This window comes from Dendrobates tinctorius, unplaced genomic scaffold, assembly GCF_039654945.1.
Source record: "Dendrobates tinctorius isolate UK_male_01 unplaced genomic scaffold, ASM3965494v1 ptg000016l, whole genome shotgun sequence".
NCBI lineage: Eukaryota > Metazoa > Chordata > Amphibia > Anura > Dendrobatidae > Dendrobates > Dendrobates tinctorius.
Genome location: NW_027361684.1, coordinates 15,345,953 through 15,922,668, shown reverse-complemented (window position 1 = coordinate 15,922,668; position 576,716 = coordinate 15,345,953). Strand labels below are relative to the sequence as shown.

At 44.7% G+C, this 576,716-nt stretch overlaps 3 protein-coding genes and 1 long non-coding RNA gene across 16 annotated transcripts; 1 reads left to right on the top strand and 3 right to left on the bottom strand.

The window, feature by feature from the left end:
- Positions 1-98,141: 98,141 nt before the first annotated feature.
- On the bottom strand, positions 98,142-312,386 carry FAM222B (family with sequence similarity 222 member B). Of its 5 annotated transcripts, XM_073565500.1 has the most exons (6): positions 312,268-312,386; positions 264,303-264,432; positions 264,122-264,220; positions 229,528-229,598; positions 138,750-138,881; positions 98,142-112,468 (listed from the first exon to the last, which is right to left on the bottom strand). In XM_073565500.1, the coding sequence occupies exons 5-6, from the start codon at positions 138,769-138,771 to the stop codon at positions 110,568-110,570; spliced, it is 1,923 nt and encodes a 640-aa protein (XP_073421601.1). In that variant the 5' UTR covers positions 138,772-138,881; positions 229,528-229,598; positions 264,122-264,220; positions 264,303-264,432; positions 312,268-312,386; the 3' UTR covers positions 98,142-110,567. The 5 variants fall into 5 exon arrangements, with proteins under 5 accessions (XP_073421601.1, XP_073421602.1, XP_073421603.1 ...); XM_073565501.1 differs by lacking the exon at positions 264,122-264,220; XM_073565502.1 differs by lacking the exons at positions 229,528-229,598; positions 264,122-264,220; positions 264,303-264,432; positions 312,268-312,386 and adding an exon at positions 139,259-139,278.
- Positions 306,709-370,521, top strand: ERAL1 (Era like 12S mitochondrial rRNA chaperone 1). 3 transcript variants are annotated; one of them, XM_073565504.1, is made up of 11 exons: positions 306,711-306,825; positions 319,776-319,940; positions 325,794-325,921; positions 327,307-327,384; positions 331,112-331,158; positions 350,769-350,830; positions 352,460-352,572; positions 360,287-360,601; positions 362,680-362,829; positions 368,160-368,240; positions 368,348-370,521. In XM_073565504.1, exons 1-11 carry the CDS (start codon positions 306,753-306,755, stop codon positions 368,471-368,473), a joined length of 1,338 nt encoding a protein of 445 aa, XP_073421605.1. In that variant the 5' UTR covers positions 306,711-306,752; the 3' UTR covers positions 368,474-370,521. The 3 variants fall into 3 exon arrangements, 2 of the variants coding, with proteins under 2 accessions (XP_073421605.1, XP_073421607.1); XM_073565506.1 differs by lacking the exon at positions 306,711-306,825 and adding an exon at positions 316,460-316,682; XR_012228890.1 differs by lacking the exons at positions 368,160-368,240; positions 368,348-370,521 and adding an exon at positions 362,393-362,573 and having other exon boundaries at positions 306,709-306,825; positions 362,680-362,822.
- Positions 370,522-376,955: 6,434 nt separating this feature from the next.
- LOC141080351 (uncharacterized) lies at positions 376,956-378,804 on the bottom strand. The gene is made up of 2 exons (XR_012228889.1): positions 378,720-378,804; positions 376,956-377,377 (listed from the first exon to the last, which is right to left on the bottom strand). It is a non-coding gene; the product is annotated as an uncharacterized lncRNA (long non-coding RNA).
- A 52,355-nt stretch (positions 378,805-431,159) lies between these two features.
- On the bottom strand, positions 431,160-545,652 carry LOC141080350 (flotillin-2-like). 7 transcript variants are annotated; one of them, XM_073565492.1, is made up of 14 exons: positions 545,467-545,652; positions 531,056-531,304; positions 505,202-505,283; positions 481,435-481,510; positions 480,386-480,455; positions 454,880-455,003; positions 448,325-448,443; positions 447,946-448,059; positions 447,729-447,848; positions 441,240-441,454; positions 439,128-439,311; positions 438,635-438,784; positions 437,923-437,975; positions 431,160-437,604 (listed from the first exon to the last, which is right to left on the bottom strand). In XM_073565492.1, exons 4-14 carry the CDS (start codon positions 481,458-481,460, stop codon positions 437,595-437,597), a joined length of 1,185 nt encoding a protein of 394 aa, XP_073421593.1. In that variant the 5' UTR covers positions 481,461-481,510; positions 505,202-505,283; positions 531,056-531,304; positions 545,467-545,652; the 3' UTR covers positions 431,160-437,594. The 7 variants fall into 7 exon arrangements, with proteins under 7 accessions (XP_073421593.1, XP_073421594.1, XP_073421595.1 ...); XM_073565493.1 differs by having other exon boundaries at positions 531,056-531,296; XM_073565494.1 differs by lacking the exons at positions 480,386-480,455; positions 481,435-481,510 and adding an exon at positions 482,591-482,681.
- Positions 545,653-576,716: the final 31,064 nt, after the last annotated feature.

The window sequence follows — 576,716 nt, the reverse complement described above, 5'->3', positions numbered from 1 at the left end:
TTATTTCTATGACGCTATCACACTTGGGTCAGGAGAGCCACATTAGGTCCAAGCATTACGGTCCGACTTATACGTCCATGTGACAGCACACTTTGGCTAGAAGTCTATGTGACTGAGGACTTGTGAATTCTTACCCTGTGCTGTGAGGATTCTCCAGTGGAGGCGCCAGAAGCGGGTAGTCACAAAACCGCAAGTATGAGATTTGCATACTTCTGGCCAAATTCCGACTAGACCATGTCTGTCCTTGCTCAATACACCGGCATTGAGCGAGGCTGCTCCCATCTAAACAGCATGTGACCACATGTATGCAAATCCCATACTTGCGTTCACGTGCCCGCCGCTCCTGGCAGTGCTTGCACCACTGGAGAATCCTCACAGTGCACTGTGCACACAGTATGGGGATTCATAAGTCTGCAGACACATAATGACTGCAGACTTGAATCCCAAAGTCGAGAAACTCCTTTAATGGAAATATGTTTATTGGTTGGAAATCTATATTATTTACCCGATCTTATATATTAATAACCTATTTGTAAATTTGGAAATGGTTTCTACGAATCTGTGTTTATTAGAAACCTACATGTATATGCAGCAAGAGCGGACACAAACAGAAGAGGCCCCTGTGCAAGAACAGTATATGGGCTTCTTTTCTGTCCCATAGCTCGTCATAAAGCACAATTCCACCAGCTATGGAGGTGGTTGTGGCCCCCATATTTCTTGGGTCCCTATGAGGCCGCACAGGTTGCACCAATGGCATGTCCGCCCCTGATATACAGCCAAAACAATTATGTAAATTATCACATGGTGGAAATGAGCATATTACCATGCCACAATAGTGTGACACCAGAATGCAATGATTGATGCTTCTTTATAAGTGTTATTGACCTAGATTTTAAGGCCTATTGGCTAGACACATATATAGTTAAGCCCCCGTTACACACTGCGATATCGCTAGCAATATCGCTGTAAAGTCACCGATTTTGTGACGTTGCAGCGATATTGCTAGCGATATCGCTGCATGTGATGCCTCTGACCGGCTCCCCCGCTGGTTATCGCTGATCGCGCGAGAAGCTGCTGGATCATTTCTCGTCGGTCACTTCCTGCGGCGCTTCCTGTGGCGCCGACGAGCGACGCGTGGACGCAGGCGGGAGGACGCAGGATCGCCTCGTCTGACAGGTAAGTAGCGATCCCCGTCCCCAGCGATGTCGCTGGTGAGATCTGCCTGTGTGGCAGCTCACTAGCGACCACCTAGCGATGCAGCAGCGATCCTGACCGCATCATATCGCTGGTCGGGATCGCTGGTGCATCGCTAGGTGTAACGGTACCCTTAGAGAGTAAAAAAACACTCTTCCTGCATACATCACTTTAACTGATGGACAAGGAATAGAAATGACCTCTCTCTTCATGTTGCTGTCAGCCCTGGGCCTTACACAAAGGGAAATACCATTCATTCACTGCTCCAAAGCTCAGAATGAAATCTATAACACAGAAACTGCACAGCTGCCTGCACGTCCTTGTGTTTCATTATTGATGTCCCCTGACCTTACACCTTTTCCTTGGATCCACTCAGCTGCAGCCAATTTAAACAGATCGAGCTGATCTAATCACCAAAGCCATGTCTACTCCATGGTGATGGGCGATAAGGAACATGCAATGCTATGAGCAACATTTTGGCCTGGTCACATTCTGGACAAGACACATTTTAAGGTGATGACCTCCTATGTGGGCTGATACAGTGAGTGGTGCATCATGATAATTGTAATGCACTGTAGCTAACTTGTGAGCTGGATTAGCTAATAGGACCAATATATTGATTGCTTTGGTTCATTATATAATAGAATACATACCCCCAACATTTAGGGTAGAATTTAAAGGTACTGTAAGAATGGAAAAATTCCTTGCAATATGTTCCTCATCCACAATGTTCTCATAATACATTTATAACAGAAATGTATACATAATTCTCTATACAGGTTCCAAGAAATCAGCCATTTCTTTTTTCCTCCTTATTTAAAGGGAATCGATCAGCAGAATTTTTGATAGGTAATCTGAGAGCAGCACAATGTAGGGGCAGAGATCCGGATTCTAGCAACATATCACTTACTGGGCTGCTTGCTGTAGTTTTGATTTCCTGATTTCTCTGCTGTAGATGTAGCAGTGGCCAGAATGATGAGCTGTGTATAACCCTGTCCACACACCTGATTGGTAGCTTCCTGTGTTCACTGCGAATTTTCAGCAAGCTGTGAATCAGCGATGGGGGCGGGGTTACACAGATTAGCCTGACTGGCCTGCACTTGACAACTAGTCAAGCAGTGATAATCTCCTGATGATAAAACACCAGTTGTATTGAAACTACAACACACAGCCTAGTAAGTGATGCATCCCTGGAATCAGGATCTCTTGCTCTATTGTATGCTGCTCTCAGATTAAATAGTAAAAACATGCAGACAGATTCCCTTTAAACCTGTGTTGACTGCAGAAGGAGCCTCTCACCACTGCTCAGTCTGCAATGGGAGACAAAATAAAATTTTAAGCCATATGCTTAGCCAAAAAATGGTGGTTTCTGCAACATTTCTACAGATTGTTTTATGTGAAACTGCTCCAATGTAATCCTGACAATGACAGGATTAGATGAATATGGACTGTGGCAATTTACGCATGGCAGCATTTTGCTCAATATATTGCATCGGTATTTGTAAAGCAAATGTAGGAGTGGGTTTAAAACATTCTTTCTGTTGCTTCCATTCCTGGTTTTGGCTTTTAAATACTGATACAAATTCTTATTTCTAATACTAATCTGCCTGAATTACATTTCCCATCTTATTTAAAGAAAATGTCCATAAAACTAAACCAGGAAAAGAGAAGGTCGTCTCCGGGATCACGAGCTGTACAGTATGTCAGTTCCCTGGTTCAAAACAATTCGAAAGTACGTAGTGGGTAATCTGCGCTGCTGATATCGTATCGAATAAAAGAGTCCAATTCAAGAGAGGATACCGGAGTGATTTATTCTCTATGCGTTTCAAAGTATCATTACTTCTGCTTCAGGAGAACCGGGGTCACTGTGATGTCCTGAAGAAGAAGTAATAATACTTCGAAACGCTTAGGGAATAAATCACACTGATACCCTCTCTTAAATTGGACTCTTATGTGGGAAACAATGCCAATGGGTCAATGATATGTTATATGTTATGCTAACTCACAATGAAACAATTGTGACATTATGGCTCACCAACTCTGAGAAGAGTTTTCAAAATCAATTTACTATTTTTATTAACACATCATGGGCACATGTGATAGAAAAAAACAACTTTTATGAAGCTTATAGTGGCTTTGCTCATGATATTTATTAGATTGCTGAAGATCCCACCAATCATTAGCACATATGTCCGACTTCCATTATTCCTTTCATCCATTCTGACCAGTGCGGAGCAATGGTTTAGTAGGAATACTCCCACTCCTTACAATCTCTAAAAGTGTTGTTATTTAAGGGGTTGTCCGGTCTAAAACTACAAGTCTGCAGTCACTCAATGTGACTGCAGACTTGTGAATCCTCACACCGCGTGCACTGCTCACTGTGAGGATTCTCCGATGTCATTACCAGAAACGGCGCTTGTGTGTCCACAAGTATGTGATATGAACAGCCTTGGCCACACTGCCACTGTTTCCATCCATCTAGTAAGATTGTGACCGGGAGTATTCATATTCTAAAATTTAAAGTGCTGCCGAATATGTTGGCGCTATAGAAATAAAATTATTATTATTATTATTATTATATTGCATACTTGCAGTCACACCACTGTAGTTCCCTGTGCTGACACCACAGAATCCTCAGAGTAAGCAATGCGAGAATTCACAAGTCTGCAGTCACATAGAGTGACTGCAGACTTGTAATTTTAGACCAGAGAACCCATTAATGAGGACCCCAGTGATCCACCATTTATTACCCATGTTTTGGACAGGCAGTAGGAGATTTCTGATGGCATTTTCTACATGTCATCCCCTGAGGAAGAAGTGGTCTACACTTTGAAACGCGTTGGGAATAAATGGTTAAACTTCTCATGTAGTGATTTTATCCTGGTCCAGCAGCGCACAGTAAGCCTGAGTCAGAATATTTTATCCAAAAGGAGTTTTATTTGGCGGTCACGTTGTGGACCTTCGGGCGTGCAGCAGGCTGACATTGATTTACATGCTTATATCTTTCCTGGAAAAGGTGAGTAGATTCCATCAGAACTTATTCCATTTTCCACCCAGATAAGACCCTATTGCGCTTTCTTTTTTCCTTAGTTTTATATTGATGGCAGACTGGAATATTGAAAGACCACAAAACAAAAAGGGTTTGGCATCCAGAAGAGTGATTCATGGAGGTAACAGAATACCAGCCTCCACTGATTATATCTTATGAGTTGTGTCAGTGAATGAAGTGCCTGAAGATATTTGGTGGGGAACCTCTCTTTTAAAACCCTGTACCCCCATGAGTAAGCAATTCAAAATGAACAATTTAATGAACACTCTTTGGACACTGTAGTCAATGTTAATGAATAGTGACGCTTCACTTTTATTTTATGCATTGTCTTCTGCTTCTTGTGGACTTTAGGAATAACTAACATAGTTTTTGTTAATCTCTTTCAGTGCAGTAAGTGCTAGTTACTACTAATCCTTTAAAACCTCTTTTTAGCCCATTGAATAACTTTCCTTTATCTGACTTATTCCATCCCAAGGCCTAACTGGTCCTCTAATTACACTCAAATTAGCTACGGTATATACTAGAAAGAGCCATATTAGGAAGCCATTCTGAATTTACAGATAATCACCCGCAAAGGGATCCCCATGTTACCACTTTTCTTTTGAAAGAATGGTTTGTGCATGTACTAAATATGTTGGTAAATTTTTAATAAGTTTACATCGAATGTGTGGTCAGAAAAATTACCTATTTTTTCAATCAGGTTTTTGTGTATTTTTAAACATTTTTAATTAAAAAACATATTTTTCATATCTCAATCTTTCATAAAAAGTTGCTACTTACCTGCCTGTTGTGTCCAGTGCCGTTCTTCCCCGGCACAAAGCAGTCACAGACCGCTCCTGCCTGGGATTCAGAAGCCTCTGCTGATGTCACATCTACACAGCGGAGGCTTCTTTTCCGGTCCGCTCTGTAGACGGGGCGTGATTTCCAATGTCATACTGACTGACAGCAGGATACCCACTGCCTAACTGACTGAGCCAGCTGTCAGTCAGAATGACGACGGAACTCCCGCCCTATCGAGCCAGCAGAGGCAGCTGAATCCCTGGCAAGAGCAGGAGGTTTTTTTTGTTTTTTTGTAAAATCCCGGATACTCCCTTTAAGTGGAGACATGTACAGACAGTAAAGTCATTGTCGAGTAACCCATAGTTTAACAGTTACAGGAGGAGTTAGGGCCCTGTTCTCAAATTTACAGTCTATAAGGAAATAACGGGAAAACAATAGGTAAGAAATGCTTCTCATATATGGGCCATCCTTCACTATAGTAAACAGAGGTTTTAAAATAAAGCTGCATGATCCGGTCGTCAGACAGTATCTGTCAAAGTACAGTTACCAAGTGCTATAGGGTGCATGGAGGATGTGGAGAAAGACGAGTAGAATGGAACAGATTCTGAAGGAAAGGTAGGAAGGGGTAAAAAGGAAGAGTTTGATTAGTTATGTGATTAGCTTGTCTAGGGTTAGGTCTTAACAGGATTGTATGAGGTAGTACCTTCCAGAAAACTGGTGCAGGACGAGAGAAGTCTTGGAGACGGAGATGTGAAGTTCGGATTATGTATGATGTTAGTATTAGGGTACCGTACCGTTACATTTAACGACGCATCAGCGCTCCTGACAACGATGTAGGGTGGTGCAGAAATGTGGAGCGCTTTGATGGTGAGAGATACACTACCATTCAAAAGTTTGGGGTCACCCAGACAATTTTGTGTTTTCCATGAAAACTCATACTTTTATTAATCAAATGAGTTGCCAAATGAATTTAAAATCTAGTCCAGACATTGACAAGGATCGAAAAAAAGATTTTTATTTGAAATAATAATTTTTTATCCTTCAAACTTTGCTTTCGTCAAAGAATGCTCCCTTTGCAGCAATTCCAGCATTACAGACCTTTGGCATTCTAGCAGTTAATTTGCTGAGGTAATCAGGAGACATTTCACCCCATGCTTCCAGAACCCCCTCCCACAAGTTGATTTGGCTTGATGGACACTTTTTGCGTACCATATGGTCAAGCTGCTCCCACAACAGCTCAATGGAGATGAGATCTGGTGACTGCGCTGGCCACCCCATTACAGATAGAATACCAGCTGCCTGCTTCTTCCCGAAATAGTTCTTGCATAATTTGGAGGTGTGCTTTGGGTCATTGTCCTGTTGTAGGATGAAATTGGCTCCAATCAAGCGTTGTCCACAGGGCATGGCATTGCAAAATGGAGTGATAGCCTTCCTTATTCAAAATCCCTTTTACCTTGTAAAAATCTCCCACTTTACCAGCACTAAAGCAACCCCAGACCATCACATTACCTCCACCATGCTTGACAGATGGCGTCAGGCACTCTTCCAGCATCTTTTCAGTTGTTCTGCGTCTCACAAATGTTCTTCTGTGTGATCCAAACACCTCAAAGTTGGATTCGGCTGTCCATAACAATTTTTACAAATCTTCCTCTGTCCAATGTCTGTGTTCTTTTGCCCATATTAATCTTTTCCTTTTATTAGCCAGTCTCAGATATGGCTCTTTCTTTGGCACTCTGCCCTGAAGGCCAGCATCCCAGAGTCACCTCTTCACTGTAGACATTGACATTGGCATTTTGCATGTACTATTTATTGAAGCTGCTAGTTGAGGACCTGGGAGTCGTCGATTTCTCAAACTACAGACTTAAATGTACTTGTCCTGTTGCTCAGTTGTGCAGCGGGGCCTCCCATTTCTCTTTCTATTCTGGTTAGAGCCTGTTTGTGCTCTTCTCTGAAGGGAGTAGTACACACCATTGTAGGAAATCTTCAGTTCCTTTGCAATTTCTCACATAGAATAGCCTTCATTTCTAAGAACAAGAATAGACTGTCGAGTTTCACATGAAGGTTCTTTTTTTCTGGTCATTTTGAGAGTTTAATGGAACCAACAAACGCAATGCTTCAGATTCTCAACTAGCTCAAAGGAAAGTCAGGTTTATAGCTTCTCTAATCAGACAAACTGTTTTCAGCTATGCTAACATACTTGCACAAGGGTTTTCAAGGGTATTCTAACCAACCATTAGCCTTTTTACACAGTTACCAAACTCAAAGTACCATAAGAACACTGGAGTGATGGTTGTTGGAAATGGGCCTCTATACACCTATAAAGATATTGCATTACAAACCAGACGTTTGCAGCTAGAATAGTCATTTACCACATTAACAATGTACTGTATAGAGTGTATTTCTGAATCATTTAATGTTAACTTCATTGGAAAACACTGTGCTTTTCTTTCAAAAATAAGGAAATTTCTAAGTGACCCTAAACTTTTGAACGGTAGTGTAAGTTTATATTGTACTCTGTAGTGCATGGGCAACCAGTGCAATGACTGGCTCAAGATAGAGATATCGGTGTAATGACTGGATATAAATATGATCCTGGTGACTGCATTCAGGATGCACTGAGGTGGAGAAAGTTTGGATAGAGGAAGACAGATCAGAAGAGAGTTGCAGTAGTCAGTAGTCCAGATGAGAATGAATATGAGCAACAGTAAGAGTTTTTGCAAAGGTGAGAAAATGTTGGATTCTGGAGATGGTTTTTAAGATGCAGGTAACATGTGAATGACTGGATATAGGGAATAAAGGAAAGTTCTGTGTCAAATACAACCCCAAGACAGCGAGCGTGATGCTTTGGAGTTATGGTTGAACCACTCAAAGGAAATGAGTGGTACCCAAATTATACCATGCTACAGTCTGATCAAGGTGCTGTAGAGCATTTCTAGACATCAAATGGAACAAGAAACTTGGCCAAACATCTCAATTAAAAAAAAAAATGTTTTGAACATGGTGGGCTATACAGGTACAGACAACAGCTGTTGCTGACATGTGGGTAACTACTCTCCAGGAGGCAAGATTTCCAATGCAGTTGCTGGTTTACTGCATTACTAAATGAATTTGGGGTCTGCCTAGCAAAGCACGGCACACAATGGCAATAATTTATTAATGAGTATTTATTATAAGAAATGTTGTAATTACCAAGATGTCCGTTAAACAAAGCTGAATGTGGTGAATCTGCAAAATATCTTCAGAAGAATTCTTACCGAACAGTTATTTCTATTGTCTTTCACAAAATGATTGGCCTTTATTATGTGCTTAGTGAGTTGTGTGGCCACAGAAAAAGGATGATAGATTGTTAGCTATAAGAAATGATTTCATGATACTCTATTTCTTGTCTACTGGGGCAAGACACATATTTGTATACCTATAAATCAAGCGTAGTGGCAATAATGGACAGGATGCCGTAATGCAATTCCCGGCCTAAACCAAGAGACATTGTCTCAAGCATGTAATATTAAGAAAAATGACAAACTAAATATATAAAGTCCTTCTATGGCATCGATATTTATTCCATACATAGTATAATATATTGATTGCAATGGGACAGGATTGCATATAATTATTTATTATTTATTTTTTGTTAGAGTGGATCATTATGTACATTTTGAATTCAATCCCTCTCATGTCAGTAGTCTTCTACCAAGACAACCTTATCCAAGCGAAACATCTTTTAGAAAACAAACATTTTGATGAAATGATGAAACGATCATTACAGCTTTTTTTTCCTTCAAAAATCATTCCAACTTTCTTTGCGTCTTATTAGTGAAAAGTGGCATCACCTCTATTTCTAGGCTACATTTAATATTTACGTATTCATAACCTTCCTCATTCTTCAAAGAAAGACACAGTAAATGCTGACAAGGAAAAGGGGGGATGCAGCTGAAGAAAATCCCCTTAAGTGTTGCCGCTAGACCGGAGGGGGAGTGCACTGTCACGTTTTGACGCTCTGTAGACTTACATCATATAAGCGACTTGCAGTATATGAGCAACGGTGAACAGAGGTAATCACCAAATATACTCTCTGGTAATATCTCTATAAGTATGAAGCAGGGAGTAAAACACAACCTTTAATTAAACCGAGTTTAAAATTAATACTAAACGACTGAACACAGCGCAGGAGGAAGAGCAAAAGTAAGTATGTAGAACCTGTAATCTCCTCCCGTGTAAGGACTCCCACCCCAACATGGGCAGTAACCAAGTGAAGCCCTGTTATTGGTAACCCCCAACACTTTCCCCTACACGTTTCAGCCCTGTTACAAAGGCCCAGGTACGGACTGGGGCTGAAATTCAGCCCTGGCATTTGAAGTCACACAGGCCCATGTTGTCCACGTCTCCAAGCACCAGATGGGATATATTACTAATATTACCCTGGATGGAGGAAGGGAAGATTTACTACAAGACCAAGATTTTGAATGATACACGCAGCCTGCTGGGGTAAGTGACGGAGTCAACGATTTGGTGCTCCGTCACAACTCTTAAGAGTATGGGTGTCTTGAGAACACCGATTCTGTTAGCAACGTAGCAGACAAAGTGGCCCACGACCAGACAGGCCCTTCTGGCATTTGCCAGAATTGCCAGATGACCAGTCTGGCCCTGCAAAGGTCTCATCAGGGGAATATACTATAGCTGGGGTAGGTATAAGTTTGGACAGAAGAATACAAAGGTCTGTACAGTGGCACTAAGCCATATTAAGGGCGTATGTGATCTAGCCTCAGATGTGCCTGATAGCCTCTCGAATGTGTGTCACATAACCTACTGTGCGATCCAGTGAGTTGGAATTTCAGTCACGTGAGAAGAGGAGCAGAGTATTGCCAGAAACTGGTAAAGATGGTGATTTGGCGATCGGTATTTTATTACATGAGCATTTAGAAAAGTTTAGGAGATAAACAAATCTTATGAGTGCAATCTTAATGCATTAAAAGATGTATATAAAAGTCCCATTGGCTGGCCAATCGATAGGGGTGGTTAGAAAACCACTGTCAGTGTGGTTTTCGTACCCAATGGTGGTGCACTACTTACCGTAAATTTACCCTGTCAGTACCCATTATTGTAAAGCTTTGGTGCACCTGTATTAGATTGACTTTTCCTGTTCTGAACCACATTTGTTTACTCTTGCACAATCTTCTGGATTTGACCAATGGTGGAGCAAGGACCATCAGATTCCTGCTCCACCATTCCGTCTATTGACTCTTCAGAGTGAAGAGGACTGGAACTCTAACAGGTGGCGCTATAGAGTTAAAGCCCTCTTCCCCTCTGAAGAGGCAATTTGCATATTAAATTTCCAAGATGAGCATTTCATGGCTAATAATCCTCCTTAGTTTGGCATGCCAGAGCTTGTATGTCACTCTCCGCAAGGAGAAACGTTAACCCTTAGAGCAAGGACCTTCAGGTTATGTAATATTCTCAGATCATGATTGGAAGTAGCAATCCTAAAAGTCTGGTTTTGGCTTTTATCCTGTCATGTAACAAGGCTTGTTAAAGGGTCGACATTGACTTTTAAGACTGCTACTTCCAATAGGTGGCGCTAGAGTTCTAGTCCTCTTCCTCTCTGAAGAGACAATTTGCATAATTAGCATATTTCCCAGAGGAGCATTGTGGCTTTAAGGCTCCTCATCTTGGCATGCTTAGCATGTCATTCTCGGCAAGGAGAAGCGATACTTCTTGGATATCGGTCAGACGCCTCTCACACAGCCAAACCAGATCTCACACTTTGCACTGACGAAGGGCAGTACCCCGAAACACAGTGTCTGCAAATTGAGATTCTGGTTTTGGCTTTTATCCTAAGTCATATAACAAGGCTTGTGAAAGGGTCTACATTGACTTTTAGGATTGCTACTTACAATAGGTGGCGCTAGAGTTCTAGTCCTCTTCCTCTCTGAAGAGACAATTTGCATATGTCTCCTTGGAATTGTAAAGTAAAGTGCTGCAGAATCTGTTGGTGCTATAGATATAAAAAATTATTATTATCATTATATTTATAATGGAAATGTCAATGCAGTCCTGGTTTATAGGGCCTGTCAGATGCTACTGGTTTATAATTGGGCTTACCAGGCAAAAACAATTCAACATGCAGAGCTAATTTTTCCATCAAGTGCGATGACATGTACAAAAAAGTGCAAGCAAAAGGGAAGAGCTCATCTTTATGGTGACTTTCTTAGGCATAAGTAATTCCCAAAGGACTGCCTTGCATTGATGCCTGAAATTTACAGATAAATAACAATACATTCGCAGAATTGTCAAACTCAAGACTAGCAGACCGATTCCAGCCCACCATGTCATTTTATGTGGCTAGGGTGGTCAAGACGCAGAAGGACCATCTCTTCACTTTTCCCATAAGGAGAACTGGTAGCAGCAGTGTCGAAGTGTGCGCCGGAGCTCAAAACGTAAGATGGCCCCCTCCCCTGTGCTGGCACCACCCCCTCTACTAGGTACTGGCTGCATTCTCTGTCGACACAGTGTTTTCAGAGGGGGCATAGCACTGGGACCTGATGCCATCTTTGTGAGTGAGTGAACGCAGTCAGACAGCACAAAGAGTGAAGCCGAGAACGTAGTCAGCCAGCACAAAAAGTGAATGTAGCAAATGCAGTCAGCCATCACAAACAGTGAATGCAGTAAGTCAGCACTTTTGTGTGTTTCTGAGCAGATGCGTCCAGTACTTAGCAAAGGGAACCAGTCCATCTTGGACTCAGAGGTCTGGCACAGCTCTCTAAGCCTAATACCACACAGGAACAGCTCTCTTAGCCTATAACCCAAGGACAGCTCTCTTAGCCCTACTACTCAGGAACAGCTCTCTTAGCCCTACAACCCAGTGACAGCTTTCTTAGCCCTACTACCCAGGGACAATGCTCTTAGCCTATTACCCAGTGACAGCTCTCTTAGCCCTACTACTCAGGAACAGCTCTCTTAGCCCTACAACCCAGTGACAGCTTTCTTAGCCCTACTACCCAGGGACAATGCTCTTAGCCTATTACCCAGTGACAGCTCTCTTAGCCCTACTACCCAGGGACAACTCTCATAGCCTTAATACCCAGGGACAGTGCTCTTAGCTTATAACCCAAGGACACCACTCTTAGCCCTACTACTCAAAGACAGCTCTCTTAGCCCTAATACCCATGGACAGCTCTTTTAGCCTATTACCCACAGACAGTTCTCTTAGCCCTACTACCCAGGGACAGCTCTCATAGCCCTACTGTAAAAAAAATGCGTATTCTTATATAAATTCAGGACTTGTTACCAGATAAAAATGTAGTGGTTTATTTTGTTTCTTCCATCAAAGAAAAGATTATTACAGAAAAACATAAATATAGGTGCATGATTATAAAGAGATTGTCCATTTGTTCATAGCAAAACTTATATCCTTCTTTCTCTGGGATCCCACATGGCCAATGGCCTCTGTATCAGGCTTCTCACGTAGTGATCAAGTTACATATCAGCAGTCCATTCAATGTCGTGTCCGAGCAAAGATGACTCCTTAAGTCTGTCTCTCATGGTGGTGAAGGAAGAAGAGAGCGAACGAGCGACCCCTAGAGTAAGCCCCCACCTTATATATCCATCTGTTAGAGCACGTGGTCTATATATATGGAGTTGACCTTTACCATGAGCTAAACTTCCAAGAATAACCTATGTAGTGTCAGCTAAAGCAATGTACAGAACTGAGTGTAATAAGAAATTACCAACCGATTAATATTTAACACCTACTACCCAGAGACAGTGCTATTAGCCTTTTAACCAGGGATAGCTCTCTTAGCCCTACTACCCAAGGACAGCTCTCTTATAGCTCATCGCCAGTCCATGCATTTCAGTCCGTGCTTGTATTTTGCTGCACGGAAGTCTGCATCAGCAAGCACAAAATGTGATCACAGTCAGCCAGCACTTTTGTGTGGTTCCATCTTTGAATCAGAACAGACACGGCCAGTACTTAGCAAAGCATCTTGTACTATGAGGACTGGCACAGGTGTCTTAGCCCTACTACCCAGGGACAGCACGTTTAGCCCTACTACCAAATCCAAGCTTGTACCGTGTTTCATGTCTGTGTAAGGGGGTAAGATATGATGTCTCTTATGACTCACTTCCCTCTGATTGTCTTCCAGTCCTTAATATTTACAAACGTGTTTTTATGATTATTGCCTGCGGTACTGCTACATGTATAATTATGTATTATCGCGCATTACTTATGGTACTGCCACTTGAATGTGTTACCATTGTATGGATAAGTGTATATATTGCCTCATGTTATTGTATGATAATATTGCATGTATATTATTTGTCATTTGTGTATGTACAGTTAGGGAAAGTTAGTGCATCCTTTACTGGAACACTAAAGAAGGGCACTCTTTGTACATAGTTTCCCCATAGGCTGGATAGTTGTAATTATGTTGCGGGCCACTAGGTGGGGGCATACTAGCGGGGCCTGATAGTAGGATCTTAGAGGGTTAATTGTAGGAAGGGCTGACGAGAGTAAGGTTAGTGAGGAAGGGTGGTTTAGTCAGAAAGGGCCAGGGTGCCCAAAAGTCCACATGGGCTCTAGGCCCGGACAGCTTGGCAGTCACGTATCGTTAATTCGTTATTGCCCGCGGCCACTGCAGGTCTTAGCAGTGGGCCAGAACAGGAAAAGGAAGATGCGGCGTCTTAACGTCTGGGCCAATGCTTTTAGGGCAGAAGTTGGCTAAGGAGATGGAAGGAGTTGGCATTTCGATGAGATCGGTACAGACGGGCCGGATGCTTCACCGGGGGTCACCAAACATATGGATTGATGAATTCTTGTCTGGGGCAAAACAGGCTGGAGATGTCCTTGTAGTGAGGTCAGACCTGGAAGGAACTGGGAAGCAGTCTAGTACGGTCTGGTCCGGGCGTGTACTGCACAGAAGTGACAGCAAGCAAAGGAAAGATCAGGAAGCAAGCAAATGTTATGATGTACCAATTGTAGATGCAACGTGCAAAATTCTAAGTAAAGCAAGTGTTAAAGTTGTCTCAGACTGTGTCTTCATCGATGGGGGTCGCCTAGAAGAGGGACCGTTATGGCCTGGGAAGTGCCCGGGTGAAGATGTATCTGGAGATGCAGGTATGCCGAGGAGCATAGTATTGTTTTATGTAGGGGATGGCCTGGGCGCAGCTGCCACCAGAGTACAGATCATGAATACGGTCCTGGCCCTCCCTTATATCTGCATGAGCCATTACAATTACAAGTGGCCCTTTGAAAGAAACCATAATGATTCTTGCGATATGGGGAAAATAAATACAAAATATCTGTATGTAATCTCCAGTAGGGGGATCTCAGTGCATTATGATTAATACAATTCCTATTAATTAAATGTATAGTTAGCTGTCACCTAAGAGGAAAACTGTTTATGATTGAAGTTTATGGCAGTGTAGCGCAGATCTCACAGCGACATAGCAGTGGTCGTTACTTACCTGTCAGATGCGGCGATCCTGACGTCCTCCCGCCCGCATCCACGCGTCGCTTGTCGGCGCCAGCAGGAAGCCCAGCAGGAAGCGCCCGACGAGAAATGGAGCTGCACGATCTCGCGTGATCAGCGACAGACAGCGGGGGAGCCGGACGGAGGTAAGTATCAGACATAGCGATATCGCTACCGATATCACTGCTGCGTCACAAAATCGGTGACGCTTTAGCGATATTGCTAGCAATATCGCTATGTGTAAAGCCCCCTTTAGACTTATTTTTTCTTTGGATTAAATGCACTATTTTACCTTTCATGTTTTCTCAATTATCGCTATTTATTTCAGCTTTAATTACTCCTTTTGTGAAGTCTGCCACGCAATGTGACTCCTCAGGGGGAAATTAACACAGGGTGGTGATAATGCAACAACTCCAGGGACCTCTCATTAATAATAACTGCACATATAAGCAGGGAAACTGCATTTTTCTGGATGAGTGAGGTATTTTCCCTAGAAACAGAAGCAAATTGAAAACAGCACATCCTGTAAAAGTGGATTGAATTAAGAACAGCAATGATCTTTAAATGTTAACAAATGCTCCAGCTGATAACAAGAATAACAAGATTGCTGAGTTGCTGTACATGCCTATAATGGTCTAGCTCTAAAGACCTTGGGGCACTAATATTAGAGTTTTAAGGGATTTACGGAAGAAAGAAGTTATCACCTAACCAGTATTAAAAATAAACTTACTATGTAGATATGGAAACAGAAGCAAGCTTACTACATATAAATGGGGAAAGAAGCCTGTTTACTAGATAGATACTGGAACAGAACCAAGCTTAGCACAAATATGTGGGGACAAACTCGAAGTTACTACATAGATATGGGAACAAAACCAAGGTTACTATATAGATACGGGACCAGAACCAAGCTTACTACATATATACGGCAGAACGATGCTTACTGCATAGATTTTCTACCACAACCAAACTTACTACATACATAATGTATCAAAACCAAGCTCACTTCATAGATACAGAAGCAAAACCAAGTTTACTACATAGGTAAAGGAACAGAAACAAGCTTACAACATAGATACAGGAATAGAACCAAGCTTCTTACATAGATACAGGAGCAAAACCAAGCTTACTACATAGATAAAGGAACAGAAACAAGCTTACTACATAGATAAAGGAATAGAACCAAGCTTCTTACATAGATACAGAAGCAGAAAAGAGCTTTCTACATAGATATGGGAACAGAGATAAGCTTCCTACATGAATACGGCAACAGAACCAAGCTTGCTAAAGAGATAAATGTACAAAACCAAGCTTACTACATAGATACAGGAACAGAACTAAGTTTGCTAAATAGATATGAGAGCAGAAACAAGCGTACAATGTAGATACAAGAACAGAAAAGAGCTTACTACATACGCTGTAGATACGGTAGCAGCCACAAAACTTAACCCTTTCAAGACATATGACGCATATATACTTCATATGTCGTGTCTCCCCCTTTGATGCTGGCTCTGGTTCTGAGCCTGCATCTTTTCCGGTACATGATTCCATCAGCTGTCATGCGCCCATAACAGTTGTGGGTTGAATTGCGATCCACCTGCGACTGTTAACTTGTTAAATGTTCCTGTCTATCTTTATCATTGACAGCTTCATTTCACATGATCGCCTTGGAAGTGTATTTCATACTCCGCCCATCAACGCCGCTGTCACATGGGGCGCCGATGGGTTGGCATGACAACCAAGGGTCTGCAGGAGACCCACGTGGTTGTCATTTCTAATCTACTATGAGCGCCGCCCCGTGACCGATGTTCATAGCAGATGAAGCCCTGCTATGTGTAGCACAAGCAAACAGAAGATCGCAGCTTCACCATTGAAGTAAAAAGTGTAAGAAAAATGTTTTTAAAAATATTTAAAAAATTTAAAAAATATAAAAGTTCAAATCACTCCCATTCAAAATAAAACAATAAACAAAAATAAAAATACACATATTTGGTATCTCAGAAACACCTGTTCTATCAAAAGATAAAAAGAATTAATCCGATCAGTAAACGGCATAACGAAACAGGAATTCAAAAAGCCAGAATTACGTTTTTTGGTTGCCGCAACATTGCAATAAAATGCAATATCAGGCGATCAAAAGATCATATCTACCCCAAGATGGTATCAAGAAAAATATCAGCTTGGCAAAAAATAAGCCCTCAACCAGGCCCAGATCCAGAAAAATGAAGACACAACAGATCTCGGAAAATGGCTCCATTTTTTTCTTTTTTAACAAACTTTGGATTTTTTTTCACCACTTAAATGAAAAACAACCTATACATGTTTGGTATCTGCAAACTCTTAATGACCTGGAAAATCATAATAGGTCAGCCTTAACATTTAGTGAACATGGTAAAAAAATTCAAAAAACAATTGTGGAATCATACTTTTTTTGCAATTACACCACACTTAGGCCGGGTTCACACTTGCGTATTGCTAGTCTGCAAATGGCTGTGTACGTCCTCCCTTAAGCTCCGCCTTCTTCTGAATGCATCCTGCGTTGTCCTGCCTACCTATCTTTAACATTGGGTACGCAGGAACATGTGTTGTATGCGGATGCGTCCGCATGCGGCGTTTTGACGTGCCCGCCGCCCGCACAGGAACGCAACATGCTCTCTACTAGGAGAAATGTTACCCCTTGGATCCCAGTCTTTAGCCTCTCACTTAGCCAAATCTCACACTTTGCACTGATGAAGGGCTAATACCCTGAAACATCGTGTCTTCAGATTGAGATTCTGGTTTGGCTTTTATCCTAAATCATGTGGCAAGGTCCGTTAAAGGGACGATATTGACTTTTAAGATTGCTACTTTCAATGGGTGGCACTAGAGTCCTAGTCCTCTTTCTCTCTGAAGAGACAATTTGCATATTCAGCAGTGGGGGGTGGAGGTTTTTAGCACTGGAATGGCGCTTTAAATGTAAGCTCCCTGCCCCCATTCTTACACTCACCTTCCCGCGGCTTCACTTTTTACCGACACCGCTCCGATCCAGCGGCGCCATCTTGTGTCATTAACTTCGAGGAGGAAGAATTTGATCCAGCTTCTGATTCAAAGTTCAAAGAGATGTGGTTTAAGATCATAAGTCTTTATTTCTAGAAGAGTTAAAAAAAATACAAAATATAGGAAACAAAATCTTCTGTGATGGAGGAGTAGTTTAGGGCAGGGTTCCCCAACTCCAGTCCTCAAGGCCCACCAACAGATCATGTTTTCAGGATTTCCTTTGTATTGTACAGGTGAAGCAATTATCACCTGAGCAATACTAAGGAAATCCTGAAAACATGATCTGTTGGTGGGCCTTGAGGACTGGAGTTGGGGAACCCTGGTTTAGGGGACACACAAAAAAATGAGGCTACCAGAAGCGTATTGAACACAAGTGCGATCTTAGACTTTGTTTAAACAATGCTGCAAAAAGGAAGGAACCTTATGAAATGCATATAATTAATCTGAAACAAATGCAGGTGAGTAACCTCTGACTTGCCGGAGGTCAGTACTTACGTCACGAGTTCTCAATGTAAGTCTATGAGAGCCAGAACGAGGCCAGAATGAGGCTGTCATAGAGATGTATTGAAAAGTGACCTCGGGCGCACACTGGAGATGCCAGCCGGTCACTTTTCACCAGAGACCGAGGAGCGACACAGGAAAGGGTAAAGGCGGCAGTAGGTGAGTATAAAGGAGGCAGGGGAATTATATTTAAAGCATTACTGCAGCGGTGCAATAAAAAAACCCCCACTGGAGTGGTGCTTTAACCCCTTAATGTCCAATGACGGACACAGTCCGTCATTAGACATATCCCCTGCTTTGATGAGGGCTCCGGCGCTGAGCCCGCATCAAAGCCGGGACATGTCAGCTGTTATGAACACCTGACATGTGCCCGCAATAGGCACGAGTGGAATCGCCGTCCGCCCGTGCCTATTAACTAGTTAAATCCCGCTGTCAAAGCTGACAGCGGGCATTTAAATAGCATTTCCGGCCACCGGGCCGGAAATGACCTCATCTCCGCCCCCCGTCATGTGATCGGGGGTTGACGTCATGTTGCCTGGACAACCAGAGGTCTCTATGAGACCTCTATGGTTGTTCCAGGCATATGGCTTTCAGCGCCACCCGGTGGTCGGCACTGAAAGCACTGGAGTAAATTTGCTACATATGGGCGATCTGCTCATCGCCCATATGTAGCAGAGCCGATCGGGTTGCGCATGCTTCTAGCCTCCTATGGAGGCTATTGAAGCATGCCAAAAGTAAAAAAAAAAATGTTTAAAAATAAAAAAAATTAAAAAAAACTAAAAGTTCAAATCACCCCCCCTTTCGCCCCAATCAAAATAAAACAGTAAAAAAAAATATCGCACATACACATATTAGGTATCGCCGCATTCAGAATCGACCGATCTATCAATAAAAAAAAAGCATTAACCTGATCGCTAAAAGGCGTAGCGAGAAAAAATTCTAAACGCCAGAATTACGTTTTTTTGGTCGCCAAGACATTGCATTAAAATGCAATAACGGGCGATCAAAAGAACCTATCTGCACAAAAGTGGTATCATTAAAAATGTCAGCCTGGCACGGAAAAAATAAGCTGTCACCCGACCCCAGATCATGAAAAATGGAGACGCTACGGGTCTCGGAAAATTGCGCAATTTTTTTTTTTAGCAAACTTTGGAATTTTTTTTCACCACTTAGATAAAAGAGGACATAGACATGTTTGGTGTCTATGAACTCGTAATGACCTGGAGAATCATAATGGCAGGTCAGATTTAGCATCTAGTGAACGTAGCAAAAAAGTGTGGGATTGCACTTTTTTTGCAATTTCACCGCGCTTGGAATTTTTTTCCCATTTTCGAGTACACGACATGGTAAAACCAATGGTGTCATTTAAAAGTACAACTCGTCCCACAAAAAATAAGCCCTAACATGGCCATATAGACGGAAAAATAAAAAAGTTATGGTTCTGTAAAGAAGGGGAGCGAAAAACGAATGCGAAAAATCGAAACAAGCTCCGGTCATTAAGGAGTTAAGTATTACTGTATCCCTTTTTTAGTGTTTGTATTTTCTTACATTTTGGGAAATGGAAGATGTATCGAAATGTTTTTTTAATAAAAATTCCTTGATTTAAAAAAAAAGAGACTGATGCCTTTAGGACTAAGTTTGGTTTATTCTTCCATGTTAAAAATGATCTCTCGTGAGTTTTGAAAGCACTGGGTATAAAAGTGACAGTAACCAAAATGCATTCTGTCCCACTGTATCTCCAGGTGTGTTCTCATAAGTTGAATTGTTTAGATTTATTCGGTCCTCTATTTTCTTCTTTCTTTACAGAAACCACTAGAGAGTAGGCCGCCGTACATATGACCAGTTAGCTAAGATGCCACTAGTTCTAGTGCTGGAGAAGTACAAACTACACAGGGCCATGACTAGATCCTATACTGGTTGTTATACCAATATGTCCACAGTACAAAGGTACTAATGTGACACACGAGGTTTCCCTACTCTGCAGATAACCAAATGAATGATACAGGAGGTGGGAAAAGTCTATGTAAGTTACCTGCTATCAACGTGAATCACTTGTTACTCAACATCTCCTACGTCACAAGTTCTGCACCCTCCACCCACGTGTAGAGCTGATCACCTGCAGCCCCCACTCCTTGTTCTGCTGCCCTTTACCTACAACTTTCTAGGAAGCATTCATTGTATACTACTAGCACTCCCTCCATACTCTAGTAAGAGAACCATTGACAAGAGATAAAAGCTGTCAGCGGAAACTATGCAGCATTGACGGCAGGGCCGGCCCGAGAGATTACGGCGCCCTAGGCGAAACTATTTTGTTGCGCCCCTACTATTCTTGGCAGTAGATAAAAACTTGGGATATAAATTTAGGAGCAAAATAAACCACAACAACAATGATTAATTAACTCTCTCCTAACTCTTTAATCTTCTGAGAAGTTGTATAGGACAAATATATACAAAGTAATCAATAACACAAAACAAAAACGACCATAGGTAATTAAAATTTTTGTTTCCTTGCCTTTTTTTTTTAAAAGGATGACACTAAGTCACCGAGATTAATTTGTTTAGCAACTTCAGATTCTATCGAAATTGTTGCCAACCCAACCAACCTTTCGTGTCATATTTGCCCTTAAATATGTACACTTTTCTTTCCATCCCTAAAACTGTTTGCCTTTTGAAAAGATTTTTTTCTAATTTTTTCTATTTTTTCTCTGGCGCCCCCTTTGGGTCGGCGCCCTAGGCAGCCGCCTAGTTCGCCTATACGTTCGGGCCGGCCCTGATTGACGATGAATGCTTTTCTAATACTTTAAACTACCAAGTAGCAGAAAACTGGAGAACATTAGTTTTTAAAATGAAATAAACATTTAATTTATTTTTTCTAGTAAATGTGTTGTTACAATGTAATAGAAAAAGAAGCAAGAGATTGAAAAATGTTGAAGAATTGATTTCACCATATATTTTTAATGGCATATTAATATAACCAGTGGGAATCTGACTGCTAGGACCACCACACATTGCTATGGTGGCTTGTTATTCTCCTTCAGTGAATGGGAGATATGGAAGCACTTATGCATAGCCAGTTCTTCACCAAGATCAAAGAAACTAATCTCAGAATTAATGCAGGGTTCAATAGCTTTGATACCTAAAGGGGTATTCTCTAGTTTGAAAGTTATCTACTATTCAAAAGATAGGGGGTATCTTTTAGAATGCTGGAGGTCTGACTGCCATGGCCCGCCCACCCCCCCATCTTCCCACCGATCCCGAGAAACGGGGCTCCGAAGAGTTCCGGCTGAATATAGCGGTAGTCCATTATATGCACTGCCTCTCCATTCATTCTAATAAGAGCACCAAAGATCAGAACTCTTCACTGCCCTGGTTCTTGGGATCGCTGGTGGCCACGGCTATCCTCTAAATAGAGGATAACTTTTAAACGTGAGAACAAATGGAGTATTGTAGGAAAAAATATTTTAATGGTCAGTCGGAGACTCGCTGCAGCATAAGATTTAAAAGCGTTGTATCTTTATTGCAATGAATGTGTTGGATATACGATTTCATAACACTTACTACTATAGAAATATTTCAGGTTCTCACCTCCCGCACTTGTTAGTGCCATTTTCCTCAGAGGCTGTGTTAAAAATGTCAGCTGCATTTTAATGCAAGTATATTAGACAATAGTTTAGATTATGACACTAAATAGATAAGGATTTGGGATGAAAACTAGTCAGGCCTGTGGACCACCCCCTTAATATTTCTCACCTCTCGGATAACTTAGATTAATTTAAATTTCTATCAAGTACACATGACCTTCAATGTATATGAGTTTTTCATTAAGTAACTGCTATCAGTAAAACAATAAAACCTTATGGCTATGTTCACATTGTGTTTTATCCTCATATCAGTGGCTCCATCGGTGCATAAGTCTAACGCCCTGGAAAATGGGATTTGGGCGTATGTGCCGATGGGGCCATTCACTGTAATGCTGCAGGAGGAGTCACTGGATGCTATTAAACGTCATTTTTGTCCATAGCCAGTGCCAGATTACCAATTGGGCTTGTGCCAACTTTGCTTATGGATCTTGCGTCTTTTGGGAGCCCCCGTTCCAAGGAAGAAAAGTAATATTGATTTGATATTGAAAGAAATTTACAATCACCATGCCGTCCCGTCCCGCAGTGATATGTCTCTGCTGTTGTCGGGTAGATTCGAGAATTCACAAGTAGTAGCGGAGGGGCATCTGTGCCATCAGGCGTGGCATCTGTGTGGTTGGCCAGAACGGGGAGTTGGAGTGGAGCAGAGGTCAGTGGCCGCGAATTCTCGCTGGCTCCAAATCATAATAGAACATTGCTGAGTAGAAGCTTTGGGAACACAGACGAGTATATATAGGCCGACCCTCTGCCACTGACTTCTAGTTGACCACGTCTTGAAGACTGCCTCAAATAGGCGGATACGGCCAAAAATGTTGTCTGGAATAGCACACTGTGACTCCGTCTGCACAATTAGGCTAAGTGCACACGTTGCGGGAGTTACCGCGGGAATTCCGGAATTCCATTCCGCGGGAAAACCGCATTTTAAATTCCCACGATTTTCCCGTGGACAAACTAGCGATTTGCAAGTGTAATTAGCTTACAGAATGCTAGCGTTTTCCAAGCGATCTGTAGCGTCACTTGGAAAACTGATTGACAGGTTGGTCACACTCGTCAAACATAGTGTTTGATGAGTGTGACCAACTTTTTACTATTGAGGCTGCCTATGCAGCATTAGTAGTAAAAAGATCTAATGTTAAAAATAATTTACAAAAAAAAAATCTTGTTTTTCTCACCTTCCGACTTCCCGTGCAGCGTCCCCAATCATCGCGATGCTGCCGGCAGGTCCCGTTCCCAGTGATGCATTGCGCCAATGACCTTTGATGACGTCGCGGTCTCGCGAGACCGCGACGTTATGCTACAGATCGCTTGGAAAACGCTAGCATTCTGCAAGCTAATTATGCTTGGAAATCGCTAGTTTTTCCGCTGGAAAATCGCGGGAATTTAAAATGTGGTTTTGCTGCGGAATGGAATTCCGTAATTCCCGCGGTAACTTCCATGGGAATTCCGCAACGTGTGCACTTAGCCTTACAGTCAATGGCCCCATCAGTGCATAAGCTTGAATCACATTTCCCAATGTTTCAGACATAAGATCCGGCGAAGGCAATGACCTGAGGATAAAACATAATGTGAACTCGGCCTTAGAGTCCCCGGGATCTGGACCAGATGTTTGACTTGTTGACGTTTGCTACCTTCATAGAACGTACGAGTACATTATACAATGCAGAAAACACGTTTTTCATTTAGATGCACGACAGCTGCAAAATTTGGCACGTCCATGCTTTTTTTTTCTTCCCTAATTTATATTTGCTGAGAGCAGCAATTTAATGGAATGTTGTGATCGCTCACAGGTAGAACAGACTGATTTCTACATGTTGGAGGATTCCTGCATAATGTAACAGCTCATGTTGTAACCACAGCGCAGATTTGCAGGAAAGCAGAATGTGTAAGCATTATTTATTTCCAAATAAACTCAGCATCATTATTGTTGCTGCTGCCAGTCACAGGAAGGGCTCACGTCTTCATTAACAACAGCGCCATCTATTGGGAGAAGCAGTGATTAGAAACAGACTTCGAGCTTCTTGTGGGTTCTCCTAATTCTGCCTCCAATTAACTTGTAATCACATTTTCTTGGCAGTATGCTTCACTTTGCGTTCGCCTGAAAATGTTGCATAAACAATAAAGAAATTACATTTCATCTGTTTTCAATGTGTTCATTCAAATGAGATTTTAATTTTGGAAAATAAAGTACAGAAGTAAAGCGTAGATGTGAACTGCCGTAATTTTAGCATCGCCATATAAATAGGGAGACATATATGAGGACCCCGAAATATTCACAGTGGGTGTGCTGAGCATGTGCAGATCATGGGTGGCTTATGCCTAAGGCCACGTTTGCATTGTAAAAAAAATGGTCTAATCTTTGCCACAGTTTGTATTTTTTACGTTGCAATGAGAGATCTGCTGCAAACCAAACCTGGAACAAATGTGCTACTACAGGGCATTGCTCTTTTTTTTAACACCCATTTATATCCCATGGACTGTACTTTATCGTAAATTTCTGATGTGTGATGCCACATCGAAAACCTGCAGCTTGTGTGCACAAGAGGAGAAAATGGTTGAAAAAGTGCTTCTTCTCATCTTCCTCCTCCTCTTGACTATCAGGACATGGGCGCACGGTGAGTTTTTTACCTCAGTATTTGTAAGTCAAAACCAGGAGCGGGTGATAAACACAGAAGTGGTGACGGGTCTCTATTATACTTATCCTCTGATTGTTCCTCTCCTGGTTTTGTCTTACAAATACTGAGGTAAAATACTGACCAAATACTGAACGTGTGCATGGTGTCTAAGACTTTGAGGTATCGTTCATACGGTTTGGTCACTTTCTTACCTCAGTATGTGTAAACCAAAACCAGGAGAGGAACAATCAGAGGAAAAGTATAATAGAAACCCGTCACCACTTCTGTATTATCACGCACTCCTGGTGTTGGCTTACAAATACTGAGGTAAAAAACTCACCAAGTACTGAATGTGTGAACGTGACTTGATAGTCTGGAGGAGGAGGATGATGACAAGAAGCACGTTTTCGACCATTTTCTCCTCCTGTGCACACAAGCTGCAGGTTTTCAATGTGGCATCACACAACAGAAATTTACGATAAAGTACAGTCCATGGGATGTAAAAAAAAGAAAGATGCCCTGTAGTAGCACATTCATTCCAAATCTGCAGCAGATATCTCATTGCAATGTAAGAAATGCAAACTGTGGCAAAGAGTAGGCCAGTTTAGCAATGGAAATGATCCTCTATGCACATTATTTTTCAGTGAAGTTGTACAATTGCACAATAGTTGCAAACCTTGATGAAGTCACGGTTTCTTGGGCAAAAGATATTGGGGCAGATTTACTGACTAAAATGCAGAATAATGTCTAAAAGTGAGGCAGAACTCTTGTGTACATGTCAAGGCTTTCTGCGCCTTAGGCCGGAGTCACACTACAGCGAGATACGGCAGAGTCTCGCAGGTTAAAACCAAGCTCTGGCGCCGGCACTCTGGAGCGGAGCGTGCAGCTCCATGTATTGCTGTGCGGCTGCACGCTCCGCTCCGGAGTGCCGGCGCCAGAGCTTGGTTTTAACCTGCGAGACTCGGCCGTATCTCGCTGCGTTTGATCCCGGCCTTACTCTTTCACACAACCATATTTTTGGTCCGAGTGCTGTCCATAAAAATTCATTCATTGGGGCAGTTCAGTGCAGATGAATTTTTTTCAATGACCGAATCTGCATGTGAAAAAAGTTGCAGCCTGCACTAGTTTCCTCCCTTTACCATGTCGTGTACTAGACAATGGGAAAAAAATTGCAAGTGCAGTGAAATTGCAAAAAAAAGTGCAATCCCACACTTGTTTTTTGTTTGGCTTTTTTGCTAGGTTCACTAAAACTGGCCTGCCATTATGATTCTCCAGGTCATCACGAGTTCTTATAGAAACTTGGCACACACAGTATATATGATTTCTAGTGAAAAAGTGATTTTTAATATACAGTACATACAGTATAGACGTTTTGGTCACATTGACCTTCATAACAGTACTATGTATTGTACTGCTGTCATTTGCATAATGCTCAAAAGAGGGAGAGCCAAAAGGTAAGTGGTCCCACCCGGGAGAAGGGACAAAAGGCAAAGCTTTGCAGAGTCGGTCCAGTCAGTATGCAGCATGTAGGGCAATGACACGGCATCCACCGCGGGTCAGAGGACCCTACATGCTGCATACTGACTAGACCGACTCTGCAAAGCTTTGCCTTTCGTCCCTACTCCCGGGTGGAACCACTTACCTTTTGGCTCTCCCTCTTTTGAGCATTATGCAAATGACAGCAGTACAATACATAGTACTGTGATGAAGGTCAATGTGACCGAAACGTCTATACTGTATGTACTGTGTATTAAAAATCACTTTTTCACTTGAAATCATATATACTGTGTGTGCCAAGTTTCTATATTCATATGATTACGGACTAGGATCCTACTTGTTGCACCACCACTTTATAGCTGTGCTAAACGGTTTTGTGTTATCACAAGTTCTTAGACACCAAACATGTCTAGGTTCTTTTTTTATCTAAGTGGTGAAAAAAAATTCCAAACTTTGCTAAAAAAAAAAAAAGCGCCATTTTCCAATACCTGTAGCGTCTCTATTTTTCGTGATTTTGGGTCGAGTGAGGACTTACTTTTTGCACACTGAGCTGACATTTTTAACGATACCATTTTGGTGCAGATACAATCTTTTGATAGCCCGTTATTGCATTTTAATGCAATGTCGCGACGACCAAAAAAACATTTAATTCTGGCGTTTTTAATTTTTTTCTCGCAACGCCATTTAGTGATCAGGTAAAAAAAAATTTAATTGATAGATCGGGCGATTCTGAACACAGCAATACTAAATATGTGTATATTTGATTTTATTTGTATTGTTTTATTTTGAATGGGGCGGAAGGGGGTGATTTGAACTTTTATATTTTTTTATATTTTTAAACACATATTTTTTTACTTTTGGCATGCTTCAATAGTCTCCATAGGAGGCTAGAAGCTGGCACAACTCGATCGGCTCAGCTGCATAATGGCGATGAGCAGATCGCCTCTATGTACCTGAATTACTGACTTGCTAAGAGCGCCCACCACTGGGTGCCGCTCACAGCAATCCGGCACTGACAACCATAGAGGTCTCCAGGAGACCTTGGGTTGTCATGCCAACACACTGGTGACCCGCGATCACCGGTGTGCGTATTTCCGGCCCGATGGCCAGAAGTGCCATTTAAATGCCACTGTCAGCGTTTGACAGCGGCATTTAACTAGTTAATAGCCATGGGTGGATCGCGATTCCACCCGCGGCTATTGCGGGCACATGTCAGCAGTTCAAAACAGCTGGCATGTCCCAGAAAAGATGTGGGCTCACCGCCAGAGCCAACATCGATGTAATAATACGTCAGATGTCGGTAAGGGGTTAAACTGGTCTAAAAGTGAGTCAGCTAATAGGAGGGATAAAGTAGACTATGCACAGTGTAAAAATGCATGTCTGCAGTCACTCTAGACTTGTGAATCCTCATGATCTACACTGTGAGGATTCACTGGTATTGGCAAGTATGCGATCACATGCCAACTAGACTGTATCTGGCCTCACTCAATGTAAGTGTACTGTATTGAGCGAGGCTGGATACAGTCTAGTTGAAATGTGGCCAGAAGCATGCAAATCACATACTTGCGGTTCCATGACCACCATTCCTGGCATCGGTGTATAATCCCAGGGCATAGCACGCACGGTGTTAGGATTCACAAGTCTGCAGTCAAACTGAGTGACTGCAGACTTGTAGATTTAGACCAGACAACCCTGTTAATCATCCAGCTTGAGCCACTGGAATGTATTTGGAGGATTTTAAGCTTATCTAGACTAAGGGCCTGATTAGTTAAAACTGGCAAATGTACACACTAGTTTTAATGAAGGCTAATGAAGGGGTGCTTTGGAGAAGGATGGGCCGAATTCATTAACAGGGACACGCCACTTAATGACTTTGGCGCATCTTATCAGTAGTGTGCACATGCTTGCTCCTCGCCAGAAATGGACTGGAGTAACATTTCTGGTGCAAGAAATCTTACCACTATTGGTGAATTTGACAGAGGTTCATTCAATTAAACTCCGTTTGTTGGTTATTTTCTGAAAGTATCCCTTTGTTTGATGGGCACAGGAACATTTTAGGAGGCATCAGGCGGTTGCTCTAAATGCTTTGCAGAAATGCAGTGTGCACAGAGCCTGACTAATACACAGGATTAGTAAATCTGCACCAGCTACACGTACATCCTCAGATGCACAGCCAGTTGATATATGTGCTAGCATTTGCGGGCCCCCCTCCTGCACGGGCCCAGTCGCGGTTGCACCCTTCGTGCGATTGTGATTGTTAGGCCCCTGTTTATATGAGAAGGGAAAGGAAAATACTCAAAGAAACTGAACAAACCTTTCTATCAAGCAACAAGAATTAAACCCATACAAGCTGTCAAGTCACGCAGTGCTCTAATGTGACCAAAAGGTGGATATTTCTATCATCCTTAAATTGGCCATGCCAAACCTTCTAAAACAGATGTGTGAATGTAGTTTAAAGGGAAACCCCATCTATCTACAGGTATAGTGGTAATCTGCGATTAAATCCAAGGTAGCCAGTTTACTAGAAGTGGCAGTTACAGGGAGAAAATGAAGTTTTATTCTACCTGCAGCCTCTCACTTTCAGTCTCGGGGGCGGTGCAGCGAGTGGTTACAATCACCAGTACTATACTGTAGGTGCACTTTCAGGCACTTTGATTGACAGCCTTCTCTGCAGCATGTGTGCAGAGTGTGTGTGCAGAGCAGGCTGTCAATCAAAGTGCTGGTGAGTGACTACAGTGCGCTCTCACTATAGTGACTGGTCAGTGGAATTGCCCCCTGCCTCGCCCCAATGACTGCACCCCTGAAGGGCTGCAGAGGGAATAAAACAGCATTTAAATGCCATTTACCTGGAGATTATCCCTATATCTTTAAGGCTGGCTCACTTTACACCACTATTTGTTCTTAAAAAACCTGTTAATAAATGCTTTCCAAATCTGCCCAGCAATTCCACTCATTCAGGACACTTTCTGAAGGCATCTAGTGAGGCACAAAAATGCCAATAAACATAAAATAAGATGTGTGGCATGTGCACCAGAGTTTTGTTTTTCAGTCTTTAAATATAAACAGTATACTTGTTCTATTCACTCTTGGCAAGTGAAGATGGTTAAACCTGTAAGGAACTGCACAAAAAATGTAATAGATAATTTTTATTAAGTAAATTTACTGATAATTTTATTAGAGCTTTTTTGCCAACAGAAAAAAAGAAAAGTAAACGAAAAGTAAATCATTATCAAAATTGACCAGAGGATGGCAGCACAAACACGCGTGAACCTCAGTGCAGCGCAGAGCCTCTGTGTTACTTCCATTCATGCTGACAGTAAACCACTTTTCCATTCACAATGTAAACACTTTGCTGAAGTGGTGCTGTTGTGTAATTAGTCTCCTGCAATGTAGAAAGGAAGCCAGTGTAACAAATGTCTTACCGACTGACTGGCAGCTATAGCATCTGACAGCGCTACTATATGCTGCTTATATAAACTTGTTTTCTCCCTGAAATTACTAATCAGAAAAATCTATTCTTGGATCTCTGTCTTGCGCTATTTCTATGATATTCTTACAAGTATTGTATGGATAAATTGACAACTGGGTGTTATCCCCTGGTGTAAGAGGTGTGTCCTTACACTATCAGCTCTGATTGGATGATGTTTTACCGCGTAGGGTCACACCCCCAAAGGTAACTCCCAGTTGTCAATTTTTAGGGTGCATTTTCGTTAGTCAAAACCACACGAATGTACCACCAATTCACAGTGGGGTTGCTGGACAAACATTTCCATATATAAAACAAAGTTTTTAAAGGGAATTTGTCACCCATTTTTTGTGTTATGATGTAAAGATATCATTCAATTTAGTGTCACATAAGCATTATAGCAGTACTTTTGATACCCCCTGACTCCCCACCTTTGATGCATAAATACGGTTTTAGCTCTCCTGCGGTGTATGTAAATCTCCGCGGTCCAGTGCGATGGGCGGGGCATATTCTCCTTCTCTCCTTCCTTTCTCAGCTTGCTGTACGTATTGTGATCTGTGAATATCACAGATCCCGTAGAGTTGCCGCATGTGCGCATTGAAATGTCCTCCCACGCATGCGTAGTATGCTTTGCCAAACTGTGGGCATAAAATCATTATTGCGCATGCGCCGGCATACGCAATTACCTTCTATGGCCCGGAAGTATTGCGATACTTCCGGGCCACAGTACCCTCCACATGCATGGTATGATGACCCTAATGTACCTCACCAGCAAAGTATGGTGACCCCAACACAGTATGATACACCATCTGTGATCCCCACATATCCCTCTATGCAATATAATGGGCCCCACATAGCCCTCCACACAGTATAATGGCCCTGCATAGTGCTCCATACAGTATAATGGCCCACATAGTGCTCCATACAGTATAATGGCCCCGCATAGTGCTCCATACAGTATAATGGCCCCGCATAGTGCTCCATACAGTGTAATGGCCCCGCATAGTGCTCCATACAGTATAATGGCCCACATAGTGCTCCATACAGTATAATGGCCCACATAGTGCTCCATACAGTATAATGGCCCACATAGTACTCCATATAGCATAATGTCCCCACATAGCCAGCCATACAGAAATATTGTAAATCAACAGCCGCGGAGACACCATCACATGTTTCTCAACGCAAGCAATGACTAGCCAGGTCTTTCCCCGGGAAGGAACAACCACGGGAAGGGCAGTCTCCAATGAAGGAAACCACCTATGCCAAAACATGGTATCCATCCACAGACAGCTGTTTCGGGGTATTGCCCCTCATCAGTGTGGAGTAGGAAACTGGCTAGTAGGAGCAATGCCTAGTGAAAGGCTATGAACATAAGGATGAGTGACCTCATGGAGATCAACATCCAACACTGCGGAGACACCATCACATGTTTCTCAACGCAGTGATCTAGAGCAATGCCCCCATCCCTTATGGGAAATATGCAAAAGCATGTAAATCAACAGCCGCGGAGACACCATCACATGTTTCTCAACGCAAGCAATGACTAGCCAGGTCTTTCCCCGGGAAGGAACAACCACGGGAAGGGCAGTCTCCAATGAAGGAAACCACCTATGCCAAAACATGGTATCCATCCACAGATAGCTGTTTCGGGGTATTGCCCCTCATCAGTGTGGAGTAGGAAACTGGCTAGTAGGAGCAATGCCTAGTGAAAGGCTATGAACATAAGGATGAGTGACCTCATGGAGATCAACATCCAACACTGCGGAGACACCATCACATGTTTCTCAACGCAGTGATCTAGAGCAATGCCCCCATCCCTTATGGGAAATATGCAAAAGCATGTAAATCAACAGCCGCGGAGACACCATCACATGTTTCTCAACGCAAGCAATGACTAGCCAGGTCTTTCCCCGGGAAGGAACAACCACGGGAAGGGCAGTCTCCAATGAAGGAAACCACCTATGCCAAAACATGGTATCCATCCACAGACAGCTGTTTCGGGGTATTGCCCCTCATCAGTGTGGAGTAGGAAACTGGCTAGTAGGAGCAATGCCTAGTGAAAGGCTATGAACATAAGGATGAGTGACCTCATGGAGATCAACATCCAACACTGCGGAGACACCATCACATGTTTCTCAACGCAGTGATCTAGAGCAATGCCCCCATCCCTTATGGGAAATATGCAAAAGCATGTAAATCAACAGCCGCGGAGACACCATCACATGTTTCTCAACGCAAGCAATGACTAGCCAGGTCTTTCCCCGGGAAGGAACAACCACGGGAAGGGCAGTCTCCAATGAAGGAAACCACCTATGCCAAAACATGGTATCCATCCACAGACAGCTGTTTCGGGGTATTGCCCCTCATCAGTGTGGAGTAGGAAACTGGCTAGTAGGAGCAATGCCTAGTGAAAGGCTATGAACATAAGGATGAGTGACCTCATGGAGATCAACATCCAACACTGCGGAGACACCATCACATGTTTCTCAACGCAGTGATCTAGAGCAATGCCCCCATCCCTTATGGGAAATATGCAAAAGCATGTAAATCAACAGCCGCGGAGACACCATCACATGTTTCTCAACGCAAGCAATGACTAGCCAGGTCTTTCCCCGGGAAGGAACAACCACGGGAAGGGCAGTCTCCAATGAAGGAAACCACCTATGCCAAAACATGGTATCCATCCACAGACAGCTGTTTCGGGGTATTGCCCCTCATCAGTGTGGAGTAGGAAACTGGCTAGTAGGAGCAATGCCTAGTGAAAGGCTATGAACATAAGGATGAGTGACCTCATGGAGATCAACATCCAACACTGCGGAGACACCATCACATGTTTCTCAACGCAGTGATCTAGAGCAATGCCCCCATCCCTTATGGGAAATATGCAAAAGCATGTAAATCAACAGCCGCGGAGACACCATCACATGTTTCTCAACGCAAGCAATGACTAGCCAGGTCTTTCCCCGGGAAGGAACAACCACGGGAAGGGCAGTCTCCAATGAAGGAAACCACCTATGCCAAAACATGGTATCCATCCACAGACAGCTGTTTCGGGGTATTGCCCCTCATCAGTGTGGAGTAGGAAACTGGCTAGTAGGAGCAATGCCTAGTGAAAGGCTATGAACATAAGGATGAGTGACCTCATGGAGATCAACATCCAACACTGCGGAGACACCATCACATGTTTCTCAACGCAGTGATCTAGAGCAATGCCCCCATCCCTTATGGGAAATATGCAAAAGCATGTAAATCAACAGCCGCGGAGACACCATCACATGTTTCTCAACGCAAGCAATGACTAGCCAGGTCTTTCCCCGGGAAGGAACAACCACGGGAAGGGCAGTCTCCAATGAAGGAAACCACCTATGCCAAAACATGGTATCCATCCACAGACAGCTGTTTCGGGGTATTGCCCCTCATCAGTGTGGAGTAGGAAACTGGCTAGTAGGAGCAATGCCTAGTGAAAGGCTATGAACATAAGGATGAGTGACCTCATGGAGATCAACATCCAACACTGCGGAGACACCATCACATGTTTCTCAACGCAGTGATCTAGAGCAATGCCCCCATCCCTTATGGGAAATATGCAAAAGCATGTAAATCAACAGCCGCGGAGACACCATCACATGTTTCTCAACGCAAGCAATGACTAGCCAGGTCTTTCCCCGGGAAGGAACAACCACGGGAAGGGCAGTCTCCAATGAAGGAAACCACCTATGCCAAAACATGGTATCCATCCACAGACAGCTGTTTCGGGGTATTGCCCCTCATCAGTGTGGAGTAGGAAACTGGCTAGTAGGAGCAATGCCTAGTGAAAGGCTATGAACATAAGGATGAGTGACCTCATGGAGATCAACATCCAACACTGCGGAGACACCATCACATGTTTCTCAACGCAGTGATCTAGAGCAATGCCCCCATCCCTTATGGGAAATATGCAAAAGCATGTAAATCAACAGCCGCGGAGACACCATCACATGTTTCTCAACGCAAGCAATGACTAGCCAGGTCTTTCCCCGGGAAGGAACAACCACGGGAAGGGCAGTCTCCAATGAAGGAAACCACCTATGCCAAAACATGGTATCCATCCACAGACAGCTGTTTCGGGGTATTGCCCCTCATCAGTGTGGAGTAGGAAACTGGCTAGTAGGAGCAATGCCTAGTGAAAGGCTATGAACATAAGGATGAGTGACCTCATGGAGATCAACATCCAACACTGCGGAGACACCATCACATGTTTCTCAACGCAGTGATCTAGAGCAATGCCCCCATCCCTTATGGGAAATATGCAAAAGCATGTAAATCAACAGCCGCGGAGACACCATCACATGTTTCTCAACGCAAGCAATGACTAGCCAGGTCTTTCCCCGGGAAGGAACAACCACGGGAAGGGCAGTCTCCAATGAAGGAAACCACCTATGCCAAAACATGGTATCCATCCACAGACAGCTGTTTCGGGGTATTGCCCCTCATCAGTGTGGAGTAGGAAACTGGCTAGTAGGAGCAATGCCTAGTGAAAGGCTATGAACATAAGGATGAGTGACCTCATGGAGATCAACATCCAACACTGCGGAGACACCATCACATGTTTCTCAACGCAGTGATTTAGAGCAATGCCCCCATCCCTTATGGGAAATATGCAAAAGCATGTAAATCAACAGCCGCGGAGACACCATCACATGTTTCTCAACGCAAGCAATGACTAGCCAGGTCTTTCCCCGGGAAGGAACAACCACGGGAAGGGCAGTCTCCAATGAAGGAAACCACCTATGCCAAAACATGGTATCCATCCACAGACAGCTGTTTCGGGGTATTGCCCCTCATCAGTGTGGAGTAGGAAACTGGCTAGTAGGAGCAATGCCTAGTGAAAGGCTATGAACATAAGGATGAGTGACCTCATGGAGATCAACATCCAACACTGCGGAGACACCATCACATGTTTCTCAACGCAGTGATCTAGAGCAATGCCCCCATCCCTTATGGGAAATATGCAAAAGTATGTAAATCAACAGCCGCGGAGACACCATCACATGTTTCTCAACGCAAGCAATGACTAGCCAGGTCTTTCCCCGGGAAGGAACAACCACGGGAAGGGCAGTCTCCAATGAAGGAAACCACCTATGCCAAAACATGGTATCCATCCACAGACAGCTGTTTCGGGGTATTGCCCCTCATCAGTGTGGAGTAGGAAACTGGCTAGTAGGAGCAATGCCTAGTGAAAGGCTATGAACATAAGGATGAGTGACCTCATGGAGATCAACATCCAACACTGCGGAGACACCATCACATGTTTCTCAACGCAGTGATCTAGAGCAATGCCCCCATCCCTTATGGGAAATATGCAAAAGCATGTAAATCAACAGCCGCGGAGACACCATCACATGTTTCTCAACGCAAGCAATGACTAGCCAGGTCTTTCCCCGGGAAGGAACAACCACGGGAAGGGCAGTCTCCAATGAAGGAAACCACCTATGCCAAAACATGGTATCCATCCACAGACAGCTGTTTCGGGGTATTGCCCCTCATCAGTGTGGAGTAGGAAACTGGCTAGTAGGAGCAATGCCTAGTGAAAGGCTATGAACATAAGGATGAGTGACCTCATGGAGATCAACATCCAACACTGCGGAGACACCATCACATGTTTCTCAACGCAGTGATCTAGAGCAATGCCCCCATCCCTTATGGGAAATATGCAAAAGCATGTAAATCAACAGCCGCGGAGACACCATCACATGTTTCTCAACGCAAGCAATGACTAGCCAGGTCTTTCCCCGGGAAGGAACAACCACGGGAAGGGCAGTCTCCAATGAAGGAAACCACCTATGCCAAAACATGGTATCCATCCACAGACAGCTGTTTCGGGGTATTGCCCCTCATCAGTGTGGAGTAGGAAACTGGCTAGTAGGAGCAATGCCTAGTGAAAGGCTATGAACATAAGGATGAGTGACCTCATGGAGATCAACATCCAACACTGCGGAGACACCAAACATGTGATGGTGTCTCCGCAGTGTTGGATGTTGATCTCCATGAGGTCACTCATCCTTATGTTCATAGCCTTTCACTAGGCATTGCTCCTACTAGCCAGTTTCCTACTCCACACTGATGAGGGGCAATACCCCGAAACAGCTGTCTGTGGATGGATACCATGTTTTGGCATAGGTGGTTTCCTTCATTGGAGACTGCCCTTCCCGTGGTTGTTCCTTCCCGGGGAAAGACCTGGCTAGTCATTGCTTGCGTTGAGAAACATGTGATGGTGTCTCCGCGGCTGTTGATTTACATGCTTTTGCATATTTCCCATAAGGGATGGGGGCATTGCTCTAGATCACTGCGTTGAGTAACATGTGATGGTGTCTCCGCAGTGTTGGATGTTGATCTCCATGAGGTCACTCATCCTTATGTTCATAGCCTTTCACTAGGCATTGCTCCTACTAGCCAGTTTCCTACTCCACACTGATGAGGGGCAATACCCCGAAACAGCTGTCTGTGGATGGATACCATGTTTTGGCATAGGTGGTTTCCTTCATTGGAGACTGCCCTTCCCGTGGTTGTTCCTTCCCGGGGAAAGACCTGGCTAGTCATTGCTTGCGTTGAGAAACATGTGATGGTGTCTCCGCGGCTGTTGATTTACATGCTTTTGCATATTTCCCATAAGGGATGGGGGCATTGCTCTAGATCACTGCGTTGAGAAACATGTGATGGTGTCTCCGCAGTGTTGGATGTTGATCTCCATGAGGTCACTCATCCTTATGTTCATAGCCTTTCACTAGGCATTGCTCCTACTAGCCAGTTTCCTACTCCACACTGATGAGGGGCAATACCCCGAAACAGCTGTCTGTGGATGGATACCATGTTTTGGCATAGGTGGTTTCCTTCATTGGAGACTGCCCTTCCCGTGGTTGTTCCTTCCCGGGGAAAGACCTGGCTAGTCATTGCTTGCGTTGAGAAACATGTGATGGTGTCTCCGCGGCTGTTGATTTACATGCTTTTGCATATTTCCCATAAGGGATGGGGGCATTGCTCTAGATCACTGCGTTGAGAAACATGTGATGGTGTCTCCGCAGTGTTGGATGTTGATCTCCATGAGGTCACTCATCCTTATGTTCATAGCCTTTCACTAGGCATTGCTCCTACTAGCCAGTTTCCTACTCCACACTGATGAGGGGCAATACCCCGAAACAGCTGTCTGTGGATGGATACCATGTTTTGGCATAGGTGGTTTCCTTCATTGGAGACTGCCCTTCCCGTGGTTGTTCCTTCCCGGGGAAAGACCTGGCTAGTCATTGCTTGCGTTGAGAAACATGTGATGGTGTCTCCGCGGCTGTTGATTTACATGCTTTTGCATATTTCCCATAAGGGATGGGGGCATTGCTCTAGATCACTGCGTTGAGAAACATGTGATGGTGTCTCCGCAGTGTTGGATGTTGATCTCCATGAGGTCACTCATCCTTATGTTCATAGCCTTTCACTAGGCATTGCTCCTACTAGCCAGTTTCCTACTCCACACTGATGAGGGGCAATACCCCGAAACAGCTGTCTGTGGATGGATACCATGTTTTGGCATAGGTGGTTTCCTTCATTGGAGACTGCCCTTCCCGTGGTTGTTCCTTCCCGGGGAAAGACCTGGCTAGTCATTGCTTGCGTTGAGAAACATGTGATGGTGTCTCCGCGGCTGTTGATTTACATGCTTTTGCATATTTCCCATAAGGGATGGGGGCATTGCTCTAGATCACTGCGTTGAGAAACATGTGATGGTGTCTCCGCAGTGTTGGATGTTGATCTCCATGAGGTCACTCATCCTTATGTTCATAGCCTTTCACTAGGCATTGCTCCTACTAGCCAGTTTCCTACTCCACACTGACGAGGGGCAATACCCCGAAACAGCTGTCTGTGGATGGATACCATGTTTTGGCATAGGTGGTTTCCTTCATTGGAGACTGCCCTTCCCGTGGTTGTTCCTTCCCGGGGAAAGACCTGGCTAGTCATTGCTTGCGTTGAGAAACATGTGATGGTGTCTCCGCGGCTGTTGATTTACATGCTTTTGCATATTTCCCATAAGGGATGGGGGCATTGCTCTAGATCACTGCGTTGAGAAACATGTGATGGTGTCTCCGCAGTGTTGGATGTTGATCTCCATGAGGTCACTCATCCTTATGTTCATAGCCTTTCACTAGGCATTGCTCCTACTAGCCAGTTTCCTACTCCACACTGATGAGGGGCAATACCCCGAAACAGCTGTCTGTGGATGGATACCATGTTTTGGCATAGGTGGTTTCCTTCATTGGAGACTGCCCTTCCCGTGGTTGTTCCTTCCCGGGGAAAGACCTGGCTAGTCATTGCTTGCGTTGAGAAACATGTGATGGTGTCTCCGCGGCTGTTGATTTACATGCTTTTGCATATTTCCCATAAGGGATGGGGGCATTGCTCTAGATCACTGCGTTGAGAAACATGTGATGGTGTCTCCGCAGTGTTGGATGTTGATCTCCATGAGGTCACTCATCCTTATGTTCATAGCCTTTCACTAGGCATTGCTCCTACTAGCCAGTTTCCTACTCCACACTGATGAGGGGCAATACCCCGAAACAGCTGTCTGTGGATGGATACCATGTTTTGGCATAGGTGGTTTCCTTCATTGGAGACTGCCCTTCCCGTGGTTGTTCCTTCCCGGGGAAAGACCTGGCTAGTCATTGCTTGCGTTGAGAAACATGTGATGGTGTCTCCGCGGCTGTTGATTTACATGCTTTTGCATATTTCCCATAAGGGATGGGGGCATTGCTCTAGATCACTGCGTTGAGAAACATGTGATGGTGTCTCCGCAGTGTTGGATGTTGATCTCCATGAGGTCACTCATCCTTATGTTCATAGCCTTTCACTAGGCATTGCTCCTACTAGCCAGTTTCCTACTCCACACTGATGAGGGGCAATACCCCGAAACAGCTGTCTGTGGATGGATACCATGTTTTGGCATAGGTGGTTTCCTTCATTGGAGACTGCCCTTCCCGTGGTTGTTCCTTCCCGGGGAAAGACCTGGCTAGTCATTGCTTGCGTTGAGAAACATGTGATGGTGTCTCCGCGGCTGTTGATTTACATGCTTTTGCATATTTCCCATAAGGGATGGGGGCATTGCTCTAGATCACTGCGTTGAGAAACATGTGATGGTGTCTCCGCAGTGTTGGATGTTGATCTCCATGAGGTCACTCATCCTTATGTTCATAGCCTTTCACTAGGCATTGCTCCTACTAGCCAGTTTCCTACTCCACACTGATGAGGGGCAATACCCCGAAACAGCTGTCTGTGGATGGATACCATGTTTTGGCATAGGTGGTTTCCTTCATTGGAGACTGCCCTTCCCGTGGTTGTTCCTTCCCGGGGAAAGACCTGGCTAGTCATTGCTTGCGTTGAGAAACATGTGATGGTGTCTCCGCGGCTGTTGATTTACATGCTTTTGCATATTTCCCATAAGGGATGGGGGCATTGCTCTAGATCACTGCGTTGAGAAACATGTGATGGTGTCTCCGCAGTGTTGGATGTTGATCTCCATGAGGTCACTCATCCTTATGTTCATAGCCTTTCACTAGGCATTGCTCCTACTAGCCAGTTTCCTACTCCACACTGATGAGGGGCAATACCCCGAAACAGCTGTCTGTGGATGGATACCATGTTTTGGCATAGGTGGTTTCCTTCATTGGAGACTGCCCTTCCCGTGGTTGTTCCTTCCCGGGGAAAGACCTGGCTAGTCATTGCTTGCGTTGAGAAACATGTGATGGTGTCTCCGCGGCTGTTGATTTACATGCTTTTGCATATTTCCCATAAGGGATGGGGGCATTGCTCTAGATCACTGCGTTGAGAAACATGTGATGGTGTCTCCGCAGTGTTGGATGTTGATCTCCATGAGGTCACTCATCCTTATGTTCATAGCCTTTCACTAGGCATTGCTCCTACTAGCCAGTTTCCTACTCCACACTGATGAGGGGCAATACCCCGAAACAGCTGTCTGTGGATGGATACCATGTTTTGGCATAGGTGGTTTCCTTCATTGGAGACTGCCCTTCCCGTGGTTGTTCCTTCCCGGGGAAAGACCTGGCTAGTCATTGCTTGCGTTGAGAAACATGTGATGGTGTCTCCGCGGCTGTTGATTTACATGCTTTTGCATATTTCCCATAAGGGATGGGGGCATTGCTCTAGATCACTGCGTTGAGAAACATGTGATGGTGTCTCCGCAGTGTTGGATGTTGATCTCCATGAGGTCACTCATCCTTATGTTCATAGCCTTTCACTAGGCATTGCTCCTACTAGCCAGTTTCCTACTCCACACTGATGAGGGGCAATACCCCGAAACAGCTGTCTGTGGATGGATACCATGTTTTGGCATAGGTGGTTTCCTTCATTGGAGACTGCCCTTCCCGTGGTTGTTCCTTCCCGGGGAAAGACCTGGCTAGTCATTGCTTGCGTTGAGAAACATGTGATGGTGTCTCCGCGGCTGTTGATTTACATGCTTTTGCATATTTCCCATAAGGGATGGGGGCATTGCTCTAGATCACTGCGTTGAGAAACATGTGATGGTGTCTCCGCAGTGTTGGATGTTGATCTCCATGAGGTCACTCATCCTTATGTTCATAGCCTTTCACTAGGCATTGCTCCTACTAGCCAGTTTCCTACTCCACACTGATGAGGGGCAATACCCCGAAACAGCTGTCTGTGGATGGATACCATGTTTTGGCATAGGTGGTTTCCTTCATTGGAGACTGCCCTTCCCGTGGTTGTTCCTTCCCGGGGAAAGACCTGGCTAGTCATTGCTTGCGTTGAGAAACATGTGATGGTGTCTCCGCGGCTGTTGATTTACATGCTTTTGCATATTTCCCATAAGGGATGGGGGCATTGCTCTAGATCACTGCGTTGAGAAACATGTGATGGTGTCTCCGCAGTGTTGGATGTTGATCTCCATGAGGTCACTCATCCTTATGTTCATAGCCTTTCACTAGGCATTGCTCCTACTAGCCAGTTTCCTACTCCACACTGATGAGGGGCAATACCCCGAAACAGCTGTCTGTGGATGGATACCATGTTTTGGCATAGGTGGTTTCCTTCATTGGAGACTGCCCTTCCCGTGGTTGTTCCTTCCCGGGGAAAGACCTGGCTAGTCATTGCTTGCGTTGAGAAACATGTGATGGTGTCTCCGCGGCTGTTGATTTACATGCTTTTGCATATTTCCCATAAGGGATGGGGGCATTGCTCTAGATCACTGCGTTGAGAAACATGTGATGGTGTCTCCGCAGTGTTGGATGTTGATCTCCATGAGGTCACTCATCCTTATGTTCATAGCCTTTCACTAGGCATTGCTCCTACTAGCCAGTTTCCTACTCCACACTGATGAGGGGCAATACCCCGAAACAGCTGTCTGTGGATGGATACCATGTTTTGGCATAGGTGGTTTCCTTCATTGGAGACTGCCCTTCCCGTGGTTGTTCCTTCCCGGGGAAAGACCTGGCTAGTCATTGCTTGCGTTGAGAAACATGTGATGGTGTCTCCGCGGCTGTTGATTTACATGCTTTTGCATATTTCCCATAAGGGATGGGGGCATTGCTCTAGATCACTGCGTTGAGAAACATGTGATGGTGTCTCCGCAGTGTTGGATGTTGATCTCCATGAGGTCACTCATCCTTATGTTCATAGCCTTTCACTAGGCATTGCTCCTACTAGCCAGTTTCCTACTCCACACTGATGAGGGGCAATACCCCGAAACAGCTGTCTGTGGATGGATACCATGTTTTGGCATAGGTGGTTTCCTTCATTGGAGACTGCCCTTCCCGTGGTTGTTCCTTCCCGGGGAAAGACCTGGCTAGTCATTGCTTGCGTTGAGAAACATGTGATGGTGTCTCCGCGGCTGTTGATTTACATGCTTTTGCATATTTCCCATAAGGGATGGGGGCATTGCTCTAGATCACTGCGTTGAGAAACATGTGATGGTGTCTCCGCAGTGTTGGATGTTGATCTCCATGAGGTCACTCATCCTTATGTTCATAGCCTTTCACTAGGCATTGCTCCTACTAGCCAGTTTCCTACTCCACACTGATGAGGGGCAATACCCCGAAACAGCTGTCTGTGGATGGATACCATGTTTTGGCATAGGTGGTTTCCTTCATTGGAGACTGCCCTTCCCGTGGTTGTTCCTTCCCGGGGAAAGACCTGGCTAGTCATTGCTTGCGTTGAGAAACATGTGATGGTGTCTCCGCGGCTGTTGATTTACATGCTTTTGCATATTTCCCATAAGGGATGGGGGCATTGCTCTAGATCACTGCGTTGAGAAACATGTGATGGTGTCTCCGCAGTGTTGGATGTTGATCTCCATGAGGTCACTCATCCTTATGTTCATAGCCTTTCACTAGGCATTGCTCCTACTAGCCAGTTTCCTACTCCACACTGATGAGGGGCAATACCCCGAAACAGCTGTCTGTGGATGGATACCATGTTTTGGCATAGGTGGTTTCCTTCATTGGAGACTGCCCTTCCCGTGGTTGTTCCTTCCCGGGGAAAGACCTGGCTAGTCATTGCTTGCGTTGAGAAACATGTGATGGTGTCTCCGCGGCTGTTGATTTACATGCTTTTGCATATTTCCCATAAGGGATGGGGGCATTGCTCTAGATCACTGCGTTGAGAAACATGTGATGGTGTCTCCGCAGTGTTGGATGTTGATCTCCATGAGGTCACTCATCCTTATGTTCATAGCCTTTCACTAGGCATTGCTCCTACTAGCCAGTTTCCTACTCCACACTGATGAGGGGCAATACCCCGAAACAGCTGTCTGTGGATGGATACCATGTTTTGGCATAGGTGGTTTCCTTCATTGGAGACTGCCCTTCCCGTGGTTGTTCCTTCCCGGGGAAAGACCTGGCTAGTCATTGCTTGCGTTGAGAAACATGTGATGGTGTCTCCGCGGCTGTTGATTTACATGCTTTTGCATATTTCCCATAAGGGATGGGGGCATTGCTCTAGATCACTGCGTTGAGAAACATGTGATGGTGTCTCCGCAGTGTTGGATGTTGATCTCCATGAGGTCACTCATCCTTATGTTCATAGCCTTTCACTAGGCATTGCTCCTACTAGCCAGTTTCCTACTCCACACTGATGAGGGGCAATACCCCGAAACAGCTGTCTGTGGATGGATACCATGTTTTGGCATAGGTGGTTTCCTTCATTGGAGACTGCCCTTCCCGTGGTTGTTCCTTCCCGGGGAAAGACCTGGCTAGTCATTGCTTGCGTTGAGAAACATGTGATGGTGTCTCCGCGGCTGTTGATTTACATGCTTTTGCATATTTCCCATAAGGGATGGGGGCATTGCTCTAGATCACTGCGTTGAGAAACATGTGATGGTGTCTCCGCAGTGTTGGATGTTGATCTCCATGAGGTCACTCATCCTTATGTTCATAGCCTTTCACTAGGCATTGCTCCTACTAGCCAGTTTCCTACTCCACACTGATGAGGGGCAATACCCCGAAACAGCTGTCTGTGGATGGATACCATGTTTTGGCATAGGTGGTTTCCTTCATTGGAGACTGCCCTTCCCGTGGTTGTTCCTTCCCGGGGAAAGACCTGGCTAGTCATTGCTTGCGTTGAGAAACATGTGATGGTGTCTCCGCGGCTGTTGATTTACATGCTTTTGCATATTTCCCATAAGGGATGGGGGCATTGCTCTAGATCACTGCGTTGAGAAACATGTGATGGTGTCTCCGCAGTGTTGGATGTTGATCTCCATGAGGTCACTCATCCTTATGTTCATAGCCTTTCACTAGGCATTGCTCCTACTAGCCAGTTTCCTACTCCACACTGATGAGGGGCAATACCCCGAAACAGCTGTCTGTGGATGGATACCATGTTTTGGCATAGGTGGTTTCCTTCATTGGAGACTGCCCTTCCCGTGGTTGTTCCTTCCCGGGGAAAGACCTGGCTAGTCATTGCTTGCGTTGAGAAACATGTGATGGTGTCTCCGCGGCTGTTGATTTACATGCTTTTGCATATTTCCCATAAGGGATGGGGGCATTGCTCTAGATCACTGCGTTGAGAAACATGTGATGGTGTCTCCGCAGTGTTGGATGTTGATCTCCATGAGGTCACTCATCCTTATGTTCATAGCCTTTCACTAGGCATTGCTCCTACTAGCCAGTTTCCTACTCCACACTGATGAGGGGCAATACCCCGAAACAGCTGTCTGTGGATGGATACCATGTTTTGGCATAGGTGGTTTCCTTCATTGGAGACTGCCCTTCCCGTGGTTGTTCCTTCCCGGGGAAAGACCTGGCTAGTCATTGCTTGCGTTGAGAAACATGTGATGGTGTCTCCGCGGCTGTTGATTTACATGCTTTTGCATATTTCCCATAAGGGATGGGGGCATTGCTCTAGATCACTGCGTTGAGAAACATGTGATGGTGTCTCCGCAGTGTTGGATGTTGATCTCCATGAGGTCACTCATCCTTATGTTCATAGCCTTTCACTAGGCATTGCTCCTACTAGCCAGTTTCCTACTCCACACTGATGAGGGGCAATACCCCGAAACAGCTGTCTGTGGATGGATACCATGTTTTGGCATAGGTGGTTTCCTTCATTGGAGACTGCCCTTCCCGTGGTTGTTCCTTCCCGGGGAAAGACCTGGCTAGTCATTGCTTGCGTTGAGAAACATGTGATGGTGTCTCCGCGGCTGTTGATTTACATGCTTTTGCATATTTCCCATAAGGGATGGGGGCATTGCTCTAGATCACTGCGTTGAGAAACATGTGATGGTGTCTCCGCAGTGTTGGATGTTGATCTCCATGAGGTCACTCATCCTTATGTTCATAGCCTTTCACTAGGCATTGCTCCTACTAGCCAGTTTCCTACTCCACACTGATGAGGGGCAATACCCCGAAACAGCTGTCTGTGGATGGATACCATGTTTTGGCATAGGTGGTTTCCTTCATTGGAGACTGCCCTTCCCGTGGTTGTTCCTTCCCGGGGAAAGACCTGGCTAGTCATTGCTTGCGTTGAGAAACATGTGATGGTGTCTCCGCGGCTGTTGATTTACATGCTTTTGCATATTTCCCATAAGGGATGGGGGCATTGCTCTAGATCACTGCGTTGAGAAACATGTGATGGTGTCTCCGCAGTGTTGGATGTTGATCTCCATGAGGTCACTCATCCTTATGTTCATAGCCTTTCACTAGGCATTGCTCCTACTAGCCAGTTTCCTACTCCACACTGATGAGGGGCAATACCCCGAAACAGCTGTCTGTGGATGGATACCATGTTTTGGCATAGGTGGTTTCCTTCATTGGAGACTGCCCTTCCCGTGGTTGTTCCTTCCCGGGGAAAGACCTGGCTAGTCATTGCTTGCGTTGAGAAACATGTGATGGTGTCTCCGCGGCTGTTGATTTACATGCTTTTGCATATTTCCCATAAGGGATGGGGGCATTGCTCTAGATCACTGCGTTGAGAAACATGTGATGGTGTCTCCGCAGTGTTGGATGTTGATCTCCATGAGGTCACTCATCCTTATGTTCATAGCCTTTCACTAGGCATTGCTCCTACTAGCCAGTTTCCTACTCCACACTGATGAGGGGCAATACCCCGAAACAGCTGTCTGTGGATGGATACCATGTTTTGGCATAGGTGGTTTCCTTCATTGGAGACTGCCCTTCCCGTGGTTGTTCCTTCCCGGGGAAAGACCTGGCTAGTCATTGCTTGCGTTGAGAAACATGTGATGGTGTCTCCGCGGCTGTTGATTTACATGCTTTTGCATATTTCCCATAAGGGATGGGGGCATTGCTCTAGATCACTGCGTTGAGAAACATGTGATGGTGTCTCCGCAGTGTTGGATGTTGATCTCCATGAGGTCACTCATCCTTATGTTCATAGCCTTTCACTAGGCATTGCTCCTACTAGCCAGTTTCCTACTCCACACTGATGAGGGGCAATACCCCGAAACAGCTGTCTGTGGATGGATACCATGTTTTGGCATAGGTGGTTTCCTTCATTGGAGACTGCCCTTCCCGTGGTTGTTCCTTCCCGGGGAAAGACCTGGCTAGTCATTGCTTGCGTTGAGAAACATGTGATGGTGTCTCCGCGGCTGTTGATTTACATGCTTTTGCATATTTCCCATAAGGGATGGGGGCATTGCTCTAGATCACTGCGTTGAGAAACATGTGATGGTGTCTCCGCAGTGTTGGATGTTGATCTCCATGAGGTCACTCATCCTTATGTTCATAGCCTTTCACTAGGCATTGCTCCTACTAGCCAGTTTCCTACTCCACACTGATGAGGGGCAATACCCCGAAACAGCTGTCTGTGGATGGATACCATGTTTTGGCATAGGTGGTTTCCTTCATTGGAGACTGCCCTTCCCGTGGTTGTTCCTTCCCGGGGAAAGACCTGGCTAGTCATTGCTTGCGTTGAGAAACATGTGATGGTGTCTCCGCGGCTGTTGATTTACATGCTTTTGCATATTTCCCATAAGGGATGGGGGCATTGCTCTAGATCACTGCGTTGAGAAACATGTGATGGTGTCTCCGCAGTGTTGGATGTTGATCTCCATGAGGTCACTCATCCTTATGTTCATAGCCTTTCACTAGGCATTGCTCCTACTAGCCAGTTTCCTACTCCACACTGATGAGGGGCAATACCCCGAAACAGCTGTCTGTGGATGGATACCATGTTTTGGCATAGGTGGTTTCCTTCATTGGAGACTGCCCTTCCCGTGGTTGTTCCTTCCCGGGGAAAGACCTGGCTAGTCATTGCTTGCGTTGAGAAACATGTGATGGTGTCTCCGCGGCTGTTGATTTACATGCTTTTGCATATTTCCCATAAGGGATGGGGGCATTGCTCTAGATCACTGCGTTGAGAAACATGTGATGGTGTCTCCGCAGTGTTGGATGTTGATCTCCATGAGGTCACTCATCCTTATGTTCATAGCCTTTCACTAGGCATTGCTCCTACTAGCCAGTTTCCTACTCCACACTGATGAGGGGCAATACCCCGAAACAGCTGTCTGTGGATGGATACCATGTTTTGGCATAGGTGGTTTCCTTCATTGGAGACTGCCCTTCCCGTGGTTGTTCCTTCCCGGGGAAAGACCTGGCTAGTCATTGCTTGCGTTGAGAAACATGTGATGGTGTCTCCGCGGCTGTTGATTTACATGCTTTTGCATATTTCCCATAAGGGATGGGGGCATTGCTCTAGATCACTGCGTTGAGAAACATGTGATGGTGTCTCCGCAGTGTTGGATGTTGATCTCCATGAGGTCACTCATCCTTATGTTCATAGCCTTTCACTAGGCATTGCTCCTACTAGCCAGTTTCCTACTCCACACTGATGAGGGGCAATACCCCGAAACAGCTGTCTGTGGATGGATACCATGTTTTGGCATAGGTGGTTTCCTTCATTGGAGACTGCCCTTCCCGTGGTTGTTCCTTCCCGGGGAAAGACCTGGCTAGTCATTGCTTGCGTTGAGAAACATGTGATGGTGTCTCCGCGGCTGTTGATTTACATGCTTTTGCATATTTCCCATAAGGGATGGGGGCATTGCTCTAGATCACTGCGTTGAGAAACATGTGATGGTGTCTCCGCAGTGTTGGATGTTGATCTCCATGAGGTCACTCATCCTTATGTTCATAGCCTTTCACTAGGCATTGCTCCTACTAGCCAGTTTCCTACTCCACACTGATGAGGGGCAATACCCCGAAACAGCTGTCTGTGGATGGATACCATGTTTTGGCATAGGTGGTTTCCTTCATTGGAGACTGCCCTTCCCGTGGTTGTTCCTTCCCGGGGAAAGACCTGGCTAGTCATTGCTTGCGTTGAGAAACATGTGATGGTGTCTCCGCGGCTGTTGATTTACATGCTTTTGCATATTTCCCATAAGGGATGGGGGCATTGCTCTAGATCACTGCGTTGAGAAACATGTGATGGTGTCTCCGCAGTGTTGGATGTTGATCTCCATGAGGTCACTCATCCTTATGTTCATAGCCTTTCACTAGGCATTGCTCCTACTAGCCAGTTTCCTACTCCACACTGATGAGGGGCAATACCCCGAAACAGCTGTCTGTGGATGGATACCATGTTTTGGCATAGGTGGTTTCCTTCATTGGAGACTGCCCTTCCCGTGGTTGTTCCTTCCCGGGGAAAGACCTGGCTAGTCATTGCTTGCGTTGAGAAACATGTGATGGTGTCTCCGCGGCTGTTGATTTACATGCTTTTGCATATTTCCCATAAGGGATGGGGGCATTGCTCTAGATCACTGCGTTGAGAAACATGTGATGGTGTCTCCGCAGTGTTGGATGTTGATCTCCATGAGGTCACTCATCCTTATGTTCATAGCCTTTCACTAGGCATTGCTCCTACTAGCCAGTTTCCTACTCCACACTGATGAGGGGCAATACCCCGAAACAGCTGTCTGTGGATGGATACCATGTTTTGGCATAGGTGGTTTCCTTCATTGGAGACTGCCCTTCCCGTGGTTGTTCCTTCCCGGGGAAAGACCTGGCTAGTCATTGCTTGCGTTGAGAAACATGTGATGGTGTCTCCGCGGCTGTTGATTTACATGCTTTTGCATATTTCCCATAAGGGATGGGGGCATTGCTCTAGATCACTGCGTTGAGAAACATGTGATGGTGTCTCCGCAGTGTTGGATGTTGATCTCCATGAGGTCACTCATCCTTATGTTCATAGCCTTTCACTAGGCATTGCTCCTACTAGCCAGTTTCCTACTCCACACTGATGAGGGGCAATACCCCGAAACAGCTGTCTGTGGATGGATACCATGTTTTGGCATAGGTGGTTTCCTTCATTGGAGACTGCCCTTCCCGTGGTTGTTCCTTCCCGGGGAAAGACCTGGCTAGTCATTGCTTGCGTTGAGAAACATGTGATGGTGTCTCCGCGGCTGTTGATTTACATGCTTTTGCATATTTCCCATAAGGGATGGGGGCATTGCTCTAGATCACTGCGTTGAGAAACATGTGATGGTGTCTCCGCAGTGTTGGATGTTGATCTCCATGAGGTCACTCATCCTTATGTTCATATACAGAAATATTGGACCCCACATAGTGCTCCATATACAACAATGGGCCCCACCTAGTCCTCCATATAGTATAATGGACCCCTCAGTTCTCCATACATGACAAAGGGCCCCACACACTACTTCATACAGTATAATGGGCCCACATAGTCCTCCATACAGTATAATGGGCCTTGCATTAAAAAATAAATAAATACTTACCTCTTCCTGGTCTCTGCTGCTCGGGTTTCAGCAGAAAACACCCTGAAGCTCTTCATTGCTCGGCAAAGAGGGTGCAAATAGTGAAGTCATCGCACCCGCTGTGCTAAGATGTCAGATGAAGAGAGAGAATGATGGCGAAGGGAGCATCAGCTGACAGCTCCCTCTTCCATCATTGCTTTCAACTGTGTGGGCATCCAGGATGCCAATAAAGCTGAAAGTGCTATGCCCGGGGGGTGTGCTGGCATCGTGGGCCAAATATAATCTCCCTGCGGCCCGGATTTGGTCACGGGAAAGAGTTTCACATATGTGGTCTAGAAGAATGAATCTTGTTTTGAATCACAGACAGTGACTCCTCCACAAGTTCCTGTTTTCTTCTGACCACAGTTTCCCTAACACAAACAGAAAAAATGGTTTATTTAAAATACAGCCAAGATTGTTTCATAATTGACATCCTGTTGCCTTTCTGAAACTAAAAAAGAATTACCAGAGAACATGGTAGGCCGAATTAACACTAGCGAGAAAAACGGACGAGTGCCATGTGATAAAAAATCGCATTGCTCTCGGCCCAATGTTCATCTATGGGGCAGCTCCCATCATCCGATTTTCTCTCGCCCGTTTTAAACGGGCTGAGAAAATCGCAGCATGCTGCGATTCTCGGCTAAGAGTCGCCAATGCAAGTCTATGGGTGCGAGAAAAAAACAGATTACACACGGACCACAAGTGTGACTTGCGAGAAATACGCACCGGTGTCCTTTAACAAAAGCCGGCAATTAATTTTGAGGTACAGTAAAATCACACTGACATGTTTAATAAAGAATAGAAAGAATAGATATAGACACATAGAATACATATATACAGTGGGGCAAAAAAGTATTTAGTCAGTCAGCAATAGTGCAAGTTCCACCACTTAAAAAGATGAGAGGCGTCTGTAATTTACATCATAGGTAGACCTCAACTATGGGAGACAAACCGAGAAAAAAAAATCCAGAAAATCACATTGTCTGTTTTTTTTCATTTTATTTGCATATTATGGTGGAAAATAAGTATTTGGTCAGAAACAAAATTTCATCTCAATACTTTGTGATATCTCCTTTGTTGGCAATGACAGAGGTCAAACGTTTTCTGTAAGTCTTCACAAGGTTGCCACACACTGTTGTTGGTATGTTGGCCCATTCCTCCATGCAGATCTCCTCTAGAGCAGTGATGTTTTTGGCTTTTCGCTTGGCAACACGGACTTTCAACTCCCTCCAAAGGTTTTCTATAGGGTTGAGATCTGGAGACTGGCTAGGCCACTCCAGGACCTTGAAATGCTTCTTACGAAGCCACTCCTTCGTTACCCTGGCGGTGTGCTTTGGATCATTGTCATGTTGAAAGACCCAGCCACGTTTCATCTTCAATGCCCTTGCTGATGGAAGGAGGTTTGCACTCAAAATCTCACGATACATGGCCCCATTCATTCTTTCATGTACCCGGATCAGTCGTCCTGGCCCCTTTGCAGAGAAACAGCCCCAAAGCATGATGTTTCCACCACCATGCTTTACAGTAGGTATGGTGTTTGATGGATGCAACTCAGTACTCTTTTTCCTCCAAACACGACAAGTTGTGTTTCTACCAAACAGTTCCAGTTTGGTTTCATCAGACCATAGGACATTCTCCCAAAACTCTTCTGGATCATCCAAATGCTCTCTAGCAAACTTCAGACGGGCCCGGACATGTACAGGCTTAAGCAGTGGGACACGTCTGGCACTGCAGGATCTGAGTCCATGGTAGCGTAGTGTGTTACTTATGGTAGGCCTTGTTACATTGGTCCCAGCTCTCTGCAGTTCATTCACTAGGTCCCCCCGCGTGGTTCTGGGATTTTTGCTCACCGTTCTTGTGATCATTCTGACCCCACGGGGTGGGATTTTGCGTGGAGCACCAGATCGAGGGAGATTATCAGTGGTCTTGTATGTCTTCCATTTTCTAATTATTGCTCCCACAGTTGATTTCTTCACTCCAAGCTGGTTGGCTATTGCAGATTCAGTCTTCCCAGCCTGGTGCAGGGCTACAATTTTGTTTCTGGTGTCCTTTGACAGCTCTTTGGTCTTCACCATAGTGGAGTTTGGAGTCAGACTGTTTGAGGGTGTGCACAGGTGTCTTTTTATACTGATAACAAGTTTAAACAGGTGCCATTACTACAGGTAATGAGTGGAGGAAAGAGGAGACTCTTAAAGAAGAAGTTACAGGTCTGTGAGAGCCAGAAATCTTGATTGCTTGTTTCTGACCAAATACTTATTTTCCACCATAATATGCAAATAAAATGAAAAAAAAACAGACAATGTGATTTTCTGGATTTTTTTTTCTCAGTTTGTCTCCCATAGTTGAGGTCTACCTATGATGTAAATTACAGACGCCTCTCATCTTTTTAAGTGGTGGAACTTGCACTATTGCTGACTGACTAAATACTTTTTTGCCCCACTGTATACAGTGCTTTGCAAAAGTATTCGGCCCCCTGGAACTTTTCAACCTTTTCCCACATATCATGCTTCAAACATAAAGATACCAAATGTAAATTTTTGGTGAAGAATCAACAACAAGTGGGACACAATTGTGAAGGTGAACGAAATTTATTGGTTATTTTAAATTTTTGTGGAAATTCAAAAACTGAAAAGTGGGGCATGCAATATTATTCGACCCCTTTACTTTCAGTGCAGCAAACTCACTCCAGAAGTTCATTGTGGATCTCTGAATGATCCAATGTTGTCCTAAATGACTAATGATGATAAATATAATCCACCTGTGTGTAATCAAGTCCCCGTATAAATGCGACTGCTCTGTGATAGTCTCAGGGTTCTGTTTGAAGCGCAGAGAGCATCATGAAGACCAAGGAACACAACAGGCAGGTCCGTGATACTGTTGTGGAGAAGTTTAAAGTTGGATGTGGATACAAAATGATTTCCAAAACTTTAAACATCCCAAGGAGCACTGTGCAAGCGATCATATTGAAATAGAGGGAGTATCATACCACTGCAAATCTACCAAGACCCAGCCGTCCCTCTAAACTTTCATCTCAAACAAGGAGAAGACTGATCAGAGATGCAGCCAAGAGGCCCATGATCACAATGGATGAACTGCAGAGATCTACAGCTGAGGTGGGACAGTCTGTCCATAGGACAATAATCAGTCCTACACTGCACAAATCTGGCCTTTAAGGAAGAGTGGCAAGAAGTAAGCCATTTCTCAAAGATATCCATAAAAAGTGTTGTTTAAAGTTTGCAACAAGCCACCTGGGAGACACACCAAACATATGGAAGAAGGTGCTCTGGTCAGATGAAACCAAAATCAAACTTTTTGGCAACAATGCCAAACAATATGTTTGGCGTAAAGGCAACAACACAGCTCATCACCCTGAACACACCATCCCCACTGTCAAACATGGTGGTGGCAGCATCATGGTTTGGGTCTGCTTTTCTTCAGCAGGGACAGGGAAGATGGTTAAAATTGATGGGAAGATGGATGGAGCCAAATACAGGACCATTCTTGAAGAAAACCTATTGGAGTCTTCAAAAGACCAGAGACTGGGACGGAGATTTGTCTTCCAACAAGACAAAGATCCCAAACATAAAACAAAATCTACAATGGAATGGTTCACAAATAAATGTATCCAGGTGTTAGAATGGCCAAGTCAAAGTCCAGACCTGAATCCAATCGAGAATCTGTGGAAAGAGCTGAAAACTGCTGTTCACAAATGATCTCCATCAAACCTCACTGAGCTCGAGCTGTTTGCCAAGGAAGAATGGTCAAGAATTTCAGTCTCTCGATGTACAAATCTGATAAGAGACATATCCCAAGCGACTTGCAGCTGTAATCGCAGCAAAAGGTGGCACAACAATGTATTACGTTAAAGGGGCCGAATAATTTTGCACGCCCCACTTTTCAGTTTTTGTATTTCCACAAAAATTTAAAATAACCAATAAAGTTCATGTTCAACTTCACAATTGTGTCCCACTTGTTGATTCTTAACTATGTTTGAAGCGTGATATGTGGTTCTGCAGGTGGGGACCACAAACCACATCTCAGTACCAATGCTTTCTGGCTGATGTTTTGGTCACTTTTGAATGTTGTTTGTGCTTTCACACTCATGGTAACATGAGACGCTACAACCCACACAAGTGGCTTGTCATGATCCATGCTGGATCATGACAGATAAAAGCACATGTAACCTTTTTTTTTTCCTTAAGCTGTGTGCTTAAGTTTGGTTTTGCCCCCGGTGGCCATTAGGATTATTACACAGTGGTGTGTTTTGTTCTAGTTTGCCCCCGGTGGTGGTGAATGTCATTGCACTCTGGTTTCTTTAGTGGATGTGATATAAAGCAGGTGTGATTGCTGGCTCTTATAAAAGAGTGTCAGGTGTTGCAATCAGTGTTGGTGATGCTAGTGTTCATTTCAACCATCCTTGGTGGAGGAAGGATCTAGAGAGAGGTCCTGGCAGCTCAGTCAGAGCCCTGTTGTGGAAGGAGTCAGAGGGGATTTCCTTGCAGCTCTGACAGAGCTTGGTGGCAGTTATTCAGGAGGAAAGCTGCATTCTGGTGGTGGACTTTGTTGCTGGGAGCAAGCGCAACAGAGCAAAGCTAAGTGGTGTTTCCCTGTCTGTAATTTTCCTGGTGTGTATTAGTACAGTGGTGGGGCCAGTGCCTGCATCACCCAGCTCCCTAGCAAGGGATAGGTGTAGGGTGTGCTAGGGTGACAGGTATCCTGATCGGCGCCCGGTGTGGAACTGGCCTAGGGAACATTAGGAGTGTGAGGGACACTGACTCAGGGGAGTGCAGGTGGTCTCCACGTCCCCGCTCCCTATCGCAGGGCCCACCGTTGTAACCGTTTTCCCCTTCCCCGTGTCTTGCTGTTTTAGTTACCGGCCTGCGGGCCGTGTCACAGGACAGTTTCACATGCCGTGTCTTGTTGTTTCAGTTACCGGCCTGCTGGTTGCGTCACACAGGACGGGTCCTCGTGACATGGCTCAGGTAGTCCAGCTCATCCAGGATGGCACATCAATGCGAGCTGTGGCAAGAAGGTTTGCTGTGTCTGTCAGCATAGTCTGTCAGCTGGTCTGAGTGTTTGATGCCCACAGATGGGGGTTGTGCTCACAGCCCAACACTGTGCGGCCCTCCAAAGAAATGCCACCCCACACCGTTACTGACCCACTGCCAAACCGGTCTTACTGAAGGATCTTGCAGGCAGCAGATTGCTCTCCACAGCGTCTCCAGACTCTGTCACATGTGCTCAGTGTGAACCTGCTTTCATCTGTGAAGAGCACAGGGCGCCAGTGGCGAATTTGCCAATCCTGGTGTTCTGTGGCAAATGCCAAGTGTCCTGCACGGTATTGGGCTGTGAGCACAATCCCCATATGTGGACGTCACATGTGACAGACGAGATAGAGTCTGGAGATCCCGTGGAGAGCGATCTGCTGCCTGCAACAACCTTCAGCATGACCGGACTGGCAGTGGGTCAGTAATGTTGTGAGGTGGAATTTCTTTGGCAGACCGCATGGTGTTGGGCTGTGAACACAACCCCCATCTGTGGACGTCGGGCACTCAGACTATTCTCATGGAGTCGGTTTCTAACCGTTTGTGCAGACACATGCACATTTGTGGCCTGCTGGAGGTCATTTTGCAGGGCTCTGGCAGTGCTCCTCCTGTTCCTCCTTGCGCAAAGGTGGAGGTAGCGGTCTTGCTGCTGGGTTGTTGCCCTCCTACGGCCCCCTCCACGTCTCATGGTGTACTGACCTGTCTCCTGGTAGCGCCTCCAGCATCTGGACACTACGCTGACAGACACAGCAAACCTTCTTGCCACTGCTCGCATTGATGTGCCATCCTGGATGAGCTGCACTACCTGAGCCAATTGTGTGTTTTGCAGAGTCCGTCTTATGCTACCACGAGTGTGAGAGCACAACCAACATTCAAAAGTGACCAAAACATCAGCCAGAAAGCATTGGTACTGAGATGTGGTCTGTGGTCCCCACCTGCAGAACGACTCCTTTATTGTGGGTGTCTTGATAATTGCCAATAATTTCCACCTGTTGCCCATTCCATTTGCACCACAGCATGTGAAATTGATTGTCAATCAGTGTTGCTTCCTAAGTGGACAGTTTGATTTCACTGAAGTTTGATTGACTTGGAGTGATATTCTGTTGTTTAAGTGTTCCCTTTTTTTTTTGAGCAGTGCATATATATAAATATATATATATATATATATATATATATATATATATATATATATATATATATACAGTATATATATTTATAGTTCATAGAGTTCTACATAGCATAATAGCCGCTAAATCAATTGCTGGCTTCTGTAAAATCATTACAAAACCCGACATGAAATGATACATGGTTTACATACAGTAAACATTTCATTTCATTTAGATTTATATATGTCTTTGACTAATAATTAGATTAGTGTACGTGTGTAAAATTTTGAACATGTAGGTGTTAAATTAACGGGTAAATTCGTTGAAAAAAATTGCGTGGTCTCCCACTGTAATTTCTCCGCCAGAGAGCGAAAGCCAGTGAGGGAGGGATCGTTGTTTTTGCCCCCTCCCCGGCTAAAAAAATCTGCCCCCAGCCACCCCAGAAAAGGCGCATCTATAAGATTCCCATTGCCTTTAGTGGTGACATAATAAAGGGTTAATGTCACCTTGAAGTTGAAAGGTGACATTAAGTCGGGTTAATAATTGAGAGGTGTCAATAAGTATCCATTAGTAATCCTATAGTATTAAAAATTAATTAAAAATTCTTTTAATGAAATAATCACACTAAGTTTTTGACAACATTTATTATTCTGCTAATCCAAAAGAATCCTTTGTTCTCCTGATAAACAAAATAAAAAAACAGCAATATACATACCTCTCCGCCGTTCAGTCAGGTCCCCGGCTGCAATCCATCACAAGGGGTTAACTAGTTTACAATGGGGACCATTGCTAATGCGGCCAGCCCACTGTAAACCACTGCCGAATGAACGAATGCATCTCTGTGCACCCTCCCCGGCTGACCGGAGATGAACTAATAAGCGTGGGAAAGTTTCTGTACTTTTTCCCATGCTCCTGAGTTCACCTCAGGACAGCCGGGGACTCCGCGCAGCCTCACTGACTACCGCTGATGTCACTGAGGCTGTGCGGAGTCCCCGGCTGACCGGAGGTGAACTGACAGCGTGGGAAAAAGTTCAGAAACTTTCCCACGCTTATTAGTTCATCTCCGGTCAGCCGGGGAGGCTGCGCAGAGATTAATTCATTCATTTGGCAGTGGTTTACAGTGGGGCCGGTAGCATTAACACTAGTCCCCATTGTAAACTAGTTAACCCCTTGTGATGGATTGCAGCGGGGGACCTGACTGAACGGTGGAGAGGTATGTATATTAATGGCTTTTTATTTATTTATTTTTTTCAGGAGAACAAGGGATTCTGTTGGAATAGCAGAATAATAAATTTGGTCAAAAATTTTGTGCAATTATTTCATTAAAAGAATTTTTAATTATTGTGTGTGTGTGTGTGTGTGTGTGTGTCTTTTTTAACCCTTTACTACTATAGGATTAATAATGGATAGGTGTCTTATTGACACCTCTTCATTATTAACTCGGCTTAATGTCACCTTTCAATAGCAAGGTGACATTAACCCATTATTACTAACCCATGAGCCACCACTAAAGGCAATGGGAATAGAGAGGCTAAGTGCAAGAAAAGGCGCATCTTATAGATGATCCTTTTCTGGGGTGGCTGGGGGCAGATTTTTTTTCGCTGGGGTGGGGGGCAAAAACAATGGTCCCTCTCTAGGCTATTAATATCTGCCCTCATTCACTGGCTTTCCCTCTCTGGCAGAGAAATTACTGTGGGAGCCCATGCAATTTTTTTTCAACGAATTTACCCGTTAATTTAACACCTACATGTCCCAAATTTTACACTAATAATAATCTAATTATTAGTCAAATGCATATAAAAATCTAAATGAAATAGTTTACTGTATGTAAACCATGTGTCATTTCATGTTGGGCTTTGTATTGATTTTACAGAAGCCGGCAATTGATTTAGTGGCTATTATCCTATGTAGAACTCCATGAAATATAAATATATATATATACGTGTGTCTCAATGACATATATATAAAATATGTATGTATTCTATGTGTATATAACTATTCTTTCGTTTGTGTTTTAACCTGTCATTGGGCTCCATTGTATGTCGATTTTGCAAGCCGGTGAGAAAATCTCGTCATACGGACGCCATACGGATGTCACACGGATGCTTAGATGCGAGAAAATAGCATTCTCGCATGACAATCGGATGACATACGGATCATTGTTCATGAAACATTTGTGCGATTCTGGTCTGTGAAAAACAGACCGATTTTTTATACATTGTGTGTGACTCCAGCTGTAGTCTAAGACACTGATTATACCCAGCAAGCTCAAAACAGGAATCAGGAATAAAGCCAGATGTCCAGAATGATAACCTGATCACTAGGAATTGGGAACTGTCTATAGAATATTAAGCATAGGTTGTCTGATATTTGGAACATGGCCAATATAGTAACTCCAACAGCCAGATAATCCAATTTCTATTTCCTTTTTTTCTTTGCTATTTTATCCCACCTCCATTAGAAAAAAATGTAAAATGGGTGGTCACTGTGAAACAGAATATTCCAGCAAATAATGCAATGCCCATGATGCCCTTATTTTCCAAAAAAGCCCTACATTTCACACTGCTAAACAAGTTGTTTGTAGCTGTCCTGATATTTTCAAAGGATCCATTTAATAAAAAGTGATTGTGCATAGAAGACAAAGCATTTAAATGTGTTAGCTTCCCCCCCAAACTATTTATATTCATATGTAGCTCTTTTGAAGACAAGTCCAGCAATATCGGTACATTTCCGATCCGGTCCTCCATTACTGAGAAATCACCATTTGAATTAATATGTAATTGGGAATGGTAGATCTGAAGCCTCTGTCACTCCAGCTCTATTTCCCACCCATTGCCACCTCCTCCTGCTTGACTGATGGCTTCTATGTCTGAAGTTACACAGAATAGAGGCTGTCAGTCAAGCAGAAGAAGGTGGAGCTAGGTGGCGACATAGAGCTGGAGTGACAAAGGCTTCAGATCTACCATGGCCATTTGCATTTTAACCCCTTTCCTACATTAGACGTACTATTCCGTCTATGTGACCTGGGACCTAAGTCCCAAGGACAGAATAGTACGTCTAGCGCAATCAGCTGCGCTCACGGTGGAGCGCAGCTGATCGCGGCCCGGGTGTCAGCTGATTATCACAGCTGACACCCGGCACTATGTGTCAGGGGCGGTCACGGACTGCCCCCAACACGTTAACCCCTGGCACACTGCGATCAAACACGATCGCAGTGTACCGGGGGTTTAGGGAAGAATCGGCAGGGAGGGGCCTCGTTCCCTGCAGGTCCCCGGATCCAATATGGCGACGGGGACCTTCGGGGTTCTGCAGGGAGCCGGCTTCCTCATGCCTGCAAAGCGCCAGCATGAGGAAGCCTGCAGCACGGCCTGTGACAGATCGCCATGTGCTCAAATAGTGGTTTACCCCCACATATGGGGTATCAGCATATTCAGGACAAATTGCACAATAACTTTTTGGGTCCTGCTACTCTTGGGAAAATAAAAATTGGGGGTGAAAAGATCATTTTTTGTGGAAAAAATATGATTTTTTAATTGTATGGCTGTACGTTATAAACTTCTGTGAAGTCCTTGGGGGTGCAAAGTGCTCAACACATATCTAGATAAGTTCCATGGGGGGTCTAGTTTCCAAAATGGTGTCACATGTGGGGGGTTTCCACTGTTTAGGCACATCAGGGGCTCTCCAAACTTGACATGGCATCCGATCTGAATTCCAGACAATTTTGCAGTGAAAAATTCAAACGGCGCTCCTTCCCTTCCGAGCTCTGCCATGCGCCCAAACAGTGGTTCCCCCCCACATATCAGGTATCGGCGTACTCAGGACAAATTGCACAATAAGTTTTCTGTTCAATTTCTCCTGTTACCCTTGGTAAAATAAAAAAATTGAACCTGAAGTATTTTTTTTGTGAAAAAAGTTAAATGTTCATTTTTTTCATGTTTTTTAAACATTCAAAAAAATTCCTGTGAAGCACTTGAAGGGTTAATAAACTTCTTGAATCTGGTTTTGAGCACCTTGAGGGGTGCAGTTTTTAGAATGCTGTCACTTTTGGGCATTTTCTATCATATAGACCCCTCAAAGTGACTTCAAATGTGATGTGGTCCCTAAAAATAAAATGGTGTTGTAAAAATGAGAAATCGCTGGTCAACTTTTAACTCTTATAACTTCCTAACAAAAAAAAATGTGGGAAATGTTTCTTATTAAGTTTTTTGTGTGCCAAATCTCTGTGATTTAAGAGCACAAAAATTCAAAGTTGGAAAATTGCGAAATTTTCTAAATTTTTGCCAAATTTCTGTTTTTTTCACAAATAAACGCAAGCTATATCAATTAAATTTTACCACTAACATGAAGTACAATATGTTACGAGAAAACAATGTCAGAATGACCGGGATCCATGGAAGCGTTCCAGAGTTATTACCTCATAAAGGGACAGTGGTCAGAATGGTAAAAATTGGCCCAGTCATGAACGTGCAAACCACGCTTGGGAGTAAAGGGGTTAATTCAAACGCTGATTTCTCAGTAATGGAGGAACGGGCTGGCCATGTAAAGATAATGCTGGACTTGTCTTGGAAAGAGTTGCATCCAAAGTGACTTGTAGCTGTAATTGCTGCAAAAGGAGGTTCTACAAAGTACTGACTTTAGGGAGATGAATAGTAATGCACACTGAAGTTTTCAGTAATTTTGTCCTATTTGTTGTTTGTTTCACAATAAAAAGAAAATCAAATACTTTCTCAAGTCACTATAATTAGTTTGGGGTCAAATCCTACTGAGATTCCCTTTAAGTCAGTACTCAATACAGAAAATTCACAAAAGGATGTTAATCAATCCCAGAAAAAAAAAAAAAATACTCTCATAATCTCTTTCCCTATGACAAAATTTTGTTCCATTAACACTCAGAAATGGACTGCCCTGTGCAAAAGTTATAGTCAGGTGTAAAAAAAAGCTGTAAAGTAAGAGTGGTTTCTAATATAGAAGTGTTAATAGTTTATTTTTATGTCAATTAACAAAATGCAAAGAGAATGAACAAAAGGGAAATGTACGGTAAATCAAATCAATATTTGCTGTGACCGCTGTTTGCCTTCAAAAAAGCATAAACTCTTCGAACTATACTCGCCCAGTTTTTTTAAGCTACTCAGGAAGGACTTTGTTCCAAACATCTTGGAGAACTAACCACAGATGTTCTGTGGATGTTGATTGTGCAAATCATTCTATCTCTTCATGTGTTTGCAAGCAGACTAGATGATGTTGAGATCAGGGCTCTATGCAGGGTTGTACTAGCCCACCAGAGAACCGGAGGATTCTCCGGTGGGCCCAGTCACTGACACTTGCTGGCAAATGGGCCAGCAGCTGCCTAGGGCCCCCACTGCTCCATGGGGCCCCCAGCCAGTGGCATGTCGCTAATAGCAGCACAACCAGCTGCTATGGGGCCTCTGAGTCAAGGGGGGCCCTCCCGGTGCCAGAGAGCAGCAGATAAAGACAGAAGCCTGTCCCTGCTACTAAAGATAAATTAATATTCATGCTTTCCCATGCTCCCATGGGAGTGGAGAGGAGTGAATACCATTTAACTTTAATAGCGGACAGTGTTAACCGCAGGCTAACACTACCCGCATGCACATGCGGCTGCATTGGGGTCCCGGAGGTGGGCCCCTGCAGGGTGGCTCACCCTGAGGCAATCGGCGGGTAGGGAGCTATCCCTGCAGCTTGGCAGCGGAGCTGCAGGGATTCAATGGAGTCCAGCTTCTTGCCTGGCGCTTCCTGTCTGACACAGCATGGCTGGATGACGTCATCATTCAGCACGCTGCTTCAGACAGAAAGATGCCAGCGAGGAAGATTCTGTTGGTATGTGCTGTGGAGAGGTGAGTGGTGCTGTGTGTCTGCCTGCGTGCGTGTATGTGGTGCGGTGCTTTGTTTGTGTGAGAGAGAGTGGTGCGGTGCTGTTTGTGTGTATTGGAGATGTGTGTATTGGAGGTGAGAAGTGATGGGGGTGGTGGGGAAGGAGGCATTGATGGAGGTGATGGGGGAGAAGTCAATGATGGTTGTGGTGGAAAGGACAATGATGGTGGTGGTGAGGAGAGGCAATGATGGAGGTGTTGAAATGGGCAATGATGGGGTGGTGGGGGAGAAAGTAATGATGGTTGTGGTGGAAAGGACAATGGTGGTGGGGGATGAGACAATGATTGAGGTGGTGGAATGGTCAATTATGGGGGTTGTGGGTGAGAAAGCAATGATGGAGGTGGTGGAAACGGCAATGATAGGGGTGGTGGGGGAGAAGGCAATGATGGAGGTGGTGATGAGAACAATGATGGGGTGGAGAACAATGATGGAGATGGAGAGGGGCAGCATTATACCCTATGGGGGCTGCATTATACTTTGAGGGGGCTACATTAAATTCTGTGGGGGACTGCATTATTCTATCAGGGGACATTATAATCTGGGGGTGCTACCTCATACTATATGAGGGGGGGCAGCATTATGCCCTATGGGGGGCTGCATTATACTCTGAGGTGGCTACATTATATTCTGTGGTGGGGCTGCATTATAGTATATGAAGGGGGCTGAAGTATACTCTATAAGGATGCTACATTATATTCTATGGGGGGGGACTGCATTATACCTTATGAGGGGGTTGCATTATATTTTGTGGGATGCTGCATTATATTCTATGAGAGGGGGCTCCATTATATTGTATGAGGGGGGACTACATTATATTCTATGAGGGGGGCTACATTATATTCTATGAGGAGGCTACCCCAACCCCTGCTACATAATTAAGTGTACTACCTTATATTGTACCCTGATATTAGCAGGTTTTACCACAGAATTGGTGGTCATGAATTTATTTCTATGTAGCTACATAGTGGGCCCAAAGAATGATTTTCTCTAGTGGGCCCAAGGTGCTCCAGTCCGACGCTGGCTCTATGGGGCCATATCATTACTTCCAGGGCTTCTTGGTCTCCTTAACGATAAAGATAGTTCTTGATGACATTGGCTGTATGTTTGGGGTCGTTGTTCTGCTGCAGAATAAATTTGGAACCCATAAGACTTACATGATGGATAAGTATTTGATTCAGCAATTAACAATCAACAGGAGGCTTTTGCAAGACCCTACCCTTACAGAGAGGTATTTCAGCTGCAAAAATTTATCCCCTATCGAATTCATAGGTGATACAAGTATTATCAGTCAGGTGCTTTGCCTGTTTGTTAAGCTGCAGTCACATTATGTTTGCACTGCACAGCAGAGGTACATGTTAGAAGGATTTCCCAACTTATACCTCGACGAATGTTTGTATGGAGCACACTTCCATGCAGACTCCTCACAATGGTTGGATGGGCACCTGGGTATTATTTTCTAATAATTAACTGATGTGCCAGCAATCAAGCTCGCAGTCCAACATTCAGCACTGAGCCAGTAGAGAAATATGTTTTTTCCTGACAAAAAAAAATATAACAGCATGTATGTGACATTGAGAAATGACATTGAGATAGTCGACACCTATAAGTACCTTGGTGTGATCCTCAATAATAAGCTTGACTGGGCCCATCACTTGCAGTGTACAGGAAGAGCCAAAGCAGGCTTTATCTGCTCAGAAGGCTGAGAGCCTTCGGAGTTAGAGGGGCACTCCTTGCATCCTTCTTCAACTCTGTTGTGGCATCAGTCATCTTCTTTGGTGTGGCGTGCTGGGTTAGTGGCATATCAACCAGGGACAGGAATAGGCTGGACAAACTGATTAGAAGGGCCAGCTCTGTCCTGGGATGCCCCCTTGACCCAGTTCAGGAAGTAGGCGACAGGAGGATACTGGCCAAGGTGAGCTACATGGTGCAGAATGATTCCCATCCCATGCATGAGACCGTGACAAAGATGTGCAGTACTGTCAGTGACCGGCTACTTCATCCTAAATGTGAGAGGGAGCGCTATCGAAAGTCCTTCCTTCCTGCTGCAGTTAGGCTGTATAACCAGCACTGTCCGAAACGGAGAACGACCCAAACAGTGAACTGATAGATCCAAAGTTGTGACAGTCCGGTTACATGTTTTTTGTTTTTTTTTTCCCCGTATATGTACCTACCTACTGTCAATGTAATGCCTTTATGCATCTGTATCTGTACTTGTTCCTGCCTTGCTACTGTAATGCTCTGAATTTCCCCATGGTGGGACGATTAAAGGATTATCTTATCTTATCTTATGTAAGAAAAACTCATAAAAAAGGGAACTTGTTCCTTTACTGTCCCACATTGTATTTCGCAGCAATGAAAAGCAACAGACTAAACACCATCTTTTATAAAAGCCCCATACCTCAACCAGTAATATAAACTGTTAGGATGAGATTGACCCAGTTTCTCTGCCGGATATTTACTGTCACGGTTTTACCTCCACAGAGAGGAGCCAGAAGACCACAGCGTCTGATTTCTACTACTCCTGCACTGATTAGAAGCAATTCATGTTCATTTTAATTGGTGTAAGTTTCTTTTAGCAGTGCAGGGGTTAATCTGCTCTGTTGAGAGCTCAGTGGAGCGTTAAGGAGCACAGCTGTTCACTGCTAGCCACTCCCATCTCTCTTATAAAAACTGGGCCCTGGCTATCACTCATTGTTCTAGAGATAGCTTATGCTGGCATGGCTGGAGGTCGTTGGTGGTTGTTTTTGGAGAAGGCATTTGGTGGATTTATCTGTGACTGTTGCTAGGTTTTGAGTGTGTAACAATTCCCTTTCTTCTCCTACATTGGTTTATTCCCATCCTCCACTCCCCAGTGCATTCCTCTCTTGTTTATGTGTGTATATTTGTATGACTGGTATTTTCGTTTATCCCTGTTCGTATTACCTTGTAAGTCTGGTTAGTGTATTGCGGCACACTACTACTCCCCTCTTCTTTGACTGAGTGTGGATTCAGGAGCTAAGACAGTACGTGGCCCTTGCATCTTCATCATCAGAAGTAATCCAAGATAGGTCACCCCTAACGTAAGGGACAGGGAAGGAGCCCCTGGTCCCGGGACACCCGACAACAGAGTCATGACATCTACAATGAGAATTTCACAAATCTAAAAATCCATTTAGGTGGGTGCATAAATGTCAAAGGGGCATTCATGAAAAGCAAAGATCATGCGCTGTTGTGACTTCATTCTCTGGTTCACCAGTTGTGAGTTCTCCTTCCAGACTCCCTCTGGTGGTAACAGGAGGTAGTGAGGCTGATTTGATCTGTGGAGATCTGCCACCTGAGAATGAGGATGACGACTGGACCTCAGGAGTCTCAGATTGGATTTAAGACAGCCGACGACCTATTCAGTTGCTGGTGATTCCTTCTGGCTTGTCAGCTCTTGGTTTTCAGCTCTGTTCCAGTCATCTAAAGCTAAGTTTTTCTGCTAATGTTCACACTTGATTTTGTTGGTCTATTCAGTTTTTTGGTGTGGTCAGCCAGCCCCGGCTGGGGGCTGTGCTGAATTTCCACTCGTATTTATCAGTATTTTGCCAATTTGCTTTTGTCCCTTAAAAAGTTTGGTCTCTTTTTGCTCTGTCTCAGAATATTTCAGAGTGCTGATATAGTGGGAGAAGTCTAGTGACTTCAGGGTTAATTTTGCTATCAGAAGTGTTGGACATTATTTTTGTAGGGTTTTTTGCAGGTTGCAGACAGTGTCTTTCCTTTCCTCTCTAGTTAGCTTGGGCCCCATCATTTGCTCAGCCTATTTTCCTGCCTGTGTTTGTGCCTTCATCTTGTTTCACCGTCAATACATGTGTGGGGGCTATCTATTCCTTTGGGGTCTGCTCTGGGGCAGTTAGTTTTCCCCTTTTCATGCTTCAGGTTTATTTAGTCCTCCGGCTGTGATGAAGCGTCTAGGAACATCGTAGGTACGCTCCATGGCTGCTGCTAGTTGTGTGGTAGGATCAGGGGTCTGCAATCTGCATAGTTACCAACCTCTCTGGTTTTCTGTGACTTAGCTTGTTTTGCTTTTTTCTCCTCGGTGACCCATTCATAACAGAATCACCAGCCATACCGCAGATTCTAGGGTACTCAAAAGCAGGAAAAAGTTGCTAAAAAAAAGTGTCAGAATTTTTTTTTTTTTAATATATTTTTTCCTCTTTTTTCTCTGGGGCCGTAGGAGGATTTTTTTTCTTTTTCCTAATGGAGATTAAGCAATTGTCTGATCGTGTGGGGCAGCTGGCTGCTGAAGTGCAGGGAATTTCCACCTACCTCATTCAGTCACATGCTGCTGAACCTAAGATCCCTACTCCTGATGTGTTTTCTGGGGATCAGTCTAAATTTCTAAATTTTAAGAATAATTGTAAATTATTTCTGGCCTTGAAGCCTAACTCATCGGGGAGCTCTGTGCAGCAGGTTAAATTTGTCATCTCCTTGCTGCGCGGCGATCCCCAGGACTGGGCTTTTTCTCTGACACCTGAAAATCCTATTCTGACTAATGTGGATGCATTTTTTCAAGCCTTGGGGTTTTTGTATGATTAACCTAATGCTGTTGATCAAGCTGAGAGAACCCTGTTGGCATTAAACCAGGGTCAGGATTCTGCAGAGTTATACTGTCAAAAATTCCGAAAGTGGGCGGTCCTTACTACATGGAATGATAGTGCATTGGCAGCTCTCTTTCGGAAGGGTTTATCAGAGACCGTAAAAGATGTTATGGTGGGATTTACTGTTCCCTCTGGTCTGGATGATTCTATGTCATTAGCGATTCAAGTTGATCGGCGTTTACGTGAACGTAAAACTACACGGGAGGCGCTGCCACCTTTTGAACAAACGTCTGAACCTATGCAATGTGATGGGATTTTGTCTAGGGCGCAACGTCAGGAGTTTAGAAGGCGTAATAAGATGTGTTTTTTCTGTGGAGACGCCTCTCATATTATTTCTATCTGCCCAAAATGAGAGAAACACATTTGCTGTGGGCAGTATACAACCTAAGTTTCTTTTGGCAATTACTCTGATCTGCTCCTTATCCACGTTTTCCACAAAGGCTTTTGTGGATTCAGGAGCAGCGTTGAGTCTGATGGATTTGGACTTTGCTAAACGTCGTGGTTTTTCCATGACACCTCTGCGGACGCCTATTCCTTTGAGGGGTATTGATGCTACTCCTTTGGCGGAGAATAAACCTCAGTTTTGGACCCAGGTGACAATGCGAGTTGCCCCAGACCACCAAGAAAATTGTAAATTTTTGGTGCTGCATAATTTGCATGATACTATTGTTCTGGGTTTTCCTTGGTTGCAAACTGATAATCCAGTTTTGGATTGTAAATCTGGGTCTGTGGTGAGTTGGGGTTGTCAGTGTGTTCTTAGGGACGCTCCTGTTTTCTCCACCTCTCCTCAGTCTCATGATATTCCTGATTATCTAGCCGATTTTTCTGATGTATTTAGTGAGAGCAAGTCTGCGTCTTTGCCTCCTCATAGGAGTTATGACTGTGCAATTGAGTTGATGCCTGGGTGTAAATTTCCCAAGGGTCGGCTTTTCAACTTATCAGTACCCGAACATGATGCTATGCGATCCTATAATAAGGAGTCATTGGAGAATGGTCATGTTAGACCATCCTCGTCACCTTTAGGTGCTGGGGTTTTTTTTGTGGCCAAGAAAGATGGTTCATTAAGACCGTGTATTGATTATCGTTCCCTTAACAAGATGACGGTTAAATATCAGTACCCGCTACCTCTGATGTCTGATTTATTCTCCACAGTTAAGCGTGCCTGCTGGTTAACTAAGCTTGACCTCAGGGGGGCGTATAATCTTATTCGCATCAAGCACGGGGATGAATGGAAGACGGCGTTTAATACTCCGGAGGGACATTTTGAGTACCTGGTGATGCCTTTTGGGCTCACTAATGCCCCTTCTGTCTTCCAGTCCTTTATGAATGATATTTTCCGTGACTTTGTGGATAAGTTTTTGATCATCTATCTGGATGATATTTTGATCTTTTCTAGTGATTGAGATTCTCATGTGGAACACGTCCGGACTGTGTTACGGATTTTGAGGGAGAATTCCCTGTTTGTTAAGGGATCGAAATGCCTCTTTGGTGTACAGAGGATTTCATTTTTGGGATTTATCTTATCTCCATCGACTATTGAAATGGACCCGGCCAAGGTACAGGCCATTTATTATTGGGTTCAGCCTACTTCTTTGAAGGCCCTCCAGAAGTTTTTGGGTTTTGCTAATTTCTATCGTAAATTTATAGGTAACTAGCTGAAGAGCCCGGCGCTGCCCGGGCATAGTAGCTAACTGTGGTTAGTTATAGAAAATTATAATTATCCTCCATCGCATAGTCCCGTGCCCATATACCCATCATACATATCCACGATCCCATAGGCCCGTGCCCATATACCCATCATACATATCCTCCATCCCATAGTCGAGTGCCCATATACCCATCACACATCCTCCATCCCATAGTCCCATGCCCATATACCCATCATACATATTCTCCATCCCATAGTCCCATGCCCATATACCCATCATACATATTCTCCATCCCATAGTCCCATGCTCATATACCCATCATACATATTCGCCATCCCATAGTCGAGTGCCCATATACCCATCACACATCCTTCATCTCATAGTCCCGTGCCCATATATCCATCATACATATCCTCCATCCCATTGTCCCGTGCCCATATACCCATCATACATATCTGCCATCTCATAGTCCCGTGCCCATATACCCATCATACATATCCTCCATCCCATAGTCCAGTGCCCATATACCCATCACACATCCTCCATCCCATAGTCCCGTGCCCATATACATATCCGCCATCCCATAGTCCCGTGCCCATATACCCGTCAAACATATGCTCCATCCCATAGTCCAGTGCCCATATACCCATCACACATCCTCCATCCCATAGTCCAGTGCCCATATACCCATCACACATCCTCCATCCCATAGTCCCGTGCCCATATACATATCCTCCATCCCATAGTCCTGTGCCCATATACTCATCACACATCCTCCAATCCATAGTCAACCATTATGACATCATAATGAGCGGTGGCAGGGCTTGCAACCTTTGATGACATCAGCGTCACCATGGCAACCATTGTGACATCATAATGAGGGGCGGGACTTGATACGCACACTGCTTCCCCAGTATGCAAATAGGGGCATTGTGACATCACAATGAGGGGTGGGGCTTGACGCGCACACACTTTTTCCCCCAGTATGTAGATAGGGGCAACATTGTTTGGTGAATTGGAACGCGCGGGGTTAAAATTTTGCCTCACAACATAGCTTAGGACGCTCTCGGGGTCCAGACTTGTGACTGTGCCAAATTTTGTGGCTGTAGCTGCGACGGTGCGGATGCCTATCCCGGACATACAAACAAACATACACACACACACACATACACACATACATACACACATACACACTTTGAGCTTCATATATTAGATTTTTCTGGTATTGTCAAACCACTGACTGATCTGACCAAGAAGGGCGCTGATGTGCTGAATTGGTCTCCTGAGGCTATCTCAGCATTTCAGGAGCTTAAGCAGAGATTTACTTCAGCTTCAGTTTTACGGCAACCTGATGTCTCACTTCCATTTCAGGTGGAGGTAGATGCTTCTGAGATTGGTGCAGGAGCTGTTTTGTCCCAAAAAGACCCTGTGACTTCTAAGATGAATCCCTGTGCCTTCTTTTCTCGAAAGTTCTCCCCATCTGAACGCAACTATGACGTGGGGAATCGGGAATTGTTGGCCATGAAGTGGGCATTTGAGGAGTGGAGACATTGGTTGGAGGGAGCTAGACATCAAGTTGTGGTCCTCGCCGATCACAAGAATTTGATTTATCTGGAGTCGGCCAAACGCTTGAATCCTAGACAGGCTAGATGGGCCTTGTTTTTCATGCGTTTTAATTTTGTGGTCTCTTTTCTTCCGGGCACTAAGATTTTTAAGGTAGACGCCCTTTCTAGGATTTTCTTTGCCGATTCTCTTAGTGTGACCGAGCCTACTACCATCCTAGGTGAGGGGGTAGTTCTTTCTGTCATTTCGCCCAATTTGAGACGCGCCCTGGAGGAATTTCAGGAGGATAAACCTGAGCGTTGCCCTATGGGAAAATTGTATGTTCCTGACCAGTGGAGAAAGAGAGTGATGTCTTAAGTTCATTGCTCCACATTGGCTGGTCATCCAGGTATTTTTGGTACCAGAGATTTGGTGAGTCAGTCCTTTTGGTGGCCTGCCATATCTCGTGACGTCAGGAATTTTGTACAGTCCTGTGGGACTTGTTCTCGGTCTAAACCCTGTTCTCATTCTAGTGGGTTGCTGATGCCCTTGCCGGTGCCCAAGAGGCCATTGACCCATATCTCAATGGATTTTATTTCTGATCTTCCTGTCTCTCAGAGAATGACTGTTATCTGGGTGATTTGTGATAGATTTTCGAAGATGGTCCATCTTGTACCACTCCCAAAGTTGCCATCTTCCGCTGAGTTGGTGCCCTTGTTTTTACAACAGGTGGTTCGGTTACATGGGATTCCTGAGGACATTGTGTCCGACAGAGGAGTCCAGTTTGTTTCCAGATTCTGGAAAGCCTTTTGTTCCAATCTGGGAATTCAATTATCCTTCTCCTCCGCGTTTCATCCCCAGACCAATGGACAGACTGAGAGAACAAACCAGACCTTGGAGTCTTATTTGAGATGTTTTATATCTGCTGATCAGGATGATTTTTGCCCTTGGCCGAATTCGCACTGAACAATAGAGCTAGTTCTGCCACTTTGATGTCACCCTTTTTCTGTAATTTTGGGATTCATCCTCGATTCTCTTCAGGGCAAGTGGAATCTTCGTCCTGCCCAGGTGTGGACACTGTGGTTAAGAGAATGCAGCAGATATGGGACCAAGTGGAGGATAAGTTGTCACTCTCTCAGGAAAAGGCCCAGCGATTTTCTAACCGGCATAGGACCATTGGTCCCCGGTTTAAAGTGGGTGATATGGTTTGGTTGTCGTCTAAGAATATTCCTATGAAGGTTGCATCTCCTAAATTTAAGCCAAGATTTATTGGTCCTTATAAGGTTTTCGAAATTCTTAATCCTGTTTCGTTTCGATTGGCTCTTCCAGTTCCGTTCAAGATCCTTAACGTATTTCACAAATCTCTGTTGAAGAGGTTTGTTGAGCCAGTGGTTCCTATGGCAGCACCTCCTGACCCTCTGTTGGTTGAAGGCAATGTGGAATATGAGGTAGAGAAAATATTGGATTCTCGTTTGGTTAGTTTTCCCCTTTTCATGCTTCAGGCTTATTCATAACAATGCGCGTTGGCATAAAAAAAATTGGCTGTAGCACATTTTCCTGTGCATAGCAGGGGGTTTACAACCTGTAGGTCACGGGTCAGTGTTATGTGGCTCATGGCTGTATGCCAGCTTGGTATATTAGCACCAGAACTAGCAAACAGCTATGAAGAGCGAGTTGATGGTGAGCCAGATATTACTCGAGGGGCTCTGGATGTGGCTCACAAACCTCTCATAGCGTGGAATGTGGATCTCAAGGTAAGAAAGGTTTGGGATCACTGGCATAAAATTATCGTATATTCTCTGTCTCCATACAGCTTGTATCGGCCTGTGCGAATGGGCCTTTAAATGAATATCTAGTTTGTAGTGCAGCAGGGTAGGTGCAGTACGACAGATAGGCAGGGACCACAGGAAAGTTCAAAGCAAATGTCTTTTATTGTCCAAAAACTCACACATAGGAGTGCTGTCCTCCAGATTGCAGCCGGGTTTCCGTAAACACAGTCCTGAACTCAAAACCTGTTGCCGTAAACAATGGCACCGCTGTGTCTTTTGGGTGCATCAGCCGCCTTGAGTTCCCTGGCTGTGTGTCAGCTCCACATAGACCTGGGTTGCACAGAGCCACCTGCTCTGCAACTTGCAAACTCCAAACTGACACTCCCAAAGCAAAAACAGATTTAAGTGGAATCGTGGCCATAGAGACACTTCAAAAATCCGGTGTGGAGAGAGTTTCGCCCCACTACCAAACCTGAGAATCCTTCTAAAAATAAAAACCCTTAAAGGGTTTTCCTAAAAATCTGAGTCACTACTTGGACCCAATGCACTCTTTCTTTTATTTTAGCTTGTGACTCACAGGGTCCTGCTGTGAACACAAGGCACTCCAATGGGTTTAATAGGACTCCGTCCACATCCTAGGGGGCACATATCGACCCCCGCATATGATCCCCCTCACTGCTTCACACTATCAACTTACGATTGATGCTCATTCATGGGCAGAAATAGGCCTATCTGAATGCATGTTACAGACTAAAGGTACTGTCACACATAGCGATGTACCAGCGATCCCGACCAGCGATATGACGCGGTCAGGATCGCTGGTACATCGCTAAGTGGTCGCTAGTGAGCTGCCACACAGGCAGATCTCACCAGCGACATCGCTGGGGACGGGGGTCGCTACTTACCTGTCACACCAGGCGATCCTGCGTCCTCCCGCCCGGCTCCACGCGTCGATCGTCGTCACAGCAGGAAGCGCCGCAGGAAGCAGACGAGAAACAGTCCAGGACGTTCTCGCGCGATCAGCGATAATCAGCGGGGGAGCGGGTTGTAGGTAAGTATCACATACAGCGATATCACTAGCAATATCGCTATAATGTCACAAGTTATAGCGATATTGCTAGCGATATCGCTTAGTGTGACAGTACCTTAACACATTGTATATTCCTAGGCTCAGTTTGTGGAGGATATATTTATCACATACACAAACATTGAATAAGTAGGTGCAGCCATAAAACCAGATATAAAACATATGAGAACGGCAACTGAATTGCTGATGGATCTATGGTACATTCATAAGGCTGTGAACTTGTGACCTGCTGTAACATGTAAGGATTTTATTTGGTCTCTCTCAAGAATAGGTCAGTAGAAAATGAAATATTGGAAATTTCTCAATACCCCTCACAATCAGCAGAACTAGCTTCATTCTTAGCACTAACAGATGAGCTTTGGTGGGACGCACTGAAGACCCGTACATTTACATCAGACTTAACTCCTTCTAGATTACACAAAATGGTTAGGTTTAGTGATGAGCGAACATGCTTGGAAAAGGCATTATCTGAGCGTGCTTGGGTGCTAACAAAGTGTTTTCAGTGTGCTGGAATAATATGTTTGAGCCCCTGCATGTCTCGCAGCTGTTTGACAGTCGCAACACATGCAGGGATTCCCTGTTTATAAAATAAAAATGGTATGCCTGAAAACGTCATCTTGTTCCACAAAAAAAAAGCCGTCATACAACTCAATCAGCAGAAAAATCAAAAGTTATAGGTCTCAGAATACGGCAATGCAAAAATACTTGAAGAAAAATATAAATGTGGTCTCGCTGTAATCGTACTGACCTGAAGAATAAATCTGCCTTATCAATTTTAACACTAGCAGAACAGCCTAAACCGCTCCCCAAAAAACTATTCCTGAATTGCTGGTGTTTGTTAACTCTGCCTCCCAAAAATAGGAATAGAAGGCGATCAAAAATGTTATGTGCCCAAAAATGGTACCAATAAAAACATCAACTAGGCCCGCTAAAACCAAGCCATCACATGACTCTGTCTGCATAAATATGAAAAAATTATAGCTCTCAGAATATGGGGATGCAAAAACTTGTTTTTTACAAAAAAAAGCGTCTTTTAGTGTGGGACAGCAGCCAAACATAAAAATCCGATATAAATGTGGTATCGCTGCAATCACACTGAACCAAAGAATAAAGTCGTCTAAGCACTTATACCACACTACGAACAGCGTAAAAACTAAATAAAACTAATTCTTCACGTACTGTTGATTTGTTCATTCTGCCTTCCAAAGATTGAATTTAAGGCTCGGTGCATATTTATCCTGCACTCTATACCGAGCACTTACACCAGGATTTCCATGTAAATTTCTGAAATACGTGATTCAGACGGACCCCCAGGCGGAAGATTCCCTATAACAAAGCAGATGGAGGCACTGTGGACGCTGTCTGGACTATGATTCGGCGATGTCCGTTTTTGTAGGCGTTCATAAAAGTGCCATCAGCCACAGTTTTGTGCACCTCTGAAAAGAAGGACAACGCTGAACCGAGGCTGGGCGGAGTCCAGAATATCTCTGCTGCCTCATTATAGTGAATGTGTTAGGTGGTGGATTTCTGCGTTTACTCCGCAGGGATCCAGACCCTCACATTCTGCAGTCTCCTGCTGTTTATCTACTGCAGAGGAGGTTGCAGAGGAGATTGCCTTGCAGCAAATTTCTCCTGAGGCTAAGTCCTTCTGTCCTCCTACTGAGCATGCTCATGGGACGATCTCTCATTGGAGATCGGGAGTCATGTGCTCAGGTCCATCTCCAGATCTCATTGGTCCATCTCAGAGATCTGGAATCTTGCGGAAGGTCCCGGCTGCTATAAAAGGCGTATAGACTTACTTGCTGCTGTGTGTATGAGGACGGATGTATGATTCTGGTGAATGACTCATTAAAAAAAACCCTTCCCTCTGATATTACGTATGTGGTTAGGGACTGAGTTAGAATCAGCGCCAGTGCTCCTCTGCTGCAACATCCACAGCTGCTTGCGTCCGACATTGCGCTTGCGCCTTAGCCTTGTCATTTAGCGGCAGTGTCCACGCCGCGCTGCAGTAGCAGAGTAGCAGTCCCTTTACGTCCGCAGTTGTGACGCTCCGCACATGGTAGGTCTAGACGGACGTAGTACCGCCGTCTTGGGCTACTCCTGTGACCTGATACCGTGTGTGCGTTTTTACTGAGTACTGTGACCTCAACAGGCTCAGTCTTTTGTGTTTGTACTTATTTGGCATCTCTGTGAATTAACTGAGATTGCTCTGCGCACCTGGGTGAAGTTTAACCCTGTGCACATTTCCGCCATATTGGTCCTGCCACCACTTAGCAGCGGTTATATCACCTACTGCACCGTGGACTCCGAGCGGCGAATGCACTTTATTATTATTTTTATTTAGTGCGTTCCGACGTTCCTAACAGAATGGATGCCTTGGGGGTTTCATCTGAATCCCATCACTCGGAGATTTAGATGGAAACCCCAGTGTAAGTGCTCAGCGAAGAGCGCAAGATAAATGTGATCCAAAATGTTATGTTAAATGTTCGTAACAAAAGCTTCAAATCAATCCCCTTTCAGGTCCGTCACCTGTCACCGTCACCTGTCAATGGAAATATAGGGGGCGTCCACATTACTGGAAGTACAAAGGCTCTGGAAAAGCAAAATGACTCGCCCCCCAAAAGGAATTCAGCAGATTCTGCTTTCAAAAATCCAAATGCCCCCCTCCTTCTGTGCCCCACATTTTGCCCAAACCACTTTTAGCGCCTACATGTTTGGCATTTCTGTAGCGATAACAGCCCGTGTAATTTACGGGTGCATGTCTCCAGAAGCATGAGCTGGGCCCAAGGTACTTGTCGTTACAATGGCACTTTGCAATCTTCACTCAGAAACATCCACTACTGCTTGTTTCTGGAAAACACCCATGGAGTCAAAATCGTCACTACACCTGTAGGTAACTTCCCAAAGGAGTATAATTTCTAAAATCAGGTAACTTGAGGGGGGATACTGCTCTTCTAGCACTTAGGGGCTGTGTATATGGCATCCACAGACTATTCTAGGAAAATCTGCACTCCAAGAGGTAAATAGCGCTCCGTCCCTCCCAAGTGTCGCTGTATGGCTAAGCAGTACTGTACAGCCACATATGGGGTCTACATTCAGCAGAAATTGTGGGACAAAATTTGGTGCCATTTTTACCCATTTCCCACTGTGAAGATGTAAAATCTGGAGCGAAAACAAAATTTTGGTGGTAAAAATGTAATTTTTTTTCCATCACAGCCCAATGGTATAAAATTCTGTGACCCACCCGTGGTGTCAATATGATCAGTGCACCCCTAGATGAATTCAATGTGAGGTGTAGTTTGTAAAATGGGGTCTCTTATGGGGGTTTCTGCTGTTCTGGAACCTTATGGGCTCTGCTAATGTGACATTTCACCCTCAAACCAGTCCAGCAAAATCTGAACTCCAATACGGCGATTCTTCCCTTCTGAGCTTTGCACTGTGGCTCAAAAGTAGTTTTCAACCACATATGGGGTATCAGCGTACTCAGGAGAAATTGCACAACAAATTCTTGGATCCATTTTCTCCTGCTGTCCTTGTGAAAATGAAAAAAATTGGGGGCTAAAACATTTTGGGTGAAAAATATCTATTTTTTTCATTTCCACAGATCAAAATTGTAAAAATTCTGTGACACACCTTTGGGTTCAAAGTGCTCACCACACATATAGATAAATTCCTTGAGGGGTCTAGTTTCCAAAACAGGGACACTTGTGAAGTTTTCCCACTGTTTAGGCACATTAGGGGCTCTCCAAACACGACATTCCAATACGTCACTCCTCCTTTTCTGAGCCCTGTTGTGCGCCCAAACAGTAGTTTACCCCCACATAAGGGGTATTGGCATACTTAGGAGAAATTGCACAACAAACTTTGGAGTCCATTGTCTCCTGTTACCTTGTAAAAATAAAACATTTGGGACTAAAATAACATTTTTGTGGGAAAACATTTTCACGGCCCTACATTATAAACTTCTATGAAGCATATGGGGGTTCAAGATGTTCAGCACACATCTAGATAATTGTCCTGAGGGGTCTAGTTTTCAACATGGTGTCACTTGTGGGGGAACTCTACTGTTTAGGCACATCAGGGGTACTCCAAACGCGAAACGGCGTCCGCTAATTACTCCAATAAATTTTGTATTCAAATCCTTCCTTTCCATGCCCTGTTGTGCACCCAAACCATTGTTTTCTTCCACACATTGGGTATTAGCATACTCAGGAGAAATTGCACATCAAAGTGTATGGTACAATTACTCCTGTTACCCTTGTGAAAATGCAAAATGTGGGGCTAAAAAACATTTTTGTGGGAAAAATGTGATTTCTTTTATTTTTATGGCTCAATGTTATAACTTACATATCAAAATGAAGAAATTATTGCACTCAATTGCATTAAGGCATATCAATGTGAAATACAAGAAATGTGAATAGCGTAATGACTTTTGAAATTTAGGAAAAACACGAGATACTTAGCACAAAATTTGGCCAAAAAATGTGAGCCCATTCACCAACGTCAAGGTGATCTCGTTGGATGGGTCCCTGACCTGACTGCCTAGTGTGAACACTTACCTATGGCTAATAACTTTGTAAAGCTTGTATTTATAGGAAGGTCGGAATTTGTATGCTAGCTTTCTGACTGAGCACTCCGCCCTTCACCATGCTGTGATTTTAATTCCATCCAATCACATTTGGTTCCAACCTTCCTATAAATACAGGCTTTACCAAGTTATTAGCCAGAGGTAAGTGTTCACACTAGGCAGTCAGGTCAGGGACCCAATCAACGAGATCACTTTGACGTTGGTGAATGGGCTCACATTTTTTGGCCAAATTTTGTGCTAAGTATCTCATGTGTTATTCCTAATTTTCAAAAGCCATTACGCTATTCACACTTCTTGTATTTCACATTGATATGCCTTAATGCAAATGAGTGCAACCATTTCTTCATTTTGATATGTAAGCTGTTTTTTGGTATGCACTTGTTCAGACTAGTTCTAGATGTGCTGTCAGTTTTCTGTAATTTCAATGTTATATCTTGTTATAACTTCTGTGAAGCACCTGGGGGTAAAAGGTGCTCACCACACATCTAGATAAGTTCCTTGAGGGGTCTAATTTCCTAAATGGTGTCACTAGTGGGAAGGGGTGTCATGGTGTTTTGGGTAGGTGGTGTAGGAGTTAACTCTGAGAGCCATCCCCTGTCGCTTATACTCCTATTTGAGTGTGCCCGACCATGCTCTGTCTGTGCGTCACGCCAATCATTGTCCGTCTGCCTGGTATTCTGACCCTGCTGTTACGGTTTACATCTCTGGTTTGCTGACTCTGTACCTGCTTTGCCTGTGCTGTGTATGACCCTTGGCTTTGTCTGACCTCCCTCCTGAATATCCCTCCTGTACCGCGCTTGCCCGTACTGTGCATGATCTTTGGCTTTGTCTGACCTTCCATCTGTATATCCCTCCTGTACCTCGCTTGCCCATACTGTGTATGACCTCCGTTTTGCCTGACTCTGAGTTTTCTGAATAGTGTCCTGCCATCTCTGTAAGCAGGATGCTAAGCCCCGCCCCCTTGCAGTCACATGACCAGAGGTCCTGTGACTGCTTGCTAAACTTCAGCGTCCACAGGTCCTCTGCATCTGTACTTTCCGGCTGTACCTGTCCCCGGGCCCCCTACAGTGCGGGTGAGTCCCTGCTCAGCGGAGGCTGTACGCCGGCGCTGTCAGGATCCTGACATTATAAGCGACCTATGACAGTTCATTCCCCCCGCCCCTGAGAGTAAGGTGTGTGAGTGTGGGAATTACAGCTTGCATAATGGACCCCATGCAAACATTATCTGAACAGGTTAAACAACTATCACAGATGTTTCAGAAACTTAATGTGGAGCAGCGCTCTATGGCCCAAACCCAGCAGCAGCTGGTTAATACTGTACAGGGCGCTTTCGGTCCTGAGATCAGGGACGTGTCACTTACTTCCCCGGAATCTCCGGTTAAATTGCCGAACTCTTTTTCTGGGGACAAAATGGAGTACAGGGCTTTTAGAGAGGGATGCAAATTGTTCATTTCCCTGAGACCCCGTTCATCTGGGGGAGAATTTCAGAGGGTGGGGGTGATTATTTCCCTACTTCGGGGTGCCCCCCAAGCCTGGGCGTTTTCTCTAGCCCCCACAGCCCCAGAATGTATGACTGTGGATGCATTTTTTGAGGCCTTGGGCCGCATTTATGACGAACCAGACAGGGTTCGCTTGGCAGAGGACATGGTGATGAGCACACGTCAGGGTCGGCACTCAGCAGAGTGGTTCTGCTCTGAGTTCCGACGGTGGTCAGCGGAAGTCTCCTGGGATGATGCTGCTCTCCGTGGACTATTCTGTAGGGGCCTGTCGGAATGCCTTCAGGACGCCCTGGCTCTGCATCCACCTCCTGACAGTCTGGAGGATGCCATGACCCAAGCCGTGCGGATGGATCGCCGGCTCAGAGCCAGAGGGGTTATGCACTCCGAGTCATCCTTGTTTTCCAGTAGTAAAGAGGTGGAGGCCACTCCTGTGCCTATGGAAATTGGTGCCACCTCGGTCAGAGAGAAAGAGAGGAAGCGCCGCCGTGAGAAACAACTTTGCTTCTACTGTGGGGAACCAGGACATTGGAGGAGAGATTGTCCAGTATGTCCAACGTCCTCCAAGCCGACGGGAAACTACTAGATCTGGATAGTGATCGAGGAGGCTGGCCAGACCCCCAGGTACTTTTTTCCTCATGCCCTAAATTTCTACTTAATGTTGAACTGGTAGTAGACAACTGTCATTTTATTTCTACAACCTTGGTGGACTGCGGTTCATCACTTAACCTGGTCAGTTCCAGTACCGTCTCCAGGGTCAAGATAGGGACAGTGAGGTTGGAGACCCCTCTGAAAATCGTGGCCATTGACTCTTCCCCTCTCACCCGTTCGGGGATTCATTATGTTACTAACAGTTTTGTTTTGCATGTTGGTTCCTCCCATGTTGAGGAGATGAAATGTTTTGTCATGGACAACCTGCCCGAAGGGCTGGTATTAGGCATGCCGTGGCTTCAACGGCACAACCCAGTTATTGATTGGGAGAAAAGAGAAATTGTTAAGTGGGGTCCTAAATGTATTGACTGTGCCTATAACCTGTGCTCTGTGTTACACCTGCAAAACCTGCCTGTGAGTCTTCTTTGTGTCTGGAGGGTATTTCGGAGTACCTCAAGGACTTCGAGGACGTGTTCTCCGAAAGCGAGGCCGAGGCATTACCCCCACATAGGTCATTTGACTGCACTATAGACCTAATCCCTGGGGCCAAATTGCCCAAAGCCGGTTTATTTAATTTGTCAGGACCTGAGCATCTGGCAATGAAGGAATACATAACGGAAAGTCTCCGAAAAGGGCATATAAGACCCTCAGTTTCTCCGGTAGCAGCAGGGTTATTCTTTGTTAAAAAGAAAGATGGTGGCCTGCGCCCCTGCCTCGACTTCAGGGAACTCAACAAAATTACTGTCAAGAATACGTACCCCTTACCCCTGATTCCAGATTTGTGTAACCAACTTTCAGGGGCAAAATGGTTTTCCAAATTGGATCTTAGAGGGGCTTATAATCTGATAAGAATTAAAGAAGGGGACGAATGGAAAACTGCCTTTCTCACGTCAGAGGGATTGTTTGAAAATTTAGTGATGCCGTTTGGCCTCACTAATGCTCCAGCGATCTTTCAAAATTTCATTAATGTGGTGTTTGCGGACCTCATCGGCCGCTTCGTTGTCATTTACTTGGATGATATTCTGATTTACTCGACTGACAAAGAGTCTCATTTGTTCCATGTCAAAACGGTACTTCAAAGACTCAGGGAAAACCAATTATTTTTGTTAAACCTGAAAAATTTACTTTTTTCGTCCAGGAGCTAACTATCTTGGGACTCATAATCTCGCCACAGGGGTTTAGGATGGATCCCAAGAAAGTGCAAGCCATTGTGGAGTGGGTCCAACCTCAGGACCTGAAAGGACTCCAGCTCTTCTTGGGATTCGCAAACTATTACCGTAGATTTATCAAGGGCTTCTCACAGATTGTGAAACCTCTCACCGATCTCACATGCAAAGGGGCTGATATCAAAAATTGGTCCCCTTCGGTGAAACAGTCCTTTCTGGTTTTAAAAATTGTTTTATGTCTGCTCCAATACTTGTGCAACCAGATCCGTCCTTGCCATTTGTGGTGGAGGTTGACGCATCTGAGGTAGGGGTAGGGGCTGTGTTGTCTCAAGGGCCAGCTACCCTGACTAACCTTAGACCTTGTGCTTATTTTTCCAAAAAGTTTTCTCAGGCAGAGAGAAACTACGATGTTGGGAATAGAGAGCTTCTGGCAATTAAGCTGGCATTTGAAGAATGGAGACATTTTTTGGAAGGGGCAGAACATCCGATTACGGTCATCACTGATCACAAAAATCTGGAATATATCAAAACTGCTAAGATAATGACCCCCAGACAGGCCCGTTGGTCACTTTTTTTTTCCCGATTTCAATTCTCAATTACGTTCCGTCCAGGATCTAAAAATGTGAAAGCAGACGCATTATCACGCAGTTTTGAACCATTGTCTGCCCCTGATCCTCCGTCATCCATTCTTCAACCTGGGGTAGTTTTAGCTGCACTGTCATCGGAACTGGAGCGGGAGATTATGGAGGCTCAATCTTTAGCTCCAAGTTCCAAACCCTCTAAAAAATTGTTTGTCCCGCAACACTTGCGCTCTGATCTCCTTCGAGAGTTTCATGACTCTAAACTGGGCGCTCATCCAGGTATTGCTGCCACAGGTGAGGCGACAAAAAGAGTCTTCTGGTGGCCATGTATGTCGGGGGAGATTAAGAAACAGGTCACTGCATGCGGGGTTTGCGCACGTTCAAAGAGCTCTCATGGCCGGCCGGCCGGCCGGGGAATTGGTGCCTTTACCAATTCCAAGAAGGCCTTGGACTCATTTGTCCATGGACTTCATCACTAACCTCCCTCCTTCTCGGGGTAATACGGTAATTTGGGTAATTGTGGATAGATTCTCTAAGGCACATTTTGTACCCATGACTAAATTACCGTCTGCAGAAGTTCTATCTTGACACTTCCTTTCTCAAATTGTTCGCCTCCATGGGGTACCTACTAACATTGTCTCGGACAGGGGGACACAATTTGTGCCTAAGTTTTGGCAGGCTTTCTGTAGGAAGTTGGGGATATTTCTGTCTTTCTCCTCAGCTTACCACCCAGAGAGCAATGGACAGACGGAACGCACCAATCAGTCATTGGAACAGATCCTCCGGTGTTTAACTTCCACGTTACAGGACGACTGGTGCAAGGCCTTACCATTGGCGGAGTTCACCTTTAACAGTTGAATAAACCAATCCACGGGTAGGTCACAATTTTTTATTAATTATGGATTGAACCCTCACTTTGGTGAGTTCTCACGGCTGGATTCAAGCTGTCCAGGGGCGGAAGACTCCGTCAGCAGAATAAGTGATTTATGGGCTAAGTTTTGGATGAACATTTCCAGAGCACAAGAGAAATATAAACGTTTTGCTGACAGTAAGAGGGATCCGGGTCTGACACTACAGTGTAGGGATAAGGTATGGCTTTCTACGCAAAACATAAAACATTAAAATTACCTTCCGCCAAGCTGGGACCTAAATTCATTGGCCCTTATGTAATTACCGAGGTAATCAACCCAGTGGCATATCGTTTACTTCTCCCTGCATCCTTGAAACTTCATAATGTGTTCCATTGGTCTCTACTCAGCCAGTAGGCTCGGTGGTAGAGGAACCTGGTTCCATAGCAACTCCAGTGTTGGTAGATGGTCATATGGAGTTCAAAGTGCAAAACATTGTACAGTCTCGGTGGGTACGTGGTTCCTTACAATATCTTGTATATTGGAAGGGGTACGGTCCAGAGGACCGATCGTGGGTACCAGCCAGGTTAGTGCACGCTGATCGTCTGGTTAGAGCTTACCATGCTCAGTATCCTGAAAGACCTGGGGGTCCGGAGGCCCCCCGTTGAAGGAGGGGTACTGTCATGGTGTGTTTTGAGTTTTGGGTAGGTGGTGTAGGAATTAACTCTGAGAGCCTCTCTGTGGATCTGGGGAGGGTTTTTATAGCTTCAGGGGAGAGCCGTCCCCTGTCGCTTATACTCCTATCTGAGTGTGCCCGACCCTGCTCTGTCCGTGCGTCACACCAATCATTGTCCGTCTGCCTGGTATTCTGACCCTGCTCTGTTACGGTTTACTTCTCTGGTTTGCTGACTCTGTACCTGCTTTGCCTGTGCTGTGTATCCCTCCTGTACCGCTCTTGCCGTACTGTGTATGACCTTTGGCTTTGTATGACCTCCCATCTGTATATCCCTCCTGTACCTCGCTTGCCTGTACTGTGTATGACCTCCGTTTTGCCTGACTCTGAGTTTTCTGTATAGTGTCCTGCCGTCTCTGAAAGCAGGATGCTAAGCCCCGGCCCCTCGCAGTCACACGACCGTAGGTCCTGTGACTGCTTGCTAAACTTCAGCGTACACAGGTCCTGTGCATCTGTACTTTCAGGCTGTACCTGTCCCCGGGCCCCCTACAGTGCGGGTGAGTCCCTGCTCAGCGGAGGCTGTACGCCGGCGCTGTCAGGATCCAGACAAGGGGATTTCCACAGTTTAGGCACATCAGGGGCTCTCCAAATGCGACATGGCATCTGCTAATTATTCTTGCAAATTTTGCAAAAAGTCAAACGGCGCTCCTTCCGTTCAGAGCCCTGCCATGTGCCATAACAGCAGTTTTCCCCTCCATATGGGATATCGGCATGCTCAAGAGAAATTGCACAACAAATTTTGGGGTCCATTTTTTCCTATTACCCTTGTAAAAATAAAAAAATTGGGCCTATATAAAATTTTTGTGAAAAAAAGTTAAATGTTAATTTTTTGCTTACACATTCCAAAAATTCCTGTGAAGCACCTGAAACATTAATTACCGTAACTTCTTGAATGTGGTTTTGAGAACCTTGAGTGGTGCTGTTTTTAAGAATTATATCACTTTTGGGCATTTTCTGTCATATAGACCCCCCTCAAAGTAACTTCAAATGTAATGTGGTCCCTAAAAAAGGTTCTCCAAAATTTATTGAAAAAAATGAGAAATCGCTTGTCAACTTTTAACCCTTATAACTTCCTAACCAAAAAAAATGTTTCAAATATGTAAACTAGACATGTGGGAAATGTTATTTATTAACTATTTTGTGCGACATAACTCTGTGATTTAAAGGCATAAAATTACAAATTTGAAAATTGCTAAAATTTTGACACATTTGCATTTTTTTTTTCAGAAATAAACACAAGTCATGTCAAAGAAATGTTGCCACTATCATGAAGTGTTATAAGTCACGAAAAAACTATCCAGTGAAGTGTTCCAGATTTATTACCACATAAAGTGACACTGGTCAGAATTGTAAAATTTGCCTGGTCATGAAGGTGAAAACAGGCTGGGGGCTGAAGAGGTTAAGGGTCTCTGTAGAGAGATCCTCGTTGAACATTGGGTGGGTGGCATAGAGATTGTGGCCGGGGTCAGAGGGGCCCACTTAGAGTGACCACCGCTCTAACTGTATCGGAGTGTGCAGCTCACAGATACAGTTAAAGCTCTGCATGGCCTGTAGGATGCAGGCTGTTTCAGACCTGCGGTCTACAGAAAGGAAGGGTAATACAATGTGGAGGACCAACTGAGGGCCATCATACAATGTGGAGGACCTACTGAGGGCTATCATACAATGTGGAGAGTTTACTGGGGGCCATCTTACAATGTTGAGGGGCTACTGGGTGCCATCATAGTGTGTGGGGACTATTGGTTGCCATTATACATTGTCTTGTCTACTAGGGCCGTTCCTGCTGTGTATGAGGAGTTTTGGGCCCATTCGACTGTGTGTGAGGGAATTGTGGGCCCATCATGCTGTGTCTGAGGGAGCTGTAATCCCTTCCTGCTGTGTGTGGGGGGGGCATCACACTTTGCATAAGGTCCTGTGGGGGACATCCCTCTTTGTATAGGGTGCTGTTGGAGCCATCATGCTGTCTATAGGGTGATGTGGGAGGCATCATAATGCATAGGGGAGCTGTGGCTAGAGATGAGCGAATTTGTTTGGATTCGGTTCCGAATACGATCAGAATCGAATATTGTTTTTGCACTATTCGTCGAACATAGCCGAATGTCATTAGAGTCAATGGGAGTAGAAATTACCAAATATGTTTGGAACCGATCATAAGACATACATTCGGCATAGTGTTCGAATGTGGCCCAAATATGTCAAAATCAGATTCATGGCCAAAATCTGAACAAATTTGCTCATCTTTACTGTGGGCCAATCATACTGTACATAGCAGAGGAGTGGGGGGCATCATGTTTTGCATAGTGTTGCTGAGGGCCCATCGTACTATGTATAGGGGAGCTGTGGGGACATCATACTGTGTTTAGGGGACCTGTACATGGGGGGGACTCAGGTGATATTACTAAATGTTAACTGGTCACTTAAGAAACATTATTGTTATACAAGGACAACATCTGCAAGGAGTTTGTATGTTCTCCCCGTGTTTGTGTGGATTTACTCCAGGTTCTCCCACACTCCAAAGACATACTGATAAGGATTCTAGATAGTGAGCCCCACTGTGGACAGTGCCAATAATGTCTGCAAACAGCTGTGGAATTAATGCCGCTATATAAGTGAGTAAACTAAAAAATAAATAGGGTATTGTGACCATCTAAGGTGCACATGGGGCTTTATTACTTTCTAGGAGGAAAAATGTGGGCACTTTTCTGGGGCACTTACATAGGGCAATAATATTTTCAAGGGGGGGATTTGACCATCTTGAGAAAGGAGGCATTTAACTATATAAGGGGCACAGTGGTGGCATTACTATGTGGGGCACTAAGGAGCACTGTTTTCTCCTACGCCTCATTGGGGGACACAGAGACAGTGGGTGTTATGCTGCTTGCCACTAGGAGGACACTAAGTAAACACCCTCTCGCTGGCTCGGAATTCCCCAGTTCTTGCTTAGTGTCTGTAGGAGGCACTTGGGTCTGGCTTCAGACCCCACCGTTTTTATTTTATTTTTGAACTTTCTGTAAATTTGTATTTTTTAATTAACGGAGTGAAGGGGGAGACGGTTCCTTTCTACGGCCCGCTCTCCCCCGAACCAACAACAGGCAAGCACGCGGAGTATACCTCCCCGTAAACTTTCCTGCGACGACTTGGGCTGATTCTTCTGGCGATGGATCCTTTACGGTCCCGGTACCCCACACGGATACGAGGGCGAGCGCACGGAACGCACGGAGAAGACTTGAACTGCGCTTTCGGATGCCCTGAATCAGCCCCATAGCTCTCCATCCCCCTGCCCATAGGGTGGACCGATTGAGCAATACCCCTGTAACAACCTCTCTGGCTCTGCTACATCGCCCGGGAGCTTTTTTACCTCAGAATCTGAAGATGGGATGAAACAAACTGCAGGCTCTTGGACAGCGCAGACGGCGCGAGCACCGGATTGGAGGTATGGGGTCGGGTCCTGGTCCCTGGGAGAAGCGCTGACCGAGTCTCAGCGGCGGCATACCGACGCCCCGTCGTGGCCCCCCGCTCCACCCATCACCCGGCGCTTGCCGCGGGCAGGCCTAAAAATTTAGTCCCCGGCTTTTCGGCCTACTAGGCCGCAATAGGCCGCAATTTACATAGCGCCGCCCACCGTTAGCGCTGCCGCCCACGTCTTTGGCGCCTCTCCCTCTGTAGGAGACGCGCCCTGCTAGTCTCGGGGCCATATCCTTAACCCCTTCTCTGCCCCTCGGGCTCTGGGATGGCTGCGGGGGGTGAGCGTACGGATGACAACACCTGGTAACGCTACAGGACCACCGATATTCCTCCCAGGGACACAGTATCAGGACCGCAGGTAAACTGCATCTGCCTCGGAGCAAAGCTAAACACTTCGCTGCACATTCCCTGCAGCTGTAGCCCAGGCTCTGCTTGTAACCCTTTCACGGGAACTATGTCTCAGTTTAAGGAAGAAAAAGGGGCTAATGAGAAGCGCACTGCGTTCTTTGCCGCTGGTACCTCTTGCAAGACTGCCTTGCCTAGTACCCAGACTAATCCGCTATGCACGGATTGCGACCCGGCTTGTGCTAAAACGCCATCCGCCACAAGCTGCTCCCTGCATTTAGTCCCTCTGTGTGGGCCGTGTCCATGTCACGGTCTGTAGAGTCACTGACCAAGGCTATAGACTCCTCCGGGAATCCTCTTTATGTTAGAACGCGTCTTTACCGCCCGAGGAGGGCTTTGGCGACGGCCGGGGACCGTCCGCCTGCAGGGACCGTGCTCGTTCAAGGGATCTTCAGGTCTCAACAAAGCGGACCAATGACGCGTCTCCTAGTCACGCTCGCGATTCAGCATCTGCGAGTTCTGTCTCTCGCTCTCCCTTTCCTAATGTTCGCAGAGAACATGTCTCTGAATTTGAGTCTGACACGTCAGTCCCTCAGAATTCCCCAAATGTCCATGAATCGCTTGATTCTCTGACAGTCAGTCAACAAGTTTCTGTTGGACAAGGAGAATATTCCCACTCCCACGTTATCTCCTTTAAGAGGACTAAACGTGAACGCAGGGTATTTGCCAGCCATCTGGAGTTGATGGACATTGTCTAGAAACGTAGGAACCAACCACATAAGTGGTTCACAGGGCACATGCCTATCGAGGCTCAATACTCCCTTTACTCCATATCTGCTGAAGAATTGGTTACAGTCCCCCTCGGTGGATTCCCCTGTAATGTGCCTTGCTCCTAAAACACTTCGATCTGTTTCTGAGGGCTCTTCAGTCAGAAACCCCTCTGATCGTCAAATTGGCTATCTTGCCAGTTCAGTTTTTTGGAGCTTCAGGAACGGCTTTTTTCCCATCTTTCGCAGCGACTTGAGTAGCTAAGGCATGGCCACTTGGGCAGAAGTCTTAATTACTGCCTTCCAAGCAGATAATTCACGCAGAGGATTTTGCAGCAGACGCCTCTTTAGATGGCGTTAATTGCGCTGCTAAGGCAACCGCTAATGCAATCTTCATCAGAGAGCCCTATGACTACGCGACTGGCGGGCAGATTCCATCTCCAAGAGATTAAAGACTTCTCTGCCATATCAAACTGGTCACCTGTTTGGTCAAGAAACTTTACCAGCTCTTTTCTGAAACTTCCGGGGGGCGGGGGGGGTGTAAGGGTAGGTTTCTTCCCCAACAAGGGGCTGCCCAGCGTTTTTCGGAATCAACAGTCGACTAGTTTTTCGACCTTTTTTCGCAACAGCTCCAGCTGGTCCTCCACAACCTTATCTTCTGGATCAGTCCCCGCGTGGAGACAGAGGTTCCCAGGTCTCTCACAAACCTAACCGCTCTTGGAAACCCAGGCCGACAGCACGTGGATCTAAGGAAGCAGATCTCATAAATCCTCTACTCTATGACTTTTTGTGGTATCCGGCCGACACCGACAAAGTAGGCGGCCGTCTGCTGTCATTCAGAATGGTTCAGCGGTTTTTATTCAAACCTTTCTTTGTGGTTCCAAAGAAAGATGGAACGATGCGGTCCATACTGGACCTCAGGCTGTTAAATCAGTTTGTCAAAGCACGGCGATTCCAAATGGAATTCCTCCGGTCGGTGTCGCTTCCATGCAAAAGGGGAGAACCCCTATCATCCAGCAGTTCCTGCGTTTTGCAATTTGAGAAGAACACTTCTAGTTCGTTGTCTTGCCCTTCAGTCTCGCCACCGCCCCCAGGGCCTATACCAAGGACATGGCGGATGTCATGGCCATTCTCAATGCTTGGGGAGTGGTGGTACTGCTGTATCTGGACTACCTGTTAATCAAGAGTCCATCCCTTCCAGCCTGCGAGAAATCCATGGCTATCACAGTAAATACACTTTTTCACCTGGGTCTGAAGATAAACTTCGAAAAGTCTTCCCCAACACCGGTCCAGCAGATTTCCCTTTTGGGAATGGTCTTGGACACTTCCCGCGGGTTGGTCATTCTCCCCCCCATAGAAGGCCCGAGCTTTGCTCCAGGCAGCGCGGACTCTTTCCCGTCTGGTCTCTCATTCTATTCGTTTCAGCATGAGAGTTCTCGGAAAGGTGGTGGCAGCAATGGAAGCGGTGCCATTCGCACAATTCCATCTCTGCCTTTTGCAACAAGCCTTGCTGTTGACTTGGGACAAGAACCAGTCTTCCCTGGACCGTCAGTGCCTTCTGTCCCTGCGGATCAGACAAGCCCTCAAGTGGTGGACATTGAAATCCTCCCTGAGTCAAGGGAGGTCTTTTCTCCAAGTACGATGGTTGGTGGTGTCCACCGACGCAAGTCTTCCGGGGTGCGGTGTTTTGTCACTACACGGCACAGGGTCGTTGGTCAATTCGGGAGTCACGTCTCCCTATCAACGTCTTGGAGTTACGAGCGATCAAATTAATCTTATTGAGTTTCCACTTTCTCCTCGCAGGTCTCCCCATCAGGATCCAATCCAACAACACCACAGCTGTAGCGTATATCAACCGTCGGAGCAGGATGGCCATGCATGAAGTGAGTCACATCCTCCATTGGACCAACCGTTCGCCCATCTCAGCGATCCTCATCCCAGACATAGAGAATTGGGCGGCAGACTTTCTCAGTCGCCAAGCCCTTGCCTCAGGAGAGTGGTCTCTTCATCCGGAAGGTTTTCAGGAGATTTGCCATTGTTGGGGTTCTCCGGATGTGGATCTCATGGCTTCAAGCCTAAACAACAAGATTCCTTGATTCGCTGCCTGATTGCCATCGGAGCGGACGCCCTAGTTCTGCCGTGGCACCAGTTCTGGCTCCCGTACATCTTTCCCCCTCTCCCTTGCTCCCGAGGGTCATCAAGAAGATCAGAGCAGAGGACGTATCAGTGATTCTAGTCGCGCCAGATTGGCCGGGCATGGTACGCAGAACTAGCAGATATAGTCACCGACGTCCCTTGGCGACTTCCAGATCGCATGGATCTACTCTCTCAGGGTCCGATTTACTACCGGAACTCCGGGGCCCTGTCTTTGACGGTGTGGCCGTTGAATCCTGGGTTTTAACACAGGCTGGATTTTCTCACGACGTGATTTCCACCATGATTAGTGCTAGGAAGTTCGTGTCCATGCGCATTTATCACCGCACCTGGTAAACCTTCTTTTCGTGGTGCAAGGACCATGGTCGATCCCCTCTAGTGTTTTCCATTCCTGCCATACTGGAATCCTTTCAGTCAGGTTTAAGGTCAGTCCTCGCTCGCGCTTAGCTCGCTCAAGGGCAAAATTTCAGCCTTGTCAGTGCTATTCCAACGCAAAGTTGCCACAAATCTTCAAGTCAAGACGTTCATTCAGGGAGTTTCTCATGTAACACCTCCCTATAAAGGGCCATTCGAATCATGGGACCTTAACTTGGTTCTCGGGGCCTACAGGAGGCTCCTTTCAAACCTTTGCAGGACGTACCACTACCTATTCTATCTTGGAAAGTGATCTTTCTAGTGACAAGTATGTCAATCAGACGAGTTTCGGAATTGGCGGCCCTGTCCTGCCGTCATCAGTTCCTGAAGTTTCATCAGCACAAGGCAGTTCTCAGGACATCCCTGTCCGTCCTGCCCAAAGTCATATCCTCTTTCCATCTCTATCTGGAAATTGTTTTGCCCTCTTTTTGTCCGGCAGCGGTCCATCGCATTGAGAAGGCCCTCCACACCCTCAATGTGGTCTGGGCTCTGAGACGGTACATCTCACGGACGGCTCCCTTCCGTAAGTCAGATGCCCTGTTCATACTTCCAGAGGGGCATAGGAAGGGTCTAGTAGCCGCTTCAAAAAAAAAAAAAATCCACGCTAGCCAGGTGAATATGCTTGGCTATTCAGGAATCCTACCGTGTCCGGGACACACCTGTCCCAGCAAAGATTAAGGCGCATTCTATCCGCTCAGTGGGTGCCTCTTAGGCCATTCGGCTCCAGGCGTCGGCAGAACAGGTCTTCAACGCTGCGACTTAGTCCAGCCCACATACTTTTACAAAACATTTCCAAATTCAATCTCAGGCCTGTCCGCAAGGCTGTGATTTGATCCAGCCTGCATACCTTTACAAACATTGACTCATTTCATTCTCAGGCCTCTGCGGATGCAGCTCTTAGCAGACACATCCTGCAATCGACAGTACCAGTGTTGACTCAGTGGTACATAGGGTATTAGCAGATGTATGCTCCCCACCCAGGGATTGCTTTCGGACGTCCCACTGTCTGTGTCCCCCAATGAGGCGTAGGAGAAATAGCGATTTTTGTATACTCACCATAAAATCGTTTTCTCCAAGCCAATCATTGGGGGACACAGCACCACCGTTTGGCCTATTGGCTCACTGTAGCATTATTAGGTTTTGACAGAGTTTATGATTATTGTCATTCGTTTAATGTTCCTACTGCTTTTTTCACCGAACTGGGGAATTCCCAGCCAGCAAGAGGGTGTATACTGCAGGGGAGGAGTTAACTTTTTTCTGTGTTTATTTAGTGTCCTCCTAGTGGCAAGCAGCATAACAGCCACTGTCTCTGGGTCCCCCAATGATTGGCTCGGAGAAAAGGATTTTACGGTGAGTACACAAAAATCCCTATTTTGTACCACACAGCAGGTGCAGTAATAGGGACACATACGGCAGCAGCAGCTCAGTATTGGGGTATCAGTTGGATGCGGAGTTTGTGCAGGTTGGGGATAGATGTGGACGGTGCTGGAAATATGAAAAGTCAAATGTGTCTTTTTTGTAATCTCTGCAGACGAGTCCTGGCTGGAAGAAGCTGTCATGTTGGTCTGGGTCAGATAGAAAAGACGGGAAATGTGAACGATTCCATAAGAAAAAACGTCAGCTGTATGTCACTATAACTGTACTGTGATCTGTAATACGTTCTGCAGGACTGGTATCTACCACTATATGGTCACCATATGGCGGTAATATCAGTGCTGGTCTTTGTATAGCGATTTATTTTCTGTAACAGTGTTGTCATCTGCTGAGATTCCACTATCAAGCTGCGCCACTGTAGTAGTAAACATAGGTACCTGGTTAGGGGCCCTTTTAGGCGTTTCACCTATAACTCACCTCCACACCCCACACTGAACCCCTAGCTGTACCTCTTGGTGGAGAGGTATTTTAAAATGGTGGAAGCTAGACTTTTCCTACTTTATTGAAGCTCCTTTTGCCTAAATTCTAAAATAGGGGGGTCACAAAACCATCATTCCCTTTGGGTTTTAGAGGCAGGAGCACCATTATTTTCAGAGGTAGAAAAAAAAAGTAAATTTTCAAAATCTCTCTTTCTTACCAACATACAGATGTTAGTTCTAACTTAATACAGATTCAGACATAAAAGCACAATACAAGCTTTTACCCAGTGGTCGCATTGATGGAAGCAGTAGGTGGACATCTGATGGAGGTCATGATTGTAGGCTGCTTATTACTTCTTAATTCTATTTTTTGGTCTAAGTCTTGTATATCTGCAGCATAAAAATAAGATACAAGTGAAACATAAACCATATGTTGCTGAATACTCTCTGTACTGTCTTAATTTCAGAAAGTGATTTTTTTAGCTGAATCTTTGAAGCAGTAGGAAAGTTGTATTTCACATAAAACAGAATCTAGCGCCTCGGGTATTCCAGAACAATATAGGAGCTTCTTGTCAATTAAAAATGTTATACCCTTCTTTTTTGGAAGAGCTTTTCTCCAAATGTCAGACATGTCTTTGAGCACCTCTTAACCTTTCCATAGCTTAATGAGTACATAAAAAGTAGTGTGACAAGGACAAAGCGAAGACTACATTAGGGAAGTACAAAAGGCTTTGGGGAAGAGATAACCCACTGTCCTCATGTAACAAAGCCAACGCAAGGTTCGTTTTCAGAGAAAATGGACTTTTCTTTTTCCCTTTTCAAATTACCGTACATTTCGAGAAAACCTCTTTCTACTTCTTGTGCATTTACAGATTCACACAGGAACGACAGGGCTCATCACAGGATCAAAAGTACTATCATTATCTATTATCACCTCCTAATTCTCTAGATAATGCCCTTTTTTTGGATAACTTTTGGTGGAATAATAGGAAACATACATTTTTACAGCTCCTTCATGTCAAGGCAGGCAACAGGCTCAAGTGATGCTGGATGATTACCTTGAACATCGGCTAATCTGCCACCGACCTGTGCACACCCCAGCGAGAAAATGAGGCCAACGTTGTAGAAATATTAGGGTTAAACAACGTGGGAATTTAGGACTTTTTTTATTATAGTTGGTTTAAATATTATTATCTCCGGTGAAAAGCTATTTTCTTAGGAGATTAAGCATTACGCTGTAGGTTCCGGAATATTATTGGACACGCACGCTATACTGGGCAATGGCATAGGAACCATCCAAGAATGGAAGACCACTGCGATTCTCCCCATCCTTATGCAATTGGCCGGCCCCCCACTGCTGCAGGCTGGAGTTGTCCCACTGCCTGCGACATGCATGTTGCTGCTACTGTACAGGCAGGAGCCTCTCCTGTGCCTTTATTATTATGTACTAGCTGAAGAGCCTGGCGCTGCCTGGGCATAGTAACTAACTACGGTTAGTTATAACAAATTATAATGATTATATCTATATATATATATATATATAAAGCTGAGTGCAGAGCCCTGCCCACTCCGCATAGCCACATTCACTATAATATCCCACATCATCGCATCAGCCAGAGCCACCGGACTACTACCCCTAATATTCCACATCATCCCGTCAGCTAAAGCCATCGGACTACTACCCCTAATATTCCACATCATCCCATCAGCCAGAGCCACCGGACTACTCCCCCTAATATCCCACATCATCCCGTCATAGCCGCCGGACTACTACCCCTAATATCCCATATCATCCCGTCAGCCAGAGCCACCGGACTACTACCCCTAATATTCCACATCATCCCGTCAGCTAAAGCCATCGGACTACTACCCCTAATATTCCACATCATCCCATCAGCCAGAGCCACCGGACTACTCCCCCTAATATCCCACATCATCCCGTCATAGCCGCCGGACTACTACCCCTAATATCCCATATCATCCGGTCAGCCAGAGCCACCGGACTACTACCCCTAATATTCCACATCATCCCATCAGAGCCACCGGACTACAACCCCTAATATCCCATATCATCCCGTCAGAACCACCGGACTACTACCCCTAATATTCCACATCATCCCGTCAGCCAAAGCCATCGGACTACTACCCCTAATATTCCACATCATCCCATCACAGCCGCCGGACTACTACCCCTAATATCCCACATCATCCCATCAGAGCCACCGGACTACTACCCCTAATATCCCATATCATCCGGTCAGCCAGAGCCACCGGAGTACTACCCCTAATATTCCACATCATCCCATCAGAGCTACCGGACTACTACCCCTAATATCCCATATCATCCCGTCAGAACCACCGGACTACTACCCCTAATACTCCACATCATCCCATCAGCCAAAGCCATCGGACTACTACCCCTAATATCCCACATCATCCCATCACAGCCGCCGGACTACTACCCCTAATATCCCACATCATCCCATCAGAGCCACCGGACTACTACCCCTAATATCCGATATCATCCCGTCAGAACCACCGGACTACTACCCCTAATATTCCACATCATCCCGTCAGCCAAAGCCATCGGACTACTACTCCTAATATCCCACATCATCCCATCACAGCCGCCAGACTACTACCCCTAATATCCCACATCATCCAGTCAGCCAGAGCCACCGGACTACTACTCCTAATATCCCACATCATCCCCTCAACTAGAGCTACCGGACTACTACCCCTAATATCCCACATCATCCCGTCAGCCAGAGCCACCGGACTACTACCCCTAATATTCCACATCATCCCGTCAGCAAAAGCAATCGGACTACTACCCCTAATAATCATCCCTTCAGCCAGAGCCACTGGACTACTACCCCTAATATCCCACATCATTCCATCAGAGCCACTGGACTACTACCCCTAATATCCCACATCATCCCGTCAGCCAGAGCCACCGGACTACTACCTCTAATATCCCACATCATCCCGTCATAGCCGCAAGACTACTACCCCTAACACATCATCCTGTCGGCCAGAGCCACCGGACTACTACCCCTAATATCCCACATCATCCAGTCAGCCAGAGCCACCGGACTACTACTCCTAATATCCCACATCATCCCCTCAACTAGCGCTACCGGACTACTACCCCTAATATCCAACAGCATCCCTTCAGCCAGAGCAACCGCAGTACTACCAATAATATCCCACATCATCCTGTCACAGCCACCGGACTACTACCCCTAATATCCCACATCATCCCGTCAGCCAGAGCCACCGGACTACTACCACTAATATCCCACATCATCCCGTCAGAGCCACCGGACTACTACCCCTAATATTCCACATCATCCCGTCAGAGCCACCGGACTACTACCCCTAATATTCCACATCATCCCGTCAGAGCCACCGGACTACTACCCCTAATATCCCACATCATCCCGTCAGCCAGAGCCACCGGACTACTACCACTAATATCCCACATCATCCCGTCAGAGCCACCGGACTACTACCCCTAATATCCCACATCATCCCGTCAGCCAGAGCCACCGGACTACTACCACTAATATCCCACATCATCCCGTCAGAGCCACCGGACTACTACCCCTAATATCCCACATCATCCCGTCAGCCAGAGCCACCGGACTACTACCACTAATATCCCACATCATCCCGTCAGAGCCACCGGACTACTACCCCTAATATTCCACATCATCCCACCAGAGCCACCGGACTACTACCCCTAATATCCCACATCATCCCGTCAGAGGCACCGGACTACTACCCCTAATATTCCACATCATCCCGTCAGCCAAAGCCATCGGACTACTACCCCTAATATCCAACGTCATCCCTTCAGCCAGAGCCACCGGACTACAACCACTAATATCCCACATCATCCCCTCAACTAGAGCCACCGGACTACTACCCCTAATATTCCACATCATCCCGTCAGCCAGAGCCACCGGACTACTACCACTAAAATCCCACATCATCCCGTCACAGCCGCCGGACTACTACCCCTAATATCCCACATCATCCTGTCAGCCAGAGCCACCGGACTACTACCACTAATATCCCACATCATCCCGTCACAGCCGCTGGACTACTACCACTAATATCCTACATCATCCCGTCAGCCCGAGCCACCGGACAACTACCCCTAATAACCCACATCATTCCGTCAGAGCCACCAGACTACTACCACTAATATCCCACATCATCCCGTCAGCCAGAGCCATTGGACTACTACCCCTAATATCCCACATCATCCCGTCAGCCAGAGCCACCGGACTACTACCCCTAATATTCCAAATAATCCCGTCAGCCAAAGCCATCGCACTACTACCCCTAATATCACACATCATCCCGTCAGCCAGAGCCACCGGACTACTACCCATAATATTCCACATCATCCCGTCAGAGCCACCGGACTACTACTCCTAATATCCCACATCATCCCGTCAGCCAGAGCCACCGGACTACTACCCCTAATATCCCACATCATCCCATCAGAGCCACCGGACTACTATCCCTAATATCCCACATCATCCCGTCAGAGCCACCGGACTACTACCCCTAATATCCCACATCCAACTTCCATACCGGGTATCCATTTAAGAGGGTAGATGTGCCTACAGGATGGAGGATGTGTGATGGGTATATGGACAGGAAGGGGGGGGATTCATTTCTGTCCTGTGCTCTCTGCTCCTTTCTAGGGGCAGATAATGGCTGGGAACTTATGTTCCCGGGGATATTAGATCTCTCCCACCATGGCAGTGTCTGCTGAGGTGTTGTCATGGAGTGAAAAAACTGTTGCTCATAGCAACCGATCACAGCTCAGCTTCTTTGCTTAGTGATTGGTTGCAAGGAAAACTGTTGCTCATAGCAACCAATCACAGCTCAGCTTCTTTTAAACAGCTCTGGTGAAATGAAAGATGCTTCGTGATTGGTTGGTGATATACATACCTACACTTTTATATCTATAGATTGCTTATATAGCGCCATCATATTACATAGCACTTAGACAATTATCGCTGTCCCCAATGGGGCTCACAATCAAAATTCCTTATCAGTATCTCTTTGGCCTCATTCACAAGTACTTTTTTTTTTAGTACGAGATAAAAGGATTGATCTTGATCAGCATTCTTTATCCAAATCATTGTTTTTTACCATGAGTGGCCTCCATTTTTTTTTTTTTTAGTATATAAAGCATTCTGCTGAGCAACTCCTGTGTTGTTTTCAGATTTGTTCACCGGTGGGCTTATTTCACGGAGAAAAAAAAAAATGATTGGCAGACTGAAAGAGGACATACCGGATACCCATCACTAGAGATGAGCAAACCCGAACTTGAAAGTTTGGGGTTCATACCAGACACTTAGTGCTCAGCGCCAAACAGACTTCTCCTGAAAGTCCATTGGAGGTGATTTTTTTTCCCCAGATCCAAAGTTTGGGTCTCCATTGTTTTCAATGGGGTACGGGTACAATTCTGGAACCCCAACTAAACTTTGGAATAAGGTTCTGGGTTGGGTACCAGAATCCAAACTTCCAAAGGTCCACTCATCCCTACCAATCACCTCTGATGTCAGTCGGGAGGCCTCCATATACACTATACTATCCGCAGGTTAAGGTGAGAGTTTTCTGATGTATATGGAAGTCCTAATTCCCTGCGCCTGTGGCTCTCCAGCACTATTGAAATGATCTTCTGTGTATAGATGTGATCTGGTCACAATTGTCTCTGAAGTCTGCGTGGAATGACACGAGATGAATTGATAATGTATATTATGTTCAGGGGAAAAAAAAGGTAAACGCTACAGCAGCATAGAGGTTTGCATCACTTTCCCGTGATGACACTTGCGGTGGTAGCGTGACTTTCACAATTTATTTTCAGGCAATTTTTGTTGTGTATTCTACAAAAATAAAGGAGTGAGCCTACTTTTCCATTTGGGTCTAACATGGCCTGAAAAATGAACTAAAATTTGACAAACAGGCCTGTTAATCTTAAAATCGACGTGTAAGGGACATTGTCAAAATGCAGGCACAAGTCCAGGCCCAACTGGAGCTTTTACTATACAACAATCATAGGGATCTCAAAAAAAACATTAAGGGAACACAACCATAATGTTACCCCAGGGCAATTAATCATCAGGGATGGGGGGTTGTGCTCACAGCCCAGCACCGTGCAGGACGCTTGGCATCTGCCACAGAACACCAGGATTAGCAAATTCGCCACTGGCGCCCTGTGCTATTCACAGATGAAAGCAGGTTCACTCTGAGCACATGTGACAGAGTCTGGAAACGCCGTGGAGAGCGATCTGCTGCCTGCGACAAACTTCAGCATGACCGGATTGGCAGTGGGTCAGTAATGTTGTGAGGTGGCATTTCCTTGGCGGGCCGCACGGTGTTGGGCTGTGAACACAACCCCCATCTGTGGACGTCGGGCACTCAGACCATCCTCATGGAGTCGGTTTCTAATCGTTTGTGCAGACACATGCATATTTGTGGCCTGATGGAGGTCATTTTGCAGCGCTCTAGCCGTGCTCCTCCTGTTCGTCCTTGCACAAAGGCTGAGGTAGCGGTCCTGCTGCTGGGTTGCTGCCCTCCTACGTCCCCCTCCACGTCTCCTGGTAGCGCCTCCAGCCTCTGGACACTATGCTGACAGACACAGCAATCCTTCTTGCCCCAGCTCGCATTGATGTGCCATCCTTGATGAGCTGCACTACCTGAGCTACTTGAGTGGGTTGTAGAGTCCGTCTCATGCTACCACGAGTGTGAAAGCAAAACCAACATTGAAAAGTGACCAAAAGATCAGCCAGAAAGCATTCGTATTGAGATGTGGTCTGTGGTCCCCACCTGCAGAACCACTCCTTTATTGAGGGTGTCTTGATAATAGTCAATAATTTCCATCTGTTGTCTATTCCATTTGCACAACAGCATGTGAAATTGATTGTCAATCAGTGTTGCTTCCTAAGTGGCCAGTTTGATTTACTTGGTGTTATATTCTGTTGTTTAAGTGTTCATTTTATTTTTTTGAGCAGTGTACTTTCCAATTGATCTTTAGTTTTGCTAGTGTCATTGTTACTTCTGATTGGGCTGCAGGTACATCCTCGGGTATTCAGGCCTGCGTAGGTAGGTATAGCTCCTCCAAGATGGCACATCCATACATGTTGTCGTAAGTAGATTTGCAGCGTCTTCCAGCACAGTCTCAAGTGCATGGACCAGATGCCAGGACATGGGCAGTTACATCAGCCCTAGAAAAAAAACATAAAATGACAAACCCCCGGTAGTATCAGTATCTGCAATCAATGACTGCCCTTGGGTACTAGTGTGCATGTTTTTGACCAAAGTCAGACCGTACTTCACATGACGGTCCAATGTCATATTGTGGGAACTGAATACTGTCAGGTACCATGTTAAAATCCTCAGGGCCATGGCCAGACCCTATACTGGTGCAGTAGGCCCTTAGATCCTCCTGACACAATGATGCTGAACCCCATGTGGCAAGTGTGTAGTCAGCTCCTGGATAAATGAGAACTTCTCATGATATATACCAGGAAATCTGACGCTGTCAACTAGCGCAGGACTATCCACGAGCTCAGTGATGCACCGATCCAGATCTGGGAGGAGATCTACGACTTGAATTATCGAGATGCAAAGTGTGATTTGAGCATTTAGGGTTTTTTTATTTTTTGATGAGCATATCAAATTTGAGTCAGTAGACCTATTGTTGGATGTGACACGTTCTCGTTTTCTTCTCTTAAACTAGCACTACCTAAAACCAGATTCAAATATTAGCCAATCTGTCCAACCCATTGGAGAGGAAAAAAAAACCCAGCATGGAATATACAATCATTAAAACACCACGAGTCAAAAATTCAATTTTCTTTTTTTTATTGGAGAGGAGGTGGTTTGTATTTGGATGGTAAAATACAGCTTACAGGGTCCAACATAACAGAATATCACTTTTAAAAGTCAGGGCCCAGGCAAGGTATGGAATGAAGAGGAGGAGGAAACCGTGGCTTTTGGGAGGTAACATGTTGGGGAAATATTGCATGACATGACAGCCTCAGTATCACATTAGGTTTTCCAGCACTGGAACCAGTGACTACTCATGACACCATCTGAAATAATAAATTAGAACTTCATTTGCTGCTGATATTTGGCAGAACATAGGCTTGTGTACATTACGTGCATTTTTTTCCCCACTTTTTCTTCTTGGGTTTTAAATATAAGGCAACACCAGCCAGCACGTAACGTTTTAGTCCAAAGTCTCTTACTGTGCTATGGATATTCTGCCAGGGTGAAGACCGATAGCAGCACTCTGGCACAGGGGAAAAGAAAGGGTTAACTCAGAACACCTTATAATAAGCTATTACAAATATTAAATAAAGCGAGGTTCTTGCTCTTGGTAAGGAAGGTATCTGGAAATAAAAAATAGATTATTTTTTTGGGAAAAAAAAAAAAAAAAGTTTGTCAGACCTACATAACCTACAAAAGAATAAAAGGAAAGAAAAACTACCCTCCCGCTATTAAATATAAGAATTCCTACCCACCTATGAACGTCACTTCAAAACTTGTACTTCTAATATAATTTTTGCATTTTTTTTTTCTAAAGATGTTAGGTTTTCAAACATGCTAAAAATGAAAAATCAGGGTGGACTGGCCTTCATTTTAAAATTAAAAGTGACACATTAATGATCCTTTCACATTGCCAAGGGGAGGAGGTTGTATGTAGGTCTTTAACTAGTCAATTAATAGGTGTGTGTGTGGGGGGGTGAGGACTAGTTTATGGAGAAGGTATTAAATCTAATACCAGTCACAAGATGTAGAGTAATCCAGCAATGGACATAACTGATCAGCTAGTGTTGTATTGATGCTGCCATATTTTGGTCCAAATTATTAGTACAAAAAAAAAAAAAAAAAAAAAAAAAAAAGGGGTGTTGTCCACAATTTTTCAACCTAAATGCAAAATCTTTTTTCATTTTTGCACTTAGGCTGCATTTACATTTTCCCACCATTTGCCTTCTATAGTCGCTGTGTTGTACGGTCAATTTGCCAGCTGCAGAATGAGTTAACTGAGAATCCGTCAGTGAGCCCACTAGGACAGTCTAGCGAAAAGTTTGTAACTGTATTTTTCTGCACTTCTCTCGGCTGATTTGTAACCACAAATCATATTAGTGTTGAGTGTATGGGGAAGGCCGGTAATAACCAAACGGTGCAGCATTTTGCAATGAAAACCAATTGTAAATAGTTATTTTTAATCCCAAATTTATGCATGGGTAGAAAAAAAAAAATAAATAAATTAAAATTGCCCTCAAAGCAAACAGTTGGTTTGGGTTTATAACACATTCCTTATAAGAGCCATATAAAAGAAAAAAAAAAAAAAAAAAAACAAAAAACAAAACAACAGACAGGAAAGCAGGACCATACTGAACTGCAAACATGTTCTGAGCAAAGATGCATTGGGTGGTGTAATAATACTGCTTACTAGCGGACACTCAGAGCCAGGAGGGACAAGGCAGCAGGTCTGTTTGCATAGGGTTCAGTTGAGGCACTGTTCACACCTGCGTTACAAACTGACTGACTCATAGGTTGGAAAAAATTTAATTTATATCCATAACGGATCTGTGATCCTTTTTTTTTTTTTTTTTTTACAGTCTGCAGAGGCTCCAACACAGATGTGAACACAGCCCAAAACAATTGGATTGGAAATCTATGTTTTGTGTAATGTCATGAAATAGGAAGGCAGGTCTCAAAATGGAGTTTTTCCTCCCATTGCTGATATCCAATCCAGTTTAGTTATGTCTAAAAAACAAAACAAACATAGAACCACCCAATACAAACCAGGAGTGATTACATACAAGAACTAGTGGTGTCACCCGTTCACATCACTGGTGTTTGAGAACCTAAAGAAGGCAACTAAACATCTGGCTCAATGAGGGCCTTTTAAGAGAATGTATGAACCAAAAAAACAACAAAAAGGAGTGACTGGGATTGATTCATTGTGTGACTGTATAAGAACATGTAGGAGAATAAAAACAATGTTACTAAGAATAAAAAAAAAAAAAAAAAAAAAAAAAAAGATCTAGAGAGGCAAATACTTAAGGCTTTGTCGTCTATCTGAAGGTCAGTGAAGGGCGCAGCCGGTGACGGCAGTGGGTTCACTCATACTTGTCTACTCAAACCCACACTAACAAGCAACATTCGTACAGAAATATTACACTTAATTACAGTAGTATAGCATTAACTTTTAGCCAGTGTACATAGAAAGTATTACATTTTTCTCCCTACCCCATGTTTAATATTCATCAAACTTCATTGTGATCATTATATTCCTTTTCTTCGAGACCATCGCTGTAGGATGAGATCAAAGAGCCAAACGGTGCACAAACTCATTCAATCGCAAGGTTTAGGGAAGCATTGAGAAAGCCAACGAGTAGCAAGGCTGTCCAGCAGCAATGAGATACATAAGGTGGCGTTACAATGCAAACCTCAAACCCTCAACATAGGGTGTACAGGCCGAGGATGGATGTGGCACCTTCACAAGCCATTGACTGTAGATTTTAGGGTAAAGGCCACTCCAGGAGCCATTTAGATCCATTTTTAAAATGACTAGGTGATGACAACCATCTAAAGACATCTATTGAAAGCAACCCAAACAGGAGCAAGCAGCTAATTTTAAAAAAGACACTTGTCTTGTTGGCGCCTGGCACGTGTCCAGACCTGGGCCGAGTATTCAAGTCACTAGGATCTGACAATTGCAGTCACTACAAACCAGCTATTGGGGAACATGGGATTAAAGGGAATCTGTCAGCAGGTTTTTACTATGTAATCTGAGAGCAGAATCATGTAGGGACTCAAACCCCGATTCCAGCAATGTGTCACTTTCTGGGCTGCACGCTGTCATTTTGATACAATCACTGATTATTCGGCTGCAGATTTAGCAGTGCGCACAGAATGCAGAGGTCTTTACAACCCCGCCCACAGCACCGATTGGCAGAAAGCAGTTGACTAGCAGGCACTAGCCCTGTAGTGAATTTCCGGATGATAAAACACTGATTATTAAAAGCACAATTTAGTAAGTGACATCACTGGAATCAAGCTCCCGGCCCCCCAAGTCATACTGTTACCAGATTACACAAAAAAAAAAAAAAAAGACGACAAATTCTCTTTAATAGCGGAGAGGGAAGCTTTGTGCACACTGCGTCTGAGCACCTCGCTGAGGCACAATAGGCTGTGACGGACGCCTCCTGGGAGTCAAGTCCAAACCTGAATCTTTACAGGACGGGCCACAGGATTTAACGGTGAAGCTGCACTGGATACAGAATGTACTTAACTAAACCATAAATATATAAATTAAAGAAAAAAAAAAAAAGGACTCAAAGTCAACTCTGTACATGGAATATATGTAAAGATCTATTGGTTGTTATTTGAGGAAAAAAATAAAAGTAAAATAAAATAAAGGAGAAATTTTGAATATACATTTTCACAGTTGAGAAAGCCTTGGGGGCTTTTAAATTATATATACACACATACAAATATGGGAGTCAGGCCAGTGTCAGTCCACCATTATTTATAGTGTAACCCTTTGGTTGCTGCAGGAGGACGTCACAGTGTACTGTACACACTCATTCATCTTCCTAGAGCTTTGGGATTAGCGAGAAGATAAAGAGCTTCAAATGTAAACAATTGGCACCAACAGTCAGTCTACAAGTCAGTTCTGGTCAGCCTGACAGCCAACAAGAGGGGGAGTAATAAAAAAAAAAAAAAAAGCCCTCCACATGGGAACATGCATTAATGCAGTTTGGAGACGGGAACATTGGACACTCATTACTACACACAACTAAATAGCGTCCGGCTCGGCCCATTATTCAGATGGTCTAACAGCAGGATAAACATCTGGTAAGGAAAATATATGGTCACGGTAAATCAGCACAAGCGCTAGTGTCCGTTGTCTTTAAGGTTAGGCAAGCCCGTCCAATAATGACTATCTTTGTATGGGGTATGTAACAGTTTTGGGTGGGTCAGATCCCCTAAGGCATCAAAACAGTGGTTACAAGCCAACTCGCGTTCCTTCTCGCCCACCCTGTTAATAAGTAGCAACCTTTTCTTGGCCAGAGGCCACATTGTACCACTTAAGAGCAATATATTCATATAGGCCACGCACACCGTCACATGGACTCTCTTTGCATTTTAGTAAGCAAAATATAAGACAGAAACTTTCTAAATAGTCTTCATTAAAAATGTTCTACTATTTTGCTGCTGTAGAGTCTGTAAGCCTTTAATCTAGCCAAGTGCGTGCCAGAAGTGTTACAACTCCTGCGCTCATGGCCCTCTGCTCTCCTCAGCCCTTCTGTCCGGTGTTAAGGGCATGTCACACTAAGAGATATCGCTAGCAATATCGCTATAACTAGTGACGTTATAGCGATATTGCTAGCGATATCTGTGCCTGATACTTACCTACGACCGGCTCCCCCGCTGGTTATCGCTGATCGCGCGAGAACGTTCAGGACTGTTTCTCGTCATCAGCTTCCTGCGGCGCTTCCTGCTGTGAGGACGAGCGACGCGTGGAGCCGGGCGGGAGGACGCAGGATCGCCTGGTGTGACAGGTAAGTAGCGACCCCCGTCCCCAGCGATGTCGCTGGTGAGATCTGCCTGTGTGGCAGCTCACTAGCGACCACTTAGCGATGTACCAGCGATCCTGACCGCGTCATATCGCTGGTCGGGATCGCTGGTACATCGCTAAGTGTGACAGTACCTTTAGAGATAGTAGCAGGGGGAGGTTTCTAAAGAGGTGAAAATCTCAGAGAGGGCAGGGAAAACCAGCTATATCAAAAGGTTTGAGCACAAAGAGGTAATAAGTAAAGGATAGAAAAAAATGTGGTTATATGAGCTAATGCAGACAGATACACATAGACCTCACATCCAGCCTATATTACTGGGAGAGGCACTCCCACAAGAGGACTCAAACTTGGATCAGACTGCAAATCTGGGGATGGGTGGGGAAAGAAGGTGTTCAGAAAATGATTAAAGGAAAGAGGATTGAAGACAAACGTAGTGCAATTTTATTATCTAAAAAGGTACCCATTAACGTATAAAAACCTCCCCTCCCACAATTCAAAAATGTGTCCCTAACCTTTAATGCATTCCCATCAGGGGTATTTATGGTATGTTTAAAATACAGACTGAACATGGGGGCCCAACCAACCAGACTTTTACAGTTGTGGCCAAAAGTATTGACACCCCTGCAATTCTGTCAGATAATACTCCGTTTCTTCCTGAAAATGATTGCAAACACAAATTCTTTGGTATTATCTTCATTTAATTTGTCTTAAATGAAAAAACACAAAAGAGAATGAAGCAAAGAGCAAAACACTGATCATTTCACACAAAAATCAAAAAATGGGCCAGACAAAAGTATTGGCACCCTCAGCCTAATACTTGGCTGCACAACCTTTAGCCAGAATAACTGCAACCAACCGCTTCCGGTAACCATCAATGAGTTTCTTACAATGCTCTGCTGGAATTTTAGACCATTCTTCTTTGGCAAACTGCTCCAGGTCCCTGATATTTGAAGGGTGCCTTCTCCAAACTGCCATTTTTAGATCTCTCCACAGGTGTTCTATGGGATTCAGGTCTGGACTCATTGCTGGTCACCTTAGAAGTCTCCAGTGCTTTCTCTCAAACCATTTTCTAGTGCTTTTTGAAGTGTGTCTTGGGTCACTGTCCTGCTGGAAGACCCATGACCTCTGAGGGAGACCCAGCTTTCTCACACTGGGCCCTACATTATGCTGCAAAATTTGTTAGTAGTCTTCAGACTTCATAATGCCATGCACATGGTCAAGCAGTCCAGTGCCAGAGGCAGCAAAGCAACCCCAAAACATCAGGGAACCTCCGCCATGTTTGACTGTAGGGACCGTGTTCTTTTCTTTGAATGCCTCTTTTTTTCTCCTGTAAACTCTATGTTGATGCCTTTGCCCAAAAAGCTCTACTTTTGTCTCATCTGACCAGAGAACATTCTTCCAAAACGAGTTAGGCTTTTTCAGGTAAGTTTTGGCAAACTCCAGCCTGGCTTTTTTGTGTCTCGGGGTAAGAAGTGGGGTCTTCCTGGGTCTCCTACCATACAGTCCCTTTTCATTCAGACGCCGAGGGATAGTACGGGTTGACACTGTTGTACCCTCGGACTGCAGGGCAGCTTGAACTTGTTTGGATGTTTGTCGAGGTTCTCTATCCAACATCCGCACAATCTTGCGTTGAAATCTCTTGTCAATTTTTCTTTTCCGTCCACATCTAGGGAGGTTAGCCACAGTGCCATGGGCTTTAAACTTCTTGATGACACTGCGCACGGTAGACACAGGAACATTCAGGTCTTTGGAGATGGACTTGTAGCCTTGAGATTGCTCATGCTTCCTCACAATTTGGTTTCTCAAGTCCTCAGACAGTTCTTTGGTCTTCTTTCTTTTCTCCATGCTCAATGTGGTACACACAAGGACACAGGACAGAGGTTGAGTCAACTTTAATCCATGTCAACTGGCTGCAAGTGTGATTTAGTTATTGCCAACACCTGTTAGGTGCCACAGGTAAGTTACAGGTGCTGTTAATTACACAAATTAGAGAAACATCACATGATATTTCGAACAGTGCCAATACTTTTGTCCACCCTGTTTGGTATGGAATTATATCCAATTTGGCTTTAGGACAATTCTTTTGTTTTTTTCATTTAAGACAAATTAAATGAAGATAATAATAACAAAGAATTTGTGTTTGCAATCATTTTCAGGAAGAAACTGAGTATTATCTGACAGAATTGCAGGGGTGTCAATACTTTTGGCCACAACTGTACATATACCGATCTATTGGGAGAAAAAGGACACGGCTGAAAATTTAGCAACTCCCTGGTTAAAAATGGAGGAAGCAGAAAGCAGGCGCACTCCACTTTCTCATACTTTCCAGACTACCAATTATAAGACAGCACGGTGGCTCAGTGGTTAGCTGGGTTCGAATCCCACCAAGGACAACATCTGCAAGGAGTTTGTATGTTCTCCCCGTGTTTGCGTGGGTTTCCTCCGGGTACTCCGGTTTCCTCCCACACTCCAAAGACATACTGATAGGGAATTTAGATTGTGAGCCCCATCGGGGACAGTGATGAAAAATGTGTGCAAACTGTAAAGCGCTGCGGAATATGTTAGCGCTATATAAAAATAAAGATTATTATTTATTTATTATAAGACTTAAGGTCACAGAACATCAAGGATCTGACCAGTCGCATGAGCAAAATAACATTCATGCAATATATATTGAAGGATATGCAGTCAGGCGGTCAACAGCAATGGATTGAGAGCATTATACTGCCTCTGTACAAATCCCTGGTCAGACCGCACATGGAGTACTGTGCTTAGTTTTGGGCACCGATGCTCAGGAAGGATATAATGGAACTAGAACAAGTACAAAGGATGGCAACAAAATTGAGAGGATAGGGGAACTACAATACCCAGAGAGTTAGCAAAATTAGGATTATTTAGTCTAGAAAAAAAACACGACTGAGGGGCGATCTAATAACCATGTATAAGTATATAAGGGGACAATACAAATATCTCTCCGAGGATCTGTTTCTACCAAGGAAAGTGACGGTCACAAGGGGGCATTCTCTGCGTCTGGAGGAGAGGTTTTCCCATCAACACAGAAGAGGATTCTTTACTGTTAGGGCAGTGAGAATCTGGAATTCCTTGCCTGAGGAGGTGGTGATAGCGAACTCAGGCGAGGGGTTCAGGAGAGGCCTGGATGTCTTCCTGGAGAATAAGGGTACCGTTACACATAGCGATGCACCAGCGATCCCGACAACGATATGGATCACTGGTGCATCGCTAAGTGGTCGCTAGTGAGCTGCCGCACAGGCAGATCTCACCAGCGACATCGCAGGAGTCGCTACTTACCTGTCAGACGTGGCGATCCTGACGTCCTCCCGCCCGCGTCCACGCCACAGGAAGCCCAGCAGGAAGCGCCCGACGAGAAATGATCCAGGAGCTTCTCGCGCGACCAACGATGAGCAACGGGGGAGCCGGTCAGAGGTAAGTATCACATGTAGCGATATCGCTAGCAATATCGCTGCTACCTCTCAAAATCGGTGACTTTACAGCGATATTGCTACCGATATCGCAGTGTGTAACGGGGGCTTTACAGTATTGTATCTTACAGTTATTGGGTTCTTTAGAAGGACGTAGATCTGGGGATTCATTCTGAAGGAATATAGGCTGAACTGGATGGACAAATGTCTTTTTTCGGCCTTGCTAACTAGGTTACTATGATTTTTTTGGAGACTGACAGCACAGTATGCAACATGACCCTACAGACAATCAGCATACGCAATGTAGTAGGGATACACTGAAATCCTTATGTTGTGTGACCAGAAATGCTCTGTAGCCTCAAGTTCATTGCCTCAGACTGGACTATTCTAGATAAAAGCTAGCACTGAATCAAGTATATTTGCATGTGCTTGGCCTGTGCAAGGATTAAAAGGGCACCATTGATGATGGGGGGGGGGGGGGGGGGGGGGCCACATATCGCACCCATTTTAAATTCATGGTAAAAGTAAACATGAGGAACATGCTCGTGTTAAATCCCCAGTATTACAGCGACTAAAAAGATGTTCTGCTGCAGCCAGTTGCCTTTCATTGAGGAGGAAAGTAGTGTAATTGTTGATGTTGAGCGCATTTTTCATGTCTAATATCTCCACCTTTTACTTTTCCCTCACCAATATCCATTTTACGCTGAATGAGCGTAATAAACAGGCATGAAAACTAGAAAACTAGAAAAAGCATGTAGCGCACTTAAAGTGGCGCTGACGTTTCAGGAGAACGTGCAGCAGAAGATGCTGCTTGTAAAAGAGTCTATGGAGAAGCAGGAGGAGCTATAGCCAGGCACGCCGTCCCCGCCTCTAGCTACTTCTGCTTCTCCATAGACTCTTACAAGCAGCAATTCATCTCCTATCCCAATACCAGGAAAGTGTCATCACTGACTACAGATTTGACCCTGAAATTGAGGATAAAAGATCAGTTCTGAAAGAGAAAGAAGCACATTTCTCTGATAAGAAACTTTTTAATTTGTACTATTCATTTATGAATTAGAGAGCAATTGTAGTTTCCATTTTTAAGTGATTACTTAAGAAGTACTCAAGACAAGCTACTCTGCTAAAGAAAAATGAAAAAAAGTAGCCTATGAGTAGGCCAACACCAGCAGTCAAAGGGCCCACGTCAACTGAAGACATTCACTGGCTTGAGGCAATTTTAGAAAAGCCTGATTGATAAAGATGGTGGAATACAAGTTGTATACCGTGACTTTACTTGAAAACTCAGCAAAAGTCTTACTGCGGGGCTATAGCGGTAATTTTGGAAATAAAAGTAGGGGAAAAAAATTAAATGCTTCCAAATAGATCACAGCTTATCGTGAGGCACCAACACCGGCTTTTAAGGCCGAAAACAGCTAAGTCAATAGTATTCATTCCATCGTGGATCTCACATTACTCACTAGTGGATCCTACAAGGCTTTGGCAGGTCAAGTCACATTTCTAACATGTTCCCCACAGTTACTAAGGAATGATGTGCACTAAATTGTTTATAAAGAGACCTATGGCAAATGGCAATGGTCCATAAACGGGGATTATCGATGGCATAGGAAATTTATTAGGGAGTGATACATTACAACATGCCTATCATATCACATAAGTAATGAAAGAGCAGCTTTTGTATCTGCCACTATCCATCGATTACTCTTAAGTTTTTACTGTAGTTTTTTTTTTAAATCACATTTATGACATAGTCCCTGCATCCAACGCGAGAAGGAGCTAACCTGCAGACTGTACTGTTGAGTTCTATGTCTACACTGTATGCAGCAAGCTCCCTCTAGTGGTGGCTGCAAGCTGCCAAAATGTTATATTTTAACTATATGAATTTTCATGGAGCTCTGAATCAAAAGCATGTAATGGTGTAAGCATCCTTTATTTTTATCAAAAATGGTAAGCCCCAGCAAGAGGCTAAATGGAGAAAATAAAATCTCAAACACATCTCCCCTTCTCTTACAACTGGTGCACATTCCCGTTTTAGGACAAAATTATGCAAAACAATCTCCTAATCGAGAAATTTTTATTATATATATATATATATATATATATATATATATTATACACACATATATACACATACATACACTGCTCAAAAAAAATAAAGCACAACCCCAATCCGTGGATGTCGGGCACTCAGACCATCCTCATGGAGTCGGTTTCTAACCATTTGTGCAGACATGCACATTTGAGGCCTGCTGGAGGTCATCTTGCAGGCCTCTAGCGGTGCTCCTACTGTTCCTCCTTGCACAAAGGCGGAGGTAGCGGTCCTGCTGCTGGATTGTTGCCCTCCTACGGCCCCCTACACGTCTCCTGGTGTACTGGCCTGTCTCCTGGTAGTGCCTCCAGTTTCTGGAAACTACGCTGACAGACACCGCAAACCTCCTTGCCACAGCTCGCATTGATGTGCCATCCTGGATGAGCTGCACTACCTGAGCCACTTGTGTGGGTTGCAGAGTCCGTCTCATGCTTCCATGAGTGTGAAAGCACAACCAACATTCAAAATTGACCAAAGCATTGGTACTGAGATGTGGTCTGTTTTCCCCACCTGCAGAACCACTCCTTTATTGAGTGTGTCTTGATAATTGCCAATAATTTCCATCTGTTGTCTATTCCACTTGCACAGCAGCATGTGAAATTGATTGTCAATCAGAGTTGCTTCCTAAGTGGACAGTTTAATTTCACAGAAGTTTGATTTACTTGGGAGTTATATTCAATAGTTTAAGTGTTCCCCTTATTTTTTTGAGCAGTGTGTGTGTGTGTGTGTATGTATATATATATATATATATATATATATATATATATATATATATATATATATATATATATATATATATATATTATAGTTTAGTCAGCGGATTATCACTGAAAGGTGTCTTGTGCCTTCAGGACCAACCATGCCTCCAACACGAATTAGCAGCTTTCTGCTAATATACAGTGTGCACCGAAAGCTGCTCATCAGTGATGTGGGTGGGGTTATACAGGGTTCAGCATTCCGAGCTCTGCTAGGTCTGCAGCAGAGAAAAAAAAAAAAAGTGTGATTCTAATATAACTTCTGCACCCAGTAAACTATGTGATACATTGCTGGAATCAGGGTCTCTGTCCGTACTTCATGCTTCAGTAAGATCACATAGCAAAAACCTGCTGACAGATTCGCTTTAAGGCAGTGAAGTGAGGCGGTCAGAGACAGATGTAGTGTGGGATAGCACACATCAATGTCTGAATTTTGGAGTTTCTGCCACGAGAGGGACAACGTGCAATGAGACTGTTGTCCCTGCCACTATAAGATATTTTAATGCCTAATATTTGCAACTAGGACCTGCAATACACAACATAGTGATGTCCTTGCGATTCTGAGACAAGGCACTATAGCAGCTGGGCCATACATAGCGAAGAAAAAAAAAATGAGGACCTAACAAAAGTCACCAAACTGCTTTAGTGTACACACCACCACCTTTGGAGGGAAAAATAATAAAATCACTACCTATCTGAAACAGAAAAGTTGCTTTTAATACAAAGCAGAACAAATGAAGAGTGGACAAAAAAGGGACGTCTTTTAAAATAAAGACCTTTGGGTTCATAGCATAAAGACCTAACAATACTGTAAAAGGGAAAAAAAAAAAAAAAAAAAAATCATTTTGTCTGACAGCATAAAAAAACCCCAATTGTCATTTCTCTAAAAATGCACACGCATCCGGTGAACTAATTCTCTGCCGCACCAAGGAAGGGTGAATGGGAATTAAAAAGAACCCGTTTGCACTAACGTATGACCGGAGGTACCAGATCCAGAAATGCTACTTATACAAATCCATGTCTACTGAACAAAGGGCGATCTGTCAGCCTCTAAAGCATGGAAAAGTAAGGGTGGGAGGGTAAGGGGTAAAAATAAAAACGAGAGGGTGGAATAAAACAAAACAAAAACACCACACTTCTTAGGGCTAGTGTTCCCAAGATTAAAATAAAGCAGCATTTTGAAGCCCATCAGTGCTGAGAAACTAATACTACCACCACAAAAAGAAAAAAAAAAAAGTAGTAAAGGGAAAAGTACATGAGATTCTGAATTACAGCACCGTACAGCTTTTTTTTGCATATAATGATCACAAGAAGTTTGCACATTGAAGAGGATACAAGAGCCTTGCTAATCAATTAAGACTAAATCCTCTCGGGATGCAAAGTGACTGGAGCCTACCTATACCCTGGATGCTGAATGTGAATACTTCGACTATCAGCTGACTCAGGGGCTCTACTCATTTGGGATCTCTGAACCTTTGCAAGTGGAGCCATGCTCTGATCTCTGAAGCAGGACTGCTGAAAGTCCCCTCCAGTTAGGTAATCCATGGTCTGCAACAAGTTGTTCTGGTTGGATGGTCCTCCCCCAACGCCTCTGTAGTGAGCACCCCCGGCACAATCCAAGGGCGCACCAGCTGCCTGTGCTCCGTGGAAAGGCATAGTGAGGTCCTGTGATCCTGAACTATCACTGTTTGGAGTAGGCAAAATGTTATTCCATATGGGTTGAAAATAGTGTCCATTGGTATATGGCAAGGGACCCGGCAATCCATTCACAGGAGGAGAAGGAGTAGGTTTTTCAATTGGGGGTTTTAAGCCAAAAGACTGGCTCATGCACAGTTCTTGTTGGTACGGGTTCTGCTTACCAGGAAAGACCTGGGCAGCAATTTCTCTCTGAGTGTGTTTCCCAGGACCACCAGACTCTCCTCCGCACATTTGTTGCAGATGAGCAAGCTGATGTTGGTTCCATGTGATGGGTTTGAGATCACCAGGATATGAAGTAGGCACTCTGCTCATGTTCACTAAAGGGACATTTCCCGAGGCGGCAGAGGAGATAGCAGCAGCATGGTCTACAGATGTTCCAACACATGAAGGCATGGGGATGCCGTGAGTGGAAACCCTGGTACTTGCATTGATAAGCAGGTTACGACTGATAGGGCTGGGGTTGGCTATTTGGCCCTCGCATACAGAGGTAGAGCCTAGGCCAGCCCGGGCCTGACAGAACTGGTTTATCTGGTGCACAATGCTGCCAAGGTCTGGTGGTCTATTTTGCTGCAAGGTTGCAGCCATAGAAAGAGGAATAGTTGAGGTAGACACTGTCACATTCGGAGGGGCATCCGCATCAGGCAGCTTTCGTGCTCCATGTAAACCTGGCTGCAGAATGTTGTTGGCAGGGTGTGGCAGAGTCTGGTGACTTACTCCAGGGGCATGCTGTAATGTCGATTGTTGGGGCAGGCTTTGCGAATGTTGAGATCCCACGTTCTGTGGATGCTGCATTCCCTGTGGATGTTGTCGCGCTTGAGACATATTCTGAGGGTGCTGCAAGACAGGCGGGAGGTTCTGTTGGTGCTGCAGAGAATGTGACATGCTCTGTTGGCGTGGTATTGTCTGTGCAAGTCCCTGCGCATGATGCAGTGCCTGTGGCATACTCTGAGTATGCTGCACACCTTGCGAGTGTTGCACACCTTGCGTGTGCTGCACATTTTGCGGATGCTGAAGAGCCTGTTGCTGGGATATACTCTGCGTGTTCTGCAGACCCTGAGAATGCTGCAGCCCCTGTGGCAGGCCCTGAGGGTGCTGCATTGTCTGAGGGTGTGGCAAGCTTTGTGAGTGCTGCAGTCCAGGTGGCAGGCTCTGCGAGTGTGACAAAGTCTGCTGTTGCATGTTTTGCACATGCTGCAGGGCCTGCGCATGCTGCAGGGTTTGCTGGGGGCGTGCAAGCGCCTGAGGGTGGTTTAAAGTGCTAGGTGCAACATATGGAGCCGAAGGGGGATTCATCATAGAGTCTGGCAAAAGGCGGGCACGAGCACCGTCGAAGCCTTTCACAACACTTTTAGCCGGTGACTTGACAATTGCCAAAAGTCCTGTCTTTGTGCTGACCTGCGAAGGATACGGACTGTAGCGTTGGCCTGATGTATCCAGTCCGTTCACGGTGCGGCGAATATGCTTCCTTTGGGGAACCTTCACACTGTTTGGAAAGATTTTTATTGTCAAGGGATTGTTGGCAACCGTCTTAGCATAAGCATCCAATTCTGCAGGAGTAGGATGCTGAGCAGATCTCATCTTCTGTGTAGTATCCCCTGCCAAAAATAAGAAAAAAACAAAAAACAAAATGTTATTTTAAAGCATTTACTCTTGAAAGAAAAAAAAAAAACAATGTTACAGTATATAACACAAAACCGCTACATTCAAATTATCCAACAACAAAAACACATTGCGAGAAGAACCTTGAGGCAACGCACAAGGAAAAAAAAAAACAAAAAACACATTACATGAAAAAAATGCTTACAGACCCGGCATAACAAAATGGGTGTCATGAAGAAACAGAACCAGAGCCGATCTATGACAAAAACTAGTTGTGCCCATGGGTCGACAGCTGCTGTTCCCGCAGTGTATGGAGACAGAAGCCTCAGTATTTGAGACATCACACAGAACCGGAGCAGCGATGACATTCCCATCACCTGTGCACACAGAACATGCCGGGACTCCATGATAGGGATGGAATTAGGGCTTTGCATTAGTCCTACAATGAGGCCACTGTTACCCAAGCCTTCATTTCCTGTAAGAGGGAAACATGCTGACCGCCATTTTCAGGAAATATTTGATTAATCGGGCAAGAGCAGGATGTCTCCCTGACTTTTATTAAGACCACTGCCCTGTAGGAAAAATATGACAACTAAATAGAGTCTTAAAAATATATGTATACTATCATATGGAAGATGAAAACCGGTATCTGATCAGACCAAGGACGGGATCAGATCTATAAATTCTCACGTCACGATGCGGCTGTCACTGGCCATATGACGGCTATGAGCACTCTACGATGGGTGCAGGAGCCGCCAGTTACATACACGGGTCTCGGCCGTGAAAAGACATGACTAGTGCATGAGCCAGAAGGAAATAACACTTGATTTCAGCCTCCCCCCAACGTGGGTACGAGAGTCTTTTGTTCTGAAAGGGGATCTGTCAAGAAGATTTCACCCCCCAAACTATTTCTATTATATTGTAGCTTTTAAGTAAAATCCCAGCAATAACTTTACATGGCCAGTCCGTTCTTCCCTTACTGAGAAATCAGAGTTTGATATATAAATGAGGCTGAAGAGCTACCATAGATCTGAACCATCTGTCACTCCAGCTCCATCCCCACCACCACCTCCTGCTTGACCCACAGCCTCAATGCTGGGTGACTTAAGGCAATGGAGCAGTCTGTCAAGCAGGAGAAGGCACCTGTTTAAAAGAAAACTGGAATGACAATATGAGAAATAGGGGTTTTTTTTGTATCACAAAAGAAAGGGCAAAACAGGATTTGCTCACAACCCCTTTATTAGCTTTTAAGCAAAGACATCTGCTGCAGATCCAAACAGATAGTAAGCAAACATGGAGATGAAAGAGCATATAAAAGCCATGGTGCCGAGGATCCAATATACCACAGGAGACCAGTTGCGGGACGGAAGCGGTTTTGTCAACGCGTTTCAAGGTGATTATTGTGGTTTGTCTTGATAAAAAGGTATGACCACCTCAAAGCGCGTTGACCAACAACAGCGTCTGGTCTCCTATTGGATATTGGATCCTCGGCAGCACAGGTATTATATCCTCTTTCATCTCCAAGTAAGCAGCAGGCAATGGACAGGGAATAGAGCTGGAGTGACAGAAGCTTCAGATCTACAAATAGCTCCTCAGCCTCATTTGCATCTCAATTCAAGAGCTGATTTAGGACAGACCATGTAAATGTATTGCTCAACTAGTCTTTGAAAGCGCTCCAAGCAGATAGAAGATTGATGAAGGGGTAATATCTAGAGGTGTCTGGTGCCAGCATGTACCTAGTATCTGTTCCACGATTAGGGCTCAATAATTCTGCTAAAGCAATTAAACGTTTACTATTCACATAAGCCAATAGGTGCAGTAATTTCCTCCAGGTTTGGCAGCCTTATCCCTAGGAGACATGTAAGTTAGCAGCTGCCTGGAGCTACACAGCTAAAAGGCACTTGACCGGAAACAAGGCCCTCAGCCTATAGTCAAGAAGTTATTGGTTCTGCTCCATCTCGTCAGTAATTCCTTACATATCTCGAGGAGGACGCAGCTGCTCAGAGTGAAAAATGCTCAGGACTTATTGCTTTCAGCCAGAAGGACAAGTAGAATCTGTCTTTTGCAAACAAGACATAATATCCCGAGCACACAACCCGTACAACCGAGACGCGCCAGAAAAGGAGACTCCTGCAGCTGCTGCCCGGAGGTCACACAAATCCACGACTGATCCAACATATCATCTACGTCCATGTAACATGTCACGCAGCCAGAGAATATACACAGGGCTACATACACCAAGCGCATGATCATATGGTGAATATGGGTACATGCTGGGTCGGTTCGCCATAACATTGCGCTGTACAGGAACGTCTGCTGCTCGATTCGTCAGAGGTCGTGGCTACACACATTGGGGGCTCACATTTCAGCTTGGGTCCCCATACTAGAGGTTGGGCTGGGACTTTCACCCATAATACACTAAGACTGGCCTGGCGTAGATCACACTGCTCAAATCACAAAAACTGCACATACAAGCTATGTTCACATGTTGTCCACGCTACCAGCAGATTGAGATTTCAGAAAGTTTTATTTCATGACTGTTTTGTCACAAGAGCTTGGTTTTCGCAAATTGCAGCATGTCTCTTGTTTCAGCGTTCTTCACCCACTGCAGTGCAAAAACGCAGGTATCTGGTTTTGCTGCGCTTTTGGTGCCAAAATCTGATGAAGTTGAATCAGGTTTTTTTCTGTGCACTAAACTATCATCGTGCACAAGAGACAAACGTATCCTAACAAATACGTAGTTAAAAAAAAAACAAAAAAAAAACAAAACAGCAAAACCTGAGCAAAAAAGCAAAACCTGTTTTTTTTTTTTTTTTTTTTATAAGCAGCTTAAATTTGGCACATTAAAAAATGCTGCAAAAATGTAACATGTGAACATAACCTTACTTAGGTCCCACAAAGCAGCTTTGTTCTCCATTGTTTACAGCTAACAGATTCTGACCACGTGGCACATTACGCTCGCCTGTAAATATAGCCTCAGGCTAGTTACACACTATTGGTAGTAGGGGTTTTTGTAGTTGTTTTCGCCCATTTTTGCTGCACGTTTTAAATTGACGAGTTAGTGACTGCGTTATGTATATGGTTGTTTTTAAAAAAGAAACATCAGTAGGATCAACCTTCCAAAACAGTCTTTATGGACATGAAGGTCATAGAAAGTTGAATAAAACGGTATCTTGAGATTTGGCATCTGACGTGTTATTTCAGAGAAATCCGCATTTTAATATGTAATTGAGCTGTTAAGATCTATGGGCCGGACATAGATCTCCTGGAGAATCTGCCTCCAGAGATTTTTGTAAATGAAAGGGAGAGTTACGGGTGAGACATGCAACGACTGACAGTCTGCCCTCCTGATCTACATGTCTCACACAAGTAACGCCACTCTCGTAAAATAATCTCTGGAGGCAGATTCTCAGGGAGATCTATGTCCTTCCCATAGATCTTGACAGCTCATTAACATATTAAGAAAAACGTGGATTTCTCTGGAATAAGAAATTGGATTGCAGATATCAAGGTATCATTTTCTTCAGCTTCCTATGACTTACTTGCCCATATAGACTTCTTTGGAGGGTTGATCCTACCAAGATTTAAGGTACCAGTGAGGTGACTGAAAGTTTTGTTCAACAATCATAATTGGTAATGTCAAAAACACAGATAGGGAATAAACTGTGGATTCTGAGCCCCAATGGGGACCATGCTAATAATCTGCAAAGCGTCGTGGAATTAATGGCAAGAGGTAAGCAAGGAAAATACAAAGCTGCAATTGTGAACATAAACCCAAGGGCTGCACCCTCCCAATTGCCTCAGCCGAATCTTTCAGACTAAGCTCACAAGTAACCACCAAGATTTTTTTTTTTATTGCTACCTTATTGTAATTTGTTATTTTTACCAAAGTGCTGATCTCATTATCTATTATGTCTAACAATAGTGTACCAAGAAAAACACTAATTAAAAGCGCAAACACAAAGAAATAGAAAATTTTGCTCAGCTTTGTGGCACTGTCTCAAATCTCTAATATTACCAGGCCAATGTTGCCAAGGAATACATTAGACTCCGTGTTCTATACAATTCCACAAGTCTACAAAATTGTACAGTTTATGGGAGAAAAAGCAAAAAAAAAAAAAAAAAATTACAATTAAGAATAGTATAACCTAATGGTCCAGCACGTGATACAACTCATGGCCCACGTAGCAGAGCTCAGATAGTTTTAGGTTACGATCATTTATTACTGCTTATTCTGTAACTTCCCTACAAACATCAACCAACTTTACTGATGTATAGACAGCAATATACACACTAAGGGAGGAGGTAGGACTTGAAGGAAATCTATACACAGGTTTTTGCTGTTTAGTCTGAAAGAACAAAGACCCTGATTGCAGCTACTTGCCATAGTTTTGATAACCGTTTTAAATCAGCAGATCATCTCTAGAGGACTAGTAAACCTCCTGCCGGGTGGTCCTTCATGTCTATTCATTCTGTACAACCCCACCCACACCACTGATTGGCAGCTTCTGTGTACACTGTGCATAGGCAGAAAGCTGTCAATCAGATGTGAGCAGAGTTATACAGAGCTCAACAGTCAGAACTGATAGATGTGCAGAAGATAAAACATTGATTTTATCAGAGTGACAGAAGTCAACTCAGTAAGTGACATCACTGGAATCAGGATCTCTAGCCCTGTCATGCTGCTCTCACATGGATTAGTAGAAACTGATAACTGGACATCAACTTAAAGGAATCTGTTTAACCACTCCCTTCTGGACGGGCCTTTGTTGAAGTCCAGAAGCAGTAACTTACATTTTAAAAAGTTATGTAACACCATTTGGTATCATTGACATGTTCTCTTTAAAAACTGCAGATCGAGACGATGTCAGTGCCAAATTTAGATCACATCTTAAGGCTCCGAATCATACTGGCCACGGTTTGGGTAGCATGAATCGAATGACAGGTTCACTTTAAGCATGTGTAGTGACAAAGTCAAACACCAAGTCCAGAAGTTAGGATGTTCTTCAGCCACCTTACTACAGCTGATGCCATAGCGCAGAGGTGACTGGCATACGACGTCTTTGAGTTCAGTCACATGACCACATGGCCACGGTGCTGGCATCTCAGTGACTGAGGATCATCACTTCTGATCCCACGAGAACCAGTATAGTATAGGACTTTTTATCTGCTTACAAAAGGCCCAGACCATTCATTTGCAAGACAAGCCCAATAAGGACAGTACACCAGTTTTAAAAATCCAGATAATTTCTTTAAACCAGACATTTCCATCAACAACAACTGAATGTCTGACTGATTGATTCATGCTACAGAGGTGGATCCAGGACCCATTTATAGAACAGGGGGGTGCTGCAATCCTCGTCCGACCCCTTGGGAATATTAGGAATGTAGCATTTGCCACCTTCAGAAGCCTAACTTTCCAAATGACTGATCAGAAAAGGAATGGTTTTATTAAAACAGATGTTCCTCTCTGTACATTAAGGTGGTGTTTAACAAAAGGTCATATGTACCTGCAGGCAAGGGTGGAGGAGAAAATGTATTTACAGGTGTATTCGAGGTCTGCGAAGCTTTATAATGGCTCACATTCATTTGTATGCTCAGACCCAGCCCGATACAAGATCCATAAAAAAGGTGTTCTCATCTAGCAAGTGCTGGTTAGTATCTGTCCCAACAAGCCTCTCTTATCCACCCTCCATCCTGGGACACGGAATAAACTTGCTCTGAAGGATGGACATGAGGCCCGTTTATTACCAGAGCTGGAGAGGTCCCAGAAGATGTGTTTCCAGATATTAAAGTGTGCGAGTGTCGGCCTCCAGTAAGCATATACTCTCAAAAACGAAGTACGACAGAGCACACGGTGAAATCACTACAGTCAATGGCCCAGTCAGCGCATACACGCAAATCCCATTTTGTGGGAGGTTCGGACGAAAGCCCTGATGGGACTACTGAAAGTGGCATAGAACACAGTGTGAAAGCGCCCCTACACGGAGGGGATTTGAAAATCAAATGCCAATTTGTCTGCAGAAAATATCTGCAATGTGTATATGTGACCTCAAGCCAGACAAAGGTATTAAGACGACACAGCTTTCATAAATACGTGATGAGCAGAATGAATTGTTACAGCCATAATCAATTATCTGCACATATCTAAGAAATCAGACCAAACTATACAGGATGCACAAAAGGTAAACCGAACCATCAGGAACGGTCAGTTGAACACAGGCGATAGGTTTTACATGAGGGCGGTCAACGCACAAAACACGGTGTGGTCATAAAGCTCGTAAGGGGAACTTTGGATTTCTGCCACTAATCTTTATGCAAGTCTAAAATACACTTATAAACCAGGGAGCTGCTAAAACTAAACTTCTGTGTTATAATAAAGGGATTTTTTGATAGGAGGTGATGGTATAAAACTAGGAGTACATGACATTTCTTATCAGTGGGGCTTCAGGCATGTCTGAAGGCCAGTATCAAAAAGTAGATGGCCTCAGAATTAGAATTATAGTATGTTAAGAGTTGGAAGGGACCTCTTGGGTCATCTGGTCCAACCTCCTGCTCAGTGCAGAATTCACTAAATCATTTCAGATGTCTGTCCAGCCTCTGAAGACTTCCATTGAAGGAGAACTCACCACCTCTCATGGCAGCCTGTTCCACTCATTGATCTCCGTCACGGTCAATAATATTTAATATCTAATCTGTATCTTCTCACTTTCATACCAATGCTTCTCGTATTTCCATGTGCAAGTGAGAATAAGGATAATTCCTCTACACTGTGACATCCCTTCAGGTATTTGTAGACAGCCATTAAGTCTCCTCTTGGCCTTTTTTGCAAGCTAAACATTCCCAGTTCCTTTTACCGTTCCTTGTAGGACACACTTTGCAGTCCGCTTGCCATTCTAGAAGCTCTTCTCTGAACTTGCTCCAGTTTTTCAAAGTCTTTTTTAAAATGTGGTCCCCAGAACTGGACACAATATTCCAGATGCGGCCTGACCAAGGAGGAGTAGAGGGGGATAATTACTTCATGTGATCTAACCTCTATACTTGTTTTAATACATCCTAGAAAGGTGTTGCCTCTTTTGCTGCTGCAAAAGTATACCCAAATCTTTCACACGTACTGTTGCTTAGTTTTATTCCTCCCATTTTGGTAGATGTAATTTGTTTTTCTTGCCCTTATGGAGAATCTTGCATTTTCTCGCTGTTAAATGCCATGCTATTAGTCGATGCCCATTGTTCAAGCTTATCTAGATCCTTCTGAATCATTTCTCAGTCTTCTCTACTGTTAGCTATTTTTCCCAGCTTAGCATCGTCTTCAAATTTGATTAGTTTACCTTCAGTTCCCTTATCAAGATAATTTATAAAAATGTTGAACACTCGGGCCATTACAGAGGCTTGAGTTACCCCACTTGAAAACACCTTTCCAAATGGATGTACAACCATTTTTTACCACTCGGAGTACTATCACTGAGCCAGTTATGAATCCATCTATCCGTAGCCGTGTCAATCCCATAATTGGTAATTTTTTCAATATGGATAGTAGGAGACACTTTCTCAAATTCTTTGGCGAAGTTGAGATCTACTATATCTACCGCATTCCACTGAACCGCCCAGTCAGTGACTGCATCATAGTCAGAAATTAGATTAGCCTGGCATGACTTGTTTCTGCAAACCCATGCTGGCTCTGGTTAATTACTGTATTCTTATCCAAGTACTTACATACAGTTAGGTCCATATATATTTGGACAGAGACAACATTTTTCTAATTTTGGTTCTAGACATTACCACAATGAATTTTAAACAAAACAATTCAGATGCAGTTGAAGTTCAGACTTTCAGCTTTCATTTGAGGGTATCCACACTAAAATTGGATGAAGGGTTTATGAGTTTCATCTCCTTAACATGAACCAAAAGTAATTGGACAATTGACTCCAAGGCTATTTCATGTACAGGTGTGGGCAATCCCTTCGTTATGTCATTCTCAATTAAGCAAATAAAAGGCCTGGAGTTGATTTGAGGTGGGGTGCTTGCATTTGGAAGGTTTAGGCTAAGTGCACACGTACTGGAACTCTCGCGGAAATTACTGCGAGAATTCCGGAATTCCATTCCGTGGGAAAATCGCATTTTAAATTCCCGCGATTTTCCCGCGGAAAAACTAGCATTTTGCAAGCGTATTTAGCTTGCAAAATGCTAGCGTTCTCCAAGCGATCTGTAGCATCGCTTGGAGAACTGATTGACAGGTTGGTCACACTCATCAAACATAGTGTTTGACGAGTGTGACCAACTTTTTACTACTGAGGCCGCCTATGCGACATCAGTAGTAAAAGATAAAATGTAAAAAAAAAAAATAAAAAAATAGTGTTATTCTCACCTTCCGGCGTCCCACGCATCCGTTCCCAGTAATCCTTTGCGAAAATGCCCGCGATGACGTCCGTTCTCGCGGGATCGCGGCGGCTCGCGGTAATTCGCGATGACGTCGTGCGAATGACCGCGAGACTTCGCGATCCCGCGAGAACGGACGCCATTGCGGGCATTTTCGCAAAGGATTACTGGGATCGGGAGCGTGGAGAGAGGCGGGAAGGCTGCGCGGGACGCCGGAATGTGAGAACAACAATATTTTTTATTTTAAATTCTATTTTTTACAGGTATATGGTACCCAAAGCCCGGAGGACAGTCTCCTCTCCTCCGGACCGTGGGTACCATCCGCAATTGTTCTGCTTACTTTCCGCATGGTGTGCACAGCCACATGCGGGAAGTAAGCGGAACAATGCATTCCTATGGGTGCGGGATCGCCGCGATTCCGCAAAATAAATAAGCATGCTGTGGTTTTTACCGCGAAGCGATTCCGCCGCGGTAAAAACCGCAGCATTAGCACAGCATTGCGGAATCCCATAGTAATGCATGGGATGCTTATTTTTCGCGTTAAAATCGCGCGGTTAAAACCGCCGCGGAAACGCGAAAACGCCACGTGTGAACTCAGCCTTAGATGTGAAGGAAACATGCGGTTAAAGGAGCTCTCCATACAGGTGAAACAAGCCATCCTTAAGCTGCAAAAACAGAAAAAAACCCATTCGAGAAATTGCTACAACATTAGGAGTGGCAAAATCTACAGTTTGGTACATCCTGAGAAAGAAAGAAAGCACTGGTGAACTCATCAATGCAAAAAGACCTGGGCGCCCACGGAAGACAACAGTGGTGGATGATCGCAGAATAATCTCCATGGTGAAGAGAAACCCCTTCACAACAGCCAACCAAGTGAACATCACTCTCCAGGAGGTAGGCGTATCAATATCCAAATCTACCATAAAGAGAAGACTGCATGAAAGTAAATACAGAGGGTTCACTGCACGGTGCAAGCCACTCATAAGCATCAAAAATAAAAAGCCTAGACTGGACTTTGCTAAAAAAACATCTAAAAAAGCCAGCACAGTACTGGAAAAACATTCTTTGGACAGATGAAACCAAGATCAACCTCTACCAGAATGATGGAAAGAGAAAAGTATGGCGATGGCGTGGTACAGCTCATGATCCAAAGCATACCACATCATCTGTAAAACACGGAGGAGGCAGTGTGATGGCTTGGGCATGCATGGCTGCCAGTGGCACTGGGTCACTAGTGTTTATTGATGATGTGACACAGGACAGAAGCAGCCGAATGAATTCTGAGATATTCAGAGCCATACTGTGTGCTCAGATCCAGCCAAATGCAGCCAAACTGATTGGTCGTCGTTTCATACTACAGATGGACAATGGCCCAAAACATAAAGCCAAAGCAACCCAGGAGTTTATTAAAGCAAAGAAGTGGAATATTCTTGAATAGCCAAGTCAGTCACCTGCTCTCAACCCAATTGAGCATGCATTTCACTTGTTAAAGACTAAACTTCAGACAGAAAGGCCCACAAACAAACAGCAACTGAAAACCACCGCAGTGAAGGCCCGGTAGAGCATCAAAAAGGAGGAAACACAGCGTCCGGTGATGTCCATGAGTTCAAGACTTCAGGCAGTCATTGCCAACAAAGGGTTTTCAACCAAGTACTAGAAATGAACATTTTATTTACAATTATTTAATCTGTCCAATTACTGTTGGTCCCTTTAAAAACAGGGTGGCACATGATAAGGAGCTGAAACTCCTAAACCCTTCATCCAATGTTAATGTGGATACCCTCAAATGAAAGCTGAAAGTCTGAACTTCAACTGCATCTGAATTGTTTTGTTTAAATTTCATTGTGGTAATCTCTAGAACCAAAATTAGAGAAATGTTGTCTCTGTCCAAATATACATGGACCTAACTGTACATGCTGTTTTATAATTTATTCAATGATCTTTCCTGGTATATAAGGCTTGTAAGTTTTCTGGCTCCATCCTCTTTCCTTTTTTTGAAGATCAGGACATTTGCCCATCTCCAATCTTCTGTGACTTCTACTGTTCTCCAGGATTTTTCAAAGATTCTGACTAGTAGTTCTGCAATTTCCTCTGCCAACTCTTTCAGTACCCTAGGATGTAATTCATCTGGACCAGGAGATTTAAACTAATTTAAATTAGCCAAGTGTTCCCTCACCTTCTCTCTGTTTATGGATAGTGTGGATTTTATTCCTTTGATAGCACCGTGAACATCAGTTAATATTTCAATTGCTTTCTAAGAGTATGTGCACCCGATTAGTAAACGCCTCGGGGGTTAGACGCTGTGTACTTGCACAGCGTCAGATGTTACAGCATAGTAGATGCGATTTCAAGAAATCCCATGCCCAGTATGTGTCCAGAGAACACAGAACTCACCTGCAGAGACGGACACGTGTCACGTCTCTCCAGACCACCACCAGCATGTCTATCTTGCAGATAGCCTCCGCAAGATAAAATGCACCCGAACAATGCATTTGACACGTTGAATCCACACCCTCAATGAACACATGCGGATTCACCTGCGTTCAATAGCCTGCAGCACTTTGAACACAGCTGACACGCGCTGTGTCCAAAGCACTGCCAATTCCCGATTGTGTGCACATACCCTTAGAGAAAGATGCCAAATAGGAATTTAAGGGTATGTGCACACTTTGCGGTTTCTGCTGCGTTTCCGCAGCGTTTTTGGCCCTGCAGAAACGCAGCAGATTCTGCTGCGTTGTACAGTACCTTTATTTCCTATGGAAATAAAAAAAAAAAAGCTGTGCACATGCTGCGTTTTTTCCGTGCGGTTTTGCTGCGGTTTTCAAAACGCAGCATGTCAATTGTTTGGTGCAGAAACGCTGCAGTTTTACACCTCATCCATTATGAGGTGTAAAACACAGGGCAAAACCGCAGATGTTTAAACCGCAGCACTTTGTCGTGCGGATTTCCTGCGGTTTTCTCTACAAAATCCGAAGACAAAAAAACTATGTGCGCACATACCCTAAGAGTTCGGCCTTCTCATCATTTTTGACCCTTTCATCCAGTATAAATCCTATAGCATCTTTCACTTTTCTTTTACTTTTGACATACCCCGAAATTAGGAAGGCTCATTACCCACAGCAGCGTGGCTTCTTGATCACCTGCAGAGAAGTGGACTGCAATACTCATCCCACTCAGTTAAATGGAGTAAAGTTGCAGTTCCCTGCACCGTGGGTAACCAGGATTAGTCATGTGCAGGAAAACTGGGGAAGGGACCTAGTTTGCAGGATTGGCCAGAGATAGGATGGATATGCCAAGTCGCTATATAAGCCACAGCGTTGTGATCAACACCACTATAGAAATAACCTTTCAAAAAGGTTGGCCCACATAACCACACCAATCCTTACAACAGCAGATAAATTGCTAATCCCTGGCGGTCTAAACAATTGGATCTCAATGATCAAGAATGGGCTCTGGGAGGCCTTAGTTGAAAGATATTGATGATCTGGCACTCCATTCAATGTCTATAAACCCTCCTACTCTGGACTAACCATTGAGCTCTTCCAACCTTCTACCAGAGTCCAGTTCCGAGGTGAAGGTCCCAGTAGTCAGGCATCCCGTAATTAGTAGCTTATTACCCACCCTGTGAATAGGTGATAAGTAGGTATGATGGGCTGACCCCTTTAACTAGCTCATGATTATGTCCCTTCCAGACTTGAAGAACTACAGCAAAGATGAATTTAGCAGCTTATTAGTAAGTGTCATAAATCCTATTACAACTGCAACAAGTAAGATGATAATAGCAGGTTAGCAAGTGTTTGTCCGAAACCTGGGATGGGTCAAGCCCTACATTAAAAAGGAACTCGTCATAAAGCTGTACTACACCTGCAGCAAATCCAGATTTAATGGTTCTGCTCATGACTGGATACAATCACATATTGCATAGCATATGAAAGCACAATCATGGCTGGATGCAATTTAATCTTTGGAGCCAGTCTAAACGGAGTTTTTTTTTCCCTTCATTTAAGCTCTCACTTCCGGGGCAGAAAGGGTCCAAAGGCAATCATAACAGTCAGCGAAATGCTACAAGATGTTAACTGGAAACATATCTTGTTCTAGTGTTTGTAAGTTTCTCTAGTGACAGTTTTTGTTGTCTTGAGTCCAAAGTGCTAGTGGAGACAGGCGAGCGGGTTACACCGAAATCGTACCACATCGGAAAAGCAGCAAGTTACTACAGTCATGGCCAAAAGTTTAGAGAATGACACAAATATTATATTTTCACATGATCTGCTGCCCTCTGGTTTTTATGTGTGTTTGTCAGATGTTTTTATCACATACAGAAATATAATTACAATCATATTATGAGTAACAAAAGGTTATATTGACAGTTAGAATGAGTTAATGCAGCAAGTCAATATTTGCAGTGTTGACCCTTCTTCAGGACCTCAGCAATTCTCCCTGGCATGCTCTCAATCAACTTCTGGATCAAATCCTGACTGATAGCAGTCCATTCTTGCAAAATCAATGCTTTTGTCTGAATTTGAAGGTTTTTGTTTGTCCACCCGTCTCTTGATCATTGACCACAAGTTCTCAATGGGATTAAGATCTGGGGAGTTTCCAGACCATGGTCCCAAAATCTCTATGTTTTGTTCCCTGAGCCAATTAGTTATCACCTTTGCTTTATGGCAAGGTGCTCCATCATGTTGAAAAAGGCATTGTTGATCGCCAAACTGCTCTTGGACGGTTGGGAGAAGTTGCTCTTGGAGGACATTCTGGTACCATTCTTTATTCATGGCTGTGTTTTTAGGCAAGACAGAGAGAGCCCATTCCCTTGGTTGAGAAGCAACCCCACACATGAATGGTTTCAGGATGCTTGACAGTTGGCATGAGACAAGACTGGTGGTAGCGCTCACCTGGTCTTCTCCGAATAAGCCGTTTTCCAGATGTCCCAAACAATCGAAAAGGGGATTCATCAGTGAAAATGACTTTACCCCAGTCCTCAGCAGTCAACTCCCTGTACCTCTTGCAGAATATCAGTCTGTCCATGATGTTTTTTCTGGAGAGAAGTGGCTTCTTTGCTGCCCTCCTTGAGACCAGGCCTTGCTCCAAGAGTCTCCGCCTCACAGTGCGTGCAGATGCACTCACACCTGTCTGCTGCCATTCCTGAGCAAGCTCTGCACTGCTGGTAGCCCGATCCCGCAGCTGAAACACTAGAGACGGTCCTGGCGCTTGCTGGTCTTTCTTGGGCGCCCTGGAGCCTTTTTGGCAACAAGGGAACCTCTCTCCTTGAAGTTCTTGATGATGCGATAGATTGTTGACTGAGGTGCAATCTTTCTAGCTGCGATACTCTTCCCTGTTAGGCCATTTTTGTGCAGTGCAATGATGACTGCACGTGTTTCTTTAGAGATAACCATGGTTAACAGAAGAGAAACAATGATGCCAAGCACCAGCCTCCTTTTAAAGTGTCCAGTGGTGTCATTCTTACTTAATCATGACAGATTGATCTCAAGCCCTGTCCTCATCAACACCCACACCTGTGTTAATGGAGCAATCACTGAAACGATGTTAGCTGGTCCTTTTAAGGCAGGGCTGCAATGATGTTGAAATGTGTTTTGGGGGATAAAGTTAATTTTCTAGGCAAATATTGACTTTGCAAGTAATTGCTGTTAAGCTGATCACTCTTTATAACATTCTGGAGTATATGCAAATTGCCATTAGAAAAAATGAAGCAGTAGACTTTGTAAAAATTAATATTTGTGTCATTCTCTAAACTTTTGGCCATGACTGTAGACCGGTGAGGGAGACGGCATAAGAGTCAGAACGCAGAGCAGAAATCCAGCAACACAGGAACGCTAGAGTCATCTGTGATAGGAAAAAAGAACGAAAATCTGAGATAGACTCCTCAAGCCAACCAGCGCCTAGAACTGATGCAACTTAATTTCCATAGCCGTATGCAAGAAACCCTCACTCCAGACCTAAAGAGAGTCGTCAGCACTCTTTCTACAAGACAATGGCCTTGATAAAACTGTAATTAAAGTCATTTTCAAAGAATCGGCAATCCTTTGAATACAGATTATATGAGCAGCAGGAAAATCACAGACTGTAGGACAAGAATGCACGAAAAAGCTTAGATCGGGGACGAAGCAGCGTCACCAAGTATTAGAATAGGAGGCCGAGCCCCCAAAGCAGAATCAAGTTTTAGGTTTCAAAGAAAAGCGAAAGAGACTATGGATGTGTTCGTATATACCAAGCTTCAGTGACGAAATATGAAAACTAGGCTTAGGGTAAGCACAGGCTTACATCTATGATGATAATGTAATCTATATACGCACATCATGCTCTATGCTTTTACAAGTATGATACAATCACTATTAAAAGGTTAGATCATGAAGGAAGAATACAACCCGGCTAGAAATAATTAGTCTGACTCTGTCCTGGTACCTGCAAGACAAGACTCCAGTACTACAGCCGCTTGAGCAAAACGGGTGACCCCCACAATCACCGCTGGTCATCGGGTGACCCCCACAATCACCGCTGGTCATCGGGTGACCCCCACAATCACCGCTGGTCATCGGGTGACCCCCACAATCACCGCTGGTCATCGGGTGACCCCCACAATCACCGCTGGTCATCGGGTGACCCCCACAATCACCGCTGGTCATCGGGTGACCCCCACAATCACCGCTGGTCATCGGGTGACCCCCACAATCACCGCTGGTCATCGGGTGACCCCCACAATCACCGCTGGTCATCGGGTGACCCCCACAATCACCGCTGGTCATCGGGTGACCCCCACAATCACCGCTGGTCATCGGGTGACCCCCACAATCACCGCTGGTCATCGGGTGACCCCCACAATCACCGCTGGTCATCGGGTGACCCCCACAATCACCGCTGGTCATCGGGTGACCCCCACAATCACCGCTGGTCATCGGGTGACCCCCACAATCACCGCTGGTCATCGGGTGACCCCCACAATCACCGCTGGTCATCGGGTGACCCCCACAATCACCGCTGGTCATCGGGTGACCCCCACAATCACGCAATGAATAGGAAAATTAAAACTCCATTAGGGAAATATGATGCATAAAGATATTAGGGAAAGGTTGATTTCAGGATACAGCTTTGAATTGTGCAGAAAAAAAAAAAAAAAAGAGAAAAGTATAATATATGCCCTTAGAAGTCATCCCATCTGGGAGACAGCATAAAAAGAGTTCACACATGACTGAAGACAGAGAAAAGCATAACCACCTCTCCAATCCTGAGAAAACATGCCTAATAATGTTCAGGTGAGAACAAAACATTAGAGGGAATGTATCATCCAAAACTTAATTTTTTTAAAATAAGATCTTGCGTTACAAGTATATTTAATATATATATTTTTCCATATCACAAACTTAATTCAGAGTCAAAATTAGTGATCTTGACATTTTCACGCTGGCCACTGGGGCTTTCAGACTTCTACCTCCTGTCTTTTCAGCAAGAGTTCATCAGGATCCTCATCAGTAGAGGTAGGATAACAAAGAATAATGACAGGAAACACACCTCTATGCACAACTGATGACAGGATCCAACAATCACAACAGGTGACGTCACAGCTGACCCTGCTCCTCCTCCTTTCACAATGAACTTTGCCCATGCTCATTAGACACTTCAATACAAACAATAGGGTCATTGTGGCTAATGTTAGAGTGCTTACTGACAAAATAGTCATCATGCTGTCTAAAAATTCCCCAAAACACTATCACTATATCAACAGGTAAATAATCTGTAAGCAAATATCATTTAAATCATGTCTGGCTTACTGGTGGAACGGCTGCAGATAGAAAATGACAGGATCTTCTCCCTGTAGCAGCTCATGCTCTGTCACCGCTCACAACAGTGAGTGCACTGTAATCACCAGCACTACACTGACCGCACGCTCCGCAGCATGTCTGTACAGCTGGCAGTTAGTGTGCAGTGGAATGATTACAGTGCGCTCACTGATCAGCAAGCTGTAGCTCCCTGCTCTGATCCAAAAACTGGAAGCAAGAGGCTGCAGGGAGAATACAACTCTGTTTTCTCTATGTGGTTGCATTTCCAGTAAGCCAGCCAGGCATTATTAACCTGTAGATAAGTGTTTTTTTTTTTTTAGATTATAGTTTCCCAAGTTCTTTCTGTGCATTTCGAACAGGTCATTAGAAGATGATTGTTTAAATTAGGGGTCTTTTTGTGTTAAACGTATTCTTGGCTCTTTCTGTAATATCACAAACTGTATGAAAAGTAAAAACTTTGCTGTGACATTGCTTGCTGCGATTGGCAGATCCTGCGAGATCAGTGTATTGAGGTTTAACGGCCATTGTAATCCTGCTGAAAACTATACCTGAAAGCACAGCAAGTAGGAGTCTGACCATTGGGGCTTTTTTTTTTTTAAATACATTTAACAAATACATGGTTAAACAGGTCACTTTGATGACAACTTTAAAAGGGAACCTCTGATGTAAAACAATGCTATTAAACTGCAACTCGCATTCTGACACTGTGTGGCACAGACACTGAGAGCCCCACTGACGGGAGGAAGGTAACTTTACTCTTCCCGACAGCATTTGGCTTCTAGTCACAGGGGTGATGCCACCGCAGATGTGCGTGCGGACCCCAGCACTGACTGACAGCAGTCCTTAATGCGGAGTTAGTTGTCAGTCAGTGTTGGGGACGTAATGACCTGAAACCGTGCCGGCGCCGCCTTCATTACTGGGAGCCAAACCGTGCCAAGGGAAAAGAAATTACTTTCCTCCAGTCAGCAGGGCTCTCAGTGTCGGTGCCACAGTGTCAGAACACTACTACCCTGCAGATTAACCCCATATCTGCAGGCTAAGGGTGTGTGCAGACGCTGCGGAATCCGCACGGATTTTGCAAAAACCGCAGGTCAAAAGACCTGCGGATTATCTGCGGTTTAGCCTGCGGATTCACCATCTCCACAATGGTGGAGATAGGAACCCGCTGCGGATTCCGCAGAAAGAATTGACATGTCAATTCTTTCTGCGGTTTCAAAGCCGCAGGAAATCCGCGCGGATTTTTCCGCACCGTCTACACAGCGGTTTTTGTTTACCATTCATTTGAATGGTACTATACACCGCAGCTAAAACTGCTGCGGGTCCGTAGCGTGTGCACATAACCTAAGAGCGTTATTTTACATGACCGGTTCCCTTTAATTATGGCAGGGCAGTACTGGGATGGTAGGCGAGACTAAAGTCAGGTCTAAAATCACAGGGCACATGTTTCCTCCCACATACTGGTGTGTGTATGAAGAGGGCACCAGAAGGTGTATTACAAATACCTGAGACACCGAGACAAAAAATGCCAATCTGCTGCAATTTGTAAAAGCAAATTTTCACAGCAAGGCAATGTCCGTTTCAAAATCCCTTTTACTGTAAATGACACATTAGTATTATTGAGGCAAATTTGTGATGCAGAATACAGAGGTGATCCTGTCATTATGAACATCGGAAAAAAGGTCTTTTGCTGCAAAACCCAATGACAAAAGCAATACTCAATGACCCCTGAAGGAACAGACCTGGGTAAGACCTGTTACTGTAGAAGGACCTGCAGGCATGAGCAGATTTCTGCATCTAAGGTACCACCAGACGGGTCCGTATTCATACAGGGGTTGGATGAGCGCTCAGTCGGAATTTGTAGTTTGAGGATTATTCTGGCATCTTCTTTCTGTAGGGGGGTTGGCCGGCAACAACTTGGTCTGTAATTACGGTGTCCTCAGTTGTCTACTCATTTTAGAGTCCAAATTTATTTCGAGGACAATGTGAAAAAGTCAATTGCACTACCGTGGTCCAAGCCGTGTGGGCACCTGGCCCATGTATATGGGCAAGTCACTCAAATTTTACTTTTAAAATGGATTCAGAGAATCTAAGTATATACACCACTGGATATCCGGTACCAGATTTATTACCAATGACCGAATACACTATCATTCTGAATTCATTTCATGGCCCAAAACAACGAAATGCACTGCCCTCCTGGCCCCTTTGGCTTCAAGACAGTGCTGGACACATTAAGGTATCGGCAGCACAGAAGGCCGATCAGGGGGATCTGTCAGTAGGTGGTGGGAAGAAATATTCTATCCACAGGTGCCAACCTTAGTCTGTTGTTACCAGGGCATTGAAGTATCTCACTGCAAATACCTAAGGCTATGCGCACACGTAGATTTAGGTCCTGTGGATTTTTCCGCGCGGATTTGGAAAAATCCGAAGGTAAATTCTCAGGTCAAAAGACCTGCGGTTTACCTGCGGATTAGCCCTGCGGTTTCACACCTCTACAATGGAGAAGGTGTGAAACCGCAGCGGAATCCGCACAAAGAATTGACATGCTGCGGATTTGAACCCGCGGAAAAATCCGCAGCATGTGCACAGCGTTTTTCAGTTTATCATTGAAAACAATGGTACTGTACAATGCAGCTAAATCTGCTGCGGATCCGCAGCAGAATCCGCACCGTGTGCACATAGCCTAAACCTGCCGCATAGACGGCTGCCCAAACCAGGCACAGCATGAATCCAGAGTCTGGCTCCATTTCAACCAGGGATGTTTGGACCTGAAACGCAGCAGTAAGTGGACCTGGGACTAGGACTCGTGTGACCAAGAGGCAGATCTCCGGAAGCTTCGCCCAGCTTGAGTATCACGCCTGTCCCAATGTGGGTGTATAGGGAGACCCAGTAGTTATGGAGAGCAGGGTGGGGAGAAGATGCCAGAGAGCTGCCTCTTGGACCAGTTGAGGTCCCAACCTGAGAATGTCATGTAAGAAAACCCCATTTGTCGCCGGAGCTACATGTCTCATAGTCTAACAAATGGGCAATCCGCTGCATATGTTGCGTCTGTCGAACAGTGGCGAGACATGCAGCAGTGCCTGAGACATGGACGTCACAAACTTTTACCAGGGTTGGTCGGGAGCGTGCATGCATTACAGAATTGGGGCACAGCCGGTGTTTTAGTTTAGATCTGTGAAATTTCAATCTAAATAACAACCGCACAATATAATTTACTGTGTACACTGAACCTTGCACCTTCGAGAAGATCCAGCAGCCATTACAGGTTTATGATTCATCGGCTCAGCTGTAAACAGAATGCAGCCGTATTAGAAGACACAATTAAGGGACTCATAGGGAAACAGTCTAATTGCCTAACCTCCTTCCGCTTGGCAGCCTCCATGTACTTCAGCAACTGGAGAGGGTGGCGATGGGCTGGCAGCAGCATTACACAGCCTACTCCCGCACAACAATCCCGGCACAAAAGGGACATGCAGATCGCAAACGCAGCCAGCATGTAAACATCGCTCTCCCAGGAGGAACGGAGGGTAGGTGGTCTCAGGGGGTCTGCACTGACAAACACAATTTAATTACGCTATAAAGACTTTATAGAACAGGGAGAAGTAATGGCAGCGTATGCACTTCCAGAAATCCCCCCCGACTGAGCAGGAGCCAATGGCAGAAGTGTGCGAGGGGTGGGAGAGTCTCCGCATCAATTTAGAGACCGCACACCTACAGTATATTCGGACTCCAGCAATCACTTTAAAGGGCGTCTGTCCATCCAAACACTATAAACTAAGCACATGACCTTGAAAGGGTATAAAGCACAATATATATTAAAATTAAAAAAAAAAAAAAAAAAAAAAAAACACGGTCACATGTTCAGTATTTTACCTATTTGTAAGCCAAAACCAGGAGAGGGTGATAAATACAGAAGTGGTGACGTGTTTCTATTTTACTTTTCCACGGTTCCATTCCTGGTTTTGGCTTACAAATACTGAAGGTGTGAACGTGGTCTTACTGTTTTTTATTACTGCCTCCATTCTGCAGAAAATGGATATTCTTATTAGGCTCCTCGGTGTGGCCAAAAGGCTCAGCTCACCGTCTGCCGACATGCATTACATACCCCACCTCCCTCAACAGTGATTGACAGCTCTGACTTACCTGAGCTTTGGTCTACAGGCAGTGCTCAATCCAGGCAAGTCAGTGCTGTCAATCACCAGTGAGGGAGGCGGGGCATGTGAAACTTGTGGGCGGACAGCGCGCAGAGCCCCTTAGCCATGCCCAGTGGGCACCAAGTACCATAATTAGCATATTTCATTAAGTTACAAGTTTCTGCAGAACGAAGGCAGCGCTTACGGCAGTAAAGATGCAGTTTTTATATCGGCAATATTGCCTACTGGCTATGTACTTAATCTTTACTGTACATTTGTGCTGACCGATTCCCTTAAGAATGGCATTTAGAAGTTCTCATCCATAGGATAGGGAACAACTGGCTGACTGGTAGGTGCCCGACTGCTGGAACCTTCATCAATCACCAGAAAAGGTCTGTGCAGAGCAACGTCTGAATATAACAGAGCGCACACTTCTGCTCGATTCGTCCTCTATGGGACTACCGGAAATAGCCAAGCACCATAGAGAATGAGGGGAGCAGGTGACACATGCCTGGCCTCAGCTCCATTCAGAACAGGCTCTGCAGGGACCTGATCTCAGGATAGGTACGACTTCTGTATATAGGAATAACCCATTGATGGACTAAAAACTATGGCGGCTTTCTGACAGAACCCGCACCCCATCCATCCATGGGCTGTGTCTGGTAATGCAGCTCAGCTCTATTGAGAGGAATGCTATAGAGCCAACAGTAGACTTATTAGTTTTTCATTACTCAATCAAGTTAATGACCCAAGTCCATCCGAATACACTGTGCGATTAATTGGCTCCAGCATTACCACCACCACACCAAGTCCAGGTGCACAGGACCCTTCTGGCAGTGTCAACTTTATTGCTTGCAGCAGCCAAACTGATGTATGGATGGAGTCTATACTAAATGTATGAGTGAGCACCTAGACCCCCCCCCCAGGGTGTAATGCCCGACTACTGCAGGGAAAACCGTGCGCTGGCATCAGCAATGGAGACTGCGCCTAATGACCCCCATAAACAATAGATAGGCGACAACTATAAGATTTTCTACTGACATCTCTCCAAATGCCCATACACAGGGCAGAGGTCTATGTCTTGACCTTAAGGTTCGGCCATTGGAAACTTTATATGTTTTCGGGGCCTTTATGCTCGCAGAAGTTCTGACTAACCTCAGCTATCAGTCCTGTGTGAGAAGTTACATATAGTATTACACCGATTTTACAGAAGAAAAAGGTAAGAAATCCAGAGAGTTCCTGCATAATGAATCTTCGGTAGCAATGATGTCTGGGGTAGTAGACACTAACCCTAATGCTCAAACAGTACTACGTGCCCAGTGCATGCCCTGATATTGGTCAGTCATTGTGTCTGCAATTAAGAGGTCAGGTAGACAGTCCATGTCTATCAGGCCTATAGGACATCACAGAGATGGGTCTCCAATATAGGACTCACCTCCATGGGCCCGACCTCAGGGCTGCCCTGAATGTGTGGACATTGATCTTACACAAGGGCTGTGATCTGCACGGGGTCATCTGGGAGGATACTTATAAATATACAGTCTGCAGATTGTTGTGTAATACACAGGTGCCATACGTACACCTGGGACTTTACAGGGAACTAGCAGATTTGCTGACGTATGCAGCTAGTAAAACAAATTACACAAGATCTCAGGGCAGCTATCCCCAGATTTGCAGTCAAATATTAAAAAAAAATTCAGATTTTAATTCTGCAGCTGAAGAGCTACACCTTAGAGTCCACTGAAATCAACGGGAGGCAGAATTATTTCTGGCACAGACAGCTAACGTCCTTGTGCATAGTGCCAACTCCTGATCCCACAAGGGGTCACAATATCCTGCAGTCACTGAGGAGGGGTATCAAGAGCCATTAGTGATCTCAGAGGATCCAGACCTCATCCATGGCGCAGAACCATAGAAAACCCCAAAAGGTCCTAAAATGTGCTGAGCCTTATAGTGACCAGAAAGACTTAACAGGGTTTGGACGTAATACAAACTACAAAAACGTACAATTGGTGCTCAGTACTTAAAGAGGAAGAAAAAAAAACACGCTTTCAGAATGTAGGTCCCCTGGGGCGATCACCCGATTCCTCCGAGTCCCATTCCCAACAGTTGCAGGGTGTATGTATCATCACATGGCAGCCATTTATACTATGTGTCTGTGCCCCAACAGGCCACATGGACCGGGAACGTCCTGATGAAGTGACCCCTTTAATTCATATAAACTATTACAACTGGGTTATTTTTTTCTTATTTGCAGATGTAAAATGACAGACAATGCATGTGCCGCATGTAGTAACGATGTACAATGTATATAGCCACCAGTATGGTAGCACCAGCAGTCTCTGTTATATAGGATTCTGCAGTTTCTATTTTTTGGACCCTAGTGATGGGACCCGAATCTAGCGAATGAGACTCCACAAGTTGTACACATGCAGCTCGTGCCATCAAGATCAAATTTCAGAGCTCCCGCATAAGAGAATGGAACCGATGGAGCCTGCGCCCACTACACTCATTACTGCCCAGTTACCTGACTGCTGCAAACAGTCACTGGCTGTGACAGTCCATGCAGATGTAACCACTTAAGCCAGTAATTGGCTGCAGCGGTCAGGTGACCATCATTTCCAAGACCAGGGAGGGGAACACAATACTTTAGTGAATGGGCCTGACATACTTTTTGATAATGGTAATTTAGGTTGATAAGATTTGCATTTATTTCTAAAAAGCAGAAATTTGATAAAAAATTTAAAAAATTAGCAATTTTCGAACTTTGAATGATTATCCCTTTTATCCAATCCAGATAATCACACCACACAAACACATTAATAAATAACACTTCCCTCATGCCTGCTTTACATCAGCACCATTTGTAAAATGTCGTTTTATTTTGTTAGCATTTTTACAAAGTTTTAAAATGTAGCAGCAATTTTTCATTTTTCTTTTTTTCAAGGAAATTTATAAAACATGTTTTTTTAGGAACCTGTTCAGTTTTGAAATGACTATGGGGGTCCTATATACTGGAAACCCCCCAGAAGTGATATCCTTTTAAAATCTGCACCCCTCAACGTATTCAGAATTGGTTTTAGGTAATTCATTAACCTTCAGGTGCTTTTCAGGAATTAATACAAAGTGACATGACAGGAATGAGAGTTTTATTTTTACCACCTAAATGTTGCTGTAGCCGGCAGACTCTAATTACCATGGCAAACATCAGGACCACACGATCAAGATCTCAGGGTGCCTGCACACTTTTAGGCTATGTGCCCACGTTGCAGAAATGCTGCGGAATTAGCATGTGTTTTCCCGCAAAACACAACCACAACCTTAGCTTGCAGAACGCTAGCGCTTTCCAAGCGATTTGAAGCATCGCTTGGAAAAAGGTGATTGACAAGGCTGGTCACACTTGTCAAGCATAGTGCTTGACAAGTGTGACCAACTTTTTACTACTGATGCTGCCTATGCAGCATTAATAATAAAAGATAGAATGTTAAAAATAATTGTAAAAAAATAGGGATAGGCTATGTGCACACGGTGCGGATTCTGCTGTGAAATTTTCTGTGCAGATTTTGCCAAATCTGCAGGTAAAATGACCTGCGTTTTACGTGCAGATTAAGTGCAGATTTCCCCTACAGTTTTCACCTGGAGATTTCTATAATGGAGCGGTGGAAAACTGCAGCAAAACCACACAAAAGAAGTGACATGCTGCTTCTTTTATTCTGCACCAAATCTGCACGGAAAAATCTGCAGCATGTGCACAGCGGTTTTTGTTTTACATAGCCTTAAATGGTACTGTACAACACGTGCAGTTCTGCAGGGCCAAATCTGCTGCAGAATCTGCACCCTCTGTCGGCCCCCCGGAGTCCTCCCGGCCCGCGCTGGCGGCAACTTCTGTTCCCAGTGATGCCTTGCGACAAGGGCCTCTGATGACGTAGCACCACGCGTGACCCCCTACGTCATCAGAGGTCATTCGCGCAATGCATCCCTCGGAATTTGCTGGCAGCGTGGCTGAGAGGCGGGAGGACTCCAGGGGCCGACAGAGGGCGAGTATATCTCTATATTTTATTTTAATTCTATTTTTTACAGAGATATGGTACCCAGAGCATGGGGGACAGTCTCCTCTCCTCCAGACCCTGGGTACCATCTGCACATGAAGCACTCACTTTACGTATGGTGGGCATAGCCACATGCGTAAAGTGAGCGTTTCAATGCAATCCAATGGCGGTGGAATTGCCGCGATTCTGCAGAAATAATGGACATGCTGCAGATTTTACCGCTATGCGAGTCCGCAGCGGAAAAATCCGCAGCATTGGCACAGCAACTGCGGAATCCCATAGGATTGCATGGGGATGCGTTTTATTAGTGTCTGTTAAGCATTTCTGTTGCAGCAACGCATAAAAGACGCAATGTGTGCACACAGCCTTAAGGTCCCAACACTGATCATGGCTAACACAGAAAGTCGTCAGCCATAGCGCACAGCCGACAGCTACAGGATTGTCACCTGTCAGGGGATGCTATTCTCTTATCGCAGGTCAGTAAAAAGACGTATTGGTGGTCACTAAGGGGTTAAGCATCAGGCAACATGCATTAGTAAGGCAACCAACTCACACACGCGCGGGGCGGCGCACAACCACCACACACACTCCTTTTTTATATTACTGGTGCAGCACGGCTCTGTTCTCAGGCGCTTGGTTTCCGGCCTGCTTCTATAGGCTTGTTGTGTGCGCCTGCGTTCCACTTCACGCAGGCGCACTGACGCCACTGAGTTCCACTTGGTGCTTGCTTTTCGGACTGTGTTTACAGGCTTGTAGTGTGTGCCTGCGTTCCACTTCATGCAGGCACGCTGAAGCCACTGCGTTCCACTTGGCGCAGGCACGGTCCCTTCACCATATTCAGGCTTTAGCGGTCATGCGCAGTCCGTCTTGGGGCACTTTCCCTCCGGGCTGCGCGCGTTAGTTCACACCGGTGGGCTGTTAAGTATTATTTCATGGGTAATTAATGCTGCTGGGCCACAATGTTCTTTACTTCCCCTGACGAAGCCCCACTTGTGGGGGCGATACGCGTGGGGCCACGTCTGTCGTCCACTCAGGATCTGACTTATGGGATCGTTTCTGTACCCGACTCCCTCTGGTTAATATATGTGGTGCCACTATTAGGGCCCCTGTGGGAGGTTTTCCCATGTCCTCTTAAGAGCTCTGGTGATCCAGGTTGTTGTCCCCTCTCACCATCGCCCCCTAGGGTTTCATTTCTGTTTTCATCAAGTATCCTAGGTTTTTGATTGGGGAAAAGATATTTTTACATCTGTTTAGCCTCATGAGCCACTAGGAGAGGGTTTTCTTGGACAATTACTGTTGTATTATTCTTATATACCAGGGTTAATATTGGGCTATGTTTTTTTCTGAGTGGACACAGTATCATGGTTTTTAATTTTTTTTTGTATTTGTGTGTCAATAAAATTTTTGTTTATTAATTGTATTGTTGTGGTGTGCATATTTCCAGTAGTGCTTTTTTTTTTTCATCAGTTTATGTCTTAACCACTCCCACACACACAGGGCAGCGCACAACCACCCCACACATACGCGCGCGGGGCGGCGCACAACCATGTGTGTGTGTCCTGGGCGGCGCACAACTATCACACACATACATGCATACACACACACACGCGCATGGGGCGGCGCACAACCACCACACACACGTGCGCATCCTGGGCGGCGCACAACCACCACACGTGCGCATCCTGGGCGGCGCACAACCATCACACGCACATACACACAGGCATGCGGGGCGGCGCACAACCACCACACGCACACCCCCGCGCGCGTCCTGGGCGGCGCACATCGACCACACACATACATACAGTGCGGGGTGGTGCACATGAAGCCTCCTTCCGGCCGGCCACCTCCTGTATACCGGGCGGTGCGGGGCTGCCGGCACTGACCTTTCCGCGTACACACAATGCAGGCCGCACATAGAGCACTTACATTTCTGAAGTCCAGTGTTCATCTGCGGCTGAGGGAGAAGCAGGAAGGCGAGGTCCCCCGGTCCTGGCTATCAGGCCAGCATGGCAGAGCTGCACTAACACCGCATGGGGGGCCGCCACACTCCGCCTCGCACTGTACAGAGAGAGAAAGCACAGGTCAGACCGGGGGCAGCAGCACAGCAGCAGACACACTGCGGGGCGTAGCCACAGGAGGGCCGCGCCGCAGCCAATGTGCGTCCGGGCCCACCCAACCAGCACCGGGGGAACAATGAGAAGACCCCGGACACTCAGGCGACCGGCGAGAGGGAGGAGGGGTCGGCAAGGCCGCAGTGGAGGCTGCGCTCACCTAGCAGGGCTGGATCATCGGATGATCAGTGGCAGAGATCAGCCCCGTCCTCTAGTGCCTGCTGATTTGCCGATTACTATTTGGTGAATCAGCAGGCACTGAGAGAAGGGGCTGAACCCTCCTCATTGGTCCGCCCGGCACCGGTGACGTCAGCACGTACATACGCAGTGCGTCATGTCGTCACACGCTATCCAAACTGAGGCGCTGTCCACCCCCGCCATCTCAGGGAAGGGGGCGGGGCGAGCTGTGATGGTGTGCGGCGGCTCCGGCCCTCCTGTCTCCGCCGCTCCCGGGCCATTATATACCGCGGTGTGGGGACGTGTGTAAAGCTATTGCTCAGTTATCAGCCACTCTGCTCGGAGACGCTGATACCGGCAGTGCTCGGAGTCTCCACCCCGCAGGCCGGTATTGCCCCAAAGTCACTAATAAAACGCGCCCACAGCCGTGAGACGGTGTTATCCCCCCTCACCGACCCGTGGCCTGCGGACACACGTGACCGGGCGGGGGTGACAGCACGGTGCAGGAATATGACCGAGAGCGGACGGCTGACAGGAGTCCATTGTTATTTCATAACACTTCGTATAGTGTGGCGGCTCCGCGGCCGCTGCTCCGCGCCTGCGCTCCACCAGCACTATATGTCCTGGACCGCTCCTCGCCGGCTGCCCCGTCACTTCTGTGTCCCATCCTTCTCCTTACTGCTGCTCTGCCTGCACTACATGGATGGTACTGAGCACCAGCTGTGTGATACGAGCTATAGCTACCAGTACCATGTGTATTGTACTGACCGACACCTGTGCCATTCTCTATTGAACTGCATAGACCTGTACTGATCAGCAGTTCGGCCTTCCTCTACCAATAGTGGGTACTGTCAGTACTGATTACTGGTAGAGGGTGGCACAGGCACTAGAGTGCACTGTCAGTACTAACCAGGGCCCGTGCCCCTCTCTTCCAACAGTGTGCACTGACCAGCGCCCGTGCCCCTCTCTTCCGACAGTGTGTACTGACCAGCGCCCGTGCCCCTCTCTTCCGACAGTGTGCACTGACCAGCTCCCATACCCCTCTTCCGACAGTGTGCACTGACCAGCGCCCGTGCCCCTCTCTTCCGACAGTGTGCACTGACCAGCGCCCGTGCCCCTCTCTTCCGACAGTGTGCACTGACCAGCGCCCGTGCCCCTCTCTTCCGACAGTGTGCACTGACCAGCGCCCGTGCCCCTCTCTTCCGACAGTGTGCACTGACCAGCGCCCGTGCCCCTCTCTTCCGACAGTGTGCACTGACCAGCGCCCGTACCCCTCTCTTCCGACAGTGTGTACTGACCAGCGCCCGTGCCACCCTCTTCCGACAGTGTGTACTGACCAGCGCCCGTGCCCCCCCTCTTCCGACAGTGTGTACTGACCAGCGCCCGTGCCCCCCTCTTCCGACAGTGTGCACTGACCAGCGCCCGTGCCACCCTCTTCCGACAGTGTGCACTGACCAGCGCCCGTGCCACCCTCTTCCGACAGTGTGTACTGACCAGCCCCTGTACCCCTCTCTTCCGACAGTGTGTACTGACCAGCGCCCGTGCCACCCTCTTCCGACAGTGTGTACTGACCAGCGCCCGTACCACCCTCTTCCAACAGTGTGTACTGACCAGCCCCTGTACCTCTCTCTTCCGACAATGTATACTGACCAGCACCTGTGCCACCCTCTTCCGACAATGTATACTGACCAGCCCATGTACCCCTCTCTTCCGACAGTGTGTAGTGACCAGCGCCTGTGTCACCCTCTACAGCCAGTGTGCACTGACCAGCACCTGTACCTTGGCCTTCCTGACGCTGTGAAAGTGAATCTTCTACTCTTGTTTCTTTTAGGCTACAGGCACCCAACCCTAGATTCTCTCTTCCGAGAAGATCCGATCAGTTATGGATCGAGCTCTAATCACGGTTTGATCAGCGTGATTCGAGTCTCTTTGATGAGTAAAAGATGGGGAACAAGATTTCTTTATCCTCTACTCTGAATCTGCGGAAAATGGACCGCACTCGGATATGTTTGTAATTTCAGTATAAAAATAGCAAGTCCTGCCCTTATGAGAACTTCATTACTTAAAAACAACCATTACATGTTCCCATAACACAGATCCTTTGCTCACTGCATCAGCTGCCTATTAAATGGAGAATAACTTTATACAGCTGCTCAGTGACATTTAAAGCTATAATCATCCTAGGCCCCAGCCACCTGAAAATAACACTGCAGCCCCATGCAGCTCACCGTCCCTCCCAGATCAACAGGACTGACAACCAGGACCGGTTTGGAGCCAAGTTGATTCCCCTGCAGTGTAACCACATGATGGAAATTAAAGGGGTGGTCTGGGACCTTAATCCTCTGAGGGTACGTGCACATGACATCTTTGAGCCATCACTGTTTTCCTAGGCAAAGCTGCTTCAGAAATGAGCCAGCAATCTGTTTCTTGAGGCAGAGTTAATGGTGGTTTTGAATCTTTTCCTTATGTTTTTATTTGCAAAGAGCGAGCGGCTTCCAAAAAAAAAAACATATAGAGATGACCACGGCACTACTGTATAATGGTAGAATTCAATCCTCTGCAATGATATGTAAGAAAGCTTGGCACTCAGTTGAGTAAAACGCGCGTTTCGCTACTAGCTTCTTCACCCTCCGGAGAAGTAGCGAAATGCGCGTTGGGGTTCCCTCAGCCCACACTACAGTAAGGTTGATTTCCTTTTTGGCTTCATTACAGTCCCATTTACCCTCTTTGGCAGTCTGGCTATTGTTAGCAGCGGTCTCATTAGGTATTAGACTATAATTTCTCTGTGGTCTATTTTTTTTGTAGGTCCGGTTCTGGATCACTAATATATGCACTATGGCACTTTATATGACCATTGATTAGATATTTTTCTTTTTCGCACTTAATTACCCCCCCCCCCCCCTTTTTTGGTGGTTATCACATTTTTGCATGTTACTTCATACCTTTTGTGTACTCATAAGGCCATATTGACTGGTATATGCGATTTCTATTATATTGCCACTTTTTCACCAAACCTTTCTGTATGTGGTGTCTAGGTGTTGCTGACTCCCTTATATAATATATCATTAATTATTTATGTATGATCTTATTTATATATGATCTTGTTTTCATTTTTATATTTGTATAATAAAATTTATTTTTATGAACTGCTCCTAATCCAATTTGTTTTGGGTTTTGCCTAGATCATGCAGCAAGTCTTGTAATACGTCCGGTGTCCATGGATCGGACATGTTTTTCCAGCATACATCACAGATGTGCAAAATGATTAAAACACCTTGACATTTTTATCATCTTCCTCAGCTTTCAATAAACAAAATGTTCTAGTCCAGGTCACGGCCAGTAGAGGCGTTTACTCCATGTGCAGAAAGGTACGGGTCAAGGCAACGTCCACATGAAAGCCAGATCCCAGTATCAGGCTATGTGCACACATAGTTTTCGGTGATGCAGATTTTGGAAAAACCACAGGTCAAAAAGACCTGCGGTTTCACACCTCTACAATAGTGAAGGTGTGAAACCGCAGCGGAATCCGCACAAACAATTGACACGCTGCAGATTGTAACCGGCGGAAAAATCCGCAGCATGTGCACAGTGTTTTTGCTTTTACCATTGGAAACAATGGTACTGTACAATGCAGCAGAAACTGCTGCGGACGCACAGGGCCAGAAACACAGCAGAATCCGCACCGTGTGCACATAGCCTCACACTTCCTGTGCCAGATTGCTTTTTTATCAAAGGGAATACTGGTGCCATCTCGTACCTAGGTAACTGATGAACGTGGCCGTTCACATGATTTAAAAAAAAAAGTGATTAAGCAGAAATGGGCATCTTCTTCGCTTGCTCCAAGCCTGATGCTAACATACCATAGACTCGGTGCAGTGGACAAGGGTCAGTGTAGGACTCCTAACAAGCTGTGGCCATGCTGCCCCACACACAGCAAGCTGTCAAAGTCACTCACATCCTTATACGCAGCCATTTTTCCTGCTTCTAAGAAATCAGCTTCAAGAACGGACTGTTCACTTACTGCCCAATATATCTCCCCCCCCCCCCCCCCATTGACAGATGCCATTGTACATCAGATACTTCATCTGCAAGCGGTTTGAATGTCATGGCTGATCAGTGTATAAGCTCAAGATAAAGTCAGAGTAACCTAAATGAAAATAGCCAGCATTTGCAAAGGAATATTCTCCAACAGCATTTAATATCTTTGCACTGGATAGATGATTTGATTGATGGGTGATTAACAACCGCTGGGACCTTCACTGACCCTAAGAATGTGGGTTTCCGAGTCCCCCTTGTTATTGGAGCATTAGCGCACATGTGTGAGCACTGCAGCATTCACCGTCTATGGAAGCAAACAATTTCTCCCATAAAAGGTGAATGTCAAGTTGGTCTTACATGTTCTATACCGCTCTATTCACATAGAGGACATAGGCTGCCCCTGTTCTCAGGATTAGGAGAGGTTCCAGTGGTCGAATGTAGACCACCCAGAATTATACATTTATCCCCAATTCCGTACAAACATTTTGCAACAGCTTTCCTTGTGTGTTGGCCATGACACATTTTTGGAAAGTGACAAGCAATTTATATAAGAGGTAGTGACTAGTTGGTCTATAACAAATTTATTGTAGTGTACGCTAAAAAACTATTCATTAATTGCTGCACCTTACTCCAGTGGGTTCAAAACTGTCCGGTCTCGATAAATTCCCCCGATATAATCTAATATGATGAATCTTTTCTTACAGTTAACTGAACTCACAATATTTCTAGGAAATTTTGTTAACGACCAAAGTAGCAATAAGGTCTTTGCGTGCAAGGTGACAAATCATGGTATAATCATAGATGCAGCCTTACTTATACCGTATGGGAGAATTAATGACAATGACGGCCACAGTGATCACTGATACTTCGATGTGTGAAGACAGCAACTCTGGTAGGCAAGAATACGACCCTCAGTGAGAACAGTAAAACAGAACACCCTCTTATTCATCTGAGTTATCGCCGTACCTTATTAATTCCAAGTATGCAAGTAAGATTTTTCCATGCGCCATTTCTGGCAGGATGACGATTGGTTCCCCACCAGTGCAGTACTGCAAAATTTGGTCCCTGGTTCCAGGGAGGTAGTGTGGTTTCAGTGTCAGCTATAACTATCCTGTTTTCTATATTTGCACATTATTTCTATTTCATTAGAAAAGGGAGGAGTCTGCCCATCAGCTCTTGATGGATTTTGGTCTACAGCCACCCAAAAAAAAAAAAAAAAAATCTGCAGCGCTTCCACCATGTGTTAACATCCACTGACTGCATTTTGCCATTCAAATACTTGTTGTTGGAGTTGATATGCACTTTTTTTTTTAATGGCCTTTGGCTCGATCCCGAGCTATGGATGAACGCTCTATAAGATGATCAATTCTAGATAGGTCCACCAGGGTTTTCTCCACTCTGTTACTTGATAGTATCAAGCCATCAGGTTGCTGATCTTCTTCGCCTTGTTCCTTCTATTCTTCCGACCATGATGTCATCTCCAGTGAATGCTCTTTTCATATGATGTGTACAAAGTTGACAAGTTGTAGCTTAATGTAGACATTACACCTACAGGAGCTTCAATTATATCACATACTAAACCCATAGACAGCAGTAACAATTTCTGCTCTTCAGGAAGACTAAGATTTTGGAGGAGTTTATGGGAATTTTTGTCCATTTATCCAGAAGAGCATTTGTAGGGTCTGAAATTGATGTTGGAGATGACCAGGCACACAATATCTGTTCTGGCTCATCCCAAATGTGTTAGATGGGCTTGAGGTCTGGGCTCCACGCCAAACTCTGCCAACCTTTCCTTTATGGATCTTGGTTTGTTTGTGCACTAGGGCACAGTCATGGAGAACAGAGAAAGGTCTTCCTAAAACCGTTCTCACAAAGATGGAAGCTACAGTTGTTCAAATGTATCCTGCAGCATTGGGATTTTACTTCACTGGAACCACAGGGGCTGTGGCCAGCCCTTGAAAGACATGTCCCCATCATTGTCCCTCCTACAGTTGGCACAGTGCAGTCAAGCAGGCAAAGTTCTGGCATTAACCAAAATCAGACTCCTCCACCAGATGCCAGGTAGAGCAGTGTGATCCGTCACTGCACTCAATACATTTCCTCTACTTCAGAGTCCAGCGGTAGCGACTTTACACCAGCTAAACTTTGCGACTTTTCAAAGCCATTTACCCCAGAATTCTTGTGTAGTCGCTATGATGAACTGGGGCCATAGTGTAAGGCTAAGTGCACACGTTGCAGAAAATTTCTGCTCAAAAACCTGAATCGCGTTTTTTGCGCGTTTTTTGATGCGTTTTTTTCCGCAGCGGTTTCTAAAAGCATGGGAGAAGCCTAAACCGCGGAAAAATCCGCAAAATTAATGTGCATGCTGCGTTTTTTACCGCGATGCGGTTTTTTCGCGGTGAAAAACGCATCAATGTGCACAAAAAGTGCAAAATGCATAGAAATGACTGTGCAGCTTATTTTTAGTGGTTTTATAGTGAAAACCGCGGTAAAAACCACTAAAAAAACGCTGTGTGTGAACACAGCCTAAATGTTTTTTTGTTGAAGTTTAAAGACAAAAAAAAAATTAATTGCAGAAGTGAAAGAAATTGGAAAATAAGCTGTTGGTTGTGCAACTCAACACGTTCATTGTGGATACAGGATTTACGTCGGAGCCCGCCACTTGAAATTTATTAGCAGACTGTTGAGACTTGCAGATAAAATGGTTTAGACCAAGGTCTGATCCGCTCATATGAAACAAGACGAGAGAAAGACCTTGACATAACCTGCTCCATACCTGGCGAGTGACAGAGAAGAGTGCGTGTAATAGCCTAGGCATGATACACCCTGAAAAGTAAAAACCACACTCTACATTACATTCGTGAAGGAAAGCCTTTCAGCTGCGTCCTAGAAAAGCCGGACCTGCAATTTCTCACAGCCTGCAATAAGCTGCGTATTCAAAGGCCTGTAAAAGTGGAGCAAAGTCACAATACTGGCTTCCAACCTTCAAAGCTTATCTGAAATACATTAGTAAAGACGTCCCGTGACCTCACCATTTACAATTCAAACAAGCCTTTCAGGAGCCCATGAATACAAATGAAAGGAATTAATTCCACAGGCAAATTTTCCCAGCATCTGCCTATTGGAAATGGCAACTGACAACACAATTCAGGTCTCTCCTCCCGACCCCTTCAATGCCAGGCAAAGTGCCACGTGACAGGCGCTGACAGTTCAGGGGTTGTGGGGAGGCTCGCTTGCCTGGGTGACAGCAGCTCTGTCAAAAACAGCAGATAATAAGGAAACAAATCATTTATCACACATTTACAGATTCTTTTCCCAGGACGACGGCAGAACTGTCACATTCATTTTTGCGTTTCACTCATCAAAAGTATGTTCCTCCCATAGGGAGCCCTCCTCTCCTGCAGGCTGTGGAACAATTATGCTGCGGCTTTTAGCTGCAATCATGGTAAAACCGCAATCTTTTCAGCACAACTTTAGACAATTAGGGCAAAAAGTGTATTTTTGACACACAAAAAAATAAGCCGCAACGCAACGTGTGAATGCAGCCTTTACGCCAATATCAGTGTTTCCTCAAAAACAGCAATTCTGGAGCATTTGTATAAAGTTAAACTGGGCACTATCATTCCCCTGGTCAATAAAGCGTGTCCCCTAACAGTATGCAAATTGTCTTTTAAAGAGAAAGTACTTGAACTCTAGCGCCACCTATTGGAAGTAAAAATCTTAAAGAGTCAATATTGATCCTTTATTGGACCTTACCACATAACTTAGGACAAAATTCAAACTAGAATCTCAATTTGCAGACACGTGTTTCGGCATGTTGCGCCCTCCTCAGTGCAAAGCATGAAATCTGGTTTGCCTGTACGAGAGGCCTATGACTGGAGTCTAAGGTGTTGGTGTAACGTTTTTCCTTATGGAGAGTGACATGTATGACATTATCGCCTCACAGTTTAACACTATCCACGCCGTATTCACTAGGGAAATATTGTTAATATATTTCCCGGAGTAATGACAGACGAATGGCGAAATGCAGAGTTTTAAGAAACTACAATCTAGCATTGTTATTAGATAGATTCTAAAGAAGCATGTCAGGAGAGCCAGCAGGTCATCCTTAGAGGGGTTGTGTATCTGCCTTGAAACATCATGGCTCAGTCTAATGTATTGCAGATGCTGCCGAGAACTGCACATCAGTCCTATTCTTACACACTTAAAGGTGCTGTTCAGCTTCATCGAATCTTTACATTTCCAGAGCCAATAGCAGCTGATATGTGGGGGTGCCAGGTGTTGGACCTCCACTGATTTTATATTAAAGGGCTTGTCCAGCCTTAGGATACAAGTCTGCAGTCACCTTGTGTAGCTGCAGACTTGTGAATCCTCGCAACGTTTGCATTGTGAGGATTCTCTGATGGCAGGCAAGTATGCTATTTGCACACTTCCGGCCACATTCCAACTAGTCTGTGTCCGGCCTTGCTGAGTACACAAGCATGAAGTGAGGCCAAGTATGTCTAGTCGGCATATGCATGCAAATCACATACTTGAAGTCATGCTTTCAGCACTGGAGAATCTTCACTGAAGGCATTCACAAGTCTGCAGTCACGTAGAGTTACTGCAGACTTGCACCTTATGACCGAACAACCTCTTTAAGGTCATCAATATTAGACACCCAGATAAACTTTTTAAAGCATATTTGTCAACAATTTTTTCCAATACAAACATCATTAACCAAATACATACATTATATGCACTTATAAAAACGCATATATTCTTAAATAAGATATTGCACACCCGATGAGGCTGATATACTTATTTTGGAAATCATTTCAGAATGGCTGTATAATTTAGTTTTACATTTTTCCTGCCTTATATTCAAATGATCATTTTATGGGTCCAGCTCCAGTCTGACTCCTAAAGCACTCATGTATGGATTATATAGCCATTTTAACACCTATCTTTGAAAGTCAGTACACTAGCACCAACATGTCAAGGTCTAAAAGATTTATCTAATAATGTTTGCAGTTTTGTATTGTGAAGTCTGATGACAGATCCTTTTTAATAATTTAAGAAGAGTCCAATGTCAGCAGTAATAGGACAAAACTGAATAATATAATAACCCTACTAAAATAATTGAACGCAACCCACAAAACAGCTCTGTCCAAGGTGAATGAAGGCAAAATTATTTTAAAGGGTTGTTCCATTAACACAGTACATTTTAATCAATAGATCTTGGAATAATAATAGGTTCTACAATTCAATGTGTTGAACAATATGTTCCTGTGCTGACATAATCTTATAAATGTGCCCCTGCTGTGTACTGTGTAATGGCTGTGTCTGACCGTGCAGGTATATGGTCTGATCATACTACAGGTAGCTCCTAGGAAAAAAAAATAAAAAAAATTTTTTTGTCAGCTCACCAAACCGTAGCAAATGCAAAGTCTGGAGGAATGCAATCAATCCTGGGCGGTGCAGGGAACTTGGATTCCGGAAAATCTTGTAGGCACAATACTGAGGACATGTTCCAGCAACTTCGACCAAAGGATAGTTAAAATCAAAAGACTTTATTCCAAAAAAATTATTAAAAACAGGATAGATGCATAAAAAACATATGGTTCACCAATGTGACAGACGCTTACGCGTTTCGGACTAGAGGGTCCTTACTCATAGCTTGAGTAAGGACCCTCTAGTCCGAAACGCGTAAGCGTCTGTCACATTGGTTAACCATATGTTTTTTATGCATCTATCCTGTTTTTAATAATTTTTTTGGAATAAAGTCTTTTGATTTTAACTATCCTTTGGTCGAAGTTGCTGGAACATCTCCTCAGTATTACAGGTAGCTCCTAGGTAGGGGAGGAAGAAAAAGAGTATACAGACAGAACCACAGCTAATTCTGAGAGCTAAAACATTTCCCTGCCTGTGTTATCACAGGAGTGTTTCAGTTGCATCTCCAGTGCTCATTATAAATTAAGTCACTGACATATAAACTTAGCCACATACGAGTTCAGCGACAGCCAGAGCTCCAACCTCACGGACTTAGTTTATGATAAGCTCATAAGACTAGAGATACAGCAGAATAGCTTAGTTACTCACCGATAACGGTGTTTCTCGGAACCCATGACAGCACCACGGAGACAGGGGGTCCGCCCATCAAGGACAGGAACCTACAGATAAAAAGGCGGCACCTCTCCTCCGCCCCCAGTTGGTTACAGAGCATCAGAGGGTCTCCCGGTTAGTTAACAACAAAAGTATATACATAACGTTATAATATTGCATATTATGGCGAAGCCCTGTGTCTAACAAAAAACACTCTACACACATTAAACCGTGCTCACCGCACACGTGAAGGGGGGGAATAAGCGGGTGCTGTCATGGGTTCCGAGAAACACAGTTATTGGTGAGTAACTAAGCTATTCTCTCTCACCCATGACAGCACCACGGAGAGCATTTCAGAGATTGGTAGCTTTGGGAGGGACCACCGCCTGAAGGACCCTTCTCCCGAAGGTCAGGTCAGACGTAGAGGCTAGATCTAGGCGATAGTGCTTGAAAAAGGTAGAAGGTGTTGACCAGGTGGCCGCCTTACAGATCTGCTCTATTGATAACTCTGATCTTTCTGCCCATGAGGTCACCATTGCTCTTGTAGAGTGGGCTTTTAAACCTTCCGGGATGGTATTCCCACTGGATGAGTACACCAGGGCAATCGCATCCCTTATCCACCTTGCTAAGATACTCTTGGATGCCTTGAGCCCCTTCCGAGGTCCCTGGAAACACACAAAGAGACCCTTCCTTCCTACATCCCTTGGTGGCCTCTAGGTACTGAACTAGGCACCTCTTCACATCTAGAGTGTGAAATTTTTCCTCTCCCCTATTCCTAGGGTTTGGGCAGAAGGAAGGAAGGACTACCTCTTGTGACCTATGAAAGTGTGTTGACACCTTAGGTAGGTATGCTGGGTCAGGTCTTAATATGACTATCGTCCAGGATTTTAGTGAATGGGGGTATCGCTGACAAGGCTTGAATGTCACTCACTCTGCGAGCGGATGTTAGGGCCACTAATAGTATCGTTTTTAATGATAAGGTTTTCAGGGGAGCTGACTGAATGGGCTCGAATGGGGGTCCTGTTAGGGCAGACAATACTAGGTTTAGATCCCATGATGGTATATTCTGGGTGGTTATTGGTCTAGACCTGGCTGCGGCCATCATAAATCGTGTAACCCAAGGGTCGCCTGCCACATCCTGATTATAAAGGGCGCCTAGAGCCGCTACCTGTACCTTCAGTGTATTAGTCGCCAGCCCCTGTTCTAACCCCTTTTGCAAGAATTCAAGGATTTTATCAATTTGTATTCCATCCTGAACCCTTGCCCCAGAGCTGGATAGAAATTTCCTCCAAGTTGTACCATAGGCCCTGGTTGTGATCAGTTTCCTACTTTTTTGTAGCGTGGAAACCAGATTTTCTGAGAACCCTTTCCCCTTCAGCAGTGCCCTTTCAAATTCCATACTGTTAAATGGAGGTTCACTGCTTGAGGGTGTAGCACGGGACCTTGAGACAGAAGGTCGGGGAGATCTGGTAGAACCCAGGGGTCGGTTACTGACATCATTCTCAGCCATGAAAACCAAGTTCTTTTTGGCCAAAAGGGGGTTATCAATATCATTTGTGCCCTGTCTTCTCTGACTTTCCTTATTACTGCCGGGATGAGAATGGGCGGCGGGAAGGCATATATTAGGCCCTGTGTCCACGGAAGCATAAATGCATCCAGGGTCCGAGGATTCCCCTTGGGATCTAGGGAACAAAATGCTTCCACTTTTTTGTTTTTGTGGTCAGATCATGACTAAGACTATTTTTTAGTTGAAACGCGTTGATCCTCCTCACTGGTGTGCTTGGTGTTTGCTATAAGAAATTTTTAAAGAACCAACATATTTTTAAGTTGTCCAATAAAGCTTTGTAAATTGCAGCCGCCTCCGTCTCCAGCTGGATCACTTTTTTTTTCTTCCTCTTGCTCCTAATTCATGTGGATGCTCACAAACAGTCCATGCTGGGCGTTGGCAGGCTTGGGGATTGCTTTGCAGACGGGTAAGCTGACTCCACCTTTTTTTTAACTTGTTTTAGAACCCACTCCCCTTGATGTAGCTGGGTGCGACTTAGAAAGTCTGCTGTCTGGTTCTCTGCTCCCCGTATGTGTAGTGCCGATAGGGATAGTAGGTTTTCCTCGGCTAGCGTGAATATTTCGGAGGATGTGTTCATTAGTGTTCTGGACTTGGTTCCCCCTGGTGATTTATGTAGGCCACCGTCACTCGATTGTCTGAGAATATGCGGACATGATGGCCTCTTAATACTGGTAAAAAGTGTTTTAGGGCGTAGCCTACTGTCAGCAGTTCTTTTTGGTTTGAGGAAGCTTTTAGTTCCTGACCTCCCCATTCCCCCTGAGCCACCCTCTTGCTCATGTGTGCTCCCCATCCCGAGGGACTGGCATCTGTGGTGATTATGTGTGTGATTTTTATCACCCAGGGAATCCCTTTGGACAGGCTGTCTCTGTTCCCCCACCAAGCTAGGGAACGAATAGTTTCTGAGTTTAGTGTAACATAGCCTTCCAAGTGACCTCCTGATACCGACTGGTTGCTCAACACATCCCATTGGAGATCTCTCGTGTGTATCTGCGCCCACTGGACCGCCGGCAAGCATGCGGAGAGGGACCCTAACAGAGACATTGCTTTTCTTAGTGTCATGGAATCATGGAAGGGTTCTGCGTTGCTCTTGCTACCATGTGAGCGATCCTCTCCTTTTTGTGGTCTGGCAGGTAACACTCCTGGGTGTTTGAATTTAGTGACAGGCCTAGGAACTCCTGGACTTTCCTGGGCTCCAGCCTTGATTTTTTTAGGTTTAGGAGCCATCCGAGGTTTTTTCTTTTAGAGTGCCCATCACTCTGTCCCTCTGTTCCCTGCATCTTTGGGCTGAGTTGCTCGCTATTAAAAAGTCATCCAGATATGGGACTATTAGAACATCTTGTTCTCTTAGGTGAGACATCATCTCTGCCACTAGTTTCGTGAAGACTCGCGGGGCTACCGAGATCCCAAATGGCAGGGCCCTGTACTGGAATTCCCTTATTTCGCCTGCTATAGAGACCGCCAGTCTGAGGTATTGTCTGGAGTCTTTGTGGATGGGGACATGAAAGTAGGCATCGCTGAGGTCTAATACCACCATAAAGCAATGTGGAAAGAGAATTTTGATGGTCGACTTGATCGACTCCATTTTGAATTTTTCGTTTTTGACGTAATCGTTCAGTCTTTTTAAATTTATAATTGTCCGGAAGGTACCATCCGGTTTGGTTATTAGGAAGAGAGGAGAGTAGAATCCTCTGCCTTTCTCCCGCGTGCGAACCTCCTGGAGGACCTATTTGTTCAACAGGCTTAGGACCTCTTTTTCGAGGGCTTCTTGTTCTTTTTTTGATGATCTTAGTGGGGTCACTATATATTTTTGAGGTGGGAGAGAGAGAGAAAGTCTATCCTTAACCCTGATCTTATCAGATTTAGTAACCAACGGTTGTTCGATATTTTCTTCCAGGCTGGGAGAAAAAAAGCTTAGCCTCCCACCCGCCCTGGGCAAACAGTCACTTGGAGGGCTTTTTGTCCCGGGACGAATTACCAAAGAAGAACCCCCTGTCCCTCCTTCTGTCGTCCCATTTCTGTTCTCTCGGGGGTCTCCTCTGAAAGAATTTTTTGTTACGAAAGGATCGTTTAAAGCCTGTGGGGCCTATCGGGCCTAGATTTGGGAATCCTTTCTTTTTGTCCCCCGCCTTTTCGAGGATGTCATCCAAAGTCTCTCCAAATAGGAATTTCCCTTCACAAGGGATGGCACATAATTTAATTTTAGTTTGTAAATCTCCAGGCCAACATTTTAGCCACAGCGTTCTTCGGGCTGCGTTTGACAGGGCTGCCGTTTTGGATGACAACCTTACCGAATCAGCCGAAGAGTCAGCTAAGAAGGCCGCTGCACCCCTTATCATAGGAATGAATTCTAGGATCTTTTCCCTGGGTGTACCTTCTCTTAGCTGCTTGTCTAGTCGGTCTACCCACACCATGAGGGATCTGGAGGTACAGGTTGCCGCTACCTCTGGCCTAATATTTCCTCCTGCTGATTACCAGGTGCCCTTGAGTAGGGTATCCACCTTTTTGTCTAATGGGTCCTTCAGAGTGCCCATATCCTCAAAGGGGAGTGCAAATTTCTTTGAAGCCTTGGCGACCGCCACATCTAGCTTGGGGGCTTTATCCCAGGACGTGGATGCTTCCTCAAACGGGTATTTCCTTTTAAGAGAGGGAACCGTGGAGTTCTTCCTATCTGGTCTCTCCCATTCTTTGTTTATGAGGCCCTGTACGTTCTCATTTAATGGAAACACTCTCCGTCTCTTTTGGCCCAGTCCCCCGAACATTATGTCCTGGACTGATCTATCGGGCCGGGGATCTTCCACCCCCATGGTGGACCTTACTGCCTTTACTAATGCATCAACCTCATCCAGGGGGAAACAATGGCAACCCTCTGTTTCCTCATCAGAGGATGACGAGTCGGTGTTTGAAGTATGGGAGGTAACTTCCCCCGATGTTGAGATCTCCGACTGGGATTCTATTACAGTGTCCCTCTTTCTTCCCTTCCCTTTCCATTTTATGGATGAAAGGGCATTCTGAAACTCCGAACGCATTACTGCTCTTAAATCCGAGGCGTAATCCGGGGTTTCGTCACAGAGAATTTCCTGTATGCAGGAGTCGCAGAGTTTTTTTATCCCAGGAAGATGGTAACTGGCTTTTACAGGTGGGGCAATCCCTGTTCTTTGTTTTTTCTTTCTTCTTTCCCTAATAAGGGAAAGAAGTCTATCACAATGGGGAACATTGACGTAGATCACTTACCCCCTATGCGCGGTTGCAGGTACCGGTTCTGGAGGTGGATTCAAATCCCTCACTGGGCGATCAACGGCAGGTGACTTGCTCCTTGCAGTCGATTTGCTCCGCTGCGTGGAGTGACTACTGGACCGGCTCTCACGCCCGTCCTTATCTTTTTGCCGGCGATGGTGGTGTTGCCTATGTTGCTACTGCTGCTTAGGCTGCTGTATTGGCTGCTGCTCGCTGTCCTCCATGTTCACAGGACGCTTCCAGCATGGAGCAGCTCCAGCGTTCCCCTTTTAAATTTCCCGGCGATGAAGTCACCTGCTTCTCCCGGCCTGCACCGCTGTGCCCCGAGGAGCGCTGACCGCGGGGACCCGGAAGTAGTCGCTTCATTTCCGGGGCAGCGCCATCTTGGTACACCTCTGTACCACGGCGCTGCCCGCGCGTGCCGGCGTCTCCCAGCCCCATTCTCCTCTCCCGTCCGCTCACCCTGAACAGCCCATCAGCTGCAGTGGTGGCGGCTTCAGGAACTGACCCCGCCGCGACAGGGGCCTCCCCGCTGCCGGACTGCGAACGGGGCGGCCCTGGACTCCTCTTCCATCTCCGGTAAGCTGCTGCCGATGCTTTTAGTTCCACGGGTCACCCGTCAAGGACAGGAACCCAACTGGGGGCGGAGGAGAGGTGCCGCCTTTTTATCTGTAGGTTCCTGTCCTTGATGGGCGGACCCCCTCTCTCCGTGGTGCTGTCATGGGTGAGAGAGAAACACTCACTCCTGTGATAAAACAAGCAAAGTAGTACTTTACTTTACAGAAAGAAACAGCTGCAAGCCACTGCTGTTTAAGTCTGTATAATCACTTATTCTTCCTCCCCTGCCCAGGAGCTGTGGTATGATCAGACCATGTTCCTGCACAGCCTGTTTCAGACACAGCCATTACACAGCAGGGGCACATTTGTAAGATTATCTCAGCACAGGACCATTTAAAAAAAAAAAAAAACCACATCCAGGTGTGGAACTTATATTTATTTCAAGATCTATTAATTTAAAATGTACTGTGTTCATGGGACAATTCATTAAGGTTTTACAGGATATTTGCAGATGGGAACTAGAAAAAAAACACCATAACATTCCGGTATCAGAACTCTTAAAATATCTCACAATGATCAGAATTGAACATTCCCTTCAAAATGTTCTGAGGCTAATTATGTCAAGACATCAGGTAAGAAGAACATAGGCTTGTTCCAATTATCTGCAAGATCAAAAAGAGGCACTGCTGGTGTAGGCTCAGTTCTGAACAGTTTCCTACAAATGAGTGTCGGTGGCTAAAAAAAAAAATATCAGGAGAGAGAAGTCATACAAGCAAGAAGCTCCAGGCTTTCATAACACATACTGGATGTTCTCAGTAGTAAAAATAAAATACATTAGCATTTCGAACAAGAAAAAAATGTGCCAGAAGCAAAGAAAAACTTGGCCGCAAAATGAAGAGAGACTTGTCTGAAGGCAAATTAAGAAGGGAAAAAAAAAAAAAAAAAAAAATCACACTGTAAATGTCTACATATGAAAATTAACCATATTATAGGAGTAAGGCGGGGTACGCACAGGGGTTTTTTGGGGAGTATTTTGAGACTAATCAGTTCCAAAACGTGGCTAAAAAAAAAAATATCTTTGAATACTCTTCTTATGCGTTTCAATATTCAAGCGACTTTGCTGTTCTTATGAGGAGTTTTTTGTATTAACTTTTTTTTCAAATCGGGTTACGAAAAACGATAATCGGAAAAATGTGTGGATTCTTTGTGGAAACAGCATATGCGATCAGAGAACGTCAGCAGTGATACATACGCTGGACAGGGCAGTTCAGAGCTGTATACGGATATACAGAACGTCATCACATGAACAGCACAAATGGAATTTTTTATTATAAACAATAAAATGTATGCCTGCATTGCCGAGTATAAGCGTAAGCAGAAAATAAAAATTCCTTGGACAACCTCTTTAATATCTGAGGATTGGGAAGTAAATAAAATTTGCTGCCATGTTGATGGAAGCAATATATGACTTCCGACTCTTGTAGCGTGGTTTACGGTCCTCCTGCCTTAGGGTAAACCAGGGGTGGGGAACCTCAGGCCCCAGGGCCATTTATCAGGCCCCCCAAGCAGATTCTCAGGGACCACATTCTTGGGCAGGGAGCTGTATTTTGATTGCCACAAGCTCATTAATTTCTCCTTGCTCTGTTAGCACACACACTCAGTGTTCACTACTGAACATTGAAGGGCATGCAATGAAAGATTAAGTCATGAAACCAGTGCCAGAGTCAGGGTGTACTTTGTATGGCCCCCAAAGGATGGTATAAATATCCAAATGGCCCTTGACAGAAAAAAAGATTCCACACCCCTGAGGTAAACAGATGCTATGAAGAGATAAACTTGGTGGTCCACAATACTTTAGACATACTGTCCAAGTAGACTAGAAGTATCAGAGGATCCAGGGTGCGCCAAAAAAGCATTCCCCACAGCATTACTCCATCTCCACCAACCTGATTAGGAGACAGCCAACTGGAAAAGATTAATCGAATCAAGATGCTTGCGCCAAATTCTGACCCTCCCATTGGCATGGTACAATAGAAATTTGGATTATACTTTTCCATTTCTCAGTAATGCAGTGATCGTTCTTTTTGGTTTAATGGAGTCTTGACCATTATGAAGTAATGGCAGGGGAGCAGGTCTTCTACTGTATATAAGGCATCCATGCTAAGGAATGACAAAAATTTTGCACTTGGACATGTTAGTTGGAGCAGCAGAATTGTATATGGCTGCAATTTACGGGACTGTGCACCATTTGTTCATCAGAACGATTTTTGGCCTCCCCTCTAACCCCTTTTGTTGCAGCATTCATCCAGAGGATCCCTTTTTTCTAGATGTTTCAGTCCATTCTTAATATATTCTCAAAATTGGAAACCCCACAAGGATGGCAGCTTCTGATATAATTGGTCAGGCAACTCTAAGTATTGATGGCCATGTGTTCTTCAAAGTTGCTCAGATCACTTGATTTTTCCATTCTTATATGGATTCAGAACAAAACTGATTTATTGAAAACTATGTCACTTGATTTTAGGTGACTTTCGGGGGTCACACATCTAAATTTCCATACACATTCCAACCGTGAAAGGGCAGGTGTCTAAAAGGAGACATTTGGAGTTTGTGACACCTAGATGCTGAGCAGACAAAGCTACGGAGAGTTCTGTGATACCTTATGCTAAAAATCAAGCACTCCTGTTATCTACTATATAAATCGTCTAATTCTGTCTCTTTGTAACGGATATCCCGCATCGCTGATTGGTCGCGCCCAGCTGGCCACGACAAATCAGCGACAGGTGCAGTCAGGCCGCGAATTGGCGCAGAATCCGAAAGACGCACGCCACCCCTAGCTAGCCGCTGATCTCCCGACGGCTGCCGCGGGTCATCTCCAGCCGCATGGAGGTCAGCGGCGAAGCAGCCGGGAGATGACCGGCGCCAGCCTGATTGGTCGCGGCCAGCCAGGCGCGACCAATCAGCGACAGGTGCAGTCCGCCCGCGAATTGCCACGGGATTTGAACCACGCTTTTCTGATTGGTCGCGCCCGGCGACCAATCAGCGACAGGTGCAGGCCCCAACCACGGATTTCCATGCTGACGATCTGGCTAATTATTTCACAGAAAAAATTTACCATTTCCGACAGGAAATTATCTCCCAATCACCTCATACCATGCACTGTCCTCCCTCCCGCACTGCATCTAGCTCACTCTCTGATTTTGAACCAGTCACAGAAGATGAAGTAATCAGGCTCCTTGCATCTTCTCACCCTACCACTTGCACCAGTGACCCCATCCCATCATATCTCCTCCAGTCCCTTTCCCCTGCTGTCACCACTCACCTAACAAAAATATTCAACCTCTCACTCTCTTCTGGTATCTTTCCTTCCTCATTTAAGCATGCCATCATACAGCCATTACTTAAAAAAACATCCCTTGACCAAAACTGTGCTGCTAACTATAGACCTGTCTCTAATCTTCCCTTCATCTCTAAACTCCTGGAACGCCTGGTCCACTCCCGTCTTATCCGCTATCTCTCTGATAACTCTCTTCTCGACCCTCTCCAATCCGGCTTCCGCTCCTTACATTCTACTGAAACTGCCTTCACTAAAGTCACTAATGATCTTCTAACAGCTAAAGCTAATGGTCACTACTCCATGCTAATTCTCTTGGATCTCTCTGCAGCATTCCACACTGTAGATCATCAGCTCCTCCTCACTATGCTCCGTTCCATTGGCCTCAAGGACACTGTTCTCTCTTGGTTCTCCTCCTATCTCTGACCGCTCCTTTACTGTATCTTTTGCTGGTTCCTCCTCCTCTCATCTTCCTCTTAGTGTTGGGGTCCCTCAAGGATCGGATCTAGGCCCCCTCCTCTTCTCTTTGTATACTGCCCCTATTGGTCAAACAATTAGTAGATTTGGGTTACAGTACCATCTCTATGCTGATGACACCCAATTATATGCTTCTTCTCCTGATATCACGCCAGCCTTTTTGGAAAACACCAGTGATTGTCTTACTGCTGTCTCTAACATCATGTCCTCCCTCTATCTGAAACTGAACTTGTCAAAAACTGAACTCTTTGTGTTTCCTCCCTCTATTAACCTACCTATGCCCGACACTGCCATTTCCGTGTGTGGTTCCACCATTACTCCCCAGCATCATGCCCGCTGTCTTGGGGTCATACTTGATTCAGAGCTTTCATTCACCCCCCACATCCGATCATTGGCTCGCTCTGGTTATCTGCACCTCAAAAACATTTCTAGAATTCGACCCTTTCTTACTTTTGACTCTGCAAAAACTCTTACTGGTTCTCTTATTTATTCTCGTCTGGACTATTGTAACTCTCTACTAATCGGTCTCCCTCTTAAACTCTCCCCTCTCCAATCCGTCCTGAATGAAGCAGCTAGGATCATATTCCTCACCAATTGTTATACCAATGCCACTACCTTGTGCCAGTCCTTACACTGGCTATCCATCCACTCCAGAATTCAGTATAAACTTATTACCCTCACCCACAAAGCCCTCCATGGCTCATCACCACCCTACTTCTCCTCCCTCGTCTCAGCCTACCACCCTACACGTGCCCTCCGTTCTGCTAATGACCTGAGGTTAACATCCTCATTAACCAGAACCTCCCACTCCCGTCTCCAAGACTTTTCACGAGCCGCGCCAATTCTTTGGAATGCACTACCCAGGCTAGTACGATTAATCACCAAACCCCACAGTTTTAAGCGTGCCTTAAAAACTAATTTGTTCAGACTGGCCTATCGCCTCAACGCATTAACGTAAATATCCCTGTGTGGCTCATTTCTAAATTTTTTACCATAACCAGGTTCCTCGCATCATGTTCTCATATGCTTTTTGCTGTTACACCGCTTCGCCATACTCACCCGGCCTCCGCTCCCACGCCGCAGTCGCCCTCCGCTCCCACGCCGCAGCCTCTCTCCACCCGACGGCCGCGGCGGTCACCTGAGACAGACCCGCGACCGATGCCTTCCCTGCATGCTATGCGCATGCGCCATAGGCCGCGGCCGCGCCTCCTTCCTGCTTCTTATGCTCCGGCTGTGCCCTGACCCGGAAGCACATTTGGACCAATGGCTGACCAGACGGGGCCATATCAGGCCGCTTCCCCCTGAGGGAGGCGCCTGATCGTTGTGTTTCCTGACACTCTGGCCTCGCTCCATCGTGCACACTCTGCTCCTGCAGTTCCTGTCTCGGCTGCTCCTCACAGCAGCTTTCCAGTCCTGCCTTGTGTTCCTGCCGTCCTACTCCAGTCCTGCCTTGTGTTCCTGTCGTCCTACTCCAGTCCTGCCTTGTGTTCCTGCCGTCCTACTCCAGTCCTGCCTTCACTGTTCCTGCCGTCCTACTCCAGTCCTGCCTTGTGTTCCTGCCGTCCTACTCCAGTCCTGCCTTCACTGTTCCTGCCGTCCTACTCCAGTCCTGCCTTGTGTTCCTGCCGTCCTACTCCAGTCCTGTCTTCAGTGCTCCTGCCGTCCTACTCCAGTCTCAGTCTTACTCCGGTCCATCCTGAGCCGCCCCTCTCGGTACCGGCTACCGTGGTACTCGAACCCCTGGGCCTGCTCCTAACGGTCCCTGTATAGGGGTCGGTTCCACCTGGCAGCTCGCCCGGGGTCCCTCGGTGCCACGGTCCAGAGGGTCCACTCTCGGAGCTCCCGCTCCTGACCACCCACGCTAACATTTGCATTTAATAGCCCTCTGTGTCTGTACTGTTAAATATTTAGACTTTTAACTGGTTCATGCAGCAACAGGAACACCAGATTCTTACACTAGGGAAGGTCCAAACCACAAAAACAATAAAAGCAATTGTTACCTTCCACCTTTCGTGTCTCCCCTTTTCCCTTATAGATTGTAAACTTGCGCGCAGGGCCCTCACTCCTCTTGGAATCTGTTATGATCTATGTAATTATTGTTATGCTGTAATGTCTATTGTCTGTAGAAGTCCCCTCTATAATGTAAAGTGCTGCGGAATATGTTGGCACTATAGAAATAAAAATTATTATTATCAGGTGCAGTCCGCCCGCGAATTGCCACGGGATTTGAACCACGCTTTTCTGATTGGTCGCGCCAGGCGACCAATCAGCGATATTGGTGCGGAATTTAACCCTCACAGCGCGACGTAGTTCACTCATCTTTACTGAACAAGTTCTGTCTCAAATCTTCATAAATAAACTACATACATATTCTAGAATACTTGATGCGTTAGAATCGGGCCACCATCTAGTGTAATATAATGTGGAAACTGACTTAAAAACAAACACAAGAGAGCAAGTCAGCCACGGAAAAAAAATTGGTAATTGACCAAAAAAAATGGCCTAGAAAATGAAACCCGTTCATTTTAGTGGTAAAATGCAGCAAATTTACCATTTTAGTTTAGCAAAATTTTTAATTTAAAGGAAACAAATTAGACCCAAAAGTTTTTTATGCACCATTGGTGGCCCCTTGGTCAGGAGTGAAGCTCGTCCTTTTGGAACGGAGCATTCTATCGGACAATCTTTCTTGCTTTTCAGGGTGGACAGATCAGGGTGGGGTAGATTAACAAAACAATTTTCTGTAGGATAACAAATTCTGCTAAGAAGCAAAAATCATATCTGAGTGATGTGCTGCCAATCAAAATACTTCTACGAGACACATGATTACACTATAGATGGGCTAGAGAGGGTATACGGTTGTTCTATGGTTAATGTTTATCCATTTGTATTTTTTTCAGATGCTTTTATTTGGTGTCCTTCAAGCATCCACCTAGAGACTCCAAAAATGAGAATCAATGAGGATCAGAAACAAGGATAAACTAAACTCTGCACTTCTGAAAGATCATGCTGGAACTGCTACAGCTCAGCCGCTCTAATGACAGGAGCCAAAAAAACATGCCGAATGTTAAATCCAGGCACACATTTCCACCTGGTTGGACATCAAGAGATTCAACTGGGCGAACAGTTGCCAAGTAGAAAGTGTATTCTAGTAAAGTCATCAAGGAAACATTAGTGCGCTCCTTGCAGCGAGATCGCCGTTTTCACAGAAAAATGTGTTGCCAAAAATTATCATTTGTGCAGCACAAATGATCGTTTCACCTTACGATCATTTTGCTCATTCATCGAATGATCGTCAGCCTGCTTACACTGAGCAATTATCTACCTCTTTTCCTATTGAATATCTCCCCCTTGGAAGGAGCCATGGCGAAGCGCGCGTCGGGGGCTTAAGGGCTATTGCATGTACACGGCATATTATATGTGACTTATTTTTATATCTATTGGGTATGATCCAGTCTGTATGTGCCTCATCATTGCCTGCCACTGCCTGAGAGATTTGCATTGATCCCTAAGTCACATTTAGAATCATAGAATAGAATCAGAGTTGGAAGGGACCTCCTGGGCCATCTGGTCCAACCCCCTGCTCAAAGCAGGATTCGCTAAATCATCCCAGTCAGATGTCTGTCCAGCCTCTGTTTGAAGACTTCCATTGAAGGAGAACTCACAACTTCTCTTGGCAGCCTGTTCCACTCATTGATCACTCTGTCAAAAAGTTTTATCTAATCTGTGTCTCCTCCCATTCAGTTTCATCCCATTGCTTCGTCTTTCCTTGTGCAAATGAGAATAACGATGATCCTTCTACAATGTGACAGCCCTTTAGATATTTGTAGACAGCTATTAAGTCTCCTCTCAGTCTTTTCTTTTGCAAACTAAACATTCCCAAATCCTGCAACCTTTCCTCATAAGACAGGGTTTGCAGACCGGTCACCATTCTGGTCGCTCTTTTCTGATCTTGCTCCAGTTTGTTGATGTCTTTTTTAAAATGTGGTGCCCAAAACTGGACACAATATTCCAGATGAGGTCTGACCAAAGAGGAGTAGAGGGCAATAATGACTTCACGTGATCTAGACTGTATGCTTCTGTTAATACATCCTAGAATTGCATTTGCCTTTTTTGCTGCTGCATCACACTGTTGACTCATATTCAGTCTGTGATCTATTAGTATACCCAAGTCTTTTTCACATGTGCTGTTGCTTAGCCCTATTCCTCCCATTCTGTATATGCTTTTTTCATTTTTATTGCCCAGATGTAGTACTTTGCATTTTTCCCTGTTAAAAACCATTCTGTTAGTTGCTGCCCACTGCTCCAGTTTATTTATATCTTTTTGAATCCTCTCTCTCTTCTCTAGTATTAGCTATCCCACCTAGCTTTGTGTCATCAGCAAATTTAATCAGTTTACCCTCAATTCCTTCATCTAAATCGTTGATAAAGATGTTGAATAATACAGGGCCCAGGACTGAGCCCTGTGGTACCCCACTTGAGACATTCTTCCAACTGGATGTGTAGCCATTTACGACCACTCTTTGGGTCCGATCACTAAGCCAGTTATGAATCCACCTAACAGTTGCCTTGTCCATTCCATACTTAGTCATTTTTTCAATAAGGATTGTATGAGATACTTTGTCAAATGCTTTGCTGAAGTCAAGATATACTATATCTACAGCATTTCCTTGATCCACCCAATCAGTGATTCCATCATAGAAGGAAATTAAGTTAGTCTGACATGACTTATTAGTTACAAACCCATGCTGACTCTGTTTAATCACTTCATTCTTATCTAGGTACTGACATACATGTTGTTTAATAATTTGTTCAAAGATCTTTCCTGGTATAGAAGTCAGGCTCACCGGCCTATAGTTGCCTGGGTCCACCTTCTTCCCCTTTTTGAAGATAGGAACAACATTTGCTCTTCTCCAGTCTTCTGGGACTTCTCCTGTTCTCCAAGAATTTTCAAAGATTATGGAGAGGGGTTCAAAAATTTCTTCTGCTATCTCCTTCAGTACTCTGGGGTGTAATTCATCTGGACCTGGAGACTTGAATTCATTTAGGTTAGCTAAGTGTTTCCTCACTATCTTTCTGTTTATAGATATCCTGGATTCTTCTATTCCCTTAATAGGACAGTGAAGAACAGTTGAGGTTACATTTCCTTTCTGAGAGAAAACAGATGCAAAATAGGAATTTAAAAGTTCGGCCTTCTCAACATCCTGTCTTACCATTTCATCATTTTCATCCTGTAAAAATCCTATAGCATCTTTGACTTTTCTTTTACTTTTGACATATCCCCAAAATCCTTTATGATTGCTTTTGACATCTCTTGCAAGCCTCAATTCATTGTCAGCTTTAGATAATCTGATTTGTGCCCTGCAGGTTCTGCAGACAGCATTATATTCTTCTTTAGATATGCCTCCCTCTTTCCATTTTATAAACATTTCTTTCTTCCTTTTTAGCATGTGCTTAAGTTCTGTGTTCATCCATCCTGGTTTCCTTAAATGCTTCCTATTCTTCCCTCTTTTCGGAATTGTTAACAATTGTGCTTTGAGAATTTCATTTTTCAAGATTTCCCATCCTTCCTGGACATTTTTGTCTTTAAGGATATCCAGCCATTGGATCCCTCCAATTCTCTTTCTGAATCCCTTAAAATCTGCCTTTCTGAAATCTAATCTTGACGTCTGAGTCTTCACAGGTCTTCCGCCTCTAGTTATCCAAAATTCTAAAATAGCATGGTCGCTACCTCCTAGGGTCCCAGCCACTTTTACCTCCTCAACCATTTCCTCCCTGTTTATAAGGATTAGATCCAAGGTAGCAGTTCCCCTTGTTTTCTCCCCTACCTTTTGGAAGATATAGTTGTCAGCAAGAGAGGATAAGAATTTCCTTGACCTGTTAGTTTTGCCTGAGAGAGATTCCCAACAAATGTCTGGATAGTTGAAATCTCCCATGACAACCATGTCATATTTTTTGGAGAACTTGGCCATTTGATGCATAAAGAGTTCATCCATATCTTCAGCTTGCACAGGCTTATTTCTTCCTTATTAGCTGGTATATACCGGTCTTACTTCTCTTTTGCAGCACACAGTGTACAAGATGTGAGGATTCACAAATCTGCAGTCACACAGACTGTCTTGTAGACATAGGCCGGACAACCCCTTGTAGGGGTATTCGAGTAGGAAGACGTTATCATCAATCCAAAGGATAGGTGAAGACTACAAAATCGATGGGGGATGATCGCTGTAACCACACTGATTGCCAGAATGAGGAACTGTCCTGTATGAATGAAGCCGCAGTCTAGCAAGCGTGCGCTGCAAATCCATTCATTGTCTATGGAACGGCAGGACAATCTCAGGTGGGGTTTCCGCACTCTAACCCTCACTGATCTATAAGTTAGTTCTTACTGGAATACCCCTTTAGATGCACACACTGGGGTACATCAGTATGGGATATTATCACGAGTTGTGTTCAGCAGGGGACCACAAATGATTCTTTGAGGCAAAATGTTTTGAACAGCTGACATGTACCTCTAACAGCCGCCGCGGGTGGAATTGCGATCCACCCGCAGCTGTTGACCCTTTAAATGCCACTGTGAAACCGAAAGCACATCTAACTTCAAGCAAGCCCGCCAGAAATCCCACCCATCTGTGCTCTCCATGAAAGTGCCTGTGTAGATGCCTCCAAAAGTTTGGCAGTACAAAATCTGACAGCCATAATGCCCCCATACACATTAGACAATTTTTATACTAGGTGAATAATGATGGTTATTACTATATATTGGACAAGTTTGATGGAGTCGTTACTCGAGTCCAAGTATGAACAATAGAGGGGTCTGGTTATTTTTAGAAAAAGAAGGTGGGCAGAATAATGTATAGGTTTGTCAGTCAAGACTCAGTATAACTTGTATTTTATTCATTGTATGTGTGTTTAGGAGTCCAGTGGGCGGTTTTACTCAGTGATTGACAGTTATCTCTGCATGCACTGTAATACGGAGAAGACTGTCAATCATTGAGTGGGATTTACTGAATATTGTGTAAGTTTTACTGAAACATAGTTCAATCTTATCGGCTCCTCCTGCTCTATAACATCCTGCCTGAAGTTCAGATACCATCTTGAACGTAACATTTTCCCTTTAAGACCGCTTTATCCTTCTTTAGACTTACAGAAAACATTTTTCATACTAAGAGTATCAATTAGCGCATCTCATTTCAGGGTCATGACGCGAGGTCCCTTAGGACTCTTGAATCTATTTCAGAATGCACCAGATTAGACATTGGTAATAGTAACAGACTAATGTGATTTTATTAGGACATTAGAAATGAAAGGTTCACAAAATTGACATCAATAATCACAATTTCATGCTGCAAAAGTAAGAAGCTCTAATGGTGTTACAGCAATGTCTAAGTCTTAAAGGGATTGTCCAGCCACTTCACTATTTAAATAAATTATTCAGAATGGTGGAAAATATTAAAATAAATTATCTTACCTATACACAACTGCTCTCATGCCGATCCTTAGCTTGGCTCACTGATCCATCTCCAACTTATTACCATCTCATCAATTCATGGCCAAAGAGGTGGGGTTACAAAAACAGTGGAGAGCAGTGAGCCACACGGGTTACAGTTAGGCTGTGTGCACACGCTGCGGATTTTGCTGCGGTTCCGCAGCGGTTTTGGCCGCTGCGGACCCGCAGCAGTTTTTGCTGCGGTGTACAGTACCATGATTCCCTATGGGAATCAAAAACCGCAATGCAGACGGTGCGGAATTTTCTGTGCAGATTATCTGCGGTTTTCAATCCGCAGAAAGAATTGACATGTCAATTCTTTCTGCGGATTCTCCTGCGGTTTGCCATCTCCTCCATTGAGGAGATGAAAAACCGCAGGGCAAAACCGCAGAGCAATCCGCAGGTAAAACCGCAGGTCTTTTGACCTGCGGTTTCACCTGCGGATTTTACAAAATCCGCGCGGATGAATCTGCACCTAATCCGCAGCGTGTGCACACAGCCTTAAACTTGCGGAAGTTTCCATAACTCCTATTCACGTTTACAGTAGTTACAGATACAGCTTAGCTCAGCCTAGAGGAGAAACACATACAGCATAGCTCAGCCTACAGGAGAAATACATACAGCGTAGTTCAGCCTACAGGAGAAACTGATACAGCGTAGCGCAGCCTACAGGAGAAACACATACAGCGTAGCTCAGCCTACAGGAGAAACACATACAGCATAGCTCAGCCTACAGGAGAAACTGATACAGCGTAGTTCAGGCTACAGGAGAAACTGATACAGCGTAGCTCAGCCTACAGGAGAAACACATACAGGGTAGCTCAGCCTACAGGAGAAACACATACAGCGTAGCTCAGCCTACAAGAGAAACACATACAGCGTAGCTCAGCCTACAGGAGAAACACATACAGCGTAGCTCAGCCTACAGGAGAAACACATACAGCGTAGCTCAGCCTACAGGAGAAACACATACAGCATAGCTCAGCCTACAGGAGAAACACATACAGCATAGCTCAGCCTACAGGAGAAACACATACAGCGTAGTTCAGCCTACAGGAGAAACTGATACAGCGTAGCGCAGCCTACAGGAGAAACACATACAGCGTAGCTCAGCCTACAGGAGAAACACATACAGCGTAGCTCAGCCTACAGGAGAAACTGATACAGTGTAGCTCAGCCTACAGGAGAAACACATACAGGGTAGCTCAGCCTACAGGAGAAACACATACAGCGTAGCTCAGCACACAGGAGAAACACATACAGCGTAGCTCAGCCTACAGGAGAAACACATACAGCGTAGCTCAGCCTACAGGAGAAACACATACAGCGTAGCTCAGCCTACAGGAGAAACACATACAGCGTAGCTCAGCCTACAGGAGAAACACATACAGCGTAGCTCAGCCTACAGGAGAAACACATACAGCGTAGCTCAGCCTACAGGAGAAACTGATACAGCGTAGCTCAGCCTACAGGAGAAACACATACAGCGTAGCTCAGCCTACAGGAGAAACTGATACAGCGTAGCTCAGCCTACAGGAGAAACACATACAGGGTAGCTCAGCCTACAGGAGAAACACATACAGCGTAGCTCAGCCTACAGGAGAAACACATACAGGGTAGCTCAGCCTACAGGAGAAACTGATACAGCGTAGCTCAGCCTACAGGAGAAACACATACAGGGTAGCTCAGCCTACAGGAGAAACACATACAGCGTAGCTCAGCCTACAGGAGAAACACATACAGCGTAGCTCAGCCTACAGGAGAAACTGATACAGTGTAGCTCAGCCTACAGGAGAAACACATACAGGGTAGCTCAGCCTACAGGAGAAACACATACAGCGTAGCTCAGCACACAGGAGAAACACATACAGCATAGCTCAGCCTACAGGAGAAACACATACAGCGTAGCTCAGCCTACAGGAGAAACACATACAGCGTAGCTCAGCCTACAGGAGAAACTGATACAGCATAGCTCAGCCTACAGAAGAAACTGATACAGCATAGCTCAGCCTACAGAAGAAACTGATACAGCGTAGCTCAGCCTACAGGAGAAACACATACAGCGTAGCTCAGCCTACAGGAGAAACACATACAGCGTAGCTCAGCCTACAGGAGAAACTGATACAGCGTAGCTCAGCCTACAGGAGAAACACATACAGGGTAGCTCAGCCTACAGGAGAAACATACAGCGTAGCTCAACCTACAGGAGAAACACATACAGCGTAGCTCAGCCTACAGGAGAAACTGATACAGCGTAGCTCAGCCTACAGGAGAAACTGATACAGCGTAGCTCAGCCTACAGGAGAAACACATACAGCGTAGCTCAGCCTACAGGAGAAACTGATACAGCATAGCTCAGCCTACAGAAGAAACTGATACAGCATAGCTCAGCCTACAGAAGAAACTGATACAGCATAGCTCAGCCTACAGGAGAAACACATACAGCGTAGCTCAGCCTACAGGAGAAACACATACAGCGTAGCTCAGCCTACAGGAGAAACTGATACAGCGTAGCTCAGCCTACAGGAGAAACACATACAGGGTAGCTCAGCCTACAGGAGAAACATACAGCGTAGCTCAACCTACAGGAGAAACACATACAGCGTAGCTCAGCCTACAGGAGAAACTGATACAGCGTAGCTCAGCCTACAGGAGAAACTGATACAGCGTAGCTCAGCCTACAGGAGAAACACATACAGCGTAGCTCAGCCTACAGGAGAAACTGATACAGCGTAGCTCAGCCTACAGGAGAAACACATACAGCGTAGCTCAGCCTACAGGAGAAACTGCTACAGCGTAGCTCAGCCTACAGGAGAAACACATACAGCATAGCTCAGCCTACAGGAGAAACACATACAGCGTAGTTCAGCCTACAGGAGAAACTGATACAGCGTAGCGCAGCCTACAGGAGAAACACATACAGCGTAGCTCAGCCTACAGGAGAAACACATACAGCGTAGCTCAGCCTACAGGAGAAACACATACAGCATAGCTCAGCCTACAGGAGAAACACATACAGCGTAGTTCAGCCTACAGGAGAAACTGATACAGCATAGCTCAGCCTACAGAAGAAACTGATACAGCATAGCTCAGCCTACAGAAGAAACTGATACAGCGTAGCTCAGCCTACAGGAGAAACACATACAGCGTAGCTCAGCCTACAGGAGAAACACATACAGCGTAGCTCAGCCTACAGGAGAAACTGATACAGCGTAGCTCAGCCTACAGGAGAAACACATACAGGGTAGCTCAGCCTACAGGAGAAACATACAGCGTAGCTCAACCTACAGGAGAAACACATACAGCATAGCTCAGCCTACAGGAGAAACACATACAGCGTAGTTCAGCCTACAGGAGAAACTGATACAGCGTAGCGCAGCCTACAGGAGAAACTGATACAGCATAGCTCAGCCTACAGAAGAAACTGATACAGCGTAGCTCAGCCTACAGGAGAAACACATACAGCGTAGCTCAGCCTACAGGAGAAACACATACAGCGTAGCTCAGCCTACAGGAGAAACACATACAGCGTAGCTCAGCCTACAGGAGAAACACATACAGCATAGCTCAGCCTACAGGAGAAACACATACAGCGTAGTTCAGCCTACAGGAGAAACTGATACAGCGTAGCGCAGCCTACAGGAGAAACACATACAGCGTAGCTCAGCCTACAGGAGAAACACATACAGCATAGCTCAGCCTACAGGAGAAACTGATACAGCGTAGCTCAGCCTACAGGAGAAACTGATACAGCGTAGCTCAGCCTACAGGAGAAACACATACAGCGTAGCTCAGCCTACAGGAGAAACTGATACAGCGTAGCTCAGCCTACAGGAGAAACACATACAGCATAGCTCAGCCTACAGGAGAAACACATACAGCGTAGTTCAGCCTACAGGAGAAACTGATATAGCGTAGCGCAGCCTACAGGAGAAACACATACAGCGTAGCTCAGCCTACAGGAGAAACACATACAGCATAGCTCAGCCTACAGGAGAAACTGATACAGCGTAGCTCAGGCTACAGGAGAAACTGATACAGCGTAGCTCAGCCTACAGGAGAAACACATACAGGGTAGCTCAGCCTACAGGAGAAACACATACAGCGTAGCTCAGCCTACAGGAGAAACACATACAGCGTAGCTCAGCCTACAGGAGAAACACATACAGCGTAGCTCAGCCTACAGGAGAAACACATACAGCGTAGCTCAGCCTACAGGAGAAACTGATACAGCGTAGCTCAGCCTACAGGAGAAACACATACAGGGTAGCTCAGCCTACAGGAGAAACACATACAGCGTAGCTCAGCCTACAGGAGAAACACATACAGCGTAGCTCAGCCTACAGGAGAAACACATACAGCGTAGCTCAGCCTACAGGAGAAACACATACAGCGTAGCTCAGCCTACAGGAGAAACTGATACAGTGTAGCTCAGCCTACAGGAGAAACACATACAGGGTAGCTCAGCCTACAGGAGAAACACATACAGCGTAGCTCAGCACACAGGAGAAACACATACAGCGTAGCTCAGCCTACAGGAGAAACACATACAGCGTAGCTCAGCCTACAGGAGAAACACATACAGCGTAGCTCAGCCTACAGGAGAAACACATACAGGGTAGCTCAGCCTACAGGAGAAACACATACAGCGTAGCTCAGCCTACAGGAGAAACACATACAGCGTAGCTCAGCCTACAGGAGAAACACATACAGCGTAGCTCAGCCTACAGGAGAAACACATACAGCGTAGCTCAGCCTACAGGAGAAACACATACAGGGTAGCTCAGCCTACAGGAGAAACACATACAGCGTAGCTCAGCCTACAGGAGAAACTGATACAGCGTAGCTCAGCCTACAGGAGAAACACATACAGCGTAGCTCAGCCTACAGGAGAAACACATACAGCGTAGCTCAGCCTACAGGAGAAACACATACAGCGTAGCTCAGCCTACAGGAGAAACTGATACAGCGTAGCTCAGCCTACAGGAGAAACACATACAGCATAGCTCAGCCTACAGGAGAAACACATACAGCGTAGTTCAGCCTACAGGAGAAACACATACAGCGTAGCTCAGCCTACAGGAGAAACACATACAGCGTAGCTCAGCCTACAGGAGAAACTGATACAGTGTAGCTCAGCCTACAGGAGAAACACATACAGGGTAGCTCAGCCTACAGGAGAAACACATACAGCGTAGCGCAGCCTACAGGAGAAACACATACAGCATAGCTCAGCCTACAGGAGAAACACATACAGCGTAGTTCAGCCTACAGGAGAAACACATACAGGGTAGCTCAGCCTACAGGAGAAACACATACAGCGTAGCGCAGCCTACAGGAGAAACACATACAGCATAGCTCAGCCTACAGGAGAAACACATACAGCGTAGTTCAGCCTACAGGAGAAACACATACAGGGTAGCTCAGCCTACAGGAGAAACACATACAGCGTAGCGCAGCACACAGGAGAAACACATACAGCGTAGCTCAGCCTACAGGAGAAACACATACAGCGTAGCTCAGCCTACAGGAGAAACACATACAGCGTAGCTCAGCCTACAGGAGAAACTGATACAGCGTAGCTCAGCCTACAGGAGAAACACATACAGCATAGCTCAGCCTACAGGAGAAACACATACAGCGTAGTTCAGCCTACAGGAGAAACACATACAGCGTAGCTCAGCCTACAGGAGAAACACATACAGCGTAGCTCAGCCTACAGGAGAAACTGATACAGTGTAGCTCAGCCTACAGGAGAAACACATACAGGGTAGCTCAGCCTACAGGAGAAACACATACAGCGTAGCGCAGCCTACAGGAGAAACACATACAGCGTAGCTCAGCCTACAGGAGAAACTGATACAGTGTAGCTCAGCCTACAGGAGAAACACATACAGGGTAGCTCAGCCTACAGGAGAAACACATACAGCGTAGCGCAGCACACAGGAGAAACACATACAGCGTAGCTCAGCCTACAGGAGAAACACATACAGCGTAGCTCAGCCTACAGGAGAAACTGATACAGCGTAGCTCAGCCTACAGGAGAAACTGATACAGCGTAGCTCAGCCTACAGGAGAAACTGATACAGCGTAGCTCAGCCTACAGGAGAAACTGATACAGCGTAGCTCAGCCTACAGGAGAAACTGATTATTATTATTTATTCATATAGCGCCATTAATTCCATGGTGCTGTACATGAGAAGGGGGTTACATACAAAGTTATAGATATCATAAACAGTAAACAAATTTACAATGACAGACTGGTACAGAGGGGAGAGGGCCCTGTCCTTGCGGACTTACATTCTACGGGATAGAAGGGAAGAGACAGAAGGTCGGGGGTGCAGCAGCTCTGGTGGTGGTGAGGCGGCAGCTCGGGTGGTGGTGAGGCGGCAGAATGGTTATTGCAGGCTGCGAGCTTTCCTGAAGAGATGGGTTTTCAGGTTCCGTTTGAAGGATCCGAGGGTGGTGGATAATCGGACGTGTTGAGGCGTGGGATTCCAGAAGATGGGGGATATTCGGGAGAAATCTTGGAGGCGGTTGTGTGAGGAACGAATAAGTGTGGAGGACAGTGGGAGGTCTTGGGAGGACCGGAGATTACGTGAGGGAAGATATTGGGAGATTAGTTCAGAGATATAAGGAGTGGAAAGGTTGTGGATGGCTTTGTAGGTCAGTGTTAGTAGTTTGAATTGATACGGATACAGCGTAGCTCAGCCTACAGGAGAAATTGATACAGCGTAGCTCAGCCTACAGGAGAAACTGATACAGCGTAGCTCAGCCTACAGGGGAAACTGATAACCTAGTTATGCTGAGCTATGCAGTATTTCCGTAGGTTACCCACTTTGGCCAGCACTTAGTCTGTCTCACCCATGGAAGGCTGATGTGGTAATAACTAGTACAGAGCGAACATGCACAGATAAGGTGTTCTCCAAACATGCTCGGGTGCTAACCCAGTGTCTTTGGCATGCTCAAAAAATATGTTTGAGTCCCCGCGGCTGCAAGTCTCGTGGTCGTTTGATAGCTGCAACACATGCAGCTGCGGAGACAAACATTTTTCAAGCATGCCAAAGACACTGGGTTAGCACCCGAGCATGTTTGGGTAACACCTTATCCGAGCACGTGCGCTCATCACTAGTAGTGACCCGTTTAACTCCTCTACTCATCTCCTCCATTTTTCTCCACCAATCTTGACCTTTCGGATTCTCTCATGTACCTGAGCAATGCAAATATTCTAAGTTGTTCTTTGGTTATAGTTTCAGTGTTCTGCTCTCATTCTTCCATTGTACATGTCCAAACCACTCACTAAGTTAGGCCTAGGTTTCACAGATCTCCGCTCAGGCTATGAAAGAAAACTCCCAACGGTTTGGCATTGGCAGTTTAACACCTCCGATGCTAGTTTTAATTTAGCCTAAAGGATATAAATGTTATTTGACACAGTTGAACAACTGCAAGTCGTAGGTAGGAGGACCTGAATTTACACAACCCACTTTAAAATAGCTTTAGGGCTCATGCACTCAGAGCTCCGCCGGTGCCGTATGTACAGAAGCAAAGCTGGGCTAGAATAGATCAAGAAAAGGTATTTCAGGAAAGATACCATGCCTTCCTTTCCTTTGCATTTGTAGCTATTCCTACAGCAATGTTTCTTAACCTACTGGTGAAGAAATGTTACCTCTGGGCACCCCTACCAATTTTTTTTTTTTTACACAAATTAACAAAAAACACGGAGACGACTGTAGTTTCAGTCAGAGTTCGATCCATTAAACACCTGATCACACTTTGACCAATGTTATTTAATGAGTCTGTGCAGATGTCCAATTTTTTCCTCAGAATTAGTGGTCAAACAAAAAAAAAACAAGAAAATTGCAGCATGTATGATTTGCATGCGATTATCTGATCACACGCAGCCATTTAAGTCTATGGGTTCTTGAAAAAAAACAAACAATGAAACGGACCGCTCTCGGATGACATCTAAGTGCAGTCCATCCAATTTTCACAGAATGGAGAAAGATGGAAATTTTGTATTATTCTCAGAGTTTTATCAGAATAATAGGTTCTGTTGTGAGCTCATTTTCGGGTTTGCCTCTGGCTTCTGGTGAGGGTTATGGAGCTGGCTGTGCTGACAGAGGAGTAGTGAGTTCTCTATCTGGACTCCCTCTGTTGGTGAAGGGAGGTAATGAAGCTGATCCAATTGGCAGAGACCGGCCACCTGAGGAAGAGGACTGCGATTGGACATCAGGAGTTTCTGATTGGATTTAAGGCAGCCGACTCCCTAGTTTCTTGCTGGTGATTTTTCCTGACTGTGGTTCCTGGTTTCCAGTTTGGTTCCTGCCTTCCTAAAGCTAAGTTTTCTCTGCTATTGTTCATATGAGTTTTTGTCTGGTTTACTTAGTTTTTGTGTTCAGCCAGCCCTGGCTGGGACTGGGCTGAATCCCCATTTTGTCTCTGATCAGTTGATCTCTTTTGCTCTGTCTTCAGAATATACCGGAGTGCTGATATAGTGATTTGAAGTCTAGCGACTTCAGGGCCTTTTTCTATCAGACGTGTTGGACATTCTTTTTGGCAGGGTTTTTTGCGTGATTGCAGACAGCAGCTTTTCTTTCCTGTCCTTTCTAGTTAGCGAGGGCCCCATCGTTTGCTCAGCCTATCTTTCTACCTGTGTCTGTGTTTTCATCTTGTTTCACCGACAATACATGTTGGGGGCTGTCTATTGCTTTGGGGTCTGCTCTGGGGCAGTTTAGATTTTCCCTTTCTTTCTTTAGGCTTATTTAGTTCTCCAGCCGTGACGAGGCATCTAGGACCACCGTAGTCACGCTCCACGGCTGTTAGTTGTTGTGGATAGGATCAGGGCTCTGCAATCCGCTAGTTACCAACCTCTCCAGTTTTCTGGGCTTAGCTTGCTTTTTGTTTTTTCCTCCTCGGTGACTCATTCATAACAAGGATCTATTTTCTCGAGTAAGAGGCTTAGGGTATGTGCTCATGTCTAGTGATGATCGCGCACTAAAATGCTTGAGTGTACGGCCATTTTTTTATTGTCCGCACTTTCCATTGGCCTGGGAACTTACTGCGTGCGGGTGCTCTGGGGAACAGCTGCCCGCCTTCTCGCTCTGGCCTCCTCACTGCTTCTTCCTGCCTGTTGTGGCTCTGCGGATATCTCCCCCTCTGCGCGGCTGTCCTCGCTCTGCATGGCACATCCCAGATTGGGTCAGTGACTTCATAGTCCACCACCTAATCTTCCACTTCTGCCGTCTGGTCCTCCTGACTTGTTGACGTAACATCACTTTGTTGGCAACTGTGTCTCATCATCATCTACCTCTTGAGACACTAATTGTCATTCCCCACAGTCATCTTCTGACTGTGGCTGCTCAAATATCTGGGTATTACTACACATGATTTTCTCATGCCCCTCTAGAAACGTGCAGGGCGAGGCGCCTAAATGAATAAATGGACATGTAAACAGCTCCTTGGATTGTCCGAGTGTGGGACCACTTGTCTCCTTGGACTCGTCATGGTGGGATGAAGGAGGACCAGGGTGAGGATCATGTGGTGCAGACTCTTGGCTAGTGAGACTGGACCATGTGGAAGATAGGGTGGTGCTGGGAAACATTCTGGAAGCATTATCTGCCATCCAACCGACCACCTATTCACACTGTTCTGGCTTCAAGAGTGGTGCCCTGCGCCGCCATGCAAAGCGGGACAGAATGCTAGGTCAAGTGGATGAACATGTTTGTTGTGCTCCCACATCAGGTATAGTTTCACCTAGCCCACGACCTCGGCCTCTGCTAGCACCCTCAGCAACACGTCCACTTCCCGTCCCCGACTGCACTCATTGTGCATTTTAAAATTAGGTATATATGCCCCAAACTTTCCGGTATTAATAGGGAAAAGAAAATATGCAGCCATGAAAATGTAGCCCTGGCGCAGCAGCGGTATACAAGAACTGCAATAGCAATACTAAACCCTGTATATATATCCCCCCTAATCTAAAACTATACCTCCTCCACCAGCTATCCCTACACTGCATGCAGGTAACAGCAGTTTTACTAGAAAAAGGACAGTATGTAGCCCTGAAAAGGACTTATTTTAATGGTGCAACAGTGGGATACGGGTACTGCAATACCAAAATTTATCGTACAAAACCCGACGCGGCCGATACAGTAATGCCAGTAGACAATCCCTGCATGTTCATTGCCTAACAGGCGCAAAACAAGCGGGGCGGGAACTCGATCACCCACGATACTCTATCGTATAAAGAGCGTACCCAAGCACCCTGAGGCTCGATCGAATATCGAGCAGTGGCTCGCAGGCTCGCTCATCACTACTCATGTCATGAGAAAGTAATAAATGATATGTGCTAAAAACGCATCCATGATGCATGAATCATACAACCGGCACCATTAACCAGGTAGGCATTTAGCCACGTGCATGCATTCATGTTTTTAAGGGGTTTTTAGCGCATATCATTTATTATTTTCTCAGTCTATTCGGCTTATCACGCACAAAGGCAAACAGGTGCACAAGTACATGCAGCTTCCAGCATCGGCTTTTTAGCAGGAGGGCTGGTGCATTTTTTTGTTACAATTTTATACTTACGCCCTTGTTTTTCAGGTGGGATCCACCATGGAAACTGCCTCAAGAACAGCTCAAAAGAATGGACATAAGCAAATCTATGTTAAAAAAACAAAAAAAAAAAAAAGGTTTTGTGTAGATATTCAGACTTTTCACAGCTTCAAGCTTCTAAAACGCCAAGTGGTTAAAAGACGTGACCCAACTATTTTTGTGGTGTTTTCTGCTTGGAAAAGGTTCTGTACTTCACAAAAAGTTAATGGGGAAACATATGAAAAGAGGCCCGGGAGACTCATGGATGTCTTTTGGAATAATTTATGCTGGGGAAAAAATTAAAAAAAGCGATAGCGGTTTCTTCATTATTCAATGGAATGAAAAATATGACTGGAAAATGACAATAAAAAAAGACCTTACAAAAACCCTCCCAAAAAATGCCAACGGTCAAAACCATCAGAAAAACACTCAGGAAATGACTGAAAAATTGCACAAAAAATACTTTAGCAAAAAAAAAAAAAAGTTTTATGAAGCATTTTCTGGTAGAAAAACTAAACACGTTTCCTAGTTTCCTAAGAGATTATATACCTTTACCATATACTGTGCCCAATGAATATAGAATTTAACATACGATGTCTCCTGAATATAAAAAAAGCCGGATTACTTACCGGTAATGCTCTTTTAATGAGTCCACGACAGCACCCACTTGGAGAGAGGGATCCGCCCATAGGAACAGGAAACCTACAGAGATAAAAGAGGGCGGTCCGCCTCTCCTCCTCAGTTGGATTTCAGAGTACCCGGAGGACCGCCAATTATTAGGCCATTATATTATTCTATATGCTCATTCTATTTCTACAACTAAGATGGTGTATATATATATATATATATATATATATATATATATATATATATATATATATATATATATATATATATATAATGTTAACTTCTAGGGAGGGTTAGTGAACGGGTGCTGTCGTTGACTCATTAAAAGAGCATTACCGGTAAGTAATCCGGCTTTTTACTCTTCGCCACGACAGCACCCACTTGGAGAGACTTTCAGAGACCTTCACCTGGGAGGGACCACCGTGCCGAGGACCGCTCTACCAAAGGTTAGGTCGGATGATCATGATAACTCCAGTCTACAGTGGTTATAAAAGGTAGAGGGCGTTGACCAAGTAGCAGCCTTACATATAGACTCGATTGCGACATCTCCCCTCTCTGCCCAAGAAGAAGCCATTGCTCTGGTGGAGTGTGCCTTGATACCTTCCAGGGGATCTTCATTGCTCGTGGAGTATGCTAGGCTGATCGCATCTCTGATCCATCGTGACAGGGTACCCCTTGTGACCTCATATCCCTTCTTTTGGCCCTGGAAGGAAATAAATAGAGCCCTACTCTTCCTCCAGCTGCTAGATCTCTCGATGTATTGTAATACTGCTCTTCTAACATCTAGCGTATGAAATTTTTCTTCCTCTGGAGTAGAAGGGTTACTAAAAAATGAGAGGAGGTGGATTTCTTGTGATCTATGGAACTTCCCTGCTACCTTTGGTAAGTATGAGGGGTCTGGTTTTAATATTAGCTGATCCTGGAATGTTAATAGGAAAGGGGGTTCTATCGATAGTGCCTGTATGTCGCTAACCCTTCTGGCTGAGGTTAATGCAACTAGCAGTACTGTTTTGAGAGATAGGTGTTTAAGGGATATTGAGTCTAATGGTTCAAACGGAGCACGTGTAAGGGCCTCCAGCACCAAATTCAAGTCCCAAGGAGGGACCCTAGGTATGTGTACCGGTTCGCTCCGCTCACAGGCCGAGATAAATCTGGTAATCCATCTATTCCCTGCCACATTATAACTATAGAGGGCCCCTAGAGCCAACACCTGGACTTTTAGAGTGTTAACAGATAGTCCTAAATTTTTTCCTTTTTGTAGAAATTCTAGGATTGCTGTTATTGGAATTTCTCTGGAATCAGGGGCTGTGTGAAACTCTAGGAATTTTCTCCACACCCTGGTGTAAATTTTTGTTGTAGACAATTTCCGACTTTGAAGGAGAGTGTTGACTAGCCCTTCCGAAAAACCTCTTGCCCTCAACATTTCCCTTTCAAAGTTCCAAGCCGTCAAGTGGAGATTGTCCACTTGAGGATGGAAGAACTGCCCCTGCGAGAGTAGCCTGGGGGTTGAAGGAAGCACCCAAGGGTCGGTCACTGACATTGCCCACAGGCATGAAAACCACGGTCTCCTGGGCCAGAATGGTGCTATTAAGATTATTCGTGCCTTCTCTGCCCTGATCTTCCTGATCACCTGCGGTAGTAGTATGATTGGGGGGGAAGGCATATGCCAGTTTGAACCGCCATGGGGCCTGGAGGGCATCCAGGATTTCTGGGCTGTCACATTCAGAGAGGCGAATCTTCGCACTTGTTTGTTTTTCCTGGTGGCGAAGAGATCTATCTGGGGAAGGCCCCATAGTGACACGATGTTTGTGAATATTTGCCGGCTCAGGCACCACTCTCCTTGCCGCAGTGTATGGCGGCTTAGAAAATCCGCTTCCGCATTGTCTTCTCCTCTTATGTGGAGGGCTGAGAGAGATGAAAAATGTTTTTCGGCTAAAGACAAGATCTTCCTTGCGGAAGACATTAATGCGACTGATCGAGTCCCGCCTTGCCTGTTCAGATACGCGACCACTGTGGTGTTGTCTGACAGGATTCTTACGTTCTCTCCTTGTAACTGTGGGAGAAAATGATATAATGCATGACCCACTGCTTTTAACTCTTTCAAGTTTGATGAATCGTGCTCTTCCCTTATATCCCATAAGCCTTGGGTGAAGGTGCTTCCCATGTGGGCTCCTCATCCTGTGGGGCTGGCGTCAGTAGTAATTATACGGGAGGGTGTTACTACCCATGGTACTCCTCCCGATAAGTTATTCTCGTCTAGCCACCATGTTAGGGAGGTTAGGACTATCTGAGATAAAGTGATTTTTTTACTTAAATTCCCCTGGTCCTGAATCTCCTCCAAGAGGATTTGATGCTGTAAATCTCTTGTATGGAATTGGGCCCACCGAACCGCCGGGATGCAGGAAGTAAGGGACCCCAGGAGGGACATTGCATCCCTTAACGACATGTGTGGTTCGTTTATCGCTAATCTGACCTTCGTTTTAATTGTTGTAATCTTTACCTGTGGTAGCAGACATTTTTGGCTTATGGAGTCTAGCTGAAGACCCAGGAAGGACTGAACTGCTTGTGGTTCGATTCTGGATTTCTTGAAATTTATTACCCAACCAAGAGCCTGTAGGGATAAGATTGCATCAGCCACTCGTTCATTACATTGTTTAGTTGAGTTACCTATTATCAAAAAATCATCCAAATAGGGTACTATCAGCGTGTCCTTCTGGCGTAAGAAAGCCATCACTTCCAGCATCACCTTTGTAAAGACTCTTGGAGTGAAGGAAAGGCCGAATGGCATGGCTGTGAACTGAAGGTGTTTTATGGTGCCCTCGAGGAAGACCGCCACTCTGAGGTATTTCTGGAATCTGTAATGGATGGGAAGATAATAGGCATCTTTCAGATCCAGGCCTGCCATCATACAATTGGGAAAAAGGAGCTTAATTGCGGATCTAATAGACTCCATCTTAAATTTATGATTTATTACAAAAGTATTCAGTTTCTTCAGGTTAATTATCGTCCTGAAGGAGCCATCGGGTTTAGGTATCAGAAAGAGAGGGGAGTAAAATCCTCTCCCTTCCTGTCCTTTTGGCACCTGGACCAAGACTTTTTTGTCCAGAAGACTGAAAATTTCAGTCTCTAAGGCCCGCTGTTGGACTGGGGAGTTAAGGGATGTTACGATGACTGAGTTACGGGGCACATGATGGAACTCTAATTTTAGTCCTTCTCTAATAATGCCCAGGACCCAAGGGCTGGTCGTGATTTTCTCCCATTCCTGAAGGAAAATTTTTAGTCTCCCTCCTACTGGAGGGACTGGTTCTTTAGCTCCGATCTCTGCGGAAGGAGGATCCTCTAAACATAGCACCTTTTCCTTCTTTCGTGGCCCAGCGGTTCTGATTCTCTGCTGTTCTTCCCCTAACAAATGGTCGTCTCCTGAACGCTCTCCTATAAAATGGGAGAGAGGGGTTAGGGAACCCTTTTTTCCTTTCTTTTGCTTTAGCAAGGATTTCGTCCAACGCTTTTCCAAACAAAAACTCACCCTCACAAGGTATGGCACAGAGCTTTGCCTTGGATTGGGTGTCACTTCTCCAGCTTTTAAGCCATAGGCTTCGTCTGGCGTTATTAAGCAAGCCTGCTGTTCTGGCTGCCATGCGTAGTGAATCGGCTGATGCGTCTGCTATGTATGCCGCTGCGCCACAAATCAGTGGTATGGCTGCTCGTAGCTTGTCTCTGGAGACCTTTTGTTCCACTTGTTGGTCTAGCTGATCAATCCAGACCAGCATAGAGCGAGCTGTGCATGTACTGTCTATTGCCGGCTTAAACGTGCCAGTGGCTGCCTCCCATGCTCTCTTTAGTGAGGCATCCGCTTTCCGGTCCAGTGGGTCTTTTAGAATCCCTGCGTCTTCTACTGGTAAGGCCGACTGCTTTGAGGCTGAGGCAACTGCCGCGTCGACCTTCGGGACCTTAGACCACGTTAACAATTCCTCGTCGCTAAAAGGATACCTTCTTTTTGAAGCCGAGGGAAGATAACCTCTCTGATCCTGCTTCTCCCATTCCTTTTTCACTAAGGCCTTTATTGCCGGTATAACGGGAAAAACCCTCCTCCTCCTATCTGTCAATCCCGCAAACATAATCTCTTGGGTCGTTTGCGGCTCCTTAGTATCTGTGCAACCCATGGTGTTTCTTACAGATTTCACCAAGTTGTCCATGTTCTCTAACGGAAAACATAAACGACCCTCCATATCAGAGGAAGAGGATGATGTAGACGTATTGGAGCTGTCAGAGACTACTGCTTCGTCCTCATCTGTATCTAAGCTAACTGCCGTTGGTTTGTTAGCCTTAGATTTCTTAGATATGCCGCTAGACTGGGTTAGGGCCTGTAGTTCCTCCCTTATTATAGCCCTAATGTCTGTGGCTGATGTTGAAGCCTGTTTTGTATTTTCAGAAATGCATTTTTTGCACAGCCTCTTTGTATAAGAGTCCGGTAAAGGACGTGTACAGAGGGCACATTCCTCGTTTTTTGATTTTTCCTTCCTTTTAGCCTATGGTGGACATAGCAGAGGAGAGAGAGAGAGGGAGAGCGAGAGAGAGAGAGGTTCTTTAACAGCTTGATAGGCAGAGAGTCGTCCACTCACCCAGAAAAGCTGTAGGTACCGGTTCAGGAGGCTGAGAAGGGGTTCTTTTGGCATGACTTCTGTGGCTCCTATCCGAGAAGCTTCGCCGTTCCGCTGCCGCTGTATCACCTGCCTGGGGATGCGTGTCCTGTCTTGGGGAAGACATGTCTGCACGCTCTATCACTATCCCCCTCGGTTTTTTATGCCACCCTTCAATACCTGGTACCTCCCCCTCCCAGGTGCGCCTGCTTCCGGTGCATTCATTAGCCTGCGCCCGGGCTGGAAACACCGTCCGGCGCCGCTATATTAAATCATGTCCCTTTTTTTTTTTCTGGAGGGGGCGGGGAGTGCTCCTCTGCAGGTATCGCGCGGCTGTGAAAGACCGCGCATGCGCTGTACGCTGAGGAACCTCCGGTAACCCGGAAGTTCCTCCTTACCTCTTCCCAGCGCTGTACCTGCGTCCTCGCTGTTTCAGAACACCAGAGATAGCTTCTCTATCTCGGCTCCGCACTCCCACACGGACCGGGATGGCTGCCTCCAAGATCCCAGTGACGTGTATCCATATAAGAAAACCCCCGGTCGGCTCCACCCGGTACCGGTGTTTCTTCTTGCGCTGCCACCGTCTCAGACGAGGGGGGAGCCGGATTCCAGCACTCCCCCGACGCTGCTTCTGGACCGGAACCCCTGCCATGCGCACGGACACTGCACAGGCGGTTCCTTGGCCCAGGTATGTCTTCTGTAGAGATCCTGTGGTTCCGATAAGAACAGGAAACCAACTGAGGAGGAGAGGCGGACCGCCCTCTTTTATCTCCGTAGGTTTCCTGTTCCTATGGGCGGATCCCTCTCTCCAAGTGGGTGCTGTCGTGGCGAAGAGTAAAATATTTATTATGCATCCTTAAAATAAAAATAATATACTGTGCCCCACAAATATAAAAAAACGAACACACGCTGTGCCCCCTGCAATAAAACAAACAGTTCGACCTTCCATCACACCGGCCGTGTCCCCTACCCATGCTACTGCTGCAGGACACGGCTGATACACAGACATCACTGTGCAGCATCATCGCCTCTACAAGACCTGATGGCGTGAAGCAAGAAAGTGATTACTGCCTCCTTTTAAAATTAAAATAACTCACGGAGCAGTGCAATATAGAATCACCTTATAATGGTAAATATCACCTTATAGTGATGAATATCACACACGGAAAATAAAAAAAGGACAAATCAGAAAATAAAATCAAACAACGGAGGAAACCGAAAATATGTCCAATAATTAAAGTTTATTAGATAACTATCAAATAATAAAATGAAATAAAAGATAGGGGAAGGCCAATGCCATGGATAAGGCACAACCGGGGACAACAGTAAGCACTAATACTGGATATTGGGATAATATCACACAATACAGAGTAAGACCTAATAAAAAAATATAAAAAGTGCTAGTGCCAATATAATATAACTCCGCTCTCATTGGTTGCTTTGCCCTTTTATACCCCCTCATGCCTGGATGACGCCACCCCCTGACGAAGGTACACCGAAACGCGCGTCGGGGCTGGCACATCCCGGCGACTATAGCAGCAATAGAGGTATAGCACCGTGCCTGCACCTTTAAACACTTTTGTTTTGCCTCTAGAGTTCTTTTTATACATTTACTTACTCTATCAATTGTTTAGCACTGCACTTTATTTGTGGTTTTGTGTTTATTGTTTGCTGCACAGATTTGCACTTTATATGACATCATGAATTATTCCTATTTTTGCTGTTTGCACATTACTAATATTATATTGGCACTAGCACTTTTTATATTAGGTCTTACTCTGTATTGTGTGATATTATCCCAATATAAAGTATTAGTGCTTACTGTTGTCCCCGGTTGTGCCTTATCCATGGCATTGGCCTTCCCCTATCTTTTATTTCATTTTATTATTTGATATTTATCTAATAAACTTTAAATATTGGACATATTTTCGGTTTCCTCCGTTGTTTGATCTTTTAAAAATGTGGATTAATTGAATATATCAGTGCTGCTGCACGAAGCAATGAGCAGTTTATTGTAGAGTTTTTTTCTCCCACCACCATTTTTTTTTACCTTTAGGGGGTATTGACTGCACCCCAGCGTCTGTATACCTTAGTAGCAGAAAAAAATTGGCGGCAAACATAGTAACTATAGAGGCTGATGCATCACACACTATTGAAAACAGAGAAATATGACAAAGTGCAGGAGCTTGTACAGAGTATCCCCATATTTCGCATTTGTATAAGCTCTAAGTTGCGCCAAAATGTGCAATTTACACCATGTAAAAGTCATTTGCTAAGCTTCAACATGTGTTGCCGCTGTCCAACAGCCGTGAGACATACAGAGGCAGGGACTCAAACATATTATTCGAGCACACTGAAGACACTCATTCGCACCCGAGCATGCTCAGATAACACCTTATCCGAGCGCGTTCGCGCATCACTACTAAGTTTTAATGATGAGCGCGTCTGTGAAGTGACCTGAATTCTTGTTTTTTTTTTTTTTCACTTTATGTAGCGTCCCAAATTTTTTTTCGCATTATGGATGTAGAAGAGATTGTGAAGCCCATAGAGTAAGCAGAGGAAAAGACATGCTAGGACTTTGTCATTTCACGTTATTAAGACCCATCAAGCTAATATTCTAGCCCTGGGATAACCACAGGCAAGTCAATTTTTGGAAGTAATTATCGCCGCTATCTGCAATAAAACTTAATTGGACATAATTGAACTGAAGCTCTAAAGTGAATGACAGAGGAGCCGGCGAGGAGAGTTATTCTTACATACAAAACCGTTCCCGATAATTTGCGGACAAACAAGAGCAGACTCTTGCGGGTAACTCATGCCACACGACAGCGGGCAGCTTAGCTAATTCCCAGCTATGGATGCCAAGATGTAACAGCTCAAATGGCTATTTCCCAGACATGAACACCAAAAAGAAAAAAAAAACAAAAAAACATCAAATCATGATCAGATCTAAAATTAAAACGCTCATAAACTGCCAGTTACTGATCTAATGAAAAGAAAAAGCAAAGGGAAGTTATGCATCTATAGATGGCGCGATCACGATGCATTCATATCTATTACCAGAGCCCACCATACACATTATACTAACGCCGGCCGACCCTGCCAATATTATCGGGTTTGAGTGCAATCAGTTTTATGTTATGGACATTATCTGAGCTATTTCATGCTATGCACCCCTGTCATTCAGGGGCAAGGTTTAAATCACAGTCAACTGTTCAGCAAGCCACAGGTGTCACAGCGGTGCCGATTTTTTTCTCCTCGTCATCACTACTGTTCCATGTTTTCCCCATTTGAGAATAATGGCTCTCACTGTTGTTCGCTGGAGTCCGAAAGCTTTAGAAACAACTTTAACACCTTTTCCAGACTGATAGATCTCAATTATTTTTGTTTCTCATTTGTTCGTGGCATGATGTCTAGCCTTTGAGGATATTTTGGTCTACTTCACTTTATCAGGCAAGAAATATTTAAGTGATTACTTGATTGAGAACAGGTGTGGCAGTAATCAGGCCTGGGTGTGGCTAGGGAATTTGATGTCGACTTCCCAAAGGCTAGTTTCACACTAGCGTTTATTTCCTGCAGCGCACGGCGCCGCTAAGCCCCGCCCCCTCCCGGCTCCTTGCCCGCCCCATCCGGTCATCGCCGCCTACTAGCGCACATGGGCCCTTGAGATCTGCGCACCCTATCTTTAGCATAGGGTGCGCAGATCGTGCGCTGGCTGTGCGCTAGCAGGATTTTGCCGTGCGCTGCGCACTTTTGAAGGTGCGCCCGTGTGCGCCGAACGCAGCATGTTGCATTTCGGCGCACTCGGTGCACCTTCAAAAGTGTGCAGCGCACGGCCAGCGCACGATCTGCGCACCCTATGCTAAGCGCCCATGTGCGCTAGTAGGTGGCGATGACCGGATGGGGCGGGCAGGGAGCCGGGAGGGGTCGGGGCTTAGCGGCGCCGTGCGCTGCAGGAAATAAACGCTAGTGTGAAACTAGCCAAAGATGTGATAAACCACAGTTAATTTAGGCTTTAAAGGGGTTGTCCGGGCTTTTCACATAATCTCAGTGCATATCTGGGCTGCAGAATGCTGACAATAAGTAATTTACTTTCTGTGGCCAGTTTGCAGGGTTTGCTAGATATCATCTCTTGCTTGTAAGAAAAACATCCGGGGGGGGTGTGTTCTGGCATTAAAATGAGAACTGGTCGTTCCCTCCTCAATAGTTTCACTTTCCATAGATCACTGTTCAGTGTGTGTCTTGGGGAGGAGCAGCCTTTTTTTCTTACCATGCAGGTCGGACCGGGGGCTTATCTACATCATTATAGATATTATCATTACATCATTATAGAATGCTGTACATGAGCCCTGGAAGGCAGTGGCCGCATCTTATATCGGCCAAAAGAGGTGACAGGTTCCCTTTAAGTGTGACCAACAAGCAAAAGAATAGGAAACCAGGAAGGGGGCTAACACTTTCACACAACTGTAGCTACCAGACGAATGATCGGATGTACAATCGTGCTGGCGACAGCTATCTAGGGTTTAAGGCTCCAGTCACAGCATGTTGGTGGCATACACAGAATATTCCATTAGATATACCCTTCAGCTAATACAACTGTTTTCCCATACTGTGACATAACTTACACAATGCCTACCCAATATAATTTGCACACTTTTTTTTGCGATGACCCACTTTATAGGAAAGCACAGTTACAACCACCCAACGAAGGCACAATCCTTTGCCCCCACTAGTGGAATGTGAGCTATTGCTAAATTCAGCGTATGATTTGGAAGCTTTCCAGGTAAATATCCCAGTGTTCACATATAGATGATGAGAACACAGCTCACTAAGTGTCGCAATCCGTAAATTCCTAAACTTACATTTTCAGTAGAATTACTGAATCTACATCCATGGTGGTAACTTTGGAACCTTTTAGTCCCGACCCCGGCTCCAACGCAACCCCAAATGCTCGTATACAGGCAGAGTTTGCGTAAAGCCCACGCCTTTGGCCCAGGGAGCCGTAAATCTGTAGGGAACGGCGTATAGGTCTACAGCCCTATTTATATATAAGCTAAAATGGCCTGTATTATTGTGTAGGGGCCCTTTATATACAAATTAAAAAATTTTGCAGATGTCAGTAAGACCATGTAGGCGACACGGCTGAACAACGGAGGATGCGGACCACAGGTAACAGCACTAGATTCCTCCCCAGCCAATCTGCCGCCCTGCAGAGAATGTATTCACTAATTCTAAAATTAAAATAAAATTAAAATATGAAAACATGTACGGGTTATATCCATGTTATTCACGGAGAGAAAAAGACTGAATACTTACCTCATTCCAGTCTATGGGGCCAAACTCTCACATTCAAATCAATGGGCTGCATGTTATACGTGTGCGGTCCCCGGCGGCTCACCCTCACTACCCCTAATTTAACCTACACAATTAGGAATATTATAGGTATTTATCAATTAAATTATTATATGATTAGGAATTTTTTATCAAGAGTCAGTTGGACAACCTTGCCGTCACCGCTTAATAAGCACAATCAAGGAGAGAGATTTTACCCCATCCGTCACCAAGAGTCACCTCACTACCGCCATTCAATACCAACAAAAAGCATAGGGGACAGTAAATAGGACATCCAAGCCCACAATAAGGGTAGAGGACATTTAAGCCAAAAATAAGGACAAGCTATAGTATCAAAACCTAAATATAATCACTACAATGATACTCTCCCTAATAATAGGTAAAAACCCTTCCCCTACCTACCAGCGGAGGTTCGCTTCTCTCAGTTGTCTTCTCACCTATCGCAGCAGGCTGTCACCCCACCGCCACATCACACATCCACACCACTCTACTCGCTGCCACCCCTTACAGTTTTGATAGATCAGCGAGTCTCCTGCCATGGGTAAGATAGACACAGATAAACACGCACACCCAACTTTCCGAAGCACCTGACAAGTACACTTTGTGCATTCTGGCATACACAAGGTAACGAAACCAAGCTATACTTCCCCCTGTCAAGGTTGTGAGTACGTTTAGAGCAGCAAGGAACAAGATTATTAAATCTTAGATTTAACATACGAAAAAAAAAATATTACAGTGCTTGCAAAAATGCCGAAAAGATAAAATAATAAAGGCAAGAACAGTACAAAAATTTGCAAAGCCCTCCGGAGAGAGTCGGGCGAGATAGCTGCCGACCGAACCATAATTTGGCCAACAGCTATCCCAAGTGTATGGAGGGTCTGTAGCATCTTTGTCTGTAATGGTTGGTAAGGACTCAAGGAATGAGAATGAATAGGGGGTGATCTGGAGAAGCCACTAATCAGCGAGGTCGAATTGCGGAGTTCCGCTCCATAGGCGGTTGACATCCTGCTGTGACAGCAGATCGGTGCGGTGCTGGCGTCAGACCCCACTGATCGGATATTATAGGTCATTGATATTACTGATGGTGGGAAACCCCCTTTAAGGTTATGAGCCAATGAAATTCCAGGAAATAATAAAACAGCCATAAGTGTAATCTCCTTCCATTACACACCGGCTGCAGAAATCAGATACAGCTTAACGCGAAAGTTCACCTGGAAGTCAGAAAGTGCCGTCCTGCGGCCATTACACGGTAATTATACTGCTGCCTCCAAACTCATTTAAATTATGTTAACTTCAGCTATTTCGCTGTTCATCCCCGCTGGGCATTTTCTGTGCGGTTAGCTATGTGAGCTGCAAAGGAAAATGGCGGAAAGACATAACGGACAGAGCATGAGCTATCATTCCATGAAATATGAAAGTGCTTCAGCTCCAATGGCCTTTGGCAGAAAGGAAAAGGATTCCCTACACATGCAAAAATACTAGAGCAGATTTTCTCAGTTTTGCGGACTAATCGATAATCTGCATCTACGATGAGAAATACCTTCTAGCCGAACTGTCAATTCCTTTACAGGGGCGGTCTAGGATAAGAAAGACGTTACCGCTTTCTTCCAAAAGCTTTGGCACACAGATTGGGGGTGATTCATGGAGACCCGCGATTCTCTTGATGAGGGGACGCGTTGGATCGGACGGTCCTGATTCATTAAGAGGTTCATGTCTCTAAGATGCGAGGTATGTAGTGGTGTGTGCCGCTATGTGCGCTGCGCCACAAATGTTACTTAGTAGTGAACATCAAGAATTACTGCCGACTGTGTTGGAGCCAGGTGAGAATGGCATGAAACCTTCACATATATTTATATTTGTCCTTCACTTGTTTCACTTTTGGTTTTGTACGCCTACAAACCCCCTCCGACCTACCAGTATCCCTGACACCTCCTCTGACTAGATGGACAGTCACAAAAGTCAAGCAATGACGTTGCATCAGGCCTAAAAATCAGAAAAGGTGCCATGGATTCCAGCAGGTCGTAGAAGGTTCGGAGGGCTTTAGTTGATGGCCACAACCTACCAACATGGCTGCTGGACCAGGGTCTCTACGGCTTACCCGTTCTGCAGATACTTAGGAGTCCCCGAGGTTCAATGCGCCACATTGGACACCCAGTATGGAACTCAAAAATCAAGACACTTTGTCGTTTGTGCCAACCTGGAGTATTACCGGTATATATGTGAGCACCAAATACACCAATATTGAACAGCCCCCCGAAAGCGAGGTCCATGCAACCCAACTGTTTACCTGTATGGATATACCTATGGCCGCATAAATCCAACTCCAATCAACTGCAGAAAAAAAAAATCCTCTTCGGCATTTCCGAGATTTATAATACCCAGTGCATGAAATGCAGACGCAACATAATACATTCATTTACTTAGCAGAAATAAAGTGCCTTTCATAAAGGTGAGGCAATGTCTCCCCCAAGAATAAAGCTCCCCCTTACACGCACCCATGTTTTATTCTGCTACTTACAAATCGTTCCAGACACTGACCATTACTGCTTAGCCGAAGGAGCCGCGCCTCGCCGGGCAGATAAATACAGCTCAATATGGCTCTAATGTCAGAGATGGGAATACTGGCATTTTACAGGCAAATAGAAATGTAGTCATTTGTTCTCTTTTATTGCTTTTACAAAGTACGCCACAGAGAGAGAGGCGAGGTAAGAAGGTGCTGCTGCGGCAGGTCGGCAAATTCCCAGCCGTCAGTCCAACAAGCTCTTACCGCAGGGCACGGAGACGACACATTTCCATGTGAAGCTAGCAATGCTAATCTAAATTTAGGAGGAATATAAAGTTAGAACGAAAGACATTCTGGAAAAAAAAAAAAAAAGATGATCAGAGGCAGGTACAATGTACTAAATGTGTGGCCCGCTAAAAATATAAAAGAGCGGGCGAGACCAGATAAAATATTGCGGTTTTTAAAGGGAACCGGTCATGAAAAAAAACCCACTATTAAAACAGCAGATATGGGATTCATCTTCATGTTATTAGGGCTCTGGAGCTGTGCGGCTGCTGCACTGAGAGCCCCACTGCCAGGAGGAAATTAACTTTATTCCTTCTCGTAGCCTCGCGCTTTCAGTCATAGGGGTGGGCCGGAGGAGGTTCAGTCACTGACCAGTGTATAGTGAGCAGTGACTGTAACCACACCCCGCCACTGACTGACAGCCGGGTCTAAAGCCGACCCGGCTTTCAGTCAGTGCTGGGGCATGGTTAGAGCCGCCACAAACTATGCCCTGAGAGGTGACTGAAGCTGCGCTGAGCCACCCCTATGACTGACTCCCTAGGTCAGCCCAGTAAGTGACATTACTGGAATCAGGGTCTCACCTCCTACATCATGCTGCTCTCAGATTACATAGGAGCAAAGTGCTGACCATTAGTATGCCTACATCATTTTATTGAGTTGAAGCCATCCACTCCAATTCCCAATTTTTTTCTATGTTGACTAGTTAAGAATAAGGGTGCTTTCACATTGCATCTAGTGCATGCTAGATGGCTGGTCTGAAAACCCCCACAAAATGGGATATGGACGTATGAGTCGACGGGGCCATAGGCTATAAAGGTGTCGGCAGAGCGAACATGCATCATTTTCGAGCATGTATGCCTACTGGAGACTACACAGTTTACTACACAGTCTAATGACACCATGGGAATGGAGCTATAATGTTAAGTGTATTTTTTGTATAGTGTCAACAAAACCTGCCTTTCGTCATTTGACGCGTAATGAACAAGCGGAAGGGGAGACTGCACACAAAAGCAAAACTAAGGGGATTGGCCCAAAAGTTTTTCGCTAAAATCCCTGTGGCAAATCTAGATAAGCGGCAATAAATAAAGTGCAGGAGGAGGAAGCGCAGAGCACAGGAACCCAGTGTAATGTGTGATTGGCACGGCTCGCTGCTGGGAAACATGGCATTCAGACGGAATGTGATGTGTACTCAGCTCTTTTCCAAGAATAACAGAGAATATTTGTCCTGAACCACATGTTGATTGCAGGCTGGTTTATATAAATGGCTCTTGTACAACTATAAACCTATAACCTGCTCCCTCATAAAAAGACTCCAGTACAGAACCAGGGATCTACCCGGCCTGCCACCGCCCGAGGCTGCAACCGACGCGACCTCCTTCCCAATCAAAGGCAACTACATTCTACACTAACACAGCTGCGGAAAGGGTTCTCTTATGTAAGGACGCAATGATCGGACCTTATTGATGAAATGACAGTATATAAGAGCATTGATTTTCTACCTCACAGCCCAATACAGATTTCAATGCAAAACACAGCAGGATGGGAATGGGGAAGGCGATAAAAATTCTGTTTAAAGGAATTGTTCAGACAGGAAAAATCTTTGGATGTGTGAAATAAATACTGACTCATTCACTTCTTTACCAACGATCTACTGATGCCGCTCGTTAGCATCTGTGCCAGCTCTGGGCAATTCCACGTTAGTCTTGGGCTTGACAAGAGAGATTCCTACCTCTCCCTGTTTCAGGACATTACCAAAATGTATGTGAAGGGGGCTGGCCGACCAACTCATTTCAATAGCTAAGCTAGCCCTCTTGCTGCACCAGACTTTGAAGGGTGCTGGCTTAGCTATTAAAATGAGCCAGCCCCCTTCATATCCATCACTGATTATGTGCGGATACGCAGAGCTCTGTTGTTACGTGTAAAACCAAAAGCTATAGTAGAGCTGTGGGGACCAGCACTGGCAGCTGGACATCGGGGGGAGCTTTGGTAATGAAAGTATATACGTTAGTGGTATGAATTTTTATTTTGACACTTTAAAAGATATATTGCTTTTTAGCTGGACCACCCCTTTAAGTAACTTGCGGGGACTTGAGCGGAGCATGCATGGAGATCTATACAGCTACTCCATTTTGGCTGTGTCTTTAGCTGGGTTAACCTTTTCTTGGAATATTAAATTCTACAGTGAGGAGACCTGTGCTTTAACGAAAAAAATAACACAAAAGGGTAACAGGAGGCAGATATGCATGAGTAGGTATGTGGGAATCGCCTCAGTCACAATGATGATTAAAGCGTCTGTCTTATCTTAAACAGGTAATATTGAAAAAAGCTCATAAAAACGACTTTGTAATATTTTTATTATTAAAAATCCTCTCCATTCTATTTTCAGTTGTATGGTTTCCTGCTTGTTGCTCAAGATACTAGCCAACCCCACAGTCCATCAGTGGTGGCTGGTGTCTTGGGCAAGTAGTGCAGCACTTACAAGTCTTTTGCTGTAGAGCTTGTACGTGCTGCTCTGTAGTAGCTGGTCAGGTGGAGATTTAGGGTCCCTTAGATCCACTGACGTTCAGAGGCAAAGCTTCTCTCTGGCAGCATTTGAGAGTGCACAGTTCGGGTCAATTGGCACAACCGTGCCGCTGGCCTGTAACGTCAATCATCAGAAGCGCCCAGCAAGTCGGGAGGGCAGGGGAGTTGTGCGCTCCTTTAGAGGGCAGTAGTTTATGGCCATTCTGCCATAGCTGTGATGGGATCTGCTCTTGTTGCGCCTATGCCCTGCTGGGCTTGTGCATTCAGATGGTCCGGGAATCTCATCGAGCGCTGCATTTTTTATGCCGACATAAAAATCATCATTATCAGCAGCACACCATAATGCTATGTTGAGAAATGTGCTGCCGAAAACAAGATGCTGTATGGAGACAAAAAGATCACATGAGCGATCATTGCGTTCCCATCAGTTTCTGTCCGCCTGCGTACACAGGCCAGTAAGCAGGCGCTTGTAAATAGTTGATAGGGCGCTCGTTAATGGGCCAAAATCTGCCTTTCTAAATGGATTCTTATCCAAAGCAATGTGAACAAAGTAAAAGCATAGCAGCCTGAGCATGAGTGGAGTCACTGATCATAGCCTCTTGCTTTTATAGCAAAACTATAAAAAAATAAAAAAAAGCGGCTAATCCGTAAAATACACATAGCCGGTAGCGACACAGTAAAGTGCAACTGTGGAGTTACTGACGCCCCAGATCCCCAATGGCTTCATTCACACATGTTTAACCCTTTAATGCTGCAGGCATTTAGTTTTGCAGCATGCTCTAGTTTTTACCCACAGCTCAGATCTTCAGCTAGTAGACTGCAGAACAAAACAGGTCGCACAGAAAGGAGGTCAGAGAATAAAAGAACGGTGATTAGAATCATGATTCCAGGTAATTATTAGCACAAAGAGGGATGACAAAGTGTATTCTGCAGCTGCCGGCAGGTCCAGCTCCACTAATCCCTCTTGGCGCGGCACTGGATTTCTGCCCTCCGATGCACCTTTCCAGGGAAACGGATAGTTCGTGCTATATAATGAACGCTACAACGTGTGCGACGAGCTAAGGCTCATTACTGGAAAATTTGGAAAATGATTGTGCAATTTAATGTTCTCAGAAAATCATTTCTCATGGTAATTGCTGATCATTACACCCAGAGCGAGGACTTCTTCACGGATATTTGTGAGAATGCTTGGACGGCATCCTACCCATTTCTAGTAACCAGTGACAGCAGAACTTCATTGATTGCACTTGTTACAAATGAACTAATAGTCTGCAGAAATGTCATTGATTCCTAGTGCTTCCAGTCACGCTGCTTTTTCTCGAGATGGTTCACAATGAATCACTGGGTCACTCAGCACCACAATTAGGCCACATTCACACATCCATTTCCATATCCATCAAGAACAAGCAGTTCTTTTATGCATTATCAGTTTTTCCTCAGTTTTACATCCATGTTGCATCAAGGGGGGCTTTATCGTCTACAGTGGAAGCAGGCGATGGTCTTAACTTGCATTTATCAAATGCCCTTTAACAATGGATCAGTTAAAAAAAAGGTGAAACACGGATGGAAAACTAGAGTAAAAAGTATATCTTCTGTTTTTCATCTATTATTAATGAATCCCCACTGGAGTCCAATTCACAAAACAGATCAGAATACGACTTGCTTTGTGTCAGAGAAAAATAAAAATCCATAAAAACATCTCTAGAGAGGGGACAAGTCACCCTTACATTGAGCATATGGGGTTAATTATAACTGGGAAAGTGAGAGAGCTGACACTTCAACCTCCATAGAAGTTGTGACCTCCTGCAATAACCAGGTAATTTAAACAGGAGATTTGCTCAGAGGACCAGTCACCAAGACTCGGTTTATTCAGAGGTGGAGAAGTAAACTTACAAGGCAAGAGCTTTCTCTGTTCAAAGCATGGATCACAGACATTTTGGAGCCAGTGGTCAATGATGAATATTGGGGTTTGCATCGATCCAATATTTGAGATATATTTTCAGCGTTGTAGGGAAGGGATGAACATAAAGCATTAACTCAAATCTGTAACTCCATTATAAACCCTCCAACTTAATATTGGACAATGGATGATGCGATTCACACCATCTTTCAACTCTATAGTAAGGTAAAATTGTGATAGGAAATATAAATGGAAGATCTACCACCTGGAACCACCAAGGGTGAAGATATCGTGAAAGTTGGGGATCTCAAACTTTTAAAAGACCTATAACATCCCACAACCAGCACCCACATGAGCTCACCAACGGGAGGTAAGTGGGTGTAACAGAAGAGATGAGAGGGGGTCAGGGAGCTTGCAGCTCATTGCGAATCAGATCCAAATGAGCCATGTTAAAATGATAAAAGAACCTGACTAAGGACGCTACTATCGTGCCTGAAACGCATCAGGTTCTTTTACCATTTTAACATGCTGAATAAAAGTTTTTTTATTTTATCTTACGAGTTGATGTGCCTGATACACCCACTTAAGGAAAAAAAGAAGGGGTGGTAACAGATTTAATAAAAAAGCAGAATTTGGGTTTTTGTAGTTTGTCAGTTCTGGAAGGTACACCTTGCTATGGATTCTGTACTTTTTCCTAAGTACCACCTCCCTTTGCTAAGCTCCGAGCCATTTCCGTGACACAGGTTTAAGTACTTGTTCTTTTGTTATCCATTTTATTTTATGTGATTCTATATACTAAATTGTTTTGCCCCCATTTTGTATCATCTCTGTATTTTTTTTTTTTTTTATAAACACTGCCTGCCTTTCTGGATTAAATACACTGCTCAAATTAATAAAGGGAACACTTAAACAACAGAATATCACTCCAAGTAAAACAAACTTCAGTGAAATCAAACTGTCCACTTAGGAAGCAACACTGATTGACAATCAATTTTACATGCTGTTCTGCAAATGGAATAGACAACAGATGGAAATTATTGGCAATTATCAAGACACCCTCAAAAAGGAGTGGCTCTGCAGGTGGGGACCACAGACCACATCTCAGTACCAATGCTTTCTGGCTGACGTTTTGGTCACTTTTGAATGTTGGTTGTGCTTTCACACTCGTGGTAGCATGAGACGGACTCTACAACCCACACAAGTGGCTCAGGTAGTACAGCTCATCCAGGATGGCACATCAATGCGAGCTGTGGCAAGAAGGTTTGCTGTGTCTTTCAGCGTAGTGTCCAGAGGCTGGAGGTGCTACCAGGAGACAGGCCAGTACACCAGGAGATGTGGAGGGGGCCATAGGAGGGCAACAACCCTGCAGCAGGACCGCTACCTCAGCCTTTGTGCAAGGAGGAACAGGAGGAGCACTGCCAGACCCCTGCAAAATGACCTCCAGCAGGCCACAAATGTGCATGTGTCTGCACAAACGGTTAGAAACTGACTTCACGAGGATGGTCTGAGAGCCCGATGTCCACAGATGGGTTGCTGCCCTCCTACGGCCCCCTCCACAACTCCTGGTGTACTGGCCTGTCTCCTGGTCTGTGGTCCTCACCTGCAGAACCACTCCTTTATTGAGGGTGTCTTGATAATAGCCAATAATTTCCATCTGTTGTCTATTCCATTTGCCCAACAGCATGTGAAAATGATTGTCAAACAGGGTTGCTTTCTAAGCGGACAGTTTGATTTACCTGGATTTATAAGTTTAAGTGTTTCCTTTACTTTTTTGAGCAGTGCATATAAAATTCAACAGCTCTGCTCCTCTTGCTCTGTAAACCGCACCCATGAAGCCATACGCTCTATATAACTGGTGTCCAAACAGCCTGTATAAACGATCAGTGGTGGTAGCTAGTAGTTCCTTCTGTCATTCTGCAGTTGACAGTGATTGTAGCAAAGTATATATTCTGTGTGTTGGAATCGGAAGTGTATACACCATACGCTTGCTGCGAGTTCACCAATAATCGGCTTAGTAGTGGAAGCAGCCGCAGCCTCGTCCATCCCTAGTCAGTCAATTGCATAATTGTCCTGATGACTGGAAACAGTGTAGTTAAGTCCTCTGACAAACTGGTCGCAGCAGTGGGATTTATCATAGAGCATTAGTGATCTGGGGTGAGCAATCACCTTGCCCCTAAAAACTTGCACGCTTCCTGCCAGTAAGATGTGCAGAGTTTTGAAGATCGGATTCAGTGTTTATTCATAATTCGTAAGGACAGGTGAGTTTGCTGGCCAATCAAGCACAGTGATACTGTTGTTTATAAACCAGGTATTGGTACTTTTGGCAGTGTGGACAGGTGCCACGTCCTGCTGGAGAATGAAATTTCCATCTCCAAAAAGCTTGTCGGCAGAGGGAAGCATTAAGTGCTCTAAAATTTCCTGGTCGACGGCTGCGCTGACTTTGGTCTTGATAAAACACAGTGGACCTACACCAGCAGATGACATGGCTCCCCAAACCATCACTGATTGTGGAAACCTCACACTAGACCTCAAGCAGCTTGGACTGTGGCCTCTCCACTCTTCCTCCAGACTCTGGGACCTTGATTTCCAAATGAAATGCCAAATTTACTTTCATCTGAAAACAACACCTTGAACCACTGAGCAACAGTCCGGTTCTTTTTCTCCTTGGCCCAGGTAAGACGCTTCTGGCGTTGTCTATTGGTCATGAGTGGCTTGACACAAGGAATGCGACACTTGTAGCCCATGACCTGGATATGTCTCTGTTTGGTGGCTCTTGAAGCAATGACTCCAGCAGCAGTCTACTCCTTGTGAATCTCCCCCAAATTTTTGAATGGCCTTTTCTTAACAATCCTTTCAAGGATGCGGTTATCCCGGTTGCTTATGCCAAGATAATGACTATTGGGTTTTCATTGGCTGTAAGCCATAATCATCAACATTAACAAAAATAAACACTTGAAATAGATCACTGTCTGTAATGACTCTATATAATATGAGTTTCACTTTTTGTATTAAAGAACTGGAATACATTCAGTTTTTAATGATATTCTAATTTAGTGAGAAGCACCTGTATCCAAGTTAAAGATGTCTGCAGAAGAGAAGGGAAAACTTATAAACTTGTCTGCGGTTCCTATGCAGGCCAAGAGGTGACAGGTACAACAGTACACAAGGTCAATGGCCTGGGAGACACAATGGGTGTTGGGCCTCGCCATCTCGTGCGAAATCTAAATCTTATCAAGAGTGGAACAATGTGTTCAGCAGTCAGAAATAAAACATAAGGTTGGGACATCCCCATACACTTTAGACAAGTGTTTCCCAAACTCCAGTCCTCACGGACCCCACAGGTCATGTTTTCAGGATTTCCTTATTATTGCACAGATGGTGGAAGTATCATCAAGGCATCAGGAATTCTCTCACCTGTGCAATAAGGAAATCCTGAAAATATGACCCGTGGGGTCCGTGAGGACTGGAGTTTGGGAAACACTGTTTTAGACTGTCGGCCAAACCATTCAATATAGGTGGGTTTGGCAGACATTAGTCTATTGTAATTGGGGCCTTTAGTCCATGGCACAAAGATAGAAAGCATTGTCAGTGACAGATAATACAAAGATAGGTGACATATAACTTGGTCATAGCTGGCATAGAAGATTTACCATTTAATCCTCAGTGTTACTCAACAAGACCTGTTCTTAAAAGCTGTTCATAATCTCCAAAAGGTAGTGTCCCTCAGCTCTACGTAGTGCCCCTCAGCTCTACCATGATTTTGTCTCAGGGTGTTTAAGTTTTGTGCTGAGGAAACAGGGTACTGATCTTTGGATAAATGGGACATCCATTTTGCCAAAATAGTGATTGAGTAAGTATCAATAGGGGCTGGCAAGGGCAGACAAGAAGGGCCTCATGCGCGAACAGTAAATGGGCCAGTTGGCCTCTAAAGGTTGCCTACGGAACCAATCCCATTTATGTCTTCACCGGTCCACCAGTGATCCAATAGCTTTTGTGGTGTTTTTTTTTTATTCTTGTATAAACTGCCAAGCTGAGGTAGGGCAATTTACTGGTCCAGGCAATACTCCCGAAGAAAAATGGAAGCAATGCTGGCTTTCTAGTGACACCCAATGGTGGCAGCTACTCTATAGCCATTTGTGGATGAGGTGTATTCGCCTTTTGGAAAGACTCTTAGCCAAATGAGATGTGGCACAGATTCTCAAAGCTAATTCCAAAGCTAACCCAAGTGGTCCTGCACCCAGCCAAAATAGTCCAGTTTAATTGCTTATCACAATGGCCAAGTACCAAACCCAAGGCCACAAAAGAAATTTTTGCAGATTTATTTCAGAGTACAAAACACAGCCTGATTTTTTTTTTGTCTAATTTTTAAAGGCCAACGTAAATCATATAGCATTTATTACACACGGTGCTCCTTTCTGGCATGTTGTAAAACTACAAATAACCTAGAGATGCATATTCTGACAATTTCCAGCTGGATAATGTGGTGTATAAGTGGTGTACCATAATTTGCTTGCAAAACAAATATGGGCCCGTGCCATAACAAAGAAAGCAAAGTCTCTTTATGTGGACATGGAAATTACAGAAAATGCACAATGTTTGATGAATGACTGTATAACTTCAAAGAAAACTGTGAAGTGCACAAAAAGCTGGATGGAAGCAGATGTTTGTTTTTTTTTTAGATGACGCTGAAGGAGTTGAAAGATTCTGCTACATTTTAAGCAGATGAAAACCAACAAGACACTATGACAGCGTGTCAGCATTATGATGGCGCGTGCACCTACATGGATTTTCAATAGGGATTGCTCTTATGAAGAGGATCTGTTCGCTCCCCTGAGATGTCTGTTTAGTACATACTTGAATATCTTCTAAAATAACTCTGCACGACAATTGTCTCTTAAAATTCTATATTGCACAGTTATTCATTTATTTCCAGGAGGAATAACAAAGTAAGTCTGACACTGCCAGCACTGATCTCACAGTGTCAAAGCATCCAGTGACACGGCTCTGACAGCAGAGAATGGTATCACACAGTCATTAACCTATACATTTCCAGAAGAAATAAAACATTAATGATGAATTGGGAAAAAACGATTATATTAAACGATCACTCTGTCCTCAAACACTTTATATCAGCTGGTGTGAACAGGCCTTTAAAAGGGTTCTCTTAACATCAATCGTCAGGAGCACACCACTCTCCTGCCTCCCGGCTTCTTGCTTGCCAGAGGGTAGTACGCAGCGGTCTGGCAGCATCGCGGTAGTGCCCAGTGGTGTGGTGGCATTGCATCGTGGTAGTGCCCAGTGGTGTGGTGCCGTTGCATCGTGGTAGTGCGCAGTGGTGTGGCAGTATTGCATTGCAGTAGTGCACAATGGTGCGGTGGCGTTGCATCGTGGTAGTGCACAGCGGTGCAGTGTTGTCGTATCGTGGTAGTGCACAGCGGCGCGGCATTGTGCACTCTTTAAAGTGGATATCCGAGACTTTAAAAAAAGGCATGTAGTTGCTACCTACTTGACTGTGGAGCTCTGTGCCAGTCATTGATAGCTCCTGCCAGAGATTCAGCAACTCGCTGTCAACAGGGTGTAGCTACTGGTGTCATGCTGACTGACAACCAGCTTCCCCCAATTAGGCAGCAGAAATCCAGCTGTCAATCAGCATGACACCAGTAGCTACACCCTGTTGACAGCGAGTTGCTGAATCTCTGGTAGAAGCCGTCAATGACCAGCGCCAGGTATAACAGACAGGTAAGTTGCCTCTCAGCATCTACATGCCCCTAATTTTTTTTATACCCTTTAATGGTGCAAGTATTGGTAGTTTTGCAGCATTAGAGGAGGGCAATGGCACTGAAACTGGCTGGCTCCAGCGATCTGCCCAGCATCAGAGCAGAGCTTACAAGCTCTTATGGAAAGACTTTGTAAGCACTGCGGTCTTTCTATCCACCAGTGATACACTGCAGAAGTCGCTGATAATCTAGGCAACGAGCAATAAATAAAATTAAAAATACGATATTTTAATAACAAGTACATAGCAAAAGTTGCTTGTTTTTATATGCACTATTTAATTTTCACCATTTATCACGATAAACGAGCACCAACCAATTTCTAATTAATTGATTGGTGCTTGATTGGAAACGTGCCTAACGGTATTCTTAGAATACGCCATGGAGGTCTTTTAGCTGGGACCTGCACCTAAAAGCCTGTTTACCGGGCTCAAAGGATGGTTTAAAGTGCTCAAAAGAACCCTCATTACCCATCACTGAAATGTGTAATCAACGATCAATGAATGATTGGACTGCTTATGCTGGCATAAAAATCATCATTGTCGGCAGAACATTGCCGGCCCCATGCAAATGAGGGATGTGTTATTGGCAATATACGGTAGATGTCGGAGTGAAAAGGCCAATAAACAAAGGCAGACTGACTTGAAAATAGAAGATTGGTGGCCATTTGTGGATAGAAGTCTACCTGTCTAATGCTTCTTAAGTCTACCACCCCAACTAGCAGGACTGACCCTTCCTGCAGCCAGTGGCACACAAAGAGGTGGAGAAGCCTGTGACGGCCCCTTTAGTCCACTTCTGTAGGATTTGGCAGAACCCAGGACTTTTGGGTATGTTTCGGTGATAATGAAAGGGGTCCATAACAAGATACCTAGGACTTACTGTGTTCTTCTGACCAATGTATACATATGATAGCTATACAGCTTGACTGTGAGAATGTCTCATTGACAGGATTTCTGGAATGTACCACAATAAAGAATAATGCACAATCCAGTGCGTAGAGCCGGCACTACTACGTGCAGTAATTACATGGCCGCCACGCATTACTATATCCTCCTTAAGGCCACGAGTCTTAGCACATTTGAATTCTCCCCATGTAGAGATCTGTTTCTAATCTTTGTAGCCGAGGAGGCTCTAAAGCACACGCTCGTAAACCTGCACAAGAGTAAATTAACTTACAGTATTCAGTCCGAGAACAATCACCAGCCAATTTATTCTCTGCAATACCTTAATCATTCCTCTGTGCTTGGGCTGTAAAATCCTACTTTAATCTTAATAAAACAGCATTAAGCTGGGCAAGATATTGCTATGGATTTCCTGCATTTTAAAGAACGTGAGGCTCAGATCAATAGTTCAAGCAAGAATAGATAATGGCTGTTAAGGCTTATTACGTGGTTAAAAAAAAGAAATAAATTTGTGCGCAGCTTTGATGCATCATGTACCGATTGTTGCAGAAGTGAGATACGGTGTTTGTTGCAATTTTCTGTTGTTTATACGAGAACAATCAGAGAACGGAAAATTGTCACGATTGTTACCTTCCATCTACATGATGGAGACAGCACTTCGCAGTCAGATAAAGGAAAATTGTGCAAATGCAGCAATCAGAACGGTGGCCCACATTTACCAATTACTTTACTTAAGTTTTTGGTATAAACTGGGTAAAAGTGCTGCAAGTAATGGTGTGCAACAAAAATTTGCAAAATCACTAGTCAAATTTGAAAATTGCTGACAATGCTGGAGAGAGTTTACAGACAAGGGTCCTGATACATCAAGAGTGGCGTCACATATACCAGTCTTAATGAGGGGTGCTATTACTCCATTTTTTTGTCCATAACACCAAAGCTAAGATATTTTGTATATTAATGAGGAGTGTGTAGGAATATGATTCCCTCTATAGTCTTCTAAAGAAAGGAATAGATTATCAGTATACAGTCAGAGACCATGAGAAAGAGAGCGAGCGCGAGAAAGGCAGAGCGAGAGAGCGAGCGAGCGCGAGAAAGGGAGAGCGAGAGAGAGAGCGAGCGCGAGAAAGGCAGAGCGAGAGAGAGAGCGAGCGCGAGAAAGGCAGAGCGAGAGAGAGAGCGAGCGCGAGAAAGGCAGAGCGAGAGAGAGAGCGAGCGCGAGAAAGGCAGAGCGAGAGAGAGAGCGAGCGCGAGAAAGGCAGAGCGAGAGAGAGAGCGAGCGCGAGAAAGGGAGAGCGAGAGAGAGAGCGAGCGCGAGAAAGGGAGAGCGAGAGAGAGAGCGAGCGCGAGAAAGGCAGAGCGAGAGAGAGAGCGAGCGCGAGAAAGGCAGAGCGAGAGAGAGAGCGAGCGCGAGAAAGGCAGAGCGAGAGAGAGAGCGAGCGCGAGAAAGGCAGAGCGAGAGAGAGAGCGAGCGCGAGAAAGGCAGAGCGAGAGAGAGAGCGAGCGCGAGAAAGGCAGAGCGAGAGAGAGAGAGAGCGCGAGAAAGGCAGAGCGAGAGAGAGAGCGCGAGAAAGGCAGAGCGAGAGCGAGCGCGAGAAAGGCAGAGCGAGAGCGAGAGCGAGAAAGGCAGAGCGAGAGCTAGAGCGAGAAAGGCAGAGCGAGAGCGAGAAAGGCAGAGCGAGAGCGAGAATGGCAGAGCGAGAGCGAGAAAGGCAGAGCGAGAGCGAGAATGGCAGAGCGAGAGCGAGAAAGGCAGAGCGAGAGCGAGAATGGCAGAGCGAGAGCGAGCGCGAGAAAGGCAGAGCGAGAGCGAGCGCGAGAAAGGCAGAGCGAGAGCGAGAGCGAGAAAGGCAGAGCGAGAGAGAGCGAGCGCGAGAAAGGCAGAGCGAGAGAGAGAGCGAGCGCGAGAAAGGCAGAGCGAGAGAGAGAGCGAGCGCGAGAAAGGCAGAGCGAGAGAGAGAGCGAGCGCGAGACAGGCAGAGCGAGAGAGAGAGCGAGCGCGAGAAAGGCAGAGCGAGAGAGAGAGCGAGCGCGAGACAGGCAGAGCGAGAGAGAGAGCGAGCGCGAGAAAGGCAGAGCGAGAGAGAGAGCGAGCGCGAGACAGGCAGAGCGAGAGAGAGAGCGAGCGCGAGAAAGGCAGAGCGAGAGAGAGAGCGAGCGCGAGAAAGGCAGAGCGAGAGAGAGAGCGAGCGCGAGAAAGGCAGAGCGAGAGAGAGAGCGAGCGCGAGAAAGGCAGAGCGAGAGAGAGAGCGAGCGCGAGAAAGGCAGAGCGAGAGAGAGAGCGAGCGCGAGAAAGGCAGAGCGAGAGAGAGAGCGAGCGCGAGAAAGGCAGAGCGAGAGAGAGAGCGAGCGCGAGAAAGGCAGAGCGAGAGAGAGAGCGAGCGCGAGAAAGGCAGAGCGAGAGAGAGAGCGAGCGCGAGAAAGGCAGAGCGAGAGAGAGAGCGAGCGCGAGAAAGGCAGAGCGAGAGAGAGAGCGAGCGCGAGAAAGGCAGAGCGAGAGAGAGCGAGCGCGAGAAAGGCAGAGCGAGAGAGAGAGCGAGCGCGAGAAAGGCAGAGCGAGAGAGAGAGCGAGCGCGAGACAGGCAGAGCGAGAGAGAGAGCGAGCGCGAGAAAGGCAGAGCGAGAGAGAGAGCGAGCGCGAGACAGGCAGAGCGAGAGAGAGAGCGAGCGCGAGAAAGGCAGAGCGAGAGAGAGAGCGAGCGCGAGAAAGGCAGAGCGAGAGAGAGAGCGAGCGCGAGAAAGGCAGAGCGAGAGAGAGAGCGAGCGCGAGAAAGGCAGAGCGAGAGAGAGAGCGAGCGCGAGAAAGGCAGAGCGAGAGAGAGAGCGAGCGCGAGAAAGGCAGAGCGAGAGAGAGAGCGAGCGCGAGAAAGGCAGAGCGAGAGAGAGAGCGAGCGCGAGAAAGGCAGAGCGAGAGAGAGAGCGAGCGCGAGAAAGGCAGAGCGAGAGAGAGAGCGAGCGCGAGAAAGGCAGAGCGAGAGAGAGAGCGAGCGCGAGAAAGGCAGAGCGAGAGAGAGAGCGAGCGCGAGAAAGGCAGAGCGAGAGAGAGAGCGAGCGCGAGAAAGGCAGAGCGAGAGAGAGAGAGAGCGCGAGAAAGGCAGAGCGAGAGAGAGAGAGAGCGCGAGAAAGGCAGAGCGAGAGCGAGCGCGAGAAAGGCAGAGCGAGAGCGAGAGCGAGAGCGGCAGAGCGAGAGCGAGAGCGAGAAAGGCAGAGCGAGAGCGAGAGCGAGAAAGGCAGAGCGAGAGAGAGCGAGCGCGAGAAAGGCAGAGCGAGAGAGAGAGCGAGCGCGAGAAAGGCAGAGCGAGAGAGAGAGCGAGCGCGAGAAAGGCAGAGCGAGAGAGAGAGCGAGCGCGAGAAAGGCAGAGCGAGAGAGAGAGAGAGCGCGAGAAAGGCAGAGCGAGAGAGAGAGCGAGCGCGAGAAAGGCAGAGCGAGAGAGAGAGCGAGCGCGAGAAAGGCAGAGCGAGAGAGAGAGCGAGCGCGAGAAAGGCAGAGCGAGAGAGAGAGCGAGCGCGAGAAAGGCAGAGCGAGAGAGAGAGCGAGCGCGAGAAAGGCAGAGCGAGAGAGAGAGCGAGCGCGAGAAAGGCAGAGCGAGAGAGAGAGCGAGAGCGAGAAAGGCAGAGCGAGAGAGCGAGCGAGCGCGAGAAAGGCAGAGCGAGAGAGAGAGTGAGCGAGCGCGAGAAAGGCAGAGCAAGAGAGAGAGCGAGCGAAAGGCAGAGCGAGAGCGCGAGAAAGGCAGAGCGAGAGAGAGAGAGAGCGCGAGAAAGGCAGAGCGAGAGAGTGAGCGAGCGCGAGAAAGGCAGAGCGAGAGAGAGAGCGAGAGCGAGAAAGGCAGAGCGAGAGAGAGCGAGCGCGAGAAAGGCAGAGCGAGAGAGAGAGCGAGAGCGAGAAAGGCAGAGCGAGAGAGAGCGAGCGCGAGAAAGGCAGAGCGAGAGAGAGAGCGAGCGCGAGAAAGGCAGAGCGAGAGAGAGAGCGAGCGCGAGAAAGGCAGAGCGAGAGAGAGAGCGAGCGCGAGAAAGGCAGAGCGAGAGAGAGAGCGAGCGCGAGAAAGGCAGAGCGAGAGAGAGAGCGAGCGCGAGAAAGGCAGAGCGAGAGAGAGAGCGAGCGCGAGAAAGGCAGAGCGAGAGAGAGAGCGAGCGCGAGAAAGGCAGAGCGAGAGAGAGAGCGAGCGCGAGAAAGGCAGAGCGAGAGAGAGAGCGAGCGCGAGAAAGGCAGAGCGAGAGAGAGAGCGAGCGCGAGAAAGGCAGAGCGAGAGAGAGAGCGAGCGCGAGAAAGGCAGAGCGAGAGAGAGAGCGAGCGCGAGAAAGGCAGAGCGAGAGAGAGAGCGAGCGCGAGAAAGGCAGAGCGAGAGAGAGAGCGAGCGCGAGAAAGGCAGAGCGAGAGAGAGAGCGAGCGCGAGAAAGGCAGAGCGAGAGAGAGAGCGAGCGCGAGAAAGGCAGAGCGAGAGAGAGAGCGAGCGCGAGAAAGGCAGAGCGAGAGAGAGAGCGAGAGCGAGAAAGGCAGAGCGAGAGAGCGAGCGAGCGCGAGAAAGGCAGAGCGAGAGAGAGAGTGAGCGAGCGCGAGAAAGGCAGAGCAAGAGAGAGAGCGAGCGAAAGGCAGAGCGAGAGCGCGAGAAAGGCAGAGCGAGAGAGCGAGAAAGGCAGAGCGAGAGCGCGAGAAAGGCAGAGCGAGAGCGCGAGAAAGGCAGAGCGAGAGCGCGAGAAAGGCAGAGCGCGCGAGAAAGGCAGAGAGCGCGAGAAAGGCAGAGAGCGCGAGAAAGGCAGAGAGCGCGAGAAAGGCAGAGAGCGCGAGAAAGGCAGAGAGCGCGAGAAAGGCAGAGAGCGCGAGAAAGGCAGAGAGCGCGAGAAAGGCAGAGAGCGCGAGAAAGGCAGAGAGCGCGAGAAAGGCAGAGCGCGCGAGAAAGGCAGAGAGCGCGAGCGCGAGAAAGGCAGAGAGCGCGAGAAAGGCAGAGAGCGCGAGAAAGGCAGAGAGCGCGAGAAAGGCAGAGAGCGCGAGAAAGGCAGAGAGCGCGAGAAAGGCAGAGAGCGCGAGAAAGGCAGAGAGCGCGAGAAAGGCAGAGCGCGAGCGCGAGAAAGGCAGAGCGCGAGCGCGAGAAAGGCAGAGCGCGAGCGCGAGAAAGGCAGAGCGCGAGCGCGAGAAAGGCAGAGCGCGAGCGCGAGAAAGGCAGAGAGCGCGAGAAAGGCAGAGAGCGCGAGAAAGGCAGAGAGCGCGAGAAAGGCAGAGAGCGCGAGAAAGGCAGAGAGCGCGAGAAAGGCAGAGAGCGCGAGAAAGGCAGAGAGCGCGAGAAAGGCAGAGAGCGCGAGAAAGGCAGAGAGCGCGAGAAAGGCAGAGAGAGAGTGAGTGTGATAAAAGCAGAGAGAGAGAGTGATAAAGGCAAAGAGTGAGAGACTGAGAAAGGAAGCGTGAGAGAACGTGTGAGAAAGGAAGCGTGAGAGAACGTGTGAGAAAGAAAGTGAGAGAACGTGTGAGAAAGAGAGAACGTGTGAGAAAGAAAGTGAGAGAAAGTGTGAGAAAGAAAGTGAGAGAACGTGTGAGAAAGAGAGAACGTGTGAGAAAGAAAGTGAGAGAACGTGTGAGAAAGAAAGTGAGAGAACGTGTGAGAAAGAAAGTGAGAGAACGTGTGAGAAAGAAAGTGAGAGAACGTGTGAGAAAGAAAGTGAGAGAACGTGTGAGAAAGAAAGTGAGAGAACGTGTGAGAAAGAAAGTGAGAGAACGTGTGAGGAAGGAAGAGAGAACGTGTGAGGAAGGAAGAGAGAACGTGTGAGGAAGGAAGAGAGAACGTGTGAGGAAGGAAGAGAGAACGTGTGAGGAAGGAAGAGAGAACGTGTGAGGAAGGAAGAGAGAACGTGTGAGGAAGGAAGAGAGAACGTGTGAGGAAGGAAGAGAGAACGTGTGAGGAAGGAAGAGAGAACGTGTGAGGAAGGAAGAGAGAACGTGTGAGGAAGGAAGAGAGAACGTGTGAGGAAGGAAGAGAGAACGTGTGAGGAAGGAAGAGAGAACGTGTGAGGAAGGAAGAGGGAACGTGTGAGGAAGGAAGAGAGAACGTGTGAGAAAGGAAGAGAGAACGTTGAAGATCATTAAGGAAGGTGAAGAGTTCTTGGACAGAGCAGAATTATCTCTTCATGTTACAGAAAGAGAAGAAATTCGAAGTGCACCTGAAGAAACAGAGGAATGGAGACATGTGACCCAGAGAAGCAGGAGGATCAGGAGGCAGTCAGCACCCATACTGCTCAGAAACCAGTACCAGGCTCTCACGCAGGAAAACAATGAAGAAATACATCAGGATAAGACTTTGCCAACAAGCAGCAACCTTGTACGCCTTCAGAGTCCTCCTGGATGGAGAAAGAAAAATGTTGTGAAGAAGAAACGGAGAGTGGTGGTCATGGGGGATTCCCTGTTGAGAGGAACTGAGGCCGCTATCTGCAGACCGGATATAACTTCAAGAGAAATGTGTTGTCTTCCAGGTGCAAAAATTAAAGATGTGTCTGACAGGATATCAGGACTCTTCAGACCTACAGATGACTACCCATTCCTGCTACTACATGTGGGGACAAATGACACTGCAAGAAACGACCTGGAAACCATCTGCAGAGACTTTGAAGACTTAGGCAAGAAAGTGAAAGAACTGGGAGCGCAGGTGGTCTTCTCTTCCATCCTCCCAGTGGATGGCCATGGAACAAGGAGGTGGAATAAGATTCTGCAGGTGAATAACTGGCTACGTCGATGGTGCCGTCAGCAACGATATGGATTTCTGGATCACGGAGTGAACTACTTATACGATGGACTACTTGCTAGAGATGGGGTGCACCTTACGAAGACTGGAAAACATGTATTTGGAAGTCGCCTTGCTACACTTGTAAAGAGAGCTTTAAACTAGAACAACATGGGAAGGGAAGCAAAAGACCAGAAAAAGCCATACACCTGACAAATGCTATTGAGAACTCTGCTATTAGAAGTGGAAAGGAAGAACAAAGACGAAAGAATCTAATTAATAAAAATATTGGAGAAAGAGAAACCAATCACAAACTAAAATGTTTCTATACTAATGCACAAAGCATGGGCAACAAACAAGGAGAATTGGAACTACTAACACAGGAAAAGAAATATGATGTCATTGGAATCACTGAAACTTGGTGGGACAATACACATGATTGGAATACAAGACTAGAAGGATACAACTTATTTGCAAGAAACAGACTTGATAAACGAGGCGGGGGTGTCGCATTGTATGTTAGAAACGCGTATATCTGCACAGAGATTGAAGCTTCAGAGACTGGGAGTTCTGTGGAAACTGTTTGGGTAAGAATACAAGGACAGAACAATGGAAAGGACACCATTGTAGGCATTTACTACAGGCCGCCTGTGCAAGCTGAAGCTATGGATGAACTCTTTATGCATCAAATGGCCAAGTTCTCCAAAAAATATGACATAGTTGTCATGGGAGATTTCAACTATCCAGACATTTGTTGGGAATCTCTCTCAGGCAAAACTAACAGGTCAAGGAAATTCTTATCCTCTCTTGCTGACAACTTTATCTTCCAAAAGGTAAGGGAGAAAACAAGGGGAACTGCTACCTTGGATCTAATCCTTATAAACAGGGAGGAAATGGTTGAGGAGGTAAAAGTGGCTCCTAGACCATGCTATTTTAGAATTTTGGATAACTAGAGGCGGAAGACCTGTGAAGACTCAGACATCAAGGTTAGATTTCAGAAAGGCAGATTTTAAGGGATTCAGAAAGAGAATTGGAGGGATCCAATGGCTGGATATCCTTAAAGACAAAAATGTCCAGGAAGGATGGGAAATCTTGAAAAATGAAATTCTCAAAGCACAGTTGTTAACAATTCCGAAAAGAGGGAAGAATAGGAAGCAGTTAAGGAAACCAGGATGGATGAACACAGAACTTAAGCACATGCTAAAAAGGAAGAAAAAAATGTTTATAAAATGGAAAGAGGGAGGCATATCTAAAGAAGAATATAATGCTGTCTGCAGAACCTGCAGGGCACAAATCAGATTATCTAAAGCTGAAAATGAATTGAGGCTTGCAAGAGATGTCAAAAGCAATAATAAAGGATTTTGGGGATATGTCAAAAGTAAAAGAAAAGTCAAAGATGCTATAGGATTTTTACAGGATGAAAATGATGAAATGGTAAGACAGGATGTTGAGAAGGCTGAACTTTTAAATTCCTATTTTGCATCTGTTTTCTCTCAGAAAGGAAATGTAACATCAACTGTTATTCACTGTCCTATTAAGGGAATAGAAGAATCCAGGATATCTATAAACAGAAAGATAGTGAGGAAACACTTAGCTAGCCTAAATGAATTCAAGTCTCCAGGTCCAGATGAATTACACCCCAGAGTACTGAAGGAGATAGCAGAAGAAATTTTTGAACCCCTCTCTATAATCTTTGAAAATTCTTGGAGAACAGGAGAAGTGCCAGAAGACTGGAGAAGAGCAAATGTTGTTCCTATCTTCAAAAAGGGGAAGAAGGTGGACCCAGGTAACTATAGGCCGGTGAGTCTGACTTCTATACCAGGAAAGATCTTTGAACAAATTATTAAACAACATGTATGTCAATACCTGGATAAGAATGAAGTGATTAAACAGAGTCAGCATGGGTTTGTAACTAATAAGTCATGTCAGACTAACTTAATTTCCTTCTATGACGGTATCACTGATTGGGTGGATCAAGGAAATGCTGTAGATATAGTATATCTTGACTTCAGCAAAGCATTTGACAAAGTCTCTCATACAATCCTTATTGAAAAAATGATTAAGTATGGAATGGACAAGGCAACTGTTAGGTGGATTCATAACTGGCTTAGTGATCGGACCCAAAGAGTGGTCGTAAATGGCTGCACATCCAGTTGGAAGAATGTCTCAAGTGGGGTACCACAGGGCTCTGTCCTGGGCCCTGTATTGTTCAACATCTTTATCAACGATTTAGATGAAGGAATTGAGGGTAAACTGATTAAATTTGCTGATGACACAAAGCTAGGAGGGATAGCTAATACTAGAGAAGAGAGAGAGAGGATTCAAAAAGATTTAAATAAACTGGAGAAGTGGGCAGCAACTAACAGAATGGTTTTTAACAGGGAGAAATGCAAAGTACTACACCTGGGCAATAAAAATGGAAAAAACATATATAGAATGGGAGGAATAGGGCTAAGTGACAGCACATGTGAAAAAGACTTGGGTATACTAATAGATCACAGACTGAATATGAGTCAACAGTGTGATGCAGCAGCAAAAAAGGCAAATGCAATTCTAGGATGTATTAACAGAAGCATACAGTCTAGATCACGTGAAGTCATTATTTCCCTCTACTCCTCTTTGGTCAGACCTCATCTGGAATATTGTGTCCAGTTTTGGGCACCACATTTTAAAAAAGACATCAACAAACTGGAGCAAGTTCAGAAAAGAGCGACCAGAATGGTGACCGGTCTGCAAACCCTGTCTTATGAGGAAAGGTTGCAGGATTTGGGAATGTTTAGTTTGCAAAAGAGAAGACTGAGAGGAGACTTAATAGCTGTCTACAAATATCTAAAGGGCTGTCACATTGTAGAAGGATCAACTTTATTCTCATTTGCACAAGGAAAGACTAGAAGCAATGGGATGAAACTGAATGGGAGGAGACACAGATTAGATATTAGAAAAAACTTTTTGACAGTTAGAGTGATCAATGAGTGGAACAGGCTGCCACGAGAAGTGGTGAGTTCTCCTTCAATGGAAGTCTTCAAACAGAGGCTGGACAGACATCTGACTGGGATGATTTAGCGAATCCTGCTTTGAGCAGGGGGTTGGACCAGATGGCCCAGGAGGTCCCTTCCAACTCTACGATTCTATGATTCTATGATTCTATGAGGAAGGAAGAGAGAACGTGTGAGGAAGGAAGAGAGAACGTGTGAGGAAGGAAGAGGGAACGTGTGAGGAAGGAAGAGGGAACGTGTGAGGAAGGAAGAGGGAACGTGTGAGGAAGGAAGAGGGAACGTGTGAGGAAGGAAGAGGGAACGTGTGAGGAAGGAAGAGGGAACGTGTGAGGAAGGAAGAGGGAACGTGTGAGGAAGGAAGAGAGAACGTGTGAGGAAGGAAGAGAGAACGTGTGAGGAAGGAAGAGAGAACGTGTGAGGAAGGAAGAGAGAACGTGTGAGGAAGGAAGAGGGAACGTGTGAGGAAGGAAGAGAGAACGTGTGAGAAAGGGAGAGAGAACGTGTGAGAAAGGAAGAGAGAACGTGTGAGAAAGGAAGAGAGAACGTGTGAGGAAGGAAGAGAGAACGTGTGAGGAAGGAAGAGAGAACGTGTGAGGAAGGAAGAGGGAACGTGTGAGGAAGGAAGAGGGAACATGTGAGGAAGGAAGAGGGAACATGTGAGGAAGGAAGAGGGAACATGTGAGAAAGGAAGAGAGTGTGAGTGGAAGAGAAATAGAGGAATGGAGAATCAGGAATCAAGAGGTGTATATAACATACGCTCACTGTGAGTTCCCCAGTAATCACCCTAGTAGTGGATGCAACCGCGGCCTCATCCATCACTCGTCAGTCAATTGCGTAATTTTCCTGACGACTGGAGTTGTGTTCCCCTGACGAACTGGTGACAGCAGTGGGATCTGTGCGATCTCTCCAGTGTTATCCTTGACAAACTGGTGGTAGTGATGGGAATTTTGCAACCCCCCCGCCCCCCCCCCGATGTCATTCCATGACACTTCCAATTAGCAGGAGGCATTTCCCTGGTAAAACCCCTGAAGTACATGCCCTGTGGCCATCTCCCTACAGTACAGCTCAGTCTGGTACATGTACAGGATGAACTGCTACTCCGGATGGTTCCAGATTTTGGTACACAGTAAACTCCTATCCTCAGCACAGAAGGTAACATTCAATATCCAGCCGCTCTCCTGATATGTATATGAAGGGACATGCTTTATCCTCTATAATCACTGCGCTCGTTTGTCTTCATTCTTTCTTTTTCCCTATTCGGGGATGACATTTGGAGCCTCAAAATCAATTACTCGTTTTCTGGGAACAAATTAATATTTTAAGTTTGTAATTTCATCAGTCCTCCACACGTCTGTAAATAAATGCAGTAATAATTCAGAATCTGTGGTTACTCAGGTTTCCTTTGGCTAATGTTACATATTATTTAGAGATTGTAAATTATTCAGTGATTCATATATGTAAAACTAGAAAGCACATCATAAACGTGGAAAAAAATAACATACATGAGTTTTGTATAGGGGAAAAGCAGAAAACCTCAACACTTCTGGCTTCAGAGGAAGTATAACTTCCAGGAGTCTTCTCTAAGTGGCGAATGTGGTAAGTCCTGTCCTTCTAAAAGGACACCTTATATAGCCGTCGGCCAAGCGCTTGTTCATCTAACAGCTATGCCTTCTGACTCCTCCATGCACATTCACGCTCAGTTCAGCTGAGCGTGCCTGCCTTTGTAATGGAAGAGAGGAGTAACCTCCTACCAGAATTCTCTGTAGGAAGCTCATCTCATCAAAATAAAATCATCATCACTCATGTAGTAATTTTTCATTTTTTCAAGGAAATTTACAAAATTTATTTTTTTTGAGGGACCTATCCAGGTTTGAAGTGACTTTGGGGGTCCTATATATTGGAAAACCCCAAACGTGATGCCATTTTAAAAACAACACTCTCTGACATATTGAAAACTTCTGCAAAACACAAGCCGCGGAGACACCATCACATGTTTCTCAACGCAAGCAATGACTAGCCAGGTCTTTCTCCGGGAAGGAACAACCACGGGAAGGGCAGTCTCCAATGAAGGAAACCACCTATGCCAAAAACATGGTATCCATCCACAGACACTGCGTTGAGAAACATGTGATGGTGTCTCCGTGGTGTTGGATGTTGATCTCCATGAGTTCATTCATCCTCATTTTTCACAGTCTTCTACTAGGCATTGCTCCTACTAGCCAGTTTCCTACTCCACACTGATGAGGGGCAATACCCCGACACAGCTGTCTGTGGATGGATACCATGTTTTGGCATAGGTGGTTTCCTTCGTTGGAGACTGCCCTTCCCGTGGTTGTTCCTTCCCGGGGAAAGACCTGGATAGTCATTGCTTGCGTTGAGAAACATGTGATGGTGTCTCCGCAGCTTGTGTTTTGCATGTTTTTGCATGTTTCCCATAAGGGATGGGGGCATTGCTCTAGAATCACTGCGTTGAGAAACATGTGATGGTGTCTCCGCAGTGTTGGATGTTGATCTCCATGAGTTCATTCATCCTCATTTTCACATATTGAAAACTTCTGTCAGATAGTTTATTAACCCTTCAGGTGATTTTCAGGAATTAATGCAAAGTGGTACAGCAGGAATGAAAAAGTGTTTGTTTACCACCTAAATGTCGCTAACTTCTGAACTGACCGCTATAGCCGGGAGACTCTAAGGGTACAGTTACACTTAGCGATGCACCAGCGATCCCGACAACGATATGGATCACTGGTGCATCGCTAAGTGGTCGCTAGTGAGCTGCCACACAGGCAGATCTCATCAGCGACATAGCAGCGGTCGGGGGTCGCTACTTACCTGTCAGACGTGGCGATCCTGACGTCCTCCCGCCCGCGTTGCCGCAGGAAGCGCCCGACGAGAAATGGTCCAGGATGCTCTCGCGCAACCAGCGATGAGCAGCGGGGGAGCGGTCGGAGGTAAGTATCACATGTAGCGATATCGCTAGCAATATCGCCGCTACGTCTCAAAATCGGTGACGTTACAGCGATATCGCAATGTGTAACGGGCCCTTAAGGCCACTATTTGGCCATGAACTGCTATGGCAAACATCAGGACCACACAATCATAATCTCGGTGTGTCAATTAGATTAAAGTGCAAGCCCCCACAATCTATTAACCATTTATTTGATGCAATCACTTTTGACAGCAGCAACTAAGGGGTTAAACAGATATGGACGCTGCCAACACTGATCATTTGTGAAAAAGCAAGTTGTCAGCTATAGTGTACAGTTGACAGCTGCTGGATTATCACCTGTATGGGGATGATATTCTCATATCTCAGGTCAGTAAAAAGACGTATTGGCTGTCATTAAGGGGTTAAACCTCCTAAAAGGCTAATAAAATAAATTAGCGTTTTAAAAATGATGCTGATGTAAGGCAGACATGTGGGAAATGTTATTTATTAATGTTTTTCCGTGGTATGACTATCTGGATTAAAGGGATAATCATTCAACTTTTGAAAATTGCATTTTTTTTTTACATTTTTGTCAAATTTCTGAAACTTTTTATAAATAAACACAAAAATTAATCGACCTAAATTTACCACTATCATAAATTATAATGTGCCACGAAAAAACAATCTCAAGATCAATGGGATTTGTTGAAGCCTTCCAGAGTTATCATCACATAAAGTGACATTGGTCAGAATTTAAAAAAAAATTGGCCCCTTCACTAAGGGGTTAAAGAGCTGAAACTCCTAAACCCTTCATCCAATGTTAATGTGGATACCCTCAAATGAAAGCTGAAAGTCTGAACTTCAACTGCATCTGAATTGTTTTGTTTAAAATTCATTGTGGTAATGTCTAGAACCAAAATTAGAAAAATGTTGTCTCTGTCCAAATACATATGGACCTAACTGTATATTGATGGCTGGATGATACAGAACACGCGCTTGGAGGCAGGACCCTCACTCCTCTTATAAGTGATCGAATTTCCTGTTACGTGATAATGTCTATCTTCTGTACATGCCCCCACTATATTATAAAGTGCTGTAGAATATGTTGGTCGCTACAGAAATAAAATTATTATTAAACGGTCGGACATTGACTTAAAGCTTATCTACCTCCAATACGTGGCAATAAAGAGATGACGCACAACACTAGTGAACACTTCAAAGATGCCACTCGACTGTCCGGGAAGGATACGATGGGTCTTATTTATTTATTACCCTGCTATGGTAAAATGAAGCGGAGCTCCGATTGTTTGCTCTGGGCATCACAAACAGTTTTCATGTAAAATGGTTGAAAATTGTCTCTTCTGAGAGGAAGAGAACTAGAACTATAGCGCCACCAATTGAAAGTAGCAGTCCTAAAAGTCAATGTCGACCCTTTAACGAGCCAGGTCATATGACTAAGGATAGAAGCCAAAACCAGAATCTCAATTTGCAGACACTGTGTTTTCGGGGTACTGCCCCACAAAGTGTCTGCAAATTGAGACTCTGGTTTTGGCTTTTATCCTAAGTCATGTGACGAGGCTCTTTAAAAAGGGATGACATTGACTTTTAGGACTGCTACTTCCTATAGGGTGCGCTAGAGTTCTAGTCCTCTTCCTCTCTGAAGAGACAATTTGCATATTTCCCAGAGGAGCATTGCGGCTTAAAAGTCTCCTCACCTTGGCATGTCACTCTCCCCAAGTAGAATCATTATTCCTTGGATCCCATGTAAGATGGTTGTAATGAATGCAGCCTGAGAGTCCTGTACAAAGCACACAAGGAAAACGGATGTGTTTTTTGTGGCCCAACCTTTACAATGTGGATTTTAGATATCGCTAATAGGCCCACCAACCAAACACAAAAAAAATATATATATTTTAGTGAAAAAGCATAAGTAGAAAAAGTACAGTCATATGTAAAAGTTTGGGCACCCCTATTAATGTTAACCTTTTTTCTTTATAACAATTTTGGTTTTTGCAACAGCTATTTCAGTTTCATATATCTAATAACTGATGGACTCAGTTATATTTCTGGATTCAAATGAGGTTTACTGTGGCAACAGAAAATGGGCAATCTGCATTTTAATAAAATTTGACCGGTGCAAAAGTATGGGCACCTCAACATAAAAGTGACATTAATATTTCGTAGATCCTCCTTTTGCAAAAATAACAGACTCTAGTCACTTCCTGTAGCTATTAATGAGTTCCTGGATCCTGGATGAAGGTATTTGTGACCATTCCTGTTTACAAAACAATTCCAGTTCAGTTAAGTTTGATGGTCGCCGAGTATGCACAGCCCGCTTCAAATCATCCCACAGATGTTCAATGATATTCAGGTCTGGGGACTGGGATGGCCATTCCAGAACATTGTAATTGTTCCTCTGCATGAATGCCTGAGTAGATTTGGAGCGGTGTTTTGGATCATTGTCTTGCTGAATTATCCATCTCCTGAGTAACTTCAACTTCGTCACTGATTCTTGCACATTATTGTCAAGAATCTGCTGATACTGAGTTGAATCCATGCGACCCTCAACTTTAACAAGATTCCCGGTGCCGGCATTGGCCACACAGCCCCAAAGCATGATGGAACCTCCACCAAATTTTACTGTGGTAGCAAGTGTTTTTCTTGGAATGCTGTGTTTTTTAGCCTCCATGCATAACGCCTTTTTATATGACCAAACAACTCAATCTTTGTTTCATCAGTCCACAGGACCTTCTTCCAAAATGTAACTGGCTTGTCCAAATGTGCTTTTGCATACCTCAGGCGACTCTGTGGCGTGCTTGCAGAAACGGCTTCTTTCGCATCACTCTCCCATACATCTTCTCCTTGTGCAAAGTGCGCTGTATTGTTGACCGATGCACAGTGACACCATCTGCAGCAAGATGATGCTGCAGGTCTTTGGAGGTGGTCTGTGGATTGTCCTTGACTGTTCTCACCATTCTTCTTCTCTGCCTTTCTGATATTTTTCTTGGCCTGCCACTTCTGGGCTTAACAAGAACTGTACCTGTGTTCTTCCATTTCCTTACCATGTTCCTCACAGTGGAAACTGACAGGTTAAATCTCTGAGACAACTTTTTGTATCCTTCCCCTGAAAAGCTATGTTGAATAATCTTTGTTTTCAGATCATTTGAGAGTTGTTTTGAGGAGCCCATGATGCCACTCTTCATAGCAGAATCAAATAGGAGAACTACTTGCAAGTGGCCACCTTAAATACCTTTTCTCATGATTTGATACACCTGGCTATGAAGTTCAAAGCTCAATGAGGTTACAAAATCAATTTAGTGCTTCAGAAAGTCAGTAAAAAGTAGTTAGGAGTGTTCAAATCAAGAAAATGATAAGGGTGCCCATACTTTTGCACCGGTGAAATTTTGTGTAAATGCAGATTGCACATTTTCTGTTAGTACAATAAACCTCATTTGAATCCAGAAATATAACTGAGTCCATCAGTTATTAGATATGTGAAACTGAAATAGCTGTTGCAAAAACCAAAATTGTTATAAAGAAAAAAGGTTAACATTAATAGGGGTGCCCAAACTTTTACATATGACTGTATGTGCAGGAGCTGTGCTGAGGATGAAAATAGTGGCGGCTACGTGGACTCATTATTTTTAGAATATCCTATTTGCAATACCGTTCCAGGATGCAGAACAGAGGGAACAGAAAGGCTGCAGCTCGCTGACGAGCTCACCAATGGGAGCAACCTACAGCCTCACAGACTGACAAAGGAACTGATGAGACCGAGATTAAGAAGGTCTTCTAGGTTAGCAACAGTGACATTACCATTAACAGCCATTACTTGTGGTCACCCAGCTGCCACAGGCGGTAAGGCGGCGTGCCCTCGATCAGCAATACTAGCATTCTGGACATAGCCTATTATTACTGAGTCCAAAACACTGCGTACTACAGTACAAGCACAGTGGATGGGATTAATGGAAATCCCACTCCCTCTGTGCGTCTTTATACGCTGCATAAAGACACCTGCGCTGCGGGCTCCCGATCCGCAGCATGCCATTGTCCCTAAGGACTTGGATTAGATGTGGAAAATCCGCAGTTAAAAGAAAGCAGATGCGCTGCAAGTGCATTTATACAGGTGGCTTTAGCCTGATTTAATCTAATAACTAAAAAAAAAAAAAAAAATGATGCGGCTGAATAAAGTGACCACTATTCACAGGCGCCGGGTAGTGACGACAACTCTCATCAAGGTCGCTGGCTCCCGCTGCAGTCAGCGAGACCCGGTGACTCTGATGGGCGGAGACTTTGCTGCTATTCACAGTAGGGGAACATGGATTACATCGGAGCTTCGTGAGAACATTTTGGGTAATAAATTGGTGAATGAGGTACTGTCTGTTGTTTCTTTTTCTTTCTGTCTGTTTTTCAGGTATCCTTTTCTGGACTACTTTGGATCGGCATGGGATTTTTTTTTCAATATATTTGTGAACGAGGGATAGTGTATGGGGGGTGGTCTTTTAAATAAAGTTGTTTTTTTTCTGTTTGTGCATTTTTATTTTTTTGTTACCGGGTTAGTAATTGGGGTGTTTGATAGACCCCTCTCCATTACTAACACCAGGGTTTGATGGCAGCTTTTGACAAATCACAGCTGTCATCAACCTCAACTACCATTACCGCAGCTGCCACAGCACTAGGGCAATCGAGAAGAGCCAGGCAAAGCACCAGAATTGGTGCATCTAATGTGATGTGCCAATTCTGGGGCAGCTGCGGGCTGGTATTTTTAGGCTGGGAAGAGCACAATAACCAAGGACCTTCCCAGCCTGAAAATATCATATATCACAGCTATCTGCTTTACCTTGGCTGGTTATCAAAAAATAGGAGGGAACCCACATCACTTTTTTCATTTATTAGGTTAATACATGTACAGTAAACTACAAATGTGCGACACTAAATATATATACCCCATAACAACCTACCTATATCTTTGCACATCTTATCTAACATACCAAAGAGAAAAAAAAAACGCAAGAGTCAAAAATGCATCCAAAGCACATGCGGCAAAAAAACGCATACAAAAACACAAGTGAGCGGAGGTGCGAGATTCAGGCAAAAATTCAACTGCATGAAAGCCTGATCAAACGCTGATCGGGGGAACATACCTCAAATGTAGTGTGTATCTGACAGCAATACAGCATTACAACAAACCTCAAAAATAAAAGTGCGAAACCAAGAAGGATAAATCGTGGAATTATGGTCACAGTATGGACAGACATGGTAAAGAGGTTGTCCACTACTCGAACACCCCCTTCTCAATCCCTATTTTTCTCCACAGTAAAATAATAACACCCATACTCCCATCCTGTGACTACTACTTCTCCAATTAGGGCTCTCCTTGCTTGGAATGCAGTTTAGGTGGAGAGCAAGGTATTGGTAGATCTGCAATTGGGAAATACTCCTTCCATTTTTTGGATGAAGATGATGATGATGCTCAATGAGATGTTCAGAGCTTGAGCTACTTTTTTTTTTGTATGACCTAATCCTGCTTTATTCTTCTCCACAACTTTATCCCTGGCCTGTCTGGTGTGCTCCTTAGTTTTCATGATGCTGTTTGATCCCTAATGTTTTCAATCAAACCTCTAAGGCCTTATACTGAGAAATTACACACGGGTGGACTCCATTCACTAATGATGTGACTTCTGGAGGCAATTGGTCACTCATGATTGTACTTTGGGGTATCAGAGTACAAAGGGCAGAATACAAATGAATGACAATTTTTTAGATTTATATTTTTAAAATATTTAGAAAACCATGTATCATTTACTTTACATCACAAATGCTTGCTACTTTTTATTGGTGTATCACATAAAATACATTTACGTTTGCAGGTGTAACGTGAAAAAAAATGTGGAAAAGTTCACGACGTATAAATACTTTCTCAAGACACTGCAGGAATTTATTATATTGGGCTCCTGGAATAGCTTGTTAATATCAGAAGTGATGGAAACCTGCTGTCAAGTATTCCAAATGTTAATGTCCTCCCTGTTCACCTTACAGTATTATACCGGCCGCTAAGAACAGCCATTATGACTTGTGTGGTGTAAAATTTATATAGTCCATGATGTAGTTTCTGACCTCTGCCTGCTAAGCAATAAACCCGACTACAATAAACCTGTGTCAAAAGTGAATACATCGCTTCTTGTCTGTGGATCACAGGGAACTTGTTTCAGGGCCTGACTTCTCACAGCCTGAAAGTCCAGATTTCTGAAAACTGCAGCTATAATATAAAGGGGGCGGCACTGGAGATTAGTTTTTACCGAACCAAGCCTTTCTAATTGTAAAACAGTTGGATCCTCTTTGCATTATATTGGCTGGGGAATTTGTAAATGAGCACAAAGTAGAGTATATTGGGGGGGTGTAATGCATGTGCAACATAAAATCCATAAATTACTTTAGAGTTCCTGCCCTTTCAGCCAAAATCTATAAAAACAGTATTGTCCTGCTGTGATCTCAATCATTCAAATTACTTTTGGGGCACATACAAGACTAACGTGTGCCGAAACTGTCCCAATTCTCACACTCTGTACCATGACATCCACTCTTTTTAAGAAAACAGTTTTAATTTGTCAGTATTCTGCCAGCACTATAGGTGCGGGAACCCCCCCACCTAAGACTTTTCAGCATTCACTGTTTGCCACTGTCCAAAGACTTGTCTGCCCGGAACTCAAAGCCCAATCTGTTATGCCAGTATGCGGCCCTGTATGCAGTATGACAGACAGGAGAGCAGGAGCAAAAGGAGAAAGAAGACCCTCCCTCAAATTCTGTAATTCCACTCTGTGTCTCTACCGCTAAAGATGGATTTCCCAACAGACTGCTGACAACATTACCAGGTCTCCTCTATGGCAGACACGGCTTTACAAGCGCTCCACATCTCAGCTTCCTCATACTTCCCGGGATGTTGAAGTATACAATGGTCTGGCCTGAATGTTTAGAATTTGCATTAAAGGGGTATTCCCATCTCCAAAACGCTATCCCAATATGTAGTAGGTATAATAATAATAATATTAGCAAATACTTCTAATTAGAAATGTAGTATAGTTTTCCTGATTTTCCATGTCACTTTCCCCATGTACAGGGCATTGCAGGAGTTTAAGTATCCATGGTTATGACCACTTTTATAGTGACAGATTGTTCGTGGTCATTAGCATCGATACTTAGGGTAAGTTCACACAGGACTTTTTTGCTGCTTTTTTTCTGAAGCAAAACCTAATCTTGGCAGGAATTTGCCAGGAAAGAAGCTGCTGCAAAAACGCAGGTTTAGGTGCGTTTTTTAATGCGTTTTTGGTGCTTTTTTTTGTCTATTTGTCCATGCTAATGTCCATGACTTTTCTGCGCAAAAACGCTGCAAATAATGACACCTGCGGTTTTGGTGGTTTTTGCAGTGCCTTTTCAACACCCATTCAAGTCAATGGGTGAAAAACGCTGAAAAAACGCAGCAAACACCCTGAAAGAAGTGACATGCTCTCTGTCCAAAAAAAGCAGCAAAGCACAAAATCCTGATCACACAAAAAACCAATGTGTGTGCACGAGATTTCTGAGCTCTCAAAGGCTTTGCTGGTAATGGAAGAATGGAAAAAGCAGCTGAAAATTAGCATTAGAAATCATGAAAAAAAAAAGCAGCAAAAAAGTTCTGTGTGAACTTACCCTTAAGCTACTACAATGTCTGCACATGGGGAAGTGACAGTTTACAGAAGAACTATACATTTCTAATTGGAAGTATTTGCTTATATTGCTATTATTATACCTACTACATATTGGGATAGGATCTTGGAGATGGGAATACCCTTTTAAGGTACAACACAAAAAATTTAACTCCAGAAGGAGTTGGCCAATTAATCTTTATTTTAGTAAATATTGGGGACATGATTTTCTTAAGTATTATAGGTCTCCTCCTTTTTAGGGCAGCATTCCTCACAGACTGCACAGCTATCCAGTCTACAGATTGGCTGCCGATGGAGGAGAATATAACCAATCCTGTCCATGGCCTTGTTCCAATTGAAACCCATTACACATGGAAAAGCTATTTTTTCTATTGGAGGAGGCCATGAATACATCTGGTGACAGGCTCCACCATCGGCAAACAGTCTGTTTACAGGAGTGCCAGGGCCGGAGTCCGCACCCGATGCACCCGGGCAAGTGCCGGAGCTCTGAGCAGGCGAGGGCCCACTCGCCGTCGGTGACACCGGCACACTATGGGGGCCTGATACCAGTGCCCGCAAGTGGGCCCCCTCGCTTGCCATACCTACCTCTTCCGCATCTTCTGATTGACATTTCAGGTCAGAGGGCGCGATGATGTCACGTCTGTGCGCCCTCTGCCTGAACAGTCACAGTGCAGAGAGCTGGAAGACGTCGGCGCCGAGTACTCCGGAGCAGAGCAGTAGCCAGCGAGGAGAGGTGAGCATTTCATTTTATTTAAATTTTTTAATGTTTGGAGCAATATATGGGGCTCATCATATACTGGAGCATCATATGGGGCCCATTATACAGTATATGGAGCATCATATGGGTCCCATTATATATAGAGCATTATATGGGGCCCATGATATACTGGAGCATCGCATGGGGCCCATTATATATAGAGCATTATATGGCGCCCATTATATACTGAAGCATCATGTGAGACCCATTATACAGTATATGGAGCATTATATGGGGCCCATTATATACTGGAGCATCATGTGGGACCCGTTATACAGTATATGGAGCATCATATGGGGCCCATTATATATGGAGCATCATATGAGGCCCATTATATATGGAGCATCACATGGGGCCCATCATATACTGGAGCATCATATGGGGCTCATTATATATTATTCTGTATGAAGCAATATATGTGGCTCATTCTGTATGTAGCACTATCTGGTGCCCATAATACTGTATGGAGCAATATTTATTTATTTATATAGCACCATTAATTTCATGGTGATGTACATGAGAAGGGGTTACATACAAATTACAGGCATCACTTACAGTAAAGAAACTACAATAACAGACTGATACAGGGGGGAGAGGACCCTGCCCTTTCGGGCTTACATTCTATAGGATGGTGGGGAAGGAGACAGTAGGTTGGGGGTTGCAGCAGCTCTGGTGTTGGTGAGGCAGTAGCTCCAGTAGTGGTGAGGTGGCAGCGGGGTCATTGCAGGCTGTAGGCTTTCCTGAAGAGATGGGTTTTCATGTTCGAAGGATCCAAATGTGGTTGATAGCCGGACATGTTGGGGCAAAGAATTCCAGAGGATGGGGGATATTCGGGAGAAGTCTTGGAGGCGATTAGGTAAGGAGCCAATAAGTTTGGAGGAGAGAAGGAGGTCTTGGGAGGATCGGAGGTTACGTGAGGGAAGATATCGGGAGATTAGCTCGGAGATATATGGAGGAGACAGGTTATAGATGGCCTTGTAGGTCAGTGTTAGAAATTTGAACTGGATACGCTGAGGGAATGGGAGACCTGAAGAGATTTGCAGAGGGGAGAAGCGTCGAGGAGGGAGATGAATTAGTCGGGCAGCAGAGTCAAGGATGGACTGGAGAGGTGTGAGGGTGTTACCAGCCACAGAGGAGGATGTTTCAGTAGTCGAGATGATGAGGGCCTGCAATATATGGAGCATTATATGGGGTCCACTATTCTGTATGAAGCAATATATGGGGCTCATTCTGTATGGAGCAATATATGGGGCTCATTCTGTATGGAGCAATATATGGGGCTCATTCTGTATGGAGCAATATATGGGGCTCATTCTGTATGGAGCAATATATGGGGCTCATTCTGTATGGAGCAATATATGGGGCTCATTATACTGTATGGAGCAATATGTGGTGCCCATAATACTGTATGGAGGACTATACTGTCAGGTTTCTGAGCCATTGTAGAATTTACAATAGATATCACTCATGTAATGTAAGTAGTAAGTGAAATCTTTGGCATTGTGCAATACCTATATTATATTTCTCTGCCGTATCTGTGCCTCGTGAATTGTGGTATGTGTTAAAGGGGCCCACAGACTCTTTCTCCCGGGGCCGATGAAAACCTGGAGTGGGTCCTGAGTAGAGTGATGCAGTTTGTAATTAAGGTGGCACTAACAAGTGCAGGAGAACCTGTAATACTTATGTATTAGAGAGGGCCACAAAAATCATGTCCTCAACACATTTATTACAATAAAGACAAAGTGGCCACCTCCTTTAACACTATACTACTCTATTCTTCCTATAAAATGAAACTTAAACAGCACAATTACAGAATAACACGACTATAATTACTTTCATAACACCACAATTACCTTCGCTCTCTCTCCTCTCACACACAATAGAAATCAATAAACCGCCCTGGCACACCAACCTGGAGAGAAAAGTGCGGCAATTTTCCAAGGATTCATAGTGGTGTTGGAAAAAAAAAACAAAAAACTTCAGGGAAAATCATATTACTAGCGAACAAGCGGCGCTCAACTCCTCGCTTACTTCTACTATACCGGAGCGCTCTGCTACTCTCATATCTGTTCTGAGGAAAATTCAAAAAATGATTTAAAGACCCATACTTTCCTCTCTGCCTCCCTGTGCACCCTCCCATTTTCTTAATCTCAGTTGAGGACTTCACCACTCGTTCCTAACACAAGATCGACAAGTTCTGAAAACGCTTCGTCCTTTCCCTGTAATTGCTTGGCAAAATGGCCCAGTCGTCTCCCCCATAAGCCATGCCTCCACCTATCACTAACCACTAGCATGTCCCCTTCTTCCTTTATATACGGCAACCATACCACCTGAAAGAGACCATCTGTCTCGGGAATCCGACTATTCATCTATACACTGGCCTAGGAGATAGAAGACCGCAGCTTTCATTATCTCTTCTTACCTCTCGGCTATCCTGAATTCCTGAGTATCCGCTATATTCTGCTTTCTTTACTTCCCACTTTCTAAAACTCAGTATGGAAAAAAAAAAAAAAAAAAAAAAAAAGGTTCTCTAGAATTTTGTCTATGGATAAAACCAAATTAATAGAACTATTTTTTTTTTTTGGCAGAGAAATGTCTGTGCGACCAGAATCAGATTGACTGCTGCAGCCAATCACAGGCACTGCAGTGACACACTATTTTCACAATGTTCCCTCTAGAGGTTTGTCAACTGGGACCTAAGAGCAGTACGGATGGGAATTGACAAGTGAGAATTTTACTTTGTCCCGATGATGGGTGTTTTGCACAAACAAGCAAAAAAAAAAAAAAAAAAAAAAAGCACTCGACAACTCCATTACCATTCTCTCTCCCCACACGAAACATTCATTTAAAGCATCAAAAGTCCATCTGCCTTGGGGTAAGCCTGTCCATTAAACAGCATATTGAGGTCGGTACCAACTTTATGACTCAAACACATTTCTCAAATCTACCTTTGTGGAACAAAACCTCTGCTGCATGCCCTCATCATCTCCCGGCTAGACTACTGCAACCTCCTCCTAATACTTGTGTCATTCCAATGCAACCTCAACTCTGCTGCACAAGTTGATCCACCTCTTCCCCCGTTAATCCTCGGCTTCTCCCCTCCATTAATCCCTTCACTGGCTCCCCATTGCCTAGAGATTTCTGTTCAGAATTAACAATGACTTACAAGTCCATCCATAACCTGCCCCCTCCATACATCTGTGACCGACGCTCCTGCTCCCTCCCAACATATAAACGCCAATCTCCACAAGACCTTCTTACTTTGCTCTTCTCTGGAACGCACTCCCTCATGGAAGGTTTCTCGCTCCATATCTTCCAGTCTTTAACACCCTTTATTCCGGTACTGGTTTTTTTCACTTATTTTATGAACTAGGTTATTCTACTTATATACTAAAAGGTGTATTTGCAGCATCAGCTTAAGGGCTCACGCACACAACTGTAAAAATTGGACGAGTGCTCTCCGTCATCCCCATGTTATTCTATGGGGTTGTGCCAAGTCCGATTTCTTTTCCTCGGACCTAATCAGTCCAAAAAAACAAAACAAATCTCAGCATGCACAAGTTGCATTTGATTATCTGATTGCACTTGGCCATTTAGGTCTATGTATCTGTCGAAAAAGAAAAATCTGACACGGATGACATCAGAGTGCTGTCCGATTTTCACAAACTGACAGAACGCAGAAGATGGTGATTTTTTTTTTTCTTTTAATTCTCCACATCTGTGAAAATCAGATTGCACTCTGATCAAAGTATAATTAGAGTGTGATTAGCATAATCGGACCGATTTATAGAATAACGATGTTGTGACCCTGACCTAATAAGAACAATAAAATTATGGACCGTGATCTTAGGATTTTGCGATACACAAAGAAACTAATCCGGCTGCTGTATACGGACTCTCACATCTGCTAATACTCTGTAATAGGGGCAGCAGCATGAATGATGTAGAGGAAGGATTCCTGGTGGCTGCCCGGCGCTCCCCATCATCCATCCGTCTTCTGCGGTGTCATGCACAGTAGCCACCATGGTTTTAAGGTTTATTTATTTAGATGTAAAAAAAAAAAGTTTCATTCATAGTATAAGTCAATTTTAAAATCTATTATTCAATATCTCTGCTTGCAGTAAGTGAACAGAAAGTCTATTAGCCTCTTGTACGTCTGTATTCACTCATCATTAAAGGGCATTCTATGAGAGCTCCAATTTAATGCACTTGGCACAGCAAAATTAGAGGAATTATCCACCGATGGGGCCAATTTTTATTCATAAGTAAATGTGTGAACATTTGGATAGAAATCAATTTTTGTAAAGGCGCAGACTGTAGAAATCGGTCCGAGATCAGACCACAATGCACAGACTGGCCGTGTCTCTCCTGACCAGAGCATAGAAAGCCATGAAGCTGTCATGCTTGGGGCGAGGAGAGCCGCCGGTCAGTCCGTGCACTGCGTTCCGATCTCGCCCCGATTGATAAGGTCGTCTGACTGCGCCCTAAATGGGTTTCATTAAATGTTGCATCAATGGCCTTACATAGTCTCTGTGTGACTCAGTCCATTGCTGGCTACAGATTGTTAGCCGAGAACCTGTCAGCCCTATTGGAAATTATTATTATAGCGCCATTTATTCCATGGCGCTTTACATGTGAGGAGGGGTATACATAATACATACAAGTACAGTAATCTCAACAATACAAGTCACGACTGGTACAGGAAGAGAGAGGACCCCGCCCGAAATGAACCCTTATCTCTCTTTTTCTGAGCTCTTCTCAGCTGACTTATAACTACAAATCACATTCAAGTCCGTAAAAACAAAAATGGTGCAACATTTTTTAAACGGAACCAAACTGCATAAAAGGATTGTTAGCCCCAAATAACTGCAATTAAGCAAAAAAATAAAAAATAAATGACCCCCAAAAAGTGAAGAACCCCTTTAAGCTCTATTGTATTAGCAATCACAATTCAGCTCTGTAACTAATCCTATGCTGAGTATTCTAGCCCTCGTCAGGTGTCTGACCCTCGATGGTTCTGTGACCGCTGCGGCTTTAGTTCTCCAAGTACGGACCTGTACATGACATGCAGAGGATTAAACTGATTGAGATGCAATTTGCCTAGCAACCATTCATTACGCCGGGTTTAGAAACCGGCCAGCAATCCAGTCCACCTCCAGATCTGCCAGCTGAAAAGATAACTGTCTCCTTCACCTCCAATCAAACTGTGAAACGTGCGTCGTGAAGAGAGAAACACCTCACTGCTGACATTGTAGTGCACGGATGACCTCACCGCTCGTGTCTTGTCCTGGTTTTATCTCTTCCAGATGTGTAAAGCTGTATTTGCATTTATGAGCTGCAGTGACGGAGCTCCAGAGCCTTCTTATTTCAGACCTGCCTACATTCACAAAATGTTTTTTTTTTTTTATTATTTTTTTTTTTTTAGGAGAACTCAGCGGAGGTGGAGTGTTCACAGTTACCAATTTTCCCCATGCACATTACAAAAACGCAATCTGATAAGTATGGGGGGTCTCCAGCCAACCTTAGATTGTGGGGGAAAGTAGACTGGGACACGCTGTAATCTCATCCACAGGACATACCATAAATGGCTGATAAATGGGAATCCTGACACCGCTAGGAGCGTTGGCCGCTGTCCGTGGAAAAGTGGCTGTGCTTGTGCACCTTCTCCATTGACTTCTATAGGAGTTCCAAAAAACCAGTGCACATGCTCCACTGTATCCAGACATGCAGCCACAACTTTATACCCAGCGGCACCAGGCATTTTGAGTGACCTAGCAGTGAAACCCCTCATCTATCAGCAGGGCTGTGGAGTCGGAGTCGTGGAGTCGGAGTCGGTGCTCATTTTGGTGGAGTCGGAGTTGGAGTCGGTATAAAATGGACCGACTCCTAAAATATATAATAAATTGGGTACAGTAATTCAATGCAGGATGTGCTGAATATTTTTTCATAGGAGTTTGGGAAAGTTATGAAATGTTCTATAAATGGCTGTTCTATTCCTGATCTAAGGCTACATTCACACACAGCGTTTTTCCTGTGTTTTTTGAGGATACGTTTTTCAGCTGCAAAAGCAGATCATCTTTTTAAAAAACTGCATCACCTGAAAGGTTTTTGAGCTCATAGATAATGTTACTCAATAGCAAAAGCAGATTAGAAATCTGCTCTATCTATCCATTTATCCATATCTGTCTATCCATATCGTATCTGTACCAAAAAGAATGAAAACCGGGTAGTACACCAATATATATTCTGTTCTATCTAAATATCTTGATTATTGGATCATAAAAATGATTAAATGTCTGAGGTTCACATTGTACTACAATAAATTTTTCACTTAAATATAAGCAAAATGTGTGGGAGTCGGAGTTGGAGTCGGTGTAAGGGAAATTGAGGAGTCGGAGTCGCAGGTTTGGCTTACCGACTCCACAGCCCTGTCTATCAGAGTTATGGCACATCCTGCGGATAGCGATAGATGAGATTGCAAGTTTATACACATAGTGGACACAATCTAAGGAAAATATAGTGAATTAAATGCCACAATGATCAGTCCAGTGCTCATTAATAAAATGGTCTACTCGCATGTTCTATTCTCCCTGCAGCCGCTCGCTTCCAGTCCTGAAGGCCGTGCAGGGGGCAGTGAACAGTCAGCGCGCTGTAATAACTTACCCCTGTGCTCCAGGATTGGCATCCTACTGTGCTGACCAAGTTGTCTGTCAAGGAACAGAGGGAGGGATTACAGCGGGCTGACTGTTCACGTGCCCCTGGCACCGCCCCGATGACTGGAAGCAAGCGGCTGCAGGGAGAATAGAACTTCATTTTCTCCCTGTAGCCACACTTCCAATTAAAAAGCCATATAATGCTTAAAACTGTATTTATCTGCAGATTAACTCTACGGCTGCAGATACATATTGGGGTCTTTTTTTTTTTTTTTTTGACCTTTAAACACAAGTGTTCTATTCACATATCAATCAAATTCAGGTCATAAGTGCAGCCCCTTCGAGACGCATTGCTGTGCAAGTCTTCAGTACAATATTTGCCTTTCTGATCAGTAATGTGAAGCTAAATCAGATTGTTTTTCATTCAAATAAATGGTAATGGCCTAATATTACGGTAGCACCAAGAATGGGGGGAGGGTACTGAGCACGTGAACTTTTCAGAAGGACTCAATATCACACAAAAGTTTGAAAACTTCCAAATAGTTGGGAAATGTTGCTGAGCGATGACCCAATCTTACTTCTTTCTCATTCCCATAAGAATGGCTGAATTCCTACTGTGACGTCATTGCCACACAAACATCCGAGCGTAAGCCGATGTCTCAACAACTTGGTAATATTGTCCCATGTGCAATCTTAAGAGAGAGACCTTTATTTCTGGACTGTTTTATTAAGACACTACTTGCTGTATAACATAGGTACATAGCATAAGTTTACAAGTCATACCGGCAGATACTCACCACAGTAGAATTGGTTGCACCCCGGGTGATCTACATCGAGGAGTTTCCTCAACCGGAAAATATTAAAGTTCCTAAAATAGAAAGAGACAAAAGACAAATATTACCAAAAAAATAAAAACACAAAAATGAATATAAAAAAGGCAAACAACCTAGGGGAATGGCCCTCTGGACTTCTTAGATGGCGTTCTCGGTGATCATTTATGTTTTACATAAATTATTATAAACATCAACTGGATGGTTTAGAATAAACTATATCCATTTTCTCAGATACTTAAATTATCACATTCCGGTCTTTAACAGGTCATCCTTAAAGGGAATTTAATCAGCAGGATTTTGCTATGTAATCTGAGAGCAGAATGTTGTAGGGGCAGAGACCCTGATCCCAGCAGTGTGTCACTTTCTGGGTCGCATGCTGTCATTTTAATACAAATCACTGATTTTTCAGCTGCAAATCTAGCAGTTCTCTGAATGCTAAGCTCTGTATAACCCCGCCCTCATCAATCATTGGCAGAAAGCTGCTAATCAGTGCTGGGACGGGGTAACAGCAGGTGACAGAGAGCCTGATTACAGAGATGTGTTTACTGGACGGTGTTTTGTCGTTTCAATACAAAACAGTGTTTTATCAGCAGGAGATGATCACTAAAGGACAACTTGGCGTGTGTGCCTCCTAGTCCAACCATGCCCGCAGCACTGATTAGCAGCATTGTCACTATACATTGTACATACAAAGCTGCAGTGTGGGCGGGTTATACACAGCTCAACAACTGAGCTCCGCTAGATCTACAAAAACTTACCAACACCGATGAACAAAATAAAGCAAGTGTGAACAGGTGCAATCTATGACTGTATAATATGCAAAAGAATACAGCAGCCTTTGTAAGGCTAGTTTCACACTAGCGTTCTTGGGCGCAGCACAGGGCCGCCGCTAAGCCCCGCCCCTTCCGGTCAGTTCCTCCAATGATCGCATGAGGCTGCATGCGATCAGCGTATCCTATATTTAGCGTTGGATACGCTGATCGTGCGCTGGTCTGATTTTGCTGGCGCTGCGCCCAGAGCACAAAAATGCAACACCGCGCTTTTGTGTGCTGGGCGCAGCGCCAGCAAAATCAGACCAGTGCACGATCAGCGTATCCAATGCTAAATATAGGATACGCTGATCGCATGCAGCCTCATGCGATTTGCGGAGGAACTGACCGGAGGGGGCTCGGCCGGGGGCAGGGCTTAGCGGCGGCCCTGCGCCCAAGAACGCTATTGTGAAACTAGCCTAAGCAGTAAAGATGTCTGCAAATAATACATCAAATTTAAACTGCATCACTGCAATATAGAATATACTTAAAAAAAAATATGAAGGTACTTGGTGCATAAATTGGTCAACCACGGCAAGGTGATCTTTCTTTGATGGAACCCTAAACCCTAATATTTATCAAACATGCCTCTCCTGGGCTAAAAGCATATAAAGTTAGAGATTGGGTAGAATCCAGAACTAATTAAAGAAACGAGGCAATCAACACCTCCTTGCCTTAGCTGATGGGCTCTCATGAATTGGCCAATTTATGCACTTGGTACCTTCATTTTTATATGTATATTGCTCTTCAAATTTCATGTATTCAATGTTTGCATACATCTTGGCGCTTACAGTGTGATGCTGCATTCTTTTGTCGGTATGCCCTGCTAGCCTAATCTGCTGACATATTTGCTCATGACTGTTATAAAAGGACAGATTTTCACATTACTGAGATAAGAGACGGCAGTTGGTGCTTTTAAAATTCTATGGAACGGAACTAGAGGCAGATAGACATTTTGCTGCACGACAGATCCAGTTCTGCATAGAATTTTATAAGCACAAAATGCCATCTCCTATCCCAGTAATGGGAAAATCTGCATTCACTTTAAATTGAGAATTCTGAGAATGAAGGACGAGTCGAGGAGGAGATAAAAAAAAAAAAAAAAAAAAGCAGATTTCTGGAATATAGATATTACCACAGGTGTACAGTATCTAGGATGGGGCTGGGGTGCAGCCTGCAGGGGAGGTGCAGTCAGCCATCTAATGTGGCGGTCCGAAGTGTCTCCCCCAGTGGCTGCATTCTGAGAGTCAACAGTTCTCCGAGCCAACTGTCAAGCTGACAGCCAGCACAGATAACTTGCAGCATGTCGACTCCCAGGGATCAATTGAAGCTCTGCCGGCCGGGTCACAGCGACGCCAGCAATGTGATGCATACGGCGCTGCAGAGGCGCAGATGGGTGGTAAGAGCTCCACATTAGTGGAGCTGAAGACACCGAAGAGAGGGGTGGGGTGTATTTACTGCTTGGAGGGGTATTTGACCCCAAGCCAATTTTGACCTTAATGACCAGGCCATTTTTTTCAATTCTGACCACTGTCCCTTTATGAGGTAATAACTCTGGAACGCTTTAATGGATCCTAGCGATTCTGAGATTGTTTTTCGTGACATATTGGGCTTCATGATAGTGGTAAATTTAGGTCGATAATTTTTGCGTTTATTTGTGGAAAAAAAGCGGAAATTTCATGAAAATTTTGAAAATTTTGCATTTTTCAAATTTTGAATTTTTATTCTGTTAAACCAGAGAGTTATGTGACACAAAATAGTTACTAAATAAGATTTCCCACTACTTTACATCAGCACAATTTTGGAAACAAATTTTTTTTTGTTAGGAAGTTATAAGGGTTAAAAGTTGACCAGTGATTTCTCATTTTTACAACAAAATTTACAAAACCATTTTTTTAGGGACCACATCTCATTTGAAGTCAGTTTGAGGGGTCTATATGGCTGAAAATACTCAAAAGTGACACCATTCTAAAAACTGCACCCCTCAAGCTGATCAAAACCACATTCAAGAACTATTTGACTTTTTGAATGGAAAATAGGCTCCAATCATTAGCGGACACCATGTCTTGTTTGGAGAGCCCCTGTGTGCCTAAAGTTTACAGCTCCCCTACAAATGACCCCATTTTGAAAACTAGACCCCCTAAGGAACTTATCTAGATGCATAGTGATCACTTTGAACCCCCAGGTGCTTCACAAATTTATCCGTAAAAATGAAAATGTATTTTTTTTTTTTTTTTCACAAAAATTTTCTTTTAGCCTCCTTTTTTTTATTTTCACATGGGCAACAGGATAAAATGGATCCTAAAATTTGTTGGGCAATTTCTCCTGAGTACACCGATACCTCATATGTGGTCATAAACCACTGTCTGGGCGCATGGCAAGGCTCGGAAGGGAAGGAGCGCCATTTGACTTTTTGAATAGAAAATTAGCTCCAATCGTTAGCGGACACCATGTCGTGCATGGAAAGCCCCTGATGTGCCTAAACATTGGAGCTCCCCCACAAACGACACCATGTTGGAAACTAGACCCCCCCAAGAAACTTATCTAGATGTGTGGTGAGCACTTTGAACCCCCAAGGGCTTCACAGAAGTTTATAACGCAGAGTCGTGAAAATAAAAAATAATTTTCTCCTCAAAAATGATTTTTTAGCCCGCAATTTTTTATTTTCACAAGGGTAACAGGAAAAATTGGACCCCAAAAATTGTTGTCCAGTTTGTCCTGAGTACGATGGTACCCCATATGTGGGGAGGGGAGGGGGGGGGAATCACTGTTTGGGCACACGTTGGGGCTCGGAAGGGAAGTAGTGACGTTTTGAAATGTCGACGTAGAAACCCCCACAAGTGACCCAATTTTGGAAACTAGACCCCCCCAAGGAACTTATCTAGATGTGTGGTGAGCTCTTTGAACCCCAAAGTGCTTCACAGAAATTTATAACTTATAATCCTTTTTTTTTTTTTCACAAAAATGATCTTTTTGCCCCCAATTTTTTATTTTACCAACGGTACCAAGAGGAATTGGACCTCAAAAGTTGTTGTGCAATTTGTCCTGAGTAGGCTGATACCCCACATGTGGAGGTAAACCTCTGTTTGGGTGCATGGTAGAGCTCAGAAGGGAAAGAGCGCCGTTTGACTTTTTCAATGCAGAATTGGCTCGAATTAAGATCGGACACCATGTTGCGTTTGCAGAGCCCCTGATGTGCCTAAACAGTGGAAACCTCCCACAAGTGACACCATTTTGGAAACCAGACCCCCTAAGGAGCTTATCTAGATGAGTGGTGAGCTCTTTGAACCCCCAAGTGCTTCACAGAAGTTTATAACGCAGAGCCGTGAAATTAAAAAATCATTTTTTTTCCACAAATATAAATTTTTTAGCCCCCAATATTTTATTTTCCCAAGGGTAACAGGAGAAATTAGACCCCCAAAGTTGTTGTGCAATTTTTCCTGAGTACGCTGATACCCCATATGTTGAAGTAAATCACTGTTTGGATACATGTCGGGACTCGGAAGGGAGGGAGCACGGTTTGACTTTTTAGACGCAAAATTGGCTGGAATCAATGGTGGCGCCATGTCGCGTTTGGAGATCCCCTGGTGTGCCTAAATAGGGGAAACCCCTCAATTCTAACTCAACTCTAACCCTAATCCCAACCCTAACCCCAACACACCCCTAACCCTAATTCCAACCATAACCCTAAAGGAAAAATAAAAATAAATATATTTTCTTTATTTTATTATGTGTCCCTACCTATGGAGGTGATAAAGGGGGGCTTTATTTACTTTTTTTGTATTTTGATCACTGTGATAGTTTATCACAGTGATCAAAATGTACCTGTAAAATGAATTAATCCGCCGGCTGGCAGATTCACGGGTGCACTGCGCATGCGCCCGCCATTTTGTAAGATGGCGCACCCATGGAAAGAAGATGGCGTGACACCGGGACTCAGGAGGTACCAGGGAGGCTATAGGGGGAAATCGGAAGGCAGGGGGAGTAGAGTCAGTCGGTGGCGGCGGCACATTGCCACCGTCAGTCGGTGTGTGTGTGTGTGTGTGTGTGGGGGGGGGGGGGGGGGGGGGGGGTCGGATCACGATCTCCAGCCATGCCCCATGCTATTGCAGCATCGGCCATGGCTGGATTGTAATATTTCACCAAATATCACTGGTGAAATATTACTATCGCTCTGATTGGCTGTTGAAAGTGAAACAGCCAATCAGAGCGATCGTAGCAACGGGGGGCAAAGCCGCCACCCCCCCCGTTGTGAGGTACAAGGGTCCTGTCACTGCGGGTCGGGTGACCTTTCAGTGACCCCGGTCACCCGACCCGCAGGAGGGCAATGAATTCATGACGCCACATAGGCGTCACTGGTAGGATTGGCAAAGCTTTTCATGATGCCTATGTGGCGTCATTGGTCGGGAAGGGGTTAATTGCTGGTGGTGTTTACTGTGTGTGGGTGGTGTGGTTTATGTTTACTGGGGGGGGTGCTTTGTGTGTGTGTGGAAAGGGGGTATGTATTTACTGTGAATGCATGGGGAGGGGGTATGTATTTACTGTGTATGTGGTGGTATTTATTGTGTGGGGGAGATATACTGTGATGGGGTATTTCGTGTAACGTGGCTGGGTGAGATTTCATGTAACGAGGGAATGATTTGAGGACACAAATTTGGGGAGCAAGGAAGGGACAGGTGCAGACAATATGGGAAGTGGGAGAAATTTGAAGATACAATACGTGGAGGAAGGTATGAGATGGGGGCATGTATGGGGGATTTCGTGCAGACAGTATGGCGAGTGGTGGTATGGGTGCGGACACAGTATGAGGAGAAAGGGGAAAATGTATGAGGACAATATGGGGAGTGAGGGTGATGAGATGGGTGCGGACACAGTATGGGGAGTTGGGAGGGAAGTGTGAGGAGACAGTATGGAAAGTGAGAGGGTAAATGTAAGAGGAGGGAGGGGGAAACGTGCGAGGAGACAGTAGAGGAGGAAAAATGTGCAAATAGGCACAGAATAAAGTCAGAGTAGCGTAGGATGTGTAGCATGGGGCAACAGCGTAACAGTGTAAGGGCACAGCTAGCAGGTGACAGTATACCAAGGGGGAATGTGATGAGAGAACAGAGTTTAGAGACGGGGCCCTATGGGGGGGGGGGGGACTCCATGTACCATAAGAGTGACAGTGTGTGGGTCATATTCTGTGCAGACATTCCGCAATTATTTATTCCGGGGCTCAGCGTACAGCAGATATTTTGATGTGGGAGCATTATAACGACACTGCTATCTTTAAGGGCATCATGTGGGGATGTGCTGCAGAAGACCGGAGAAGATGGAAGTCTGCAGAGACAGCTGTGGATGAGAAAACTCATGGAGTCTGGACAAGATGAAGTAGAAAAGAAAGAACAACTCCTCCAGAGATGACGTCATATATCAGGTACCTGAATGTAAATTTTTTTTGTGATTCTAACTAATTCTGATATTTTTATTTATGTTAGGAGCATTAGAGGGGTTGTCCAAGTTTATGATGAGTCTGCAGGCTTCTGAATTCTCACAGTGCTCACTGAGCGCTGTCAGGATTCTCTGGTGATGACGATTTGCATACATTATTATTTATTCATATAGCGCCATTAATTCCATGGTGCTGTACATGAGAAGGGGGTTACATACAAAGTTATAGATATCATAAACAGTAAACAAATTTACAATGACAGACTGGTACAGAGGGGAGAGGACCCTGTCCTTGCGGACTTACATTCTACGGGATAGTGGGGAAGAGACAGAAGGTCGGGGGTGCAGCAGCTCTGGTGGTGGTGAGGCGGCAGCTCAGGCGGTGGTGGGGCGGCAGAATGGTCATTGCAGGTTGTAAGCTTTCCTGAAAAGATGGGTTTTCAGGTTACGTTTGAATGATCCGAGTGTGGTGGATAATCGGACGTGTTGAGGCATGGAATTCCAGAGGATAGGGGATATTCGGGAGAAATCTTGGAGGCGGTTGTGTGAGGAACGAATAAGTGTGGAGGAGAGTAGCAGGTCTTGGGAGGATCGAAGATTACGTGAGGGAAGATATTGGGAGATTAGTTCAGAGATATAGGGAGGGGAAAGGTTGTGGATGGCTTTGTAGGTCAGTGTTAGTTTGAACTGGATTCGTTGGGGAATTGGGAGCCAATGGAGGGATTTGCAGAGGGGGGAGCCATGGGAGTAGCGAGGAGAGAGGTGGATTAGTCGGGCAGCAGAAATGAGGACAGACTGGAGTGGTGCAAGAGAGTTAGCAGGGAGGCCACAAAGTAGAGTGTTGCAGTAGTCAAGGCGGGAGATGATGAGGGTATGTTAAAGAGTTTTAGTAGATTGAGGACTGAGAAAGGGACGGATTCTGGAAATATTTTTGAGTTGGAGATGACAGGAGGTGGCAAGAGATTGGACGTGTGGTTTGAAGGACAGGGCAGAGTTAAGGGGGTTTTACACATAGCGATATCTTTAGCAATATCGCTAAAGCATCACCGATTTGGTGACGTAGCAGCGATATCGCTATATGTGATACTTACCTCCGACCGACTCCCCCGCTGTGTCGTTGATCGCGCAGCTTCATTTCTCGTCGGGCGCATCCTGCTGGGCTTCCTGTGGCGCCGATGAGCGACGTGTGGAGGCGGGCGGGAGGACGTCAGGATCGCCGCGTCTGAAAGGTAAGTATCGTCCGCTGTATCGCTGCTGCATCGCTGTGAGATCTGCCTGTGTGGCAGCTCACTAGCGATCATTTAGCGATGCACCAGCGATCCTGACCGGGTCGTATCGTGGTCGGGATCGCTGGTGCATCGTTAAATGTAAAGGGGCCTTTACTCCGAGGCAGCGGATTTCACGTGCTGGAGAGAGCGTTGTGCCGTTTACCATAATAGATAGATCGGGTAGGGAAGATACGCGAGATGGAGGAAAGATAGTGAGTTCAGTTTTGTCTACGTTGAGTTTTAGGAAGCAAGAGGTGATAAAGGAGGATATGGCTGATAGACACTCCAGGATTCTGGACTGCAGAGAGGTGACATCTGGGCCAGAGAGGTAGATCTGAGTGTCATCTGCATACAGGTGCTACTGGAAGCCATGGGACTTTATGAGTTGTCCTAGGCCAAGAGTATAGATGAAAAAAAGTAGGGGCCCCAGGACAGAGCCTTGGGGGACTCCATCAGAGAGGGGGCAGGATGAGGAGGTAGTGTGGGAGTGGGAAACGATGAACGTGCGTTCAGAAAGGTATGAGGAAATCCATGATAGGGCAAGGTCTTTGATGCCAAGGGGAGAAAGAATCTGTAGCAGTAGGCAGTGGTCAACTGTGTCAAAGACAGAGGACAGGTCAAGAAGGAGGAGGATGGAGAACTGTCTGTTAGCTTTGGCTGTAAGTCATTAGTAATTTTGGTCAGGGCAGTTTCAGTGGAGTGGTGGGGGCGGAAACCAGATTGCAGGATGTCAAGGAGGGAGTTAGATGAGAGGTGGGAGGAAAGTTGAGCATGGACATGCTGTTCAAGGAGTTTGGAAGTAAACGGGAGCAGTGATATGGGGCGATAGCTGGGCATAGCAGTTGGGTCAAGGTTTGATTTTTTTGAGGATGGGTGTTATGGAGGCATGTTTGAAGGCAGAGGGGAAGGTACCAGAAGTTAGGGATAGGTTGAAGAGGTGGGTTAGGGCTGGAATGATCATGTTAGTGAGGTTGGGGGAGCAGGTGGGAAGGGATGGGGGTCAAGTGCACAGGTGGTGAGGCGTGATTTGGAAAGGAGATTAGTAAGCTCTCCTTCAGTGATGTTGGAGAGGGAGGTTATTAGGGAAGGGCAGAGGTATGGTATGTGGAGTGGTTGGGGTGGTGGAACTGACATGCGGTCACATACTGACTAGTCATGTGTGGCCTCACTCAATGAAAATGAACTGAGTGAGGCCGGGGACGTCTAGTTGGAAGGTGGCCAGAAGTCTACACATCACATACTTGTGCAAGGGAGAATCCTATAAGTGTGCAGTGAAAGCACTGTGAGACTTCAGAAGTCTGCAGCCTCCTATAGTGACTGCAGACTTTCATTTCAAACCTGGACGCACCCTACAATTATAAAATGAATACCTGCAGCCAATCCTAACAACGTGTAATATCCGCACTGTCAGGATTCAGCTTTGCTTGGTGTCATCACATGGCAGCTTCAGTCATAGGCGATTTTCATACTTACGCTGTTACGTGACAACGAGCTTCTCTTCTTAATTCTCTCAGTTTTAAACTGAACATGGAATTAGGGTGAGCAGCTTGTCGGCACGAGTACAAATCACATATGTGCTTGGCAGGATGGGCGCCAAACTGAATTCTTGCCCTGGGTGCCAGAAAACCTAGATACACCTCTGCCTATTACTACAAACTTTCTTGTGAAATGTCTATTTCTCATGGGCTCACAGCCGACACAAACACTACAACGCAAGCCCAAGACGATGCGAATCATCCTATAGATGCGGCGGAATGCAGATAATATGCACCAATAGTTACAAAATACAGCCCTGCACAATGCAGGCGACACCAGACCAGGAGGGGACACTGCACCAGAATATTGATTTACACCCGTAATTAGCGTCCGGTTACAGCGACCTCTGAGCGCTACGTTTGACTTGCTTGAAGAACCTTAAAAATCCTTTTAATGATTTGCAAAAGGTCTCCCAGTAATTGACATTCAGTCTGACTGCATCTGCACTGAGAATTAGTCATGCTGTTTGCTAATCACCGGAAGATAAACTTGCTCCTCACATCTACTTAGAAATGCCCACTTGCGACAACTTTTAGAAATCATGGCAATCCAATTAGCATGCACGCACCAGCTGGCAGGGAGATGCCAATTTTAGATTTTTATGTTTAAAAGATAATTAGTTTTTTTTTTTTAATTTAATTTATGAAATGATGTTGCTGACCCTGTTTACAAAACTCAGGATTTACAGCAGTGTAAATGCTTCATAATATATGAAAACTTTAAGGAGACTTAAAGGGGTATTCCCATCTCTAAGGGTGCGTGCAAACGTCGCGGTTTTTGCTGCGGATTTGGTCCTGCGGATCCGCAGCAGTTTCCAAGTGGCTTACAGTACCATGTAAACCTATGGAAAACCAGATCGCTGTGCACATGGTGCGGAAAATTCCACGCAGATTCACTGCAGTTTATTTTGTGCGGAACCGCTGCTGCATCTCTCTCTGCACAAGAACCTGCATCAATATGTATTCGGTATAATAATAATATTAGAAGTGTAGTTCTTCTGATTCGCTATGTCTCTTTCCTCATGTGCAGGCATTGCAGGACCTTGGGTATCCATGGTTGCAACCACTGATATAGTGACTGTTAGTTGTTAGTGGTCGCAACCATGGATACCTAAGGTCCTGCAATGCCTGCAGAGGAGGAAAGAGACATAGCGAATCAGAAGAACTATACTAGATTTCTAATTGGAGGTATTTGCTATTATTATTACTACACCTACTACATACTGGTATAGGAACTTGGAGATGGGAATACCCCTTTAAATATTGCGACATTCTCCCCCTGCCTCTAACAGCTCTACACAAATAAACAGTTTCGACAAGGCAATTTTATTTTGTTATTTTCATACTTTTTGTGTTTTTTCTTGGTACAAAAAAAAAGTTCTCTTTAAAAAAAAGCATGCAAATTGTGGCAGCTTTGGGCATTGCAAATTTCACAAGATAAAACACAAAAAAAAATTACTGTGTTTCAGCTGTGAAAACCATGCAATCTAAAACAGCACCACAAAACTGTGGTAATCACCAGAAGAAAGTACACAAATAAGGTGACAAACACTATATAAAATGTCCACTGAAAGCCAGACCGTAAAGAGAAGCCCTCACAAGGTCAAAAGAGGTTTGTTCTCCCTTTTCTTGTATCCCCCGTGCTCACCTGTCAATCAGTTGGGGTTTATTTCTTGTTAGTTTAAATCTACCATATGGTTTATGTATTTTACTCGCTGATATAGCGCTATTAATTCCCATCGCACTTAATAGAAATCAGCATTGCCGTCGCCATTGGGGCTCATAATCTACATTCCCTATCAGTATGTCTTCAGAGAGGAAACCGGAGAACCCGGAGGAAACCCACACCAACACGGAGAGAACATACAAACTCCTTGCAGATGTTGTCCTTGGTGGGTCCCAGAGTTTTGGTACTCTTAATTTTAGGGCTATTATTTATAGTCTTTACCAGGAGGTGTTGCTCATGGGTAATAATGCAGAGCAGTTTAACGACCCGCCCCAGTGAATCCTGTGAGCAACGCCCCATTGGTAAAGACGATAAAAATTTGCACTAAATAAAAAAGCCCATATTTTTGGAAAAGTTGAAAAACAAAACAGAAAATTGAGGTGAGCAGTGTTTATAAAATAAGAGCACAAATTGGCTACTCATGACCTCATAGCAGGTCCATTTTAAAGAAAATCTGTTAGCAGGTTTGTGATATGTAATCTCACAGCAGAAAGATGTAGGTAGGGGCAGAAACCCTGATTCAAGTTATGTGTCACTTACTGGGCTGTGTGTTGTTGAAAATCAGTGTTTAATCAGCAGATTATCACTACAAGACTAAGGGTGCCATCACACTAAACTATGCACCAGCGATCCCAACAACGATTCGACCTTGTCAGGATCGCTGGTGCCTCGCTACATGATCGCTGGTGAGCTGTCAAACAGGCAGACTCACCAGCAATCAGGACCAGCGAGGTCGCTGGTATCCAAGGTAAATATCGGGTAACTAAGCGCGCACGCCACTTAGTTACCCGCTGAGTACCTTGGATACCAGCTCCCAGCGCGAGCACGCAGGTATCCAAGGTACACAGCGGGTAACTAAGCGACGCGCGCGCTTAGTTACCCGATATTTACCTTGGATACCAGCTCCCAGCATCTGCTTGCAGCGCTGGGAGCTCGCTGATCGTTGGTCTCCCGCTGCCACACGCAGCGATGCGCGCTGGCCAGCAGGAGACCAACGATGAAAAAATGTCCCAGGACATTCCTGCACAATCAGCAATACCCGGCGGGGGGGGCGGTCGCTGATGCATGTCACAGACAGCGATGTCGCTGGCGAGATCGCTGTTGCATCACAAAATCAGCGATCTCGCTGTGTATGACGGGGCCTTTAGTGTTTCATGCCTCCTAGTCAACTGCTCCGAGTAACCCTGCCCCCACCACTGATTGGCAGGTTTCTCCCTATGCACACAGTGTACACAGAACTCTGTCAATTAGCAGTGTGGGCAGGGTTATACAGGGCTCAGCATTCAGAGAACTGCTAGATCTGCAGAGAAAAAGCCCGATTACTTACCGGTAATGCTCTTTTAATGAGTCCACGACAGCACCCACTGGAGGTAGCGGGATCCGCCCCAAAGGAACAGGAAACCTACAGAGACATAAAAGGGGGCGGTCCGCCTCTCCTCCTCAGTTGTATTTCAGAGTATCAGGAGGACCGCCAATAGTTAGGCAAAGTTATTGCACTTTAAGTTTAACCTATTTACTTCATATTTAGGGAATACACTCTATTAATACATGGTGTATCTATCGCTATTATCTTTATAGGGAGGGTAGTGAGCGGGTGCTGTCGTGGACTCATTAAAAGAGCATTACCGGTAAGTAATCCGGCTTTTTACCCTTCGCCACAACAGCACCCACTGGAAAGATTCCAGAGACCATCAACTGGGTGGGACCACCGTGCCAAGGACAGTCCTGCCAAAGCTTAGGTCGGACAGCTTGATGAGAGGTCACGTCAAAAGTGATTATAGAAAGTAGAAGGGGTTGACCCAATTGCCGCCTTACACATGGCTTCGATTGGAACGTCTCCCCTCTCGGCCCAAGATGATGCCGTTGCTTTAGTAGGATGAGCTCTGATGTTTTCTCCGGAGGATCTTCATTTCTCGCCTAGTAAGCTAACCGGATGGCATCCCTGATCCATCGGGATAAGGTGCTCTTCGTGGCTCCGTACCCCTTTTTTCAGCCCTGAAAAGATATGAACAGAGCCCTACACTGCCTCTAGCTCCTGGACCTTTCGATGTATTTTAAGACAGTTCTCTTAACGTCTTAGGTGTGAAATTTCTGTTCTTCAGGAGTGGAGGGGATCCCTGAAGAAAGTGGGGAGAAGTATCTCTTGTGACCCATGGAATTTTGCTGATACCTTAGGAAGGTATGAGGGATCTGGTTTTTAGATCAACCTATCATGAGCTTCTTGTAGGAAGGGTGGATCTATGGATAAGGCTTGAATGTCGCTAACTCTCCTAGCGGATGTTAGTGGTACTAAGGGGCCCGTTTGAGTGACAAGTATTTAGGAGAAGTATTGTCTATTGGTTCAAAAGGGCCTGCCATTAGGGCGTCTAGAACCAAATTTAAATCCCAAGAAGGGATTCTAGGTATGTGAACAGGGGTTATTCGTTCACAAGCTGTAATAAATCGGGACACCCACCTATTTCGGCTATATTACGGCCGTAGAGTGCTCCTAATGCAGACACTCGAGCCTTCAGTGTATTTACTGCTAGACCCCGTTCTTTTCCTTTTGGTAGAAATTCCAGGATAGGAACTATCGGAATTTCCGTGGAGAGGCTGCAGAAATTTTTTTTCATATTTTTGTATAAATCTGAGTAGTAGACTGCTTCCTATTCTGTAGGAGCGTAGCAATTAGTGTCTCAGAAAACCTTCTTGTTTTTTAGTAGCTGCCTCTCAAATTCCACGCCGACAAGTGTAGGCTGTCCACTTGGGGGTGGAGAAACAGGGCCTTGGGAGAGTAGGTTGGGGACCGAAGGCAGGACCCCGGGATCTGATATGGACATGGTTTGTAGCCATGAGAACCACGGCTTCTTGGGCCAGAACGATGCTATCAAAATTATCCTCGCCCTGTCCTCTTCCGAATGACCTGTGGTAGGAGGATTATCGGAGGGAAGGCATATGCTAGGTTTATAACATACTGAAACTGTTAGGCATCGGGTTCCGGGCGCTGCACAGCGGGAATCCGCGATAGTCAGTCTCCCATTCCTTTCCAGCCGCAGTGGATCTTGCTCAGCAGACTCCACGATCCCGGCATCCTGCCCATACCAGCATTGTGCCGTCTAGTATGTCTGGATGATCCATCAAGGACAGGGAGGTGAATGTTTTTTCTTGTCTGTTCTCTCTCGTGGCAAACATGTCTACTTGAGGTTGCCCCCATAGAGCTATTATGTCCCTGAAGACATGGCGATTGAGGCGCCATTCCCCCTGCTGAAGTGTGTATCGGCTCAAGAAGTCCGCTTCTTGGTTGCTCTCTTCCCTTGATGTGAAGGGCAGAAAGGGACGACAAACAATTTTTGACTAATCTTAAGATCTTTTCTGCAGAAGACCTCAGAGTCTCTGATCAAGTACCCCCCTGTCTGTTTAAATACGCCACTGTGGTGGTGGTGTCCGATAGGATCCTGACATGCTTCTGCCGTCCGCTCCTTTAAGTTAGGGGAGTATTGTAGTTCCTCCTTATTCCATCTTTCCTGACAGCAGCTATTCCCCATATGGGCTCCCCAGCCATGGGGGCTAGCGTCAGTGGTTATAGTATGGGACAGCGATATTACCCATGGAACTCCTGTGGTCAAATAGTTACTATCTAGCCACCATACTAGAGAAGTCAAGACTTCCTGTGATAGGGTTATCTTGCTCTCGAGGTGACCGCCAAGCCGTCTGTCCTCCTGGAGGATGTGATGTTGCAGTGTGCGGAAGTGATGTTGGGCCCACTGAACTGCCAGGGTACAGGAGGTGAGCGACCCCAACCATGACATTGCCTCTCTCAGGGACATGTGTTGCCTGTTTATTGCTGCTCTAGCTTTATCTTTGATGAGAATAGATTTCTTTTTTTTTTTTTCCTGAGGAAGTAGACACCTCTGGGTCGTAGAGTCTAACTGGAACCCTAAAAACATCTGGAGGGATAGTGGAACAGGTCTGGACTTCTGGAATTTGATTATGCAGCCTAGATCCTGCAAGGATGAGACCGTATCAGCCACACATTTAGTAAACTGGGCGATAGAGTTACCGATAACTAAAAAGTCATCTAGGTAGGGCACAATCAAAGTGTCTTTTTGACGAAGATACGCCCTCACCTCCAGCATCACTTTGGTGAAGATTCTCGGTGCTTTAGAGAGACCGAAAGGCATGGCCGTTTATCGAAAATGACGAATCTCGCCTTCGAATGCTATTGCGACCCTCAGGTACCTTCGGTACCTGTCATGGATAGGGAAATGACAGTAATCATCTTTCAGGTCGATGCCCGCCATAAGCGATTTGGAAAGAGAAGCCTAATGGTGGGCCTGATTGCCTCCATCTTAAACTTATAATTTTGATAAACGTATTAAGTTTTTTCAGATTTATGATTGTTCTAAACGTACCATCGGGTTTGGGAACTAAAAATAAGGGAGAGTAGAACCCTCCACCCTCTGGGACTTTAACTAAGACCCTCCTGGATAGTAAATTCCGAATTTCCATTTCAAGGACTTTTTGTTGTACTGATGAACTAAGGGATGTTATTGACTCCCACTTTGGAGCAAAGAGTTTTCAGTCTACCCCCTACTGGGGGAACTGACTGTTGAGTATCTTTTCCTTTTCCCTGAATCCTGAACTCCTAAACATGCTACCCTTCTCGTTGATCTTTCCGTTTGCTTCCTCTTTCAAACGGCCGCCTTTTAAAGGTTCTCCTTAAGAAAGGGATAGACGAGCCAGGGAAAGCCTGCTTCGTTTCTTTGCTTTGGTGAGTATGCCGTCTAGGGCTTTCCCAAAGAGGAACTCACCCTCGCATGGGATTGCGCAGATCTTAGATTTTGATTGTGCGTCCCCCTTCCAGCTTTTCAACCATAGAGACCCGCCGATCTTGCTGCTAAAAGTAGTGTGTCAGTGGATGCATCGGCCATGAAGGCTGCTGCTCCTCTAACGGAAAAGCGGCACGCAGCATTTCCCTCCACACTCCCTGCTCGATCTGTTGGTCCAACTGGTCTAACCAAACGAGCATTGATCTGGTGGTGCAAGTGCTGGCTACTGCTGGTTTAAAATTGCCCGTCGATGATTCCCATGACCATTTTAATGATGCTTCTGCTTTACGGTCTAACGGGTCAGACAATAAAGCCGCATCCTCTACCGGAATAGTAGACTGTTTAGAGGTGGAGGCTGCAACAGCGACGTCCTTGGAGTTTTCGTCCATTTAAGTAGTTCATCACTAAATGGATATTCCCTTTCCGAGGCCGATGGGAGAAAACTTCTCTGATCTTGCTTTTCCCATTCTCTTTATATTTAGGCCTTAATTGCCGGTATCCTTGGAAAAGCTCTCTTTTTCCTTTCTGCCAAACCCGCAAACGTTATATCTTGCGTGGTTTGAGCGCCTTTTGTCCCCTAGTGTTTCTTACAGATTTGACCAGGTTATCAACACAATCCAGGGGGAAAACATGATCGTCTCTCAATTTCTAACGATAATGATGATGCCGTGAGTGAGGAGTCTGAGGCTCTCTCTTGTACCTCCTCCGAAACTGACAGTTACTTTTTTTTTTTTTTCCCCTGGACTCCCGTAAGTCCTTAGATGACACTGCGGCCCCGTCTGGTCTCCGTAATGCACTGTTTGCAGAGCTTTCTTTTTTTTTTTTTGGGGGGGGGGGGGGGGGTAGGAGTCAGGGAGAGGCTGAGCGCATAAAGCGCATTCTTTGCTTAGATTAATCCTTTCCCTTAGCTTGAAAGCAGGGGGAGACATGGCGAGAAAAAGAGGGGTGTCAGCTTAATAGGCAGATTATGTTTTGCGCACTCACCCAGTGAAGCTTACGGTACCGGATCAGATGGCTGAGGAGCAGTCCTGGCGTCACTTCTGCGAGCGGTCTCGGGGGCACTGCCCCCTGCAGAGTCCCCCATCCCCTGGGGATGACATGATTCACCGCCGACTCCTCTGCGGCGTTCGTTTTCTCTCTTTCTTTCCCGACTCCGAAGTTCTTCTGCCACTTCCGGGTCCCATCGTGTGCTTCGCGCTCCCGCAGTAGCGCTAGTGGGTGCCCTGTACCTCAGCCACTGTGCCCCGGAAGTTCACCCATTACTTCCGGGCCCTGGAGCATCGACATCAGGCGGTGCATGCGCAGGCCCGCTCTACACACCGGGCCGTGTCCCCTGGTACTGGAAAGCCGCCGGTTGTTTTTTGTTTTTTTTACTCCACTGGCGCTCTTACCCCTTCCAGTACAGCGGCTCCTCCTAGTCCCCGGGCCGCCGCTGGGCATCAGCGCTCCATGCGGCCCCCGACGTGATCTTCAGCGAGACCGGGAGGCCCTTCCCGGACCCGGTCATCGCTCCAGACCATCCACCAGACGAGGGGGGAGCCGTCAAACGTAATTCCCCCGACGCTGCTTCTGGACCGCAGCCCCTGCCGTTCTCACGGATACTGCACAGGCGGCGTGCATTGGCCCAGGTATGTCTTCTGAAGGATTCTTCCTGAGGTTCCCCTGGGAACAGGAAAACAAAACTGAGGAGAGGCGGACAGCCCCCTTTTATGTCTCTGTAGGTTTCCTGTTCCTTTGGGGCGGATCCTGCTAGTGTAGGGAAGGTGACCTGACGGACGAACTTATTAGTAAGAAGAAAGGAGGGTTTGCACAGTTTAGGCAGATAGCAGTTATGACAGTGGGGAAACAGCTAGGAAAGTGTAGATGACGTGCAGTACCTTGGGTTGACCACTGGATGGCAGGGAGGAGTGTAAGTTCAGGACTTAACAGCAGATTAGGCCTGTTTCACACATCCATTTTTTTTTTGCGGATCCTTTTTTTTCCCATAGACTTGCATTAGTGGCTAAAGCGGATCCGTCCAAAAAACGGATACGGTAGCATCCGTTTTTGTCACACTTTGGCGGACGTCAAAAAACAGATGTGTGAAACAGGCCTTAGGGCTTTAGAAACCGTTGGTCATAGGGGGCGGAGTTACAGGGAACCGGGAAAGTTATAAATTTGACAGGAGGGTTCCAGAAAGTTCCAGTCCCCGGGAGATGCTCAAGAGACAAGGAGTCTGTGAAAGTTTGTGTGCTGTGAGGAGAGCCAAACCAGGGGACAGAGAGGAAGACAGAGGGAGTACCGCAGTACAGACGAGGCCCCGGAGAAAAGTGTACCGTATTGAAGACGATAACTGACCAGTAAAAGTGATGATGGTGAACAGGCCTAAGGCGGCCACAGTGACTGCGCTGACAGGATCGTCACTGAGTGAAAAAAGGGACGGTACGTGTAATTACGTCCCTGGTGGAAAAGTACGGTGTGTGAGTGTGTAACGGGGCCTGGACATGGAGGGCCGTGAAGAGAATTGCAGTGTATCGTGAGGGCCGTCAGTCGGACGGCGGAAAATAAACTTGGACCTGTTGCACCTGACATCTGCCTCCATCTTTTGTCTGTACGTCACTGCGCGGTATACAGAGGGACCCCCCCCCCCAGCCCGGCCTACGACCCTACACTTGGCCTATTAGGCAGGATCGCCGCCGCTAATACGATATCTTCTGCGGCAGGCCTGCCTCTGAGGAATGGAAAAGGATTTGCACTACTCGGTTTGGATTATTAACACCTGTGGATTACAAATTGCTAACCTGTGGATTACAGATCGGGAACGCTGTGGAGGATCTGTGGTACTGGCAGAGGATCCGAGGCGGTACCAGGTTCTGTGCAAGATGGCGTGTTGCTCCAATGCAGGAGAGAGATCCGGGTGTTTGCAGTCGTCCCGGATGGACTGGGACCCCCTCCAACGTAACCCTGGGGGAAGCGATATGTACCAGGGGGCCGACGCTCCCACATACTGGACCCAGGCAGCTGGGTGGAGAAGCCTGCCATCGCCCCACCCAGAAGAGGGAGTGACGCGGAGGAAGAGATTGGCTGCGGCTGCATGGCGCCATTTGATTGCTGCCCACCAGACGGGATGCGACGCTGTGGTTGTCGAGGCATCGGACGCCTGGAGTGGCGATGGCGTCGGGAGAACGAGCCTAGCCGGAAGACTTATCTCTTAGACTCATGGGCAGTCGCTCGGATCTCGGGCGGAGAAGTAGAACAATTGCAGGCCCCGCGGGAGTGGCCGCCAAAGTGGACATCGGAGTGCCTCCCTGCGAGCCCCACCGGATGGCGGGGTGAAGGACGGAGACTGCAGGAGGAGCCGCGGGATGTTATGACAGAGGCAGCGGCGCCGGGGAAGGTGAGAGTTCCCCCGGTGGCCCCCACCACTCGGCCGCAGCACGCGGCCTCCGGTGTTCCTGAAGGCCTGACTGCGGAGGGCCCTACGATCTATGCTGAGCTGAGTAAGGCCCCCGCTCCCATCCCCGCCTGGTGTCACCAGTGAGGAGCTTGTCCGCGGAAGGCGCTGCTGCGTTCCCCCTGCCAGTAACGACCTCATCACCGAAACCGGCTGATATTCCGGCCCCGGCTGCAATTCCAGATGCGGCCTACCCCACGGCCACGTCTGTGCCGGCGCTGGAGACGGTCGCGGCCTATTTGTCAGGCTCTGCGGCCTATTCAACAGGAACTACGGCTGATCCTCCTCGCCGCCCGGCCCCAGCGGCTGCTGGGCCGCTGACATCTACGGCCGCCTCTGCCCCGCACTCGACCCCGGCTGAGTCCCGCCCACCGGACTCCAGGGCCTATACCGGACCCTCCGTCTGGGTCGCGGAAGTCATCAAAAAGAAAAAGGCCCGGGAGCAGGAGATTTGGAACCTGCTCCAGGAGAGGGGAGAGGCTGGCATGGCGGCTACACGATCCTTGGGACGCCTTGTATACACCAATATATCAAAGGGGTATGGGTTTATCCGAGACCTTGCGACCGGCCAGAAAGTATACATCAACTTGGCATCGATCCGCCATGGCCGGGCCTTGCAAGAGGGGGACTTGGTATCCTATTACAAGGAATATTGTCCTCGCGGCTACTATGCAGTAGCCATGCTCGTTGAACCGAAAGATCACGAGCCCCCGTAGAAAGGACTTTAAGGACACTCCCTGCATCCCGGGAGCTCCACGGCTGTGGGGTCCCTTGTTACCGGCCACCAGGAGATGACGTGGACTGTCAGGAATTCGTTATAACGTTATGCAGGTCATTAGGACAGTTTGCGTAAAAAAAAAATGTTTTTTTTAGCTTTGTTAAAATTGTTGAAGTTGGTTTGCCTGACATGGCGGGGGTGCATATAAGGCTAGTTTCACACTAGCGTTTATGAGCGCAGCGACGGCCTGCGCACGGCCGCCGCTAAGCCCCGCCCCCTGCCGAGCCTCCGTCGGTAGCTCCGCCTACCGGCGCATGACGCTGCATGCGCCCCCTATCTTTATCACTGGGGGCGCAGGGCGTGCGCAATATGCGTTTGGCGGCGCATGCGTCCTTTTGACAGTGCGCCGACCTGCGCCAAACGCAACCTGCTGCAGTTTGGTTGCGCCGGCGCACCGTCAAAAAGGCGCATGCGCCGCCAAACGCATACTGCGCACGCCCTGCTCCCCCAGTGATAAAGATAGGGGACGCAGGGCGCATGCAGCGTCATGCGCCGGTAGGCGGAGCTACCGGCGGAGGCGCGGCAGGGGGCGGGGCTTAGTGGCGGCCGTGCGCAGGTCATCGCTGCGCTCATAAACGCTAGTGTGAAACTAGCCTAAAAAAAAAAAAAAAAAAAAAAAAAAAGGGGGAGTGCCAATGTTAAAGGAAGGGGGAGAAAGCCTGTTACATTTTTTTTGTTGGTTAAAAAAAAAAAAAAAAAAAAAAAGAAGCAGCAAATGAAAAAAAAAGGGCACTTGTGTCATATTATAAAGTTTGGTTTAATGTATAATATGCATAAGAAGATTGCAACAGGTCCGAGTATGGGGGGGGTCTGTGTGACCAGAAGGAATGTGGGACCAAAGGGGTCTACGAGATAAGAAGGTCTGTGTGACCGGGGCGCCGACCATGACTTGTTATTGAAGGAAAGGTAAAGAGATGGAAGATGTGAGATGGATAGAAGTCCCAAGTCAGGTCCCTAACACCACGGACATTTCCGAAGAAGAAAGCGGACGCTGACAATGATCTGGTAGGTGTAAGACCTCGATCATGGCGTACCGGATAGTGAAAGGTGACAGAAGGGGAGAGTAGGGGGAAGGTACACGCCGTAGAGAGAATCCGGGTGTACCTAGCCCACTTTGAGAGACGTTGTCATGTGGCGTGGGCGAGTGGCGGTAGGCTGCTCGGAGCATGGTGCTCCCGGTTTGGTTTGCCCCCCCCCGCGGATGGTGGGTATGGCCCAACCACCGGTCCGACAACAGAAAGTAGGGGAAGTTTCAGAACGACTAAGGCAGGGACACCGATTGTCGAGGACGACAATAGACAAAGGAAGGGGGAGTGTAGGGAAGGTGACCTGACAGACAGACTTATTAGTAAGAAGAAAGGAGGGTTTGCACAGTTTAGGCAGATAGCAGTTATGACAGTGGGGAAACAGCTAGGAAAGTGTAGATGACATGCAGTACCTTAGGTTGACCACTAGATGGCAGGGAGGAGTGTAAGTTCAGGACTTAGCAGCTTAGGGCTTTAGAAACCGTTGGTCATGGGGGGCGGAGTTACAGGGAACCGGGAAAGTTATAAATTTGACAGGAGGATTCCAGAAAGTTCCAGTGCCCGGGAAGTGTTCAAGAGACAAGAAGTCTGTGACAGTTTGTGTGCTGTGAGGAGAGCCAAACCAGGGGACTAAGGAGAGAGGAAGTCAGGGAGGTGGTCCTGACAGGGAGTACCGCAGTACAGACGAGGCTCCGGAGAAAAGCGTACCATATTGAAGACAATAACTGACCAGTAAAAGTGCTGCTGGTGAACGGGCCTAAGGCGGCCACAGTTACTGCGCTGACAGGATCGTCACTAAGTGAAAAAAGGGACGGTACGTGTAATTACGTCCCTGGTGGAAAAGTACGGTGTGTGTGTAACGGGGCCTGGACACGGAGGGCCGTGAAGAGAATTGCGGTGTATCGTGAGGGCCGTCAGTCGGACGACGGAAAATAAACTTGGACCTGTTGCACCTGACATCTGCCTCCATCTTTTGTCTGTACGTCACTGCGCGGTATACAGAGGGACCCCCCCCAGCCCGGCCTACGACCCTACACTACCTCCAGTGGGTGCTGTCGTGGCGAAGGGTAAAATAGTGATTTTATCGCAACTGTGGCACCCAGTAAACTAAGTGACACATCACTGGAATCAGGGTAACTCTCTAAAGAAACTGTTCTTTCAAGTAACTATTGAGAATAAGCTGTCCTGTGTGTGTATATCAGATGCAATACTCTGACTGCTCTGTGTTCTTACATGTTCTCATGGTGTGCAATCTGACGTACCGCATAAACCTTTTCTGTCTTCCAAAATAAGCAGACCTTTCTCTGTAGTCTAACTTGCTTATTTTTCAACAGATGGATGCACAGAATCAAAATACATGTGGTAAAACCAATATACTTTGTCCAGGATAACGGAATTCAAGTAAGATAATGCAGGAAATAAGACACACACACACACACACACACACACACACACAGGTAACTGGAAAACTTCTGTATCAAAAGGACCTTAGACCAGCATACATAAATCTCTCCCACAATGCAACTGACTGTTTTACAGAAAAACAGCATATAATTAAATGTCACCAGATGGTGCTATACCACATTAGATGTCACTAACAGAGTATTAAAGCTTATTATAGTGACAACAGTAATTTAACCTCATCTTTTTTACCTTAATGAGCAGAACACTGACCACTATATGGCTTATGTCCTGTATTCTTACCACTTTTCCCCTCTGCATGCTTCATCAGTAATTTGCAGTATACTGGGAGCTGGGGCAAGAGACAAACTACAGTGATCTCACCCAAGGGCACTGAGAGGGGAATGCCTGGCTCTTCATTCACCTTTTAGCTCTCAGAGCCATGCTGCAATAGCATGGAGAACATTATACTGCAGAGCTCAGCTGTCTTGATCTGAACCAACCTCTGATGTGAGGTAAAACACTTGTTAGAGAGTTCTGCATCATGTTTTTTCTGATTGCTGCTCACTCCCCTCTCCACAGAGGATATTGGGATGAGTCACACGACACCTGCAGCCTGTATCCTCTAAAAGACAGGCTTGAGCTGCTTTTTCACAGTGGATGGTGAGTTCAGGAGGCGGGGGAGGGGAAGACAGCGGATTTCTCTGCTAAGATACATTACAAAGTTTCTTATAATCACCTATACTATTGATTTATGCAAACTCTGTTGCAAGTACAATTTCTTTCTAACGTATATCTATCCATGGTGATGAAATGGTGACCCGTCTTGGATGTGCATCCAATCACTGGCCTCAGTTCGAAAAACCTTTATAGGGGCCGGTTTTAACAATGGGAACTATCAGGGTAGGACAAGCTTTATGTCGCATACAACAATCCAACCAAAATGAATGACAAAATTATTACATATCCAGCTCCCATGACCTTCCACCCACATGACAAAGTGGATTATGTTGATTATTTTTGACTTGCAGTGCTATTAACCCAATTTTCAATTCACTTAATATGCAAGAAAAAAAAAACAAAAAAAAAACAACAGGATCTAATAGAGTTACTGTATGTTGGACTTAAATCATGTTGCTATCAAGTGAATGTAAAAATCTGAAATCCAAGCCCAAGATCCGTGGAGGCTGAAGCTGCAGATGGCACTTCTAACAGGCTTGTTAATTTTCCATTGCGCAATGTCGTTGCAAAGCTTAAACCTCAAGTAAGATTACAAAAAGTAATTTGGTAAATGTTTAGGGATTTAGATTGGGAGTCGGCTACACCTTCCATAGAGAAAATTGCATTTTCTCCGTCTCGTCTCAGGTTTGCATCTGGTTGTGGATTTCTCTACGCTGCATTGTGAAAACGAAGTTTACAGAACGTACTGCAGGCAGACTCGCCTTCCATGGCGGCATATTCAGTACAGGAGCTAATTAATTTTATCTTTGTTCGCTCCGCGATTAGGCCTCATGGTAGGCCAAGCTTAACTGTGTGAAAAACCCCTAGAGATAAGATCGTTCCATCAATATGCTAGCTGACTCGTGGGCACCGGTCCCTAGGCGCAGACATCTCCCCACTGAGCGCTTCCAACAGAAATACCATTTGCACCTTTTTAGACATCAATCAGTCTCTGCCCGGGCTGGAAAATTCAGCGCATGTCACAGACTACAGACATCAAACATGCAACCAGCCATACCATCCCTGCCAGGGGCTTACACGCTGGCGCCTCTGGCCCTTGGCAAGCAAAAAAAAAAAACAAAAAAAAAAACAGAACGTCCGACAATTGTAAAATAACAATTCTGATCACATCTGTACAGATACATGTAAAACCAGAGAATCATGGAAAAATTCCAAACTCAGTACTTTGTGTGTGCACAGCAAGCATGAAATGGCCTTTTTAGGCCAAGTTCACACTGAGCGTTTTTTGCTGCGGTTTTTTTCTGCAGTAAAACCTGAGTGTTTGGCAGGAAAGAAGCTGCGCAAAAAATACAGGTTTTGTTGCTTTTTTTCATTCAATTAAATGGGTGAAAAATACACACAAAATGTGAATAAAAAAAAAACGCAGCAAAAATGCCCAATGTGAACGTACCCTAAAGGGTTTGCATTAGGATTGGAAGTTAATTCCCATCTGTAATATAATGGATACCTTGCTAATCAATGGGGATCTCACCAACAGGACCCACATCACCGATCTCAACAACCAAGCTCTGAGGACCCCCATTCATTCTCCATGAGACTGGCCAAGATATCCAGGCACAGTAGTCGTCTGTCCCTGGCATACCCATTGGGAATAAAGGGTACAAACTTAAGAAATTTTGAGAGCAGCTAAAGAGAGACTCTCGAATTGGAGGACCGATCATGTCATTTGTCCCCCTCCACAAGGAAAAGTGTTACTCCTTAGATCAATGACAGCCTATTAAAGGGGTTGGCCGGGCTTTTCACATAATCTCCGTACATATCTGGGCTGCAGAATAATGACAATAAGTAATTTACTTTCTGTCACTAGTTTGCACGGTTTTCTAGATATTCTGAACAGAACGTCCAAGGGGGGGGGGGGGGGGGGGAGTGTTATGGCACTGAAATGAGTACTAGTCGTAACCTCCTACTCTACTCCAAACATGCCCCCTATAGCAACAACCCCACCCTCCATAACTACAGGCCCTCCCCGTCCACATGAAGAAGCCCTCATCACACAGTAACAAATCCTCCCCCTCTAGCAGCCTCACTGCAGAGAGCAGACCACCCAGCTGCTCCTCCCCCAGACACACGCTGAACAGTGATCTATGGAAAGTGAAACTAGTGCGGAGGGAAAATCGGCCTGTATTCTGGGCCACTCCAGGATTACAATACAGAACTCATTATCAGTAATTCCTTCCCTCACTGTCCCAGGCTGCTGGCAGCAGTGAGAACAGACTGTGTGATGACCAGTGATGGGGGTCTGCAGCTTCTAATCTGCACAGGGGATGGTAGTCCCTGATGTAATCTGTTGTGTGACAAAGCCTCTGCTGTGTGAATGAGACAGCGCTGTGTCACTGATGTCTTCACACAGCAGCAGATTTGGTACAGTGTATGTGCGAAGCTCCACCAAACTCCCAGCAAGCTCCAGTGACCAGCACCACCCACTGCCCACTCATTGGCTGGCAGTAAACTGCACCAGCACTCATCTTTATCATTATTCCAGCATTGGAAAGAACACAGCAGTGATCCTGTATTTGTGAAAGCAGCACAATACATACATACATCCCCCAACACTTCACACTGTTACTTAAAGCTGCTGATTGGACAGGCTGCTCCCATCAGTATTTGTGTCATTAGAGACACAGTGCTCACACATACACTGCACCAAATCTGCTGCTGTGTGAAGACATCAGTGACACAGAGCTGTCTCATTCACACAGCAGAGGCTTTGTCACAGAACAGATTACATCAGTGACTGCCATCCCCTGTGGAGATTAGAAGCTGCAGACCCCCATCACACAGTCTGTTCTCACTACTGCCAGCAGCCTGGGACAGTGAGGGAAGGAATTACTGATAATGAGTTCTGTATTGTAATCATGGAGTGGCCCAGAATACAGGACGATTTTCACTCCTCACTAGATTCACTTTCCATAGATCACTGTTCAGCGTGTGTCTGGGGGAGGAGCAGCTGCTCTCTGCACTGAGGCTGCTGGAGGGGGAGGATTCGTTACTGTGTGATGAGGGCTGCTTCATGTGGACGGGGAGGGCCTGTAGCTATGGAGGGTGGGGTTGTTGCTATAGAGGGCATGTTTGGAGTAGAGTAGGAGGTTACGACCAGTTCTCATTTCAATGCCATAACACCCCCCCCACTTGGACGTTCTGTTCAGAATATCTAGAAAACCGTGCAAACTAGTGACAGAAAGTAAATTACTTATTGTCATAATTCTGCAGCCCAGATATGCACTGAGATTATGTGAAAAGCCCGGACAACCCCTTTAATTCTGCTGCAGTGCCATTAAAATTAACTGTCTGCTGCCAGATTGTCCCGCAGTTTACAGCAGTTTACAGTGGATCGCTGGGGGTCACTACTGTGGGACAATCTGTAGGCCACAGAAAGAAGACCCCCAGCAGTAATTCGTCGAATGCACGTAGGCTGCCATTGTTCGCGGCAGCGCACTTCCTATTTACAGAGGACGATGACTGCCGAGAAAAGATCATTTCACCCTACAAATGAGTGTTTTCCTGAGTTAAGGGGGTTTTACACATAGCGATATCGCTAGCAATATCGCTAAAGCATCACCGATTTGGTGATATCGCTAGCGATATTGCTATGTTTGATACTTACCTTCGACCGGCTCCCCCGCTGTCTGTCGCTGATCGCGCAGCTCCATTTCTCGTCGGGCGCTTCCTGCTGGGCTTCCTGCTGGCGCCGACTAGCGACGCGTGGACGCGGACGGGAGGATGTCAGGATCGCCTCGTCTGAAAGGCAAGTAACGACCGCTGTATCGCTGTGAGATCTGCCTGTGTGGCAGCTCACTAGCGACCATTTAGCGACGCAGCAGCGATCCTGACCGGGTCGTATCGTGGTCGGGAGCGCTGGTGCATCGCTAAATGTAAAGGGGCCTTTAGAGTGATCACCAGCCTGCTTAGATTGCAAAACGCTCTCTCTTAGAAACACTCATTCATAATTTCACCACTTCAACAGTGGTGTGAGCAATGTTTGGGTATCATGGGACTTGGACCTCCACTATAAACAGTGCTTTTGAAGGAATACAAAATATAATGTTTAGTTAGGTCTTTAAAGGCCTTATACACACACTTACTAATTCACCATTACACAGATCGGCAGCATGGCACCGATAGTCTACCAGTCATGGCACCCAAGTCTATTGTGCCAAACCGTACACATTGAATCTGAGACATACAATTTTTTCACATTCCTGGAATTGTGCGATGTTAAGAAAATAATGCTTTTAAGGGAGAACAGCCATGTACCGTGCATGTTAAAGTTTGGGCACCCGTGGTCAAAATTACTGCAATTGTAGAAAAAAATATAATATAAAATATCTAATTATTTTGGGGACCCCGCAAGGTTAGTACCGGTAACTAGTAGCACCTTTTTCACAGCTTGTAAATGCTTTTTGTAGCCAGCCAAGAGTCTTTCGATTCTTTTTTTGCAGGATTTTCATCCATACTTCCTTGGAAAATTCATCCAGTTCTGTGAGATTTCTGGATTGTCTTGCATGCACTGCAATTTTGAGGTCTAGTCACAGATTTTCATTAATGTTCAGATCAGAGGACTGTGAGGGCCATTGTAAAACCTTCAACTTGTGCCTCTTGAGGATTTTGATGTGTGTTAGGATCATAATCCTCTTTTCTACTTCAGATTTCTTACAGATGGTGTTATGTTTGCATCAAAAATTTGTTGAAATTTCATTTAATCCATTCTTCCCTCTACCCGTCAAATGTTCCCCGTGCCATTGACTGCAACACGACAACAAAACATGATTGATCCACCACCTTGCTTACTGGTTGGTGAGATGTTCTTTTTCTGAAATTCTTTGACCTTTTTTCTCCACACAGAATTTTGATCATTGTGACCAAAGAGTTCTATTTTAACTTCACTGGTCTATAGGACTAGTTTCCAAAATGGCTTTTTTAAATGTTCTTTTGCATACTTCTGATGCTGAATTTTATGGTGAGGACGCAGGAGTAGTTTTCTTCTGATGACTCTTCCATGAATGCCACTCTCGCATCAGCTAATGACACGGTTGCAGAGAATTGCAGAGCGGCGTTGGAAAAAAACAAATTCGCAAGACGACTTCACTGCATTCAAACAGGCAACACTCGCTTTCAAATCTGCCCTCACCTCTGCAAAACAGGCCTACTTAACAACCCTCGTATCCTCCCTATCTTACAACCTCAAACAGTTATTCAAAACTTTTAACTCCCTCCTCCACCCACCACTGCCCTCTCCAACCTTCCTCATCTCTGCTGAGGACTTTGCCATACACTTCAAAAATAAGATCAACCAAACAAGGTAAGTCATCATTGTTCAACCACCACAACCCCTTTGTACACCAGACCAATGCCCAAACCCCATAACCTTCCTCTCCAACATCACTGAAGGGGAGCTTAATTGTCTCCTCTCCAAATCGCACTTCACAACCTGTGCACTCGACCCCATCCCATCCCACATCCTCCCCAACCTCACCACCACACTTATCCCATCCCTAACCCACCTCTTTAACCTATCATTAACATCCGGTACCTTCCCTTCTGCTTTCAAACATGCCACAATAACACCTATCCTTAAAAAGCCAACCCTCAATCCAACAGCCACGTCCAGCTATCGCCCAATATCACTGCTCCCATTCGCTTCCAAACTCCTGGAGCTGCACATTCACGCTGAACTTTCCTCCCACCTCTCATCTAACTTGCTCTTTGACAATCTACAATCTGGTTTCCGCCCCCGTCACTCCACTGAGACAGCCCTGACCAAAATTACTAATGACCTACTCACAGCTAAAGCAAACGGACAATATTCTATACTTCTGCTTCTAGACCGGTCCTCTGCTTTCGACACAGTTGACCACTGCCTCCTACTACAGATCCTCTCTTCCTTTGGCATCAAAGACCTCGCCCTATCCTGGATCTCCTCATACCTCTCAAACCGCACATTCGGCGTCTCCCACACTACCTCCTCATCCCACCGTCTCTCTGTTGGAGTCCCACAAGGCTCTGTTCTAGGACCCCTACTCTTCTCAATCTATACACTTGGCCTGGGGCAACTCAAAGTCCCACAGATTCCAGTACCACCTTTATGCCGATGACACTCAGCTCTACCTTTCTGGCCCAGACGTCAACTCTCTGCAGTCCAGAATCCCGAAGTGTCTATCAATCATATCCTCCTTTTTCTCCTCTCGCTTCCTCAAGCTTAATGTTGACAAATCTGAGCTCATCATCTTTCCTCCATCTCACAGATCTTTCTTACCTGACCTATCACAAATAATGACATCACGCTTTCCCCCGTACCGGAGGTCCGTTGCCTCGGAGTAACCTTTGACTCTGCCCTGTCCTTCCAACAGCACATCCAAGTTCTTTCTACCTCCTGTCGCCTCCAGCTCAAAATTATTTCCAGAATCCGTCCTTTCCTCAACCCCCAATCTACTAAAATGCTTGTACATGCCCTCATCATCTCCCGCCTCAATTACAACATCCTTTTCTGTGGCCTCCCTGCTAACACGCTCGCACCTCTCCAGTCCATCCTTACCTCTGCTGCCCTACTCATTCATCTTTATCCTCACTACTCCTCTGCAAATCTCTTCACTGGCTCCCATTCTCCCAGCGTATCCAGTTCAAATTACCTACAAGGCCATCTATAACCTGTCTCCCACCATATGTCTCTGAGCTAATCTCCTGATACCTTCCCTCACGTAATCTCCAGTCCACCCAAGACCTCCTTCTCTCCTCCATACTTATTCGCTCCTCTTTCAACCTCCTCCAAGACTTCTCCCGAGTGTCCCCCATCCTCTGGAATTCTTTGCCCCAACATGTCGAACTATCAACCACATTCGGATCCTTCAGACGGAACTTGAAAACCCACCTCTTCAAGAAAGGTTACAGCCTGCAATGACCCTGATACCTCCTCATCACTACCAGAGATATCGCCTCAACCAACACCGGAACTGCTGCAACCCCCCAATCTACTGTCTCCTTACCCATCATCTTGTAGAATGTAAGCCCGAAAGGGCAGGGTCCTCTCCCCCTTTGTATCAGTCTGTCATTGTTAGCTTGTTTACTGTAAGTGATATCTGTAATTTGTATGTAACCCCTTCTCATGTACAGCACCATGGAATCAATGGCGCTATATAAATAAATAATTTATGCAGCTGTCTCTGAACAGTAAAACAATGTAACAACTCAAGTCTGCTAAATCTTTCTGAAGGCCTTTTACAGTCATGCGGGGTTGTGATTTGCCTCTCTAGGAATCCTATGAGCAGCTCTCACTGAAATTTTTCTTGGTCTTCCAGACCTTATCTTGACCTCCTCTGTTCCTGATAATTGCCATTTCTTAATTACATTTTGAAACTGAGGAAAGGGCAAATTGAAAACGCTCCACCATTTTCAAAGTGCTAGGCAGCTGTTTAGAAGAACCCATGGTTGGTGTTTTTTTGGCACAAGATTAGAGGAGGAAGGGTTTTTATAAAGCTGGGAAATCATCACCTGGCCTTTCCTAACAATGATCATGAACAAGCCATAACCCTAATAGGCTAATTAAGGTCAGAAACCTTTGTCAAAGTTATGAGCACACACATTTCCAAGGATGTCCAAGCTTTTGCATCGGCCCATTTTCCTTTTTGTAATTTTTGGAAATGGGTAATCTTTATCTTTAGGCCTTGCAGAGATCATTTCATCTTCAAGTTGCTTAATTGTTCATAATAACAGTAATTTAACATTAACATGTTACTGTACATAGCGCTTAGCCTCAGGGACTGAATGTCTCTGTACAGCTCAGTGCATGCATACAGCTTTGACATGTTATGACATAGTAACATCGTTTTGAAGGCTGAAGGAAGACCTTATGTCCATCTAGTTCAGCCTATTTTTAGTGCAGCTGTTCTGCATTGTTGATCCTGGGGAAGGCAAAAAACCCACAGAGTATAAGCCAATTTTCTCCATAGGGAAAAAAATTCCTTCCCCTAAGCTGGGTCAACCATCTACCTATAATATTATGTTATTCGTAACCTTCTATAATGTTGCTCAAAAGAAAAGCATCCATTCCTTTCTTAAATTCATTCAGTGAGTTGGCCATCACCACTTCCTCAGGAAGAGAATTCCAGAGCCTCACTGCTCTTACCGTGAAGAACCCTCTTCTATGCTGGTGCAGAAATTGTCTTTCCTCCAAACGAAGAGAATGCCCCCTTGTTCTTGTCACAGTCCTTGGTACAAACAGTTCATTGGATAGATCTCTGTATTGCCCTCTGATATACTTGTACATATATATTAGGTCTCCCCTAAGTCTTCTCTTTTCTAGAGTAAATAGACCTAATTTTGATAACCTTTCTGGGTATTGTAGTGAACCAACTCCATTTATCATTTTTGTAGCCCGCCTTTGAACCCTTTCAAGTTCAGTAATGTCTTAAAATTGCGCACAATACTCCAAGTGTGGTCTGACGAGTGATTTGTACAGAGGGAGAATTATGTTTTCATCTCGTGTCCCCAGACCTCTTCTAATGCATCCCATGACCCTACTTGCTTTGGTGGCAGCTGCCTGACACTGGGCACTCAAATTTAGCTTCTTATTGACTAAGATGCCTAAGTCTTTTTCCATGTCTGATTTCCCCAGCAGTTTCCCATTTAGTAAGTAATTGTAGCATCTGTTTCTCCTTCCCATGTGCATAACCTTACACTTATCTGTGTTAAACCTCATTTGCCATTTTTCAGCCCAATTCTCCAATTTACTCAAATCTGTCTGTAGTTGCAAACTGTCCTCCTTTGTGTAAACTACCTTAGTTTTGTATCATCTGCAAATACTGATATTTTACTGTGTAAGCCATCCACTAGATCATTAATAAATATATTAAATAGTAGGGGGCCCAATACAGAACCCTCTGGTATCCCACTAGTAACCCTGGCCCAATCTGAGTATGCCCCATTAATAACCACTCTTTGTTTTCTATCACTAAGCCAGCTACCTACCCATCTACACACATTTTCCCCTAGCCCAAGCTTTCTCATCTTACTTACCAATCTTTTATGTGGGACAGTGTCAAATGCTTTAGAGAAGTCGAGATAAATGACATCCAATGATTCTCCTTGGTCCATTTGAGAGCTTACATCCTCATAGAAGCTGATCAGGTTAGTATGACAGGATCGATCCTTCATAAATCCATGTTGATATGGAATTAAACATTTATTAACATTGAGATATTCCATAATGGTATCCCTTAGAAACCCTTCAAAAATTTTACCCACAACAGATGTTAAGCTTACCGGCCTATAGTTTCCAGGTTCCCTTTTACACCCCTTTTTGAATATTGGTACCAAATACCACAAACAGGTATAAAAAATATAGCGCACAACTATACCTTTAGACAAAAATGTCCTGAATTGTCTCTTATACAAAAAAAATGCTGCATTACAATTCATTTTGTATCATCCCCCCAATCATTTATTTATACATTTAGACATTTATGAAGATAAATTGTATATTGGCAACAAAGTATTGCCCATAGCCGGCACATTACAGCTTTCACCCCGGGACGCACCATATAAATATCCTCACAAATGCATTTAGCACATTTTTAATTAATGCAATAACATCTAATAAAATAATAACAAACCCACAAAACAATCCTGACAACAATTAAAGCGGCCCTGTCTAGTCTATGCTAGAAGGGGGATGGTGGGTTAATGGATATATTCTCTTCTGCCATCTGATTCAGCATGCATGCTACTCAGCCGCACTGAATGATAATGAGACAATCATTGTGCAGATCCGCGGCAGAAAGCGGCATGAAAGTTTTAGGCTATGTGCCCACGTAGCGTTTTAAAACGCTCATTAAAAACCGGACTCCTTCCCAGAAATCGTGCGTTTTTTTCCACGCGATTTCACAGCGATTTTCGCGTGCGATATTCAAGCACTTTCCAAGAGATTTGAAGCATCGCTTGGAAAGTGATTGACAGGTTGGTCACACTCATCAAACATAGTGTTTGACAAGTGTGACCAGGTTTTTACTATTGAGGCCGCCTATGCGGCATCAATAGTAAAAGATAGGATGTTAAAATGCTAAAAAAAAAAAATCGGGGTATATTTACCTTCCGGCGTCCCGCGCTGCCATCCCGGGCCTCAGCGTTCCCAGTAATGCCTTGCGAGACCTGTGATGACGTAGTCTCGCGTTGCTATAGCGATCTTGCGAGACCGCTAGAGTCACGCGAGACTACGTTAGTACAGGGCCTTGCCGCAAGGCATTACTGGGAACGCTTAGGCCGGGAATGCAGCGCGGGACATCGGAAGGTAAATATACCCTGATTTTTTATTCTTTTTTTACAGGGGTATGGTACCCAGGGCCTGGAGGACAGTCTCCTCTCCTCCACACCGTGGGTACCAACCGCACATGAGACGCTTAACTTCCCGCATGGTGGGCATAGCCACATGCGGGAAGTAAGCGGTTCTCATGCATTCCTATGGGTGCGGAATCGCGGCAATTCTTTGCGATTCCGCACAAAAGAATGATCATGCTGCGATTTTTTCCGCGATGCGATTCCGCTGCGGGAAAAAGCGCAGCATTAGCACAGCATGTGCGGAATGCCACAGGAATGCATGGGGGGCGTTCTGTACACAATTTTTAAACGTTTTCGCAGCGTTTTCGTGCCGAAAATCGCGGCAAAAACGCTTAAAAATCGCTACGTGGGCACACAGCCTTAAGGGTACGTGCCCACGATCAGGACTAACAGCGTTTTGGACGCAGCACACTTGACGCTGATGAACTCACCCGCGGTGCGGGTTTACGAGCTGCATTATGTCAATTTCTGTTGCGCGATTAGAACACAGTGCTTTGGACACAGGGAAAAAACAAGGACGCAGCAAAAAAAAAAAAAAAGCGAGGCTCATTACTGATCACGGGAACGTAGCCTTAGAGTATTGTGCGAAAATTGGGTAATGTACAATCTCTATGCAGGTGGTCCAAAGCAAATCCTTGATCTGCGCTGCCACCTGCCTGATCACATCCCATTCTGGAGGTGAGACCCAAATCTAATAAGATATTCATGGCAAAGCCAGTGAATAAGCCAGAAATATCTGACATGTATTCCATTTAAAGGGGTTGTCTTATCAGTACGTTTTTGCTATGTAATCTGAGAGCAGCATGATGTAGAGACAGAGACTCGTATTCTAGCGATGTGTCACTTACTGGGCTGCTTGGCGCAGTTTAGCTAGAATCCTTGTTATCTATGCTGTAGATGCAGCAGTGGTTGAAATGTTGATCTGTCCATAGCCCCGCCCACACGCGATTGGCAGTTTGCTGACGATATATACTGGAAGCTGCCAATCAGGGGTGGGGGCGGAGTTGCAAAGATAAACTGGACTGGCTTGCATGTGTGACCTAGTCCTCTAATGATAATCTCCTACTGATAAAACACTGATTGTATTGAAACTACAGCAAGCTGCTAAGCAAGTGACACATTGCTGGAATCAGACTCTCTGCCACCTCATTATGCTGCTCTAGGATTAAATAGCAAAAACCTGGCGACAGTTTCCCTTTAAGCTGAGAAATACAAATAAAGGATATATTGTTTTTCAAGGGATATTTTCTCCCTCTGGTCTGCCATTTTGTAGTTTACCTCTCAATGTGTGATGGCTCCTGCAGAGAAGAAGGTGCGACAGCAGGGCGTGTAAGGCTTTTTAGATCAGCAGGCAGAGACTGTCAATTTTCAGAGAATCTGAAACAAACACACACAAAAAAAAAAAACAGAACAAGCACAAAGATATGAAACTAGAGCTTGATATTCTCTCTGTACTTACTGCCTCATTTTCACAGTGCTTTTGAAGAGCAGGAGGGGGCCATCGTTCACCCTTCTTAGGGATGCATAGCGGTCGAGTCTCTTTTGATGTTTCCCTTAATAAAAAGTCCAGTGTGTCTGGAATTGATGATCTATGAAATGATACAAAGATGCAAAAATTATTATTACATTTTTATACTTGTTTTTACTAATCAAGCACAAAGAAGCCATCAACATGGTAATTACCAACCTTTAGAACATAAAATTCAAAACATTTTAACCTCGCCCTGAAAATACCCTAAACCAGGGATGTCAAACTCAAATACATAGAGGGCAAAAATTAAAAGCTTGGACAAACTCTTGAGCTATGATATTTATAAAAAAAAAAAAAAAAAAGTGTCTACAATTGAGGACACTTTTCCTTATCAAATGTTTTTAATATGGAAACAAACTTAAAGTGGTTGTCAAACAAAGTACAATTTAATTAATAGATCTTAGTATAAAATATTGGAATATTATAATATTTTATGTACAAACAGTAAAAAGGATATGGCCCAATGGCCTAATTTAAATGGGTAATCTCTATATATAAAAGTGTATGTATGTATGTATGCATGTATGTATGTGTGTATCACCAACCAATCACAAAGCATCTTTCCATTTTACCAGAGCTGTTCAAAAGAAGCTGAGCTATGATTGGTTGCAATGAAAACTGTTGCTCATAGCAACCAATCACTAAGTATCTCTCATTTCACCAGAGCTGGTTGAAAGTAGCTGAGCTGCGATTGGTTGCTATGAGCAAGTTTTCCCACTTGACAACACCTCAGCAGACATTGACATGGTGGGAGAAATCTAGCATCCCCAGGAAAATAAGCTCCCAGCCATTGTCTGCCCCCCTGAAAGGAGCAGAGAGCACATGACAGAAATGAATCCCCCCTCCCTGCCCATATCCCCATCACACATTCTCCATCCCATAGGCACATCTTCCCTCTTAAAGGGATCATTGGTATGGAAGTCAGAGCAAATCCATCCAGGGCTTTGGTTTTGACCCCAGACCTCTCAAAGGGATCCCTGGTATGGAAGTTAGGACCGTTCCACTCAGCTCGTTCTATGGTTCTGACCCCAGGGTCTCTTAAAGGGATCATTGGTATGGAAGTTAGGGCAAATCCACTCTGCGCTTTGGTACTGACCCCAGGCCTTTCTTAAAGGGATCTCTGGTATGGAAGTCAGGGCAAATACATCCAGCGCTCTGGTTCTGATCCCAGTCTCTCTTAAAGGGATCTCTGGTATGGAAGTTACGGTAAATCCCTCAGTGCTCTGATTCTCACCCCAGGCTTCTATTAAAGGGATCATTGGTATGGAAGTCAGGACAAATCCACTCAGCGCTTTCGTTCTCACCCCAGGCCTCTCTTAAAGGGATCCCCGGTATGGAAGTTAGGAACGTTCCACTCAGCGCTATGGTTCTGACCCCAATCTGACAGGATGATGTGGGATATTAGGGGTAGTAGTCCGGTGGCTCTGGCTGACGGAATGATATATTAGTGGTAGTAGTCCGGTAGCTTTGTCTGACGGGATGATGTGGGATATTAGGGGGTGTAGTCCGGTGGCTCTGGCTGACAGGATGGTGTGGGATATTAGTGGTAGTAGTCCGGTAGCTTTGGCTGACGGGATGATGCGGGATATTAGAGGTAGTAGTCCTTTGGCTCTGGTTGATGGGATGATGTGGGATATTAGGGGGTGTAGTCCGGTGGCTCTGACTGACGGGATGGTGTGGGATATTAGTGGTAGTAGTCCGGTAGCTTTGGCTGACGGGATGATGTGGGACATTAGGGGGTGTAGTCTGGTGGCTCTGGCTGACGGGATGGTGTGGGATATTAGTGGTAGTAGTCCGGTAGCTTTGGCTGACGGGATGATGTGGGACATTAGGGGGTGTAGTCCGGTGGCTCTGGCTGACGGGATGATGCGGGATATTAGAGGTAGTAGTCCTATGGCTCTGGTTGATGGGATGATGTGGGATATTAGGGGGTGTAGTCCGGTGGCTCTGGCTGACAGGATGGTGTGGGAAATTAGTGGTAGTAGTCCGGTAGCTTTGGCTGACGGGATGATGTGGGACATTAGGGGGTGTAGTCCGGTGGCTCTGGCTGACTGGATGGTGTGGGATATTAGTGGTAGTAGTCCGGTGGCTCTGGCTGAAGGGATGATGTTGGATATTAGGGGGTGCAGTCCGGTGGCTCTGGCTGACAGGATGTTGTGGGATATTAGGGGTAGTAGTCTGGTGGCTCTGGCTGACGTGATGTGGGATATTAGTGGTAGTAGTCTGGTGGCTCTGGCTGACGGGATGATGTGGGATATTAGGGTGTGTGCACACGCTGCGGATTCTGCTGCAGTTTTGGTCCTGCGAATCCGCAGCAGTTTCATTAAAATCAATGAAAACCGCTGTGCAGACAGTGTGGATTTTTCCACGCGGATTTGCTGCGGTTTCAAAACTGCAGCATGGCAATTCTTTGTGCGGATTCCGCTGTGGTTTGGCACCTGCTGAGAGGCATTGGGGAAGATTTGAAGGACTTTCATGTAGCCGCATTACTGCTTAGGCCTCTTTCACACTTCAGTTTTTTGCATCAGTTATAAGCCGCCAAAAGGACGGATCCGTTTTAGTGAGAGAGAGAGAGAGAATCCGTTTTTTTTCAAAACCTGGCGGATTGTGACTGATTGTAAAAAACTGAAGTGTGAAAGAGGCCTTAGTGGTCTTCCAGAAAACTATGACACGCTTGTAACCGCACTAGATGCGCGCCCAGATGATGAGCTTACATTGGAGTATGTCAGAGGGAAGCTCATAGATGAATATAAGCGGAAGGTGTAAACAGCAGGACATGCGATGCAGAATCTGCTTTACAGACACAAAATCTAAATGATAACAGAAAGCACCTAAAAGAAAAACGTGAATGTTTTGTTTGCAAGAAATCAGGACATTTGAAAGCCGACTGCAGAGTCTGGAAAGCTAGAATGAATCAGCTGAAAAAGCAAAGCAGTCTTCAAAGGGTTAAAAGTGCTGGGTCTGCAGAAAATGATTCTGTGAGTACTGAAACTGCATTTACTGTCAGTGTAAATACATCAAAGCATGCATGGTGTATAGACTCTGGAGCAACTAGTCACATGAATAATAACAGGGAATTCTTTTCTAAGCTTAACCAAAGTAAGTCAGAGAACGTGATTATGGCTAATGGTCAGTACATAACTTCACAAGGTATGGGAGAAGGTTATATTGATTGTCAAATCTCACAAACACAAAGCAAGAAGATCCCAGTAAAAGATGTGCTCTATGTGCCTAGTCTTGAGACTAATTTACTATCTGTGAAGAAACTCACAAAACAAGGAAAACGGAGATTAGACCTACCGGTAATGTTATTTCCAGGAGTCCATCCTGACAGCACCATGGGTTTGACCTTTCATCCTTACAGGGACAGGAAATACACGAGAGGTTAAAGGGTCCCCTCCCACACCACACTCCAGTGATTTTCCAAGTACCACACCAGTATGGATGCAATTAAAATTTATTGAGATTTAGTACAAGCATATTGACACCAATACAAATCCTAGGGAGGGAACTACCAGTGCTGTCAGGATGGACTCCTGGAAATAACATTACCGGTAGGTCTAATCTCCGTTTTCCAGGACGTCCTATCCTGACAGCACCATGGGGAATACCAAAGTAGGAATTCGCTTAGGGTGGGACTACTGCTTGTAGCACTCTACGACCGAAGGTCGACTGGCTAGCTGTCAAAGTGTCCAACTTATAGTGTCTACAGAAGGTGTTCGGTGTAGACCAGGTGGCGGCCCTGCATATTTGATCTACTGAGGCCCCCGCCCTCTCTGCCCATGATGTCGCTATTGCCCTGGTGGAATGGGCCCTAAGTTCTACCGGTATAGGAAAACCTTCGGCCTCGTACACCGAGATGATAATTGTCTTAATCCACCTTGCCAGGGTCTGTGTAGCTGCGCTTTTACCCTTATTTTTACCGCCGTACTGGATAAATAGTTTTGTGTCCTGTCGCCAATCCCGGGTGACCTCTAGGTAGCGGATGACTGCACGTCTAACATCCAGGGAATGGAACAGTTTTTCTTTATCATTTTTTGGGTCTGGACAAAATGAGGGTAGGATTATCTCCTGGTTTAGATTTTGCGGAGATGCTACTTTCGGGAGGAACCTCGGGTCTAGCTTGAGCACTATGTGATCCTCAAAGATCTGAATGTAGGGGTTCTGGACTGAGAGAGCCTGGATCTCCCCTAAGCGCTTGGCTGAGGTGATCGCTACCAGAAATACGGTCTTTTGTGTGAGCTTTGCAATGTCTATCTCTGATATTGGCTCATAAGGGGGCCTACACAGAGAGTTGAGGACTAGATTTAGGTCCCACGGGGGGACCGTCCTTCTTAATGTGGGTCTTAACCTCTGGGTGGCTTTGGTAAATCGCGCTATCCATGGATGGGATGATAGGGAGAAATTGAAGAAAGTACTTAAGGCCGCTATCTGGACCTTGAGAGTGCTCGTGGTTAGGCCCTTATCAAATCCTGCCTGTAGGAAATCTAGGATTTGAGGGATATTGGGCCGAGACAGGTCTAAAGGGGCACTACCACTTTCTGAGCAGAACCTCTTCCAGATCTTACGATATATTGCCCGCGTGACAGGTTTACGGCTGGCCTGTAATGTAGAGATCACTTGGTCCGAGAGGCCACTGGACTTCTGGATGTCCCTCTCAGGATCCATGCTGCTAGTTGCAAGCTTCCTGGGTTTGGGTGTTGAACTGGGCCCTGGGCAAGTAGGTCTGACGACGTTGGTAGATGGAGTGGTCCCTTCTGAGCCATTTTCTTGAGGAGGGGAAACCAACTCCGCCGGGGCCAAAAGGGTACGATTAGCATCACCCGAGCTCCCTCCTCCTGGATTTTCCTGAGAACCCTTGGTATTATGGCGATAGGGGGGAACCCGTATAGTAGTCCCCCTCTCCAGCTCTGGTTCAGGGCGTCGATCTCTTCCAGGTGGTCCGCCGGATTGAGGGAGTAGAACCTCTCCAGTTTGGCGTCTCTTCTTGTCGCAAAGAGGTCCAGTTGGGGTGTCCCCCAGCGACGGCACAAGTCTCTGAAGATCTCTTCTTTTAGCTCCCACTCGGTGGCCCGGACTTCTTGCCTGCTTAAGTAGTCGGCTATAATGTTTTGGGAGCCTTCCAGGTGTATTGCTGATAAGGAGCAGGTGTTGTTTTCTGCCCAGGTGAGGATGCGAGCCGCTAGGTCCTGAAGCTTCCCGTGCCTTGGACCCCCTTGGTGGCGTAGGAAGGCCACTGTGGTCACGTTGTCCGACATGATCTTTATATGCTGGTTCTGTAGGCATGACTTGCTTCTCTTCAGCGTTTCCCAAACCGCTTGTAGTTCTCGGTAGTTTGAGGACTGTAAGCTGATGTTCTTGGGCCATGTTCCTTGCAGGTATCTTCCCTCTAGGTGAGCTCCCCATCCTTCTCTGCTGGCATCCGTGGTGATGGTCACACATGGAGATAGGATCCAAGGAACCCCCTGGCTGATATTTCTGTGGTTGGTCCACCACTTCAGGGATGATCTTAAAGCTGGAGACGGCCGGAACTTCTTGTCCAGTGAGGACTGTCGTCTGTCCCATCTTGACAGGATCTCCCTCTGCAGGATTCTTGTGTGGGCCTGGCTCCACATAACGCAGGGTATGCATGCGGTTAGGGTGCCCAGAATCTTCATCGCGGTCCTTATTGAAACCTGGTGCTGATCGAGTTGACGAACCTTGTCCATGATGGGCCTCTTCTTCTCTTCGGGTAAGAGTGAGATTCTTCTTCTGGAGTCCAACATGACCCCCAGGAATTTTTTCTGAGAACTGGGCCGAAGATCTGACTTTCCTCTGTTCAGGATCCAACCTAGGCTCTCGAGCCTGGAAATTACTGAAATGAGTTGTTCCTTCAACTCCCCCGCTGTACGGGATACCACTAAAAAGTCGTCTAAGTAAGGCACGATGATTATGCCCTCGTCTTAAATTTGCCACGACTTCGGCGACCAGTTTCGTAAAAACTCGAGGTGCTGACGCCAAGCCGAACGGAAGGGCCTGGAACTGAAAGTGGTAGTATCTGCCGCCTTTCTTTAGGGCGAAACGTAGGAACCTCTGAGATTGAGGATGGATGGGCACATGATAATACGCACTTTTTAAGTCTATAGTGCACATGGAAGCGTTCTGGTCTATCAGCGGGATGGCGGTTTTCAGGGATTCCATTCGGAATCTCTTGTACCGAACCCATTGATTTAATGGTTTTAAATTTATGATGGTTCGGCTTTCTCCTGACGGTTTTTTTATCGTGAAGAGAGTTGAATAGTGCCCCTGACATCTCTCCGCTTCTGGGACGGGAACCACTACCTCGGTCTTTAATAGATCTCCTATGTCGGCCCATATAGGATCTATCAGGGCTCTGGAACGGGGTTCTGTGACTACGAATCGTGCAGGGGGGTTTTGTGTAAACTCGAGGGAATAACCCTGGGAGATTGTATTGAGGACCGATGGGTTCTGGGAGATGAGTTGCCAAGCCCCCGCAAAGTGTCTGAGACGCCCCCCTACCGGTATGGCGTCATTGCCTTCTGCTTCTGGAACTTTGCCCGGAACGAGACGCGGGAGCCCTACTTTTCCCCCCCTTCGAATATTCCCAGCGAGGAGATTTCCCCTTCCCTCTATATTCCTGCCTTTGGTAAGGACGGAATCTCTGAAAGGAAGACTGCTTTTTAGGTTTCTCCTCTGGAAACCCTTTTTTGTCGTCAGAGGCACTCTCTAGAATCTTATCTAAAGCCGGCCCAAATACTTTCCCCCCCGAGAAGGGTATGGAACATAATTTATTTTTAGACTGGTAGTCCCCTGACCAGGTTTTCATCCATATGGCTCGACGGGCCGCGTTGGATAAAGAGTTATTCCTGGCCGCAAATCTTACAGATTCCGCCGAAGCATCCACCAGAAAACCAGTTGCGATTTTTAATAGGGGAATGCTCTCAAGGATATCGCCCCTAGGGGCTTTTTCCTTTAATTGTTGTTCCATCTGGTCGATCCATAGATACATGGACCTAGCGACTGAAGTGGCGGCTATGTTTGCTTTCATCACCGCCGCTGAGGCCTCCCAAGCCCTCTTCAAGAGCACGTCGGCCTTTTTGTCCATGGGTTCTTTGAGACTGGAAGAGTCCTCAAAGGGAATTGAGGTCTTCCTCGACACCTTAGCCACCTGGGAATCGATTTTAGGCACCTCATCCCAAGTGTTGATGTCTTCCGGGTTAAATGGAAGTCGCAGTTTAAAGTCTCGCGGCACAATCAGTCTTTTCTCGGCATCCTCCCATTCTTCCAGGATCATCGCCCGGATATGGTCATTGACTGGGAAGACCTGACAGACCTTGGCTCTTAGCCCCCCGAACATCGCGTCCTGGATGGATTGCTCCTTCGGGGCTTCCTCGATCTGCATCGTACTCATCACTGCCCTGAGGAGCTCGTCCGTATTCTCTGATGTGAAGAGGTACTTTTTCCATGTCTCTAGGGGTTCAGAGGTGATCTCGCCTTCTTCCTCCGAGTCCGTACCCCGTATCTCCTCCTCTGAAGACTGGTCGGACTCCCATCTTGGCCTTTTGGATTGGGACCGGTCGGCCGAATGCGTGGGTAGCCATGCAGAGACGGAGGCCTGGACCTCCTCTCTGACCACTGTGCGCATCTCCGTGAGGAACGTGGCCTGCTCTCCTCTGATGATCTGCAGGGTACAGTCCTCGCATAAGGGTTTCTTCCATGTGCTCGGCAGTTTGCTGGCACAGATGGGGCATTTGGGCTTGCTTGACCCCCTAGATGCTGCTGCCGCCGGGGTCGGCGCCGACTTGTCCTAACAAAAGAACAGGAGACTGTTTTACTAACAGCTCCTGTCTTTGAACTCACAACCCACCCGGCCTCCTACTCACGGCCGCTGGGTCTGGCTCGCTCCTGCGTCCGTGTTCTCCGTCCATGATCCTGAAGGTGACCGGTCGCTCTGTACCGCTGCCCCCGCTTTCCCCCCCGCTCTTATCCTACCTTGTCTTGCGCTGGAAACGCTTCTCCCGCCATGACACTCTCTCCTGACGACGCAGACCCAAACCGGAAGTCGTCATACCCGGCGACCGGAAGTGACGCGCCGTCGGCTCTTGCGGGAGTCGCGCTGGAGGGGGGGAGCGATACATCGTCCCGGAGCGACACTCCACGGGACCGCAGGCGGGAAACCCTCCTTAGGGGGGTGCCGCGCGCACCGTCCGACCGGAGGAGTTGGCGGTTGGGACCCCGAACCTCCTGGCCCCGGTAAGTACTAACAGCTCCTGTCTTCTGCTCTCCTGCCGCCGCCGCTGCGGCGCTCTCGTGCCTGTCCTTACAGGGACAGGAAAAACACTGGAGTGTGGTGTGGGAGGGGACCTTTTAACCTCTCGTGTATTTCCTGTCCCTGTAAGGATGAAAGGTCAACCCCATGGTGCTGTCAGGATAGGACGTCCTGGAAATGAAGTTACATTTAAGCATGATAGCTGCATCATCTCAAAAGAGGGCCACACACTAGCAGAAGGAAAAATCACAAATGAACTTTACCAGCTTAAATGCAACAAGTGTGTGTATACTGCTCAGGAAGAAAGGCACAATAACTGCATTCATGTATGGCATAGGTGCCTAGCATACAGAGACCCAGAAGCAATAAGGAAGTTAGTTCAAAAGCAACTAGCTGAGGACATTACAATTGATCTATGTAACCAGATAATGAAATGTACTAGCTGCATCAAAGGGAAAATGTCTAGAAAAGCTTTTCCTAAGAGAAGTACTACAAGAACAGAACAGACACTAGATTTAATACATACATATGTCTGTGGTCCAATGAGCACTCAGACTCCTGGGAAGAAGAGATATTTTCTCACATTTATTGATGATCATTCAAGATATACAGTTGTCCATCTGCTTCACAGCAAGAAAGAAGTTCCAGAGAAACTTGAAGTATATCTAGCTGAGATATATAATAAATTTGGGAGAATGCAGATAATGGGACTGAATACACAAGTAATGAGACACAGAGCATTTTAAAGAAAAATGGAATCCTATTTCAGACCACTGTACCGTACAATCCTGAGCAAAATGGTGTCGCGGAAAGAAGGAACCGAACACTCTGTGAAAGTGGAAGAAGTATGTTGTTTGATGCAAATCAGCCCACAGCATATTGGGGTGAAGCAATCATGACAGCTTGCTATCTTCAGAACAGACTATCAGGTAAAGCTACAGAGAAAACTCCGTTTGAGCAATGGAACAGCAGAAAGCCAAAACTACATCATATAAGAATATTCGGAAGTAAAGCGCTTGTACATGTTCCCAAAGAAAGGCGAACTAAGTGGGAATCTCACGCTAAGGAAGGGATCCTGGTAGGCTACAGTGAAACCCAGAAAGGTTATAGGATTCTACACCCAGAAACAAACAAGGTCACAATAAGTAGAGATGTAGTGATTGATGAGAACTTTGTGTCCCCCAAGTTTTGTGACATCACGCCAGTAGTCCAGCTGAAGTCACAATTACAAGAACTCACCGGCTATGTAGATGCAGATTGGGCTGGTGATTCGCATGATCGTAAATCCACAAGCGGATACTTGTTTAAAGTTGGAGAAAGTTTAATCTCCTGGTCTAGTAGGAAACAAGTGTCTGTTGCCTTGTCATCTACAGAATCGGAGTATGTGTCCGCAGCCAATGCAAGCCAGGAGGTCATTTGGCTAAGACAATTGATGGATGATCTTGGCACACCGTCAACTCAGCCGACGGTGATTTATGAGGACAACCAAGGATGCATTAAACTTGCATGCAGTGAAAAGATCAGTGCTAGAACCAAGCACATTGACGTCAGACATCATTTACGTGATTTGATAGATCGTGGCACAATTCAGTTCGTCTATTGTGAAACTGATAAGATGGCAGCTGACACTATGACAAAGCCATTGCCACGAGCCAGGTTCCAAGAATTGAGGACCACGCTGGGACTAAGAGGATAAGTAGTTGTTGAGTGGGGGTGTTGGAATAATGCATATTGATCTGTATGTATTGCAACAACTACTACTGTACTGTTTTATATATTGTGCATATTGTGAGATTGTTAACAAAGTTCAGTGAAAAAAAAAAAAAAAACAGACAGGATGCCCCCTCCTTCTCTTCCCTTCTTGTTGTTGTAATGCTCCCATGCTGCAAGTCACAGCAGATACCAGACTGATCACATTTCATGCTGTAAGCTGTTCAACCTGGATATGAATAAATCTACATTCTGTGTTGCTGACTCTGGATGTTACGCTGATTAATCCGCTGCTAACAACCTGGCCGCCTTTCCTAACGATGATAGTGAACAAGCATAACCTTAACAGGTAATTAAGGTCTGAAATATTGGTCAAGTTATCTGAACACACAAATCTCCAAGGGCGCTTAAACTTTTGCATCAGTCCATTTTCCTTTTCATAATTTTTTAAATGGAAAAAAAAAAAAAAATTTTTTGAGCCTAAACCACAAAATAAATGTGTCATATTTAACTTAACCCCTTTTAGAGATCATGTCATCTTCAACTAGCTTAACTGTTCACAATAACAGTAATTTTGATCAGGGGTGCCCAAACTTCTACATGTCACTGTATATTCCCTAAACCATTCACTTCTGGCTATATGGTTATATTGCGCCCCGCATCTTTAGGGTATGTGCACACTTTGCGGTTTCTGCTGCGTTGTACAGTACCTTTATTTCCTATGGAAGTAAAAAAAAGCTGTGCACATGCTGCGTTTTTTTCTGCGCGGTTTTGCTGCGGTTTTCAAAACGCAGCATGTCAATTGTTTGATATGTATGATGGGTATATGGGCATGGGACTATGGGATGGAGGATGTGTGATCGGTATATGGGCACTGGACTATGGTATGGAGGATATGTATGATGGGTATATGGGTACGGGACTATGGGATGGAGGATATGTATGATGGGTATATGGGCATTGGACTATGAGATGAAGGATGTGTGATGGATATATGGGAACTCGACTATGGGATGGCGAATATGTATGATGGGTATATGGGCATGGGACTATGGGATGGAGGATGTGTGATGGGTATATGGGCACTCGACTATGGGATGGAGGATGTGTGATGGGTATATGGTACGGGACTATGGGATGGAGGATATGTATGATGGGTATATGGGCGCGGGACTATGGGATGAAGGATATGTGATGGGTATATGGGCATTGGACTATGAGATGAAGGATGTGTGATGGGTATATGGGCACTCTACTATGGGATGGCAAATATGTATGATGGGTATATGGGCACGGGACTATGGGATGGAGGATAATTATAATTTGATATAACTAACTACAGTTAGTTACTATGCCCGAGCAGCGCCGGGCTCTTCAGCCAGTATGTATGTGTGTGTGTATATATATATATATATATATACACATACATACATACACATACACACATATTTATTTATTTATTTGTTACTTTAAAAGACTATTTTTGTGGATACTTCAGCCAGTATATATGTGTGTGTGTGTGTGTACGTATATATACCGTATATATATTTTTTTTTTTACTTTAAAAGACTTTATTTTTGTGGAAGTGGTGATAGCAAAATAATTTTATTTTTGTTTAATCTAATAAGTTTTTATTCGTCAGAGTTATTTATTTGCACCATGCCAAGGTCATGTGTACACTTCAGGATATCAGTTTTGATTCTGTGCAGGGTCAAACAACTAGTGATGGTCACAGTAAGGGTGTGTGCACACGCTGAGGATTCTGCTGCGGATCCGCAGCGGATTTGGCCCTGCGGATCCGCAGCAGTTTTAGCTGTGGTGTACAGTACACACAGTACAGTACAGTGCACACAGTGCGGAATTTTCTGTGCGGATTTGCTGCGGTTTCAAAACCGCAGCATGTCACTTCTTTGTGCGGATTCCGCAGCGGTTTCACACCTACTCCATTGTAGAGGTGTCAAACCACAAGGGGAAACCGCAGGCTAATCCACAGATAAACCGCAGGTCTTTTGACCTGCGGATTTTGCAAAATCCGCGCTGAAAATTCCGCAGCAGAATCCGCAACGTGTGCACACACCCTAAGAGGAGGGGGGAAATCACAGAGTATGTGCGCATTTAGCCTTCCATTAGGGAGGGAAGATTGTCATAGGACACAGATCGTGGTAGATTTGCTGAACAGGGGGATCTCGTCATGTCAGATGAGCGCCTGAATGGAGGCCCAACCAAGATCATGCCAAATAAATGCCACTGCCATAGACTGATACCGAAATTTAAGAGGGTAAACAGAAGGGATTGTACCTGCTCTGATCACTGCTGTTAGAGGAAGGTGGTGGCCCCCAAGTCCACTCTATGTACAGTGGGTACAGAAAGTATTCAGACCCCTTTGAATTTTTCACTCTTTGTTTCATTGCAGCCATTTGGTAAATTCAAAAAAGTTCATTTTTTTCTCATTAATGTACACTCTGCACCTCATCTTGACTGAAAAAAAAAAAAAAAAAAAAAAACAAATGTAGAAATTTTTACAAATTTATTAAAAAGAGAAAAACTGAGATATCATATGGTCATAAGTATTCAGACCCTTTGCTCAGACACTCATATTTAAGTCACATGCAGTCCATTTCCTTGTGATCCTCCTTGAGATGGTTCTACTCTTTCATTGGAGTCCAGCTGTGTTTAATTAAACTGATAGGACTTGATTTGTAAAGGCGCACACCTGTCTATATAAGACCTCACAGCTCACAGTGCATGTCAGACCAAATGAGAATCATGAGGTCAAAGGAACTGGCCAAGGAGCTCAGAGACAGAATTGTGGCAAGGCACAGGTCTGGCCAAGGTTACAAAAGAATTTCTGCAGTACTCAAGGTTCCTAAGAGCACGGTGGCCTCCATAATCCTTAAATGGAAGAAGTTTGGGACCACCAGAAGTTTTCCTAGATCTGGATGTTCAGCCAAAGCAATCGAGGGAGAAGAGCCTTGGTGAGAGAGGTAAAGAAGAACCCCAAGATCACTGTGGCTGAGCTCCACAGATGCAGTAGGGAGATGGGAGAATGTTCCACAAAGTCAACTATCACTACAGCCCTCCACCTGAATGGCCTTTATGGCAGAGTGGCCCAATGGAGGCCTCTCCTCAGTGCCAGACATATGAAAACCTGCATAGAGTTTGCTGAAAAAACACATGAAGGACTCCCAGACTATGAGAAATAAGATTCTCTGCTCTGATGAGACGAAGATAGAACTTTTTGGTGATAATTCTAAGCGTTATGTGTGGAGAAAATCAGGCACAGCTCACCACCTGCCCAATACAATCCTATCAGTGAAACATGGTGGTGGCTGTTATGAATGAGTCACCGAGGAGGAAAAACAAAAACAAGCTAAGCCACAGAAAACCAGAGAGGTTGGTAACTAAGCGGATTGCAGACCACTGATCATATCCACACAACTAGCAGTAGCCGTGGAGCGTACCTACGATGATTCTAGACGCCTAGTCACAGCTGGAGAACTAAATAAGCCTAAAGCAAGAAAAGGGGAAATCTAAACTGCCCCAGAGCAGACCCCAAAGCAATAGACAGCCCCCAAACATGTATTGTCGGTGAGACAAGATGAAAACACAAACACAGATAGAAAAATAGTCTGAGCTATATCAGCACTCTGGTATATTCTGAAGACAGAGCAAAAAGAGACCAATCTGATCAGGGACAAAAAGCAAACTGGCATAAACAGAGACATAAGAATGGAAATTCAGCACAGCCCCAGCAGGGGCTGGCTAACCACAAAAACTGAGTAAACCAGACCAAATCTCATGTGAAAAAATAGCAGAGCACACTTAGCTTGAGAAGGCAGGAACAGAACTGGAAACCAGAACCTCAGGGCAGGAAAAAATCACCAGCACAAAATTAGGGAGTCGGCTGTCTTAAATCCAGTCAGACTCCTGATGTCCACTCACAGTCCTCCTCCTCAGGCGGCAGGTCTCTGCCATTTAGATCAGCTTCATTACCTACTGTCACTACTAGAGGGAGCCCGGATGGAGAACTCACAACTCCTCTGTCAACACAGCCAGCTCCACCACCCTCACCAGAAGCCAGAGGTAAACAGAAAATGAGTTCACAACAGGTGGCAGCATCATGCTATGGGGGGGTTTTTCAGCTGCAGGGACAGGACGACTGGTTGCAAATGAAGGAAACATGAATGCGGCCAAGTACAGAGATATTCTGGATGAAAACCTCTTCCAGAGTGCTCTGGACCTCAGACTTGGCTGAAGATTCACCTTCCAACAAGACAATGACCCTAAGCACACAGCTAAAATAACAAAGGAGTGGCTTCAGAACAACTGACCATTAAGTATTAGAATTAAATTTTAATTAAACAATTAGCTTCATTTAATTAAATCTAACTAAAAAAAATAATAAATTCTAAATTGCAATTCTGCTGCTACTGACTATTGGTTATTGATCATAATACCAATAAACCCAAACCCTCAGCTCCTCAGTACTGCAGGGTAACAAACCTGGGGTCATCCACATTCTTACAAAGTGGTCAACAATGCCCCATAAATACTACTAGCAAATCCATCCAAAGCCACAGGAATATTAGGGTATGTTCTCACTGAGTTTATTTTTTTTCTTTTGTTTTTAAGAACAGATCTGCTCCGAAATTCTCCTTCATAACAGCATTTCTTAGGGAAGTCCACTTTGCTCTTCAAATGAGGTTTTTTTTTCTAGGAGAGGTTTTGAAAAAAGACCTAGTCGAAAAAAAAGTATATGGAGTCAGAACCAAACTAGGCACAGTCAAATCAAAAGGCCAGGTTAATACAAGCGTATTTCCTGGGTCTATTACAGGCCGCAAAACCCAGACCGACGGCAGGGTCTTCTGTCCCATTTTTAGAGCCTCCGAGACACATATGAGGCTGTAATTTCAGGCTTGGTGACCTCCTCCAGACTGGGCACTGCGCCGGCATATGGACTGGGAAACGTGTGAATTTGTACCGAGTCAAAGGATGCGCAAAAAAATAAAAAGTTACCACTCTCTCTTAGGCTGGTTTCACATTTGCGTTTTTTAGCGCTGGAAAAAACGCACACCTGCGCATGCGTTTTTTCCCCTATATTTAACATGGGTGCGCATACCTGCGCACTGGTCAGCGCATGTATGCGATTTTCATGCGCTGCGTTTTTTTGGGGTGTGCGTTGGGATTTTCCAGACGCAGCATGTTGCATTTTTTGGCCCTGCAAAAAAGCGCATGCGCACATATGCGCACGTTTTGCGCTAAAAATGGCCATTATAGCCTATGGATGCGCATATGTGCGCACTGGCATGCTCATGTATGCGTTTTTTTGCATATGCGTTTTTTTTTTAAACCATGGAATTTAGGGGTTTGGGTTAGAGTTAGGGTTAGTTAAGGGGGTTTAGGGTTAGGGTTATGGTCAGGGTTAGGGTCAGGGTCAGGGTTAGGGTTAAGTATGGTTTTGTTAAGGATTAGGGTCATGGTTAGGGTCAGGATTAGGGTTAAGTATGGTTTTGTTAAGGGTTGGGGTCAGGGTTAGGGTTAGGGTTAAGTATGGTTTTGTTAAGGGTTAGGGTCAGGGTTAGGGTTAGGGTCAGGGTTAGGGTCAGGGTTAGGGTCAGGGTTAGGGTCAGGGTTAGGGTCAGGATTAGGGTTAAGTATGGTTTTGTTAAGGATTAGGGTCAGGGTTAGGGTCAGGATTAGGGTTAAGTATGGTTTTGTTAAGGGTTAGGGTCAGGGTTAGGGTCAGGGTTAGGGTCAGGATTAGGGTTAAGTATGGTTTTGTTAAGGGTTAGGGTCAGGGTTAGGGTCAGGGTTAGGGTTAGGGTCAGGGTTAGGGTTAAGTATGGTTTTGTTAAGGGTTAGGGTCAGGGTTAGGGTTAGGGTCAGGGTTAGGGTTTGGGTTAGGGTTAAGTATGATTTGGTTAAGGGTTAGGGTCAGGGTTAGGGTTAGGGTCAGGGTTAGGGTTAGGGTCAGGGTCAGGGTTAGTAAAGTCATGGTTTGGGTAGTGTGAGGGGCCACCTAAAAATGTTGGAAAAAAACGCAAACGCGGTAAAAACGCGCTAAAAACGCATACAAACGCATAAAAACGCTGCGTTTTTTTCATGCATGCTCATAAAAATGCTTGAAAAAAACGCAGCAGTTGTATGCTTATGTATGCGTTTTTTCAATGCGTTTTTTTGCGGGAAAAACGCGCTGCAAAAAAAAGCAAGTGTGAAACTAGCCTAAACCAGTTTCTGAAAATATTTCAGGAAAAAATTATTCATTGCCAAAAACTCTGTGTGAACATAGCCCTTATTCAGTGGGACCAAGTCATGGCTACTACCAATCTACTAGAGGTGTTAGCTCCTGGTCACACTTACGATTCATCCGTACAGGATATATATTTTAAAAAGTCATCACTACCAAATGTGCAACAAAACCCACACGAGTCACATGCACATTTTCGCAATCACAAGTCACATAAAGGACCATAAACTTATGGAAGTGACTGTGGACAGTGAGCAACCACGGCTGCAATCTACATTATATGCACTGACAATAAGGGTCGGATTTTCAGTCCGTGAAAAAAAAAAAAAAAAAACCACGTCTCTCACTCGGACCAATGTTATTCAATGGGTCAGTGCAGAGGAGCTCTTTTTTTTTTTTTTTTTTTTTTAAATGACTGAATCTGTAAAAAAAAAAATAAAAATAAATAAAATTGCAGCATGCCCAAGTTACTTCCGTAAAAATCAGATGAGACTCGACCATTCAAGTCAATGGGTGCGCAAATAAAATCGGATGCCATACGGAGACACAGTACAGCATCTGATTTGTACGGACGCATTGCAATTCTGCCACATTCGAAACTGTAAATGGTTAATAGCTGCTGCTGTGAAAAAAAAAAAAAAAAAAAATGGATTGTACATGGACAAAAAGTGAGCAAAAAAAAAAAAAAAAGTTGTCCCACTTTTCTAGATGAAAAATCGGAACCATCTCTAAGGTTATGTTCGCACAATGCGTTTTTTTTTTTTCCCACCTGATCTATTGGCAGGAAAGAAGCTGCGCAGGTTTTGGTGCATTTTTGTCACGCTACATTTGTCTCGAGCATGATGATAACGTGCAAAAAAAAAATAAAATAAAATCTCATTCTATTTACCGTATTTAGGTTTTGACACAAAAAACGCTGCAAAACCTGATACCTGCGTTTCTTGGTGCGGATTTTCAGGGCTTTTTTTTTCACCACCCATTACTTTCAAAGGGTGAAACTGCTGAAAGAAGCAACGTGCTCTACTGTGCAAAAAGACATGCAAAGCACAAAACATGGAGGACAAAAAAAAAAAAGAAAGCTGTGTGCGTGAGATTTCTGAAATCTCAGATTTGCTTGTATGGTAAAACGCAGCTGAAAATTTGCATTAAACAAAAAAAAAAAAACACAAAAAATGCCTGGTGTGCACACGTTCAGTAGCTGAAGCAGAAAAATCTGAGGTGCATGAGACTTCAGGGATCTCGGTTTGCCAATACTAGGAAATAGTACAGATTCTGCAACAAATCTGCACAGAAAAAAAAAGCGTAAAAAACGCAACATGTGCACAGAGCCTTATACGCTGGGGTGAATCTACTCTAAAGAAGGAGAGGGGTAGAATGTTTGCCCATTTGTAAGACACACCAAAGGGGGTTCCCTCCATGTCATTATAGGCACATTTCATGGTAATGGGCCCTAATCTCGTACCGTCTAGTGCATTTATCATGATTGGCACAAAAGCTGGAAGTGCAACGCTTTATTTTGCCATGATTGTTGGGGGGCCATAGAGGGGTTCGAGCTCTACAGAATATAAACCGTAATAGATTATTAGAAAAGATATATCGCTACGCAGCGTTTCCTGCGCGCACTAGATGGAGACCATAAATCACGGCGACGTCTGTGCGGCCTATAATTTTCTAGAGCGATATAATATTTCCGCTAACGACACTGTACAATTCCCAGCCCCGTCAGCCATACACATGAAAGGTCAGGCTACATCCCTTCAGTATCACAGCGAGGAAGCAAACACGGACTTATCCGAGATCTCTGACATTCGCTGAAGACCCCCATGTTTGTCAAACAGCAGACGGACACCCGGCTGCAAAAAGAAGGGTCTCTGCTCCATGTGCTATTTAACCCCGCTTCACTTGTGTCAGAACCCAGCTATAGTCAATGAAAATAAAATCATTTACTGAAGCATAAAAATTGTACAGTATATTCTAAAGTGTCAAATTACAGAAAACAACAAGAATACTAAAAAAAAAAAATCTCATTACTCCATATTGGCTATTGATTTACTGCCCCCAGTGAGCAGGACTGCGTTTGTACAGGGTTGGACTGGCCCACCAGAGAACCGGAGAATCCTCCGGTGGACCTACCTTCTCCTTCAGGAGTTCATACTGCAAATCTTGCAGCTGCTATGGGGCTCTTGAGTGGGGGGGACAAAGGTGGGCCCTCTGAATCATGTCCTCTGGTGGGGCCAGTGTTCTTCAGTCTGACACTGTGTTTCTATGAACCTGCCGTTAGATACATGCTGCTCGAACCCAAGGCAGCAGGAATTAGAGCCTGGCCGAACGGTTGCAGCAAGGTATTTATGACTCAAACGTTGCAGTGTTTCAGAGTAAATATACAGTAGTTTGAAGAGCTGGTTGACGTCTATAGGGAGAGACCTGACTAGTCCAATGCAGCCTTCCGGCCAGCTTCTTGCTGCCCCGCTTGGGTTGACTGATAAGTCACTGAATACATACAGGGGAGACGCCTGTCAATCACCTGGAGGAGTGCAGTGTTAAGTCGCCAGGGGGCTGCATCTTACGGAGTCCGGTTTCTCCCGAAAGTCTCTTCTAACTAGGTGTTCAAGGAAACAGCGCAGTATTTCAGAGTAAAACATACCGGGCGGCTGTCACGCAGCAAGGCTCTGAATTATGCTGTCTGGGGTTCAAGTCGTAGGCATCCAACAATAGGTTCCCTTAGGGCTCATACCCATCATTATAAACAAAAAACAAACAAAAACAGTCTGATATCGTTCCTGAAAAGTCGGATGAGTGTCATGCAAGTGGCATGCGATTTTCATGCGAGTATAATCTGATTATCACCTAGCACCCAAATGACAAAAATCCAATGCGATTTTAACATGAGCTTTTACATAGAGTAATTCTCCATGTTATATACACATAGATTTCCAAGGAAATATTTATTTATATATATATTACGACGTGGCCAATAGATTAACGGTGACGGCAGAGCAAGCGCAAGCTCGGCTGTGCACTTTTTTGGGGAGTGTACGCCTACAGGAGGCGGACATTCAAAAGCAGTCTACTACGTCTGAGTGTCAGCCTCTTGTAGGCGTACACTCCCTAAAATGTAGCATTACAGTTTATGGCCCCGTCGGTCGCATGTACCCGGACCCCCTTTTTCCAGGGGACTTCAGATGCGTGCCCCGACGGGGGACACAGAAAACAAGGTGAAAGCACCCTTACTGTTTTCTTGGTAGAGACCACTGTGAGGTAGCGCTGTCATTCGGGTAGGGGATACTCGCTTAGCCACCACACCACCAGATCCGGCACGGGTTTCTCATAAAACAATTATAGTCCATGCGGTTTATTCAACAACCTAAACCCACAGCAGTAACATACAGTTCATAGAATCAGCATAGCGTCCATAACAGAGTTCAGCTCTGTAATCCCTGTGGTCACACAGGTTATGCATACGCAGGCTGTTCAGCCTCAGATATCTCACCCACGTCAGGGTTTCCTCATAGTTCCTTCATCATGTTGCAGACATCCATTCCCGCCAGGGAATCATCAGGCACGTGCAGCCATTCAACCCAGCATTCACGTGCTGTCAGGAAAGGAGACAACTCCCAGCGGGACCTTCCACAACGGACCAACCGGGTCCCAGCATTCATTCATGTGACCTACCCTGGCCCCCTTATATGGTCCGTAGCCACGCCCACTGGGTCACATGGCTATGACCTCATCACAGGTCCTTGAACCACGCACACTCTTTACACTATCGCTCTTAACCACACCCCTAGGTGGGTTTGTAGGTAACTAGTCCCACCCAACTCACCAGCTACCTGGAGACATCTCCCGGTCACGTTGAAACAGCACCTCAGCATTATCACTGCTGATCAACACACACAAGTCTCCATCTCAAGGCCACCCACCTTGAGATACACAACGGTCATCCAGTATTCTGCCATTCATCCTCTCTCTTAGGACATCTACACAGCGCCCCCTAGCGGACACAGTGGTCACTACATCACACCACCAAACTGGTGTATTGAGACTTTCAGGCCAGACAATGCGTCAGGAAAAAATGAGCAAAGGCAAATTAGCTCGCCTTCAAGACAAAAACAGATGATACGGAGCTGAGGGCAGGCGGCTTCTTCTACAAAATCAGCCCAATGTGACAGGATGTGAAATTCCTACTATTTAGAGTTTCACAGAACCCTAAACCAGATCGGTTCTACACGACAGCTGGATCAAAGTTCTGCGAATTTCTTCAGTTGTCCCTTGCATGCTGGTATCTTGGGACCTAATTTACAGAAAGTTGGCAACACTTCTTATCCCGATTTAGTGGTGTATATTTTAGTTGTGGTGCTACAGCCAGAATAGATTGTTTGTGCTGCCCTAGAGCTTTGTAAATCTAATCCCTAGAAGGCATCTCCTTCTGGAGTCCTGGCTGACAGTGTTGGGAGACGTATGGACAATGTTCCATAGAAAGGTGGTGGGAGTGAGGTGGTGGTACTGCAAAAATTAGCTCTCCTGCAGTAGATTTCTTCTTTTTGGTGGAAGACCGATGCAGATACAAAAAGGGTCAGACACTAACATACAAGGTAGCTACCTCGTAGAGAGCCAGCTCTTCCCCTTTTTTCCTTTAAGAATTGCCTGATCTAGAATAGTCACCTCAAAGAGAATCAACCTTCATCAAGGACCACTTTCCTAGCCAACCAGTACCCAAATATGCACCAAGGAGGAGCAAAGCCCCGAAACAGCTGTTTACAGATGGGTGTCTTTCTTTAGAAGACTCCGGTTTGACTAGATATCCTCAGTGATGTGGCGAGGCCCATAAATAATTTGATTTATAGGTGGCACTAGAGAGTCATCTTTCTTTCTCATGGAGAACTTCTAGCTTGTAAGGAAACAGCCAAAGTAAATGTTACGAGGCACAAAACAGACAATGAAATTACTGACAAAGTGCCATGAGAACATGTTGGAAGAGGTACCAAAAGTAAATACCATGGCTGCTCATGTTATAAGTACACAGCATCATTGTAAGGCCACATTCACACGCTCTGTAATTTCCTCAGTATTTTACATCAGTATTTGTAAGCCAAAACCAGCAGTGGGTGAAAAACACAGAAGTGGTGATGTGTTTCTATTATACTTTTCCTCTGATTGCTTCATTCCTCATTTTGGCTTACAAATACGGAGGTAAAATAAAGAACATGTCCTAACCGTCGGAACTGCAGCTAACATGGTTATGGGTCTCACACATCGGAATTTGGGCAAATAAAGTTGGTATCCTCCGTGCCAGTAAGACCCACTTGTTGTCTCGTCCCCCTGGAAGACCTGGAGCTAAATGGTCACGTTGGATAATGAATCACAGATCTTCTATAGAGATGGTGCGCTTTGAGTCCCATATTAAATGGATTTACTTTCTTCTGGTGCTGAAAAGGTTAACGACCATTTCTATGCTGGTCAGTAACATGCAGCTCCATTTCAGCTGCTTCAGATCTAGCGATAACCTCTTCCTATATAAACTCATCAGACCTTCTTGTCCCTGCTTGTAAAAGATTTGTCTTCCTGTGATGTGTGCTACAGCCAAGTGGTTGAGGTAGAGTTGTTGAAGTGTTCTATGGTTTGCTGTAGAACATGTGTTTTATCTCCAGGTCCCTGTTCCCGTTTAGTTTATTCCTCTTTAGGCTAAGTGCACACGTACCGGAACTCTCGCGGAAATTACCACGAGAATTCCGGAATTCTAGTCCGTGGGAAAATCGCATTTTAAATTCCCGCGATATTCCCACGGAAAAACTAGCATTTTGCAAGCGTATTTAGCTTGCAAAATGCTAGCGTTTTCCAAGCGATCTGTAGCATCGCTTGGAGAACTGATTGACAGGTTGGTCACACTCGTCAAACATAGTGTTTGACGAGTGTGACCAACTTTTTACTACTGAGGCCGCCTATGCGGTATCAGTAGTAAAAGATAAAATGCAAAAAAAATAAAAAATGGTTTTATTCTTACCCTCCGACGTCCCGCGCAGCCGTTCCCAGTAATCCTTTGCGAAAATGCCAGCGATGGCGTCCGTTCTCGCGGGATCGCGATGTCTCGCGGTTATTCGCGATGACGTCGCGCGAATGACCGCGAGACTTCGCGATCCCGCGAGAACGGACGCCATCGCGGGCATTTTCGCAAAGGATTACTGGGACCGGGAGCGTGGAGAGAGGCGGGAAGCCTGCGCGGGACGTCGGAGGGTGAGAATAACAATATTTTTTATTTTTAAATTCTTTTTTTTTTTACAGGGATATGGTACCCAGAGCCCGGAGGACAGTCTCCTCTCCTCCGGACCGTGGGTACCTTCCGCAATTGTTCTGCTTACTTTTCGCATGGTGTGCACAGCCACATGCGGGAAGTAAGCGGAACAATGCATTCCTATGGGTGCGGGATCGCCGCGATTCCGCAAATTAATGAGCATGCTGCGGTTTTTACCGCGAAGCGATTCCGCTGCGGTAAAAACCGCAGCATTAGCACAGCATTGCGGAATCCCATAGGAATGCATGGGATGCTTATTTTTCGCGTTTTCGCGGCAAAATTGCGCGACTAAAACCGCCGCGGAAACGCGAAAAAAACGCCACGTGTGAACTCAGCCTTATTGTTGGTTAGTGCTTTTGTATGATAGAGGTTTTCTGTTATCCCTGTTTTGTATTTGTGTCTCGGTTACCTTACATTTCTGTCTCATGCCTCATGGGGTAGAGGAGGGGACAGATCAGGGTTTAATAGGAACATAGTAGGGTCAGTGACTCGGGCCTCTCTACCTTCAAGAGTACCCCCGGGACAGGGAAAGTTAGGGTCCCAGTTCCAGGGACAGTTTGAGTCCCCCTTCCTTACTGAAGACCGTCACAGCGTGACACTTGTAAACAGTCATGGAACGTTTGGTCATGTCCATTAAAAATAGTTTGTATCTGTCAGCTATCTTTTGTTAACAACAATTCAAGACGCAAATTATCATATAGATGATCATGATACGCAATATCCCGGCAGCGCTGAACGGCTCATTCCCTTCGCATTCTGTATAAGCAGAATTATTTCAAAGTAAATATTTAGAGGAAATTCACAGCGAGGCGCCACCCTGATGGAGATATCAGCGGCCTTATAGTCCTAAAAACATCCTGTTATGTGTACATAACAATAGCAATGCTGTGGTATCAGCAGAAAGTGATTAGTGGACGCCATGAAGGAAATGGGGGGTAATGTCTTATTAGAGGAAAAGACAGAGGATTTTTGTTCAGAGTCTGCTGCATTTTCCCATTTCCAAAACAGATCAAATATTCTTCATTTGAGAATAAATTACTAACCAAATATATTACGCTACAGTGAATATCATGGAACGTACAGTGTATCTTCAATATTAAAAAGAAACTATCAGAAAATGATCTATTGTTTAAGGCTATGTGCACACGCTGCGGTTTTGGCCCTGCGGAACCTAGCAGTTCCGCAGACATGGTACAGTACCATGTAACCCTATGGGTTTTCAAAAACGCTGTGCTCACGCTGCGTTTTTTTCCACGCGGTTTTGCTGTGGTTTATAAACCGCAGCATGTCAATTGTTTCTGCGGATTCCGCTGCGGTTTCACACCTTTAACATAGTAGAGGTGTGAGACCGCAGGGCAAAACCGCAGCAAAACCGCAGGTCACTTTACCTGCGGTTTTAGCTGCGGTTCCGTAGGGAAAAACCCGCAGGGGATTCCGCAGTGTGTGCACATAGCCTAAATCAGGTTTGTGTGTCACTTTGTTTTCCAATATCATAATCTTGATTAAATAAAATAGATAACAATCTTGAAATTTTTCACACTGGCCACTGGGGTGTTTTTATTTTCCTATGGTTATTATTGCATTTGTAATAATATAAAAAATATTATTTAAAAGGATAAAAAGACAGAAAAAGGTGGGAAAAGGTTAAGTGTACATAGGGGAAAGGAAGGCATACTTTAATAGGGAATATGAGAAATTGGGAAAAGGAAGACCCATACTTCCAGTCCATTCAGGAAGCCTTAGCAGAGGCAGGATTATAGTGACAGGTAACACCACTATACACAGCTGTTATCACAGCTGTCCATGCTCCCCATACCTTCACAATGACCTTTTGAACAGGCTCTTTAGACAATTCAATAAAAAAAGTTAGGGTAGAAGTCTGACCATTGCAGCCATGTACAGGTGTTGTTTCCTGAAACAAGTTAGACTCTAAAGCAGCCAACAGCCCCCAGTGGCCAGTGTGGAAACTGCAACAACTATTTTTTTTTTATTTTTAATACAGATTGTGAAATAGGGAAGAAAACATTGCCAAAATTAAAAAAAAAAACCACAACAATAACTTAAACACAAGAACATGATTTAATCATGAGCTAAATTTCTGATGGTCACTTCTCTTTAAACAGGGCTTGTCAGAGAACATAGCTATGGTTTATTTGCTTACAGACCTGTCACCAGATCAAGCGTGGCCCAGGATTGTGCATATTTTAGAATAAACTGTCCACTTTTGACCTGGTGACAGATCCTCTTTAAAGACAGGGCGTCTCAGCAGAGGACTATGCTTTGACTGTAATGCCTAGTCTTTCTGCATATCTTGGCAGTGGAAACATTTATCCAGCCAAGAGAGAGCAAATATTCTCAACACATATTACACTCTCATGAGAAAGGCACAAATCATACACATTATAGCAATGGACGTCTTTACAGAGAATCAGTCATGGGGGGGGACAGATTCCCGGCAGATTTCTAGAGCTGGTGGTACGCTTTAGTGCTAGTTAATCTGACGGCTATCTCCCCTCTGCCCCATACACGTGCACGTTTGGCTCCATTTTCATTGCTCTGGTGGTGTCTTCTTGGAAGATAAAAGGATTGGGCATTTAAATTCAACATGCCCAATCTTTCATTCCCCAAACATCATTTGTGAGCGAAACATCAGAAAACCTTATACACATTAGATAGTCCACCAGTCCCACAGATTCAGCCTCAACAGTTTGCACAGTAGGAAATCTGTCAAGTATTTCTTTGGGCTGTAGGTGTAGTCGACAGGTCAAATCAATCCCCACTACCATATAATATGTATCTGTTCTATGTAGGTCTCTGATCGATATTATTGGCTTACCAGCCACATGGAGGTCAATAGGACACTCTTGATCACCTCTTCATCATAAAGGTCGGTCTACAGAAACGTATACCCCGTAAACTCTTCAGATATCTGCACAAACAGTGTTTACTTTGACTATGGGTGCACGCAGACGTCCGTGGAAATGGGTCTGATCACGGACCTGTAATGCATAGACTGGACGCAGGTCTCCCATCCGGAGCATGGCAGCATCATGTATTTCTAGGAGGCTGTCGCACTCCGGTTGGGAGCGCCGCGGTCAGTCTGTGCGTTGCGATCTGTGCTCAGACGTCTGCATGAGCCCAACGTCAAAATAAATACCATGTTGGCACAATTAAGGGCTCATGCACATGTCCAAGCAATTCAGTCTGAGCATGGACTGGCCGCAGATCACCAGACCAGAGCGGGACAGAACCATAGAAATACATGAAGCTGTCATACTCCGATGGGGAGATCCACGAGTGGTCCGTGCTTTAGCAGTCTGTGATCAGACCAAGATCCAAGGATGTCTGCCTGAGCCATAAGGCTGCATTACACAGGCCAAAGGTGGCTGATAAATGACCACCCAGCAGCCACATGACAGCCGATTTGTTAATATCCTGCTTAGACCGGCCGGGCGCACGTCCATGCTCACAGGACGACCGTTCAGTGCACATAAAATAGGATCGTTCTTGCCAGCACTTCCTGTTTACACAGGACAATTGCTCTTCTGTTCGGTAGGTGACAAGCATTCCTAAAAACAATTGCTCCTGATAATCGGCCAGTAAGTGTGCCTTAGATCATGCAATTTACCCTCAAATAATAACAGCAGATTTCTAAGCTGAGCTCTAGTGTGCAGAATATCATCTGATCCAAGATGTGGACATATACAGGGTGGGCCATTTATAAATTGGGATCCAAAATGGCCGACTTCAATATGGCCGCCATGGTCATAACCCATCTTGACATTTTTTCCCCTTCCCATATACTAATGTGCCACAAACAGGAAGTTGATATCACCAACCATTCCCATTTTATTTAGGTGTATCCCTATACATGGCCCACCCAGGTTTATCCCCCACCCTGTAGTATACCGGCTTGATACATTCCCATAAAATAAGTACTGAAGCATACAGCTCTGAAGGAAACACCACCGCTTGCACCAGCTCAGAAATGGCCTTGTAGTATAACGGGCACCCAGGAGCCGCTCGGCTGCCATGTCTGTGTGGGTATACGACGCTTCGTTAGCATTTGTCCCACTACCTTTTTTTTGTATCAGATATCAGACTAAATCAATGGCAGACACTCCGGGAGAAGAAGGTCAGCGGCGGAGGAGGAATGGCGAGCTGCTGGTGGTGGCGGAGGGCTCCTTTGTCACTAAGCACCGTAAGCGAAAAAGAGAAATAATGCAAGTTAAGCATGCAGTAAACTAGTGCCGGAGACAGAAGTGCTGCCGAGGTAACATAAGCAAATGTAGAATTATAGCCCAGCTAAACAAAAGGCTTTGTGAACGCCCCAGGATTAATGCACATGCAGGACTAGAAAGCCATGACTAAGCTTATGGGTCAGGGAAAAAAAGAAAAAAAGCAAAAAACTGAACGCCACTGCCTCCATCACCAAAATATAGAACACCGGCCACTTACAGATAACCGTCACCACAGAAGGTTACTTTTTTAATTTTCTAGAGCAGGTGTTCAGCCTTTAGGAATCTCTGGGTCACAATGGGAGAAGAACACTTGGGCCATATAATGAGCTTTGATCATGATGTGACCATGATTTCACCAAAGGTCCGTCCCTTGAAAACTGTACTGACTGTGCAGAACTGGCATTATCGGTGCAGTTCCTCTGTTTGTACGACGTGTGGCCCAGCGAGTAACCATCACACCACAACTGATACCAAGTGGATGGGAACCCTTGGAAACTAAACAATTTCCAGCCATCACTTATAAGTATCCTTATTAATCAACTAAGAACGCTTACCTGGCTTCTAAATAGCACTAAGCTCCTACATCTCCTCTCTCGTCTCTGTCTAGCACCCTACCCGTTGCAGTCTGTGAATGCTGAGCCCTGTATAACCCCGCCCGCACCACTGATTGGCAGCTGTCTGTGTACACTGTGCATAGGCAGAAAGCTGATAATCCATGGAGGGCGGTGTGGCTGACAGCAGGTTTCTACTCCGATAGAGATACCGCAATCTGCTCTTACTTTACCAAAAACCGTAGCGAGTGACACATTGCTGGAATCTGGGTCTCTGCCCCTACATTATGCCGCTCTCAGATTAGGTGACAAAATCCTGGTGACAGATTCAATTTAAAACCATTAAATCGGATAGCAAGAACCAATACGTGAACAGATCCTTGATGAGACTGCACTAATATATTAGCTGCAGTGTAAAGCATGGAAGAAAGGCGCATAGCAGCTGCGACAACAGGAGTCTCTGATGACCATGTGGCGGGTTTTAGGCTGTATGAGTATAGCAATAAAGCTTCACAGATTATAGCCGTGCACGATCAGATGAGAATAACCTATATACGCAGACTTCTACAGCTGATGCACCAGGGCCCCATACTGCGGCCATTCTCCGCGATCACTGCAGCGATGCCCTTGAGCTGGAATAACACTCGGCGCCCCTTTTATTCCTCCATTCTCAGCTCTCTACACTACAAAGCTTCTTGTCGTGTTTTTTAGCAATCACGAGAATAATGTTTATTTCCCTGGGGTTAGACGATGACAGCACAATGCAGAACAACCTTCATCCGTATTACCGCCATTGTGTGCGTCATCTTTCAGCATTCCAGGCTCCGGCTGCTATGTGACAGCAGCCAAGTTCATAGGACTGCAGTAATTACAGAACGTGAAAAACGCCCCGAACAGACAATTCCTCCATAAATCCAGGTTCCTGCAATCTCAGGGTCATCAATGAAGGACAGGACGTACAGAAACCCACAAAACACAATGTACAAAACCATGGCTGGGAAAGATTTCTCGAATATATGCAAGTGTTGGAGCTGTAAATCTATTTAGTACTGTGCATATAAGCTTATCATCCCCATCACCAGTGTGTGTTTGGGGAAGATTGGGCTGCTGACAGCCCGCAGTATAACAGTACCAGCCGAACAAATGAGTTCTCAGCACACCATGATTCCAGCAATGTATCACTTACTGATTTCAAAAACTGACCGTCACATCCAAGCATGAGCATAGTGTGAACAGGTGCTTAACCCAGAGTCACCAACTCATATACATTCAAGCAAAAAAGGAAGCACACTGTAACGCCATAACATGCAAACATGAAAAATGAATAATGAATTCCATTACTGCATTAGAAATATGAAAAATTGAGAAAGTTTAGCGCATAAAATGGCCAAGTTATGTGCACCTGGAAGCCACGGTAAGGCATTTCTTGTTTTCATTTACCTTCTGACTGAGCACTCCACCTGTTAGCCGCAGGCGTTTTTAATCAAACCAGGGCCACTTCCCCTCCACAGAGATATAGACTTCAGTCTAAACAGAGGATTTTTCATAGGTTCCCATTCAGATGGAGACATCAGTCTTAGTGAGGACTGGCATAGACAGGGACCTGGAAAACGAGAAATGCCTTAACGTGGCTTCCAGGTACACATAACTTGGCCATTTTATGCGCTAAACTTTCTCAATTTTTCATATTTCTAATGCAGCAATGGAATTCATTTTTCATATTTGCATGTTATGGCGCTACAGTGTGCTTCCTTTTTTGCTTGAATGTATCACTTACTGGGCTGCTTCTTCAGATTTCCTACCATCCGACCCGTTTTCTCCGCTTGGCAGCTTTACACTGTGCATAGGCAGAAAGCTGCCAATCAGTGGTGGGGTTATACACAGCTCATGAATATGGAGGATTACATGGCAACAGGTTTACTAGTTCTCAAATGATAGTTGCCTGCTGATAAAACAGGGCCTTTATCAAAATTACAGCAAGCAGCCGAGTAAGTGACACATCACTGGGTCTGTGTGTCTACATCAAGTTGCTCTCAGATTAGGCGACATAAACCTGGCGGCAGAGTCCCTTTAGTGTATGCGCACAGGCATCTTTTAGGCTCTGGCATCCCCACTGAGTTTTTGAAACCGGAGAGGATTCAGGAAAACGTCAACAGTGGTTTTCCAGAAATGTTTTCTTTGACATTATCTTTTGGATTCTTTTGCAGCTGCTTTTCTGCAGTTTTTTTTTTCTTTAATAATTTATATATAAACTAGAGCCCAGCTTCCAAAAGCTGCCTGCAGAAATAGTCAGAATTGCTACTTTCACGGCTTTCAAAGCCTGAAGCTGATAAAAAAAAAAAAAGCACAAAGACTGAATATAAACACAGCAAGTCATTTCTGACATTGCAGTGCATGTGTTATTTTTCAGAATTGTAAGTTGTTTTTTTTTTAGGTGGAATCCACCTGAAGAGAAAAAAAAAAAGTTGCCCCGATTCATCAAGACCGACGGTTTTTCACATTGGTCTCGATGAGTGTGCGGGGAGAAGTGGGAGGCAACGTATTCATTAAGGGTGCACGCAGCTTAAAGAATCAAGTGAGGCGTCAAGTGCCATGCGCCTCCTTGTGCTCCTCGCCACATACCTTCCTCCAGTCATGGACTGGAGTAACGTGTAGCGTAAGGTACGCCACCACTTGTCATTAATTATATGAGCTGAGGTCATCACGCCAAATACTTCGTTAGAGCTGGATAAAAATGATGTAAAAATGCGGAAAAATTTGCAACATTTTTGCGCAACTTCGCCAAAGCTTTTTAAACCAGTTTTTTGGAGAAAAAGCTTTGGTGAATTGCGGTTGTTGAATACACACACCCTATAAGAAAAAAAAAAAAAGTAAATAAAAGATACAGCGCTATACCTCAAATATTTTAACTCCGTCCCATTCACTTCTATAGAGCTGTGCTGCAATATCAGATGTGGCCTGTGGACAGGGGAGGCGCCGCTCACGGAAAAAAGCAGATTTGATGTTCTACTAATCCAGTAGCATTGCTACATTTCTGCACAGCAGGCGGTTTGTGAGTGTTGTTTCACTACGCTCTGAGCGTATTATGGCGGCAGTATTTCTCCCATTGCTTCACTTTACAGTTTTACACTCAGAAGGACGTAAAAATTACACATTAACGATAACTTATTCCTGCTCCGGTACACAAAATGCGCAGTGCACTGATAACAAGTCTGTTATTTATTCAGGAATGATGCGCGACATGTTATATGTCTGAATGGTACGAGGCATGAGAGGACGACAGAGCGCAGCGCCAATAACAAGGCGGCACGTTGCAGCAGGAGCGCCATGATTGATCACCGGGCCAGTAATGACTGCAGACCGCTGGCTCATAACTCTGCCACAGCCATGTATAATTACGTTACTTAATACAATGCCTCTCAATTACAAAGTTCACTGCAATTACGTGTCAAAAGCACTTGTGCAGCTCTGTCAGTGATAAGATCCTGCTGGCACACAGTGTCCGCAACCCCTGCTTGTGCGCCATCGGACGGCAAAAATACCAACATGTCATCAGCGGGTGCAAGGCCACAGAAAACGTCAACGGCATTTTTTCTCTCTGACTTTAACGACAGAGAGAAGATGTAACCTTAAAAAAAGGAAAGTGATAAAGCTGTCACACGATGCTTCCATGATGCAACTCTACTCTGGATTTACGGCTATGGTTTTCTAAGGGCGCGTTCACACGGAGGAGCTTTCATGTGAAAAAAGTGTCCCAACAGGTTTATATTGTGGGATCCAAAGCAATCATTAGTCACTGATATTGGCACCGGTCTACCCCTAGATGAGCTCCATTGATGGAGGAAAATCTGCAAAATTTGCAGGCAGAAAGAGCTTCAAAAAAAGCCTTTGAATCAGTGGCGGAAATGTGGATTTCTCATTGTAAACTATGGTAATCCTTGCATCTGTTGCGGCTGTTGAACAGTTGCGAGACATGCATCTGCGGGGACTAGAACATATTATTCGAGCACGCCGAAAACATTCTGTTAGCACCTGAGCATGCTGAGATAACATCTTATCAGAGCATGTTCACTGATCACCAGTAGTGACCTACGGATCGCCCAACCAACCCTGAAGCAATCTGGCAGGTCACAACCTGCAGAAAACCAGCGGAGCGATGCCAATCTAACTTAATTTCCTTCTATGACGGAATCATTGATTGGGTGGATCAGGGAAATGCTGTAGATATAGTATATCTTGACTTCAGCAAAGCATTTGACAAAGTATCTCAACACAATCCTTATTGAAAAAATGACTGTATGGAATGGACAAGGCAACTGTAAGGTGGATTCATAACTGGCTTAGTGATCGGACCCAAAGAGTGGTCGTAAATGGCTGCACATCCAGTTGGAAGAATGTCTCAAGTGGGGTACCACAGGGCTCTGTCCTGGGCCCTGTATTGTTCATTGTTCAACATCTTTATCAATGATTTAGATGAAGGAATTGAGGGTAAACTGATTAAATTTGCCGATGACACAAAGCTAGGAGGGATAGCTAATACTAGAGAAGAGAGAGGATTCAAAAAGATATAAATAAACTGGAGAAGTGGGCAGCAACTAACAGAATGGTTTCTAACAGGGAAAAATGCAAAGTACTACATCTGGGCAATGAAAAAAGCATATACAGAATGGGAGGAATAGGGCTAAGCAACAGCACATGTGAAAAAGACTTGGGTATACTAACAGATCACAGACTGAATATGAGTCAACAGTGTGATGCAGCAGCAAAAAAGGCAAATGCAATTCTAGGCTGTATTAACAGAAGCATACAGTCTAGATCACGTGAAGTCATTATTTCCTTCTACTCCTCTTTGGTCAGACCTCATCTAGAATACTGTGTCCAGTTTTGGGCACCACATTTTAAAAAAGACATCAACAAACTGGAGCAAGTTCAGAAAAAAGCGACCAGAATGGTGACCGGTCTGCAAACCCTGTCTTATGAGGAAAGGTTGCAGGTTTTGGGAATGTTTAGTTTGCAAAAGAGAAGACTGAGAGGAGACTTAATAGCTGTCTACAAATATCTAAAGGGCTGTCACATTGTAGAAGGATCATCTTTATTCTCATTTGCACAAGGAAAGACTAGAAGCAATGGGATGAAACTGAATGGGAGGAGACACAGATTAGATATTAGAAAAAACTTTTTGACAGTTAGAGTGATCAATGAGAGGAACAGGCTGCCACGAGAAGTGGTGAGTTCTCCTTCAATGGAAGTCTTCAAACAGAGGCTGGACAGACATCTGACTGGGATGATTTAGCGACTCCTGCTTTGAGCAGGGGGTTGGACCAGATGGCCCAGGAGGTCCCTTCCAACTCTACGATTCTATGATTCAATAATAGATGAAGACGACAGCTATTGAGTATAACACTAGGAGGTCTGGCAACTTAGTTTGGCGGCACCACTACAGCAGTGAAAAAAAAAACGAGGGAAAAAAAAAAAAACACACGAGCAAATCAAAGCACTGTCAGTAAGATTAATCCACCTCCTAACCATATATATGGGCATGCAGGGCTGTGGAGTCGGTAAGCCAAACCTGCGACTAGACAGCATGGCAGGCAGGTCATGAAAAAGTAAAGCCATCAACATCTTTACATCTTCTATCTGTTGCTGCATTAAGAAATTAGAATTTATGTGCAAATTAGGCATTAAGTGCTCTGGATGTGATGGAGCACTTAACAAGCCGCTGCCTCCCGAGGTGGATTCTCTGCCCAGCACCGGCCTGACCGTGATCTATCACAGGCTAAAGAGGCCACTGCTGGGTGAGGGAACATAGGAAGGCAGACATTTGTTAAGTGCTCTATTATATTGATGAAAATCTTAATCACTTTGGGGAATGCAGCAACAGATAGGAGCTATAAAAGAATAAATGAATTTATATTTCAAAGACCTGCGTGCCCATATATTCTGTTTGGGAATGGGCGGGGGGCTGATCTTACTGATAAATTACTTTTAAAATGCCATTTAATTGGCAGACCAACTATTCTGGCTGTGGTAGGAGACGACCCAACTTATAGTGACCCTGTCCTGGTACCAGACCCCCTATAAGACTTCTCTGGCCTTTCCTTGCACCCATGCCGTTGGCTGAAGTGTCGGTACAGCAGCATTACCGATGTGGCTCAGATTAATGCAAGTGTTTGGAATAGCAGGTTTTCTTTTATAAATTCCTCCAGTTAGAAAGCTCCGCTCCCCTGCCGCCTCCTGACTGTTCCACACGTAAGCTCTTAAATAGAGATTGTGATTATTTATTGACTTCTCCGGAGTGCGCAATAAAACTTCACAACATGCGGCTGTCTGAAATCTCTCTTGTGCTCACCGAAAGGTATGTTCTTTGTTTCACACTGCAGAGAAATCTCCGCTTGGGATAATGAATTCACGGACTATTCTGCAAACCGGCCCGATATCTCACATAGGATCAATCGATACAGACTCTCATTATACGGGGAAGGCGGAAAAGGAAAATTGGTGGCCAGCTAAGAAGCAACGTAGAGATGTGTGCGCTATATGGCCTTGTAGCCTCAGGCTGAGTTCACATATCGCGGTTTTTTCGCATTTTCACGGCGGTTTAAAAAGCGCAATTTTGCCGCGAAAAATAAGCATCCCATGCAATCCTATGGGATTCCGCAATGCTGTGCTAATGCTGCGGATTTTTCTGCGGCGGAATCGCTTTGCGGTAAAAAACACAGCATGCTCATTAATTTAGCGGAATCGCGGTGATCCCGCACCCATAGGAATGCATTGTTCCGCTTACTCCCTGCATGTGGCTGTGCACACCATGCGAAAAGTAAGCAGAATATTTGTGGATGGTACCCATGGTCTGGAGGAGAGGAGACTGTCCTCCAGGCTCTAATTACCATTATCCCTGAAAAAATAGAATTAAAATAAAAAAATATTGTTATTCTCACCTTCCGGCGTCCTGCGCAGCCTTCCCGCCTCTCTCCACGCTCCCGGTCCCAATAATCCTTTGCGAGAATGACCGCAATGAGTGACGTCGAGATTTTGCGGTCATTCGCGATGACGTCTCGCGGTCATTCACGCAAAGGATTACTGGGACCGGGAACGTGGCGAGAGGCGGGAAGGCTGCGCAGGACGCTGGAAGGTGAGAATAACAATATTTATTATCTTTTTTATTATTTATTATTATTATTTTTTAGTATTTTTTTATTATTTTTTGCCGCATAGGCAGCCTCAGTAGTAAAAAGTTGGTCACACTAGTCAAACACTATGTTTGACGAGTGTGACCAACCTGTCAATCAGTTCTCCAAGCGATGCTACAGATCGCTTGGAAAACGCTAGCATTTTGAAAGCTAATTATGCTTGCAAATCGCTAGTTTTTCCGCAGGAATTTAAGATGCGATTTTCCCGCGGAATGGAATTCCGAATTCTCGCAGTAACTTCCGCGAGAGTTCCGCTACGTGTGCACATAGCCTCAGTCACCCTCTGAGTACATACAGTCATGGCCGAAAGTGTTGGCACCCGTGAAACTGTTCCAGAAAATGTAGTATTTCTCCCAGCAAATTATTGCAATGATTATTAGCTACAGTGCCATGGGTTGTAAACTTCTTGATTATGTTGAGCACATTGGACAAAGGAACATCAAGATCTTTGGAGATGGACTTGTAAGCTTGAGATTGGTGACATTGTTCAACAATTTTGCTTCTTAAGTCGTCAGACCGTTCTCTTCTCCTCTTTCTGTACTCCATACTTAACGTGGCACATAAAGACACACAATGCATAGATTGAGTCAACTTCTCCCCTTTATCTGGTTTCAGGTGTGATTTTCATATTGCGCACACCTGTTACTTGCCTCAGGTGAGTTTGAACAAGCACGCCTGAAATAAAGTTGTTTACCCAATATTTTGGAAAGTTGCCAACAATTTTGTCTGGACCATTTTAAGGGTTTTCTCTGAAATAAGGTTCAATTTACCTTGTTCTCTCTGTTTTTTGTGTTGTTCCGATACACACAAAGGAAATAAACGTGTGTGTAATAGAACATGTGTAATTGCAATAATTTTCTGGGAGAAAAAATTCATTTTCTGGAACAATTTTAGGGGCACTAACACTTTCGGCCATGACTGTATACACTTGTACAGTGCAGGGGACTATTGGTCAAAGGGGTCACACCTGGATAGCATTCTACGCCATGCTCAGACTTGTAGACATTCAAAAAGGGGATCCCGATGGGAAATGCATCGTGGACAATACATCAACCCTTTTTGCCAAAAAGTCACATTTTTTTTTACAACTTTTGCCGTTTGTACACCAGTATCACCTACTTTTTAGAAAGTGGCTGGTGAGGGTTGTGATGTCCCACAAATTTACTATAAATCACGCCATCCATTACTAGAATATATTTCAAATACAGTAAGAGATGCACATCTTAATTACCATAATATGGTGCATCTTACTAACGGATGATTAATTAAGAATGGCAGGTGAAACACCAGTCTTAATTAATCCCCCCCCACCTTGATATTGTAGTAGTCAAACATGGCAACATCGAATTGACCCACCAAGATACGCCAACCATTTTTTATTTTTTTTTTTTTTCTGTTGAGAAGAGACGTTTCCCAACTCTCCCGCTGGTGACAAACTGTGGTAAAAAGAAAGGATCAGACATGTTGGATGTCAGTATGTCCAATCCTCAGTTCTCTTGTCTGATAGCCGCCAGAGTTGTCTGATATGGGGATATGGAAATAAGCCTCTAACAAGCCAATAATGCATATGTACAGTATGTAGATGTCAGAAGAAATAGCTGTCAGTAAACCGCTAATGAAAATGTAATGAGTCAAATGATAAAAATTTGTACAACTGAAGGTAAACATGGCACTGGCTTGTGGTGACTGGTTACAGTCCAGTCGCTCACGCTACAAAGCTACCGGCATCTTTGGCAGTAATTTCCCACTGTCACCCACACAAGCGAGTCTAGGAATTCATATAATTGCACTGCTCGGAAAGCCACGCCGGTTATATGGGGAGTGTGGACTTACAGTATATGAAAAGACAGAAACTCCATTCCATGAAGGGGTAAGGTTGCTTCTTGGAGAAAGCACAGTGCCCAGGATAAATGAATTACTCTGTAGAGGGACCCATAGGGCACTGTGTGACTGTCCTGACATTGGCACATTGCAGGGCTGCGTGCACGGGCCTTAAGTGTTGGACATTTTTGCAGCAGTAAAACCGTAGTGAAATCCACAGCAAGATAATAGTTCTGTAGGGATTTCTTATTAGGTGCAGCTTTTCCAAATATGTCTCGTTTTGCATTGCCAAGTAAGCGTAACCCCCCACCCCCACCCCAATAGAAGGCGCTATAGAGTTCAAGAATCAAGACCTCTTCCTCTCTGGAGAGGCAATTTGCATACTAAATTTCTCAGAGGAGCATTGCGTGGTGAATAAGCCTCCTTACCTTGGCATGCCAGAAACATCACCCCTTATAACTCAGACCAGAGCCGCTCACCTAGCCAAATCCGTTCTCATACTTTGCACTGATGAGAGGCAATACCCCAAAACACTGTGTCTGCAAGATTCTGATTTGGATTTTATCCTAAGTCATATTACAAGACTCGTTAAAGGGCCAATAATGACTTGTAGGATTGCCGCTTCCAACAGGGCTCGCTATAGAGATAAAGTCCTCTTCCTCTCTGAAGATTTGATTTGCATATTACCCCCTTCCCCCAGCACTTTGATTGATAGCTCGCTCTGCACAAATGAGATGGACACCTGGCTGACAATCAGAGTGGAGTGCTTACAGCCGCTGTGAGCGGTGTCTGCAGCCGCTCCGTGCACGCTCCATGACTGAAACCAGGTAGGAATACGTTCATTTTCTCCCAGGAGCCACACTTTCAGTAAGAGGCTGGGGAGTCTCTGTAACAACATTTACTTGCAGTTTAACCCTATATCTGCAAGTAAATTGAGTAACGTATTCTAAGAAGATATGTTCACCCCTAACATCCCAGTCAGCTCTCTCCAGCACATTGATGTCTATGCTGCTCACCTCTGCCAGGGCTCACATCAGCTCTGTAGACACAATCTCTCCGGACCAAAGCATCGGCAACTTCCAGAGAAGTTCTAATCATGGCTCTCAGTTTCCTGAATTGTGTGCTTGTTCAAAGACTCTTATCTCATTATTTATTTTTAGAGCATCACCGATTCCATGGTGCTGCAAGAAGAGTTTACATACAAAATACAAATATAAATTACAATGGACAAAATTAGAGTAACAGACTGGTACCAAGGGACCACACGTCACAACACCGCATCACAGCCCTGGAATCGCGAGTGCTAACACCACTGGAACGGAATCAACACGGGAGGGGAGCATAGTTTTTTTTAATTTATCGGGGCCTGTTATGACTGGGTCACCGAGGAGGATGGCAGGAACAGGCTAAGCCACCAGAAGACCAGAGAGATTGGTAACTAAGCGGATTGCAGACCCTTGATCCTATCCGCACAACTAGCGGTAGCCGTGGAGCGTTCCTACGATGCCCTAGACGCTTCGTCACAGCCAGAGAACTAATAAGCCTAAAGACAGAAAGGTGAAATCTAAACTGCCCCAGAGCAGATCCCCAAAGGAATAGACAGCCCCCAAACATATATTGTCGGTGAGACAAGATGAGACACAAACACAGGCAGAGAACAGACTGAGTAAATGGTGGGGCCCAAGCTGTCTAGACAGGACAGTACAGAAAAGACACTGTCTGCAATCACGCACAAAACCCTGAAAAAGTCCAACACTTCTGATATACAAAAAAACCCCGCTAGATCAGCACTCTGGTATAAACTGGAAGCAAAGCAAAAAGATACTAACATAACAGGGGACTGAACAAACTAACTTATGAAGCAGGGCCCAGCGCTGCCCCCAACAGGGAGCAAGCTGAACCCTAGCAACTAAGCAGAAAGCAAAGAAAAAAAGCACAACAAGATTAGATGCAAAGGATTAGCAAAATAATCACTTAGCTGAACCATGCAGATCAAGCAGGGGACAAAAAAGCTCTAAATGCACATGGAGGAAATCACCAGCAACTTCCAAGAGCAGCCAGCTCAATTATATGCTCCCAGCCAGTAATCCCAGGTTCCCAATTATCATCGTCAGGTGGGGAACCTCCATCAACCTGGCCAGCTCCACTACTCTCAGCAACTACCAGAGGGCGCTTCAGCTCAGAACTCCGAGCAAGGGAATTCACAACAGGGGCCATACTTTTAGATTAAGGAGGGGTTGTCCTAGTAGTGGTCAGCTCAACCCACTGATATGAATGGTTACAGCAGCCGACAGTCTAATGTGTATGGTGGCCCCGGACAACTATTGGTCGGGAGAACCGCTGACTGCACACGTCCAATTTCGGACTGCTGATCTTATTGTTCTCACTGTGAAGATGTCGGCCACCGTAACAACAGGTGGCTTTCTCATACAGGACACGAGCGTTCGGCTGAGCAAGCGCTCCGGTGTATGGAGAGCTGGACGAGAAGGCTGTCGGTTGAACGATCGGCCAAAGCATTGCTCATCCAACATCGATCTAAAGTGTATGACTGGCCTTCATGTGTAGCAGCAGAAAGAAGCCAACTCCAGAACTGTCACTCAAGGAGGATCACTCGCTCCTGAGCGACCGGGAAGTGAAGAGACTGCAGAGCTCGGAGCTGCTCAGGAGACAATGTCAGAATAAGGCCGGGGTCACACTGGCGAGGAATACGGGAGAGTGAGAGGCGCAAAAAGCCCGCATTAGACACGGACAAATGATTTTCTATGGGGTCACTCGCACCAGCCGTATATTTCTCCTCAGTATCCTACGCTCCGTGCCACTCGCAGCATGCTGCGATTGTCAGCGTACTACGCCCGTAGTACGCCAATGCAAGTCTATGGGTGCGCAAAAAATACGGATTACACACGGACCACACGTGTGACTTGCGAGAAATACGCACCAGGTGTCTTTTAGCAAAGCCGGCAATTCAGTGCGCTATACAGTAAACTCACACTGACAGTTTTAATAAAGAAATGAAAGAATAGATATAGACACATAGAATGCATATATATATATCTATTCTTTCATTTCTTTATTAAAACTGTCATAGGGCTCCATTATATGTCCATTTTGCAAGCCTGCGAGAAAATCTCGGTATACGGATGCCATACGGATTACATACGGATGCTGACATGCGCAAAATACGCGACCACACCTTGATTACGGATGACATACGGAGCACTGTTTAGGGGTCTGTCATCCGTATTATGCATGTAAAATACTGACCGTATTTTGCGCAGGTTAGTGTGACTCCAGCCTAACCCTTTATAAAGGAACCACCATTCAAATTGTTCAGCAACAAAAATCTTTACAAGTGGGAATTTCTTTTAGGAATAAAAACCTTTTTATGCGAAAAAAAAAAATTAGTTAGAAATAAGTGTTTCGCTCAACACTTTTTTTTTTTTTTTAAAAGCAGCAATATCCATTTACAGTACTCGGCCTATTTGTGTATAATGCTGATTACAACCTAAAAAAAAGTATTTGTACCGCAGATTTTGGCTGGCAAGTACTATGATAAAAATAGAAAGTGTGAAATTACTGTCTACAGGCAGAAAATGAACGGACATGTCACTGACACACTGTGAAAAACGAGGGGTCAGGCGGCTGTGCGGTGACAACACTGAGAAGGCGCGCGTCTCTCAGTTTGTGATGAGACGCTGATTTACCTCCTCCCAGAAGAATACAGAAAACGATGGAAATGACCGGGTTCTGGTGCGGGGAGAGGAGTCTGGGTCTGGTATAATTAGATCTGCCTTACAATAGGGGAAACCAACGGTCGCTCACATTTATGAAGATGAACTAAAATGAAGAGCTCATTAGCAAAGTAGCAACCGGGAAAGATGGAGCCGCACAATCCCACAGAGAACGCCGCGAGGAGGAAGGAGCGATTCTGTATGAGAAAACGCTGGACGAGCCACAAGATGGAGACTGGGGGACTAACAAGGGGGTCTTGTATATCCTAAAAGTGAGCCCAGATTTCCTGCAGTCAGTCCCACCCAGAATCCACATCATTCAATCACTCTGATTGTGGAGCAGAATACTGGCTGGGATACAGACCGTCCCTGTACTTTAGGCCGCGTTCACACGCTCAGTATTTGGTGAGTTTTTTACCTCAGTATTTATAAGTCAAAACCAGGAGAGGAACAATCAGAGGAAAAGTATACTGGAAACAGGGCACCACAAGAATGTGATGTGGGATTTTCACTACCCCACTGAAGTCACCTATGGAGCTGGACCGTAACGCTAGACAAGACTTTTGGACAGGTGTGGCAATTTTTGGAAGAAGGCAGCCATGATTTACTAATCTAGGACAGCACTTTTTAAATGTAAATGGTGTCCCATCAGGCTACCTGTGTCTCCCCCTTGCTTCACACTGCAGCTCTGCTTCTCACTGCTTTCTTTGTAGAACATCAGTGATTTCATGTACCACCAGGTAAAGAAAAAAAAAAAATCTACACATTTATGGCAAGAGACAGGTCCACTTTACAAAGGGCACCGATAATAGCATTTCCCATTTATCACTTGGCTTATTACATAAAAAAAGAGAAATACGATGAAACATCAAAGCGGCAGAAATATCAGGAGCGGAGATGCGTGTGTCTGTAGGCTGATCGGGCTCACAGACGTCACATTCACCTCGGATCGCTCACCCGCTTATATATCTATCAGCCCCGACAGCTGATTATTGAAGGAGAGCCGAATCCTTCCCTCTTAATCTGATTTTCAGAAATACAGAGGAGTGCGTCATGTTTATTCATCCCCTGGACTGCGGCAGGATCCAGCATGGAGACCATGTGCACAAAGTCATTGATTTCATTCTCCGCTCTACAAATAGGCTCTTGTCTAATCCTTCTTAATTAGTTCCTGGCCATCGTTTTACCATTTTGGAAAAAAAAAGGATTCATTGTTTTTTATATAATTTCAAGACTGCCTTAAAGGGGTTGCCTGACAGTAAAAAAATTGGGGGGGGGGGCCATAGAGTAATTAAAAATAATAAATGGAGACAAATTTCCATTGGAATCTCCAGCACAGGCCACTCCAGAAGCAATGTCTGCCTATGCTCTTCTACTCACCAGACCGCTGCAGCCAACTACAGCCTGCAGTGGTGCCGTAACTTATGAAGGAGCTAGACATGGTTTCTGGAGTCAGCTTAGATTTCCAGAGAGACCATGTTGGATCAAAGGGAGCGCAGGAAGGCGAGTATGTCTGCATTGTTCCCATCCCACCTCCTCCCCAACCTTACCACCACCCTTATCCCATCCCTAACCCACCTCTTCAACCCATCACTAATTTCTGGTACCTTCCCTTCTGCTTTCAAACATGCCACAATCATGCCTATCCTTAAAAAACCAACCCTCAACCCAACCGCTATGTCCAGCTATCGCCCAATATCGCTGCTCCCATTCGCTTCCAAACTCCTGGAGCTGCACATTCACACTGAAGTTTCCTCCCACATATCATCTAACTTGCTCTTTGACAATCTACAATCTGTCTTAACCAGCAAGCTAGACAAATACTAAAATTAAAACTAATCTACTTTATTCAAAATAAAGGTTTTTCCCTGGGCGGTGACTCAGCGATAGGAGGAAAGTGCGCTAACAGAGTAAAGAGGTTCGGACTTGATATAGAAGAATGCGCATGCGCGGAATGTCTACCTTCTAAAAAAAAGGTAAAAGAGGGGTGACGTCAGCGCGTTACAAGGCAACCCGATAAACAGGATGAAGGAGAAAGCGCGCACGATTGTATGCTTTATAAGAAGGCTGATTCTTGGGCAACCATAGAGTATCAATATGCGTTAGAGCTAGCGGCAAATGAGTCAGTAAGTGGCACCGAGAATACATGAGTATTGGACCTGTCACTATAGTAACATAGAAACAGGAAGTGGTCATAAGCATACACCCGCCCATCCTTATGAGGCGGGAACACATGAAGGAGTGCATGGTATAAAAAGCAAGCAAATGAACAGCCCAGTGATGGCATTTTTCCTATGTAGGCATTGAGCTTTACTCTGAGACTCCCCTGATGATCTGGACGGTGAAACGCGTAGGGAGAAGGGAGCGTTACATGGAGGAACCCATTACTGAAAAAGATTTGGGTGAGATCTCTCCATGACATACGATATTATTTAAAAGTCTGTGGAAGTGGTGAATTTGCATGATTTAAGAGTAATGTACAGGTTCACACCAAAGTTTCAAAGTCCCAGACTGTATGCCATGCCATTTGTTATTGTATAGGCCGCTACTGCAAATAAGGCTGTTATTGCACAAACTTGTCTAAGATCATTGTGAGTGATGATGATGTTTGTGATACATCGATTCAAGAGCAATGGATTTACTATAGACAGGTTTTAGCACTATGAGAGAGTGCTTGTTCCAAACAAATTTGGACTAAACGGATACTCTGAAGGAGTGTCGGTGTAGGATTTGGATTACGACACTGGGAGTAAACCGGAAAGTTGTTGTAGTTTGGTCTACCGTTTTATAGAGCGGTTTCTTTTTTGTTATGGTTTGTGTTTTTGTACATGTGCATATTTTATGAATGGACATAGTCATTTTTAATTTATTTTGAATAAAGTAGATTAGTTTTAATTTTAGTATTTGTCTAGCTTGCTGGTTAAGATATTATTTCTAGCTAGTGGATCACTTGCTGTAATCAATCTACAATCTGGTTTCCGCCCCCATCACTCCACTGAGACAGCCCAGACCAAAATTACTAAAGACCTACTTACAGCGAAAGCTAATGGCCAATACTCTATACTCCTCCTTATAGACCTGTCCTCTGCCTTCGACACAGTTGACCACTGCCTCCTACTACAGATCCTCTATTCCTTTGGCATCAAAGACGTCGCCCTATCCTGGATCTCCTCATACCTCTCCAACCATACATTCAGCGTCTCCCACTCCCACACTACCTCCTCATCCCACCCTCTCTCTGTTGGAGTCCCCCAAGGATCTGTTCTAGGACCCCCTACTCTTCTCAATCTACACACTTGGCCTGGGGCAACTCATCAAGTCCCACGGATTCCAGTACCACCTTTATGCCGATGATACTCAGATCTACCTCTCTGGCCCAGACATCACTTCTCTGCTCTCCAAAATCCCGGAGTGTCTATCAGCCATATCCTCCTTCTCCTCCCGCTTCCTCAAACTGAATGTGGACAAATCTGAACTGATCATGTTTCCCCCATCTCACAGATCTTCCTTACCTGACCCTTCTATAACAATTGACGACATCACACTTTCCCCTATTCCGGATGTCTGCTGCCTCGGAGAAACCCTTGATTCTGCCCTGTCCTTCAAATCGCACATCCAAGCTCTCTCCACCTCCTGCCGCCTCCAGCTAAAAAATATTTACAGAATCCGTTCCTTCCTCAACCCTCACTCTACTAAAATGCTTGTGCATGCCCTCATCATCTCCCATCTTGACTACTGCAACATCTTTTTCTCTGGCCTTCCTGCTAACACCCTCGCACCTCACCAGTCCATCCTTTACTCTGCTGCCAGACTAATTCATCTCTTCCCTCGCTACTCCTCTGCTTCTCCCCTCTGCAAATCTCTTCACTGGCTCCCATTCCCTCAGCGTATCCAATTCACATTACTAATACTGACCTACAAGGCCATCTATAACCTGTCTCCCCCATATGTCTCTGAACTAATCTCCCAATACCTTCCCTCACGTAATCTCCGGTCCTGCCAAGACCTCCTTCTCTCCTCCACACTTATTCGCTCCTCACCCAACCGCCTCCAAGACTTCTCCCGAATAGCCCCTATCCTCTGGAATTCTTTGCCCCAACACGTCCGGCTATCAACCACACTCGGATCCTTCATACGGAACCTGAAAACCCACCTCTTCAGGAAAGCCTACAGCCTGCAATGATCCCCGCTGCCTCCTCACCACTACTGGAGCTACCGCCTCACCATCACTGGAGCTGCTGCAACCCCCCAACCTACTGTCTTCTTCCCCACCATCCTGTAGCATGTAAGCCCAAAGGGCAGGGTCCTCTCTCCCCTCTATATCAGTCTGTGATTGGTAGTTTGTTTACTGTAAGTGATATCTGTAATTTGTATGTAACCCCTTCTCATGTACAGCACCATGGAATCAATTGTGCTATATAAATAAATAATAATAAGTTATTATTTTAATCAATCCATGCCTAAAATATTTTTTTAGTGTTAGACAACCCCTCTAAAGCTGGAGTGTCAATCGCTGGCCTTGAAATGTGGCGAGTCTCCTCCATACACATTCATTATTAGAATTTAATTACTGCAATAAGGAAGTGATTACGCCATACATGGTGTAGTGGCCAAAAATGGTACTGCAGCACCTTTACCACAAATCTGATATAGTTAATAATAATCTTAATAATCTTTATTTTTATATAGCGCTAACATATTCCACAGCGCTTTACATTTTGCACACATCATCATCACTGTCCCCGATGGGGCTCACAATCTAAATTCCCTATTAGTATGTCTTTAGAATGTGGGAGGAAACCGGAGTGCCTGGAGTAAACCCACGCAAACACGGGGAGAACATACAAACTCCTTGCAGATGTTGTCCTTGGTGGGATTCGAACCCACTGAGCCACCGTGCCGCCCTATAGTTGATTTATTACAAGGATAGGTCATCAATATTAAAGTCCTACAAAAACCCCAAAATATCGACCGATATGATATTGATGACCTATTTTTTTTTTCACACTTTCAACATTCACAGTCCAAGAAGGGGTCACGATGTCTGGATAGCCCGATGGGGCTGTTGAGTTTGAGTCAGAAGGGGCCCAGACACTGCGGTCTGAACTTGTGTAATACAGACCTTTGTAATGATAGATCATCAAATGCCAGAAACTTCCTTCAGAATAGACCGGATAGGAATCAATACCAGAAAGCTAACTTTAGTTTAGTAAGCAAAAGTATGAGAATAATTGCCAATAAAATGATAAAGACAACAGAATGAGAGATATTGCCACACCACAAAACTGAAAACAAAAAGGTTGGTCCCCTGTGGATGCTCTTCTTTTTTTTTTTTACCATATCACATACTAATGCCAAGACCTCACAAAAATTGTAATTGGGTGATAGAGGAAATGCTCCACTCTCCTACAGAAGAGAATGGAGAGAACGGAGCAAACACACAGCCAACGCTCCATCCATTCTCCACCCGGGTCCCAGCAGCCTCCTTCACCAGGCAGGGCATCAACGTGTTTTTCATGGACAGTCCTCCTACCTGTGACAGTTAATGGGGCCATTCACATGTCCATGATTTTTCACAGACCTCTCTGTCCCTGGAAAATTGCAGAGACATGTCCGATTTTGATCTGAGGTTTGGATCAAAATCATCAATGCATGTCAATGGGTCCGTGGAAAAAACTGGGCTGTACTTGGATGACATCCGAGAGCGGTCCGATTTTCACAGACTGTCAGAATAGAGAAGGTGGAGAATTTTTTTTTCTACTTTTCTCCACGTACGATAAAAACGGATGACACTCGTACCACGCCGTGATCAAAGTCTGATCAGAATAATTGATCCGTTTTTCTTCTACGTGGAAAAAAAAAAAAGTCAGATATGTGAATAAACCCTAGGCAATACCAGGTAGACCGAATTCCTCCCAGAGGTGGGACCTACACGTGCAATGCATTTATAGCTTGTCCTGTGGGTTGGACATAAATAACTGATGAGACATTCATGGCATAAATGCTAGAAATTCAAAACTGTTTTTGAAGGGGTTGTCAGTGCTAAACACCAGGCTGACGGGGGCTTGGATTCTATAAAATCTGCCATCCTCGTGTGCGGTCAGCCCTCTACCCAAAGATCCAAGGCAAACTGCTCAACGATGTGCAACTGCTCCGGAAGTGATGATGTCACCACGGACCAATTACAGAACCAACGGCGCGCGTGCATCAGTCATCAGACAAACCTCCAATTACACGATGCTGAAGTCACCTAATGCTAAAGCCAATGGCAGGCTGCATTGGTGGTGGGACCAGGGCATGGCGACGTCAGGTGGGACCAGGGCATGGCGACGTCATCACTTCTAGTGCTGGCGCACACTATGGAGCGCCCTGCGATGGATCTCCCGGGGTGACAGCAGCTTAGTATGGCAGATTCTGCTAATTGCCAGTGAATCCAAGCCCCCAATCAACATTGCATCAAGCCCCTTTAGTGGGTTACAAACCGCCAAAAGTAATATACAGCTAGACACACTGCATCAAAGGCGACTGCATTACAAATTAGAAACATTTGCCATTTGGAAGGTGTATGTTCACCACTGTGAGTGGGGTTTGAGGTCTCCAGATGTTTTTAGCAGATTCATCAATTGTGACTTTTAAAAAGCCCAAAGTTTTGAACCAATGTACTCCACCCCCTCCCACTGGAGTGATTGAATGCACGCTGGGTAATTTTGAGGCAATCTTTTTGCAACACTTTTTCAAAATGTGCCACTTTTTTTCATTAAAAAGTACGAAAATGGGTCAAAGACAAAAGAAAAGTAATAAAAGAACATTCCTGATTTTGGGAGAAAAGTCACAAAAAAGTGACAAGACAAAAATAAATAAACAATTACATTACAAAAAAAGATGCAAATAATGAAGCCATAAGGCCCTTAGTTAGCACCTGTAAGCAAATCAAGCTGGACGTGCAATGGGGGCGTGTCAGGGCCCCAGGAAGACCCAGTCCTAGTGCAGTGACACACTCCAGCGCACTTCTTTCCAGACTTGCTTGACGGGTACATCAGATCTCTTTAGAAGAAAAAAAAGGGATCAATCTTAACGGGGGACAACCGTCTATAAAGCCGCCATCCCACTACTTCCAGTTTCCCTTTAAGAAAAGATCCAGTGGGTCAGAGTTTGCCCTTGAATAATCACAAATACTTAAGAGATAGTCCAGGACTAATCATCAACAAAAAACAAACAATCCCATAAGCATCACAAGTAAAATAAGCGCAGCTGCAACTTTCCTCAGCGAAGGACATTACTGTGTACACTGATATATACCCGACATACAGCAGCCAGAAATATTGTCTGTAGCCCATAACCATTGCGTACTACCAAACCCAATCCTGAGCTGCGGAGCCGTCCATACGGTTTATGGGATGGGGCGGCGATCACTGTAGGATCATTACTCGTATTCGGTATTCGCAGGGCACGCGGTGACTATGGCATCACAGGGGAGCAGGATTTTGGGTGCGATCGCTGCATTTATTAATCTACGTATGGGATCTGTGCTGGGAGCCCGGAGAAGTGCTGTGTATGGAGCTGTGGTGTCAGGGTGATGAATGACACCATGCACTGCGGATGTGGCTGCTGCTGGGGACAGGTGCACGGGGCTGCTCTGACACCATCTCTGCAGATCTCATCAATCATGACCTTGTCCCATCCAGCAGAGCAGCAGTGGCTGAGGCTGTGCTGCACCATCCCAATAATGCACGGGCAGCTCCTCCACACCATGGCCATCTATAGGGGATCTCTGCAGCCTGGGTCTCCTGTCACTACAGGCTGCTGAGCAGCACTGCCGGCGGGAGCGGCTGTCAGTGACTTACCCCGGAGTCCTCGGCTGTGGCGCCCTGGACGGGATGATGCCCCGCTATACAGTGCAGGGCCGGGCTCTGGCCAGAATCACACACCGGAAGTGACGTCACCGGCCAAAACACGTGTGTGGTGCCAAGGAACACCATAGCAGAAGAGGGCAGCCAGTGACAGGGCGGGCACAATGCAGCGCAGCGGCGTTATAGAACCGCGGAAAAGGGGGGGGAAGGAAAAAATACATAGAAACGTCTGCTGACTTGCTCTTTATCGCTCATCACTAGACGTCGATGCAACCAACCAGAGCGCAGCTTTCATTTTGTTTTGTGCGCTTGAGAAATGAAAGCTGCGCTGTGATTGGCTGCTGTCAAAGGCCTAGTATCAAATTTGGAAGTTATGTATTCAGGACAACAAAAAAAAACAACACATAGAAAATGCCAACTAAAAAGAGTGGTTCCTAAAGTTTTCATTTACAAAAACGCATTATTTTTGACTGCCTCAAAAATACTCTGTGCACATAGCCAAAAACGCAGATTTTCTGCACACAAAAATTCAGCAAAACAAAAAAAGGCATAAAAAAACACCATGAAAAAGGCAATGAATAATGCAGATTGCTATTGCGGAACACATGAATAAATAATGCAGCATTTCTGCAGATAATGATATATTCATGTACGCCAGGCCCATTGATTAGGGCAGGTACACACCAGCGTATGTTCTCTCACCCGAGAGAATTGGGCGATTACGCAGATCACACTCTGACTGAAGTTTGATCAGAGTGATCATTTGTGTTTTCATTTTCTTGGATGAGGAGAAGGTGGAGAAAAAGGTCTCTGTCGTCTCCTTTTGGACTGCACTCAGATGCCATCTGAATGCAGCCTGGATGCTTTCCAGGGACTCAGTGACTTGCATGGATGAGTGCGATCCAAATATTAGATCAATCTCGGGCATGTGGCGATTTTTACCTTGGACTAGTTCGATCTGAGGAAAAAATCTGATATGTGCACAGCCCGATAGCATAACATTGCTCTGAGGCTATGTGCACACGCTGCAGATTCACCTGCGGCTTTTTCTGCGCGGATCCGCAGGTAAAACCGCAGGTAAAGTGACCTGCGGTTTTCCTGCGGATTAGCCTGCGGTTTTGCCCTGCGGTTTCACACCTCTATGTTAAAGGTGTGAAACCGCTGCGGAATCCGCCCAAACAATTGACATGCTGCGGTTTGTAAACTGCAGAAAAATCCGCAGCATGTGCACAGCGGTTTTTTTATTTCCATAGGAAATAAAGGTACTGTACACCGCAGCAGAATCCGCAGCGTGTGCACACACCCTAAGTGTGATCTGATGTTTTGTTGGATGTCACTCGGACTGAAAATCCTGCCATGTACACGAGCCAGGGACGTACTGGCCATCTGGCAATTCTGGCAAATGCCAGAAGTTCCTGTCTGGTGGTGGGCCACTTGGCTGCTATGTTGTTAACAGAATCGGTGTTCTCCAGACCTCCATACTGTGAAGAGCTTTGACGAAGCACGTTGAAAATATTGGTCTTGTAGTAAATCTTCCTTTCCTCCATCCAGGGTAATATTAGTAATATATCCCATCTGGTGCTTGGGGACGGGGACTGGGCCTGTGTGTTTTCAATGCCAGGGCTGAATATCAGCCCCAGTCCGTCCCTGACATGAGCCCTTACGAAGATCAAATCCATACGTCTGATCTGAATTTCTGTGAGCCCAATTTCTGAAAATCTTTAACATTTTGGCAGGGCTGTGGAGTCGGAGTCGTGGAGTCGGTGCTCATTTTGGTGGAGTCGGAGTTGGAGTCGGTATAAAATGGACCGACTCCGACTCCTAAAATATATAATAAATTGGGTACAGTAATTCAATGCAGGATGTGCTGAATATTTTTTCATAGGAGTTTGGGAAAGTTATGAAATGTCCTATAAATGGCTGTTCTATTCCTGATCTAAGGCTACATTCACACACAGCGTTTTTCCTGTGTTTTTTGAGGATACGTTTTTCAGCTGCAAAAGCAGATCATCTTTTTAAAAAACTGCATCACCTGAAAGGTTTTTGAGCTCATAGATAATGTTTTCAATAGCAAAAGCAGATTAGAAATCTGCTCTATCTATCCATTTATCCATATCTGTCTATCCATATCTTATCTGTACCAAAAAGAATGAAAACCGGGTAGTACACCAATATATATTCTGTTCTATCTAAATATCTTGATTATTGGATCATAAAAATGATTAAATGTCTGAGGTTCACATTGTACTACAATAAATTTTTCACTTAAATATAAGCAATATATGTGGGAGTCGGAGTTGGAGTCAGTGTAAGGGAAATTGAGGAGTCGGAGTCGCAGGTTTGGCTTACCGACTCCACAGCCCTGCATTTTGGTGCAGAATTTAGCTATTAGACTTCATCTACTCTAGAATGAGACATGATTTTAATCATGAACCCAGACAAACAATTCAGTATCTTATCAGATGCATGTAAGGCTGGTTTTACACGTCACATATTTTGCTGGCCGTATCGCCGCATTTTTTGTGTTGTACAGCAATAACAGGCGGTAAAAAATGTTTGCAGATCGACGGTTTTTTTCTCCAATACTTTTTCTCGCATGTCTGATCCCGGCCTCACATGGGGGGCAGGCAAGCTGCGGTCGATCCATGGACACGAGAATTTGCTGTTTAACCCCTGAGATGAGGCCATGTCTAAATGGTTAAATAGAGGAGTCTTCCGTTGTCATGTCAACAGATCCCAGGCAATGAAATTGTGGATCTCTGCTGGTTCACTATAGCTAAGGTCCCTAGGTCTGTCATATGCAGATGCCTATTAATTTAAAGCATCACTGCAACATATCATTTATTGCAGCACCCCCAGACTTATATTTACCAGCCACCGTCTTCATCTATTATCAGCGCCGCTCTGGTGGTCTTCTGCAGGTTGTGACCTGCTGGATTGCTCCAGTGTTTGCTGGGCGGACAAGAAGTCACAACACAATGTAAGGCTATGAGAGCCAGAACAACAGTCCTATACTGAGAGATTGTAACCGTTACCGCTGATTTCCGGGCAGTCAGAATTTGTGGTCACAGGATGGCAGATCAGGAACGGAGCAGCGCCAAGAAGAGCTGAAGATGGCGGCTGTTAGTATTATACTAGTGGCAGGAAACTTAGTGCCAACACTCTAGCACTGAAATAAGTAAGGCTGCGTTCACACATCTATGATGCACAAACTGGCCGCGGGTGTCCTGACCCAAACTCACCTGCCTTAAACTAGGTGCAGACGACCATAAATTCTCTAATCTGGGAGATTATGCAAATCACAGAGTTTGAGCATGGTGTGATCAGATTCTCTTGGATGACAATATGGAGAAAAAAAATGTCTCCATCTCCTCGATTCTTTTAGTCTGTGAAAATGGGACTGCATTCAGATGTCATCCGAGTCCAGTACAATAATTTCCACGGACTCATTGACTTGCATTGCCGAGTGCGATCCGAATATCGAGTCAAACTCAGACATGCTGCGATTTTGCTGCGACTAACATTGGTCTGGGTGCAATCCGATGCTTTACACTTGTCGGCTCCTGCCCTTATGGGCACGAATGAGGCTGCGCAGCCAGGCCGCACATTGCAGTCCGTACTGGGCCCATCTGTAACACATGGATGTGGGAGTGCGGTGGTACAGGCATTATACACTGCGTGGTCAGGCCCTGGAGGGAGACGAAAAATACATGTAAGAAAATAGTTAAGATGTTCAGAAATAGAAAAAATCCAAAGGGAAAAAAATAGTTTTCTCTTACAATATAGGAAAAAATAAACATATAAAAAATACACGACAACCGTAGTGTCCTGCTACATAACATTGATTACTTATCCCACACAATGAACGTCCCAAAAAATAATAACTGCAGTCTTTTTTTAGTTTTTTCTCTTTCCAAGAAAATAAATAAAAAATTAATCAATGAGTCAAATGCAAGTGAAAAAAATTAACTGGAGGGTGAGTATGTATTATTTCTTTAGCAGGGCAGCACTGACAAACCCTTTAATTTCAAGACTATCGATGACCAATCCTGGGATAGGTAATCGATATCAGATCGGTGGGCATAAAACACTCGCCCCCCACTAATCAGCTGTCTGCTGTGGAGGCCGGATGTAAAGTGTCAGGAACTGCTTTCTAACTGTGGATGGACACTTGTGGTTTGTAGTACTACGCCACTTTACTGTTGCCAGGAGGAAACATGGCGCCGCACTTGCGCGTTTCTCCAGTCGCACACATGACGTCACCAGTGAGACGGCAGATTCTTACAATATGGCGGCGCCCATCAGTCACGGCGTGATATACTAACTACCGGCCAGTAATACGATGTGGTGCGCGCTGTTCAGGTCGGTCAGGGCCGCTCGTGTCCTGGCTGAGAGCGGAGGAGCTGCAGGTCAGTGACGGCGCACAGTGATGACGTAGCTCCTGTTACTGCGGTCACGCCATTGTCATGGAGCCGGACAACCTATCGTGTACTGACCGCTGGGACTTGTAGTTTTCCAGCAGGTTGCAGATACTGAGTAGCCTCGGTCAGTGCTGCTGCTGTATATACTAGGAGCATGCTGTGTAACAGTATGTCACTGTGCACTGACTGCAGAACTCTCAGGGATTTGTTGTCAGACTACAACTCCCATCATGTGCTGGCAGCCTGCGCTCAGGGGCTTGGATTTCCTAATTGTAGTTGTGTAGTATAAATGATAAGACCCCGGGGGCAGCTGACATTTTTTTGACTTTGGGCCATCACAGAATTTCTGCCCAGATTCAGCTACAGAAACACATGGTTGTTGATTTGTTTTATGTGAATGCACAAAGTTTGTACACGTTATGGCTAACGTTCACACTTGTGATCCTGCCTGCGGATTATACACTTTTAGATTAATGTTATGACCACACCCAAATGGGTCTGGGACCCTTGTTTTTCTTCACTGCACCTCTATGGTAAGGATGGTCTATTCTGTGTCCTGCCTCTATGTGTAAAGGAGTTGTCCACTACTTGGTCATTCCCTTCTTAAAAGGAATCTGTCACCCCATTTTTGGCTTATAAGATGCGGCCACCGCCATCAGGGGCTTATCTACAGCACTCTGCAATGCTGTAGATAAGCCCCCCCCCCCATGTAACCTGAAAGATAAGAAAAACCAGTTAGATTATACTCACCGGGGGGTGTGGTCCGGTGCGGTGGGTGTTGCGGTCCTGTGCCTCCCATCTTCTACAGATGACGTCCTCCTTCTAACTTCTCCCTCGGCTCCTGCACAGGCGTACTATATCTGCCCTGTTGGGAGCAGAGTACTGCAGTGTGCGGGAAAGATCAGAGCGGTCCGGTGCCTGTGCACTGCAGTACTTTACTCTGCCCTCAACAGGGCAGATATAGTACACCTGCGCGGGAGTCGAGGGAGAAGTTAGGAGGACGTCATCTCTAGAAGATGGGAGGCACCCATCTTATAGGCCAAAAATGGGGTGACAGTTTCCCTTTAAGTGCCCAAGTTACCAGAGTAAGATTAAACAAAAAAACATCCGTTCCAGCAATGTTGACACCGAGTTCCCCGTAGTATGTGGGACATTGTCACATGAGCGCTGCAGCCAATCAGCGGATGCTGCACATCGATGTGCCAATAAATCTAATAATCCACTAGTGTCCAATAGTGAGAAACAATGGCACTTCAAGTAGACATGTTAAACCAATTTTTGGACTTACATTATAGTCTGCCGAAAGAAGAGAACCGTTAAAAACCGTAGTTTTTTCAATTATTGAAAAATGTATGAATAAATATAACATTTAGTATTTCACAGAGTGGCCTAGTAGTGGGGACCCCAATCTAATCCTGCTCAGCATTGTATAGGATATAGTTTAATATAGCAATCAAAAAAAGAAAATACCAATAAGTATAAGTGGGATCTAAGGGAACAATCCAGGTCCAGTGACCATACAAATAAACAAGCGTTCAATGTAACAACTGAATGAATACAATAAAGGTATAATAACGTAAAGATCCCACCTATAAGTATAATATTGCCACCCTAATATGCAATAAGGGGATACAGTCCTTGCCTAGTAAATACTGACACAGCTCCACTGTGGTAAGACTAAATATACAAATATACAGCCGGCATCTATCGTCCCACAGAAAACATTAACCAGAAGTAGAGCAGATTCCAATGAAAGAAGTTATGCTGAACCATATAATCAGGATGTCCTAATGGAGGCAAGAATACTAACCTGAACAAGGAAGTAGACTGAGCGTTCTCCCTCACCCCGACGTGCGTTACGCCTATAACTACTGTTTTTAACTATTTAATGGTTCTCTTCTTTCGGCAGACTATAATGTAAATTCGAGGTTTAGTTTAACATTTCAATGAAGCTGATGTCCACTCTGCCAAAACAGTAAAAGCTGTCTGCAGGTGGTCGGCGGCCTCTGATTAGCGCTCATGTGACATCAGAGTGACACGTCACCCAGGAGAATCTGCACCATTTTTTTTATTTTTTTAATTTTACTTGGGGGACTAGGAATTTAAGAAGTGAATGACTATAATTTGCCTGGTTTTGACAGACGCAGCCTAGCAATGTACTCAGCTTTCATAAACTTTGAATACAGCCGCAGCACAGATCCTGAGTTCATATCCCATCATGGACATTTGCAAAGCATTTCTATCTCCATATTTGTGTGGTTTTCCTCTGGGTTCTCCTGTTTCTTCCAATACTCCAAAGACATACTAATAGGGAATTTATATTGTGAGCCCCAATGGGGACAGATATGATGACATCTGTAAGTTTCAGTGTGTCATGAAATGCACACATCCATATAGTCTTCACTATAGATTCATCACTTGTTTCGGGGCTTGCATTTATAAGGGTCAGAGGGATGGAGAGATTCTCACCGATCCAATGCTATAAATGATCAGCTTTGCATTATTAGGTTATACATTGTGATAGCTATTAGGATAAAAGTACCAGTTCCCTATAACTATAGGACCCCGTACACATTAGACTGTCAGTCAAGCAATCATTCAGTCTACAGCTATTTCATCTGAATCCCACAAATACAGGTATACTCGGCGGCGTGTTCCTGTGTTTTCTAAGAAGTCTCAAAAGCTTGCTTTGCAACATCCTTTTATTTTATTTTTGTTAGCCATTAAAAGGTATCATGGCTACAAGATTATTATTTTCTTTTTCCCACGGAGAATCAATCCTGTGTTTTTGTCTCTGCCAGACTCATTTGGAGGCAACTTATCTCCTCGCCAAAGAAAAGTGACAAGGAATCGAATTCCTTCTCATCATCTATGTTGGGAGGGTCAGGAGGCCCCCATATAGATTAGATTATTTTATGCTCTAGCCAATACCTGTGAAATGGTTTTTTTTTTTTTGGGGGGGGGGGGGGGGCTCTAGCCTCTAACTGACTTATCGTAATGTATACCTAAATGTTTGTCAGGTCTTTTAATTCTTTAATGTAATTGTTTAATTTTTATTCCCCACCCCAACATCCCCCACAGGAACAGTCCTACTTCTAAGGAATTTAGAGCATCATAGGGTTAATAGATTAGCTGCATGTCTACATGGAAGAGACTCTGCTATTGGCAGTTTGTTGGGGGTACAGCAACACAGTCCATCAAATGAACTTCTCAGCCCACAAGCACCGGCCGTCTCCTTTAATAAAGGTAAATGTCTGTGAACATTTTGTATTGACTATTTATAATATTGTTTAAATAGCAATGAAACATACTGATCTTGTAGACAATACGCTACATCTAGACCAAAAAATTGTGATAGAAACATACATGAGATAAAATTCCAATTTTTATTTCAACATATAAAATGAATAAAGTGCCTCCTACCATACAAGAAGATCAAAATTAGCGAATACAAAAGTTCAAGGGACATAATAGAGACATATATTGAAATCTATATATCAAAGTTGTGCATAAATATTTTCTGCAATTTTTTGTGAAAATATCTTGAAAAAATATAAAGCAGAAAATATCTTTGAAAGCACATCATATAATTATCATCTTTAAATTTTATTCTTATATTTCTCTTTCTTTTAATGTTTTATTTATTGAAATCTGCAAGTTACATCAGAAAGAAAGCAATCAACAAAGTAGCTTACGAAAGTATTATATAACCTACAAATTCCTTATTCTTATATTTCTCAATAAAATCTTTTTTATCACACACATATTGCAAAAAAACCGCATGGCCTGATTAGTGATAATTCACATAAGATAGATTCAAACTGACATTACAAAACTGACAGAATAGAATAATGGAAAACTGCATCAGTTTATAAATTGTGTGCTCCCCTAAAAATAACATTCTAAAGAAAGTGCCACCAAAATTTATCAACCTTCTATTTAATTTATATATTCATTAGAAAAATTCCTTATAGCATATTAATTCTACACGAAATAAAGGGGCAAAAAGCACACTGAAACAGTTCCCAATATTGCTTTGTGCCTTGCACACTGTTAAATCTCATTAGAATTACAGACCAGAGCAAATAATTGCAGCTACAATTACTGCCGTTATATTACATATAGCGCTACATTGTATCACGGCTCACAACTAGACATATCATTCACACTGTAGATGTCTTATAAAGGCATATTACCTATTCCCCGCTCTTTTCTCATAAATGCCAAATGGCTCGCTAAAGATCTTAGACCCCGACGCGCGTTTCGCTGTCAATGCTTCCTCCAGGGGGTGTGATATATAGCTTTCAATATATGTCTCTGTTATGTCCCTTGAACTTTTGTATTCGCTAATTTTGATCTTCTTGTATGGCATGAGGCACTTTATTCATTTTATATGTTGAAATAAAAATTGCAATTTTATCTCATGTATGTTTCTATCACACTTTTTTGGTCTAGATGTAGCGTATTGTCTACAAGATCAGTATGTTTCATTGATATTTAAAGTGTGGCCAATCCCTTGGTAAGGGAAATGGGTTTGGGTAGTGTGTTTATTGTTTAAATAGGGATGTGATGAATGACAAACCTCAGCAAATCTTTGGGGTAATCCTGAATTTCCTACATTCGCAGAATCCTCCTTGGCATTCCACACGTGGATTACAGCATGCTTCACCACCTTCTTAATGTAGATGGTGTACCTTTTTTAATTCTCAAAGATGTAATCTTCCTTCCAAATAAATATTCAGATACCTCCATGGGCGGACACTGACAGCTTGGGGCCCTTGTGCAAGAAATGTCTGCCCCCTTTCTTTTATTGTGAAAAGGCGCACATATATATATATATAATCTCCACATGCATGCACATATCTTAAGGCCCCGTCACACATAGCGATCACGCTAGCGAGATCGCTGCTGAGTCACAAGTTTTGTGACACAACAGCGATCTCACCAGCGACATCGCTGTGTGTGACAGCGATCAGCGACCGGCCCCCCTGCTGGTATCGCTGATCGCTCTGGGAAATCTCTGGACATTTCTTTCGTCGCTGATCTCCCGCTGGCCAGCACACATGGCTGCGTGTGACAGGCGGGAAACCAGCTATCAGCGATAAAATAAAAAAATATTACTATTCTCACCTTCCGACGTCCCGCGCAGCATTCCCGCCTCTCTCCACACTCCGGTCCCAGTAATCCTTTGCAAGAATGACCGCGAGACTTCGCGATCCCGCGAGAACAGACGTCATCGCAGTAATTCTCGCAAAGGCTTACTGGGACCGGAGCGTGGAGAGAGGCGGGAATGCTGCGCGGGACGTCGGAAGGTGATAATAATATTTTTTATTTTAATTCTATTTTTGACATGAATCAGCGCTGAACACAGCGATGCCGTGCGCGCGGCGTTGCTGTGCTGATCGCTGGTGAAGCTGTCTGTCTGACAGCTCACCAGCGATCACATAGCGATTCACCAGCGATCCTGACACGTTGATATCGTTGTCGGGATCGCTGGTAAGTCGCTTAGTGTGACGGGGCCTTTACATTGTCTCCTTTATTATGTATCTTGCCATCTCTTATTACACGGTGCCCTTACTTATGTACAGCTGCGCCCCTTACACTTCCGATTATATAGAGCCCAGTCTTTATTACATACCTTCCTGTCTTGTTAGATATATAATGCAATTACAGCTGTTGTACCACGGGAAAGCTTCTTTTCTAATAGAGGAGCTGATGGACTGGTCGTCTGGTCATTGGCTGCTCCATCAGCAGTCATTTTATATCTAACAAGAGATGGGACTATGTAATAAAAGAATGTAATAAAAGGAGGCGCTGTGAATAACAAGAATAAACTGTGTAAGAGAAAGCACTGTACGTAAGAGCTGAGAAAGCGATATAATAAGGGACGGCATCATATATAACTATAGAGGATAGTACGTAATAAGGGGCGGTGTTATACATAACAAAAGAGGAAACTGTAACTAAGGACAGCGCTATACATAAGAGTACACTATATACTAAGGGACTGTGCTATACATAAGTGAGTACACTATATACTAAGGGACTGTGCTATACATAAGTGAGTATACTATATACTAAAGGACATTGCTATACATAAGTGAGTACACTATATACTAAGGGACTGTGCTATAAATAATAAGGCTACATTCCTGTATCCGTGTTCAGTGTCGGTGTGCTGCGTGCTTTTACAGACGCAATGAGCATGTCCTATGCTGATTCTCAAAATCGGATCAGAACAAAACATTCTCAGATCCGTGATTTTCATGTATGTGTGAGGGGACCTATAAAACTCTGAGTCTGAGTTCCGTCTGATAAAACAAATCTGGAAGCACACGGACGTTTCACGTAAATGTGAGAATGTAGAATAAGGGATTTAAGAAATAACATTCACTCCACGTCACACAGTGCAGATACAGAATAATATCTACATCCAGGTACTTACTGCTGACGTTTCACCTAATTAGAGCTGCTTTCTCCTGTTTCTTCTCCATCTGGTCAGACCTTCATGTCGACATCTCCCAGCCATGACTCGTCCTGTCACGATGATCATCGCAGCCCTGAAAATAACAAGGTCACATACATTGTATACATACTTGTGTCTCCCCCCCCCATTAAAAATATGAAGTGATAAGCAGCACTGTGCCCCACATTAGCTATAATCTCTGCCGCCCAATAATATAAATTATTCAGTCTGTGACTCTGCTCAATTAAATGTAAGGCTGTGTGCAAACGGAAAACATGCACGATTTTACAGTACATGCAAAGTGAATGGGATCCCTGACATCTCTTGCATAAGGATGCTTTTTTTTTCTTTGCAGATTTGCAGCAACTTCAAATCTGTATAATTTAAATTCTGTAGCATATTTCACCCGTACTAATGGGGGGAAAATGCGTAACAAAAGCATGGCAAAAACATTGCCAAAAAATAAATGTGTTTTACGCAGCGTCCTTCCTGCCAGCACATTAGGATATGAATTTTCTCCTGAACATGTGCACATAGCCTTAGTCCCTGTCCTGTGTCCCTCCAATCAGTATAAGTCCTTGATAGCGTCTTCTCCCACCCCCAAATTCATTATGATGCTATCAGGTACTGAGCATCCTCCGTCACCTCCCAATACATTATAAGTCCCTGACAGTGTCTTCTGCCGCCTTTCAATTCATTATAAAGGGTCCTATGCACCTTGTCACCTCCTCTCCCCAAAAAATTTTAAGTCCCAGAGAGCATCCTCCCCCATCTCACAATTCATTGTGATGCTATCAGGGGCTTAGCACCCTTCTCCACCACTCAACTCATCTCACATCCATAGCTATTGTCCTCCTCCCCCTGCTCCTGTTCATAAGTCCATTATAAGTCCCCCTTACTCCCATCCCAATCCCCACATCCATCATTCTCCTCTACACCTCCCCCATTATTGCCCTCTCCACCACCAGCATTGTCCTCTCCAAGACCCCAGTCATCATCCTCTCCCCACCCCATCATTGCCTTCTCCTCCACCACCCCCATCATTGCCTTCTCCTCCACCACCCCATCACCGCCTTCTCCTCCACCACCCCATCACCCCCTATCATTGCCTTTTCCTCCACTCCTCCACCCCTCCCCCCATCATTGCCTTTTCCTCCACCCCAATGGTTTCTCTGACACAGAAGCACACTGATGACATCATCCAGCCACGCGATTGTGACAGGAAGCAGGACGTATCACTGCAGCTCCGCTCTGCTGCCATTTTCTTCTATAGGCAGCGGAGCCCGCCGCACATGAGGGCTATCTGGCCTTGGGCCCCCCGGAGCCTCGTGGCCGGAAAAACAGGCCAGATTGCCCTCAGTGTCAGCTGCCCTGCAGGGGCCCCCCTCCACCTCCGGGCCTCTGTGCAGTCCCACCGGCTGCACACATGGTATGTCCTCCCCTGGATACCTCCAACTTAAACACTTAATTACTTACCTTTTAAGAAATAAAGCCCACCATATTCTTTCACCCCACTTGAACAGAGATGTTGTATAAACCCTCAGGCATCGGTCACTAACTCGCTTTTCTATACTTATATAAACCATACCACCCACAGACGTCATATCACCTATACTTCTCTCTGGGAAGCCGATATTGGCTCTACATTGTCTGAAGACTGGACCCAAATGTAGTCCTATATCACAAGTACCTTACTTAATGCCTTGATGCTTGAAACTAATTAAGTCCTGATGAGTCTACTTGACCTCAGTTAGGGTAGCAAAAGTTGTTCCTAACTATTCCACCCGATGTTTTAGAAGATGTAAATCTATAGGCCACATGTATGGTGGCTTTGCTCTAAATCCCGTAGACTTTGGATTACAGTGTATTTCCTTATGTGTTACAGGCCATAATTTATAGAAAACCCCTCCAAGAGGCTTCATTAAATTCTCATTCTAAATATTCCCAACCTTATTTCCTTCATTTTTCTTGCTAGTAAACAAGCTATTGCCTCAGCTAGGAGAAAACCAGGGCTCGGAAGTAAAAAGACTGATCTCTTGGTCCCTGATTAATGAAAAACTATCTGACAAGGTGGACAAATCTGAGAAAATCGGGTCACGATATGTAGAATATAGTATCCATATTCTATTCACCCCACCAGACTGTGACTCTACTTAACAAGTTTTACCTGGTATTTAGGATTCCACTCCCTCTCAGCAGATTCAGTGTGACTGCCGTGCGAGTAGGTGCTGCATCGGTGACTAGCAGAGGCACATGGCATATGGTGGACCATGTTCTTAAAAATAGGTTTTTGCAAGTTTGCTTGCATGGATTTCTATAATAAGAGCTCTAGGCTTAGAAGAGGCAGATACAGTGATAATGGGGGAGACTAAGGGGGGAACCTGCTTTCTGGTTCACACATTCAGTCTACTATAGTTTTCTTGCAGTAACGTATCTCTCATAGGCTAAAAGGGTCCTGTGCTATTGTAAAACATTCGGGCAGCTCCATACACGTTTGATATTTTTGGCTGGATTGGGTTTGGTCACCTTTCATTTAATGTGCTGGGTCATCGTTATAAGTAATGTTTTACCTCCCATTTGTCGTCTTTCGTAGTTTGCTTCAGTTCATAAAAATCGTAATTCTCTGTTTGCAGCTGATCAAGACAGTTTATTATTGAATGTTCCCGACCAGCCAGAGAACTCCAAAGTGCTCAAACTTGCTATTATAGGGGCTCCAAATGCAGGGAAATCAACTTTATCCAACCAGCTTCTGGGCAGAAAGGTAAAGAGAATTAGGCACCAGTCTTGTATTCGTGTTGTATGTCCATTACTGTGAACAATTCAAAGGCGTGTACACAGAACCACATCCCGTCCCCATTGGATAGACAGATGCGTGTTTGTGTAGTGACTCCCACGCCGGTCATGAGAGCGGGGTTCCTATGTACCTCCTTTTTGAATGGAGCAGTGCAGTCTTCTGCATGTGCACTGAAGCTAGGGAGAGGTTGTGATTCTGGAAACGCCTCTTTAGGATGTCATTATGGGGCTGTCTGGCATTGTAGCAACATGAGTAGAGATGAGCGAATTTGTTCGGCTTTGGCTCCGAATACGATCGGAATCGAATATTGGTTTGCAATATTCGTCGAACGCAGCCGAACATCGTTAGTCAATGGGAGTAGAAATTGCCAAATAAGTTCAGAACCGATCATAAGACATACATTCGATAGTGTTCGAATATTGAATGAATATGTCAAAATCAGATTCGGGGTCATAATCCGAACAAATTAGTTCATCTCTAAACATGAGGCTATGGGAGGGTTCAGTACATTTTGAAAAGAGGGGGCTTCATGTAAATCATTGACTGACCTGGAGCCTTCTTTTTTCTTGGTGGTTCTGCTGCCGCTGGGTAATGTGTTTTCTTGCCTTGGAGCTGCAGCAGAATCTTTCTAAAGAGAAGAGAGATCTTGGGTTGGTTGTTACAAAGCTTTCTTCAGCTTTAGCAAATAAGTCTTTAAATGGAACCTGTTACCAGGTTTTCCCCATGTAAAATATAGCCAGCACCTTTTAAACCCTCTTTCTTATACTCGCAGATGGCGCGGTCCGGTCTGATTGATCGTCTCTGAACTTGATCCAGCGTCTCCTCTCTGCTTGCGATCACTAGCACAGGAGTGCAATGGGGGTACACTGTGTGGATAAAGTGGGAGAGTCGTCCACATGAAGGAGGTCATTGATCGCAGGAAGAGAGGAGGCGCTGGATCAACACCAGAGACATCCGTCGGACCGGACCGCGCCATCTGTGAGTATTATCAAAAGTCTGTTTTTTGTGCCTTGTAGGGTGGGATTGGGGACTTAGGGCTTATACTAGAATTCTGTAAAACTAGGCTTAAATGTGCTAGCTGTACTTTATATTGGGAAAACCTGTTGACAGGTTCCCTTTAAATAGTCTCTGTTGGTTACTTAGGCTTAGAAGGAGAGGAATTGGGCAAAAAAAATCAGGAGCATCCTGTAAAGGGAAGAATAGTTGCTACTGGCATCAAATAGTGAAGTTGTCTGCGCCATTCTCATGTCAGAATTTTCTAATTTAATATTAACATACAGTTTGTAAAGGCTTTTATGTTTTAGGTGTTTTACCAAATGACTGACTCTAATGGTGTTAATACTCTTGTGTAGCTTTTTCCTGTATCCTGTAAAGTCCACACCACACGCTGCAAAGCACAAGGGATTCTCACAGAAGGGGACACCCAGATTGTAAGTACTGTACTGAGCCGAGCTTAAGATCAGTGATGGCAGCAGTGGTCCTCATGCTAGAAGCTTGTAAATCCAGACCTAGAAGACCACCAGAAACACCCATCAAGAGATACAGTGCTGTGCAGAACCTTTACCCAGGTGGAGAATAAATGCTCCAAATTAACAATGCGATCACAAGTAGAAGTGTCTAAAGTTTATTTTTATCAATTAGCAAAATGAATGAACAAAAGAGATATGTAAATTAAATCAATATTTGCTGTAACTGATCTTTGGCTTCAAAACAGCATGAATTCTTCCAGGTACACTTGTGTAGTGTGTTCGTGTATAAGATATCTAACCCCTTATATTTAACACCATACATTTTATCATGTGATGTACTGGGAAGCTGGAAAAAAATTCCAGTGCATTGAAATTTCCAAAAAAGGGTTTGTTTTTTTTAATTTACCATGTTAGCTATATGAAGTTGCAGAGGAAAGATAAGGTGGCACTTGCCAGTTAAAAGTCCATGGGAGATGGAGTGTGCGCTATTGCGCTTCTACGTTGACCCGTAGAAGCGCAACAGCGCAAAACGGCCGTCGTCACTCGCATACTCCATCTCCCATTCTCCCCGTGGACATGCTGTGAACCACTGGCTCAATAAAGAATGGACTTTTAACTGGTGAGTGTCACTTTATTTTTCCTCTGCAACTTCATTAGCTACACTTTTTTCTATTGGTGTACACCCAAAGTGTTGGGTTATATGTGCTCGTCATGGCTTATTAAGCAGTAACGCACCCTACGCAGTTTGCGTCTGTGGTTTCCCTGCGGTACAGCCCCTCTTCCCTGCTTATTTGGAGGATGTTCACTATATGGTACAACTGACCGGGCATTATAATTCTCCAGGTCAGTACGATCATGCTGATACCAAACATATATAGTTTTCTTAATTAAGTGGTGAAAATAATAGGAAATTTGTTTAAAAAAATAAAAATAAGAAATTTGCTTGTTGCCATTTTCCGAGACCTGTAACACTTTCAATTGTCAGGATAAGGGACTATGTGAGGGCTCATTTTTTTGTACCCTGAGGTTGTGAGGTTGTTTTTATTGATAACATCTTGGGTCGATAAAATGTTTCGATCACCTCTTTTTGCTCTTTATTGCAATGTTGCGGCGGCTTAACACCCTCCCCCTCCACCCCCCGTAATTTTGGAGTTTCAAGGTCTCCTCAATATGTATTTTACCAACTGGATTAACTTATTGTAGATTTTGATAGATGGGGCTTTTATGAACTCAGCGATACAAATATGTGTATATATATTTTTTAATGGGACAAATGAGGTGTGATTTGAACGTGGGGAGGCGGGTTTTTAATTTTTTTTTTTTTTTTTACTCTATTTAATATTCCCCTTAGGGAACTTGAAGCTGCAAACATCTGATTACTTTTCCTATACGTAGCAGTGCATCAGCATTTCTAGGTATAGAGAAAATCACAATCTTCAATGAATGTCAACTAAACGGTGGCTTTCACAGAAAGATCAAAATGACAGGTAGGTGGGTCTTTGGCAGACATCAGCCATCATTTTCCAGGAAAGATGTGGGCTCATTGTGCAAGTCTGCGTCAAAGTTGGGCAGCTGGCGTATTTACATTCAATAAAATTATATTTTAAAGGGCTTTTGTTAATGCACTCTTTTGGGAATTGAGCTTTCTATCAATTTTAGGATTTTTTTTTTTTTTAAACAATTTTTCTAGGTTCATTTGTACAGGTTTTGAAGAAGCTTGGCAGGAAGTTTTTTCTAAAAACTTGGAGAACTGACCACGTCTTCTCTGGATGTAGGCTTGTACAAATCCTTCTTTATCACTATGTAATCATAGAAAGTCCTGATGTTGTTTAGATCAGGGCTCTGTGGGGCCATATCATCACTTTTAGGACTCCTTTACACTGAAGATGGTTCTTAATGACATTGGCTGTATGTTTGGGGTCGTTGTCTCGTTGCAGAATAAATTTGGAGCCAATCAGACGCCTCCCTGATGGTATTACATGATGGATAAATATCTGTCTGCATTTCTCAGCATTGGGGACTTCGAGAAATGGGCAACATTGAGCACCGTACACGCCGTGGTCAGCCAAGAAAACATACAGCTGATGAAAGACACATCATACTTCAGTTCAAAATCAGAAGCTGTCCAGCAGTGCCCTCAACTCAGAACTGGCAGAAGCCAGTGTGACCCTGCTACACCATCTACTGTTCAGAGAATCCTGGCCAAAAGTGGTCGTCTTTGAAGAATTGCAGCCAAAAGCCATACCTGAAACATGGAAACAAGACCAAGTGACTCAACAATGCACGAAAAGTTAGGAACTGGCAGGCGGATAAATGGCAGCAGGTGTTTTGGACGGATTAGTCAAAATGTGAAATATTTGGCCTGCAAAAGAAGGCAGTTTGTTCCCGAAGTGCTTGACAGTAGTACAATAATGGTACTCCGCAGGCACCAGTGATGCATGATGGGGGGGGGGGGGGGGAGGTCTTCACAAATTTGCAGCTGCATTTCAGAAAATGTAGTTGGGGATCTGTTTATGATTAATGGTGTCCTCAATCCTAAGAAATACAGGCAGATGCTTATCCATCAGGGAGGCGTCTGGCTCCAAACTGTAGCAGTACAATAACCCCAAACATGCAGCTAATGTCATAAATGACTATCTTCAGCATAAAGAAGAACAAGGAGTCACGGAGTCCTGGTAGTGATGCTACGGCCCCATAGAGCCCTGATCAAAACATCCAGTCTCTTTCATTACGTGTAGTTACAGAAGGATTTGCACAAGCGACATCCACAGATCTGTGGTTAGTTCTCCAAGATGTTTGGAACAACCTCCTTACTGACTAACTTTAAGAACTCTGCAAGAGTACATAAGAAAATGAATGCTGTTTTGAAGATTAAGGGCGGTCATAGCAAGTATTGATGTGATTTAGATTTCTGTTTTGTTCATTGACTTTACATTTTGTTGATAATAACTTCTATTTTGGAAAGCATACTTTGTAGTGGTTTTTTTTCCACACCTGAAACTTTTGTAGCTTCTACCATTTGCCACTGTTTTCATATTATTAATTTTTTTTTTTTCGTTTTTGGCATAAAATGATGTACCTGTATGTCACTGCTGGGTGCACGGTGTGTGGTGCGGCTCGGTGGCTGTGCTTCCTTGACACCCGGTAAATGCCAGCTTAAGCCTCTTTCACACTTCAGTTGTTTTTGTCCGGCACCCAGACAGAATTTTGGGTTAAATCAGTGTCTGGAGGATCCGCCAGCCACAAAAACGTTGCAAGCTCTGTTTGGAAATCTTTGAGGATGTTGGCGGATCCACACAAAAACGAATGCAACGGACGGCAATCCGTCAAGATCCGCCAATAATGAAAGTGAATGGGGAAAAAAAACGGAGCCGCAAAAAAAATTGCGGATCCGTTCTTTTCAAAACCTGGCGGATTTTGACTGATTGTTAAAAACGGAAGTGTGAAAGAGGCCTAAGTTGCATAGGTGACACCTGTCTCTACCTGCAGCGGCTGGAGCCTAACTCCAGTCACTGCTGGACTTTCCAAGCCAAGCTCCAGTGGAAGTATGAGAGGTATCCAGAAATGCCTATGAGATCCTGTGCAGTATTACATCCCTCATTAATGTGTGAGGGCAATGCATGCATTGCTGAGTATCGTACCAGGAGGCACTGGCCGAGAAATTCCTTACGACTTATGTTGTCTTTAGATACTTCTGGATACTCCCGGCATGGTCAATTCTGTAAGAGCTGATCGGTAAGTTCCCTTTTTTCTTGACTGTGGGTAATAAATGGAATTGTCTATCTTTTATATGTAATGATTTATGTGATTTAGTCCACATTCCCTCCCAAAAAAATGCAAAAAATAAAAATCACTAAAAACATTAAAAATTCTAAACTGTGTGTGGAAGTGGACTATTGTATATGTTAGTGTTTCTCTACCAGTAGCTTGGGAGCCATATGTGGCTCTCAAACCTACTACATGTGGCCTCACCATTGCTATTACTGAGAGACACTGTGGACAAGACCCTTTCACTGGCTGATACCCCATTGTAGGAGTCATCACTCTTGGCCATCTACATGTACACTGGCTGCCAGTCTCCTGACCAAACTTGGCAGCATCATAGACAGAAATAGATGTAAACTTCTGGTCAGGAGACCCTTAGTCACTCCATACTTGGAACTGTGAATATTATGTTTGAAACTAGCCCTAGTCATAGTGTAAAGAAGCACTCCTATAAAAGTTTTTATTATCTTAATATATTGCAATCATCATATTATAGAGCACTGTGTACTTACAATTGCTCATTTTCCCTTTCTACCCAGCTAATTCTTCTCTTTTCTCTATTCTATGTAAAAACAGGAAGTCTCTTGTCCCTGCATAAATCATTCCCCTCTCCAACTTCTGACCCAGCTGCTCAATCCTCTCCCTGCCATAAATTTTTGCAGTGACTCATGACTTGTGCAGTGAAAATTGACCTTCTGTTTCTACATAGGACTCAGAAGGATTCAGCTAGTCAGTTTTTAATGACGTGATGACATTGACCTAATGTAAAAGAGAAGAATTATGTGGGTAGAAAGGCAAAATGAGCAATTGTAAATACACAGGGCCATATAATATGATGACTGCAATGTATTAAGAGGATACAAAATTTTGATGCAAGTGTTTCTTTAAAGGAGTTGTTCAGTCCTAAGTGATGAGTATGCTGCATGGATTCACCAGTTTCTGATCCAGGACCGGAGGTTATGTATGTGTTATACACACTCCCGGCCAGAGCCCGTCTAGTGGGCATGGTCTCACTTAATACACTTCTATTGAGCGAGGCTGCGCCCACTGGACCGACCTTGGCAGGGAGTATGTATAGCTCATATATACCCTCTGGTTCCGACTCAGAAACTGGCGAATAATTACAGTGTATATTGATTGCATTGGGGGAATTATAAGTCTGCAGTCACTGTGCAGCAAAAGTAGAATCATAGAATCGTAGAGTTGGAAGGGACCTCCTGGGCCATCTGGTCCAACCCCCTGCTCAAAGCAGGATTCGCTAAATCATCCCAGTTAGATGTCTGTCCAGCCTCTGTTTGAAGATTTCCATTGAAGGAGAACTTACCACTTCTCGTGGCAGCCTGTTCCACTCATTGATCACTCTAACTGTCAAAAAGTTTTTTCTAATATCTAATCTGTGTCTCCTCCCATTCAGCTTCATCCCATTGCTTCTAGTCTTTCCTTGTGCAAATGAGAATAAAGTTGATCCTTCTACAATGTGACAGCCCTTTAGATATTTGTAGACAGCTATTAAGTCTCCTCTCAGTCTTCTCTTTTGCAAACTAAACATTCCCAAATCCTGCAACCTTTCCTCATAAGACAGGGTTTGCAGACCGGTCACCATTCTGGTCGCTCTTTTCTGAACTTGCTCCAGTTTGTTGATGTCTTTTTTAAAATGTGGTGCCCAAAATTGGACACAATATTCCAGATGAGGTCTGACCAAAGAGGAGTAGAGGGAAATAATTACTTCACGTGATCTAGACTGTATGCTTCTGTTAATACATCCTAGAATTGCATTTGCCTTTTTTGCTGCTGCATCACACTGTTGACTCATATTCAGTCTGTGATCTATTAGTATACCCAAGTCTTTTTCACATGTGCTGTCACTTAGCCCTATTCCTCCCATTCTATATATGCTTTTTTCATTTTTATTGCCCAGATGTAGTACTTTGCATTTCTCCCAGAAGGCACTGGGAATATGCAAATGATCTCCTCAAGACTCTTCCCCTAGACTATTTCCCTCTTGTTGCACAGTTTCATTGAACCCCACCTTTCTTGTTTGAAAGTGGTTCACCACCAAATGCCCCTGGTGTATGGAGACAGCACAAAGTGTCAATCGAAACAAGGATGTGTCAGGGCAGCCCTTCCAAGGAGAGCAAATTTGGGATAAGATACACACAGCCAGTTTCTGTCAGTGTATATGTCAGTGTCTGTTTTCAGATCCCAAGCAGCAAGTATTTTATTACACCCCTAGGAGAAACGGGAATGGCTATGTACATTACCTAGGAAAGAGAGTATTTTAAATAGAAATAACAAGGTCATAAATTATGGATTCTCCAGACGTCATTGGAAATTCTGTCCAGTTTTCTATGCCTTCTGTAACAAACAAATCTTAACACACAAACCGCTCTATATCAGATACAATGCCCTGTTATTGCTTTTATGAATACGCTTATAAAGCTAATATTAATTTATTCGGACTCCCATGACAGCACCACGAGAGAGGGGATCCGCCCTGTAGGAACAGGAAACCTACAGATACAAAAAGGGCGGCACCTCTCCCACGCATCAGTTGGTTTCCTGTTCCTGAGGGGACGGGATCCTACAGAAGAACCGGATCCCAGGCCGGCCAGCCGGTACCGGTAGCGAGGGGGTCTCCTACCTCGGCCTGGTGCGGATCTCCTGGAGGACGCCACGGTGGCCCAGGATGGGTGTCACGGCGGTGGCGTGTGCAGCAGGGAGCGGCGTCCGGAGGATGTCCGTCTCCGGAATTAGGCCGCCGCCGGTAAGTATATTTCCCCCGGGGGTTCCCGGCTCCGGCGGCGCAGGTACGATGGCAGCGCGGTGCAGGGGGCTGCGACCGGGTAGCGCTGCTTCCGGGGCTCCCGGGCATCTCGCGTGACTTCCGGTCTTCCCGGGGTAGCGGTGACGTCAGGGGGCGGGCGGAGGATGCGCTTCCGGGTCAGCGCGCCACTGCGCATGCGCGAGGAATCCAAGATGGCGGCGCCCATCGGAAACACCGATGGCGCTGACCGGGTCGGCGCCAGCTGGGGTAGGGAGCTCCGTTAAGGGGGGGAGGGGCGCGGCATGGATACTGCTGACCGGAGGAGGGGTATTTAGGCAGGACCCTGGCAGGGTACCTTGGCTTGGCCACATTACTACATGCAGCAGTGTACAGCAGCAGCAGTGGTAATGGAGAGTGATCGAGAGCAGCAGCGGCAAAAGCAGCAGCGGCAAACATCACTGCCGCCCCTGGATGACCTGCGGCAGGTCAAACAGAAAAAGAAGGTGTCCCGTGACAGTGAGCGGCCGGGACGAAGTGACCAGTCCACCCGTAAAAGCTCCTCCAGGCAGACAGGAGCATCGACCGAAAGAAATCCCCCTCGTTCTCCGGTACTTGATTGTGGCACTGGTAAGTGATCTTCGTGAAAGTTCACTCAGTGACGGGACCCCCCTTTTTGTGTATTTCTTTTTTTCTAGGGGAAAAAAGCTACAAGTAAAAATAAACATAGGGAATGCGCACTCTGTGCATGCCCATTACCGGACGCTTGCCTCAAAAAATTGTGCCCCCCCTGTATTCAGCAGACGGTGGCAGAAGAGTCGCCCGCAGTAGCGGCGAGTTTAAGGGACATTGTCAGGGCAGAAATGAGGGAAACCCTAAAGTCCTTGTCCCAGCCGGAAAGTTTAAGGGGCGAGGTCCCGGCGGAGTCTGATTCCTCGGTAGAGTGGAGAAAGAGCAGAGACTCCCAGGCTTCATCTCCCTCGTCCTCCTCAGGAGAAGAGGACTCGGGGCGATTTTGTCTGCCTCTTGACCGGGTAGACAAGCTGGTCAAAGCAGTCAGAGGGACAATGGAGGTAGAGGTACCTAAGCCCCATTTGTCCATGCAGGATGTCATGTTCTGTGGGCTGGAACAGAGGAAGCGGAGAGTCTTTCCGCTAAATCAGAAGATACAGGATCTGATCCACAGAGAGTGGAAAAAACCGGACAAAAGAGGGTCACTACCACCAGCCCTCAAACGCAGATACCCCTTCGATGATCCGGCAGTGAATACTTGGGACAGAGCCCCTAAATTAGACGCAGCCATTGCAAAAGCATCAAAAAAATCCTCGCTCCCCTTTGAGGACATGGGATCCCTTAAAGATCCCCTAGACAGGAAGGCTGATTCTTTCCTGAAAAACACCTGGGAAATGGCGGCCGGGTCCTTAAGACCAGCAGTGGCTTCAACGTGCACGGCCAGGTCCATGATGGTCTGGTTGGACCAGTTGGAGTCACAACTAAAACAGGGTACATCAAGACAGGCAATTCTTGGGGCCCTACCGACCATCCAGGAAGGAGCAGCCTTCCTAGCAGATACCTCAGCGGATGCAGTGAGAATGGCCGCCAGAGCAGCAGGTCTCTCTAATGCAGCTCGCAGAGCCCTGTGGCTAAAGTGCTGGCAGGGAGACATCCAGTCCAGAGCAAAGCTCTGTGCGATTCCATGTGAGGGCGAATATTTGTTTGGAACTGTCCTAGACGAGCTGCTTGAGAAGGCGGGGGACGACAAGAAAAAATTCCCAAACCTTTCATCGGCATCCTACCGTCGTCCATTTGGTAGAAGGAGATTTGGCCAGGGGAGAAGGCGCAACTCTTCGCCTGTTAGAGATCGGCCCAGATGGGAAGACAGAAGGAGACGAGGTACGGGCTATATGTTCACACGCTCGTCGAGAGATCAAAAGAGACCAAATCAATGACTAGCAATTCCCGTGGGGGGTAGACTGTCATCCTTCTTCCCGGCATGGTCACAGATTACGAATAGTGACTGGGTGCGCAAGGTAATATCCACCGGGCTTAGGTTGGAATTTACCCAGATCCCGCGGGACACCTTTAAACTAACCCCCTTAAGATCTTCTCATCTCGAACAAGCGGCTTTAGAAGCGGAAGTCTTGAGCCTATGCCAGAAAAATGTCCTGGTAGAGGTTCCAGAAGCTGAAAGAGGAAGAGGTTTTTACTCTCCCCTGTTTCTAATCCAGAAACCTGATAAGACTTTCAGAACGATTATAAACCTTCGTTCCCTTAACGAGTTTTTGATCGTACATTCAAAATGGAGTCCATTAATACAACAATAAAAATATTGTTTAAAGGTTGTTTTATGGCAGTCATAGATTTGAAAGACGCGTACTATCATGTACCTATCCATATAGACTTCCAGCAGTTCCTGAGGGTGGCAGTTTCAGTAGAGGGCACAGTGCGTCATTTTCAGTATAGAGCCCTTCCCTTTGGTCTCTCAGCAGCACCCAGGGTTTTTACAAAGATAGTGGCCGAAGTTATGGCTCACTTACGGGAGGTTGACGTCTTAATCATTCCATATTTAGACGACTTCTTGATTGTAGGAAAATCAGTGGGTCATTGTAAATCCCAGATAGAAAAAGCTAGATCCAGGTTAGAAAACCTTGGATGGATTTTAAACTACGAGAAATCCCGACTCCAGCCCTTAAAAATACAGAAATTTTTAGGGTTAGTACTAAATTCAGAAACTCAGCAGTGCCTGCTACCACTAGATAAATTACAAAAGATACAGGAGCAGGTCCTTCGGGCAATTGATAATCCATCTATGACCTTCAGACAGGCCATGTCCTTGTTAGGCTCTCTAACGTCATGCATCCCAGCAGTTAGATGGGCACAGTTCCATACCAGACCCCTTCAAAACGACGTCTTGGTTAATAGCAGGGCCCTGGAAGGCTCCTTACAAGGTCGGATGTTGCTGAGCCCCTCAACTGTTACATCACTGAGATGGTGGCTTGATAGCGAGAACCTAGCGTCAGGGGTGCCCTGGATAACACAGATAACCCGTGTTATAACCACAGACGCAAGTTCCTTCGGTTGGGGAGCCCATATGGGGGACATAGTGTTACAGGGACAGTGGGATTCTGATTCTGAAATCTCATCCAACCAGAGAGAGCTATTGGCGATAGAACGGGCAGTCAAGAAACTCATTATGTACCTACAGGGTCATCACGTGAGGATACACTCGGACAACCAGGTAGCGGTAGCATATGTCAACCACCAAGGTGGAACCCGCTCCAGCGCTCTGATGCAGATAACAGAACGGCTCCTCCAGATAGCAGAGAGAAATTGTCTATCTTTAACCGCGCTCCACATCAGCGGAAAGGACAACATAAGAGCAGACTTTTTAAGCCCAAGGCTCTAAGACAAGGAGAATGGGCTTTGAACAAAGATATTACCACCAGATTGTCCGCAGATGGGGTCAGCCAGAGGTAGACCTCTTTGCCACCAGAGAAAACGGGAAAGAAAGATTGTTCTGCTCTCTGAACCCCAGGGAAGATCCCCTGGCGGTGGATGCCCTCCTGATAAGATGGGACTTTTCTCTGGCATACGCCTTCCCACCATTGAATCTTCTTCCTCTGGTAGTCAGGAAGATCAGAGAGGATCGGGGAAAAGTCATACTGATTGCCCCCTTTTGGCCCAGGAGGACCTGGTTCGCGTGGTTGAGGACCATGTCGGTATGCGATCCCTGGGTAATGCCGAACCTTCCGGATCTCCTCTACCAGGGGCCAGTCAGCCACCCACAAGTAGCGGGACTTCATTTGACGGCGTGGTGTTTGAAAGGTCACTATTAAAGAATAGAGGGTTCTCCAAGAACTTAATTGACACCCTCCTAAAAAGCAGAAAATTAACTACCACTAATATCTATGCTAGGACCTGGAAACGCTTCCTGTCCACCTTTCACTTTGACATCAGAGACGGAATTCCCACGAAACATATTCTGGAATTTCTCCAGAAAGGTTTCGAATTGGGTCTCTCCACAAATACGCTAAAAGTGCAAGTTTCAGCCTTAGGGGCCCTGTTTGCAGGTGATATTGCAAAAAATTATTGGGTAGCAAGGTTCATCAGAGCAGCGGCCAGATCGAGACCTATACACAAAGATGCGTGCCGTGGGACTTAAACTTAGTCCTTACAGCCATGACGGAAAGTCCGTTTGAACCTTTAGATTCCGCCTCACTAAAGGTTATATCTCTTAAGACAGCATTTCTGGTAGCAATAACATCCGCACGTAGGGTGAGCGACATACAGGCACTTTCCAGATTGCCCCCTTACACAGAGTTCTTACAGGATAGAGTAATCCTAAGGCCAGATCCAGCATACCTTCCCAAGGTAGCAACACAATTCCACAGGACACAGGAGATAGTTCTGCCTTCCTTCCTCCCTAATCCAACCAACCCTAAAGAGCAGAAACTTCAGGCGTTAGATATTAGGAGATGCTTACTGACATATTTAGCAGCCACGGATCCTTGGAAGAAGGAGAACACATTATTCCTATCCTTCCAAGGTCCCAGGAAAGGATACAGAGTATCAAAACGCACATTAGCAAGGTGGATTAGGGAGGCTATCTCTCTTGCCTACACAGCAGGTGGCGGCCCAGCTCCACAGAATCTGAGGGCGCATTCCACTCGGGCCATGGCATCATCCTGGGCGGAAAGATCTGGAGTATCAATTGATCAAATATGTAAGGCAGCCACCTGGTCATCTCCTTCCACCTTTTTTAACCACTATCGGTTAGACATGGGTGCCTCCTCAGACCTCACCTTCGGGCTAAGAGTGCTGCAGGTTGTAGTCCCTCCCTAAGGTATTTTACATCTCTGTAATTCTCTCGTGGTGCTGTCATGGGAGTCCGAATAAAGTATTAAGTTACGTACCGGTAACTGTATTTTTCGGAAGCCCATGACAGCACCCTTAGTTCCCTCCCTTGTTCACATATAGTGGTGCACTCCTTTAGAAGATTGTTCATAAAATCACCTTATGTGGGAGATGGTATAAAATAATTCTGGTAAATAGGGTAGATAGGTTGTATATATTATATGTTGTGTACTAACCATGGTAGCCTCTCAAGCTCTGTAATCCAACTGATGCGTGGGAGAGGTACCGCCCTTTTTGTATCTGTAGGTTTCCTGTTCCTATAGGGCGGATCCCCTCTCTCGTGGTGCTGTCATGGGCTTCCGAAAAATACCGTTACCGGTACGTAACTTAATACTTTCCATTTCGTCCCTCCGGACAGCACCATGGAGGTAGTCCTCCCTTGACCTATAGCGGGACAGGATCACAGAGAGGTTAAAAGGCCCCTCCCACCTCCACCCTCCAGTGTCTTTCCTTCAAGTAGCCTGGGGCTGAAACCCTCCTGGGTGGGGGTCCCTCAGCCACAGAGACCAGGGTGCGGCCCAGACCCCTGGGTAGAGCCGCTTCCTCTCGCAGTGGAGGCTCTCGGCTCCGACGCCGGCCTGCAAGCCACCGCTACTTCTGGAAATCGTGTAGCGGAGAAGGTCGTCGCTCCTCCGGTGATGCCAGAGCAGGTCGGCGTGCGTTCCACGGTAGAACGCAGAATAAGACAGGCAACAGGCTGGTTTCCTGGATCTCGTGGGGCACAGGAGAGGAAATCATTGGCAGTAATGCAGCATTCCTGACGGAAGGCCGCTTCCCTCTATGGTGGGCTCTCGGCGTTACCAGCTCCCCCTGGTTTTCTAAAAGGTATGGAGCCAGCACAGGTAAGTGCACGGTGGAATGCTGTGTTGATGGCCTAGGCCTCTGGGCTGATGCTAGTCTCATGCCATTGTGCCGAAGCTGCTCAGGTGGTGAGGTATATTTTCACATATATGCAGCTAAGCCTTGTACCTCTGGGCTATAATAAGGCCATATGTCCAGGTTACATCCCATGATTCGACTTAACTACTCCATCCATAGGAGGACACATGGAGTTAATGCAGCGCAGTGTCTCCATGAAGACGGCCCTCCAGCTGCAGCTCAGTAATTACCTCCTTCGGGTGGGATCAGTCTGACAAGTGAGATGTTCCATTCAGAGCGGAGGATTATCCAGAACCCTGAGATTGCTCTCTTGGATGTAACTGGAGGCCTGGTCTCTTGTTTGGCACCTTCAAGCAGAGCCATAGTCTGTGCCTCTGCACTTCATATTGCTTCTATGCATTACATTGAGTGTCACAGTGCATCAGATAGCTTTTATGCATTATATTGAGTGCCTCTATGTTTCATATTGCATTATAGTGCTGCTATGCTTTATATTGAGTGCTGTTATGATTGGGTCACCGAGGAGGAAAGCAAGACCAAGCTAAGCCATAGAAAACCAGAGAGGTTGGTAACTAAGCGGATTGCAGACCCCTCCATGTAGTAAGGACCGCCCACTTTTGGGAATTTTTGACGGTATAACTGCAGAATCCTGACCCTGGTTCACTGCCAATAGGATTTTCTCAGCTTGATCAGCAGCATTAGGTTCATCATACAACAACCGCAAGGCTTGAAAAAATGTGTCCACATTAGTCAGAATAGGATCTCCAGGTGTCAGAGAAAACGCCCAATCCTGGGGATCGCCACGCAGCAAGGAGATGACAATTTTAACCTGCTGCACAGAGCTCCCCGATGAGTTAGGCTTCAAGGCAAGAAATAGTTTACAATTGTTCTTAAAATGCAAAAATTTAGACCGATCCCCAGAAAACACATCAGGAGTTTTGGTTCACCAGCAGGTGATTGAGCGAGATAGGCGGAAATTCCCCGCACTTCAGCAGTGAGCTGCTCAACACGATCAGACAATTGCTTAATCTCCATTAAAGAATAAAAAAAACCTTCTACAGCCCCAGAGAAAAAGAGGAAAAAATATATATAAAAAAAAATTCTCTCCTGCTTTTGAGTACCCTAGAATCTGCGGTTTAGGCTGGTGATTCTGTTATGATTGGGTCCCCGAGGAGGAAAGCAAGACCAAGCTAAGCCACAGAAAACCAGAGAGGTTGGTAACTAAGCGGATTGCAGACCCCTGATCCTATCCACACAACTAGCAGCAGCCGTGGAGCGTACCTGCGATGATTCTAGACGCCTCGACACAGCTGGAGAACTAAATAAGCCTAAAGCAAGAAAGGGGAAATCTAAACTGTCCCAGAGCAGAACCCAAAGGAATAGATAGCCCCCAAACATATATTGTCGGTGAGACAAGATGAAAACACAAACGCAGGTAGGAAAATAGATTGAGCAAACAATGGGGCCCACACTAACTAGTCAGGAAAGGAAATATACTGTCTAAAATCACGCAAAAAACCCTGCAAAATATGCCCAACACGTTGATAGAAAAAACACTGAAGTCACTAGACTTCTCCCACTATATCAGCACTCTGGTATATTCTGAAAACAGAGCAAAGAGAGGCCAATCTAATAAGGGACAAAAACAAACTGGCGCAAACCGTAACATAAGGATGGAAATTCAGCACAGCCCCAGCAGGGGCTGGCTGACCACACAAGACTGAAATAGACAAAACCAAATCAAATGTGAACAATAGCAAAAGAGCACTAAGGCTACATGCACACGCTGCGGAATGGGGTGCGGATTTGGCCGCGCGGATCTTGTAAAATCCGCAGGTAAATCTGCAGGTCAAAAGACCTGCGGTTTTACCTGCGGATTGCTCTGCAGTTTTGCCCTGCGGTTTTTCATCTCAACAATGGAGGAGATGGCAAACCGCAGCGGAATCCGCAGAAAGAATTGACATGTCAATTCTTTCTGCGGAATCAAAACCGCAGGAAAACCGCACGGAAAAATCCGTACTGTCTGCACTGCGGTTTTTTTATTCCCATAGGGAATAATGGTACTGTACACCGCAGCAGAATCCACAGCGTGTGCACACACCCTTAGCTTCAGCATGCAGGGACTGAGCTGGAAACTAAGACCTCAGGAGGCAACATGCCCAGGAGCCCTCTGCTGCGACCGAGCCCAGTGTACCTAGCCCTCCTGAATGGGCTCCATCTCTGTCACAGTCCATGGCATCACTAACTAGAGCAATCGAGTCCCTTCAGACCCCCAGTAGGGGTAGGGACAGTAGCTTGCCTATCTTGGAGAGATCCTCCACCTCACAGGAACTGTCGTCCTGCAGGGGCTTTATCTCACTCTATGCAGACGCAGGGGAAACTAACCTATACCACGGCTCCGGGCCATCCGGCGCCTCAGTGTCCATGAGCTCCGTCTCTCGCTCACCGTCACCGGTGTTCGGTATCGAGCATAACTCTGATTACGATTCGGATGGGCCCCTCAATTTGGATGCGCCTGGTTATCAGGAGACAGTTGATAGTCTCATTGAGGCCATCAATCAAACCCTGGAGATTAATAATGAATCCACCCTGGCCACAAGGTGTCATTTAAATGGGCCAAGCTGCCTCATAGGGTGTTCAACACTCACCCAGAGTTTGAGGACATAGTGCAGTGGCACAGGGAGCAGCCAGAAAAGCGTTTCTCAGGTCAGAGGGCGCTTGAAGCGAGATACCCGTTTGCTTCTGATCTCCGCAAAAAAATGGGCAGAATCCCCTCCAGTAGATCCACCTGTATCGCGCTTGGCCTCCAAACCCCTGCTATCCTTACCTAATGGATCCTCTATCAAAGATCCCACTGACCATTTAATAGCCTTGCTCGTTCAGTTTTTGAAGCTTCGGGTTCAGCTGTCTCTCCTTCCTTCGTCGCAACATGGGTGGTGAAGGCCATGGTATCCTGGGCATAGTCTTTAAATAGAGCCCTGCAGGGTACTGACCTTCCATCTGAGGTGGATCTCACGAATCAGAGCGCTTTGGCCAGAGACTACTTGATTAATGCGTCCTTGGACGCGGCTAACGGCGCGGCACTTGCGGCCGCAAATGCTATCTCCATTAGAAGAGCTGTGTGGCTAAGGACATTGTTGTGAGCTCATTTTCTCATTCACCTTTTGATGTCCGATGAACTCCCTCTGCTGGTGAAAGGAGGTGGTGAAACTGATTTGGATGGGAGAAACCTGTCACCTGAACAGGTGGATTGCGATTGGACATCCGGAATCTCTGAGTGGATATAAGGCAGCCGACGCCCTGTAGGGTTGCTGGTGATTTCTCTACTCTGAGCTCTGGCCTCCAGTTCAGTTCCTGTCCTCTAAAGCTAAGTTTTGCTCTGTTATTATTCCATGAGATTTTGTCTGATTTGCATAGTTTTGTGTTCTGCCAGCCCCGGCTGGGGCTCTGCTGAATTTCCATTTTTGTCCCTGATCGGGTAAATCTCTTTTGCTCTGTCTTCAGAATATATCGGAGTGCTGATATAGGGATTTTGAAGTCTAGTGACTTCAGGGCCGTTTTTCCTATCAGACGTGTTGGGACATTTTTGGTAGGGTTTTTGCGGATTGCAGCCAGCATCTTTTCTGTCCTTTCCTATCTAGTTAGTTGGGCACCATCGTTTGCTCTGCCTGTCTTTCTGTCTGTGTTTGTGTTTTCATCTATTTTCACCGACAATACATGTTGGAGGCTGTCTATTGCTTTGGGGTCTGCTCTGGGGCAGTTTAGGCTTCCCCTTTCTTTCTTTAGGCTTATTTAGTTCTCCGGCTGTGAAGAGGCATCTAGCACCACCGTAGGAACGCTCCACGGCTACTGTTAGTTGTTGTGAATAGGATCAGGGGTCTGCAATCCGCTAGCTACCAACCTCTCTGGTTTTCTGGACTTAGCTTGCATTTTTGTTTTTTCCTCCTCCTGTGACTCATTCATAACAGACTGAGCTGACTCCACATTGAAAAAATCCCTAACATCTCTGCCTTACCAGAGCGACCGGTTATTCGGTGAAAGGCTAGATCAACTCCTCTCAGACACCACAAAGGGGAAAAGTAATTCATTCCCCAGCAAAAGGTTAGGTGACCGTTTCGTCACCAACTGCAGGCACGTTTTCGGTCCTTTCGCAGCCCCGGGTGGGCCACAACGACCAATCCTGCCGGCTCAGGGGGACAGAGATCATCAAATCTCACTTAGATTCAGTCCGTTGGGGAAGAACCGTCCCCACCAGTCCAAATCTAAGGGCTCAAGGTCCCACAGATTTTCAGCCAAATGACTCGAGGCATTTTCCGGTCGACACCAGCAGAGTAGGCGGTCGCATGCTCTTGTTTCGCCATGTTTGGCTCACCGTCGTGCACGACGCTTGGGTCAGAGATCTGGTGTCCTCCTGATACAAAATAGAATTTGTCGCCCACCCTCAAAAATGTTTTTTTTTTTTCATTCCCGTCCTACCAGAGCGGAAGCATGCGCTCGGACCTGCTTCAAAGCCATCGAGTCACTCCGTCACGACTGCGTTATCATTCCTGTACCGGAAAGCGAAAAATTTCAGAGGTTCTATTTGAATCTGTTCGTGGTTCTGAAGAAGGACGGAACTGTAAGGCCCATTCTGGACATAAAGCTAAACAGATTTGTAAAAATTGGACTTTTCCGGATGGCGTCCCTCCGCTCCATCATTTCATCAATGGAAAGGGGAGAATTTTTGGTGTCTATCGATATCCAAGATGCCTACCTTCATATCCCCATTTTTCCCACGTATCAAAGGTTCCTACATTTCGCTATCCACGGGCTACATTTCCAGTTTACAGCCCTGCCTTTCAGGCACCGCCCCCAGGGTGTTCACAAAGGTCATGGCAGCCGTCATGTCCATCCTGCATTCTCAGGGCATAGTCGTCTTGCCATATTTGGATGACCTCCTGGTCAAAGGACCGTCTTTCCGAGCTTGCAAGGAATGAGTCAGCATCACGTTGAATACGCTTTCCTGCCTAGGGTGGCTGGTAAACTTGAAAGTCTTCCCCTGTCCCAGCCCAAAAAATTTCCTTCTTAGGAATGATCTTGGACACCTCCCGAGGTTGGTGATTCTCCCTCGAGACAAGGTCCTTGCCCTCCATCAGGTAGTCCAGGCACTCCGTCAGCCAATTCCTCGTGCCATCCGTTTCTGCATGAGGGTTCTGGGGAAAATGGTGGCAGTAATGGAAGCGGTACAGTTTGTCCAGCTTCATCTTCGTCCCGTGCAGCATGCCCTTTTGGCAACCTGGGACAGGAGTCCATTTTCTCTCGACCACCCATGCCGGCTGTCCGCTAGGTCAGGCAGGCACTCAGGTGGTGGACATTGATTTCTTACCTCCTTCAGGGGAAGTCCTTTCCCCGGACTATTGGCTGGTGGTCACTACCGACGCCAGTCTCCTCAACTGGGGAACTGTTTTCCGTCACCACACGGCCCAAGGACGCTGGTCGCCTTGGGAATTGCGCCTCCCAATCTACCTCCTAGAAATTCGGGCGATTCAGCTGGCTTTGCGGCATTTTCACCATCTCCTGGCGGATCGCACTGTCCGGATTCAGTTGGACAATGCCATGACTTACATCAATCACCAAGGGGGCACCTGCAGCAGGGCGGCCATGTGTGAAGTGGAACACATTCTGCGCTGGGCCGAGAAAAATCAATGTGATCTCGGCAGTTCACATACCAGGCGTAAAGAATTGGGCGGCAGATTTTCTCTGCCGGCAGGGTCTTGCGTCAGGGGAGTGGTCTCTCCATCCCGAGGTTTTTCAACAAATTTGTCAACGTTGGGGAACCCCGGATGTGGATCTTATGGCCTTCAGGTTAAACGCCAAGGTGCCAGAGTTTGTCGCTCGGTCCCGGATTCAAATGCCATCACCGTGGACGCCTTGGTTCTGCCTTGGAACCAGTTTCGTCTCCCGTACGTGTTTCCCCCGTTACCGCTGCTTCCGAAAGTCATCAGGAAGGTCAAGTCAGAAGGGATCCCAGTAATCCTGGTCGCCCCAGACTGGCCTCATCGGGCATGGTACGCAGAGCTAGTGCAACTAGTTGCCGAGGTCCCCTGGCGGCTACCGGATCGTCTGGACCTACGTTCCCAAGGTCAGATCTACCACCAGAACTCAGGGGCCCTGTGGTTAACGGCCTGGCCGTTCAATCCTGGATCCTGACCCAAGCCAGGTTCTCCCAGGATGTGGTTACTACAATGATTAGCGCGCAAAGGCTCGCCTCGGCACGTATCTATCACTGCACCTGGAAAGTCTTTTTTGCGTGGTGCAGAGACCGCGGTCGTTCTCCGCTCACTTTCTCCATTTGCAACATTTTAGAATTTCTTCAAACCGGCCTGGACTCGGGTCTAGCACCAAGCTCCCTCAAAGGACAGATCTCAGCCTTGTCCATCCCGTTTCGGCGCAGGATTGCGTCCAATCTGCAGATGCTATAGAGCTCTCCTGGATGCCTGGGACCTTAACCTGGTCCTAAGTGCTCTGCAGGAATCTCCTTTTGAACCTCTGCAGGATGTCCAGAACACGTACCTCTCATGAAAAGTTTTTTTCTCGTCGCTATAACGTCAGTCAAGCGTGTTTCGGAGTTGACTGCCTTATCCTGGCGAGCCCCGTTTTTGAACTTTCACCAGGATAAGGTGGTTCTCAGGCTGGCTTCTCCTTTTCTGCCAAAGGTCGTTTCCTCTTTTCACATTAGCGAGGACATTGTCTTGCCCTCATTTTGCCGGCATCGGTACACCGCGTGGAAAAGGCCCTTCATACGTTGGATCTAGTGAGAGCTCTCAGGAGGTATGTGTCACGGAAAGCATCTTTTTGCCAGACGGACACGCTGTTCGTGCTCCCCAAGGGTCGCAGGAAGGGACTCGCTGCCTCAAAATCTACAATAGCTAGGTGGATTCGTTTAGCTATTCAGGAATCTTACCACATCAGGGGCAGACCTATTCCAGCAGGGAACAGGGCACACTCCACGCGGGAGGTGGGCGCCTCTTGGGCCCTTCGGCACCAGGCATCAGCAGAACAGGTTTGCAAGGCTGCAACCTGGTCTAATCTACATACATTTTCAAAGCACTACAATAGCCACACTCAGACTTCAGCAGATGCAAGTCTGGGCAGAAGGATTCTCCAGGCAGCAGTAGCACACCTATAAACAGTTGGTACTTTCGCTGGGTCAGTTTCCTACCCAGGGACTGCGTTTTCCATGGTCCTGTGTCACCCAGTGAGTCGAAGGAGAAATAGGGATTTTTGTGTGTACTCACCGTAAAATCCTTTACTCAGAGACACTCGTTGGGGGACACAGCACCCACCCTGTTTACCTGATGGCTTTTTTTTTTTTCATAGATGAGTTTCTTGACATGTACCTGTGTTAAAATTGATTTTTGTCCTCCTACTGCTTTTGCACTGAACTGGTTCGCTTAGAGCCAGGATGAGGGTGTATCCTGCGGAGGAGGAGCTAACTTTTTTTGTGTTCACTTAGTGTCAGCCTCCTAGAGGCAGTAGCATACACCCATGGTCCTGTGTACCCCAATGAGTGTCTCGGAGAAAAGGATTTTATGGTGAGTACACACAAAAATCCCTATATTTCAAATAAAAAATTTTTTCAAACCTTGTCAATGTCTGGACTAGATTTTAAATTCATTTGGCAACTCATTTTATTAATAAAAGTATGAGTTTTCATGGAAAACAATTGTCTGGGTGACCCCAAACTTTTGAACAGTAGTGTATGTGTTGGGGACATGACTTTGTGACACTATTATACAGGTATGACAGGTTCTCCTCCTGCTCTTGTTAGTGCCGCCTTCCTTGCAGATTGCACGGCTCTCCTGTCCTCCACTGGCGGAGGAGGAGCATGTGACCAGACCTGTCAATCAGTTTCCTCCAATAGAAAAGCAGCTTTCTCATGTGAGCGTTTCAATTGATGGACAGGTCTGGTCACATGGTCATGCATCATCAGCCATTTTTGGCCTCAATTGCATACATTTACATTTAAGTAAGGAAAAAAAAAATTGTCCCCAAATGTGGAAACCCCCTTTAACTCCTGTAGTACTGTATTCTACTATCTGTGTCAGGCCCATGGACTTTAAAGGTGCAGAACACATGGTCCCCTGCCTCACCAAACAAATGGGGACCTTAAACTCTCATTCTCTCTGTAGGTGGGAAGCCTAGTAATGGATCCCCCCATCAATCAAACACCCCACCTATCCGGTGATTCTGGGAACATGCGTTTAAATGAAAGATGACAGTAAACCTTTCCACAGTGGTGGTCATATAGCCAAATGTTCTGCATGATGCGGAAACATGGCAGAATATATAAATCCTGCAGATAACACTGGGCTCATTATATTGATCATTTGTTCTGATTGTCAGCGGAGTACTGATGTAACAGGACATTAAAATATTCTGTTCTGATGAAGACTGCTTAGAAGGCAGAGGATCCTTCTCCAGTCAGATGCCCTTAAGTCCGCCATACGTATTAGATGACTGACAACCATACGATGCATTGGTTGATCATTTGGCTGACAGTCACCGTTGACATCTCTCCAATACGCAGGAGCGCTCCTGTGTTCTCAGAGAAAGCCGCCGACAGACATCTCTGACGGCCGCTTGTCTCTGGGAGAGCAATACGATTGGCCATTGTGAAATCGGACATGCTTGATTGTCAGGGAAGAAGTCTATCTGTAGAGCATCGGGTGAACCCGTCGAAGATGGCTAACATTTGTCTAATGTGTATGGGGGCTACAGATGAGATGGCCGTCATGTTTTCTATGAGAGTCGCTACTAGAATCCTCAGCAGCTTATCTTCCAGAGAACCAAAGGATCGGCTGATGGAAATCAAACATGCCAGATCATTCTTTCCCCCCAACGTTATTTGTCAGGAGAGAGTTGGAGGACCCCCATACTCATTAGATCATAAGCCGCTCTCTCCAGTATCAGGGGGCTCTGAAGACTTTAATGTGTATGGGGGCTTTTATAGACCTATGTTGCTGACATGGCTGATCTCCTGGGGTATGGAAATCTTTAAAATATTTTCCATCTTATCTAGGGTGCATGCTGGGATTTTGTTGGGGGGGCATTTTCTATACTTAAACACACCACGCAGTGATGTGACATGCATTGTTCTATATATATATATATATATATATATATATATATATATATTATATACACACACACACACACATCTCCTTTTATGCAATTTGCTTTTCGGAGCTGATCAAGTGACCCAATATTCATTACAATGATTGTACTGCTAGGATTAGGTTTACCGCCATGTCCGCAGGGATCTCACAGCGCAGTGTTTAGGCATGTTTCTTTCTTTTCCGTCACCCCCTTGATTTTTACAAGTAACAGGGTTTCTATCTTGGCCAGAGATCAATAACACATATTTACATGAATCAATGGGTTTTGTCAGTGCTAGCTTAAGGGCCTTCGCTTCACACAGAGAATCAATGTACTGAGGGGATGTAGTTAATGCCACATTACTCGTGCTTTAAAGAACCAATAAACATAACAAATAACTGTATATAAAAGCAAAAATATTGGTTCCCAGGCTTCAGAAGCAGGACATTCTTAATGTCTCTTATTTTCTAGCTGGATTTAAAGGGAAACTGCAGTTTCTTAATAGTAATTATTAATTAGTGGATCATTTTACACACATGGTTTACAGGCAATGCTAGGCATTAAAAATAGTGGTTCCTTTCATCAAATCTTAGTCCTAGGGCTAAGTTTGTTATAAAAAATTTTTAAAAAATCGCCTTCCCTCAGTCCAGCGCTGAGTCTCCACTGCTGTTTAGTATTGGCTGCAGCGCTGACATCATCCCGATGGCGCAATCGGTGAGCTTAGTGGCACTGAGCATTGTGCTCTGTCTACATGGGCTGAACTCACTTATTGGATGTCGATGTGACATCAGCGCCATAGCCAATACCAGACCACAGGAGTGAAGATGGAGACTCAGCGCTGTATCTGGGGACCGGAATAAAGCACAGTTTGTTTTATAATAAACTGCACTTGGGGACCAAAGTTTTCTGAAAAGGTTGGACCCCTTTGGGCAGAGTCTGCAGTGCTTTCTCTCTTCTTCTGTATGATCTTCTAAGCTGATTCATAACCAAATGAAAATTTAACAAAGGTGGAGATAGCTCATCTTTAGAAGATTGTTCAGGACAAAGAAATATAACGGATCCACCAACAGATGAACTCATTGATGAATTACTTTTAACTAGTGATGAGCATCGGGTGCTCACGTATGCATTGAGCATTGTGTGTGCTCGAGGGCCATGTTCGAGTCCCCACCACGCATGTTTCGCGGCTGTTAGACTTGAGCACGGGGGGGACTTGAGCACGGTCTCCGCTCATCACTACTGTCAACTCGTTCTGCAGTTTGCTTTGTCTTACGATACAAACACTGTAGAAGTCAAGTGATCCAAAAATGTTTTTTAATTTTTATGAAGCTCTATTGTGAAACTGCTCATTATTAAAAAAAAAAATTATATATATAATTGTGTTTTTTTTTTTTTTTAACTAATGATCATTTTCACAATAGGGCTTCATTAAAAAAAAAAATTGCAATTATATCTGGATTGAAGTAAAGCAATAGTTCTGAAACTGTCCTTCCTTTAAACTGGTACTCCCATCTTATACATTTGTGGCATATCCACAGAATAAATGTATAGTAGATGCAAGTTTCACCAACGGGGCCCTGACGTGCGCTGAAGTCAGTGGAGACATGGTTCCTGTTTATTTGTACAGGACGTCTGACTTGTCTCCATTTTTATCGTTGCAAGTGATGGTGCCCCCACTTCTAGATGGATGTAGTTCCCTTTGGCATTTATTATAAATTGCTGACAGATCTTGTGAATATGCCGTAAATGTATGCCATGAGAACTCCCCTTTAACCATAGTGATGGACTGCAGGTGTGTATCAATACCTGCCAGGGACACGGCTCTTCATGTAGTAAGTAGCCACATTGTGCATTTTGTCTAGAGGACTCTGTTTTGTCTTGTCATTAGGCATAAACTGGAGAAAACCTTTCAGGAGGACCCCTGGACATCGGTGAAGGTGGCTGACCTAGGTAAGATGCTAGCGGCTCCTTATATTTTTAGGGTATGTACATAATGTTAACTTGGATTCCTGATCGTGTTTTTCACTATACACACTTAGATTGATACAGAGAAATGTGAAATGTTTTAAGTTCTCTTTAAAGGGATCCTGTCATCTGATTCAAGCTGCCCAAACCGCAGGAAGCATAAATCCGAGCGTGACTGCATGATTATATCATTTCTTCTCTGAAATACTTTGGAGTTGAAAAAAAAATATACGTTGCATATATATCGAAAATATCAGTCTATCACCTGTTGGTGTTACTGGAAAGAGCCGACCGGAGGTGGCGATGGACTTGTCTCATCTCTGTCTATGGTGTCCGGCCGTTTCTTCCCATAGCAAGAGACACATCCATCTTCTCTAGCAGTGCGAGTTCTTTATGGGAATCTGTCACCACATTTGACCTATATAAACTATTACTATGGTTATTAAGGTTATAGGCTGCTGAAAAATGTCCTACCTGTATGTCTCATATTAGATGCCGTGTTATTGAGAAATCATCTTTTATCATCTTATATAAATGACCTCTTCCAGGCTCTGGGGAGGACGCTGCCTGGAAGATAACTCTGCCTCCAGAGTGTGCTTTACATGAAGGAGGAGTTACCAGTGTGATGGCCGCTCTCTGCTCTCCTGATCTCACTGCAGAGCTGACACATCTGCAGGTTCCTCTCAGCTTCCAGCTCACAGGTAGACAGGGATATAATCTTGTTGCAATACAGCAGAACTGAGAGAAGCAAAAAACGTGTTTGTAAAGAGAGACAAATTTAATTTCTGATGTTCTGTGTTAGTTACTTGTCTCACACTGGTAACTCCTCCTTTTATTTAAAACAAGCTCTGGAGGCAGAGTTATCTCACAGACAACATTCTCCCCAGAGCCTGGAACAGCTCATTTACAGATAAGGAAAATGTAGATTTCTCTGGAATAAGACTTCAGATATCAAGATATCATTTTATTCAGCTTCCTATGACGTACATGTTCATATAGATGGCTTAGGAGGGAACTTGTCAGTAGAGTCAATCCATCTTAGTAAAGTAAAAACACTTGGCTGCAATCATGCAGCCAAGCTCCGATTCATGCTGCTTGTGGGGTGGGCAGTATGAGTCAGGGGACAAGTGTGTAACACAACTGCTGGTAAAAATGTTCATAGATTGTATTCATTTGCACTGCAGTCACCCTGTTTTTAAAAAAGAAAAGTGTGTGTGGCGGTCTCGCTGTGTGTGTTTAGTACGGCATGTCCACTGGGTGTGTGTTTTGTGCAGCACACCCGCTGTTTGTGTGGCGCTCTCACTGTGTGTGTGTGTGTGTGTGTGTGTGTGTGTGTGTGTGTGTGTGTGTGTGTGTGTGTGTGTGTGGTTTTTTTTTTTTGCGGCGCACTTGCTATGTCCTATCTTTTTTTTTTTTTTTTTTTTCTATTCTTTCTCTTGCACATTCATTTCTCTCACACTCCATCCTTTTCTTGCTCTCTATTTTTACTTTCTCTTTTTTTTTTTTTTCTTTCTTCATTCCTCCACCTCTTTTTTAATAAGCCAAAATACAATGAATTAACAGGAGCCATAGTACAATGTCTGATTAGTTGATCCCCTTTGTTCTCTTGTGCAGTGCTGGTTTTGGTGGATGTCTCTGATAAGTGGATGAGGAGATCTTTGCACCCAGAGGTGCTCAAGTGTCTGTACAAGAACTCCCACGTCCCCAGCATCCTTGTGCTAAATAAAGTAAGGCTACGATACATATGTACGTCACGTATCGCCTCTTAAACAGTCTTTTTGTCGGATCCTTTCAGTGCAGTTATAGTGCTGAGTAGACAGTCTTGTTCCTCATTTCCATATTGCAATATATTCTCATTATACAAGAAGGAATGAATTAAGTTCATTAGGACATCAATCTCGATATGTGCATTCTCATTGTAAGTGAGCAAATGGGTAAGCAGATGATCAATCCCTAACCAGAGCACTCCTCACTTTTCTCTACTCTTGATCTATTGACCTATTTCCTATGAGAGGTTATGCACATTGCGGGACATTTTAGATTAATTGCTACGGCTATAATGCAATATCTTCACTGCTCTTAAAAGCATGCCGGTTAGTGAAAGTGCACATAGTGTACATGTATGTTTACTATCACGGCTTTACTGCACACTGTTTCACATCAAATGGTAATACAGTGTATTCTGCTGTTCAATAATATAGCAATATTGGAATTTCAACACAACCAGAAGTAAGGGTACCGTTACACTTAGCGATGCACCAGCGATCCCAACCACGATATGACCCGGTCAGGATCGCTGGTGCATCGCTAAGTGGTCGCTAGTGAGCTGCCACACAGGCAGATCTTACCACGACATAGCAGCGGTCGGGCGAGGCGATCCTGACGTCCTCCCGCCCGCGTCCACGCGTCGCTCGTCGGCGCCACAGGAAGCCCAGCAGGAAGTGGCCAACGAGAAACGGTCCAGGCCGTTCTCGCGCGATCAGCGATAATCAGCGGGGGAGCCAGTCGGAAGTAAGTATCACATAGCGATATCGCTAGCAATATCACTGCTGCATCACAAAACCAGTGACGTTACAGCGATATTGCTAGCGATATCGCTTAGTGTAACGGGCCCATTAGAGGGACTATGTGAATTTTACAAGACTTTTCAGATTTTTTGCACATTGTGTATTTGCTTCCTTCATTGAAGTTTTCTTCATTTACAATTAAAGAGCCTCTATCAGCATCCAAATGCTAATTTCATCACTTATACAGATATGTAGGGGCTTATTTTTACTTGCCATAAAACTTGATTTCATATGTAAATAAGAGGGCTCCGTGCGCCGTTGGTGTGGCCAAGGGCTCCGTTCGCCGTTGGTGTGGCCAAGGGCTCCGTTCGCCGTTGGTGTGGCCAAGGGCTCCGTGCGCCGTTGGTGTGGCCAAGGGCTCCGTGCGCCGTTGGTGTGGCCAAGGGCTCCGTGCGCCGTTGGTGTGGCCAAGGGCTCCGTGCGCCGTTGGTGTGGCCAAGGGCTCCGTGCGCCGTTGGTGTGGCCAAGGGCTCCGTGCGCCGTTGGTGTGGCCAAGGGCTCCGTGCGCCGTTGGTGTGGCCAAGGGCTCCGTGCGCCGTTGGTGTGGCCAAGGGCTCCGTGCGCCGTTGGTGTGGCCAAGGGCTCCGTGCGCCGTTGGTGTGGCCAAGGGCTCCGTGCGCCGTTGGTGTGGCCAAGGGCTCCGTGCGCCGTTGGTGTGGCCAAGAGCTCTGTGCGCCGTTGGTGTGGCCAAGAGCTCTGTGCACTTTTAGGCCTCCTCACTTTGCATACTGAGCACTTAGTCATATCTTGATTGAAAGTGCTCAAGCAAGTACCACCTAAAAAGGGATGAAGAAAATTTTTTTCTTCTGCCAAGGGCCGTTTGATAATTTCTACCATCATTTGGGTATAAAATTATGAACTTGAAAATTGCTCTACTATAGTTGGTCACATAATTAGCTCACCCCTAATGTGGCTGGAGCTGCTTCTATCTTGTGCTGCTTCGATGTTAGATGATATTTAGCATGTTGTTTCTCACAAATGTTTTTAAAGGTTTGCATCTGCCTGGAGCAGAGATGTTACATCTCCCTAACTGCCCATTGAGTAAATGTAGTGGCGACTGCACAGAGGTGGAAGGCGTTCTAGCCCATGTCCTACCACCACCGAGGATTGCTGGATGTTTCTCTGTCCAGTTTGTCACCGCCTCTTCATCTGGTCACAATAAGACCTGCACCATCAACTTTAGCACAGCCAGGTTGTCCTGAAACTCCTCTGTTTGGAGGAAAAATCCCACAATGTGCAGATGCTGTGGACTGGGATCAAACATGAATGACATGCAGTGTCTGTCTTTGGGTGTCTCTCCCTGTTTGATGTGGGTTCCGGCGATGAGACTGCAACTTTTCCGGCACATGACAGCTGATCTGATCAGCTGTCATGTGCCCCTAACAGCCGCAGGTGGAATCGCAATCCACCTGCGGCTGTTTACATGTTAATTGCCACTTTCAATCTCTGCCAGTGGCATTTAACTTGCACGCGCCGGAAGCACGTTGAAAACCACGCTCATTGGCGCCCGTGTGTCATATGATCGCGGGTTGGCATGAGCAGGCAGGAGACCCCGTGGTTGTCATAGCCGAATTGCTGAGAGCGCTGCTCAGTGGTTGGCGCACGTAACAAGAGAGCATTTCTGCTCTTGGTAGCACAGGTGATCATATGAGCGCAGCTTCTAGGCTCCCATAGAGACTATTGGAGCTAGACAAAAATGTTATTAAAAATATGTAAAAAGAAAAAAAAAAAAAAATTGACAGGTTAAATGCCCCCCCCCCCCCCCCCTCCCCTGTTACCCCATTCTAAATAAAACAGTAAATTAAAAATAGAAAATACACATATTTGGTATCACCGGGATCAGAATCGTCCAGTCTATCAATATATAAAAAGAATTAATCCGATCGATAAACAGCGTAACGCGAAAAATAAAAACACCAGAATTATGGGGGGTTTTTGGTCGCCGCAACATTGCAATAATTGACAATCAAAAGATTGTATCTACAAAAAAATAATATAAATGTCAGCTTGGCACTCAAAAAATAAGGCCTCACCCAGATCACAAAAATGGAGAAACTGAGGGTCTCAGAAAATGAAATATATTTATTTTATTTTTTTTTTTTTACAAACTTTGGATTTTTATTCACAACTTTAAATAAAAAAGAAACTATACGTGTTTGGTGTCTACGAACTTGTAATGACCTGGAGAATCATAATGGCAGGTCAGTTTTGGCATTTAGTGAACAGGGTAAAAAATAAAAAAAAATTGAAGAATTGCACATCTTTTTTTTGCAATTTCACCGCACTTGGAATTTTTTTCCCATTTTCCAGTACACTATATTGTAAAACCAATTGTGTCATTCAAAAGTACAACTCGTCCCACAAAAAACAAGCCCTCACATGGCCGTATTGATGGAACAATAAAAAAGTTATGGCTCTGGGAAGAAGGGGAAGAAAAAATGGAGAATCAAAACTGCAAATGCCACTGGTCCTTAAGGGGTTAAAAAAATGAAAATATAAGAGGTAAATCACAATCCTCTATCCCGGTTTTGAAATAAAAATAATAACAGTGAAATAATTCGTGTCACCGAACCTGTAAAAGTCCAGTAATATGACAACAAAATAAAATTATTTAAAACCTATGATAAAGGCTGTAAACAGTAAGAAAACAAAAAAGGAAACGAACGTGCTAAATGGGCCTTATTGTTTGTTTGTTTGTTTGTTTGTTTTTGGAGTGTGGGATGGGGGTCAACACTGTACCCCCCAATAAATGCAATAAAAAGTGATTTATGTGTTGTATGTATTACAAAATGGAATTGATGCAAACTACGGCACCGCATGCAAAAAAACAAGCCCTCGTATGTTTCTTCCTAATGACAAATGTAAAAAGTTACCGGTCACAGTAAATGGACACCCATAATTTTATTTTTTCAGAATTTTTTTTTTCCCACTGGTAAAATATAAAAGTGCAAGTACTGACTTAAAGAATCCTGTTGGCGAGTCCCTTTTACTGCACAACTAACTGCATAGAAACAGTGGTGGAATAGCAGAAGAGGTTTTTGTTTTTTCTTTCTCATAATTTCACCCCCACTTGAAATTTTCCATATTTTTTTTATAGTACATGATATGGTACAATGAATTCATTAATTCCTGGCAAAAGCATGCAGCCCATTATCAATTAAAAAATGAAGTTATGGCTTTTGGAAGAAGGGGAAGAAAAATCATCTGTTCCCAAAGGAGCTGATCCTCTATTCATATTGCACCCTATAATGGCTATTCTTAAGGTTCCTGTACACCTTCAATAACATTCTGCCCAAGCAGCTGATTTCTTCAGGATCAGTCTCCCATCTAATGTGTTTGGGGTCCTCCTAATTTTGGAACACTTGAATTCGTCCTTTGGAATTTGATCTTTTTGTTTGGTGAAACGTTTTTGCGTAGTGAGGACCGGATCGCTCTGCTTACCGTAGTGCTACTGGGTATGGGGGAGTCGGGTAACATATTCACCGGCCGAGCGACCATTCGTATCCACATCTATTTAGGGTGTTTGGTTAGTTTTACTGACAATGGTGCAGATCGCATGCCAATTCCCAGATAGAACCCATAGTGATGTATGTGAGAGGGGCACACCGGTATAACACACTGCTGTGCCGCTGCTTGCACACTGATCATGCAGAAGTGCCTGTTTGGTCTTATACTTGCACATAGATAATGTTTCTGTACTGGACCAGGTACACATGGTGCGCCATGCCTTCCTACAGCCTACGTATAATGCGTGCAGTATGAGATTGGATTGGACGGTCTCGCACTTTTGCCACACAAGCGCTCACCCACCCTTATCCCCCAGCATCATGCTACCGAGCTTCATACTTTAAAAAATGAGCTATTGCTTTTTTTCAATCTCACATTGAAGGGTCCTGTGACTCTCTAAATGCAAATATGACACTAATGGTCCATTTACATGAGCCGTGATCAATTTAATTCAAGTTGTTGATTGCACAGTCGGATGAGTAGTGCTGGAGACTGACCCGTCGCTAATATTTATTTTACTCCCTTATTTGGTGCATTAGTTCCATAGACCTCTTCCTCACTGTCCTCATTGTTAATACAACTGTTTCCTTACCGATCTCAGGAGCAGACATAACATTGGAGCAACCTGTGTACAGGGGCCATTTCCACCTCCAAATCGGGTGGTATTGTGCTTTATAATGAGCTGTAAAGGCCCCATATATTGTTCTTGCATAGGAGCCGTCTTCTGTCTGTGTCCATTACTGCCCCATACTGTATCATGTTATCTGCAGCACGTCTCCTGTTTACACGGGGCGATGTGCTGCCGACAACAATGATTTTTATGCATACACTGGCTGACCATTTGGTGCGATACCTACAAACCGTGGGTCACTGATATCAGACAGTGTAAAACAGGCCATAAGCAGCCACCCCCCATGATTGATTCACTTTCCTATATAACAATATAGATTGTGAATGCTGCTGGGAATTAATGTGGGAACCTGCTCCTGCATCAGTATATACCATCTGTGCATGAACCCTGTGCTTGTTATATACATGAGCTGACATATCCTCACATCACCCACACCTTTATATAAAGTGCTACGGATTGTCTGTTCAATGTCTCCAACATCATGTCCCCTATCTGAAACTGAATCTCTCCAAAACTGAACTTCTCGTGTTTCCTCCCTTTAGTAACTTACCCATAACTAATATTGCCATTACCTGGGTGGTTCATCCATAACTCCCAAATTGCACGCTTGCTGTCTTGGGATCATATTTTACACAAAACTTTCCATTATTCCCATATCCAATCACTCACTCGCTCATGTCACTTGTATCTTAAAATATCTCCAGAATCCGACCTTTTCTTACCTTTGGCGCTGCAAAAACTCTTACTGTCGCTCTTATTCATTCTCGTCTGGACTACTGCAACGCTCTACTGATCAGTCTCCCTCTAACCAAATTTTCTCCACTCCAATCCCCCCTGAATGCTGCTACCAGGGTCTTATTTCTGTCCAACCACTACACCAATGCCTCCACCAGTACAATGCCGTGTGCCAGTCATTGCACTGGTTACGCATTCGCTACAAAATACAATACAAACTTGTCTCTCTCTCACAAAGCTCTCCACAGTTCTGCACCACCCTATATCTCATCCCTCATTTCTGTCTTTCACCCTACCCGTGCCCTCCATTCTGCAACTGATCTAAGACTAACATCCTCCATAATCCGAACCTCACATATCGGTCTCCAAGACTTCTCTAGTGCTTCGCAGGGTGTTCTGGAATGCATTACCCCGTACAATCCAACTAATACCTAGCCCCCATGTTCTTAAGCCTGCTTTAAAAACATCTCTTTAGACGAACCTATCACCTCAACTCACTAACCTCTCTCTTCCTGGTTCCCTCCTTTTAAATGCTAATCATAGAATCCTAGAATCGTAGAGTTGGAAGGGACCTCCTGGGCCATCTGGTCCAACCCCCTGCTCTAGTCCCTCCTATTTATCTGTCTCCACACCCTATAGCACACGGTAACTGCACTTGATGACCAGATGTTGTAGCTTTATATGAAAGCCCCTATTTATTGTAATGATGGCTGGACCCTATATAACAAGCATGTTCTACCAATAATGTCCCCCCTATTTCCTTATAGATTGTAGTTTGCGAGCAGCATGGCCCTCACTCCTCCTGTAGCTGTTAAGCTAGGTGTTACTTTATATTGTTTTTATTGTCTGCTCATGTCCCCTCTCAATTGTAAAGTTCTGCAGAATATGCTGGCGATATATAAATATAATTATTATAATACATGGGAAAGCAGCAAGCCTGAATACATCAAGGTAACCTCAGGGCTCCATTTACCCAACAGAAGCAGAGTGTGTTACTTCACCTTGTGCACCTTTTTTTTTTCTGTGTATCCCTTTTCTTTGTGAAGGCATACCGCATATAACATGCTGCTATTATATAGCAGTCAGTCACTGAGCAATGTATGACAGCGCACAGGTCAGAGCCTTCCATTGAGCAGAATTGTCTGCACAAGCGTCAGATGGAAGCTTTTCATATTCTTCTGAACAGTCAAGGTCTCGTAATGCTGCATTACAGGAGTCCTATTGTGGAAATCTGAATTGACGTCCAAATAGAAAATTACCGTCTTATAATAATAAAAAAAAATATATATATTTATGTATATACTAAATAAAACGGCAAGTCTTTGTTACTCGTCTTTTTTTCAAGTCACCATGTTTTTTTTTACATCTGTTAAAATACCTGACAACTGAACAGTCACAACTGGAAATCTTGTCATCAGAGGACAAGCCCAGGACCATTGTATTGCTCTATTTTAGCCATGTATATTTTCCTCTGAAATGCGTCATTTTGGAGAAAACATACTTTGCCAAGCTGGCTGGGGACTATCTGTCCTCGATTGCTGGTTCCTGGTGGATTCTTCCTACCTCAATCCCTTTGACTGACAGGTCTCTATAAGCACAACTACTGGGAGAGTCCTGTCTATTAAGGGCATTGGGCTGAGTGCAAGCACTAAGGACCGGCCTCGGTCCAGTCATATTGTCCCCTGCCAGCTTTTCTAAATATGTTTTACAGCAACAATATAAAGTAAATCATGTATGGCTTCAATAATGCAGTCGATTTCTCACTCGTGCTGCTGTTCTCTCCTCCCGCGTCCTCCCCTTCCCCCTCGCCCCTTCCCTCTTCCCCACGGCCTTTAGCTTTTTTTTTTTTTTTTTTCTCAACTCTCATACACTATGGTGTATAAAATATAAATATGTATAATGAATGAAAACATACTTGGTAACATTGTCTGTACTTTTTGTTTTGCTTTTGTGCTCCCTTACGTTATTATATATTTATATGATTTATTTTTTTTATTTTAGGTTGATCTAGTGAAGCAAAAAAACACTCTGCTGGAAGTCACACACAAACTGACAGAAGGGCTGGTGAAGGGCAGGAAAGCTGTAATAAAATCTAGTAAAAAAACTTCAGACAGAAGTGCCCAACCAGATCCCCATATAAGAAAGGAGCCTGGAGAACAGCCGGGGGGGCATAAGGAGCTGTCAAGCCTTGATTCAAATGTCGGTGGTGAGCAGGAATTTGCATCTAGGAACCTAAAGGACAGGACGGGGTGGTCTCAATTTCAGGAGGTGTTTATGCTGTCAGCGTTGGAGGGAGGTGAAGTGGAGACACTGAAGGTACTTTTACCCCTGTGAGTTTGTGTAACAAATTCCTGCAGATTGGCTATTGCTACATAAGATAATAGTTTTTTTCAGCACGGTCTGTCCCAACATTGACTTCAGCATTCTATGGGCTACATACAGATACATTTTCTTCCTTCAGATTTCCTGAGTTGCTTAATAAGTTTAGAAAGATTTTGTCAACTTCTTAAATGTTTAAAATTGCAAATCAGGGCTACCATCCAAGATCAATTGAAAACCAAATTACAAGAGCCACCAGAATGTCAAGGAATCACCTGCTACATTACAAAGCTAAAGAAGAAAATAACCGGGTGCCTCTAGTAGTCACCTACAACCCAAATCTGGAAGTGCTAAGGGGAGCTGCGCGGAAATTACAACCTTTACTACAAAAAGATGCCCGATTACAATCCATATTTCCAGACCCCCCACTACTGTGTTTTAGGCAACCCCCAAATCTGAGAAGCATCATTGTCAGAAGCTCCCTGTCCTCTCCAACAGCTGCAGGAACCTTTCCGTGCAACCAGAAAAAATTTAAAACCTGTCCATCTATAATGACCACGGACAAGATAAAGATACCCAACTCACATCAGGACTACAAGATCCCAGATACTTTCACCTGCATTACATCGAATGGGGTGTACTTAATTATTTGTACTAAATGTCCAACTGGGGGTCTGTATGTGGGGGAGACAGGGCAAAAGCTGAGAACAAGGATGAATGCTCATCGTCACACAATAAGAGAAAAAAGAATGGATCTACCTGTGGCAAGACCTTGTGGGGGCATCACAACACATTAGGAGACCCCAATCAGAGGACAATAAAACATTTGTACTCCTTATCTATGAACTGGTCCAATATTTATGTTTCTCCCTGTCCCATAATCATAATTCTGCTTCACGTCACTTGTCTCATCTATTGCATTTTCTCTGTGCTGTCTTGTGTATAAATGTGGTTCTTCAGATGTTGTATTAGTCTATGGCTGATGAAGAGACCTGAGTAGTCTCGGAAGCTTGCAATGTGTTACCATCTTTTCAGTTAGCCGTTAAAAGGTATCAACCACTGAGGACTCTCAATTCTGAATATTTTTCTAAAATTGCAAAGTAACTTTCCAATTTACCTCTTAATAAAAATTTCCATTTTCAAGAACCGAGGGATATTTGATTCTATTGTTTACTGCTCGTTGCTTAGGTTACCGTCCACCGCTGAAGTCTGAGAGTGGTTGTTTGCCTAGGCAAGAATTGTGTTATACAGCTTACTTGTAGAGATTGGGGAACGAGAGAGAGACTGACTTTATGAAATCTTTCTCTCGCCCTCTCTTTTTTTTTTTTTTTTCTCTTTCTTTCTCTCTTGCCCTAATCTTTCCCCGCTCGCCCTTCTCATTTTCTCCCCTTACCTGCACAAATCATAGTATGCCTAGAAAATTAGAGGTCAATTAACATATACCCAGTCTACTCTTTACAGCACTCGCAGAGATGCAGCTCAGGCAAGATGGCCACCCACAAAATCATGTACACACTGAGAATTTGTGACCACTAGCACTGGACACATTAGATATATGTGATGGAGCTCCCTGTTGGTCTACTGATCCCCTCTACATGTCTATGTGCTAGTAATATCTAAATACTGGGGAATTGTTTAATTTTTTTATGTGATCTAACAGATACTGTAATATGTAAGATGATCCTCCATGTGGTTCACAAGATATGGCCCTTTGTATTGAACGCTTATTTTTATGCTTACTGAGTAATTTTGCAGAACAGTCTGAACACCCCCTTCTCCCCCACCCAGGGTCCAGTGAGGCTCCGGAAATGGAGCCATAAAAATATGCAACAAATGAAAAGGCCCATATCTCTCATACCACATGGTGGTTTCAGAAATGAATATTTGCAAGTAATGGGAATAAAATGAGCATAAATTGGCCACTTTTTACTTGGTGACGGGTGATCTTGGATAACTGCTTTAATTTGTGGTAAGTTCCTCTGGTTATCGAGAAATGTTGATTGCTAGGCAAAACACATGTTTCTGAAGTGTACATGAATATGTGTAGTTGAAAGCCTATTTTTCTCTCATTTTAGAAATATCTGATGACTGTTGCCAAGCCTGGAGAATGGGAATATCATAGTGAGGTTGTGACGACTCAGTCCCCACAGGAAATCTGCAGCAATATTATTAGAGAGAAGCTTCTTGAATATTTGCCCGAGGAGATTCCTTACAATATCACACAGGTTAAACACTCAACATTTTTTCTTTATCTATTGTACATACTGTATTCTTCGGACTACAATACCCTTTTTTTTTTTTTTTAACAAGAAAAAATACCAGGGCAAGTGGGAAAAGCGGAGGCTAAGCTCCAGAATTGGCATACAGTTGTGGCCAAAAGTATTGACACACCTGTAATTCTGTCAGATAATACTCAGTTTCTTCCTGAAAATGATTGCAAACACAAATTCTTTGGTATTATTATCTTCATTTAATTTGTCTTAAATGAAAAAGCACAAAAGAGAATGAAGCAAAAAGCAAATCATTGATCATTTCACACAAAACTCCAAAAATGGGCCAGACAAAAGTATTGGCACCCTCAGCCTAATACTTGGTTGCACAACCTTTAGCCAAAATAACTGCGACCAACCGCTTCCGGGAACCATCAATGAGTTTCTTACAATGCTCTGCTGGAATTTTAGACCATTCTTCTTTGGCAAACTGCTCCAGGTCCCTGATATTAGAAGGGTGCCTTCTCCAAACTGCCATTTTTAGATCTCTCCACAGGTGTTCTATGGGATTCAGGTCTGGACTCATTGCTGGCCACCTTTAGAAGTCTCCAGTGCTTTCTCTCAAACCATTTTCTAGTGCTTTTTGAAGTGTGTTTTGGGTCATTGTCCTGCTGGAAGACCCATGACCTCTGAGGGAGACCCAGCTTTCTCACACTGGGCCCTACATTATGCTGCAAAATTTGTTGGTAGTCTTCAGACTTCATAATGCCATGCACACGGTCAAGCAGTCCAGTGCCAGAGGCAGCAAAGCAACCCCAAAACATCAGGGAACCTCCTCCATGTTTGACTGTAGGGACCGTGTTCTTTTCTTTGAATGCCTCTTTTTTTTCTCCTGTAAACTCTATGTTGATGCCTTTGCCCAAAAAGCTCTACTTTTGTCTCATCTGACCAGAGAACATTCTTCAAAACCTTTTAGGCTTTTTCTGGTAAGTTTTGGCAAATGCCAGCCTGGATTTTTTATGTCTCGGGGTAAGAAGTGGGGTTTTCCTGGGTCTCCAACCATACAGTCCCTTTTCATTCAGACGCCGACGGATAGTACGAGTTGACACTGTTGTACCCTCGGACTACAGAGCAGCTTGAACTTGTTTGGATGTTAGTCGAGGTTCTTTATCCAACATCCGCACAATCTTGCATTGAAATCTCTTGTCAATTTTTCTTTTCCGTCCACATCTAGGGAAGTTAGCCACAGTGCCATGGGCTTTAAACTTCTTCATGACACTGCGCACGGTAGATACAGGAACATTCAGGTCTTTGGAGATGGACTTGTAGCCTTGAGATTGCTCATGCTTCCTCACAATTTGGTTTCTCAAGTCCTCAGACAGTTCTTTGGTCTTCTTTCTTTTCTCCATGCTCAATGTGGTACACACAAGGACACAGGACAGAGGTTGAGTCAACTTTAATCCATGTCAACTGGCTGCAAGTGTGATTTAGTTATTGCCAACACCTGTTAGGTGCCACAGGTAAGTTACAGGTGCTGTTAATTACACAAATTAGAGAAGCATCACATGATTTTTCGAACAGTGCCAATACTTTTGTCCACCCTCTTTGTTATGTTTGGTGTGGAATTATATCCAATTTGGCTTTAGGACAATTCTTTGTGTTTTTTCATTTAAGACAAATTAAATGACGATAATACCAAAGAATTTGTGTTTGCAATCATTTTCAGGAAGAAACTGAGTATTATCTGACAGAATTGCAGGGGTGTCAATACTTTTGGCCACTACTGTATACTCTGGATGCAGAATTTCTGGGATGGCTGAGAGTTGATGTTCTTAGTCTGGGAGGTGCAAAATATCCATGGCCCCTTCCTAGGCTATAATATCAGCCTGCAGCTGTCTATTTGCTGGTTATTGAATATAGGGGACCCCACTTCATTTTTTTTCAGGGGAGGGACATTCCCCTATAATCATTAAAGGCTAAGCAAACAGCTGTGAGCTGATATTAATAGCCTGGGAAAATGAGGGGAACCACATTGATTTTTTTACGTTATTTTAATAATTTGAAAATAAAAAGGGCATTGGCACCACTCTATTTTTGATAACCAGCCAAGACAACACTGACAGCAGAGGGCTGCAGGCCGCAGCTGTCGGTTTTGCCTGCACTGATTAGCAAAAATAGAGAGAACGCCATTCTTTTTATTCTATGTATTTATTGCACAGGCATCGGCTGATGAATACTCTCATCAGCGTACACCTACTCTCTCTGCAATCAGTGAGACCAGTCATATGATGAGAGTAGTATTCTCATCAGCCGAAGCCTGTGACCGGCTCCTTATCAGGAACTGCAGGATGTGCTAATGTATATTGTGTCTGTCTATATGTGCATGTAGCGTAGCAGAGCTGTGTGTGTCTATATGTGCATGTAGCAGAGCTGTATGTGTGTCTATTATTGCATGTAGCAGAGCTGGGTGTGTCTACTGTATATGGGCATGCAACAGATCTGTATGTGTGTCTATATGTGCATGCAGCAGAGCTGTGTGTATAACACAGCAGAGATACACCAACAGTAGATTTATTACTTCCCTATTCTAAACTAGTACATTAAAATTAGTGATAATGACCCCTCTACTTTACACCGCCAGGGACGATATAATTAATAGGAAAAGATGTTTTTCCTTTTTTTTGGGTGTGTCTTGTGGTAAGGTACAGCTTATAGTCCTAAACATATGGTACATTATTACAGAGGGTTCTGAATGTGCCTCTATTTAGATGTCACTTATTGCTTTTTGCACTGAATCTGTTATGATTGTTACTACTGCATGTATTTAAAGGGGTTCTCGCAAGAAGACAGCCTCATGGCCATAAGCACTCATGTATAGCAATTACAAGAAAAAGAAGAAATGTCCCAGCTTCTGGTAAAATTTTCAGAGTAATCTTTAAACTGTGTTCCAAATTATTATGCATAAAGAGTTTAGGAGTGATAAGGTTAGAATTTTTTTGTTTGTCATTTACACTCATTGATGGTGATGTGTGTCAGGGCTCTTTATATCACTGAAAGCAATTGCAGATACCTGTGCAAATTAGTTTGGCAGGTGTGTCCAAATAAAGGCAAGACTACTTAAGAAGGCTGTTCCACATTATTAAGCGGCCTACATTTTTTGCCAAAATGGGAAAGAAAAAGGATGTGTCGGTGCTGAGAAGCAACAAATTGTGGAGTATTTAGGTCAAGGCATGACTACAATCAACATTGCCAAGACACTTCATCGTGATCATCGCACAATCAAGAAGTATGTAGCTGATTCCCAGCACACACGTGTGCGTGCTGATAAGGAAAAAGTGAGGACTCTTTCCAACAGGCAATTGTGTCAGGTTAAAAGAGCAGCTGCAAAAATGCCTTGTCATAGCAGCAGACAAGTTTTTGAAGCTGCTGGTCCCTCCAACGTCCCCCGAACAACAAGATGCAGGGTCCTTCAGAGGCTTGCAGCTGTGCGTAAGCCATCCTGTCCACCACCTCTATCCACTGCACACAAGCAGAAACGGCTCCAGTGGGCCAAACGATACATGAAGACTGACTTCCAAACTGTTTTGTTCACCGATGAGTGCCGTGCAACGCTCGATGGTCCAGATGGATGGAGTGGAGGATGGCTGGTTGATGGACACCCCATGAAAACACGGCTAAGGCGCCAACAAGGAGGAGGTGGAGTAATGTTTTGGCCTGGAATCATGGGGAGAGAGATTGTCGGCCCCTTTAGGATCCCTGAAGGGGTAAAGATGAACTCCATAATCTGTGGAGTTTCTGCCATGGTTCAAGAGGAAGAACCGTGCTTTCCGCAGCAAGATCATTTTCATGCATGATAATGCACCGTCTCATGCTGCAAATAACACATCTGCATCTCTGGCTGCTATGGGAGGACAAACTTATGGTGTGGCCACCATCTTCCCCTGACCTCAACCCCATTGAGAACCTCTGGAGCATCATCAAAAGGAGTGTCTATGATGGCGGGAGGCAGTTCACATCTAAGCAACATCTCTGGGAGGGTATTCTGTCCACATGCAAAACAATTGAAGCACAAACCATCCAAAAACTGACAAATTCAATGGACGAGAGAGTTCAGAAGCTTCTTTCCAACAAGGGGTCATATGTGCAAATGTAACATCACCGAGAATAAAGTTTTGACTTGAAAACTGTTTGATTTCATGTTGTAATAAGCTGATAATGCTTATAATTTCACAATTGACCATTTTTTTGTTCAAAATAAAAAGGTTGAAAACTCTGCTGTGGATAATAATTTGGAACATGCATTTTGAGTGTTATTTTTAAAAATATACTGTTTTCATAGGCAGTTTGTTCAAAAACATTGCAATTATACTAGAATATTAGATGACTGACTGCAATTCATATAGGTAATTTAGAGGAAATATTTTTTGCATAATAATTTGGAACACAGTGTATTCCATCAAAACAATTTTTAAAAAATACGATGGACAGAAACAGGAGCAAGCGACGCGTTTCGAACACAGTTGTTCTTTATCAAACTTACTTGAAAGTGACCAAACACCGGTCTTAAATACACAGGTGCAATTAAACAACACACATGAAAAATAATTAGCTACCGTATTTTCCGGCGTATAAGACGACCCCCAACTTTCCTAGATAAAATGTAATCTTCTCAAAAGTCGAGGGTCGTCTTATACACCGGGTGTCGTCTTATAGGGCGGTGCGGACCATTCTGCATATGGTGGGGGGGAGTGGTCCCGATGACTAGGTGAAGGGGCGCCTCACTGGGAAGGTGTAAGTGAAGTATCCCTATTACCTCATTGCGGCAGCGGTGCTCTGTGCGGCTCTGTGTGCTGGGGGGCCGGCTCTTTATGCAGCGTGCGGGGCTCCGCCGGCATGTCGTCAAAGCCTGGAGGCCCCCTCTCACCTCGTCATCGGGACCAATCCCCCTGCACATATGCGGTGACTGCAGATTGCTCCGCATCTCCCTATAAGGCCTGTTTCACACTTCCGTTTTTTCAAATCCGTCAAAATCCGTTGTTTTCCGTAAAAAAACGGATCCGCCATTTTTTGCAGGATCCGTTTTTTTTTGTCCCATAGACTTCCATTACGGTTACCGCGGATCCGTCAAAAAAACGGATCCGTTTTTAAAAAAACGGATCCGTTTGCATCAGTTTCCGTCAAAAAAACGGAAACGGATCCGTTTGGCGGACACAAAAACGGAAGTGTGAAACAGGCCTAAGACGACCTCCGACTTTTGAGAAGATTTTCAGGGGTTAAAAAGTCGTCTTATACGCCGGAAAATACGGTAATTAAAACTAACACACTTTTTGCCACTTTGATCACAGGTCAATGAATTATGGGAGGAAGGTTCTGGCGGAGAGCTGGTTATAAAGCAGACGTTGCTGGTGTCTAAAGAAAACCATGTGGTGAGTAGCGATATCCCAAATGTCAGGCAGACTCCTCTAATACAGAGCTGACGGCTGCCTTGTGATCGTGTGGATTTACTGACTCCTGGTTATTTGCCTCTACATAGAAACTTGTCATCGGCCCTGGCGGAGAGCTGATCAGCAAGATCGCCAAGGAAGCCGGACACGATCTAATGAATGCGTTCCTGAGTGATGTCCGGCTACAACTTGCAGTAAAGTTTAGGAAGAGATAGTGGCCAGACAAATGAAAAGCCCAAACTCGTGGCGTGAGCAGGACTGTGGTTAGGGATTGGACTATGAGAAGAAAACGTTCCCCATGATTTCTACTGTTTGATACAAGGTGATACAGATGATCAGATTGTTTATCACACGTCCACATCTGCACCTTGCCGGAATGGAGATCTGGAAATGCAGCTCCTGACATTGCCGTCTACCTCTTCAGGGGCTTTTTTTTTTTTTGAGAAGGCTATATTCAATGGCTCAGCTTTAATAACTAACTATGAGGCATAAACGAGCTTAGTTTGTGGTATTGCACCAATAGGTCGAGGTAATATAAACGCCAGGGCTTGTGCCAGCAATCCAGATTATTTCTCTTTTATTACATCAAACAAAACATTCTTGTTTTCACTTAAAATTATTATAGGAAAAAAAAAGCCAAGCCATTCTTCTGTATCTAGATATTGCTGTCCTACTTATCCAAGTGTTCTGCTATCTTTTCTCCTGCGTCTTAGAACATCCATGTGACATGGCCAGTGTCGGTGGTTTCACGCGCGGTCACATCACCCTGATCCTTGTACATGTAGCAGAGCGATTCCTGCGAGTGTCTCCCACACTGGATACAGTAGGTGGATTTTCTAAGAGGAGATCAATAGAACAGCAGGGGGCGCCACACCAATTGTGTAACACCTACAGGGTGGGCCATTTATATGGCTACACCTAAATAAAATGGGAGTGGTTGGTGACCCAGATCGGTGCGCTGAATTTGCAGAATGGGCAAAACAAAAATTGGACCAGGACCCTCAGTTTACACAGAACATTATGCTCAGTGATGAGGCAGACTTTTTTGGGAGGGCCATTTATATGGATACATCTAAATAAAATGGGAATGGTGACAGTTTTCTTGCGTAGGGTGTTTAGTATTGAAATCTGCTGCAATGACTCGGATACTGCGTTCACCAGACATCAACACAATCTCTATCCGCTCCTCACGTGTTATCCTCTGCGACATGTCAATGGCTGCAAACAAAGAGAAACTTGTAAATAACTCATGAAAGAATAAAGTTACGTTAAAACCAAGCACAGCATCGTTTTTCTTGTGACATTCTCAATAGGTTTGTGTCACAAGACCCTCTGCCCATTGAAAAAAAATAAAGTTGGATCCAAAATGGCCGACTTCAAAATGGCCGCCATGGTCACCACCCATCTTGAATAGTCTCCCCCCTCCCATATACTAATGTGCCACAAACAGGAAGTTGATATCACCAACCATTCCCATTTTATTTAGGTGTATCCATATAAATGGCCCAGCCTGTAGATGTTAGAGCATTTAATGCTGATCTCTCACCAGATTTTCACAATATGAGCTGCCTACATGAGGAGGGGCACTGCCAGGGTCAGGACAGGTCAAGGACTGATGCATCAAGACATATATTTTGCCACTTCACAAAAAAGAATAGTGATCACTCTCAAAGTACAGACAATGTAGTAGGTAGATGTTACCTGCAGTCCTATGTAACACCACAGATAATGCTCTGATAACAGCTAACCTCATATATCACCTGCAGTCCTATGTAACACTAGGATCATCTCATGCAGTGGCATTGGAACGTGGCAACACTGTGCTGCTTAATAAATGCCACTGTCTGCAGGGAAAGGATGAAGCTCCTGTGGTCCTGCTGCTCTTGAAGATGGTCAAAATTGGAATAAAATGTGGCTCTAAGGATTCCGGGTAATGCACTTAAGATTAATTAGTAAATACATGTTTTTAGACCTGATGAGTCTGGTGTCTTTACTCTGACAAAGTAGAACAGAATGACTGCATTAAAATAACTTGAAAGAATTATACAGCCATTCAAACATGACTTTTCAGAGTAAGGACACCGGCCTCATCGGGTCTAAGATTTAGTTTATATTATGAAATTGTTATTTACTTTTATAAATTTTTGTAAGTCACTGGATTATTGTGTGTGGTTTCCAGCAGTCCTGTGTAAAATCACAGGTAACCCCCTTTTATTAGCTTGTACGTCCGCTATGTAAAATGAAGGCTCATTTGTATCCACGACATGTTGTCTGCCTATATTGTAAATGTATTTTCTGACATCTTTTCTTCACATCCCAGTGTCTCCATGCCTAATCCTAAAGTCTCTCTTGCTGGGCCTTCAGTGTCCGCTGCTGAGTGACGACGGGCACATGCCGTCATCAGTGCTGAAAGGGAAGCTGTTCACTTGGAAGTGCAGTGCAATCGATGAGCTGCATGATGTCCAGCAGGTGGCGCTCCAGCTCTCCCGCTGCTTTCAGTCTCTTCCAGTCCCATTTACCGCTCATGGCACTGTGTATTAACTGAGGGGTAAGATGGATCAGTGGGCCTCATTCACACATCTGTGTTTGATCACGTACGCAAAAAAACAAAGTTCCAAGTGTGATCAGAGTTTTATTGGTGTGTCCGTATTACCATCAGTGATTTTCACATAGGGATAAATAAATTGCGAAGCTTCCCTAGTACATTACAATGCTAGTCATGGACAGCACCCGGACGGTTCACTGAGGCCATCCGAGACTTTCACAGACGCCTATCGGTGCTTTTCATCACTAATATGCAAGGCTAAGTTCACACATTGCATTTCTGAAGTTTTTTTAATGTAAATTTTCAGCTGCGTTTCACGGTACCAGCAAAGTCTGAGATTTCAGAAATCTCATGCGCACATTTTTTTTTTTTTCTTTCCTGACTTGTCATAAGAGCTTGTTTTTGTTTTTATTTGTTTTTTTTTGTTTTTTTACAAAATGCAGCTTGTCACTTTTTAGCGTTTTTCACCCATTGAAAGCAATGGGTATTGCAAAAAGTAAGCAAAATCTGCTTTTTGTAAGCAGCTTAAACTTGGCATTAAAAAAAATGTGAACATGCAGATGGAAAACCAGTATGCGATCAATAACGCAGGTGAAGGGTTAATGTGATAATGTTAAACGAGAGAATAGAAGCCATCAGATCTGATTCTTTCCAGGTATCTGGGGCCCTTGTATTCAGGCACAGAGAGAGGATGATCTCTTTATAGATCGACCTGGTAGTTGTTACTTACAATTATAGACTCTAAAACAAATACACTGTTATCCCACATCTACTTATCTCGCATTATCGACACTCTATACTCCCCACTTTCCCTCCCCATCGCATGAAGTCTCAGTCGTGTTACAATTGTTTTTCTACAAATATTTTAAGCCCTTAGTGACAGCCAAATTTTAAAAATCTGACCAGTGTCACTTTATGTAGGAATAACTCTGGGACGCTTCAACAAATTCCAGTGATTTTGAGAATTGTTTTTTCGTGACACATTATACTTTATGATAATGGTAAATTTAGGTTGATATGTTTTGTGTTTATTTACAAAAAAAATCAGAAATTTGACAAATATAAAAAAAAATTGCAATTTTCAAACTTTCAATGATTATCCCTTTAATTCAGACAGTCATACCATAGCAAAAAATTAATAAATAATAATTCCCACATGTCTGCTCTACATCAGCACCATTTGTAAAATTGTATTTTATTTTGTTAGCATTTTAGGAGGTTTAACCTCTTAAGCCCCAAGGGTGGTTTGCACGTTCATGACCGGGCCAATTTTTACAATTCTGACCACTGTCCCTTTATGAGGTAATAACTCTGAAACGCTTCCATGGATCCCGGTGATTCTGACATTGTTTTCTCATGACATATTGTACTTCATGTTAGTGGTGAAATTTAATTCATATAACTTGCGTTTATTTGTGAAAAAAATGGAAATTTGGCAAAAATTTAGAAAATTTTGCAATTTTCCAAACTTGAATTTTTTTACTTTAATAAGTAACATTTCCTACATGTTTACTTTACATCAGCACAATTTTGGAACCAAAATTTTTTTTTGTTAGGAAGTTATAAGGGTTAAAAATTGACCAGCGATTTCTCATTTTTGCAACACCATTTTATTCTTACAGACCACATCACATTTGAAGCCACTTTGAGGGGTCTATATGATAGAAAATACCCAAAAGTGACACCATTCTAAAAACTGCACCCCTTAAGGTGCTCAAAACCACATTCAAGAAGTTTATTAACCCTTTAGGTGCGTCACAGGAATTTTTTGAATATTTAAAAAAAAATGAACATTTAACTTTTTTTCACAAAAAAAATATTTCAGGTTCAATTTTTTTTATTTTATCAAGGGTAACAGGAGAAATTGGACTGCAAAAGTTATTGTGCAATTTGTCCTGAGTACGCTGATACCTGATATGTGGGGGGGAACCACTGTTTCGGCGCATGGCAGAGCTCAGAATGGAAGGAGCGCCGTTTGACTTTTTCAGTGCAAAATTGACTGGAATTCAGATCGGACGCCATGTCGCGTTTGGAGAGCCCCTGATGTACCTAAACAGTGGAAGCCCCCCACAAGTGACCCCATTTTGGAAACTAGACGCCCCCCCCCCCAAGGAACTTATCTAGATATGTGGTGAGAACTTTGAACCCACAAGGGCTTCACAGAAGTTTATAACGTTCAGCGGTACAATTAAAAAATCCTATTTTTTTCCACAAAAATGATCTTTTCACCCCAATTTTTATTTTCCCAAGGGTAACAGACCCTAAGGCTATGTGCCCACGTAGCATTTTAAAACGCTCACTAAAAACCAGACTCCTTCCCAGAAATCGCGCGTGTTTTTCCCGCACGATTTCACCGCGATTTTACAGCGATTATGATCGCGATTTTGCCGCGATTTTCACGTGCTAAAATGCTAAAAAAAATAAAATCGGGGTATATTTACCTTCCGGCGTCCCGCGCTGCATTCCCGGGCCACAGCGTTCCCAGTAATGCCTTGCGAGACCTGTGATGACGTAGTCTCGCGTTGCTATAGCGATCTCGCGAGACCGCTAGAGTCACTGGACCGTGCCGCAAGGCATTACTGGGAACGCTTAGGCCGGGAATGCAGCGCCAGGACGCCGGAAGGTAAATATACCCCGATTTATTTTTTTTTTTTTTTTTTTCTACAGGGGTATGGTACCCAGGGCCTGGAGGACAGTCTCCTCTCCTCCACACCGTGGGTACCAACCGCACATGAGACGCTTAACTTCCCGCATGGTGGGCATAGCCACATGCGGGAAGTAAGCGGTTCTCATGCATTCCTATGGGTGCGGAATCGCGGCAATTCTTTGCAATTCCGCACAAAAGAATGATCATGCTGCGATTTTTTCCGCGATGCGATTCCGCCACGGGAAAAAAGCGCAGCATTAGCACAGCATGTGCGGAATGCCATAGGAATGCATGGGCGGCGTTCTGTACACGATTTTTAAACGTTTTCGAAAATCGCGGCAAAAAACGCTTAAAAATCGCTACGTGTGCACACAGCCTAAAAGTTATTGTGCAATTTGTCCTGAGTGTGCTGATACCCCATATGTGGGTGTAAATGACTATTTGGGCACATGGTAGCGCTCGGAAGGGAAGCAGCGCCATTTGACGTTTTTGGCTGGAATTGAGATCGGACACCATGTCGCGATTGGAAAACCCCTGATGTACCAGTGGAAACCCCCCACAAATGACCCCATTTTGGAAACTAGACCCCCCAAGGAACTTATCTAGATGTGTGGTGAGCACTTTGAACCCCCAAGTGCTTCACAGAAGTTTATAACGCCCGGGCGTGAAAATAAAAAAATCATTTTTTTCCACAAAAATTATATTTTTGCCCCCAATTTTTTATTTTCCTACGGGTAACAGGAGAAATAGGACAAATTGCAAAACAACTTTTGGGGTCCTGAGTATGCTGATACCCTATATGTGGGGGTAAAACACTGTTTGGGCGCATGGCAGAGCTTGGAAGGGAAGGAGCACCATTTGACTTTTTCAACGCAGAATTGGCTGGAATTGAGATCAGACGCCATGTTGCATTTGGAGAGCCCCTGATGTGCCCAAACAGTGGAAACCCCCAATTATAACTCCAACCCGAACCCCAACACACCCCTAACCCTAATCTCAGCCCTAGCCCTAACACTAGCCCTAACCCTAATGGGAAAATGGAAATAAATACATTTTTTTTATTTTATTATTTTTCCCTAACTAAGGGGGTGATAACGGGGGGTTTGATTTACTATTTATGGCGGTTTTTATGTTTGGTGGCTGTCGCACGCTAAAAGACGCTTTTTATTGTAAAAATAGTTTTTGCATCACCACATATTGAGAGCTATAATTTTTCCGTATTTTGACCCACCGAGTCATGTGAGGTCTTATTTTTTGCGGGACGAGTTGACGTTTTTATTGGTACCATTTTCGGGCACGTGACATTTTTGATCGCTTTTTATTCCGATTTTTGGGACGCAGAATGAACTAAAACCAGCGTTTCATGAATTTCTTTTGGAGGGGTGCGTTTACACCTTTCCGCGTGCGGTAAAATTGATAAAGCGGTTTTATTCTTCGGGTCAGTACGGTTACAGCGATATCTCATTTAGGTCGTTTTTTTATGTTTTGGCGCTTTTATGCAATGAAAACTGTTTTACATAAAAAATGATTATTTTTGCATCGCTTTATTCTGCGAGCTATACCTTTTTTTTTTGCGGATGACGCTGTATGGCGGCTCGTTTTTTGTGGGACAAGCTGACGTTTTCAGCGGTACCATGGATATTTATATGCATCTTTTTGATCGCGCGTTATTGCACTTCTTGTTCGGTGGTATGATAATAAATCATTATTTTTTGCTTCGTTTTTTATTTTTATTTTTTAAGGGGTTCGCTAAAGGGGTTAACTAATGGGACAGTTTTATAGGGCGGGTAGTTACGGACGCGGCGATACCAAATATGTGTACTTTTATTGTTTGTTTTTTTTATTTTCAAAAAATGAATTTATTGGGGAATATTTTTTTTTTTTTTTTTTTTACTAATTAGTGATTTTTTAAAAATATTTTTACACTTTTTTTTTAACTTTATTACATTGTCCCAGATGGGACATCACTGTCCTGTGACAGATCGCTGATCTGTCACATCACAGATCACTGCTGCAGACTCCCTCATGCCTGCGCTTTGCAGGCAGTGAGGAAGTCAGCTCCCTACAGGCCCCGTCGCCATCTTGGATCCGGGGGCCTGTAGGGAAAGAGCCCCCCGCAGCAGCGCTGTACATTGCGCTGCCGTGGGGGGCTCAGGGAAGCACGGAGGGAGCCCCCTCCCTGCCGATGCTTCCCTTTAACCCCCGGTACACCGCGATCGTGTTTGATCGCGGTGTACAAGGGGTTAACGTGTCGGGGGCGGTCCGTGACCGCCCCTGACACATTGTGCCGGGTGTCAGCTGTGATAATCAGCTGACGCCCGGCCGCGATCAGCGGCGCTCACCACGTGAGCGCCGCTGATCGCTATGACGTACTATCCCATCCCTGGGAATTAAGTCCCAGGGCACATGGACGGGATAGTATGTCTCATGGCAGAAAGGGGTTAAAAATGTAGCAGCAATTTTTTCAAGGAAATTTACAAATTTATTTATTTTAGGGACCTATCCAGGTTTGAAGTGACTTTAGGGGTCTTATATATTGGGAAACCCCGCAAAGTTCTACCATTTTAAAAACAACACCAAACTGGTATCAGACAGTTTATTAACCCTTCAGGTGCTTTTCAGGAATTAATACAAAGTGGCATGATAGGAATGAAAAAGTTGATTTTCACCACCTAATTGTCACTGACTTTTGAACATGTTACTATAGCCGGCAGACTCTAAGGCCGCTATTTACTAGTGAATTGCCATGGTAAACATCACGACCTCACAATCCTGATCTCAGGGTGCCAATAGGGATAAAGAAGGAGACGCCACACTCTTTTAAACATTTATATGAAGTGGTCAGTATTGGCAGCAGCATCTAAGGGGTTACACACATACGGACGGTGACCACACTGATTGTGGCTGATGCAGCAAGTTGTCAGCTATAGTGTACAGGCGACAGCTGCTGGATTGTCACCTGTATGGAGAGGCTAGTCTCTTATATCTCAGGTCAGTTAAAAGACGTATTGACGGTCATTAAGGGGTTAAGCTCAGATTTTTAAGTCAAGGATACCGTATGACATATTGTGTCCTTTCTGATGTACCTCCCCCTGCGAGGGGATCCTTGTACTCTAATGTGAATGTATTTCATGTTAAATGATGTTTCCATTTCAAGAAAACCGTCGAAACTAAAAAAAAAAAATGTGAACATTGCCTTAAAGAGAGGGCGCCATCATTTTTCATGGTCTAAATATATATATATATATATATATATATATATATATATATATATTATTTTATGAGGATGTTCACACAAAAAGTGAACATCCCCATAAGCTATAATGGGTAGGTGTTTTACCTGTGAAAAGTATGGATAGAATAGATGAAAAACATAATTTCTATGTTCCCCGGCATGGAGCGTGCTGTATTTCATGGTGGTCGGATAGAGGCCAGGGCTTACCTTGTGGTTTGCTGCTCACAAGGAGCATTATATGATGGGATAAGACACGTGAATACATAAGGGTTGGCTTAGACATGCAAAGACTTTATTTCCATTCATAAGAACCAATGCACACAACATTCTGGATCTTGCCGTAGTTGCGGGCTCTGGTGTCTGCGGCCGGTCTTGGACGTGAGTTTTAGAGCAGCGGTAGAACCCTTACCATTACTAAACTCAGTAATGGTAACGGTTTCACCGCCAACTCCTCGGTCGTCTTGTGCCGGGTGAGGGATTCTCGGCTACTGATGTATAAAGCATCTTACACCGTTGGACGGAACGTCAGCCTTTTCTCCACTTCTTCTTCCATCCCGGCGCACGCAGGGTTTGGTATAGTACATCATCTATACTGTAGTGTCTATAACAAACTTACAGTATATGATGATATCCCACACACAGCCCGATAGGAGGCCTCCGCCGCACTTGTCCAAAAGTCTAGTTCAGGAAATCTGTGAAGAAAATGCAAAGAAGCAGTGAAACTACTGTTACTGGTTTATATGGCTCATATTCCCATGTCCCGAAACGTGAAGGTCAATCTATGGGATGTCGGCACCACTGCAGCCATTGGCTGAATACCCCACGATTAGCTACATAGGATTCCTAAACATGCTAATTATTTTTAAGCATATATTAGTGATCACTAGTCATGAGACCCTATGTGCGGCTGTATCGCACCATAAAGCAGGTGAAAGGAGACATATTGCGAACCCTAGAGCACCGACTGCAACAAGGACAGGCAAGTAAAAAAAAAAAGTGACCGTGTCCCACATTTTGCGACTTGCCTACCATGGTACCCTGGGGTGGCAATGTGATCCCCTTCACCTGTATTATGTTTCTGTGTAGCAGTGACACATTTGTCATGGCCAAAGTTTCCATTTATTGTGAACAATACTCAAATTTTGGTTTTCTTTTTTGTTTTCCCCATTCATTTGAATAGGTGAAAAGCACTGAAATTTACACGCTGCGTCTTGGCAAAAACATCAAAATACACAAAAATTTAGAATAAAAAAAAAAAAAGCACATGTATGAGAATTAAATTAAAAAGTCTCATTGATTAAGCTGGGACTGTAAAATGATATGCATTTTACAAATCAAATATATTGCTTAGAGGGGAAAAAAAGCAAAAATGGCACGTGTGAACATACTTGTGTTCAGATTTGGGCACGTTCTCTAGCCTCTGAAGCCTTCAGCACATGTCATTACATAGGCATACAGCGGCATTTAAAAAAAAAAAAAAAAAAAAACTGAATTTTTTTATTATTATTGGTATCGACTTAATTTTGTCAGACAAGGAAATAGAACTGGTACACCTGACAAGTGTATCCACACTCTCTGCGTATATGGGTGCCAACTCGGCGAATACCAGAACTCCCTGGCCGCCTGGATACATTTGTCACCTGCACCAATTCTATTTTCCTGTCTGACAAAATTAAGTCTCTGCCTGGTACCAAAAAAAAAAAAATCGTAGGACTCTACTATTCTGGAAAAAATGGCAAATTCTCCAATGACCAAATTTTCGTCCAGATTATAAAAACATAATGGGATAATAAACAGCTCGTAGTTCGGCCTTCAGGACCCTTTCTAGTGGGACGTCAGAGCGAACCATAGAAAGCACGCACACAGTGCTTACGCATGTGCCGTTCAGTTTTCAATGCCAGAAAGTCAAAGCTTAGAAAAGTTTTGTTAGGATTCTTTTCAGTTGGAGAAAATTATCAAAGTATGGCCTGGCTGTGCACAGTATAGTATGAATATTCGGTTTCCCCCGGTCTCCATGTGGGACCTGTCTCTTACCTTGCCTGGTAGCAGATTAGCCTTCCTCTACTTCCATCAGCCAGTGACAGGCTACAACGCCTGGTTCCTGGGTGCCACATTTATACAGAGCGCGCCTCATTTACATATTGGCTATCAGCTCTCGTTAGACCGTCCTCTGCTAACGTAAGCATTACTGATAAAGACTGTGCACGGGGCTGGAGCCGGGTGCAGCTTCTGCTCATCCTGTATTTTTGAGTGTGATGTCTTATAAACCGTTATTAAACTTCACAATTAGTTTTTTTGTGCGTTTTTTTATTTTGCAGACTTTCTGCATCAATTAAGTAATTGAGGTTACTTGTGGGTTGTTGTTGTGTTTTGTTTTTTTTGCACCATTTTTTTACCACGTTATTTCTGCTTTAGTTTCTGTCTCATTTTTATGTCGTGTTGTAAATAGAACTTTTGTTTTGGAAACCAGGTTTTTGAGAAGTTTTGCGATTTTTCTGCTCCAAAAACTCCTTGAAAAACTCAGTGCGCACAAAGCCTTTGATAAAACATTATTGATGAATCCATGTGTGGATCATTTTGCATTTATGCTGTGGAAACAATAAAAACGCATATGTGCATATCTGTCGATTTTTCACCATGTCATTCAAGTCTGTGGGGGAAAATGTGCAAATAAAACTTATTTTTACAGCAAGAGAGATTGACACGCTGCTGTGGATATCAAAGCTACACCAGTCAGTCTCTGTTTAATACATAAACGGCCTATTAGAGAGCCTAAATATTAGTCCAATAGCCAATAGTACCTTAATCAATATAATTCAAGACAAAAGTAAAAAAACAATGTCTTTATTGAAAACAAGTAACAATGTAGTACATACAGGAACAGGCGGGCAGCTATATAACCTTACAAGCCAAGGTTAGCACCATCACATTGCACCAGTTCATTAGTCTTTAAAGAAAATAATTAAAGTGCATAGTGCAACACCATATAAATTTGTAAGAACTTGGGCTTATTGACCCTGTGGATGAAGGACACATGTGTGAATTTAACTACGATAAGGTCCTTTTGACATCTATGGACCTCCCTCCCCTCAAGTGCAGATCTGGGCCCCTTTTCTCTATATGGATGAAAACATGTAATTAATAATAATTTTTGATGTAATAAATTGTAATGTTTATAAATAATGGAATTGTTCCAACTATATGTAGATAATTGTATGTTACATGTTTAATTACTGATCATTCCTTTGTGCCTCTTTCTTGGCCCATAAACAAGATGGTGGTATGAGCTTGTCCTCACTGCGGGTAGTGTGTGTCGACGGCCGTCCCGTGGCACGAGTCACTGATGACGTCAATAGGGGGCGGTTTTGGTATATGATGGATGGAATACTAATTCCTCCACCCACCGCCTCCTGACGCCGGATCTGATGTCGCGCTCCGGATGTCCCGCCTCCACACACAAGACGTGGTGTGTGATTTGTCTATCATACCGGGCCAAGCCGTAGGAGATGTGACGCCGGGTTTAGGTCCCCGCCTCGTTTTATTGAGGTGAGACGCTGGAGGGTTTATTTAGTATATTGCGCCTTATGGCGCCGGATATGACTTCACCTTATTGTAATCATGCACGCCTGTCGTCCGCTGGCCACTGATCCATTGGATGGTTATAGCTTAAGTGGTGTATTTAAAGATGGCGCAGTGAACACATTGTGCACTGCCCCCCCCGAGGAAGCCACAGCGAAACGCGCGTCGGGGCAATTGCGCCCGGGTTACATCACCATCATGGGTAAGCTCTGCCTTAAGCGGTCTTAGTGACCATTTATGTTATAATCCTTATGTGCAGGAGGAAAATAGAGCTACTAGGTACAAATATGAATATAAAAATATATATCATTTTATTAGACAAATATTCAGAACATACAAAAATATCGTTGCATACGATTTAGGACATAGGATTGCAGCAGGAAGAAACCGAGGTGCATCACAGGGGGAACAGTGGTGCCCAAAATACACCTGAATGTCACATTGGTAAATAAATACATGCAAATGAATAAACCAATTAAAGGTAGACAATGTGTGGCAGAGAATTCCATAGTCTCACTGCTCTTACAGTAAAGAATCTGCATCTGTGATTATGATTAAATCTTTCCTCTATATGTAAAGGATGCCCCCTTATCCCCATCACAAGCCTAAGTGTAAAAAAAATCAATAGAAAGCTCTCTGTACTGTCCCCTCATATATTTTTACACTGTAATAAGTTTAATGACCTGTCTTGATTTTCCAGTTCACCTATTCCCTTAATAACCTTGGTTGCTCTTCTCTGCACCCGCTCCAGTTCAGCTATGTCCTTCTAATACACAAATAACCAAAATTGTACCCAGTATTCTGTGGCTACACTAGGGTCCTGGTGTCCTGGCCTCCTCCCACAGAAAAATTGTCAGCTTCAGCTAGCATGCCTGTTTGGGGTTCTGGTACACCGTCAGGGATCTCACAGCAGTGCAGCACAGCTCCTTTACACTCAGTTTCAGTGCATAGGGTGGAAAGAACACACAGATGCTGGTTCAGAAGCCAAAGAAACGATTTTACTTTTCTCTTCAACGTACCCGGGCACATCAGTAACATTACAGTCCACACAGCATTCCTCCTGCACTTTCCCTTTCCTCTATTCTTTGTCCTCGCACACATCACAGGGTAGTAGCACCCTAGGCGGTACCGCAGCATCACTTCTGTAGGACCTCAAGACATAGGGGGATCCAACTCATCCGTTTCGCCCCAGACTTACGAGCGTCTGCCCTAGTTAAGATTTGCCATATTCTGCGCCCTGCTTGTCTCTTGGACCACGTAATTCTCCTTCACTTGCTGCTGTAATAAACCGTAACTCCCGCGGTGCTCCGGTCTCATCCAGCACCCGTCTGACAGTGCCTGTGCTCTTTTTCTTCTTTCTAAGAAGGTTACGTCCCTGCTATGTCGTCCTGGGCCTAGAGCCCTTGTGGATGCTTCGGGAGTGCTCGCCCTTCTAACCTGTTCCTATATCCTACACTCACTTATCCCATAGCAGCTCCTCCTACAACTAATCCTCTATGAACTTCCTACAAGATATACCTACAAGGCCCACTAGTATACCCCCATCTAGTGGCCCACAATAGAACTACACTTACCCATATCTATGAGAAATATATATACTAAAAGTGCCTTCCTCCATTGACTCCCAAGGATGCACTAGCTTACCCTACATAAATAGGTATAACATTATACAACACAATATATTACAATCTTGACAGCATGGTAGCACATATATAAATGTGGCAGTACCAGTCAGACAAACAAAAGGTAATACACTTAAGTGTAGCAGTACCATAGAATAATTACATCTGTATATTATTTTAACATATTTACATTAGAACTTCTTTAAGGGAGGGTGACATTAAAGGGGCATCTTCCTTCAATCCCCTTCATTTGTATAGAGGCAAAACTATGCTCTGTGCCTCTTTTAATGCCTCCCATTCATTTATGTGCTTTGGCAGCAGCTGCCTGGCACTGGGCACTAAAGTGGAGTTATTGGACATTGTTTTGTGTACAACAAAATAGAATAAAATGCAATAAAAAAAAAAAAAAAAGACATTTGGTCCAGTGCGCACTGTTTTTTTGCAGACTGACCTGTGAATAAGGCCTGATATTGCTTAGTTCCTCTTTGTGGACCAAAACGGGTCTGACAAATCAAGCCATGGTCTCCACAAGATCTCTAAGGTCTCCTTCACACGTGCGTGTGGTATCCATAATTTTCATAGATATCATCACAGGTTCTCATTATAACCTATGCTGCTATGCACATGCCCGCGTATATTTCACTGACCGTGTGTCCATGCATGGAGACATGTCCGTTGTTTTCCGGCAGCACGGATGACAAGGGCCAATATATGTTTATATTCTTCCATTGCAGCTGATGTTTTCATATCAGAATTATGGGTTGGAGACATGTATCGCTTATAATCACAATAATTTATTATGATTTTCCAATTTGTCTGTAAAAATAATGTTGGTCCGTGATTTTTTTTTTTTTTATAAACTGTGCTAAAATAATAAAAAGTCACGCAACCCTGGTTCTATCTGTGAAAAACATGGCGAGAACATGTATATGAAATATGGAGGTCTCTGGATGCAGCATGATATAAAAAGACTAGAACTACTGAAATAAAACAGAAAAATAAGACAAATTATATAAAAAAAAAGAGAAGCCAAAGCACTTGTGTAATATTTACTGATTCCTTATGTGATTAGGAATCATGAAGTTATATGGGAAAATAAGAAACTTGTATATTGCAATCATAGCATTCTGAGCAAAGGAAATACACAAAATACTAATAAATAAAAAATATACCAAAATGTGCCTAAAATAAGAGTTCGTATCTCTGGATTGTTTGAAACTACCAGGAATGTGCAGTTATTACTTCCTGTGATATATAAGTGAGTGGATGGGATCTGACCATTTGTCATATTGAAAGCACAAATTGTTTTGGCTTCTAGGGGTTTTTAATAGTTGTCGTTCGCTCCCACAGTGCAATGTGTGGATGGGTGAGACTGTGGATAAGTGCTGGTCTTTACAATACGCTTTTGTGCTGAAGGTGACTGATCTCTCGGTTCATGCAGCTTTTTCCCCATATTATAGCTAGGGCTATAAAGTTTGTAGTGTATTTGACCACGTGCTGGATAAATCATACACAGGCAGCCGTACAAATTACTATGTCTACTGTGACTATTTTGCTTTGTTTCTCACTAGACACCTTTACCGCACCATTCCAGTGGGGTTTTTTATTTTACCGCTGGAGTGGTGTCACTAATCTAAGTTCCATTCTCCTAGTCTTATACTTACCAACCACCATCTTCATCTGGTCTGATGAATCATGTTTCCTTTTACATGATCTGAATGGATGGCTGCATATGCATCGCTTAAGGCCCCGTTACACATAACGATGTCCCAGCGATCCCACCAACGATCCGACATGGATGGGTTCGCTGGGACATAGGCTGATCGCTGGTGAGCTGTCCCATAGACAAAAAAGACAGGGAGAAAACAGTAAAAATTATGTCACAAAAATCATGGGAAAACCCCCCAAAAAACTGCGGTGGCCAAAACTGTAGAAAAAAAATAAACTTTAATAAAAAACACACCAGTTTCCTGAATCACCTTCTGCTTGAAAAATTTTGTGGGATTAAAAGACATTGTGCATGCATACTCTTAGGCTATGTGCACACTGCGATTTTGAGGAGTTTTTGGAGCAGAAACACTGAATGTAACGGCTCCAAATCTCAAAACTCATTAAAATTTTGACTTTTTGCTTAGTTTCTGCTGTGAAAATCAACAAAAGGAGACTCTGTGTGCACATAGCCTTAAACACACTCCACAAACCGTCCATGAGCTTTTCATGTGAACCATATTTAGAAGTATAAGGGTGTGTGCACACTGCACACGCTGCGGATCCACAGCGAATTTGGCCCTTCGGATCCGCAGCAATTTCTGCTGCGTTGTACAGTACCTTTATTTTCTATGCAAAATGAAAACCACAGTGCAGATACTGCAGAATTTTCAGCGCGGATTTGCTGCGGTTTCCAATCCGCAGAAAGAAATGACATGTCAATTCTTTCTGCGGATTCCGCTGCAGTTTGCCATCTGCTCCATTGTAGAGATGATAAACCGCAGGCTAATCCGCAGGTCTTCTGACCTGTGCATTTACCTGCAGATTTTACTAAATCCGCGCGGAAAAATCCGCAGAGCATTCCGAAGCGTGTGCACACACCCTATGAGGGATTTTATACAAAGTTTTCCTGACATGTACAATGTCGCAGATTGATCTGAAGTAAGCCCACACGTAAATGGCAGTTGCTTTCTGTAGAGATGGACCCTTGTCCACCATGTGATTACGCCGCCTTTCATCACATACTGGGTGCGTCCGCTCCTCACACCTACTCAGCAGCATTAGATTAGAGAATGTTGCTGATGTTTCTGAGACTTATCAGCCTCATCCAGGGAGATGTTCCTTTGAACACTCATTACCAGTCATCACGTATATGTTGTGGCCTCTATGATAACAGACGGGGCAGCTACAGCACACATGTATATAGTCTAATTAATGGTAGAGTATTGTACAGTGCAATGTGTTGGTTTTTTTTCTTCCTTGCATGTGGGTCGCCTTCCCAGGGCTTTGGGGTACTCGGTACCGGGCCGGTATCAGCGGGATGTGTCACGGAAGCAGCGACCCGGTCCGTGGCCCTGGGCGCCCAATTAATAGGGGAGATTGAATGGTGGAATGTAGTGGATTAAATGAATAGCTCGTGACGCCACCTGTGGTGTTCGGCAAATGAGATATTAAGCCGACGCTGCATGCAGATCCTCTGGGACTGGTGGTGTGGTGCAGCCAAGATGTTGAAGCTCCCCACAGGTGGAACTGTAGTCCCAGGGCAGTGTAAAGGGGATGATAGCGGGGAGACGTGGATGGTGCAGAAATGTAGCAGTGTTGAGGGTGTTGGCGCCGCAATGAATGGAGGACACAAGGGCTTGTACTTCCAAAGCTTTACTCACAGTCTGTAGTACACACAGGTGCCTGCCTCCGTGCTGTGTCCTCCGGGTCAGGGGCTCAGTCAACCTCCAAGCAAGATGGAATGCTCCCTTCCAACACTCCGCCAACATGTGCCATTCTGAACGTCTCCTCTATAGCGCCTTTTAGTGAAGTACTCCCAGTACTGAGTTACACTGGAGTGCCTCCTGTCAGATGTTCCCAAGAACTATACTCGTAAGGCAGACAGCTGTAGCCTGCTGCGGGGACTCCTTACTCCTAAGTCTCGGCTCACTATCCAAGTTGCTGTTGTGCCCGCAAGTCTTAGATGAGAGTAGTGCATTTACAGCCCACTACTCCACCGGTGCTGTAGGACCCTTAGTATCCATACAACCTTGGGGACCAGGCCCCGGCCTTGCGCTTAGAACTTCTAGGCAGGGTTCTCTTCTAACCCACGTCCTCTGTTCCCTTTACTCCTACGTTCCGTACTAGTCTTTTCCATCTTATGGAAGATCAGGTTTCTCTTCAATGTCTGTCTCTTTCTTTCCCGTGCCAGCAGACCCAGGTCACTGTGATCTGCTGCAGCACTTCCTTCTTCCACCCCTCTCCCAGGGATCTCCTCTCCTCCACTCCGAACTGAGCTCAACTCCCAACTGAACTGACTGACTGACTCCTAACCTTTTCCCGCTCTTTTATGTATTCTAACTCCACCCGCCTCCCAGCACGTTTCGTGTTCCAAGCAGCGAGCCACCAAAGGTGCTCTGCTACACTCCAAGCAGGGAGCTGCAATGTGGCTTTGCTACACTACTTTGTGATGATGGGTGCAGATGTTGGAGTGTGGTCAGGAGCCTCCAACTTACCTGGATGGTGGAGCACCACACCTCAGGAGGAGGTGCAGTACCGCTGTGGCAACTGAACCCTCAGGGGCACCACACATGCACTCCATTTTCAATTTTCCTTATGTTCCTCAAATGAACTCCCCCAAAATAGCCAAGTTTTTATAAAGATAGAAAAGATCATTAATATAAAGCCATTGTTTTCAGTGTCACGTTGGGCCTCATTCAGACATAAGTTTTTCACGTACAAGTGATTTTCATAGATAGGACCTGCACCTATGTTAGGCTATGGCATAGTTCACATTTCCGAATTTCCTTCCTCAGACTCAGCAGTTCACACAAAAACATGGAGACTTTGCGGATATTGAGTCGAGTGTCAATGCCAGTCTAAAGGTACTGTCACACTTAGCGATGTACCAGCGATCCCGACCAGCGATATGACGCGGTCAGGATCGCTGGTGCATCGCTAAGTGGTCGCTAGTGAGCTGCCACACAGGCAGATCTCACTAGCGACATCGCTGGGGACGGGGGTCGCTACTTACCTGTCACACCAGGCGATCCTGCGTCCTCCCGCCGGCTCCACGCGTCGCTCGTCCTCAGCAGGAAGCACCGCAGGAAGCTGACGACGAGAAACTTTCCTGGACGTTCTCGCGCGATCAGCGATAACCAGCGGGGGAGCCGGTCGCTGGTAAGTATCAGACACAGAGATATCGCTAGCAATATCGCTATAACGTCACAAGTTATAGCGATATTGCTAGCGATATCTCTTAGTGTGACATGCCCTTAAGGGTTAGCAAAGGAAATCTGTCACACTTGGATTCCATCTCTGTAAAAACGAGAGAAAGACATATACTATGCACCACGGATCACCAATATGTACAAATTGTGAAATTCTTTATTCAGCTGATCACAGAAAATACACACCACAAGTTAATAAAAACAGTTAAAAACAAGGACACAAAGCCCCCATCTGGTGTTATAATCCCCCTGAACACTGAACGGCTGGAAACACAATGTATCTGATTATAATCCCATGTGAACTAATATGGTCAAATGGACCAAAAAAAATGTATACAGAGAGATTGATAAGCAATTATAATTATGCAATGGTCACCATATTATGCTCATAAATCCCCCAAAGGCCTAAGGATAAGATATAATAACAATACATACACAGGGATATAAATACAACTGCTGCAGCAAGGCTCCAATTATAGTAGATAATTGTCTGATATGACTGGCCACTAGATGGCGTCTGTGGAACCAATATGGAGATAGGACTATGCTGACCTGTGGAGGGCTACCTGCAGCAATGAAAGGAAATGATTCTATGCACAGCAAAAGAAATAGATCAGACCAATAGAATGCCAAGGCATCAGAAATAGATCAATGCAAATAGCTCAATAATAAAAAGAGCCAAGCAAGATAAATTCAGCATGACCAGGGTGTTTACCAAACCGGAGGGTCAGGGGGCAGAAACCCCCACTTGGATTCCATCTCTGTGCAGTCAATTTTTCACACACTGCTTGAGTGGCTTAGTGGTTAGCACTCGCTGGGGTCCTGGGTTCAAATTCCACCAAGGAGACATCTGCAAGGAGTTTGTATGTTCTCCCCGTGTTTGCGTGGGTTTCCTGCCACACTCCATGGACATAATGATGGGGCATTTATATTGTAAGCCCAATGGGGACAGTGATGATAATGTCTGTAAAGGGCTGTGGAAATTAATGGTGGTACATAAGCAAGTTAAAGAAATAAATATGAGAAGTTTGAGAAACTCCCATTGGTTTGGTGTTTTTTTTTTATTCATCTGAGAAAAACTGTTGCAATTCTGAGTAAGATTTGAGGGTAAAAACTGACACAGATTAAACTCTGACTAAAATCGCTCACGGAACTCTGAGCCTTCTTTTTGCAAACTAGAAAAATCACTGAAGTCTGAATGACCTCAGGCCGGGGTCACACGAGCATAGATTCTCTCTTTCGAGTTTCTTCTGAGGGTCAGCTTAGTATGATCCAATTTTCTTGCACGAGAGAATCGTATTACAGGTGCGGAGCAGAGGGAGAACAAGATATCTCCATTGCCCATCCGAGTGCGGAACAATGTTTTTTCCTCACTCAGAGCTCAATGGGTGCGCGTGGTCCAATTTCCACAGCCTCGCGCAGCATGCTGCAATTTTTTTCTCATGCCGTATTGGCATGAGAAAAATCCCTGATCGGCACTGCCGCTATCAGATAAAACATTGGATAGCACTCGTCCAAGTTACATGCTAGTGTGGGCGAGCCCATAGGCCACGTCCAGACGGAGTATTTGGTGATTTTTTTTTACCTCAGTATTTATTAAGGTACTGTCACACTTAGCGATGCACCAGCGATCCCGACCAGCGATATGACGCGGTCAGGATCGCTGGTACATCGCTAAGTGGTCGCTAGTGAGCTGCCACACAGGCAGATCTCACCAGCGACATCGCTGGGGACGGGGGTCGCTACTTACCTGTCACACTAGACGATCCTGCGTCCTCCTGCCCGGCTCCACGCTCGTCGCTCGTCTCTCCACAGGAAGCGCCACAGGAAGCTGACGACGAGAAGTGGTCCTGGATGTTCTCACTCGATCAGCGATAACCAGCGGGGGAGCGGGTTGTAGGTAAGTATCAGACATAGCGATATCGCTAGCAATATCGCTGCTGCGTCACAAGTTATAGCGATATTGCTAGTGATATCGCTTAGTGTGACAGTACCTTTAGTCAAAACCAGGAGTGTGACAATCAGAGGAAAAGTGTAATAGAGACACGTCACCACTTCTGTATTCATCACCCACTCCTGGTTTTCACTTACAAATACTGAGGTAAAAAAACTCACATAGTCAGCGTGTGCGTGTGGCCTTAATGCATTGCCATGAACTTGCCGGCAGTCAGGAAATTCAACATGAACATTTTTAGATACAGAAGATCAAAAAATACATACAGTATCTTATCTCTTCTTAAATTTTAAAATTAGAAATCCAGAAATGACATACGGTGACATAGTAGAGTAGACTACACCTACGTGTGTATATATATATATATATCTATCTATATATACACATTTTTCTTTTATTTGTTCTTTATTTTAAGAAGTGCTGGATCTTGTGAATCTAAAGATGAATATTAAGGCTGCATTCACACATTGTTGCCAAATCTTCACCACTCTACCGATCAGTCTAGTTTTCAGACTACAGTTTGAGTATACCTGGCTTGACAATTTTTCCATCAAAAAAGCCCTTTATCATGTGGCCATTAACAATCTGCACTCTATTGTAAATTACTTTCCAGCCTGTCTGAATACAGCCTTAGCACATAATCACATATCAGTTTCCATTTTTTTCATCCGGAAAAGACAAACCACTTTTCTCCCTTGTGGCATCCATCTTTCATCCATTTTTTTTCCACATCAGGATTCAAAAACTGCTGGAGGTAAACTGTCTGAACTCTGTATTTCCATTGAAACTTTAAAATGGATCAGTTGAAAATGGGTGGAAAATGGATGGCTTTTATTTTAAGCCCTTTTTAACCGACCTCCATATGCTTGTATGGCAGATTCTGATCCAAAAAATGGACTAGAATAGGATTTAACGATGCGGGCACATAGATCTATTACAGAAGAACAGATATGTGAATGGTTCCATTAAGTGTACGTTCACTTTGTCATTTGGAATTCCATTTTTTTTATTTCTTTATAGAAGCAGAAGAGCAGAACTCCTGAGGTGAACGGATCTGTCCTATGTTGGATACAAAACGTTCCAGAAGGATCCCATTCCCTAATGGGGTTTGTTCGATTTTACCTTTTTGTATCACTTATTTTAATGGAAATCCTAGCGCAGCATGCTGAGCTTTTTCCCCAATAAAACAGATGGGACTAAACTATCTACAAGTGCGAATCTAGAATAAACTCTATGTATCAATGTGCTCTATGGGCCCAGTTCAGCAAAGTGTTTACATCAGAATTCTGGCCTAAAACACTTAGAAAGTGCACAAAAATGTTGTGACTTTGGTGTTTTTACATCCGTCCTGACCAATTCTGCCGAAGTTGGCAAAGCCTGGGTAGAGCGCCGTGGCCAAATTCTTCCAAAATTATGCCAGAAGTGTTACTCCAGTCATTGAATGGTGCAGCATTTTTGGTGAGGTGCACAGAGGTGCATGCCACTGATAGGATGTGTCAAACTTAGAAAGTGGCATGCACCTTTTAAATAATTCTGCGCATCATCCTCCACCATGCCCCTTCATTTAATGCCAGCCTTAAAGGCCTTATTCACTACTTGGACACCCCATTCCCAATCCCAATCTTGCCTCCCAATAAAATAACAACACCTATACTCTGCACCTCTGGTCACTTCTGAACATCATGATATAGCTATGCATCATGTTAACTAAATGTATCTACCAACCTACCTAGTAATAACCACTGCTACTGATGCCAAATACAAACTCATCTCTGCTACATCTGCAAAGCAGCATCAGAAGCGTACGCTGTATTTACCAGTACACAAAGTTTTGTAGGTTGGGTGTGTTTAGGTTCCTATCTGCAAGGGAAGGCAAAATGTGATAAGGGACATCATGGTGATCCTGACTAGGACACTCTTATCAGTCTCCAGATGAAGGGACCAGAGCTGCAAAACAGATGATACAGCAGACGGGACTTTACCAGAAGAGAACAGATGATACAGCAGACTATACCAGAAGAGAACAGATGATGCAGCAGATGTCCTACCAGGCCAGTGTCCTCGTTCTGTACATGATATGATGCCTCCATATAAGACACTGTATCTTGTGATCTTTAGAAAGGTAAAATCATCCATCGTGTGTTGGAGTAACATTGATGGATAACAGTGACCTTTAAATGGGCGCCATTATTTTCTAGAAATATGTGGTTTACATCCCAACTTCACTCTGCAGCCCCCCGCTAATCTCAGGGAGAGCAGCTGTGGTTGGGAGATAACACTATATGGACTCAAGCATTATTTTGCATGTCTTTCATCATTGATTTCAGGTTTTTCATTCTGTCCCATTGTCACAGGGGTATAATATCCAGCCCCTCACGGTGCCGTCCACCTGTATTAACATCTGTTAAAGAAGGGGTCATTCTAAAGACTAATGCCAGCGCGGACCTCTAATAGGAGCCATCAGTTCATGAAGTTTCTTCCTTCCTAAATATTCCACGATCACCTGTGAGTGATATTATTGAAAAGTGGAGGAGGAGCCACAGCCACGAAGTGGAGTCCACGTAAAGTTACAGAGCGAGGCTGCTGATTGCAGGCACATAGGAGCCGATACATCCAGAGGTTTATACTAGTTTTTTTTGCTGTAAAACACTTTGAAGTTGCAATTTTTTTGTGCAAAATTCTTACACCAGTTTCCGGCAGCTCCATCAGTGTGGGCAGAGCTGGGGAGGAGATGGGATGGGCAGAGGCTATGCCCGCCGGTCAAATTCATGGAAAGGGTTGGCATTGCTCTGAGAGTATGTTCTCATGGTCAGTAAAACACTGTGGGTTGGACGCTTCGTACGTCCGCAGCGTCCAACCTGCAACAGCCAGATGTTACAGCCTAGTGGACGGGATTTCAAGAAATCCCATACCCACTATGCGTGCACCGGCATCCATGTCTCACCTGCGGAGATGAACATGCAGTGCGTCTCTCCAGACCGCTGCATGTCAATGTATCTCGCGGAGATGCGAGTCTCCGCAAGATAAATCTCATCTGTACAATGTACTGGACGAGGCAATTCCGCACGGTTCAATGAACACATGTGGATTCACCTGCATTCAAAAGCCGGCAGCGCTTTGGACGCCACGGCGATCGCGTGCGGGTGTCAGCTCTGTGTGAGAGCAGACACCGTGCAGCAACGCCCATGATCAGTGCTGGCACCGATTGTGGGCGTTTAACCCATCTGATGCCGCTGTCAGTAGTGGACTCATTCCCTGCGTGCTTCCATCAGGACAACGCGATGCGATTGCATTGTCCTGATGGTCTCCATGGAGACCCTCAGACACAAAATGGCAGCAGGGTCCTTCAGGGAAGGTGGCATGACTCCTCCTTTCCTGCCTGTCAGATGCTGACGTGATACTTTGCAGTGAAAAGATGGGACAATGTAAAAAAAATATTAAAAAGTTTTAAAAATATATTTTTTTTTAAATCCCAAAAAAGAAACAACTATTTTTCCAATAAATACATTTATTTATGTAAATAAAAAAAGTACACATATTTGGTATAGCCGCATCCATAATGAGCCACTCTATCAAACTGTCTCACCAGTTAACCCCTTCAGTGAATACCATAAAAAAAAAAAATTAAGCAAAAAAACCCCAATGGTTTATCATCATACTGCCGAACAAAAAGTGCAATAAAACATGATCAAAAAGGTGAATGTAAATAAAAATGGTACTGCTGAAAACATCGTGTCCCGCAAAAAAACAAGCCATCATACAACTGTATCAGCAGAAAAATAAAAAAATTACAGCTCTCAGAATAAATTGATGCAAAAATAATTATTTTTTCTATAAAATAGTTTTTATTGTGTAAAAGCGCCAAAACATAAAAAATATAAATTGGGTATCACTGTAATCATACTGACCCAAAGAATAAAACTTTCTTATCAATTTTATCACATGCAGAACGGTATTAAAAAAAAAAAAAGCAATTCCTCAATTGCTGGTTTTTGTTCATCCTGTCTCCCAAAATAGAAAATGATTAAAAAATGTCATGTGCGCGAAAATGGTACCACAAAAAAACAAGCCATAACATGACTCTTTCAGCCGAAATATGGAAAAATTATAGATCTTAAAATGTGGTGGTGCAAAAACTAGTTTTTGCAATAAAAAGCGTCTTTTAGTGTGTGATAGCTGCCAAACATAAAAACCTGATATAAATCTGGAATCGCACCGACCCAAAGAAAAAAAGTTACCTAATCACTTATACCGCACAAGGAATGGCGTAAAAAATAATTTAAACCAATTCTTCACCTGCTGTTGATTTTTTCATTCTGCCTCTCAAAGAAAGCAGTAAAGGTCGGTGCACATTTATCCTGCGCTCTGCGCTGAGCACTTACACCGTTGTTTCCATGAAAATCTCTTAAATACGTGATTCAAACGGAACCTCTGGTGGAAGATTCCCTATAATGAGGCAGATGAAGGCATTGTGGACACCATAGGACCTGTGAACCTGCAATGTCCGTCTTTTTAGGATTGCATAAAAGTGCTGTCGGCCACAGTTTTGTGCACTTCTGAAAAGTTGGACACCGCTGAACAGAGGCCAGATGGAGTTCAGAGTAACTCTGCTGCCTCATTATAGTGAATGGTTCTATCAGGAGTTTCATCTGTCACATCACTCGGAGATTTAGATGGAAACCCCAATGTAAGTGCTCAGCCTAGAGCGCCGGATAAATGTAATCATAAATGTTATGCAAAATGTTCCCAATAAAAGCTTCAACTCAATCCACAAAAAAGCAAGCCCTCACTCAGGTCCGTCATCTGTTAAAGGAAATATAGGGGCATCCACGTTACTGGTAGTGCAAAGGCTCTGGAGAAGCGAAATGACTCCTTGCCCCCCCAAAAGAAATTCATCAAATTCTCCGCTCCCAAATCCAAATGTCCCCCTCCTTTCTGAGCCCCATTGTGCATAAGCCACATTTAGTGAACATGTTTGGCATTCGTGTAGTTATGAGAGCCGCCTAATTTATGTCTCCAGAAGCATAAGTTGGGCATAAAGTACTGGTGACTAGAGCGTACTGGTCACTACAATGCCCCTGGAAGAAGCTAGAGTGAGAGACTGTGTGATTACCACTGGGGAGGATTTCTTACGTTATATATATGCTTCCACTACTGCATCCCTCCTAAGATATATGTACACAGTAAATTTATACTTGGGAGTGTACTACATTTGTTTGCGAGGTCTGTGATAGTGTCTTTTCAGTTCCAGGTCATTCTTCATAAGTTATTTGGTATATATTTTCTATTATACTGCCCGTTTTAGAATGGATTAACATCCACTGTATATTTACTATCTTGGACATGTATAGCCATTGATGCCATTTAGAACGCCCCTCCTATTGGACATTCTTGTTTCTTTATTTTTTTGTCTGGTATATTTTATGACTTATAATAAAAACTTGTGTTTTTTATACTATGGTTCGCTTCTTTGGACTACTGGTTTAGTAAGTCCACTTGTGTTAGTGCATTGTTTGAAGTGCCATATTTGCTGATATATATAGGGACTAGTGTTGAGCATTCCGATACTGCAAATATCGGGTATCGGCCGATATTCGCTGTATCGGAATTCCGATACCGAGTACCGATATTTTTTCAATATCGGAATCGGAAGTTCCCATAATGCAATGAGCCACTGTTGTGGCTCTGATTGGCTGCCGAAATGACATCATCATGATGCGCGGTCTGTGCGCATCATGATGCGCCGTCAGTTCAGGCCTTCCGGGGGGTCTGTGCCGACTGCCCGGGGGTCGTACCGGCCTGCCCGGGGGTCTGTACCGGCCTGCCGGGGGTCTGTGCCGACTACCCGGGGGTCTGTGCGGCCTGCAGGGGGTCTGTACCGGCCTGCCGGTGGTCTGTGCCGACTGTCCGGGGGTCTGTACCGGCCTGCCGGTGGTCTGTGCCGATTGTCCGGGGGTCTGTGCAGGCATCGTCCAATGGGACTACAAGTCCCATCGGGCGATGCCTGCTACCATGACGGTGATTGACACATTAGCCAATGATGGGACAGTAGTAGTCCCATCATCCGGCTAATGTGTTGAATGTAAAAAAAAAAAAAACATACTACATACATACTACATGCTACATACATACTACATACATGCAACATACATACTACATATATACTACATGCATGCAACATACATCCTACATATATACCACATGCATGCAACATGCATACTACATATATACTACATGCATGCAACATACATATATACTACATATATAATACATGCATACTACATATATACTACATGCATGAAACATACATACTACATGCATGCAACATGCATACTACATATATACTGCATGCATGCAACATACATATATACCACATGCATGCAACATGCATACTACATATATACCACATATATACTACATGCATGCAACATACATATATACAACATATATACTGCATACAACATGCATACTACATGCATGCAACATACATACATACTACATATATACCACATGCATGCAACATACATATATACAACATATATGCTACATGCATGCAGCATACATATATACAACATATATACTACATGCAACATACATACTACATATATACTACATATATACTACATGCATGCAACATACATATATACTACATATATACTACATGCAACATACATACTACATATATACTACATGCATACTACATATATACCACATGCATGCAACATACATATATACAACATATATACTACATGCATGCAACATACATATATACAACATATATACTACATACATACTACATATATACTACATGCATGCAACATACATATATACTACATATATACTACATGCAACATACATACTACATATATACTACATGCATGCAACATACATACATACTACATATATACTACATGCATACTACATATATACCACATATATACTACATGCAACATACATGCTACACATATACTACATGCATGCAACATACATACATACTACATATATGCTACATGCATACTACATATATACCACATATATACTACATGCATGCAACATACATATATACAACATATATGCTACATGCATGCAGCATACATATATACAACATATATACTACATGCAACATACATACCACATATATACTACATATATACTACATGCATGCAACATACATATATACTACATATATACTACATGCAACATACATACTACATATATACTACATGCATACTACATATATACCACATGCATGCAACATACATATATACAACATATATACTACATGCATGCAACATACATATATACAACATATATACTACATACAACATACATACTACATATATACTACATGCATGCAACATACATATATACTACATATATACTACATGCAACATACATACTACATATATACTACATGCATGCAACATACTGTACATATATACAACATATATACTACATGCATGCAACATGCATACTACATATATACTACATATATACTACATGCAACATACTACATATATACTACATGCATGCAACATACATACTACATATATACCACATAAATACTACATGAATACTACATATATACCACATGCATGCAACATGCATACTACATATATACTACATGAGACACAACAAGAAAACACAAAATAACAACTTTGAAAAAAATACTCTGCAGTAAAAACATGACAGTATTCAGCAAGTGCTGTATAACAAATACAGGGTATTTAGTCGATATGTTTTTTGCAAAAAATATATATCAAGCTGCTTCACCACGTCACGGTAACCCTTCACGAAGCAGTCCCTATCTAATGTATTTAAAACCTGAACATCTGAACAGTGTCTGAAATGAACAGGATTCGGACAGGCGCTTCTTAGTATGGGCTTGTGGTGCAGGACAGCTCATTTATGTGCATGTTACACAGGAGAGGGGTGGGGTCTCCCAAACCATGCTGAGCATGGAAAAAATGGATTAAAAACATATGTAACATGCACAAGTGTGAACAAGTCGGTAAGACAATGCTCACACCACCCAATGGCTGAGACACAACAAGAAAACTACAGTGTCATCTGTGGAATAAATATTAAAATAACAAACCACCAATATACTTACCCCTGATCCGCAGAAGTCCACGAGTGTCCCACGATGATCTTGCGTGGAGAACAGCAGCATCAGCTGATGCTACCGTTCTCTACGGGCTCCAGGAATCCAATGACGGGAGGTAGGTATCCTTCCGCACTGTATTCCTCCGCCACTGTAAAAAAAAGTCCCTAGTCTCACTTTATGGCAAAAGCTGCGTGGGAAATTTCTCACACAGCAATGCCATAAAGTGAGACTAGGGACTTTTTTTTACAGTGGCGGAGGAATACAGTGCGGAAGGATACCTACCTCCCGTCATTGGATTCCTGGAGCCCGTAGAGAACGGTAGCATCAGCTGATGCTGCTGTTCTTCATGCAAGATCGTCGTGGGACACTCGTGGACTTCTGCGGATCAGGGGTAAGTATATTGGTGGTTTGATATTTTAATATTTATTCCACAGATGACAATGGCTTCGGGGAACAAAGTGACAAGTGATGGTGAGTATGTACTCTATGTTATATGTACTGCATGTCTATATGTATGTATTGTATGAATGTATTGTATGTAGTATATATGTTTGTTGCATGCATGTAGTATATATGTAGTATATATGCAGTATGCATGATGCATGCATGTGGTATATATGTAGTATGTATGTATGTTGCATGCATGTAGTATATATGTAGTATGCATGTGGTATATATGTAGTATGTATGTTGCATGTAGTATATATGTATGTTGCATGCATGTAGTATATATGTGGTATATATGTAGTATGCATGTTGCATGCATGTAGTATATATGTTGTATATATGCATGTTGCATGCATGTGGTATATATGTAGTATGTATGCATGTTGCATGCATGTAGTATATATGTAGTATGCATGTTGCATGCATGTAGTATATATGTAGTATGTATGTTGCATGTAGTATATATGTAGTATATATGTACGTTGCATGCATGTAGTATATATGTGGTATATATGTAATATGCATGTTGCTTGCATGTTGTATATATGTTGTATATATGTATGTTGCATGCATGTGGTATATATGTAGTATGCATGTAGTATGTATGTAGTATGTATGTTGCATGCATGTAGTATATATGTAGTATGTATGTTGCATGTAGTATATGTAGTATATATGTATGTTGCATGCATGTGGTATATATGTAGTATGCATGTAATATATATGTAGTATATATGTATGCTGTATGAATGTAGTATATATGAAGTATGTATGTAGTATATATGTATGTTGCTTGCATGTAGTATATATGTAGTATGCATGTTGCATGCATGTGGTATATATGTATTATGTATGTATGTTGCATGCATGTAGTATATATGTAGTATATATGTAGTATGCATGTTGCATATAGTATATATGTATGTTGCATGCATGTTGTATATATGTATGTTGCATGCATGTGGTATTTATGTAGTATGCATGTAGTATGTATGTAGTATGTAGTATGTATGTTGCATGCATGTAGTATATATGTAGTATGCATGTAATATATATGTAGTATATATGTATGCTGTATGAATGTAGTATATATGAAGTATGTATGTAGTATATATGTATGTTGCATGCATGTAGTATATATGTAGTATGCATGTTGCATGCATGTGGTATATATGTATTATGTATGTATGTTGCATGTATGTAGTATATATGTAGTATGCATGTTGCATGCATGTAGTATGTATGTAGTATGTATGTTGCATGTAGTATATATGTATGTTGCATGCATGTAGTATATATGTGGTATATATGTAGTATGCATGTAGTATATATGTATGTTGCATGCATGTGGTATATATGTAGTATGCATGTAGTATATATGTGGTATATACACTCACTGGCCACTTTATTAGGTACACCTGTCCAACTGTGTGTTAAGACTTAATTTCTAATCAGCCAATCACATGGCGGCAACTCAGTGCATTTAGGCATGTAGACATGGTCAAGACAATCTCCTGCAGTTCAAACCGAGCATCAGTATGGGGAAGAAAGGTGATTTGAGTGCCTTTGAACGTGGCATGATTGTTGGTGCCAGAAGGGCTGGTCTGAGTATTTCAGAAACTGCTGATCTACTGGGATTTTCACGCACAACCATCTCTAGGGTTTACAGAGAATGGTCCGAAAAAGAAAAAAAATCCAGTGAGCGGCAGTTCTGTGGCCGGAAATGCCTTGTTGATGCCAGAGGTCAGAGGAGAATGGGCAGACTGGTTCGAGCTGATAGAAAGGCAACAGTGACTCAAATTGCCACCCGTTACAACCAAGGTAGGCAGAAGAGCATCTCTGAACGCACAGTGCGTCGAACTTTGAGGCAGATGGGCTACAGCAGCAGAAGACCACACTGGGTACCACTCCTCTCAGCTAAGAGCAGGCATCTGATGGCTACTTTCAGCAGGATAATGCGCCATGTCATAAAGCTCGAATCATCTCAGATTGGTTTCTTGAACATGACAATGAGTTCACTGTACTCAAATGGCCTCCTCAGTCACCAGATCTCAATCCAATAGAGCATCTTTGGGATGTGGTGGAACGGGAGATTCGCATCAGGGATGTGCAGCCGACAAATCTGCGCCAACTGTGTGATGCCATCATGTCAATATGGTCCAAAATCTCTGAGGAATGCTTCCAGCACCTTGTTGAATCTCTGCCACGAAGAATTGAGGCAGTTCTGAAGGCAAAAGGGGGTCCAACCCGTTACTAGCATGGTGTACCTAATAAAGTGGCCAGTGAGTGTATGTAGTATGTATGTTGCATGCATGTAGTATATATGTAGTATGCATGTTGCATATAGTATATATGTATGTTGCATGCATGTAGTATATATGTGGTATGCATGTTGCATGCATGTAGTATATATGTGGTATGCATGTTGCATGCATGTAGTATATATGTTGTATATATGTATGTTGCATGCATGTGGTATATATGTAGTATGTATGTTGCATGTAGTATATATGTTGTATATATGTATGTTGCATGCATGTAGTATATATGTTGTATATATGTATGTTGCATTCATGTGGTATATATGTAGTATGCATGTAGTATATATGTGGTATATATGTAGTATGCATGTTGCATGCATGTGGTATATATGTAGTATTTATGTTGCATGCATGTAGTATATATGTAGTATGTATGTTGCATGCATGTAGTATATACAGTATGTAGTATGTATGTAGCATGTTTTTTTTTTTACATTCAACACATTAGCCGGATGATGGGACTACTAGTGTCCCATCATTGGTTAATGTGTCAATCACCATCATGGTAGCAGGCATCGCCCGATGGGACTTGTAGTCCCATCGGACGATGCCTGCACAGACCCCCGCAGCCTGCACAGACCCCCGGACAGTCGGTACAGACCACCGGCAGGCCGGCACAGCCCCCCGGCAGGCCGGTACAGACCCCCAGCAGTCCGCACAGACCCCCGGGCAGTCGGCACAGACCCCCGGAAGGTCCGTACACCCCCCCGAGAGGCTGTACAAGGACAGAAAAGGGTTTTTCTTATTCCGATACCAGAAGTCCCATAGACTTGAATGGGACTTCCGGTATCGGAATCGGCGATGCCCGATACTTTTTTCGTATCAGGCCGATACCATCCGATCCGATATATTAGGGTATCGGATGGTATCGCTCAACACTAATAGGGACTTTTGTTGATATTGGTCACTAAAATGGCAGTTTGCAATTTTCACTGAGCAACATCCACTGCTGCCTGTTTCTGGAAAACACCCATGGAGTCAAAATCATCACTACACTTGTAGATAAATTCCTAAAGGGGTATAATTTCCAAAATGGGGTCACTTGAGGGGGGGATTTTGCTTTTCTAACACTTAGGCTATGCGCACACGCTGCAGATACTGCTGCGGATCCACTGCGGATTTGGCCTCTGCGGATCCGCAGCAGTTCTGCAGACAGTGTACAGTACAATGTAAGTCTATGGGATTTACAATCCGCTGCGGTTTTTCAACTGTGTAAAAGCTGCGGTTTTGAATCTGCAGAAAGAATTGACATGTCAATTCTTTCTGCGGATTCTGCTGCGGTTTGCCATCTCCTCCATTGTCCAGTTGTCAAACTGCAGGGGAAAACCGCTGGCCAATCCGCAGGTCATTTTAGCTGCAGTTTTACCTGCGGATCCGCAGATACAAATCCGCGGGTGAATCCGCAGTGTGTGCACATAGCCTAAGGGTCTGTGTATATGGAGTCTGCAAACTGTTCTAGGAAAATCTGTGCTCCAGGAGGCAAATAGTACTCTGTCCCTCCCTTGTCTCTCCGTATGGCTAAGCGGTATTGTACAGCCACAAACGGTGTATTTCTACATTCAGCAGAAATTGTGAGACAAATTTGGTTCCATTTTTACCAGAATTAAACTGTAAAATTTGGGTCTAACACAATGTTGGTGGTAAAAATGTGAATAAATTTATTCTTCACTGCCAAATGGTATAAAATTCTGTGACACACCTGTGGTGTCAATATAATCACTGCACCCCTAGATGAATTCATTGAGAGGTGTAGTTTATAAAATGGGGTCATTTATGGGGGGGGGGTTCTGCTGTTCTGGCACTTCAGAGGCCCTGCCAATGTGACAGGGCGCCCTCAAACCAGTGCAGCAAAATCTGCACTGTAATATGGCATTTCTTTCCTTCTGAGCTTTGTACTGTGCCTCAAAAGAACAAAACAATTTTTAGGGTCCATTTTCTCCTGTTACCCTTGTGAAAATACAACATTTGGAGCGAAAAAAAAAAAAAAGGTTTTTTTTTTTTATTTTCATGGCTTAATGATATAAACTTCTGTGAAGCACCTGGGGGTTCAAGGTGCTCACCGCACATCTAGATAAGTTCCCTAAGTGGTCTAGTTTCCTAAATTGTGTCACTTGTGGGTAGTTTCCACTCTTTAGGCATATCAGGGGCTCTACAAACACGACATGGCATCAGCTAATTATTCAAGTAGATTATGCTTTTAAAAAAAAAGTCAAATGGCACTCCTTCCCTTCCAAGCCTTGCTGTGCACCCAACCAGTTGTTTTCTTCCATATATTGGGTATATGCACACTCAGGAGGAATTGCACAACAAATTGTATGGTGAATATCTTCTTTTACTCTTATGAAAATGCTAAAAAAGCTTTATCTGGGAAAAATTATAATTTTTTTTATTTCCACAGCTCTACTTTATAAACTTCTGTGAAGCATCAGTGATTCAATGTGCTCAATACACATCTAGATAAGTTCCCTAAGGGGTCTAGTTTCCAAAATGGTGTCACTTGTTGGGGGTTTCAACTGTTTAGGCACATCAGGGGCTCTCCAAACATGACATGGCGTCCGCTAATTATGCCAGCAAATTTTACATTCAAAAAATGAAATGGCGCTCCTTCCCTACCGAGCCCTGCCGTGCACCCGAGCAATAGATTTCCCCCACATATGCGGTATCAGCATGCTCAGGAGAAATTGCACAAAAAAATGGTATGGTACATTTTCTCCTGTTACCCTTGCGAAAGTAAAAATTTTCCGTGAAGCAACTGAAGGGTTAATAAACTTCATGAATGTGGTTTTGCACACCTTGAGGTGTGCAGTTTTAGAATGGTGTCACTTTTGGGTATTTTCTGTCATCTAGACCCCTCAAAGTCACTTCAAATGTGAGGTGGTCCCAAAAAAAATAGTTTTACAAATTTTGTTGTAAAAATGAGAAATCGCTGGTCAACTTTTAACCCTTATACCGTCCTAACAAAAATTATGTTTCAAAAATTGTGCTGATGTAAAGTAGACATGTGGGAAATGTTACTTATTAACTATTTTGTGTGATATGTCTCTCTGATTTAAGGGCATAAAAATTAAAAGTTTGAAAATTGCAAAATTTTCTTATTATCTATTTTGTGCGATATGTCTCTCTGATTTAAGGGCATAAAAATTAAAAGTTTGAAAATTGCAAAATTTTCTAAATTTTTGCCAAATTTCCATTTTTTTCCACAAATAAACGCAGGTCATATAAAAAAAAAATAACACTATCATGAAGTATAATTATATCACGAGAAAACAATCTCAGAATCAATGGGATCAATTGAAGCGTTTCAGAGTTATGACCTCATAAAGTGACAGTGGTCAGAAATGTAAAAATTGGCTTGGTCATTAAGGTGAAAACAGGCTTCAGGGTGAAGCGGTTAATACTGGTCTTTGAAACACCGGTCTTAATGAATCAGCGCCATAGTGCATAAATGTCACCAATGCTCTGCTGACTCAATAACTGCAGAGTCCAAACTGACTGCTGACACCATACTGATTGCCAGCTGGCTGGCCTCTGACTAATTTCTGTCAGTCAGCATGCGGCTAGCAGTTACACTCTGTCGACAGAACAGCCCAGAAGAAGAAGAGCTGCTCTGTTGACCTGGAGCAGCTGAATCACCGTCATGAACTGTTGGTGACCGCTCTGAGCCGGTATCGGATAGAAAAGGCAGGTAGCAGGCAGCCTCTTTTAGCAACTAACTGCCTGTTAGTTTTTAGGCTCATAGTAAAAAAATAAAATGGTCCTGGACAAGCCCTTTAACATCAGCAAAAAACTGCACCAAACACATGCCTTTACATGGCCGAGACACTGCATGCAAGCCTTACATTGCCAAGCACAATGCCAAGTGTTAGGTGCAGACAGTGATGTAAAGCTGTCACCGCTGAGCTCTGGGAACGTGTTCTTTGCATTGACAGATCACTCTTCTCTATCTAACGTCTGATTGACGAGCCGGAGATTGGTGTATGCAAAACACAAGCCGCGGAGACACCATCACATGTTTCTCAACGCAAGCATGACTAGCCAGGTCTTTCCCCGGGAAGGAACAACCACGGGAAGGGCAGTCTCCAATGAAGGAAACCACCTATGCCAAAACATGGTATCCATCCACAGACAGCTGTTTCGGGGTATTGCCCCTCATCAGTGTGGAGTAGGAAACTGGCTAGTAGGAGCAATGCGTAGTAAAAGACTGTGAAAAATGAGGATGATTGACCTCATGGAGATCAACATCCAACACTGCGGAGACACCATCACGTGTTTCTCAACGCAGTGATTCTAGAGCACTGCCCCCATCCCTTACGGGAAATATGTAAAATATGCAAAACACAAGCCGCGGAGACACCATCACATGTTTCTCAACGCAAGCATGACTAGCCAGGTCTTTCCCCGGGAAGGAACAACCACGGGAAGGGCAGTCTCCAATGAAGGAAACCACCTATGCCAAAACATGGTATCCATCCACAGACAGCTGTTTCGGGGTGGTTTCCTTCATTGGAGACTGATGTGATGGTGTCTCCGCAGTGTTGGATGTTGATCTCCATGAGGTCAATCATCCTCATTTTTCACAGTCTTTTACTAGGCATTGCTCCTACTAGCCAGTTTCCTACTCCACACTGATGAGGGGCAATACCCCGAAACAGCTGTCTGTGGATGGATACCATGTTTTGGCATAGGTGGTTTCCTTCATTGGAGACTGCCCTTCCCGTGGTTGTTCCTTCCCGGGGAAAGACCTGGCTAGTCATGCTTGCGTTGAGAAACATGTGATGGTGTCTCCGCGGCTTGTGTTTTGCATATTTTACATATTTCCCATAAGGGATGGGGGCATTGCTCTAGAATCACTGCGTTGAGAAACATGTGATGGTGTCTCCGCAGTGTTGGATGTTGATCTCCATGAGTTCATTCATCCTCATTTTTCACTGAGTTTGGTGTATGTCAGGAGATCATTGCCTGCCTGGCTGCACAGTGCCAGCTGTAAAGTGTGGTGGAGGAGCGATAATCATAGGGATATGTTTTTCAAGAGTTGGTCTAGGCCCCTCAGTTTCAGGGAAGGAAATCTTTTGGCTATGTTCCCACAAAGAGCTTTTGGTAATTTTTTTTGTTTGCCAATGCAGTGTAAATTAGATTACTTGCGTTTTTTCATTGTGTTTTTGAGTGCGTTTGGTTTATATGCGTCTCTATCACATTTTTGATCATGTGGTTTTGTCTCTTGTTGTGTCATGTTTTAAACAAAGCTGTCATGTTTTTGATGCTTCCTGGTATTTGGCCTTGAGAAAACTTTATTGATAGTCATGTTCGGATTACATGTGCGTTTGAAATGTTTCCAAAGCAGAAACGCACTAAAAACGCATGTGTGTTTTTTGTAACTGCAGATTTTCCGCATGTAATGGAAGCCCCCCTCTGAAAACAAGATAGAATGGGGGTCTCTTCGTAACACAGACCCTGCTTAAATTGAACCTGTCAGCAGGATTTTGCTCGGTAAAATACAGACACTGTCAGGTTGGCGCCATTATACTGATTAATATGATATATGGGGTGAGGAAATCCATCTTCTGATTGTTGTTTAATCTTTATTTGTAGTTTTCAGTTAATGAGATTCTGTGCTTCTGTGGCGAGGCTGTGGGGGGTCTTTTTGTGGTGTTCAGCTTACATATTCATCGTTATGGGCTTATGATAGGTCACTGATCTCTCACTGACCTGCCCCCTATTTTACATACTGCATATATTATTGTGAGGTTATAAAAAAAAATTATATTGAGTAAAATGGCGCTGGAAGTGGTGCATGCGCAGTAGTATATGGCATTATGCCTATAATATTGGCAGGTAAAAAAAAATATTGCTTCATCAAACTGGACCAGTGCCACCTATGCAGTAGCATCTATCGCTTTCCAATAGGTGCTACTGCGCAAGCACTGCCAACGCAATTTTGCTAGAGAAAAAAATTGGCTGCAATAGAAAGGTGGCAGCGCTAGTGCCATAACAGCTGTCAGAACGCAATAGATGCTACTGCGCATGCGCCCCCGCCGTATCAATTTTGAATAAGTTATAATTTTTTGTTTGCCAGGCAATATTATAGGCATAATGCTATACATGTTACTGCGCAGGCGCCAGCTCCATTTTGCTTAATCTAATTTTTTTCTAAACCCACCATAGTATATAGAGTATGTAAAATAGGGGACAGGTCATTGAGGGATCAGCTACCTGTTATTATCGATTAGTATAAATACCTAAGCAGAGCATCACATATTGAGGCACTTGCACAATTATTTTGCCCCTACTGAAGCCCCTAAGTGATTTCACCCACTAGGTTACCCCATTTCATGACTCCCATAGAGAATGATGACCCCACACTGTTAGATAATTGCTACAGCCCATGGTATTCACCACAGCCCTCCAATATATAGCATTTTATCCACCACAGGCTGCTATATAAAGTATGATGTCCTTTATAACTACCCGATTGTCACGGGTGTGTCAGAGGCTGCAGACTGTCGAACTGCATCTGACTGCAGAAAGTCTCTGCGGTTGGCTTTAAATGCGCCTTCCTAATCCTTCTGACTCTTGGACTCAGTGGCAACCCCCCCCAGCTCTAATTGACACACCTGGACTGGGTGTTTATAGACTTCCTGTTTGCTTCTGGGAGATGCTGGTGATATTTCCATTTCTGGCTTGGAAATATAGCAGTTGGCTATCTTCCTTTTTGGTGTTGCTGGAAGACATCTGTGTTACATCTATGAGTCTTCTCAAGATAAGTGTTCCCCTTGTTTGTCTATCCCAGCTGTCTTTAGTGGTAGTAGGGATGGTCCTGTGACTACCCCATCCTTCCCTTATTGCTAGGGTGAGGCAGGGATTAGGTTCTTGCTCTGTGATAGATGCAGAACCTATATAGGAATGTTTAGGGCAGGCAGGGTGACTTTAGATCTGCCTAGGGGTCTCCACTACCCCCTTCCCTAGTGTTGGGCTCACTTCCCCTCATCCCTTTGTGTTGCACCTAGTCTTTCCTACACTGTGTATGACGTTGATATAGAATGATGGTCAACAGAGCTCCCCACACAGTATAATGGCTACCAAAGACCACCACATATTATGATGGCCTCCACAGATACCCCACACAGTATGATTGTCCACCACAGCCACTGCACACACTATGGTCCACCTCACAATCCCCCATATAGTATGATGATCCACCTCACAGTCCCCTATATAGTATGATTATACCCACCATCCCTCTATATAGCATGATGGTCCACCTCACAACCACCTATGTAGTATGATGGTCCACCCTACAGCATCTTATATAGTAGGACGGTCCACCTCACAGCCCCTTATATAGTATCATGGGCCCCCCTACAGCTCCCTATACAGTATGTTGATCCACTCCACAACTCTCTATATAGTATGATTGTCCCCCGAACAGCATCGTATGTAGTATGATGTCCACCTCACAGCCCCCTATATAGTATGATAGTCCAATGCATAACCACCTATTTAGTATGAAGTCTTCCCATCAGCCTTCTATCAGCCCGTTACATAGTATTATTGTTAACCCCACAGCCCCCTATATTGTATGATGGACCACAGCTTTCTATATAGTATGATGGCTCACCTTACAGCCCTCTATGTAGTATGATTGTCCACCACACAGTCCCTTATATAGTATGATGGTCAACCTCACAGTCTGTTACAGAGTATTGTGGTCCAACTCACAACCACCTATTTAATATGAAGGTTTAACCAATAATACCTTATTTAGCATTATGGTCGACTCCACAGCCCCTTATATAGTATGATGGTCCCCCCACAGTCACCTATATGATGGTTCACCTTACAGCCCTCTATATACTATGATGGCTCACCCCACAGTCCCTTATATAGTATGATGGTACACCTCCCAGCCCATTATATAGTATGATGGTCCATGCCACAGCCCCCTTTATAGTATAATGGTCCAGTCCACAGTCTCTATATAGTATGTTGGTACCCGTAACACCCCCCTATATAATATCATGGTCCCTCAACAGCACTCTATATAGTATGATGGCCCACCCCACAGCATCCTATAGAGTATGATGGTTCCTTACAGACCCCCCCTTCAAAAATAAAAAAAAAACTTATACTCACTTAATCCAGACACCTCACCCTACACAGCCTCTGTCTACTTTTCTATCCAGTCTTGCAGTGGATGTTGGTGGCACGATGCAGTGACATCATCGCACCACTGACGTCCCCTGTGTGGTGCGAGCCTCCAGCAGGTCGCAGTCTAAAGGGAAGCCTGCTGGGGTAAATGACGGAGTTAGTGGCTCTGTGCTCTGTCACAACTGTTAACAGTATCTATGCCAATTCTGTTAACAGTGTAGCACACATTGCAGCCCACGATTGGACAGGCCCTTCTGGCATTTGCCAGAATTTCCAGATGGCCAGTCCGGCCCTGCTTATCAGGGTCAAAAGGTCAGATGGTCAGCTGTGAATTATCACGACTAGGTTCAAACTGCTTCCAGCTGGTGGTTCTAGCGGTCTTTTTCTAGGTTCTGATTTCATAATTCTAAAAAAAAAAAGCAGCTTTTGAAGATAAAAGAATGAAGTCAGCTGTTCTACATCATTATCAGCTGAGCAAAAGAACGAAGATCCCTCCCTAATTTATATATACCCCTTTGTTGTGATGTTTATTAGTGGGATAATTGCCCAGCTCTTGCTGGGTGAATTGGTTAATTTTCATATTTTAAATTTTGTAATTTAAAATTTGGTCGGTATTCTTATCTTGGTGTTATGATTTGTTTTAATAAATTTAATATATGTTACTCTTAATAAAGATCACGGCCTGTTTTTTTCCAATTTAGTGAGTCATGACATGAGCTTTATTTTGTTTTTTTTCTCTAAATTGGCATGGGTTTTGTGTTACGATACAAGTCTATGAAAAAGTCTACACATAAAACTGTGCACATGCAAGAGAAATTGACATGTTGCGGATCTGAAACACACACAGCTGGTCAGATCACGCTGAGTAAAAAAGAACAGTGGGAATAAGATTTCTATAAATCACATCTACTATCTGCAGATAGAGACCTGGGCACAAATAATGACATTGGGGGTGGGGTGGCATGGGGGGTGGGGTTAGAACATTTAAGAATTTAAGAAAGAATAGAGGTGCAGAGAGATACATAAAGTGCATGTATACTAATGCCAGAAGCCTCGCCAACAAAATGGAGGAACTGGAGTTAATGTTGTTGGAACATAATTATGACATGGTGGGGATATCTGAGACATGGCTGGACGAGAGCCATGACTGGGCGGTTAATTTACAGGGCTAAAGTCTGTTCAGAAATGACCGTACAAATAAGTGAGGGGGAGGCGTGTGTTTATATGTAAAATCATCCTTAAAACCCATCCTTCGTGATAATATAAATGAATCTAATGAAAATGTAGAGTCCCTGTGGGTAGAGATAAGGGGAGGGGGGAATAATAATAAATTACTGATAGGGGTTTGTTATAAGTCTCCAAAAATAATGGAAGCAACAGAGAATATCCTCATAAAGCAAATAGATGAAGCTGCGACTCAAGGAGAAGTCATTATTATGGGGGACTTCAACTACAAATACATTGGGGAACTGAAACCTGCAGTTCCAGCAAAGGTAATAGGTTTCTGACAACGATGAGAGACAATTACCTTTCACAACTGGTTCAGGACCCAACAAGAGGGGGGACACTGCTAGACCGAATATTAACCAACAGGCCAGACCGCAGATCAAATGTAAGGGTGGGGGTCACTTGGGTAACAGTGATCACAAAATAATAAGTTTTCATGTATCCTTTAATAAGATGTGTAGTAGAGGGGTTACAAGGACACTAAACTTCAGGAAGGCAAATTTCCAACGGATGAGAGATGATCTTGGTGTAATTAACTGGGACGATATCCTGAGACATAAAAATACACAAAGAAAATGGGAGACGTTTATTAGCATCCTGAATAGGACCTGTGCACAATATATACCGTATGGGAATAAACATGCGAGAAATAGGAGGAAACCACTATGGCTAAATAGAGCTGTAAGGGGCGCAATAAGAGATAAAAATAAAGCATTTAGAGAATTAAAGCAAGTAGGTAGTGATGAGGCATTAACTAAATACAGAAAATTAAATACATTCTGTAAAAAGCAAATCAAGGCAGCAAAGATTGAGACAGAGAGACTCATTGCCAGAGAAAGTAAAAACAATCCCAAAATATTCTTTAACTACATAAATAGTAAGAAGCTAAAAAATGATAGTGTTGGTCCCCTTAAAAATAGTCTGGGTGAAATGGTGGATGAGGATGAGGAAAAAGCCAATATGCTAAATGACTTTTTTTCAACAGTATTTACACAAGAAAATCCCATGACGGATAACATGATCAGGGATAAAATTCTCCATTAAATGTCACCTGCTTAACCCAGCAGGAAGTACAGCGGCGTCTAAAAATCACTAAAATTGACAAATCCCCGGGCCCGGATGGGATACACCCCCGAGTACTGCAGGAATTAAGCACAGTCATAGATAGACCATTATTTTTAATCTTTAAAGATTCCATAATAGCAGGGTGTGTACCACAAGACTGGCGTATAGCAAATGTAGTGCCAATATTCAAAAAGGGGACAAAAACTGAACTTGGAAATTATAGGCCAGTAAGTTTAACCTCAACTGTGGGTAAAATCCTGGAGGGTTTTCTAAGAGATACTACACTGGAGTATCTGGAGAAGAATAACCTCATGACCCAATATCAACATGGGTTTACAAGGGACCGTTCCTGTCAGACTAATCTGATAAGCTTTTATGAAGAGGTAAGTTCCGGACTGGACCAAGGGAATGCAGTGGACGTGGTGTATATCGACTTTTCAAAAGCTTTTGATACGGTGCCACACAAAAGGTTGATACATAAAATGAGAACAATGGGGATATTGGAAAATATGTGTAGGTGGGTTAAGAGCTGACTCAGGGATAGGAAACAAAGGGTGGTTATTAATGGAGCACACTCAGACTGGGTCAAGGTTAGCAGTGGGGTACCACAGGGGTCAGTTTTGGGCCTGCTTCTTTTTAACATATTTATTAATGACCTTGTAGGGGGCATAGAGAGTAGAATTTCAATATTTGCAGATGACACTAAACTCTGCAGGGTAATCAATACAGAGGAGAACAATTTTATATTACAGGAGGATTTATGTAAACTAGAAGCTTGGGCTGATAAATGGCAAATGAGCTTTAATGGGGATAAATGTAAGGTCATGCACTTGGGTAGAACAAACAAGTTGTATAATTATGTGCTTAATTGTAAAACACTGGGCAAAACTGTCACTGAAAAGGACCTGGGTGTATGGGTGGACGACAAACACACATTTAGCAGCCAGTGTCAGGCAGCTGCTGCAAAGGCAAATAAAATAATGGGATGCATTAAAAGAGGCATAGATGCTCATGAGGAGAACATAATTTTACCTCTATATAAGTCACTAGTGCGACCACACTGAGAATACTGTGTACAGTTCTGGTCTCCGGTGTATAAGAAAGACATAGCTGAACTGGAGCGGGTGCAGAGAAGAGCGACCAAGGTTATTAGGGAACTAGGGGGTCTGCAATACCAAGACAGGTTATTACACTTGGGGTTATTTAGTTTGGAGAATTGAAGGCTTAGGGGTGATCTTATTACAATGTATAAATATATGCGGGGACAATACCAAGACCTTTCTAATGATCTTTTTACTCTTAGACCTGTGACGGGGACAAGGGGGCATCCTCTACGTCTGGAGGATAGAAGGTTTAAGCATACTCACAGACGTGGATTCTTTACTGTAAGAGCAGTGAGACTATGGAACTCTCTGCCATATGATGTTGTAATGAGTGATTCCCTACTAAAATTTAAGAAGGGACTGGATGCCTTTCTTGAAAAGTATAATATTACAGGGTATATACACTAGTTTCCTTAATATTACGATGATCCAGGGAGCTAGTCTGATTGCCGTATGTGGAGTCGGGAAGGAATTTTTTTCCCCAATGTGAAGCTTACTGTTTGCCACATGGGTTTTTTTTGCCTTCCTCTGGATCAACATGTTAGGGCAAGTTAGGATAGGATATGGGTTGAACTAGATGGACTTAAAGTCTCCATTCAACCTTAATAACTATGTTACTATGTTACTTTGCTGGAACTGTACGACGCTGCGTTTTTGACTCAATGAAAATGCACAGCATCAAAAACTCACCAAAAGCTCATCGTTATGCTTCAGCATATGAAGACCTTTTGGTCAATGTTTCCTTCCAAAGTTGCTGGAAGATTTTATGGAAGCCCTATTCTGTTCCTGTGGATCGGGCAGCATGTCTCAGCTGTCAGGCTAAGGCCACGTTCACACGTTCAGTATTTGACCTCAGTATTTGTAAGCCAAAACCAGGAGTGGAACAATCAGAGGAAAAGTATAAGGCCGTGGACACACTTGCGAGTGCAAGAGTGCAATGCGAGAAACTCGCACATCAATACCCGCCACTGCGGACCGGAGCATTCAGCTACATAGAAAGACATGCAGTTGCACACTCCGGTCCCGAGTGTCGGCGGCAGTGCCGGGTATTGAGGCGAGAGACTCGCGCTGCACTCGCAAGTGTGACCCCGACCTAATAAAAACACGTCACCACTTCTAGTTTTGGCTTACAAATACTGAGGTAAAATACTGATCAAATACCATACTGAAGGTATGAATGTGGAATTAAAAACACATACAATGTACTTAAAGACTGGGGGGAAAAAATCCAAGTGGGGAAAAAATGGTTAGAAAAAAGTCAATTGTGTCATTGTTTTGGGGTTTTATTTTTATGGTATTCACTGTATGGTAAAAAATGACCTGGAAATATAATTCTTTAGGCTAAATTTACGAAAAAAAAAATCTTGCTTGAGTAGTGAAAAGCAATTTTGAGGTTTGCAAAAAATAAAAAAATTGGGGTTTGTGCATCATTCTCCAATACCTGTAACATTTGTATTTTTCCATTGATGAAGCTGTGTGAAAGGCTTATTTTATGTGTGGTGAGCTCACATTTTCATTGATATCATTTTGGGGTACATATGACCTTTTGATCTCTTTATACTGTATTTTTTGCAAGAGCAGCGGCCACCAGAACAACACGATTCTGACATTTTCAACTTTTGTTTCGTCTTTACGGCACAGGTTAATTAATTTGGCATTTGCTGTGACAATCCATCGCCACACTGGAATCGTGTCACAGGTGAGACCATAGATTCCTAGAACAACAGGACACACTGCAAATACAGCTGTCAAAGATGGAGAGAGCCATTTATGAGGTCTGAGCACCACTGCAATCGTTGCTGTTAGGCCGGGGTCACACTTGCGAGAAACTTGCCCGAGTCTCTCGCCTCAATACCCAGCACGGCCACCGGCACTCGGGACTGGGGTGTGCGGCTGCATGTCTTTCTATGCAGATGAACGCTCCGGTCCGAACCACCGGCGACAGTGCCGGGTATTGAAGCGAGAGACTCGGGCGAGTTTCTCACATTGCACTCGCAAGTGTGACCCTGGCCTTAGAGGTAGGAGCCACCTGTGTGGCACAGCCAGCATCTGTCTGATACAGTGCAGCTGAACTCGCTCCATACATGAGGACTTGTCAATGGAAGTGTCAAGTCCTCTTCCAATGTTGGGAAGGAGTTCAAGATAATGGGGCTGGTTAATCAGGACTGGCATTTTGCGCCTGAAGGTCTTGATCCATAGTGACCTGGAGTAAGATACATCAAATTGCCTCAATGTGTTTTGTGCATCTCTCAGCTGCCATGCGACAGCACCAGAAATGTACTCCAGTTGTGGGAGTGAATTACGCAAAAATTTTGTGACAATTCAAAAGTTTTACACCAGATTTCTACTGCAAACTGCTTAATTAACCCCTTCACAACCTTGGGATTTCCCTTTTTTGCGTTTTCTTTTTCTGCTCCACTTATTCCTAGAGCTATAGCTATTTTATTTTTCCATCACTATGGCCATATGAGGGCTTGTTTTTTTGCAGGACGAATTGCACTTTTGAACGACACCATGGACTTTGCCATATAGTGTGCTGAAAATGGGGACAAAAATCACAAGTGCGGTGAAATTGCAAAAAAGTGCAATTTCGTAATTGCTTTTTGGATTTTTTTTTTACCATGTTTCCTAAATGCTGTAACTGACCTGCCATTATTATTCTCCAGGTTATTACGAGTTTACAGATACCAAACATGCATAGGTTCTTTTTTTATTTGTGATGAAAAAAAATTCCATAGTTTGTAAAAAAAAAAAAAAAAGACAAAAGTGTGACGCCATTTTCCGAGATATGTAGCATTTCCATTTTTTGGGATCTGGGGCTGGGTGAGGTTTATTTTTTGTGCGATTAGCTGACATTTTTATTTATACCATTTTGTGGTAGATACAATGTTTTGATCGCGTGTTATTGCATTTCATTGCAATGTTGCAGCAAAAAAAATAAATAATATGGTGGTTTGATTTTTTTTTTTTCTCGTTGCGCAGTTTATTGATTTGATTAACTCCTTTAATATTTTGATACATGGCACGTTTCTAAATGCAGTGCTACCAAATATATGTATTTTTTAATTTTTAATTTTTATTTTGAATGGGGCAATTTGAACTTTTATGTATTTTTTAATTTTTAAATATTTTTTTCTACTGTTTGCTTGCTTCAATAGTCTGATCGATTGTGTTATACATAGCAAAAATCATCATATGCTATATGAGCCGGCCTTGGGGTGGCGCACATAGCAGATCGGCAATGACAAGCACAGGGGGTATTCTACACAGTTGTGATGCCAACCCATCGGCACCCTGCGTTCATGTGACAATGACGCAGATTGGCGTAGTTTATGATCAGCTCCGGCACACATATGTTAATTCAGCTGTCATGTGCCGGAAAAGATGTGGGCTCAGCGCTGGAGGCTGCATCAAAGGGGGAGACATGAACTATAATGTACTTATGTCATAAGTCATGAAGGGGTTAAAAAAAAACAAATGAAAAAGAAACTTTTTCATTTTTTTAGCATCTACATCAAGCTATCAATCTTAAAAATATAGTATACTGTAGTTGCTACTATCATTTAATGCCATTAAGTTTGATATAAAACACGTTCCATTTCAGAGATGATCAGCTCGTCTCAGCATAATGTGCCAATCGTGCCATCGAGGAGTGCTCCTCGTCACGTCTGCCTAGGTTGGGACAAGATGTAGGCACACACACAACTTGCCTTTAAGGCTGTGTGCACACGCTGCGGATTTTGCTGCGGTTCCGCAGCGGTTTTGGCCGCTGCGGACCCGCAGCAGTTTTTGCTGCGGTGTACAGTACCATGATTCCCTATGGGAATCAAAAACCGCAATGCAGACGGTGCTGAATTTTCCGCGCGGATTATCTGCGGTTTTCAATCCGCAGAAAGAATTGACATGTCAATTCTTTCTGCGGATTCTCCTGCGGTTTGCCATCTCCTCCATTGAGGAGATGAAAAATCGCAGGGCAAAACCGCAGAGCAATCCGCAGGTAAAACCGCAGGTCTTTTGACCTGCGGTTTCACCTGCGGATTTCACAAAATCCGCGCGGATGAATCCGCACATAATCCGTAGTGTGTGCACACAGCCTTATATTCAACTTTGTTTACTGGGTTTTTTTAGCTGTTGTCTGTAAAACAGGTTTAGGGCTCATACTCACTTGTGAGTCTCTCACATGAACACCCGGCACTGGGACCGGAGCGTGCGGCTGCATAGAAATACATGTAGCCGCACGCTCCGGTCCCAATGCCCATGGCTGTGCCAGGTTTTCATGTGAGAGACTCACACGACAATCGTGCGAGTCTCTCGCAAGTGGGTATGAGCCCTTAGTCTTGGACACAAGAAGTAAATGGTTTGAATAGATACAAACCAGATCTGCTCTTTTTGGCAAAACATGAGTCGCATTATCCGGGTTCCTAGTGGTGTTAGTAGATAATGCTAAATATGAATATATGATTGTTTTATAATTATTAAAGTAATTCTTATTACCACCATGAAGTATGAAAAAGTAATTCCAGGAATGTTTGATCTTTGTGGTTTATTCATGTGGAGTGCTGCAGCCTATTTTTTCCAGGTTTGTGAAACAATACATTGGAATGTAGACGAATCTGAGTTTGCTCTTCTAAGTCATATGGTGCTCACCCTTAGCAGAACCTTGGCTTCCTACTAACCAAGATTTGTGCTCCTTTTCTAAAGTCTTTTGTAACTTACATTGACTGACACCTACTGGTGACTTTTGTATCTTTAAAGCAAGCGTTCCAAAACTAGGTTAACCCCTTCACTCCTGAGCCTGTTTTCACCTTCATGACCAGGTTACATTTTACAATTCTGTCAGCCCCCCCCCCCCCCCCCAAAAAAAAAAGGAATACATGAAGGGGGGGTCCCATGGCCATACGGGCCGTAATATTTGTTTTAATTTTAATTTTAAAAAAATGGGTTTAAAGTGGGCTGGGCGCCCTCAGTATTGTTTGTGGAGAAGGGCATATCTGGTTTCTGACTGGTTTCCTTGGCGACGTTTTAACGGGCCAGGATTGGCTGGAGAAATTTGGCGGTTTTTCTGTGTTTATAAAAAGCCTTGCACTGGCAGTTTTTACCTCAGACAACATTTTCCTGAAGAAAGAAGATTCCTTATAAAGATGGAAGCTCTTCTTCAGCAACTTTTAGCAAGAGCCGGCGAGGAGGGAGGTCTGGAATGGCTAAAAAACTGCCTGGCGACTAGACCTTCATCCGTAGGGCCTGACGCTGCCTCTCCTACCTCAGCTCCATGTACCCAGCTCCAGACTCCGGGTCAGCCTCAACCACGGCACCCCCATCTGTAGGGAGAAGTAGGAGACCCCGACAGCCTATTCTCCTACTACTTCACCGCGGCGCTCCAGACTTCCTGTCAGGGAGCAAACCAGGAAGTCTTGCCATCCTCCTACCACGAAATCCCGCAACCCAACACGGGACACCGGTCGTCATCATCAAAGGCCGGGTATGTCAGCTGATTCCGCCGGCAGGGCAGACGGGCACTGCGATCGTAAAAGCACCGCCACTAAGCAGATTGCCCCGGCGCCAGCTACCACACTGCCCCCAGTGCAGCAAGCGACATCATCTGAGGAAGAAGATGATGATTCACCTGCAGGCACCTCTCAGCTGCGCTCGCCCAACATGGAGGGCTCGAGCGCAGGCTGTACAGCAGAGCAGTCTACAGCATCCTTAAACCATGGAAAGGGTAAGGACTTGAACTTGGCTTTATTTTCTAGTCAGAGTGAACTTAAAAAAATGATCAAAGATGTTCTGGCAGAGGCTTTAGGTAGAGCTATCACTCCAATTCCTCAGCCGCCAGCTAGTATTGATTTAATTAATAATCCTCTCCCTTTGAGAGGCAATGCAAATAAGAATACGTTTAAAGAAGCTTTAGTTTGTGAATTATCACCACTTGGATACCATTTAAGTTCCGCTATTAAGGAACTTATTTTGAGTCAGATGACTCTAGGAAGGGCTCAGTCAAGTCCTTCAATAATTGGATCCAAGCATTTTCCATTTATTCTGCTGTCACTGGCGAGAAATACCCAAATTTATGTAGTAGTCTTTTTCAACATTTGGACATAATCCTTGAGGCATCCCTGAAGTTCACTGGGGGACTAAGGATGTCGGATTGTGGATTAATTTGATGCTTCCCCAAAGAAAGGCTTTTTCCAATTTTCCACCCCCCGGTGTTAAAAAAAAAGATTTTGCTTTGCATTCAATGACTCCTTTTGTAAGTGGAGTCAAAAATGTAAATTCAAACATGAATGCTCTTTTTGTGGGAATTCCCATCCCGCCTCAGTGTTTCAAAAAGCAGTCAACCCAGCTGTCAACTGCTAAGGACGCTAACACAAAAGGCCTTGATTCCGGTGAAGGTGGAAAACATGCGCTATTGGCTAAGCATTTATCCAAACAAGGAGATTAGCAAATAATTGTTTGATGGTTTTTCAGAAGGGTTTTACGTACCGCTCTTTGAGGCTGTTGGCTGTTCAATTGTTAACAATCTCCCTTCTATAAGGTTGCACCCACAGGTGGCAAGTGAAAATATTTTGAATGAGATCTCACTAGGTAGATTTGCCGGTCCCTTTTCTTCTCCTTTCAAAAAATTTTCGGATTTCTCCGTTAGGAATTGTTCCTAAGAAAGAGCAAGGCTCTTTCGTTTAATACATCACCTATCGTACCCACATGGTAATTCATTGAATGATCAAATTGACAAGGCAGCGAGCTCAGTTACATATGCCTCTTTTGATTCAGCCATTCTCTTACTAAAAAAATTTGGCCGGAACGCTTTAATGTCAAAATCTGACATTAAATCTGCGTTCAGACTCTTTCCGGTGCATCCAATGGGATTTAACTCTTTAGGGTTTTATTTCAATAATGAATTTTTTCTTCGACAAATGTTTGCCTATGGGCTTTTCTCTGTCTTGCTTTTACTTTGAAACATTCTCTTCTTTTTTACATTGGGTCTTAGAATCCACTACTAGCAATGTAGGAATACTACATTATTTGGATGATTTTTTTGTTTGTGGGACCAGCTTCATCCCCAGATTGCTTACATGCTCTTTCCGGTTTTGTAGAGCTATATGAATTTTTTGGCGGTCCAATTGCGCATGAAAAAACGGTACTACCTTCCAAATGTATCGAATTTTTGGGTATTACTTTAGATTCTACCATGACGGAATCAAGGCTCCCTTTGGACAAGGTTTCAAAACTGCATGATGCTTTGTCGAAATTTATTAGCAAGGAAAAGGTTACGCTAAAAGAGAGTTGCAATCTTTATTAGGATTGCTGGACTTTGCACTCAGAAATATTCCCATAGGCAGGCCGTTTTCAAGACGCCTTTACGAAGATACGAAAGGTCTATCGTCTCCCAAGTCTCATATCCGAGTTGGTGCGGAGTTGAAGGAAGATGCCAGGATTTGGCAAAAATTTTTATCAGATTTTAACGGAAAATCTTGTTGGCAGTCGGATTTTATATCTGCAGATTCTTTTCCGTTCAATTTTTCTGTTCACCCCACGGCGGGTTGTGCAATTCTTTTCTCCTCTCAATGGGCTGTTCAGAGGTTGCCCTCTCAATGGATAGCTATAGGTTTGAATCAAAATTCCATGGTTTTGGAATTATTTTCAGTCCTAGTAGGTATTTTTCTTTGGGGATGATTTATGCGGAATTCAAGGATTGTTTTACTTTCAGAAAATCAAGGTTTTTCGTTGTCTGTCAACACCCTTTCATCTAAGAATAGATGGGCTTCAATAATCTTGAGACAATTGACACTCCTCTGCCTAAAATTTAACATTTGGATTAAGGCAAATGTTGGCTCTAGTCATTGGAAAGAGGCTACGGAATCCTTATTGACAAGTCATCGAGTAATTTTTAGCCAACAGGTTCCAGAGGCAGCTGTCGAAGCAGCACCTTGCCCTCAAGAATTTTGGGACTTGATATCAATCTGATACCTTATTTCATTCAACAGTCGTTATCTGAAAGATCATGGGCCGATTACTCGGCTGCATGGTTAAAATGGTATAATTTTTGTAACTTATATGATTTGGATCCAAAAACTTCTGATCCAGTATCTGGTTTAAAATTTGCTGAATATTTAGTACTTAAAGGATTGTCCTATTCAGCAGTAACTAAATTGATCGCTGGTATTTCATTCTTTCTCAAACTCTTTAGGCTCCCCACCTTTGACAGCTTTCATTCCTTTGAAACAATTTTTGAAAGGATTTAGGAAAAACAATTTCAAGCTGGATTCGAGATGTCCAAATTCTTTACCATTGTTAAAAAATCTATGCTTATCCCTTACTTCAGTTTGCTTGAATCCGTACGAAACATCGCTATTTTCGACAGCATTTTTAATTGCGTTTTTTGGTGCTTTGCGTATAGGAGAGTTAATTTCTTCAAAAAAGTCGGAATCTTCCGGACTGATTTCCGATGTTGAGCTTCACAAGCTGTATATAATTTTGTTTATAAGAAAATAAAAAACAGATCAATTGGGGGGGGGGCTAGATTGAAGATTGATATTTTCCCTGACTCGGTCCTATGCCCTGTCAGTAATTTAAAAAGATGGGTTGAAATCTGTCCTAAAGTGCAAGGTCCTTTACTTTTACATTCAGATCTTTCCCCTGCTACCATTTTCCAATTTAATTGTTTGATAAAGAAATGTCTACGTTTTTTGGGAAGAGAGAACTTAAGAATTACCTCCCACTCATTTAGAATTGGGGCTGCTACGGAAGCGGCAAGGGCTGGCCTTTCAGATTCAAGAATAAAAAGTTTGGGTAGATGGGATTCAAAAAGATTTAAATTATACATTTGTCATCAGTTATATGATTATTAACACTCTATTTAATTTTAGGCCCATTGGTTGTTTGGATCATCGGCCATTCCTTTGTGTTTTGGGCCCAGAAGAGGACTAAGCTTCGCTATTATTACGAGAACTTATCATTCAGCCCTACTTCAGTTCAGATTTATTGGCACAGCATTCTAGGAATGAAGTGGTCAAGTTTTGTTGAGTTTAAGAAATGTTAAAGGTTTTTTCCATGTCCTGATTTAGTTATATTTCATATTGGTGGTAATGATCTAGGGAAAATGAAGACTTTGGACCTGCTCGCATTAATGAGATTGGATGTTTCGGTTTTGAAACAATCCTTTCCTAATACGGACTTCGTTTTCTCGGAGATCATACCCAGACTTTTATGGAAAAGGAATGGTTTATATTTCATGAACAAGATACGTATAAGGGTTAACAGGGGCATTCAAAAATTTTTACCATTGATTAATGGTTTTTCTTTTCAGCACACAGAGCTCGAGGGTTTTATTTCGGGCTTATATAGACAGGACTTGGTTCATTTGTCCGACATTGGACTGGACATTTTTAATTTGGATTTGCATTCTATGGTAGAGAAGTGGCTGTGTGGTTTTGGGGGGGCCATGTCTCAGTGAGCCCGGGCTTTTGGGAAAATCGCCCGTTAAGGGGCGGATTGTTTCTCTGGTATGGTAATATTGGATAATTTTATGGAATTATTTATTTGATGGTTTGGTTATTTATTATTGACCCAAAATAAACTCACGGCCACTTTTCTTCCATTATTAAAGTGTGTGGTGTCATTTATTTACTGATATCGGTCCTGTAGGGCCATGACCAGTGTCACTTTATGTGGTAATAACTCTGGAACACTTCAACAGATCCCACTGATGAAAACATCAGGTCACCAAGTCAACGATCGGCATCGGGGTGCGGGGTGTCGATAGAAGGGCAGAGGGAGCCCCCTCTCTCTTCCTACCTTCTAAATGCTACGATACAGCATTTAAAGGGTTAAACTGCCGTGACTGCTACAGTTAGGTCCATATATATTTGGACATTTTTCTAATTTTGGTTCTAGACATTACCACAATGAATTTTAAACAAAACAATTCAGACGCAGTTGAAGTTCAGACTTTCAGCTTTCATTTGAGGGTATCCACATTAACATTGGATGAAGGGTTTAGGAGTTTCAGCTCCTTATCATGTGCCACCCTGTTTTTTGAGATACATAAGACTTTTTGATGTTTTGCTTTTTTTCTCATTTCTTGTGAAGCAGGATAAACCAAAGCAGTAATTCTGGCATAGTTTTTGTCTTGCGGTGTTTATTGTATGGGTTGTTATAAAGGTGGCAATGCCAAATAAGTCTCTTTTTTTTGGTGGGGGGTTATTTGAATAAACAACTTTATTAGGAAAAAAAAGTGATTTATTTATTTGAAACAAATATTGTTAAAACATTTTTTTAGAATGTCTTATTTCCACAAGAGAAAAATTGAACATGCAATCCTTTAATGGAATCCATATTTAATTGTACTACTTATGAAGTACAGTGCCAAATCTGCTGGATCATATGTACGTCTGGCACCTGACAACATCTTTGATTTACCTGTGAGCAGACAGGTACCCGAGCCACCACTAAACAGGAAGCCGCTGAAGAAGAGTGGAAGCAGCACAACAGTAAAATGAAAAAAATAAGTCCATTTCTAAAGGTACTGTCACACTAAGCGATATCGCTAGCAATATCGCTATAACTTGTGACGTTATAGAGATATTGTTAGCGATATCGCTGTGTCTGATACTTACCTCCGACCGCTCCCCCGCTGGTTATCGCTGATCGCGCGAGAACGTCCAGGACTGTTTCTCGTCGTCAGCTTCCTGCGGAGAGACGAGCGTGGAGCCGGGCGGGAGGACGTCAGGATCGCCTAGTGTGACAGGTAAGTAGCGACCCCCGTCCCCAGCGATGTCGCTGGTGAGATCTGCCTGTGTGGCAGCTCACTAGCGACCACTTTGCGATGCACCAGTGATCCTGACCGCGTCATATCGCTGGTCGGGATCGCTGGTACATCGCTAAGTGTGACAGTACCTTAACACTGGAAGGAGACATTTCACAGGAATATTTGGTTGGGATATTTGGGAACCCACAGACCTTTCTCCATGTTGTGCACCCACAATACTATATGATATATTATATGGAATACAAAACTTGAAGACAAAAAAAACAAAAAACAAGTCAGTAGCATAGGCTTTTATTATATAGATAAGAAACACTTGCAAATTCACAACAGAAACAATACCAAGATCCATATGATGTTTGGTGCATATACATTACACATGCAGATAATAATGTGGATAACATCAGTCATTAGATATCTGCTGCCGTATTATACAAAGGGATCGCATATTTCTGACAGGTCAAGACCTTATCCCTGAGGTCACGAGACAAATCTAGACTCTTCTCCCACACAGGGTAAAGTTCTGCTTCCCGAGCTGAATCGTGTCCATATTATATATATTTATCTTTATATTATGTATATAACCAAATATAAGATGGGGTATAAGTATACAGGATGACTCTTCTTACAGCAATACACATTTATGAAAAATTGGAATGATGGCGATCAATGCAGCCAATGAAATGTGAGCTTTCATCCGCCCGCTCACACAAACCGGACTGACTGATTGGCTGATGACATCAAACTTTTCTTTCTGTACAAAGTTTCAATCACTCTACGAGATCACAAACGAGGCAGAAAGAGACTCCGATATTGTCAATTTACATTGAAAGGAGATAATGGAGTACTGGACCAGAACAGAATAGGCAGGGAAATGCTGAAATGTCATTAAGGCACAGCAGAACTCATGAAATGCAGGAAAGGGTAATATTTTGTAATTTACAGAAAAGTACTGTAATGGGAATTTAGTATTAGGCTGGAATCAGACACAATGTATAAAAATCATCTGTATGCCGAGATTTTCTCGCCGGCTTGCAAAATGGACATATAATGGAGCCCAATGACAGGTTAAAACACAATCGAAAGAATAGATATAGACACATAGAATATATATATATATATATTCTATATATACAGTACAGACCAAAAGTTTGGACACACCTTCTCATTCAAAGAGTTTTCTTTTTTTTCATGACTATGAAAATTGTAGATTCAGTCTGAAGGCATCAAAACTATGAAGTAACACATGTGGAATTATATAATTAACAAAAAAGTGTGAAACAACTGAAAATATGTCTTATATTCTAGGTTCTTCAAAGTAGCCACCTTTTGCTTTGATTACTGCTTTGCACACTCTTGGCATTATCTTGATGAGCTTCAAGAGGTAGTCACCGGAAATGGTCTTCCAACAGTCTTGAAGGAGTTCCCAGAGATGCTTAGCACTTGTTGGCCCTTTTGCCTTTACTCTGCGGTCCAGCTCACCCCAAACCATCTCGATTGGGTTCAGGTCTGGTGACTGTGTAGGCCAGGTCATCTGGTGTAGCACCCCATCACTCTCTTTCTTGGTCAAATAGCCCTTACACAGCCTGGAGGTGTGTTTGGGGTCATTGTCCTGTTGAAAAATAAATGATGGTCCAACTAAACGCAAACCGGATGGAATAGCATGCCGCTGCAAGATGCTGTGGTAGCCATGCTGGTTCAGTATGCCTTCAATTTTGAATAAATCCCCAACAGTGTCACCAGCAAAGCACCCCCACACCATCACACCTCCTCCTCCATGCTTCACGGTGGGAACCAGGCATGTAGAGTCCATCCGTTCACCTTTCCTGCGTCGCACAAAGACACGGTGGTTGGAACCAAAGATCTCAAATTTGGACTCATCAGACCAAAGCACAGATTTCCACTGGTCTAATGTCCATTCCTTGTGTTCTTTAGCCCAACAAGTCTCTTCTGCTTGTTGCCTGTCCTTAGCAGTGGTTTCCTAGCAGCTATTTTACCATGAAGGCCTGCTGCACAAAGTCTCCTCTTAACAGTTGTTGTAGAGATGTGTCTGCTGCTAGAACTCTGTGTGGCATTGACCTGGTCTCTAATCTGAGCTGCTGTTAACCTGCGATTTCTGAGGCTGGTGACTCGGATGAACTTATCCTCTGCAGCAGAGATGACTCTTGGTCTTCCTTTCCTGTGGCGGTCCTCATGTGAGCCAGTTTCTTTGTAGCGCTTGATGGTTTTTGCCACTGCACTTGGGGACACTTTCAAAGTTTTCCCAATTTTTCGGACTGACTGACCTTCATTTCTTAAAGTAATGATGGCCACTCGTTTTTTTTACTTTGCTTTTTTCTTGCCATAATACAAATTCTAACAGTCTATTCAGTAGGACTATCACCTGTGTATCCACCAGACTTCTGCACAACACAACTGATGGTCCAAACCCCATTTATAAGGCAAGAAATCCCACTTATTAAACCTGACAGGGCACACCTGTGAAGTGAAGACCATTTCCGGTGACTACCTCTTGAAGCTCATCAAGAGAATGCCAAAAGTGTGCAAAGCAGTAATCAAAGCAAAAGGTGGCTACTTTGAAGAACCTAGAATATAAGACATATTTTCAGTTGTTTCACACTTTTTGTTAATTATATAATTCCACATGTGTTAATTCATAGTTTTGATGCCTTCAGAGTGAATCTACAATTTTCATAGTCATGAAAATAAAGAAAACTCTTTGACTGAGAAGGTATGTCCAAACTTTTGGTCTGTACTAAATATATATATACACACTCACATGTCATTGAGACACACACACATATATTTATTTATATTTCATAGAGTTCTACATAGCTGAATAGCCGCTAAATCAATTGCCGGCTTCTGTAAAATCAATACAAAACTCAACATGAAATGACACATGGTTTACATACAGTAAACCATTTCATTTCATTTAGTTTTTTATATGTCTTTGACTAATAATTGCATTAGGGTTTGTGTGTAAAATTTGGGACATGTATGTGTTAAATTAAGGGGTTAATTCGTTGAAAAAAATTGCATGGGCTCCCGCAGTAATTTCTCCACCAGAGAGGGAAAGCTGGTGAGTGAGGGCAGATATTAATAGCCTAGAGAGGGACCATTGTTTTTGCCCCCCCACGGCTTAAAAAATTTGCCCCCAGCCACCACAGTAAAGGCGCATCTATAAGATGGTTGTGACTAAGAACATTTTTGTTCGAAACGCGTAATCTCCTGGATTTACAATTTTAACAGTATGTTTTTAAAGACATTGCAATAAAGATGAAGTTTTAACGTCTATTCAACAATCTGATTTGGATGTTTGTTGCTGGAACTTTTTTGTTTGAGCATCTATAACAGGGTTCCCGAACTCCAGTCCTCAAGGCCCACCAACAGGTCATGTTTTCAGGATTTCCCTTGTATTGTACAGGTGATGCAATTATCACCTGGTCAATACTAAGGAAAGCCTGAAAACATGACCTGTTGGTGGGCCTTGAGGACTGGAGTTGGGGAACCCTGATCTATAAGATGCGCCTTTTCTGGCACTTAGCCTCTTTATTCCCATTTCCCTGTATATATATGTGTCTGAATCACATGTGTGTGTATATATATATATATATATATATATATATACAGTCATATGTTAAAGTTTGGGCACCCCTATTAATGTTAACCTTTATTCTTTATAACAATTTTGGTTTTTGCAACAGCTATTTCAGTTTCATATATCTAATAACTGATGGACTCAGGTTATATTTCTGGATTCAAATGAGGTTTATTGTACTAACAGAAAATGTGCAATCTGAATTTTAAACAAAATTTGACCGGTGCAAAAGTATGGGCACCTCAACATAAAAGAGACATTAATATTTCGTAGATCCTCCTTTTGCAAAAATAACAGCCTCTAGTCGCTTCCTGTAGCTATTAATGAGCTCCTGGATCCTGGATGAAGGTATTTGTCATGGTCACGTGTGTCAGGACGCAGATGTTTCCGCAAGGCGGACCCATAACACACGTGACCCTGGATACACCGCCTCCAGTGGGGCGCATTTAAATAATAAAACGTGCAGGTGGATACGCCGCCTCCACCTGGCGAATTTAGGTATTACACGTTATACATACAATAACCAAATAATAAAGGGGGAACCTGGGAAACTTTAACAATGGTGGGCCCTGCGATAGGGAATGGGGACATGAAAACCTCCTAAGCTCCCCTGAGCCAGTGTCCCTGCACTCCTTACATTCCCTAAACAGGCTCCGCACCTGTCGCCGCACGCGTACCTTAACGCCCTTGCTCACCCTGACCCTAAACCCTCACTAGGGAATGGGTCGGTGCGGAGACTAATCCCACCACTGCACTAATAACACACATGAGGAAAGAGACAATACAGGGGAAACACCACTTAGCTTTGCTCTGTTGCGTGCGCTCCTAGCAACAGAGCCCTCCACCTGAGTGCATCTTCTCCTCCACCTGGATCCATCACCATAACAGGATCCTTCACCTTAGTGCAGCCTTGGAGCAGAGTCCAACACCAGTTGCAGCTGCTTAGTACCAGAGTCCCAAGGAAGTGTTCAGCTTCTGCCACGAAGTCAAGCATGCTTGAGTCCAGCTCAGCGGCCAAGTCCCACATGGTGAGTGCCACTCTCCATAGTAGCCACTCCACCAGACCATGCAGACACTTCCCGCTGACTCCATCACTGCGACCCCACCACGCCATGCCAGCCCTTCGTCCAGACACCATAGCTGCAACACGTCCCCCCTGGCTAAGCTGCGCAGGACTCCTCACCAGCTCCATCCTTCCTCCAGGCTCTCCACTTCAAAGTGAAAGCAATCTCACAATATCACAGGCAGTGAGTGAACACCCTGAGCACACCTTTATAGGGTGACACACCTGATCCATAATTAAGTGAACATTAACCTAAACCTAAGGTGCGATACCATTCCCCACCACCGGTCAACTTAGAATGAACGACACCACGTGATGATTCTAATGGCCACTGGGGGCAATCACGACACACTTTGGAACCAAAGGAAAAAAGTTCATAAAATTTAAAATTTAATACCGCCAGATCCAACACTGGATCATGACAGTACCCCCTCCTTAATGAGGGGCCTCAGGACCCTCAAGACCACCCCTCATCAGGAAAACACCTACAGCGGGGACGCCCAGACCCTGAGTTCACCCTACCACTACCTGACACTTCAGGTTTATGACAAACACCGCTGATATTGGCAATAAAGTTCCTTTTGGAGGCACCACTCATCTCCAGAGCGCCGACCTGGGGAACGAGTTAATGTATGTGTATGTTTGCTCAGAGCTGATCAGACTCCGCAACACATTTCCACAAGATGTTTTTTGGTGGGACCCATACATGCTCGTTCACACACAGGTCCGGACCTGAACGTTTATTGCACACATACATTTGTCATAACTTGGTGAACTCACTCTGGACTTGACAACAGAGGCGTCCCCCTGTGTCACCACACTCACACCCCCACTATTCACCAAGGGACACCACCCTCCAACCCTTTCACTATGAGGACTGCGCCTCCTAGGGTTGGTTAATGGCGAGGGTAGAGATTTGTCCCTACTCCCCCGCAGCACACCTGCTGCACACACCAGGAGGAGAAGGGGACCGGGAAATGGAGGAAATATACTCTCGCTGGTCACCTCCACACGACCAGGAGGGCGGCTTCTTCGATGGTATGAAGATTTGGCGTAAAACCCCGCGGACTATCACACCAGTCAGCTCACCACAGGGGCGTACCCCTTCACCTCGGGGAATACCAGGCAGCTCCGTGGGGCACCATTCCTCCCACCTGCCTGGGTGCGCCCGCCTGCATGAACCAGTCCTGCTCCCCAGCAGCGACTCTAGGGGGTTTTAGTATCATAGCCGCAGGAATATGGAGGAAAATATATATACTCGCTGGTCGCCTCCACACGACCAGGAGGGGCGGCATCGAAGATTTGGCATGAGCCCCGCGGATTATACACCAATCTGCTCCCTACAGGGACGTACCCCTTCACCTCGGGGAATACCAGGCAGCTCCGTGGGGCACCATTCCTCCCACCTGCCTGGGTACCTCCCCGTGCATGAGCAAGTCCCCCTCCCCAGCAGCGACTCTAGGGGCTTTTGCCAGACCGCAGCCACCATTTTTTTTTTTTTTATGGTTAGCTGAGCAGAGGCCCCAGACCCTGATAACTGCTGCTGCAGCGGCTCTAACACACCATGCCGCTCCCCACTCACCTCAGTGAGGCCCGGCAGCAATTACTAACAGGTCTCCACATGGCCAAGGCTCACCAGAAAAAAAAAACTGTATGGCCTGTGATAATGTCATGGTCACGTGTGTCAGGACGCAGATGTTTCCGCAAGGCGGACCCATAACACACGTGACCCTGGATACACCGCCTCCAGTGGGGCGCATTTAAATAATAAAACGTGCAGGTGGATACGCCGCCTCCACCTGGCGAATTTAGGTATTACACGTTATACATACAATAACCAAATAATAAAGGGGGAACCTGGGAAACTTTAACAATGGTGGGCCCTGCGATAGGGAATGGGGACATGGAGACCTCCTAAGCTCCCCTGAGCCAATGTCCCTGCACTCCTTACATTCCCTAAACAGGCTCCGCACCTGTCGCCGCACGCGTACCTTAACGCCCTTGCTCACCCTGACCCTAAACCCTCACTAGGGAATGGGTCGGTGCGGAGACTAATCCCACCACTGCACTAATAACACACATGAGGAAAGAGACAATACAGGGGAAACACCACTTAGCTTTGCTCTGTTGCGTGCGCTCCTAGCAACAGAGCCCTCCACCTGAGTGCATCTTCTCCTCCACCTGGATCCATCACTATAACAGGATCCTTCACCTTAGTGCAGCCTTGGAGCAGAGTCCAACACCAGTTGCAGCTGCTTAGTACCAGAGTCCCAAGGAAGTGTTCAGCTTCTGCCACGAAGTCAAGCATGCTTGAGTCCAGCTCAGCGGCCAAGTCCCACATGGTGAGTGCCACTCTCCATAGTAGCCACTCCACCAGACCATGCAGACACTTCCCGCTGACTCCATCACTGCGACCCCACCACGCCATGCCAGCCCTTCGTCCAGACACCATAGCTGCAACACGTCCCCCCTGGCTAAGCTGCGCAGGACTCCTCACCAGCTCCATCCTTCCTCCAGGCTCTCCACTTCAAAGTGAAAGCAATCTCACAATATCACAGGCAGTGAGTGAACACCCTGAGCACACCTTTATAGGGTGACACACCTGATCCATAATTAAGTGAACATTAACCTAAACCTAAGGTGCGATACCATTCCCCACCACCGGGCAACTTAGAATGAACGACACCACGTGATGATTCTAATGGCCACCGGGGGGCAATCACGACACACTTTGGAACCAAAGGAAAAAAAGTTCACTTAATGCATTTAATACCGCCAGATCCAACACTGGATCATGACAGTATTTGTCACCATTCCTGTTTACAAAACAATTCTAGTTCAGTTAAGTTTGATGGTCGCCGAGCATGGACAGCCCGCTTCAAATCCCACAGATGCTCAATGATATTCAGGTCTGGGGACTGGGATGGCCATTCCAGAACATTGTAATTGTTCCTCTGCATGAATGCCTGAGTAGATTTGGAGCAGTGTTTTGGATCATTGTCTTGCTGAAATTTCCATCCCCTGCGTAACTTCAACTTCGCCACTGATTCTTGCACATTATTGTCAAGAATCTGCTGATATTGAGTTGAATCCATGCGACCCTCAACTTTAACAAGATTCCCGGTGCCGGCACTGGCCACACAGCCCCAAAGCATGATGGAACCTCCACCAAATTTTACTGTGGGTAGCAAGTGTTTTTCTTGGAATGCTGTGTTTTTTAGCCTCCATGCATAACGCCTTTTTGTATGACCAAACAACTCAATCTTTGTTTCATCAGTCCACAGGAGCTTCTTCCAAAATGTAACTGGCTTGTCCAAATGTGCTTTTGCATACCTCAGGCGACTCTGTTTGTGGCGTGCTTGCAGAAACGGCTTCTTTCGCATCACTCTCCCATACAGCTTCTCCTTGTGCAAAGTGCGCTGTATTGTTGACCGATGCACAGTGACACCATCTGCAGCAAGATGATGCTGCAGGTCTTTGGAGGTGGTCTGTGGATTGTCCTTGACTGTTCTCACCATTCTTCTTCTCTGCCTTTCTGATATTTTTCTTGGCCTGCCACTTCTGGGCTTAACAAGAACTGTACCTGTGTTCTTCCATTTCCTTACTATGTTCCTCACAGGGGAAACTGACAGGTTAAATCTCTGAGACAACTTTTTGTATCCTTCCCCTGAAAAGCTATGTTGAATAATGTTTGTTTTCAGATCATTTGAGAGTTGTTTTGAGGAGCCCATGATGCCACTCTTCATAGGAGAATCAAATAGGAGAACTACTTGCAAGTGGCCACCTTAAATACCTTTTCTCATGATTTGATACACCTGGCTATGAAGTTCAAAGCTCAATGAGGTTACAAAACCAATTTAGTGCTTCAGGAAGTCAGTAAAAAGTAGTTAGGAGTGTTCAAATTGATTGCACATTTTCTGTTAGTACAATAAACCTCATTTGAATCCAGAAATATAACTGAGTCCATCAGTTATTAGATATATGAAACTGAAATAGCTGTTGCAAAAACCTAAATTGTTATAAAGAAAAAAGGTTAACATTAATAGGGGTGCCCAAACTTTAACATATGACTGTATATATATATATACACATTCTATGTGTATATATCTATTCTTTCTATTCTTTATTAAACATGTCAGTGTGATTTTACTGTATAGCTGCATATGAATTGCGGCTTTTGTTAAAGGACACCGGTGCGTATTTCTCGCAAATCACACGTCTGGTCCGTGTGTAATCCGTATTTTTCTTGCCCCCATAGACTTGCATTGGCGTATTTTTGGAGGAATACGCTGACCATCGCAGCATGCTGCGATTTTCTCAGCCCGTTAAATACAGCTGAGAAATATACAGCTGATGGGAGCTGCCCCATAGAGAAACATTGGTCCGAGTGCAATGCGTTGTTTTTGCACCTCTCACACTTGTCCTAGGGTTCAGTTCGTTAAAAAAAAAAAAACTTTTCTCACCCTCCCTGGGTCTAGGTGGAGTCTCCATGGCTGAACCTGATGTGTCTTATCTGCAGTATGCTATATACTTTCAACACCAGGTGGCGCCACACTACATGAGAATTTATTTTTTTTATTAACAGGAATTAAATTGGAAATCTTCATTTTTTTATGATCAACACAGTGCATGTGATATGCAGTGGTGGGAATACCCTATAAAAGCTCCACTCTACCCTACTATTGGCTGCATCCTCACAGGGTAGCTTTAGTGGTTACTGCAGATTAACTCCATTATTTTGAAAAGCTATGGAATAAAAACCCCAGTGACTACCCACAGAGTAGGGGAAAAAACAAATGTAAAGAACTCGAAACTTACTTGCTTTAGAGGATATTAACATCTTTTACAGAGATACAAATAGATAACAATAATAACTGATGTAGCTAAAGATTTGAGATAAGACATGTTATAGTCATATTTTACTAAATTTGGAGAATTGGTGTTTAACGGGAACCTGTCACCTCATTTTGCCCTTATAAGATGCGGCCACTGCCTTTTGGGGCTTATCTACAGCATTCTATAATGCTGTAGATAAGCCCCCGGTTCGACCTGAAAGATAAGAAAAACAAGTTTTATTATACTCACCCGGGGGCGGTCCGGTCCGATGGGCATTGCAGGTCCGGGTCCGGTGCCTCCCATCTTCTAATGATGACGTCCTCATCTTTGCTTCTCTCGCGCTCCTGTGCAGGCGTACTGCTCTGCCCTGTTGAGGACAGAGCCAAGTACTGCAGTGCGCAGGAGCCACAACACAAAGCAAGGAAGACGACGACATTGCATGAAGATGGGAGGCGCCGGACCCAGACCAGCGACACCCATCGGACCTGCAACACTTTTTTTTTTTATACATTTTTGCTTAAAAAGTCGCATGTTGTGCAAAAATGAAGTTAAATTTGCATAAAGAGAAAAATGGGTTAACACAAAATAGACTAAAAAAAGGGGCAAATTAAAAGAATAATAAGGCATAAATGAACTTTAGGCAAAAATCCCACCAAAAACTGAACAAAATAAAAAAATGTAAGTAAATGTGATAATGAATCGTCCCTACGTTTTGCAGTGCTTTAATAGTGCAGTGCTTTGGGCCACCATTACCATCACTTGTGAACGGACCCTCATGATCCATTGATCCGAATAGTTAGGAATTGTAACTTTTGACCATGCTGGTCCAGTACAACATGGCTACCGAGTCCACATCAATGAAGACAGAGGTAAAAACAACTCCAACCACATAAAAGGGAAAAGCACTGCAAGTGACCTGCCAAGGGATTGTGGTGCGGCCGCCGACTCCCCTTTCTTCACAGGGGGGGGGGGGCGCGCGCTCATGAACACCAGACATTTTTCCCATATTAGTTTATGTGAACTTTCAAAAGACAACAATGACAGCTTAAAGTAAAAAAGAATAGGTAAAAAGTGATTAAACCTCAGTCCCTTTAAGAGGAAAGGTATGTGACTTTGGTGTCCTAAGAATTTACAAGAGACTCCATTAGCAGGTCTCGCCTCCTGTGGTGCACAGCCGTGATGTGATACTACCTACTGTACACCGGTGCGGCACGCAATGGTCGTGCTCCTCTAGGTTCAGATACTGGCGCTATTAAAGCTGTCCTTAGAAGATACAACACGAAAACCGATAAAAAGCAAAACATACTATAGAGCCGTTCACGTGCCGATGAAACATTGCTAGGGCTACAATTCAGACCATAGTGTTTGGGTTCATCCACACAAAAGACATTACAAACACAGCTCTTAAGCTTTAGGTTTAGCATACAATACACAATAAACAGTCGAGACAAGTATCACAGTTTAAAAAAAAATATTCACATATTTCCCAGATCATCTTGTGCAGAGGATGCAGAATACAAAGAGGCATGTAAGGATCATTAGACCTAGAAATGAGGATTAGGCAGAAGGCGACACCAGGGTTTACGTCGCAGTACAAATTCACATGCAATTTTTCTCTCATGGTGTCACCTTGCGACCTACCAAAGAAAAGATGCTGAAGAATTATACAAAAAGTAGTAAAATTCCAGCAACATCCATATCTGGAGAGGTCCCTTTTAAAAGGGGATGTACCAAGAATGTAAGCCATCACCTATCTGCATAACAGGCATAACTTTGCCGATCACACCAATCCCAGGAGCGCCCAAGTTTGGAGCAGTGAACGTGCAAAGATCATGGCTTTATTCAATCACTGTCCATAGAACGCCAGATTCCCTGCATCGTCTCGGACCCCCTCAGCCACCTGCGACAATTGACATTTATGGACTATCCCCTTTAAATCGTGTATTCTTCATATAAGATGCATGTAGTGAAAAGAGTAATACCACTATGCACACAGCAAACAAACGGCTGAAGATGAAGGCAAACATCGGGGTCGTGGTGAATTTACCAGGGTTCATCACGAAACGGGGAAAAAAAAAGTGTTAAAAACCAAATGGCGACTGCTGAGACTTGTGTGATAAGCAGGTGACGGGAATAGGAACCCTCCAAGGTTATATGCTAAAAAGACTTGGGGTGTGAAACTCCATTGACAATGTGATTATTAGGGTCCTATAGAATTATACCAACTATATAGTAAAGACCCTTCTGCCACTAAAGCCTCATGGTAATAATGGTAATGCTGCATAATCGCCTGTATATACGATATGATACGATATGATACACTTTATTGATCCCGAGGGAAATTATGGTATCACAGCTCCGTTACAACAGCATTACAAACAAAACATTACAAACAGCATTACTACATTACAGACAGCATTACATAGAGTAATTACTAGACACAGGTCCTGCACATGACTAACCACAATACGTAACAAACAAAGGTACACAAATCTCTGATCCTTTACATTAGTGCGCCCAACCTAGGTCATAGCCATCTTTCACCCTTAGTGAATTGTTATACATCCACATAGCAGTAGGTGTGGCTCCCCTGAGGCTCGGTCGCCACAGAGGTACTGCACCTCCTCCTGAGGTGTGGTGCCTCACCATCCAGATGAGTTAGAGGCTCCTGACCACGCTCCAACACTCGCATCCCACACAACACGGTAGTTCAGCAAAGCCACATTGCGGCTCCCTGCTTGGAGTGTAGCAGAGCACCTTTGGTGGCTCCCTGCTTGGAACACAAAACGTGCTGGGAGGCGGGTGGAGTTGAGAATACATAAAAGAGCGGGAAGGTTTAGGATTACAGGTCAGTCTGTGAGAGGAAGCCACTCAGAGAGGAGGAAAGAAGATCCCTGGGAGAGGGATGGAGGAAGGAGGTGCTGCAGCAGACCTCAGTGACCTGGGTCTGCTGGCACGGGAAAGGAAAGGAGAAAGACATTGAACTGAAACCTGATCTTCCATGAGAAGGAGAGATTAGTACGGAACGAAGGAGTAAAGGGGAACAGAGGACGTGGGTTAGGAGAGAACCCTGCCTAGAAGTTCTAAGCGCAAGGCCGGGGCCCGATCCCCGAGGTTGTATGGATATTAATGGTCCTACAGCAGACACCGGTGGCGTAGTGGGCTGTAAATGAACTACTCCCATCTAAGGCTACTTTAACACATCCGGTGTGTGGGGTCCGGCGGCGTGCGGCGAAAAGCCGGGCCGACGGATCCGGCCTGCAGCCGTGACACCGGATGTGTATGCGGCGAGAGATGCGGCTCGGACATTATTTAAAGGAGCCGCAGGACGAGGTGGACAGAAGCAGCCGATGAGAGACAGCTGCTGAAAGGGAGGTGAGGGGAGGGGAGGAGAGGATAGGAGAGGGGAGGGGAGAGGGGGGTGGAGAGAGAGAGACATGGGGGTTTAACACTTAGTGTCCAGGCGAGAGAATCTCTCTCTCGCCGGGCACTTGTGGGGTTAACCCCACAGAGAGATCTCTCTCTCACCCAGACACTGTGTTAACCCCACAAGTGCCCGGCGAGAGAGATCTCTCACAAGTGTCTGGGTGACAGAGAGAGATCTCTCTCTCTCTCGCCGGGCACTTGTGGGGTTAACATTCACAGAGTCCGGGCATGCGCTGTGGAAAAAGCCGGTCCGGCGCTGACAAAAAACGTTGCAGGGAACGTTTTTTGCAGATGCCGGACGGCTAATTTATGCCGTGTCCGGCAACAACCGGACACGACGCATAACCATCCGGCACGATGTGACGACCATGAAAGCTTATGGGACAAAACCGGATCCGGTGCTGGATCCGGTTATTAAAAATTTCGCCGCATCGTGCCGGATTACAAAAACCGGATGTGTGAAAGAGGCCTAAGACTTGGGGGCACAACAGCAACATTGATAGTGAGCCGGGACTCAGGAGTAAGTAGTCCCAGAAGCAGGCTACAGCTGTCGGCCGTACAAGCAAAGTTCTTGGGAACATCTGTCAGGAGGCACTCCAGTGTAACTCAGTACTGGAAATACTTCACACTTAAAGGTGCTATAAGATGAGACGTTCAGAAAGGCACATGTTGGCGGAGCGTTGGAAGCGAGCATTCCATCTGGCCTGGAGGTTGATTGAGCCTCTGACCCGGAGGACACGACACGGAGGCAGGCACCTGTACATGTACTACAGACTGTGAGTAAAGCTTTGGAACTACAAGCCCTGGTGTCCTCCATTGATTCTTGCGCCAACACACCCAGCACCGCTACATCTTGGTACCAGCTACTACACCGCTTGTGCCTCTCCTCTACCCCTACATCTACACTGCCCTGGGGCTACAGCTTCTTCTGTGGGGAGCTTCACCATCTTGGCTGCAACACACCACCAGCCCCAGAGGATCTGCACGCAGCGTCGGCTTAACCTCTCACTTGCCGAACACCACAGGTGGCGTCACAAACTATTCCATTAACTACATTCCACCATTCAATCTTCCCCTGTTAATTGAGCGCCCAGGGCCACGGACAGGATCACCGCTGCTGTGACACATCCCGCTGACACCGGCCCGGTACCGAGTACTCCGCAGCCCTGGGAGGGCGACCCATAGGCACAAACAATTTTCTGAATTTCTCCTTCTTACACCTTAGTAGGATTAGACAGCTGCTGAATGTTCTCTTCTGATTCAAGAACAGCCCGTATAGTGGGTGTGTATTATTGTTCATTATAGCCCTGCACTTCTTTTGAATCCCATCCTCCACTACCTCCTCAAAAGAGTCAAGATGGAGGCCAACAGCCGCACTTGCCTTCTTGATAAGTTTGTTGAGCTTATTGGTGTCAGATACTCGCACACTACTGCCCCAGCAAATGATAGCAAAAAAGATGACGCTTGCCACAACGGACTGGTAGAACATTTCCAGCGTTTTACTGCACACATTGAACGACCTGAGCTTCCGAAGAGAGTACAGTCTGCGCATTCCCTTCTTGTGAATCTTCTCTGTATGACACCTCCAATCAAGTTTGCTGTCAAGGTGAACCCCCAAATATTTGTAGGTCTCAACGATCTCCACCTCCTGGCCAGCAATAGTGATCGGTAAGTAATCATCCTTTTTCCTTCTATAACTCACCACCATCTCCTTGGTTTTATTTACATTTAGTTCTAGACAGTTAGTCTGGCACCAATCCACAAAGTCAGAAACCACCCTTCTATATTCCTCCTCACCCCGATCCCCCACAATGCCCCCTACAATCACTGAGTCATCTGAGAATTTTTTTGAGGTGACAGAAATCGGATTTATACTGAAAGTCAGCTGTATACAATGTGAAGAGGAATTGTGTTGCATACAGGAGGGACACAGGCAGCAGCTTTACTCTTCGGGTGTAGAAATAGTGTAAAAAAAAAAAAGCACAGAACTTGTAAAATCCAGCACTGGGTAGGTGGAATTACACTCACATTTAGGAAGTCAGAGCGCCATCTTACGGCACAAACTTGGGTGGCGCATGCGCAAATGGACCGATTGCTACATGCACTTCGCTCAGCTACGACCTTACAAAATGACTGGCGTCAGCCTGTACTGCTAGGACACACATACAACTGCATAGCTGTGATACTAAGGGGTCGGGAATCAAGGCCAGGCATATGTAATGTGACTATAGATTGCAGGAGAGACCATGAGGCTTGTAGCCCAATATTCGCATACAATGGCAGGTGCCATGGATCAGTGCTGTGTACTGGTGTGTGTGTGGCTGAAGTCCCTACATATTCTAAAAAAAGCAGCATTTTGGCAGCACTGACCGGATACATCAGAGGGAGAGGAGTCTGAAGGCACAGAGGGCAGTGACTTCAGCCATACCTGAGCTTTGCCTAGCAAACTGATTGTATAGTAGAAACCTATTATTTCACTACAACAGCACATAAAAATGATTCTGTTAAAAAAAATAATAATCTTTCGATGAAAACTAAAAATAAACTTAAATGATATGAAAATTTGTGTTTTTTGTCCTGAAACGTAAGGCACCAGATGTTTAAAAATGTAACGGAAGTTGTATTTTCTGTATAAAACAGAGTCCCGAAGAATTGAAGGCATTTGCTCAAGTGAATGGAGGGGCAGGCTGCTCGCATGCGGTCCTATGCCAAGACTCCCATGGCTTTCTGGATTAGAGGTATCTGCGGGATAGGAAGAAACATAAAAAAAAGGTTACAAAAGGAATCAGATAAATGAAATGTAGACTGTAAATGAGGGACACGTATTCACAGCGCCTGTTGGGGGGCTTCCACATTGCGTTCAGAGTAGATGAAATTAAATAAATTATTTAATACGCAATCCAGAAACAAAAGGCTCACCAATGTTTCGGCCTACATCAGACCTTCCTCAGTGTCTATTGTCCAATTGAAGAAAAGAACTAATCTTGGAAGGGACAAAAAGCGCAATATGGTCTTACCTGGGTAGATAGTGTGGAGAAGAATGCGCACCAGTACGCTCACCTGAGAGGGTTGTGTGAACACAACCACTGAAAGAAGCTTGGGCTGCTGCAATCCTACGAGAAAGGAATGAAAGGTGTTTGAATGGTATGGGCTCACCTGTGCTACCACTGCCACGCTATTCCAGCACCTTTTATTGTCCAACTGAAAAGATATCAGATTGCATTGTACTCCCTGGGTCAGCTTGGAAGCGCTGAACACCGTGTCCACAGACATCTGATGGAACCAGCGGTATACACCATATAGCCTACTTTGGGTCACATAACTGCCCCCATCCAGCACCTGACAGTTTTGACCTGTGCAGCCACATAGTCTTGCAGCTGTTAGACAATCCCTGCATATGTTGAGGTTGTCAAACAGTTGTGAGACACACAGCCGCGGGGACTGGAACATATAATTCGAGCACACTGAAGACACTCGGTTTGCATCTGACCATGCTCAGATAAACACCTTATCCAAGCACTTTCGCTCATTACCAGTCGCAATCAATCCGTTTTTTGCACAAATGCCGGGCCTACTAATTAAAAGAGGCACCAGATATGCCAGCAGGTAGGAGGTGGCTCGCAGGGCTTCCATCCAACAGCCACAAACTACTAAGGTGGCCGCTGGACCAGTGAACATGTGAATTAATTGCTTATCTGTAAAAAGTAGAACATTCGAGCTATATTTACAGACAGGACTATTGGCTATGTTATCCATCTCTCGGCACGCTCACCTTCGTCAGAGCTACACCAGTGAGAGCTTGAACCGAAACGGGAACTTCAGCCAACAGGCGATTCATTTCACCGGTTATTTTACTGTTATCTCCACTGAGAATGACAATTTCATCCACTTTGGCCAATGGCGCAGACACTTTGGCAGCAATCTGTAACAAAGAGGAGACAAGGTCAGAAACGGCAGAATATAAAGCGCTGTAGGAATAAATGGCTGAAGCTCCAGAAGCTAGTGGTAGAACAAGAGTAATAAGAGAGAAAGTAAGCACCATGGCAAAGGAAGACAGTCTGTGCATCAGATTGTATGGGGGAAAGCTCCCAAACCTTCATCAATGACCTTTCATATCCTGTACAACCCAGAATCTTGTATGATACACAGCCCTAATGCCTCTTATTTCAGGGATTCATAAATATCTCCACCAACCTCTGATGAATGGTTCAGAGATCATCCTCAAAAACCAGAGGCGTAAAACAAAAATGCAAGTGACGAGTTACCCCTGGCAGACACTCCAGAACAAGGGCCATTTTAGCTGCCTCTCCATAATGTTGGTAGGCTCCGGCTTTTAGCTTCATCCTCTCGGCTTCTGCTTTTCCAATAGCTTCAATAACACAGGCTTCTGCTTCTCCAACTTTACGGATCTTCTTGCCCTCTGCTTGAGCAATCAGCACTTGTTTCACCCTATGGAAATAAAAAAAACATAAGCAAAAGACGTCCGATCTGAACCTGCAACTAGTAATGAAGAGCAACAATTCTCATCCTAAAAATACTTAAAAAAAAGGTGTTATCCAGGAGTAAAAAGAAAAAAATAAATATTTTTTTTTCCCCCTCAAAATAGCATATATGTCAACAGGTTGTGTAGTATTGCAGCTCAGCCCCAATAACTTCAATGGAGTTCATCTGCATGGACAGCTATGGAGTTTGGAAAACTGCAGCCATTAAGGCCCTTTTACATTTAGCGATGCACCAGCGATCCAACCAGCGATCCGACCCGGTCAGGATCGCTGGTGCATCGCTAAATGATCGCTAGTGAGCTTTCATACAGAAAGATCTCACAGCGATGCAGCAGCGACGCAGCGCACGATACTTACCATTCACACACAGCGATCCTGCGTCCTCCCGCCCGCCTCCACGCGTCACTGGACGTCACAGCAGGAAGTCTCAGCAGGAAGCGCCCGACGAGAAATGGAGCCGGACATTCTCGCGCGATCAGCGATGGACAGCGGGGGAGCCGGTCGCTGGTAAGTATCACACATAGCGATATCGCTAGCAATATCGCTATAACGTCACAAAACCAGTGACGTTTTAGCGATATTGCTAGCGATATTGCTTAGTGTAAAACCCCCTTAAGTCTTCTAACCTTAGAAAACCCCCTTTAAATGCTAAAAAGGACAATTGAAAACAGCTCTATACTATAATAGGGCACATGGAAGGGGGTCGTTATTACAAAAAAAAAAAATTTCCCCCCACATCCTTGACATCGCTGTAGAGTCCAGTAATTGATCAACTGAAAATTTGAATTCTAGGAATTAATAAATACTGATGTTCCCACAGGGAACAAGGACAATAAATCTAGCTGAAAAAAGGGAAAAATGTGTGCCAGGACTAAATATAATAATTAGAATTACCCAAAAATTTCTTCTAAGAAACTTTACTAAGATATAAATCCTAAAAGCTGTGAAATATCAGCATTTCCTTTTTGTCCGCTGTATTTGAATCCGGTAATTGGCTGCAGCGGTCACGTGCGCTGTAGATGTGACATAAGCGCTGCCACCATGTCAACAAAACCTGCGGCAGCAGCAGAGAAGCCGCACAAGCCCTGCAGAGGACGAATATAGCAGATTTAGTTATTGTTTTACATTTGTAAACCTATATGCTACAAGAAAAAAAAGTTAGTTATTGCAGAAACCCTTTTATAGTCCTTCTTCCTGCAAAATAAATCTGGTTCAGATTCCGACAATGTTATGAATTCAAAGCTAAGTAAAGTTAAAGGTAATCTGTCACCCTATTTTTCGCCTATCAGCTGCCGGCACTGACATCAGGGGCTTATCTACAGCATTCTGTAATGCTGTAGATAAGCCCCTGATGTAACCTGAAAGATAAGAAATATGAGTTAGATTATACTCACCGGGGGGGTCCGGTCCTGGTCCGGCGCCTCCCTTCTTCTGACGGTGACATCTTCTTCTTTGCTGCATGTCGTGGCTCCTGCGCAGGCGCACTGCTCTGCCCTGTTGAGGGCAGAGCAGAATACTGCAGTGCGCAGGCGCCAGACCTCTCCCGGCGCCTGCGCACTGCAGGACTCTGCTCTGCCCTCAACAGGGCAGAGCAGTGAGCCTGCGCAGGAGCCACGACGGCAAGGAAAGAAGAGGACGTCATCACTAGAAGATGGGAGGCGCCGGACCGGACCGTGACACTCATCGGACCCGGACCGGACCAGGACCGCCCCTGGGTGAGTATAATCTAACTCTTTTTTCTTATCTTTCAGGTTACCTCGGGTGCTTATCTACAGCATTACAGAATGCTGTAGATAAGCCCCTGATGTCGATGCCAGTAGCGAAAAATTGGGTGACAGATTCCCTTTAAGCCGTATCTGCCAAGTGTGTACTCACTTCTGTCCTTCTGCAATCTGCTGCATCCTATACGCCTCGGCTTCTGCGGGCCTCCTCACTGTGGCAATCAGCTCCTTGTCCATACGAACAATCTCTTTCTCCTCAATATCAATCTGTTTCTTCCTCTGCACGACCTCGATCTCAATTTCTTCCTGTCGAATCTTCTGCTGTTCTTTAGCTACCTGCAGTTCATACACCAGCTGAGCTTCTGCTTTCTACATAAGAAGAGGATGACTGTTACAGCAAGGACCATGGACTGGATGCACACTATGTACATGGTGTGTATGCGCACTGTGCTGCTACACCCGCTCTGATCAGTGGAAAAAACGGGCTCCCCCCAAACTCCAAAGTTAACTGAGATGTTAGCAGCAGATCCTAAAAGAGTTGGGGTCTCCGTCTTTTTATGTGGGATCGGTGCAGCCATCAATAAGATAGAAGTGATCATGACCCAGTTACTAGATCACCAGGATTGCTTCTTTGTAAGAGTGCTTTCACACTGCATTCTGTGTCCCATCAGGGCATAGGTGGCACCCCAGGGTCCGGTTGCCACGGTGACATTGCCTCCCTCTAAAGGGTGATGTCATGCCTGGAGGCGGGGGGGTCCCCATGCCAGGTAACACAGTGTACATGTCAATTCCTGCTCCTGGCCAGAAAGGGGAGCTTCCTTATAAATTCTGGCCAGCAGGTTGGGTTAGTGAGTCAGAAACAAGTCAGCTGAGAGAGTAAACAGGAGAGTTGTCATGGAAATGGGAGAGTTGGCAGTTAGTCTGTAGAGAGGGAAGGGACAGAAGCAGAGACAAGGGCTCTGGGGAACTAAAATTGTGCATAGCTGACCCCAGAGCAGAGCGCTGGTAAAAAAAAAGGACGCCAGAGTCTTTGGCTGGGCGGGTGCTTTACGCCATGACAGCCGAATCTGGAGGGCAGGGGAATGCAAGCTCCCTGGCCACACCGAACACCTGAAGGCATGGCAGCAGACCAAGAGCCCGGGGCTGACAGTGAAAAGGACAGTGCCCGTGATATAGGCTCATGCTGTCTGCAATACAGGTTAGAAACCATCACGCAGGAGAGGGCCGCAGCTTAGATGCAAGCAGCAGTGACCCGAAAAGAGAGCGCAAAAGGAAGGCCCCCAACCCCACCTGGCAGGGTGGATCCCCTGAATGCATCCAGGCAACGGTGCGGTGAGGCATTTCTTTGGATGGCGGCACAGCTCTCCATGTGCTAGCCAGAGGCAACCTGACTGCTATTAAGTACCAGGATGAGATCCTCAGACCCATTGTGAGACGATATACAGGTGCACTGGGATTCTTCTGATGCATGACAATACTAGGCCTCATGGCTGAAGTGTGTCAGAAGTTCAGGCATGATGAAAGCATTGATGCTATGGACTGTCCTGCCTGTTCCCCAGACCTGAATCCAACTGAGTTCATCATGTCTCATTCAATGCACCAACATGATAGACAGGCCTCTATTCCTTATATTTAAAGACTCTATAGAAACAGGGTCTGTTCCTTTTGATTGGCGGCAAGCAAATGTGGTACGAATATTCAAAAAGGGGTGTAAAAGGGAACCTGGAAACTATAGGCCGGTAAGCTTAACATCTGTTGTGGGTAAAATTTTTGAAGGGTTTCTAAGGGATACCATTATGGAATATCTCAATGTTAATAAATGTTTAACTCCATATCAACATGGATTTATGAAGGATCGCTCCTGTCAAACTAACCTGATCAGCTTCTATGAGGATGTAAGCTCTCAAATGGACCAAGGAGAATCATTGGATGTCATTTATCTCGACTTCTCTAAAGCATTTGACACTGTCCCACATAAAAGATTGGTAAGTAAGATGAGAAAGCTTGGGCTAGGGGAAAATGTGTGTAGATGGGTAGGTAGCTGGCTTAGTGATAGAAAACAAAGAGTGGTTATTAATGGGGCATACTCAGATTGGGCCAGGGTTACTAGTGGGGTACCACAGGGTTCTGTATTGGGCCCCCTACTATTTAATATATTTATTAATGATCTAGTGGATGGCTTACACAGTAAAATATCAGTATTTGCAGATGATACAAAACTAAGGTAGTTAACACAAAGGAGGACAGTTTGCAACTACAGACAGATTTGAGTAAATTGGAGAATTGGGCTGAAAAATGGCAAATGAGGTTTAACACAGATAAGTGTAAGGTTATGCACATGGGAAGGAGAAACAGATGCTACAATTACTTACTAAATGGGAAACTGCTGGGGAAATCAGACATGGAAAAAGACTTAGGCATCTTAGTTAATAAGAAGCTAAATTGGAGTGCCCAGTGTCAGGCAGCTGCCACCAAAGCAAATAGGGTCATGGGATGCATTAGAAGAGGTCTGGGGACACGAGATGAAAACATAATTCTCCCTCTGTACAAATCACTCGTCAGACCACACTTGGAGTATTGTGTGCAATTTTGGACGCCGGTGCTCAAGAAAGACAATACTGAACTTGAAAGGGTTCAAAGGCGGGCTACTAAAATGATAAATGGAGTTGATTCACTACAATACCCAGAAAGGTTATCAAAATTAGGTCTATTTACTCTAAAAAAGAGAAGACTTAGGGGAGACCTAATATATATGTACAAGTATATCAGAGGGCAATACAGAGATCTATCCAATGAACTGTTTGTACCAAGGACTGTGACAAGAACAAGGGGGCATTCTCTTCGTTTGGAGGAAAGACAATTTCTGCACCAGCATAGAAGAGGGTTCTTCACGGTAAGGGCAGTGAGGCTCTGGAATTCTCTTCCTGAGGAAGTGGTGATGGCCAGCTCACTGAATGAATTTAAGAAAGGAATGGATGCTTTTCTTGTGAGTAACAGTATAGAAGGTTACGAATAACAGAATATTATAGGTAGATGGTTTACCCAGCTTAGGGGAAGGAATTTTTTTCCCTATGGACAAAATTGGCTTCTACTCTGTGGGTTTTTTGCCTTCCCCAGGATCAACAATGCAGAACAGCTGCACTAAAAATAGGCTGAACTAGATGGACATAAGGTCTTCCTTCAGCCTTCAAAACTATGTTACTATGTTACCAAAATGTACCACAGCCTGACCAAGAGTTGACTGATGCTTTAATCCAGGTCTGGGAGCAGCACACTTGAAAACCAGAAACGTTGTAATATCTCAGAGAAATCTGCTTCTTTCTTCTCCAGGACTGATTGTTCATTGTAACAAATTTTCAATTCATGGACAAAATATGTCTTCAGTAAGTATAGATTTTCCCATTACAGAGATCAGAGATGACACTTTATGCTCATAAAGTGTCACGTCCGCCATGTCTGTTTGTCTCAAGAACTCCTGGAGCGATGTGCATGCGCATGTTTTGTCTGCTGTCCTGCATGTTCGCTAGAGCTGTGTGCAGACTCACCTCATGTCTGAGCTGCAGGATCCCTGCGTTTCTGCTCTGCCTTCTGTGATCTTCTCATCATGTCTGGAGTCCTTGATCATGTGATGTTTCTTAAGATCCTGCACTGTCTGGTTCTGCAATCATCTCGTCATGTCTAGAATCCCGGATCATGTGTTCTTCCTAGGATCCTGCACTGGTTGGTTCGGTGATCATCTCGTCATGTCTGAAACCCTGATCATGTGACGTTTCCTAAGATCCTGCACTGTCTGGTTCTGCTATCATCTCGTCATGTCTAGAATCCCAGAAGTTCTCCCCTGGTCCTGACCTGGAGGAGGAGGTGCTATGCCCTATATCAGGCCGCCTCTTCCTATGCTCAGGGCCTGATTATTGTGTTGCTTCCCTGCAAGGCTCTGGGTCTGTGGGGTTGCTCCCTCTATTCTGTGCCCTTGCACTTTGCTCTGTAGTGCGTCTCTGCACACGCTCCGTGCTCGTATTCCGCCTCTTGTCTTGTGCCATGTCTTGTGTTGTCTCTCGTGCCATGTTTGTCTTTGCCTTGCTTTGCCTTGTAGTCCTTCTGCTGTTCTTTGTCTTAGTCTGTTTTGCTATGTCTCGCCTTAGCTATGCTTTGACTTGTAGTCCTTCCTTTGTTCTCTGCCTCGCCTGTTTTGCCATGTCTTGCTTTTGCTATGCTTTGACTTGTAGTCCTCCCTGTGTTCTCTGCCTTGCTATTCCTTGCTTTGTGTTCCTCCCTATGGTCTCAGTCTTTGCTTGCTCTGCCTCGCTCTCTCCTATGGTGCTCTGTAGTGCTCCCTGGCACACGCACCATTTCTCCTCTCCTTAGTGCTCGTTTCTTTGTCTAGTCCCAAGGTCTTCCCTTGGCCCGGCTCTGGGCTTCTGCCTACGCTACGCTGCTAGACTCTGTCCTCTCTCTGACCTGGCTCTGTTTCTGCCTGTATTCCTTGCCTTGTTCCCTGCCTTGTCCTTGCATTGAACCCCGGCGTGGGTTCCCCTTGGCCGTCTCCTGTGCCGTGGTAAGTGCCACGTGTTTGTGTACAGCCGTGTGTACTGGCCAGTGTGGCGTGCCCCCTGCGTGGCTCCTAGCACGCAGCCCTTCCTTGTGCCCTGGCGTGGCTCCTAGCACGCACCCTGCCTTGAACCCTGGCGTGGCTACTAGCACGCACCCTGCCCTGAACCTGGCGTGGCTCCTATCACGAAGGTTCCTTTGCCCCCTCCTGTGCCTTAGTCGTGCCTCGTGCTGGCGTTACAGCCGTGTGCATTGGCCAGTGAGGTGTGCGTCCCTGCGTAGCTCCTAGCACGCAGCCCTGCTCTGAACCCTGGCGTGTCTCTACACGCACCCTGTCTTGTGCCTTGGCGTGTCTCTACACGCACTCTGTCTTGTACCTTGGCGTGTCTCTACACGCACTCTGTCTTGTACCTTGGCGTGTCTCTACACGCACTCTGTCTTGTACCTTGGCGTGTCTCTACACGCACTCTGTCTTGTACCTTGGCGTGTCTCTACACGCACTCTGTCTTGTACCTTGGCGTGTCTCTACACGCACTCTGTCTTGTACCTTGTGCCTTGGCGTGACTCTACACGCACACTGTCTTATTCTATGCTTTGGCGTGGCTACACACGCACCCTGTCTCGTTTGCGAACCTTGGCGTGTCCCCTACACACGCACCTCGCTTTGAACCCTGGCGTGTCCCCTACACACGCACCTTGCCTTGCACCTAGCCTTGGACCCTGGCGTGTCCCCTACACACGCACCTAGCCTTGGACCCTGGCGTGTCCCCTACACACGCACCTAGCCTTGGACCTTGGCGTGTTCCCTAAACACGCACCCTGCTTGGATATCTGTCGTGCCTCCTTGCCTGAACCCTGGTTTGCCTGCCGGATGCCCGGAACCTGCCGACCGTTGCCAGAGGTCCGGAACCAGATGACTACGGCCTGATGTCCGGAGCTGACGTCCGCAGCCTGATCCCTGGACCCTGTCGGTTTGCCAGCAGTCCGGAGTCCGATGCCATCATGCCATTACCTGTGCCTAGGCGTGCCATCTGGCACGTACCATGTTATGGACCTTGGCGTGCCCACGCGCGCACCTTGCACGTTTTGCTTGTTTTCTCTGTATGTGATCTTGTGTTATTCTAATGAAGATACCTTGCACCTACGTCTAGTCTCGTCTTGCTTCCTGCTCGTCCTTGTCGTCAGACACTCGTCTAGTGTCCCCTGAGCCGGCCGTCTGGTCCCAGCAGTCGTGGTGGCTCACGCCCTTGGTCTTGCCCCTGACACTCCCTGTATAGGGGGTGGATTCTCACAAGGTCAGCTCGCCCTCGGTGGGTGGGTGCCACGACCCAGAGGGTCCACTCAAAAAATGGGCTCAGCAGGAGCTGAGTCCGTCACATAAAGTTCTATGGAGAAATATAACCGTTTCAGGAGAACTTGCAGCACAATTTCTGTGATGGCCTCTAGCTCCTCCCCTCACCATAGAATTTTAAAAGTACCAACTGCCATCTCATATCTCCGCAATGGGAAAATCTCTCTTCACTGAATACAGATTTTACCCATTCATTTAAAGTGAAAGATCAATCCAGGAGGAGAAAAAAGCAGATTTCTCTGACAGGATACATTACGGAGTTGCTTCTTTTTATGCAGATTATTGATTTATGAAATAAAACCCAGAGATACTCTTTAGGCAGTTAAGCTTTTGAAGGAATATTCTCGAATACTGTGAATGCCTAGTGGGGGGGGCCTGCGGCATGAAACAATCACTTTTTCTTGGTGTTGCTGAATGACTACAAAAGTTCCAACTTCATGTCAATAAGACAATTTTACGTTTTTGTTCCCAAGAGGACTGTTTTTACACATCATTCTTATATAAATGCTTTTTACACATATGACATTGCTGAGCGTAAATGGGGCCTCTGTGTTATTCGAGCTAAATCAAGCACCCTGCCATATAGTCTCCGATATGCAAGAACACGAACCTTCTTCTGTCTCATACTGCTCCGTGCCCAGAACGGGTTACTCCTCCATAGGACACTTTGCACTTCGCTTTGCTCATTCATTCTCATCTTGCCACTTCTCAGCAGAATACACCAGCTCCCCCTCCCCGTCTTACCTTGGTGTTGACCTCCCGGCTGAAGTCCGCCTTCTGTAGTTCAAAAGCCCGTTTGGAATCCTCCATTATTGTATCACACCGATATTTGACATCAAACATCTCTTTCTTGCATATGGCTTCCTGTCAGGGAAATGAAACAACAAACTAAATTAGCCGCAGAATGTAATAGCTACATATAGCATTCTAAGCACTTCAAATCCTCTGGTGGATTACATACCTTAATGCATGCATCACGCTCTGCTCTTGCAACGCCAATGTCTGCATCCCTCTGAACAGCAGCTGTCCAAGTCTTACCCAGGGAGCTTAAATACCCAACCCTGTCATACACATCCTGCAGGACAAAGCATGAATCATGGGAGATATAAGGCAAGTGCCAAACAAGACTGACAATATTCATTGCAAAGATGACAAAGGTCAGAATACACATCTCTGCAGGCGACGCGCCTTCTTCAGTGTCATTCATGGCAATACTGAATCATAAGCAAAAAAGGTAATGCACTTATGATTTTCATGGAAATAAACAAGAAGAGCCTGGAGGGTGACTAATTTGTAAATGCAACTTAATGATTTTCCTAACAGTTTTCTTATACTCTCACCTTGATGGTAAAGCTTAGGATTTCAATACCCATGCGGCCGACATCAGGGGCTGCGACTTCTCGAACCAGCTTTGCAAATTGATCCCTGTCCCGATAAATCTGCTCCACCGTTAGTGTACCTGGAGGAAAAGCCGGATTACTTACCGGTAATGCTCTTTTAATGAGTCCACGACAGCACCCACTTGGAGAGAGGGATCCGCCCATAGGAACAGGAAACCTACAGAGATAAAAGAGGGCGGTCCACCTCTCCCCCTCAGTTGGATTTCAGAGTACCCGGAGGACCGCCAATTATTAGGCCATTATATTATCAAATATTCTAAATTTATTAACTTTACAACTAAGAAGGTGTATATACATTATGTTAACTTCTAGGGAGGGTTAGTGAACGGGTGCTGTCGTGGACTCATTAAAAGAGCATTACCGGTAAGTAATCCGGCTTTTTACTCTTCGCCACGACAGCACCCACTTGGAGAGACTTTCAGAGACCTTCACCAGGGAGGGACCACCGTGCCGAGGACCGCTCTACCAAAGGCTAGGTCGGATGAGCATGATAAATCAAGTCTATAGTGGTTATAAAAGGTAGAGGGCGTAGACCAAGTTGCAGCCTTACATATAGACTTGATTGCGACGTCTCCCCTTTCTGCCCAAGAGGAAGCCATAGATCTGGCGGAATGTGCTTTGATACAATCCGGAGGATTCTCATTGCTCTCTGAGTATGCCAGCCTAATCGCATCTCTGATCCATCGAGACAGGGTACCCCTTGTGACTTCACATCCCTTCTTTTGGCCCTGAAAGGAAACAAATAGAGCCCTACTCTTCCTCCAGCTGCTAGACCTCTCAATGTATTGTAATACTGCTCTTCTAACGTCTAGTGTATGGAATCTTTCTTCCTCTGGAGTAGAAGGGTTACTAAAGAATGAAGGGAGATGGATTTCTTGTAACCTATGAAATTTCCCTGCTACTTTTGGTAAGTATGAGGGATCTGGTTTTAGTATTAGCTGATCCTGGAATGTCACTAGAAAAGGGGGTTCTATTGAAAGTGCTTGTATGTCGCTAACTCTTCTGGCTGAGGTTAGTGCAACTAGCAGTGCTGTTTTGAAGGATAGGTGTTTAAGGGATATTGAATCTAAAGGTTCAAAGGGCGGACGTGTTAAGGCCTCCAGAACCAGGTTCAGATCCCAAGGAGGAACTCTAGGTATGTGTACTGGCTCGCTCCGCTCACAGGCCGAGATGAATCTGCTTATCCATTTATTGCCTGCCACATTATAGCTATAGAGGGCCCCTAGAGCTGACACCTGGACTTTTAGTGTGTTGACAGCTAGCCCTAATTTCTTTCCTTTATGTAGGAATTCTAGGATCGCCGTAATCGGGATTTCTCCAGACTCAGGGCCTGTGTGGGACTCTAGGGATTTTCTCCATACTCTGGTGTAAATTCTTGTCGTTGTTATTTTCCAACTTTGTAGGAGTGTATTGACTAGTCCCTCCGAGAATCCTCTTGATCTCAACATTTCCCTTTCAAGTTCCAGGCCGTCAAGTGGAGACTGTCCACTTGAGGATGGAAGAAAGGCCCCTGTGAGAGAAGCCTGGGGGTTGAGGGAAGCACCCACAGGTCTGTCACTGACATTGCTTGTAGGTATGAAAACCACGGCCTCCTGGGCCAGAATGGTGCTATTAGGATTATCCGTGCTTCTTCTGCTCTGATTTTCCTGATCACCTGCGGTAGTAGTATGATTGGTGGGAACGCATATGCCAGTTTGAATTGCCACTGGGCCTGGAGGGCATCCAGAATTTCCGGACTGTCTGACATATTTAGAGAGGCGAACCTTCGCACTTGCCTGTTCTTTTTGGTGGCGAAGAAATCTATTTGGGGAAGACCCCAAAGTGACACGATGTGTGTGAATATTTCCCGGTTTAGACACCACTCCCCTTGCCGCAGTGTATGGCGGCTTAGGAAATCTGCCTCTACATTGTCTCTTCCCCTTATGTGGAGGGCTGAGAGAGACAACAAATGTTCTTCTGCTAGGGATAAAATTCTTCTTGCGGAAGACATTAAGGTGACCGATCGAGTTCCGCCTTGTCTGTTCAGATATGCGACTACGGTGGTGTTGTCCGAAAGGATTCTCACGTCCTCCCCTTGTAACTGTGGAAGAAAGTGAAATAATGCATGATAAACTGCCTTTAGTTCTTTTAAATTTGACGAATCCTTATCTTCGCCTATATCCCATAGGCCTTGGGCAAAATTATTCCCCATATGGGCTCCCCATCCTGTGGGGCTAGCGTCCGTGATAATTATACAGGAGGGTGTTATAACCCAAGGTACTCCTGCCGTTAGGTTATCGTCCTTTAGCCACCACGCAAGGGAGGTTAGGACCTCCTGGGACAGCGTGATTTTCTTTGTCAGATTCCCTCGATCACGGGACTCCTCTAAAAGAATTTGGTATTGTAGCGTCCTCGTGTGGAACTGGGCCCACTGAACTGCCGGGATGCAGGCAGTAAGGGATCCCAGGAGGGACATTGCTTCCCTTAAAGATATGTGTGGCCGACGTATCGCCCTCCTAACCTTCTTTTTAATTGCTGAAATTTTTACCTGCGACAACAGACACCTTTGGCTTATGGAGTCTAGCTCGAGGCCCAGGAAGGACTGAACAGACTGCGGCTTGATTCTGGACTTTTTGAAGTTCATTATCCACCCTAGGGCCTGTAAGGACAAGATTGTATCAGCAACTCGATCGTTACATTGTCGGATTGAATTTCCCACTATCAGAAAATCATCCAGATAGGGTACTATTAGTGTGTCCTTCTGGCGTAAAAAAGCCATCACTTCCAGCATCACCTTTGTAAATACTCGTGGTGCGATGGAAATGCCGAATGGCATGGCCGTGAACTGGAGATGCTGTATCTTGCCATCGAGGAGGACCGCCACTCTGAGGTATTTCTGATATCTGGAATGGATGGGAATATGATAATAAGCATCCTTCAGATCCAAGCCTGCCATCATACAATTGGGGAAGAGGAGCTTAATCGTGGATCTTATGGATTCCATCTTAAATTTATGATTTATTATGAATGAATTTAATTTTTTCAAGTTGATTATTGTCCGGAATGATCCGTCTGGTTTGGATATCAGAAAGAGAGGGGAGTAAAATCCTCTCCCTTCTTGCCCCTTAGGCACATGGACCAAAACTCTTTTGTCCAGTAAATTCTGAATCTCAGCTTCCAGGGCCTGCTGTTGGATTGGTGAGCTGAAGGATGTTATGATCAAAGAATTACGGGGTACATGATGGAATCTTATTTTTAACCCGTCTTTGATAATGCCTAGGACCCAAGGGCTAGCTGTAATTTTCTCCCATTGTCGGAAAAAATTTTTTAGCCTCCCTCCTACTGGAGGGACTGGCTCCTCAGTTCCTGTCCCTGCGGAAGGAAGATCCCCTAAACATGGCACCTTTGCCTTTTCCTTCCTTTGTGGCCCAGCGGTTTTGATTTTCTGCTGGTCTTCCCCGGCCAAAGGGTCTTCTCCTAAACGCCCTCCTATAAAATGGGAGAGGAGGGTTAGGGAATCCTTTTTTCCTTTCTTTTGCCTTCGTAAGGATTTCACCTAAGGCTCTTCCAAATAAGAACTCACCCTCGCAAGGAATGGTACACAGCTTTGCTTTGGACTGGGTGTCACCTCTCCAGCTTTTAAGCCACAGGCTACGCCTGGCATTATTAGCCAACCCCGCTGTTCTGGCTGCCATACGTAAGGAATCAGCCGAAGCATCCGCTATATATGCTGCTGCGCCACGGATTAGTGGTATGGCGGCTCGCAGTTTGTCTCTGGAGATCTTCTGGTCTATTTGCTGGTCTAGTTGATCAATCCAGACCAGCATAGAACGAGCTGTGCAAGTACTAGCTATTGCCGGTTTAAATGTGCCGGTAGCTGCTTCCCATGCCCTCTTCAAAGAGGCGTCAGCTTTGCGGTCAAGTGGGTCTTTTAAAATGCCCGTGTCCTCCACTGGTAAGATCGTTTGCTTTGAGGCGGAGGCCACTGCCGCATCTACCTTCGGGACCTTACCCCATGTCGACAACTCTTCGTCGTCAAAGGGGTACCTTCTTTTTGAGGTTGAGGGAAGATACCCTCTCTGGTCCTGTCTCTCCCATTCTTTCTTAACCAGCGTTTATTGCTGGAATAACTGGAAAAACTCTCCTCTTTTTGTCTGTCAGACCTGCAAACATGATTTCTTGAGTCGTTTGCGGCTCCTTTGTGTCTGTGCATCCCATTGTATTCCTCACAGATTTAACTAGATTATCCATATGATCCAAAGGAAAACAGCAACGGCCCTCCATATCTGAGGAGGATGCTGATGTGGATGCGTTGGAACTATCTGAGACAACTTCGCCTTCATCGGTTTCTACAACCGCTGGTTTGGTAGTTTCGATATTAGAGGGCCTGTTCTGGTTTAGGGCCTGTAGTTCTTCCCTAATTATGGCCCTTATATCTACAGCTGATGTTGATGCCTGTTTTGCCGTTTCATTAATGCATCTTTTACACAGCCTTTTTGTGTAAGAGTCCGGTAGCGGACGTGCACACAGGGCACACTCTTTATTTTTTGATTTTTCCTTCCTCTTAGTCTGAGATATGATGCCAGAGGGGAGAGAAGTAGAGAGAGAGAGAGAGAGAGACATTTTAACAGCTTGATAGGCAGAGCGTCGTCCACTCACCCAGTGAAGCTGTAGGTACTGGCTCAGGAGGCTGAGAAGGAGGCGTGTTGGCGTGGCTTATGTGGCTGCGGTCCGAGGAACCCCGTCTTGCGTGGTCCTTGGCTGCTGCTGCATCGCTTGCCTGGGGATGCGTGTCCTGCCTTGGTGAAGACATGATTACACGCCAAATTCCTTCGCCCCATGCCTTTTGTAAGCTCCTTCATACCTGGTACCTCCCCCCTCCAGGTGTGCCTATTTGCGGCTATTAGCAAGCGCTTCAGCGCTGATTCCAGCCGCCCGTGCTCTGCAGGCGTTCATTTTTTTTTTTTTCCCTGGAGGGGGTGGGGAGCGCTTCTTACTCTGTGGTGCCGCCCAGCTGCGCGTGCGCTGTGAGCCGAGGAACCTCCGGTAACCCGGAAGTTCCTCCTTACCCCTTCCTGCTGCTGAATGTGCGTCCTTCTAGACGCTGAAGCCCCATAGGAACGCCGGAGGTTGCCGTTTCTCTCCGGTTCCTGCGCCCCCACATGGACCGGAATGGATTCCCCGCCGGTGTCATGTTCTACGCAGAGGACCTCCCGGTCGGCGCCACCCGGTACCGGCGTTTCTGCATCTCCGTTCCTGCCAGCCGAGGAGGGAGCCGGATTCCAGCACTCCCCCGTCGCTGCTTCTGAAGCCGGAACCCCTGCCGTTCTCGCAGATACTGCACAGGCGGTTCCTTGGCTCATGTAAGTCTGTAGCGTATCCTGCGGTTCCGTTTAGGAACAGGAAACCAACTGAGGGGGAGAGGTGGACCGCCCTCTTTTATCTCTGTAGGTTTCCTGTTCCTATGGGCGGATCCCTCTCTCCAAGTGGGTGCTGTCGTGGCGAAGAGTAAAAAGACCACTATTACAGACAGACTGTGCATATATGAGAGATGCCGTAAGGAACAGAACATGGAGGTCCCAAGATTATATGCCGTGCCTCAGGCGACCGGTCATATAATGACGCCCTCCACAGGTTACAGGCATCAATAACACTTTATGACAAGTAGCCAATTTACATCAGACAGTTTAACGATCATTAAAAAATATATATATAATGGTCTACCACTTCCTTAAAGAGATATTCCCAACTCACATTTATGGCACCTGTTACACAGGATAGAACATAAATGTGTTGTATGTGTAGGTGTGGGCAAACCGTTTGTGACTCCCATAATGTAGATTAAGTAGCCATCTGTAAACTCATTCTCTACGTGATGGCCAACAACAAATTCACCTGAGAGGCGAGAAGTGGGGTGGGGGAACCCAGTTCCTAAAAGGAATCTGGCAGCAGGTGTTTGCTATGTAATCAGAGCATTATGATGTAGGGATGGGGAGCCTGATTCCAGCGATGTCACTTAGTGGGCTGCTTTGTGCAGTTTTTGAAAAAAAAATTTTTGCTGTAAATGTAGCAGTGGTCGGAATGCTGATCTGTGTATAACTCCTCCCATACCTCTGATTGGCAGCTTTCTGTGCACATTGTTAGCAAGCTGCCAATCAGTGGTGGAGGCGGGGTTGCACAAGTAAAGCTGGACTGTCTGGCATGAGAAACCTAGTCCTCTAATGATAATCTCCTGCTGATAAAACAACTTGATTGTACTGAAACTACAGCAAGCTGCTGAGCAAGTGACACATTGCTGGAATCAGGCTCTCTGCCCCTGCTTCATGCTGCTCTCAGATTAAATAGAAAAAAAAACGTGCTGACAGAATCCCTTTATAGTGGCTGCAGTTCCTATATGTGGGATGCGCATCTTTCCCTCATTTATCCACAATGGACGATTTGGGAACACCCTTTTAATGTTAAGCCATCGCAGTAAACTACAAAAGACAAGAGGAAAAAAAAAAAGCATTTATTTACTGAGAATTGATCGCAAGTGGCCCTCTAAGGTTAGCAGGATAACATTTTTAATCTCAGAGACATTTTTTCCAAGAAACTGCTCACTGGCCACAGCTAGAAGTTCACGCTCAGTCATGATTTTCACCTAAAAAAAATAAAAATTTATATATCTATTACATCAAAATACATATAAGAATTAAAACAGCATAAGATCAGACGAACTAATAAACACAATATGAAATAATAAGACATGTACAAGAAGACATCAAGATGTGCTCAGCATATGCTTTTTGAAGCTTTGTGAGGGGCGATAATACCCTTAGAGACAAAATATAAATATATTTTGTCTCTATGGGTATCTTTTGACTCTAAGATATCTTATGTGCAGCAATCAAAATATTGAAGGTTTACATTTTGTAAAAGCCTAAAAAACACAATGTAACTCATTTTAGAAAATACATAACACTTGAACACAACTCCACAGTGAAGAAATATGTCAAGTTGCCATATATTCTGCACATAGGCTGCCCATCTGCAGACTCTGGTGGCCACATCTGAATATTAAGGGTATGTGCACACGTGCGGAATTCCCGTGGATTTTATGCGCTTTTACCGCATTTTTTCGCCGTGAAAACACTGCAAAAACGCATAAAATAAGCAACTTATTGAGTTCAATGGCATTCCCCACATGCTGTGCTAATGCTGCGTATTTTTCCACGGCGGAATCGCATCGCGGAAAAATACGCAGCATGCCCATTCTTTTTGCGGAATCGCTGGAATTCCGCACACATAGGAATGCATTGTTCCGTTTACTTTCCGCATGTGGCTATGCCCACCATGCGCAAAGTAAAAGGATCATGTGCGGATGGTACCCAGGGTCTGGAGGAGAGGAGACTCTCCTCCAGGCTCTGGGTACCATATCTCTGTAAAAAATAGACTTAAAATAAAAAATCGTGATATTCTCACCTTCCGGCGTCCCCGCAGCGTTCCCAGGCTTCAGTGATGCTCCCGGCAAGTCCCGTTCCCAGTGATGCCTTGCGACAATGACCTATGATGACGTAGCGGTCTTGCGAGATGCTACGTCATCTGGGGTCATTGTTGCAAGGCATCGCTGGGAACGGGACTTGCCAGGAGCATCACTGAGGCCTGGGGACGCCGGAAGGTGAGAATATCACGATTTTTTTTCTTTTTTTAATTATTTTTAACATTAGATCTTTTTACTACTGATGCTGCATAGGCAGCCTCAATAGTAAAAAGTCGGTCACACTCGTCAAACACTATGTTTGATGAGTGTGACCAACCTGTCAATCAGTTCTCCAAGCGATGCTACAGATCGCTTGGAAAACGCTAGTATTCTGCAAGCTAATTACGCTTGCAAAACTCTAGTTTTGCGCGGGAATTACTCATGCGGATTTCTCGTGGATTTCCCGCGGCAGGGAGTTGCGCAATTGCCACAGATATTTCTGCGGGAATTCCGCACGTGTGCACATTGCCTTATAGACAGAAATAGCTGCCTGAAGGTTTGATTTGCTTCCCTGTAATGTTTGCATGGCAGGAATTTTTGGGCAATTAAGCTATAATACAGGTTTGCTTCTTATACAGGGCAACACAGTGAGGTTTTGCATACATGAAGCGCCTCCATTTTAATTTTTGGAGGCATTATCAATCCACACGATCAGCACTAAGTTTCTGACCAGTGTGGCGTTCCTGCAGTCATACCCGCACTGAGCTGAAGAGCAGGGTTCTGAAATCGCCCAATGGACTAAAGTGGTGTCCGCGCACGCAAGCATTGCTCCATTCATTGTCTATGGCAGGGTTCCCCAACTCCAGTCCTCAAGGCCCACCAACAGATCATGTTTTCAGGATTTGCTTAGTATTGCTCAAGTGATAATTGCTTCACCTGTGCAATACAAAGGAAATCCTGAAAACATGATCTGTTGGTGGGCCTTGAGGACTGGAGTTGGGGAACCCTGGTCTATGGGACTGCAGGAGAAATGTCAGCATGGTCCTACGCCATCTCAGCCAGAGGCATAAACAATACGAGTGGTGGTAAAGTGCGGCCAGTGTTCCATTCCTTTGGGGAAGTTTCAACGCTCCATTTTCAGATGGGTGGGAGTCTGAACACTGGACCCCACACTGATAAGAAGTTATTCCCTAGCCTGTTAATTGGTGATAGCTTTCAATGCTGGGATTAGTCCTTTAATTTGGACAAGGTATGTAAAAGCAGCACTTGTCCTGACTAGCTTCTTCTCTACAGCATTACCAGTCAGTGCAACTTTTGGGAATGTCCGGGAGGATGGCTTGCAAACAATGATGTTGCTACTGTAATAAAATGTATATTATGTATGCTTTTATTCTTGAGATGTTCTTTTCTTTAAACGTATGCCAGCTTTGTACTAGAGTCAATCATTTAAAGGCACCCTGTCACCATGAGAATGCCGTCCAATCTTCAGGCTCCATGTTATAGAGCCGGGGGAGCTGAGCAGATTGATATTTTATTATTTATTTTTTTTCTTTAACTCTTTTTATTGAAAGATTCCACAGGATAAAGTTACAAACATATAATGTCACAGTATATGGTCAGAATGATCCAAACAGTCACCCTTAATAATAAACAAATAAAAATAAAAAAGGTGAACAAACAATATAGAACATAGCATATTAGGATAATTTCCATTATGAAGCATTGCACATTCAATTGAATTAACAGGTTCTCAGATCATGTACCACCTTGGGTCATAATAAAAGTACACTCTTGCAGTTTACACACATCATCACCTTCCATATGTTGACAGGGACAACATTAGTGTTCATATCGTGAGATAGATGAAGTCAAGGCATTTTAAGGGTGAATCACACAATCTCTCCCATATCCTGTGGAAGTTCTGAGGGCATCTTCTATTTCTATATAATATATTCTCATATGGTATTATATCAATCACTTTTTTCCCCCACTAATAGTAGGAGGCTTCCCCCCCATCCACCTTAGTGCTATTGCTTTCCTAGCAATAAATAGAACCTCTCGGAGAAATATTTCATCATAGTGCGACCACAGTTCTTCATCCACAATACCCAAGATACACAACTCTGGACTACAGTCAATTGATATCCCAATTATCCATTCTAATGTAGTTATCACTTCGCTCCAGTATCTTTGTATTATCCCACAACTAGAAATAAGATGCCAGAAGTCCGCTCCCCACACCTATGACATTCATCAGTTACCTGTCTGACAAATCTATGTAGTCTACTCGGGGTCAGGTAGGACTGATGTAGGATATATAGTTGAATTATCTTATTATTTGTGGCTGGCGACAACATCGTATGTGCCTCTAGGGCATCATTCCACCGATCATCAGTGATAGATGGAATTAATTGCCGCCATTTACTCTCAACAGCAAGTTGAGTAGAAGCAATTCTGGAGTTTAGTAGAAAGGTATATAGAGAGGATATTACACCCGTGGGTCCTTGAGTTGTTAGCACTCCTATCAATGGATATCTGGATTTTCACATCCTAGGAAATGGAAAATGGTGTATGGCATGTCTCATTTGCAAGTATCTATAAAAATCCCTATGGGGGATCCCAAATTTTATATGAATTTGTTCAAATAATAATAAAGTTTCATTTTAAAAAATCTGATTAAGTATTGTTATTCCATATTGCTTCCAGAGAATTGGGTCCTGTAAGTTTTTGAGGTGTGGGAACTCGGGATTATCCAATAACTGAGTCTCTTCCATTTGGCCAGTGAATTTCATGATACACTTACTTTCTCGCCACACCGGTATCGCCAAGCTGTGTGCAAACAATAAACCTTGTGGTGGTCTATATGATCCTTATAAAATTGCCCATGGTGTATTCCCGTCTAAGAAGTGAGATTGATATATTATTGAGAGAAAAGATTCTGTAAAACCGGTGATTTAATCATTTAATCCTCTGCTCTTTCTGGGCTTTACGGTCCAGTGGGCGGTCCTGTCAGTGACTGACAGCTTTCCACGTATAAGAGTGCATACAGAGGTGACTGTCAGTCACTGATAGGACCACCCACTGGACCGTAAAGCCCAGAAAGATCAGAGGATTAAATGATTAACCCCTTCCCGACCAGTGACACAGCGTATGCGTCATGAAAGTTGGTGCCAATCCGACCAATGATGCATGTGCTGTGTCATGACTTTAAAACCCCCCCTGCGGGTCGGGTGACCGGGGTCAATGAAAGGTCCCCTGACCCGCAGATACAGGGGGCTTTGTACTTCACCACAGCGGGGGTGGCTTCGCCCCCACATGGCTACGATCGCTCTGATTGGCTGTTAAAAGTGAAACAGCCAATCAGAGCGATCGTAATATTTCATCAATGAAATTTGATGAAATATTACAAACCAGCCATGGCCGATGCTGCAGTAGCATCGGACATGGCTGGAGACACTGATCCGACCCCCCCACTGGTTAACGGGGTCGATCTGCCCCCCGCCACTGAATGACAGCGGCGATATGCCGCCGCTGTCATCATCTGCTCCCCCCGCCTTCCCTCCGCTCCCCCCCGTTCCAATCGCCTCCCCTCCCACCCCCGGTACCTTCTGAGTGCTGCTCTCGCTCCCGGTGTCCCGCGGTCCCGGATCATGGGCGCCTCCATCTTGGAAAATGGCGGGCGCATGCGCAGTGCGCCCGCTCGAATCTGCGGCTGCAGATTCCATTCATTAATTTTGATCACTGTGATAAACTTTCACAGTGATCAAAATAAATAAAAAAAGTAAATAAACCCCCCGTTTATCACCCCCATAGGAAGGCACAAATAATAAAGAAAATATTTTCATTTTATTTTTCATTAGGTTTAGGGTTAGAATTAGGGTTGGAAATAGAGTTAGGGTTGAAATTAGGGTTAGGTTGGAATTAGGGTTAGGGTTGGAATTAGGGTTAGGGTTGGAATTAGGGTTAGGGTTGGAATTAGGGTTAGGGTGGAATTAGGGTTACGGTTGGAATTAGGGTTAGGGTTGGAATTAGGGTTGGGGTTGGAATTAGGGTTGGGGTTGGAATTAGGGTTGGGGTTGGAATTAGGGTTAGGGTTGGAATTAGGGTTAAGATTAGGGTTAGGGGTGTGTTGGGGTTAGGCTTGTGGTTAGGGTTGGGATTAGGGGTGTTGGGGTTAGGGTTATGGTTAGGGTTGGGATTATGGTTAGGGATGTGTTGGGGTTAGGGTTGTGGTTAGGGGTGTACTGGGGTTAGGGTTGGAGTTAGAATTGAGGGGTTTCCACTGTTTAGGCATATCAGGGGGTCTCCAAACGCGACATGGTGTCACCATTGATTCCAGCCAATTTTGCGTTCAAAAAGTCAAAAGGTGCTCCCTCCCTTCCAAGCCCCGACGTGTGCCCAAACAGTGGTTTACCCCAACATATGGGGTATCAGCGTACTCAGGAAAAATTGCACAACAACTTTGGGGGTCTAATTTCTCCTGTCACCCTTGGGAAAATAAAAAAATGGGGGCTAAAAAATTATTTTTGAGGAAAAAAAATGATTTTATTTATTTTCACGTCTCTGCGTTATAAACTTCTGTGAAGCACTTGGGGGTTCAAAGTGCTCACCACACATCTAGATAAGTTCCTTGGGGGGTCTAGTTTTCAAAATGGGGTCACTTGTGGGGTGTTTCTACTGTTTAGGTACATCAGGGGCTCTGCAAATGTAACATGACACCCACAGACCATTCCATCAAAGTCAGCATTTCAAAATGTCACTACTTTCCTTCCGAGCCCCGACATGTGCCCATACAGTGTTTCCCCCACATATGGGATACCAGCGTACTCAGGACAAACTGGACAACAACATTTGGGGTCCAGTTTATCCTGTTACCCTTGTGAAAAAAAAAATTGCGGGCTAAAAATAAATTTTTGCTGAGGAAAAAAATGATTTTTTATTTTCACGGCTCTGCGTTATAAACTTCTGTGAAGCACTGGGGGTTCAAGTTGCTCACCACACATCTAGATAAGTTCCTTGGGGGGTCTAGTTTCCAAAATGAGGTCACTTATGGGGGGTTTCCACAGTTTAGGTAAATCAGGGGCTCTGCAAATGTAACATGACGACTGCAGACCATTCCATCAAAGTCAGCATTTCAAAATGTCACTACTTCCCTTCCGAGCCCGGACGTGTGCCCAAACAGTGGTCCCACCCACATATGGGGTACCAGCGTACTCAGGACAAACTGGAGAACAAATTTTTGGGTCCAATTTCTCCTGTTACCCTTGTGAAAATAAAAAATTGCAGACTAAAAAATAATTTGAGGAAAATTTTTTTATTTTTATTTTCACGGCTCGGCGTTATAAACTTCTGTGAGGGGGGGTCTTCTCCAGGTTCCCCGGACCCCCGACGCTGTGCCGCGCTTTGTAATGCGTAATCCCCTCCTTAGGATTTCCCAGGTGCTCCTCCAATGCACCTCCTGGTGAGCCAGGCACTCCTCGCCACAGCCTCACCCGCATTACCAGCAGAGGGGGGATTCCTATCCCGTATCCGCCCGTCGCTGCTTCCAGCTCTGGAGCCCCCGTTGCTCATATAATGCCGCGGGCGGCTACCAGGCCAGGAATCCTCTTCTCTGTGGGTTCCTTCCTAGGAACAGGAAACCAAACTGAGGGAGCGAGGGGGACCCCCCCATTTATCTCTCTGTAGGTTTCCTGTTCCTGGGGCGGATCCCCTCTCTCAGTGGGTGCTGTCGTTGCGAAGAGAAAATAATAAAATTAAAAAAAAATGTATTTATTTCCATTTTCCCATTAGGGTTAGGGCTAGGGTCAGAGCTGAGATTAGGGTTAGGGGTGTGTTGGGGTTAGGGTTGGAGTTAGAATAGGGGGGTTTCCACTGTTTGGGCACATCAGGTGCTCTCCAAACGCAACATGGCATCTGATCTCAATTCCAGCCAGTTCTACGTTGAAAAAGTCAAACGGCGCTCCTTCCCTTCCAAGCTCTGCCATGCGCCCAAACAGTGTTTTACCCCCACATATGGGGTATCAGCCTACTCAGGACAAATTGCAAAACAACTTTTGGGGTCCAATTTCTCCTGTTATCCTTAGGAAAATAAAAAATTGGGGGCAAAAAATATCATTTTTGTGGCAAAAAATGATTTTTTTATTTTCACGCCTGGGCGTTATAAACTTCTGTGAAGCACTTGGGGGTTCAAAGTGCTCACCACACATCTAGATAAGTTCCTTGGGGGGGTCTAGTTTCCAAAATGGGGTCACTTGTGGGGAGTTTCAATAGTTTAGGTACATCAGGGCCTCTCCAAACGCACATGACACCCGCAGACCATTCCATCAAAGTCTGCATTCCAAAACGTCACTACTTCTCTTCCGAGCCCTGACGTGTGCCCATACAGTAGTTTTCTCCCATATATGGGGTATCGGCGTACTCAGGACAAATTGGACAACAACTTTTGGGGTCCAAATTCTCCTGGTACCCTTGGGAAAATAAAAAAATTGGTGGTCTAAAAGATCATGCTTGTGGAAAAAATACGATTTTTTTATTTTCACGCCCGGGCGTTATAAACTTCTGTGAAGCACGGGGGGGGGGGTTCAAAGTGCTCACCACACATCTAGATAAGTTCCTTGGGGGGTCTAGTTTCCAAAATGGTGTCATTTGTGGGGGGGTTTCTACTGTTTTGGTACATCAGGGGTTTTCCAATTGCGACATGGTGTCCGATCTCAATTCCAGCCAAAAAAGGCAAATGGCGCTGCTTCCCTTCCGAGCTCTGCCATGCGCCCAAATAGTCGTTTACACCCACATAAGGGGTATCAGCGTACTCAGGACAAATTGCACAATAACTTTTAGGGTCCTGTTACCCTTGGGAAAATAAAGATTGGGGGTGAAAAGATTATTTTTGTGGAAAAAATATGATTTTTTAATTGTACCACTGAACGTTATAAACTTCTGTGAAGCCCTTGTTGGTTCAAAGTTCTCACCACATATCTAGACAAGTTCCTTGGGGTGTCTAGTTTCCAAAATGGGGTCACTTGTGGGGGGTTTCCACTGTTTAGGTACATCAGGGGCTCTCCAAACGTGACATGGTGTCCGATCTGAATTCTAGCCAATTTTGCATTGAAAAAGTCAAACGGCGCTCCTTCCCTTCTGAGCTCTACCATGCGCCGAAATAGAGGTTCCCCCCACATATCAGGTATCAGCATACTCAGGACAAACTGCACAATAACTTTTGCAGTCTAACTTCTCCTGTTACCCTTGGTAAAATAAAAAAAATTGAACCTGAAATATTTTTTTTGGGAAAAAAAGTTAAATGTTCATTTTTTTTTAAATATTCAAAAAATTCCTGTGAAGCACCTGAAGGGTTAATAAACTTCTTGAATGTGGTTTTGAGCACCTTAAGGGGTGCAGTTTTTAGAATGGTGTCACTTTTGGGTATTTTGTATCATATAGACCCCTCAAAGTGGCTTCAAATGTGATGTGGTCCGTAAAAATAAAATGGTGTTGCAAAAATGAGAAATCGCTGGTCAACTTTTAACCCTTATAACTTCCTAAGAAAAAAAATTTGGGTTCCAAAATTGTGCTGATGTAAAGTAAACATGTGGGAAATGTTACTTATTAAGATTTTTGTGTGCCGTATGATTTAAGGGCATAAAAATTCAAAATTGGAAAATTGCGAAGTTTTCAAAATTTTCGCCAAATTTCCATTTTTTTCACAAATAAACGCTAACAAAGTTATATGAATGAAATTTTACCACTAGCATGAAGTACAATATGTCACGAGAAAACAATGTCAGAATCACCAGGATCCATGGAAGCGTTCCAGAGTTATTACCTCATAAAGGGACAGTGGTCAGAATTGTAAAAATTGGCCCGGTCATGAACGTGCAAACCACCCTTGGGGGTTAAGGGGTTAAACATTTGCTAAAATATCCAATACAATTTAGGTATATTTTTTATTTATTTTTCAAATTTTAAAATGACCAATAATATCACATACAAGGGACAAATACCACCGCACCATGTCCAGACCACATATTACCACCGTTATGAACGGGTAGCCGAGGAGGAAATAAAAAACAACACAAGCTAAGTCTCAGAAAACCAAAGAGGTTGGTAACTATGCAGACTGCAGACCCCTGATCCTAGCACACAACTAGCAGCAGTCGTGGAGCGTTCCTACGGTAGTCCTAGACGCCTCGTCACAACCGGAGAACTAAATAAGCCTAAAGCAGGAAAAGAGGAAAACTAACTGCCCCAGAGCAGACCCCAAAGGAGAGACAGCCCCCCACATGTATTGACGGTGAAAAAAGATGAAAACACAAACAAAGGCAGGAAAATAGGCTGAGCAAACGATGGGGCCAAACTAACTAGAAAGGACAGGAAAGGAAAGACATTGTCTGCAGTCTGCCAAAAAACCCTACAAAATGTCCAACACAACTGATAGCAAAATTAACCCTGAAGTCACTAGACTTCTCCCACTATATCAGCACTCTGAAATATTCTGAGACAGAGCAAAAAGAGGCCAATCTAATAAGGGACAAAAAAAGGCAATTTGGCAAATAAGAGTGGAAATTCAGCACAGCCCAGCTGGGCTGGCTGACCACACAAAAAACTGAAAAGACGAACAAGAGCAAGTGTGAACATTAGCAAAAAACAAACTTATCTTGAAAAGACTGGAACAGAGCTGAGTCCTAGACCTGAGAAGCAGACTGAATCACCAGCACCAGGATAGGGCGTCGGCTGTCTTATATCCAGTCTAATACTCCAGAGATCCAATCATTATCTTCCTCACCAGGTGGCAGATCACTACCACTTAAACCAACCTCACTACCTCCTGTCACCACCAGAGGGAGAATGGAAGGGGAACTCTCAACTGGTGGAGCAGAAAATGAGCTCATAACAGTACCCCCCCTTGAGGAGGGGTTACCGAACCCTCATCCATGCCACCAGGCCGATCAGGATGGGCCCGGTGAAAAGCACAAACCAATTTATTGGCATGAATATCAGAGGCAGAGACCCAAGAATTATCCTCCCGGCCATAACCCTTCCATTTGACCAAATACTGGAGTCTCCGTCTAACTAAACGAGAATCCAATATTTTCTCTACCTCATATTCCATACTGCCTTTAACCAACACAGGGTCAGGAGGTGCCGCCACAGGAACTACTGGCTCAACAAACCTCTTCAACAGTGATTTGTGAAATACGTTATGGATTTTGAACGTAACTGAAAGAGCCAATCGAAAAGAAACAGGATTAAGAATCTCCAAAATCCTATAAGGTCCAATAAATCTTGGCTTAAATTTTGGAGATGCAACCTTCATAGGAATATTCTTAGATGACAACCAAACCATATCACCCACTTTAAACCGGAGACCAATGGTCCTATGCCGGTTGGAAAAACGCTGGGCCTTTTCCTGATAGAGAGACAATTAATCCACCACTTGGTCCCATATCTGCTGCATTCTCACAACCACAGTGTCCACACCTGGACAGGACGAAGATTCTACTTGCCCTGAAGAGAATCGAGGATGAAACCCAAAATTACAGAAAAAGGGTGACATCAAGGTGGCAGAACTAGCTCTATTGTTCAGCGCAAATTTGGCCAAGCGCAAAAATGAGACCCAATCATCTTGGTCAGCAGATATAAAACATCTTAAATAAGACTCCAGGGTCTGGTTTGTTCTCTCAGTCTGCCCATTGGTCTGGGGATGAAACGTAGAGGAGAAGGATAACTGAATTCCCAGATTGGAACAAAAGGCTTTCCAAAATCTGGAAACAAACTGGACCCCTCTATCGGACACAATGTTCTCAGGAATCCCGTGTAACCAAACCACCTGTTGTAAAAACAAGGTTACCAACTCAGCGGAAGATGGCAACTTTGGGAGTGGTACAAGATGGACCATCTTCGAAAATCAATCACAAGTTACCCAGATAACAGTCATTCTCTGAGACAGGAAGATTAGAAATAAAATCCATTGAGATATGGGTCCATGGCCTCCTGGGCACCGGCAGGGGCATCAGCAACCCACAAGAACGAGAACAGGGTTTAGACCGAGAACAAGTCCCACAGGATTGTACAAAATTCCTGATATCACGAGATAAGGCAGGCCACCAAAACGACCGACTCACCAAATCTCTGGTACCAAAAATACCTGGATGACCAGCCAATGCGGAGCAATGGACCTCAGACATCACTCTCTTTCTCCACTGGTCCGGAACATACAATCTTCCCATAGGACAACGCTCAGGTTTATCCTCCTGAAATTCCTCCAGGTCGCATCTCAAATCGGGCGAAATGGCAGAAAGAACTACCCCCTCACCTAGGATAGTAGTAGGCTCGGTCACATTAAGAGAATGAGCAAAGAAACTCCTAGAAAGGGCGTCTGCCTTAACATTCTTAGTGCCCGGAAGAAAAGAGACCACAAAATTAAAACGCGTGAAAAACAAGGCCCATCTAGCCTGTCTAGGTTTCAAGCATTTAGCTGACTCCAGATAAGTCAGATTCTTGTGATCGGTGAAGACCACAAACTGATGTCTAGCTCCCTCCAACCAATGTCTCCACTCCTCAAATGCCCATTTCATGGTCAACAATTCCCGATTCCCTACGTCATAGTTGCGTTCAGATGGGGAGAACTTTCAATAAAACAAGGCACAGGGATTCATCTTAGAAGTCACAGGGTCTTTTTGGGACAAAACAGCTCCTGCACCAATCTCAGAAGCGTCTAACTCCACTTGAAATGGAAGTGAGACATCAGGTTGCCGTAAAACTGGAGCTGAAGTAAACCTCCGCTTAAGCTCCTGAAATGCTGAGACAGCCTCAGGAGACCAATTCAGCACATCTGCTCCTTTCTTGGTCAGATCAGTCAGTGGTTTGACAATACTAGAAAAATTACCTATAAATTTACGATAGAAATTAGCAAAACCCAAAAACTTTTGATGAGCCTTCAAAGAAGTAGGCTGAACCCAATCATAAATGGCCTATACCTTGGCCGGGTCCATTTCAATAGTCGATGGAGATAAGATAAATCCCAAAAATGAAATCCTCTGTACACCAAAGAGACATTTCGATCCCTTAACAAACAGGGAATTCTCCCTCAAAATCCGAAATACAGTCCGGACATGTTCCACATGGGAATCCCAATCATTAGAAAAGATCAAAATATCATCCAGATAGATGATCAAAAACTTATCCACAAAGTCTCGGAAAATATCATTCATAAAGGACTGGAAGACAGAAGGGGCATTGGAGAGCCCAAAAGGCATCACCAGGTACTCAAAATGTCCCTCCGGAGTATTAAACGCCGTCTTCCATTCATCCCCGTGCTTGATGCGAATAAGATTATACGCCCCCCTGAGGTCAAGCTTAGTAAACCAGCAGGCACTCTTAACTCTGGAGAATAAATCAGACATCAGAGGTAACGGGTACTGATATTTAACCGTCATCTTGTTAAGGGAACGATAATCAATACACGGTCTTAATGAACCATCTTTCTTGGCCACAAAAAAACCCCCAGCACCTAAAGGTGACGAGGATGGTCTAATATGACCCTTCTCCAATGACTCCTTAATATAGGATCGCATAGCATCATGTTCGGGTACAGATAAGTTAGAAAGCCGACCCTTGGGAAATTTACACTCAGGCATCAACTCAATTGCACAGTCATAACTCCTATGAGGGGGCAAAGACGCAGACTTACTCTCACTAAATACATCAGAGAATTCAGCCAGATAATCAGGAATATCATGAGACTGAGGAGAGGTGGAGAAAACAGGAGCGTCCCTAAGAACACACTGATAACCCCAACTCACCACAGACACAGATTTCCAATCCAAAACTGGGTTGTGAGTTTGCAACCAGGGGAACCCCAGAACAATAGTGTCATGCAAATTATGCAGCACCAAAAATTTACAATTTTCCTGGTGGTCAGGGGCAACTCGCATTATCACCTGGGTCCAAAACTGAGGTTTATTCTCCGCCAACGGAGTGGCATCAATACCCCTCAAAGGAATAGGCGTCTGCAGAGGCGTCATGAACAAACCACAACGTTTAGCAAAGTCCAAATCCATCAGATTCAGAGCTGCTCCTGAATCCACAAAAGCCTTAGTGGGAAAATGTGGACAAGGAGCAGATCAGAGTAATTGCCAAAAGGAGCTTAGGTTGTATACTGCCCACAGGAAATGTGTGTGCAAAATGTTTCTCTCGTTTAGGGCAGACAGAAATAGTATGAGAGGCGTCTCCACAGAAAAAACACAGCTTATTACGCCTTCTAAACTCCCGATGTTGCGCCCTAGACAAAACCCCATCACATTACATAGGTTCAGACATTTGTTCAAAAGGTGGCTGCACCTCCCGTGTATTTTTACGTTCACGTAAACGCCGATCAACTTGAATGGCTAATGCCATAGAGCCATCCAGACCAGAGGGAACAGGAAATCCCACCAAAACATCTTTTACGGTCTCTGATAAACCTTTCCGAAAGAGGGCTGCCAATGCACTATCATTCCATGTAGTAAGGACCGCCCACTTTCGGAATTTTTGACAATATAACTCTGCAGGATCCTGACCCTGGTTTAATGCCAACAGGATTCTCTCAGCCTGATCAACGGAATTAGGTTCATCATACAACAACCCCAAGGCCTGAAAAAATGCATCCACATTAGTCAGAATAGGATTTTCAGGTGTCAGAGAAAACGCCCAATCCTGGGGATCGCCACGCAGCAAGGAGATGATAATTTTAACCTGCTGCAGTTTCCCGATGAGTTAGGCTTCAAGGCAAGAAATCATTTACAATTATTCTTAAAATTCAAAAATTTAGACCGATCCCCAGAAAACACATCAGGAGTAGGGATTTTGGGTTCAACAGCATGTGATTGAGTGAGATAGGCGGAAATTCCCTGCACTTCAGCAGTGAGCTGCTCTACACAATCAGACAATTGTTTAATCTCCATTAAGGAAAAAATCCTCCTACGGCCCCAGAGAAAAAGAGGAAAAAATGCATATTAAAAAAAAAAAAATTCTGACACTTTTTTTTTTCCTGCTTTTGAGTACCCTAGAATCTGCGGTATGGCTGGTGATTCTGTTATGAAAGGGTAGCTGAGGAGGAAATAACACAAGCTAAGTCTCAGAAAACCAAAGAGGTTGGTAACTATGCAGACTGCAGACCCCCGATTCTAACACGCAACTAGCAGCAGTCGTGGAGCGTTCCTACGGTGGTCCTAAACGCCTCGTCACAACTGGAGAACTAAATAAACCTAAAGCAGGAAAAGAGGAAAACTAACTGCCCCAGAGCAGACCCCAAAGGAGAGACAGCCCCCCACATGTATTGACTGTGAAGCAAGATGAAAACACAAACAAAGGCAGGAAAATAGGCTGAGCAAACGATGGGGCCAAACTAACTAGAAAGGACAGGAAAGGAAAGACACTGTCTGCAGTCTGCCAAAAAACCCTACAAAATGTCCAACACAACTGATAGCAAAATTAACCCTGAAGTCACTAGACGTCTCCCACTATATCAGCACTCTGAAATAATCTGAGACAGAGCAAAAAGAGACCAATCTAATAAGGGACAAAAAAAAGGCAATTTGGCAAATAAGAGTGGAAATTCAGCACAGCCCAGCCGGGCTGGCTGACCACACAAAAAACTGAAAAGACGAACAAGAGCAAGTGTGAACATTAGCAAAAAACAAACTTATCTTTAGAAGACTGGAACAGAGCTGAGTCCTAGACCTGAGAAGCAGACTGAATCACCAGCACCAGGATAGGGCGTCGGCTGTCTTATATCCAGTCGAATACTCCAGAGATCCAATCGTTATCTTCCTCACCAGGTGGCAGATTACTACCACTTAAAACAACCTCACTACCTCCTGTCACCACCAGAGGGAGAACGGAAGGGGAACTCTCAACTGGTGGAGCAGAAAATGAGCTCATAACACTCGCGGCTCTGCTACATACAGCCTGTAAACCCCCCTGACCCCACAAATATACTTCCCTCATCCAGGACAATGACAGCCAGCACAGTCCTGCATAAAACAAGGGCTGATGCGCATAGGACCTGTGATGAGGTCATAGGAGGGGAGGAGTCAGGGTCACATGATATCCTGATTGAAGATGCTACAGATGAGGAGAGGAGCGACTACAGGACCTGTGTTGAGGTCCCAGGAGGGGAGGAGTCAGGGGTCAGAAGATCAGGGGGCCCTGACTCCTTCCTTCCTGTGATCTCATCAATTACATCCTCTTGCACAACCGCAGCACCAGTGTGCAGAGGCTAAATTGTAGGTGCTGTGGGTAGAGGAGCGCATAATGCCGCCCCCTGCTGCTTGCAGCTTCAGCACCTGGCTCAACTTGCCTCATTATAGCTGCGGCCCTGGATGCACGCTGTGCAAACGTCTGGATAGCTTGATGAAAGTGAAAAATGCTCGACTATTAGGAAATCAGCAAATTCCTTAACACTTTTAATTTTTTCCAGTTGCTTTTGAAACAAATTTTTTACTGAACATAACTGTGAAGGAAAGGCTGGAGTTACATCATCTGCAAACTAGTTAACAAAATCAACAGCTGTTTTGTGAATATCTCTTTCACTGGCCAAAAAATCAGGTTGTATTACTTCATAAGAGTCAAGAACAGCTTTCATCCCTTCAAAGCGGCGATGAAGTTGAGTACAAAGTGTGTCTACCATTGGATAGAACACAGTAACTCGGAAACAAGTTTTTGGGTCTGCTAATCTCTCGTCTTCACACAACTCAAAGTGTTTCTTCACTTTCCTTACTCTGTTCTGGTGAAATTCATTTTTTATTCCTCATCGACTTACACACATCTGATGCTTCAAAAACAAGTGCTTTGAACCTTTCATGCATTTTGGTTATCTTTAACAATGCATTACCCAATAACTCATATGCAGACAAGAGGTCCATGGTTTCAGATTGTAAGGATTTCAATATGAGGTTGAGAGTCTCTAAGACTTCACACTGCACAACCAAAAGTAATACAAAATCAAAACTTTCAAGTTTGTTCTTTAGCTGCTGTGCTTCATTTCTTTCCTTGCTTTTTTTGGAAGTCAAAGTTATGTGAGTAAGACTTTTCATCATGTCACAAAACCTGTGCTTCAGTGCATACACTGCATCATGTCTGCCAGACCAACGCGTTGGATTAAGAGTTTTCAGTGTTACTTTCGATTTCGAATTCAGTGAATCGGGCTGAGCTTCGATGCAGTTCACTGATTTCAAATCTTGCCAGCGAACAATACTATTACCAAAAAAGCAATATACACTTTGAATTGTTTAAAAAAACTGGCTCAAAACTCAGTTCTCTTCCACAGCATCCTTCAACACTAAATTAAGGTTATGAGCAGCGCAGTGCAAAAAGTATGCGTGTGGGGCTTTTTCTTTAATACGCTGCTGCACTCCATTGTATACCCCACTCATGACTGCAGCACCATCATAGCCTTGTCCCCGACATTTGGTGAAATCCAAGTTTTTCTCTTTCAATGAAGTTATTATATCTTCTGCAAGACCTTGCGCAGACTGATCTTTTATCTCTCTAAAGGATACAAAAGCTTCACATATTTGATTTCAGTAGGTTTCCCCTCTTCATCATTAACTATTTTGACATTCCGGTAAACTTCACTCATCTGATCAATTTTAGCTATGTCCTGGGTGGTATCTAGGATCAATGGAAAAAACAAGGAATTTTGAAGCTCAACTACAATTTCATCTTTGATTTGTAAGGCTAATAGATTAATAAGCTCATTCTGAATTTTAGGACTGAGGTATTTCACAGTCCCTTGCGAACGCTGAAGCAATTCTTGTAGTACTGGGTCATATTTTGACAAAAGCTCAACTATCGAGAGAAAGTTTCCTTTGTTACTATATTCTAACTTTTCAATAGATCCACGAAACGCAAGATTACATGTTGCAAGTGTTAATGTCACATTTAGGATTCTTTCAAGAACTTTACGCCAAAAGCTTCTTTCACGCTCCACATTTTTGTCGAAAACGTCTTCTAAAGTACCGTACCACGTTTCCGCCATTGCTCATAAACTACACAAGCATGTGTATGGCTTTTGGATGCTTTATGAACTGAAATACGTTCTGAAATATGCTTCCAGTCTCAAACTCGGGTTGTTGAAAACGGTAATACACGATTTCTGTATTCAAGTGCTTCCGACTGTGACTGAGGGAATAGCCAACATGGCAAGCAGTAAACACAATCTAATTTTGTTGAGTAACATAACCAACTTCTTTTAAGCTTCAACCCTGACTTTGTGTTGATAAAATAATAGTTACTTTAACCCCTTAGCGACAGAGCCAGTTTGCAGCTTAATGACCAGGCCAATTTTTACAATTCTGACCACTGTCCCTTTATGAGGTTATAACTCTGGAACGCTTTAATGGATCCCGCTGATTCTAAGACTGTTTTTTCGTGACATATTGTACTTCATATTAGTGGTAAAATTTATTCGCTAAGTCTTGTGTTTATTTATGAAAAAAATGGAAATATGGCGAAAATTTTGAAAATTTTGCAATTTTAAAACTTTAAATTTTTATGCCCTCAAATCAGAGAGATGTGTCACAAAAACTTCTTAATAAATAACATTTCCCACATGTCTTTACATCAGCACAATTTTGGAAGCAAAATTTTTTTTTGTTAGGAAGTTATAAGGGTTAAAAGTTGACCAGCGATTTCTCATTTTTACAACAAAATTTACAAAACCATTTTTTTTAGGGACCACATCATATTTAAAGTCATTTTGAGGGGTGTACATGACAGAAAATACCCAAAAGTGGCACCATTCTAAACACTAGACCCCTCAAGGTGCTCAAAACCACATTCAAGAAGTTTATTAACCCTTTAAGTGCTTCACAGGAACTAAAGCAATGTGGAAGGAAAAAATTAATATTTAACTTTTTTTTGCAAAAAATTTACTTCAGAGCCAATTTTTTTTATTTTCACAAGTGTTAAAAGAGAAAATCAACCACAAAATTTGTTGTACAATTTCTCCTGAATACGCCGATACCCTATATGTGGGGGTAAACCACTATTTCAGCACACGGCAGAGCTCGCAAGGGATGGAGCGCCGTTTGACTTTTTCAACGCAGAATTGGCTGGAATTGAGATCGGATGCCATGTTGCGTTCGGAGAGCCATTAATGTGCCTAAACAGTGGAAACCTCCAACAAGTGACCCCATTTTGGAAACTAGACCCATTAAGGAACTTATCTAGATGTGTGGTGAGCACTTTGAACCCCCAAGGGCTTCACAGAAGTTTATAACGTAGAGCCGTGAAAATAAGAAATCTATTTTTTTCCACAAAAATGATCTTTTCGCCCCCAAATTTTTATTTTTTACAAGGGTAACAGGAGAAATCATACCCGCACAGTTGTTATGCGATTTGTCCTGAGTACGCCGATACCCCATATGTGGGGGGGAACCACTGTTTGGGCGCATGGGAGAGCTCGGAAGGGAAGGAGTGCCTTTTTGGAATGCAGACTTTGATGGAATGGTCTGCGGGCATCATGTTGCGCTTGCAGAGCCCCTGATGGGCCTAAACAGTGGAAACCCCCCACAAGTGACCCCATTTTGGAAATTAGACCCCCTAATGAACTTATCTAGATGTGTGGTGAGCACTTTGAACCCCCAAGCGCTTCACAAAAGTTTATAAACGCAGAGCCGTGAAAATAAAAAGTCTTTTTTTATTTCCACAAAAGTGATTTTTTAGACCCCAATTTTTAGACCCCCAAAGTTGGCAAATAGTGGAAACCCCTCAATTCTTGCTCCAACCCTAACCCCAACACACCCCTAACCCTAATCCCAACCCTAACCCTAATCCCAACCCTAATCCCTAATCCTAATTCTAACCCTAATTCTAGTTCGCCCTAACCCTAGCCCTAGCACAACCCTAAACCTAACCCTAGCCTAACCCTAGCCCTAACCCTAGCCCAACCCTAACCCTAGCCCAACCCTAACCCTAATGGAAAACTGAAAAAAAAAATATTTTCTTTATTTCATTATATTGGCCTATATAAGGGAGTGATAAACGGGGGGGCTTATGTACTATTTTTTTTATTTTGATCACTATGATCGTTTATCATAGTGATCAAAATAATGAATGGAATCTGCCAGCCGGAGCCGGCAGATTCCCGGTGGGCGCACTGCGCATGCGCCCGCCATTTTCAAGATGGCGGCGCCCATCGGAGGATGCCGGCGAGACGTGGGACCACCGGGAGGGGACGGAGGGCCACGGAGAGGTATCGGGGGGGATCGGGGACCCTATTTCTCTCTCCTCTGATGTGCGATCACATCAGAGGAGAGAGAAATTAAATGTAAAATCGCAGCTTTTTTTTTTGCGGTCGCCGTTATAGGGTTAATAACGGCGATCGCAAAAGCGGGGGTCGGTAAAAACCGACCGATTCATGTTCTCTGGGGTCTCGGCTACCCCTGGCAGCCGAGACCCCGGAGAAAATCCGACACTGGGGGGCGCTATTCACTTAAATCACAGCGCCGTGAATTAACGGCGCTGTGGTTTTAGTACCCTTAATTACCGCCGTTAAAAGGCGTATCGGCGGTCGTTAAGGGGTTAAAAAGATCGTCCTTGTTGATTGATATCCTTGGGAAATGGTCCGTCAGGCTGTATTGGACCAGGCGCTATCAGCCTACGTTTCTTATCTTGATTTTCAATCACAGTAGGAAAGGCATTGTAGTAGGCAGAATCTTCATCTTCCAAAAAATTTGGTGTATCATTGGTTGGGTCTGTTATATCTTCTTCGCCTATAAATTTTTGGTTTTTCGAGTCATTATCATTATTAAGGTTGTCTTGTTCCGACTTATCTGAATTTAATTTTTGTGAGATTTCAACATCATTCCCTGTCGAGTGGTTTTCAACATCCAGCCATGCTGCTAAGCTCTTCGAACTTTTTTCAGCCTCCAAGTTTCTTCTTTTCGCAGTCAGTCTTTTTTTTATTTCCACTTGGCTGGTGCCGAATTTGTTTCATAATAAACGGTTTCATTAACACACACAATCACAGTACCGTATTTTCCTTTTCCGGCACATAAGACTACTTTTTAACCCCTGAAAATCTCAGAAGTCAGGGGTCATCTTATACGCCAGGTGCAGGGCGCCACCTACTGGCAAAGAGTCGAGACAGTGCGGTTGCCCAGGATATGTGCACTGTGTCCAGCCGCTCTCTCCAGGAGGAAGGAGACTGGAGCTGACACTCCTGCCTCCCCCAGCAGGTGCCAGACATTAAATACTACAACCCCCGACCACAGGTACAGCAGTCACTATTGCTCCCTCCCGGTTGTGAGGAGAGACTGAGTGGGGGATGTACACAGCTCTGATTATTGAAAACAAGAGGCAGATGACTCACTGAGAAGATAGATACTGCATGACCCGGAGCCGGGAGGAATGTGTGATTATGGAGACTTCCTCCTCCCCTCCCCCTCGCAGCAGTATAGACCTGCAGACTAGAGAGTGGCAGGGCTTCTCACAGTTTGTCACAGAGATATTTGTGTCTGCTGAGACTGTCTCCTCTCAGTGCTGAGAGTTTGTTACAGTGTGCACTGTGCCTGCCTTGCCAACTCTCTGTGATCTCCAGACTAACATATTGTTACAAATCTTGTGCTATGAGACTCTCCAGGCCAGTGCAGGTTTCCATTCATTGACAGCTGGCAGAGCTCCTGAAAATTATTGAAATGAGTCTCCTGTCCTCCAGGTGACATTGTCTGACAGGAAAGTTTGCCCCCTGTACTCCCCAAACCCCCCCCCCCCCCATCTTGACACTGGCACAAACCCCTCTCCATGTCACCTACCCCCTCACGGTGCTGGCACATCCCAATCCCCATATTCCACCCCCCTCCACACGATGCTGGCACATCACCCCTCTCCATGTTTATAGTATAATGGAGGACTATGGGGGTGCAGTATACTATATGGAGCACTATGATGGTGCAGTATAATGGGTGACTATGGATGATGCACTATAATATACGGAGCCAATTATACTATGTGGTGGCCATTATAATACTGGGATGGCTCTGTGGGGGCATGATAATACTTGAAGGACTATGAGGAAGTCTTTATACTTTATGAAGGGCGATTTAAAGGGACACTGTCACCAGTGTCACTTACTGGGCTGCTCAGTGTAGTTTTAATAAAAGTAGTTTTCATAAAATCACTGTTCAATCAGTTTGAGATTAACATCCTGGTGGCAAAATCCTGGTGACAGTGTCCCTTTAAGGGTGTGTGGGGTCCATAATACAGTGTGAAGAGATGTAGGGGCCATTATACTGTATGAAGGGCTGTGTGGGGTTCACAATGGGAATCATACCGTAGAAGAGGGGTAGTCTTATACGGCGAGTATATTCCAAACTCTATATTTTAACTGGAAAAGTTGGGGGTCGTCTTATACGCCCAGTCCTCTTATACCCCGGAAAATACGGTAATGCTAAATACTATCTACCTACAGACGCACTACAACAACTATATGCAACACAGACTGCACTGACGATCCGACACTGGCCACTGACCGATGAGCAATGGCCAATGAGCAGTTCAGCAGTTGGGGTAAACAAGACCTCAGTGTCAGTGCAAGTCGCGTCGCGGCCTGAACTATTGCCTGGCGCGACACCACACGATCAGCTAACAGTCTACTGTCTGTCATAGAGCTCCTGTTACTAAGCAAAATAGTGTTTCCCCGTTTAAAGTATAAACGAACAAAAAACATTTACGCTTGCACTTTCATGGATCTTTTCGTTATTTTTATTGACTTTAAACTCGAATAATATAGGAGCCGGGTATTTTATGAGAAAATAAAGTATTACAATACAATTTTTTACCATCAGTTTGGGGCCCCTTGGGTGGTTGGGGCCCCGGGGCAGGGCCCCGGCTGCTCCGGTTGTAGTTACGGCCCTGTCTGCAGGGCCCCCTTCTGTACTGCTGTTCACCGGGCCCCATACAGCAGTAAGGGCTGTCATGCCCTGATGGCGGCCAGGTGTATATGTATGTGTGTATAATATATTAATATTATACATATACACATGTATACATATACATTATATATCTCACACACAATATGTGCAGAAAACCGGAGTATACATATGGTATATCATTAAATGACAGCGACACATGAACAATGACAATACAGTTACAGAGACCAATCCTGGAAAAAGAGACATCATTAGGATGCAAATATGAACATTTACTAATAGACAATTATGGACAGGTAGATACTCTTCATTTCTACATGAATATTCGTAAAAATTTGCACTTTATAAAGAAAAGAACAAAAAAAACAAACAAAAAAATCACTGATCAAACAATCCATTGAGAATATTTATTTAACCCCTTTCTGACATCGGGCGTAATAGTATGCCGATGTCGGTATCCCTCCCTTTGATGTGGGCTCCGGTAGTGAGCCCACATGTCTCCCGGGACATGTCAGCTGTTTTGAACAGCTGACATGTGCCCGCAATAGGAACGGGTGAAATCATGATCCGCCCGCAGCTATTAACTAGTTAAATGCCGCTGTTAAACTCTGACAGAGGCATTTAAGTGGCACTTCTGGCAATCGTGACGGAAATACGCACACCGGTGACCCGCGTCACGTGATCGCAGGTCACTGGTTCGTCAGCATGACACCAGAGGTCTCCTTGAGAAATCTATGGTTGTCAGTGCCGTCTTGCTTTGAGCGCCACCCAGTGGTCGGTGCTCATAGTAAGTCAGTAATTTAGCTACATAGAGGCGAACTGAACTGATCATCGCCTCTATGTATCTGAGCCGATCGAGTTGTGGCAGCTTCTAGCAAGACTATTGAAGCATGCCAAAAGTTAAAGAAAAATGTTTTAAAAAATATAAAAAAAATATAAAAGTTCAAATCACCCCCCCTTTCGCCCCATTCGAAACAAAACAAACAAACAAAAAATCAAATATACACATATTTTGTATCACCGCATTCAGAATCGCCCAATCAATAAAAAAAAGGATTAACCCGATTGCTAAACGGCGTAGCAAGAAAAAAAGTCAAAACGCCAGAATTACTTTTTTTGGTCGCCATGACATTGCATTAAAATGCAATAATGGGCGATCAAAAGATCATATCTGCACCAAAATGGAATAATTAAAAACATCAGCACAGCGCGCAAAAAATGAGCCCTCACAAAAAATGGAGACGCTATTGGTCACGGAACATGGTGCAATTTTTTATTTTTTTTTTTTTTAAGCAAAGTTTGGAATTTTTTTTCACCACAGATAAAAAAGAACCTTGACATGTCTGGTGTCTATGAACTTGTAATAACCTGGAGAATCATAATGGCAGGTTAGGTTTAGCATTTAGTGAACCTAGCAAAAAAGCCAAACAAAAAACAAGTGTGGGATTGCAATTTTTGCAATTTCACTGCACTTGGAATTTTTTTCCGGTTTTCTAGTACATGACATGGTAAAACAGATGATGTTGTTTAAAAGTACAACTCGTCCCGCAAAAAATAACTTCTCACATTGCCATATTGACAGAAAAATAAAAAAGTTATGGCTCTGGGAAGAAGGGGAGCGAAAAACGAAAACGCAAAACAGAAAAAAGCTCCGGCTTCTTGCACTCGATCTGGGTTTGGCACCTTAGTAAGTTCCCATGCTGTGCATACACCTCATTTCAAATGAGAAGATAGTTTTGTTTTTCTCTCCCACACTGCAATACAGAAAATGTGCCATGTTCCTCCATATGCTATACTATACTACAAGGCTAAGAATAGGTTCAATGGGAAAATACAGTGCTACACAGAGGCACGATATATAGCGGGACACCGGGGATTTAGGGTTCTGTAATACTAAACAGTGTGTGTGTGAACGAGACCCAAGATCAACTTTTACAAGAGAAATCGCCAGATACACGAAAGAGAAATGAGTCAATTTGTGTACATGACCTTGTGCTTTCCCAAAACAGAAATTGATGCCATATAGATAGGCCATGCCATGAAGGTCTGTGGAGGAGGTCCAAGCTCTACAACCACCAATTCCATGAACTAAGTACAAGGTAATCAGGTGCTTTATAGGAACTTCAAGTCTCCATCGATTGGGATACATCTATATTGCAAGTCTACACACAGCTTATAGTGAGGTCTAGATCGGTGCCAGAGACAAGCCAAAGGGGGTCTTGATCAAGGAATTGGTTTGGTGGAGGTATAATAATAATCTTTATATAGCACTAACATATTCCACAGCGCTTTACAGTTTGCACACATTTTCATCACTGTCCCCAATGGGGCTCACAATCTAAATTCCCTATCAGTATGTCTTTGGAATGTGGGAGGAAACCGGAGTACCCGATGTTGTCCTTGGTGGGATTCGAACCCAGGACTCCAGCACGGCAAGGCTGCAGTGCTATCCACTGAGCCACCGTGCTGCCGGTATAAGCTGCTGGATCCACAAACCAAAAAATGTCAGCATGAAACCCCTTCCCAGCCTAATAAGATCTGCTCTCAGCCGCCCCAGAAATAGCACATCCATTAGATTTCATGTTCCCTATTTGAATTTTTGTTCTGAACTGGAGCTTCGGAGCAGCACAGCTTTGCTAATACCCATGCTGGACACATCATTTTGCTGCAGGGGCTCTTATAGCATGTTGATTGTGAGGTTTATGTATTATTCATACTATGTAATTTGCCTGGTCATATTTATCATATATAGAGATCAAACTCTTTATTCATTGCTTGACAGGGTTGGTCACCCCATTGTGGTTGATCATGTTTTGAGTCATGTTATTGACCTTTTAATTGTTTTTATATTTTCTGTGCAGCTTTCATCAATAAAGGATTATTTTATCTTATTATGTCTGGTGATCCCACTTCATATAGCGGTGATCCCAGAGTTACTTACAGTGGTGCCTTCCTGTCCCCCTTGTCTTACGAGTGTTAGGAATGTGTCATCAATGATAAAATCTTTCGTAGATATGGAAGGTATACAGCAACTAATGTTGTGCTTTTTGTTCAAAACAAATAAAAATATACAGTATGAAGCTAGGCATAGAAATAAGGCAAAGATCACCAACAGTGGTAAAAACTACAACTCCCAGCATGCTACAGTTTATTGATCCCTGATGTAAGCAGTCAGTGGTAGCTTATCTCATGCAGGAGCGAGGCATTAGGCATGTCAAATTCCAACATGCCTGATCCTCATTTCCTCCTCTTGCTCCAATTCTTGATTTTACCAGGAGACTAGAAGTTTACAAATCCAGAAAAGTTTAAAAACCAATTTTGAACTGGAAAAATACAACATAATGCAGCTAGAAAACATTCCCGTGGATAATCAATTAATGCTTTGTTTTGGCCAAGAGAACGTCCCTTTTCCTTTTGACCATATGAATGTGCTATGGAGAGCCTGATACACTGACTAGATAGACAGGAGATAGCAACATATTTGGTCTAGATAATAACAGTGTTCCAGTTATTCTTATTTGCTCAGTAAATGCTACGAATATTCTCGGAGAGTCTGTAAACACAGACCAGACCCGCCAACTTGTCATGGCATCAGTAGGCATCCATTCCTGGAGACATGCATTTTCCAAAATGACGTGCTGCGAGTTACAGTACCTGGGCCACACCAGTGACAGTTAATGCGCCCCTACACTTGGGCTGCAACGTCATTATCTCTAGGGAAAGCCTGCCAAAAAAGCAAAAACATTTGCACATTTTCCAGTTTACCAACATCAACTTTACACTTCCTGCACATCTCCTTCCCCCTTCTAGTCCATAGTCACAGTGTGCGCAATGCTCAGCTCAGACTGGGACACAAAACCGGTCCGTTTATAAAATTAAATACACCAGCACCAAACTAGGTAATTGGAAACATTGGAGAGGTAAGAGGAGCTTTGTGGGCCTAGACAATGATTAGCCATGTATATTAATTGCCTTCAACCCATTTGATGCCTCAGGTGAAGTAAGTGGACCACAGACGATGTGAATAGGTTTAGCTAAAAGGCCCAAGTATGTATGACGGACCCAGATAGGGGAAAAAAGTGGTTGAGAATGTTCAGGATTTTCCATAACTGTTTAACAAACACAAAAGTATAAGGGTATGTGCACACGTTTCGGATTCTTGTGTGGATTCTGCAGAATCTGCAGGTGAAATGACCTGCGTTTTACCTGCGGATTTTCGGCGTTTTTTGTGCGCATTTGCCCCGCCTTTTTACACCTGCGGATTCCTATAATGGAATAGGTGTAAAAACGCTGCGGAATCCGCACAAAGAATTGACGTGCAGCGGAAAATAAACCGCTGCCTTTCCGTGCGCAATTTTCCACAGCATGTACACAGCGTTTTTTAATTTGCATTGGATAAAATGGTACTGTACACCGCATGAAAATCTGCTGCGGATCCGCAGGGCCAAATCCGCACCAGAATCCGCAACGTGTGCACATAGCCTAAGCTAGTAGAAAACAAGTATGAAAACCTGGTGGAATTCACAATAACCGGAAATTATCTGTTGATAAAAGTCTGTTCAAGTCAGGGACAAAGTTACTGCACATGTGTATAGTGAATACAAAAGGGAAGAAGTCCTCAGAAAAAAAAATAAAAATGTACAGCATAAAGCTAGACACACAAATAATCCAAACATATAAGAGAAGTAACACTACAGTCATACTTCCTGTTCTCTGCAGGAGGCCACATGGACCTAGTGGCTCAGTCAGGGAATTTATCATTGTCCCTAGATCAGTTTTCTAGAGTGAAAAAAAAAAGGTAAAAAAAAATTAAAAATTTTATGCAAGCCCAATTCACAACATAATGTGCTGCTATTTTTTTTCTGGAGCATGCACAGCGCTAGATGCATCTAACATGCTAAAAGGCTTATGCCAGGAGGTGAAACTTTACTTTTTATTAAGATCGGTATAAAGAACACCTGGTCTTAATAAAATTCCACCCACTGGCTTCCTACAGAAGAACATTCTGGTCATGCTCTGATCTGGGCAAAGGTCACTGTGAAGGAAGGGGTAGGAGGTGAGCTGTGACAGCAGCTATTCTGAATGGTGACTCCTGGTTCATTTACTGTATATAGAGATATTATCTATCAATCATTGTAATCCTATCTGTGATGATAATGACACTGCTGAAAAGTCATCTGTACAACACAGGAAGTATGAATCTAGTATGAGACCTAGAAGCCAGTGGGAAAATTGAAGATTTCTGAGACAAACATTCTAAAAAAAAATAAAATGGATAACATAATAAACCAATTCAAACAATAGGTAATTTTCTGAAGACCATTCTCTTTATGGGGGTTTTCCAGCAGTTATTGATGGGGGTCAAAGCGATGCAGTGCTCTAGACATGGGGTGATCAACGGATTTGAGACTGGAGGCAAATATGTTCAGGAAGTTAAGGTTTAAAAGACCAATCCCAGCATTCGTATGTATCGGGGTGAGGGGAGTGTGTGGGATAGAACCCGTCAGCCAAACGAGCACTTGCTCTCTGATGTGTCTGGGTACCGTAAGACCTGTGATTGATAAGTCAGTGATAATTCAGAATAAAATCAGACACGGTCTGGCTGTTGGCACCTCTATGAGGACAGCTTCGCTTTTAATAAACTCTTTGGTTTACTAGAGCTTCACATTACGTTCGAAGGTGACTGCTGTCTGGTCACCAATGGGGAAGTGAACGTGGGAAGGAAAATTGAAAGCGTACACCTGGGAAGAAGAGAATGGTATTAGGGGTTTGTGCACGGTTCACTTGACGGAATTTCTGCTTAAAATAAAAGAGATCAAGAAACCGAGAAGCAGAATTAGGAAGCTGGAAGTTTATTACCTGTGCAACCCCTGTTACGTACATAGGGACCCCCTCCGATGTCATAATATTCTCGCAGCGACATAGGATGGTCATTACCTCCAATGACAGTCTGAGCAGCGTTATGTGAGGGCAAAGGACAGCAAATACACACAGAAGTTACCAGAGAGCAACACGAAACCATTTACACCAAAAAGGTAAAAAAAGAGGGTGGTAGTGTGGTTAGTGTCAGTCTGCTGCTGCAAGGCAGCCATGCACGGTGGGAGCAGGAAAGTGTGTTACCACAGGAGCGGCGTTCTACCCCAGCACCAATGTACACCCAATGGTCACTAGTGGAGTCCACACCAATATGTACAGGAGGTGCTGAATTGGTCATCCACTGCTTTTGGGCTGCATAGGTTAGGTAAGTGATATCTCCTACAGTTATTACCATTGGTTTACCTGCAGGCTTTACACTGTGCTCGGACTCTACCCTATGTCTGAATGTTGGGAAATATACTAGATTTTTCTAATTATGGATTTTTGTTTTGCTTAAATAAATTGTTTATTTGCTGTATAAGGATTAGTTTATTGGGGAATTAGAAACTTAAATTGACAGAAAAGATCTTGTCTCCGATGATCTTTCCATTGTCATCGGAGACAAGCCACCACCAGAAGTGTCAGGCAGCGTTTATTTCCCTCTCCCACTGACACCTATTGGAAATATAAGGCCAGCCTCCGATCCACAAGTAACATTTATTATAGCCTTTGTTTTAATGTAAAAGTTTATTGCAGGGAAAGCCCTTTTGGCAATATTTCCATGGTGGTTTTTTTGCATAAAAATTGACGGTAACGTAACTACTGCAAGAATTGGGAGTCACAGGGAAACACTGAACCCCGGACAAGGAGACAACACAAAGCTTCAGGTATCACAAGTCGTCAGGAACTGACGGCTCCCAAGAGAATCATACCGCTGATGATGATAATTATTCATAGTGACATAAAAATGGAGATGAAAGATATCTACAGGGGAAACTGGTCAAACTACAACTTCACATATAAGGCTGGAGTCACACACAACGAATAAAAAAATCGGTCCCATTTTAACGGTCCGAAATTGCACAAATGTATCTTAACCAGTGATGCGTTTTTGATGCGATTTATCTTCATTGATGCGATTTTAATCGCATGTAAGGATCCTTTTGACATCTTTCTGGCGAGATTTTCTCGCAGGAAAGCAAAATGGACATATAATGGAGCCCAATGACAGGTTTCCCCACACAAACGAATTAATAGATATAGACACATTAAATATATATATTTTTATATATATATATATATATATATATATTTTATACATGTTATAGAGACACATTAATATATATATTTCTAGTTCATACAGTTCTTAATTGCAGAATAGCCGCTGACACATTAGCCGGCTTTTGTATAATTCTGCTCCTGCCCGACATGAAATGACACATGGTTTACATATAGTTAACCATTTCATTTCATGTTTTTTATTTTATGTCTATCACTATTAATTATATGAGGGCTTGTGGGTTAAATTTTGGGCTTGTAGGGGTTCATTTAAGGGGTTAATTCGTTGTATTAAATTGCGGAGACTCCCACTGACGTCACTGAGGCTGCAGGGAGTCTCCGCAATTTAATACAACGAATTAACCCCTTAAATGAACCCCTACAAGCCCAAAATTTAACCCACAAGCCCTCATATAATTAATAGTGATAGACATAAAATAAAAAACATGAAATGAAATGGTTAACTATATGTAAACCATGTGTCATTTCATGTCGGGCAGGAGAATGTTATACAAAAGCCGGCTAATGTGTCAGCGGCTATTCTGCAATTAAGAACTGTATGAACTAGAAATGTATATATTAATGTGTCTCTATAACATGTATAAAATATATATATATATATATATATATCACAAAACTCAAGATAAAAAGCGGACGGCACCGCTGTTACCGTGTGACTTCAAATGATGTGCGGCATACAGAAGCCCAGCAGCTGGGAATCTCGGGTGCCAGACCTGGAAAGAGTCAATCCTGGGAATCCATGCAAAGAGAAGAGGTTGCACTCATCGAGATGGAAGTTTCACTGATTTATTGACATATCATGAACATGTCAAGTCGGGGGAGTGACATAAGGAGTGCAAGAAAGGGTCCCGTTGAAGCGCTCGAGCAGCGCGAAACGGCCGTTGTCAGCCTTTCTTGCACTCCTTATGTCACTCCCCCGACTTGACATGTTCATGATATGTCAATAAATCAGTGAAACTTCCATCTCGATGAGTGCGACCTCTTCTCTTTGCATGGATATATATATATATTTATTTAATGTGTCTATATCTATTAATTTGTTGCTTTATTTAACCGATCACTGTGATTTTACTGTCTTTAGGAAAAAAAATTGCCGGCTTTTGGTGCGATTTTTATCGCAACTCACACATCGGGTCCGTTTTTAGTCCCATTTTTTCTTGCCCCCATAGACATGCATTGTCGAATGCTGCGATTGTCTCGGTCAGAGGATCGGATGCAATAAAAAAATCGCATGATGGGAGCTGCCCCATAGAATAACATGGGTTCGAATGCAATGCGATTTTTTATCGCATTGCATTTGTCCGTTTTATTCGCCAGTGTGACCCCGGCCTAAGGCACATTAGCGGATCTGTGCGCAGTGTATGCCTGCGTATAGAGCCGCATGCGTCTTGCGTACCTATCTTTAATATTTAATATTTTGTATGCAGGGACATCCGTTTGCACCAGTTTGGGTGCGGATGAGTCAGCATGCGTCGTTTCGCCACGCTCGCCGAACGCAACATGTTGCATTTTTGATCCGTCAAAAAATGCGCATGATGAGTGCATCAAAACAACGCATTACTGTCTATTGGTACGCATGGATATGCGCATGGATGCGTTCGATGCGCATGCATACTTCAGACTGAGCATGTCCAGGCACTGATGATTCATCACCTCCCAAATCCCAGGTGTATAAAAAGGGGTGCGGACACAGGAAGTCCAAAACTCTCAAGACTGTGGATGGGATATCAAGACTCTGTATGTAAGTATAGAAGCTTTGAAAATGTCTGTCTGTCTCTATATCTATAAAAATAAGTATGTGTGTGTATCAGCCAAACCCACTCCACATAGCCCCACCCAATCACTAAGTATCTTTCATTTCACCAGAGATGTTTAAAAGAAGCTGAGCTGTGATTGGTTGCTATGAGCAACAGTTTTCCCACTCCACAACACCTCAGCAGACACTGACCGGTTTGGAGAAATCTAGCATCCCTGGGAACATAAGCTCCCAGCCATCGTCTGCCCCCCAGAAAGGAGCAGAGAGCACATGACAGAAATGAATCACCCCCACCTCTATTACTGCTGCGCGCTATTGTTACCGGTGTAGAAAATTGCATCATCAGCGTCCGCACACAGAGCCGCACACAGAGCTACACTGCCAGTTTACATAACAGCACATCTCCAGGAACTTCCTGCTCAGTGCCACCAAGCTCGGGACTATGGGATGGAGGACGTGTGATGAGTATATGGGCACAGGACTATGGGATGGTGGGATGTGATGGGTATATGGGCACAGGACTATGGGGGGTGTACACGAGCCCTATACAGCCTCCCAATGTGCCACAAGAGGCTCCCATAGCCTTCCCTTGAGCAGCACGACACCCCCATAGCCTCCATCCCATAGTCGAGTGCCCATATACCCATCACACATCCTTCATCTCATAGTCCCATGCCCATATACCCATCACACATCCTTCATCCCATAGTCCCGGACCCATATACCAATCATACATATCCGCCATCCCATAGTCCCGTGTCCATATACCCATCACACATCCTCCATCCCATAGTCCAGTGCCCATATACCCATCACACATCCTCCATCCCATAGTCAACCATTATGACGTCATAATGAGGGGCGGGGCTTGATACACGCACACTTTTTTCCCATTATGTAGATAGGGGCAAAATTGTTTGGTGAAATGAAACACGCGGGGTTAAAATTTCGCCTCACAACATAGCCTAGGACACTCTCGGGGTCCAGACGTGTGACTGTGCCAAGTTTTGTGGCTGTAGCTGCGACGGTGCGGATGCCAATCCCGGACATACATACATACACACATTGAGCTTTATATATTAGATATACAGTGGCATGCAAAAGTTTAGGCACCCTTGGTCAAAATTACTGTTATTGTGAACAGTTAAGCAAGATGAAGATAAAATTATCTCTAAAAGGCCTAAAGTTAAAGATGACACATTTGTTTTGTATTTTAGGCTAAAAAGTAATACACATTGTAATTTTTTCACATTTTAAAAATTACAAAAAGAAAAATGGTCCGATGCTAAAGTTTGGGCACCTTTGGAGATTTGTGTGCTCAGATAACTTTGACCAAGGTTTCAGACCTTAGTTAGCCTGTAAGGGATATGGCTTGTTCACCCTCAATGTTAGGAAAGGCCAGCTGATGCAGATTCCACAGGTTTAGAAACACATAGCCTCCTCTAACCTTGTGCGAAAAAACAGCCACCATGGGTTCTTTTAAGCAGCTGCCTAGCACTCTGAAAATGAAAATGGTGGAGGCCCACAAAGCAGGAGAAGGCTATAAGAAGATAGCAAAGCGTTTTCAAGTTGTCCTTTCCTCAGTTCAATATGTAATTCAGAAATAGCAGTTTACAGGAACAGTGGAGGTCAAGATAAGGTTTGGAAGGCCAAGCAAAATTTCAGAGAGAGCTGCTTGTAGGATTGCTAGAAAGGCATATCTGAACCCCCACTTGACTGAAAAAGACCTTCAGAAAGATTTAGCAGATTCAGGAGTTGTGGTAATTGTTCTACTGTTCAGAGACACCTTATCAAATATGGCCTTCATGGAAGAGTCATCAGAAGAAAACCTCTCCTGCACCCTCACCATAAAATTTAGCATCAGAGGTATGCAAAAGAACATCTAAACAAGCCCAATGCATTTTATAAACAAGTCCTGTGAATCATTGAAGTTAAAATAAAACTCTTTGGTCGCAATGATCAAAGGTATGTGCAGAGAAAAAATTGCATAGAATTTCAGGAAAAGAACATCTCTCCAACCATTAAGCATGAGGATGGATCAATCATGCTTTGGAGTTGTGTTGCAGATAATGGCACAGGGAACATTTCACAGGTAGAGGGAAGAATGGAGTCAATGAAATTTCAACAAATTCTTGATGCAAACATAACACCATGTGTAAAAAAGCTGAATTTGAAAACAGGATGGCTTCTACAAATGGATAATGATCACACACATCAAAATCCACAATAGACTACCTCAAAAGGCGATAGCTAGAGGTTTTTCAATGGCCCTCACAGTCCCCCGATTCGATCATCATTGAAAATCTGTGGCTAGTCCTCAAAATAGCAGTGCATGCAAGACGACCCAGGAATCTCACAGAAATGGAAGAATTTTCCAAGGAAGAATGGATGAAAATCCATCAAACAAGAATTGAAAGACTCTTGGCTGGCTACTAAAAGCGTTTACAAGCTGTGATATTTTAAAAGGGAGTGCTACTAGGTACTATGTAGGGTGCCCAAACTTTTGCATTGGCCTATTTTCCTTATTGTAATTTTTAAAATGTAAAAAATGACAATATATAATTTTTTTGGCCTAAAATACAGAGAAAATGTGTCATCTTTAACTTTAGCCCTTTAAGAGATCATTCCATCTTCAACTTGCTTAACTGGTCACAATAACAGTAATTTTGACCAGGGGTGCCCAAATTTTTAAATGCCACTGTGTGTGTGTGTATGTATATATATATATATATATATATATATATATATATATATATATACAGTGGGGCAAAAAAGTATTTAGTCAGTCAGCAATAGTGCAAGTTCCACCACTTAAAAAGATGAGAGGCGTCTGTAATTTACATCATAGGTAGACCTCAACTATGGGAGACAAACTGAGAAAAAAAAATCCAGAAAATCACATTGTCTGTTTTTTTTTCATTTTATTTGCATATTATGGTGGAAAATAAGTATTTGGTCAGAAACAAAATTTAATCTCAATACTTTGTGATATATCCTTTGTTGGCAATGACAGAGGTCAAACGTTTTCTGTAAGTCTTCACAAGGTTGCCACACACTGTTGTTGGTATGTTGGCCCATTCCTCCATGCAGATCTCCTCTAGAGCAGTGATGTTTTTGGCTTTTCGCTTGGCAACACGGACTTTCAACTCCCTCCAAAGGTTTTCTATAGGGTTGAGATCTGGAGACTGGCTAGGCCACTCCAGGACCTTGAAATGCTTCTTACGAAGCCACTCCTTCGTTGCCCTGGTGGTATGCTTTGGATCATTGTCATGTTGAAAGACCCAGCCACGTTTCATCTTCAATGCCCTTGCTGATGGAAGGAGGTTTGCACTCAAAATCTCACGATACATGGCCCCATTCATTCTTTCATGTACCCGGATCAGTCGTCCTGGCCCCTTTGCAGAGAAACAGCCCCAAAGCATGATGTTTCCACCACCATGCTTTACAGTAGGTATGGTGTTTGATGGATGCAACTCAGTATTCTTTTTCCTCCAAACATGACAAGTTGTGTTTCTACCAAACAGTTCCAGTTTGGTTTCATCAGACCATAGGACATTCTCCCAAAACTCCTCTGGATCATCCAAATGCTCTCTAGCAAACTTCAGACGGGCCCGGACATGTACAGGCTTAAGCAGTGGGACACGTCTGGCACTGCAGGATCTGAGTCCATGGTGGCGTAGTGTGTTACTTATGGTAGGCCTTGTTACATTGGTCCCAGCGTGGTTCTGGGATTTTTGCTCACCGTTCTTGTGATCATTCTGACCCCACGGGGTGGGATTTTGCGTGGAGCACCAGATCGAGGGAGATTATCAGTGGTCTTGTATGTCTTCCATTTTCTAATTATTGCTCCCACAGTTGATTTCTTCACTCCAAGCTGGTTGGCTATTGCAGATTCAGTCTTCCCAGCCTGGAGCAGGGCTACAATTTTGTTTCTGGTGTCCTTTGACAGCTCTTTGGTCTTCACCATAGTGGAGTTTGAAGTCAGACTGTTTGAGGGTGTGCACAGGTGTCTTTTTATACTGATAACAAGTTTAAACAGGTGCCATTACTACAGGTAATGAGTGGAGGAAAGAGGAGACTCTTAAAGAAGAAGTTACAGGTCTGTGAGAGCCAGAAATCTTGATTGCTTGTTTCTGACCAAATACTTATTTTCCACCATAATATGCAAATAAAATGAAAAAAAAACAGACAATGTGATTTTCTGGATTTTTTTTATCTCAGTTTGTCTCCCATAGTTGAGGTCTACCTATGATGTAAATTACAGACGCCTCTCATCTTTTTAAGTGGTGGAACTTGCACTATTGCTGACTGACTAAATACTTTTTTGCCCCACTGTATATATATATATATATACACACACACATACACACACATACATATATGTACACATACACACACACACACATATATTAAAAAAAACTTCCTTCTCACCCCTCAATGGGAGTGGTCTTTGTTGTCCTTTCTCATTCTCGGGTTCTCTACCAGAGGCCTGGGAGTTTGAGGGTTCTGCTCAGGATCTTAGTTGTTCAGATACATATACACATACAGTATATATATGCTAGCTGTTTCCAGCCAGCTAACGCTCGGCACGCTCATTGCTATCTAATTATGTGTGTGGTAATGTGGTGGGGGGGCGGGATTATGAGCGGTAATGTGGTGGGGGGTGGGATTATGAGTGGTAATGTGGTGAGGCGGGATTATGAGCGGTAATGTGGTGGGGGGCGGGATTATGTGTGTTAATGTGTTGGGGGTGGGATTATGTGTGGTAATGTGGTGGGGGGCGGGATTATGTGCAGTAATCATAGAATCATAGAATCGTAGAGTTGGAAGGGACCTCCTGGGCCATCTGGTCCAACCCCCTGCTCAAAGCAGGATTCGCTAAATCATCCCAGTTAGATGTCTGTCCAGCCTCTGTTTGAAGACTTCCATTGAAGGAGAACTCACCACTTCTCGTGGCAGCCTGTTCCACTCATTGATCACTCTAACTGTCAAAAAGTTTTTTCTAATATCTAATCTGTGTCTCCTCCCATTCAGCTTCATCCCATTGCTTCTAGTCTTTCCTTGTGCAAATGAGAATAAAGTTGATCCTTCTACAATGTGACAGCCCTTTAGATATTTGTAGACAGCTATTAAGTCTCCTCTCAGTCTTCTCTTTTGCAAACTAAACATTCCCAAATCCTGCAACCTTTCCTCATAAGACAGGGTTTGCAGACCGGTCACCATTCTGGTCGCTCTTTTCTGAACTTGCTCCAGTTTGTTGATGTCTTTTTTAAAATGTGGTGCCCAAAATTGGACACAATATTCCAGATGAGGTCTGACCAAAGAGGAGTAGAGGGAAATAATTACTTCACGTGATCTAGACTGTATGCTTCTGTTAATACATCCTAGAATTGCATTTGCCTTTTTTGCTGCTGCATCACACTGTTGACTCATATTCAGTCTGTGATCTATTAGTATACCCAAGTCTTTTTCACATGTGCTGTCACTTAGCCCTATTCCTCCCATTCTATATATGCTTTTTTCATTTTTATTGCCCAGATGTAGTACTTTGCATTTCTCCCTGTTAAAAACCATTCTGTTAGTTACTGCCCACTTCTCCAGTTTATTTAAATCTTTTTGAATCCTCTCTCTCTCTTCTCTAGTATTAGCTATCCCTCCTAGCTTTGTGTCATCAGCAAATTTAATCAGTTTACCCTCAATTCCTTCATCTAAATCGTTGATAAAGATGTTGAACAATACAGGGCCCAGGACAGAGCCCTGTGGTACCCCACTTGAGACATTCTTCCAACTGGATGTGCAGCCATTTACGACCACTCTTTGGGTCCGATCACTAAGCCAGTTATGAATCCACCTAACAGTTGCCTTGTCCATTCCATACTTAGTCATTTTTTCAATAAGGATTTTTTCAATAAGGATTGTAAAATGTGGTGAGGGGGCGGGATTATGAGCGGTAATGTGGTGGGGGGCGGGATTGTGTGTGGTAATGTGGTGGGGGGCGGGATTATGAGCGGTAATGTGGCGGGGGTGGGATTGTGAGCGGTAATGTGGTGGGGGCGGGATTATGAGCGGTAATGTGGTGGGGGGCAGGATTGTGTGTGGTAATGTGGGGGGGCAGGATTATGTGCGGTAATGTGGTGGGGGGCGGGATTATGAGCGGTAATGTGGTGGGGGGCAGGATTGTGTGTGGTAATGTGGGGGGGCAGGATTATGTGCGGTAATGTGGTGGGGGGCGGGATTGTGTGGTAATGTGGTGGGGGCGGAGCTACTGTGCAGGGGTGGGATTAGCGAGTAATCACTATGCCTCATATATAGATATATATATACACACACACACATATATATATATATATATATATTGCCTTAAACTTGAGATCGGGAGCCACATGTCCAGGTCCTTCTCCAGACCTGATTGGTCTATCTCAGGGATCTGGAAGCTTCCGGAAGGTCCTGACTATAAAAGGCTCGCATGACCTCTTGGCCATGTGCTAGTATAGTCTCTAGTTGCTACTGTGTGAATGGTGATGGATGCATGAACCTGCGAATGACTCATTAAGATCCCCTCCCTCTGATATTACGAGTGTGTATAGGGACTTAGCTATAGAGTCAGCACCAGCCAGTGGCAAGCTATAAGCCACTACAGCATCCTCCACAGTGCTAGCGTCCGACAGTGCTACTGCTTCCGGGCATTGTCGACTAGCGGCAGTGTGTCGCCGCGCTGCAGTCTGCAGCTTCTCTTGGCGTCCGCAGTTGCAACGCCGCACGCACGGTAGGTCTAGACGAACGCAGACCCTCTGCCTAGGGCCCAGCTCCTGTGACCATATACCGTGCGTGCACTTCTCTGAGACCTGTGACGCTAACAGGCTCAGCCTTTTTGTGTTTTTCACTTAAGGCATCTCTGTGTAAACAGAGATCGCTCAGTGCACCCGGGTGATGTTCAACCCGTGTGCGTAATACCGCCATATTGTATGTCCGCCATTAGCTAGCAGCAGGGTTAACACCTTCTGCACGTGGACCCCGGGCGGCGAACGCACTTTACGTTATTTTATATTTAGTGCGTTCCGCCGTCCCTAACATGTAAGACTGTATGACCAGCAGTAATTAACATCTGTCCTTACACTGCAGCTTTCCACACAGGTCATAACCTCATGTTATCCTGAGAAGGCATTCTCCTGTCTCAAATCTCACCAGGGGGCTTTACTGAGAACCACAAGTGGAAACATTTCACACCCTCCAGCTCTTTTGAAGAAGAGATGCCAATTGGAGAATGACACTATCTATGAGAAAGGTTACACAAAGTTTCAGAGAAAAAATAATGTATTCATTGGTAAAATAGCCATAGTCCAGTCACAAACCATGCATGGGAGCTGTACATGGCAGAGGGAAGTATAGAGGGGCTGATGTGTATGAGTTGTGATGGAGGGGGGATGGGGCGGTGAATGTGGATGGCAAAGTACACAGGAGTATAGAAATAAAGCACATAGTTAAAAGTGAAAGCAAAGTGTGATTTACCTGACTCCTGCCCTGACTAACTGCCATGGAGTAACTGCCTTTTGCTGGATGCTTAGCTAATGCGATGCTTTGCGTTATGTGTGCAAGCCCCACACATGCGTGCACCCCTTAGAATGAGTCTAAATTTATACACCACAATACAGGGCCAGGAGAGAGGGGATGTGGGAGCTGCTTAGTTATAAATGAGCAACAGCTGCTCAACACATCCTGGTGTGGAAAAGATGATCAAAGACGCAGTCCTGATTCCAGCTCTATGCTATAGTAACTCTCCTGAGATATCATTTACAGAGTTCCCCCCCCCATGGATATACAACAGTAAGTACTGAGAGCAATGTAACAGATGAATTATAGCAAAGAAGTTGAATGACATGATTACCATTCACACTGCTTGCTAACATTGAATGGAGTGAAATGCATGCAGGGTGGTTTAGATCAGAAGTTGAATGACATGATTACCTGTGAGAAGAAAGAAGATGGATGCTAATTACTTGCCATGGAGTAACTGCCTTTTGCTGGATGCTTAGCTAATGCGATACTTTGCTGAATGCGTGCAAGTCTCACACATGCGAGCATCCCTTAGAATGATTCTAAATGTATGCAGAGAATTTGCTCAGTATTGAGTAGACACACCCTGTTGAGCTAGTACTGCCATGAGTTTTCTTGCGAATGATGCAACAAGTTTTTCACACCTGGATTTGGGGATGCTCTGACACTCTCCCTTGCAGATCCTCTCCAGTTCCAGGTAGGTTGGATGGTGAACATTGGTGGACAGCCATTTTCAGGTCTCTCCAGAGATGCTCAATTGGGTTTAGGTCAGGGCTCTTGCTGGGCCAGTCAAGAATGGTCACAGAGTTGTTCTGAAGCCATTCCTTTGTTATTTTACCTGTGTGCTTAGGGTCATTGCTTTGTTGGAAGGTGAACCTTCATCCAAGTCTGAGGTCCAGAGAACTCGGGAAGTTTTTCATCCAGGATATCTCTGTACTTGTCCGCATTCATGTTTCCTTCAATTGTAACCAGTCATCCTGTACATGCAGCTGAAAAACACCCCCATAGCATGATGCTGCCACCATGTTTTACTGTTGGGATTGTATTGGGCAGGTGATGAGCAGTGCCTGGTTTTCACCACACATACCAATTAAAATCATCAGCAAAAAGTTCTATCTTCATCTCACCAGACCAGAAAATCTTATTTCTCATAGTCTGGGAGTCCTTCATGTGTTTTTTTGCAAACTCTATGCAGGCTTTCATATGTCTTGCACTAAGGAAAGGCTTCCGTCGGGCCACTCTACCATAAAGGCCCGACTGGTGGAGGGCTGCAGTGACAGTTGACTTTGTGAAACTTTCTCCCACCTCCCTACTGCATCTGTGGAGCTCAGCCACAGTGATCTTGGGGTTCTTCTTTACCTCTCTCACCAAGGTTCTTCTTCCACAATTGCTCAGTTTGCCTGGATGGCCAGATCTAAAAAGAGTTCTGGTGGTCCGAAACTTCTTCTATTTAAGGATTATGGAGGCCCCTGTGCTCTTAGGAACTTTGAATACTGCAGAAATTCTTTTGTACCTAGGCCAGATCTGTGTCTTGCCACAATTCTGTCTCTGAGCACCTTGGCCAGTTCCATTGACCTCAGGATTCTCATTTGGTCTGATATGCACTGTGAGCTCTTATACAGACAAGTGTGTGCCTTTACAAATGAAGTCCTATCAGTTTAATTAAACACAAGGATCACGAAGGAAATGGACAGCATGTGACTTAAATATGAGTGTCTGAGCAATGGGTCTGAATACTTAGGACCATACGATACTTCATTTTTTCTTTTTTAATTAATTTGCAAACATTTCTAGTTTTTCTCAATCAAGATGGGGTGCAGAGTGTACATTAATGAGAAAAAAAATAACTTTTTTGAATTTACCAAATGGCAGCAATGAAACAAAGAGTGAAAAATGTAAAGGGGTCTGAATATTTTCTGTACCCACTGTATGTGCTGTGAGGGCACCAGGTCCCCCACCCTGCTGGTGCACTATCGCCACGACGGTGGTTGGTGCATGGCACCGCACCGTTAGGTTATGTTCACACAATGAGCTTTTGGTGAGTTATTGAAATTGCAGAATTTCTGCACCTATTAAGTAAAATTAGGTTAATTGTGTTTTTTCACTGCTTTTTTTCTTACAAGCATTTTTAATCTCTTTTTTTTGACGCTGCATTTTTGTCTCCTCTTGCTGTCATGTTTTAAACAAAGCAGCTTTGTTTCTAATACTTCCTGTTATTTGGATTTTACAGAACTTTATTGATACAGTCACGTGGGTTTTTGATCGGCTTCCGCCATAGAGATGCACTAAAACGCATGAGCATATTTTACCTGTGAATTTTCCTCATCTAATGCAAGTCTATGAAAAAAGTCTGCACATATAACTCGGCATACCTGCAAGAGAAATTTACATTTTGTGGATTTGAAACCGGTACCACAAGTCAGTTTATGCAGAGTTAATAATAAAAATTTTTTTTAGAAATGCCATCCACTTTGCTGGAGCTGTAAGATACTGCATTTTTTGATGAGGTGTCAAAAACGCCCAAAAGCTCATCGTGGGCACACAGGTTTAAGGTTACCAACCCACTGAGAGGGTCGCCGTGACGTGGGAGTGGGCTTCATACAGTCCAATTAGAATGTTAAATCAAGAACCACGTGTTCAGTTTTGAACATTTTTGCTTAGATGCAACAGATCAATGTATACGTTTTGGATGTGCGGTCCATGACTTACTACAGCTGTGGTATATTGCAGAATTATGTTTTTATTGGTGGATTAAACATTGTAAAAGCCTGAACTTTCTCTTTATCTAGGTTTATCGTAAAAAAAAATACTTTAAAATCATTTTGCATGTGAGAATGGATACAACAGTAACAACTGCCCGACTGTTAACGGCACCTATGTGTATCATCGAAAAACGAATATACATCATATTAATATTTATTGGAAGTGATAGTAATGAGCAGGAAAAGAAGTCGTCAGTGCACAGGTTTGCTGCTGGTGAATTCAATGAATACAATGCGTTTTATGATAAAGAAGATCAATAGATCGCAATAGGAATGGGTCAGCTAACTAAAAGCACTGTCTCCCATTTGACTGTGTTGATGCGAAACTTTTGACACCATCGCAGTTTTTCATATTGTGCTCCCAGACACAGATTGGTGGCATTACTGATCAGATTCTGCTCCCCCCAATTCTGCAATAAGAGAACTGGGACATAAAGACTTTATGGTGGGTCCGGAATGACTGGACAGTCTCTTTAAAAAGGATATCTGGTACTTTAGAATAAAAGGCATGTAGTTGCTAACAGATGCAACAACCTGCCTGTTGTACCTGGCGCTGGTCATTGACCGCTCCTGCCAGAGATACAGCTACTGTAACTACAAAGCAGCAGTTTCTCTTCCTGTTGACTTAGCGGGATTATTGGTGTCATGCTGATTGACAGCCGGATTCCGCTGCCTAATTGGGGGAAGCCGCCTGTCAACTAGCATGACACCAGTAGTTCCACCCTGTGAATAGGACGAGAAACTGCTGCTCTGTTGACAGGGAGTAGCTGAATCTCTGGCAGGAGCGATCAATGAGGTAGGACGTAAGGATCTGGTTGGTACGTTCTACCTGCCCATTGGTTTGGGGGTGATAAGCGGAAGAGAAATCCAATGACACTTTCATGAGTCCGCATAGAGCTCTCCAGAACCGAGAGGTGAATTGGACTCCTCTGTCTGACACTATGTGCTGGGGGAAGCCGTGAATCCTGAAGATATGGGAAATTAGGTCTTCGCCAAGTCAGGAGCAGAGGGTAGTCCGGGAAGAGGAATGAAGTGGGCCATCTTTGAAAATCGGTCTACAACCACCAGGACCACAGTACAACCGGAGGAACAAGGCAGATCCGTAATGAAATCCATGGCTATATGCTGCCATGGAGCCGATGGAACGGGAAGCTGGAGCAGAAGACCGGAGGGTGGTTGTCTGGGTATCTTGTTCTAGGCACAGGACGGGCAAGATGCCACAAAGTCTTTAACGTCCTGGGAGATTGAAGGCCACCAATAAAAGCGAGAGATTAAGTCCAAAGTCTTTTGACACCAACGTAGCCGGCAATCTTGGACAAATGACCCCAGTCTAACACTCGTTTTCGGTTAGTCTCAGCCACAAAGGTTCTTCCCGAAGGTGACGTGGTTAACTTGACAGGAGCCACGGTAATTACTTTGGACGGATCAATGATATGAGAGGGTTCTTCCTCTGCATCAGATGACAGGAATGATCTTGACAACGCATCCGCTCTAACGTTTTTATCGCCGGGCCGAAAATGTAGTTCAAAGTCAAAGCGGGCGAAGAATAGGGACCACCTGGCTTGCCGAGGATTGAGCCTCTGTGTGGACTGAATGTACGCCAGGTTCTTATAGTCCGTGAAGATCTTGAATGGATGTATGGCACCTTTCAGTAAGTACCTCCACTCCTCCAAGGCCAACTTAACGGCCAATAGCTCTTTGTTGCCAATGGAGTAGTTCTGCTCAGTGGAGGAAAATGCTTTAGAAAAGCCACAGGTGACAAATCATCCAGAAGAGGATTTCTGAAGAAGTACTGTGCCAGCCCCGGTAGAGGATGCGTCCACCTCGAGAGTGAAAGGTCTACTAACCTCAGGTCGATGAAGCGCCGGAGCAGCGGCGAAGGCTTGTTTCAACGACTGGAAGGCCTCTTCAGCTTCAGAGGGCCAAGTCTTTGGGTTAGCTCCTTTGCGGATAAGGGACGAGATGGGGCGAACCAACGAGGAGAAATGGGAAACGAACTGTCGGTAGTAGTTCGCAAAACCAAGGAAGCGTTGGATTGCCTTCACCCCATGGGGCCGTGGCCAATCGAGGACGGCGGACACCTTCGCCGGATCCATCCGTAGGCCCGAGTCTGAGATAATGTACCCCAAGAATGGCAGGGACGTTTGCTCGAAGGCACATTTCTCGAGCTTGGCATAAAGGCGGTTCTCCCTCAGGCACTGGAGGACTTGACACATGTTCTGTGGGTGGAGAGGTCTGAAGAAAAAACGAGGATGTCATCCAGGTAGACTACCACGCAGGAGTACAGCATATCCCGGAAAACGTCATACACGAACTCCTGGAACACCGCTGGGGCATTGCAGAGGCCAAAGGGCATGACCAAGTACTCGTAGTGACGTCTCTGGTGTTAAAGGCGGTCTTCTACTCATCACCAGCCCGAATGCGGATCAAGTTGTAGGCCCCACGAAGATCCAGTTTGGTGAAAATTCGAGCTCCTCTAAGCCGGTCAAAGAGCTCTGGGATCAATGGCAATGGGTACTTGTTCTTGACCGTGATATCGCTCAGGCCTCGGTAGTCTATGCAAGGACGGAGGGAGCCGTCCTTCTTTTTGACAAAGAACAATCCCGCTGCTGCGGGTGAGGAGGACTTACGGATAAAACCTCTAGCAAGGTTCTCCTGGATGCTCAGACATCGCTTGGGTTTCAGCAGGGGATAGCGGATATATTCTACACCTGGGTGGCGTAGAACCAGAAATGAGGTCAATCGGACAGTCATATGGCCGATGGAGGGGCAGAGTATCGGCCTCCTTCTTGTCGAAGACGTCTGCAAAGGACCAGTAAGCCGACGGCAGACCTGTAGGTGCCGAGGACGGACAGGCAGAGTTCATCGGATGGACGGGCAACAGGCACTTCTCCTGCCAGAACGGTCCCCAACGGAGTATATCGCCCGACCGCCAGTCCAGGGTTGGCTCATGAGTCCATAGCCAAGGAAGACCTAGAAGAAGCGTGTGAGACATAGTAGACAAGATGAGGAAGGAGATCTTCTCCCGATGCAGGGCTCCGATCTGCAGCTCGATCTCTTCAGTGGCTTGGGTAACGGTCTCCTGCAAGGATGTACCATTGACCGAAACCATCGACCGAGGAGTCTCCAGGGATCTGACAGGAATCCGGTATTTTTTAACCGCCTCGAGTGTGATAAAACTCCCATGCGTGCCAGAATCCAGATAAGCCTCCTCTGAATAACGCTTGGCACCAAGACTCAGTAACACGGACACGAGCAGGGAAGAAGAGGAGTCACATACACCTAGGGAGGCCTCTTCTACCAATCCTATGTGGAGAAGTTTCCCGGCCTCTTGGGACAGGAACGAAGGAGATGAGAGGAGCTTTTCTCTCTGGCTGATTCACGGGCACGCTCCTGAAACCGCAGGTCAATGCATGTCGCCAGAGAGATCAGATCCTCTAAAGAGGTGGGAGTATCCCGACCTGCCAGTTCATCTTTGATCCAACCGGACAGGCCACGGCAAAATATCCATACGAGGGCCTCGTTGTTCCAACCGAGTTCAGAGGACAAGGTACGAAAACAGATGACATATTGTCCCACCGGTAGCGTCCCCTAATGGAGGTTAAATAGGGACTCTGTGGTAGAAGCCAGATGACCCGGCCCGTTAAACACCTTGCAGAAGGTGTCCAAAAAGGTGGAAAGCTGAGAGACGAGTGGATCATTGCGCTCCCAGAGGGGGGTTCACCCATGCTAACGCCTCCCCCTCTAAGTGTGAAACAATAAAGGTAATTTTGGCGCGCTCGGTGGGATAGTGCTGCGGCAAAAGCTCAAAATGTAACCTGCATTGATTCAAAAATCCTTGACAAAATTTGGGATCCCCGCTATATTGGGGAGGCTTGCCAAAGCGCGGCAGCGGGTGTGTGGCCGTGGACTGGACAGAAATGGATTGTATGGAAAGGAGCCGACTATCTACCGACGCCATATAGTTGAGGATATGGACCTGGGTGTCGCGTTGCTGTGTGAGTTCTTGCTGGAGGCTGGCCAACTGGGAAGCATTCCCAGGGTCAGAGGACTGCATGGCCGACAAACGGGACTCCATGGATTTCAAAAAGGCCATAATCCTAGTTTGATTAGAAGACTGGTTGACAAACGGAACTCCATAGTTTTCAGAGAGGACATGATCCTAGTCTGACTCTCCCGTAGGAACACCAGTTCCTTTTGGGCGGACGCGGTGGTACCAGCGGAGTCCATGGCCTGATTATACTGTGACGACTCCTGGAGTGGACCCTCTGGGTCATAGCACCAACCTTCCCAGGGCGAGCTGACCTAGTGAGGACCACCCCCTATACAGGGAGTGTCAGGGGCAAGCCCCAGGGGGTGAGGCACCACGACTGCTGGCACCAGGTGTCCGGCTCACAGGAGACACGAGTGTGTCTGTAGGAACGTATAAAGCGTGGGCACAGGAACACGTGGTGTACAGGACGGTACTGGGTGCACTCGGGAACACAAGGCGTGTACACGGGAGCACGTATGGCGTGCAGCGACTAGTACGTCCGGGTGTGAGCAAAGTAGGATGCGTGCAAAGGAGCACGTCAGAGTACTGAGTTAGGCAGCAGGTGTGCCAGGAGGTGTAACAGAGTATGGGAGCAGGGTGTGTGCCAGAGGGCACAACTGAGCATAAGACAGAGTACAGGTTCAGAGCATGTGCCAAGAGGCACAACAGAGTACAATGCAGAGGACCCGAATACAGCGCGCAGCCAGGCAGGGACACGGCAGACCAAGCCAGGAAGCACAACAATAATCAGGCACCTCCCCTAGGAAGAGGTAGCCTGATATAGCACATGATCACGAGAGCTTCTGGGTCAAGTCCTCCAGTACCATAAAGAGGACTGACCTGGAGACCGAACTGAGAAAAGCGCGCAAGCGCAGACATACCATGGAGGAGACAGGGACCTAGGTACGAGAGGTGCGCGTGCGCACCCGGCGGGACCCCCGGAGCTACCGCGGCTCCGGAGGAGATGTCGTCGGGACCGAGGTCCCGCCCACAGGTGAGCGCGGCGTGACATTAATATACTTTAAAGTCTCGGATATCTCCTTTAAGAACCCACTTTCCATCTGAGGCTTGCATCCGATTTATTTACACAATTTACTTCAACATTAGAATATCAGTGTTGGCGATTACTATTTGGTAAAGTAAACAAGCAAATAAGGGGGCATGCTGGGGTCTGTGGCAGATGGATGATTTCATTTGAGTGATTATCGGTGTTATCTGATGGTGGCACAGCTTCCTCAACACGAATCGAATAAAGGGGGTAACCCAAGCAATGCTCCGACCGTCTGGAACCTCTCTACATTCTATGATCATTCTGAAACAATGTATGACCAGTGGCAATGGGGAAGTAGATGGAGGGCTTCTGTGGAGATATTAATTTATGGCCTATTTAGGCAAAAGAGTAGTTGGTGAAGGAACATTTTTTCCCAATTGTCAGCCAATTTAAAAAGGCCTGCAATCCAATTATGGAGTAAAATGCCCTTTTGGTGGGTACATAAACATCAGCATTTTCATCAGCACATGGAGTTAAATATGTATTGCTAATAACGGGATACAGGGCACAGAATGATCATATTAGCGATCTTTCTGTGCTCATCACTATTTCATCAGCCTGTGTAAACAGGCCAATGAAGGAGCGTCAATCGGCTTGTATATAGCTAATCAGCGGTAGTTTAACAGCGTGCATCAACCTACAGAACTGGGCCATTATTATGGGATATAGGAAGAGCGGTTGAACCTCTGCTTATATTCGGATCTATATTTATCAATAAGCGAATTGGCAGCACTCTCCTATAATGTCTATTTAGGGTCAGTGTCCATTGTGTGTAGGTGGTGGTTATCTGAGGGTTGTGAGCAGAGTACAGGTACAAGTTATCTGAGGGTTGTGAGCAGAGAACAGGTACAAATATGACTAAGGACAGAAGCTAGACTACCAGGCATCAGAGTGAGCGGGATATGATTTCACAACATGCGGGGAAACATGAAAAGCAGATATACCATAAATGCTTAAAGTAGCACTCCAGGATCCATTTTTTTTCTATTTTTTTACATACATGTAATGGTAACTCACCAGCAATATTATAGCTTTGTAATTTATCGTCATCTGAGCTCCGTTACATCGTGACCTTTTACTTATGGGAAGCTAGGACATGCAATTTTCCCTCTGGCACATGCGCTCCTGTGAGATAAGAGATTAGTCTCTGACCTCCTGTAAACCGCAGGGTGACATCATTCCCTCCCCACTTGGCTCCAGTCTTCTTCCTCTGCTTTTCCCAGACACCGCAGAAAATATCATTTCTGCTTTCTATAAGATAGCAGCAGTGATATTAGATGAATCTACACAATGATTAGCAGCAGAGTTATAAAACTTTCCCCCGTTAATATCTAGAAGTGCTGTGCTCAGATTCTCCAATGGATGCCTACATCCATTGCATCTGTCTCCTGTTTGTAAAAGTTGACAGAGAGGAACCTATCACAAGTAGGAGGCAGGGGAGGAAGGCTGAAGCTGAATTTCATAACATCAACCAAGACCCTACAGAGTCAGAGGATAACCATTCTACATCACTGACTGATAACGGACGCCCTCATATAGAACTCTTGGCAGAGAAAGTGCAATGTTTTGAGAGTCTGTCCCCCTCTGCAATGCCAGACACATCATGGAAAATGTAGGCTCATATGGTTTCACTGATGTTACTACTGTATTAGACAGAACCATCCTGACAGAAAACTCTGCAATTGTAACATAGTAACATAGTTATTAAGGTTGAAGGGAGACTTTAAGTCCATCTAGTTCAACCCATATCCTATCCTAACTTGCCCTAACATGTTGATCCAGAGGAAGGCAAAAAAAACCCATGTGGCAAACAGTAAGCTTCACATTGGGGAAAAAAATTCCTTCCCGACTCCACATACGGCAATCAGACTAGCTCCCTGGATCAACGCAATATTAAGGAAACTAGTGTATATACCCTGTAATATTATACTTTTCAAGAAAGGCATCCAGTCCCTTCTTAAATTTTAGTAGGGAATCACTCATTACAACATCATATGGCAGAGAGTTCCATAGTCTCACTGCTCTTACAGTAAAAAATCCGCGTCTGTGAGTATGCTTAAACCTTCTTTCCTCCAGACGTAGAGGATGCCCCCTTGTCCCCGTCACAGGTCTAAGAGTAAAAAGATCATTAGAAAGGTCTTGGTATTGTCCCCGCATATATTTATACATTGTAATAAGATCACCCCTAAGCCTTCGATTCTCCAAACTAAATAACCCCAAGTGTAATAACCTGTCTTGGTATTGCAGACCCCCTAGTTCCCTAATAACCTTGGTCGCTCTTCTCTGCACCCGCTCCAGTTCAGCTTCAACAAAAACACTTACACACCAGCCACATAAAGGAACCTCTATATTATTCTTTATTAGCATATGGTGCACTACATAGGTTAAAAAAAAAAAAAAAACACACACATTGCTGGAGTGCTACTTTAGACATGGGAATATCCGTCAGTGTTTAATAGGATATACTGTGAATTTTGATTTAAAAGCCATAAAATATATGAATCAATACTAGCAGTGCATATGAAGACAGGACTCTATAGGCTGCATTCACACAATGTTTTGCAGTGCCCAATTGTGGTATACACCAGGAGTGCACCAGGTATGTTAGGCTTATCTATAGGCCCTCACCAAGGGAGACGGTTCTTTAGGCCTCTGTCGGGCAGGTATTCAGTAATACACCTTTTCTGCTATACAGGGAGCAGTCAGTTGGGCTAGTCTATTCAGAAGAATTCCTCATTTAATGTTTTAATTTTTTTTTTAAAGGGGAGTCTACAGGCAAAGTACGCCACCGCAACATCTGTCAGATAATAATCATACCCTCTTTCCAAGGTATACCACTAGTGAGGCACTGCTAGCAACGTTTTTAAAAAGGGGAAAACTTGTCAAATATCTTCTAGCATATAGGAATGAGCTGTGAAAAGATTAACGTAAAGGGATATGCCCATCTTGTACATTTACGGCATAACCACCGGATACACCACAAATGTAAAACAGATGTGGATCCCACATGAATGGCGCCCCATCATGCGCCACTGCCCATGGAGAGGGAGGTGGTAGGAATACTGAAACAAATGAATGGGATTCGAACCACCTCTAAACTAACAATGGCGGGCGCCCTGGCCCCATTCTCAAAACAGATACCATTAAAGACCCATTGATGGGACCCACATTTACTATATATTTATAGCAATTCCAATGGATATGCAAGATGAGAATATTGCCCTAATATTGATGAATTATTTTCAGAAAACTATTATTGATTTGAATGGTTGAGAGAGGACAATAATTTGGGAGATTCTCAGAGCAGCGCCTAAGTGATTACTAAGCGAAGATCACAACCATATTCACAAGACACAAGCACAGGAGATAATTCGGACCAGTGTTTCCCCTTAAAAACAACAAATAAATCAGCCAAAGTGTTTGTTTTTTTTTAATTCGTTTATTAAACCATAAACAAGACAAACATACACACTTATATATGATGATAAGCATTGCATAAAGCACATACACTTTCCAAAGTATTGATATAAAACAAAATATATATGAAATATAAAGTGGAAATACAACATAGCATGCAGTGTCTTTTTTCAAGGAAAAATACATAAAAAAAAAGGTGTAATATTTCTTTATAACAAATAATACATTTATGTCCTCTGTCAAAGAGATCCAATCACAGACTATTAGGGCAGTTGTAAGATACTCAATAAGACAAACTAGAGGTCAACTAAATATCGCACAAAAGGGTGCGATGGTCCCATCATATACATAGTGGCAAAAAGTTATTCTTAAGAGGTCATGATAGGAAACTAAAGATATGTCTGCCATCAGAATAGTGTAGTACTGGTATATCTGCAGCCTTAACCTTGTACCAGTACCACCTATTTCTCTTGGGACAAAAGTATGCCCAGTATGTGTATTTTGGCATCCAAGGACACAGAGAGAGGGGAGCACAGACCCGACATCTTACCAAGCCAAAATTAAAAAAAAAAGTCTGGTCTTAGTGAGAGAAGTTTATTTCTTTCAACATACTTCCTTGAAATGAAATCTTACACGTTTAAAAAAACAACAACAAACATCTAGATGATCACTGTACTATGTGGGCCTGCATGCAAGAGAAAACCACCGCATATCATTTTGGAGCTAAAATGAGGGCACTGACCTTTGGGTGTCAGATACAAGCCACCACACCCAGGCCCATCCACCATATATATACTGTTTAGAATCGGAGCTACAGCAGCCGCCTGCAGAGAAAGAGAGCAGAAAGATGAATTAAAACAATAAGAGATAAATAAACAAAAACTGATATCCAACATTACATTCAGATTTTTTTTGCCACCAAAAAAAGAAAAAAGGAGGCAATAGTTCCAGGGAACATCACAGTACCAGTTACTCATAGCATGATATTCGAGTGCAGTCTGATGTTTCAACACACCAATAGACTTGTATGGATGCATGTGATCCAATTCTTAGATGCAATCCCAGAATGCGGAGATAGTTCTCTCATGCCGAATCGGCATGAGAAAATAATCGCAGATCTGAACTGCCCCGTGCCATGTTATAAACGTGAGTGACTCCGGCCTACCACTCCTAATTCAGTCTGACAGGAGCTGCTCCTCACTGCTCTCCCCACCCATCTGGGACAATATATCTCACACCAGTGGTCAACTCCTCACTATAAGTAAAAGGACAGTCATTATTTGACTTGTATTTTGCCTTTTTGACCAGATTTCCCCAATGGAGCTTTCATCTCTATCTTCAGAGTGGGCCCCTAACCATGTAACCCTGATAACTATGGTGGCATATCCTTAGCAGATGACTGCCCGGTTACTAAAAAAAAAATAAAAAATGTATACAAAGACTAACACTGATATTACTGCCATATGGAGACCATAGACCATATAGTGGTAGATACCAGTGATTCAGAACATATAACATTAGAGTTATAGATGATAACTTACAGCTGATGTTCTTTCTGATGGAGTTGTTCACTTTTCCCGTCTTTTCCATCTGGCCTAGACCGACATTACCAATTCTCCAGCCAGAACTCAGCTTCAAAGATTACAACAATAACATCTGACTTCTCACATTTCAGGCACCGTCTCCATGTGTCCCCAACTGGCACAAACTCTTCATCCTGCTAATACCCCAATGCTGAGCCACTGCTGCCGTACGTGTCCCTATTACTGCACCTACTGTGTGGTACTGTGTGCTCTCTAGATGGTAAAACAAACTTTTAGAATATTTTAATGCCGTGTGCGAGTGCCCTAGTAAACAGTGCCCACATTTTGCCCCCTTGAAATACCCTCTGTGTACCCCTTTTACAGTCACAATAACCAGAGTGCCCCTATAACAATAAGGGACCACTTAAAATTTAATAATGTTCTGAGTCTCCCCATGTACAGCTCCCCTATACACAGTATAATGACCCCACACAGTATACTGACCCCTTAGTAGCCCCCAAACTGTTTGATGGCTCCAACATGGCAGGATGGCTCCCTAAATAGCCTCCATATAGTATTATACACTCTCCATATGCCTCCATACAGTAGAATGCACTCCACATTGGCCTCCATACAGTAGAATACACTCACCATTAAAAAATTAAAATAAATAATAGTATTCACCAGCCATCTCTACTCCTCGTTCCTCCGCTGCTCTGAGCACCCGCTCATGTCAGCATTGCGGGCGCCATGTACTGATGTAACTGCGCCCGTGTCTGCGTCAGTGACGTCAGATGCAGAGGGGGAATGATGGGAGAGGGATGTTCTTGCTCCCTGTCTCATCATCGTTGCTTTCAAAAGTACCGTAAATGTATAAATTAAATATTACAAGATATTAAACCATTGCACGCTCACTGAAAGACTGCATTATCCACAATGTATAAATTAAATCTAAGTTCAGAAAATTTTTTAAAAAAATGAACAAAATAAAGATCACAAAATGTCTTCTTGCGCTACAGAAATATTTAATTGCAATGGATCATTAGTAACAATCCAAAAGCACTTTGTACATTTCAGCTAATGGCGGGTTTTCTAAAACAAAATGCCAAATGTAATTTAAGATGTAACAGAATGGACAAAGATGGATGAGAAGAGCGTTACCCTGCAGAAATACCAGAGGACAACAAGCACCGCCATCCTGCACGGAGTCATACAAGATCTTTGCAAGAGTGGACTATCTTCCGTAATTAAAGGGAACCTGTGAGCTTCCTCAGAATCCTCCGAACGGTCATGTATTTATTGATTCTTGCATACCCATCCTATACCTAACAACATTAAATACATAGTGGCAGTTTGGGGGCCTTTAGAAGATGTCGAGATTTTCCTGTTTAATGGATGCCATGATAAAATAGTATGTCTTAACACATTATTAACTTCATCAGCAGTTTTACTTCAAGCCGGAAAAAGACTTAAACCATTGTGAGCTTAGGCCCAATTATCTGACAGAGCTGAACTTTCACGGATGTAGTCGGTCTTGAACAGTTTAACCCCTTTACCCCTAAGGGTGGTTTGCACGTTCATGACCGGGCCAATTTTTACAATTCTGACCACTGTCCCTTTATGAGGTAATAACTCAGGAACACTTCCATGGATCCTGGTGATTCTGACATTGTTTTCTCGTGACATATTGTACTTCATGTTAGTGGTAAAATTTCATTCATATAACTTGTGTTTATTTGTGAAAAAAATGGAAATTTGGCGAAAATTTTGAACAAAAGTTTGCAATTTTACAAATTTGAATTTTTATGCTCTTAAATCACAGAGATATGGCACACAAAAAACTTAATAAGTAACATTTCACATATGTTTACTTTACATCAGCACAATTTGGGAACCAAATTTTTTTTTTGTTAGGAACTTATAAGGGTTAAAAGTTGACCAGCGATTTCTCATTTTTACACCATTTTATTTTTAGGGACCACATTACATTTGAAGTCACTTTGAGGGGTCTATATGATAGAAAATAGCCAAAAGTGACACCATTCTAAAAACTGCACCCCTCAAGGTGCTCAAAACCACATTCAAGAAGTTTATTAACCCTTCAGGTGCTTCACAGGTATTTTTTGAATGTTTAAAAAAAATGAACATTTAACTTTTTTTCACAAAAAAAATTACTTCAGGTTCAATTTTTTTATTTTACCAAGGGTAACAGGAGAAATTGGACTGGAAAAGTTATTGTGCAATTTCTCCTGAGTACGCTGATACCTGATATGTGGGGGGGGAACCACTGTTTCGGCGCATGGCAGAGCTCAGAAGGGAAAGAGCACCGTTTGACTTTTTCACTGCAAAATTGGCTGGAATTCAGATCGGACACCTTGTCACGTTTGGAGAGCTCCTGATGTGCCTAAACAGTGGAAACTCCCCACAAGTGACCCCTTTTTGGAAACTAGACCCCCCCAAGGAATTTATCTAGATATGTGGTGAGCACTTTGAATCCCCAAGGGCTTCACAGAAGTTTATAACGTAGTCGTAAAATTAAAAAATCATATTTTTTCCACAAAAATGATCTTTTCACCCCCAATTTTTATTTTCCCAAGGGTAACAGGACCCCAAAGTTATTGTACAATTTGTCCTGAGTATGCTGATACCCCACATGTGGGGGTAAACCACTATTTGGGCGCATGGCAGAGCTCGGAAGGGAAGCAGCGCCATTTTCCTTTTTTGGCTGGAATTGAGATCGGACTCCATGTCGCGTTTGGAAAGCCCCTGATGTGCCAAAACAGTGGAAACCCCCCACAAATGACACCATTTTGGAAACTAGACAAGCAAAGGAACTTATCGAGATGTGTGGTGAGCACTTTGAACCCCCAAGTGCTTCACAGAAGTTTATAACGCCCGGGCGTGAAAATAAAGAAATCTTATTTTTTCCACAAGCATGATCATTTAGTCCCCATTTCTTTATTTTCCCAAGGGTAACAGGAGAAATTGGACCCCAAAAGATGTTGTCCAATTTGTCCTGAGTACGCCGATATCCCATACATGGGAGAAAACTACTGTATGGGCACACGTCAGGGCTCGGAAGGGAAGTAGTGACGTTTTGGAATGCAGACTTTGATGGAATGGTCTGCAGGTGTCATGTTGCCTTTGGAGAGCCCCTGATGTGCCAAAACTGTGGAAACCCCCCACAAGTGACCCCATTTTGGAAACTAGACACCCCAAGGAACTTATCTAGATGTGTCGTGAGCACTCTGAACCCCCAAGTGCTTCACAGAAGTTTATAACATAGAGCCATAAAAATAAAAAAAATCATTTTTTTTCCACAAAAATGATATTTTTGCCCCCAATTTTTTATTTTCCCAAGGGTAACAGGAGAAATTGGACCCCAAAAGTTGTTGTGCAATTTGTCCTGAGTAGGCTGATACCCCATATGTGGGGGTAAAACACTGGGCACATGGTAGAGCTTGGAAGGGAAGGAGCACCGTTTGACTTTTTCAACGCAGAATTGGCTTGAATTGAGATCAGACGCCGTTGCGTTTGGAGAGCACCTGATGTGTCCAAACAGTGGAAACCCCCCCAACTCTAACTCCAACCCGAACCCCAACACACCCCTAACCCTAATCTCAGCCCTAACCCTAGCCCTAACGGGAAAATGGAAATATATATTTTTTAATTTTATTATTTTTCCCTAACTAAGGGGGTGATAATGGGGGTTTGATTTACTATTTATGGCGGTTTTTATGTTTGGCAGCTGTCACACGCTAAAGGACGCTTTTCATTGTAAAAATAGTCTTTGCATCACCACATTTTCAGAGCTATAATTTTTCCAGATTTTGACCCACCGAGTCATGTGAGGTCTTATTTTTTTGCGGGACGAGTTGACGTTTTTATTGGTACCATTTTTGGGCACGTGACATTTTTTGATCGCTTTTTATTCCGATTTTTGGGACACAGAATGAACAAAAACCAGCATTTCATGAATTTCTTATAGGGGGTGCGTTTACACCGTTCCACGTGCGGTAAAATTGATAAGGCGGTTTTATTCTTCGGGTCAGTACGGTTACAGCAATACCTCATTTATGTCTTTTTTTTATGTTTTGGCGCTTTTATGCAATGAAAACATTTTTATCTAAAAAATAATTATTTTTGCATCGCTTTATTCTGCAAGCTATAACTTTATTTTTTCGCGGATGATGCTGTATGGTGGCTTGTTTTTTTGCGGAAAAAGATGACGTTTTCAGCGATACCATGGTTATTTATATCCGTCTTTTTGATCGCGCGTTATTGCACTTTTTGTTCAGCGGTATGATGTTAAAGCATTATTTTTTGCTTTGTTTTTTATTTTTTAAGGGGTTCAATAAAACACTTATAGGGCAGGTTGTTACGGACGCAGCGATGCCAAATATGTGTACTTTTATTGTTTGGGTTTTTTTTATTTCCAAAAAATGAATTAGGGAATCTTTTAAAAAATGTATTTAACGATTTTTTATAAATTTTTTTTTACTTTTTTTTTTTTTTTTTACACTTTATTACATTGTCCCAGGGGGGGAATCACTGTCATGTGTCAGATCGCTGATCTGACACATCACAAAGCTGTGACAGATCAATGATCTGACACAGGCCACTGCAGCAGGCTTCCTCATGCCTGCGCTTTGCAGGCACTGAGGAGGCCGCCTCCCTGCAGGCTCCCGAAGGTCCCCGCCGCCATATTGGATCCAGGGACCTGCAGGAAAGGAGGCCCCCGCAGCAGCGCTGCACATCACGCTGCTGTGGGGGTCACAGGGAAGCACGGAGGGAGCCCCCTCCCTGCCGATGCTTCACTAAACCCCTCCGGTACACTGCGATCGTGTTTGATCGCAGTGTGCCAGGGGTTAACGTGCCAGGGGCGGTCCGTGACTGCCCCTGACACATAGTGCCGGGTGTCAGCTGTGACAATCAGCTGACACCCGGCCGCGATCAGCTGCGCTCCCCCCGTGAGCGCCGCTGATCGCTATGACGTACTATCCCGTCCTTGGGAATTAAGTGCCAGGGCACATGGACGGGATAGTATGTCATATGTCAGAACGGGGTTAAGGAAAGGTCACAGTCATGACACCGGTCCAATAAAGTGCTGTCAAATATAAATAGCCTGCTTCTTCCCCAGAATTACTGCCTCATGGGCTCATATTTGCCTATAAATTAGTCTAAATATCATGTAAATAAAGAAATAAAGAAATCTGAGACACAACAGAAGTTGGTGTAAAGGCCGCGGTGTTTAGTTTAGGGTTACCAAAAGTAAATTCAAATAATAATACATTTTAATCAAATATGTAATAAATTATTATACCAAAATTACCTCAATACGTTAAAATCTTGTCCACCCAGCATTAGCTGGGCGACCCCCCCCTCCCAAAAGAAACACCGCGACAAGAAAACAAGAAAATAGAGGTGGGTGAGGAGATGCTTCCGTGTAGAAATCTTCAGTCAGACTGCTCCAGATCCAGAAAGCAAAGGTTTAAATAGACGCCCGCTTCCCGCCTAAACTGCCAATCAAATTCCTGTTACCAAAATCTGCCTTATCACATGACATTCTGAAGAAACCTCTAGAAGGTTGATACCACTAACAGAACCTTATGAAACGGGGGGGGGGGGGGGGTGGATGAAAATGAATGATAAGTGGAATGTACCACATTAATAAAAACTAATAACATTAAATTAATAAAGGCAAAATGATCCCAAGTGCCCCTTTTGATGATATATTACGGGGGCTCACATTAGAAGCCACACCTTCAGTATTTGGTCAGTTTTTTACCTCAGTATTTGTAAGGAAAAAAACAAAAAAAAAAATCGGGAGGGGAACAATCAGACAAAAAGTATCATGGAAACACGTCACCACTTCTGTATTCATCACCTACTCCTAGTTTTTACATAGAAATGCTGAGGTAAAAAACAGCGTGTATGTGACCTACCTGTCTCAGGTGACTTTAGAAAAAGCTGACCTGTGTGTACATGAAAGATAACATCATGTCTGTCCACTGAATTACTTGTGTCCAGCTTTTATCAGCAGTTTCCCCCTTTGCAGGCTCTATTTTCAGTTGTCTCTGAGCCAGTGGGTGTAGACTAGCTGCTAAGATGTCTCCCATACACGTCACACACACACAGACATGAGGGGCTCCTGCTTTCCTATCTGTATGTAGCGTATGTTCAGAAGCTGCAACGTGAAGGCCATTATACAGCAGTGAACCCGAGCCCAGCTCTGAGGGGAGATCACAAGGCCCACAGTCTGCCATCTCACTCTGTTCCTCCTCCTCTCCATAGACTTCAATAGGCAGCTGCAATCTGCGGTGAGCTGGCAGTCTGGGTTGACTGGAGGTTTTTTTGAGTAACTTATGAGCCCAGGAGGTGGAGGGAGGGGAGAAGTGGCTCATAAAAGGATAAAGAGGCAGATTTCTCAACAAAGATGTATTCACGAGTTTCTTATAGTCACTTGTACAATTGATCTATGCAAAGTTTGTTGAATGAACAGTGATTATTTAAAGTTTTGGATTAGATATACATCCTATATTGAGGGGTACGATCCATGCCAGTATGGGAGCTGGGCTTTTTGGTGTAAAACACTGCATCATAAAATCTTTGGGGCTAATTTTTTTTTTTTGAATAGGGATATTCAGCTTTGGAACATTGAGAAATGCTGTTAGGCCAGGTTCACATTAGCGTTTCTGTGCGCGACGTAGGCCTGCGTACTCCTTTCCTAAGATCTGCATGCATCTTGCGTACATTGTGTATGCAGGGACATATGTTGGCATCAGTTTGCGTGCAGACGTGTACCCGTGCGTCATTTCGCAGTGCACGCCGAACGCAACATACTTCATTTTGCATTTTTTGAGCCATCAAATATGCGCAGGCATGCGGATGAGTGCGTCAAGACAACACATTACTGGTCTACGGGAACGCATTGGTACGCAAGGACATGCGCATGGATGCATTCGATGTGCATGCCCAGGAACTGATTTCAGCACCTTCAAAATCCCAGCTGTATAAAAGGGGGTGTGGACACTGGAAGTCCAGGACTCAAGACTGTATGTAAGTATAGAAGCTTTGAAAATGTCTGTCTCTCTCACTGCAGTCTGTACTCTGCACTTATGTTTTGCTTTCTGTTCCTTGTAGACTGTGCAGTGTTCCTGTCCCGGATTTCTACTGTCTGATGGTGTGGTACTGGCCCTCTCAGCTGCTACTTAATGTAAAAGTATGAGTATCTGCATTTTTCAATTACGCCGGGATCACACATGCGAGGAATACGGCCGAGTCTCGCATGTTAATACCTGGCACTGCCGCTAGCACTCAGGAGCAGAGCGTGCGGCTCCGTGTATTTCTATGCGGCTGCAAGCTCCGCTCCTGAGTGCCGGCGGCAGTGCCAGGTATTAACATGCGAGACTCGGCCGTATTCCTCGCATGTGTGATCCTGGCCTCGCTATGTTGCTCTGCCCAGTCTCACTCTTCATCACTGTGTCTTATGTTTTGCTTTCTGTTCCTTGTAGACTGTGCGGTGCTTCTGTCCTGGATTTCTCATGTCCGGTGGTGTGGTACTGGCCTTCTCAGCTGCTACTTAATGTAAGTATGAGTGTCTATACTTTTCAATTACTATGTTGCTCTGCCCAGTCTCACACTCTTCGTCACTTTGTGTCTTATGTTTTGCTTTCTGTTCCTTGTAGACTGTGCGGTACTGCCTGTAATGTAAGTCTTGGCGTCCATTGTGTTTTTAATTTTGCCTTTTTTTTTTTCTTCTTTGGCTACATTGTTGTCAGTTCTTTTAACAAGTTCAATTTTTCTTATCTGTTTTCTGTTATGTTATATAGTGTTTCACTTGACTGCTGCCTGCTATTCCAATATGTCCTCCAGTGAAGACCTGAATGCTTCCCAGAGTGGACAGGACCCTGATGAAATAATCACATTTGCTATACTGATTGGTATGTATTGATTGTCAATACTACACATGTGGTAAATCATGTATTTTCTTTACAGGAACCTTCCAGTGCAGAAGAGCAGGAGTAGTCAAGTGGAAATGAATCTTCCCCAGGGTCATCGGGCTCAAGTTCCTGAGGAGGAAAGATGGGGTGTAAGTAGTCTTTCCATTGTCAGAGTTGTAATTGAATTTGGTTTAAGTTTTGTATTTAAAAACTATGACTTATAATTTATTTTTTGCTTTGTTTGATGTATAGGTTCCACAACGTGAGGAAGGAAAAACCCTTCATTGACAATGACCAACTGATTCCTCTTGTGCAAGAGCGAGTAGCGTCGTGGGACATCCGTGATAGTCAGCATTCCGACTCCGGATTGATTCGATGACTCTGGGAAGATGTGGAGAGAATGCTGTTGACTGATTGGGACCATGCCACCCCACAAGACAGTAAGGATTTTCGTAAGTATTGCAATGTGGTCTGACGCATCATTGAACCTGTAAATGTAGGTGCCTTGTTTTACAATTTAGTTTTTTCTTTCTTCCCCTTTACAGTGAAGAGAGAAAAAGTCTGCTGGCATTCGATGAAGGATCGCTTCAATAAGGATATGAGAGAGGAGATTCGGGTTCAAAGTGGTGTTGCTCCAAACTTCACGAAATACAAATACCATCGCATGTGGTCTTTCCTGAGGCCTGTGGTTGCTCAGCAAATGTATCTTTTGTGTTGTATTACTATAAACTGTATACATGGCCATGTGTAATGTTTTTACTATATAAACTAATTTTGTTTTTTTTTTAGTAATATTTGTAATTTATTTTCCACACAGAACCTGGAGCAGCACCAAACAAACTGGATCGTCCTCCGTTGGAGCGGCCCCTCATCGACCAGTCAACGAACAGTCCCAGTTATCCACCAGCGATGGAGCAACCAGGCAGGCTTCACAGGCTGGGGAACAGGCAGCCGGACCAACAGGTTTTCCCTTGTCCCAGCCCTCTGCCACTGGTTTTATTGGGTCTTCTCGCCAGCGGCAGAGGGCCTGGGAGAGGTCAATCATGCCCGAGTTTATTCACTTAAGCTCGATCTTCCAGGATGGGATGAGGGTGGTTGTAGAAAAACCTTGATAGTGGGTTCACTCAGGTGAAAACACTTTTCGAGGAAGTCCACAGAGGCCTCGACCGCCTAGAAGCCAACCTTCCGAAACCGGCGCAACATTTTTTTTCCTGCAATAGAGCGGGGTGTGTCGGAGAACCAGCCGCCTGAACTCCAGCTGTATGTAATGAAGGCCTGTCAGGCTGCTTACAGTGAGGCCATGCAGGAGTCTCAAACCTACCACCCGGTCAGGATATCACCAGCAGGCACACATTACTTTGCCTACACTGCAACAAGGACTAGCACAGCATCAGTGGCAGAAGACACCAGCACCACTGCACAGATTTCAAGGAGTTGGATACACATCAGCCCAAGTCAACTATCCTCCACCACCAGCACCGCTGGACATTACGGCAGTTCCTCCAGTTCCCAGCTACACCATGCTGCAGAGTGCAGCACCCCTGCAGCTTCCACCACACAGCTGAGTGCAGCACCCCTGCAACATGCAAGTAAGAAACGCCAAGGGAACACCAAAAAACAGGCGCCCAGTACCGACTCTGCTCAGCACCTGAAAGTAAAGACCGGGAAAAGAAAAGGTTGCCAAAAAAGTACCCACTACCTCCACCCTCACCTCCCAATGTGTGTCTGTTTTCTAATCTGTCTCCACCTTCCCTTGGGTCTCTCTCTTCCAATGTGTCTATCCCTTCCAATTTATATTCAACTCTTAATGTGTTGTCTTCCCTCAATGTTCCATCTGCTCCCAATGGGTCATCTGCCCTATTATTTAGTCCCATCCATGACCCAATCCTACATTTTATCACGGCTTCCCCTGTAACCACTTCGTCACCGACTCATACCCAATCTTCCCAGCCCGACACCCCTCAGGTCCACAATATCACACCATCGGACAGACCCCGAACCCAAACCCGATTGTAATTTATTGGTTAAATTAATGTATGTAAAAGAAACAACTTTTTGTATTTTTGTTAATAAAAAATGTCTTTTGTTTTCACACTCCGTGTTTTTTTTGTCTCTTTATTTGAAAGCACACACATATGTGTATTGTATTGTTGAGTGAAGTAGTAACGGTTGTTCCAGTGGAGGTGTTATTATTAAAGTCCAGCAAACATTATAGGTACATTTACTTACAAGTGGATTAAACCATTTTGTCTTGCCATGCCACACATCCAACATCCGAAACAAAGTAAGCAGCAAAGTTATCCCTCATTTGGAAAACTTCCACTGTAGTCCTCAGAGGGTGATCTTGGTAATCCTGCAATGTGCTAGCAACAAGTTTCTCAAGTTCTATGATGTTGCTCTTTTGCCAGGATGTAATTGTGCAGAACAACATACGCTTTGATAACCTCATCAATTGTCTCAGTTTTTAGATTGATAGCTGTTCCCAAAATGCGCTATTTAAATGCCAGCAAACCTAAGGCACACGCCACAGTTTTTCGAGCCCTTGTTAGTCGGTAGTTGTAAATCCTTTTGGTGTGATTCAAGTCCCGACTCGAGTATGGTTTTATGAGGTTGGCACACATTTGAAACGACTCATCCCCAACCACAACAAACGGCATTGGTGGTCCTTCAGTGTTCGGAAGAGGTTGTGGCATTGGAAAATTGAAATTATTCCTATACAAACATTGGCCCATGTCAGAGTCTTTAAAAGTCAGAGTAATTTCCTCGTCCAAATGAGCCCAACGTCCATGGCGACAAATCAACAGTCAGCATCTGCAATCGCCATGAGAACAATCGAAAAGTATTTTTTGTAATTGAAATACTCGGATCCACTTCCAGCAGGTTTCATAATCCGAATGTGTTTGCCGTCCACAGCCCCCAGTTTGGAAAAAAACAAATGTACCATATATACTTGAGTATAAGTCGACCCGAGTATAAGACGACCCCCCCTAATTTTGCCACAAAAAACTGGGAAAACTTATTGACTCGTGTATAAGCCGAGGGTGCACAGTGAGTGGCCTCAGTTATCTGCATAGTATGTGGCCCCAGTTATGATGCACAGTGAGTGGACCCAGTTATGAAGCACAGTGTGTGGCCCCAGTTATGATGCACAGTGAGTGGCCCCAGTTATGATGCACAGTGTGTGGCCCCATCATGTTGCCGCTGCCTCTCTTACAGAAAAACCCAAAAAACTGTATACTCTCCTCAGTCGCTGCCCCGGCTCATCGGCGTTGCGCTCTGCAGTGACTGTGCAGGCAGAGAGCGATAGCGTTCTCTGACCTGAATGTCACTGCAGAGGACGCAAGACAGCAGAGCGCAGGGACAGGTGAATATGCCTCCCAACCCCCCCTTCATACTCACCGGGTCCTGGCGCTTGTCTCTGCAGCTCCTCTGCTTGTTCCATGTTGTCGGCACTGCTCTCTTCCTGGTTCAGCGGTCACGTGGTACCCGCTCATTAAATATGCGCATATTTAATGAGCGGGTTCCATTTGACAGCTGAAGCAGGAAGAGAGCAGCGCCGACAACATGGAACAAGCAGGGGAGCTGCAGAGAAGGGTGAGTATGATCTGACACCCCAGCTCCCCCTCCCCCGCCGATCCCCCCCGGTATATGACTCGTGTATAAGTCGAGAGGGGGACTTTCAGCCCAAAAAAATGGGCTGAAAATCTCGACTTATACACGAGTATATACGGTACTGGAATTTTGCAGCATTTTCCAGCCAGAGTTCAGAACATCACATAAAGCACGACTGGTGTCTGCAACTATCCCAGAAAAGGTGGACACTCCAACCCAGAATTGAAAATGTAGAGATGATAAGGTCTCTCCAGTAGCCAGGAATCTGCCGAACAGAAAATGGAAAAAAAAACAATACATGGCTTTTATAACAATAATAGTAATGACATGTGTTTCTTTTTCAAAATTACGCACCTCAGGGTCACCAACAGACGTTCCTCAGAAGGAATTGCTCGACGTAGTTGTGTGTCCTCCCTGGTGATCAATCCTTGGATACTTGGCAGCAAGTCTGTTCCGACATCCTCATGTAGTCGAAAAACTTCGGGTTTTTCCAGTTCTTCCCAGGGCCTGCTGGACCGTATCCTTTCATCTTCCTTCCTCCAGCTCCACTCTATCCGGCCCATGCCTTGACAACTTTGGGTGCAGGAGTGTTCCATCGCGCCTGAGTTGCAGTCGATTACTGGTACCGCACAACTGCTTCCAGAATATTCTGGGATGCCACACCCATTTCCAGGTGGGTACTCCCCTGTCAACTCCACCCAGGTGCAGAAATTCTGTAGGGGGAGGGCGAGGTTTTCTTCTTTTCAGCCACTCCCACCAGGGGAGGGCAAGGGTGCAATGACAGGCAACTTTTGGCACCAAGGGGGCACGGAAACACCCAGGAAGGGTGAGGGCTATGTCTTCTTCTTCATCTGCGGCGCCATTTCCCGACAACTCCATGGCCGCCATCTTTGTCAACACAAAATCAGGTTGAGGCACAGTGTCAGTCCAATTCATTAGGTTAGTCACATCCGGTGGTACACAATTTTGCACACTTTCTTCTTTACTAAACTTCAGGGGCACAACTTCCACCCCCACTTCACTTGTCATCTTTCTCTTCGCGGGTTCTCCGCACTGCAAGGTAGTCGCATAATGCCGACTACACCAAATGTAAGGGGCCAGAACTGCAGTTGTGGCCAAGGACACCAGGGCCTTGGTGTCCCGGCCTCTTCCCACAGAAAAATTGTCAGCTTCTACCGGCGTACCTGTTCAGGGTTCTGGTTCACCATCAGGAATTTCACTGCGGTGTTGCACAGCTCCTGCACACTCAGCTTCTGTGCACAGGGTACAAAGAACGGACACAGATATCGGTTCAGATGCCAACCAAACAATTTTACTTTTCTTTTCAACGGTCCCGGACACATCAGTTACATTAGAGTCCACACAGCATTCCTCCTGCATTTTCCCTTTCCTGCTTTCTTTGTCCTCAGGCACATTAAGGGGTAGTAGCACCCTAGGTGGTACCGCAGCATCACTCCTGTAGGACCTCAGGACATAAGGGATCCCGTTCATCCATTTCACCCCGGATTTGCAAGCTTCAGCTCTATTTAAGATCTACCACATGGTGAATATTCTGCGCCCTGCACGATTTTTGGACCACGTATTCCTTCCCGTTACTGCTGCTGTCATAAACTGCAATTTCCCGGGTGCTTCGGTCTTATCCAGCACCCGTCTGACTGTGCCCGTGTTTTTCTTCTTCAAAACATTGCGTAGCTGCTGTGGCATCCTGGGCTTAGAGCCCTTGTGGACACTTTGGCGTGCTCGCCCTTCTGAGCTGTTCCTATCTCCTACACTTGCTTAACCCATAGCAGCTCCTCCTGCAGTTAACCCTATGTGAACTTCCTATAGCTATACCTAACAAGATCCACTAGTATACCCCCATCTAGTGGCCCACTACAGAACTACACTTACCCATATCTATGAACTCTATACTAATAGTGCCCTCCTCTAATGAGCCCAAAGGATGCACTGGCTTATCCTAATCAATACATTAATATACAGAGCATAATACAACACAATATATTATAATCTTTACAGCATGGTAACACATAAATAATGTGGCAGTACCAATGAGTCAGGCGGTAATACACGTACTCGTTAGCATTGTCCACAACAAATAATAACATATACATACAACTTCCTAAAGGGGTGATCTTAAGGGGATGTCTTACTTCACCCCCTACACAGTCGCGGTGACTCGAACATATTATTCGAGCACGCCGAAGACACTCGTTTAGCACCCGAGTATGTTCACTCATCATAATACGCTCAAAAGAATGAACATATACATTTCAGTGTAAGGGCAAGTTCACACAAGGCGTTTTTTCAGTATCAAAACCTGAAAAACGCAAAAAAAAAAAAAAAAATGTTCTATTCTACAGAATCAGGTTTTGACACAAAAATGCAGCAGAACCTGATACCTGCGCATTTTGCGGCAGTTTCAGCATTTTTCACCATCCATTCATGTCAATGGGTGAAAAACGCTGAATAAGGCTAGTTTCAGACTAGAGTTCTGAGGCGCAGGGCCGCCGCTAAGCTCCGCCCCCAGCCGCGCCTTCTCCGGTCAGCTCCTCCTATGGTCGCATGACGCTGCATGCGATCAGCGTACCCTATATTTAGCGTTGGGTACGCTGGCCATGTGCTGGTATGTTTTTGCCAGCGCATACGCCCTTTTGGCGCTGCTCCGAGCGCACAAAAATGCAACACTGTGCGTTTGCCGCACGTGTGAGCAGCGCCAAAAGGGCGCATGCGCTGGCAAAAACATACCAGCACATGGCCAGCGTACCCAACGCTAAATATAGGGTAAGCTGATCGCATGCAGCGTCATGCGACCATAGGAGGAGCTGACCGGAGGAGGCGCGGCCCTGCACCTCAGAACGCTAGTCTGAAACTAGCCTAAATGCTGAAAAAAGCCATGAAAGTGACATGCTGTATTGTGCAAAAAATCATGCAAAGCACAAAATACGGACGAAAAAAAAAAAAAAAAAGTGTGTGCATGAGATTTCTGAAATCACAGCTAGTACTGTAAAATGTAGCTGAAAATTTGCATGAAAGAAAAAAAAAAAAAATTGCCTGGTGTGAACATACCCTTAGGCTATGTGCCCACGTAGCGTTTTAAAACGGACACTCAAAACCGGACTCCTTCCCAGAAAACACGCGTCTTTTTCCGCGCTATTTTACTGCGATTATGTTCGCGTTTTTGCCGCGATTTTCGCATGCGAAATTCAAGCACTTTCCAAGAGATTTGAAGCATCGCTTGGAAAGTGATTGACAGGTTGGTCACACTCGTCAAACATAGTGTTTGACAAGTGTGACCAGCTTTTTACTATTGAGGCTGCCTATGCAATGTCCCAGGTCTCCTCCGGCCACAAAGACTGTTCTGAGTTGAACGTAGCGGCTGGTGGCTCGTGCCACTCAGCTCAAGGTCTATGGCACTAACAGATTGTCATGCACGGCACTGGGCCATCATCGGCACTCACATGGTCACTCTTCACTCATCTCCTGATGGACAAATTCTTGACAGCAGATATGTGCATATTCCGGAAAGGATTTTAGAATCTGCAGTATGTCAATTTATGTTTCTAAGGGGTAAAGTTTCTCTTCAATGACACTGTGAAGCTGGTGTAGGGGGGACTCTAGGGGTATGTGCACATGTTGCGGATTTGCCTGTGGAATTTTCTGCGCAGATTCTTCCTCTCTTAGCAGAAAACGCACTTGGAAATCAGCGCCGATTTGATGCGGATTTTCATGCATTTTTGAAAGCTAAATAAAGATATATTATTTAAACAAACAAAAAAATTCTGATGTCATTTCCTTCTCTAACCTCCACTGAAGAATAATGTTTACACACACAGATAATCTATCCATTTATCTATCAATATATCTATAGATATATGGACAGATAATACCAAGTCCGATGTTTAGTAAAGAACATAATAAAATGGTACATAAAGAGTTAAATAAAGACACACACAAAGTCTGCGTTAGGCCGGGGTGACACTTGCGAGAAACTCGCACCTCAATACCCGGCACTCGGATCGGAGCGATCAGCTGCATAGAAATACATGCAGGCGCACACGCTGATCCCGAGTGCCGGGTATTGAGGTGCGAGACTCGTGCGAGTTTCTCGTAAGTGTGACCCCGGCATTAAACGAAATATATGTTTAATTTAAAAAAAATAAAAAATTTGTGTGGGCTCCCGTGCAATTTTCCCAACCAGAAATGTAAAACCAGCGACTGGGGACAGATGTTTATAGCCTGGGAAGGGGGTAATACCCAACGGAGTTTCCCAGGCTATGAATATCAGCCAGCAGCTGTATTTTTAGCATTTACTGGCTGTTAAAATAGGGGAGCCCCCCCATAAAATGACGTGGGGTCCCCCTATAATTAATAACCAGATAAAGCTATGTAGACAGCTGCGGGATGATATTCATAGCTTAGGAAGGGGCCATGGATATTGCCCCCGGCTACAAACACCAGCTCTAAGATGCACCAATTTTGGCACTTTGCCTCTCTTCCCACTTGCCCTGTAGCGGTGGCAAGTGGGCTAAATAGTTGAGGGGTTAATGTCACCTTTGTACTGTAAGGTGACATCAACCCCAGGCTTAGTAATGGAGAGGTGTCAGTAAGACACCTATCCATTACTAATACTATAGTTGTTACATGTTAAATACACAGCCAGAATAAAGTATTTTAATGAAATAACACACTAAACACATTTTCCCATCTTTATTATACGCCTAATTCCTGCGACACCCTCGATCTCCTGCAAAAAACAAACCAACACAAATACTCCCTGTTCCGACGTAATCCATTTAATAACGAGTGTCCCACGATGATCTCCCATGTAGAACACTGACATCGAAAGACGTCACTGCTCTACAGGGCCTTCCGCGATGCACTGACAGGAGGTAATGGCTCATGCAGTGCATCATTGAAGAGGTAACCTGAGGACGTGATCTCACTTTACGGCAACGCCGCGTGAGAATTTTCTCACGCAGGGTGCCCGCCGGTGACAGCATGAACTGAGGTGACCTCTCTGCCGGTGGCGGAGGGATACACTGGCGGAAGATTACCTCCTCCTGTCAGTGAATCGCAGGAGGGCCTGTAGAACACCGACATCTCCCGATGTCAGTATTCTACACGGGAGATCGTCGTGAGACACTCGTTATTAAATGGACTACGGCGGAAAGATAAGTATAGGTTGGTTTATTACTGTATTTATTTATTTAATTTTTTTTACAGGAGAACGAGGGTGTCGGGGACTAGGTGTTTGGTGTGTATGTACTGTATGTGGGGTTTTTTTTTCTACAATTGAGCACAGCCATTGTCTGATGGTACTACTGCCCCATCATCGGCTAATGCTGTCACTGTTGTATGTGACAGTAGACATAGCCAGATGGGAGCAGTAGCCCCATCAGACAATGCCTGGCTACACAGACCCGCACACACCCACAGACAACCGCCGACACACACACATACACTGCCGCGCACATACCCGCACACACCTGCAGACCCCCCCCTCAGACACACACATACACACACCCGCAAATCTTCTCCGCCCACACACTCTTCTTCCTGCCTTTCTGCAGGGTTTATAGCACACAACTCTGCAACAAAACCGTAAACCTTTTACACCTGCGGTTTTGCTGCAGATTTGACTGACACAATAGATGTCAATGTGCAGAAACGCTGCAGATCCACAAAAAGAATTGACATGCTGCGGAAAATAAAACGCTGATTTTTACGCAGAATGTGCACATCGATTCTGGATTTCCCATTGACTAACACTGGTTGTGCACCACACTGCGGATTTGATGCAATTCCGCACGTCCAAAAACGCTGCGGATCCGCTTCAAAATCCGCAACATGTGCACACAGCCATGCAATGCCCCCAGGGAAACAAAAAGCACAAACAGCCTCTTCACAGAAAAGCACATGGTCTCTAGTGCCACCTGTTAGTTAAGTAGCAATCCTGTAAGGCAATACAGACCCTTTAAACAGCCTTGCCACATTATTTAGTATACAGTGCCTTGCGAAAGTATTCGGCCCCCTGGAACTTTTCAACCTTTTCCCACATATCATGCTTCAAACATAAAGATACCAAATGTAAATTTTTGGTGAAGCAGCAACAAGTGGGACACAATCGTGAAGTTGAACAAAATTTTTAGTCATTTTAAATTTTTGTGGAAATTCAAAAACTGAAAAGTGGGGCGTGCAATATTATTCGGCCCTTTTACTTTCAGTGCAGCAAACTCACTCCAGAAGTTCATTGTGGATCTCTGGATGATCCAATGTTGTCCTAAATGACTAATGATGATAAATATAATCCACCTATGTGTAATCAAGTCTCCGTATAAATGCACCTGCTCTGTGATAATCTCAGGGTTCTGTTTGAAGCACAGAGACCATCATGAAGACCAAGGAACACAACAGGCAGGTCCGTGATACTGTTGTGGAGAAGTTTAAAGCCGGATTTGGATACAAAATGATTCCCAAAACTTTAAACATCCCAAAGAGCACTGTGCAAGCGATCATATTGAAACGGAAGGAGTATCATACCACTGCAATTCTACCAAGACCCGGCCGTCCCTCTAAACTTTCATCTCAAACAAGGAGAAGACTGATCAGAGATGCAGCCAAGAGGCCCATTATCACTCTGGATGAACTGCAGAGATCTACAGCTGAGGTGGGACAGTCTGTCCATAGGACAACAATCAGTCGTACACGGCACAAATCTGGCCTTTATGGAAGAGTGGCAAGATGAAAGCCATTTCTCAACGATATCCATAAAAAGTGTTGTTTAAAGTTTGCAACAAGCCACCTGGGAGACACCAAACATGTGGAAGAAGGTGCTCTGGTCAGATGAAACCAAAATCGAACTTTTTAGCAACAATGCCAAACGATATGTTTGGTGTAAAGGCAACACAACTCATCACCCTGAACACACCATCCCCACTGTCAAACATGGTGGTGGCAGCATCATGGTTTGGGCATGCTTTTCTTCAGCAGGGACAGGGAAGATGGTTAAAATTGATGGGAAGATGGATTGAGCCAAATACAGGACCATTCTTGAAGAAAACCTGTTGGAGTCTGCAAAAGACCTGAGACTGGGACCGAGATTTGTCTTCCAACAAGACAAAGATCCCAAACAAAGCAAAATCTACAATGGAATGGTTCACAAATAAACGTATCTAGGTGTGTTAGGCGTCGGGTCCCTGCCTCTACACAGCAGGAATCCCGGGCCTTGCCTCCTGCGGTTTCCCATTCCTCTCCAGCCGCAGAGGAGCCTGCTCAGCAAAGACGTCGTTCCCAGCATCTTGCTCAGTCTACTTCTGTTGGCTTGGTTACTGCTGCCAAACAGGGTTCAGCTATGGTAACCTGCAATAGCCAGCAGCGAGCAGCTCTTGGGACTAAGTCCTTATTTCGGCCCACTGAGCATGCCCGTGGGAAGTCCTCTCATTGGAGGTCTGAGGTCACGTGCTCAGGTCCTATTGCTGCTCCCATTGGACCACTAGGAAGGTCCTGGAAGGACGCTGCTATAAAAGGTTTCGCATGGTCGCTCGGCCATGCACTAGTATAGACTCAAATACTTATGGAGTGTATGATGATGAATGCATGTATCTGGTGACTGACTCCTTATGAAACCCCTACCCTTGGCTGTGTCTGTTGTTAGGGTTTAGCAGTTAGAGTCAGCGCCTGTCAGTGGCTAGTGTATACGCCACAGTGCATTCCAGCCTTCTGCACACTAGCGTACGATGGTGTCGCCCACTGCAGGGCACTATCGAACCGCGGCAAGTGACAGCTACGCCTGTGCAACGCCTTGTGCAACCTGTGCGCTTATTTGGCCCAATCCTGGGCGATTAGTGGCGTCCGCCTGAGCGGCACTGTGCACACGTTATCTATTATAGTAACTCTTGCTGGCACCGCAGTCGCGGCGCCGAGCGCTAGCAGTCTCCAGTCCTGCGGTCTAAGGGCCGAATCCTGTGACCTTACGCTATGCGCTTCTTCTGCCGAGTCCTGTGGTGTTAACAGGCTCCGGCATTTCTTTTCAGCGGCTCTGTGATGTAACAGAGTTCTCCCCTGTGCACACCGGGTCAGTGGTTAACCCGCTGGTGTTCACTTAGTACTCCGCCATTACTAAGCATCAGTTTTCCATCTCTGCACGGTGGACCCCGGGTTGCGATCGCACTTCCTTATATTTTATATTTAGTGCGATCCGCAACCCTAACAAGGTGTTAGAATGGCCAAGTCAAAGTCCAGACCTGAATCCAAATCGAGAATCTGTGGAAAGAGCTGAAAACTGCTGCTCACAAACGATCTCCATCAAACCTCACTGAGCTCGAGCTGTTTGCCAAGAAAGAATGGGCAAGAATTTCAGTCTCTCGATGTACAAAACTGATAGAGACATACAGTACAGACCAAAAGTTTGGACACACCTTCTCATTCAAAGAGTTTTCTTTATTTTCATGACTATGAAAATTGTAGATTCACTCTGAAGGCATCAAAACTATGAATTAACACATGTGGAATTATATAATTAACAAAAAAGTGTGAAACAACTGAAATTATGTCATATTCTAGATACTTCAAAGTAGCCACCTTTTGCTTTGATTACTGCTTTGCACACTCTTGGCATTCTCTTGATGAGCTTCAAGAGGTAGTCACCGGGTCTTCCAACAATCTTGAAGGAGTTCCCAGGGATGCTTAGCACTTGTTGGCCCTTTTGCCTTCACTCTGCAGTCCAGCTCACCCCCAAACCATGTCGATTGGGTTCAGGTCTGGTGACTGTGGAGACCAAATCATCTGGCGTAGCACCCCATCACTCTCTTTCTTCATCAAATAGCCCTTACACAGCCTGGAGGTGTGTTTGGGGTCATTGTCCTGTTGAAAAATAAATGATGGTCCAACTAATTGCAAACCAGATGGAATAGTATGCCGCTGCAAGATGTTGTGGTAGCCATGCTGGTTCAGTATGCCTTCAATTTTGAATAAATCCCCAACAGTGTCACAAGCAAAGCACCCCCACACCTCCTCCTCCATGCTTCACGGTGGGAACCAGGCATGTAGAGTCCATCCGTTCACCTTTTCTGCGTCGCACAAAGACATGGTGGTTGGAACCAAAGATCTCAAATTTGGACTCATCAGACCAAAGCACAGATTTCCACTGGTCTAATGTCCATTCCTTGTGTTCTTTAGCCCAAACAAGTCTCTTCAGCTTGTTGCCTGTCCTTAGCAGTGGTTTCCTAGCAGCTATTTTACCATGAAGGCCTGCTGCACAAAGTCTCCTCTTAACAGTTGTTGTAGAGATGTGTCTGCTGCTAGAACTCTGTGTGGCATTGACCTGGTCTCTAATCTGAGCTGCTGTTAACCTGCGATTTCTGAGGCTGGTGACTCGGATGAACTTATCCTCCGCAGCAGAGGTGACTCTCGGTCTTCCTTTCCTGGGGCGGTCCTCATGTGAGCCAGTTTCTTTGTAGCGCTTGAGGACACTTTCAAAGTTTTCCCAATTTTTCGCACTGACTGACCATCATTTCTTAAAGTAATGATGGCCACTCGTTTTTCTTTACTTAGAATTTGTATTATGGCAAGAAAAAAGCAGCTAACAGTCTATTCAGTAGGACTAGCAGCTGTGTATCCACCAGACTTCTGCACAACAGAACTGATGGTCCCAACCCCATTTATAAGGCATGAAATCTCACTTATTAAACCTGACAGGGCACACCTGTGAAGTGGAAACTATTTCCGGTGACTACTTCTTGAAGCTCATCAACAGAATGCCAAGAGTGTGCAAAGCAGTAATCAAAGCAAAAGGTGGCTACTTTGAAGAACCTAGAATATAAGACATATTTTCAGTTGTTTCCCACTTTTTTGTTAATTATATAATTCCACATGTGTTAATTCATAGTGTTGATGCCTTCAGAGTGAATCTACAATTTTCATAGTCATGAAAATAAAGAAAACTCTTTGAATGAGAAGGTGTGTTCAAACTTTTGGTCTGTACTGTAATATATATATATATATATATATATATTATGTTATATAATATATACACACATACATACATGTAGTCTTACTTTATTACTGACACACTGCTTTTCTACTTGAACTGTTTCATTCATACATATTTTATAGATTTACTTTTGCCCTATGGGGCATATTCTCTCAGGAATATCTTGTTTGTTCAAGCTCACAGATTCATGAATATAGCCTGTCACTTTATATTGGATCGATTGCTATGATTACTCAAACTTTTCTTTCCCAGGAGTTTTTTGTTTTTTAGGTGTATTATACTCATAACATTCGTAGTATATAATTTCTCAGGTGCACACAGTGGAGGAGTCTGGTTGGTCATTACATGGTCCTCCAGCTAGTATTCATATTAGCTTCAATGGCTTTTTAGTTGTTTTTAAACATGTCTTGTTTGTCTTGCATATATATTTGTATTTAAAGGGAACCTGTCACCCCCCCCAGGGCGTTTTTAAGTAAAAGAGCCACCTTCAGTAGCACTACAGCTGCATTCTGTGAAGGTGGTTCTTCTGTTTCTGACCCCTAGTAACGCAGAAATATTGACTTTTATAACTAGGTCCCCATACCTCTATTGTGTCCCATAGGTATCGTGTGTCCCCCTGTATCAGCCGCCTCCCAGCCGTCCATCATGCCCGTCTTGCGTCTGGGCGCCGCCTCCAAGCCATCCATCATGCCCGTCTTGCATCTGGGCGCCTACCATCCGTCCATCATGCCCCTATGCGCTGCCTCCTCCTCCTGTGTTGTATGCCGGCGCCTGCGCTGTGACAACAGTTCTCGGCATGCGCAGTGCGCACTGCCCGGGAACTGACATCAGGCCATCAAGCCTTGGAGTTTTGAAGTCCCCCGATTCCCAGCCCCGCAGTGTGAATACTTCATAACACTGCGGGGCGGGATCAGGGGACTCCAAAACACGCAGGCTTCATAGCCTGATGTCAGTTCCCGGGCAGCGCGCACTGCGCATGCCAGTGAACTGTTGTTACAGCGCAGGCATACAACACAGGAGGAGACGATGGCGCACAGGGGCATGATGGACGGATGGAAGGCGGCACCCAGACGCAAGACAGGGGCATGATAAACGGCTGGGAGGCGACTGATACAGGGGGACACACCATACCTATGGGACGCAATACAGGTATGGGGACCTAGTTATAAAAGTCAATATTTCGGCGTTACTAGGGGTCAGAAACAGAAGAGCCACCTTCACAGAATGCAGCTTTAGTGCTGCTGAAGGTGGCTCATTTAGTTAAAAACGCCCTGGGGGGGGGGGACAACGACAGGTTCACTTTAAATAAAATTACCGATATTTAACGGTGATCCTAGCCTTGTGTTTGCACATTTCTTTTTCTCCCATGTTTTCAGCTACATACAAATGTTACATTACCCTCAATCACAAGTTTACCTGTGGTTCTATATAATAATACACTGAGTAGCTGTTAAATCAATGATGAGCTGTCTATACATAGTGATACAGAAGAGGGGGCCCATCCGTTTACCTGTGGCCAGTCCAGTCCAATGTATTATATATACACACACACATATATACTCTGGATCAGCGCCACCTCTGTCACACATCAAATGTCAAACACTACAAAGATAAAAAGGATGATCGATAAGTAAACGCTCCCATAGAAGGCGTCTTATTGACACAGTAGTGCGGTATAATCACTCCACCTAGTAATGATTACAAGAGCATAAGAGAATGAATCACACACTAATAACGGATCTGAGGGCGGGAAATCAGAGTCTATCATTATCCAGAGGAAGGGAGAGCAACACTACTAGCGAGACCACCCCTGCCAGCAAAGCGTTAACCTGCGGGTCCACTGGGAATTGTGCTGATCACTCTGCAATGAGCCAGTGCTAAACACTGCCACTCCCTGCAGAGCCTGCCTGAGTGTGTGCGTGCGTACACAGAGCCTGCCTGAGTGCGTGCGTGCGTACACAGAGCCTGCCTGAGTGCGTGCGTGCGTACACAGAGCCTGCCTGAGTGCGTGCGTACTAGGGTGACCGGATCTCATATGGGGGGGAAAAAAAATGTCAGAATCTTGTTCGTCTGGACCCCACAAAACGATTCCCCTTTCCAGATATTGAGATAGCCAAAATTTGAGCTCGATCAAACGACGTTAACCCGTGCCGCTCGTCGCTCAAAGTTTGAAAAAAATCCAAATTGAGGTATTTTAAGATTTAGGTATTTTGCATAGTCTGTTAGACTATAAAGAATGTGACAACAACATTGCAGAAATAGCCCTGACCAAATTTTCGAACCATTTGTGGTATTTGAATGCAGAGTTGGTGGGATTATCGTTTTTTGATCCCACCATTACAGACAATGAAAAGTTGTTAATGGCTAATAAATTGCTCAGTAGCACAGATGAACCATCAGAGCACGCTAACCTACATGAGTTGATAATTTTACATAGTTATCTAATCTATTCTAGAGCTTTTGTTACAGTAGTTTTTGAAACGTCAGAATATAATGCTCGGCATTTGCTTACAACTTGCAGGACATATTGCTTTTGTCCTTCATCTTTTGTCAGAAGGTCGTTAAAGTCGGTTACTTCCTACCTCTTTTAATTTTTCTTTCCTAACTTTTGGATTTACAACCCTAGCGTGCTCTGATGGTTCATCTGTGCTACTGAGCAATTTATTAGCCATTAACAACTTTTCATTGTCTGTAATGGTGGGATCAAAAAATGATAATCCCACCAACTCTGCATTCAAATACCACAAATGGTTCGAAAATTTGGTCAGGGCTATTTCTGCAATGTTGTTGTCACATTCTTTATAGTCTAACAGACTATGCAAAATACCTAAATCTTAAAATACCTCAATTTGGATTTTTTCAAACTTTGAGCGACGAGCGGCACGGGTTAACGTCGTTTGATCGAGCTCAAATTTTGGCTCTCTCAATACCTGGAAAGGGGAATCGTTTTGTGGGGTCCAGACAGACAAAATTCCGACATCGATTTTTTGCGGTCACCCTAGTGAGTACACAGAGCCTGCCTGAGTGCGTGCGTGCGTACGCAGAGCCTGCCTGTGTGCGTACGTGTATGTGCGCGCACGCAGAGCCTACCTGTGTGTGCACACACACAGTCTTCCAGCTAACATGCAGAGCGCGCGTGTGTGTGTGTGTACAGGTGTAAGAGGAAGAACCGGTCTGGGGGTACCTTTTCTGTGCAGGTCTGGAACTGTTGGGGCTGTCTCCTTTGTTGTCCGGGGAGAAAACATAGACCCGGACCGAACTTTACACTGTACAGCAGGGGACGCGGCTAAGCTAAATAGCACAGAGCGTGTGCAGAAGCAGAAAGACTTGGTGGGAACACTGAGTGAGCAGCAGCAGGGCGTCGAGGCTCCGCTGCCTGAGTGCAGTACAGACCCCACGCCTGTCCTTCCACACGACTGCGCACAGAGACTGTGACAATATTGGTGCAGAGGGCTTGTTGACGCCCGTGATTCAAGGCGCCGTACGTACCAGGCTGCTTAGTGTTGAGCGCCTCCTGTCAGACTCACCGTACAGTTCCTCTTTCTCCTCTGATATATTCTATTCGAGCCCCGTTCGGCTCGGACTGGTGTAGAGACTTTGCTGCACCTGCCGCAGCAGGCTTAGGATCCCGGACCTTGTCGCGAACATCACGGAACGAACGACATCATCGGGACCCGCATCACCGCAGCATCCAGGATCACATCAGCTCCATCACACGCTGACAGCGTTAGCCCCACCGCTTGCATCGTGGACTCTTCAGTCAGGAAGCTGTCGGACTGATAAGTTAACCCTAAAGAACTGATGCTTTAACCCTTCCCTATCCACCATCACTCCCTCTTGCAACCTATCTTTTGTTATACCCCTGTTAACTCCATCTCTCCCTGCGTGGAGTATAACACTGTTCAGTAAAACCAAGTGTTAACTCTTGCTCTGCCTCCTGTCCATTACTGCATCCCGCTCACACAGGCACAGCCATGGAGGGGAGATATACTGAGAACCCTACAGATACACACAGATCATATAACGTGTATACATACAGTGCATATATACACAGATCATATAACGTGTATACATACAGTGCATATATACACACACACACATCATATAACGTGTATACATACAGTGCATATATACACACACACAGATCATATAACGTGTATACATACAGTGTATATACACACACATACACTCACTGGCCACTTTATTAGGTACACCTGTCCAACTGTGTGTTAAGACTTAATTTCTAATCAGCCAATCACATGGCGGCAACTCAGTGCATTTAGGCATGTAGACATGGTCAAGACAATCTCCTGCAGTTCAAACCGAGCATCAGTATGGGGAAGAAAGGTGATTTGAGTGCCTTTGAACGTGGCATGATTGTTGGTGCCAGAAGGGCTGGTCTGAGTATTTCAGAAACTGCTGATCTACTGGGATTTTCACGCACAACCACCTCTAGGGTTTACAGAGAATGGTCCGAAAAAGAAAAAAAATCCAGTGAGCGGCAGTTCTGTGGCCGGAAATGCCTTGTTGATGCCAGAGGTCAGAGGAGAATGGGCATACTGGTTCGAGCTGATAGAAAGGCAACAGTGACTCAAATTGCCACCCGTTACAACCAAGGTAGGCAGAAGAGCATCTCTGAACGCACAGTGCGTCGAACTTTGAGGCAGATGGGCTACAGCAGCAGAAGACCACACTGGGTACCACTCCTCTCAGCTAAGAACAGGAAACTGAGGCTACAATTTGCACAAGCTCATCGAAATTGGACAGTAGAAGATTGGAAAAACGTTGCCTGGTCTGATGAGTCTCGATTTCTGCTGCGACATTCGGATGGTAGGGTCAGAATTTGGCGTAAACAACATGAAAGCATGGATCCATCCAGCCTTGTATCAACGGTTCAGGCTGGTGGTGGTGGTGTCATGGTGTGGGGAATTTTTTCTTGGCACTCTTTGGGCCCCTTGGTACCAATTGAGCATCGTTGCAACGCCACAGCCTACCTGAGTATTGTTGCTGACCATGTCCATCCCTTTATGACCACAATGTACCCAACATCTGATGGCTACTTTCAGCAGGATAATGCGCCATGTCATAAAGCTCGAATCATCTCAGATTGGTTTCTTGAACATGACAATGAGTTCACTGTACTCAAATGGCCTCCTCAGTCACCAGATCTCAATCCAATAGAGCATCTTTGTGATGTGGTGGAACGGGAGATTCGCATCAGGGATGTGCAGCCGACAAATCTGCGCCAACTGTGTGATGCCATCATGTCAATATGGTCCAAAATCTCTGAGGAATGCTTCCAGCACCTTGTTGAATCTCTGCCACGAAGAATTGAGGCAGTTATGAAGGCAAAAGGGGGTCCAACCCGTTACTAGCATGGTGTACCTAATAAAGTGGCCAGTGAGTGTAGATCATATAATGTGTATACATACAGTGTATACACACACAGATCACATAACGTGTATACATACAGTGCATATATACACAGATCATATAACGTGTATACATACAGTGCATATATACACAGATCATATAACGTGTATACATACAGTGCATATATACACAGATCATATAACGTGTATACATACAGTGCATATATACACACATCATATAATGTGTATACATACAGTGCATATACAGTATACACACACACAGATCATATAACGTGTATACATACAGTGCATATATACACAGATCATATAACGTGTATACATACAGTATATATATATATATATATATATATATATATATATATACATACACACACACACACACACAGATCATATAACGTGTATACATACAGTGTATATACACACACAAAGATCATATAACGTGTATACATACAGTGCATATACACACACAGATCATATAACGTGTATACACAGTGTATATACACACACACAAAGATCATATAACGTGTATACATACAGTGTATACACACACAGATCATATAACGTGTATACATACAGTGTATACACTAGGGTGACCGCAAAAAATCGATGTCGGAATTTTGTCCGTCTGGACCCCACAAAACGATTCCCCTTTCCAGATATTGAGAGAGCCAAAATTTGAGCTCGATCAAACGACGTTAACCCGTGCCGCTCGTCGCTCAAAGTTTGAAAAAATCCAAATTGAGGTATTTTAAGATTTAGGTATTTTGCATAGTCTGTTAGACTATAAAGAATGTGACAACAACATTGCAGAAATAGCCCTGACCAAATTTTAGAACCATTTGTGGTATTTGAATGCAGAGTTGGTGGGATTATCATTTTTTGATCCCACCATTACAGACAATGAAAAATTGTTAATGGCTAATAAATTGCTCAGTAGCACAGATGAACCATCAGAGCACGCTAGGGTTGTAAATCCAAAAGTTAGGAAAGAAAAATTAAAAGAGGTAGGAAGTAACCGACTTTAACGACCTTCTGACAAAAGATGAAGAACAAAAGCAATATGTCCTGCAAGTTGTAAGCAAATGCCGAGCATTATATTCTGACGTTTCAAAAACTACTTTAACAAAAGCTCTAGAATAGATAACTATGTAAAATTATCAACTCATGTAGGTTAGCGTGCTCTGATGGTTCATCTGTGCTACTGAGCAATTTATTAGCCATTAACAACTTTTCATTGTCTGTAATGGTGGGATCAAAAAACGATAATCCCACCAACTCTGCCTTCAAATACCACAAATGGTTCGAAAATTTGGTCAGGGCTATTTCTGCAATGTTGTTGTCACATTCTTTATAGTCTAACAGACTATGCAAAATACCTAAATCTTAAAATACCTCAATTTGGATTTTTTCAAAATTTGAGCGACGAGCGGCACGGGTTAACGTCGTTTGATCAAGCTCAAATTTTGGCTCTCTCAATATCTGGAAAGGGGAATCGTTTTGTGGGGTCCAGACGAACAAGATTCTGACATTTTTCCCCCCCCATATGAGATCCGGTCACCCTAGTATACACACACAGATCATATAACGTGTATACATACAGTGTATATACACACAAAGATCATATAACGTGTATACATACAGTGCATATATACACACACACATCATATAACGTGTATACATACAGTGCATATACACACACACAAAGATAATATAACGTGTATACATACAGTGTATACACACACACACAGATCATATAACGTGTATACATACAGTATATATATCTATATATACACACACAGATCATATAACGTGTATACATACAGTGTATACACACACAGATCATATAACGTGTATACATACAGTGTATACACACACAGATCATATAACGTGTATACATACAGTATATATATATATATATATATATATATATATATACACAGATCATATAACATGTATACAGTACCCAATACCAATGAGTATGGTGGAAGATGATACTGACAGAGTGCCAAAGTGGAAATGATGTGTACAGTAACACGTGAGAATGGGTAAAAACACCTTTATTAATATATAAATGGGTGTACACTTAAATAAAATAAAAAAAGAATAATAAAAAGGCATCCCAAATAAATGCGTAATATTGGGTTATAATATCCTACAACATAGGGTAAAATGTATACCCATAAGGCACAGGCTCAGAAGGAAAATGAAAAAAGAAAAATAAAAATAAATATTGATGGAACATTAATGAAGCCCCAAAAAGGAATTGTGTATACAGTGCACCATATAATAATAAATATCCAAGATTGTGTAAACACAGTACACAAAAAATAATGAGGAATAATAATAACAACAGCAGCTGTGCAGACAATAGTGCAATGAAAAAAATTTGCACTGACGAAGGAAGTTCATTCCGAAACGCGCGTCGGGGCGCGTTCTCAGGCATCCCCAGGCATCATTCTCCGGCTCATTAGGTATCTTTTCATTTCTTGCTCCCATCACCTTCCCCCCTCACATTGTGTGACACTCTTGTAGTGTCTTTTGTTTGTTCACTGCACACATTTTTTAAACAATTTTTTTCATTGCACTATTGTCTGCACAGCTGCTGTTGTTATTATTATTCCTCATTATTTTTTGTGTACTGTGTTTACACAATCTTGGATATTTATTATTATATGGTGCACTGTATACACAATTCCTTTTGGGGGCTTCATTAATGTTCCATCAATATTTATTTTTATTTTTCTTTTTTCATTTTCCTTCTGAGCCTGTGCCTTATGGGTATACATTTTACCCTATGTTGTAGGATATTATAACCCAATATTACGCATTTATTTGGGATGCCTTTTTATTATTCTTTTTTTATTTTATTTTATTTAAGTGTACACCCATTTATATATTAATAAAGGTGTTTTTACCCATTCTCACGTGTTACTGTACACATCATTTCCACTTTGGCACTCTGTCAGTATCATCTTCCACCATACTCATTGGTATTGGGTTCTTTCACCGGATGGTCTGCCATCCACATTTCTAGAGGGGTTGTGGATTTTCATTTTATTATTTTAATTAGTACATTACCCTCATTGTTTTAAGCTAACATGTATACAGTGTATATACACACAAACAGATCATATAACGTGTATACATACAGTGTATATATATATACACACACACAGATCATATATATATACACACACACACACACACACACACACACACACAGATCATATAACGCGTATACATACAGGGTATATATATATATATATATATACACACACACACATAGATCATATAACGTGTATACATACAGTATATATTAGCTGAAGAGCCCGGCGCTGCCCGGGCATAGTAACTAACTGTGGTTAGTTACAACAAATTATAATTATCCTCCATTCCATAGGCCCATGCCCATATACCCATCATATACATCCTCCATCCCATAGTCCCGTGCCCATATACCCATCATACATATTCTCCATCTCATAGTCCCATGCCCATATACCCGTCATACATATTCTCCATCCCATAGTCCCATGCCCATATACCCATCATACATATTCTCCATCCCATAGTTGAGTGCCCATATACCCATCACACATCCTTCATCTCATAGTCCCATGCCCATATACCCATCATACATATCCTCCATCCCATAGTCCCGTGCCCATATACCCATCAGACATGTCCTCCATCCCATAGTCCGGTGCCCATATACCCATCAGACATATCCTCCATCCCATAGTCCCGTGCCCATATACCCATCATACATATCCTCCATCCCATAGTCCCGTGCCCATATACCCATCATACATATTCTCCATCCCATAGTTGAGTGCCCATATACCCATCACACATCCTTCATCTCATAGTCCCATGCCCATATACCCATCATACATATCCTCCATCCCATAGTCCCGTTCCCATATACCCATCAGACATATCCTCCATCCCATAGTCCCGTGCCCATATACCCATCATACATATCCTCCATCCCATAGTCCCGTGCCCATATACCCATCAGACATATCCTCCATCCCATAGTCCCGTGCCCATATACCCATCATACATATCCTCCATCCCATAGTCCAGTGCCCATATACCCTTCATACATCCTCCATCCCATAGTCCCGTGCCCATATACCCATCATACATATCCTCCATCCCATAGTCCAGTGCCCATATACCCATCACACATCCTTCATCTCATAGTCCCATGCCCATATACCAATCATACATATTCTCCACCCCATAGTACAGTGCCCATATATCCATCATACATATTCTCCACCCCATAGTACAGTGCCCATATACCGTCATACATCCTCCATCCCATAGTCCTGTGCCCATATACCCATCATACATATCCTCCATCCCATAGTCCCATGCACCCATCATACATATCCTCCATCCCATAGTCCCGTGCCCATATACCCATCATACATATCCTCCATCCCATAGTCCCATGCACCCATCATACATATCCTTCATCTCATAGTCCCATGCCCATATACCCATTATACATATTCTCCATCCCATAGTCCCATGCCCATATACCCATCATACATATTCTCCATCCCATAGTCCCGTGCCCATATACCCATCACACATGCTCCATCCCATAGTCCTGTGCCCATATACCCATTATACATATCCTCCATCCCATAGTCCTGTGCCCATATACCCATTATACATATCCTCCATCCCATAGTCCAGTGCCCATATACCCATCACACATCCTCCATCTCATAGTCAACCATTGTGACATCATAATGAGGGGCGGGGCTTGATACGCACACACTGTTTCCCCATTATGTAGACAAGGGCAAAATTGTTTGGTGAATTGGAACGCGCAGGGTTAAAATTTCACCTCACAACATAGCTTAGGACGCTCTCGGGGTCCAGACGTGTGACTGTGCCAAATTTTTTGGCTGTAGCTGCGACGGTGCGGATGCCTAAGGCATGGGACTATGGGATGGAGCATGTGTGACGGGTATATGGGCATGGGACTAGGGGATGGAGACGAAGCTGAAGATGGTTTCTTATTCGTTCAGTTTCTTATTCGGGCTGAAGTTGGTTTCTTATTCGGCAGTTTCTTAGTCGGCTAATTTTTAATTTCTGCTTTTTTCAGGTTTTTCAATAAAAATAAAACATTCTAAGTATATAATAATATGCAATCATGTGTCCTTTAGTGAATACACTTAAAAACAGAAAAAACAATAGAAGGCTGGCACAAAAATGGGCATCAAAGCGGGCACTGAGGTATGGTACTGAAGGGGTTAAATGCCATTGTGCCACTGATCTGACACCTGATTTACAAACCTTGTAATGCCCCACATCAAGTTCATGTCAATCCAGCCTGGCACAGATGGGTTCTGGGCATCAAAACTGGCATCAAAGTGGGCAGATAACCAATTTTTACACAAGTGAATAATTAACAGCTAAATTTAAGGGGTTAAATGGCTTTGTGCCACTGATCTAACACCTGATTTACATACCTACTGATGCCCCACATGAAATCCATGTCTCTCCAGCCTGGCACAAATGGGTTATCGCCATCAGAACTGGCATCAAAGTGGTCAAATCGCCCATTTTCACAGATTTGAATAAGTAACAGCTATTTTGAAGGGGTTAAATGTCTTTGTGCCACTCATCCAACACCTGATTTACATACCTACTGATGCCCCACATGAAATCCATGTCTCTCCAGCCTGGCACAAATGGGTTATCGGCATCAGAACTGGCATCAAAGTGGTCAAATCGCCCATTTTCACAGATTTGAATAAGTAGCAGCTATTTTGAAGGGGTTAAATGTCTTTGTGCCACTCATCCAACACCTGATTTACATACCTACTGATGCCCCACATGAAATCCATGTCTCTCCAGCCTGGCACAAATGGGTTATCGCCATCAGAACTGGCATCAAAGTGGTCAAATCGCCCATTTTCACAGATTTGAATAAGTAACAGCTATTTTTAAGGGGTTAAATGGCTTTGTGCCACTGATCTAACACCTGATTTACATACCTACTGATGCCCCACATGAAATCCAAGTCACTCCAGCCTGGCACAAATGGGTTATCGGCATCAGAACTGGCATCAAAGTGGTCAAATCGCCCATTTTCACAGATTTGAATAAGTAACAGCTATTTTTAAGGGGTTAAATGCCTTTGTGCCACTCATCCAACACCTGATTTACATACCTACTGATGCCCCACATGAAATCCATGTCTCTCCAGCCTGGCACAAATGGGTTATCGGCATCAGAACTGGCATCAAAGTGGTCAAATCGCCCATTTTCACAGATTTGAATAAGTAACAGCTATTTTTAAGGGGTTAAATACCTTTGTGCCACTCATCTAACACCTGATTTACATACCTACTGATGCCCCACATGAAATCCATGTCTCTCCAGCCAGGCACAAATGGGTTATCGGCATCAGAACTGGCATCAAAGTGGTCAAATCACCCATTTTCACAGATTTGAATAAGTAACAGCTATTTTTAAGGGGTTAAATGCCCTTGTGCCACTCATCCTACACCTGATTTACATACCTACTGATGCCCCACATGAAATCCATGTCACCCCAGCCTGGCACAAATGGGTTATCGGCATCAGAACTGGCATCAAAGTGGTCAAATCGCCCATTTTCATAGATTTGAATAAGTAACAGCTATTTTGAAGGGGATAAATGCCCTTGTGCCACTCATCCTACACCTGATTTACATACCTACTGATGCCCCACATGAAATCCATGTCTCTCCAGCCTGGCACAAATGGGTTATCGGCATCAGAACTGGCATCAAAGTGGTCAAATCGCCCATTTTCACAGATTTGAATAAGTAACAGCTATTTTTAAGGGGTTAAATACCTTTGTGCCACTCATCTAACACCTGATTTACATACCTACTGATGCCCCACATGAAATCCATGTCTCTCCAGCCTGGCACAAATGGGTTATCGGCATCAGAACTGGCATCAAAGTGGTCAAATCACCCATTTTCACAGATTTGAATAAGTAACAGCTATTTTTAAGGGGTTAAATGCCCTTGTGCCACTCATCCTACACCTGATTTACATACCTACTGATGCCCCACATGAAATCCATGTCACCCCAGCCTGGCACAAATGGGTTATCGGCATCAGAACTGGCATCAAAGTGGTCAAATCGCCCATTTTCATAGATTTGAATAAGTAACAGCTATTTTGAAGGGGATAAATGCCCTTGTGCCACTCATCCAACACCTGATTTACATACCTACTGATGCCCCACATGAAATCCATGTCTCTCCAGCCTGGCACAAATGGGTTATCGGCATCAGAACTGGCATCAAAGTGGGCAAATCACCCATTTTCACAGATTTGAATAAGTAACAGCTATTTTGAAGGGGTTAAATGCCCTTGTGCCACTCATCCAACACCTGATTTACATACCTACTGATGCCCCACATGGATTGTGGGGCATCAGTAGGTATGTAAATCAGGTGTTGGATGAGTGGCACAAAGGCATTTAACCCCTTAAAAATAGCTGTTACTTATTCAAATCTGTGAAAATGGGTGATTTGCCCACTTTGATGCCAGTTCTGATGCCGATAACCCATTTGTGCCAGGCTGGAGAGACATGGATTTCATGTGGGGCATCAGTAGGTATGTAAATCAGGTGTTGGATGAGTGGCACAAAGGCATTTAACCCCTTAAAAATAGCTGTTACTTATTCAAATCTGTGAAAATGGGTGATTTGCCCACTTTGATGCCAGTTCTGATGCCGATAACCCATTTGTGCCAGGCTGGGGTGACATGGATTTCATGTGGGGCATCAGTAGGTATGTAAATCAGGTGTTGGATGAGTGGCACAAAGGCATTTAACCCCTTAAAAATAGCTGTTACTTATTCAAATCTATGAAAATGGGTGATTTGCCCACTTTGATGCCAGTTCTGATGCCGATAACCCATTTGTGCCAGGCTGGAGAGACATGGATTTCATGTGGGGCATCAGTAGGTATGTAAATCAGGTGTTGGATGAGTGGCACAAGGGCATTTAACCCCTTAAAAATAGCTGTTACTTATTCAAATCTCTGAAAATGGGTGATTTGCCCACTTTGATGCCAGTTCTGATGCCGATAACCCATTTGTGCCAGGCTGGAGTGACATGGATTTCATGTGGGGCATCAGTAGGTATGTAAATCAGGTGTTGGATGAGTGGCACAAGGGCATTTAACCCCTTAAAAATAGCTGTTACTTATTCAAATCTGTGAAAATGGGCGATTTGCCCACTTTGATGCCAGTTCTGATGCCGATAACCCATTTGTGCCAGGCTGGAGTGACATGGATTTCATGTGGGGCATCAGTAGGTATCTAAATCAGGTGTTGGATGAGTGGCACAAAGGCATTTAACCCCTTCAAAATAGCTGTTACTTATTCAAATCTGTGAAAATGGGTGATTTGACCACTTTGATGCCAGTTCTGATGCCGATAACCCATTTGTGCCAGGCTGGAGAGACATGGATTTCATGTGTGGCATCAGTAGGTATGTAAATCAGGTGTTAGGTCAGTGGCACAAAGCCATTTAACCCCTTCAAAATAGCTGTTACTTATTCAAATCTGTGAAAATGGGTGATTTGCCCACTTTGATGCCAGTTCTGATACCGATAACCCATTTGTGCCAGGCTGGAGTGACATGGATTTCATGTGGGGCATCAGTAGGTATGTAAATCAGGTGTTAGTTCAGTGGCACACAGGCATTTAACCCCTTCAAAATAGCTGTTACTTATTCAAATCTGTGAAAATGGGTGATTTGCCAACTTTGATGCCAGTTTTGATGCCGATAACCCATTTGTGCCAGGCTGGAGAGACATGGATTTCATGTGGGGCATCAGTAGGTATGTAATTCAGGTGTTAGATGAGTGGCACACAGGCATTTAACCCCTTCAAAATAGCTGTTACTTATTCAAATCTGTGAAAATGGGTGATTTGCCCACTTTGATGCCAGTTCTGATGCCGATAACCCATTTGTGCCAGGCTGGAGTGACATGGATTTCATGTGGGGCATCAGTAGGTATGTAAATCAGGTGTTAGGTCAGTGGCACAAAGGCATTTAACCCCTTCAAAATAGCTGTTACTTATTAAAATCTGTGAAAATGGGTGATTTGACCAATTTGATGCCAGTTCTGATGCCGATAACCCATTTGTGCCAGGCTGGAGAGACATGGATTTCATGTGGGGCATCAGTAGGTATGTAAATCAGGTGTAGGATGAGTGGCACAAGGGCATTTAACCCCTTAAAAATAGCTGTTACTTATTCAAATCTGTGAAAATGGGTGATTTGACCACTTTGATGCCAGTTCTGATGCCGATAACCCATTTGTGCCAGGCTGGAGTGACATGGATTTCATGTGGGGCATCAGTAGGTATGTAAATCAGGTGTTGGATGAGTGGCACAAAGGCATTTAACCCCTTCAAAATAGCTGTTACTTATTAAAATCTGTGAAAATGGGTGATTTGCCCACTTTGATGCCAGTTCTGATGCCGATAACCCATTTGTGCCAGGCTGGAGAGACATGGATTTCATGTGGGGCATCAGTAGGTATGTAAATCAGGTGTTGGATGAGTGGCACAAAGGCATTTAACCCCTTAAAAATAGCTGTTACTTATTCAAATCTCTGAAAATGGGCGATTTGCCCACTTTGATGCCAGTTCTGATGCCGATAACCCATTTGTGCCAGGCTGGAGTGACATGGATTTCATGTGGGGCATCAGTAGGTATCTAAATCAGGTGTTGGATGAGTGGCACAAAGGCATTTAACCCCTTCAAAATAGCTGTTACTTATTCAAATCTGTGAAAATGGGTGATTTGCCCACTTTGATGCCAGTTCTGATGCCGATAACCCATTTGTGCCAGGCTGGAGTGACTTGGATTTCATGTGGGGCATCAGTAGGTATCTAAATCAGGTGTTGGATGAGTGGCACAAAGGCATTTAACCCCTTCAAAATAGCTGTTACTTATTCAAATCTGTGAAAATGGGTGATTTGACCACTTTGATGCCAGTTCTGATGCCGATAACCCATTTGTGCCAGGCTGGAGAGACATGGATTTCATGTGTGGCATTAGTAGGTATGTAAATCAGGTGTTAGATCAGTGGCACAAAGCCATTTAACCCCTTCAAAATAGCTGTTACTTATTCAAATCTGTGAAAATGGGTGATTTGCCCACTTTGATGCCAGTTCTGATACCGATAACCCATTTGTGCCAGGCTGGAGTGACATGGATTTCATGTGGGGCATCAGTAGGTATGTAAATCAGGTGTTAGTTCAGTGGCACACAGGCATTTAACCCCTTCAAAATAGCTGTTACTTATTCAAATCTGTGAAAATGGGTGATTTGCCAACTTTGATGCCAGTTTTGATGCCGATAACCCATTTGTGCCAGGCTGGAGAGACATGGATTTCATGTGGGGCATCAGTAGGTATGTAATTCAGGTGTTAGATGAGTGGCACACAGGCATTTAACCCCTTCAAAATAGCTGTTACTTATTAAAATCTGTGAAAATGGGTGATTTGACCAATTTGATGCCAGTTCTGATGCCGATAACCCATTTGTGCCAGGCTGGAGAGACATGGATTTCATGTGGGGCATCAGTAGGTATGTAAATCAGGTGTAGGATGAGTGGCACAAGGGCATTTAACCCCTTAAAAATAGCTGTTACTTATTCAAATCTGTGAAAATGGGTGATTTGACCACTTTGATGCCAGTTCTGATGCCGATAACCCATTTGTGCCAGGCTGGAGTGACATGGATTTCATGTGGGGCATCAGTAGGTATGTAAATCAGGTGTTGGATGAGTGGCACAAAGGCATTTAAGCCCTTAAAAATAACTGTTACTTATTCAAATCTGTGAAAATGGGTGATTTGCCCACTTTGATGCCAGTTCTGATGCCGATAACCCATTTGTGCCAGGCTGGAGAGACATGGATTTCATGTGGGGCATCAGTAGGTATGTAAATCAGGTGTTGGATGAGTGGCACAAGGGCATTTAACCCCTTCAAAATAGCTGTTACTTATTCAAATCTGTGAAAATGGGGGATTTGACCACTTTGATGCCAGTTCTGATGCCGATAACCCATTTGTGCCAGGCTGGAGAGACATGGATTTCATGTGGGGCATCAGTAGGTATGTAAATCAGGTGTTGGATGAGTGGCACAAAGGCATTTAACCCCTTAAAAATAGCTGTTACTTATTCAAATCTCTGAAAATGGGCGATTTGCCCACTTTGATGCCAGTTCTGATGCCGATAACCCATTTGTGCCAGGCTGGAGTGACATGGATTTCATGTGGGGCATCAGTAGGTATCTAAATCAGGTGTTGGATGAGTGGCACAAAGGCATTTAACCCCTTCAAAATAGCTGTTACTTATTCAAATCTGTGAAAATGGGTGATTTGCCCACTTTGATGCCAGTTCTGATGCCGATAACCCATTTGTGCCAGGCTGGAGTGACTTGGATTTCATGTGGGGCATCAGTAGGTATCTAAATCAGGTGTTGGATGAGTGGCACAAAGGCATTTAACCCCTTCAAAATAGCTGTTACTTATTCAAATCTGTGAAAATGGGTGATTTGCCCACTTTGATGCCATTTCTGATGCCGATAACCCATTTGTGCCAGGCTGGAGAGACATGGATTTCATGTGGGGCATCAGTAGGTATGTAAATCAGGTGTTGGATGAGTGGCACAAGGGCATTTAACCCCTTAAAAATAGCTGTTACTTATTCAAATCTTTGAAAATGGGTGATTTGCCCACTTTGATGCCAGTTTTGATGCCCAGAACCCATTTGTGCCAGGCTGGATTGACATGAACTTGATGTGGGGCATCAGTAGGTATGTAAATCAGGTGTCAGATCAGTGGCACAAAGCCATTTAACCCCTTCAATACCATACCTCAGTGCCCACTTTGATGCCCATTTTTGTGCCAGCCTTCTATTTTTTTTTTATCTGTTTTTAAGTGTATTCACTAAAGGACACATGATTGCATATTATTATATAATTAGAATGTTTTATTTCTATTGAAAAACCTGAAAAAAGCAGAAATTAAAAATTAGCCGAATAAGAAACTGCCGAATAAGAAACCAACTTCAGCTTCGTGGGATGGAGGATAATTATAATTTGTTGTAACTAAGCACAGTTAGTTACTATTCCCGGCCAGCGCCGGGCTCTTCAGCTAGTATATATATATACACACACACACAGATCATATAACGGGTATACATACAGCGTACATGTATACACACACAGCCAGCTACTCTCCCTGCAACAGAATCCCCCATTACATACAGAATGCTTTTTTTTTGGGGGGGTGTAATCTTTCTCCATCGTCAGTGATTACACGATGCGATCGGCAGATAAATGCTGGGAGCCATTAGCAGCCACAGCCCGGGCAGCGCTCCAGCAGTGAGCAGCACAGACAGACGGAGCCTGCCGATGACAGCAGCACATAGTGTGGGGCGGACACAGGGGCCTCTCTCCAGCACGTCCCCACAGCCGGGCCCTGCACTCACCGGACACCACCAGCGCCTCGTTGGGCCCCACCGTGTGACAGTTGCCCATGCCTGCGGAGCTCCGGGTGCACAGCTCGTAGGTCGCGTTGCCGCTAATGTCGCCTTCCTCGCAGACAACAAGACGCTTACGACACCCGAGCGGGGCGGAGTCAGCTGCTCTGTGAGCACGGCCCCTCCCCAGGCAGGGAGGCGGAGCCAAGGCATGAATGACTTAGAATAGCGCTCTCAGACGTTATAGGGGCGGAGCTTAGTGTACAGAGGACCAATCACAACAGGGAGGAATCACGTGCTCCCAAGGATACCTGTGCGTTGTCATGGAGACAGGAAGACTCGTTATCTGCCCTCTGTGACTGATGCAGAAATCCGCTACTGCTATTATATATAGGGGGCGCCCTGCTGTCAGTTACAGAGGCGCCCTGCTGTCAGTCAGTGACACCCTGCTGTCATTTACGGGGGCACTTGCTGTCAGTGACGCCCTTATGTCACGCATAGAGGCACCCTGTTGTCATTTATAGGGGCGTCCTGCTGGATCCAAGATCCAGGCCAAGAGTGATCTCCTATTGAAGCATAAGGCTTCTTCCCCTTAACATGAGATTTTAACCTCTAACTCACTTTCTTCTCAGAGTTGTCTGGTTTTATCCTTTAGATCTTACGAGAAACTCAATCAACAAGGTTCTACCCTAACTTTACCAGCACTAATTCAACAAAAATTTAAACAAATACATACCAACAGGCCTGAACTTGACAGAAAGACATTTAGGTCCATATATATTTGGACAGAGAGAGAAATTTTTCTAATTTTGGTTCTAGACATTACCACATTCAGATGCAGTTGAAGTTCAGACTTTCAGCTTTCATTTGAGGGTATCCACATTAACATTGGATGAAGGGTTTAGGAGTTTCAGCTCCTTATCATGTGCCACCCTGTTTTTAAAGGGACCAAAAGTAATTGGACAGATTAAATAATTGTAAATAAAATGTTCATTTCTAGTACTTGGTTGAAAACCCTTTGTTGGCAATGACTGCCTGAAGTCTTGAACTGATGGACATCACCAGACGCTGTGTTTCCTCCTTTTTGATGCTCTGCCAGGCCTTCACTGCGGTGGTTTTCAGTTGCTGTTTGTTTGTGGGCCTGTCTGTCTGAAGTTTAGTCTTTAACAAGTGAAATGCATGCTCAATTGGGTTGAGAGCAGGTGACTGACTTGGCCATTGTAGAATATTCCACTTCTTTGCTTTAATAAACTCCTGGGTTGCTTTGGCTTTATGTTTTGGGTCATTGTCCATCTGTAGTATGAAACGACGACCAATCAGTTTGGCTGCATTTGGCTGGATCTGAGCACACAGTATGGCTCTGAATACCTCAGAATTCATTCGGCTGCTTCTGTCCTGTGTCACATCATCAATAAACACTAGTGACCCAGTGCCACTGGCAGCCATGCATGCCCAAGCCATCACACTGCCTCCGCCGTGTTTTACAGATGATGTGGTATGCTTTGGATCATGAGCTGTACCACGCCTTCACCATACTTTTCTTTTTCCATCATTCTGGTAGAGGTTGATCTTGGTTTCATCTGTCCAAAGAATGTTCTTCCAGAACTGTGCTGGCTTTTTTAGATGTTTTTTAGCAAAGTCCAGTCTAGGCTTTTTATTCTTGATGCTTATGAGTGGCTTGCACCGTGCAGTGAACCCTCTGTATTTACTTTCATGCAGTCTTCTCTTTATGGTAGATTTGGATATTGATACGCCTACCTCCTGGAGAGTGTTGTTCACTTGGTTGGCTGTTGTGAAGGGGTTTCTCTTCACCATGGAGATTATTCTGCGATCATCCACCACTGTTGTCTTCCGTGGGCGCCCAGGTCTTTTTGCATTGATGAGTTCACCAGTGCTTTCTTTCTTTCTCAGGATGTACCAAACGGTAGATTTTGCCACTTCTAATGTTGTAGCAATTTCTCGGATGGGTTTTTTCTGTTTTTGCAGCTTAAGGATGGCTTGTTTCACCTGCATGGAGAGCTCCTTTGACCCCTGTTTCCTTCACTGCAAAAACTTCCAAATGCGAGCACCACACCTCAAATCAACTCCAGGCCTTTTATCTGCTTAATTGAGAATGACATAACGAAGGGATTGCCCACACCTGTCCATGAAATAGCCTTGGAGTCAATTGTCCAATTACTTTTGGTCCCTTTAAAAACAGGGTGGCACATGTTAAGGAGCTGAAACTCCTAAACCCTTTATCCAATTTTAATGTGGATACCCTCAAATGAAAGCTGAAAGTCTGAACTTCAACTGCATCTGAATTGTTTTGTTTAAAATTAATTGTGGTAATGTCTAGAACCAAAATTAGAAAAATGTTGTCTCTGTCCAAATATATATGGACCTAACTGTATATGTAAGGGTCGGCCAAGACCATAGTCATGGCTGAGGACATCTAGGCTTCTGTGTCCTGGCCTCCGCTCACAGAAAAATCATGCTTACTAGTCAGCATACCTATGTCTCTCCAGGTCAATCTCCTTCAGGGTCCTCCCTGTGCAGTGGGAGACCATTTACAGGTAGATTCACTTTAACGGAGACACAGTCCATCATAACTTCAACAAGAACATCTTTACTTGGTTCAATACACAGCACTTCCAAAGACTTCACAGCATTTCCAGCAGGCTTCTCATAACAAGGTTCCTTCTCTTTCCCTGCATAGTACGGGCCCGGGTCAGACCGTGCCTGACGGTTTCTCAGTTTCCTCTCTGTTCAGCTCTGCTACAGGTAAGCATCTCTCGGTCTGTTTCGTCCCAGACACAAGATCATTAGTCGCCGGAGTCAGTAGCCACTGAGACTGAGACCTGTTCTGATATACTGCCCTCTGTACAGGCACCGCTTCTTCCCAATATGTACTCACAGCTTCTGTGGGTTCCCCTGGCTGTTTCGCCCTGGTTTTAAGGGTGTGTGCCCAAGCGATAAGTTGTCACATTCTACAGTACTGGCCTGCTGCTGTGCTGATGTCGTGGTCGGCTGGAATTCTCACTTGGAACGTTGCGGGTCTGCTGCCTTGTCCTGGGCCTATAGCCCATGTGGTCTCTACAGATGCCTCTGGCCCTATGCCCTAACCTAAGACTGTCTCTAACTTATCATGCAGCAGCCCCTCCTACAATTATGTGTTTGTACTACCTACACTATCTAGGAACTGTAGCATGCCCCCCATCTAGTGGCCAACCCTGCCAACTGCACTTTCCCTAACCCTGTGCACATCAGTGTAACAATATACATGTCGTACATTATACATTTAACAGTAAATGGTAATACACTTAGACGTGTAGCAGTACCAGCATAAAGATAAACAAACATATTTTTCTCATCCCCTTACATATAAAATCTAATTAAAGGAATGTATGCTTACCAATTACGGTAAGCATGTCCGCTCACTGAGGAAGAATATCACAGAACTTCCGGTCAATATCTCAGGCGTTCCAGTTTCCATGAACCAGCGTGTCACTTGTCCACCAATAAGATATTCTCCTTGGGTCTGTTTCTTTGAAGAAGGGGTTTTCTTGTCTGGTCTTAAAATCGGATTTTCTCAGGCACTTGGATGAAGCAGTTGGGAACTTGTAGGTTCTGTGTAGAATGTTGTTTTTCCACGATCCGCTGGGGTGTCAAATGTTGGTAGTGATTTCCGGTTCTCTCCTGTCCTGTATATTTCCTATATAATCAATAACTCGAGTTTGGGAAAATGCTAAAGATATTTAATGACAAGAAAATAAGATAGTAATAAGACAATTCAAATAATAATGTAACAATAAAACCTTTCTTCAATGTCCTCTAATTAGATAAAATACTAATACAAATATATCTATGTACTATAAGTGTACTTAGCAATGATTCTTCATGGCATAAAGAGATTCTTCCTCCATTTATACCAAAAATTTCACATTCACACCCACATACAACCCACAACTCCGCCCTTCTCCTCCGGTATCTTCTATGGCAATTATGTCCAATCATCTTCCGGTAATGTGAACATTGTCACTGGCTGCAGTAATCATCACCTTCTTGCAGATGGCATCCTTGTACTTGGGAAGTCCTTGTGTAGGACAGGTTCAACTCCATTTGGCTGGCAACAAGATGTCCATCTAAAGAACAATGGTTTATCATCCAAACACCACAACTATTGTGTATCAATATACATACCCATAGAGACAGGATGTCTACCTCAGGAGCAGTGGTTTTTAATAGAAACCCACAGGGGCTGTGTACATATCTAGATAACAATATGCCACAAATAGGATAAAGGCTATCCATTCAAGATCACCACAGAGGACTTGTACACCTGTATCTTCTAAAGGTACTGTCACACTTAGCGATGTACCAGCGATCCCGACCAGCGATATGACGCGGTCAGGATCGCTGGTACATCGCTAAGTGGTCACTAGTGAGCTGCCACACAGGCAGATCTCACCAGCAACATCGCTGGGGACGGGGGTCGCTACTTACCTGTCACACCAGGCGATCCTGCGTCCTCCCGCCCGGCTCCACGCGTCGCTCGTCATCACAGCAGGAAGCTGATGACGAGAAACAGTCCAGGCCGTTCTCGCGCGATCAGCGATAACCAGCGGGGGAGCGGGTTGTAGGTAAGTATCACACACAGCGATATCGCTAGCAATATCGCTATAACGTCACAAGTTATAGCGATATTGCTAGCGATATCGCTTAGTGTGACAGTACCTTTAGAGGCTGGAGGGCCAATATTAATTTCTTATGTAAATGCAACCTTTACTTTATCACTAAAACAAAGGACATCACACAAAAGAATACAGGCCTTCTCGCCTAACAGGTTCACATAAACTCAGCCATGCATGCCAAACTGCTAACAGGCAAGACTTCCGTGACCTCACCAAGAGAACGACTGACCATGCTCTCCTCCTCCTCCCTGTCCTCAGGCCATCCACGCTGAACAGGCAGTATGACAGTTGTGCAGATAGTACCGTCTATAGCGCATGAAACTAGCTCCTGTTCTTCCTCCTCTTCTTCCTCATTGTCACCCAATCCACGTTGGGATGAAATGAGGCTGGGCTGTGTGTAATCACACTGTATGGTTCATTGCTCCATCTCATTGTGCTCCACCTGCAATGCATCCTCTTTGATTGTGAGCAGAGAGCGTTTCAGAACACAGAGAAGCGAGATGTGACACTAATTATGGCGTCATCGCCGTTCACCATCTTGGTGGAGTCCTCAAAGTTTTGGAGGCTGGTACATATGTCTGACATCCATGTCCACTCATGAGGTCTTATGTGTGGCGTCTGAACTGAATACTTATAGCCTTGTTGATGCTGGCAGTCAACAACTTCCCTCTTCTGCTCACAAATCCTTTCCAACATCTGCGTGGGGACATCACACACCAGTCGGTAAGCCGGAAGCTGCAAACACTGCTGAAGCATGGCAAGGGTGGCGGAAGCTGTAGCTGACTTTCTAAAATGGGCACACAGGCAGCATACTTTGACAAGCAGATCTGGCAGCTCCGGGTAGGTTTTTATAAAATGCTGAACCACGAGGTTAAGCACATGGGCTAGGCATGGTACATGTGTAAGGGGGAAGACCGGGATGCAGGTACCAGCTTACCAGGTCCGGAACTGTTGAGGCTGAATCCCCTGTTACCTGGGTGAAGAAATGAGAAGCCGAACCAGCCTCATGATCTTGGTAGGCGGGGTTACATAAAAAGCAAAGCGCACACAGCAGCAGGCAATTTGGCACCGACCCACAGCAGCGCGCAGTCAGGTGAGCGGTGCGCGCTCTGTCCTCCCGAGTACTGGCGCCATGACAGGCCACATTGTTTGCGCCCCGCCGTCTGCAGAGGGACTGCTGCACTGAGAGGTGCCATGCGTTCTGCAGCAGTCCAGAGAGGAGTGCTCTGTCCTGCGAGCATCGGCATTGCACAGGCCAGCATCTGTTGCCTCACGCCGCCAAATGCGGGGACTAGAGAGAGGGGTGCAGTGTGCCTGGTGACTACCAGAGAGCAAAGTGCCGTACGCTCTGTGTCTGTGAGTACAGCGCATGTGACTTATAAGAGAAACCTGGTACAGGACAGACTCCTGCTCCCTGATTTGCCAGTTTACACTTGCCGGTCGACGATGGACCCGGACAGCTCTGCGGCTTTGTGTCGACCGCATTGTTTTATGGACTAGAGGCTCAGCAGAATGTACCGGAGACCGACCGCTACCGCCAGAAAACGGATCCGCGTTGCCTACAGGACCTTCTTGGACAAACATTGCGCCAGCCGTTGTTGGCGCTTTTGACTTCCCAGCAGGATTCACAAGAACTGCAGTTACCTTAGCGCTGCATATCCTTTGCAAATTGAACTGTTTATTCCCTCATTTAACTGTTTACCTCCCTGCGTGGAGTATCCCATTGTTAATTAAAATTGTTAACCCTTACTCTGCCTCCGGTCTGTCACCTGTCACTGCATCCCACAACCTGTTACACTTGGCGTAGTTGGCAGGATGAAGTCTGCGGCCACAGAGGTGGCAGACCAAGCGGTCGTGGGTGCCCCAAGGGCTAGTATACCGCTGGGGGGCAATGTTGAGCAGCCTCCCAAAGTTTACAGGGAACAACACTCTGCTATGGGACTGAGTGGGTCATAGGTATGTTGAGGATGCACCCCATGACCCCTGCGATGGAGGCAGAGATTGACATGATGGCCCTGGACGGAGAGACGAGGAGTGCCGTCATGTTCCGGCCCTCCCATGAGCGAGATACCTTCATTAAGGTGCTACAAATTTTAAAGCAAATGCATGGAGACCCCACGGACGTCAGAGAATTGCGCATGCGCTTGTTTGTCCAAAGGGAGGGGATGTCAGTGACCCAATACATGAATGCGCTGCAGGAGATCCACGCTGGGATCACTAAGCGGGAAGACATAGGCATAGGGCCTCCAGATATAGTTCTGAGAGACCAGCTAGTGGCAGGCTTTAGAGATGCACTGCTTAAGCAAGCCTTGCGTGAGTTCCTGAGAGCTAATCCACGTTTGACTTTTTCAGAAATGGGGCAGAAGCGTGCAAAAGGGAGCCGGAGCAAGGGACCGCAGCCTTGGCAGGGATGGTCCGGAGCTGTGAAGTACCTACCCCGAACGAGGAAGAGCCAGAGCGGTCCTGCGAATTACGGCAGAGAATGCGGAAAATGACGGCAGAAATCAGGAGCCTAAAAGAAGCCCTTGCTGCTACCTTGGAGTTCAATCCCATACCCCGGGGTAACTTATGGCAAGAAATGAGAGAAGTTAGAGGAGAGATACGAAGCGTAAGAGAAACTTCAGCAGCAGCGTCAGAATTTAATTCCATATCCTGGGTTGAAGAGCGATTACAGAGGGGGCATGCCTCTCATGGAGGACGGCGATCCAGACTCGAGCACCCACCAGACAGGCGCAGAAGTGAGTGTTGCATGTGTGGAAAAAATGGGACACCTGTCAAGGAGATGCCCTACACGAGACAGCCGACGGCGAAGATTAGCTCACCCCTCCGAAAGTCATACTCACTGGAGTGAACGCTGCACCTGGAACAAATGGTTCGGTGAGCGGAGGGGAGCCGCACCCAGCGCATGACAGAGCCACGACGTTGGATGCCAAAAAGTGAGGGAGAAGGCATCGTCTGCCTACAGTGAGTTGTCTGCGTTACTCATGCGCATGGAGGCGAATCGGGTGAAACGCCGACTTGGATCCAATGGTCCCGCCTGTGACATTTAACCCGAAGGGGAAGAAGAGGTGCCTACCCAAATAGTCCACCAAAGTATGTTGCTTCCCTGCCAGTCACAAGATCCTGGAGGAGAGGAGAAAGTGCCAAGTGTCCCTGAAACGCTCACTCCCATGGTTCCCGATGGTGATGAAGAAGAATCACTTGCCTCGTTCTCTGAAATGGATAGTTCACCACTCGCCAGCCCAAGGGAAGTAGGTGGGTCTGAAACTCCACAGATGGCTGCTCCGTTGAGCCCGGACATACTCCCGTCCTCTACGACCCAACCTGATCTATGCTGTACTGAGTGGACGACGGCTGGAATACCTCCCACTCCTTATGACCAAGGCCAGTTTATTTGGCAGCATACGGTGAGAGAAATGGAAGCGTGTGAACGTCTGATGAGGGAACTTTTGCCTGTGGAATAGCGAACTAAGGGTGTGTGCACACGCTGCGAATTCTGCTGCGGATCCGCAGCAGATTTGGCCGCTGCGGATCCGCAGCAGAAACTGCTGCGGTGTACAGTACCATTATTCCCTATGGGAAATGGAAATCACTGTGCAGACGCTGCTGAATTTTCCACGCGGATTATCTGCGGTTTCTAAACAGCAGAAAGAACTGACATGTCAATTCTTTCTGCGGATTCCGCAGCGGTTTCCTATCTCCACCATTGTGGAGATGGTGAAACCGCAGGATAATCCGCAGATAAACCGCAGGTCTTTTGACCTGTGGATTTATCTGCGGATTTTGCAAAATCCGTGCGGATGAATCCACAGCAGATTCTGCAGTGTGTGCACGTACCCTAAAGGAGAGGGAGAGAGTAAGGGGGAATACCGGACTGCATCCCCTGTTGCCTGGGGGAAGAAATGAGAAGCCGGACCAACATCATGACCTGGGTAAGCAGGGTTGCGCAAAAAGCAAAACGCGTGCAGCAGCAGGCAGTTTGGCGCCAACCTGCAGCAGCACACAGTCAGGTGAGAGGCATGCTCCGACCCCCCCCCCCCGAGTACTGGCGCCGCGACAGGCTGCATTGCTTGGGCCCCGCTGTCTGCAAAGGGACCGCTGCGCTGAGAGGTGCTGTTCAGAGAGAGGAGTGCTCCGTCCTGTGAGCATTGGCATTGCGTAGGTCAGCATCTGTTGCCTTCCGCTGCCAACAGCTGGGACTAGAAAGAGAGGTGCAGTGTACCCAGTGACTACCAGAGAGCAAGGTGCCGTACACTTTAATTGTCTCGGCTGCATTGTTTTATGGTCTAGGGGCTCAGCAGAAGGTACCAGAGACCAACTGCTACCGCCAGAAGATGGATCCTTGTTGCCTACAGGACCTTCTTGGACAAACACCACGCCATCCGTTGTTGGCGCTATTGACTTCCCAGCAGGATTCACAACTGCCGTTACCTGATCCTTTTGTTCCTTAACTCTGTATATCCTTTCAAAAGGGAACTGTTTATGCCCTCATTTAACTGTTTACCTCCCTGCATGGAGTATCCCATTGTTAATTAAAATTGTTAACCCTTGCTCTGGCTCCTGTCCATCACTGCATCCTGCAACCTGCTACACGTGTGTGAGCTCGCCTCGCCTCAGAGCCGCCACAAGATTCCGGCCATTGTGACGCACGACCATGCCTGGCTGTAGGTTCAGCGGTGTCAGCCACAGATCTGCCTGCTCTTTCAGAACTGTCCACAACTCTTCAGCATTGTACTGTTTGTCGCCTAAGCATATTAGCTTCAGCACAGCCTGATGCCGCTTGGGTGAGGCAGTGCTGCAGTGCTTCCAGCTTGTGACTGATGTGGTCATTTCGGAGATGGAGGCTGAGGTGCAGGAGCTGTAGACTATGGAGGCAACCCTGTCTGACGTAGGGCCTGTAATCCTCGCATTGGGAGTAGGGGTTCTATCTCAAGGTCCGACTGGGTTCCGACTTCCACTATGTTAACCCAGTGTGCCGTCAGCGAGATTTACCGTCTCCGCCCACAAACACTTGTCCACGTGTCCATGGTTAGGTATACTTTCGCAGTAACTTCATTGTTGAGGGCACGGCTAATGTTGTGGGACACGTGCTTGTGTATTGCGGGTACGGCACATCGGGAGAAATAGTGGTGGCTGGGAACCGAGTACCCAGGGACGGCCGCCGCTATCAGGTTGCAGAAAGCTTCAGTCTCCACGAGCCTAAAAGGCAACATTTTCACGAAATGTGTGAATTTAGTAGCGTGGCCTGTGGGGCGTTGGCTGCGTATTTGTGCTTGCGTTCCAAGGACTGGGGTATGGACAACTGAACACTGCGCTGGGACAAGGACGTGGACATGCTTGCTGATGGTGATAGTTGAGTATGTGCAACGACAGATGCAGGGCAGGAGCCATCTTTGCATGCACCATGGACAGGGGATTGGTTTGCACGCACAACAGCGGAAGAAGCAGTGGTGTCAACCGCAGGCACTGTTCCTGGACCCTTGGGTTCGGCCAACAAAGTCGGGTGCTTTGCTGCCATGTGCCTGATCATGCTGGTAGTGTTCAAGCTGGTAGTTTTGCTACCCCTACTGATGCTGGCCTGGCAGGTGGTGCAGATGGCCTTTTTGGGGTTATCGGAGTCTTTAAAAAACAATCAGACTTGGGAAGTCCTAACACTTGGACTGACAACTTTCGTCGTGTTGGTGTTACGGGGAACGGTTGCCCGCCTTCTGTCTGCGGCCATCACACTGCTTATTCCTGCCTGTTGGGGTGCTACGTCTCCCTCCCCCTGTGTGTTGCTGTCCTTGCTCTGCGTGTCCTCCTGCCAGGTTGGGTCAGTTACTATATCATCCACCACCTCGTCCTCCACTTTTGCACCCTGGTCCTGCTTTTGACTTTCTGGCAATAGTGTCTCATCATCGTTCACCTCTTGTGATACTTTCCCACCATCGCTTTTGTGTGACCGTGGCTGCTCAAATATTAGGGCATAGCTATAAGGGATCTATTTTTTGCCCCGCTTCAAGTGGATCGGGCTAGAGTCCCGAATCTATAAATGGAAAAGTGAACAGCTCTTTGTAGTGTCCAAGTGTGGGATCAGTTGTCTCCGGGCACTTGGCATGTGGGAGGAAGGAGGATCAGGGTGAGGAATATGTGGTACAGACTCACGGCTACTGAGACTTGACTGTGTGGAAGACAGGGTGGTGATGAAGGTGGCAAAGTGACTAGAAGCATTATCCACTATCCAACCAACAACTTTTTGACACTGCTCTGGATTCAATAGTGGTGTGCTGACGCAGTCCCCTAGTAATTGGGACAGGAAGGTCAGGAGAGAAGTTGTGGGTGTTTGTTGTGGCACAATTTCAGCTTGCCCACGGCCTCGGCCTATGCATGCACCATCACGTCCACTTCCCTGTCCTTTGCCTCGTGCCTTGCCCATTTTAAATGGAGTACAATATTTTCCACGTTCACTACAAATGGCTAATTTTGGAGCAAACTTATACGTGATCCGTGTGAGGGAAAGCCACAGTTTAAAATATCTGGCCTGTAGGTAACTATTTTTTTTTTGCAGCAAACTTGTGTCAATAACTAGGCTAAAACACAGCAAAAAAAATCAATGGAGGCCTGAAATGGCACTATTTTGATCACAGTGATATGTGATCCGTGTGATGGAGATACTCCAGTTTAAAATATCTGGCCTGTAGGTTTTATTTTTTGCAGCAAACTGGTGTCAATAACTAGGCTAAAGGTACTGTCACACTTAGCGATGTACCAGCGATCCCGACCAGCGATATGACGCGGTCAGGATCGCTGGTACATCGCTAAGTTGTCTCTAGTGAGCTGCCACACAGGCAGATCTCACCAGCGACATCGCTGGGGACGGGGGTCGCTACTTACCTGTCACACTAGGCGATCCTGCGTCCTCCCACCCGCGTCCACGCTCGTCTCTACACAGGAAGCGCCACAGGAAGCTGACGACGTGAAGCGGTCCAGGACGTAGGTAAGTATCAGACATAGCGATATCGCTAGCAATATCGCTATAACGTCACAAGTTATATCGATATAGCTAGCGATATCACTTAGTGTGACAGTACCTTAAGACACAGCCAAAAAAATTCAATGGAGGCTTGAAATGGCACAATTTTGATCACACTGATAAGTGATCCGTATGACGGAGATACCCCAGTTTAAAATATCTGTTTTTTAGTGCTGTAATATGGAAAGGATTTGGTTGTATTCTGCAGTGCCAACAAGCAAATGAAGCAGAAAAACAGTGTTCTATGGACTGCTTTTAAAGCAAATAATCAGGATTAAGATCCAAAAATAAAACTATTCCTGGCCCCTGATACCTTGGGCTATGTCTAGAAATATACACTGCCTGCCTGCCTAGCACTGATATCTATGTAGCTTTATTAGTCCTCAGAAGGACTTAGTGGAGATAGATATGTGTATAATAGATGGTATACCTACACTAACTAAAACCAAGCAATTCTCTCCCCAGCTCAGCAGCTACTCTCCCTACACTGGCTGATTTTGGAGCTGACTGTGACGAGCATGACGGCGCCAGGTCTGATATAGACCTTATGACGCTGTGCGGCCAGCCAATCACTGTAATGCCACAACCAACGTAGCTGCGGCATTGCAGTGTGTGGCAGACAATCCCTGCATGTTCACTGGCTCTCTAAAGAGCGCCAAACATGCAGGACGGGGACCCGAGCTCCCGTCGAGCAACTGTCACGCGGGGCTTAGTTCAACTAAGGCTGAAATACCCGGGGCCCCTGTGATGTCCCTTTAACTAGGGGAAACCCTGTCTGACCCTCAACCCAGGGTTTTTGCTGATGGTGCAAATGCCTGAGCCTCCAACCTTTCCTTATCTCCTGCTCAGCCCTGCACTTAACCCTCCACCCTCCACCCAGTGAGGAGACACTCCACCAAAGCCCCCACACAAATTATGACAGACAGGGAGAACTTAAACTGCACTGCGCCGCACACATACAGGAATATACAGTAATGTGAACAGGGCACAACTAAACACAAATATGGGAAGGAGAAAGGATAACAACGGATCATACGCCACCAGATACGAATCTCTCTCTCTTCAACACCTCCACTCCAGTCCGGAACCACTTGGTATGAAACACAAGCTATAATCGGCGACGCCCATAGGCCAGCATGACTATTTAAAGACCGTGGGCGTGACTAACCATCCAACCTGGTCTCCAGCAAGATTAACCCCCCGAGAGCCTGAAGATCAAGCCGGCGCCACTGAGGCTATAGTGGATGGAGGTGGAACTACCTCTGCCTGCCGGACGCTGTGGTGTGAACAGCGTCCGACATGACATTACCCCATCTTCTACGAGCGACCCCCGGACCCTCAAGACTCATAGGACCCGGCTTGTCCGGATGACGATGGTGAAAGGAACTGACCAGCCAATTCGCATGTATGTCTGAGGCTGGAACCCAAGACCTCTCCTCCGGACCATACCCCCGCCAGTGCACCAAATACTGAAGAGTTCGGCGTACTACTCGAGAGTCCACTACCTTGGCGACCTCAAACTCTAAGTCGCCATCCACCATGACTGGAGGTGGCATCGGCGTCGTGTCCACCAAGCCTACCACCTTTTTCAATAAAGCCCTGTGAAACACGTTGTGTATATTGTACACCGCAGGAAGTTCCAACCGATAAGCCACTGGGTTAATGATGGCAGAAATCCTAAAAGGCCCAATAAACCTTGGACCCAGTTTTGAAGATGGAATTTTGAGTTTTATGTTCTTCGTAGCTAACCACACCCATTCACCCACACACAGGTCCGGACCTGGCACGCGTCTACTGTCAGCCACCCGTTTGTAGCTAGCACTCATGCTCAACAAATGCTGTTTCACCCTCCTCCAGACTGATGACAATTGGGCTCCTAGCTGATCCTCCTCCGGGACACCCCCCAAGTCACCCTGACGTAAGGTACAAAACTGAGCATGTTGACCGTACACACAAAAGAATGGAGACTCTCCCGATGACTCTTGGCGGTGATTATTTAACGCGAATTCGGCCAGAGGAAGGAAAGTAGACCACTCCTCCTGGTTGTTGGACACAAAGCATCGTAAATACTGTTCTAGATTTTGGTTCATGCGCTCAGTTTGTCCATTAGACTGTGGATGAAACGCCGATGAATGTGACAACTTGATCCCCAAACGTGAGCAAAACGCTTTCCAAATCCTCGCCACAAATTGCGTACCCCTATCAGATACTATGTCCGACGGAACTCCGTGGAGTCTGACCACCTCCTTCACAAATACCTGAGCCAACGTCTTTGCATTGGGCAATGAAGACAACGCCACAAAATGTGCCATCTTTGTAAAACGGTCAACCACCACCAGGATGACCGTGCTCCCCGCTGAGGCTGGCAAGTCAGTGATGAAATCCATGGAGATTTCTGTCCATGGCCTATTGGGTACCCCCAGAGGCTGTAGCGTGCCAGCAGGACGGGTTCGGGGTGACTTAGCCCTAGCGCACGTGATGCAAGCTGCCACGTATGAGACCACGTCCTGCCGGATTTTGGGCCACCAGAAACGACGCGATACCAGCTCTAAGGTGCCCTTCACCCCTGGATGACCAGCCAGTACCGAGTCGTGGTGTTCCTTCAACACCTTAAGCCGAAGATGCAGGGGTACAAATGATTTGTTGGTGGGAAGTCCTGGCAGTACCTCCTCTTGGGCCTCGGCAATCTCCGCCTCTACCTCCGTCGTGAGAGCCGAGACCACTACCCCTTCCTGGAGGATGGGTACCGGCTCTTCCCGAGGTTCTCCCCCCGGAAAACACCTAGACAAAGCATCCGCCTTGGTGTTTTTAGCCCCGGGACGGTAAGTCACAAGAAAATTGAAACGAGTAAAAAACAATGCCCAGCGGGCCTGCCTAGGAGACAGACGCTTGGCCGACTCCAGATAGAGCAGATTCTTATGGTCGGTGATGACTGTGACCTGGTGAGCCGCCCCCTCCAAGAAGTGTCGCCATTCCTCAAAAGCCAATTTGATGGCCAACAACTCCCTGTTGCCGATATCATAATTCCGTTCGGCTGGCGACAGCTTCTTGGAGAAGTAGGCGCATGGATGCATCTCGCTCAAGGACGAGCCTTGAGACAGTACTGCCCCCACTCCCACCTCCGACGCATCAACCTCCACCACAAAAGGTTTAGACACGTCTGGTTGCACCAGAATGGGGGCTGAAGCAAAACTATTCTTCAGACGCTCAAATGCACGTATAGCCACCTCAGGCCAGCTCGCCAGATCGGCACCTTTTTTTGTCATGTCCGTGAGCGGTTTGGCTATAGTCGAAAAGTGTTTTATAAATTTCCTATAATAATTCGCAAACCCAAGGAACCGCTGGAGTGCTTTCAGACTCTCCAGCCTCTCCCATTGCAGCACCGCTTGCACCTTAGCGGTGTCCATTTTAAACCCGGCTGCGGACACAATATATCCCAAAAAGGGCAACTCCTGGACAAAAAATAAACATTTTTCCAGCTTAGCATAGAGCTGGTTCTCCCGGAGCAACTGTAACACCTGCCTGACATGCTCCAAATGAGTGTCCCGATCGCTAGAATAAATGAGGATATCATCCAGGTATACAATCACAAATCTCCCCAGGACATGAGCAAATACATCATTAATAAAATGTTGGAAAACGGCAGGCGCGGTGGTCAACCCAAACGGCATAACCAGACTCTCAAAATGACCCTCAGGAGTGTTAAACGCCGTCTTCCACTCATCCCCCTGACGGACCCTTATGAGGTTATACGCCCCCCTGAGGTCCAGCTTGGAAAACCATTTCGCCCCCGCTACCTGGTTGAACAAATCCGGGATCAACGGCATTGGGTAGGTATCACGGATAGTAATCTGGTTTAACTCTCGGAAATCCAGACACGGGCGTAACCCCCATCTTTCTTCTTAATGAAGAAAAACCCCACGGCTACAGGCGAGGACGAAGGCCGGATGTGTCCTTTGCTCAGACTCTCCGCGATGTAGTCTTTCAGAGCTTGTCTCTCAGGACCAGAAATATTAAACATCCTGGCCTTAGGTAATTTGGCCCCGGGTTTTAACCTAATCGCACAGTCATAGGCTCTATGTGGAGGCAGTTCTGAGCAACCCTTCTCAGAGAAAACATCCGCGAAATCCTGCAAAGCCTCCGGCAGGCTGGGCGTCACGGCGGACACACATGTGGCCAAGCAATTGTCTTGGCAGAAACCACTCCATTGTACTATGTCCTGAGTTTTCCAATAAATTACCGGGTTGTGCCTGGACAACCATGGAAAACCCAGGACCATTTGTGCTGGGAGATTACGGAGGACCCTACATGTAACCGACTCAGAATGTAGGACCCCAATGTGGAGTTTCACCTCTGCCACAAACTCCGTAATCTCCCCTTGAGGGAGGGGAACAGCATTAATGGTAACCACCTGTATGGGGTGAGGAAGTCTTTCGATCTTAAACCCGGCGGTGTGTGCAAACTCCTCATCTATGAGATTGGTGGCGGAACCGCTATCCACAAACACTGATATTGGTAGCTCTCTGCCCGCGATAATAACCTTGGCAGGGAGCATACATTGAGATACCATCATGGAGGATATGCATACGCTCAGTTGGGTCTCCTCCATACCCTCTGAGCTTAACAGTTTTCCGCCGGTGTGACCCTCTTAGGTAGTACCGGGCAAATGTTAACATAATGACCTCTTTTACCACAGTAGAAACATGCTCCGGGCTTCCGGAATCCCGGAGCGCGACGCTTAACCTGTGCCACGCCAGCAATCTGCATAGGTTCAGGGGACTCATCTACTTCAACCACACTTGCACCTCTGCTTTCCCCCAGAGGTAGCGTCTCCTGTGCCCCCTGACGAAAACGGCGATCAATACGTATCACCAAACTCATGGCAGACTCCAACGATGCCGGAGTCTCATACATCAGGAGGGCTTGTTTAACCTTCCCTGATACCCCATGAATAAACTGGCTCCGCAGTGCTGGGTCATTCCACTGTGTGTCTACGGCCCAACGGCGAAATTCCGAACAATAGTCCTCTGCCAAGCGCTCCCCCTTGCGGAGGGTGCGGATTTTAGATTCCGCTAGAGCCAGTCGGTCAGGATCATCGTAAATGAGCCCGAGGGCAGAAAAAACATTATCGACAGAATGAAATGTAGCAGAGTCAGCTGGTAAGGAAAATGCCCATGCTTGGGGGTCACCACTCAGTAATGACAACACCAGCCCTACCCGCTGAGCCTCATTACCTGAGGAGATAGGGCGCATGCGGAAGTATAACTTGCAGGCCTCCCGAAATACGACAAATTTGCTGCGATCCCCTGAAAATCGTTCTGGCAGCGGAAACTTCGGCTCTGCACCGATACCTGCAGATGCCGTTTGCACCTTCGCTACTACCAGGCCCTGCTGCTGAACTGCCCCTTTCAATTCGGAGACCTGTAAGGACAGCGCCGCCAACTGGTGGGTTATGGAATCTAATGGATCCATGGACTCCTGAAAAATGTGGGCCGATTATAATGTCACGCAGGGCTTAGTTCAAACTAAGGCTGAAATACCCGGGGCCCCTGTGATGTCCCTTTAACTAGGGGAAACCCTGTCTGACCCTCAACCCAGGGTTTTTGCTGATGGTGCAAATGCCTGAGCCTCCAACCTTTCCTTATCTCCTGCTCAGCCCTGCACTTAACCCTCCACCCTCCACCCAGTGAGGAGACACACCACCAAAGCCCCCACACAAATTATGACAGACAGGGAGAACTTAAACTGCACTGCGCCGCACACACACAGGAATATACAGTAATGTGAACAGGGCACAACTAAACACAAATATGGGAAGGAGAAAGGATAACAAAGGATCATACGCCACCAGATCCGAATCTCTCTCTCTTCAACACCTCCACTCCAGTCCGGAACCACTTGGTATGAAACAAGCTATAATCGGCGACGCCCATAGGCCAGCATGACTATTTAAAGACCGTGGGGGTGACTAACCATCCAACCTGGTCTCCAGCAAGATTAACCCCCGAGAGCCTGAAGATCAAGCCGGCGCCACTGAGGCTATAGTGGATGGAGGTGGAACTACCTCTGCCTGCCGGACGCTGTGGTGTGAACAGCGTCCGACATGACAGCAATCCCGGAAATACGCGGCGAGCTCTGAATATCTCAAAAAACTAATTCCAGGAATGTTTAATCTTTGTGGCTTATTCTCTGAATGATATGCGATAAATGTCATGACATTTGCCTTCACATCACTGGTACCATGTGGAGGTCTGCAGCCTATTTCTTGCATGTTTGTGAAACAATACATTGGAATGTAGAAGAATTATTATTATTATTATTTATTATTATAGCGCCATTTATTCCATGGCACATTACATGTGGGGAGGGGTATACATAATAAATACAAGTACAGCAATCCTAAACAATACAAGTCACGACTGGTACAGGATGAGAGGGGACCCTGCCTGCGAGGGCTCACAATCTACAAGAATCTGCATTCACTCTTAAAAGTCATATAGTTTTATTCTGATACAGTATATTGATGCTGATATTGTCCTAGTTATTTTTTTTTTTTTGTTGTATTTTTGTGATTGAAAATTATTTAATAATAATTGAATTTTGAAAAAAAGTCTTATAGTGCTCACCATTAGCAGAACCTTGGCTTCCAACTAACCAAAAGTTGTGCTCCATGTTAAAGGATTATGTCTTTTACATTGACTGACATCTACTGGTGATTTTTGTATTTTTAAATCAAACTATCCAACACTAGCTTAATCCCTTCAGCCCACCAAGCGTGTTTTCACCTTCCTGACCAGGCAAAATCTTACAATTCTGACCAGTGTCACTTTATGTGGTAATAACTCTGGAACTTTCAACGGATCCCAGTGATTCTGAGATTGTTTCTTGTGACATATTGTTCTTCATGATTTGCTCGATATGATGTTTATTATTGCGCTTAGTTGTGAAAAATTTGCAAATTTGGAGAAAATTTAGCAATTTTCAAACTTTTATTTTTTATGCCCTTAAACCAGAGAGTTGTCACACACAACAGTTAATAAATAAAATTTCCGACATGTCTATTTTACATCAGCACAATTTTTGAAACAATTATTTGAAGGGTTTACAGCGTTGCTATGCTCCAGAACAGACAGTGCTGCACTGACACAAGTTACATAATGCACTGCTCATGATCTAGCTAACTTACTAGAACCTGGAGACCCGGGTGTCGTCAAAACATCATTGGGTCACCATGGCAATGATCGGCACCTCCATATGTTGTCGCGGGGTGCCCATCGAAGGGTAGAGGGAGCCTCCTCCCTTTCTCTGCCTTCTAAATGCTGCAATAGATATCAATTGCAGCATTTAAAGGGTTAAACTGTTGGGAGCCGTGTGAGCACAGCTCCTATGAGTGCCGGGTTTCCGCTGAACACCCAGGTGCGCGATCGAGCAGGCACAGTCCCTGTGCAAAATTGCCTGGATGTATCCATACATGCAAGGTCAGCAAGTACCTAACAACCTGGATGTATGGATATGTCCAAAGTCATGAACTGATTAAAGGGGTGTTTCCAACCTATTTTTATTAATACTAAATCTCCATTTAATGTCATAATCTGATTTTTTTCTAATATACTTGAAGAAGTTCTCATTCTGCCAATAATCCTCTAATCGTTTTACTTTTCTACTACTTCCTCTTCCATGACGCTTCATTCGAGAATCCTAGTGCATGGTGGGAAATGAGTCATCATCAGGGAGCACAGGCTGGGCTAGTCCCTGTCCTGCTGAGCATGTGTTGGTTGTCAATTCCGATGGCTGTGTAAGAAGAAGGACCGTGCCGTGGGTACCTGTTCTGTGCTGGGTCCGGAACTGTAGGGGCTGTCTCCGCTGTTGTCCGAAGGAAAGCTTAAGAGACCGAACCAATCTTTGTATCCGGAAGCAGGGGGTGTGGCTAAACATTTGCAGCCACAGCGCGAGCGGAAGCAGTCAGACTTGGCGGGAACAGACAGAGTGCAGCAGGGAGAAGTGAGTGCTCCGTCCCTTGAGCACCTGTGGCCTGCGCCCAAGCATCCCCGTCGCCACTAGCAGAGACTCTGAGGAGACGTGCCATGTGCCTATTGGTCACCACGAAGCAAGGCGCCAGGCCCTCCAGGCCCGTGAGTACCGTGCACGTGCCACCTAAGAGACACCGGTGTGGGACCGTCATCTGTGCCTGGCCAGTGTATATTTGCCGAGCCACATTGGGCTCAGACAGTGCGGAGGCCTACACTTTCTCAGCCACATCAGTATATGGACTAGGGGCTCAGCGGAAGGTACTGGAGACCAACCGCTGCTGCCAGAAGATGGATCATCGTTACCTTCAGGACCTCATCAGACGAGCATCGCGCCAGCCGTTGTTGGCGCCATTGCCTGCTCTGCAACATCCATGGTCTGGGAAACCATAGACAGGATAAGTTGACCCAACAAGAACTGCCATTACTTTACTATTCTTTAACCCTGCATCTTATTTGCATATGAACTGCTTATTCCCCCCGTTTAACTGTTTACCTACCTGCGTGGAGTATTCTGGCATTAATTAAATTATTAACCCTTGCTCTGTCTCCTGTCCGTCACTGCATCCCGCAACCTTCTCACAGATTCTTGGTAGGATCTTGTCACCACACAATTCGTCTCAGTGCACAGTGACAATTCACTCACTCTTTTGCCGGGTCAGATCAGAAGTGACAAGCCAGCAATTATAATTAAAAACATTGCTTCAAATCTGCACCAAAAATGTGCATCAAATAAAGGGAAAAAGGCATTCAAAATGCAGCAAAAATACAATAAGATTAACATTGCGTAGTTTGGTGCAGAAACCTGCAGATAAAACAGCAGAAAAAAATGAAGCTTTTAAGCTACATGTGGACATTGCCCCAGCTTTTCATTTTTATGAGTTTAATGGAGAAACAAAATCAATCGTCATTTTTTATGCCATTTTGCAATAATCTGTTAACTGCAATGTATGGGTTGTTACAATTACAGGGATACCAAATATGTCTATGTTATTTGCAGAAAGAACAAAGTGGAACAATGGAAGAGCAATGAACACACGTGGATTGGATGGAGAACGTCTGTAAACAGCAATTTTCTATTTTTGCCACAGACTCTCAACACACGAATATGTGTTTAATAACCAGGGGTCTCAAACTCAGCTGGATATATGGACCGCACCTAGAAAAAAAACTGAATTTAATGGGCCACATTCTTTGCAGGAATAGATTTCATTTTTCATGATACTATATTTTCATCTTTTTACTTTTTTGATTATTTTTTTAATGTCTTTTTTATATTATTTTTTTTAAATGTCATTCATCTTATGGGTCATGGTACAGTTGTATATCAAGGGTTATTACAGATGCAGGGATGACAAATGTGCACTTTTCTGTTTAGTTTGCCATTAAAAGTGCTGTTTTATGTATAAAGTATTTTTTGATTTTTTTATATTTTAAATTTTTTCCCTTTTTTTGTCCCCCAATGGCCTCATATAGTAATATTGTGTTACAATTAGCATCATGTAGTAATGGCCAACATCTTGTAGTAATGTCCTACACCTGGTCCCTATCCTGTAATATGTCCCCCGTCCTGGTCTCTATCCTTTAGTAATGTTCCCATTCTGGACCATAACCTGTAATAGTGTCCAGCATTGTGGTCTTCATCTTGTAGTAATATTCTCCATCCTGGTCCTCATCTTGTAGCAATGTTTCCACCTTGGTCTGGATCATGTAATAATGTCCCCCCATACTGCTTCTCATCTTGTAGTAATGTCGTCCAGTCTGGTCCCCATCATGTAGTAGTGCCTCCATCCTGGTCTCCATCATGTAATAATGTTCTCCCATCCCATCTTGTAGTAATGTCCCCATCTTGTAGTAATGTCCCGATCATGGTTCATATTTTGCAGCAATGTCCTCATATAATGCTAAAGTCCCCATCATGTAATAATGTTCCCCAATCATGGTCCCCATCTTGTTGTAATGTACTCATCCTGGTTCCTATCCTGTAATATGTCCCCCATTCTGGTCTCTATCCTTTAATAATGTCGCCATTCTGGTCCCTAACCTGTAATATAGTGTCCCACATCATGGTCTTCATCTTGTAGGAATGTCCCCCATCATGTAGTAATGTTGCTATGCTGGTCTCTATCATGTAATAATGTTCCTCAATAAAGCTCTCCATCTTGAAGTAATGTTCCCATCCTAGTCCCTGTTTTGCATTGGTGTCCCCATCTTAAAGTAATGTTCCCCAACTTGAAATAATGTCCCCATCCGGTATTAATGTCCCCCATTGCACCACTTTTCACATACTGTTTCCATTTTTTGGATGATCAATTGAACAGTGCATTGTTGGATGTTCAGAGCTTGGGCTGTTTTTTTTTTTTTTTTTTTAATTATTTTAAATCACCCAACCCTTCTTTACTCATCTCCACTACTTTATCCCTGACCTGTCTGGTATGTTCCTTGGTTTTCAGGATGTTGTTGAACCCTAATGATCTCAAACACACATTCGAGGCCTTCACAGAACAGCTGTAGTTATACTGATGCTAAATTACACACAGGTGGCCTCAATTTACTAATTTTGTTGCTTCTGGATGCAATTGGTCACTCAGGATTGTATTTAGGACTGAATACAAATGAACGCCACAATATTCAGATTGGCATTTTCAAAATAATTAGAAAACCTTGTATCATCTACTTTACACTTTACAAATACTTGCTACTTTGTGTTGGTATGTATACCAATGTTAAAAAAAAAATGTGGCAATGTTCATACTTTTTCAAAACATTGTATGACTTTAATATATTTCATGATCAGTGGTGAATGCAAGGCATAACTTATTTCTGGATAGTAAGGCTATGTTTCCACGGGTTCTATCCGGCAGTACTTTAGACGCGGCACGTGACAACTCCGTCCAAACCGCTGCCGGCTTTTGAACACGCGGTGATTCCGCATGTGGTTTTTGAACACATGCGGAATCACCGCATTCTATACTAGGGCAGTGCTATTTATCTTGCGGAGACTGATCGTCTTGGCAAGATAAATAGACATGCTGCGGCCTATAAAGACACGCCGCATGTGTGTATACGAAGGGAAGCCGGAGGCGTTCCTGCAGGCATGGTGGAGATGGGACTTCATAAAATCCCATCCACTATGCTGTAACATCTGGCTGCTGCGGGTGTATGTAGTGTCCAATCCGCAGCAAATACTGAACGCGGAAACATACCCTAAGTCCCCAGGAGAAAAAGAATGAGAACACGAGATTTAAACAATGCTCTGTAAGCTAAACACATCAGCAACATCTGCACTCCTAACTATATGATCATACACAGCATGATGATTCAGTTAAACTGCATACCGCCCAACTTAAAAAGGAACAGACCATGTGGTAAACAAAATTTTGGGCTACATACTTCCACATACAATCCATAGTCAGACCCATTTGCCATTTAATTCTCTACTAGCCATATAAACAAAATGTTAGAAAATAACAGAATTCAAGGCAATTTTTTTTTTTTACATTTATCTTATTCGGAGATATTATATTGTATAATATAGACTATAATTTTTTATTATTCAATTGGGCATTACCAGAGATTTGTCTCTGTGAGGTGTACATGTACTTTTTCCCCTGGATGTGGTTAGCAAATCAGCAACACAGGTGTAAAAAGAACACCCAGACAATAACTTAGAACAGGCTTTCTCCTATTTGAGACATGTAATGACAGTCAGTCTGCTCTCACCACAGAGCTGTGATTACAAAATGCCAGGAGCAGAGCCAAGTCTTATTACAAACAGCTTTCATCTTATGCAGGCAGTGTGGGGGGAGGGAGTACAGAAGAGCTGGGCTTTGTCTCATTACAAATACTTCTAGCAGCTCTGCTGTACTGTCTCTTCCCTACAATGACTGTTGTATGATGGAAGATATAGACGTGTTAGCCAAGTTCAGGAGTGATTACTAACAGCACTTAGTCTGATCTCACTGGAAAGCTGTGCGTGATCACAGCCTGTCATTATGTCACACATTGAGAAACCTGCTCTAAGTAATTGTGGGGGCATATTCTACTTTTCCCTGTGTTTTGCTGTTGACTTATGATTAGTCAACCCCAAGCAGGGGAAATAAACGCCCACAGCATTGCGTTGTGATCCTAGTCCAAGTTATATGGCTGTCTGACTCCTCCCTTGCTTACCTTACTCCAGTGCTAGCTTTTGGCCAATGCGCTAGTCTTTGCTGGCTTCAACGGTAATGTCATGCCTATAGCGCATATAACAGCTGCCGCCAATCACTGAGCTGAGTCTTATGCCAATTAAACTAGCATTAGTGAGACTAGCGATGAGCGCAAGTGCTTGTTACTCAAGTTTGCTGAGGGTGCTCGAGTGACATGTTCGAGTCCCTGCGGCCACATGTTTTGTGGTGGTTAGACAATCTTTGCATGGTTTTTGGCTTTCCAACAGCTGCAAAATATGTGGCTGTGGAGACTCAAAACACCCCCGATGCTCGGTGCATACCTGAGCACCATAGGCAAACTCGCGCTTGCGCTCATCACTAGTCCTGAGCCTTTTGTCTTCACAGGAGAGACAGAACAAGGACACTATAACGCCTCATACCTAGATACTCGAGCACCATAGGCAAACTCGCTCTCATTACTGGTCCTGAGCGTTCTGTCTTCACAGGGGAGACGAGGACACTATATCTCCTCATACCTGGAGTAAAGATGCTGGATGGAAATGGTCAACTATATGGTACTGGGCAGGATGAGCTCAGCAGGTCACTGGTGTGCTAATGTAGCAAAGTGCTACACTACTGATTGATGTCTGATGGGGCATGTTAATAGTCAAGGATAATCATCAGGCCACCCAGGGCAGGCAGTGTGCCAAAGTCCTAAATTTTGTACCGATGAATTTATCTTTGGCTACTTTCACATTAGCGTTTTTTAGCGCTGCGCGTCATGCGCAATAGAAATGTATGCAAAAACCGCATCATGCGTTTTGCATGCGTTTGCGTTTTTAGGCGCATGCGTTTTAACCAGTTTCTAGCCATGTTAACGCTAAAAACGCATGAGATTTTAAACGCAGGTGTGCGCATGGACATGCGCACGCCTGCGTTACCATAGACTGTAATGCGTTATTTTGTCGCATTCCGTGCGCATGCGTTTTTTACACAGTTAGACGCACCCAAAAATGCAACAAGTTGCGTTGGGTGCGCCTAGGCGCACACTACAAAAAAGCGCATGCGCTCGAAAACACTTATGAACGCGTGCAAACGCTAGACCATGCGCCCGCCATGTTAAACATAGGGGCGCATGGACGCGCACGATGCGCTGTGCTAAAACACGCTAATGTGAAACCAGCCTTTGACTGTCCGAATCTACGGATTAATTTTTTGTTAATTCGCTCATATTTGTAAAATAAGTTTTTCATTTTTGCATATGCTTTACTATGAGGTCATGCATTTCTGCTAGACAAGTTGTGGCTTTTTTTGTGCAATTTTGCAAAACACATATGTAAGGCTAGTTTCACATTAGCGTTTTTTAGCGCTGCGTTTCGTGCGTAATAGAATCGCATGCAAAAACGCATCATGCGTTTTGTATGCGTTTGCTTTTTTAGGCGCATGCATTTTAACCAGTTTCTAGCCATGTTAACTCTTAAAATGCATGCAATTTTAAACGCAGGCGTGCGCATGTCCATGCGCATGCCTGCGTTCCCATAGACTGTAATGTGATTTTTTTTGCGCATTCCGTGCGCATGCTTTTTTTTTTTTTTTTTAGACAGGTCTGACGGACCAAAAATGCAACAGGTTGCGTCCGGTGTGCCTAGGCGCACACTACAAAAAACCGCATGTGCACGAAAACGCATACGAACGCGCCCCCATGTTGACGAGTGTGACCAACCTGTCAATCACTTTCCAAGCGATGCTTCAAATCGCTTGGAAAGTGCTTGAATATTGCATGCGAAAATCACGGCAAAATCGCGGTGAAATCGCGCGGCAAAAAAGCACGATTTCTGGGAAGGAGTCTGGTTTTTAGTGTCCGGAAAAAACGCTACGTGGGCACATAGCCTAAAGGAAGAATACCATTAATGTGTGGCTCATGGTTCAAATGGTTTCCTGCCATGCTAGAGGTTGTGAGTTTGGATCCTAACAGAGACTAAATGTATGCAAAGCCGCCTTCAATATTCTGACAGCTAAAAGTTTAACATTTTTCAGCAATGGAGCTGTAAAGAGACTTCTTTGGCTGATGAAATTAAGTTTTCATTGGTCATTGGGGGTATATATGACTTTTTGATAACTTTAGTAATTTTTTTTTTTTTTTTTTTTTTTACACTCGTTTCTTAATAGAACTTATAGCTTTCATTCACTGGTTCCATTTTTGGGCACAGAGAAAACCCTTCACATTTTATTCCATTTTTGTAGGCAGAAGGAACAAAACAGCCATTCTGTCATTGTGTGTGTGTGTATATATATATATATAAAAATTTTGCCATTCACTATCAGGGATAAATAATTTTAAAGAACAAATCAATGAACTTTTTTTTTCATAACTTTTTCAAAACTTTTTTTTGGACGTCTAATTCTCAGGGCCAGAACTTTATCTTTTCGAGTGTTGAGCTGTTTGATTACATTTTTTTTTTTTGCAAAATGAGATGTAGTCTGCATTGACACAATTTTGAGATACATTTTTTTTCCTCATTTCTTGTGATGCAGGATAAACAAAAGCAGTAATTCTGGCAAAGTTTATTTTTTGTTTTGTGGCGTTCATTGTATGACAAATGATATTGTTTTACGGCATGGGCTGTTATAAATGTGGCAATACCAAATAAGTCAAATATTTTTTTTTTTGGGGGGGTGTTATTTTAATAAATAACTTTACTTTAATGAGTCCACGACAGCACCCACTGGAGAGAGGGATCCGCCCATAGAACAGGAAACCTACAGAGATAAAAGAGGGCGGTCCGCCTCTCCTCCTCAGTTGGATTTCAGAGTACCCGGAGGACCGCCAATTATTAGGCCATTTCAATATTTTAGTTTATCGGTTTTATATCTAAGAAGGTGTACTGTATATACATTATGTTAACTTCTAGGTAGGGTAGTGAGCGAGTGCTGTCGTGGACTCATTAAAAGAGCATTACCGATAAGTAATCCGGCTTTTTACCCTTCACCACAACAGCACCCACTGAAGAGACTTTCAGAGACCTTCACCTGGGAAAGACCACAGTGCTGAGGACCGCTCTACCAAAGGCTAGGTCAGATGAGCATGATAAATCAAGCCTATAGTGGTTATAAAAAGTAGAGGGTGTTGACCAAGTTGCGGCCTTACATATAGACTCGATTGCAACGTCTCCGCTCTCCGCCCATGAGGATGCCATAGCTCTGGCGGAATGTGCCCTGATACCCACCGGAGGATCTTAATTTCTCACGAGTATGCCAGACAGATCGCATCCCTGATCCACCGAGACAGGGTACCCCTTGTGACTTCATATCCCTTCTTTTGGCCCTGGAAGGAAATAAACAGAGCCCTACTCTTCCTCCAGCTGCTAGACCTCTCGATGTATTGTAATACTGCTCTTCTAACGTCTAGTGTATGGAATTTTTCTTCTTCTGGAGTAGAAGGGTTACTGTAAAATGAAGGGAGGTGGATCTCTTGCGACCTATGAAATTTCCCCGCTACCTTTGGCAGATATGAGGGGTCTGGTTTTAATATCCACTGATCCTGGAATGTTAATAGGAACAGAGGTTCTATTGAAAGCGCCTGTATGTCGCTGACCCTTCTGGCTGAAGTTAGTGCCACTAGCAGTACCGTCTTAAGAGATAGGTGCTTAAGAGATATTGAGTCTAACGATTCAAAGGGGGAGCATATTAGGGCATCTAGTACCAGATTCAAGTCCCAGGGAGGCACTCTGGGTAGGTGGTACTGGTTCACTACATTCACAGGCAGAGATGAATCTGGCTATCCATCTATTGCCTGCCACATTATAACTATAGAGGGCCCCTAGAGCAGACACTTGAACTTTTAGTTTGTTGATGGATAGCACTAGATCTTTCCCTTTTTGTAGAAATTCTAGAATGGGTGTTATCGGGATTTCTCTAGAGTCAGGAGCTGTGTGGAACTCTAGGAACTTTCTCCATACCCTGGTATAAATCTTTTCAACTCTGTAGGAGGGTATTGACCAGCCCCTCCGTGAACCCTCTTACTCTCAACATTTCCCTCTCAAGTTCCAAGCCGTCAAGTGGAGATTGTCCACTTGAGGATGGAAGAATGGCCCCTGAGAGAGGAGCTTGGGGGTTGAGGGGAGCACCCAAGGGTCTGTCACTGACATTGCTTGTAGGCACGAAAACCATGGCCTCATGGGCCAAAATGGCGCTATTAAGATTATTTTCGCCTTTTCTGCCCTGATCTTCCTGATAACCTACGGCAGTAGTATGATTGGGGGAAAGGCATATGCAAGTCTGAACTGCCACGGGGCTTGGAGGGCATCCAGAATTTCCGGACAGTGTCATGTTCAGGGAGGGGAACCTTCGCACCTGTCTGTTTTGTTTGGTGGCGAAGAGATCTATCATGGGGAAGACCCCACAGTGACACGATGTGTTCGAATATTTGCCGGCTCAGGCACCATTCTCCTTGCCGTAACGTGTGGCGACTTAGGAAGTCTGCTTCCGAATTGTCTGTTCCTCTTATGTGGAGAGCAGAGAGAGACAAAAATTGCTTTTCGGCTAAGGATAAGATTTTTCTTGCGGAAGACACTAGGCTGTCCGATCGAGTTCCGCCTTGCCTGTTCAGATATGCTACCACTGTGGTGTTGTCTGAAAGGATTCTCACGATTTCCCCTTGTAGCTGTGGAAAGAAGTGACATAACGCATGACTAACCGCAATCAGCTCTTTTAAGTTTGAGGAATCCTGTCTCTTGCTTATATCCCTCCGGCCTTGGGAGAAGGTCCCTCCTATAAGAGCCCCCCATCCTGTAGGGCTGGCATCAGTAGTAACTATACGGGAAGGTTTTATCACCCATGGCACTCTTTCCGATAGATTGTCATCTAACCACCATGCTAGGGCTGTTAGGACTGTTTGGGATAAGGTGATTTTCTTTGCCAAATTCCCTCCGACACAAGCCTCCTCTAGGAGAATCTGGTGTTGCAGTTCCCTGGTGTGGAACTGGGCCCACTGAACCGCTGGGATGCAGGAGGTAAGGGACCCTAAGAGGGACATTGCTTCCCTCAAGGACATGCATAGTTTGTCCATTGCTAATGTGATCTTTGTTTTCATCATTGCAATCTTTACCTGTGGTAGCAGACATTTTTGGTTTATGGAGTCTAGTTGGAGACCTAGGAAGGACTGGATGGATTGTGGCTCGACTCTGGACTTCTTGAAGTTTATTATCCAACCTAGAGCCTGTAGGGATAAGATTGCGTCAGCAACTCATCTATTACATTGTCAAGTTGAGTTCCCTATTAAAAAGTCGTCCAGATAGAGTATTATCAAGGTGCCTTTTTGGGGTAGGAATGCCATTACTTCCAGCATCACCTTTGTAAAGGCTCGTGGTGCGATGGAGAGGCCGAATGGCATGCCTGTGAACTGGAGATGGTGTATAGTGCCATCGAGGGAGACCACCACTCGAGGTATTTCTGATACCTGTAATGGATGGGAAGATAAGCATCCTTTAGATCTAAGCCCGCCGTCATACATTTGGGGAAGAGAAGCTTAATTGTAGATCTAATAGACTCCATCTTAAATCTTTGATTTTTGACAAATGTATTTAGCTTTTTCAGGTTGATTATTGTCCTGAAAGAGCCATCTGGCTTAGGTACCAGAAAAAGAGGGGAGTAAAATCCTCTCCCTTCTTGCCCTTTGGGCACATGGACCAATACTTTTTTGTCCAACAAGCTTAGAATCTCAACTTCCAGGGCCTGCTGTTGGATTGGCAAGTTGAGAGATGTTATAATAACCGAGTTATGGGGGACATGATGGAACTCCATCTTTAGCCCATTTCTAACAATGTCCAGAACCCAAGAACTGACTGATTTTTTTCCCATTCTGGGAGGAAAAATTTTAGTCTTCCTCCTACTGGAGGGACTAGCTCTTTAGTTCCTGTCTCTACGGAAGGAGGATCCCTTAAATATGACACCTTTGTTCTTATCCTCCTTTGTGGCCCAACGATTCTGGTTTTCCGCTGGCCTTCCTCTGCCAAATTGCCATCTCCTAAACGCCCTCCTATAAAATGGGAGAGAGGTGATAGGGAAGCCCCTTTTCCTTTCTTTCGCCTTGGTGAGGATCTCATCTAAGGTTTTCCCAAACAGAAAATCACCCTCACAAGGTATGGCACAGAGCTTTGCCTTGGATTGGGTATCGCCTCTCCAGCTTTTAAGCCACAGACTACGCCTGGCGTTATTAAGTAAGCCTGCTGTCCTGGCGTAATGAGTCAGAAGCGTCTGCTATAAACGCAGCCGCGCCACGAGAGAATAGTGGCTCGTAATTTGTCTCTGGAGGTCTTTTGGTCTAATTGCTGGTCTACTTGATCAATCCAGACCAGCATAGAACGGGCCGTGCAAGTGCTGGCTATTGCCGGCAGCTGCCTCCCTTGCCCTTTTCAGTGAGGCATCGGCTTTATGGTTGAGTGGATCTTTTAGTACGCCTGCATCCTCTATCAGTAAGGCTGATTGTTTTGAGGTAGAGGCAACCGCAGCGTCCACTTTCGGGACCTTACACCGCATTAACAACTCATCACTGAAGTGGTACCTTCTCTGAGGCCTAGGGAAGATAACCTCTCTGTTCCTGTTTCTCCCATTCTTTCTTAACCAGGGCTTTTATGGCTGGTATAACAGGGAAGGCTCTCCTCTTCCTATCAGTTAGTCCTGCAAACATTTCATGCGGTTTGCGGCTCCCTTGTCTCTGTGCACCCCATGGTGTTTCTCACGGACTTAACCAAGTTGTCCATGTTCTCTAAGGGAAAACGCGAACGCCCCTCCATATCCGAGGATGACGATGTGGATGCGTTGGAGCTATCAGAGATCACAGCCCCGTCCGAGTCTGAGCTGGCCACAGTCGGTGTCTTAGTATGTGTAGGTGTACTACTATACTGGGTTAGGGCCCGTAACTCTTCCCTTATTATGGCTCTTATGTCTGTGGCTGACACTGATGCCTGTCTCGCAGTCTCAATGCATTTTTTACATAGCCTTTTGGTGTAAGTGTCCGGTAGGAGGCGTCTACAAAGGACACATTTTTAGATTTTTCTTAGCCTAAGGGAGGAGACGTAGCGAAGAGGAGAGAGGAAGAGAGCGAGAGAGACGTATTTGTCAGCTTGATAGGCAGAGAGTCGTCCACTCACCCAGAGAAGCTTTAGGTACCGGATCAGGAGGCTGAGATGGGGGCTTGTTGGCATGGCTTCTGTCGAGTAACCTCTGCCAGAGTGGTCCTTGGATGCCGGGGGATGCGTGCTGTCCTGGGGAAGACATGCTTGCACGCTGAGCCCCCTGCAGCAGGTGGTTTTTTTGTGTTCCACCATTTTACTGGTGTCCCCCCCCCCCCCCCCCAGGAGCACCTCCTCAGGGTAGGCACAGCTAATTTGCGCGTGCT

What these genes read in the sequence shown, in the direction of transcription:
- FAM222B (XM_073565500.1), bottom strand. Translation starts at nt 138,771, where the DNA reads ATGAACACTGGACTTCAGAAAT. An exon ending in GAACACTGGACTTCAGAAAT is followed by an intron (nt 112,469 to 138,749) that starts GTAAGTGCTCTA and finishes TATTTTTGGCAG; the next exon opens with GGGATACTACACAGAAGATG.
- ERAL1 (XM_073565504.1), top strand. Translation starts at nt 306,753, where the DNA reads ATGATCTGGACGGTGAAACGCGTAGGGAGAAGGGAGCGTTACATGGAG. An exon ending in AATTCTGTAAGAGCTGATCG is followed by an intron (nt 331,159 to 350,768) that starts GTAAGTTCCCTT and finishes TCTTGTCATTAG; the next exon opens with GCATAAACTGGAGAAAACCT. An exon ending in TGTCTAAAGAAAACCATGTG is followed by an intron (nt 368,241 to 368,347) that starts GTGAGTAGCGAT and finishes GCCTCTACATAG; the next exon opens with AAACTTGTCATCGGCCCTGG.
- LOC141080350 (XM_073565491.1), bottom strand. Translation starts at nt 545,515, where the DNA reads ATGGGCAACTGTCACACGGTGGGGCCCAACGAGGCGCTGGTGGTGTCC. An exon ending in CGAGGCGCTGGTGGTGTCCG is followed by an intron (nt 505,284 to 545,466) that starts GTGAGTGCAGGG and finishes CTTTCTCTGCAG; the next exon opens with GCGGCTGCTGTAGCTCCGAT. An exon ending in ACGTAACAGGGGTTGCACAG is followed by an intron (nt 455,004 to 482,590) that starts GTAATAAACTTC and finishes TATTTTTTTTAG; the next exon opens with GTGAAAATCATGACTGAGCG.